Source organism: Vulpes vulpes, chromosome 13, assembly GCF_048418805.1.
Source record: "Vulpes vulpes isolate BD-2025 chromosome 13, VulVul3, whole genome shotgun sequence".
NCBI classification, from domain to species: Eukaryota; Metazoa; Chordata; class Mammalia; order Carnivora; family Canidae; genus Vulpes; species Vulpes vulpes.
This window is the reverse complement of record NC_132792.1, coordinates 93,516,278-93,942,177: the sequence shown is the minus strand read 5'-3', so window position 1 is coordinate 93,942,177 and position 425,900 is coordinate 93,516,278. Positions and strand designations below refer to the sequence as shown.

General features: G+C 38.0%; 3 protein-coding genes and 2 pseudogenes across 21 annotated transcripts; 2 read left to right on the top strand and 3 right to left on the bottom strand.

Moving 5' to 3' along the window:
* Nucleotides 1-23,839: 23,839 nt before the first annotated feature.
* SNRPD1 (small nuclear ribonucleoprotein D1 polypeptide) lies at nucleotides 23,840-37,643 on the bottom strand. The gene is made up of 4 exons (XM_026006538.2): nucleotides 37,463-37,643; nucleotides 28,464-28,540; nucleotides 26,332-26,523; nucleotides 23,840-24,021 (listed from the first exon to the last, which is right to left on the bottom strand). Exons 1-4 carry the CDS (start codon nucleotides 37,474-37,476, stop codon nucleotides 23,945-23,947), a joined length of 360 nt encoding a protein of 119 aa, XP_025862323.1. The 5' UTR covers nucleotides 37,477-37,643; the 3' UTR covers nucleotides 23,840-23,944.
* A 7,302-nt stretch (nucleotides 37,644-44,945) lies between these two features.
* On the top strand, nucleotides 44,946-110,746 carry ESCO1 (establishment of sister chromatid cohesion N-acetyltransferase 1). 13 transcript variants are annotated; one of them, XR_011996742.1, is made up of 14 exons: nucleotides 44,946-45,404; nucleotides 56,994-57,093; nucleotides 60,157-60,422; nucleotides 66,763-66,865; nucleotides 67,301-69,446; nucleotides 74,385-74,499; nucleotides 75,840-75,900; nucleotides 78,437-78,551; nucleotides 81,628-81,759; nucleotides 100,196-100,317; nucleotides 100,881-100,970; nucleotides 103,863-104,006; nucleotides 106,119-106,306; nucleotides 109,551-110,746. XR_011996742.1 is itself a non-coding variant. In XM_026006541.2 (13 exons), exons 5-13 carry the CDS (start codon nucleotides 67,893-67,895, stop codon nucleotides 109,696-109,698), a joined length of 2,547 nt encoding a protein of 848 aa, XP_025862326.1. In that variant the 5' UTR covers nucleotides 44,946-45,404; nucleotides 56,994-57,093; nucleotides 60,157-60,422; nucleotides 66,763-66,865; nucleotides 67,301-67,892; the 3' UTR covers nucleotides 109,699-110,746. The 13 variants fall into 13 exon arrangements, 8 of the variants coding, with proteins under 8 accessions (XP_025862326.1, XP_025862327.1, XP_025862330.1 ...); XR_003236195.2 differs by having other exon boundaries at nucleotides 100,196-100,257; nucleotides 109,551-109,664; XR_011996743.1 differs by having other exon boundaries at nucleotides 45,213-45,404; nucleotides 56,999-57,093.
* Nucleotides 110,747-113,949: 3,203 nt separating this feature from the next.
* Nucleotides 113,950-371,906, bottom strand: GREB1L (GREB1 like retinoic acid receptor coactivator). 7 transcript variants are annotated; one of them, XM_072735060.1, is made up of 35 exons: nucleotides 371,777-371,906; nucleotides 273,105-273,206; nucleotides 252,816-252,923; nucleotides 238,786-238,954; nucleotides 238,381-238,578; nucleotides 229,154-229,330; nucleotides 224,114-224,290; nucleotides 221,027-221,149; nucleotides 196,493-196,621; nucleotides 193,334-193,450; nucleotides 192,619-192,738; nucleotides 191,509-191,646; nucleotides 189,716-189,901; nucleotides 184,908-185,234; nucleotides 183,523-183,651; nucleotides 182,836-182,970; nucleotides 179,800-179,997; nucleotides 160,825-161,005; nucleotides 158,419-158,611; nucleotides 146,665-146,798; nucleotides 143,543-143,882; nucleotides 138,740-138,855; nucleotides 138,091-138,335; nucleotides 134,988-135,565; nucleotides 134,738-134,840; nucleotides 131,895-132,050; nucleotides 131,469-131,608; nucleotides 129,072-129,233; nucleotides 128,708-128,915; nucleotides 123,847-124,012; nucleotides 122,692-122,919; nucleotides 121,642-121,783; nucleotides 120,652-120,852; nucleotides 118,020-118,158; nucleotides 113,950-116,737 (listed from the first exon to the last, which is right to left on the bottom strand). In XM_072735060.1, the coding sequence occupies exons 4-35, from the start codon at nucleotides 238,940-238,942 to the stop codon at nucleotides 116,574-116,576; spliced, it is 5,907 nt and encodes a 1,968-aa protein (XP_072591161.1). In that variant the 5' UTR covers nucleotides 238,943-238,954; nucleotides 252,816-252,923; nucleotides 273,105-273,206; nucleotides 371,777-371,906; the 3' UTR covers nucleotides 113,950-116,573. The 7 variants fall into 7 exon arrangements, with proteins under 7 accessions (XP_072591161.1, XP_072591164.1, XP_072591163.1 ...); XM_072735063.1 differs by having other exon boundaries at nucleotides 128,708-128,912; XM_072735062.1 differs by having other exon boundaries at nucleotides 238,786-238,945.
* LOC112925686 (proline-rich protein 3-like) lies at nucleotides 266,348-267,092 on the top strand (annotated as a pseudogene).
* Nucleotides 371,907-423,342: 51,436 nt separating the features above from the next.
* On the bottom strand, nucleotides 423,343-424,113 carry LOC140595073 (large ribosomal subunit protein eL8 pseudogene; annotated as a pseudogene).
* Between the last annotated feature and the right edge of the window lie 1,787 nt (nucleotides 424,114-425,900).

Sequence of the window (425,900 nt, the reverse complement as noted above, 5' to 3'; positions counted from 1 at the left end):
GGTAGCTTCCATGTCATTCAACCTCTTTCCCCCTTATTTTTTTTCTTTTTACTATTTCCACCTGTTTATAAAATATGTACATTTTTGCCCAGTTATCACATTAAGAGAATCATGTACAAAACATATTAACACAAAATTGTTAACTAAAAGTGCCACTTTGTGAGAGTTCCTAATAATGTGCTTGTAAACTCCCTTATAACTGTGTCTAGAACGATAGCACCGATGATACCAGAGCTTTGTTTGTCTGTACAGCATATATTCTGATTCAAAAGTAATAATTACTTTCAGTCTGTATGGTTCATGTGGAGCTGATCCTGCCTTTCAGACTTACCTTCTAAATTGTAAACAAAAATTGTATCAAGAAAACTGTTTACTCATTGGTCAGGGCTACAGGGGGAGAGGTAGTGCTTCACGTCCCTCTACATACAAAAATTTATTCCAGCTAGGTTAAAGAGAGAAACATTTTTTAAATCCATAAAAGCACTAGATGAAAACATGGGAAATATTTTAGAGTGGGGAGGTGCATCTGAAGCAAAATATGAAAGTGAGAACTCGCATAGAAAGAAGTGACAAAGGAGAGCCTGGGTGGCTCAGTCAGGCTCTGCCTTCAGCTCAGGTCATGATCTCAGGGTCCTGGGACTGAGGTCCAAGTCAGGCTCTCCGCCTGGCAGGGAGTCTGCTTCTTCCTCTCCCTCTCCCTCTGTGGCCATGTTCTCTCTCTCAAATAAGTAAAATATTTTCAAAAGAGAAGTGACAGATATGATTATATAAAGATGAAAACTTCAGTTCTACAAAACCACTGTGAACAATATTAGAATAAAAATGACAGAGAAAAACATTTGCTATACTACAGTAGGTTAGTATCCCCAAAAGCCAAATAACTCTTAAAAATTGGTAATGAAACATCTGATAGAAGAATGGGCAGGGATATACAAAGTACACTCACAGAATAATAGCCAATAAATTTATAAAAAGGTGGACAATCTCACTAGTAGTTTAGGAAGTACAAAATTTAAAAACAAAGAGAATGGTGACCATGAGATTATAAGTTTAATAACATATAGGATTAATAATATATAGTGTTGGTGATGGTATGGGGAAACAGTTATTCAAATGGTAAGTTACGTAAATGAGCAAATTTTGGAATGAAAAAAAATTTATGGCATTAAAAGACAAGAATAAACATCTAGAAATCCCATTTTGAAGACTATCCTATAGAAAAACCAACAAGAGTGTGTAAAGACATAGGTTTGGGGACACCTGGGTGGCTCAACGGTTGAGCGTCTGCCTTCAGCTCAGGGCGTGATCCCAGGGTCCTGGGATCAATTCCCACATTGAGCTCCCTACAGGAGCCCGCTTCTCCCTCTGCCTTGTTTCTGCCTCTCTCTCTCTCTGTGTGTGTCTCTCATGAATAAATAGAAATCTTAAAAAAAAAGACGTAGGTTTGTTGCAGCCTAGACATTTAGGATAACAACTGGTTTAGTGGGAAATGAGTAAATTATGCCATTCACACTTATATAACCATTGAGAAGAATGAGATAACACTATGTACTTATTTTTAAAGACGTTTCTGATATATTATTTAATGAAAAACAATCTGTTGATTCATATGTATGATATGATCTCATAGTATAAAAAAATTGAATACAGCTATAGAGGCATGTGGTTGTGTAAGTTATAATGAGATGAGGATTTTCAAGTGTGATTGTTTTACATGAAGATAGACTATTCTCCCCAGCTGTGTCTCCAAACACTAGCAAGCTCTGAGAAAGAAGGGCTGTGTTTTAATCATTTCTATAATGCACAGATTTAGCATATTTCCTGAAACAAAGTAGGTCCTTAGTCAACATTAGTTGAGTGACAGCAGTATAAGCATGCAAATACTACCTTGTAGGCCGGCCAAAAAAAGTTTATGTATAAAAAAAAGTTTCTATATATGTAAACTTTTTCTAAGTCCTCATGTTTCGGTTGCTTATTGTCATCACCAAACTATTCACAATAGGAATACAAATGGATACTGGGGCTTTCCTTTTTTGCTTTTTGACAGAGTCATATATGTTTTTTATATATTAAATTCAGTAAACACGCATACACATTTTATGGAATAAGAGTTTCTCTTACTATGTGCAATATTCATAGCATAATACACTCATATTTTGTAGCCCATCATTCTTATCTGGTCTATTTTACTCTTTTAACTATCCTATTTTCCTTTTTCTTTCTTTTTAATTTTTTTTAAAGTAGGCTCCACACCCAACGTGGGGCTTGAACTCATAACCCTGAGATCAAGAGTCACATGCCCTATCAGTTGAGCCAGCCAAGCACCGCTCTCATTTTCGTTTTTAAAATGAAAGTATTGGGATCCCTGGGTGGCTCAGCGGTTTAGTGCCTGCCTTTGGCCCAGGGCGTGATCCTGGAGTCCCAGGATCGAGTCCCGCATTGGGCTCCCAGCATGGAGTCTGCTTCTCCCTGCCTGTGTCTCTGCCTCTCTCTCTCTCCCTCTATGTCTATCATGAATAAATAAAATCTTAAAAAAAATAAAATGAAAGTATTGGGGGTGCCTGGGTAGCTCAGTCAATTAAGCGTCTGGGGTCCTGGGATTGAGTCCCATGTCAGGCTCCCTGCTCAGTGGGGAAGTCTGCCTCTCCCTCCCCATCTGCTTCCCTCCGTGCTCATGCTCTCTGTCACTCACTTTCTCTCAAATAAATAAATAAAATTAATTTTAAAAAAATAAATAAAATGAAGATCTTGGGGTGCCTATGTGGCTCAGTTGGTTAAGCACCTGCCTTTGGCTCAGGTCATGATCCTGGAGTCTGGGATAGAACCCTGCATGAACCCTGCATAGCATCAGGCTCCCTGCTCAGCAGAGAGTCTGCTTATCCCCCTCCCTCTGCTCCTACCACCCCCTCATGCTCTTTCTCTCTCTCTCAAATAAAAACATTAAAATATAAAATAAAACAAAAATCTTATTCTTAAATCTGTGGTATGGGTGTATGGGGCTCACTGTATCATTCTCTCTGCTTTTGTGCATAAATTTTGTTATTACTTTTTTAAAATTACTATAGAAATGCACTTTTAAGACCCACTAATGGTTTGTAACCTACAGTTTGAAAGACTGGAATTCTGGAGGTTACTGAAAGTTGAAGAAGTCACTATTGTCTATGGCAGTTGTCACATTTAGTTTTAATAGCTTCTTATTGGCTCTCCCCCAGCAATCTATAAATACAGGGAAGACAGGAAACATACCTTCTTTGCTCTCTATTCTATCTCCTGGGGCCAGCATAGAGTCTGCCTCATACTAGGTTTATTACTAATTAATAATACCTAATACTTGAACCAGGCCCTGAGTCTGATGGAATAGATTTCAGATGCAGGGATCCCTGGGTGGCGCAGCGGTTTGGTGCCTGCCTTTGGCCCAGGGCGCGATCCTGGAGACCCGGGATCGAATCCCACGTCAGGCTCCACGTGCATGGAGCCTGCTTCTCCCTCTGCCTGTGTCTCTGCCTCTCTCTCTCTGTGTGTGACTATCATAAATAAAAAAATAAAAAAAAAAAAAAGATTTCAGATGCAAATCGAGAGTGGGGAGAGGAGAGATTTTTGCAACCACTCTCCACATCATAATATCTGTTAAAGCAGCCTGTTTCCCCTCTGACTTTACAGTCAAAATGGTAATTTGTAAAATTTCACAGCTACTCTGAACCTCACAAAGCCTTGGTCACAAGGTAAGCACTCAACTTTTTAGAACTTAATTTGGAATCAACGAGGACAATTTGCCAAGTCAGGTGATAAAGAATACTTAGGAAATATGCTATTTCAACTCCAGTTCTCACAAGACAATATTTTGGACCTAATGTTTTCTGAAAAGAAGCTAATACGTCAGTAGATACTGATATGTCTTCTCCTACAATACAAAATTGATACTAGCAATGATACTCCATGCAGTTAAGAATCATTGTATGTAGTTGATTTTATTGTTTTGTTTTAAATTTTTTCTCTAAACAGACTGGCATTTATATATTCAAGGGCTTTATGATGATAAAAATGATGTTTTCTGCTTTTATCATACGCATTTTATTTTTTATTTTTAAAGATTTTTTTATTTATTCATAGAGACACACAGAGAGAGAGAGAGAGAGGTAGAGACACAGGCAGAGGGAAAAGCAGGCTCCATGCAGGGAGCCCGACATGGGACTCGATGCCGGGTCTCCAGGATCACACCCCAGGCTGCAGGCGGCACTAAACCACTGCGCCACCGGGGCTGCCCTCATATGCATTTTAAAGCTATGAATTATTGAACTGTGATATACTGTACTAAGTAATACGGTAACAAAGAGATACGTTTTCTGTCTTTCAACTACCTAAATGTGGGAATTATTTTAAAAATGGTGAAAAGCAATAATTTGACCAGTATGCTCTAGGCTCATCTTGTATTTTCACTACTCTAGCCGTGGAATTAATAATTCACCAAGGAGTCCTGGTTCTTTTCTTTAAAGAATAGCATTTAAAAACTAAGACCTAGGGATCCCTGGGTGGCGCAGAGGTTTAGCGCCTGCCTTTGCCCCAGGGCGCGATCCTGGAGACCCGGGATCGAATCCCACGTCGGGCTCCCGGTGCATGGAGCCTGCTTCTCCCTCTGCCTGTGTCTCTGCCCCTCTCTCTCTCTCTCTCTCTCTCTCTCTCTCTCTCTCTCTCTGTGACTATCATAAATAAATTAATTAATTAAAAAAAAAAAAAACTAAGACCTAGATGCTAGATATGCTCTTTGCTACTAGGACACCACTTCTTGTAGCCTCTCTCAATGGAGTTAGGAAAAAATTAATATATAATGCAAATACATGTACATCTAAACGTATCTATCATCTTTAAATAAACAAGAGTCCATACTGATACCTCTGACTCCAGTTTAGCAACACAGAATTAATTCTAGCTTCCCCCTCTTTATCTATAACTCTTTTTTCCCAGTGAGATACATGTCTCTGATTATCTATAATATATTTATTTATTAATTTGTTGAACCATACAAATAGATTATAGTTTCAGAATTCCTATACTATAGCTCGTGACAAACCAATTTACTACGTAGAGTACATTTGTTCGTATAATGCTCTTTTTGTCTTTATAAAAAGGTGTTACAATATCCATTCAAAAGAGTTTTTCAGTTACTTAACTCCTTTCGGTGTGGTTATGTGACTCATTTGTAATACAGTTAAATTTATCATCATGTGCATTTCATCCTCCTCTCCACATCCTAGTAGATTTTTTTCTTTTTTTTCTTTTTCCTCGTAGATTTTTAAAAATTTATATGAAGTTTACCCTTTGCGGCAGTTTCATGAGTTTTAACAAATACATAGAGTGGTGGGTCCACCACCACAGTTCTATATGGGATCTTTCCATCACTCATCTAATTCTGCCTTGATAAATAGTTGTAGAAAATCATTCCTTTCTCCCCCACAAACTCTGATCTATTTTCCTCTCTCTAGTCTTGCCTTTTTCAGAGTGTTATATAAATGAGATTATGTATTGTGTAAACCTTTTGGGTCTAGCTGCTTTCTCCTAACAAAATGCATTTAACGGGATGCCTGGGTGGCTCAGCAGTTGAGCATCTGCCTTCAACTCAGGGATTTAATCCCCAGGTCCTGGGATCGAGTCCCACATTGGGCTTCCTGCAGGGAGCCTGCTTCTCCCTCTGCCTGTGCCTCTGCCTCTCTTTCTGTGTCTCTCATGAATAAATAAAATCTTTTTTAAAAAATGCATTTAAGACTCATCTATAGTTCTTAACTCAGGAATTCATTCCTTTTTATCTGACTAGTATTCCATCATAAAGATATACCACCCTTTGTTCATCCATTCATTAGTTGAAAGAGGGCAGCCTGGGTGGCTCAGCGGTTTAGTGCCGCCTTTGGCCCAGGGCATGATCCCTGAGTTCTGGGATCGAGTCCCACGTCAGGCTCCCTGCATGGAGACTGCTTCTCCCTCTGCCTGTGTCTCCCCCCCACCCCCCCCTCTGTGTGTGTGTGTGTGTGTGTGTCTCATGAATAAATAAATAAAATATTTAAAAAACAAAAACAAAACCCCCCACAACATTAGTTGAAAGACATCTGGGCTGTTTTCAAATCTTGGTTATGATGAATAAAGCTATAGTAATAGAGCTTATTTTTCTCTCTTCACAAACTTTCTGTACTTCACTATAGCTATCCCAGGGGTTTCCTGTCCCTTCCCTTTCTGAAATTCCCATTTCTCTAAAAGCTTCCAGGTTTACAATTTTTTTATTGATATATCCAGTCTCATACTATCCAAGAAGATACAGTTAGCAATAATTTAAACTTAACATACATTTATTGAGTTTCACGTATGTGCAGAATGTAGTATCAGGCTGTGATGGACACCGAGAACCATGATAATGGTGAAGTCAGACACATCTATACACATTAATTTGCAAATGGTGAAATCAAAGTAGGCTTTGTTTTACATTGTTGAAGATTTCTCTATGAGAGAGAAAGAGAACCTTGTGCATGGGGGAGGGGGGAGGGACAGAGAGCGAGGGAGAGAAGCAGAATCCCCACTGAGCATGGAGCCCCATGAGAGGCTGAACCCCATGACCTGAGATCATGACCTGAGCGGAAACCAAGAGTCCAACGCCAAACTGATTGAGCCACCCAGGCGCCCCTCAAGGTAGGTTTTGATAAATATTATAGCAGATGAACAAAGTGCTCCAGGGACATAAAAGAGAAAAAAATATTATGATGATGGGAACAAGGATTAAGAGGAGGAGCTTCACAGAGAAGATAATGAGACCTTAAAGGAAAGATAATATTTTCTGAGGGGTATAGACGGAAGCAAAGGGATTCCGGAAGGAATGTGTAAACTAAGTTACAGAAAAAGGGGAGAAAGCAAATTAAAGACAAATCCATTTAAATCATTTCCCTTCTATAAAAATTGTATTCTTCCAATTTACCTAAGTTAATTATTCATCAAACTTGAATTTTGCAGAGGTGATGTTCAATCTCAACTTCATGTCTCAATGACCTCTGGGTGACTTTGTTCAGCTTCCTTGGTACAAAGAAGGAGGGCAATGTAAATGAAATTCTAGTTCCTCAGAGTGACAGGGGAGGATACATACCATTGGAGAACCCTGAGCACAAAATTTAGTGAATCTCTCAGGAGGCAGAAATTCATTTGTTGTAGTTTCTCATTAGTTCCCCATTTGTCCTTCCTCTTACTCTACTACTAAAAATAAAATTAAGAAAAAATTAGCAACCTAAATTAAAAGGTGGATGTGGTTGATACCAGTCATAAAACATAACCAGGGCAGATTTTAGACAGCATTTGAAAATTAATATGTATCTTCTCTTACATCTAATTTCAAGCCATGTCAGCAGGAAGAAGACAAAACTAGTTGATGGGTATGAGTTAATATTATAGGTATGTTTAATGTACCCATAGTTCGCTTCTCCATTGCCTATCTGTAATCATGGTTTTCATCAACACTATTAACTAGAGAAAATCAATCACCAGAAAGTAAGGGCAGGACAAAATGGTTCCCTGATTTATGAATTAATGGATATGATTTTTAGGTTTATTACAAGTCATATCTTTTGCCCAAATTGAAGAGTATTTGGAACCCATGCATTTGCTTGAACCAAAGGGAAACTACTGAAGGAAAGGGAATTAGGTCTCGGCTGAAATGTTAGAATATTTTGCACTTACATGTTTTGAGCCACTTACAAGGCATCCAGCCAGTGGAGTTGGAAATCTTGGCTTTTAGAAAGGTCTCCATGTCCCCAAACCTTGAGCTGAAACCATTAGGAAGTTGATGCTAGATAATTTATCATTTCTATTCATATTTAGTTCTTTAGACTTTCTACTCCAATTCTTCTTTACTCTAATTAAGACATGCTCTTCTGGGACACGTGGGTGGCTCAGCGGTTGGGCTGCGCCTTTGGCCCAGGGCATGATCCTGGAATCCCAATCGAGTCCTACATCAGGCTCCCTTCATGGACCCTGCTTCTCCCTCTGCCTGTGTCTCTGCCTCTCTCTATGTCTATTAAAATATTAAAAAAAAAAAAAGACATGCTCATCTAAGAGAATCTGATGTAGACAAAAGCAGTGCCTACATCTTCTATACATCTCTAGTTGAAATATTTCCCCAGGCTTTCATCTTACCTGACTCTTTGGGAGTGAGACAGAGAGCAGCAGGAGGTGCCTCCATCCCAAAGTCCTCCAAAAAAGCTTCAGAGTAGCTGACCTGCAACCAACTCCAAGAGTAAAAAGTTAGATGTGGCACTGTTCAGAATCCAAAATTGCTCACTCAAAGGTGACAGCTGGTGGAACTACCATGTTCCTAACATTCTTCAGCCATGTTAGGAAAGCTGGCTATTTTGAAGAAACGTCATATGATTTCACAGTTCCTAAAACCTCTCCATCATGGCTAAATATACAGCAAAAGATCCATCAATTAATTACTGGAGTCAATCTATTAGAATAGCATATTATTTTTCTCCAAACAGTATGATAGTGTTAAAAAAAAATTCCTTATTTTGGAATGTGAAACCGGATGGAAGATCTGTCCCTTTAACTTAGGAGCTGTGAAACCTACAAAAAAGATATTGAGAGGAGATCCCTGGGTGGCGCAGCGGTTTGGCGCCTGCCTTTGGCCCAGGGCGCGATCCTGGAGACCCGGGATCGAATCCCACATCAGGCTCCTGGTGCATGGAGCCTGCTTCTCCCTCCGCCTGTGTCTCTGCCTCTCTCTCTCTCTGTGACTATCATAAATAAATAAAAAATTAAAAAAAAAAGATATTGAGAGATAAACCTCTCTGAAGTTTACTTTAGGCATCTAAAAATGGGCACAATATGCCATGCCACCACTGAGGATTGTTATGAGCATCAAATTATATCAAGTACATGAAATTGTTTATTAACTAGAAAAGTGCTATAAAATTTTTAAGATATTTTTAATTATTACTGTGATTGAAGTATTAATATTCCAAAAATTAATATTTATTATCCCCACTTTCTGGATGTCAATTTATAAAAAAGAAATTTATAATAACTTTTTTAAAAAAGATTTTATTTATTTATGACACACACACACGGACAGAGGCAGAGACACAGGCAGAGGGAGAAGCAGGCCCAACGCGGGACTCGATCTCCAGTCCCCAGGATCACGCCCTGGGCTGCAGGCGGCGCTAAACCCCAGCTGCCCAGAGCCAGTATTCCAATTCAGAGACTGCCTCTGGGACTTTTTAAAAAATCATGGTTACATTGCTTTAAGAAAGGACACCAGAGGGATCCCTGGGTGGCGCAGCGGTTTGGTGCCTGCCTTTTGCCCAGGGCACGATCCTGGAGACCCGGGATCGAATCCCACGTCGGGCTCCCGGTGCATAGAGCCTGCTTTGCCTCTCTCTCTTTCTCTCTCTGTGACTATCATAGATAAATAAAAATTAAAAAAAAAAAAAAAGAAAGAACACGAGAATGAAAATGAGTACCACTTATGAAATATTTTTAGCAAAAAATTAAACTTCACGTAGACCAATCCAACTGGATTGAAAACAGGAAACTGGGGACAAAGAAACTTGTTAAAAGACCACATGGGGGTGCAAACAGCAAAATGAAGTTAGGAGGCTCTTTCTTTCTTTCTTTCTTTCCTTCTTTCTTTCTTTCTTTCTTTCTTTCTTTCTTTCTTTCTTTTCTTTCTTCTTTCTTTTCCTTCTTTTAAGATTTTATTTATTTTTTTTGATAGAGAGATCAAGCACAAGCAGGAGAGCGGCAGGCAGAGGGAGAGGAAGAAGCAGGCTCCCCGCTGAGCAGGGAGCCCAATGTGGGGCTCCATCCCAGTAGACTTTATAAACTACAGAAAAAAAAATGAAGTAAGAAAATAATAACCAACTGCAAATATATCATTTATGAGGCAATTGGAGAAATTGAACACTGCTCGGATATTTGATAGTTTTTTTTTTAAATGAGAATGATACTGTGATTATATATTTTTAAAATAGCCCTTTTTGTTCAGAATACATATGGAAACATTTCTAGATCAAATACCTCAGATTTGCTCCAAAAAAATTCAGTGGGTAATGGTGGGGGTAAAGGTGGGGAGATGGTTGATACCACAGATGAAACAAATTTGTCCAGAAGTTGATAACTGTTGAAGGTGGGTAATAACTCTATGGGGGTTCAATGTACCATTCTATTTTGCTTATGTTTGAAAGGTAGAGCCATAATGAAAGTGGCACATAATTCCACTAGTGGGCACCTATTCTAGGGCAAATATAATTAATCATCATCTACCAAGCCATTTCAAAATCCTGTTGAGAACTGTCAGTGCAGTAATACACTAGAAACTATTGAGCAAGCGGGTATCAAGCACATCCCTTGTTTTTACAGGTGCTTCATTTCTTTTTTTTTTTTTTAAATACTTTATATTTATTTATTCATAGAGACACAGCTAGAGAGAGAGAGGCAGAGACACAGGCAGAAGGAGAAGCAGGCACCATGCAGGGAGCCCGACACAGGACTGATCACAGGTCCCCAGGATCACACCCTGGGCTGCAAGCAGCGCTAAACCGCTGCGCCTCCGGGGCCGCCCAGGTGCTTCACTTCTTAAAGCATAGGGGATGCATTGTCACAACCTGTTTATTCTGCTATAAGCTTGTGTGCTTTTTGACACATACGTGAAGGCTTGCCAAACTTGACTTAAAGCTTTCATAGTACGTAGAGTCACTGTTAATGTTTCATCTTGCCCTATCAAGGCAGTTGAACAAACAAAATGTGCAGGAATAGGGACACGTGGGTGGCTCAGTGGCTGAGTGTCTGCCTTTGACTCAGGTAGTGATCCCAGAGTCCCAGGATCAATTCCCCCATCACACTCATTGCAGGGAGCCTGCTTCTCCCTCTGCCTATGTCTCTGCCTCCCTGTGTGTCTCTCATGAGTAAATAAATAAAATCTTAAAAAAAAAAAAAAAAAGATGGGCAGGAATAATATTATAGCACAGAATTTAAGTGCTCTTTCTTAGAACCCATTAGGGTACCTGGCTGGCTTAGTCAGAATATGTGACTCTTGGAGCATATTCTGGGTGTCTCAGTCAGTTGAGCATCTTCATTCAGCTCATGTCATGATCCCTGGGTCCTGCATCAAGCCCCGCATTGTACTCCCTCCTCAGCGGGGAGCCTGCTTCTCACTCTCCCTCTATAGCTACCTCTTTTGTGCGTTCTCTCTCTTAAATAAATAAATAAATAAATAAATAAATAAATAAATAAATAAAATCCTTAAGAAAAAGAAGACCATGTGACTCTTTTTTAAAAATTTTTATTTATTTATTCATAGAGACACAGAGAGAGAGAGAGGCAGAGACACAGGCAGAGGGAGAAGCAGGCTCCATGCAGGGAGCCCCACATGGGACTTGATCCCGGGTCTCCAGGATCACAGCGTGGGCTGAAGGAGGTGCTAAACCACTGAGCTACCCAGCCAGCCCAGAACATGTGACTCTTGATCTCCGGGTTGTAAGTTTGCATCCCATGTTGGGTTATAGAGATTATAAAAATAAAATTAAAAATAAAATTTTAAATTTTAATTAAAAATAAAATCTTGGGACACCTGGGTGGCTCAGTGGTTGAGCATTTGCCTTTGGCTCAGGGTGTAATCCAAGGGTCCAGGGATCAGGTCCCATGTCTGGCTCCCTGTGAGGAGCCTGCTTCTTCCTCTGCCTATATCTCTGCCTCTCTCTCTCTCTGTCTCTTATGAATAAATAAATAAAATCTTAAAAAAATAAAATCCTAAGAAAAAGAAAAAAAAAACATAAAAAGAACCTGTTGGGCAGCCTGGGTGGCTCAGTGGTTTAGCGTCACCTTCAGCCCAGGGCGTGATCCTGGAGACCCGGAATTGAGTCCCATGTGGGGCTCCCTGCATCGAGCCTGCTTCTCCATCTGCCTGTGCCTCTGCCTCTCTCTCTCTATGTATCTCATGAATAAATAAATAAAATCTTTAAAAAAATAATAAAAATAAAAATAATAAAAAAGAACCTGTTGACATTTAGTAACAGAGAATAGAAAAACCAGCCTACTGGTTTATTGTAAAGAAATATTTTTTTCCTTGGGGCTCCTGGGTGGCTCAGGTAATTACACATCTGACTCTTGGTTTCAGCTCAGGTTGTGATCTCAGGGTCCTGAGGTTGAGACCTGCAATGGGCTCCTCACTCAGTGTGGAGTCTACTTGAGATTCTCTCTCCCTCTCCCTCTCCCTCTCCCTCTGCCTCTCCTGCTCATTCTCTCTCTCTCTCTCTCTAATAAATAAGTCTTTAAAAGAACAAAAAGGAGAGAACCTAGTCTGTATCATACTGATTGTTAAAGCAGTTCATGTCTACTTTTGTAAATGTTCCTTATGCACCTCTAAAGAATGTGTATTCATGGTTGGGTGCTGAATTCTCTATATATCTATTAGCTCAAGGGAGGCCCTCTCTAAGGAAATACATTTGAGCTGAGATCTGAATGTCAAGAAGGAGCCAACTCTTTGAACATTGGGGAAGAAAGGATTGCAGGCAGAGAGGACAGCAAGTGTGAAGGCCCTGATGTATCAACAAGCTTGGTTATGTCCCAGGAGCAGAAAGAGGGCATTATGAATGGAGTGTAGTGGGCTAAGATCCTGAGAGGAGGAAGTCAGAGGCCCATCAAGTAGGGCCTCAGAGGCCATGGTATGGATTTTTTATTTGACCTGATTTTTCTTTTTTTCTTTTTTCTTTTTTTAAGATTTATTTAATTGAGAGAGAGAGCACACATAGGGTTGGAGAGGGGAAGGGGCAGAGAGAGAGAGAGAGTCCCAAGCAGACTTCCTGCTGTACATGGAACCCAATGTGGAGCTTGATCTCATGACTCTGAGATCATGACCTGAGCTGAAACCAAGAGTCAGATGCTTAACAACTGAACCACCCAGGCACCCCATGGACTTTTGATTTTAATTAGCACAGTATATTCACTGACCACTTACCAGGTGCTTTGCTAAGCACTTTGTATAAGCTGGATGTCAAGTACAAATTGATCTCATTTTATACAATGGAGGAATCATTTTGATATTAAAAGTACTTTAATGATAAAAAAAAAAAAGAACAAAAAGGAATAGTCTTTTCTTGCACAACAAAAGTTCAGAGAAAGATGGTTGCTGACATTAGCTTAACACATCAAGAATGTCAGGGCCTAGGTTTCTTGGGCTTTTCCTCACCGATGAAAGATAGCTGCTACATTTCTAGTCCTTTCATCTGTAATTCAGGGAGGAAGGCCAGATAAAGATGGGCAGGTAAATAAAGCTTTTATTTATTTTTTTTTTAATTTTTTAAAATTTATTTATGATAGTCACACACACACAGAGAGAGAGAGAGAGAGAGGCAGAGACACAGGCAGAGGGAGAAGCAGGCTCCATGCACCGGGAGCCTGACGTGGGATTTGATCCTGGGTCTCCAGGATCGTGCCCTGGGCCAAAGGCAGGCGCCAAACCGCTGCGCCACCCAGGGATCCCTAAATAAAGCTTTTAATGCTAAACATATTTCTATTTTTTTTTAAGATTATTTATTCAGAGAGAGCGAGAGAGAGAGGCAGAGACACAGGCAGAGGGAGAAGCAGGCTCCATGCGGGAAGCCCGATGTGGGACTCGATCCAGATCTCCAGGATCACACCCCAGGCTGCAGGCGGCGCTAAACCGCTGCACCACCGGGGCTTGCCCTAAACATATTTCTTTTCTTTTCTTTTCTTTTAATTTATTTATTCAGAGAGAGAGAGAGAGAGAGACTGAGAGGCAGAGACACAGGCAGAGGGAGAAGCGGGCTCCATGCAGGGAGCCTGACGCGGGACTCGATCCTGGGTCTCCAGGATCAGACCCCGGGCTGCAGGCGGCGCTAAACCGCTGCGCCACAGGGGGTGCCCCCTAAACATATTTCTAACAAAATTGGGTTCTGTTGGTAAGAGCAAAGAATGGATATTGGGTAAGTGACTAGCAGTGTATGCTCTGGAACCGATTTAACCTCAGGTCTCCAAAGTTTTGTATTTTCCATGTTCTGGCTCATAGTTAACCTCAGTCCATCTTTAAATAAAGCAGGAACACATAGACAGATGTATATCACATTTTTGCATCAGGAATTTGTGATCAAATTTATTTATTAGGATCCTATCTATATAATTCGATGTTTTGGGGTCTCAAAGTGCCAATCAGCTACCTCTGGGTTTTGAATCAAATTGATTAAGACAAGTGGAGTTAGATTATCAGTTTTATCAGTGGTAAACTAGATCAAAGAACATAGTTTGGATTGGAAGATAAACTGGAATGCCTCTCTTCCTTCAATGCACACTTTAGGACAGGTTTATGCAAATAATTGAATGCACAGAACACATTTACCCAATTTGTGGATCTTACACAAAAAAGAAAGCCATACAATGTGGAGTACCTCACCTCTATGTCTGCCTTTCAGAAGATACCCCTGGAGAAGATGAGGATTCCTTGGAAAGTGAGGTACACAAAATGACCAAGTCTCTTTGACCCTCAGTATTTTATAGGCTCTATTCTATTTCATGGGCTTAGGTAGGAATGTGAAAAGAGAAAGACACGTTGCCCTGATATGAAAGATAATTCTTAGGTTAAAATTTCCATGGATGTTCCCTGAGGGTTGTCATTTTATGAGAATATTTAGTAAAGATTAGGGACCTATTATAAAAGTATGACTAGGAAACTCAAGCATATTATTTCTTACTAAAATATAATCCACAATAAATCCAAAATAAATAATGATCCAGAAAGACCTTGGCCTAAATAAACATGCTTCTCATTGAAATACAGTATGTTCTCAGCAGAATGTTTGCTTTTTCTAAGTTGGTTGCCAACAAAACATCTACACACACAGAGACTGTCAATGTTACACAAAAAAAGGGTAAATATACATAGAAGATACACTCTTGAAAGGGAAGATTGCAGTTTAGTGGGTGGGAGAAACTAGATCAGAGGTGAAGGTGACTAGTGGTAAGTAGATATGCAAGTGAGAGGAGTTGATCAAGACAGAAGATGTAAACAATTGGTCTCTTGGGTGGTTAATTTTATGCATCAATTTGACTGGATCACAGGATACCTAGATATTTGGTTGAGCATTATTTATGGGTGTGTCTATGAAGGTGTTTTGGGATGAGATTAGCAACTGGGGAGAGGGATTGCTCTGCCCAATTTGGGTGGACATCATCCAAGTCATTAAGGATCTGATTAGAAGGTGGAGGAAGGCTGTATTTGCTTTCTGATTGAGCTGGATATAGGTCTTCTATCCTCAGACTAGAACTTACACCATCACTCTCCCAGTTCTTAGGCTCACACCAGTGGTTCTCAGGTCTTTGGACTCAGAATATAATTACAACACCAGCTTTCTTAGGTATCCAGCTTGCAGGAGGCTGATCATAGGACTTACCAGGCTCCATAATTGTGTGAGCCGATTCATTATAATAAATTTTTGTATGTAAGCATCTCATTGGTTGTTTCTTTGGAGAAAGTTAATAAGGTTTCCCCTGAAAGCTTATTGGTTTCCTTTAATCTACAAGCACATTGAGATTCATATAAGCCCAAATCCCTCAGATGATGTACATTACTTCCAGCAAGAAGAAACAAAAACAAGCATCAAATACTTTAATTGGGCAGTTATGGGGAAATAATACAAATGCCAGACCCTGGCTCATATCTTAAAACCACAGAATAGAGCCCAGATTCAGATTATGCAGGGCTATATATCAGTCTGACAAGCAGATGTGGAAGTGACTCTTGTTTAATTGGAAACGCCTGTATCTTCACTGAAATTGTGAAATCTCCTCCCTGACTTAGGCTTTTGCTGGGGGTGGTGGTGGTGGGGGAGTTGCTGAATGACCATTAATTGCCTTCAGATCAAGACAAAAAACGGAAGCTCTAGGTTTGGAAATCCTTGTCAGTTGCCTTCCTTTGGTTATTTTGGCTTCCAGAATGAAAATTTTTCCTTGTTGTGGAGAGAAAGGCTGACTTTCTTCAGATGAATCAAAGTAACCTGAGAGGTCCCCCAGAGTGGAAGGCTCAGGGACAGCTCTCTCCCTCAACTGGCCAGCTCTGTCACTATGAAGACAGTTTAGAGTAAACAGCCAGTAGATAATTATTATGAGATTATGGGAGTGATTTGGAACAAGAGCTCATAAGCAGGCTTTGTTTCTGAAAGCGTATAGCTTGTTGAAATTCTATTTCAGTCATCAAGATATTTATTGGATGTCTTCTCATGTCCTCTCTCAGGGACAGGCCAACCTAGTGTGGTTGTTCCTCACCAGACTAGTCCTGGAGTAGATGTAGGTAAAAAGCTATTTGATGTTTAATTTTCCTGAGCCTCATTTTATGCAGGTGGAAATGCTGTCCTACAGTGATTTTAATGATTGTCATGTTTTAAAATGTAGCAGTGATCGGAGAGAAAAATTGCCATGCAAAGCCAATAGGTACAGTTTAGTATCTTTAATTTGGCACAATATGAATATCGTGCTTCCTATTGTTATGGCAACACAGAATAAAAGTATTAATATTTAAAATAATTAAAAGTATTATCCAAAGATAATAATTGTTGGTGATGCAGTGAAAATTGGAACCTTTATACATTTTATACATTGTTGATGGAAACATCAAATGTTACAGCCACTTTGAAAATAGTCTAGCAGTTTCTCAAAATCTTAAACATAGTCATCATATAATCCAGTAATTCCACTCTTAGGTGTGTACACAAGAAAGCTGCAAACATGTTCACAGAAACTTGTACATGAATATCCACAGTAGTTATTACTCATAACAGCCAAAAACAGATATAACCAAAATGTTTGTCAACTGACAAAGAAAATGTGACATATTTGTACCATGGGAAGTACTGGGGCAGGGAAAAAAATAAATGGAGTATTGACACATGCTACAACTTTGATTAACCTTGAAAATATAATGCTAAGTCAAAGAAGTCAGTCCCAAAGGACCACATATTGTTTCCATTTATAGAAAATGTCTAGGATAGGCAAATTTAGATCAACAAAAAGTAGATTGGTGGTTGTCAAGGGTAAGAGGCAAATAAGGGGAGATTGGAGGTTGATAGCTAAGGGGATGGATTTCTTTTGGGGGATAATGAAATGTGGGAATGGGTGCACAACCGTATAAATATACTAAAAGCCATTGAATTTGCATGCATTTAATTACATGTCACTAAAGCTGTTTATAATACCCAAATGTTAACAATTCAAGCATGTTCAAAGAATTAAAAATGAAATTTTAGAAAAAATAAGGTTTAAAATCTACAGGAAAAAATTATAATAAAATTACTCAGAATCAGTTATTCTGGTATATTTACTTGAACTACAAAATATTTTCCACCACTGACATAAATATAATTCTCTACACCAAGTCAGGTAATTTAGTTATCACTTGAAACAACTTATCCCCAGAAAGTACTATTTAAAAGGTCCACATTGTGTGGGTGTTTGTCATTCATCCACGGATCCCCAATGCCAATGCTCAGATGGCATCTCCCAATTCTTCAGGAATGTAACTCCTAACATTTAATAAAAAATAATCATATTCAAACACAACTTCCAAATACTGCAAAATTTTTGTCATCATTCTGTACTTCAAGAGACATGTCATATAGACCTTGGTACACTCTCAACTTAACTGAAGTGAAAGGGGTCGTTTCCCTGTTGCTAAAACCAGGCAGCCAGAGGTAGCAGAGTAGGAAAAGTTGGAAAGTAGAGCATTAAGAGGATGAGAGTATAGGTTGCCTCTGAACAAATGATTTTGAGGAAATTCTGTACAGGAATGAGGAAATGAGCGCTGGCCAGAAAGCTTACAAATTTAGACCTTTTCAACCACTTGAAGCAAAGTGTCTGCTTGTTTCCGTAATCCACCCCTTGACTCCCAGAACCTGCATTAATAGACCACACCAAACCTACCTCCAACTCTGCAGCTTCATTCTGCAGGACCACATAAGGAGCCAACTTGACCAATCCAGGTATAAACAATGAGCTGTTAATCTTCAAGCAAGAAAAGAGCTTTTCTTCTGGGGGAGGTAGGGAGATGGTTAGGCTGTGCAATACCAGTGTAAAAGAGCCGAATGTCAAAGTTTCAGAAATCTTGTGAGCTAGTTGACAGCACGTTAGTAGTTTGAAATTGCCATGGTAGAGGAATCAGCAAATGCTACAAATCATTTAACATTTACCAGCACACCATGGGCCCAGAGGTTTTGAGTCTCTGAAACTTTCCTAGGAAGCCTTAAGTTTTACTAACCGAATACTTAAGGAAAATATAACTCTTGTGCCTACACTCATCAATGTCATTTTCAGAGACAATGTAGCTGAAGTGATAGTACTTATGTTAATATTTTTTTCCTTTAGCCAATTTTTATTTTTTTTATTTTTTTAAAATTTTTATTTATTTATGATAGTCACACACACACAGAGAGAGAGAGAGAGGCAGAGACACAGGCAGAGGGAGAAGCAGGCTCCATGCACCGGGAGCCTGACGTGGGATTCGATCCCGGATCTCCAGGATCGCGCCCTGGGCCAAAGGCAGGCGCCAAACCGCTGCGCCACCCAGGGATCCCTCTTTAGCCAATTTTTAAAGTACAGCTTTGAAAATATTTCCTTTAAAAAATGCATAGAAATAGTAAGTTGAACCAGATGAAAGTGATGTTTTTATGTCAAGACAATTAAGTACCGAACTTTACAGAACTCCAGATCTATTCTTCAAGTAATTTACTTAACCATTCCTCTAATTAAGAATGTACAGGGTTTTCTTTCAATTAAGAAATGAACATTATAGGGATCCCTGGGTGGCTCAGCAGTTTAGCGCCGCCGCCTTCAGTCCATGATCCTGGAGACCCGGGAGTTGAGTCCCACATCGGGCTCCCTGCATGGGGCCTGCTTCTCCCTCTACCTGTCTCTGACTCTCTCTCTCTTTGTGTCTTATGAATAAATAAATAAAATCTTAAAAAAAAAAAAAAAGAAATTAACAGTATGAAAATATGACAAATATCTGTCAACTTTTTTTCCCTTGGGACTCTCAAATGGAATCCTGGACCTAAGGCAGAAAAAATTTTAAGGCTTTTGAAATAACTTCACAAAATAAAGTTTTCATTTTCCTTCCCATTAGCCTACTCTATAGTTTTCTACTTTCCTAGCAACGAGCACTATTACAAAATTACTTGATCAAAAATGAAATGTGGCTGAAAATTGCATGAGTATCAAGATAATTTCCTCTTATATATTACTATTTTACAATGTTTGGTATCTCATAAGGCTAAGTTCTCCCACTCTTTTCTTTTCTCTAGAAAAATGATGTATCTCCTATAGCCTCTTCATTCTTCAGAATGAACACTAGAATCAATATACTAGTCAAGAACAAAGGGTTCTTGGACAGACTTGAATCTAAATTCCAGCTGCTTAAAAACCATGCAACTTTAAAATTGTGCTTAAAAACTGTGGGACCTACCCATCTGAAAAGAGCAAACACCATCTGCTACACAGTTGCTCAGAGTGTTAAAAGAAGTTAACATGTAAAGGGCTTAGCATAGAACCTGGTAGATTAAGCACTCCAGTACTTGGCCACTAAAAAAATCCCTTTGTGAGTTACATTAGATTTATATAATAATCAGAAAAACCTAGCACAAAATTAGCATTAACATACTATCAACAGAGAAGTTATTTCAAAATTCACGGCGGGGAGGGCAGCCCCTGTGGCGCAGCAGTTTAGCGCCGCCTGCAGCCTGGGGTGTGATCCTGGAGACACAGGATTGAGTCCCACATCGGGCTCCCTGCATGGAGCCTGCTTCTCCTTCTGCCTGGGCCTCTGCCTCTCTGTCTCTCATGAATAAATAAATAGAATCTTAAAAACAAAAAAAAAACAAATTCGTTTAAAAAAATAGAAATAAGGGGATCCCTGGGTGGCTCAGCAGTTTAGCGCCTGCCTTTGGCCCAGGGTGCAATCGAGTCCCGGGATCGAGTCCCACGTCGGGCTCCCGGCATGGAGCCTGCTTCTCCCTCCCCTGTGTCTCTGCCTCTCTCTCTCTATCATTAATAAATAAATCTTAAAAAAAAATAAAAATAAAAATAAATAAAAATTCACTGGGGGGAAAATTAACCGGGGGTGGGTGGGTGAGGGAGTGGTGGAGGGGTGAGACACCTGGGTGGCTCATAAGTATCCAAATCTTGATTTTGGCTCGCATGGTGATCTTAAGGTGGTGGGATCCAAGCCCCCCATCAGACTCTCCACTGGGTGTGGAGCCTGCTTACGATTCTCTCTCCCTGTCCCTCCCCCTGCTTGCGCACATGTGTGCTCTTAAAAATTTTTTTAAAAATTTCAGCAAGATAAGGTCAACCTGGCTGGCTCAAGTCAGAAGCATGAGACTCTTGATCTCAGGGTTGAGTTTGAACCCTACATTGAGTGTAGAGATTACTTAAAAATAAAATCTTAAAAAAAATTCACCAGGATAATTGCATTAAACCTATAATTTTTTTTCCCCCCCACACTGGTTTTCCCACTCTGCTATATGGTACTTACCTTGGTTTTGAGACTCAGGAATTTTTTAAGCTAGAACTGATTTTACTACTGTTCTACAAGTGCTTAAAGAGGAAAAAGTTTTAGAAAACATGGAAAATAGGGACACCTAGGTGGCTCAGTGGTTGAGTGTCTGCCTTCAGCTCAGAGTGTGATCCCAGGGTCCTGGAATCGAGTCTGGCATCAGGCTCCCTACAGGGACCCTGCTGCTCCCTCTGCCTATGTCTCTGTCTCTCTGTGTCTCTCATGAGTAAGTAAAAAAATATTTAAAAAGAGAAACAAAAAACATGGAAAATCTTTAAGGAAAAAGTGGTTATAGTAACTCATAGGCTCTACTTCTTATAAATCACACTATAATTTCTATATAGTTCATCAAATCTAAAATATCAATTTTTAGATACATGTTATTCTATACAGTAACCAAGAAACTTGCTGATACCAAACCTAAATTTACACCACTCAAGAAGCATTTCTATTTCAGAAATATTAAAATGTATCTTAATCATACATAAAATACTGTTATAATCTTAACAAAATGTTAAATGTGGTCAATCCTCATTATTCATGGATTCTGTACTTGGGAAGTTACTTACTTGCTAAAATTTGTAACTCCAAAATTAATACTCATGGTATTTTCATAGTCCTGTATGAACATGCATAGAGCAGCAAAATATTGTCACCTGATATGCACACGTTCCAGGTGAGGTTGAATAAAGTGACACTCTGCCTTGTTTCAACTCTTACTGTAAACAAATGTTCTCTTCATGATCCACTTAGTACCACAAATTTTTTGTATTTTGCATTTAAAATGGCCTCTAAGGACACCTGGGTGGTTCAGCGGTTGGGCGCCTGCCTTCCACTCAGGTCATGATTCTGGGATCAAGTTCCACATCAGAAAAAAAAAAAAAAAAAAGTTCCACATCAGGCTCCCTGTAAGGAGCCTGCTTCTCCCTTTGCCTAGGTCTCTCTGCTTCTGTGTCTCTCATGAATAAATAATAAAATAGCCTCTAAATGTTGGCAAATTGAATTTAAATTTTAAAAAAAGTAAAAAAAAATATCTTAAAAATATAAATAAATAAATAAAATGGCCTCTAAGTGTAGTGTGGCCTTGTGTTCCTAAGCACAAGGCAGCTGTGATGTGAGGCACCTGGCTGGCTTGGCTGGTAAAACATGCAACTCTTTATCTCAGGGTTGTGAATTCAAGCCCCACATTGGGCATAGAGCTTACTGGGGTGGGTGCGGGTACGGAGGCTGTGATGTGCCTTTTGGAGGAATGTGTTAGAAGAGTTTTGCTCAATCATGAGTTATAGTGCTGTTGGTTGTGAATCCAATGTAAAAGAAAGTATATTAAATGTCTTTAAATATAAAAGAAGGTTATGTATTGATCCATTGATGAAAATGTGACCAAAGGCCTATAGAAACCTAGCCCTGTATTTTCCCTAAGAACAATGGTTCGGTAACTTTATACAACTACTAAAGAATTACTTTAATAAGAACCCACTGTACTTGACATCAATACTTTGCTGTTATTTTTATAGAATGAATCACTAATATTATATACTAATCTTATCCAAGATACATGAAATACACAAGTGAAACTTTAAACCTTTACTGAAAAACTTCAAAGAAATGGAACACTACCATATTCTTACACAGAATATAGTAAATATTGCAAAATTTCTTCCTTTTCAAAAGTATATCATATTGGGGCAGCCCGGGTGGCTCAGCGGTTTAGTGCCGCCTTCAGCCCGGGGTGTGATCCTGGAGACCTGGGACCAAGTCCCATGTCGGGCTCCCTGCATGGAGCCTGCTTCTCCCTCTCCCTGTGTCTCTGCCTCTCTCTCTCTGTGTCTCTCATAAATAAATAAAATTTTTTAAAAAAAGGTATACTATATTTGTGGATCCATGAGAATTTTCACATAAAATAATGAAGACCAATATTAGACATTCTTTTCTGTTGCTGTTTTCATTGAAATGTCTTTGGAAAATGTCTATCGATTTAAAATAGAGTTTCTTCATGTTAAGGTAGTATCTTTTGGTTTAGGTTTTCAGAAACAAATGCTGTATGTTATTAAGTATTATTCTGACACCTGTTAGAGCAGATCATGTGAATTTTGACTAATGCCTGTATTAATATATTTCAAAATACTAAGCCATCTTGCATAACCCAACATAATCATGGTAGATTAAAACCTTTCTAGATAATCTTTGCACAAAATTTCCTTCACATTTAAAAAACAAAAAGTCTATGTGCAGGATTAAATCTAAGTACAGATTTACTTCCCCCAATCCTCAGGTTTTCTCCTTAGCATATAAATAAATGGTATAAGCTCTGCAAGGAACTGCATATCCTGAGAGGTTATCTTTCCCTAAGCTTAAGCAATTCCAATAATTAACAAAAATCCTTACTAACAACTGGAAAAGAATCCAATTTTGCTGTCAAAGTAGGTCTTTTTCTTTTTGTTCTTAAAGGATTTCTTGTGAAAGTACTTGATAAAGGAACCACTGACAGGTATATTTCACATTATCAGGTTTTGACACTGCTCACAACTGATAATCTAATGAATGTTATCTGCAATTTCAATTCAAGAAAATAAAACTATATTGAGAACCTTAAAAAAAAAAAATTCCATCATAAATTAAAAAAAAAAAAAAAAAAAAAGGATCCCTGGGTGGCGCAGCAGTTCGGCGCGTGCCTTTGGCCCAGGGCACGATCCTGGAGACCCGGGATCGAATCCCACATCGGGCTCCCGGTGCATGGAGCCTGCTTCTCCCTCTGCCTGTGTCTCTGCCTCTCTCTCTCTCTCTGTGACTATCATAAAAAAAAAAAAAAAAACAAAAAACAAAAAACAAATTCCATTAACAAGGACAACAAAGTCTAAGACTCCTGAAGTGGAAGAGGACTATCACCTTTTACTAAATATGCAAGTCTCCATAAAGTAAAACTTAGGAAAAGGGAATCAATTTTACACCCCAATCCATGGGACATTAGTTTCTGAAATACCAAAAACAAAACAAAACAAAACAAAACAAAACCCTACTTATTTCACTCATGGGTAGGTTCCATAGAATGGAATCAAAGTAAAACAATAAAATGCATATTCAGTGCATGGGAAGTAAATAGGTATATATTCTACATACATACATAAAAAATTTTTAATTCAAAAATTAAAATCCTGGTCTAAGCATGGAATTATTCTGGGTTTGCCGTAGTAACACTTAACTCTTACTATGTAGTATCATGAATGCTTATGTACTACTAAAATTTGAGAGTCAACACACAACTCTGTCCTACAATTATGTTTATTAAAAACTGACATAAACAAACAAAACCTGTACAAAAAATATCCCCAATCATGTATCACTTTGAAATAGTAATCTTGAGAGCCATTATCGCCTAGGACCCCCTCTTCCTCTACCCCGACCGCGTCCTCTTCCTCTTCCCCGGCCTCGGCCTCTTCCTGCAACTAAGAAAAGAGAAAAAACAAGGTCAATTCTCTTCTACACTAATTGTTACCTGGGCCACCATAAACAGCATCTACAGGAAAGAAAACTTTAACCCAGCTTCTCTCAAATGTGACCTCAGTCATCCCTCCCAACACATTATCAAGCAGAACCAAAGACTGCTGTCTTACAAAGATATTTTTGCTCCATTTGATTTACTGAGAAATTCATCAAGTTTTAAATTATCTTTCTTTTTATGTCTCAAATTCAGCACAAAATAAAATCCAGATGATTTGAACCTTACACAATATGGAAGAGATATCATATCAATAGAACAGAACATGAACATCATGTGCTAGATTTTTTTGTTACTGAATAGTCCAAAAAAGTTAATTCAAAGCTAAGAAAGTTTAAAATACATTACATCCAACAATCTTATGACTCTTGAGACGCTTAAAGTTATTTGATCCAATCATAACCAAGTACTTTAAATCTTATAGCAACATCCCCTGTCAGCTGGTCTCCTAACTGTACTTGAGTATTACAGTGACAGAAAACTCATTTCTCAAATGAACTTACTTCAGTCTTTGGAGAGCTAGGAGTATTAAAAAAAAAAAAATCCTGACGTGAAGCTCAAGCCACTCACATTCTAAACTTCCACCCATTGTTGCCAACTAGCCATACAAAGAAACAAAGTCTAGGACTTCTGTTTAAACAAGGAAGCTTAACAGCATTGATCTCTAATTCCTTCTGAAATACTACTCATGACAGAAAAGGAGTAAAAATGGTAAATAATCCATAAAGAAAAAGAAAGAGGGACGCCTGGGTGGCTCAGCAGTTGAGTGTCTGCCTTTGGCTCGGGGCGTGGTCCCAGGGTCCCAGGATTGAGTCCCACATCGGGCTCCCTGCATGGAAGCCTGCTTCTCCCTCTGCCTATGTCTCTGCCTCTCTCTCTGTGTCTCTCATGAATTTTTTTTTAAGATTTTATTTATTTATTCATGAGAGACAGAAAGAGAGAGAGGGAGGGAGAGACTCCATTCCGGGACTCCACGATCACGGCCTGGGCCAGAGGCAGGCGCTAAACTGCTGAGCCACCCAGGGATCCCCTGTGTCTCTCATGAATTGAAAAAAAGAAAAAGAAAGAAAGAAAGAAAGAGGAGAGAGTGGTTGAAAAATTTCAACAAATTTTTAAGTCAGAAAGAAGACTAATAACTGTAAATGTTTAATAAAGGAAGAATAACTCTAAGAAGACTGAAGACCTTAGGAGCCAAGGGTGAGATGAGGCAGGAGGCTAAAAATGAACAAAATGGTTGACAATCATGTGGAGCAAAAGAATGGTCAGTCCTCTCTTCCCCACCTTGCAAAGCTATTAATTTCCCTGACAGGTAGGTAGGCAAGAAAAGGTAAACTAAACCTAAAAACACTTCAGTCTTCAGATTTGAAAATATTTGCAAAGCGGATAGCAGCAAGAGTCACAGAACTGAGGAGAATGAATTTAGCATTTTTCAGGCTATGGGTTGCAACCTAAATTTTTTTTTCTGAACATAGAAAACATATAGACATTTGCACGTATTAAGACTAATTCTTCCTGAGATTTTTGTTTTGGTTATATTCATGAATGGGCCATGATGCAAAGTATATTTCTTAGTGGAAAGAGGGCATAAAAGTCTCAAAATCAATGTATTAAGTGACTGTCTACAAAACACCCAGCCCTTTCTCCTGCTCTACTCCTATAATGCTGGCTGCTAGGCATTATCTCCTACAATAGATGAGCAGAATCTTTTTGTGGGAGGGGTGGGGAGTGCAAAGCTTCAGAAATGACTCTGGATCCTGAAATTTTGGGTCTCCTCAGTGAAGAGGCTAACTCACTTCTGAACCACCCTACAGTGAGACTCAAGCTTATGGGTCCAGCCTCCCCTCCCAGAACTTCTCTTCCTAGGATTCTATTATGTAAATAAATGGTCAAAGTACAAGATATTCAAGTCAAGCCTACAACATAAAGATCAAAGAGAGCAAATTTGGGAAAGAGAAAGATCAGTCAATCAAGAAACAAACTCTTAACTATGTAAGAGAACAAACTGATGGTTACTAGAAAGGAGGGGGATGGGGAGATGGGTGAAATAGGTGATGGGGGTTAAGGAGTACATTCGCCACATATCGAACTGTTGAATCACTATGTTGTACACCTGAAACTAATATAACATTGTATATTTACTAACTGAAATATAAAAACCTGAAAAATCCTGAGTATGTTTCTGCCTCTATCTGTGTGTCTCTCATGAATAAATAAATAAAATCTTTAAAAAATAATGTTTATAATCCTTCAAACTTACCAGCTTCCCTTTTCTTAGATTTCACCTTTGGTTCAACATCCACAAGTAGTGTATCCAGAGGTAAGCTGTCTGGTAGAATGAAATATCGAATGTTATTTCCTCGAATACTCAGTGTTTCCAGCTGTACTGGTTCTCTATTCTTCAAAGTCATTTTCACAGCTTTAAGATGTGTATTCATGCTGACATCTACACCTACAGGGGAAAAAAGAGAGAGCTTATTAGCATGATAAAGAAGGCAACCAGTAAATCTATCAAGCCACAGTAAATAACACAATACAAAAGAATACTGCCCATTCTGCTACACTCTAGGACACTGCCTATTCTGTAAGACTCTAGGACACAATTTAGTACAACTGGTTAATGGGTGAATAATGTCAATATAAACCAAAAATCCTTTCTTCAGAGATTATCTCTAGTACATTAATGTTTTGCATGATTAGGTATGCTTACAGATGTGAATGCAGCAAGCCACGGAGGAACCCTGAGTGATACCTGACTCATTCCCACTGTGCCCAGGTATTCTCATCTCCGGGTATTCTCACTATCTCCATAACTTCCTTATACCCCATGTCACCAAGCTGTAAGTCTTGTTTTATTTTTTATTTTTTAAGATTTATTTATTTATTCAGAGAGAGAGAGGCAGAGGAAGAAGCAGGCTCTATGCAGGAAGCCAGACATGGGACTCGATCCCAGGTCTCCAGGATCACACCCGGGGCTGCAGGCGGCGCTAAACCTCTGCGCCACCAGGGCTGCCCCTGTAAGTCTTGTTTTAAATAAAAGATCCTATATATATTGCAGTATTTTCCTTGTTACTAGGAATTTAACACGTCTTTTTAACTGCTTTTTGAAGGAATCTTACTGTTTTTAGTACTTTAATTCCTAAGTTGCACAAGTTTTGAATGCTCTGCCTCAAACTATTTTTCCCATTGCTTTTAGTGTGAAATTTTGTAAAAGAAAAGCACAATTTTCTAGAATGAATATTATGGCATTATCTTAGAAATACCCAATTATTGGAGCCTTTGCCAATATATCTGAACAAATGGGTAACAAAAGACCTAGTTTATTTCTATTCCTACAAAGTTAGACCAGAAAACATGAATTCTCTTAACTTTCCCAACATCCACTTCAAAATTTTTTTTTTTTAATTTTTTATTTATTTATGATAGTCACACAGAGAGAGAGAGAGAGAGGCAGAGACACAGGCGGAGGGAGAAGCAGGCTCCATGCACCGGGAGCCTGATGTGGGATTCGATCCCGGGTCTCCAGGATCGCGCCCTGGGCCAAAGGCAGGCGCCAAACCGCTGCGCCACCCAGGGATCCCCCAACATCCACTTCAAATAGCAATTATGGTCAGTGCCACAGGGTCACTAACCATGTTATTGAAACCTCATATTACTCTGATTTCCTTTAAAGCAATTGGTGTCACATACACAAATATACTCAAATACTATCAGTTTAACACTGTATTTCTATTGGTTTACTCAGATGCTGGATCTGCATGTTAAAAAATTATTTATAAACTTATAATATTTCAGAGACCAGGACCACATGTTGTGACAGCATTTTCATTCATTTGGCTCAGCAATTCTTTTGCAATTTTGCAGGGAACACTTACAACAAGTGAAGAATCTCAGTAGCCTTAAACTATACATACAATTCATTAAAGCAAAGAGTTAAACATGTAAGAAAAAAGACTGAAAGAAAATACTCTCAAATACTCCACCTCCCATATCCCATATATATTTTTACTCAAGGTAATCAAACATGATAATCCCATCCTCTATCTTCAAAGACTTTGCAACTTAACAGGGAACACAAGATTCTAAAAAAAAAGAAAAAAAGAAAGTAGACTTTGGAAGATGCAACATCTTCCAGAGGAAGAGGAACACACACAAGCAAAAGCACAAAAGGCCTGGGGGGAAAAAAAACCAACAACAGGAAAACAGAGGTCACATAAGATAACCTGAGGAATTCAGCTTGGTCTTAGCACAAGTGCTTAAGGTAAGGCTTAAGAAGGCAAAAAGAAAAAGATGTCTACTACAATAATGTTAAGTAATCAAAAAAGAATTCTGGCCTTAAAGGTGGAAGAGGTGGGGAAAAAGAAGTGTTATAAAGCTGTCTAATGTCCATACCTGTGATTGTTCCATGAACCTGTGTTCCATTCTTTAATTCAATGGTTACAGTTTCGTGACTCAATTTCATCAAAAATCTGTAAAAACAGTTAGAATATAATAAGTGTTCACCCTTAACATTTTACAGTCTTTTTTAAGTCAAAGGGTTAAATTTCTAGAATGTTCAAAATCTACTATCGATGGATCTGTATCTATTCCTATTACTAGGGATCCCTGGGTGGCGCAGCGGTTTGGCGCCTGCCTTTGGCCCAGGGCGCGATCCTGGAGACCCGGGATCAAATCCCACGTCAGGCTCCGGGTGAATGGAGCCTGCTTCTCCCTCTGCCTATGTCTCTGCCTCTCTCTCTCTCTCTATCATAAATAAATAAAAATTTTTTAAAAAATAAATATTCCTATTACTAATCCGCATAACAATTTCAGCCTTCCTTGAATTATATCCTCAGTATTTATGAAGGAGCATAATAACAGAAACTGCCAACTAGACATTCTGATTCTCTTAAACCATCATACAGCTTAACCTCCAATCTATGCATAACAGATCCTAAAGTCATTATAATCCACAAAATTGAAACCAAGAAATTATATGAAAGTGGTCAAAAGGTACAAACTTCCAGTTATGAGGTAAATTAGTATTAGGAATGTGACATACACCATGATGACTACAATTATTAACTCTATTGTACGGTACATCTGAAAGTTGCTGAGAGAGTAGATCCTAAAAGTTCTCATCACAGAAAAAAAAACCATTTTTTTCCTTTCTCTTTTTTTAGTGTCCATACTAGATGATGTATGTTAACTAAACTTACTGTGGTAATCATTTTACAATATACATAAGCCAAATCACTATGCTGTACACCTTAAACTTATATAGAGCTCTATGTCAATTCTCACTAAAGTGAAAAAAAAAAATTATTACTGGTCATAAAAAATTACACATTTCCTATATGTATACAAAGGAGAAGTCTCCCTTTCTAATTCCTCTTCATGAACATGGGGAGATTCTTCTAGACTGTTTTATATGCACTAATAAGCATATACATAAATGTTTTTATGCAAATTGGGACATAACTTAATTGACTTCTATACCCTGTAATTCTCATTCAGCAGCTTATATTAAAAACATTTTAAAATACTGTGTATTTTACTGTGGGTGGCTCAATTGGTTGGCTAAGTATCTGCCTTCGGCTCAGGTCATGATCCCAGAGTCCTGGGATTGAGCCCTGTGTGCTCAGTGGGGAGTCTGCTTCTCCCTCCTCCATTGCTTGTTCTTTCTTTGTCAAATAAATATTTAAAAAGAAAAAGAAATACATGTTTATCACGAATCCATTTATACAAATCCTTAGCAACACTAATTGCTACCAACATTTTTTGTCAATTCTATAGAGAAAAAAAAGAATTTGTTTTTCCCTTTCACTCGTAAGACTTAACACCTTTTCACAAACATGGGAAATTTGTATTTCTTTTCTGAACTACCTATTCACAATATTCACACATTTTCTTTTTCCTTTTTTTTCCCGCATTTTCAATTAGGTCAAAAAAAATTTTTTTTTCATTTTCTACCAGTTTGGCCATAGCCATTCAAATTTGTGGTTTTCATTTTTAGTGTTTTTTTTTTTTTTTTAAGATTTTATTTATTCATGAGAGACAGAGAGAGAGAGAGGCAGAGACATAGGCAGAGGGAGAAGCGGGACCAGAACCCCAGGATCAGGCCTGAGCCAAAGGTAGATGCTTAACCACTGAGCCACTCAGGTGTCCCTAGATTGTTAAATTTGTGAATACTTCTCCTGGATTAATCTGTTTAAGAAGAGGTTTCCCACTCCAAGACTGTAAATAGCCGCTTTCCTTCTAGTTACCTTTTTTTCAAGATTTTATTTATTTTGAGAGAGAGAATGTACATGTGCAGGGGATGGGGTAGAGGGAGAGGAAGAGAACCTCAAGCAGACTCTGCATTGTGTGTGGAGCCCAGCACAGGGCTTGATCCCACTACATCCCATACATGGGAACAAGAGATCACGGCTAGAGTGGAAACCAACAGTTAGATGCTTAGCTGACTAAGCCACCCAGGTGCCTCTCTTCTAGTTTTTCTGTTTAGAGTTTTAATCCACTTGGAATTCATCTCTTTTCTGTGCACCATGAGGTAGAACTCTGCCTTTATTTTTTCCAATTAGACAGCTAGTTGCCTCAATGTTTACTGAATAACCCATTCATACCCCACTTCACCTAGTCTTTGTTCTCCCATACCTATTATTATGAAATATTTCAGAAAAAGAAAAATGGAAATGTTTGCAAATTATTAAATGTTACCATTTATGTGGGAGTGTCCCCACACAACTTATACTTTCACTATATAATCTGTACTTATTCATTTTCTAATGAGGACACACTCCTACATAATCATAATAACACAATCACATCCAGGAAAATGAAGTAATCCTGCAATATGATACAACAATGTAGTTCATGGTTTCTAAATTATAATTCATAATAAATTAAAAATTTCTAATTTAGAGTACAAATTTCTACTTTATAATACATTGTATACCCTATTATAGCATCACACTGAATGGTACATGTAGAATCACCTATTTCACTACCCCATTAGACTACTGCTAAGGGTTAAGGATCAAGATCTTTATATCTTTTTTTCTTTTTAAGACTTTATTTATTTATTAGAGACACAGAGAGAGCGAGAGCGAGAGAGAGGCAGAAACACAGGCAGAGGGAGAAGCAGGCTCCACGCAGGGAGCCTGATGTGGGACTCGATCCCAGGTCTCCAGGGCCACATCCTAAGCTGAATGCAGGCACTAAATCGCTGAGCCACCAGGGCTGCCCAAGATCTTTATATCTAATCCTGGGTGGTCACAGGCACTGACAGCTGGCTGAAATGCTTCACTGATTAACAGTGAAGAAATCTTAAAATACCACTTTTTTAGTGGCACAGACAGTCATCAAAAAGAGGGGACACTTGGTTTGGGACTTATCAAGTCTCAGATTTTAAAAAGTTACTCTGCCCTGGGATGCCTGGGTATCTTAGTGGCTGAGTGTCTGCCAAAGATCAGGTCATGATCCTGTGGTCCTGGGATGGAGTCCCACATCAGGCTCCCCACAGGGAGTCTGCTTCTCCCTCTGCCTATGTCTCTGCCTCTCTGTGTGTCTCATGAATAAATAAATAGATCTTAAGAAAAAACGTTAACCTGTCCTTGTTTAAATATCCATGTATCAAATCCTTTTCATATTTGTTGTCAAGAAAATAGTCTCTCAATAAACTGTTAATGTGTTATTTCATTGGACAAGAATTCTTTAAGCTCTAAGTTTAATAATCACAAAGCTATATTAGCCTAGAAATTTCATCTAACAGTTTCTTTCCATTGTCAAGATTTGGTTTTTAAAAATTTTCTATTTTGGAGCACCTGCCTGACTCAATAGGTAGAGCATGCAATTCTTTATACCTAGGTCATGAGTTTGAGCCCCACATTGGGCATATAGTTTACTTAATTAAAAAAAATCTTTTAATTGTCCCCCTTAGTAATAAAGTTTAACTTTTCTTAAAGATTTATTCCAGAGGGGGGAAGAGAGGGAGAAAGGAGGGGAGGCAGGAAGGAGAGAGAGAGAAAGAGAACACGAGTGCACAAGAAAGTGTTCACAGGAGTGGGGAGGCAAAGGGAGACAAGTAGAAAGTAGACTTCCTGCAGAACGGGCAATCCCATGTGGGGCTGATCCCAGGACCCTGAGATCATGATCTGAGCCAAAATCCAGAGTTGGACGCTTAACTGACTGAGCACCCAGGCGCCCAATACTTAACTTTTATAGAAACTAAAATCATTTGTGGAAATAGGATTAAAGTAAAGATAAGACATTTTAGTAATCAATCTACCATATGAAAGTAAAAAGGAAAACTAAGGTAAGCAAAATGGTTTCTGAAGGAATTAAAATTCATCAAGTCCAAGGATGTTTCTTTGACAAATATTTATCATTATGTGGTAGTCCCTGTGCCTGACAATGAGGACCAAAAAGCAGTATGACTAGGGACGCCTGGGTGGCTCAGTGGTTGAGCCTCTGCCTTTGGCTCAGCTCAGGTTGTGATCCTGGGGTCCTGGGATTGAGTCCCACATCGGGCTCCCTGCATGGAGCCTGCTTCTCCCTCTGCCTGTGTCTCTCTGTGTGTCTCTCATGAATAAATAAATAAAATCTTAAAAAAAAAAAAAAAGCTACTAAAGGGTTTCTATCAATGAAGTGGAGTGCCAGGGTCATATTCACAGTGGAAGACAAATTAGGTGGCTAGAGCAGTACACAGGTTAAAGTTACAGTTATCAAGACATGGGAACAATAGATCAATGAAACAGAACAGAGTCCAGAAATGAATCCACATTTATGTAGTTAGTTTTCTACAATTTCTACAGTACCAAAGAGACTGTCAAAGCACTCCAATAGGCAAAAGAAAGCCTTTTCAACAAATGATGAAATCTATGGTAACAGGGGTTTATACTCCCTAAAAATATGGAAGAACTGGAAATCTATTTAGAAAAAAATGAACCTGGAAAAAAAAAAAAAGAACCTGGACCACTAATTCACAACACTTACCAAGCTTAATTCAAGAGAGATCACAGGCCTAAACATAAAAGTTAAAATCATAAAGCTTTATGAGGAAAACATAGGAGAATAACTTCATGGTTTGAGGGTAGATGAAAATTTGACAGTATACAGAATAATCATAAAAGGAAAAGCTGATAAATTAAAACTTCCTGAGAATAAGCTTCTGCTCACCAAAAGGCATTCTTAAGGAAATGAACAAAGAAGTCAAACTGGGAGAAATTATACCTGACAAAGGACTAGTATACAGAATATATAAAGAACTTCTACAACTCAATAATAAAACAACACAATCAAAACCAAACACTTCACAAAGATACACGAATGGCAATAAGAAGGTGAAAGTGTTCAACTTCATTAGTCATTGAAAAATGCAAATGAAAACCATAACAAAACACAACTACACCGAAAAGGCTAAAATTAAACTGATGACAAATAAATGCTGGTAAGGTGTGTTACAGTGGGAATTCTAATATACTGTTGTTGGGAGTGGAAGTGGTATACAACTATTTTGGAAAATGGTCTAGCTTTTTTTTTTTTTTTTTTAAGGGGTGAGGGACAGCAAGAGAGAGAATCTTAAGCAGGCTGAATGCCCAGGGTGAGCCCTGACTTGGGGCTTGATTTCACAACCCTGAGATCATGACCTGACCCAAAATCAAAGAGTTAACTAATTGAGGGCCACCTGGGTGGCTCAGCAGTTGAGCATCTGCCTTTGGCTCAGGTCAGGATCCCCGGGTCCCGGGATCCAGTCCCACATCAGGCTTCCCCACAGGGAGCCTGCTTTTCCCTCTGCCTAGGTCTCTGCCTCTCACTATGTGTCTCTTGTGAATAAATAAAATCTTCAAAAAAGAGTTAACTGATTGAGCCACCCAGGTGCCCCTGGCATTTTCTAATGAAACTAAATGTTTTATCTATCCATGCTATTATTTAGCAGTTCCACTCCTAAGTATATACCTCCCAAAATAAAAAAGGCTTGCACAAGAATATTCAAGGCAGGGTTTTTTGGAAAGATTTTATTTATTTATTTATGAGAGAGAGAGAGAGAGAGAGAGAGAGAGAGAGAGAGAGAGAGAGAGAGAGGCAGAGACACAGGGAGAAGAAGCAGGCTCCATGCAGGGAGCCCGATGTGGGAGATGTGGGACTCCATTCCGGGTCTCCAGGATCACGCCCTGAGTAGAAAGTGGTGCTAAACCGCTAAGCCACCCGGGGCTGCCCTAGAATAAATGGTTTTCTTTTTCTTTTTTAAAGATTTTATTTATTTATTTATGAGAGAGAAAGAGAGGAGAGAGAGGGAGAGAGAGAGAAGCAGGTTCCATGCAGGGAGCCTGACCTGGGACTCAATCCCCGGTCTCCAGGATTAGGCACTGGGCTGAAGGTGGCGCTAAACTGCTGCGCCACCAGGGCTGCCCATAAGGCAGTTTTAAAGAAAATGTGTAACTTTTAACTTTTTAAAGAGTTTATTTTTTTTAAAGAGTTTATTTTTAAGCAACCTCTACACTCAATGCAGTGCTCAAACTTACCTGCTCTACCTAATGAGCCAGCCAGGCTGCCCTGAAAATATGTAACTTTTAGGCATACAACACATTACTATTTGCTAATAAAATGAAACACATTACTGATACAAGCCACAATGTGGATGAATCTCAAAAATATGCTGCATAAAAGAAATTTTACACAAAAAAATGCATACTGCATGATTCTACATTATATGAAATTCTACTGCAAGCAAAACTAAACTACGATAGAAGAAATTGATTGCACTGGGGGTATGAGAACAGAGACTGACTGGGAAGGGCTTGAGGTTTTGGTAATGTTACATATTCCATATCTCAACAGGGGTTTGGGTTATACAAATGTGTAAATTTTTCAAAACTGGCAAATGTACATTGTATTTCATTGCATGAGATAGTCACCTCAAGAAGTAAAATTAAAAACCTTGGGTGGAAATAAAAGAAAGCTTAATGACTCAGTGGTGCCACTGGAATGAATGAGGTATCTTGGCAGAAGAGTTATCCCAGCTCAGAAATCAAACAGATTTGAATTCTTTCCGATGAATCCTTCACTTTGAATTCGTTCTTACTGAAACTTAAATATCCAGATAATATCCTTCATAGTACCCAAAAACATACCGTTTGCATAGTATCCTTCAGGATCCAAATCCACACTAACTGAATTCAAAAACCAAAGAAAACTGGATAATGTTGGGGATCCCTGGGTGGCTCCGCAGTTTAGTGCCTGCCTTCAGCCTGGGGCGTGATCCTGGAGAACAGGGATCGAGTCTGGCATCAGGCTCTCTGCATGGAGCCTGTTTCTCCATCTGCCTGTGTCTCTGCCTCTCTCTGTGTCTCTCAAGAATAAATAAAATCTTTTTTTTTTTTTAAAGAAATTTGGATAATGAGAGATACTTCTATGAAGTAGGTAAAAACTGTGAAAACCTGGCAATTTTATGAGATTATTAAGAAAGATGTCAAAGTAAACTCCCAGGTTTTTGGTTAGAGTGACAGTAAGGATGATAGTGCCATCAACCACTGTACAGAAATAAGTCAACCAAAAATGCAAAGCAGTTAGACAAATACTCATTTTCTTGGAACAAAACATATTCACCAGTAAGAAAAAATTTTATTTCTACAGTCTAAACAAAGAATAGGGTTCAGTACAGCCTTTAAAATTTTCAGGAAAATTGTGTCACAACATGCAGTATCTTTAAATGAGATAAACGGATTCCAAAGAGTGTGACACAAAACTGTAAGTAGATTCAAATAGGTAGGGATTGAGAAATTGTGAAAATATACTTTAAATTCTAGGGTGTTTTTCTCCAAAGTTACAGTTCGACTAAAAATTAACCTTAAATGACTTCCTTAAGAACTCCGAACACATACTGAGGGTTTTATACGTTATTTCAATCACACTAGAAATTGTCTATTTGTCTGTCTTCGCAAAATAGTTCAAAGAACACCTTAAAAAAACAAAATCCACTGCCTGTGCCTAGTGTAATAGGTGCCCAGTAATTGATTGATCGCAATAGACTAATCTTGATTCAGACAAAAAACTAGCTACATTTATAACTAATTTAATCAGAAATCTCCTCTATGTTCCAGGCTCCCCTGCCTCAAGAAAAAACACCAAAAGCTTATCTGCAGATAGTTTAGAATGAATTACTCAGATCATAAACCAATAGGCTCAACTAACCAATGAAGTTTAAACACAAGTAAGAGAATAGTGATCATCTGCTAATCAGCCACAAATACATAAAGTGACTCTGCCTGACGTTGGGAGATTCTTCCTGAATTAAAGTCCTATTTCGTTTTCTTTTTTTTTTTTTATTTTAAAGATTTTATTTATTTATTCATGAGAGACACAGGGAGAGAGAAAGGCATAGACACAGGCAGAGGGAGAAGCAGGCTCCATGCCGGGAGCCCGACGTGGGACTCGATCCCGGGTCTCCAGGATCACGCCCTGGGCCGAATGCGGCGCTAAACCGCTGAGCCACCCAGGGATCCCTAAAGTCCTATTTTGAAGGGAAATGGGAGTTGGGTAATCTTAACTGTAAGGAGAGAAGAAAAAAGAAAAGAGAAAAGAAAAGAAGAAAAGAAAAGAAAAGAAAAGAAAAGAAAAGAAAAGAAAAGAAAAGAAAACCCAAAAAACCCTAATTAAATCAGAAGTCCAATCCTGATCTAAAACATTTCGGAAATGGGTTTCATCATTTCCAGATGAACCCCTGCAGCTTCTAAGTACATTCTAAAAGCTGGTTAACGGGACGTCTGGGTGGCTCTGCGGGTGGGCACCTGCCTTTGGCTCAGGTCGTGATCCCGGGACCCAGGATCGAGTCCCATGTCGGGCTCCCTGCATGGAGCCTGCCTCTCCCTCTGCCTCTCTGTGTGTGTCTCTAATGAATAAATAAATAAATCTTTAAAAAAATAATAAATAAAAGCTCGTTAACTTAATGCAACGCGTACAATTTTTCTTAGGTCTCCCACGTTCTCCGGGAGCGTATGATTAGTCGTCTTTGCTGGTCCTGAGGGCTGAGACCGGCCAGAAAAATCATCTAGACTAGAGTACGAGTTCTAATGAAACGAACGTCTTCTACCAACCGCAAATAGAAGCCTCTAAGCCTGGCGCCGCCGCCTTGCAGGCCTCTAAGACGTTAGGGGGGAAGAAATGGCCAGGCCTTCACGTCCACTAGCCTGAAGACACGCGGGGGCCGCGCGCCGACGAGTCTGAAGCCCCGGCTGCAGCGCCCGCGGCGGCGCGGCCAAGCTGGGGCCGGAGCGGCGGGAGCGGCGGGCGCCCGAGGCCGTTAGCAGGCCGCGCGCGCACGCGGCTTTCGCGCCTCCCGCAAAGGGGCAGCGCGGCCTCCCGCTCGCCGCCCAAATCGTCACAGCCCCCACCCCGCCGGGCTACCCCCTCACCTCACGAGCTTCATCCTAGCGGCGCCGTCGCTCTTTCAGCCCGTTAATGTACAGAACCGGACTACCCAGGCCCGAAAAACTAGGAGTATGAATGGCCGGAAACGCCTACTCCTCGGGCTCGGACGTAAAGGGCGCGAGGAACGCTGAGAACGCGAGGCGGAAGCGCCGAGGCCCCCGGAGCCGCACTCCCTTCCGGCCGCGCCCAACCTCACGGCGGCCCCTGGCGGCTGGAGGTGTGCCTTGCGCCTGCTCCGGGAGGCGTTGAGAGCCGGTCCCGGAGGAAAATTCCAATAAGGGCGGGGATTTGAGGAGCTCAGATCCAATTAGTGGGCCGGGCCGCGGGCCGCGGGTTCAGAGTACTGTGTTAGGGAGCAGTAAATATACTCGCGAAGGAAATGTAGTTCTGACAAAACCCAAAAAAATTATGCAAATTCAGCTCCAACACCGGGAATGTACCTGAAGAAAATCACACAGTTTAGCTTATTATTTTTACTTTAAATTCTAGTCACAGGGGCACCTGGGTGGCTCAGTGGTTGAGTGTCGGCCTTTGGCTCAGGTCGTGATCCCAGGGTCCTGGGATTGAGTCTTGCATGAGGCTCCCCTGCAGGGAGCCTGCTTCTCCCTCTGCCTGTGTCCCTGCCTCTCTCTATGTATCTCTCATGAATAAATAAATAAAATCTTTTTTTTTTAAAGATTTTATTTATTTATGAAACACACACACACAGAGAGAGAGAGGCAGAGACACAGGCAGAGGGAGAAGCAGGCTCCATGCAGGGAGCCCGATGTGGGACTCGATCCCCGGATCTCCAGGATCACACCCTGGGCCCAAGGCAGGCGCTAAACCGCTGAGCTACCCAGGGATTCCCTAAATAAATAAAATCTTAAGAAAAAATTTGGTCACAAACCTCAGAATGGCACCTACATTGTTGAGAGCTCTTGTCTCTAATAAGCTCACAAACTATTTCATACCTTCTCTGTACTCTCCCTCTGAAACCTTTTAGTGTCTTCCTAAGATCACTCTATGCTAATATTTCCTCTTTTGAGAAGACCGAGAGCCATCCTTTTTTTTTTTTTTCACTTTTTTATTTATTTATGATAGTCACAGAGAGAGAGAGAGAGAGAGAGAGGCAGAGACACAGGCAGAGGGAGAAGCAGGCTCCATGCACCGGGAGCCTGACGTGGGATTCGATCCCGGGTCTCCAGGATCGCGCCCTGGGCCAAAGGCAGGCGCTAAACCACTGCGCCACCCAGGGATCCCCGGAAGCCCTCCTTTTAGAACTTTCTTCCAGTTAGAAGGGTAGATGTATCATTGCCCCTTTCCAAGGCAAGTTCCTCTTCATTGTAGTCTGGCTCCGATCTTTCATTTCTCTCAAGAATTTCACCCCTTCCGGGCAGCCCCGGTGGCGCAGCGGTTTAGCACCGCCTGCAGCCCAGGGCGTGATCCTGGAATCCCGGGATCGAGTCCCACGTCGGGCTCTCTGCATGGAGCGTGCTTGTGTCTTTGCCTCTCTCTCTCGCCCTCTGCATCTCTATGAATAAACAAATACATCTAAAAAAAAAAAAAAAAAAAGAATTTCACTCCTTCAGTTATCTCCTAACTTGGATCATTAATTTCTCCCTCTTCACAGGATTTTATAAAATAAGCATACAAATTCATCTTAAAAACAAAACAAAATTCTCCTCTGATGCAGCTGTAGCTACTGCTAGAGTTCTTTCACATAAAGACCTCTTGAGTGATTATTGCAGCAAGGTCCACAACAGCCAAACTATGGAAAGAACCCAGATGTCCATCCACAGATGAATGTGTATGTAAGGAAAAAGTGGTATGTATACATACAATGGAATACTACTCAGCCATATCAAAAAATGAAATCTTTTTTATTTTTTTGCAACAATGTGGATGGATGGAACTAGAGAGTATTATGCTAAGCAAAATTAGTCAGAGGACAATTATCTCACATGTGAAATTTAATAAACAAAACAGGATCATGGGGAAGAGAGGAAAAAATAAAACAAGATAAAAGCAGAGAGGGAGACAAACAATAAGAGATTCTTAATCATAGGAAACAAACAGGGTGGCTGGAGGGAAGAGAGTGGGCAATGGGGTGATGGATGTTAAGGAGGGCACCTGATGTAATGAGCACTAGGTGTTATATAAGACTGATGAATCATTGACCTCTACCTCTGAAACTAATAATACATTATATGTAAATTAAATTTAAATTAAAAAAATTTAAAAACTTCTTGAATGAATTGTCTGCACTTGTTTTATCACCTCTAATTCACTCTTCAAACTCCATTGAAATATCTTTTGTTTTTAATATTTAAATTCAATTTGCCAATATATGGTATAATACCCAGTGCTCATCTCATCAAGTGTCCTGAAATTGCTTTTCTAAAGGTCATCAAAAACTGCCAAGATAAACCTCTATTTTCATCTTCCTCAACATTTCAACAGCATTTAACACAAGCACTACCCTTTTGAAACACAAGACACTCCTGACTTTGATGCCAAGTTCACCGTTCTACTCCTATGCCAGTAGTTATATTTTCTAGGTCTCAGCTGCCTCATTCTCTATTGAGCCATTACATGCTGGAGTGCTTCAAGGTTTACCCTAGGTGTATTCTTCTAGTGGATACTTTCTTCTTTAGCCTAGGTGATTGCCTCTAAAAACACGGCTTTACTTTATATCTCCAGCCTGGACTTCATCCCTGATTATCAGAACTCTTGGATGTGTAAAGCAACGCTCATCAAACTTCAATGTGCATAGGACACACACCTGAGGAAACGTTAGGATAAAAATTCTGATTCAGTTGGTGTGGGGGCTGAAATTCTCTATTTCTAAAAATCTTTAGTGGATGAAGATGCCCCAAGTCTATGGACCATAATTTGAGTAGTAGGATTGTAATGTTCATTTGTGTGCTATCTTCTCAATATCTATCCATCTCCCTTTCCAACATTTCCTAATAATCTGATGATCCATGTCGTCCCGAGGAAGCTGACTCTATCCTTATGTTCACAGTCTGTTACTTGTCCACAGTGGGATTGGGATATAAACTGATCCAGTCATCCCTTTGCAGGGAATACTCTTTCCTTTAGAATGTGAATGGAGACATAGTAACCCCTGGTGTTTTATTGGGAACTTCCTTAGAACCAAGAGAAGAATCAGTCTTAGGAGAGAGTTAAAAAACAAACAAACAAACAAACAACCCATAATAATATTAATAAACCTGTGTATTAGAAACAATGCCTAAATATGCCTGTTTAAATTAAGATTAAAGGGGCACCTGAGTGGCTCAGTAGCCTAAGCATCCGACTGTCGATTTAGGCTCAGGTCATGATCTTAGGGTTGGGAGATGGAGTCCTGCATTTGGCTCTGTGCTGGTCATGGAGCCTGCTTAAGATACTCTCTCTCGGGCAGCCCAGGTGGCTCACCGGTTTAACACCACCTTCGGCCCATTGACTCCCATGTCCGGCTCCCTGCATGGAGCCTGCTTCTCCCTCTGCCTGTGTCTCTGCCTCTTCTTTGTGTGTGTCTCTCATCAATAAATAAGTAACATCTTAAAAACAAACAAACAAACAAATTCTCTCTCTCCCTCCTTTTTCCTTCCCCCACAGCATGTGCTCTTTTGTGTGCTCTCTCTCTGTCTCTAAAATTTGATTAAAATTAAGGCTGTGGGAGACGGGTAAAAAAACATTAATTAAAAATAAATAAAATGTACAACTCAGTTCCTCAGTTGCAATATTCACATTTAAAAAAAAATAACAATACTCACATTTCTAGTGCTCAAGAGCCCTCTGCAGCTATGGCTACCCTGTGGAACTGTGTAGATACAGAACATCTGCATCATCACAAAAAATTTTGATTAGATAGTGCTGCCTTGTTTATTACCATATTTGTTTCCTTCTTTGCATTTAATTGTAATTTACTTATTTATTAACCAATTTGAAAAATGTACTTCTGAACGCAGGGATTTATATCTGTTCTGTTAATTTCTACATTCTCAGCATCTAGAATAGTGAGTTGTATACAATGTGCCTTCAATAAATATTTGTGAAATAACTGATCATCTTCCCCATCAGAATGTATGCTACACGAGGAAGGAGACCCCGTGTGTATTGTTCACTATAGTATCCCTAGTACTAAGCTCAGGGTACTCCTCTCTGTTATCCTTAAGGCCTTTACTACTTTGGCTCTGCCAACTTTTTAATCCCTTTTCCCCTCAATAATATTGGAATAGTTGAGTTCCTACAACTGGTCAAGCTCACTCTCCTCTCTGGACTTTAGTAATTCAGTTCTTTAATCTGGCTAATACTCATTCCCTGTCAAGTATGTGGGGCCAGAATTATTACTTATGTGTGTCAATAGTTACTGTCCTAGAATATGGCAAATTGAAATGTCAGTATCAGTTGATCTATACCAAACTGCTATACCTTTTGTTTTTATTTTCTAGATTGAAGTGTCTTAGAATTTTAACTCTCTCATAGTAACTCTCTCAAACGTTTATTTCAAATGTTGAAATAAAGTCAACAAGAGTGGACTAACAAAAAAAGCCTTTATTTGCTGCTAGCAGAAGAATCAGTCTAAAAGTGAGAGTATTCTATTGTCTGAAAGTTAGAGGTTTTATAGATAATAAGCATTTAAGATTGGTCACAATAAAGAAAAGGAACAAGGAAATTAAAATGTGACGTGGGGCAATGCAACTGCTTCATGATTAGCTATTAGAAGTAGATATTCTCATAACAAGCAAAGGCAGAAAAGTACATTCTGCAGTTTGGAATTAGAAAGGAAAACAATTTGGGACGCCTAGGTGGCTCAGTGGTTGAGTGTCTGCCTTTAGCTCAGGGCCTAATCCCGGAGTGCCAGGATGGAGTCCTGTATTGGGCTTCCTGCATGGAGCCTGCTTCTCCCTCTGCCTGTGCCTCTGCCTCTCTCTCTCATAAATAAATAAATGAATCTTAAAAAAAAAAAAAATCTTAAAAAAATAAAGGAAAACAATTTAAACAAGTTTAAATTACATTCACAGCTTTGAATTTATCAAGAGAAGTTAGAAGTAAGGGCTTGTAGTTCTTGTAAGGATTGAGAAAAAGATCTTTACAATTTACAAAACCATAATGTTGAGCACCAAGTTGCATTACCTAGGCCAAAACCTGTGTTTTCAGCATGTGTACCTGGCAAAATGTGAACTACTGGAGTTTTCCCCCAGAACTTTCTCAGGAGCTCTCAGGAATGGAGGTCCTTCTTTTTACTGGGATCAGTTTGCTTTGAGCTTGTATAATCTTTGAAAGCTCAGTCAAGCAAGATAATTTATTCAGTTGATTATGATTTCTTTTAGTAGATAACCAAATCAAATGAACCAAATTCCCAAGTTCATAGACAGACTGCGCTAAATGAAAACTATAGATAGAAAACAAGACAAATTTTGTCAAAAATGACATTACAAGTGCCCCTGGGTGGCTCAGTCAGTTGGACGTCTGACTCTTGATTTTGGCTGAGGTCATGATCTCATGGGTCATGGGATCCAGCCCTGCAAGAGCCCACTTCTGTGCTCAGCAGGGAGTCTACTTTTCCCTTCCTCTCTCTTTGCCCTTCCTTTCTCTCTAAAATCAATCAATCAATCTTTCAAAAAAAATGACATTACAGAATAATGAAGATTTAATCAAACTACAAATTGAGGGATGCCTGGGTGGCTCAGTTGGTTCGTTAAGTTCCCGTCATTGTCTCCAGTCGTGATCTGGGGGTCCTGGGATCAAGCCCTGCATCAGGCTACCTGCTCAGTGGGGAGTCTGCTTCTCTTTCTGCCCTCCCACCCACTTGTGTGCTCTCAAGTAAAATTTTAAAACAACTACAAATTGAGACCTCTGACATTAATGAATCAGAATTGAGATATCTTTTATTTTTTATTTTTTTAACTGAGATACCTTTTAAAATGATAAATAATTCTCAAGAAAGTTTGTTTTTCCCATAAAAGCAAACTATTTTTTAGACATTTTTATTGAGATATAATGGACATAAAAAAACTGCATAACTTTAAGGTACACAATGAGTTGATTAGATATATTTATAGATCGCAATTATTACCATCTTAGCTGACACCTCTAGCATGTCAAATAATTATCATTTCCTTTTTGTGGTGAGAGCAATTAAGATCTAGTCTCTTAGCAATTTTGATACTTATAATGTGGTATTATAAAAGCAAAGTATTTTATACTTCCACAGCATGTGTAGAAGCTGACTATATTTGGTTTTAGAAAAGCAAATCTTGAATAAATTGCAGACATGAATTATATAAAAAAATATATAAATGACTTATATATCAAAAATTGGTACATATGTGTTTGCTTGACATGGCATTTATAAGGATTCCTATATTTCCGATTGTGACCAATTCAACAAGTAGAGTGGACTAGATTCCTCAGAAGCAGAGGCCTATTTTGTGGGAATGGAAACTTGTAAATATGGTCTGTGTGTGTGCACAGAATTTGAGTTACTAAAAATAAAGTGGTTTACCCACGAAAGGAAATCCCACCACTTGTCTGACAACCTAAAAGTGAAGACGAATCAAGGTGAGACAGTCGGGTACATAAACCACTTTAATCAGGTTGGCAGTCTACTCCTTAGTTGTTTCTCTCTCTCTTTAAAGATTTTATTGATTTATTCATGATAGTCACACACACACAGAGAGAGAGGGGCAGAGACACACAGGCAGAGAGAGAAGCAGGCTCCATGCACCGGGAGCCCGACGCGGGATTCGATCCCGGGTCTCCAGGATCGCACCCTGGGCCAAAGGCAGGCGCCAAACCGCGGCGCCACCCAGGGACCCATAGTTGTTTCTCCCTACCCTCATTAGAGTCATCTGGAATATGCCATTAAAGTGCATATTATCAGGAACAGGGGGTGGGGGTAGGGCCATAGACAGGTTTTTGCCAAGTAACACAGCGTATGGTGATGTGGGCAAATGGCCTCACCCATCAATACCTCTGGTTTTGGTTTCTAAAATACAGACTCCAGACGAAACGGTCAAGTCAAGCAGCTCAATAAAGTTTTGTGGGAGATGTGTTGTCAGAAAACCAGGCTTGACGTCAGGCTTGATAAGCTGAGAGCACCCTTCGGTTGTACTTAGCTTCTCAAAAGCAAGTCAGGAAGGGGGAGAGCCCGCGTATGATCATCTCTCTTCAAATTCTCAAAAGCACGAGTACCGGTTTTACCTAATCTCACAGCTCTGCAAATAAAAATGGCACAGTAAGCGTGTTCAAGAGTGTGGGAACCACGAATCCTAGTGACAGAAACCTGTGTTCTATCTTCAGAGGCTTCAAAGAAGCAAAGCTTTGTCTGAACACCCGCCATGACTAAGTCGCGTGGAACATCCTACAATTTCTCGACTCCCGCGCGCCCGCACACAAGGAGGAAAGTAGAGAGCAGGGCCCGCAACCCACACAGGGACCAGCGGCGACGCATTTCCAAGACCAACCACCAGGGCCGGGAGCGTGGGTGGCTTTACCAAGAGACGTCCGAGCAAGGGCCAGCGGCTGCCGCCGGGGGGCGCCGCCGCTCCCCTGCGAGGCTCCCACCCGCGGGGCGCGCACGCGAGGCCTCCCACTGCGCCTGCGCTGAGGGTGTACGCCGGCTTGCCTTTCCCCGACGCCCGGCAGTCCCCGCCTGGGTGAAAAACTGCGTGACACGCAGCGAGCGTGGCGGCCATCTTCCTCTTCTGGGCACGTCAGCTGAGCCTGTGACCGCTGAAGAGCGCTGCGCAAGCGCGACCAAGACGGCCACAGGTAACTCCCATCTGACGGGCGAGGCGTCGCCGTCGTCGCCGGAAGTTTGGCGTATTTGCACCGCGGGAGAGGCGGCGGTCGCGGCAGAAGCAGCTGTCTCCTGATACCCGGATGTGAGGCGATCGGCTGGCTCGCGTTGGACCCTCGGCCGGGGTGAGGAAGGTAAGGCTGTCCTCCCAACCGCCCCCCGCCCAGTGTCGCGCCGCCTGCGTCCTCACTCGGGAGCGCTGGATGACTCCCTCCCCCCCTTCCTGTCCCACCTCCTGTGTCGTTTTGCATCGTGCGCTTCTTCCGACTGCTCTGGTCCGGGCTCCTGGAGCCCCTGGGAGGGAGTGGGCGGCTCAAAGACCCTGTCGCTGGAGGTGGGCAGTCATCCTGGCGTCTCGGCTGCCGGTCGCCTCATCACCTGCCGCTGCTGGGTAGGTAGGCAGAGGTACTGAGGGGCCATGACGGAGGACCGCGGGTCAGGCCAGGGCTCCCAAGGCGGCCGACGGGGCATCCGGAACCCCGAGGTGAGGCGTGCAGCCATTGCAGCTGCTGGGGCGGTGTCGGCGCTGGCCGGCAGGTAGCCCCGGGCCTTGTCCCCGCCCTCGGCGGCGTTCCCTCCCCGCGCTTTCCGCGAGCCAGCCCCGCCAGCCGTCGCAGAGTTGCGGTCCCTGCGGCTTGCTCCTCCGCCTTCGCCGCCGGCCGCTGACCCGGCCTGAACCTTGAGGCCTCTGCAGTCTGCGGGGTGCTATGTGGGGCTCTTGGAGGGGAGCAGTGGCCCGGGTCCAAGGTCAACGAGTAATTCAGGTTGGACTTGAAGGTCGGGGCACAGGTAGGGCTGATCTGGAGTAGAAATGGGTGCATTGAAGGCCATAGTGAAGTTTATAGGGATAGATGCGGGCAGAAGGGATTGGGTCCTTTATTTTGGTCACTGTTCGTTCATAAGATTATTTACAAGGTGAGGGGGGGCGCTTTTTTTTTTTTTTTTTTAATTCAGGCGGAATGGGATAGCGAGTCCAGAAATTAGAGAAGTCTTCCCATCCCCCACCTCTCATCTCCCCATCCCCCCCACCTCTAAATTTGAGTTCCTGGAAACCCTGGCGCAGGTACTGTATTTTCCGGGGGCGGGCAGGGCGCAGAAGGAGTTAAATCGTTGTGCTTTGAGGAGTACTGTGAACCTTTTTAGGTAGTTGAAACGGGATTCTTTGAGCAGGAAGTAATTGCAGCACCCAGTATTTAACTAGTATTATCACATAATGTTTCAGTGAATAATGAACTTTCGCAAAAACCAATGAAAGAGGGCCACTTAGTGGAATGAATAGTAAGATGTGAGTGGGTTTTGCTTTTCCTCCTTTAATTTTAAAAAGCTAAGTAACACGGATTTCAGTTTAAAACCTAGTTGCAGTGAACTCTGGTACTTTCAGTCTCTCTTTTTGTTGGGTCCTTAGTTTCTGCTTTTCATAAGGCATCTACGACAATGGAACGATTTTTAATTTGAACAACTTAAAACTTCTCGTTATGGAATTAGATATGCGAGTAGGATGAAAAGTGCTTAAAAACCGCTTAATTTGGAAGCTGCAGATTCAGGCCTAGAGCATGTAAGGAAATCAGAAAACTTTCTCCTTTTTAGGCAGAATGCAGTATAGATTATATATATATATATAATTATATATATAATTTTGGTTAGATGTGTGACTTCGGAAGTACCCTTCTTAGAACAAAACTTGCCTTGGCTTATAAGCTTCTGTCCACCCTAATCATCCTGGCTTAGGAAGATTTGCTATCCTGTCTCATTGGTCCATATTACAATTCTGTAATGAACAATGATTTTTTTTAACATCAGACTCATTTATACAAAGTTTGTGCTACGCATTTAAATCAATAAATTATGCTTCCAAAAGGAAGGAAAAAAAGCCCTAATTAATAAATAACATTACCCCCCATTGCTGGATGCCTTTTATAGCTTGGTAATTTATTACAGCATGGGCTGATTGTATTTATTGTAATAATGATGGTAACTAGCAGTGCACGTTTGAAAATATTTTTTTTTAAGATTTTTAAAATTTATTTATTCATGAGAGACACAGAGAGAGGGGCTGAGACATAACGCAGAGGGAGAAGCAGGCTCCCTGCTCCATCCCTGGACCTGGGGATTAGGCCCTGAGCCACTCAGGCATCCTAATGATTTTTTTTTTAAGATTATTTATTTATTTATTCATGAGAGACAGAGAGAGAGAGAGAGGGAGAGAGAGAGAGAGAGAGAGAGGGACAGAGACACAGACAGAGGGAGAAGCAGACTCCACGCAGGGAGTCTGACATGGGACTCGATCCCAGGTCTTCAGGATCAGGCCCTGGACTGAAGGCAGCGCTAAGTCGCTGAGCCACCTGGGCTGCCCTTTGTTGTTGTTTTTAATAGTTAAAATATTTTTCCATGATTTTGGGGGGGCAGATTTAGGTTCCATGTAGAGTTCTTTGATTAACCTTTATTGAAGGTGATAAGAAGTTTTTTAAGATGGGAGTTTGAAATAAGCTCTAGTAAAATTGTTATTGTAGGTAATTCATTTAAGGACTGTGTTACCCTTCAGCAGCCCAAATTTTTCTGTGCATCTTTTTCTTGATGTAGTGAAAGTTCTTTGTCTCTATTTCTGTATAAGTTCTATGTTATAGCTGTATCATACTACTGTAGTACCTTTTGGCAGATGGATAATTCTGCTAGCTTGACCATCCTTTTTTTTTTGAGGGAGCTGTATGTTATGCTTAATTGCATTATGGTACATCTGGAGAAAGCAGTATTTATGTCTTCTGCTTTCTTCAGCTTACTTCAAAAACATTTATGGCTGCAAATGTGAGATTCGGAGAGAGGAAATAAAGTGGAGTATTAAATATTATTTTAAAGAAGTGGCTCTCAGACTTTTTGGCTTAGGATCTCTTTACACTCTTAAATTATCTAGGATTCCAAGTAGCTTTTGTTTATATGGCTTACGTCTATTGGTAATTCTTGCAATCTAAGTTATTTTAAATATTTAATTCATTTAACCACAGCTAATAACCTAATTACAGGTTAGTATAAATAACATTTTTTAATGAAAAACAATTATTTTCCAAAACAAAAATTTAGCGAAAGAATGGCAACTGTTTTACATTTCTGTAAAACAAAACGCAGAGGGACTGAGACATCTCTTTACCATTGGCCTAATGGAAAATGGCTAGATTTTTCTATCAATTTTTGCACTCAGTCTTATGTTATTCTGGTTGAAGTGTATGAAGAAAATTCAGCTTCACACCAAATATGTTGGGAAGAGTACATTAATTATTTTTTCAGATAATTGTGATATTTTTCTTTGATTCTACAACAAAACTCAACAAGTGGTAATTTCTTAAAGGTTAATTGCAACGTGGAATCTGAAATCAGCTCTATATACTTTTTATACAATGTTGTGTTTAAAAATCATTGGTCTGTTTTGCACTTTAATCTTTTACTCAGTGATTTTGTTTATTTTATTTTATTTTATTTTATTTTATTTTATTTATTTATTTATGATAGTCACAGAGAGAGAGAGAGAGAGAGAGAGAGAGGTAGAGACATAGGCAGGGGGAGAAGCAGGCTCCATGCACCAGGAGCCCGACGTGGGATTCGATCCCGGGTCTCCAGGATCGCGCCCTGGGCCAAAGGCAGGTGCCAAACCGCTGCGCCACCCAGGGATCCCCTACTCAGTGATTTTGATTTAATGTACCCCCTCAGAGGATCTCTGGAATCCCCATAGTCCCCATATCATGCCTTGAGAACTATTGCTTTAATGTAAATAATTCAGTAGTTTAGAGTGAATGTAGTTACTGAAGCTGAAAGGGGTAATGATAGTATAGAAGTGAAGTTGTCAAATAGTTAAGGGAAACCAGGGGTAACTAAGGTAAATATTTTCTTTTTTATGCTTTCTATAAGAAATACTATTGTATCCGTAATATTAATGTTTATAACTAATTTTTAGTGTATTTATTAACAAGTGCTTATGATGTGCCAGGAGCTCTTTTAAAGAGTTTATATTAGGGAATATTTCTTTTGTATCATCTTTGGTGATGGTTAAGAGAAAGGCAAATATAACTTAGCTTCTTTTCCTACAGATAGTACAGTCTTCCTGATGTATTATTTATAATGCAGATACAGTTCCATTTTATTTTATTTTGTTTTATGTTTAAGTAAGCTCTAGGTCCCAGCATGGGGCTTGAACTTACCACTTGGAGTTCAAGAGTGGCATGCTCTCCTGACTCTCCTAGCCAACCAGGTGCTATCTATCTATTCGTTAATTTTATTTTTTTACTTTTTAATCTTTTATTTATTTATTTTTAAAAATACTTTATTTATTTATTCATGAGAGACACAGAGAGAAGGCAGAGACATAGGCAGAGGGAGAAGCAGGCTCCTCACAGGGAGCCCAATGTGGGACTTGATTCCAGGACCCCAGGATCACGCCCTGAGCCAAAGGCAGACACTCATCTGAGCCACCGGTGTCCCCAATGTCTAACTTTAAAGATTTTATTTCTTTGAGAAAGAGAGAGAGTGCTGGCGGGGAGCAGAGGGAGAGGGCGGAAGCCGACTCCCTGCTGAGCAGGAAGCTCAATGCCTGCTCCACGAAGGGCTTGATCTCAGGACCCTGATATAGTGACCTGAGCTGAAGGCAGACACTTAAGGGATTGAGCCACCTAGGTACCCCTCCAGTCTCTCATTTCAATATTTTTATCACCCCAAGAAGTCCCACGCCTATACTAGTGTGTCGTTCATTTCCATTCCTTCCTAGCCCTTTACTACCAGCAAGCCATTTGTTTTTATAGATTTGTCTGTTCTGGACATTTCATATAAATTGAATCATATAACATGTGATCTGGACATTTTATGTAAATTTGATCATACAACATAATCTTTTGTGACTAGCTTCTTTTACTTAGCATAATGTTCTGTGTAGCTTGTATGAGTACTTCATTCCAGTTTTTGGCTAAATACAATCTGTTATATGTGTATACCACATTCTGTTTATTCGTTTATCAGTTGATGGACATTTAGATTGTGTCCACTTTTTGACTGTTACGAATAATGCTGCTTTGAACATTTGTGTACAAGTTATTTTGTAGATGTAATCAGATTCACTTTCAAGCTTTCCCAACATTTTACATAAACAATATTTATTTTTTATTTCACAGGTGATAAGTATGTTCATTTTTGATGTGAAAGATACAAACGTTACCTAAACCCTTAAGTAAAATGTGAAAGTATTCTTTGTGTACTCTTTCATCTCCATCTTTAACACTGTTAATGTTTTAATGTATATGCTTTCAGTGTGTTTTCTCTGTGTTAGCACAATTGTATATGACACATTCATTTATTTCTTTCTTGGAAAATTATATTTATGCAGTTTGTACTTTTTATTTCTAATTATTTTTTAAAAAAGATTTTATTTATTAGAGAGAGAGAGAGGGAGAGAGCATGATCAGGGTAGGGGAGAGGAGCAGAGGATGAGGGAGAAGCAGACTTCTTGCTAAGCGGGGAGTCCAACGAGAGGCTTGATTGATCCCAGGACCCTGAGATCATGACGTGAGCTGAAGGCAGACGCTTAACTGACTGAGTCACCTAGATGATCATAGATCTGTGTTGGCATTCTATTTTTCTTTTTTTGGGCATTTGGGCTGTTTTGGATATTTTTGTGATGTAAATGCTTCTGTTTCATCATTGTTGTCATTATATAAATTGTCCCCCCCCTTTTTTTTTTGGCTTTGTTTTCCTGATGTGGGTGGATGGTGGTATAATAAATTGTGGAGGATGAGCATAGTAGAATGACGGTTGAATTTAAGATACCTTTAAGAAATCAGGATGGAGATGTCTAGTAGGCTGTTGGGTATCCCGAGTAGCACTAGGGATGGAGATTTTCTTGGGGATCTGATTGTGTCTTAACAGTTTATAGGCAATAATTGGAGAAATTGATGTTTTTGGATAAATTATCTAGTGAGTGTCTTTTGTAATGAGAGGACAAAACCTTGGAATGCTAATTTATAAGAGTCTGGTAGAAGAAGAGAATTTTAAAAATTAAGGAAGTTGTCCATATCTATCTGGCTTTTGTTTTTGTAAGCTCTATGTCCAGCATAGGGCTTGAACTCACGACCCCTAGATCAAGAGTCGAACCCGAAATCAAGAGTTGGATGCTCTACTGACTGAGCCAGATGGGGCCCCCTTCTCCTTTTTTAAAGTAAACTCTAGGGATGCTTGGGTGGCTCAGAGGTTGAGCATCTGCCTTTGGCTCAGAGTGATCCCGCAGGGAGCCTGCTTCTCCCTCTGCCTCTGCCTCCGCCTCTCTGGGTCTCTCATGAATGAATAAATAAAAACTTTAAAAAAACAAACAAAAAAAACGGGGTACCTGGGTGGCTCAGGTGGTTAAGTGTCTGCCTTCAGATTAGCTCATGATCTCAGGGTCCTGGGAATCAAGCCCTATATCAGGCTTCTGGCTCAGCAGGGAGCCTGCTTCTCCCTCTCCCTCTGCCTGTCACTCCCCCTACTTATGCACTTTCATTTTCTGTCAGACAAATAAATAAAATCTTAAAAAAAAAAAAAAACTGTTGTAGAATCCAACTCAGTATACCTTTCAATCCCACCCTCAGTTCTAAAAATCAAATATTTTTCAGACAGTAACAAATGTCCCCTGAGAGGCAAAATCACCCTTGTTTGAGCATTTGGCTTACCTTCTTTTCAATTCCTCTAGCAGTAGTGTCTGTTAGGTAAGCAAAATGCTGGAGCTGCACAAGTCTCAGCAACCTTCTGTGTTCCTGCACTATATTCAAGTTTCTGTAAGGCTTAGTGTTTGGTGATTCCTGTTCTTTCTTTCCACAAACTTTGGCTCTATAAATGGAGTCTTTGCTTTCTTATTTCTCTGTGTATCCTGCCAATTCATTCACCCACTATTTAAGGTAATCCAAGTATTTCTCATGTTCTAAAACCTCCTAAAAACACTTAGAGATTAAAAAACATTTTAAGTAACAAAGTTTAAGCTAATTACTGCTAACCAAAAATGTAAAATGTCACAACTGAAGCAAAGATAGACCATTAATAGAGAATGCTACAGAAAATATACACAGTAACACAAGGTACTGCCCCTAACAAGTTTTTCCAAACATTCAAAGCCTTAATTTCTTTTATACAAATGGCTCCAAACTATGTAGGTAACATTCTCATCAGCTTATTTTAAGTGGCATATATGGTTGGGGATAAAAAAATTTTTTGTAAGAACAAAACTAAAAAAAGGACTATAAGCCCCAACCAATAATTTTAGCAACAGGATACCCACTATCATCAATATTTATCCTAAGAAGAGAAGCAGAAATACCACTGTAAAAATTATATTCAGAATCAATCAACTTGATAGAAAAAACAAACTGTAAAACTGCTGTAATTTTCTCAAATTGGTAATAGTGATTCAGTAAAATTCAGCATTACTTAAAACTCTAAAAAACCTAGATATGGGGGCCCGGGCTAGCTCAGTTGGTAGAGCATGTGACTCTTGATCTGAGGTCATAAGTTTGAGCTCCATGTTGGGATTAGTTTTTTTTTTTTTCTAAGAGTTTATTTTATTTATTTTTAAAAAGATTTTATTTATTTATTCATGAGAGACACAGAGAGGCAGAGACAGAGGCAGAAGGAGAAGCAGGCTTCATGCAGGGAGCCCAATATGGGACTTGACCCCAGGATCATGCCCTGAGCTGAAGGCAGACACTCAACTGCTGAGCCACCCAGGCACCCCAAGATTTTATTTATTAATTCATGAGAGACACACACAGAGAGGCAGAGACATAGGCAGAGGGAGAAGCAGGCTCCTCTCAGTGAGCCTAATGTAGGACTCGATCCCTGGACCCCAGGATCACAACCTGAGCAAAGGCAGACGCTCAACCGCTGGGCCACCCAGGTGTCCCGTTCTTGCCATTTTTATTCAGCATTGTACTGGAGGGTCTAGCCAGGGAAATTAAGCAAGAAAAAGATATATAGGCATCCAAATTGGGTGATGGGCATTCAGGAGGGCCTATGATGTGATGAGCAATGGGTGTAGAACACATCTGTAACTAATTGAATTTTTAAAAATCAAATAACAAATAAAAGTGATACAGAACTGTAAAAAAAATAAAGTAAAATAAGGGCATCCAGATTGGAAAGGAGAAATAAGGGTAGCCCCGGTGGCGCAGCGGTTTAGTGCTGCCTGCAGCCCGGGGTGTGATCCTGGAGACCCGGGATCGAGTCCCACGTCGGGCTTCCTGCATGGAGCCTGCTTCTCCCTCTGCCTGTGTCTCTGCCTCTCTCTCTCTCTGTGTGACCATCATAAATAAATAAAAATTAAAAAAAAAAAACAAAAGAATTGGAGAAAATATCTCTAAGCCATACACCTGCTCAGAGGGTAATATTTAGATAAAGAATTGTTAGAAACTCAATAATAAAAAGGAAAACAACCCAATTTTAAAAATGAGGAAAGGATTTGAATATATGTTTCTGCAGAGAAGAAATACAAATGGCCAATAAGCTCACAAAATGAAGCTAATTGGGGCATCTGGGTAGCTCAGTTGGTTAAATAAGCATCTGACTTCAGCTCAGGTCATGATCCTGGAGTCCTGGGATCAAGCCCCACATTGGGCTCCCTGTTTCTCATCTGTTCATGCTCTTTCTGCTCTTTCTCAAATAAATAAAACTGGAAAAAAAAAAGGTGCTCACTTAATTAGTCATTAGGATAATGCAAATCAAAAGTACAATGAGATAGCACTTTACACCCAAAAGGATGACTAAAGTTTAAAAAGAATAGTAAAAAAATGCTGACAAGGATGTAAAAAAATTGGAACCCTCATACATGGCTGGGGGAAATGTAAAATGATACTTCTGGTTTGGAAAAGTCTTTCTAAAATGGTAGAATTACCATATGGTCCAGCAGTCATACTTCTTGGTATATAGCCAAGAGACTGGAAACCTGTGTTTACACAAAAACTCATTAGGGTTGTTCATAGCATAATTTGTGACAGCCACAAAGTAGGAACAATCTGTCAAACATTCATGAACTGATGAATAGTTAAACAAAACATATTCATACAGTGGAATAGTATTCACCCATAAAAATAACAGGTCATTACCGATACATGCTATAATGTTATTTGAGCTCTGAAAACATGGTTAAGTGAAAGAAGCCAGTCACAAGAGGCCACATGTTGTATGATTCCACTTATATGCAACATCTGAAATAGTCAAATCCATAAAAGGTAGATTTGTAGTTACCAGGGCCTGAAGGGAGAGGGGAATGGGGAATGACTTTTAATGAGCATGTTTTTTGTTTTTTTTTTGGAGGATTTTTTTGAGGTCTTGAAAATGTTCTGGAATTAAATACTGGCAATTGTTATACAACTCGAATATACTATACTAAAATCCATGAAATTGTATATTATAAATGGTGAATTTTGTGGTAAGGAATTATATGTCAGTCATAAAGTATTTCTTTAAAATTTTTAAAAAATAATTTCAGAGTAGGGGAGGATCAGAAGGAGAAGGAGAGAGAATCTCAAGCAGATTTCTCTGCTGAGTGTGGAGCCCAACTCAGGGCTCAATCCCACAACCCTGAGATCGTGACCTGAGCTGAAATCAAGAGTTGGACACTCAATTTGACTGAGCCACCCAGGCTCCCCGGTCATAAAATGTTTTTTAAGGGATGTCTGGGTGGCTCAGTGGTTGAGCGTCTGCCTTCGGCTCAGGGCATGATCCTGGAGTCTTGGGATCGAGTCCTGCATCAGGCTCCCTGCATGGAGCCTGCTTCTCCCTCTGCCTATGTCTCTGCCTCTCTCTTTTTGTCTCTCTCATGAATAAATAAATAAATCCTTTTTAAAAAAGTTTTTTAAAAAATGACTTTAATGTTAAAATATATTGAGTGACGTACAATCCAAATAATTTTTTTCCCTTTCTATTTAAATTTTTTTTATAATCATGGTGCACCTGGGTAGCTCAGTTAAGCATCTACCTTTGACTCAGGTCGTGATCTCCAGGTCCTAGGATTGAGCCCCATGTTGACTCAGCAGGGAGTCAGCTTCTCTTTCTCCCTCTGCCACCCTGCTCCCTGCTTGTGCACTCTCTCTTAAGTAAACAAATACAATCTTAAGATGTAAAAAAAAAAAAAAATCAAAATATTTAAATGATTAAAATTTGAGTACATTTTATTATAAAGCACCATGGGAAATTGTATGTACTCAGTCTTGGGTACTTTCTAATGAGCCTTGTAAGATTTCTTTCTGTAGTAAAATATAAATGTTACCTTAGGTTTTCTGAAGTGGTTATTTAATGTAAAGCTTAATTATTGGTTTTTGACCCTGATATTTTCTTTAGGATTATATTAATAAGCTAGGTCTGGGGTGTAGGAAGGAGGAGTCTTATCAGTTTGCTAACGGGTGAGAGGGTGCATTTCAGTTCTTGATTGCAAGATTTTATTTAAGGGTTATGAAGAAAAGGGGGTTTATTAAGTTCTGTAATGCTAGGTTAGTGATAGTTCAGCATGAGGGGCAAACTTAAGTTGAAGTAGTTCTTAGCACACTTGAATAGGTGATTGATAATTACTGTAGAGTTGTGTATCAGTTTAACTCTCTTCTAAGGTAGGTCTCTGTTAAATCTATTATTAGAATATTTAGAAATTGTGAGGAACTGTTAAATCTATTATTAGAATATTTAGAAATTGTGAGGAATAGATATAAAAGAAGATATATAATCATTTAAAAATTATAGTTCTTAGTGGTAAAGTAATAAAAGATGAGAAATGAGGTTTTTTAAATTATATTTCTGGGGCTTAATGTTTGGTAAGTTTAGGGCTTCTCAGATAATTGTGATATACAGCAAGAGTACAGCTCTTGCTGTATAAGAAACTGCCCTAGAGGGCAGCCCCGGTGGTGCAGTGGTTTGGCGCCACCTGCAGCCTGGGGTGTGATCCTGGGGACCCGGGATCGAGTCCCACATCGGGCTCCCTGCATGGAGCCTTCTTCTCCCTCTGCCTGTGTCTCTGCCTCTTTCTCTCTGTGTCTATGAATAAATAAATAAAATCTTAAAAAAAAAAAAAGAAACTGCCCTAGAACTCAATAAATAGCAGTTATTTATTCTTGATCATGCATTTTCAGAGCAGCAGTGGGTTAGGTGACTTAGGTTAGGCTTGGCTGGGCAGCTCTGGGTGTGGGTAGGCTTTATTTCTCACTGTGGGTTGGGCTTGGCACCTCATTTGCGATTTGGCTCAGTTCTACTGTATGTCTTTATTTTGGGGTCTATGCTGAAGGGCTGCCTTCATCTACCTGAAATTCTTTTCATGATGAGGGCCGGGGTACAAGAGGGCAAGCCCGACTGCACAAAGACCTTTCAAACCTCTGTGTGCATCATTGCTGCTAATATACCATTGTTAGATAGGTAGGGTTATGGGGGCAGGGAGGTATACTCTGCCCACCATGAGGCCAAAGGAAGACCTGTGACCAAACTTAGCACCAGTTGGGAAGGAAAATAGACTCCTTCCATGGAGAGGAGGTTTGTAGGTGATGATTATATTTGAAGAAAATCTTAATTTATTATATGGTGTAAAAATGAAATATATGATGCTTTGTCATTCATTAGTTGTTTACTTAGTCTAGCTTAATCTTAAGTTCTAATATACGAGTTTGTAGACAATAGTACTTTTATATTTTCATGTGTTTTAATAGATTGTTTTACTTTAGTTAATAGGATTTTTTTTTTTTAAGATTAGTTCCCAAACACAGGAAGTTATTAGAAGCATCATTCATTGGAAACATCATCAGTCAACTTAAAGAAACAGTGATATGTGATTTCTGTCTTAGTAAGGTAAGTGGCTTATACTTTCATAATTTAGTGCCTTCTGAGATGAATTAGTCAGTGTGCCAAATATACTTTATATTTCCAGAGAAATATAACATGTTTTAATTTTTTAAGTTGGTTATATGTCTACATAATAAAACATTTGAGTGGATATATAGTGAAAAGTAAGCTTTTTCACTATCCTGACACTTGGTTTTGTAGTTCTCTTTCCAAGAAATCACCACTATGTCTTATGTATCTTTCCATACCTATTGTGTGTTTACACAATCATTTCCTTTCTCCCACTCTTTTTCTAAGAACTTGCTATTTTTACCCTGTTCTGCACCTTGCTTTTTTTTGGTTTAATAATGTTTCTTGGTTGCAGGTATAGAGCCGAATCAGTTACTTACAGCACTATTTTTTTTGACAGCTTTATTAAAGTATAATTTATGTACAGTGAGCTTCACTCTTTTAAACTGTACAATTTCAAAAAAATAAACTGTACAATTTCATGTATTTTGACAGATAAATGCACTCTTGAAACTGCCATTATAGTCAAAACACAGAACATTTCCATTGCTTCCAAAAATCTGTCTCTCTCTCCTCTTTTGACACTAGGGAATGACTCATCTGCTGTCTTACTGTAGTTTACAGTTGACCCTTGAACAATATGGGTTTGAATTGTATGGATCCACTTAGATGCAGATTTTTTTTCAATAAATGTCTTGAAAAATTTTTTTTTGAGATTTGTGGCAATTTGAAAAAAACTTGCAGATAAACCATGTAACTTAGAAATATTGAAAAATTAAAAAGTTAAGTGTTTCATGAATACATAAAATATATGTAGTTATCTCATAAAATATTCACAGATCTGTTAATAAATGTTAAGATTTATTAAAATGTATGCACACACAGACTGTAGGTTGCATCATTTACAGTCAAAAGAAATGTAAATATGCAGTATTAAATCATAACTGCTAAAATTAACTATAGTATGTACTCTTCTACTGTAATAATTTCATAGCCATCTCATGTTGCTGTTGTGGTGAGCTCAAGTGTTTGAGTCTGCTTAAAACCCTGTGATGCTAATCATTTCTGTGTGAGCAGTTTGTCTCTCCAGTAAATTGTATCACTGTAAAAAAGTGATCTCTGCAGTTTTTGCATATTTTTCATCGTGTTTAGTGCAATACTGTAAACCTTGAACAATACCATGGGATCCATATGAAGTGCCACTAGTGGTGCTGGAAGTGCTCCCAAGAAGCAGGGAAAAGTCATGACATTACAAGAAAATTTGAATTTCTTGATAAAGTACCATAGATTGTAGGCCTGCAGCTACAGTTGCCCTTCAGTTCAAGATAAATGAATCTAGTTTAAGGACCGTTGTAGGAAAAGAGAAGGAAATTCGTGAAGCTGTTGTTATAGTTATGCCTGAAGGCATCAAAACCTTGTACTTTTTGAAATACCTATTTATCTTGTATTGAAAATGCAGCTTTTATGTGAATGCAGGATTGCTGTAAGAAAGGCATACCTGTAGACTCATATGATTTGAGAAAAGATAAGGTCGTTATATGACAACTTAAAGCAAAAGGAAGGTGAAGGGTTCTAAAGCTGGAGAATTTAGTGCCAGCAAAGGATGGTTTGATAATTTTAGAAAGAGATTTGACTTTTAAAATGTCAGGAAAACAGAGGAAGCAGCTTCTGCTGACCAAGAGGCAGCAGATGAGTTTCCAGATGCCATTAAGGAAATCATTGAGGAGAAAGAATATTTGCCTGAACGGGTTTTTTAATATAGATCCAAGCCTCATTCTGGGGAAAAAAAAAAAGCCACAAAGGACATTTTAGTAAGGAAGAAAAATAAGCCTTGGGATTTAAGGCAGAGGGGGATAGGCTAATTCTACTGTTTTGTGCAAATGCAATTGGATTTATGATGAGGCCTGTCTTATGTATAAAGCTGCTAATCTCCAAATCTTGAAGGGAAAAGCAAAACACCAGCTGCCAGACATTTTTTTTAAACTAATCTCTTCGTCCAAGGTGAGGCTCGAACTCATGACTTGGAGATCAAGAGTCTCATGCTCTACTGACTGAGCCAGCTAGGGGCACCTCAGACTCTTAGTTGTACATCAAAAAGGCCTGGACAATGAGAAACCATTTTCGGGATTGATTCCATCAATACTTTGTCCCTTAAGTTAGGAAGTACCTTTCCAGTAAGGCACTGTCTTTTAAAGTTCTTTTGATCTTAGTCAATGTCCTTGGGCATCCAGAATCCAATAAGTTCAAACCAAAGGCATCAAAGTGGTCTACTTGCCCCCAAACACAACATCTCTAATTTAGCCTCTAGATTAGGAGGTCTTCAGGACTTTTAAGGCTTATCACACATGGTACTCTGTAGAAAGAATTTTCAGCATTATGGAAAAGAACCCTGATAGACCATCATGAAAGTCTAGAAGGATTGCATCATTGAAGATGGCATCATTGTTTATAGAATAAGCCGTGAAAATCAGGAACCCAAAACAGTAGATTCCTGCAGGAGAAAAATGTATCTAGAAGTTGTGTATGACTTCACAGAATTTACAACAGAGCCAATAAAGGAAATCATGAAGGAAATGGTAGATGTGGCAAAAAGGTGGGGGTGTGTGAAAATTTTTAAGATACAGATCTTGGAGAAATTCAAGAGCTAATAGATGCCACACAAAAGGAATTAACAGAAGATGCCTTAATGCGGGTAAGCACATCTGAACCAGTGCCAGATGATGAAGAAGAAGATGTGGATGAAGCAGTGCCAAGAAAACAGATTGACATTAGACAGTCTGGCAGAAGAATTCTAATTATTCAAGACTGCTTTTGACTTTTTATAGGACATGGACCCTTCTATGATATGGGGACTGAAGCTAAAGCAAATGGTAGAAGGATTGGTACTGTATAGAAACATTTTTAAAGAGATGAAAAAGCAAAACAGTCAGACATATTACAGTGTATTTCCATAAAGTTACACCAAGTTGGCTTGCCTCTTCTGCCTCCCTTTTCACCTTCACCTTTTCTGCTATCCCTGAGACACCAAGACCAACCCCTCCTCTTCCTCCTCCTCCTCAGCCTACTTATTGTGAAGAGTGAAAACAAGGATGAAGACATTTATGACGATCCACTTCCATTTAATGAATAGTAAATAATCATCATGCCATACAGTTAATAAATTTACCTGTTGTGTGTGTGTCTTCGTGTGAAAATCTTATAACTGTATGGCAAGAACTGTCTGAGACGTTTTTTGTCATCATCATCATTGCTTAAGTATTCATCGTGTAGAAAATCATGACAAGACTTATGTGGAAGTGGATAGCCTATCCTTACATAGGCATAAGGTGAGTGATATTTAATATAAAATTAATAATGTGTTTTCTTACTGTTTTGTAACTTTCAAAGAATTACTGTACAGTATGCTTCTGTCTCTTTGTAATTGGCGTATCTCTATATCTGCCTGTCATCACAGGTAAGTGGTTTTTAGAAAAAATGTGTTTCCAATATATTAATGAGTATGACTGTAATACTGTATGACATATAAGTTATATGATTTATTCATTAGTGTATTTGCTAGTCCAGCGTGAAGCAATTGATCAGTTATACTAGGCTACTATAAAGCAGTCATATTGCTGCTTCATTACAGTGTGTAAATTGTTATATCTGTAAGTAAACGTGAATTTTTTTTTTCACGATATCTTTTCACTTTTGATGTGTACTGTTAATAGGAGCATGTAACCTTTATAGTGTTTTATATTATTTAGGACAATATGGGTGTAGGTCCTGACAGATGATTAATTTTGTAAAAGGATGATGTAAATTTATGCTATCAACAAATACTGTACAGTACTATAAATTTATTTTCTTTTCCTTATGATTTTCTTAGCATTTTCTTTTCTCTAGCTTTATTTTAAAAATATAGTTTATAATGCATATACCACAAAATATGTATTAATTGACTGTTAATGTTATTGATACGGCTTCTGGTCAACAGTAGGCTAGGCTATGTTAGTAGTTTTGGGGAGAGTCAAAAGTTAAATGCAGATTCTTGACTGTGCTGGGGTTTGGCTCTCAACTCCTGCTTTGTTCAAGGGTCAACTATAGTTACTTTTTCCAGAATTGTAAGTGGAATCATACATTATGTACTCTTTTTGGCCAGCTTTTTTCACTCACCATAATGGTTGTGAGGTTCATCATATTGTTCCAGTAGTTCATTCCTTTCTGTTGCTGAGTACTTTTCTATTATACTATTGATATAACATATTTTGTTGCCCATTCACCTGACCTTTGTTTTTTTTTTTCAGATTTTGGTTATTGTGCATAGAAGTGCTTTGAAGATTTTTGTTTTAAAGATAATTATTTATTAGAGCAAGCATGTGCAAATGCATGAGAGAGTGGAGGTGAGGGGCAGAGGGAGAGGGAAGGGAAAGGGAAAGGGAGAGAATCTCAAGTAGACTCCTTGCTCAGCACAGAGCCTGATGTGGGGCTTGATCTCACAACCCTGAGATCATGACCTGAGATGAAATCAAGAGTCAGATGCTTAACATTACTGAGCCACCCAAACGCCTCTGCTTTGAAGATTTTTTATTTTTAGATTTTAAAAAATTTATTCATTTGAGAGAGAGCAAGCACAAGCAGGGGGAGAGGGAGAAGGAGAAGCCTACTCCCAGCTGAGCTAGGAGCCCAATGTAGGGCTCCATTCTAGGACCTGTAGATCATGATCTCAGTTGATGGCAGATGCTTAATCATTTGAGCCACCCGGGCACCCTTGCTTTGAAGATTTTTTTTTTTAAGATTTTATTTATTTATTTATAGATACAGTGAGAGAGAGGCAGAGACACAGACAGAGGGAGAAACAGGCTCCATGCAGGGAGCCCGATGTGGGACTTGATCCCGGGTCTCCAGGATCACACCCCCCAGGCTGCAGGCGGCGCCAAACCGCTGCGCCACCGGGGCTGCCCAAAGATTTTTTTTTTTTAAGATTTTATTCTTACTTATTCATGACAGACATACAGAGAGAGGCAGAGACACAGGTAGAGGAAGAAGTAGAGGAGAAGCAGGCTCCATTCAGGGAGCCTGATGTGGGACTCAATCCTGGGTCTCCAGGATCACACCCTGGGCTGAAGGCAGCGCCAAACCATTGGGCTACCGGGGCTGCCCACTTTGAAGATTTTTGAACATGGTTTTTACAGAGTCCTGCAGAATGAGTAGGATTTTTGCCTTTTTTTTTTTTTTTTTGAAGATTTTATTTATTTATTCATGAGAGACACAGAGAAGAGAGGCAGAGACACAGACAGAGGGGGACAAGCAGGTCCCATGCAGGGAGCCTGATGTGGGACTTGATCCCTGATCCCTGGGACTCTAGGACCACTCCCTGGGCCAAAGGCAGGCGCTAAACCGCCGAGCCACCCAGGGATCCCCAGGATTCTTGGTTAAAAAAATCTTTGCCTGCCTCAAAGATTTTTGCTTTTGCTTTCTTTTTGAGCTTTATAGTTTTATATTTATTTCTTTAGTCAATCTCAAGTTATTTTTGTGGGTTGTATGAGGTACGGGTTGATTGTTCTTTTTTTCTTTTCTTCTATTTAGATTTCTAGTAGGTCTAGCACCATTTTTTCAGACTTTTCCCCCTATGGATTGTGTTGGCGCTTCTGCTGAAAATTCATTTGATCATAAACGTATGGGTCTGGTTTTGGATTCTCTATTCCATTGATCTCTGCTTCCTTTATCAGTATTACATTATCTTGATTATTGTAGATTTGTAAGTCTTGAAGTTTCATAGTATTTCAAAAACATTTTTTTAAAGGCTTTGACTATAAGTTTTAAAATCAGGTTGTCAGTTTCTGTATAAAAAGACTGGAATTTTTTTTTTTTAAAGACTGGAAATTTTGCTGAGAATTGAGTTGATGTGATTATGTGGTATTCTATTGGTTATATATATAATTAGGTCAATTTTATAAGTAGCTTATACACCATGTTTGTTTGTTGGGGTATTCAGTCTGTTGATAAAGTGTTGCAGTTAATTTTATATTTGTCTTTGAGCACTTAATGCACTTGTGTCTGCAGGTGCATTTCTAAAGTCCTAGAAATGGAATGGTTTGAAAATTAGCATTTATAATTTTGATAGATATTGCCTAATTGTCCTGTATAGACATTGAATTATCTGCACTAATGTGAGAGTATTTGTCACAAACCTTTGCCAATACTGTGTTGTTAAACTTCCTGATCTTTGGCCAGTCTGATATGTGATAAATGTTTTTTTTGTTTTTTTTTTTTTTTAAAATGGTATTTTGTTTTAGTTCTAACTTCTATTATTCTGTTATTATCACACCAGCCATCTGTGGCTTTTTTCCATGAATATATCATGGCTATTTGAATATATCAAATAGCTTTTGCTATTTTTTGCCATTGTATTTCTCGTTTTGTTCCTTAAACCTGGCTTCTAAATTTTCTGACAAGGCTTGAAAGTCTTTCTCATTCTGAAAATAAATATTAAAATCCTCCCATATTTTAATCTATTTGCTATGTTTTAACTTTTGATTAATTTTTTAAAAATGTATTTATTCATGAGAGACAGAGAGAGAGAGAGAGAGAGAGAGAGAGAGAGAGAGGCAGAGACATAGGCAGAGGGAGAAGCAGGCTCCATGTAGGGAGCCCAACATGGGACTCAATCCTGGGTCCCCAGGATCAGGCCTTGGGCTGAAGGCGGCGCTAAATCGCTGAGCCACCGAGCCGCCCACTTTTAATTAATTTTTAATGATTAAATTTTTCCTGGACATAACCTCACTCTTTTTTTTTTTTTTTAAAGATTTTATTTATTTATTCATGATAGAGAGAGAGAGAGAGAGAGAGAGGCAGAGACACAGGCAGAGGGAGAAGCAGGCTCCATGCTGGGAGCCCGATGCGGGACTCGATCCCGGGACTTCAGGATCGTGCCCTGGGCCAAAGGCAGGCGCTAAACCACTGAGCCACCCAGGGATCCCCCTAACCTCACTCTTAAACTAAAATTACCCAGATGGTTATCTACTTATCCTGACATCAATTGTTGAATAATATTTTCTTCATTAATTTGAAAGTAATTAAGTTAATACCACCTTTTTATTTATTAGCTTCCCTTTTGCACTGGGCCTATTTTTGGAGTTTCTGTTCTCTTCTGTTACTTTATTGTCTGTTGATTTGTTGGAACTAAATTGTTAATTATTTTAACTAAGTGACACAAATCTACAGCCCATTACTTTTTAAGTTGATTTGTGTATGTGTTGTTGCTATAAACTGGTAAGTGATAACTTACTTGTATTATGTATTTCAGCTGATTGTTTATTTAAAGCTTTTGGTTTTGATTTTTAAATTTTTTATTTATACACCGTTATGAATTCACAGAGTAATAATTTTTGTGGATTTTTTTCCTAGCAAATAATAATTTACATGTATAATATGTATGTGGTCAAGATTTACCCCCCTCTGTAGAAGCTTGAGGATCATCATTTTGTCCTCATACACTTTTTAACAGCTTTTGAAAAACATCCATTGTACTAGGTGCTCTTGGCCCTTTCAGTCTGGAAGCTCATTTCTTTCAGTACTAGGAAAATTTCCTAAATCTTCATTTTCTTTTTTCATTTTTTTTTTCTCTTTTCTAAAACCCCAATTACTGGACTCTTGAATCACTAAGGATGGTCTTTTAATTATCTTCTTTTGTCTCCTACTTACCATCTCTGTCTTTTTTGTTTGACTTTGTAGGAGATCTTCATACTATCATCTTCTAATGCTTTTATTTTTTAAGGTTTATTTTATTTTATTTTTATAAGGAGAGGGAGAAGTGGACTCTCTGCTGAGCAGGGGTCCTGATGTGGCGATCAATCCCAGGACCCTGGGATCATGACCTGAGCCTAAGGCAGATGCTCAACTGACTGAGCCACCCAAGCGCCCCAGGATTTATTTATTTTAGAGAGAGAGAGAGAGAGCACTTGTGCTTGCTTGCGAGCCCTTGGGGTAGGAGGGGGAGGGGCAGAGGGATGAGTCCTAAGCAGAGTCTGTGAGTGGGAGCCTGGTGTGGGGCTTGGTTTCACAACCCTTAGATCATGACCTGAGCCAAAACCAAGAATTGGATGTTTTACTGACTGTGTCATCCAGGCACCCAGGCCTCTTCTAATGCTTTTATTGACTTTTTCATTTCTTTTATATTATTTTTAATTTGTATGTGTTCCTTTTTTACTGTGAATGTTCTTGTATATTTGTTTCATGAATAGATTAGCTTATTTTTAATTTTTGGTTTCATGTAGTTTCTGCCAAGCTATTGGTTTCCTTGTTTTTTTTTTTTTTTTTTTTTTCCAGATTTTCCTCATATATATCGTGATTCTTGTTTATTTGTTCAGAGTTACAAGTGAGACACTAAAAACTATTTGGAAGTTTTGTGTGTTTGGATGGTAGATGGGCTGGTGGTTTCTTGACTATACGGTGCGTGAGTGTGTGTGCACTAGCACAGGCACCCACAGGTGCATGCACACGCTTACTTACTATGGGGTCTATCAGTATGTTTTTAGATCTTTTACCTTTAGGCCTGTCAAATTCATTAAAAAACGCTCTTCTAGTTTCCTTCCAGGAAGATACAGGGTTGACTGCTTCCTCTAGAAGTTTCTTGAGTAGGCAAAGAGAACTTCAGATGGAGGGAGTGGATTTCAGCAATCAGTATGTGTATTCCTACTTATCCCCTCTTGTCAGCATGATACTGCTTCCCTTACCTGTCAGTCTTGAGCCCCTAGACTAAAGCACTTTTGTTATACTCTTTCCAGAGATTTATACTAGGGTCTTCGGGGTTGCAGGGGCAGTCTTCTGGGTGCTTGTAATTGGAATGGCAGTTTTGGAATCTTTCTGTTTTTTTTTTTTTTTTTTTTTTTAATTTTTATTTACTTATGATAGTCACAGAGAGAGAGAGAGAGAGGCAGAGACCTAGGCAGAGCGAGAAGCAGGCTCCATGCACCAGGAGCCCAATGTGGGATTCGATCCCGGGTCTCCAGGATCACGCCCTGGGCCAAAGACAGGCGCCAAACCGCTGCGCCACCCAGGGATCCCCTTTCTGTTTTTTTGAGTCCTGTTTTCATTCTCATGTCCTGTGGAGCCTAGAACTGGTAGTTCCTGAGTTTGGGGGATTTTATGGTTCTCCATTTCCAGCTTAGGATTCAAGCTTTCTTAAGTCTAGAGGTTACTATTTGTCCTTCTTTGTAGCTTCCATATTTTTTATTTTTACCATTTACTCTTTTTTTTAATCCTTCAGGTTTATGGTTTTATCTTGTTTTAATCTATTGCTTTTTTAAAGTAGGTTTTATGTGAGAGTAGAGTAAACGTGTGTGCTTAAATCTGCCCTTCAAACTGTGTATCAGTGTTTTCCTATGTACAAGTAGTTATGTGCACTTTTTTCCTCAAAATAGGATTTTACTTTACCAGTTTAACCATTATGTGTATGGATTATGAATTGTTATTTTGTATTTAAAAATTTTTTTCTATGACATGAAATGGATAGTTTACTTCAGGTTAGAAATACTAAAATTAAACGGTATGTATATAGTAAATCCTGAGGACTAAAGATGGGACAGCGTAAAATTGTGGAGTATTGTGTTTAATGAGTGGTGAATGAATCATTTGCATCTTTGTGCCTTTTAAACATTTTTAAAAACCTTTTTATTTTTTTAGGTGCTGTGTAATGTGTTAAGAGGATACTTTAAGGAATGATTTTGCCAAATTTTCATGAGTTATGGTGGCTGAAAGATCAATTCTGTCTTGTGGGAAAAGAATTGTAAGTAACATCAAGGAATAAACTGATTTTTGACTATTTTATGCTTTTTTTAAATTTAAAGATTTATTTATTTGAGAGAGAGAGACGGAAAAAACACAAATGGGGAGGAGAGGGAGAAGCAAGCTCCCTGCTTGGCAGGGAGCCCAACGTGGGGCTAGATCCCAGGAGGCTGGGATCATGGCCCAAGCTGAAGCTAGATGCTTAACTGACTGAGCCACCCAGGCACCCCTCAACTATTCTATGCTTATATAAAATAAGTTATTGATTGTTCATAAGGATGTAATTGGGATACTCTATTCTGTTCGCCTTAAATATACAGACTAAATAAAAAGGAGAGGTTGGATTTATATAAATAAGATTATTTTTATATAGTATTGCATTGCCGTATTTCTTGGATTGTACAAAATTTAATTTTATTTTTTTTTAATTTTTCAGAAATGGCAGCACAAAAGGAAATCTCTATTAATAGAGTATTTTATTAAACGAAAGAGGTTAGATAAGAACTTTAAACTAACAGTCTCAGCAAACAAGGAAAGAAACCTGTTAGCTGTAAGACATGTTTCAAATGAATCGAAGTCCAGTAACTGTAGACTTCAGAAGAAAAAAGTTTTCAAAATCTTTGTCAAAACAGGTCAGTGATAAATAACTCCTCCAGTAATAGGGCTAGGCCTGAAAACCATTATTAATTGAAAAATTAACAAAACAGATCGAACCTGAATTAAGTTTTTTTTTTTTCATAAAAAGCTTTAGAAATATCAAATTAGAATTAAATTTTCCTCAAATTTCTATTGCCTTGTCCAGAAGTAAAGCAAGTATCTTTCAGGCTTCATACCAGCTTTTCTCATGTCCTAGGGATGACCGAAACCTTACTTGAAGCAAACTAGTATTTTTGTTGAAAATGTACATCAGCCTCAAAGTTGATTTTTAAGACCTCCTCAATAATAATACTAGACATTCAGCATTCACACCTACCAGGACACGAAAATCCTCTCAAAAGCTACTCAGAAAAGGAGGACTTTACTCAGGAATGATGTCCATTCAGGAGAAATCAAAAGAAAATTCCTCCAATGTTATTAAAAAAAGTGAAGATAAGAATTTAGAGACACAAATTCAAGGTTCTCAATCAAATCTGGCAAAAAAATCAGGTCCAAAGGAAACTGTAAAATCACTGGTTAAATCTTCTAGTGAAAGTAAAATAAATCAGCCTGAATTAGGAACATGCATGAGTACAAGGTCAGCAAAAGCTGCATCCAGTGATAAAAAAGCTAGTAAATCCAGTAGTAAAAATATGGTGACTGTGAAGGGACATTCACAACAAGAATCTACAAAAAAAAAGAAGAAATTACCTCAGAAAAATTCAGTGCATGGAACTTCTAAATCAAATGAACAACTTAATCGGAGATCACAAAGACTACAACAGTTAACAGAAGTTTCAACAAGGTCTCTGCGTAATAGAGAAATTCAAGGTCAAGTTCAAGCAGTTAAACAGACTTTGCCACCAAGAAAAGAGCACTGTAACAATTCTCAAAATAAATCTAATAAAGTTAAAACAAGTCAAAAACATGTGAAAAGAAAAGTACCAGAAATAAAGTCTGATTCTAAAGAGGATGAACATCTAGTAACTAATGAAGTAATAAATTCCCCCAAGGGAAAAAAACGCAAAGTAGAGCATCAAACAGCTTATACTTGTAGTTCTCAGTGTATAAAAGGATCTGAAAAGTATCTTCAGAAGAATGTTAAGAAAGAGGAAACAAAATCTGTGCCTGTAACTTCTGAGATAAAAAGTTCAAAAATGATTACTTCAGCGGTCTCTAAAAAGAATGAGGTAAAGAAATCAGTTCATACGCAAGTAAATACTAGTGCAAAATCCCAAAAAAGTCCACAGCCATCAGTGCCTGAACAAAGTGTAGATAATGAGCTGGAGCAAGTGGGAAGGAACAAACGAGGTAGCATTCTTCAGCTTTGTGAAGAAATTGCTGGTGAGATTGAGTCAGATACTGTAGAGGTAAAAAAGGAATCTTCACAAATGGAAAGTGTAAAGGAAGAGAAGCCTACAGAAATAAAATTGGAAGAGACTGATAATGAAAGACAAATACTTCATCAGAAGGAAACAAATCAGGATGTTCATTGTAATCGTTTCTTCCCCAGTAGGAAAACAAAGCCTGTGAAATGTATACTAAATGGAATAAACAGCTCAACTAAAAAGAACTCCAACTGGACTAAAATTAAACTCTCAAAGTTTAACTCTGTGCAGCAAAATAAGTTGGACTCTCAAGTTTCCCCTAAATTGGGCTTAATACGAACCAGTTTTTCACTACCAGCCTTAGAAATGCATCATCCAGCCACTCAAAGTACATTTTTAGGAACAAAACCACATAATGATAAAAATATAGCTTGCCAGCAGGAAGAAATTAAAGAAATTAATTCTGAAGAAGTTAAAACTAATGATATTACAGTTGAAGTTAATAAAACCACAAAAAGGGCTCCTGAAAATTGCCATTTGGATAATCAGATAAAACCACCTCCTGACCCACCATTGGATAACCAGATGAAAGAGTCTTTTGAATCAACACCAGATAAGGTAATTTTTTTTCATTATGTGCAATAGAGGTACATGAATACTTTCTATTAAATAAATTTTTACAGCATATTTTAGCGTAAAAATCTAGTCATAAAAACAGTCATTTGTTAAGGTAGCCTATTCAATTGTTAGTGTTGTATTCAGTCTTGTAGTGAGTGATAGAACTTAGTGATTCCTTTAGATGTCTGGCATTTTATATAAATGCTTCTCATTTCTTATTTTTACCTTTTGTTTTTTTTTTAATGTGAACTGTAAACCTGTTGAATTCTAGCTTTTTTTTTTCTTTAAAAATTTTTTTTGAGTATAATTGACACACAGTGTTATATTAGTTTCTGGTGTACAGCATCTCTATATGTTATGCTTTGCTCACCACAAGTATAGCTATCACCTGTTACCATATAATGCTATTATAATACCATTGACTGTATTCCCTATGGTCTTCCTTTTATTCCCATGACTTCTTTTTTTTTTTTTTTTTTTAAAGATTTTATTTATTTATGAGAGACACACAGAGAGAGAGAAAGGTAGAGACATAGGCAGAGGGAGAAGCAGGCTCCACTCAGGGAGCCCAACGTGAGACTCGATCCCTGGACCCCAGGATCACACCCTGGGCCAAAGGGAGGCGCTAAAACCTCTGAACCACCCGGGCATCCCTCCCATGACTTATTCATTCCATGACTGGAAACCCTGTATCTCTCACTCCTTTCACTCCTTTTCACCCATTCATTTACCCCTAAACTTTTCTTTAACACACTGATTTGCTTTTTCTTTTAATTGTAACCATAGAAACTATGTTTCATAGTGACTAAAATAAAGATTAAAGTTGGGCCTTGGGATCCCTGGGTGGCGCAGCGGTTTGGCGCCTGCCTTTGGCCCAGGGTGCGATCCTGGAGACCCGGGATTGAATCCCACATCAGGCTCCCAGTGCATGGAGCCTGCTTCTCCCTCTGCCTGTGTCTCTGCCTCTCTCTCTCTCTGTGACTATCATAAATAAATAAAAATTAAAAAAAAATAAATAAAGTTGGGCCTTATTCTGACTAAATTGTTAAAATTAATTTCACCTTGGCACAAATCAACCCACTTTTTTCCACCTGATAAAATCTAAAAATTAAACATTTCTATTTAGCAGGAATGCTTAAACTTAACTTAAAACTTAAAAGTTTGACTTGTGTGACCATTTTGAATAGTTGGGTAAATAAAATGGCTGAAAGATATAAATAATTCAGTTTTAGTTTAAATAAGATTGTAGTGGCCAATAATTTTTAAAATGGGAAAGTAAACTGAAAAACAATATCTAAAAGTAAATGGAATCTAATAGCTAGAAGAAACTTTAGTGATTATATGAGGAAGTAGTTGGAAACTAAAAGCACCTGTGCCAATTCTTTTCAAGTTAAATCATAGGCAAAATTCCAGTATATAAACCCATAAGCAAAATTTTTTTTTTGCATGGAACATGAAGCTCTATAATACAGATTTGAAAGACTTCACTAATTTGTTTCAGTTGTTTAGTTTTGTAATGAGAAAACTGAGTGCAGTAGAGGAATGTGATGTAGGTCACATGTTTGGGAGCACAAATAGCATTGAATTTTCAAGTATTCTGATTCTCAGGTCAGCATTTTTTCTATAGTTACATACTTTGAACATGAGATCATTTGAGAAAAAAATCATTGTGAGGAGAGAAAAAAGTCAGGTCATCTTAAAGTTTTGGTAATTATTTAAAGTTCTCTTTAGAGATATTTTGTTCTAGGAGCAAATTTGAATGAGTGAGGAGTCTGGGCTTTATGCCAGAAGCCATGAAAATAGATCATTGTCTCTTCCAGTGGAGTACAAATCAAATTAAAGGGAACAGATACCATATGGTACTCTTAGATTTTATTTTCTGAACAAATGGAAATGAAAGCATCAATTAGAAGATAATTATTCAAATAGTGATAGTAATTAGAAGTAGTGAGTGGTAGTGTGAATAACAAGTGTTCCTTCCATCAGAGATGGAGTGGCTTTCTATTCAGGGTATGTTTTGTCAGCAGATTGATAGCTATACTCCAGGTGTTAGCTGCAGAGTTTATCTTGTACTCCTTGCTTCATAAATGCCTGTCAAAACTCAGTTTGTGAAATAAGTCATGGGGAAAAAAAGGCATAGCATAAGGAATATAGTTAGTGATATTGTAGTAGCATTGTTTGATTACAGATGGTAGCTATTCTTGTGAGCATAACATAATGTATAGGGAGATGTTGAATCACTATGTTGTACAGCTGAAATTAATGTAACATTGCTAAAATAAAAAATAAATAAAAAGAAACCTCAGTTTGTGGAGAATTATATTGAAGAATAAGAATTGTAACTCTGGACTACTCTACTAGAATAGAGATGCTTGCTTAATTAGATCACATTATTTCGACCTCTAATATTGCTTTTACTGGAATGTGCTTTGGATTTGTGTAGTCTCTCTCTCTTGAGGTATATTGTGAGAAACCATCCTATGAAACTTTTGCTAAAAATTTTATTTATGTTTGTAAATTCTTGAATATTTCAAACATTCAGAATACTACAGAAACTAACATTACACTGTGTCTACCACCCCAATTTGACAAAAACTAACATTTTATTGAATTCAGGTCTTTTGAAATAAGAAAAGTACGTTACAGGTAAAGGAGAAGGCTATGTCTCGTCTTTCTATTCACCTTTCTTCCCAGAGTTAAACATGTTTGTGAAGTTGGTGGGCATCTTTTCTTTATTTTTATGATCTCACTGTGTATGTGTATATATATCCACAAAGAATACTTAGCACTGTTTGTATTTTAAATTGTCTTATATGTATGTTTAATGTTATAATGTCTAAGTGTTTAAAAGTTAAATGCTAACATAGTTGGTGTATATGTGTGTGTGTATAGTTTTTTGCTACTTGGTTTTGTGCAGTCAACATTTGATAATAATGTGTGGGTATCTTAATAGCTCTACATGAGTATACCACAGTTTATGTTTTCCTCTTCTAAAGCCCTTTTAGGTTGATTCTATTCTTTTCACCAATACTTTTAATGTGATCACTTCCACGGAATGATCAGAGAATATGGTAACCATGCCAATTCAAGACACAGTTGTGCCTGCTGTGTCCAAGACATTGTTGCTAGGGCTACAGAAGAGGAAATGTTTCCTGTCTTTAAGGAATTGACATTGTAACAGTCACTTAAGAGATTTCTCTTCATGTTATAAGCACTAAGAATTGAGGTAGCTTAGTTCAATCATCATAATAGCTTTTGGCTAATGACATAATAGGCCTTTGGTGAACACAGCCTCTTTGTTAGAGGAGAGCTTCATAGAAATTGTCCCCACAGTCTGCACTGTAGTTTCTGTTATTACCTACATATTACAGGTGAAGAGATGGAGGCTTAGAAATTAAAGTAATTTATCTGAGTGACATATAAGTGGTAGAGCTAGGATTTAAACTGAGATTGGCTTCAGTGTTTTAACAGGGTTATACTTGGGGAGGAAGGAAAATATAAAAATAAACCTTACATCATGAAATCTTTTCCTATGGCTGCCTGTAATTTATTTTTTTATTTTTTTTATTTTTTTTTATTTTTTAAATTTATTTATGATAGTCACACAGAGAGAGAGAGAGGCAGAGACACAGGCAGACGGAAAAGCAGGCTCCATGCACCGGGAGCCCGATGTGGGATTCGATCCCGGGTCTCCAGGATCGCGTCCTGGGCCCAAGGCAGGCGCCAAACCACTGCGCCACCCAGGGATCCCCGGCTGCCTGTAATTTTTATGTCCGTTTCGGCAGTACAGAAAAATGATCATGGTTGATAAGGCTATAAGCATTTGGTAGGCTTCTTTAAATTATTTGAACTTCATGAATTTTAAAGCCTAATTATTTTATGATTTGTTTTTTTAGGTTGGAAACTTACTAAATTCTTCCCTATTTAATGGAGATTAGTTAGTAATTTGTCATGGTTCTTGTTTTTAATTATTCTGCTTTTTCAATGACAAAAATTGTTCACTTTTCCAAAAATACTCAAAAATAATGTTATGTGTTGTGTGTAATAATCACAATACAGATAGAGCCAACGTTGATAAGAGTTTGGAGTATTTTCTTTTGGTAGTTATTGAGTATCAGCTTTGACATTGTTTTGATTTAAATACAAAGATAAATATAATATGATCATTGCTCTTAAGAGTTACAGAAGATGAATAAAAAATAATTGATAATAGTGATAAGGACATGGAAGAGGTAGAGGTGAAATAGATGGAGAATTATTCACAAATTGGAAAAAAGGCATGGAGAAACTTGTAGAAGGCTTCGTGGAAGAGGTTAATATTTAAATAATGAGTTTAGTTGAAGCAGGGGAAAGGTTCTAGGTTGGCACTATCCAGTAGAAATGTAATATGAACTGCATATATTACTTAAGATTTTCTGGTAGCCAGCTTAAAAGAACACACTGGTAAAACTAATATATATTTTTAACTGTCATATAAAAATACTATCATTTCAGCATGTAATTAATTTTAAAAATTGACCTATTTTACTTTTTTTTGTAGTAAGTCTTAAAAATCTGGTGAATGATTGACAGTTACAAAATAATCTCAAATGAATCATATGACATTTTAAGTGCTCTATAGTCATATGAGGTTTGGCTGCTGTATTGGACAGTGCAGATTTACATAGATGAAACAGAAAAAGTGTAGAGCTAGGCAGATACAGAATATGTCTATGGGATTTACAAGATGGCATGAAGGGAAATAATGGGAACCAACGCTGAAGGAAGGTAGCTGTGGGGAAATCAAGAGACTTTTAAGGCATGAGTTTGAATTACTCCAACTATAAAGTATTATCTTAAATTTTCTTGGTATGCTTAAATTCACTGAAAGTGTGTTAGGATGAGTTTCAAAAGTTGATATGAAGGCAGATATCAACATTTTGAATTTTATATATTCAGGATTTCAGTCTTTGTTTGGAATCCAAGCTTGAAAACAGTCCAGTGGGAAATATCTCTACTGTTTCAGCTCTGCTCGGTCAAGCAAAAATTGATACAGGAGAGAATAAATTTCCAGGTAAAACTTTGAAAATATTATTTGGGTTTCTCAGTGTTAGAGATATTTTTGTCAGTATGATAGGAAACAATACTGACTGAAGAACTCTTGCATATGTTTTTCAAATGTTTTGATTATCACCATTCTTTTTTTATTTTTCCTTCCTTTACTATCATTATTTGTAGGATAGAATTACTTCTCTTTCTTGTTCAAATTACTTAAGTACAACAACAACAAAAATGGCCTGGATGACCAATAAGATTAGGTCCAAAATAAGACCAATAAGATTAGGTCCAAAGCACATTAGCCAAATGTCAACTAACTTTGGACAACTTTATCTTTTCCTTTAGAAAATCCATTGTTTCTTTTTAAAAATATTTATTCATGAGAGAAACAGAGAGAGAGGCAGACACACAGGAAGAGGGAGAAGCAGGTTCCCCTCAGGGAGTCCGATGTAGGACTCCATCCCTGGACCCCGGGATTATGACCTGAGCCCTAAGGCAGACGCTCAACTGCTGAGCCACCCAGGGGGTCCCTTTTTCTTTGTTTTGTTTCTTAAATTCCTACATATGAGTAAAGTCACACGGTAATATCTTTCTCTGGCTGACTTACTTCACTTATCATTACACCCTCTGGATCCATCCATGTTGCAACTGGCAAGATTTCATTCATTTTTATGGCTAAGTAATATTCCATTGTATGTATATGTCACACGTCTTTTTTATCCATTCATCTACCAGTGGACACTTGGATTGCTTCCATAATTTGACTATTTTAAATAATGCTGCAGTAAACTTTGGGGTACATATATCTTTTTGAATTACTGTTTTTATATTCTTTGGGTAAATACCCAGCAGTAGAATTGGTGGATCATACAGTAATTCTATTTTTAATTTTTTGAGGAACCTCCATACTATTTCCCATAGTAGCTGTACCAGTTTGCATTCCCACCAATACTGCAAGAGGGTTCCTTTTCCTCCACATCCTCACCAGCACTGTTTCTTGTGAGACTACAATTTTTTTTTAAATAAAGAAATGCTCCCATTTATTTCCAGTTAGGGATTGTATAATTATGTAGGGATTTACACAGTTTCCTTTACTGTTCAGAACTAATGATTGGTGAAACTAGAAGCAAACTTAGTCTACCATTGGGTCCCTTTGTGGCTTAGTAGAGCATTTTCTCCCACTTCTCTGAAGAGTAATTTCTAGAAAGGGGCTTTAGTTGTATCAAATAGTTTTTGTTAAAAATAAAACATGTAGAGCATTGTTCTCTCCTTTTTTTTTCTTGGTAATGATTTTTAACTATTAGAGATGGAGAAGTAGTACAAAGCTTAATGTGTAACTCATTTTCTTAATTACAGGTTCAGCTCCCAAACAGCATACTATACTCAGTAATCAAACATCTAAGACCAGTGATAACAGGTAAGACATTAATTTAATGCAAGAGTAAATATGAGAACTGTTAAAAGATCAACTGAGGCTTTTACAATTTTTATTTGAACAGAAATCAATTCAAATTGGATAGTATCCAGTTTCACAGATCAGGAGCTCCAAAGAACTATAACATGAAAGACTTTTTTTTTTAAAGATTTTATTTATTTATTCATCAGACACACGGAGAGAGAGGGGCAGAGACACAGGCAGAGGGAGAAGCAGGCTCCACACAGGGAGCCCGACGTGGGACTCGATCCCAGGAGTCCCAGATCACACCCTGGGCCAAAGGCAGGCCTTAAACTGCTGAGCCACCTAAGGATCCTTGTAACATTAAAGACTTTATTATAGGCAAAAAGGAATGGGAATGAGGAAGTTATAACTGGCAAAAAAGTGGGTTGATTATTGCAAAGTTACTTTCTTTTAGAAGAGATGGCAGAGGTCTTTTCAGTTAAATTACCTAACTCTCGTGCTAATTAGATGATTCCTGACTGACTGGTTTAAGGTTCCATTTCTGGAAGAACAATTTAAATAATAATAATAATAATAAATAATTAAATATTAATTAATTAATATTTAAGCCTCAGTTTGGTAATGTGGGGCTTAGCATAAACAACTCCATTTTGGACCTTTTGTCTTATTTTTAAGAGAACTTAAGGATTTTATACTTAAACCTTTCAAGTTTGGGGTATTTTTCCCTAAAAATAGTAATCCTCAGTTTTTCATGTAGAAAGAACATGATATTTACAAGTTCTGTTTTCATTTTACTTTTTTTTTTTTTTAAGATTTTATTTATTTATTCGTGAGAGACACAGAGAGAGAGAGGGAGAGACACAGGTAAAGGGAGAAACAGGCTCCATGCAGGAAGCCCGACGTGGGACTGGATTCCGGGTTCCCAGGATCACACCCTGGGCTAAAGGCAGCACCAAACCGCTGAGCCACCCGGGGCTGTCCAGCAGCTCATTTTAATTTTTTGTGCCTGTACCTGTGTTTTTTGGCTTTGGGTTTTTTTTGTTGTTGTTGTTGTTGTTTTGTTTTTTTGGTTAGTTTTGTTGCACTTATGTCACTATGGGCATCTTTTCTACCTTAACTATTTCATCTTTTAAATCTGTATTCAGTTTCATTTTATGAATAGTCCATTGTTTATTTTTTATTTTTATTTATTTTTTAAAGATCTTATTTATTCATGAGAGACACAGAAAGAGAGAGGCAGAGACATAGGCAGAGGGAGAAGCAGGCTCCGTGCAAGGAACCCAGTGAGGGACTTGATCCTGGATCCTGGGACCAGGCCCTGAGCCAAAGGCTCAACCACTTAGCCACCCAGGTGTCCCATCCATTGTTTAAGAGTTCTCCACTCTCTAGACATTTTGGTTGTTTCTAGTTAGTTTCTGTCCAAAAAAAAGTTCTATAATAAATATGTTATCTTTGTCTATTTGTATTTACTATATTTAGGATAAATTTATAGCTGTATGACTTAGCCTGCATTGCCGTACTTTCCTCCAATATGTGTCATTTTATATTTCCAGCAACAGTGGTTTGAGAATGCATCTTTCTGCAAACTCCTTGAAGTACTGGGTGTTATCAACATGTAAAAGTGTTTTATTTTTTTAAAGATTTTTAATTTATTTATTCAGAGAGAGAGAGAGGCAGAGACACAGGCAGAGGCAGAACCAGGCTCCATGCAGGGAGCCTGATGCGGGACTCGATCCCGGGTCTCCAGGATCACACCCTGGGCTGCAGGCAGCAGTAAACCGCTGTGCCACTGGTGCTGCCCTGTTTTAAGTGTTTCAAAAGCATTCCATTCTGTCTTTAATGTCAGAATAAAATTAAATTTGACTTATTTTGCTTTACAGATTACTGAAAACCCTATTTTTTTTTAAAGATTTTTATTTCTTCATGAGAGACACAGAGAGGCAGAGACATAAGCAGAGGGAGAAGCAGGCCCTGTGGGGAGCCTGATACTAGACTAGATCTCAGGTACCCAGGATCATGACTGGAGCTCAAAGCAGACGCTCAGCCACTAAGCCACCCAGGTGCCCCGCAAAAACAATATTTAGGACAAACTGTAGTGAGTCAGATGGCTAAAACTATCCAAAAAATTTAAAACTTACTCAAACTATAGTAGGTATAGCATTTTTTTAAAAGATTTATTTACTTATTTATGAGAGAGCGAGAGAGAGGGAGAGAGAGAGAGGCAGAGACACAGGAGGAGGGAGAAGCAGGCTTTGTGCCCGGAGCCTGACGTGGGACTCGATCCCTCCCGGGACTCCAGGATCGCGCCCTGGGCCAAAGGCAGGTGCTTAACTGCTGAGCCACCTAGGGATTCCCCCAATTTTTTGTTTATTTTGTTGAAAATAATTTTCTTAGGTTTTCTCCCTTTTGTTTTTAAAAGGTTATTTTTCCCCTCTTGGAGTTGAAATGTGTTAGTGTTGTATAGAAAAAGTTTTCTTTTTTTCCCCACTTTAGTACTTTGAAGTGGTACAGTTCTATGACAGTGCGGTGTTTTGTTTTGTTTCGCTTTTTTAAGGGAGACACCACCAAATCATTCGTGGCCTAAGTGTAATTCCCATTTGGAGATAACAATTCCAAAGGTTTTGAAACTAAAAGAAGCAGAGAAAGTTGATGAAAAACAGTTGATCATAGTAAGTATCCAACTTGACTTTTTTGGTGAAGGATTATTATAATCATCTTATTTATGCACATCGTTAAAAAACAAGTTCATCTTTTTTTTTTCAAAGAGCCTTTTTTTCACCATAAATCATTATGGAAATACTCCTATTATCATTACAAATAGCCCTCTGGCTCCTCAATAGGGAGTCTTTCCTGTCACAAATAAAAACTCAAATTTCCATACTTTTAGTTTTGTTTGTAACAGATGGGTACTTTATTTTACATAGGAAAATTTAATGTAATTCCAATCAGCATTATCAGTAGGAGTTTTCTGGAGTACATTACTCATTCTACCTTTAATATAGGGGAATAACTTTGTAAGAGTTGTCTGGAAATATTTGAGAAAAATTAATCAGGAAAAGTTTCAGCATATTTAATGTTTCTGGGGCTTTTTGTTTTGTTTTGTTTTTAAAAAGATTTTATTTACTTACTCATGAGAGACATAGAGGCAGGTTTCATGCAGGGAGCCCGATGCGGGACTTGATCCTGGGACTCCAGGATCATGTCCTGGGTGGAAGGCAGACACTCAACTGCTGAGCCACCCAAGCGTCTTGTGTTTCTGTTGTTAAATCAATATGAAAGTGAAGCAGAATTAGACTAGTAGAATCTAGAGCTGCACTGTCCAATATGGTAGTCACATGTGGCCATTTAGTATTTTAAATGACCTTGTCAGAACTGTGATACGCTATAAGTGTAAGTGTATTTACTACATGTAAGGACTAGCACAAAAAAGAGAATGTAAAGTATTTCACTAATAATTTTTTTTCTATTTAGTACATGTTGAAATGATAACATTTGGAATGTTTTGTTGAATAAAATATTAAAATTAATTTCATATGTTTGTGCTTTAACATGCTTTAACATGGCTACTAGAAAATTTAAAATTACATTTGGGGATCAAATTTCTATTCAGTTCTGGTGAAGAGTTGATGATAATGATCATAATAGCAGCTAATACTTTTTTAGTACATTGTTCTATGTACTTCACTCATATTAACTTAATTAAGCTTTAGTTTTTAAAGTATGAGGTAGGTACTATTATTATTTCCCATTTACCAGTTGGGAAACTGAGGAAGAGATGTTTATTCATTACCATGATTAGACTGCTTTTCATTATTCATAATAGCCAAAAGGTAAAAGCAACCAAAGTATCCATCAGGGGTGAATGAATAAACAAAATGTGATATATACATATGATGGAATATTATTCAGCCTTAAAAAAGAAGGTATTCTGATAGATGCCACAATATGGTTTAATCTTAAGGACATTCAGCTAAGTGGAATAAGTCAGTCACAGAAAGACAAATATTGCATGATTTCACTTCTATGAGGTGCCTAGAGTAGTCAAATTCAGAGAAAGAAAGTAGAATGGTGGTTTCTAGGAGCAGGAAAGTGGATTGGGAACCTATTGTTTAGTTTGTGGGTATAGAGTTTCAGTTTTTCAAATGAAAAGAATTTTGAAGAGTGGTGGCACAACAGTGTGAATATACTAAACACTGAGAACTGTACACTTAAAAATCGTTAAGATGGTAAATATTGTTATATATGTCATATCACAATTACAGAAAAAAATTTAACTGCCTGAAATAAAGTTCATGTAACAATTTGTTAATAGTTTGAATCATTTAGAATGAACTTCCTTAAGTTCTATATACAATCTTCTATTTACCATTTGATTTCTCTTTGCTACTTGATCCTGGTTCTGAGACACTAGAGATGCCATTGTCTTAGATTTTATTTTTAATTTTTTTTTGAGTAATTCAAATTGCACAGTTTCAGGGGCACCTGCATGGCCCTGTCAGTTAAGTGGCTGCTGTCAGCTCAGGTCATTATTTTGGGGTCCTGGGATTGAGCCCCACATCAGACTCCCTGTTTAGTGGGAGACTTTATCCATCCCTCTCTGCCCCTCCCCGCCACTTGTGCTTGTGTGTGCTCTCTCTCAAATAAATAAAAATCTCTTCAAATTGCACAGTTTTAGAGTAGAAAGAGTAAAGGGGATTATTCGTTTATTCTCTTTTTTTTTTTTTTAATTTTTATTTATTTATGATAGTCACAGAGAGAGAGAGAGGCAGAGACACAGGCAGAGGGAGAAGCAGGCTCTATGCACCAGGAGCCCGACGTGGGATTCGATCCTGAGTCTCCAGGATCGCGCCCTGGGCCAAAGGCAGGCGCCAAACCACTGCGCCACCCAGGGATCCCTATTCTCTTTTTAAAATTTATATTATTATTATTTTTTTTTAGAGAAAAAATGTACTACAGAAAGGGCAGAGGAAAAGGGAGGAAGGGAATCTTAGATAGGCTCCATACCCAGTAGGGAATCCAACATAGGGCTCTGTCTCACCCAGAAATCATAACCTGAGCTGAAATCAAGAGTCGGCTACTTAACCCACTGAGTTTATTATTCTTAAACATTGATCATATTGCTGAAAATTTCTTGTTGAATAAGGACAAGAATAGAAAATGTTTTGTAAACAGTTACTATTCTACATGGTACAAGTATGAATTACTGGAGAATAGATGATTGTACTTTGTATTTATTTAATATGAAGAGAATAGAAAATTATTATCTTTTCTTAGGAGTTTCTGGTGACATCAAAATATTCTTTTTGATATCTATAAAGTAGAGCAAAACCGCTGAAAAGAACATACTTTAAGACATTAAAAAAGAATGAGTCTGTGAAAAGCTGTTTCCTTTTAGCTTTAGCAGTTTATTGCAGATATAAAATGTATCTTCATTCTCATTTATAGAATATTTCCTGTTTGGAGCTTTAGGACTAAGATTGTAGTGTTAAAAGGTATTTCTTAGTTCTTTTCAATTATTAAATGCTGTGGAGTGAGTGATCAGATTACTAAAATGGAAATGGTTCTTAATAAAATTATACACAGATTACACCGATTAATATCTTTTTTTTGATCAACACTGAATATTATTTGTTATACATTAAACATTTCTCACTTTATGTTCCCATTTTAGCTTTAGAGGCTGATGTTCTGGAATTATTCCTTTGGGAGGGAAAAAAACACTTCTGTTTGTTTTTTTGTAAATAGGATGCAGGACAAAAAAGATTTGGAGCAGTTTCCTGTAATGTTTGTGGCATGCTTTACACAGCTTCAAATCCAGAAGATGAAACACAGCATCTGCTCTTCCACAACCAGTTTATAAGTGCTGTAAAATATGTGGTAAGTGGAATTCATGACTTCTAAAATGTAGTATCAGATAATTAGGTCAGGATCTTAAAGAAATGAATTGCCAAATTTAAATCATTGAAAAATTTTTGTTTTTAGGAAGTGATAATATATATGAAGCCCTTGTATGTATACTGGCTTATTTAAAAACAAAGCCAAACATAAAACCAGCTAACTTTACTCTGCCTGGTTTATGTTGTGGGATTTTTTAATTTAATTTATATATTTAAAGCATTTATTGTACTTCATCTCTTCTAACAAGTAATAGTATTCAACTTAGTATTTAAAATTTTTTCTTTAATAATTACTGTTGATAAGCCTATTTAATATTCATAATAGCTTAGCACAACTTTTTTTCTGAAAACTGGTAGTGATATATATTTTACCAAATTGGGAATTTTTCTTTACCTTCTCTTTGCTATCATGAGAGCTTTTCTTTATGAAATTAAAAAAGAAAAAAAAATAAATAAAAAAGAAAAATTCTTGAAGGTTAAGATCTCAGAATTTGCTGTATACTTAAAAAAAATCCCACAAAGTAAATATGTTTTGGTATATATTTTTTAATGTATGTGCATTTGAGCCATAATGGATATTATTTAATAGTTATTTCTAGAAATGGCAAAATTTTGAATAATTTTGAGCCATTTCAGATATCTTGTGAAAATAGTAATTTAATGTAATTGCTGTTTACCCATATCTGAAATGGAATCTACTTTTATTCTATACATGTTACCTTCAGTACTGTACACTCACATTAATAAGACCTCCAGGATATCTGAACTGAGATCACCAATTCATTTCATATAGGCTTTTACATAAGCAACAGATGTGGATTGTTCAAAGATCTTCATTGGCTTTGGTTAAATTTGTCTCCTTATCTGTGGTTGAAAGGTTCATATTCATTGTTTCATTTATCCAGTTATTTCTGCCCAAGATAGGTAGGGTTTTCTCTTTTTTGATTCTCTACTGTGGTGATCCTTTATACTCCTTATTTCATCTTCCTTTTCCACACACACTCCTCTCTGTCACTTAACTGAATGCAGTATAAGCTGTGTGGACATGAAATATCTATATCTAGATACTGATTTATTGTTTGAAATTTGTACTTTTCCAATTTCACTATATTAATTTCCTTAAAACTTGAAAAAAATAGTTCTATCAGATAGCTTAATTATAGAATACTTCTGGGGCAATAACATTTAATATACATAAGTCTAATAGATGTTTAAATAAGTTTTCAGTTTACATTACTTGATTCTTGTGATCACTTTTGTATTAGGTTTAAAGGCTTATTCTTTATCTTAAGGGAAAGTTTTAGTTTCTGAGAGTAACAGTAAAGAAATTAAAGAAATATGTACCCTGCTCTTACACAGTACCAAGGGAAGCTGGTTTATGGAATTAGACAGGAGTCATCACTTTCTAAACAAATCCTGACTCTTGCAAAGCTATAAAATAATGTAGGGAAGATTGGCTCCTGTACTGGCCCCACACTTTCCTATCCCCCCCCTCCACCTTGATGGGACAGAGCTATGGGTTATTTCATTATTTTTGAAATAAACTCAAGAGAAGGAATTGAGTTTAGCAGTTGGCCATCCTTTGCTAAGATCAAGATCAATATTCTTTTGCTGTTTTCAAATGTAGGTACATAATCTAAAGTTGATAAAAACATATGGATTATGTTAAAGATGTTGTGCTGTGATCACAGCTCTGGATTTGGGGTTGGGACGTTGAACATTAGGCACTTAGTGTGGTGCTTTGCATTATTGTGCATTTAATGAGCTGCTAGTATTGTGTTTATGCATTAAGTACTTTTTTTGTCTTTTTAAAAATAAAGATATAATTGAAGTTGAAGCACTCTTAAAGTGTTTGAGAAAGTCTCTAATTTTATTATTTTATTTTATTTTTAAAAAACATTTTATTTATTTATTCATGAGAGAGACAAAGAGAGGCAGAGACATAGGCAGAGGCAGGAGAAGCAGGCTCCATGCAAGGATCTCGATGTGGGACTCAATCCCGGGAATCTGGGATCACACCCTGAGCCAAAGGCAGATGCTCAACCGCTGAGCCACCCAAGCGTCCCGAAAATACCTAATTTTAAAATGTCAGTTTTATCTGTTTATGTTTCCTGGAGAGAAGCAAAAGGAGTCATTTGGTGTTCTGGCTTTAATTTTAAATGAATAATACTTGGGGACTGGCAATAAAGTTTTGTTCTACGTAAGACTATTTAAAAAGATAATAAACCCCAGTGAGTTTTACTTTTTAACTTTTAATCAAACATTTTTTTTTAAAGATTTTATTTGTTTATTCATGAGAGACACAAAACGAGAAAGAGGCAGAGACACAGGTAGAGGGAGAAGCAGGCTCCATGCAGGGAGCCTGATGCAGGATTCGATCCCGGGACCTCAGGATCACACCCTGGGCCAAAGGAGGTGCTAAACGCTGAGCCACCCAGGGATCTCCTTAATCAAACATTTTTAAGAAAATAAATAGCTTTTCCATGGGGTAAAAATTTTCCCTTAAACAAGGTCTAATAATCTGTGACAGTTAAAAAGGGCAAAAGACTAAAAGATTAAAATCGTATTTAAATTATTTAGTCATTGTAGAAATTAAAATGATGCCCACAGAGCTTGTTTTTTTGGTTGGCTAAAATACTTTCTTCCTTTTCTTAATCTCTTTGATTTAGGGCTAGGGGAAAGAGCGATGATGTTCTCTATTCCTTCATAGTACCCTTTTGCCTCATTGATGCCATTTGAGGAAATGCATTTTATTAATTTACTAGAAGCTATTTAGGAGGGACTTGTTAATTCCTCAGGAGGAGGCTAGTCTCTGGTTTAGACCCACAAACATTTCAGTTTCCTTTCATCAACTGTAGTCTTTGCTAAAGATGTGAAAAGAAAGAAAGAAAACTCCCCCAGAGCACTGAGCAATGTTGCCAAGCCTGGAGCCTTTCCAAAATTCATCTGTATTTTGAACTTCTAAATGTAGCCAAGGAATCATGTTTGGGTTCTTTGCAGAGAAATTTCTAACTTAATAGTTGTTTCCTTCCATCCTTCTTTATCTCCTTTGAATTAATTAACATCTGATTGAATGAATGCTCTGTGGAGGGCTCTATTCTCCGTATATGATATGCCCTTGCCTTAAAGGTTAGTACCAAGGCCTGAAAGAAATGAAAAGTTAACAATAAGAGATTTGTAAAAGCAGTAAGTCCATATTAGCTATTTAAATTTATTTATAAATTAGCTTTGTAGTTTATAAGTGATAATTACTTTGGTATTACAGTGATCAAAAAGGGTTTGTTTTCATGAGTGAGGAAGAGGAGGACTTGATTTTTTTTTTTTTTTTTTAATGGGCAGACACAGGAGGTCATCTATTACTGATAGCATTATAGCTAATGAGAAAGCTTAACATCTTTGTGGGAAATAATCAGTAAATTTTTCCCCCCCTTACTGAATCAGAGATTTTTATAGATGATAAGGCCAGAAAAATCCATCAAATTATGATTGTGATATTTTGATGCCATTTGGACTTTTTTCTTACTTTTCTTTTAGATGTTGAATTTTGAGCATTGTGAATGATATAGTTAATAACGTTTAATGTTAAAATAACATTTTGTGGAATGTAGAGAGAGAAATAATGTTTTAAAAATCTTTTAATTTATTTTTAAAAAATCTCATTTATTTTGGAGAGAGAGAGAGTGGGGAGAGGAGCAAAGGGAGAGGGGGAGGGACAAAAGGGAGCAAATCTTAGGCAGGCTCCATGCTGATCTTAGAGCTTGACGCAGGGCAAGGTTCTGTCTCATGACCCTGAGATCATGACCTGAGCCAAAACCAAGAGTCAGATGCTTAACTGACCGAGCCATCCAGGCACCCTGAGAAATAATATTTTAGTGACATAAAATAGGAGAGGAGTAGTACATGTATGTGGTATGTGTTGTGTTGGAGTACTGTGGCATTGGTCAAAAAGGGGAAATTAATGACAAGAAAAACTGAACAAATATTTGACAGATTCCTGATTGGCTATAGAGATACACTATTCAGTATAATATTAAACCATCAAAGTAAAAATGCTATTCCTCCTCATGGAGATGAATGTACAGCGTAAAGAATATAATCAATGATATTGTAATAGTGTATGGTGACCAGTGATAGCTCTACTTATCAGCTCTGCATAATTTGAGTTGTATAGACTTGTTGAATCACTGTGTTGTATACCTTAAAGTAGTGTAACCTTGTGTATCAAGTATACTTCAATAAAAAATAAGAGAAATAATGATATGTATTTAAAAAAAATGCTTTTCCTCAGTCACATTAGCCAGTGTTCATAGTCCCATTCACCTATTGTAGGAGGTTACCTTAGTAGCAGTAGTTATAGAATATTTGTATGTCAAAGAGAGTTCTATTAGTGCTGCTACAGAAAGCTGAGTCAGGGAAACAAACCATGATCCAGGACCTCTTAATTAATCTTTAATTACTTTTTATGTGAAATTTGACTACATGTTAATGTACTTATGCATACTTTTTCTTTATTCCTTTTGAAGGTGATTATGAAAAGGAAACTGCGTGTTAGAAGTAATAGAGAAAGAATAGAGATTTTTAAATCTTAGGAATGGGAAAGGAATCTGAAGTGAAGTAGAGTTGGCTCTTAGAACTGTACTCTGGAATCACTGGGGAGTAGGGAGCCAGGTGTATTTGTAGGAGGGAGTTAGAGCCAGGTCAGAGAATGGTCTGAGTTTCATTGAGTTATTCTGCTTTAAAGGTAAGGCTATCGCATCCTGTGTTGAAAGTTGAGAAATAGTCTTTAGAAACAGGTAGGAAATTGTTACATAAAAATTACAAAACATTTGATATTTCAAGTATTTATCTCTTTTCTGATCCCGTTTTTTAATTTTTCTACTTTTTTGTATCTTAAAGACTTAGAATATTACGATACATAAATATAGGATGGGAGCAACACTTCCATTCCTTAGTCAGAAATTAATTTTGCTTTGGGATAGAGGTCCATATGATGGAGGAAAAATGCCTTTACAGTGAATGCAACATGCATCAAATTTTTACTTTTTTTTTTATTAAAAAAAATTTTTTTTAAAGATTTTATTTATTTATTCATGAGAGACACAGAGAAAGAGAGAGGCAGAGACATAGGCCAAGGGAGAAGCAGGCTCCATGTGGGGAGCCTGAGGCGGAAATCGATCCGAGGACCCTGGGATCACAACCTGAGCCAAAGGCAGATACTCAACCACTGGGCCATCCATGGGTCCCAAATTTTTACATTTTTAAAAGTTAACAAACTCTGGGGGAAGGAGAACTTATAAAGTATCTAGTGACAAAAACTTCTTTAAATCTGTTTTTCCTCCACCTTTCCCAGTTCTGGAAAGGTTGCCACCATCTAACTCATTTCTTCCAACAGAAAATTTCAGAATAATCCTTTAGTTTTCTTTTTGCATTCCTTTTACTCAACCTGTTAGTAAATCTCACCTTCAAAATAGATTCCAAATACTCGTACTTCTATCACGTCTACTAGATGCTTCTACTCCATACCAGCTGTCATCATCTCTTGCCTCGTAATGGTTTCCTAACTGATCTCCTTCCTTTTTAAAAAATTCCCCAGTGAGGGGCACCTGGTGATCCGGGGGTCCTAGGATCGATCCTCATTGGGGTCTCTGCAGGGAGCCTGCTTCTCCCTCTGCTTATGTCTCTGCCTCTCTCTCTGTGTCTCTCATGAATAAATAAACAAAATCCTTAAAAAACCAGAAAATAAAATAAAATTCTCCAGTGAATTCTTACCACATATAGACTAAAATCCAGGGTACTTAGTGTGGCATCAAGGCCTCACATACTCCAGCTTCTCTAACTTATCTAACACTCTTCCCATACTTGCTATATTCCATTCATATATATCTTTCTTTTGTTCCTAAACCACTCCAACTACATTCCATTCTTAGTGTGTTTTTATTTACTTTTTGTTGCGCTGTTCTTCTCTCAGAGACATAGGCAGAGGGAGAAGCAGGCTCCCTGGGGAGAGCCTTATGCGGGACTTGATTCCAAGACCCTGGGATTATGTGCCACGAGCCAAAGGCAGATGCTCAGCCGCTGAGCCACCCAACGTCCCTACTGGCATTGTGTATGGAAGGATAGTAGAGACTGAAGTAGAACTTACCTTTCGTTTTCCCCAAGAGTGTAATCTTTCTGCTGCCAGGCACCTATATATTCTGTCAGGCAGCAGGGGCTATCTCTTAGATCTAATTAAGAATTGAGTTGGGGGACCTGGCTGGCTCAGGTGGTAGAGCATGTGACTCTCTCATTTTTTTTTAAATAAAATTTTTTAGAATATTAAAATTATTTATTTATTTATTCATGAGGGAAACAGAGAGAGAGAGAGAGAGAATGGCAGAGACACAGGCAGAGGGAGAAATTGACTCCATGCAGGGAGCCTGATGTGGGACTTGATCCAGAGACTCCAGGATCACCCTGGGCTGAAGGCAGGCACTAAACCCCTGAGCCACCCAGGGATCCTCTTTAAATTCTACTTCATACATGGGGCTTGGACTCACTACCCTCAGGCATGCTTTACCAGCCAGGCACCCCAAGCATGTGACTCTTGATCTCAAGGTTGTGAATTCAAAACCCACCTTGGGCCCGCGGGTGGGCCTGGCGGCTGGGGTTCCTCCTCCCGAGGGAGAGGCTCTGGTCTAATAAAAAAAAAAAACAAAACACCTTGGGCATAGAGCTTACTTTGGGGGGAAAAAAAAAAGTTGGGATGAAATTTTACTTTGTTTTCCCATCCATTTTGGTTTTCAGTGTTTTAAGATTGGGATCAAGTGCCTCTCTCCAGCAAAAATTAAGGATCTAAACTCTGTAGTACACAGATCATTATATTCCTTCCAGCTCAACTCAGCAAGTGTCCCATGTGAGAGAATTGGTAGAGAATTTTCTGTTTGAAACTCCTTCATATTTCAGACAGCCGTGCCAACTCACTTAGCCATTGAGATTTTGAATTTTCTCATCCCAGCGGGATATTGTTCTCCTTGTCCTCTGCCTCTGGGAGTCTTGCTTTCTTGCTCATGCTCCCAGACGTGGTCAGTGTTTTGGGATAAAAATGGCCACTGGTCTCTACTTACCTAGGAAGGGTTTGTTCATCCCTGGAAATCAATCCACAACTCTTCAGTGCTTTTAAAGAAGACATGGCTTTTAGTTTATTGGATTTACTTATTTATTTATTTTTTTGCTTAAATACAGATTTATTGCAAACCGACACTGGAGAGGGGACTTGGATATTTTCTTATTAAAACAGGAACAATGATATTTTGTGACCTCCTTTGCCTTAACTGGGAATATAACTCCCAAAGATGTGCATTTTGAGAACATTTTTATTTGAGTATAGGAGTGAGTGGACTTTGGGGCATGAGTTTTTAAAAATTATGACCAATATTGAGGAGGTCAGTTTATTTGTGCCTTAAGCCCCACATAATCTTGATAAGATTTATATCAAATAAAATATTTCTTATATACTAGAAAGTTATTATATGTTGAAAAGTACTAACTAGGTGAATCCTAAAAAAAGGCTATTTAGGATGCTATAGTATTTGAGAATGACAGGAGAGAAAAGAATCTCATAATTCCACTTGTTTGACTTTCTATTAGATCTGACCCAAGGGTATCTTATGAGAAATATTATTCCTACAGTAATAGATTTTGATGTAATTATAGTAGAAGTTCTTTTAACTAACAAAATTGGGAGAATTGGATCAGTTAATCAGAAAAGTGATTCACGTGGACCCTAGATATGCGAATACCCAGATAACGATGGCTTAAATCATAAGGCTATGTATTAAGTCTGGAGGTATGTAGTTTTAGGGTTGTTCCATCCAGCAGTTCAACCATGTCATCATGAGTGCTGTTTCTCATTCAGCGCTCTCCTCTCCCAAGGTACTGACTTTTTGGCTTCACAGCTGTGAAGGACCACTTTAGTGGTCCTTAATTAAAGTAGACTGCTGTAGTCCAGATATCTTGGTCAAATTTAAAGTAAGAATGTTAGTTGGGGTGGGTACTCTTTCAAATAGGGTCTTTCAAGTGGCTTTTTCCTTTTATCAGTGAAAGACATTTTTTCCGGAAGTTCTTACAAAGTTCCTTTTGTCTCATTCACCAGAACAACGGGGTCTGGTAACCACCCTTAGATGCAAGGGAGCTAGGAAAGCAAGAATCTGGCAAAAAAAAAAAGAACGAAGATAATGATGATTGGTTTATGCCAGTGGTTCTCAAGGTAGGGGAATTTGATGTTTGTTACATAATCTTCTATTAGGTAACATCTGGAAATATGTGGAGAATATTGTTGACATTTAGTGTGTAGGTGCTAACGGTGCCAAACTTTTGCAGTGCAGTTCCAAAGAAGATAGAACATCTAGCCTAAAATGTCAGAAATAGCCCTGTTGAGAAACAGACTAATCATAATTTATGCACAGATTGCCATACCAAACAAAACGGGCCAAAAAAAAAAATTGGAGAGAATGGCTATGGGATAGGCAAAGGACAATGTTTTCTGTATGGTCATTACATAGATTAAACATTTTACTAGAAATTGAAACATATAAATTTATATTAAATGTAATTGCTATGGGGAGACTCTTTCTTTGAGTATGGATCCCCTGATAAGCTTTGGGTTTTTCCTCATATAGATCATACTCCTAGGTATCCCTACAATATAGTTAAAAAAAAAAAAATAGAGCAAGAGCTTAGATATTGTAAAATAATCTGACAATCTGGATACAGAATCATTATTATTATATTTTTGATTTTTGAAAGACACTGCTTGTTTTGCTTTGTCCTAGAGTATTCTATATAACTTCATTAAAACAACTATCTTTCCACTATTTAGCTAATATTTGATTCCATTGTATAGTTAAAATAATAAACAAATTGGCATAAACAAATCTAGGAACAAACAAATGACACTTGGTAATCCTGTCTCACTCAGGTGTGGAATAACAAGGTAGTTCACTGATCTTGAGTCGGTTACTGTGTTCCAGGTATCCATTTCTGTTACACAATGAAAAGTGAGCATTGGATAATCCAGCAAGTTAATTAGGTGGACATCAATTAAGAAAGTTTCCTCCATATAGCAAAATACCTAATAGCACAAATTGAACTCTAGACTCTTCCTGAATGATAAATTGGGTTACTTTAATAAAGACCAAATTTCATCACTTCTCTTATAGGTTTTTGTTTTTCTTCATCAGAAACTAATTAACCTCAAAGTAGTTTTAAGACTAGTATTTTATCTATGAAAATGTGCTGTTCAGAACATATAAAGGACCTCTTATGAAAACCTATTTTTTAGGACTTAGTTTTCACCATTCCCTGAGAAAAATTTATTATTATTATTTAAAAATTTTTTTTGAATTTTAATTTATTTGAGAGAGAGAATGAGTGAGAAAACACCAGCAGGGAGAGGGAGAAGCAGACTCTGCTGAGGAGGGAGCTTAATGCAGGCCTAAATCCCAGGACCTTAGGAACACTGCCTTAGCCAAAGGCAGACACTTAACTGAGCAGCTAGGCACCCCAAGAAAAATTTATCATTAAAAAAATGCATACATGTCAGGATGTTTGAGAAATAACTTAAAAAATAGATGTTGCTCTCTATTTGGAGTTCCTTCCAAAATTATTTCTTAAAAGATTTATTTATTTTATAAATAAATATACACGTGTATGTCAGTGGTGGGGAGTGGCAGAGGGAAAGAATCTCAAGCAGACTCTCCACTGGGCATAGAGCCCACGACCCTGAGATCATGACCATAGCCCAAAACAAGAGTTAGGTGCTCAACTGTCTAAGCTAGCCAGGCGCCCCCAGAATAATTTTTAAAATGGCATTTCAGTATTGTCTAGTCTGAAATTATGAAAAGGCATTATTGAGTTTTTTTTTTAAAGATTTTATTTTTATTTATTCATGAGAATACACAGAGAGGAGGGAGAGAGAGAGAGAGGCGGAGAAGCAGGCTCCATGCAGGGAGCCCGACGTGGGACTCGATCCCTGGGTCTCCAGGATCACGTCCTGGGCTGAAGGCGGTGCTAAACCACTGAGCCACCCAGGCTGCCTGAGAATTTTTTAATTATATATTATCATTATATTATCCACAAGAAAGAACATTTAAATACTTTTGACTTTTTAAAAAACAAACAAACAAGCGCTTTTAAGGGCGTTTGTTCCTCAAACTTCTCTTGTGGAGAAAATTTTCTTTTCACATTCTTTTCCTTAAAAAGATTATAATTTAGGTAAATGAAAGGGTGGCCTTCAAATTTTTTATTCTTCAACTTCTCTTACTAAAAATTTATAAAAAGCAGTGTATGTACCTGGAGGTGAAAATTTCACCACTATTACAAGATAAAGAATGAAAAGTGAAAGCCTCCTTACCTCTTCTTTATTTCCAGTCCCATTCTCCAGTGATAATGCACTTTTGGCTGTTTGTTTTATAGCATGACTAAATAAATCAAGCTTTGTATGTATGGCTTATATTTATAAATATAATAAATGTATAAGTTATATGTGTATAAAATGTTTTCTAGTTTTTATTTTTATTTTATTACTTTTAAAGATTTTATTTATTTATTCATGAGAGACAGATGGAGAGAGAGAGGCAGAGACATAGAGGGAGAAGCAGGCTCCTCTCAGGGAGCCTGATGTGGAACTCGATCTCTGGACCCAAGGTCACGCCCTGAGCTGAAGGCAGATGCTCAACCACTGAGCCACCCAGGCATCCCTCTTTCAGTTTTTATTATATTTTATTTTTGTTTTTAGTTCTGTTGGCTGCCTTTAATTTTAATATTTATAAACATTTGACTCCTTGATGCTTACATTCATTATTCCCCTTTCAACCTTCCAGTTTCTCAGTTGTAGTTAATTATTGTAGGTATTCTTAAGTGTTAACTTACTTAATTCACTGTTAACCATTGAAGTAGTTTTCATTCCTCTTTTATGGATTGCAAAACTGAGGCACAAAGGGATTATGCTTTTGGTTTCATAAGTAGAGGCTTTAGTTCTTCAAGCTTGTACCATCCTTTCAAAAATAAATATTATATACTTGATTTACTGTGCTCTGAGCTTGGGATATAGTGTGCTCTGAGCTTTTGGTATGTCGAATGAAGTCTTGGTCCTTTTGGAACTTATGACCCATATAGTATTTCTCATTTTAAACCTTGACAGCTGGGATCCCTGGGTGGCGCAGTGGTTTGGCGCCTGCCTTTGGCCCAGGGCGCGATCCTGGAGACCCGGGATCGAATCCCATATCAGGCTCCCGGTGCATGGAGCCTGCTTCTCCCTCTGCCTGTGTCTCTGCCTCTCTCTCTCTCTCTGTGACTATCATAAAAAAAAAATAAATAAATAAACCTTGACAGCTTAGTCACCGTAAAACTCCAGGTCCCATTATTCCTAGATCAAAGAGAATTGGTCCTAGGATACAGGCTTTACCAAAACAAATAGTTTTACTGGAGGAATAGAAGGTTTTCAGGGGTTCTAGCTTTTATTCATTCATTTTAAATATTGCAGCAAACCAGAAAAATCTTGCTGTCGAAGTATACCTAAAAAATGAAAAGTCTGTAAAATGCCTTTAGTAGAATAGGGTCAGATTTTCCTGATGTAAAACTTACATTCCTACATAAGTTAGTTTACATTTAGGAGAACTAATAACAGTAACATTAACAAATGACATTAATTAAAGGCTTCCTGTCTACCAGGGGCTGATCCAACTTTTTACCTATATTAAACTCCTTATTTCTTTTAGTAAATAATGAGGTGTAGTTACAGTTAATTTATAAATGAGGAAATAAGCAGAAAGATATGTATTTTGCCTAAAGTCATGTAGGTACTATGTAATGGGATTGGCTCTAGAGTCCTTGAATAATAGACTATAGGTTTTTACTATTTTATTTGAATTTCAACAAAATATATTGTGTGTATAATTTAGCTTACATAAATAAATTGACCTGAATACTTTTTTTTTTTTTTTTTAAATTTTATTTTTTTATTTATGATAGGCACACAGTGAGAGAGAGAGAGCCAGAGACACAGGCAGAGGGAGAAGCAGGCTCCATGCACCGGGAGCCTGACGTGGGATTCGATCCCGGGTCTCCAGGATCGCGCCCTGGGCTAAAGGCAGGCGCCAAACCGCTGCGCCACCCAGGGATCCCCGACCTGAATACTTTTAAACTAAAGTCCTCTCAAATAATTTTTTGTGTTCTTTTGAATTTTTAACTATACAAAGGTTTTAAGTGACATTTGACACGTTTAACATGTTTATAATTGGAAATAGAAACTCACGACCTGTATTTTTTTTTTTTTTTTTTTTGCCATTGTACATCTGGTCTATACAGCTGCCAAATGCATCTTCATTAGGTTCAACTATAGTCACGGTTTTTCCTTTTTTTTTTTTTTTAAATATTTTATTTATTCATGAGAGACACACAGAGAGAGAGAAGGAGAGGCAGAGACACAGGCAGAGGGAGAAGCAGGCTCCATGCAGGGAGCCTGACATGGGACTTGATCCTAGGTCTCCAGGATCAGGCCCTGGGCTGAAGGCAGATCGCTGAGCCACCCGGGCTTCCCCCGAACCCCTTTTTTTTAAAAAAAAAGATTTAATTAATTTATTTATGAGAGAGGGAGAGAGAGAGAGAGAGAGAGAGAGAGGCAGAGACATAGGCAGAGGAAGAAGCAGGCTCCCTGCAGGGAGCCCAGTGTGGGATTTGATCCCGGGATTTCAGGATCACACCCTGAGCCGGAGGCAGACGCTTTAACCGCTGAGCCACCCAGGCATTTCTCATGATTTTTCCCTATCTAAAATCTTTATTTCTATTTCTCCCTGATTCTCCCAGGAATTCATGACCTCTCTACATTATTAGTTCTTGTTTGCCCTTGTAAATGTATTTCTCATAATTTCCTTATAAATTCTCTTCTTTCTAGCAAAATTGATATATGCATTATCTTGTGCATGGCTTATAATTTTCTGCCATTTTTAGTTTTGTACATTCTGTCACCAGGAATGCCTTCCCATTCTCATCTGTATTCTTCAAGAAAACACCATCTCTTCTGTGAAACATTTTTGGTTTCCTTTTTAGTCTCAATAAGAGTTTTTTCTCTGCTTAAAATCATTGTAATACTTCTTGAAATATTATTTTGCCTTCTCTTGGAGTTTCATGCTTCATTTTGATAACTGCTTTTTTGAGAATTAAATGCTTTAAATATGCACATTGGTTGTAAGAAACAGTGAATTCAGTATATAAAAAGTTGAGTTTGAATCAAGGAAAAGTTCCTTTCAGACATAGAGGTGCAAACATAATTGCACCTCCTTTTTTTGTTTTATTTTATCAGGATGAGTCTAATTTTTAAAAATTTTTTTTAAAAGACTTTATTTATTGATTGCCTCTCTCTGTCTCTCATGAATCAGAGACACAGGCAGAGGGAGAAGCAGGTTCCATGCAGGGAGCCCGATGTGGGACTTGATCCCAGGACCCTGGGATCATGGCCTGAGCCAAAGGCAGATGCTCAACCGCTGAGTCACCCAGGTGTCCCCATAATTGCACCTTCTATTACAGACATTTGTTTATTTTTTATTTCTTCAATTCGTTAAGATTCTTGCGGTCAGTATGGCATACTAGTGAGCCTCTTTTTTTTTTTTTTTTTTTTAAGATTTTTATGTATTCATGAGAGAGACAAAAAGAGAGGCAGAGACCGGCAGAGGGAGAAGCAGGCTCCTTTTGGGGAGCCCAATGCAGGATTTAATCCTAGGACCCCAGGATAACGTTCTGAGCTGAAGGCAGATGCTAAACCACTGAGCCACCCAGGTGTCCCTCTAGTGAGCCTCTTCCTAGTTATAGGACCATAACAAGTTATTCAACCTTGTTTACTTGTAAAAATGGAAAAAATAACACAAAACTCAGATAATTTTTTTCTAGGCTTGTTATTCAAACATTAACTACTTATTCCATTGTTTTTTTTTTTTTTAAAGATTTTTATTTATTTATTCATGAGAGAAACAGAGAGAGAGAGAGAGAGAGAGGCAGAGACACAGGCAGAGGGAGAAGCAGGCTCCATGCAGGGAGCCCAATGTGGGACATGATCCCGGGACTCCAGGATCACACCCTGTACCAAAGGTGGCGCTAAACCGCTGAGCCACCCGGGCACCCTCCAGAGTTTGAAATACCAAAGCTATTATTAAAATTATTATTAGATTTTAAAAATTACTATTAAAAAGATTGTTTTTCCCATCACGTAAGGTAGTGCAAAGGACAGATAGATAAGTAAACATATCTAAATCATATGGAAAATACTAGAGTAGTAATACATACAGGATACGGTCTGAATATAGAGCATTAGGATACCTAACAAAGATTGGAAAGGGAAGTTAACACTAGAATAGAGTCAGAAAGGACAAGTTAGGAGTCCTTTGTCCCCAGGAGAGTATAGAATAGAGACCTATTGGATCAGAGGAATAGTGTGTGTAAAAGTTGAGATATTTAAAGTATTTCATTATGACTTCTGACTGGGACATGTGTTAGGAAACCTTCAAGAGAGGAAGTTTGAAGACGTAGGTGAGGAACCAGATTGCAAATGACCTTGTGAAGGTATCACAGATGAAAATAACCTACAAGAAAATGCTGTTACCATTATGATAGTAATAAGAACTGTTATTTATTGGGTATATAGTATTGTATTAGGCTGTTAGGCACTGTTTATCATGTTTTCTCAACTTCTCAGTAAATTTATATTGTAGTTTTTACATCAATTTTTTTTTTTTTGTGAGGAAACCAGAGTTTAGAGAGGTAAAGTAACTGTTGCAAGGCAACACAGCTAGTAAGCAGAATCTGGATTTGAATCTGTTCTGTCTGATTTTTAAAGTCTTTATAACTTTGCTATGCTGCCTAAATTAGTGGTGTGCACACATGGTAGGTGGTCAGTACCTATTTCCTGAATTGACTGAATTTTTCCATCTAATTTCCATCTAATTATTTGACTTTTCATACTTTTAAAGTTCAGTGACAGTCACACTGAGTAGAAACACATCTTTATTAGCATTGCTGATAATATATGATAATTTTTACAAATAGTGTCCAAACATGCACTTGAAACCAGCTGCTGGGGATAGTTAAGTATATTAATAATTTTATAAACTATTAAAGTAGAATAAGTAGAAAATACAGATATGCTAAAAAGGAAAAAAACTATATCACTTAGATTTAAAAGATGAAAAGATTACTGTTTTTTACATAAAAGTTAAAGAATATAACCACATCTTAAAAAAATCATTTAATTCCTTAAAATCATATATTCCCTTAGGGTTCGAAGCTCTCCAAATATAATTCTCTATACTGTTTATTTGTTTGAATTAAGATCCATATATTGCATTCGTTGGAATATCCCTTAAGTCTCTCTTAATCTAAAGAGTCTCCCTCTATGTCTTTTTTTCTTGCAATATTGACAGCTTTTTTAAAAGCTTGTTGTTGATTTTATTTCTCAGGATGTTCCTTCATGAGTATTCTTATTCAGCCTTTTATGAAAGTGATTAGTATATGAACTTTAAAAATTGGAATATAATTTACATACAATTACATGTTTGGTCAGTGAATTTTGACAATTATATACATTAGTGTATTCACTACTTAATGTATTTTGTTTTCAGTTAATATTTTTTTTTAATGGAAAAAGAGGAGAAATCCTTTCCATTCTTTAGATTCTAAAGTTTAAAGTGAGTACAGTAGCAAGGAACAAAAAAATAATCATTCATTGCTATTAGGAATGTAAAACTTTCACAGCCAGATGGGTCATTTAAGAAAATTAGGGGTTTGGAAAAATACTACTCACTAGCAGAGGGATGTTAGAAGTAAAGGTGAGAAATGTAAATGAACTGCGTTGGAATTTATATCTTTACAGAAGGCTGTGGCTGTTTGATTATTCCTCTAAATCATATGTACCCTTCCCCCACCTCTGCCTAGGTTTCAAGCAGCTGACAAGCTCCTCTAAACTTTTTATTTTTATTTTTTTTAAAGATTTATTTATTTGTTTATTTGTTTATTTATTTATTTATGATAGACACAGAGAGAGAGAGAGAGAGAGAGAGAGGCAGAGACACAGGAGGAGGGAGAAGCAGGCTCCATGCCAGGAGCCTGACGTGGGACTCGATCCAGTACTCCAGGATCGCACCCTGGGCCAAAGGCAGGCGCTAAACCGCTGAGCCACCCAGGGATCCCCTCTAAACTTTTTAAAGTCAAGAGGATCATGTGATTATTAACTCCAAGAAAGAGATAACTGCAGTTGAGGCATATAAATGTCCTGAGTATGTTTTTTGACAGACATGAGCCAATGTGGGTTGTTTTTTTTTTTTTTAAAGATTTATTTATTTATTCAGAGAGAGCGGAGAGAGAGGCAGAGACAGGCAGAGGGAGAAGCAGGCTCCATGCAGGAAGCCCGATGTGGGACTCGATCCTGTGTCTCCAGTATCACACCCTGGGCTGCAGGCGGCGCTAAACCGCTGCGCCACCAGGGCTGCCCGAGCCAATGTGGTTTTTTGCATTTGTCCATGATGTTGTATTTAACTTTGGCGGCTTTATTAATTAACTTGTGTTTTCTTAGAGTAGTACACTGATCTTAGTTTGATATCATTAGGAAAGTAGAATGGAAATTACTGAGTGGCTACTCTGTGTGAGGAATTATCTTAAATATAATCTTAACAACTAAGTGTGGAGGTGATGGCAGCCATTTTTGTACATAGCCTACATCAGGAAACAGAGTTTGTGATTTGTGCGAGGTCATGCAGCTGGTAACTACCAAGAACAAGGCTTTACACCCTGAACTTTTACTCCAGAACTCTTAAGTAGTTTTCACTGAAATATGCTGTCTTCATGAAACTTAAAAAAATAGTAATCTACCCCTTACAAATTCTTGCTGCTTGTATGTACATGAAAAAAAAACTGAGTCACATTTAAAACATAAAATTATGTGAAATCCAATTGTGATGCAGTTTTTGGCAAGAATGTACAGGTGTCAAGTTGTTTGAGAAAGTTTAATACTAAAAAGTCAGTAAAACAAAATAATTTGTTCTAGGGCCTGTAGTGCAATATAATGACATTAGACCAGCATTTTTGTTTTTAAAGATAATAGGAAAATAACTTAATCAGATTTTCTTTATTTTTATTTATCTATTCATTTTAAAGATTTTTATCTATTTATTCATGAGAGGGACAGAGAGAGAGAGAGAGAGAGAGAGAGAGAGAGGCAGAGACACAGGCAGAGGGAGAAGCAGGCTCCATGCAGGGAGCCTGACATGGGACTTGATCTCGGGTCTCCAGGGTCATGCTCTGGGCTGATAGTGGCGCCAAACCACTGGGCCACCAGGGCTGCCCTCAGATTTTCTTTTTTTTCTTTCTTTCTTTCTTTTTTTTTTTTTTTTTTATGCCCTCAGATTTTCGTTAGATAATTCAGATCAGGAGCTATGACTTTCTTATAAGTGGGAGTTACTTAAATTTTGTAGCTCTTCATTGAATTTGTAGTTCAACTTTTAAAATGAAAAGTCTCCATTTTCATTTTATGGAAAATGGGTTTATTTTATTTTTAATTTTTTTAAAGAGTTTATTTATTTATTCGTGAGACACACACACAAAGAGGCAGGGACATAGGCAGAGGGAGAAGCAGGCTCCCTGCGGAGAACCTGATGCAGTACTTAATCCCAGAACCCTAGGATCACCACTTGAGCTAAAGGCAGATGCTGAACCACTGAGCCATCCAGGCATCAAAAATGGGTTTATTTTAAAAGTGTTTCCCAAGTTAATGTAGTAATATTAATTTGTTTTTAAAAGGTGATATCTTTTGTACGTTTTAAAAATTGTTTACCTAAATTCAGATTTAATTTCTAATTTGAAAAAAATGACTTCTGTGGCTGTTGTTTCTGCTCCTTCTTTTCAGATATTGAGAACTTTTAACCAATCATAATTATAATCACCCAAAGTTCACTTACCTTTGAGTGCTCTATTTTTAAAACACATTCTTATTTGAATACCCTAAGTTGTTTACTAAGCTTATACTGGACTCTTTGTCCCCAAGATCCTGCCCCTGCCCTCAAAAAATCATCTAAATTGTTATAAGAAAATCAGCCTGTTCTCTGACTTGTCATAATATTAAGAAAAAATGTAGTTACCTTTTTCTTGGTTTTATTGAGCTTTCATAGTACAAGATTTCAGAAGATCATGGTTTTCTCTAATAGAAATACATTGCTTCTTGAAAGGCTTTTTTTTTTTTTTTTAAATGTAAAATTGGTTGGGTAAGACAAATGAAACAACCAGTTAAGCTCATTCCTTCTGTACTTATTAACTTCAAAGCTCCTAGTTTTAACCTCTGGTTCAGTCCCATCTTACTAGATTTAAGTGGCTTTTGTTTTGTTTTTTTTTTCATGCAGGTTCTGCTCATTAATCACCACGAGTGTGGATCTGAAGAAGAGTTTATTACCTCTTTTTTTGAGTATGTTTAACTTCAGATACACACAACGTAGCTTCTCCTTCCCTATTAGATTCTTAGAAGGTAGTTATATTTTTATAGTCTCCTTCTTGTGACTTTGATAGTTGTGATCAATATGATCAATAAGAATTAAAAACTATTCCTTACGACATATTGGGCTACTGCATGCAAATCAGTTCATTTAAAACCTCCTGGAGGTCTTTGGCATGCCAGACATAAAACCATGAGTGTTTGTTTGTGGAGGTAACCATGTTCTAAAGAAATTTAAGAGTTAAATTCTTTTATCAAGAAGCTGAGAGAATTATCTTTTAGGCTCTGGGAATCACTGACTTTAAGGGGCTTGCTTTTGGTGTGTGATTTTCAAAATTAATTTAAAATGGGAAGTGATAAATTAATATTCTTGTGGTATTAGATTTCTGAATGATTATTTTAGAGAAATTAGCTTGCATTGTACCTACCGTATGCTTAACAAAATAGCTGAGTCATCATGTCTTGTTAGTTAAACATTAATGAGAATATTTTCTGTACTTGGAATCTTTTAGACACATTGATATATTTTTCTTCTTATATGTGAATCTTATCAATGAAATATGATAACAGAATTCATTCATATTTTTTATATCTAGGGTTGGAAAAAAGAAAGAATTCTGGCTGAATATCCTGATGGCAGGATAATAATGGTTCTTCCTGAAGACCCAAAGTATGCTCTGAAAAAGGTAAATGTCCAGTGCAGTTTCATTTAAAATGGGTAATGTAATTTTGTAGTCAATTTTAACAGAATAATGCATTACTGACATGGCACGTTTAAGCACCAGTTCTGAAAACAAGAAATAAGCATTTAAAGAACATGCTTAAAATTATGCTTAAACTTATGCATCTAAGATATGTGAAATAAATTTTTAGTGAATTGATTACTGTCCTATATTATCAGAAACTTGAGTGATGATATAAAAGGCTTCCTAGTTTATAATGCCACATTAGTGACTTAATCAAATTTCCAGGAGTGCTTGCCTGGCTCAGTTGAAAGAGTGTGTGACTCTTGATTGCAGGTTGTGAGATTGAGTCCCACGTGGGGTATAGAGATAACTAAAATAAATTAAAAACTTGGGGATGTCTGGGTGACTCAGTTGGTTAAACATCCGACTCTTGATTTTGGCTCAGGTCATGATCTCAAGGAATGAGATCATGCCCTGTGTTGAGCCCCACTTTGGGCTCCTTGCTCAGTGTGTAGTTGGCTTGGGATTCTCTTTCTCTCTCCTCCCTGTGCCCCTCTTACACTGGTGCTCTCCTCCTCTAAAATAAATAAATCTTTAAGATTAATCAGTTAAAACTTTGAAAAAAAAGTATTACTTTCATTAAAAAGGAATCAATTACAATTAAAGTTTGATAACCTAGAAAATTAAAATTAACAATTGTGAAGTTTCATTTCAAGAGAAAAATTTTAAATAAATCTTATAGCAAAAGAATATATAATAATAGGTCATCAGAGGTAACTTTGGTGATATAGTCTTGGTTTCGGCTCAGATTGTGAGATCAGCCCCATGTTGGGCTCTGCTCAGAGTCTGCATAAGACTCTCTCTCCCTCTGCCCTTTCCCCTGGTGCTCTGCTTTTCCTCTATCTCTCATAAATAAATCAGTCTTTAAAACAAAAAAAGTTATGAAGTTCTGAAATTAAACATGAGGTAATCATAAAATGTTAAGTGAAAAAAGATACATTCTGATTTATAATTATAAGGTAGGAAATTTAAAGAAGTCCTCTTATCTAGTGTGAGCCAGGTTTTATAAAAGTCCAACTTAGAGTTCCATACTTTGAAAGTTCAGAGAAATAAACCAAAAAGACAATGAAGTCTGGAATCATTGTATTATATTGAGTGTCTTAAAAGGCAGGAAACCATAGGATAAACTTATTTTGAAATGATTTAATATTAATTATATTTTCAAATAATCTACTCAAAGTGTTTTTTTCAACCTTCTTGTGCTTTTTCAGAAATATCTTATAAAGCGGTAGGTCCAGTTGTCTTTTGAGAAACTTATTTTCACTAAAATGTCCAAAATGTCTAGAAAACACAAGGAAAATGATTTATGTATTGTTCTTTTTTTTAGGTTAACAATTGGACCTCTTTAAATTTAGGAAAACTTCACTTGAAAGGGTGACCCTATTATTTGAAAATACGACTAACATTCTACTTTATCTTGTTTTTGAATTCACATACTCTGTATTATGTATGACTGGACAATTCCAGATAACCAAATAAGCCCCCCATACTACCACTCCCTAATAATATAGACAATAACATTTAGAATGACATGTAACTATGCCACCTGCCTTGTATTTGAAACGTTGATCCTTGTCACAGAAACAAATATTTGTTAATTAATATTGGATTACTGATTTAATAAATGAAAATTAAATTAAGTAATTTTTGAATTCCAACTATTACTATTGGAAATGAACAGTGGGAACTTTGCTATACCACCATATGTGGCATTCAGACTCTTCTTTACTAAGAATCTTCAGTAAATGCTAACTTTCTCATTTTAGTTTCTCAGGGCAAAATCTTAGTGTAGTACGTTACTAGTTAGGAATCCATAATAGTAGGTTAAAAATTGAAATGTAAGGAATTGTGAGTCATTTGCCTTTAGGAACTGAATCATGAGTTGTGTTATAAGATACGGTTCTAGGATTAGGAGGGCTTGAGTTTTCATCCCTGAGTAGGGGATGTATTACATGGTATTCTGCAGGTCAGAGGTATGAATGCTTATTAACCCTCCAAAGGGTTATTTTCATTTTAGTAACATAAATGAATGTTTGTTGGACTGAATCTTTGCATTTTATTTTTTAACTGGGGAAGGAACTAATGTTTGAGTACCTACAAAACATTTGACTTTGTGCCCCCAGAAGCTTGAGCTTACCATATTTGACCTTGACCACAGTTCTAGGAGGTAAACTAGAAGAAGCACAGTTTGATGCCATATTAGCATCATTCAAATCTCTGCTCCGTGGTTTTCTAGATGTCTAATATAATACCTAACATGGGAAAGTTACCTTTGAATTTTCTTTCTTGAATATGTAAAGTGAGGGGCCATAGACCCAAGAGATGTTGGATTTAAGTAAGATAATAAAGTTCTTTGATACTATCTTGCTAGTGGTTAATAAGGAATAAACATGTGTTTCTTTTCTTTTTTTTTTTTTTTTAACATGTGTTTCTTTCTTCTGTGTCCACTTGCATTTTACTGATGAGAGTACTAATTAAGACTTGGAAATAAAAATGACTTGCCTGGCTAAGATTCCAGTGAAGTTCTCTCTAATTCTCAAACCCATGATGCTTCTAATCCTTTAATGTTCTTATTGTTTATTGTAGGAGCTCTCACTGTTCTTGTTATGTAAACTGCTGGGCTTGGCATTACTGTCCAGTTCCTTTTCCATTTTGCACATTGTTCCACAGGCCTTGAAAAACAGTTATAGGTCAGAATAATCATTCCAAAGAACTTTTTAGGTGATATCCTGCTTGGAATAATATACTCAATTTACTGAACTGCAGTAGTAATATTTTAACATGTATACAGTGCTTTCGTTGTTACAAAAAATACTGTTCTTTATTTGGCAGGTTGACGAAATTAGAGAGATGGTTGATAATGATTTAGGTTTCCAACAAGCCCCACTAATGTGCTATTCCAGAACTAAAACACTTCTCTTTATTTCTAATGACAAAAAAGTAGTTGGCTGCTTAATTGCGGAACATATCCAATGGGTAAGTGACTTTTAAAGAGTGTTCATATGTACTTTGGTATCTAAAGAGTTTACTGTATAATCTTGAGTAACACAGTCCTGGTTAATTTTATGTAAAGGAAAGCGTTTTATGTAGGGAAGCATGTGAATGTTAGAATTGCCATGTGTAAATTTTTACTAAGCAGAATTGTATCTTGCATGGGAATTAGTTTCTCAAATCAGTATATAAAATAAAAATTCTGTAAATCAAAAGTACTGTTAAATTTTGTTTAGGAAGTTTCCATTTTGGATACTAATGTAAAGTTTGTTTCCATTCCTTCAGCACTGGAATAAAGCAAAGGTTGGCAAACTATTGCCTGAGAGCAAACTCCAACCTGTTTTCATAAATAAAATTTTATTGTAATACAGCAGTGCCCATTTGCTTACATATTGTCTATGACTGATGCACACCAGAAAGACTGAGTTGAGTAGTTGCAGCAGAAACCAAGTGGGCTGCAAAGCCTAAAATATTATCTGGTTCTTTATCAAAAGTTGCCCACCCCCCAGAATAGATCACCACTTCTTTGCTTGAGCTGTGAGAAGTTGACTTGTATTTAGGAGACAAATTGTACCAAAAAAAAAAAAAAAATCACAATAAGCGGGGTATATTCACATTGGGTAGGTTATGTAGTAACAGACCAACTTATGAGAACAGAGGATTCTGGACTCCCTAATCATGCTATTTGAGGCATACCTCATTTGAATTTTGTTTTTTCAGCTGAGTTCTTATTCATGAATTCAAAGCACATTGGATTTGACTTTTGTTCAGTTGGTATCTTTTTGTATATTAATAGTTGCCTGGAAACATGTTTTATCATAAAATTTTCTTATAAAATAAAGTAAAAACAGGGCTGTAGGAGTTAATTTCTATGTTAATTTTTAAAAACCCAGTGTTAAATTGTATAGCTTTTGCCATATTGAAATTAATTTTACATAGTGTATATTCCCTTGTGTTTTTTTTTTAATTTTTTTTAAAAATTTATTTATGATAGTCACACAGAGAGAGAGAGAGAGGCAGAGACATAGGCAGAGGGAGAAGCAGGCTCCATGCACCGGGAGCCTGATGTGGGATTCGATCCTGGGTCTCCAGGATCGCGCCCTGGGCCAAAAGCAGGCGCCAAACCGTTGCGCCACCCAGGGATCCCTCCCTTGTGTTTTTTAAACTTTCTATTCTACCAAGTTTTTTGTAATGTTCAGAAGATAGCTATGCAGTGTTTGTTAATTCTTCACTGTATTTTCTAAATGCTTTAAGATTTGTACCATATCCCATCATAAGGCTGGCCGTTGTTCAACTAGACTGGTAGAGGAGATACTGTGTTTTTTAAAGTACTTTAGTTTTTTTAAAGAGATGGGAGTGGGGGAAAGCTTTTTAAATTCTTGATTCTCCTGCCATCTCTAGTCCTACTTCCCGCACAGCTGTGAATCGTAGAACTATGGCAGCAATCACAGAAACAGTTGTTATGACCGCTGCTGAGTTGAGTTATGAACGCTGCTGCATTCTTGATGTGTACTTTTGCTGGTCCTTAGAATGTGGGAGGTAGAGGAAAAATAACCTTCAGTTGCCATTATGGGCCAGCCATGATGGGCAAGGTATTTTATATGTATTACCTTATTTAATTTTTCTACAGTTTTCTGAAACAGGTGGTAGATACCTCTAGTTTATAGATAAGGAACTCAAAGCTTAATTTGTTAACTGCTTTCCTGCTCACATAACTAGTAAATGAATCAAAACAGAATATAGATTCAGGGCAGCCCAGGTGGCTCAGCAGTTTAGCGCCGCCTTCAGCCCAGGGCCTGATCCTGGAGTCCTGGGATTGAGTCCCACATCGGGCTCCCTGCATGGGGCCTGCTTCTCCCTCTGCCTGTGTCTCTGCCTCTTTCTCTCTCTGTGTCTCTGGTGAATAAATAAAATCTTTAAAACAAAAAACAGAATGTAGATTCAGGTCTCCTTTCTGAAGACTGAAAGCATAAGTGGCCCTCATAGTTTCTGAAGCCAGACAAATGTAGCAACCAACTCACTAAGGTCAGTATTAGACAATTGCTAATTAATATTTTCACTTTAAATTAATTTTTCCCTCTAATCTTGATACCTTAGGGCTACAGAGTTATAGAAGAGAAACTTCCAGTTATCAGGTCGGAAGAAGAAAAAGTCAGATTTGAAAGGCAAAAAGCCTGGTGCTGCTCAACATTGCCAGAGCCTGCAATCTGTGGGATCAGTCGGATATGGGTATTCAGCATGATGCGTCGGAAGAAAATTGCTTCTCGCATGATTGAATGCCTAAGGTAACTTGAAAGTAATTCCTCAAGTTGTTTTCTCTAGTTTTAGATTTAAGCAGATTTTTAGTATAAAGATTGGCCTTTAATCTTAAATATATAACCTTTATCTTAATTTAAAATTTGCATAGGATTGTATTGTCAGTGTATTGGGTCTGTTTTTTTTAATGTGAAGTTAATCTGAAGGGTGAGAAAGCACTACTAGTTAAATACTATTAAAACATTTTTACTTACTTGTAACTATGCTATTAGGCCAAAATAACCCACTTATTTTGAACCGTTCAATAGTGGAGAATTTTAAAGATAACCAAATAAATATGAGAAGGTTTTTTGGAATTTAACCACTCAACCACTGAGCCACGCAGGTGCCCGCAGATGAGGTTTTTATGTCAGTCTCTTGTTTTTGTTTATTCTAGAATCCCTGTCTGCTACTATCTGTAGATCTTAGCTTTCAGAATAATCCGTCATTGTAAGTAAGATCCTAAGGCTCTAGGAATTTTAGAACATTAATGTGTTTCTGGTCTCTCCCTCTTTTGTGAGTAGTGATCCAGGAGGGCTTAGATCTACCTGCCCTTTTCATGACAAAAGGCAGATCTGTTTTAGCGCTTTCAAAACTAAACCTGGAAAATGCAGCTGTTTAAATAATAGTGCTAAATATGACAATATTGCTCCTCCTTAAAATCTTGTAAATTTAGGTCCTACAACAACTGTAAGATGGTTCTAGTTTATAAAAACATTAGACAGTATAGTCATTGTTTTTGTTTCATATGATAGAGATGTCCCCATAAGCTTCCTGTTAAAACTCTATATATAGAGTTTCTACTTTTTTCACTTATTGTTGTTCTATGTACCCAACTCACCTTGTTAAGATTACAGCGTGAAAATTCTAATAGTCTGTACTGGCTAAATTAAAAAATTATTTTTTAAAAAGCAGCTTTATTAAGAGATGTAATTATATAGCATAAAATTCATCTTTTTAAATTATACAGTTCATTGGGTTTTAGTATATTCAGAAAGCTGTGCAATCATCACCACTATCTAATTCCAGAACATTTCCATCATTGTGTCCCCAAAATCCATACCCATTAGCAGTCACTCCCCATTTCCCTCTCCCCTACCTTCTGGCAATCACTAATCTACTTTCTGTCTGAATGGATTTTCCTATGCTGAACATTTCATATAAATGGATTCCTATAATATATGATCTTTTGTAACTTGTTTCTTTTACTTAGCACACTTTCAGGGATCATCCATATTGTAGCATGTATTTGTATACTTCAGATAAAATCCGACCATGTGGTTGTACCACATTTCATTTATTCATTCATCAGTTGATGAACATTGGGTGGTGGGTTGGTTACACTTTTTGGCTATTATAAATAATCTGTAAACATTCATGTACAAATTTTTGTGTATTTTTATTTCTCTTGGTAAGTAGAGAAATATTTGCATGTTTTTATTTCTTTTGGTATATACTAGAAATAGAATTGTTGGGCATGTAGTAACTGTATGTTACTATGGTTATTTTGAGGAGCTGCCAAACTGCTTGTTAAAGCAGCTATACTATTTTACAATCCTACCAGCAATGTGTGAGAGTTCTAATTTCTCTACCAACACTTGTTATTGTCCATCTTCTTAATTTTAGCCATCTTAGTGAGTATGAAGTATTTCATTTTGGTTTTGATTTATCATTTCCTAATGGCTAATGATGTTCGGCATTTTTTCATGTGCTTATTGGCCATTTATAAATGTTCTTTAGAGAAATGCCTATTCAAATCCTGTGTCCATTGCTAAATTAGTTTATCTTTTTCTTACTGAATTGTAATAATTCTTTATATATTCTGGAGACAAGTTCCTTATCAAATATATGATCTACAGATATTTTCTACCTTTTCATAGCTGTCTTTTCATCTTCTTGGTGTCCTTTGAAGCAGAAAGGTCTTTGATTTTGAACTCCAAATTACATATCTAATTCTTTTGTCACTTGTGTTTTTGGTGTCCTATCTAAGAAGCCATTTCCTAATGTAAGTTTACAGAGATTTATACTTGTATTTTATTCCAGGAGTTCATAATTTTAATTCTTACATTTAGGTCTTTGATCTATTTTAAGTTAATTTTTGTGTATGATGGGAGATAAGGATTCCAACAACATTCTTTTTTTCATGTGGCTATCCAGTCGTCCCAGTGCCATTTATTAAAGAGACTGTTCTTTTCCAGTGAATGGTCTCAGCACCCATGTGAAAAATCTTTGATTGTGAGGGTTTATATCTGGACTCTTCAGTTCTGTTCCATCAGTCTGTTCTTATGCCATAGCACACTGTTTTCAGTTCTGTAGCTTTGTAGTATGTTGCAAAATAAGGAAGTGTGAGTTCTTCAGTTTTGTTCTTTTTCAAGATTCTTTTGACTGTTTAGTGACCCTTCCACTTTCATATGAGTTTTAGGACCAGATTGTTAATTTCTACAAAGCCAGCTTTAGATCTTCTGATTCATAAACTTGGGTTGTCTTTCTAAATTTATTTAAGTTTCCAGGTCTTGCACTTCTTTTGTTAAACTTAATCCTGAGTGTTATTCTTCTAATGTTATTGTAAATGGAATTGTTTTTAAATTTTGGAGTTAAGTTCAAGTATATAGAAATTCAGTTAATTTTTAAAATATTGCTCTTTTGTATCATGCAACCTTGCTGAACTCATTTTTAATTAGATCCAATAGTTTTGTTGTGCATTCCTCAGGATTTTTGTACATATAAGCTCTCAAAAAGGTCTCCAAAAAGAGGTAGTTTTACTTCTTTCTTCCCAGCCTACCTATTAATTTCTTTTCTTTGTCTAAGTGCCCTGGCTAGTGCCTGCAGTAAATACACTGTTGAATAGAAGAGGTACAAGCAGATAGCCTTACCTTGTTCCTGATCTTTGGGAAACAGTTTTCAGTCTTTCATAATTAAATTTGATATTCCCTGATGCTCTTTAGTAGGTTGAGGAAGTTCCTTCTTCTCAGAATTGTTGAGTATTTTTATCATGAAAAGATGTTGGGTAAATGTTTTTAAAACCATTGTTGTTTTCATAAAAAATTTTTTCCCTCTAATGATTAATAATCTCGATGAACAACTATTTTCAACAATTTTTAGAACATACAACATTACCTAAAAAGTCTTACTGGTCAAATTTTATTTGATGGGTTTTTTTTCAACTTTAATGATAAAAATATTAATTTTTTTTCTTTTTACCCTTCCACACCCCTCCTTTTTTTTTTTTAATAGGAGTAACTTTATATATGGCTCATATTTGAGTAAAGAAGAAATTGCTTTCTCAGATCCCACTCCTGATGGAAAACTATTTGCAACACAGTACTGTGGCACTGGTCAGTTTCTGGTATATAATTTTATTAATGGACAAAATAGCACCTAAAACAAATTCTTGCCGCAGTACTAGAAGACATCTACTGAAGAGAATGGATTGGTTGCTGACTTTAACCAGGAACTAGGGCCATTTTTATTACAATGAACTCAGGACTGGTAACAACCATAAGGTTGTTCCATTTTCATAAAATTGGAAACAATGCAGTAATAGCTTATTATTGTTTTGTTTTTTAAAGAAGATATTTTATTATCTTTTACAGAAATTTATGATTGATGTATTTTATCTATAGTTATTTAGACATGTTTACATGCAGCAGATAAATTGTTCATAGTGGACTGAAAACTAATGCAAGGACTATGGTCTCAGTGATAAGTATATTTTGAAGTTCTTAATATGGAAATATACCAGTGTAGCTTGGTGTACTGTATTTTTTTATATTGATCTGCTGATACCAGTTATAGTTTTAAAGATTGTATTTTTACAGAGCAGAAACCAATGTTTTTGAGTTCTTATTCAAGGGGGGTGCAATATTGCATGTTTAGGAATTCAAAATTAATTCTTAAAGGGCCTGAAATATGTTTTGAAGGAATCCGTGCAAAAAAGGAAAGTTCCAAATAAGCAGGAAGAATATGGAATATTGAGCTTTTTCTTCCATTTCCTTTTTTCCTGTTCTTGAGGCATGAAGAAATGGAAGGTGGTTAAAGAATTGAGGCTTTCCTTCTGGGAGAGCTATGAAGTGACTAGAATTAGAAAGTGCCCTCTAAAGTTTGTTATTATTTCATTCTGATTTTATTTCTTAAGATAAATGGCACCTGGGCACACTTAAGGCTATTAACAAATCCCAAAGAGGTTTATAAAACCTGTGGAATAGTTGTAAACTAACTATGGATGACTCGGTATCTGCTTTGTTATTCCTCAGAAATACTACACTGAGTATATGCCCGCATTACTGGACTTCATTTTGATACTTGTCTATCCTTCATAGTGCCCTCTACTTTTAAAGGGTTTATATGTTGAAAAACTGCTGTGGCCTTTTATGACCTGTATATAATGTAGAGTAAAATAAAATACTTGATAGCTTTTTCTAAGTGATAAATGTGATGATAGTGTGTTGTCGTTTGTGCTTTTTCAGGGAGTTAAATTTGATACCTTAAAATAGAATTAAAACACTGGCTTCTTACAAGTTTCACATTTGCCAAAGGATCAGTATGTCCATAACAACTCTGAACTTGGTCTTTAAAAGGCAAAATTCTAACAGAATTTTTCTGGTCTTTCAGACGAAGAACAAGCCATAGCCCAAGAATGAAGCACTACTATGGTTTAACATAGATTATTTTTATGAACTGAAATAATCTTAAAAACCAGCTAAATTTTAGGGCTTTAAATTAGTGGGCGTATATTTTATCCCCCTATAGGTGTATGCTTTTTAAACTCAAAGTGGTATAAAACTCTGTACTCTGTTTGTAGAGGTATAAATATTTCCGTCTTACTCATCATGATAGTCTGACTTTTGACACTCTCTTTCTCTTTGGACTTGAAACTATTCTAGTCATTCCTGATGTGGTCATTTGCCTAACAGAGTGTGTAACTTTTTAAAAAAGAGGATGAAATTTTCAGGTTTAGTATTGATGCTCTAATAATTTAATCTCATAATACAGATCCAATTTCAGTAGAAGCCATAGTATGCTTCTTTGGGGAGCCAAACTTGGTGGTTTTGGGGGTACCTGGGAATAGAGAATATACATTGATTGGTTGATTTAAATGTTACAGTTATAAGAAAATCATTATTTTCATGTTTATATTGAAGACCTAGCCCCTCAAATAACTTTGCAGTCTAGGCATTTCTCTAAGAATAGTATTAGTAACATCTAACTTTTGAGTGATTGCTATGTGTCAGACCTTCTGTATAGTGCTGCATTATTTTATTATGAGAACTCAAGTGAGGGATTTGGAGATTACTGTAGCGGTTTGTGTGAAAAATGTTGAAACACAGAACTGAAGCTGTGATTTGTTGATGAAGAGACAGATAAACTTGGAGAAGATACAATTGAAGAACTGTAAGAGTTGATAACTAACTGGAGAAGGATCATGGGTAATTTGGGTAACTGGATAGTGGATTGACTGAGAAGGGAACACTGGAGAATTATGTTGGGAGGATTGGACTAGAAAGGATGAGCTCAATTTTGGGAAAGATTTTGAGATGGTTGCAGAATCTCCAAGTGGAGATACTTGTTTGGTATATAATTCTATATATTGGTCTAGAGTTACAGAGAAGTTTGAACTAAGGAGATTTATTAACCTAGTTATCCAAAGGTTTAGAAAAGATGTCCTCACCCTGGCGTTTGTAAAATGAGATGGTAGGAGAGAGTTGTGAAGAAAACCATCACTTAAGAGTCTCGAAGAAGAGTATCTGGAAAGAGGTAAGAAGATCAGAAGAGAGTGGTAGAAACCAAGGAAGAGTTTTAAAAGCAAGAATGGTCAGCACTATCACATTATAATTGAAGACCAAAGAGTGGTCTTTACAGAGTGGTAGAGGGAGAATGGACACTGTCTACACTAATGGCCACAGTCAGACTTCAAAAGAAGTGATTCTGTAATTGTGATTTTATAAATATGCTTATGAATTTGTCAGCTGCCCTTAGTTATTTGGGGTGCCTGGGTGGCTCAGTGGGTTGAACATCTGACTTGATTTTGGCTCAGGTCATTGTCTCAGGATTGTGAGATTGGGCTCCGATTGGACTCCGCATTCTATGGGGAGTCTGCTTGAGATCCTCTGTTCCCTTCCCCCTTGCACTCATGTTTGCATGGGTGCATGCTCTCTCAAACATAGAGAAAGCTTTTAAAAAATGTCCAGTATATAGAACTTATAGGAACTACAAGTATAGGCAGGAACTACAAGGTTTTATAGGCTATGCCCTTTTCTACATGGATATGCAAATGGTTTTCTTATATATTGCAAGAATTCTTAAAAAAATCATTTTACCAGTGAGTGAAGCATGACTGTTGTTAAGGACAAGTACAATAGACATGCAGGGACATTTTAATTGTTCTTGCTTATGTTGCATGGCTGCCCAGCTGTAGTCCTGCCTAACCATATTTTACCAGGAGTTAAGATTGCTGAGTTGGTTTCTGGAGAGTGACTGCAGACATACATATGTTTTCTACCTCATTCTCATGGCTCTTGGTCCTTTTGGCACATAAAGGGAAGATACTGTCTCACAATAACCCCTCCTTCCACCACACCATTCTTGTAAAAATAAAATACACTGGACTACTTAACAGAACAAAGAAGTGGTCAGAAAACAACTTATTGTTGCCTTTTCTTAGAAGTTACTCTGTCGTCATAGTCACTGAAGTGTGGATGCTTAGCTCAGTACTTGATAGTGAAGAGCAGAAGTAATTTATTGTGTGAATGGCTTTAAACCTTGGCCACAGAGGCCCTTCCTGAAATCACCTTTTGTGATGGTTTCTTTCAGTGAAACCAGGCTGTTAGTGTTGGAGCAGCGTTCTCCTAGAGAAAGTTTATGGGTCAGTCTCCATGACTAAAGAGAGGCCTGAGGAATATTTGTGGCCTGGATGTTGTTTCAGCTTTAGGTGGTTGAATACAGAGGTAGAACAGTCAAGGTTTCACAGCTTTTGGTCTTTCCAGTGGAGTAGCTGCTTTGGAATATGTACTGGAACGTTGGCAGTTTCTGCTTGCTCCTGAAATCTGTCACCACACTTAACAAATGTTTATCGCCCTTCCTGAGGTAAAAGGCCAGTAGTCCTTGGCCTAGAAGAGTGTTTTCATGGTTCTTTATCCAGATCTACTAGGCTAGCACTCTAAACATAATAGAACTGAAAGGCATTTTTCTGGAATAACATATTCTTAAAAGTAGGTAGTTTGGAAATAAGATGGTGATGAACACCTTCTGTCAAACTGCACAGTTCTAGCAACCCAGAGTTCTGCTTCTGAGGACACTGAAATGAGTATAGTTGCCATCTATAAAAGGTTGGGGTTATACTAGGAGTATTTCTAATACCTCTAAAATCATTTTTAGATCTGTCATCCATAATTAATGTGGAATTCTGCAAATGGGCATGGGGTGTGGATACTTTATATGTGTGTATATCTTTGTAAAAGCTACCGATTTTCATTCAACAAATATTTATTTAACATTTTCTTTGTTACTCCAGAATTGTCAAATCTTAGGTTGGATGACTCAGTGATATGTGGACTTCCTGTCTTTTTTGGACATTGCCAGTAGTAGGGAGCTTATTCCGGTTTTGAACATACCAGAAAATTAATATAAAGGAAAATTTTTTAAGGGGGTGGGAGAGAATTTTAATACATTCACCAAATTAAATGAAAGGACAACATACTGTAGACACAACTTAAGACAATTTAGAATCATAAACAAAATGTGAGGTAGACCAACTAGTGAAATTCACCAAATTTTGGTTAAGAAAATTTTACAGTAATAAAGGAACACAGGTACCTCCTTTTCTAAAAATCACAAAAAGCAATTGCATAAATTACAGCCAAAATAATTGAATACAATAATTCTCATTCTAATTTTAGTTTACATTCAGTATTAACCTGTGTGAACTGTCCTACATGGCAAGGTTCAACAGGTCTATAGATCAATTATTATGCAGGCCTAGCAAACACATTCATACCACAATGTTCTACAGGATGGCAAGGCTTGAAGCTGAACACACCAAGGTATATATTAACAAATCATGGTGTCCTATGCTTGTGCAATTTTATCCTTAAAGGAGAAGGACCTAACATTCTCTAAAGAATTATACTGATAAGGTGATTTTAAAAGATCCAAACCTTAGTAGTACAGGCATTGAAAAGAATAGGCAGGTCAGTTTGAATTCTCCATCATTGGGATGATGGTCTTTTGGCTTTCTTCTGGCATTTCTCTTTCACAGGGTTAAATAGTATTTAAGAAATCACAGTTAATTGGATTTTTTTTTTTTAGAGTACAGCCCTAACATGGAGTACCTGCCTCTAAAGTTACTACTTTAAAAAACGCGCTTTAGACTTTGAAGCCATAAAGCCAGAAGAAACCCTGAGAGGCCATCTGCCCCCAAGTACAACTGTTTGGAATTATTTCAAGTATCTTATTTGCTCTATATAGTAAATATTATTGGAATATTGCACAAACAGTGGGTTTCTTGATATCTGCATTAGGCCCTTTCAACAAAACAGAAACAATTGAAATACATTCATATCTTAAATCAACCTGCTTCAAAACGTACCTCTTTACCAAAAATTCTGCTGTACTAAAATTAAGGAGTATTTTAAAGAATACATAAGGCAGATCCTCTTTGAAGGACAATTAAAAATGGGGTTTAAAGGAATTGTTCATTTCAAAATATATTTAAAGCATCATAAGTAGCTATATTAAAACCAAGAGATCTGCAGACCATTTTCAAATTAGTACATTCCATCTTTTCACTACTGTAAACTCCTTGTTATCACAAGCTAATAAAGCTGGTCAGTTAACATTTTTGTTCTAAGTAAATGCAGGCTTAGTCAGCCCCCTCTCAGTAGTTTCAGGCCAAAATAAGAGATTGATTCAAGTAAAAATAGCCATTTTAAGTGGTACGTATGGGCTAATGAGAAAAATGTGAAGAGATTGTTTAATGATGAGAACTGGAATAATAATTTAAGCAAACTTCCAATTGATTTAGTTTGTTCTAGAACATTTTCTAAAAGTCTGTTTTTGATTACAATATATAGTGAGAAATCTATAGAAACTTACACTGTTGATACTGAACAAACACCCCCTGCTGATTTTAGTGAGTCAGAGACTTTTAATGGAATCTTTCTTATTCCTCACAAAAGAATCACGGATAGGATTAAAACAGTTCTCTCCCTCTCTGGCTGTCTTTCCCATTTCAGCAATTTTTGTGGTGTTGTCTATGTAAAGGTAGCTAATACTAATTCAGTGTATCTTTTAAAGGAAGTTTTGCTTGAGGCCCTGAAAAGAATCAAACTAGTTCCACTACACACAGAACCATAGCCTGACATTTAGCTTTGCTGGTGCCAACTGCTTAATGCCAACCAAACAGGGTGGGTATTGGGATGACTGCTAAAAGCTTCTTAATTGGTCAATTACTGAATTAGGTTACCCTTGTACAAGATTAAACTGTTCCATGTTCTCATAGACAGAGTGTGCTTAGAGGCTGGAGACATTTTTAAAGAATGAAAAAAGCAAAGGAATTTCGGCAAGGAGAAACTGCATAAATGCATACAGTGCCTGCTCTGCATTTACTGATTTGTTTGTTCAGTTTAAATAGTAAACTTTTAACTCCTGTGGAAATTTTGCCAAAAGTTTCAATACATTTAAGATTACAAATCTTAAACTAACACTGCACAGAGAAAGACAAAGCTACTTTTTTTTAAATACAAATATCTTCTACATTCTATCATTTCAGACCCCTGAGTAATACTGTACCAAAGTACAGATCTGAAGAGAAACTGAGGGTTCAGGCCTCAAACGTTAATCTTCAATTAATTCCACACCAGCGGTGTGAGTCTCATGTAACACATTCAGGCTAGCTAATGCCAAGAGTCCGTTTTCCCCCTAACATAGTGTAGTAGAAAAAACAATGCAAACTCCATGTTCGTTCTCCAAAGTGTATCCTCCTCAGGCTCCTGTGGCAGACCATGTCTTAAGTAATTGCATAACTGCCTAGGGTGGAGTTAACCTGAATATAAGGTCCTGACAGTGGAACTAAAGGAGAGTGATACCCCGAAAGACCTGGGTCAGATTGGGGTTGGAGGGGGCGGATTTCTTTGGAGAACAAATATGTTGCACTTTGCTCCACAGTGATTGTACTTTAAAGGAAAAAAAAAAATCCCAAATAATTGTTTCTTCCCCACCCCACCTAGGCATCCCTTTGCTATTTTTGGTCTTTTCAAAAGCTCATACATGGCGGCCAGTAAGAAAGTAGAGGGGCTTGTCGTCGCTGCTGTTAGCAGTTTGAAACTCGTCCCGGAGGCGGAACTGCCACTCATCCTCTAGCTCTAAGCGGACAATTGTTTGGCGTAAGGAGCTTCTGTCTTGGCAGATGACACACAGGGTAGCACCTTCAGAAGAAAGGCAAAACTCAGGAACTGAAATTATAATAAAGAATCTACCATCTTTTTCTGATCATGTCCTTTAAGCTAACACATCTGAGAACCAACATAGAGGTAAAAGTAACCTATCACAATTATTCGTTATAATTTTATTATCTTGAGTAAGTAGTATTATAAATTCAAAAGTTTAAGAGAGTAAAGTGAAAAACCTCCCCTTCTCCTATGGTACCAATGTTCTGTGTTTCCAGTGAAGGGGTTCTGCACCTTAGCAACACTGGATAATTCTGTTCTGGGGGGCTGTTCTGTTCTTGTAAGATGGTTTAGCAGCATCCCTGGCTTCTCCTCACTATATGCCAGCAACACCCTCCAGTGTGGCAACCTAAAATGTCTCCTGCTACTGCCAGTGTCCCCTGGGAAGCACCCCCCCACACACACACACAACACACTGTTCCAGGTGGATTTTATGCACATATAAATACACAGTAGCATCTATTCTTAAATTCTACATATAAGAGAAATCCTATGGTATTTGTCTTTCTCTGACTTACTTTACTTAGGATTATATGCCCTCTAGGCCCATTCATGCTACTGCAGATGGCAAGATCTCTTTTTTTATGGCTGAGTTAGTCCATTGTATAATAGATACATCTTCCTTATGCATGTATGGAGGGACACTTCGGTTGCTATAGAAAATAATGCTGCATATATCTTTTTGAATTAATGTTGTTTTCTTTGGGTAAATCCCAGTACTAGAATTACTGGATCATATGATTAATCCTATCTTTAGTTTTTGAGGAAACTTTATACTGTTTTCCATAGCGGCCTGTCCATGATATTCTGAATCTTACTTTCTTCACTGGCCTCAGAGGTCATCTTGTCATGATTATCTGTGATGCTTAATTTGCAGTTTGTTCTTAGTGCATACCTGCTGAAGCGACTTTACCTTCTAGACCAGAATCACAATTCATTAACCTGTTTTTATTGAAATTAGGTTATTTGAGAAGAATTATTTCTCCTTACATTGCATCATTCCTTTCTTACATTAATAGTGGGAAGAACAAATTTAATGTGGTCACATTTCTGACTATTTATCTGCATTTTGTCTTGATAAAACAACAACTTGATTCTACCCCTGCCCCAATTAAGGAAATCCTGACCCTGGTTTAAAAGCAAGGTATTCAATTTACTGGCAGAAACCATTGTTAAAGTGCATTTTTTATATGTTTGACCTCCCTATTTTGTCTCAGGAAACAATGGCATTCACAAGCAAAAGACACTAAGTTTGATTTACCTTTTAGAAAATTAAATTTCTTCAGAAGATCAGCACCTACAAAAGAGTCACAGAGGTACAAGAGAAGTCCACTGAAAAACACCCCTTCACAGCTGACATTGCTGGAGTGGGGTCTGGAGCTGACGTAGCATATGGCCACCTGGAATTATCAAGCAGACATGTCAAAAAGCAAGCAAAACATCAGTACTTCAGCTGAGTGAGCCAGTACCTTCCTCTTTAGCTGTTTCTGGGTAAGGTAAAGGACATAAATTTTTTATTGAAACCTTAATAGGTTGGTTATTTAAACTCTGCACCTCTTAGTGTGCCAAATTTTAACCTACTTAAATCTTGTTTCTCTTAATAAAGGACAGTTAAGAGAGAATTAGTAGTAAGAAACAAAACAGGCCTCTCCACCTAAACATCTTTATAAAATGAAAAACTGCCTTCCACAACGGCAGACAAGATTAAATGTTTAGAATAAGATTTTTTAATTCTTATCAATAATCAGTTTTTCATTTAGATACACTTAAATTTTCAGACAAGCTTCAAGCAGTATATGATTTTAAGTAGGTAGAGCCTAATGCCAGGCTTGAACTCAGAACCTTGAGATCAAGACCTGAGCTGAGATCAAGAGTTGGACACCTAACTGACTGAGCCATCTGAGTGCCCCCAGCAGTGCATGATTATTATTTATTTTTAATTATTATTATTATTATTTTTGGGGGGTAATTATTATTTTTTAAAATATCTTATTTGCATACACATAAGAGAGTGTGAGCAGGGGGAGAGGGAGAAGCAGATTTCCTACTGAGCAGAGATCTTGACACAGGGCTTAATCCCAGAACCTTTAGATCGTGACTTGAGCCAAAGGAAGCTACTTAACCAATGGTGCCACCTAGGCACCCCAGTGCATGATTTTAAAATTATTTCTATATGGTTTGCATGTACAGAATATAACTTTACAGAAATCATAGGGAGAGAAGATAGTTGGGAGACCTTGAGAACAGTGAAATGGCTTAATGTGTGGACCTGGCCACTTGGGTCCAAATAACTGGTTCCTCTGCTTACTAGCTAGTGGATGACATTGAGCAGCTTCCTTCATTTTATCATATCTCCATTTCCCTGTCTGAAGAAATAACAGTAGTACCTGTTTCATAGGCCTATCTTGTGGATAAATACTGTAAACTGCTTAGTAGGTATTCAGTGAGTGTTAGTTAGCTGCTATTAGACAACACAGTCTTACTACTACTACTATTACTACCTCTATCTAGAGCTCTGGACCCTGAGGTAGAGGAGTTTGGAAGCCTGAGTTAGACACATACCTTACAGAGATACCATAAAAAGCACTATTATACTTGATGGTTTTTAAGGTTCCTTCTACCTCTAAAATTCTACATTTTATGGTCCAACCCACAGTGTAGATTACTGAAATTTCCTAAGAAGGAGAGTGTAAAGTGTTTATACTGTTTGAATTAAAAATCAGTTTTCAGGAGGTCCTAGGGTGACTCAGTAGGTTAATCAGTTAATCTCTGCTTTTAGCTCATGTCATGATCCTGGGTGCTATCGAGCCCTTCACTGGGCTCCTTGCTCAGTGGGGAGCCTGCTTCTCCCTCTGCCCTTCCCCGCCCCCACTCATGTTCTCGCTCACTTGCTCTGCTCTTTGTCAAATAAAGAAAAAAAATCTTAAAAAAAAAAGAAAAGAAAAAAATCAGTTGCCAGAATTGAATACTGTTGGATTTCAGTCTGCCGAGACTGTGTATGTCAAAACACAAGAAGGAAAAAAAGCCTAGGAGGAAAAAATTCTTTATAAAGAGGATATTATGCGTTAAGGAATAGAATGAAATATTTTAAAAACAATTCTAATAATTATAGGGGAAAGCTTAGTGCCAGAAGCCCTTAAAGTTCCAAAGGCCACCAGTATTCAGGAGCTTAAAGGTATAAGTAGCAATTAAAAACCAAAAAACACCTGAGCGACTCCTGGGTGGCTCAGCAGTTGAGTGTCTGCCTTTGGCTCAGGGCGTGATCCTGGGATTGAGTCCCACATTGGGCTTCCTGCATGGGGCCTACTTCTCCCTCTATGTCTCTGCTTTTCTCTCTGTGTGTCTCTTATGAATAAATAAATAAAATCTTAAAAAACAACTGATGGAGAATTTGAGACAGACAAGAGAAAGAATGAGAAATAGAAAACAATGGAAAAGAAATCCAGGAATGGGAAGTGGTGACGTGACAGCCATAAAGGTCTCCGGTGATCCCCTAAATTGTTCAAAAATCACTGAGCTCCTCTTTTGCCTAAAACAGTGGCTAGGACACTGTGTGCCTCAAGAACTGTGTCTTGTGAAGAAACATCACGTGACTATAATATGGCCTGATACATTTTGGGACAGCAAGCCACTACTACTGTCCAAGGTCATAGGAGGTAGGCTTCTAGGTGGAACTGAATTCTCAGCTAAGCTTTGTGTATTTATTGGCTAACTGGAGAGCTGAAGTAGGTGTGGGGAGGGACAGTTGCCATCACATCTTGTGTGAGCCTTTGCAGTATGTCACAGGCCCTTTTTCTTGTCTCCATTTAAGCTTTCAAATGGGAGCTAAAATGGGAAAGAAATGATTGGAAGTGGGTAAGAAAAAAGCCCAGTACTAGCCCTCTTCCCTTTACCTCTGGTCCAATGTTAAGGTAGCAGTCAATGGCCAACACAGGACTCTTGAAGTTATGGATGGCTTTGGGGAAGAGTTTGTAGGATGCGTGCTGAAGGAATTTCTCCAGGAGAAACTGTGCAGGGGCTGCCAGCAGTGTGTGTTCACTGTCGGGAGCACAGACATACTGAAGGGGCAAGATGGGTGCTAAACTCTCAGACACCTGAAATCAAAGCCGAGATTATCATGGGAATCATGTCTGTCACTGGGTGAAACGGGCAAGGAAGAACCTCACTGCATACTAACTGTTCCCAAATAATAGCAGCAGCACAGTGACAGGGGCAAGACTCAAATGTCAGTCTGTCATTTTTAGGTTCTCAAGTTTTTTACCTTAGGAATAGGTGGGGTCTAACCTAACACATGACAAGGGCAGGAGAAAATGAAATGTAGGCTTCTTTGAAAGTTACTGCATTTAGTGACATTGTGAGGACCGTCAGGAAACCTTTCACAGTGCTGCTGAATACAGACGGCTTACATCCCATCCCATCAGATCCAAAAAACAAAAGCAAAGAGAGGTTTCTTTTTTTTTTTTTTTTCAAAGAGAGGTTTCTAAGCTCCACTGGGAATTCACATGTTATAAATGATTAGATACCAGTAAATCTCTTAACAGGTATTGATTAGTATTACTTTCTTTAAAAAGAAAAAAAAAATCTAGCAAAGGACCAGACAAGCATCTTAATTTCTCATGTATTACAGGATGTGAAAATGTTAAGATATGATGGAATTGGTAAGCCTCTAAAGAAAGGTAGATCTGTTGACTTTTCAAATCTTAAGTTTTGCTCTGGATGAATCCTTAGGGGAATGAGACTGCAAACTTGGCATTAAGAACTGACTCCCTTGTGTTACTTCCCTTTCCAGTCAAGTGATAAGTGCTTAATGCCTAATAACAGATAACGGGTATTAGTAAGAAATTGTCTTCCTCTCAACAGTAGAATCAAGCTTGCAAACTTACCATGATCTTTGGTTTAATGATAAAGTCCCTTTGCCCTCCAACCTGAACATGTTTCTTCATGAGACTGAAGTTATTAAAGCGGCAGATGAGCAGCCCACTACTGTTTGTTCTCAGGTTAAAGTCAACATCTTCACAGAAATACCTAAATCATAATCACAAGGATAGGTCTCTGACTACCATACACACAACAGCTGTTAGGAGACAGACTCACATAGAATCAACCTTTCCTTCTCCCAGAGCTGGCCCTCTTAACACTGGCCTGTGAATCTCCTGAGTTGGGCATTACAGTCCTTAAAAGAAGGAGAAAGTGAGATGGCTTTGGCTGCAGATATTCCAAGGGGCCTTAGGTGTTCCTGAACTGAAACAGGACTGCATAGTCTATATACTTGTGGGACCGGAATGCAGAGGTGCTCCCAGTGTTAAAATCCTGGCTGCAAACAGGATGAAACATCTGCCAAATTTAAAAGACGTGAAATAGCTACAGGATATTCTGATGACTACAGGGTTAGGGGTTGACAATAAGACAGACTTTATGGTCCTGACATTAATTGCTTGGCCATCTCGGATTTTCTAGGATGGGGATTTTATTTATTCAGGAGGCAAGACCAGGGCTAGCCTGCTCATTCCTACCTGCTGGCTTCGCCCTAAAGGATCTAGATCTCTGGAATTTACTAACATTCAGGGAAAGGGGTTAACTTCTGAATTCTGAGGATGAAAGAGTTCACCTTCAGTGGCATATGGGTCCACATGCTGTTTGTGTCGACGTAATAGTTTTTGTCCGGGTTTTAGTTCTTGTTGAATGATGGGATAGCTAAAATATGTTTTCTAAGTATGTTGTGTTGTAATTTCTATTATTTTAAGGGTCTGGGTCCGTTTAAGGAATTATAAAGGGGGCACTTTGGGGCTTGTGATACCCACTCTCCCTCCTTTTCCATAAAAAAAGAGATCGTTTTTCAAAGACCAGAATCAGAGAATAGACACATTATAGGGGTTAGGGCAGAAGCAATCAGTAGATGGCAGGCTTACTTCCCTCCAGGAGGCCTGACTTACCTGTTAAAGTCATACTGCACATTCTGAGTCAGGTCTATGTTAAGGAGAATAAAGTCATGCACATGGCACCTAGAAAATGGGGCTTTTAGGCTCTGAGAAGTCAGCTTGCTGCTCCATTTCTGTATGCCCAGGATTGCATAGTGGATGATTTTTGGTGTTGCTTCAATATGCTGCAAGACACTCTTCAAGGACACATTCTTACTGGAAACTCCTGCTTCCATGGGCTGGCTATGAAATATCAAGTTAGTTTAAATAAGAGGTCAGTATTACTGAAGAGAGGGTCTTTTATGAAGGGCTAATGCTACTATACAGTTTCAGTATCTGTAAAGGACGGATTTAGCTGGTTTACTTTATATTAGCCTGGAATAGAAAATAATGTCAAGCCTAGTTTTCATGCTGCCTATCACTGCTACTTCAGCAAGCTGCCCTTCAGGATGCAGGAACTGCATCACCAGAGATGGGGCTTATCACATTCAGGCAGAGAAAGCCTGCCCATCTCAAAATGAATAACGAACAGGGCGTTCCCAAAGAGGGAGCCAGAGGTTGAAAACACATGGATATACCTCCCACTGTGGTGATTATGGCATAATAAAGGCCTATTTGAAAACATCACTGGCTTCATATCCACAAGTGGAAACAGACACAGTGCGTGAGCTGGAAGTGTGTCAGTAGGGGCGCTACTAGTATTTTGGGGCCATGTATTGCATAAGACTTCTCAGGTTTAGCATCCCCTGGTCCTCAGACCCTGTTCACTGCCCCAGAAAGGAGAACCACTGATGTTGGTCCAACCCTAATCTTAAAGGTGACAGAACTGAGGCAGAGATGAAATAAATTTCCCTTTTCATCCAGGTAGTTACAAAGCAGAGCTGGGGTAAAAAAGCAGGTCTGATTCAGAAGCCAGTGGACTTTCTAGTGCCTTACAACAGACTTTATAGCAAGCCTAAGCCACGATGCAGAAATAGTCCAGGAATTAATGGCACACTGAATATCTAAATTTTAAAAAAGGTGCTAGTGAAGGTAGTCTCCTGGATAATTGTTTTGCTCTGGAAAGTTATTCCTCTCTCATTTACTTCCATGCATAACTGTAGCCACGGAAAAGATCTCCCTTAGAGCATTGGTCATACTCCCCTAGAACTGGTTGGCAAGTCCCACTACCTGCTCTGATCTTGAACACTGTGAATGTTCCACAGAACACAGGAGTCGTCCATCACAACAATGAAAGGCCAGACACACTGGCGCTTAACTCCCAGTTCTTCCAGGCGGTTCCTCTCCAGTTCCAGATTGTGATAGGACAGCTCCTTAATGAGAAACCTGGCAGCACCTGGAAGGCAGCATAACCACAGCTGTACAGTCTTCACTCTGGCTTGACCCAAAGCCCCCAGACAGCTGCTCACATTCTTTACACAGGCATGCCTGTTCACATGACCATGCAGGGTGGGAGGGACAACCAGTTGTTCAGAGCAGTGTTTCTCAAACGAGTAAAAATGAGAACCACTGAAGCAGTCTGTTTAAAATGCTGATTCCTGGAACCCATGATGGGTCTGATGAAGGGCCACAAACCTGAGCAGTCTTTGATGATGCAGATGATTCATGAACTACACTTTGAGGGGTACTGAAAGAATCCAGTTTCTCTGATGGGACAAAGGATACCACATCAAGGAAACACTTATTACTGCTTAGTTCCTTTTGCAGTCATGATAAGACATGTTCTCAGTCTTCGAAGCAGCCACTTGCCTGTCCTGCTGTAGGAAGTAGCCAGGGTGGCAGTACGTGGGCGTGCTGCTTATACTAATGTACCCCCTGCTTTAAGATACTTTTAGGAGATTGACAGCAATGTCTTCTTTGAGGAAGATTCTGGAAACCGGCATCCTTTTCCTGGATGGCTTTTTTGCAACAGGCAGTATGGTATAGTAAAAGACCAGAGCCAAGCTGCCTACATTTAAATCCTGATTCTACCACTTTCTAGCTGTGTGACAATGAAAAAGTAAACTCCCCTATGCCTTGGCTTCTCCAGTTGTAAGAAGACATGATAATGTCCACTTCACAGGATTGTTGTGTGGTGCTCAGGACAGTGCCTAATATGTGGTAAGTACAAGGTTTTAGAGATTATTAAGATGATGATCATCAGATCCATTCATGTTGTTGCAAATGGCAAGATTTCATTCTTTTTATGACTGAACCATATTCTGTCGTGTGTGTGTGTGTGTGTGTGTGTGTGTGTGTATAATTTTCATCTATTGATGGACACTTAGCGTTATTTATAATAGTCAAATTATGGAAGTAGCCTAAGTCCAATAAGTCAGTCAGAGAAAGACAAACACCATACTTGTAGGTAGAATTTAAGAAACAAAATGAATGAATGAAGAAGAAAAAAAAGACAAACCAAAAAACAGACTTAACTAAAGAGAACAAACAGATGGTTACAGAGAAAGGGAGGTGGAGATTGGGTGAAATAGGTGAAGGGAATTAAGAATGCACTTATCTTGATGAGCACTGAGTAATATATGGAATTGTTGAATCACTATATTGTACACCTAAGATAAATATAATACCATATGTTAACTACACTAGAATCAGGATTTAAAAAAAAAAACAGATAATCGTTATCACAAACAAATTTTACAAGTGGGCCATCCAAAAATGAAACAAAATGTACGTAATGAAATGAAGAGGATAAAATTATTAAATCTATGGAGGAACCAGAAAAGCAGTTTGAGCAGATCAGGGGTACTATTAGGGATTTAGGGAAATCTACCTTCCAAGAGTATGTGTATAATACTTTGTATTCTCAAAATATGAGAGGCCTACAACTAACACCGTAATGGTAAAGACTGAAAGCTTTTCCTCTAAGCTAAGAACAAGACAAGGATGCCTACCATTACCATTTCTGTTTAACACAGTACTGGAAAACTTAGCCAGAGTGATTATGCAAGAAAAAGAAATAAGGCACTCAGGTTGGAAAGGAAGAAGTAAAATTATCTGTAGGCAGCATGTCTTTATATGTATGTAGAAAGCCATAAAGATCACACACAAACTGTTAGAAATAATAAAAGTGAATTTGCCAAAGTTGCATATACAAAACTAAAAAAAATCAGTTGTGTCTCTATACACTAACAATAATCTAAAAGGAAAAATTAAAACCATTCCATTTACAGTTGCATCAAAAAGAATAAAATGCTTAGGAATAAACGTTTAATCATATACATGAAAGACCTGTACGTGAAAAAGTACAAAACATTGCTGAAAGAAAATAAAGATGATACAAGTAAATGGAAAGACGTCCATATTCATAGATTGGAAGATGCAATATTGTTGAGATGTCAATATTACCCAAAGTAATCTGCAGATTTAATGCAGTCCCCAAGATCTTAATGATACGCATGTGTGCAGAAATTTTTTAAAAAATCCATCCTTAAATTCATATGGAATCTTAAGGGACCCTCAATAGCCAAAGCAACCTTGAAAAAGAACAAAGTTGGGAGGTCTCACAGCTGGCTGATTTCAAAACCTACCATAAAATGACAGTTATCAAAACTTATACAGTGGGATAAGAGTACAGAGCCCATCAGTATGCCCTTGTGGTTTTGGCCCAGCCCTAAGGGCCTGTATGGTCAAATGATTTTTGACAGTTTCTTCAACAGATGGTATTAGAAAACCTGGATATTCACATGCAAAAGAATGAGGCTGGATCTTTACCTTACACTACCTAAAACTAAAATGGATCAAAGATCTAAATGCAAGAGCTAAAACCATAAAACTTAGAAGAAAACAGACAAAAAACTTGCTGTTGTATGTAGCAAAGATGTGTTAGGACACCAAGAGCACAGCCAACAAGAAAAAAACTGGACTGCATCAAAATCTCAAATTTCTGAGCAAAGGATGAGAGAAAACATTTTCAAATCATTAGAAGTATAAGATCGAGAACATATAAAGAACTTCCATAAGTCAACAACAAAACTAAACAGGGAAAGGACTGAATAGACTGTCTAATGTAAATCTACAAATGGCCAAGAAGCATATGACAAAATGCTCAACATCACTAATCATTAGGGAAATGCAAATCACATCACAGGAAGATAGCATCTCCTGTGCATTAGGATGGCTACTATCAAAAAATAAGCAAACAAAAAATTTTCCCCAAACTCAAGACAAAAATCAGAAAATGTTTATTGCTAAGGATGTGAAAAAACATTTTGCGTTGTTGGTAGGAATGTAAAATGATACAGCCATTATGGAAAACAGTATGTCAGTTCCTCAAAAAAATAAAAACAGAATTACCAAATGATTCAGCAATTCCACTTCTGAGTATATACTCAAAAGAATTGAAATCTGGGTTCTTGAGGAGATACTTGCACATCTATGTTCATAGCAGCATTATTCACAAGTGTCCCATCAGTGGATGAATGGATAAAGAAAATGTGTAATATTACTCAGCCTTAAAATTAGGAAGGAAATTCTGACCATGCATGACGTAGATGAACCTTAAGAACATTTTGCTTAGTGAAATAAGCCAGGCACAAAAGGACAAATACTGTATGATCAAGCTCACACAAGGTACCTCAAGTAGTCAAATTCAGAAAGACAGAAAGAACGGTCTTTGCCAGCCAAAGGGGGATAGAAGGGGTTAATCTTCAATGATGTGGAGTTTCAGTTTTGCAAAATGAAGAGAGTTCTGGAGATTAGTTGCAAAACAATGTGAATATGTTGAATGCTACTGAACTGTACACTTAAAAATGGCTAAGATGGTAAATTTGATGTTCCGTTTTTTTACAAATAAATAATTTGCATGTATTTCATTTTCATATATGTTAGTTTCTCCTCAAATTATTACAAAATGACAAAACTGGCAGCAAATCTAGTCAGATCTGTGATGAGGAAATTCACCTCAGGATCGGTAAGGCACAGAAGGGGGTAATTTGAGGATCATTCACATGGAAAAATACTTGAGTTAGTTTGGGGATATGTGGTTTTGGAGAGGACAGAGAACCAGAAATATGTAAAAACTTTAATTCACTTGACATAAAGTGATAAACATGGAAAACTGTATTCAAAACCAGTTTTTGAATGAATTTTTATCCCTTATTAAGGCTAAAGTTTAAGGACATGAAAAGAAAGGGAAGGGAGAACAAGAAGAGAAGACACTTTAAACGGAAGGAAGGGAGAGAGATGGACAGATCAGCAGAGGGATAGACAGAGTAGGGGGTGGGGAGGAAAGGGGAGGCCCTGGAGAGGAGGAGTGTAGATTGAGAGAAACTACTTAGGTCTCATCTGCATTTGCTCTGGTTCTGGGCTGGATGTTCCTATTTCCCTCTAATGTGTCAATTAGCAGCTTTTATCTTCAGCGCTTCCGGGACTGCACGGGGTCAGACACCCACAGGAGCAGATGGGGAAGAGCCACCATGCATGCAGGAAGTGCCCAGACACACCTCTGAATCCAACTGGAGGTTCCCTGCCTCCCACAGCTCTGTCACGTGCTCAGATAACCATGTGCCCCTTTCCTGACTCAAGGGCCCATTGCTCTTAATCTCCATGGAGAAAGGCAGGAAAGACTTCTTCCAGGCGCTTTTAAGAAGACCGCCATAGGCCGTAATGATGCTTCCAATTTCTGGTTGTACAGAACCAACCCCCTTGGAACTTGACGTGTGCCTTTAAAATGATTAGCAGGGCCTTGGGCACACCTCCAGTTCCCTCCCGACCACAGTGAACCGCTGGCTCCCTTCCTCCTCACTGTTCCATTCCTGCTGTGGTGGGTGCAGCCCCGGAACACTGGGAGGAACCCGAAACCCTGCCCGGGCACTCTACACCAAGGACTTTTTCAGTCACTAGCCCTCAGAAGTTAGCAATTCTGAAAAACTGCAGATAAGGAAAAGGAAAACTCAAATTTAAAGAACCACCAAAAGTCCTTTGGTCAGGAGGACAAGACTTCAGAGGCAGGAGAACCTTTGACAGTTTCATGTCTGGGAAATGGAGTTCACTATCTCTCTCCACCCCTCCCTGCGTCCCAGGGGCCCCTTACCCACGCCTGCGTTATTGAACATGCCAGGAAGCACCAGCATGATGTGGTTGGGCCAGTACTTGCGGTACAGTGGCATCTCATATTCTTTGACCACCAGAAGATGCAGGTGGCTGATGCCCTCCATGGCGTGAAAAAGGTTTAGGAGTCCATGCTCATGGCGACCACTGGAAGGAGTGAAAATAGGGCTCTTGACTGCATTCAAATTCTGCTGAAAGGGAAAAAGAAAAGGAAAAAAAAAAAAAAAGAACCAGAGACCAAAACGGGAAATTAAAACCGTTAGATTTGAGAAGTTTAGAGAACCTGATCTAGTACCTTGGGCCCATCAGTCTGAAAGCAGCATTAGCACCCAGACACTGTCACCCACCTTGTCTGAAACCAGCGGCAGCCGCATGCTCTCCAGGTGTTTGCCCTGCTTGCTGAAGACAAAATGACTCTCTTTGGATTTGGGAATGATGAAATAGAGCTGCACCTCCTCTCCCAGCATAGAGGAAGAGAATGTGAATGCATGAAGGGTGGAGTCAGACATCTGTATTTGTAAAGAAGAAAGGAAGGAGATGTAAGCAAACTTCTAGACCACCTGTTAAGGTTGTTTTTGAGGTAGGCAAACTAACCTGAACATGCACATGCCACCAGACCAGGCTGTGCCTATAACGTCAAGAGTTGGAAAGGCAAACACTTCATCCTTTAGTAGCCACCACTGACCTGAGAGCCAAGCATCTTGCCCCTACATAGCCTCTCTGCGGGTAGAGAAGTTTCTGTTGCTTGGCACTGTCTTTGGGTTCCTCATGTTCTTAGAACTACTACTGCTCAATCTTACGCAGAGGTTGAATATCCCTATGAGATGTCCTGCTCTCTGAACATTTTCAAAGGTGCCCAGTTATAGGGGGGAAATTACTTCCATCTAAATGGATCAGGCTAAGTGAATATCATTTTTCTAAGTAAAATATTACGGCCAACATCGCTAAAATGCCTCTGTGGCCCCACCTTTCCTGGTTATAGTAGAAGCTGAAGAAGTTTGAACAGCCACTTAGCCTAGAACTTTTCCAGGAAAAGACCATTTAACTTATTGAAACCAAATACAAATCTAACTTATTTTTAAAACTGCCAGAAAGTTGGGGTACCTGGCTGGCTCAGTCAGTAGAGCATGACTTGATTTTTGGAGCCACGAGTTCAAGCCCCAAGTTGGGTGTAGAGCTTGAAAAAAAAAAAGTAAATTCTTTTTGCAATGAAGTTCACATGCTCGGGGTGCTGGGTGGCTCAGTTGGTTAAGTGTTTTGTTTGTTTCAGGTCATAATCTCAGAGTTGTGGGATGGAGCCCCATTAGGGCTCTGTGTTCAGCATGGAGCCTGCTTGGGATTCTGTGCCTTCCACTCCCTCTGCACCCCCCCCCCCCCCGAAAATAAGTACATCTTTAAAAAAATAATGGAGTTCACATGCTCTCTCAGTAACCCAGCTCAGTGAATAATTATATAAAAGTCTTTATGTGCTTTATAGTACAGATAGTATTTGGCTTTATTGAAAGGATAGCATCAATTTTCAGCAGCAGCTAGAATTCAGGTAGATTTCCCAATAGTTTTAACCTAAATATTACATTTCATAGGAAAATAGTATTGTTATTCTTCCCTTAAATTCTAGTTCATTCTGCTTGTGCACAAGTGTGAGATTACTTATATTACATTCTATGATTACAATCACAGAAACTATATAAACAGGATTTTTTATGTTTTCTAAAATCTTATGATTTATAGACCAGGAACTTGGTCTATAAATATATAGACCAATATATAATATCTTCTTATATTTTGTAAAGCATTGTGAGTGGATTATAAACTAGCCCACCCAAAATTTTCGGAACATCAAGAAAACAAATGGGACAAAGAAAAGTAACTTGTATTAGAAGAGCAGGATGACCAATCCAGTTTTTCAGTATATCCCTTCTAGCACCTTGTGGGACCTGGTCCTCCAGAGCAGAAAGCAAGTTTGGGGTTGGGGGAAGTCCAATCAGCATGTCCTACAGGAAGGAAGAGTTGTTCTAGTTGTTCAGAATCAAGTCATAAAAATCAAGAAGCTAACGTGGGAGACAGCTATATAGAACTTATCCCCCACGTAGGCTCTGGATTCCTGTCATCTGCTCCCTTCCTCACCTTTTGTGTTTACAGATGCTCTGGCCAGAAAGAAACCAAAGACTGGGGTATTGGCTCACCTTCTGTGTTCCTACCTCTCACATCTCTCTAAATTAAAGATCAATATTGACTCTTGACTCCTCTTTATGCCTATGGATCGAAACCACTCCGCACTGGAGTAAGAAGAGGACTCAGTCCTGGCAAATCAGCAGACCTGTTCACGGTTCAAAGGGCACACACCCTATGGATTTGTTAGACAAGGGGCACCATTTTTGTCAACAACACAAAGGCAGTGGTGGTGGTGGGGGGAGATCCTTTCACCAAATATACCATAATATCTAGTTTTTTTTCAGGATCACAATGGCTAACCTAAACATGACACATGTAACCATTTTGATGAAGTGACTTCAGAAACAAAAACTCAAGGTTCTTTCTCTTCCTTCTCCTCCCCCTGCCCACAATCCGAATAAGCTAAGAAGTCATTTTAATTAATTGCTTCACACATTTTGCTCACCAGTGACTGGCTCCGTCTCATAAATCAGGTCGCCTCTATCTAGGGCCTGAAATCGGAAGCCTAATTTTTCACATCTTACAAGAAAATCCACGTTAGGTAACAGGCAAGGACAAGGGGGCCACACCTGGGCAGCAGAGGTGAAGTCCATGTACTGGTGGCACTGCTCGCAGTGGTGGAAAGTGTTGTAGGCCGCATACTTGGTCAGCATCATGGACACGGTTCCTCGTTTCCTGGGCTCCTCGGCTTTGGAATCCTTTATTGCTTCTGCGTATAAAGGGGCAAAAAAAACCTTGCCATGTTATGCATGGAGCCCCTACTCCAGAAAGTCCCCGACTCCCCGAAAGGCTCTTCCATGGATTCTGTAAATTTATGCCCTGAAAGTCAGGTATGAAAAGTAACAGGTGATAAATACATGTGTGAGAAGAGAAAAGTAGAGAGGAGCATCCTTTAAACTCTCTCACCATGAAACTGCCCCACGCTTCCTGCCTCGATGTAGCTGCCCCTCGACCTCGACCTTCAGAGAGGCCCACCTCGCTCTGCTTGCACTGACCTTGTTTGACCCCTGCCAGCTTCTCTGTATACACCAGGCTCATCAAACTGTACTTGGGATCGTGTACACTGACGTCAAAGGGCATTTTACTGAAGCTCTCGATGTCCGGCCAGGGCTCCCCCTCTGACTGGCTGACTTCACTGCTTTCGCTGTGATCTGGGGCAAGAAGAAAGTGCGCAGAGCAGGTACACTGGCTGGCCTCCCAGCCTCCCTCCCAGGTGTCAGCGCGAGAGGTTTTATGAAACATGAATCCCAGATGGGTGGACAAAGGCATTTCTGAAAAATGATCTCCCATGTCCCAGGGCAGAGGGGCCCCCAGAATTATCCCTGCAGGCCCATGCTGGGAGGGATTCCCTGGCCCCAACGTTAACCTCTACACATCTGGTCGACACACCCCACCTCCCGACCTATGGGATCAACTAGTCTCCCAGCTGCCCAAATCACCTTAAAAGCTTATTTAGTTTTGGGTGACCTAAATTCTTAACAGTTTTAGCTGCAGGGTTTTACGATACTGACAGCCTAAGAGATTTTAGGGATGCATTGAGCAAGATTCCCAGTGTCTGCTGCATAAGAATCACCTAGGAGCTTGTAAAAAAAAAAAATCCCTGTGCTTAGGCCACCACCCCCACAATCTCCTTTAGTACCCAGACACCTATCATTTAAAGCTGCTTAAGTGGCTCCAATTTGCAGTAGCCCTAGGTCTGAATCCAGGCTGCCCCTCACTACTTCACACCTGCAGGCACTGCCATCAGCTTCCAGGGACCCTGGGTTATTGTAAGGATTCCGTTGAAAGTGCTTAGTGGCAGGCTCATGGTGGGTGTCCAATAGAGAATATTTATTGATATTGATAAAATTCATAAGATCCAAAAGCTTAAGACAACTTTCCAAGGGAGAAAAAGAAAAGCTTAAAAAAAAAAAAAAAAAGAAGCCTAAAGATTACAAGTACAGCTACTATAAAACTCTTTTTAAAAATATAAAAATCTGGGGCACCTGGGTGGCTCAGTGGTTGAGTTTTTGGCTCAGGTCATGATCCCAGGGTCCGGGGATCAAGTCTCACATCAGGCTCCCTGCGGGAAGCCTGCCTCTCCTTTGCCTATGGCTCTGCCTCCCTCTCTAGGTCTCTCATGAATAAAAAAAAAAAAAAATTAAAAAAAATACCCAAAGCTTGGGGCACCTGGGTGGCTCAGTGGTTGAGCATCTGCCTTCAGCTCAGGTCATGGTCCCAGGCTCCCTGCTCAATGAGGAGTTGTCTTCTCCGTCTGTCCCCCCAGCCCCTGCTGCTGGTGCTCACACTCTCTTAAATAAAATCTTTAAAAAATAAAACCCAAAGCTTATTCTAGTTTTTTTTTAAGATTTTATTTATTTATTCATAGACACAGAGAGGCAGAGACACAGGGAGAGGGGCTTCCATGCAGGGAGCCCGATGTGGGACTCGATCCCAGGTCTCCAGGATCACACCCCAGGCTGCACGCGGCGCCAAACCGCTGCGCCACCAGGGCTGCCCTAGTTTTTTTTTTTTTTTTTTTTTTAATACTGTCATGTCTCTCCAGAGCACCATCATGTTCATCTGCACTAAAACCAGGTAGAAGGAATAGAGCCAAAGTAATAGGACTTGTCACTACACAGGCCAGGTTTGCCTGTGACACGTTCTCACACAGCTCATCACACAGAGTAAAGCCCAAGAGCAGTGCAGCAGGATCTGAGGAGAAAATTAAAGGTGCCATTCTCTTGAGCCCAGGGGCTTTGCGGGAAGGTTGGTGAGGTGACAGGTCCCTCATCTCTAGTCTGTCCAGCTCTGCCTTTGCCCCAGCTCTTGGTCCCAGCCTCCTCCAGGCAGCCCTGAGTGTTTCAAGGCCAACTTAGAGCTCTGGGTCCCCTGTGTGGTGGGCCTGGGTGTCTGGTGCAGCTCAGGTTGGGGACACCAACAAGAAGAGGCAATGGGAAGATGGGATTGTGTGTGTGTGTGTGATCATGAATATGAGCTGGCAAGGAGTGGAAATGGGGCTGAAAGTGATAATAAAATGATTAAATATGGCTGATTTTGCCCAGTCTTGCTCTGAACCCAACTAGTCCCTTGGGCGTGTCCCAGAGTAGGTCCAACTCTTTAGGGCAAGCAAGTGGGAGGAGATCCGAGGGCCAGTCTGACAGAAGATGCCAAAGCCTTTCCGTTTTCCAGACTCCTCCTCTCTGAGCGGCTCGGAAGAGCTTCCACCCGATGACCTCTGCTGCCCGCACCCCGTCCCCTCCAGCTCCGGCCACTGCTCCAGGCCGGGAAGCCGCAGTTTGGAGGCCACGCTGCCCTTAGCTACAGAGCTGGTGCAGGCCGGGCCCTGCTCACTCTCTGGCTCTGCTGGACCTTCCCACAGGTGACGGCTGGGGGGAAGGGCTGGAAGGGGGATCCAGGGGGAGGAATGGGAGATGGTCCTCCTAAAAGCCAGCGCCCACAGGCCTGTCAAGCACAGGCTCCTGCGTCTTACTGCGGACGTGAAGGGGTTTGCTTGTGGCGCTAGGTTTCGGGTCCGCACAAGGTTCTGATTTCAGGATAGTGACCCACAGACCTAGGTCAGAGCCCGCGGTTAAAACAGAAGCTCCGTCTGGGAAACCGGCGAGCATCAAACACACCCGGGAGCCTCAGCAGAACGCCGCCCATCGCCCATCTAAGCAACCAGTGCCGCCACTAGGGCTTTGGAAGAGGGCACGGCGAGGGGAGGCCCACAGCCGCGGGAGACTAGTGGCCACAGTGACGCCCCTGGCCTCGGGGTAGCCCCGCACGCCCGGCCCCGCGGAAAGCCGGGCGGTGTCGGCGTCTCCCATCCCTGCCCGCGCCCGGGGTCAGGACTCACCCGTGTTGATCTCCCCCTCATCATACACATCCACCTCCAGGAGCCTGATGAGCATGCGGAAGAGGATCCTAAGGAACTGTAAATAGGAGCCGGTCTTTCCCACCTGTCGGAAGGATTTTTAATTGGGGGGGAGGGGAAGAGAGGGAGGGAGAAGAGAGACGAGGTTTCACACCTGGGCTCGGGGGTCTCTCTGCCCCGAGAGGCCCGGGGGAGGCGCTCGCGGCTCGGGGCCCGGGGGCGGCCGGCCTACCTGGGGGGGGCCGGTGAGCAGCAGCCGCCGGGGGTGGCAGGTGCGCGCGCCCGAGGCGGGGTCGGGCTGGTTGCTGAAGTCGGCGTGGTGCTGCCGGGCCGAGGTCCACTGGCGGTAGTAGAGGGACTGCTCCTCGCTGCTCATGTCCTTGTGCAGCAGCGGCCGCAGGGCGCTCACCCAGGCCACGTCGGCGTGCGGCAGCAGCGAGGAGGACGCGGGCGGCTTGCCTCCCCGCGGCGCGCCCAGCAGGCTGTAGGCCGCCTTGGACAAGATCACGACCGGGGGCAGGGCGGCATGCAGGCCCCGGCAGCCACGGGGCGCCTGTCCCGGCCACGGCAGCGCGCGGGCGCCCGGCGGCGGCGGCGGCGGCGGCGGCTTGGCGGTGGAGCTGCTGGCCAGCGGCGGGCCCAGGGAGTCGCACTCCTGCTTCAGCGTCTCCCCGGCGCCCGCTGTGCCCGCGCACACCCCTTCGTCCAGCCCCACGCTGTTGGCCGGGCTCTGGAAGCCGGGCGGCAGGGACAGCTTCTGGGACTTGTCGGCCGTGCTCGAGGAGCTCACCCCGTTCTCCATGATGGAGCCTGAAAGAGGCCGGGCACAGCCATCAGCGGGGCTGGGTGCCCCTTCCCGGGCTCCCTCGCCTGCTTCCCGTCGCCTTCCCTGGGCGCAGCGTGCTCAGGGCGGCCTCGCGTCCTTTCCTACATCCTACCCCAGCCTTCGTGCCTAGTAAGGTTATTAACCTCTCCTCGGCCCTCATTTGGATCTGCCTTCGGAGCTATTCCAGGACCCTGACCCACGCAGGCTCCACGTTCAAGTCCTGTTCCAGGACACCTGCCTCCTCCTGGGGCCCGAGAGTCTCACACTTCTGGGCGTGGAGAGGTTCCCCAGGCTGTAGCCACTGCCACGGGTGCCCAAACCAGAGTGGGGAACGTCACCATGGGAAAGAGGCTGTAAGGCATCATCTATGCTCAGTGAGGTCTTGCTTTGTCCAGAGATCCCTGTGCATTTGGCCAAATCTTTTCAAATAGGTTTTCCTCTCGGACAGGTCAGCCGCTCTTCGGTTCATGGACAAACTAAAAGCTCCTATGTTCAGGACTGAAGGCCACCTCTGGGCTCAGAATGATGCTCACTCCCAGGCATGTGGGTCAAATCCCAACCTCAGGAGTGCCCAGAGGAAGAGTCAGTAACTGCAGGTTGTTGCTACCAAGTTACTGCACTTGCTCATCTGACTTGTGCGCCCTTCCATCCTGTATGAGAGCCTGCCTTTCCCCTCACAGCCCTAACCTTTAGAGCCTGCATACTTTGGGCAGTGAGCTGCCCCAAGGACCCTCAGAGGCAGCCCAAGGCTGAGGGATGTGTGCTCGGTGGTGGGAGCACAGGCAGGTCAGGTTGTTCTAGGAGGGAGGGAAACTCTAAGCAGCAGAAGGCCAGCCGTTAACCTGTGTGCCAGTTAATCAGAGCAAAGCCCAGGCTCTGTGAGCCTTAGGGAGCAGCTCTGGAAGGGCAGGGAAAGGGAGGGGTTCTGATTAAAAAGCCCCAGGAAGGAGAGAAACACCCCCTTGCATCTCCCTCGCTGATAACAATATCCAGAAACTTCCAGATGAGATAGTTCCCCTTCCCTTCTGTTTCTCTTTACTGTCCCTTACGCCTCTTGCCTTTATTCTGAACTGGTCTCTGAGAAACAACTGGGGAGCCTGGAGTGATGGGGTGAAAGAAGGTAGAACACTTGACCCCTGGCCAGCAGCTAAGCACACCCAGTAGAACACTCCTCATGTTCTTCCAGGCTGAGGGTCCCCATCAAGATAGTCCCTATCATCCCCAGAGACGACAGCCTCTTTGATTCCCACAGCCATCCAACAGCAGCTGCCAGGGTGGACAGACACACTAGTGCTGCTTTTGACCTGAAATTGTATGTGTGTCTGCATGTTTGTATTATGAAGACAAGAGGGGAGCTGGCTCTACTGACTGAGCCAGCTAGGCACCCTAGGGTTTTTTTTTTTTTTTAAGATTTTATTTATTTATTTGACAGAGAGAAAGAGAGAGCATGAAGAGTACATAAGCAAAGGGAAGGGGCAGAGAAAGAGGGGGAAGCAGACTCCCTGCTGAGCAGGGAGCCCAACCACTTTGGACTCGGGGCTCCATCCTAGGACTCTGAGATGAAGGCAGATGCTCAACTGACTGGGCCACACAGGCACACCTGGAGGTTTTAAATTTTTTTAAAGATTTAATTTATTTATTCATGAGAAACACAGAGAGAGAGAGAGAGAGAGAGGCAGAGACACAGAGGAAGAAGCAGGCTCCATGCAGGGAGCCTGACACGGGACTCGATCCTGGGTCTCCAGGATCACGCCCTGGGCCGAAGGTGGTGCTAAACCCCTGGGCCACCTGGGCTACTCCTGGGGGTTTTAATTTTTAACCTCTTCTCTATCCTTTGTTACATTCTCCAAGTTTTCTATGTTCAATTTTATTACTTTCCTAATCAGAAAAGAAATGGAAACAGTGCTGCATTTGCTGTACTATAATCAGAAGGTAGTTCATGCCAGGCACTGCCAGAAGCCGTACAGCAACTCTCTAGGAGAGGGACTGGCGAGCTGCCTGGTGGGTCCGCACAGCCAGTGGCCCCAAGTAGCCTTCGGTCTACAACACTTGCCATTAACTGCTTATAAAAGTTGTTCACTTATTTATTCACTCAAACTAGTAAATACCATGCCAGGTGCTAAGCCAATGAGCACAAACTTACAGCTTTTGGATCTAGAAGCAAAAGAAGGCGTTTCTGTAAATATCAGATGTATTGTATCCATGGGCGATTAAGGGTGAAAAAGACTAAATGGTGCAGGCTGGAGGTGATAAAATGTGTTTATTAAACTTTGCTTATTACCAAGCTCTTCATGGAATTGTTTACCCAGAGAAGTATTTTGTGGCTGTTCAACAGCTATGTTTTCCAAGTATCTCTCCCGGGGAACTGAGGTCTGGGCAGGATCCCCAAGTCACCCAAAGTTCCTCTGACATCCTTGAGGCATGTGAGTGCGTGCCTTTGCCTGCCCCAGGCCTGCCCACATCCTCACTCCTGCCTCACATCCCTAGAGACAGAAAAGGAAGCACTGACCTGAGGTTCCAGTGACAGCGCTGCTGTTGCTCTGTGGCCTCTCCAAGTCGATCAGCAGCTCATCAGCATCGTTTTCACTGGTGGTAGCTCTCTCCTGCTCCTTCCCACTAAGGTCCAGGGCAACCGCGGGGCCCCGGATGACCTCTTTAGAGACATAGCAGCATGCTAGACCCACCTCCTGCTCCAAGGCTGTGCGAGTTAAATAGCTTGAGTCGATGAGCCGGAGGTCACAGTACTTCAAAGACCTACACAGAAGTAATGACATTCTAGGTGAGTACATGTGGCCTTGACTCAAACCTCAGCTTTGTCACTCCTTCACTGTTGTGACCTCGCACTGGCCACATCCTTTTCGACACATCATCAAAATAAAACAGCCCTGGTTTGGGGCAGGTGATTTCCTCTCTGCCTGTCTGGCGGCCCTGCTTTGATGCAGAAACACTTCTCACTCTGGCTACCTTCCGGTCCCCAATTGCTAGGCAGTCTCTGGAGAATCAAAAGAGAGAGTCAAGGAAAGGTATGTGTTTTTCATCTGTGAGGAAAGCGATTCTCTTCTTCTTGGTGACTGAAATGGTTAAGCGTCAGCCAAATTTTAGACATATCAGCTTATCTGGGCAACTAATGAAAAACGAGACTGATTATCACATCGTACCTGGGAAAGGTTTCTCCAAGAGGATCTTTGCCAGTTAATATCACAATACAAGGCAGACCTTCTAAATCCTGGTATGTCCGAGGGGTCCACTCTTCTGGTTCATTTCCTCTCCAGGTCTGTAGAAAGGGACCCATATGATAAAATTAAAACTCCTTATTTAAGTTTCTACCTCTGAAAAGGTTTCTAGGTCCAGATTTTATATGCATTTGTGCCTCCAAATGGCTTCCTGTGTGTGTGTATGTGTACATATACTAAATTGCTACTAAAAAGCATAACAAAGCACTCTAGAAGAATGTGGCCTTAAGTTTTATCTCAGTAGGATAAAACAGGAGATCTTGGTGTCTATCATGCAATAGGCACACACAGGCCAAAGAAGCATACAATGTGTACTAACTGGGTTACACTACCCAGTGTAACTCAAGGCTCTTTTTTTTTTTTTTTTTTTTTTTGACTCAAGGCTCTTAAACACACTTTCTTTTCTTCATGAAAATTCAAGACAGTTGCAGTTACGAATGACTAATAAAAGCATCTCAACAAAACTCTGAAAACAGACATTTTCTCCAAGAAAATAATGACATTAGCTACTCTTGGTGGTTGTTCCGCACCCCCCGCCCCCACGATTGACTTTCAAAATAAATGACAAGTAATAGTTGGCTTAAGGCTCTCAAAAGTCTCTCTCAAGAAGGTTAACACTATAACCAAATCTGGACCAATAAGCAAACAGACAAACCATGTCCCTTACTTAGAAGAGTAATGCAGTTAGCTTATGATTTCACAAATAACTCTTAAGCATCAACTTCTGACACAGAGGAACACATATATACCCGTGTGTGTATATTTTCAATAAATGGAACGCCAATCAATGAGAAGAAAAAAAAAATCCCACCAACTTGAAAGATATTCAAAAGTGAAAAGATCTTATAGATTTTTATATTTTAGAGCAGAAAGAAAATAGACTACCTCTTAAGTGGATAAAGTGGTTTCTACCACGTTTTATAAGGTGTCTAGCATATCTAACTGTGCTCATAACAGCTTTCTAGTAGGAGTTATTATAGGAAATGAACTGACATTTCTAATACTGCTTTAGGGAAAAAGAATAAGAGGTGTTAGGAAATGCATACACTTTATTTTAAAATAGGTACTTCTTTTGCTAAACACAAAATGGGATGAGAAAAAATTTAACAGGCAAGAAATGATGTAATAGGATTTGATTCATGATTTGTTGGTGTCTAGATAAAACAGGCTTTAGAAATAAATATACCCATAATTATTCGAATAAAATGTATGTAATTTTTAAAATAGAAAGTGCTCTAACCTTATTGCCCAGTCTTCTATCATATACTTGGAAACTGATGGTCAATAAATGGATCTACATAGCTGTTTACAGACTGGAGAGACTTTTCTTATCTTAGAAAATCAATCTATCCAGGTGCCTGGGTGGCTCAGTGGGTTAAACATCTGACTCCTGATTTCAGCTCAGGTCTTGATCTCAGGGTCATGAGTTCAAGCCCTGCATTGGGCTCCATGCTGGGTGTGAAGACTACTTTAAAATAATTAATCTATCAAAAATATTCTTTAACTTTTAGAACAAAGATACCTACAAAAATTCAGTTTTTCATACATTGTCATGTCAGAGTGAATAATAACACTTTGATTTAAAGTAGACAATTCTGGGAACAGGAATCATTTTATTACATAACCTTTGCATTGAACTTATGGTGTTCCTGAATGAATTTTATCTCCCAGAAGCCATCCATTGGTCATGGTTCACAAAAAGTGAGGTTGTTATAATGATGGGATAAGGGACACTATGTTTTACTCTACAAAAAGATTTATTTTCAAGAGATTCAAATAATCTTTTTTTTTTTTTTTTAAATTTTTTATTTATTTATGATAGTCACAGAGAGAGAAAGAGAGGGAGGCAGAGACATAGGCAGAGGGAGAAGCAGGCTCCATGCACCGGGAGCCTGATGTGGGATTCGATCCTGGGTCTCCAGGATCACGCCCTGGGCCAAAGGCAGGCGCCAAACCGCTGTGCCACCCAGGGATCCCGAGATTCAAATAATCTTAAGTCTTGCTTTTACTCTTGACCAATCAGAAGCCATACCACTATAACATGCTTTTCTGTTCCTCTGCTAGTTCTGATGAATGATGGCTGTAGTTCTTGGATGGACGGACCATACCCTCAGGATGATTTCACTCCAGAGCACTTGAAACAATACAAAAGACTGGGTGGGTGGGCACTCAGTTCAAGGACAATATGGGCTCAAGGCCAAGGAAATCTGATGAAAGCTTCCAGGCCTTCTGGAATAACTGATTTATTTAGATTTAAGCCTTGTATCCTTCTAGAATGCTTGTCATCACTTATAAGTTAATCACAATACATTGCAGGATAATTAGAGGGAAACACAAAAATAAGGCCATTCAATGGAAGACAAGGCAGAGGATGTTAGGCAAGACCACAGATAAAAGGCACACCCACTCACCCATGCCATCCTGACAATGGTAAGGGAAGTTAGTAACTTAGAGATAAACATGTGAAGGGACATCTGGGTGACTCAGTCAGTTACGCCTTTGACTCTTGATTTTGGCTCAGCTCATGATATTAGGGTTGTGGGATTAAGACCAGGGTTGAACTTGCTCAGTGGGGAGTCTGCTTGAGGATTCTTTCCCTCTCCTTCTGCCCCTCCCCTTGCTCGTGTTCTCTCTCTCTCTCTCTCTCTCTCTCTCTCTCTCTCTCTGTCTCTGTCTCTCTCCCTCCCTCCCTCAATCAAATAAATACAATTAAATAAATCAAATAAATAAATCTTTAAAAAAAAGAAGGAAGGAAATGTGTGAAGCAGAAACCACCTGGTAAGTGGCAGTGTTGCTTAGGATGTGAACATTTCAATGGGATTTCATATTTTTACTTCCACACAAAGAAAGAGTTTAAACAGAATGGATTGATATGATCCAGTGGTTTTAAGAATATGTAAATCTCTTTTGTGTGATTGGTGCTTGGCAGCTACTGATAGATTTTGAGATATGACCATTTTGAAAATTAGTTGGGCCTCCCTTCACATATGGCATGCTCTCAGAACAGTGCTCACAAAGCAACTGCTGTCTAAAGGCCCTGAAGGTAATTCTGATGTGCTAGCAGCCAGTTAGGACTCTTGATCTCAGGGTTGTGGGTTCAAGCCCCACACTGAGTATAGAGATTACTTAAGGAAATTTAAAAAAAAAAAAAAAGAAAAAGAAAAAAGAAGAACCTCAAGTCTTTATTATGGTTTTCAAAGTTTGGCCCAGAGGGGTGAATTAATTAGGACCTACAGATTTATACTGACTTAGTGATCGGCACTTCTGAAGACTCTGAACAAATCACCTCAACAATAGATGGCTACAATTGACCAGTGTCATGGAAACCCAGAGAAGATTCTGCAGCCTCATATCCTCTTCAACCATTTCCCTGAATATTATTTGTCTTTCCAGATTCTTCAATCATTAGTATCATTTAAATTGTCTCAAGGCATACATCTCAATGAATTATACTGTAAGAAGAGTTTTAGGACTCTGATTTGTTATTTATCCTAGAAATCTTGGCAGTTATTTGTGAACATTATATCTACATATGAAAAATAAATGTTTCAGCTTTCACTAAATACAGGGTTTCTTTTATTATTTATTTGTTCCAGTTGCTTATCAACTAATATAAGATATTTTGTTTGTGTTTTGGATTATTCAGTTTAGGTTAGATGATAGGGTTCCATAAAACAGGCTTATGTTTGCAAAATGCTTTATGAACACTGAATAATATCCTCAGATTAGGGCTCTTTGAGATCAGACAGTCCAACTCTCCTTTTGCAGATGGGAAACTGCAGCCCAGAGGAAATGTGAAAATTCTTTTCATAAAATTTGTGCCCAACTTGATTTTCCTTAATCCAATTTAGCTCAGTATTTAGTGTGCAAGGTAGAGATACCATGTCGGTCTAACTCACACATATAGTACTTAGCTTGGTGTCATAACCATATATATGCTCAGCTATTCTATTAAATGCTTCCTAATGGCCTGGACATGTTAGATTATAAAAGTTCCCAGAAAAACCTGACCAGAGTATAAAGTAGGGAGTTATATTAGTTGATTCAGGAACTCTGCCCACCAGGAGGGGTTTAGGAAAAGCAGTCCTGCTGGCCATGCGAGGGGAGTGGGCTGTGCTCATGCACTAATCTCTCTTCAGGAGGCTTGGAGGAGTCAGACCAGCAAGCCTCGGGCAGGGTGTCAGAGCAAGTTCAACGAAGCAACAAACTCTTGGAGAGTCCACATGCAAGAGGGTGGGGAATAGCTCTATATGATTCCTAAAGATAGAACAGGATACTTTACCTACCGACTCTAGACCTGAACTGACAGGCTAGGTAGACAGAAAAGAATTCATGAATTATTGTCACTTAAAGGCGAACCCACAGAGGTCTGAGAGAACAGCTTACCTTTTTTTCTGAGAAAACAGATGGGCATGAGCTAGAGGCATCTTGAACAAGGTCAATAAACATGGGGTCAAATTGGGTCATCTCGTTTTTGCACCTGCAGTTGGAGAGCATAGAAGACCAACTGCAGGCACACACTAACAAAGGACTTGACAGATCTTAATAAACTGGCTCCAGTTAGGGAAATTTCCATGTCCCTTGGTTTAGCCTTAACACTGTCATGAAGTTAAAATCAACACATGTGCAAAACTGTCTTAAACTCAGGCCTCTGGCCCACCTACTTGGGATTCCTAGAAAACAGAAACAAATGGTATTTCAAAGGAGACATGTCTGACCAATGCTGACCTTTAATCGAGCCACAAAGTGAGTTGCAACACTGAGTTCAGAGGCAGGGTTCCCAAGGATGATCTCAAAGCGATACTGTAGCCCCAGCTTGTCGCGCACTTCCTGCAAGCGCTCCTTGGCCAACATCGCCAACTGCACGGAGGGCACCCTGATAATGAGCATGTGTCCCCTCCCACTTCGGGTTTTTCCTGGGGAGCTGATGAGGTCATCCATAATGCTGAGTGTTTCAGGTGTGCTGTGGTCTCGGAGTGACGCCATAGTAGTGAGAGCCATCAGAGCTTCTGAGTACTGTTGGATGAGAAGGTAGCAGCGGACGACCATGCTGTGCAGCCTGGGGTACCTTCAACAGAACACAGGGAGCTAGCACTTGGGCAGTAGGACAGGTTGGGACAGCAAGATCTTTGTGGGAGGAACACAGACCAAGCATGGTAGGAATGGGTTACTGATCAGTGGTGGGCTTGAGCCCTCATGTGACCTTGGAGCCCATATCACTAGAAGGAAAAGCAGAGCTTTCAACTCCTGTGAGTCACAACCTGTTGGGATAGGCACAGTAAGTTGAGGTTTAGGGATGGTCTAGCGACCCTAGCTTCTCAGAGTATGGTCTATGGACCAGCAGCACTGTCCAGTAACAGTGCAACCTGGGAGCTAGTTAAGAGTACCAACTTTCCCCATCCCAGATATCTGAATCATAACTCACATCCTGACAAGATTCCCAGGTAATTTGTATGCACATTAAATTTTGAGAAGCACTGATCTAGTTGGGTTATTTGTTAACAGAGGCATAATGGATCATCCCTGGATCCTAACCTCTCATTGGTGGCACTGAGTTAGAATGGTGGCGTTGTCAGCTTATTTCTCTGATACTTTAGACTACAGTAAAGAAAATTGAGACATTAGTATCATGCTTGCAAAGTATGAGACGTAAAAAATAATTGTTATTACTAATAATTGCTAATTTGAGGGTAGCCCCACAGATAGCAGTAACTGTATCTTCCCATAAAATGTGCCTTGGTGCCTGAGAAAACTTGCAGCTGCCTGGAGAAATAGCACCCCCCAGTGGTGGAGCCTCCTATCATCCGAGCCCTGCTGAGTCAAGGGAGCCTGGCAAGTAGGGGTGTCCTTGCCTCATCCCAACACCCACTGGTACTCCACCCCCACACAGTCTGGACTGCCAAGGAAGAGGATCACTTTGTTCAAATTGGCACTTTTTACAGCTACGGAGCAGGCAGGAAATTTATTTATGAGTTCTCAGAAAGCCAGGCCTGCTGGCAAAGAGGACCCCTTTGTAGGCATGAAGAGGTGCTGGCAAAATGAGGATGAGCCTGTGAACTTTCTTTCTGGTTGCCAGCTGGTAGCACAAGCAAGCGCCTAGCAGCTGGGTAGGCCATAGGGTGGTTCGCCTTTGTTCCACATTCTATTTAAGGTAAAACAAGTGGTCTGCCAGCCTTGCACAGAAAAGCCCAGGGTCAAATACCAGTTAGGGTCATCAAATGAATAGCGTGGCTTTTGAAGTACTTTAAAGTTGGCAAGGACCGTGGATGCCCTGGTTTTGACCACTCCCCCTTCCACCAGAAGGAGAGTGAGTTAAGTGGCTGAGAGAAACCTGGCTACTTGCCCAAGATCATGCAACTGGTCAGGGACAGAGCTGGGTCTAGACTCATTCAGGTCTCTGATAACATCTTACACTGTAAGGATATAGTAGATTAGGGAAAAGTGAAGAAATCCTTCAGTTCACTCAATCCTGGACCAGTTCTTCAAATGCTCAATAAATCTTAGCTATTATTAGCTTGAGTGACTGAGTTGGAAGAAGTGAGCACATAAGATCCATGTTTAAAGCTTAATGTGTTTTGATGAGCCAGGTAGGAAAGCCAAAGTTAGTACACACGGTAACTTTGATCTATAGGCTTTTAGATCTCACATTCTGAAAGAAGTATGTACTTAGAAGTGAATCATCTTCACAATCTGTTATATTTGTACTGAACTGTAATTGTTGTTTTGTAAGTATTACTGAAGTTGTGAGAGAAGTTGACAGGATTGACTCTGAATGATGCTACTGGAAGGCAGGGTACTTTCCAAGTTGGTGGATACAGCAGGTGGGTGGGAAACACTTAAAAGGGAGATTCATAGGACGATTTTGAAAACATAAGATCATATGTACTGTGGAAGGATTAATGTCACAGTTAAGTCTCCTTAAATCCAACAGCTGCAAAAATATAAAATCCTACTCTCAGGCCACTCCTTTTGTTGGTGCCGCATAATAACTCACTTAGCAAAGGTATAGAACAGGTTGTTAAATAGGTGGCTTATGATCAATTGGAGCCAATTTGAAGAATAAGAGCTACTAAAAATTACAATGTGCCTCATCAAAGAGTCCATCTCCCCCCATCACTGGAAGTTCAGACAGAAAATTGCAATGGAGGGTGGGTGGGCGGGGTGGGGACCCTATCAAATTACGTAAATTCTAATGGCTCTGTGATGCATCAAGTCTATAATTCGAGATCAGAGAGAAAAAAATAGGAAACACTTTACTCTTCTGGAGTTTGACCAGGATTTGGGGAATAAAAATAAAGCAAAGGAGACAGGGAAGTTATGATCTCTCAAGGTCAAGGATTGGAGGAGGCGCTGAACTCACTTCAATGACCTATTTGCTCCTAATTTTCTCCAGTCTACACTCCAAATCTTTCATAGTAAAGTTCAGTTTTTACTTAGTCATCTAAGGGTACATGCCTGTGGTGGATAGTGGGGAAAAGAGAAAAATGAAGAAGTATAGGGTGTATGGTGGGGAGGCCACACCTCAGAGGAATGGTCTTTAACCAGCAAATCCCACTGTCTATCTAATCCCCTGGTGGTAGCAGTAAAGCATGCTTGGAGATGCTGCAGAGCATGGAAAGTGGTTCTAAGTCCCACTTTCGGTCGCTAGTTTCCTTTTTGAGTCTCAGATGATCATAGAAAACCTATATGAGTAAAAGGTCATCTAAGGAGAGGCTATTTTAATTCTGCCTGTGCATGTCATCTGCACTGCTGGAGCTCCACCAAACCCCCTGTGACAATGACACACGAGACTTTCGGCTATTTTAGACACACAAGTGCAGCTAAAGTGAAAGCTGAAGGTCCTTACTTACCTCTCCAAGAGTGTATTCACCATTTTTTCAAAAGTCTCATCACATCTCAGAAGTGGGCTTGTGATTCCCCACTGTAGAGACTTACTGTATTCGTTCAAGCCGAAGTACAGCTTCTCTTGGCAGCTCATGTCCTCCTGATTCAAAATAGAGCCAAACCCAATGAGGAGAGGATACAATGTATCTTGTTTTCTAGGGGTGGGAAGAAATCCCTGCAATACGTTATTTCCTGGAAGGTTAAAAAATTGTGAATAAACAAGTGGGACTATATCAAACTAAAAAGCTTCTGCATAGCAAAAGAAGCCTCAATAAAATGAAAAGACAACCTATAGTACAGGAGAAATATTTGCAAATCATATATCTGATAAGGGATTAGTATCCAAAATATATTTTTAAAAACTCACATAACCCAATAGCAAAAAACCCAAACAATCAAAAATGGGCAGAGAAACTGAATAGATGTTTTTCTAAAGAAGACATACAAATGAAAAGAAAACCAAAGCTGGGGGCATCACTATACCTAACTTCAAGCTGTATTACAAAGCTGTGATCATCAAGACAGTATGGTACTGGCATAAAACTAGGCACATAAAAAACAGATCAATGGAACAGAATAAAGAACCCAGAAATGGATCCTCAATTCTATGGTCAACTCATCTTTGACAAAGCAGGAAAAAATATTCAATGGAAAAAAAGACAGTCTCTTCAATAAATGGTGCTGGGAAAATTGGACGGCCACATGCAGAAGAATGAAACTGGACCATTTTCTTAAACCATACACAAAGATAAACTCAAAATGGTTGAAAGATCTAAATGTGAGATAAGAATCCATCAAAATCCTAGAGGAGAACACAGGCAACAACCTTTTTGAACTTGGCCACAGCAACTTCTTGCAAGACATCTCTAAAAGCAAGGGAACCAAAAGCAATAAAGAACTATAGGGACTTCATCAAGATAAAAAGCTTCTTCACAGCAAAGAAACAGTCAACAAAACTAAAAGACAACCTACAGAATGGGAGAAGATATTTGCAAATGACCTATCAGATAGAGGGCTAGTATCCAAGACCTATAAAGAACTTATCAAACTCAACACCCAAGAAACAAACAATCCAGTCAAGAAATGGGCAGAAGATATGAACAGACATTTCTCCAAAGAAGACCTACACATGGCCAACAAGCACATGAAAAAATGCTCCACATCACTTGCCATCAGGGAAATACAAATCAAAACCACAATGAGATACCACTTTACACCAGTGAGAATGGCTAAAATCAACAGGACAGGAAACAACAAATGTTGGCGAGGATGCGGGAGAAAGGGGAACCCTCCTGCACTGTTGGTGGGAATGCAGACTGCTACAGCCACTCTGGAAAATAGCGTGGAGGTTCCTGAAGAAGTTAAAAATGCAGCTACCCTACAACCCAGCAATTGCACTACTGGGTATTTACCCTAAAGACATTGATGTAGTGAAACGACAGGACACCTGCACCCCAATGTTCACAGCAGCAATGTTCACAATAGCTAAACTGTGGAAGGAGCCACGATGTCCTTTGACAGATGAATGGATAAAGAAGATGTGGTATATATACACAGTGGAATATTACTTAGCCATCAGAAAGGATGAATACCTACCATTTACACATCAGAACCGGAGGGTATTATGCTGAGTGATATAAGTCAATCAGAGAAAGACACTTATCATATGGTCTTATTCATTTGTGGAATATAAGAAATAGTGAAAGTGACCATAAGAGAAGGGAGGAAACTGAGTGGGGAAAAATCATGAGAGACTCCTAACTCTGGGAAACAAACAAAGGGTTGCAGAAGGGGAGGTAGGAGGGGGGATAGGGTAACTGGGTGACAGGCATTAAGGAGGGCATGTGATGAGATGAACACTGGGTGTTATACTATATGTTGGCAAACTGAATTTAAGTAAAAAAAATTTAAAAGACATAAAAATGAAAAAAAAGACATACAAATGGCCAACAGGTGCATAAACATGTATTCAACACTGCTAATCATGAAGGAAATGCAAATAAGAATGAGGATCTAAAGTATAAGATGGTGATTATCATAATGGGATATCACCTAAACACCTGTTAATTTTTTTAAGTAATATCTAGGCCCTACATGAGCTTGAACTCAAAACCCCAAGGTCAGGAGTCACATGCTCCACTGACTGAGGTAGCCTGGTGCCCCATCTCACACCTGTTAGAATGGCTGCTATCAAAAGGAAAATAGATGACAGATGTTGGCAAGGATGTGGAGAAAAGTGAACCCTCATACTTTGTTGGTGGGAGTGTAAACTGGTACAGCCAATTGTGGGAAACAATATGAAGGTCCCTCAAAAAAGTTAAAAATTAAAAATTGAGGGACGCCTGGGTGGCTCAGTGGTTAAGCATCTGCCTTTGGCTCAGGGCGTGATCCTGGAGTCCCGGGATCGAGTCCCACGTCGGGCTCCCTGCATGGAGCCTGCTTCTCCCTCTGCCTGTGTCTCTGCCTCTGTCTCGCTCTCTCTGAATAAATAAATAAATAAATCTTTAAAAAAAATAGAGCAAAAATAAATTAAGCAAACAAGCAAGCAAACTGGTAGTTGCCAGAGGAGAGGGGGATGGAAGGATGGGTGAATTAGATAGAAGGGATTAAGAGGTACAAATTTCCAGTTACAAAATAGATAAGTCCACAGAGATGAAAAGTACAGCATAGGGAATATACTCAATAATCTTGTAATAATGTTGCTTGATAACAGATGGTGACTACACTTATCATGGTGAACAGTGAGTAATGTATAGAATTGTTGAATCATTATGTTGTACACCTGAAACTAACATAACATTGTATGTTAATTATAGTTCAATTAAAAAATATGTAAAATAACTAGTTACTAAAATAAGTATATCACAATTTTATTTATCAATTATACCTCAATAAAGCTGAAAAATTGTGTTTCATTATATAACCTGATAAAAAACTTTCCTGACATCATCTAATGATGGTAATTCAAAAAAGCCTATTATTTTACAAAAAATATTTATTTAAAAATGGAATCTACTTTTTTTGCCTTCATAAACAGAATTCACTGTAATTAACCTCCTTCTTGATGACTCAGTCATCACTATGAAATGAATAACTATTTTGGTATATGACACAAAGATTCCCTCAGAGGATCCTGAGATATATGACAAGCTGTCCTTAAATGTAAATAGCCCCAGAATATTAAGCAAGCTTTTTGAGTTCATGCATTTGCATTTTTAAAAAGTTTTCGTTCCTTTTTTCTACATAAATTTTCCTCAGTCATTTCTCCTAGCTGTCATGTGTCCTATGTGTTTTAGTCTTACTTTTATTTGTTATTTATTATGTATTGACACTTTTCTTTAAACACCCTCCAACTCATTTCATAAAGGTAACATAGCAGCTAAAAGCATATGTTAAAAATAAATTAAGCAATCAGAGGAAGAAAAAGCAAGGGTAAGAGAAATAAGATTGGGCCAGGGATGAAGCTAGTGCTCTCAAAAATGCACACCAGAAGTTTTTGCACATTTTGTTAGAAGTGGGCTACAAATTTGTTTCTGAGCTTTCCAGTAACCCAGAAAAACAGATAAGCAATTTTCCATAAGACAGAAAATAAAGCACTATTTAATTGGCAGGTTTTTTTTTTTTTTTTTTTTTTGTGGCCTCCAAAACCAGTTATTCTTGCTTGTTGGAACGGGATCTAATAAGATTAGAGGACCAGAGTATGTCCTTGTAAACAATGGAGCCTCAGAGCATACATTGAGTTGCAACTATTTTGGAGGCTTGAAGTATTTTTATTTGTTTCCTCCCCCCCCTCTGGTTCTTGATTGAATTCTGGATATTGTGTCAAACAAGTCATTTCAGGATGAAAAAAATTATTCTGGATCCCTGGGTGGCTCAGCGGTTTAGCCCTTGCCTTCGGCCCAGGGCGTGATCTTGGAGTCCCGGGATCAAGTCCCACATGGGGCTCCCTGCATGGAGCCTGCTTCTCCCTCTGCCAGTGTCTCTGCCTCTCTCTCACACATCTCTGTGTTTCTCATGAATAAATAAAATCTTAAAAAAAAACAAACAAACGTGGAAGTCAAAACAAGGCCTATTACAGACTTCCTTTAAAAAAAAATATTCATCTGAGTTTCTCTCCTTATCTGGACTGCTGGCACAGAGTCAGTGGAAAAGCCTTCTCTTTTGTGTGTATGGTTTTCACTTTCCTTCTCATCCTTGGTCCTGCTTCTTTGGGAAAATATAAAATCCCACTCTAAGCCTGCTCTTTTTCCTGATGTAGCATCCTTGCTAGACAGGATGCATCCACTTGTCCTCATTTTAATTTCTCTTTCTTAGCAAAGTTATGGGATGGGTTATTAAACAGATGGCTTGCGATCAATTGGAGCCAGTATTTTTTTAGTTCAACTATAAAGATTTTATAGATTAAGAATTAGATATACTAAAAATAAGACTTAGACATGAATACTTTCCCCAATCTGTTAGGTTTGCATTAAACTGTAACTGTAGTTTCTAAGTATCATAAACCTTGTAATAGATGTCAATGGGACCATGTCTTATTTTTTTTCAAAGATTTCATTTATTTATTCATGAGAGGCACACAGAGAGAGGCAAAGACATAGGGAGAGGGAGAAACAGGCTCCCTGTGGGAAGCCTGATGTGGGACTTGCTCCCAGGACCGCCCACCCCCCCAAGCCAAAGGCAGACACTTAACCACTGAACCACTCAGGCGCCCTGGGACCATGCTTTCAAATGTGTTTTACAAAGCTCTGAATAATGTTACTCGAAAGAAACATGGTGTCCCCAAAATTACAGATCATAAGGAATCACTGTGTCTTTTGGAAACATGTCCCTTCTTCTACCAAAAAAAAAAAAAAAAGCCTCTCTCCTCTCAAATACTGCCCTCCCAGTGACCCTCACCCTGTAGCTCTTCCTGTTCCTCTCGCTGCTGTCCTTGCTTCTCCAGCCAAATGCTCTGCTCTACAGACACCGCTTCCTGGAAGGTCACCAAAGACTCCCGAGGCAAAATCCAGTGGCTTGTACTTATCAGTCCTCAGCAGTCCTTGGCCACTGCCCTCTTGGCAGTTAACTCTTCATTACCTTCCTCAACAATTTTCTCCATACCAGCTGCTTCTGTGATCATTTTTCTTGACAATATATTCCAAATCTACATCATAAAGCCCAGGCAGAAACTGCAAATTAGAATTTGCATCAGGCACTTGCCTCACCCTTAACTCATTCAAAATCCACCTCCTCTGCCCTCCACAGATCACTCTTCCACTTGAACTTTTATTCTAACTAAAGGCATCACTTCAAAGATATCTCAGACCTTTCCCTGTTCCCCAATAAAGAAATCCTAGAAAATTCACCATTTCTCCCATACTTTTTCTTGCTAGGGCTGCTATTTACGTATTTGTTAATTTGAATCTGAATTATCAGAAAAGCCAGATGACTGATCTCCCCATTTTTAATCACTTTGATTTAACTTCTATCATGAATGAATTGCTTCAAAAGGCAGCCTCTCAGTATCTCCTAAAACTCAACATATGTGTTCATTTCCATATATATATATACCTAACAAAAATATATTTCTGTGTCTACTAAAAGGCATGTGCTAGAATGTATATAGCAGCAGTACTGGAATAAATGAATGGCCCGGATAAGTGAATTGTGATGGTCAGCCAGTGTAATCTATATGTAGCAATATGAATGTCTTATGACTCATGCAAGATAGAGAAGAATCTCACAAACAATGCTGAGCAAAGGAAACTATATACAAAAGAGTGTATACTGTATTATTCCATTTATAACAAGTTCAAAACTGGGCAAACCAAATCTATGGTGTAAGAGGCCAGAAGAGTGTTACCCTTTGGTGGTGCCTGTTTTGCAGGGTAGTGGTAATGTTCTATTTCTTCATCTGGGTGCTGGCTCTACAGGTGCTTTCAGTTTGTGAAACTTTACATTGTTCTTATAAAAATAAATGAAATATGTATTTCTGATAATATAATTGACTCTTGAACCACACAGGTTTGAACTGTGTGGGTCCAGTTACCTATGATTTTTTTTCTACAAAAAGCTTTATTGTTTTCATTTTGTGCAGAGCTTGGGGGAGGGCTCCAGGCTGGTTAAAAAGCTGCTTAGTGGTTGCAGGGAGAGGCTGGATACCCAGAGGGACGCAGATGGGCCCCTCAAGGGCCACTGGGCTCCAGAGGCTCCTAGTTATCATGCTTGAAAGTGAGCCTTTGGAGCCCTTGGGGGCCAGCCAGCCTGCAGAAGTTAGTCAGGTAGTCATCCAACTTCTCAATGAGTTTTACCTCCTCATCTAGGAAGTGGTTCTCTAGGAAGTCATAGAGATGGGGGTTTGTGTGGGCAGAACCCAGAGCAGAGCAGACAGATCCAGAAGGCCCTGGTTCAGATTCTTCTCCAGGACTAGGCATCCAGAGTTTTGCCCCACTCATCTTGAAAGGGCTTCCATATGTCCTGAAGAGGGCATGGCTGCCATGCCGATTTTGTATCTTCAAAAGACACTAGGTCCTCCAGAGCCACATGGCTGAGGTTGGAACAGAAGCCCGGGGAGAGGTAGGCACTGGAGCCCTGAGGATGTATGTTGACCAGGCAGGTGAAGGCGGCCTCCACCTTGATGGAGTCATTCTGGTGAATCCAGGAGCTCATGGTTGATTGGCAATAAGGACCTAAGCTCAAAAACCAATGATGGCTAGTCCTAGAGCCAGAGGATGGCTAAGAAGATGGTTCTGAGCTTGCAACTCAAAAAGAGGTTGGAGGGTGGCAGGAGGCTGGAAGAAGGGGGCATCCCTGGGTCTGTTCCATCCAAACACTGTTGAAGCAAGAGACAGATCTGCAGGACCATCAGTTGCTCTGCCTATATGTGGATTTTTTACAGCACAGTACTGTAAATGTATTTCCTCTTCCTTATGAATTCCTTATCACTTTCTTTTCTCTAGCTTACTTTCCTGTAAGAATACAGTATATAATAATATACAAAATAGATCTTAATTGACTGTTTATGGTTTGGTAAGGCTTCCAGACAACAGCAGGCTATTAGTAGATAAGTTTTGGGGGAATCAAAGTTATATGTGAATTTTCAACGGTGCAGGGGTAGGTGCTTCTGACTTTTGTGTTGTTCAAGGCTCAACTGTATTTTTAATAGTACTATGCCCTTATGAAAGGGCATTGTTAATGCCTATGTAGTAAGTGTAAACTTTGCCAGCCTGCACTTCAAGTCTCCATGTGTATATTTCCAGGTTTCTTTTCATCCCCCTGTGTTCTCTGAAAAATCCCCATGTTTCCTTCTCTGTGGAGCTGCCCAAGCTGTCTGCTTCCAGGAGTGTCCACTGCCAGGCGTGCTCACAGTGCCCAGTCCTTCCTCTCTTGCAAGGCCCATCCACTGTACTCTCTACATGTCCCCTTTCCTAGTTCTCTCAAATGGGTGGGACTTCTCCCTCCTTTCAAACCTCAGAGTATTTTGGTTTTTAAAAACTGTCTTATTATACTGGTTTTTGTTTTTAAAAATAAAAATTGTATATATTCAAGGTGTACAACTTGATATTTTTTTTTGAAATTAAGATATAATTGACATGTAACATTGCATTCGTTTTCAGGTTTACAACATAATGATTCTATTTATGTATAGGCATACCTTGGAGATTTGAGGGTTTGGTTCCAGACCACCACAATAAAGCAGGTGGTCATTAAAATGAAGAACTGTTTGGTTTTCTAATACACACAAAAGTTATGTTTATACTATAGTCTATTAAGTGTGCAATAGCATTATATCTGAAAACCAATGTACATACATTAATTAAAAGATACTTTATTGCTTACAAATGCTAACCATCATCTGAACGTTCAGCAAATCATAATCTTTTTACTGATGGAGGGTCTTGTCCTGATGTTGGCTGCTGACTGATCGGGGTGGTGGTTGTTGAAGGCTGGGGATGGCTGCAGCAATTTCTTTAAATAAGACAACAATGAACTTTGCCACATCAAAGGAGTTTTCTTTTTATGAATGATTTTTCTGTGGCATGTGGTACTGTTTGATAGCATTTCACCACAGAACTTCTTTCAACATTGGAGTCAGTTCTCTCAAACCCTGCCACTGCTTTCCCAGCTAAGTCCTTTGTTGTCATTTCAATAATCTTCACAGCATCTTCACTGGGAGTAGATTCTATTTCAAGAAACCACTTTCTGTGTTCAGCCTTAAGAAGCAAATTCTTATCATTAAAGTCTTATGATCTTGTAACAATTTAGTCACATCCTCAGTCTCCACTCCTAATTCTAGTTCTCTTGCTATTTCTACCACATCTACAGGGACTTTCTCCACTGAACTTGAACTTCTCAAAGTCGTACATGATTTTGGAATCAACTTCTTCCAAACTCCTGTTAATATTGATATTTTGACCTTCTCCTAAAACCATGAATGTCTCAACGATCTAGAATGATAAATTTCCTTCCAGAAGGTTTTCAACTAACTTTGTCTAGATCCATCAGAGCAATCACTATCTATTACTGCTACTATAGCCTTATGAAATGTACTTTCTTGAATCATAGGTCTTGAAAATTGAAGTTACTCCTTGATCCATGGGCCACAGAATGGGTGTTGTATTAGCAGGCATGAAAACCACATTCATTTCATTGTACATCTCCATCAGAGCTCTTGGGTGATCAGGGGTGTTGTCAATGAACAGTAATATTTAGTTCACATTCTTTTTTTTTTTAAGGTTTTATTTATTTACTCATGAGAGACACAGAGAGTGAGGCAGAGACACAGGCAGAGGGAGAAGCAGGCTCCCCACCAAGAGTCTGATGTGGGACTTGATCCTAGGACCCCAGGATCATGACCCGAGCCAAAGGCAGATATTCAGCCACTGGGCCACCCAGGTGCCCCTTAGTTCACATTCTTACATGGATATGGAATTGTGCCACAATGCTAAATCTACTATTGTGTTTACAATAGAAACATCATGGATCAATGATCATAGATCATCATAATAAATATAATAATAATGAAAAAGTCAGAAATATTGTGAGAATTACCAAAATGTGACACAGAGACATGAAGTGAGCAAATGCTGTTGGAAAAATGGTGCCAACAGACTTCCTTGATGCAGGGTTGCTACAAATATTCAATTTGTAAAAAATGAAATATCTGCAAAGTGCAATAAAACAAAACATAATAAAGTGAGGTATGTCTGCATATATATTGCAAAATGATCACCACAGCACATATAATTTTTTTTCTGGTGATATGAACTTCTAAGATCTACTCTCTTAGCAACTTTCAAATATACCATACAATATTAACTACAGTCGCCATGCTGTACATTACATCCCCAGGACTTCTTACTTTAAAACTGGAAGTTTGTACCTTTTGACCCCATTTATGCATTTCACTCACCTCACTCCTGCCTCTGGTAATCACCAAATTGTTTTCTCTATGTATATCTTACTCTGTTTTGGATAATAGTCACTTTAATATGCACCTGCTTTCTCCTTTAAAGAGTCTCTCTGTGTGTTCTTGGATCTAATACAAGATCTAATACAAGCCTACAAATGCTCAGTATTTTTTAAACTGAATTACTCTGCTTTTCTCAATTTTTCCTTTTTGAGGACACTGGCCTCAGGATAACAAAAGGAGGCAATGGTTAGGAGCTTCTTCCCTAATGTGTAAGGGTGTTGTAAATTAGATTCAAAGTTTTTATCTTTTTTCTATGCTGATCTCAATTTCATAGTGATGATTTTTTAAAAAACTTTATTAGAATATAACTCCCTTCCCCTTAATTATTTTGATTAGATCTTGGACATCAAAATTTTAATTCATAAATACTTCACTAGATGCCTCTAAGATGAGAATCTTTTAAAAAATATAATCATAGTACCATTATTGTGCCTAAAAAGTAACCATAGTCATAGAAATGACTTTTTAAAAAATATTTTATTTATTTATTTATTTGTTTATTTATTTATTTATTTATTTTAGAGAGAGAGAAAGCAGATACAGGGGGATGGGCAGAGGGAGATGGGGAGAGAATCTCAATCAGATTCCATGCTGAGTGCATAGCCTGACATGGGGCTCCATCTCACCACCTCGAGATCATGACCTGAGCTGAAATCAAGAGTCAGACACTCAACGGACTGAGCCACCCAAGCACCCAGAAATGACTTCAAAGGAAAATTATTTTAAGCCTATTTCCCTATTATTTCATCTCAGAAGAAGGTAAAGGGCAGAAGTTATGAGTTCTTACTATCACTGGCGTGATCCTTTCCAGAAAAGACGACACCAACATGGTAAATTAGGATAGTTCTCTCCCCCGCCTCCCAACAATATATTGAAACTGAACATTTAATGGTAAAAGTTTTGGCTTAGAAAACAATCTTTCCTTTCATCAGTTCTGTTGATAATCCCATTCTATGTCAGGGCAACTACTTGGGTCACCTTCAGGTGCATGCTACACCCCTGCACTTTAGACCCTCAATCTCACCTGTAACTTGACATCCAACTGACAAAGATGCCATTGAGAAGATACTACAAAGTGAGAGCTCAAAGCAATCTCTATGTGATAGTAAACACATTGAGATAGTTGTCACAAGGGAGGCATGGTTGATGCCAACATGATTCAATGACCTGAGTTTACTTGACTGCAAAGAACAAACCAATACTCAAAAATAAGAGCTGCAAGTCAGGGAACAGTTACCTACTTCATAACAATGAAATACACTGGGTTGATAAATGAATAAATGTTATTTTTATGTAAGACATATCTGGCATCCTTTACTTAAACATGTTTATTTAAAAATATCATTATGTTCAATAATTTTAAACAAAGAATCCATTGCTTGATGACTAATCTTCATTGGTTTTTTTTATGAAACACTCATTTCTTTTCTTTTCTTTTTAAAAGATTTTATTTATTTACTTGAGAAAGAGAGAGAGAAAAAACATGAACAAGTGGAGGGGCAGAGGGAGAATCAGGCTGTCCACTGAGCAGGGAGCTGATCTCAGGATATTGGGATCATGACCTGAGATGAAGGTAGACGCCCAACCGACTGAGCCACCCAGGTGCCCTCTTTTCTTTGATAGTATCTTTATCACACACTGTATAGGTCATAGGAAATATTTTCTAGGTGTTAGGGGTTGGAGCCAAAAAAACCCATAATGTCCTGAATATGTACAACTTTGAGATGATTGTTCTCCACACATTAAGTACTATTAATGAGTAGTTTAAAATAACAGTATCATAATTCCCTATTTCAACCAGAAGACTGAGAACTGATTACAAGAAAAAATCTAGTTCCTGGGGGAACAGGAACATAATTTAGTCATAGATCAGCAAGACTGAAACATAACAGAAGAGCCATTCAAAAGGACAATAAAATTTCCACATCTCAGATTGAAATTAATCATTTAAAGTCATAAATATAATCCAGGTTATTGGTGGCCATATAAGATAATATCACATTTTTTGGGGGAAAATTATATGGGATAGATAATTTTGTATCTGCATGATAACCTAAAAAAGAACATAATCAGATTTATATAGGACACTACTCACTAGTTTTTAATCTTATAATAATTGTAATTATATAGAACTTTTAGGAGATAAAACTTTATGTTAGATTTTTGAACTCTTGTATTATTTTACAAAGCCATGACCATATTTTATTACAAGATTCTGCTCCCTGGAGAACTGAGAACATGAGTGTATCAGAGCAGAATAGAGACTCACCATGCTGTCTAGCTGTATCCAGTGAACCTCATTGCTGGAGCTGATTCGAGACTGTTGGGTCTGTAGCGTGTATGGGAAGGAGCTAACCTGGAGCACCAGCAGGTTGAAAGCTTCCAGGACTTCCCTGCAGTTAATGACTCTGTCAGCCAATCCATGACTGGGTTCACCATGTGACAAAGAACCGGAAATGACACTGTAGAAATATTGAAAGCCACATTAATACTTCCTAATTTAAGGGATTAGGTACAGAGACAGACTTCAAAATGGAGCTAATGCTTTCATTTTTATTTTTCTAGTTCTTTTTAATTGGAAACAGGATTAGAGGCAACCAATATTTAATTTGAAAGAGCAATAATTACACTCTTTCTTACCACTTTCAGACAGATCTCAAAGATATTTTTTTTCTTTTTCAGTCTGTGCCTGATATACCTCAAAGTGTAACTCAGTTCTATAGGCCAAGGATACCTAAATCTGTAGTTGAGATGGATCACTTTGGTCTGAAAGCTCATCTGAATGAGAGTTTCTCCATCAAAACCTGACACTTATAACTGTGCAACAATTGGTATCCCAGAGAGGCCCCCAAACTATAAGAGATCCCTCTGTATTAACACCAGTCTCCTTCCTCCCTTGAGTATGTTAGACTATGGGGAGGTTACAGAGGGTCCTCCAATCCCTCCTTCACTATGACCAAAATTTTTATTTCTGAATCATTTTCAGTTCTTTCAATTTAGATGTACCAGATTGCTATGCAGCCTCAAAACCACATCTTTTTTGTCAAAGAAATAATCTCAGTGCCCCGGGGAATTAAATATAGAATGATCCAATACACATCCTCAGAGCTATTACTCCAAACTTTCAAAGATGAGGTATATCAGGTCACTGAGCTATTTTTGCTCATAGAACACTAGGAGCAACTGAATAGCATCTGGGCAAAGTCTCTTCATGTATTTCTTTCTTTCTTTCTTTCTTTCTTTCTTTCTTTCTTTCTTTCTTTCTTTCTTCTTTTTCTTTCTTTCCTTCCTTTCTTCCTTCCTTCCTTCCTTCCTTCCTTCCTTCCTTCCTTCCTTCTTTCTTTCTTTCTTTTTCTTTTCTTCCTCCCTCCCTTCCTTCCTTCCTTCCTTCCTTCCTTCCTTCCTTCCTTCCCCCTCTTTCTTTCCTTTCTTCTAAATCTAACATGCTGTGCTAGATCTTATTTATACCTACATATGGCTTTAGAGTTCAGATTGTGGAGTGCCAAACACTTCTAGCTTCTGAATAAGCGCTTTTGCAATTCTGATATTTCTACAACAGGTGCCAAATCTTTCATATTCTTAAACTCAGTATGTCCTGAAGAAAGGAAACTATGAACTTGATGATGCCTGAACTTGCCTTTTTAACCCATAAGATCAAAGATACATCCTAAAAAAAAAAAAAAAAAAAAAAAAAAAAAGATACATCCTAACAGATAATTACTATAATTTGATCTGGGAGCAAAACTGGCTCCATCATGATACCATATTTACTATTCTTCTACAGTAAATTCACCTGAGAAATAGGTTATTCTCTTGTTTAAACTGGTAAATTGGGGAAGGTTTCACATTTGCTCTCAGGACTTTTTTTTAAATTTGTTTTTGAGTTTATTATTATTTTTTTTAGTAATCTCTATACCCAATATGGGGCTCAAACTCAAAAATCTCAAGATAAAGAGTCACTTCCTCCTCTGATTGACCCAGCCAGGCATCCTTGCTCTCAGATCTTGAAGTGGCATCTTTACTACTGTTAAAGGTATGTGGGTAGGAGAGAAACACAAAAGGAGCAATGCAGAAGAGGGAAGAAGAGAAGAGGAAGAAAAAGAACTGGGGAGAGGAAGGGTGGGCATAGGAAAGCACACGACCTTCCTTGGAGCTCATAAACCTCACCTTCCTGCTATGCCCATTCTCTGAGGCAGCTGAGTTCCACAATACCCTGAAGACAGCTTTTTTTTACAGAGGTTTTTTCCTTTCTTTTTAAAAAATATTTATTTATTTGAGAAAGAGAGAGAGAAAGAGAGAGAGCCCATGAGCTGGGGGAGGGGCAGAGGGAGGAGAGAGAGAAACTTAAGCAGGATCCCCACTGAGCAAGGAGCTCGAGGCAGGGCTTGGCCTCAGGACCCTCAAATCATGGCCCTGAGATCACGATCTGAGCCAGAACGTTGAGTTGGCCATTTAACTGACTGTGTCACCCAGGTGCCCTTTTAACAGGGATGTCTAAATTCACTTACAGTATAGTTAAAATGAAATCAGCACTAAATTGGTAGAGAAAGTTGAAAGCACAGGGAAAGTAGGAATAAATTACCAATAAGAATATGCCAAGTGTTTTCAGGAAATTATGATAAAACCATTGCTGTGCTAGAAGAAATACTGTATTTGCTCCCTCTGAAGCAATCACCTCGTTAGTTCCACATGGGAGTTGTCATGAACCAGTACAAACAGTGTGTACGGGTTCTGTTTTACCCTTCTCATAAAAACTTCAAACTTGGTTTGAATCTCATTGTCTAGACGAACAACATATTTCTCTGCTCTCTGATAAGCTGTCCCATTTTCCTCCAGACCCAAGTCTACAAGGACACCTGCCAAGAAGAAAAACACAATTTATCTTTTCACATACATGCATATAAATGAAATAAACAAGTTCAATGTTAACTGATATACTGAGAAGTAGCCACATGTATAGGTTTACAGAGCAGATATTTTTCCTTCTGCATATTCCCCACTACAATTTTGATGAGGAAATAGAAGATTTCTTATTCTTTAGAACTCTCCACACCACCTCCTACACCTCAACAAAGGGCAACAGGGAATGAACGATCTGATACATTAAGTAGAAGCAGTAGAATGTACGAGGCTTCTGTCTAATTAAATCCTATTTATATTGAAGTGCTGCTGCTGACATCTGCCATAGGCCACTCAGAGCTATAGCTCTCAAATTAATAAAGTCACACAAGTCTTCTTTACCCCAAATTTAGCAACGAAACATATGTAAGAAAAAGGAAAATACCATAAGATGTCCAAATATGTCATCACTAGACTATGAGCTTTTTTAGGTAATATTTTACTCATTTTATATAGTGACAGTTTTGCACAGTATCTAGAGTATGGGCCATCCTCAATTAATGCTGGATCATGTACCAAATTAATAAAATGAACCAAATTACCCAGTATTACTATATTGTTGAATTATCAGAAATGAAAACTTCAGTACTGTATCATTATCCCTATCTATAATATAACTACTTCCACATTCAAACATCTAAAAAGTTCAAGGCACATAAAGGTGTTGTTGGGATACTCAATTAAAACATCAAATCCTCCTTTCAAATGAAGAGACAAAATGATAGTTATGTGGGGTGAAGGATGTGTTAACTAACCTTATTGTGATAAACATTTCACAATATATACCAGTATCAAGTCATCAAGGTGTACATTGTACACCTTAAACTTACACAACATTGTATGGCAATTATATCCCAATAAAGATGGGGGAAAAATCCCAAACCAAGGGCAACCCCCTCCTCCAGACCCTTAGCCACGTGAGGGGAAGATTAACCCCCTGATATGAGAGTCTTGTGATTCAAGTCCACAGCTTTCCAAGAAGGAGAAGGAACCAGAAGGCTAATTTAGGGGTTAGATATGTCACAGGGACCTGAGGACCAGCCTGGGCTCCAAGGGGTAGAGGGTATCTATTTAGCATCCAATATTAGCCATACCCAACAGCCACAACCATGTGAAAAAAAATTAAAGTTAAAAAGAAGAAACAAGTTAAATTAAGAGACTTTTATAGAATTATGTTGACTTAGTTTTATTTATCTAGATTTTCTTTTCAGATAAAATCAGCTCAATTAACAACTACATGCAGTTAACATGTAAAAGCTCTAAATGTTATAAAATAGGAGAAATGTTTTACCATATGAAAAATTCATTATACCAGAAAAGGTAGACAGAAAAGCCATTTCACTTTTGAACATTTTTCATGAGAAGACTTTATCCAGACATTGTTTCTAGTTTCTACCCAAATGTAGCCAAATGTTACTGGGACTATATCTGAAAGCAATCAAACATTTAATGTGGCAGGTATTCTGATATTTTTGAAAGTGGATTGCTTATAAAATTCATTCAACATTCCATAGTGATTTACTGAGCATCCACTATGTATCAGGTACTATTATCAGGTATTGTGTTAGTCATGAATATATACAGGACAGCAGGACAAAGATCTTAACTCCATGGAGCTTATGATGGAGCAGATGGATGATTTTGACAAGTGTCATGACAGGAGACAAGTACGTGCTATGGGAGGAGGTGACAGAGGAGGTAAGTAGAGAAATAGAGAACCTACTTAATCTCTGGGGGCTTCTATTTCCTTATCTGTATAAGAGGGAGAGGACTGCCAGCTGGAAATCAGTCTATTTCCTAAGTTTATCCCTAGGAAGTAAGTAGTGGAAGTTAATGGTAACTTACTTTGAAAAGATCATAAATAATTCATAAAAAATAAAAATATTTCTTATGGATAATTTAGAGTTGACTACATCTTGAAACAAATGAATAAAGAAAGACCTTTACCAGGCAATTTCATACGTGTCCTAATGGAAAGACAAAGTTCCATGAATCTAAGAGGTTGTTCTCTTAGATATAACATATATATTGGTCTGTAACTATGCAGCCATCTGGCTCTACAGTGGTAAATTTGGGTGGGGAGCAGGCATATCATAGGTACTTGATTTTTTAATTTCTAACTGGGCAATTTTAGTAGGGAATCCTTACCTTTAAAGTTTGTTTTAGACTTGCTTTTATTTTTAAGTTTTGTTTCTTTCCTGGTTATGAAAGTGATAGATACTCATCTTGAAAAACTGGAAAGTATAGAGATATATTAAAAAGAAAAATTTATTCGTAATTAACTCAAAATAAGCTGCTGTGAACATTTCTGTGCATTCCTCCCTGTGTCTTTTCCTATGCATATTGTGCTACCTCTAGTATTTTGTGATTGTATATCCTGATATTTTTCACTTGTAACTGTAAAATAAGAAACAAAACTATCATTATTTACTAACAATATGTCTGTGTAGAAAACACAAGACACTCCACAGATAAATCAAATAAATTAATAAGAGTTTGGTTAAGTTGATAGAATCAATATCAGTTTATAAAAATTAACTGCATTTCTATACACTATCTGCAAACAGTTAAGTATATATTTTTTAAAAACACTTACAATAACATAAAGATATTAGGTATCTAGAAATAAGTCTTAGAAAAAGTGTATAAGAGCTCTTCAGAGAAAATGATGAAACTGTTAATGACATTAAAGAAGACCTAAACAGAACTATCTCATAAAATGTAGTTAAAAATAAATTCTCTTCAAGTTCATCTAGAGGTACAATGTAATTCCAACAAAAATTCTAACAGTTTCTTTTACCTTGAAAAATTGTTTCAAAAATGTATGTGGCAGAGCAAAGGACCGAGAATAGTGAAGACAGTCCTAAAGTAGAGGTGGGACAGATTTGCCTTCCCAGAGACTAAGACCTATTGACCTGTATTAATAAGACAAAGTGGTTTGGGCACAGGGCTAGACCTCAGAAAGAGACCTCCATACATATTTCCCAAATTGAGAGACTTTATACAAAACAACTGACTAGTATTTGCCAAAACTGTTAAGGTTATGCAAAACAATGAAATATTTTTTTTTAAATGTCACATTTGCAGAAGACTAAGAGGACACAAAAATTGCATGCAATGTGGGATCCTGGATTCAATCCTGAAACAGATAAATGACCTTAAGGGGAAACTGGTGAGGTCTTTAGTTAATAGTATTGTTCAGGATTGATTCTGTTTTGGTAATTGTACTATAGGTACATAAGTTGTCAACTCTAAATGAAGGTGGTGAAGGGTGTGTGTGAACTCTGCTGTTTTATAGCACATTTACTATAAGATAGTTCACATACAATTCACTCATTCATAATGTACATTTCAATAGTCTTTAGTATATTCACAGAGTTGTATAACAATCATTACAAATGATTTTAGAATATTTTCATGACTTCCAAATGAAAACTTGTATCCTTTAACCATCACCCCTCAATTTCCCCTTGGGTTCCCCAGCCCTGGGCAGTTATTAATCTATTTTCTCTATAGATTTGCTTATTCTAAATGTTTAATATAAATGGAATCATAACAATATATGATCTTGTGTGACTGGCTTCTTTCACTTGGAGTAATGTTTTCAAGTTTCATCAATGTGGCATGCATCATCAATACTTTATTTCTGCTTATTGCTTAATAATATTCCATTGTATGGATCACCACATTTTATATAGCCATTCACCATGGACATAATTAACATTTGAATTTTTTCTACTTTTTGGCTATTATGAGTAATACTGCTATAAACTTTTGTGTACGGGCTTATATGTGAACATACGTTTTTCACTTCTCTCTCATTTCATTTTTTAAAAATTTATGATAGTCACACAGAGAGAGAGAGAGAGAAAGAGAGGCAGAGACACAGGCAGAGGGAGAAGCAGGCTCCATGCCCGACGTGGGATTCGATCCCGGGTCTCCAGGATCGTGCCCTGGGCCAAAGGCAGGCGCCAAACCGCTGCGCCACCCAGGGATCCCTTCTGTCTCATTTCATATAGAGCAGTGGAATTGCTGTATTTCATGGTAGTTCTTTATTTAACCATTTGAGGAAATACTAGACTGTTTTATAAAGTGGCTATGCCATTTACATTCTCACCAGAAGTGTATGAGGTTCCAACTTCTCTACATATTAAACAACACTTGTTATTGTTTTTCTCTCTCATATCCATTCTAGTAAGTGTGAAGTAATAATTCATTGTGGTTTTGATTTTCATGTTTCTTTTGGTTAATAATGTTGAACACAGCAGCCCAGGTAGCTGGAGGGGAGCTGTTTCCTCCCACCTGCCACTGGCGCCCCCTATCTTCAAGTTGTGGAAAGGGCATGTGCTGCCCTTCACTTCTGCTCTGTGGATTCCTTGCAGGGCTCCCTGGGCAGAGCAATAAAGAGTTTGACTCCAAAAAAAAAAAAAAAAAAAAAGGGATCCCTGGGTGGTGCAGTGGTTTAGCGCCTGCCTTTGGCCCAGGGCGCGATCCTGGAGACCCAGGATCGAATCCCACGTCGGGCTCCCGGTGCATGGAGCCTGCTTCTCCCTCTGCCTATGTCTCTGCCTCTCTCTCTCTCTCTCTCTCTGTGACTATCATAAATAAATAAAAAATAAAAAAAAATAATGTTGAACACATTTTCATGTGCTCACTGGCCATCTGTATATTTCCTTTGGGTAAATGCCTCTTCAGATCCTTTACCCATATCCTAATTGGGCTATTTGTCTTTTTATTATTGAGTTGTAATAGGTCTTAAATGATGTAGATAGAAGTTCCTTCTCAGATATATGATTTGCAAGAATTTCTCCCATTCTCAAAGATATTTGCAAATGACCTATCTGATAAAGGGTTAGTAACCAAAATATATAAAGAACTTATCAAACTCAATGCTCTGAAAAATGAATAATCCAATTTAAAAATGGAAAGAAGACATGAACAGGTATTTCTCCAAAGAAGACATCCAGATGGCCAACAGAAAAGATGCTCATCGTCACTTATCAGAGAAATGCAAATAAAAACTACAATATCACTTCAGACCTGTCAGAATGGCTAAAATCAACAATACAAGACATAGTAGGCATTAGTGAAGCTGTGGAGAAAGGGGAACCCTCTTGCAATGTTGGAGAGAATGCAAACTGGAACAGTCACTGTAGAAAACAGTAGAAGGTTCCTCAAAAAGTTAAAAATTGAACTACCCTAAAATCCAGCAATTGCATCACTAGGGTTTTACCTAAAGAATACAAAGATACTAATTCAAAGGGATACATGCACCCCAATTATTTATAGCAGCATTATCTATAATAGCCAAATTATGGAAGCATCCCAGATGTCTACTGATGAATGGATAAAGATGTGGTATATATACAACATGGAATATTACCCAGCCACAAAAAAGAATGAAATCTTGCCATTTGCAACGACATGGAGGGACCTAGGGAGTATTATGCTGAGCAAAATAAGATGCAAAAAGACAAATACCATATGATTTCACTCATATGTGGAATTTAAGAAACAAAACAAATGAGCAAAGATTAAAAAGAGAGAGAGAGAGACAACCCAAAAAACAGATCCTTCACTATAAAATACAAACTGATTGCTACCAAAAGAGAAGTAGATGGGGAGATGGGTTAAATAGGTGATGGAGAGATTAAGGAATTCACTTGTGATGAGCACTGGGTGCTGTATAGAAATGTTGAATCACTATATTGTACACCTGAAACTAATATTACAATGTATGCTAACTAATTGGAATTTAAATACTTTAAAAAAATAAAAAAATAATGTTTCCTATTCTGTGAGTTCCCTTTCATTTCCTTTTTCTTTTTAAAAAGATTTATTCATGGGATCCCTGGGTGGCTCAGCGGTTTAGTGCCTGCCTTTGGTCCAGGGTGTGGTCCTGGAGTCCTGGGATCAGGTCCCACATTGGGCTCCCTGCATGGAGCCTGCTTCTCCCTCTGCCTGTGTCTCTGCCTCTCTCTCTCAGTCTGTGTCTCTCATGAATAACAAACAAAATATAAAAAAAAAGATTTATTCATGAGAGACAAAGAGAGAGAGAGACAGGCAGAGGCATAGACAGAGGGAGAAGCTGGCTCCATGCAAGGAGCCTGATGTGGGACTCGATCCCAGGACTCGATCCCGGGACTACAGGATCACACCCTGGGCCGAAGGCAGGCGCTAAACTGCTGAGCCACCCAGCGATCCCAACCCCTTTCATTTTCTTTTTTTTTTTTTTTTTTAATTTTTATTTATTTATGATAGTCACACACAGAGAGAGAGAGAGACAGAGACACAGGCAGAAGGAGAAGCAGGCTCCATGCACCGGGAGCCCGACGTGGGATTCCATCCCGGGTCTCCAGGATCGCGCCCTGGGCCAAAGGCAAGCGCCAAACCGCTGTGCCACCCAGGGATCCCCCCCTTTCATTTTCTTGATGGTGTCCTTTGATACACAACTGCTTTAAATTTTGATTGTGTCCAGTTTATTTTTTTATTTTTGTGCTTTTGGAATCATACCTAAGAAATCATTGCTTAATCCAGAGTCATGAAGATTTTTCACCTATGTTTTCTTCCATGAATTTTTAGTTTTAGTTCTTATGTTTAAGTCTTTAATTCATTTTGAGTCACTTTTTGTTTGTGTTGTGGGGGTCCAAATTTATTCTTTTGTATATGGATATCCAGTTGCCCCATATCATTTGTTGAAAAGATTCTCTGCCCATTGAATGGTCTTGTCACCCTGGTCAAAGTTCAGTTGGCTACCAATAGGGGGGTTTATTTCTGGACTCTCCCAATTCTATCCCATTGATTTATATGTCTATCCTTATGTCAGTATTGCAGGGTCTTGATTACTGCAGCTTTGTATTGTATGGATTTTATGGTCAGCTTGTTAATTTCTATAAAGAAGCCATCTGGACTTTTAATAGGGAATGCACTGAATCTGTAGCTCCATTTAAGAAATATTGCCACCTTAAAAGTGTTAATGCCTTCCAATTCATGAACATAGGATGTCTTTCCATTTATTTAGGTCTTCTTTAATTTCTTTCAACAATATTTTCTAAGTTTTATACTTATTTTGTCAAATATCTGCCAAAGAATTTCATTCTTTTTGATGCTATTATAAATTGTTTTCTTAATTTCATTTTTGTATTTTTGCACAGTTTTTGTGACTTTTCTGTAGATCTAAAATTATTTTGAAATAGAAAAATTTAAAAGAAGCAAGACCTTATCAAATATTTGCAACTGAAACACATACATTATTGGTGGGAGTGTAAATAGAATCACTTTGGAAAGAAAATTAGCATTATTTGGTAAAATTTAAAATGTACTTAACCTATGCCACAACAATTCTACTTTTAGAGAAATTCTTATTTGTGGACCAGCACTGTTTGAAAAAGTAAAAAAACTAGAAACAATCTAAATGTCTATCAGTAGTAAATTGATTTTTAAAAAAGATTTTATTTATTCATGAGAGACACACAGAGAGAAGCAGAGACATAGGCAGAGAGAGAAGCAGGCTCCTTGCAGGGAGCCTGATGTGGACTTGATCCCGGACCCTAGGGTCACGCCCTGAGCCAAAGGCAGATGCTCAACCGCTGAGCCACCCAGGCATCCCTAAATTGATTTTTTAAATGTGTGATATATTCATGTAATATAACGCTAAAAAGCAGTAAAATGAATTACAATTACATACAACAACAGAATCAATCTCAGGGATGTAATGCTGAGTGCAAAAAGTAAATTACAGACACATGTACAGATTCTATTTATAAAAAAGTCTAAAGGATGTGAAATTTAATATATTGTTTAGGAGTTATATTGTTTATATATTAATATAATTAATATAACATATACTAATGTATAATGTTTAGGAGTTAGCAAAACTATAAATAAAACAAGGGAATAATAAACAGAAAGTTCAGAGTAATTATTACCTTTGAAAAAAGAGAAACATTAACATCAGGGAGGGAAAGAAGAGTTTGATGTTCCTTATTTTAATGGGTACATAAATGTTCATTATATTGTGATTTATAATACCTTTTATAAATTTTATAAACTTTATTTATTCAACATTTAAAATTTCTTAAAAGGGAAGAATTTTAGAAACTATTTGAAAACATTAATAACTATACTAAATTCTATCTGATGGAAATATCATCAATGAAAAGCAACTATTTCCCCTCATTTTCTATTTTTAATATTATAGAAAAGTTGAAAGACCAGTGCAATACCCTTCAATTAGATTCACCAGTTGTTAATATTTTGCTGCATTTGCTTTTTCTCTTTACTTACTTTTTATTTACTTTTGATTTTTATTTACTTTTTATTATTATTTACTTTTTATTATTATTGTCGCTGTTATTGCTGAATAATTTGGTGGTAACATATAATATTTACCCCTAAATACTTCAATATGTATTTCATAAAAGCAAAAGCAGTTTCCTACATAATTTTATTATTTCCTAGGAATTAAACTAACACTGATATAATACTATCTAATACCTAGCCCATATTTGAGTTTCACTAATTGCCCCAGGGCTATACTTTTTTCTTTTCCTTTTAAGATCTAGGATCTAATCAAGAATTAAGCAATACACTTGGTTGCCACATTTCTTTATTCTTCATAATTAAAAGAGCCCCCTTACCTTTTTTTTCCTTATTGGTCTTTTCATGGATACTTATTATTATTTTTTTTAATTTAGAGGTGCCTGGGTGGCTCAGTCAGTTAAGCATCTGCCTTTGGCTCAGGTAGTGATCCTAGGATCAAGCACCACCACCACCTCCCTGCTCAGCTGGGAGTCTGTTTTTCCCTCTCCCTTTGCCCCTACCCCTGTTTGTGCTTACTCTCTGACTCTCTTACATAAATAAAATCTTTAAAAATAAAAAAAATTAAAGATTTTATTTATTTGAGAGAAAGACAGAGATAATGAGAGAGCATGAGCAGGGATGAGGAAGAGGGAGAAGCAGATCCCTCCTCCCCCAGCAGGAAGTCTGATGCAGGGCTTGATCCCAAGATCTTCATGACCTGAGCTGAAGGCAAATGCTTAACTGATTTAGCCATCCACGTGCCCCAGTTGATTTTTTTAAAAATGCAGGTTAATTGTTTTGTAGAATACCATATAATCTGAATTTGCCTGGGATTGGACTTGTGTCCTTGTGATTGGACTCAGATTAAACATTTTTGGCAATGACACCTCAGAGGTGACATTGTGTACTTCCCTTTGCTCATAATATCAATCTGACCTATAACTGGAGCAGGCAAAGTTTGATTACTTGGTTATGGTAGTGCCTACTGCCAAATCTCTCCATTGTAAAGATACATTTTTGTTTTTGTAATTTTTAATATGTGGGATGACATTTTGAGACTGTGGGAATATTTGTTCCCAAATGACATTTTATTGAATAATTTATTTATTTTTTTGAATAATTTATTTATTTATTTATTTTTTAATAAGATCTTTTTTTTAAATTTTTATTTATTTATGATAGTCACACAGAGAGAGAGAGGCAGAGACACAGGCAGAGGGAGAAGCAGGCTCCATGCAGGGAGCCTGACATGGGACTCGATCCGGGGTCTCCAGGATCAGGCCCTGGGCTGAAAGCGGCGCTAAACCACTGAGCCACCCAGGCTGCCCTACTTAATGATTTTACTGTTGATGATATTTGTCATAATCAGTAATTACATCAGTAATGCAAAATAGAGATTTTCTAGTTCTATATATTTTCCTACATTTATTAGCTGGTACTTTTTTGTAAAGAAGGGCTTGACCCCAACCCTGGACATCTCCTGCCCCTTTGATTTTTTTTTTTTTTATTATTATTACCTATGGACCCATGGATTAAAAAAATTCAATAGGTTACAATCCATTAACATTATTTCTTTTGATACTCAAAATTACCAAATTTGGCTAGTAAAAGGCCCTTGAAGCAGGTTGCTATGTCTTCTTGAAACGTTCCTATCAATCTTTGAGTACTTTCTCACTTTCTGATACAAGAAGATTCCAACTCAGAAGTTCCCACCTCAGAACTGAGATAGTAAAGAATAGTTTTTATAAGCCAAGATCTATCTAGAAGCTAAGCGTACATACTGATACTGAGATCACTATTTTTAAGACCATTCAGTGCATAGTAAGGAAACACTTTTAGTTCTTTTCAAATTATGAGTTCATACTTATATCCAATTTAAATCTAAAAGGAATATTACTTACTTTTCCCCATTCCATATTTGAGGCTCCCTTCTTTCATGTGAGAACCCTGGTGTTCAACAACATTAAAATATTTACTCATTTGCTCTACCCTGTGATATACACAAAATAGTTTTAAAATTATCAACACGACTCTCAACAATATTTGGATTAAAATTCAAAATTCACTTGCAATTTTTTTTTGCTCTTAGGATATATCACACAGAGAGTGTACAATAAGAAAATTGTGTTAAAAATACTTGAATTAATTCTTTTTGGTGTGTGGCTACAATATTAATTTGATATGCTATGCAGTTAGGTTCATTTATTTCTGTTTGCATTCAATATTAAGGTTTTCCCATTTTAATTTTTAAATTCATAATTCATTTATAAGGATTGAAAGTTAAAACTCTATAAAAGTTATACTCATCCATATCTATTCTACTTAATATAGATAAACATTTCATTAGCCTCTGGTTTAGGTTCATGTTTTGTTTTGTTTTTCAAAGACATGCACAGAGGTGTGGAATCTGAAAATGGTCAGAAGTGCTAGGAAAAGGCTTTTCGAGAAAGGTCACTTTCTGTCTTCTAGATAATTTCTTTATCACAGTTATATAAGATTAAATAAAAGTTTTTATTCTAATAAATCATGAACAACTGTGTCACATTTTTTCAACTCCACCATAAAATATGGACATCAGCAGGAGCCACCTGGGGCACTGGTGGTAGCCCTGAGAGATTCAGGGTCATGGCTGCTTAAATAACAGACATTATTCTTAACATGAATGAGAATTCAGAAGGCATCAGTAACTCTTCTTATTTTACAACATTTTGCAACTCGCTGAGTTCTAGAACAGAGCCAGTGGTGGTTGGGAATCACTGAGTTCCCTAAAAGCGATTAATTTGAAGTTGGGGGGGCACCACAAGCGGTGCCTCAGTTGCAAACATCTTCCATGTAAATAATCAAGATGAAACATCTCTGGAGAGGAGACTTCTTGGATGGTCAAGGACTTCAAGCAGCTTGATTGTCACCATTTGTCCCTTTTTCTCTTTACTGAAGATTACAGGAGCCAAATGTGTTTTAAGGAAAGCTTGAGCACTAACCTGTATTCCCCTCTATGGGATTAAAGAGAAACAACATCATGTCTTCTGAGGCTATTACTCTAAAACCTTTAAAGGGGAAGCAGCAATTTTTCTACCACCTGAGTGTCTTGAAGGAGAATAAAACCAAGGACTTACACACCAAATCCATAATATCTTCTGAGCACCAGTGTCAAAGGCCTTTCCACAAAGATGAAAAGTCTAAATGAGTGACCAGCACCCATTGCTGGAAGTAGATAATCAGCCTGAATATCACATCAAACTGGTAATGATCAGGGAAATCTAAAATGTCCAGGTATCATTAAAGATGACCCGGTACCCAAATCAATGCCTCACCACACTGCTTGTTTGTTTGGAGGGAACTGCATCTGCCTTGTACATTCTTATCCCTTGATGTTTTTCAACAAAGCATTTTATTTCTAAATTTTTTATTTTTTATTTTTATTTCTTGCTCTTCTCATCAAGAAGATATTCCAAAGAAAAATGCAACTACTCTTAGTTTTAGCTGTTCATCTTCTCTTTGGATGGAATTAATTTCTCCAAAGTTTTGGTATGCAAAAATAATTCTACTGTTTAAAAGAATGTGAAAAATCAAGAAAATATTAAATTATTAGAGCATCCTGAGTTTTTAAGTATTAAGATAACAATGGGCATTCCGTCACCCTGGCAATCTCTTTTCAGCAGATAAATAATCTTGAATTGGAATAGCTGATTAAAATCCCTGCTGATTGTTTTCAGTGCTCACTGCATTGGGTTCCTTTGTCTCTTGGTGGCCCGGCTGGCTCCCTTCTGTCCTCCTCCTGGAAAGAATTCTTTCCTCTGGGTTTGGTGCAAACTTGTTTGTGTGAGTCAATACTACTGTGCAGTTTGGCTGAAGGAAGAAAGCCAGCACTTGTCCTGCCCAAGAACAGCATTCTGAACATACAGATACAACCTCAGTGCCCTCTGTGCCTGACAGACACACTTAATAAACACATATTTAAGGCCTTTACTTTTAGCCTAAGCGGATTTCTGAAATATGGTTTTAATAACCAAATTGGTTTTTGCCAGAGGACTACTGAATATTGTTTCTACGGCTTCCTTTTAAAATGGTCTTTACCTTAAAATTCACTTCAACAAAATGTTACAAAAATTCAGTTCAATAAATATTTATTAAGTGTCCACTGTGCCATCCACAGAGATGTTCCCTGAATATTTTACTTTACTTGTGGAGAAAGAGCACAAATAAACACACAGCCACAAGACAGCAGTTGAGTGCCACAGCTGGAGCACCACAAGGTATACATGAGCATTGGGTGCATAAGCTGCAGAAGAAAAGTTGGGTAAGAATGTGTCTTGGAAGCCAAAGGAACTGAAGCATTTAAAGGAAGAAACAGAGGTCTCCTATGCTGTCAAGAGTTCAGATAAGGCCTGAAAAGGTATTGGTAATACTGCAGAGAGTCCTAAAAGGGTGGGGGGTGGGAAGTGGAGGCCAGTTTGTAGGGTGCTGAGGAGCGAGTGGGAGATGAGGAAACAGGGTAACAATAGACAACTCTCTCAGTAAATTTGGTAGTTAACCAGATGAGGGTGAGCTGAAGGGGTTAGGTAGGATTAACAGACACTGAGAGAGTGGAGGCAGGTTTAAATGGATGAAATGAGCCCCAGGAAAGAAAGAGGTTGAAGGTGGCAATAAGTGAAAAGATAGTTGATAGTGTGAGGTCCATGAGAATGAGAAGGGATGGCATCTAGAGAAAGGTGGGAGAGTCAGGTTTACCTGAGCTCTTTCACTGATCAGGAGGGAAGGGGAAAAGGTAGGTGTGTATGCAGTTAGGTTTCTAGATTTGGGAGCAGGAAGTTTTTATCTGAAGTTTTCTTCTTTTGAGGGTGGGCCAGGAGATAAGTACACGGCATGGTTATTTGCCTAGAGAGAAGGATGAAGACATAAATTTTGATGAACCAGAGTCTATAGTAGCCAGCCACTATGGAATGGGAGAGAAATCCAACTAGACAGCCAAAAAGAGTTTATGATGCTATCAGTTGGAAGTGTTGACTTTCTTTCTCCTATAGTGTCCAACATTGTGAATATGTAGGAAGAAAGCCTGTGGTCTGGCATTGGGGATACTGGAATGGATGATTGTGGGATCCAGCAGGGTCTGGAATATGACTAAGGAGCAGGCAATTGCAGAGGAGTATGGATGAGGAGTTGAAGTTACCAAGAAGCTAGGATATTGGATGGATAGGCAGTACCTCCAGATGATGGCAGGTTGGAAGGCTGAGGCTGGGAGCCAAATGCCAACAACCACAAACAAGGGTTGGGCACTGGGCAGCTAACTACATGGTTGGAAAATAATTTTAAGAATGGTCACTTTAAAAAAAAAAGGTAACTTTAGGTACTTGTCTTTGTGCAAATAAATCTCTAGTGTTTCCCCATTCCACCTCAGAATAGAGTAGCTTCCTCGTACTTTCTTCTCTGGGATCCTATTTCCTGCTGGCTGTCACTGCCCAATAGTTTTTTCTATTAAAATTTTAGGTGACTGACAAGGTAGCATGAGGTTGATGAGGCCAAGAAAATCTATTTTAGAAAGTTAAAATGCTTTCCACTATCTCTTCACTTCCCCTTCTAATCTCTTCCTTTTTTTAAGATTTATTTATTTATTCATGAGAGACACACACACACACACAGAGGCGGAGACATAGGCAGAGGGAGAAGCAGACTCCTCACACGGAGCCCGACATGGGACTGGATCCTGGTATAATGACCTGAGCCGAAGGCAGGTGCCCAACCGCTGAGCCACCTAGGGAATCCCTCTCTTTGACTTCCTTAAAACCTCTTTACCTCCGTATGGATAGAATAAGCTACCTACATATCAGTAGAAAAAATATTTATCTGTTTCTTATATAAGCAGGCATGTGTTAAGGTACCAAATTTGTGTCAGTTCAGCAGAATAAAAATTCCTGCTACCATTCACTGGGGACCCCCTCAAACACCATTTTAAAAGTAGGGAGGAAGAAAATATGGACAGTCACTAATACTTCCTATTGTCACCCCAACCACCTTGAACTGAAATTGGCTTGCATTTGATCACACTGATACCCTAGTGTTCTAATTTACAGAATGTGGGGTCTCCTTAGAATTAAAAGAATTATGCTACCACATCAAAGTTTTTAAAAATAACATTAAAACAGAAGTATTTCCTATAGTCTAAAAATTCCTTATGCTGATCAATGCTCCATTGATCATTCCAGCAGTTACAAATCCATTTTGGGCAAATTTGAAAATGTTTAATCCCTTTGGTTTCTTTTTCACCTTCCAATTTTTTCCATAATGTATTCTTTTCTTTTCTTCCTCTCTACCTCCCTTCCTTAATTAGAATGGGAGTTGAGGCATCACATGCTTTGCCTTAGAGCTGAGTCTGCACAATGTGATGGTTTCTATTTTCACCTTTTCTTTCAGTCACACAAGGGCTGCCAAGGATGTGGCCTTTCTGTATGCCCTTGCTGCTTCTCCCTGCCAGGTGCTTTTCCTGGCCAATTAGCTGCTGAAATGCTTCCTTTAAGGAAAGGCAAATAGAACCAGAAAGCAGAACACTTGGACACTGTTTTTCCTTCTGTCCACCCCTCCCCTTCCTCCTTCCAGCCCTTCATTTAAACATTAGTTGAGGGTCTACTTGTACTCAGCTGAAGAGAAGCACAAATGAGACATAAGGCATGCAGAAATGAAAAGCCAGTGCTTGACCCCAAGGCACTGCCCTCTATGACCTTAGGCAAATGAAGCTCTCCTATAGAGTCACATGGTGAAATAGAAGGAAACGGAATGAGATGATTTCTTGAGAACCTTTTCTCCTTTCATAGCTCTGATGTTGAGTGTGTTAGTGGATAATCTCCTGCTTGCTACTGTGCTATGGACAATTTCTCTTTACACCTTAAATGTGGTTGCTCTTCAACTATCAATTATTATGTGTTCCAAGAATATGAAGCAAATAAATTTGGGTGCCATTATGATATGGCATACTACATATACATTAAGAATGATGCTTATAGGGATCCCTGGGTGGCGCAGTGGTTTAGCGCCTGCCTTTGGCCCAGGGTGAAATCCTGGAGACCCGGGATTGGGTCCCACGTCGGGCTCCTGGGGCATGGAGCCTGCTTCTCCTTCTGCCTGTGTCTCTGCCTCTCTCTCTCTCTCTCTCTCTCTCTCTCTCTCTCTGTGACTATCATAAAAAAAAAGAATGATGCTTATAAAAACTTTTAATGATATAGAAAAAATGTACATACTGTAATGTCAGGTGAAAAAACAGACACAGGCAGAGAAGAAAGCCTGAAACTCTAGGTATTAAGTCATTTGTTAACATGCAGATTTACCATTTAGTTACCCTTGAATAGTGGGATTATACATGTTGAAATTTTCCTACTTTGGTTCTTCTATTTTTCAAAGTAAAGAATGCAACTACATTTTTTTAATAATAAAATGAACAAAGTTATTTTGTAACATGTAGAAGTGATTGCTTTTGCAGCATAAAATTCAGTATGTATGCCAAAACAAGATATGAATACTTTTTAAGATATGCTTTGCTTTGAATTTCCTAAATTTTTCCTTAACATTGATTTTTCTGGACCCTAAGGTTAGTAATTGGTCAAATTCTGGTACATTTCTGAGGACTTATAATCTTACAGTTCTCACGTTAGAAAAAAGAGCAATGAGAAGGAAAAAGGAAGGATGTATACAATTTCTTCATCTATCAAAAATGCAAGGTTTTATTTAGGGTCTTGCATTTGTTAAGAAAGGTGAAAGTATAGGTCACCAAGAGGTTATTTCAGGAAAAGGCTCTGAAGAAAGCACAACTGCTGACCATGGATGATTTCACCACTTGAAACAGGTGCTATGATGTGTCTGCTCAAGCATGATTTCAGATATCAGATCACAAACTCAGGAAGGCCACAGAGGCCAGTTGGTGGAAATAAAACACCTATAAAAGAAGGCACTCCCTCCATGGTAAGGAAGTAAAAAAATCCATTAAAAAAATCCATTAAAAAAATCTGGTGAGTGTTGGTACAATTACAGCTTATCCATTTCCCACAATGGAGGCAGAGAGAAATGCAGAAATGGCCAGTAGTGTAGAGAGCCTAGAACTCACTCTGGTGAATTGTACGAGAAAGTATCTGATCTTCTCTGGCTAATCATCTATCAGTCAATATTTGTAATAGGTCCTTTTGTAACTTGTCATTCAGAGTTTTAGGGGCTATAAAAAATACTGCACTGTTAACCAGGCACTTGGGCCTCCAGAAGGTATGAAAAGACTTTACATGTGTGCCAGTTACATATAAAGAAGGAAAAAAACTATTGTCTGTCAGCTCATTTGGCCCATGGAACAAATAATGGGAGATTTCTTATAGAGTATGCTACTCAAAGTCTGGCCCTCCCACCAACAGCATTGGCATCCCCTGGGAGGTTGTTAGAAATGAAGAGTCTGAAATAAGTCAGAGAGAGAAAGACAAATAACGTAAGATCTCACTTATATGTGTTACCTAAAAGAACAAAACAAACAACAACAACATAAAAGAAGCTCATAGATATAGAAAGGAGACTGATGGTTGCTGGATGGGGTAATGGGGAATGGGTAAAGGTGGTCAAAAGGTAAAACCTCTAGCTGTAAAATACATAAGTCCCAGGGATATAATGTAGAGCATGGTAGCTATAGTTAATAATAGTGTATTGCATATCTGAAAGTTGCTAAGAAAGTAAATCTTAGGAGTCCTCATCACAAGAAAAAAAAAAAGAAAAATGTTTGCAACTATGTAAGGTAACATGCTAACTAGACTTATTGTGGTGATCATTTCACAATATATACAATTATCAAATCATTATGTTATACCCCTGAAACTAATACAAAATTATGTGTCAATTATACCTCAATTAAAAAAAAAAATGAGCCCACGCAGGCCCGCTAAGAGGAATCTGCATTTTAACGAGATCCCCATGTGATCTATATTCGTACTAAAGTTTAAGAAGCACTGTATCATAGGTATGAAACATATAAACTACATTTTTTTTTTTACAAATAAACTACATTGTAAGCTCTCTTGAATTTTTCTTCTTACTTGTTTTCAAATATATTGAAAATACAAATTTTTACTGTGGCAAAAAGATTCATCCTCCAGCTAAAATCTCTGTGTGTGCATGAATGTTTCTTTCAGCTAAGGTACTCAGAAGCAACTCGATATTTGTAATTTCCTTTTCAAACCTAGCTTACAAAGGCAAGTATTTTCAGCTGTCCCAGTCTTCTGAATTATTTATTGCATCTTCTAATTCTAGGTAAATTTTATGTCTGAAAAGGATATTATTTACCACAGACTTCTAGAGTTTTTGCTCCCCACCCTTTTCCATTTTATGGAAAAAATATTTTTTCTTCCATACTCATTCTCTGAGAGTCATTAGGAGAAATTCTAACTTTGTATTTTTTTAAAAACTAGGCTCCATGCCTAGTGTGAAGCCCAGTGCAGGGTTTGAACTCACTTAACATTGAGATCAAGACCTGAGCTGAAATCAAAAGTTGGACATTCAACCAACTGAGCCACCCAGGTGTCCCTAACTGTATTTTTCATTTTTTAAAAAATTTTTAAAAAATTTTTATTTATTTATGATAGTCACAGAGAGAGAGAGAGAGAGAGAGAGAGAGAGAGAGAGAGGCAGAGACATAGGCAGAGGGAGAAGCAGGCTCCATGCACCGGGAGCCCGATGTGGGATTCGATCCTGGGTCTCCAGGATCGCTCCCTGGGCCAAAGGCAGGCGCCAAACCGCTGCGCCACCCAGGGATCCCCCCTCTTTTTTTTTAAGATTTTATTTATTCATGAGAGACACAGGAAGAGAGGAAGAGACACAGGCAGAAGGAGGAGAAGCAGGCTCCATTCAAGGAGCCTGATGTGGGACTCGATCCCAGGAATTCAGGTCACACCCTGAGCCAAAGGCAGATGCTCAACCACTGAGCCCCCTAGGAGTCTCCTAATTGTATTTTTCTAAGTAGGTGTTATCATTGTTCCTATGGGGAATGGTGATCTGGTTTCTATCTATCTAAATGTGCTGGTAGTGTGCTAAATATCTAAGAAGCCACCTATGAGAATGTGACCTATCTGACCATAGAAGGAGCTCAAGTGGCATAGCTCAAGTGGCATGTAGGGCTATCCCTGCCTTGAGAACATTTCTCCTCATAAAAGAATGACCAGCTTCTAGTCTACCAATTACATCACAGATTTAATAGTATCAGGCAAACATGTGCATCAATTTACCCTTGTCCTAGGAGGGAAAAGGGTCAGAGTCCTTTGAAGGAAAAGTTACAGATAAATTTGAAATAATGTTTAAAGTGGTCTTATGATTTTGTAATACTGTAAAAAAGGATGCAATCATCCTGTAAACATTTAGATTAAGCAAAAAGGTAAGAGACCGTAGGAATCTAAGGCTGGTCTCTGTAGGTTCTTCTTTGAAAGTTCAATCTCACCTGATTGTCGAATCCGTTGAAGAGTTTGCTGGACCAGAACCTCTGATCTTGGGACAATGATGATGAAGTCCACTTTGCTGAAGTGGCCGAGGTCCAGGCTCTGACTGCCGCTATCTGCTATAGCACACACCTGGGATAAGAGTTTTCTGGCAACCGTTAGCTGTGGTTGATAAATTTGGAAGGTTTCATTATCTAAATCTAAAATAAAAAAGTCATGAGAACAAGATTAATTCACTTCTGATGAATTACAGTTGATGGCCACTGTGTATTCATAAGGGGGACACACAACACACATACACAGTAATGCTCTATACCAAGTGTTCTATTTTCACTTTCTATTGAGTTTTAATAGGTTTCTTATTTTCTCTGAAAACTTGGTTGAAAGGATGTGTTCAAGAGTGGATGTGGTAATTTTACAAATGTATCCTTTTAAAATTGACTGATTGGCTCACAAATCATTACTCAATATCCCTCCCCGACCCAGAAATGTAGAGACAAACTACACTCTCACAGTGAGAGCTAGGACTCATCTCTGGACAGAGGAAGCAAGGATTTCCAGTTTTCTTTAGGAGTATCAGCACAGGTCAGGTGCCCAAGCCCAGATAGAGTTCAGGGAAAGAGGTGATGCGGTAACCATATTAATGTGGAGTTCCTTTGAACTTATCTGGACAGCGCCACAGTAAACATTTCCTCTTCAACAAGTCAGTTGCAACATGATTGGAATTCTTCTCCCCAGGAACTGTATAACACAGGTCACAGAGACACTACCTTCACCTTTTTTCCCACTCAACTTGCCAGTGCTTATGACCTGGCAGTTATAGGTGGTTGTGGCCAACTCAATGCTGACGCCTGTACTATCTGAAGAGACCTGACTCATGACATGGCCAGCTGGCTACTCAAGAGGTGATGTATTAGAAGAACATTGCCCAGACAGTCTAAGCATGCCAGTAGCTTTTTATGACAAGTTATAACGAAGCAATCAATCTCATACCTGTGGGCATGCAAACACACACACACGCACACACATACACATATACACACACTTAACAAGACAAGCGTAGATGAATACTTGAGCAGGTAACGTTTAAGATTTCTTTACAAAGCTGCTTTTTATCAGGAAAACATGCGAAAGTCTGGCTGGAACACACAAAGCCCCAATTAACCTGCACTAATTAATGTTTTCTGAAGCCAAATGCATGGGGCACTTGGGTGGCTCAGTCGGCTAAGTGTCTGCCTTCGGCTCAGGTCATGATCCCAGGGTTTTGGGATTGAGCCCCACCTCAGGCTCCCTGCTAGCAGGGATCCTGCTTCTCCCTCTCCCTTTTCCTCTGTCTGCTGCTCCTCCTGTTTGTGTGCACGCTCTTTCTATCTGTCAAATAAATAAATAAATAAATAAATAAATAAATAAATAAATAAAATCTTTAAAAAAATAAAATTGCAATGTGGCCAAGGTAAAGATGGTAGTCATAATACCCTAACCACATGGAAACTTGACAATGACTGGAGATTTAAAGGTGGCTAAGAGAACCCAGTAGAAAAGGCCAAAGCTGCAGCTTTTAATAGCAGAATGGTTTTTGGCCCACAAAAATTACCACTCAAAATAAATCTTTGGGTAGCTATTATTTCTTTCCTGTCATAGGTTGGATAGGTGGCGACTAACCTAGGTGATAACATAACTTTGTAGAATTTAACTTAGCAGATTTTAAAGTTTGAGGAAACCTAATAAATATCTTTAAGCAATGTTTCTTAAACAAGGAAGCAAGGATATGTAGAAGTCTGTAAGTACTCTGAGAATTTTTAAATTCTAACTTTGTTAATAATTCAAAAATAATATGAATACATTTTAGATCATCTGGATGATTGCTTTATCATCAAATAATGTGCAGCAGTAGAAACATTTTATTGTGGGGGTACCTGGGTGGCTCAGTCAGTTAAATGTCTGACTCTTTACCTCAGTTCAGGTCTTGATCTCAGGGTTATGAGTTCGAGCCCTGCAATGTGGTCCACACTGGGCATAGAGCCTACTTAAAAAAAAAATATTGCATGCATTTGAATTTGTTTTTGTGACTGAGCTGATGCCAAGCCATGCTGCTTTTATTGCTGAGGCAGTCCTAATATATAAATGACACATTCCTATCAAGTGAAGGCCAGAAGGCTGTCAGCAGCAACTTTATGGATCTGTCCTACCCTCTGTCCTATTCTTTTTTTGATCATCTCCTATGTTGTCCTTATCAACAGGGAATTGGGGAAGGAATCTGAACATAAAAGAACCCAATCTAATGGTGAAACTCCTAGCCCCTGTTCCCACTATCCCCCGCTTTGAAAAAAAAAAAAAGATTTATTTATTTATTTATTTATTTATTTATTTATTTATTTATTTATTTTAGAGAGAGTATGCAGGGGAGTGGAGAGGGGCAGAGGGAGAGGGAGAGAGAGAATCTCCAGCACACTCCCTGCTGAGCGTGAAGCCTGATGCAGGGTTGGATGACCAGAGCTGAAATCAGGGGTTGGATGCTTAACTGATGGAGCCACCCAGGTGCCCCTCCCACTATCCTTTTTTGCATCCTGGAAGCTTGTAGGGCAGATGATGTGTTGGTATTGCTGTGCTATTTGCCAGGGATGTTTTGCTATCCCTGAGATTATGTGTGTTTTATACATCAGAGAGTAAATGAAGGGGGTGGAGAGCCAGAAGCCTTGCACAGACTGCATTCTACATTCTTCCAAGCAGTTCTTTGTAGCCCTCAGAAAGCAACAATAGCTCTCTAGGCATAGCTGGTAGAGCCAGAATTTTTTTTGGGAAAAAAAGAGAGTCTGCTTATACTAAAGTCTTCAACTTTGATTTTAATTCTAGGAGACATCTACTAAGAACAAGATGTTTGATCCAGGCCCCATCAAGGGACATTTTTAATTTGAGCCATATTTATTATGTAGATAGTGAGGAAAAACCTGTCATAATCTGTGACTCTAAAACAAGACCTGAAAACCCTCAGAATGACTTAGCTTCTATTTCCTCCTTTTGGTCTGAGGTGACGTTACCCAGGTTTTGCGTGGGGATCATAGCGGCAGCCTCCTGAGCTGACACACACTCGTTAAGATCTCCATTGAAAGGGGTAACCACACTTTCTCCTCTTCTTTGTTGCATTTTGTCTAGCAGCTTGTCCAGATCATCGCCTATTACATAATAAAGAGGAGATAAGATTACAAGGAATGATAAATTTATATTAGTCTCATTGGACACTTAAGCTGGGTTTTCATCAAGATTTGTCAGTCAGTCAGCTTTTCCTGTCTGAGTTTACACTTGGCCATGTCTGTAGCAGTATCTCTATAGCCAGAGCTACCCTCATATGTACTGTGCTTACGACTTACATGCTTTTACATGGTGTATCCCTCTTGACCTCCACAATACTCAAAGCAGTTAGGATGGCATCATTCTATCTCCATTTGACATATTAGAAAACTGAGATCCAGGGAGGAAGAATCTCTCCCAAGGTTACACCACTAAGTAGTGGCTGAGCTGAGGCCCTCCATACCAGTGCCCATGTGCCTTCCTCTGGACCACCTGCTGTGTCAGTAACAAAATACTGAGGATAAACCATTCCAAATGAGGGAAGGTCAGCAGGCAAGTTTAACCTCCATGCTCATCTCCTCTACAGGCTAAAATTTAAATTCAGAAAATCACACAGTTAGGGACTGGCAGTGCTGCTGAATCCTACAACCACTTACCTAATGATGTGGTTTTGAAATGTGATGCCAGGAAACTGACCTTTCCTGTGATGAGCTCATAACTAATTTCTTTCAAAAACTCACTTGTGGTTAGCATGCTCTCTGCCAGAGCTCTGGACTGATGCTGACCTGCAGAAGAGAGGGAGGAAGTGATGCACCAGTGAACAAATGCTAACAGAAATATGATTTATAATAGCAAAAATTGGAAACAACTAAAACATGTAACTATAGGGATTTGGTTAAGGAAAGTATGGCACGTCAAAAGATGGACAATAATTCAGCATTTAAAATGGCAATTTTTTTTTTTAAATTTTTATTTATTTATGATAGTTGCATAGAGAGAGAGAGAGAGAGAGAGAGGCAGAGACACAGGCAGAGGGAGAAGCAGGCTCCATGCACCGGGAGCCTGACGTGGGATTCGATCCCGGGTCTCCAGGATCGCGCCCTGGGCCAAAGGCAGGCGCCAAACCACTGCGCCACCCAGGGATCCCTAAAATGGCAATTTTAAGAAGAAAATGTTTATAATAAAATGTTAGATGATCAAGGGGAAAAATGATATACCTTATGTTTGTAACTCTGAAAAATACTATACATGTGTTTAAAGACTCAGTAGGAATGTGAAAAACCTTTAAAAATTGTGTTTGCATGGTTATTATGAATACCTGTCTTAAAATATAAACTTATGGTGTTTAGTTGTTTTTACAAGTGAAAATTCAAAAAAATTAATGTATCATACTTTCTGATCAAGATTTATGTCATGGAGATATGGGCAGGCAGGTTTTGCCAAAGTGAGGGGGTTTGGCTTCTTTAGTAGAAACAGGTAAGAACCCTCTCTAGAGAGGAAAAAAGCAAATTTAGTCCAGATGGCTGGCTACTCATGATGGTGCCTGATAGAAAATCAGCGCCAGAAACAAAAACACATTTTGTAAGTTCCAACTTTCTAAACCTTTTCTTTAGAGTTAATGTTACAATTTGAAGTATCATCTTCAGTGAGGAGTTGGTGAATACATGTGCTAAGTTCCTGGCAAATTTGATTCACTGGCTTAGGCCACCTGTGGCAATGGCTTTATCACATGCTAGAGTGGTAACATTTCTAAAACCTTATAAGGACAGAAGTTACATGAGACAAGGGTATCTGTTTCTAGGACATGCTTTGAAATAATGCCTCCACAACCAGCTGACAGGGACACCAGCCAAACTAAGGGCTACAAAAATCTGATATGAGGAGAAAACAAATGTTAAAATAAGGAGGAAGAACTGGAGTTGGAGCAATTAACTAGAGATTAATTGATCATGGATGCTTGAAACACTCAATAAATATTTTTCAAATGGACAGATGATTGAAATGAATGGATAAAAAAAAACCAACCCCAAACATTACTCACCTAATACTACCACACAAAATTCGTTTCCTCTGATTTTTGATGCACATATCGCCACAACATAATCTGGTAGTCTCTGATAGTGTCTCATTTCACTGAGAGTCCTCAATGTCTCTGATATGCCCTCCGCCAAAGAGTTTTGGGTCACAATCACATGAACCAAGTCTTGAGATACGCTGGCGACCAGTCTAGCAAGCCAGGGGAGTTGTCCTGGCGACACAGGTGTACACTGAGCACCCATCTGTAGGGCTCGCTCTCTCAGAGTAAATTCCTGCATAGCTTTCAGCATGATTTGTTCAAATTCTTCCCTGAGAGGTATCTGATCAGGACCTAAATTGAAGAGAATTACAGTTAGAATTTTTAAAAATCACAGCTAGAAAAGAGAGAAACACACACATACACACACACACACACGTTAGTGTGTAGTCCTTCTAAGCCTACCATACTCCAACTGCAAAAGAGCTCTTTTCCTATTGTGGCTGCAGGAATGGAGGCCCTGCTAACCATTTTCCATTGTAAAGTTACCTTCTCTTTGCCTCAGTATTAAAAAAAATGCAGTCTTCTGTTCTCCTTTATGCTAATCTTGATATTTTTAAAAGAGGAGGTACTCAGCATCAGTATCAATTCCACTGTATATCTTAGGGGATGGTCCCTGAAGGTGGTATATTTGCTGAGCTATTAAACTTGTCATTACAGACATGATTAATGACTCATGAAGGAAGAAGCTAACCTACTGGCATATAACCAACTTTAGGTTTCACTCATTTCTTGTTTTATTTATAGCTACTTTGAAAAACATTTTAATGTATTGTCTCTGTACCTAATTTTAGGAATACTGTTCATAGGAAAATTAAGTTTAATTATTTTTCACTTCTAATTTATATTTAGACAGCATCACACTTTCCCTAATAGAGAATGTCACTGTTATCTAGCTATTCCTCAGCATTCTGGATTGTTAAGGATGGCATTTGGCCCTCTCTTCCAGCTGTGGATATGGCTAAATTTATGTGGGTGACCAACAGCCCCTGGAATTAGGGGGATTTTGTTTCTCTGATTCTCTTTATAAACTCAACCAGTCTTTAGGATAAAACAAGCAAGTCAATATTTGACATCCAAGGGACTCAAATGAACTCCTACATTTAGTTTAAATTGAAACCAGTGAGACTATGCTCACTCCTGCTCTTCAGTCATTTCTTTTGCTGTGCAGACCTGAGAATTGAAAGCTCAGGCTCTGGTAGACAGATAGAACCCCTCAGTGTCTGTGACCTGAGATCAAACACTAATTTCAGAACCCAGGGCTAAAATCCCCTTGGGGAAGAATACACGTGTAAAGGACTGGACTTCTATATGAGAAGGAGGCACCTTGAATGAGTCAGAGTCTTTCCTTCCTCAATAGGAATTTAAGCTGGCTTTCCAGAGCCCTGCTCATATTTTCTGGGAAAGCAAGAAAATGAAGTTTTAGTAATATTTTTAGGATATAGAAAAGTAAGTAAAATATTAAATATTTTTAAAATAATTTAAATTGGAGGAAATAAGTTTTTTCATGATTGGTTGGATGCTAAAGGGAGGGAGACTGAAATCCTCTTAGAGTTTTTTCTGCCGTCCATGGAAAAAGAGGGCAAGAACCCTGCAATGGTAACAACATTGTGTTAATACTTCTTATGTACCCCCCACCCCCCAATTGCCTGCTAGAGGAAGGTAGATGCCTTTTTATTACCTAGAAGCTGCCAAAGCTTCTGTCTTCATTTTGCTTTATAAAATTAGCATCATGGTCAGTGATCACTAGGTACATACTAGGTACATACTAGGTACATACTAGGAGCTCAAAGTGTATAGATTTATATTGACGTACAAATGCACAGTATAAATGAGTTGAAGGGAAAGTGGCTATTTAAAGCTTTCTTCCATCAGAATAAATGACAGCTCAAAAGCATGTGGCTCTGCTGCCATTCCCTACAGCCTCTCATAGACCCCCTGAAGGCTCAGAGGCCTGGTGAATAGGTGTGTCCATAAGGCTCACTCTAAACCATGACTGAGTAACATGTTCTATTAGGCAATATAATTAATTTCACATATAAAAGCATTCCCAGAAAATAAAATTATCAAACATATTCATAAGCATTCTCCATTGCCTTAAGACCCATTTTTTAAATAGAATTTTGACTGAATTACTGTTAGGAATTGAGAAATAGAGGAAAAAGTACCAAAGTTTAAATGAGGTAAGAGAGAAAAATGCCTTGCTTCCAATCACCTCCCGTCATCCTCAGCCTTTATGGTTAAATTGCAGGAGGTTTTTCTCTACTTCCCACAAGCTTGATAATAGTAAATTTTTTCCCCATCAACTGCTGGTCTCTAGTAACTCAGCTTAGCCTAGGCATCAGTTTTGATGGCTTTTCAGATAGAACCTTGTAATAAAGACAAGGTTCCAGACTCAGAGCCCTCCAATGATCAATGGATTTGCTAATTTCACTTTCTACATCAAAAGATTTCAGGCTGTGAAATAACAGATTGATTTTTTTGAAAGACTTTTTTTTTTTTGAAAGACTTTATTTATTTATACATGAGACACACATGGAGCGAGAGGCAGAGACACAGGCAGAAGGAGAAGCAGGCTCCATGCAGGGAGCCCAATGCGGTACTTGATCCCGGGACACCAGGATCACGTCCTGGGCCAAGAGCAGGCGCTAAACCACTGAACCACCCAGGCATCCAGAACAGACTGATTTTTTTTTTTTAATGACTATAGTGGAAAGACCTCTTCCTTCTGAAGAATCTTGTTTTTCTTTTTCCCTCTTATGTCCAGGCAACTAAGCCATCAAAGTATTAGATTTGTTCTTTTAAAAGTTTGGATTAAATATAAAAGTCTATCTATAAAGCAATAGCATATGTGAAAATGTTCTTGCTGCCCTCTTTAAAACATTTAAAGGTAAAATAAACAAACAAATGAATGAATAAACAAACAAAAATTCAAGGACTCCATAAGAAGGGAGTTGCTGAGAAGAGGTGTCCTAATGTACAAAATTTAGATAAAAAAAAAAAAAGTAGCCATTCATGTTGCACTTTGAGAGATATATTAATTGGTTGCCAGTAAAACTCTAGAAATAACTGATCTTAAAGGGCAGAGAAGAGAGGTCTAATTGGATGGAGATTTTTCTTTTTAAGGTAAGAGCTTTTAGTAATTTGAGGAGAGACATTTTGTTTTGATCATTTAGTTCATTTAATTAACTTGAACTTTGATACTTTATTTTATTTTTTAAAGATCCTATCTACTTATTCATGAGAGACACACATACAGAAAGAGAGAGAGGCAGAGACACAGGCAGAGGGAGAAGCAGGCTCCATGCAGGGGAGCATGGAGGGACGTGGGACCTGATCCCAAGTCCCCAGGATCAGGCCCTGGGCCAAAGGCGGCGCTAAACCACTGAGCCACCCGGGCTGCTTGGACTTTGATATTTTAAATTGATGTTAAAATTGAAAAAAAGTGCTGTACTGATTGGCTTGGTTTTCCAATAAATAGCATTACTCTATGTGGGCTTGTTTTACTAATTCTGGAGGCATCTGGAAGCCTTTTCGATCTTGGAACATAGTTGAAAGTCAGTGTATGTAGTAATGAAAATTATGACACCAAATGAGCTGCAGACACAGGTGGTTTTTATAATTTTATTACCCACTAATCAGCTGATTAGCAAGTCCTAGGTTTATCATCAAAGTGGCTCGTGAGATATCTAAAGCCTTGCAAGTTTCAAAAGCTCATGTCAAAGCAAGCCTTCAGACTCTTGGGGCACCAAGCCTTACAGCCACAGTTGCTAGCTGTTGCTCCAAAGACTAAATTTGGCCAGCTGAAACTTTTCTTTTTTTAACATTGTTTATCCCAGTATTTTTATTATTTAACACTTAAGAAATTTAATCTGTACTCTTGTGGATTATTTTAATGTTTGAAAATACTTATGTGTAATTTTACATCTTGAATATTTTCCAAAGTAAATGAGTGGCTTGCGGCCCTAGAGTGAATGTATAATTAGGCTGCATGTAAGATGACCTGCTGCAGTTTGCAAAATAAAGGACATTGCAATGTAAATGTTGCTGAGTCACCACAGTATTGTCAGGGCACCTGCATACACCCACTGTGGAGCTCAGGAGGGTATATCAAATAAAGGAAGTGAAGGGTTCATGACCTATGTATCCCCCTTACCCTACAGCCTAAAGAGCCTTTCAGGGAGGTCCACAGACACTGCCTCAATGAAGGAAAACATGATGGGACTACATCAAAGCGGTGTAGCTGGAGAAGAAAAAAATGGATGTAGAGACAGTGGATAAACAAGATAAAAAGGCTAAGTAGAAAACTGTAAATGTGTAAGGCAATGGCTTCATTTACATTCCAGATGACACCTGCACTTTCAGAAGGGAGGCTTGGCCAGACTCCCCAAGGGAGAAGGGTACCCTTGACACAGCCCTTTGAGGTTCTTCCTCTATGTACCACTCTGGAGACCTTAGGACCATCATGCGACTGGACACTAGGTGGCGCAATTTATCTCCTCTAGGACCCAAAGAAGCAAGATTCTAGAGAAGTTAGGAGAGAAATGGGGTGTGGGGGAAGGCAAGTGGGAGAAAGGACTAGAAAAGAAATGGGAGAAGAAAGAGAACAGTCATAGAGAGTGGGGTTGAAGGAAAAGAATGTTAGAAATGAAAAGGGTAAAGTAAGAGATGGACAAGTGGATGAACATGAGAAAGAGGGGAAAAGAAAGGAAAAAAGCATGTTGCAAAAAAGAATAAAAATTGTCACCACCAAATAATTATGGAAAATCGCTTACCTAGCCGTACAAGATACTGTATGGTCAGAAGAATCATGTTTTCCACGCTCAGGAGTTGGCTGCCAGTCAACCCTAAATGTTCCAAATCTTTGTTTTCCAACTGTGGAATCTTGTAGCAATTCACCAGCAGAGGACTCACAACAATGTCACCAACATTTCCATAGAAATAGGGTAAAGTGCCATAGCCTGCCCCAATAGAAGCAGGTCAATAAGTTCAACATTTCTTTTTAAGGTTCAACCAGGTACACTTGCCCAACTAGGATCAAAGATGCTTAACAAAAGTTTCCTGCCCTCTGAGATGGCTACCAAGCAAAATCACTCAAATATTCTAGGGAATTTCCTCAATGCTTCCAAATTCTACTCTTATATTAAATCAGATGAACAGGAAGCAAAAGACTCAGATGATATTATCTCTGTTTCCCACAGAAGGGACATGTTAATATCATATCTGCTACAGAGGATTGATGAGAATTTGCAAAACATCTCTGCATCCTTTTGTAAAACTGTAATGATAAAATATTTTCCAATAAAATTCTTGATCAAGTTTCTTTCCATATAAGAAGACACAAAACAAACTACAATAACATATTTCATTTCCTGAGGTTTTCTTAAACATTTTAAAAAGCTAATAAGCTCAAAGCAGAATCCTTCTAGTCCCAAGTACTTGCAGGTTCCTTTCTGCTATCTTAGTCATTTTTATATTCTCTTCTCAAATGTCAGTATATAGCCTCAAATTATCTTAGAAGTAGATAGGACAAAAATATGTTGAAAATATAACCTGTTTGGGTGGTATAGTGAAGAGGGCAGTCCCTCTGTAAGACTTTCCAAAAGGTCGCTATGTTCTACATATCTTTCCAAGGCTTAACTCCATTATGTACGCCACTCAAATGTTCAATAAGAACTTCCTTACCATATGGAATTTAAACAACTGGGATTCTTCTCCCAGTGCCTATAGGCCCAGGAGCAGTGGATAGGACAGCCTGATAAAGGACAGGGCTTGAAGCAAAACCATCCATGCCAGTAGGCTCAAGTCAACCAAAAAAAAAAAAAAATCAGATAACATCTCACATAGACATACCCAAATGATCCAGTGGGGTTTAAACACCCCATCTATTTAGTCCTAAAGGTAAAGCAGGTAGTCTCCTGAGCTAAGATAGTCCCCAAATGAGGTAATTCTTGATGTGAGTCTGAAAAGCACTAAGTTAGTCCTGGAATCTAAGGGCCTCTAAATTTCTACACCTCCACTTACAGACAGTTTGGAAGGACTCAGACTCTATAAAGATAAGTGATTCATAAACACTTCTCCATGATTCAGATATGCAACTCTGGGACCTCCTGGTTCTCCCAAGGGGGGTCTATTAGCTGGTTCAGCTTGTTTCTTTTCTCTGTGGTTTGGCTCCCTTTGACTGGAACATCCTTTTCCCCAACCTTGTCTACTTTCGCCAACCTTCCAGTTGGAACATCACCTCTGACAAGTCTTCTCAAACTCCCTCCAGGCAGAGTTAAGCTTTCTGTCCTTTGAGTTATTGTAATTCTTGGCTATAAACCTCTACTAGCCAAGTTTCACAATATTGTACTTATTTACATGATGGACTCCCCACTAAACAGTGCTCCCTGTGGGCAAAAGGACTTTCCCTTATTCCCAACTTCTAGTCACATGCTTAACAGCATGAGGGAGCTGACCATTAAAAGCTGAAAGAATCAATATATGGCTGAATGAATACATGCATGCATTGGTAAATACACAAACACTGAACTGGAGAAACAGGCAACTTGGAATTCCTTTCCCTTACCTATCAGAATTACTGGTCTAACTCCTGAGTTACTCAGCAGGTTTTCAGGAACAATTACAGTTTCCCCTGCAGGAATGGGTCGAGGTTGTAAAATTCCAGTTAGTGGAGTCTGTGGAACAGGGGCAGATAAAAGGGACTCTGGAAAAAAAGTTGTTTGACAAGAAGGATTAGACATGAAAGTGAAATGAAATACAACTGATATCAACATAGTCTTAAAACTTTTCATATAGTTTTAGAAGTCTAATGGTTCATTCATTGTTATGTAATTAAACTAATTCATGTTTATTATATAAAATTAGAAGTGAGAAAAACAAAGGGGAAAAAAAACCCCAATCATAATCACATCATCTGGAGATAACTACTGTTTAGCATTTTCCTAGTTTTTTCTTCTAGTTGTTTTTCTACATGCAATCTTTTGGATTCTGTTATTTAATTCCCTCCACCCCCACTGCAATTATCATGGTTTATTTGCTCATTAAAGAAAATTTGAAAAATATAGAAAAGAGTGAAGAATATATTCAACATTAATCAGTATAATCTAGAGCAAACAAAAATTTAAATTTTTAAAGAATCCCATTTATGCCTTAGAATTGGTATATTTACATTTGTCTGTGCTTAGTACAGCAAGGTAGACCAGTGTTTAAACATTTACCAGTAGGCCCCCAATGGCCATGGCTAGCTATTATAAAGGAGAATCAGTTAGTTTTTCAGGTTTCTAGTCACAGACAAAACCGTCCAGACCAGACAAAATAAAATTTTGTGTATGTCACAAAAGGAACCAGAGAACAGGAGAACATATCTAACACCACAAATAGCAAAGCAAGCCCATTTTTGCCCTATGATGGTGGGTTAGTAGCATTATGCATGGATACTGTAGACCAAAACAAAGCCAGATAGTAAATTAAGATCTGTTGTGATGGCGCAAGTACTTTTAGGGAAGGCAGATGTGATGGAGACAAAATATCAGCTACTATTAATTTCCTTACATAAGACTGGACACAATGATTGGTTAAGAAAATTTATCTTCAAAGGTTCAGGGAAAGAATAGGAGTAGAAGATATCTCTGCTAATTCAAAAAGACTTAAAACCCATCTTCTGTTGAAATCTTACCAGTTCTTGAAAGAGGGCGAACTGTAGGAACAGGTACAACTAAACCAGGTTGTGGGACAGGTGACCCAGGATACCATCCCCGGTGTCGTTTCTTTGGTGGCCCAGAAATGAACATGGTAGCTAAGGCAAAAAGAAAGATGAACCTTGTCCTTAGCAGTGGAAGAAAGAAGAGAATTCAAAGTAACAGAGTCTTTAATTTGATTATACTCAGAAAGTCTAAGCCACTCCTGTAGAGGTAAAGATAAAATTAGAAAAAGTCACTCTAACAATACCACCTAACATTTGTATGCTGTTTTACAATTTACAGTTTTAGTCAGATTATTTCATTCAATTCCATCAACAGCACTGGACATTGTAGGATAAGTATACTGTTATACCATTTTATAGATGGTGAAAGGAAGGCTCAGATTTGCCCAGGGTCATGTAACAGAGAAGAACCTTGATCTCTGTACTTTAGTCAGCAAAGCTCATGGTTTTTCAAGACATTTCCTTATTCATTTGTTTCAACATTATTTTCTAGGTAGGTTCATCCTTGTAAATCACCAAGATATTTAATCATCTTTGTTCACACCAATCATAAACCTTCAAAGCCTTCAATGAGAAGCTAAGGAAAAACTGGGAGTGTACTGTCAGATAATTTATCATTCCAGACTCCATAGTACTTCTTCCATAATTAAGGTGCATTATTTCAAAACTCTAAGATGGGTAATTGTACCTTGGTCTCCTGATGCATAGCTAGGTCTTGGTGACAAAGAGTAATTCCCTGGGCGGGCTGGAGTGGAGCTGGATGCACTGCTCTTCCCTCCATGGCTACTGTTTCCATTAGCAGCATCTGTAGCACACAAGAGGAATACTCAGAACAGAAACTGAGCAACACACTGTGTTCTGTGACACTGCAATGACACAATTAACCTCACACTCTAGGATTCAAAGACATCTCACTGATAAGACAGCTCACTTGTGTAAAACTGACTATAACCATCAGAGTTAGTAAATGTCACCTAAAAATAATTTTCTAGGATTCCAAGAGATCTTTTAGAATCATTTTCAGTGATGTCTTCAGAGATGGTGGGTGAAAGAAAGAGAAAACTTTTTTTTTTTAAACTTGGTATCTTGGAAATTTTCAAACTTACAAAAGTAGAGATAATAGTATAATAAAGTACATACCTACCACCCAGAGTCAACACTTATCAACACATGGCCAATCTTGCTTTAGATAAATATAGATTAAGATACTCCTCTCTTCCCCCTCACCCAACATACCCACATACCTGCTCTAGATTATTTTGAAGCAAACTTATTTATATTGTTTAATCCATAAATATTTCTGTATGAGTTTCTATAAAAGAAAAGAACTCCTAAAAACATAACTGTAATATCATTATATTTAAAATCAACAATGATTAATAATTTATTAATGCCAAAATATCCCATTAGAGTTCAAATTTACCCTAGTTATCTCAGAAGTGTTTTTTTTTTTACAGTGGACTTCCTCAAATTGGGGTTCCAAAAGAATCTACACATTGAATTTAGTTTTTATATCCCTTAAACCCCCTTTTAAAAAACTTAATTTATTAATATAATAATATTCACATTTTGCACTATATAATAGTGTTCACATTTCATGGACTGTCTCACAAATTTTAAAAATAATTTGTTTGAATCAGGATAAGGTCATACACTGCAGATAGATTTAGGATGATGTCATTTTTGCTGAGCAAGTTTTCCAGACTCTGTATAGTGTCAGTTGCATCCCTTTCCCCACCCCCCCCAAGAGCCTCCCTTAATCTATAGGGTTCCCCTTCTTTTTTTTTTCCAATTAATTTGCTGAAAATCTGGCAGAATTTTACATTGTCTGAATTTTGCTAATTGGCTATCCATGGTGTCACTTCACATCCCCTCTATTTCCTATATATTAATTGTTAGATATAGAGGCTTGTTTATTTATTTTTATTTTATTTTTTTATAATAAAATTATTTTTTATTGGTGTTCAATTTACCAACATACAGTAGAGGCTTGTTTAGATTTACGTTTTAGTTTTTGGGCAAGAGCATCTCATAAATATTGCCATATTCTTCCGTCAGCAGGCACATGATAACTAGCTTTCTTTCTTCTTAACATTTTAACATTGATCAGTGGGTTCAAGAGTTGTTAACCTAAGTCTCAAATTATAAAACTGTCCATCAGCCCTTCGTCTGGTGGTTTTAGCAACCATGCTGGTTACTGCCAGGATCTATAATTTTATTAACTTCGTTAATACCGTAAAACCTTGGGTTCAGTTTGTTCAAGTCTATAATCTAACCAGAAGGAAGATCCTGCAAAAACTGTTGGAACAGTGCAGCCCCGGGGGCTTGGTGGTTTAGCGCCACCTTCAGTCTGGGGCGTGATCCTGGATCAAGTCCCACATCCGGCTCCCTGCATGGAGCTTGCTTCTCCTTCTGCTTGTGTCTCTGCCTCTCTCTGTGTGTGTTTCTCGTGAATAAATAAATAAAATCTTTAAAAAAACTGTTGGAACAGAATAAGAATAAAGGTGGTCAGGATAAATTATGATACCTAACTGTCATTAAATTTCCAAGAATGATAGGCTCTTTCTTCTCATTCTTCTTCTACCTCTCTGACCACTTCTTTTCCTTAAACTCTGGAATTTCCTAAAATGTTATCCTTAGTTAACAGCTTGCCCTACCCTACCTTTCTCTTTAGCAGATCCTATTTACCCTTGTGATTTTAATCTCATGTACAATAAATTAGATGACTGTTGAGCAGCTCCACTTGGACATTTCATGAGTATCTCAAAGTCAACATGTCCACAGTTGATCTCACAATCTCTTCCTGAAGAAACTGCTCCTTATGTATTTCCTGTCTTAAATAATTGTGTCACCATTAGCAGACAGATGGGTACACACTAAGACCCCTTTTTCTGCTTCATGCTTACGTTAATCAGCCAAATTCTTCTGATTTTACTTCCTGAGTAGTTCTCCAATCTGTTTTCTCCTCTCCAACTCAGGTCAAGGGCCTCATCATTTCTCACCTAGACTATTGAAATGACTTCCAACTAATTTTCTACCTTCTTTTTTTCTTTTCTGCTCAAGTTCAAAAGTGTTCTAGCTCAAGTTCAAATCAGATCATGTTACTCCTTTGTTCTGTAAGTTATAGTATAAAATTATGCTTCTTACCTGGCCTCCTGTGACCTTTCCCTTGCCCACTACTTACTCCCCTCCTGCCACTCCCTGAGTTTTACATTTTATGGTTCTAACAAGTCCAAACCACTGGAAGTTCCTGCACATGTCATACTGCTTCTTTCCTTTCCTTTCCCTTCAAGCTTTGATCCTGGCTTTCCCCTGAATTTGAAATATCTTACCCCACTCCTCCACGCAGCGAGTATCTCCTCATAGTTTAAAACCAGGCTCCTCCAATAACTCATTCTTCATTATTCTCTAAAATGCTGTGCTAAAAACTCTCTCCCTCCTTTGTGCTCCCCCAACGAATTGTTGTATTTACTGCAGTGTACTGAAAATATTTTCCTATAGGTCTATCTCCTCTGCTAGGTTATAAGTACATTATAAGTCAAGGATTGAGCTTTATTTGTATTTGTATCCTCTGTTCCTCAAAATAGCAGGTGCCCAATAAATCAATAAATGTTTGCTGAACAGAACCAACCTCTGTCTCCCCATGTGCCAGATATCATTCCTTGACTCTTCTGGCTAGAGCATAAGGAATACAAAACTTTGTATAATAATAATAATACAATATTATAGACTGTCTTCAACTGATGGGAAAGAGCTGTTTTCTTCTACCCAATTGGTAACATGATTTCACACAAATTTTTTATAAACTATGTATTTACCAAAGAAATATAAGTGAGGAAAACATCACCTGCAGCAAAAGTCTTCCCTACAACCTGCAAAGATAAAGCCAGTGGTTTCACAACATTCTTATTCCGGGTCAGGTCCTGAGCTCCACTTAAATTGATTGCAGAATTAGCTGAACTGAGAATCGGTGAATCTGGAAAATGAAAGAGGTTGTTCAAATTAGAAACTATTTTATATGCAGGAAGGAAGTTAATTCAATAAGAATGAAGTGAGAGAAAGCAGATTGTAAAATTTCAGTTTTATTCTTGACCTATTTTAAGAAAGTCAGTTTCTCTGTATTCAGGTTTTACTTTCTTTTTATCTATTCAGCAAAAAATCACTAGAAGTTCCTATGTACTGGGTACTAGTCTAAGCACTTTAATATATCAATTCATTAATGCCTATAAAAACTGAATGGGGTAGGTAGTACTACCTTAAGAAGTAGTAGTCATTTAACTTGATCAAAGTCATATGATGTGGGATCAAGGATATTACTATATGCCATATTAACACTATCTCCACAGCTCCCCTTAAAGCTGTATTTTAATGAAATATATTTATCTCCTTTCAGATGATGTTGTCACTTAAAAGGTGCCCTGCAAACTAAGTCATTGCAATGTAGGAGAAAGCACTTTCCTCTGAGGGAAAGTTTGCTTTAAGTTTTGGAATTAACTCAAATTAATTTACCTATGTAAACCAGGCATATCCAAAAGAAGGTTCCTATTTGGATTCAGAAAATAATTCAGCTCAGAAAAACTACATGCCATTTCAGACAGGCTATGGGGAACATTAACACAAAAGCCAAATGGATTATTCCAAAATGACTATAAATGAGTATAAACTCCCAATCCTTGACTCTACTCTGCCAGAATGGCTTAATCAATTAATACCAGCAAGTGTTGAAAGGGATCATTAAAACTTTCTGAGAGTTTGAAAAGAAAAAATGCTCTAAAGAGTAGGATATTGATGGTACTACATTAGGAATTATCCAAAAAATAAGTATTCAGGGGCGCCTGGGTGGCTCTGTCAGTTAAGCATATGCCTTCTGCTCAGGTCATGATCCCAGGGTCCTGGGATCGAACCCTGTGTCCAGGCTCCCTGGTCAGTGAGGGGCATGCTTCTCCCTCTCTCTCTGCTCCACCACCCCTCTACTCATGTTCTCTCTCTCATCCTCTCTTTCTCTCAAGTAAGTAAATAAAACCTTTAAAAAATAAGTATATAAACCACAGTGTGATTCCTGATATGTCTAATCAGTCTTCATAAGAAGTCAAAAAATTGAAATGGTCTTCTACTGGCTCAGAAGAGCTAATGTGCCTCTTTGAGGGCGGGACTTACCACCAGGGAGTGATTTTAAGGTCTATAGGAAGAATAGAGGTCAGCAAGTGCACATTCAACATTACAATGTTGCAGGGAACTGAAGACTGTTTTTCATGTCTTAATAGAGAATCTTATAGGGTAGAAATCCCAGATGAGTTTGCTGTGCTATTATATAGGTTGGTCGTTATGTTTCAGGCCACAATCATATTGCTTGGAACAAGACTAGTAACTTACTACAGTAGTTTATAATTTTAGCATATTTCTAATAATCCAGGTAAACATAAGTAAAATGTAGTTAATAAATTATGAAGGATAGCAATTCATCTTATTTTTTCAAATCACTGAATTCAAATTAGCAGAGATCAGTATTTATTAAATAATGAAAAAGAACAAAGCTAATGTACAGAAATTAATCTTCATAATAATGAACATTAATCAATAGATAAAATGCCTAGGAGTAAGCTTAATAAGAAATATACACAATTAGATGCAGAAAACTTTACAATACTTCTTAATATGATGTCTTGGATTTTTTTTAGCATATTCAGGGAAAAAAGGAGAGATAAAGTAAGATTAAATAATATTGGCCATATGCTCATAAATTTGAAGCTGGGTGATAGGTCCTGGTATTGGTTCATTATATTAGTCTTTTTAAAAAAGTTTTATTTAAATTCCAGTTAGTTAACATACAGTGTAGTATTAGTTTCAGATGTACAATATAGTGATTCAACAAATCCATGCATCATCCAGTGCAAATCACAACATGTGCACTCATTAATCCTTATCACCTATTTAACCCATCCCCCCATCCACCTCCCTTCTGGTAACCATCAGTTTGTCTTCATAGTTAAGAGTCTGTTTCTTGATTAGCCTCTTTCTTTTTTTCCCTTGCTTGTTTTGTTTCTTAAATTCCACATATGGATAAAATCATATGGTATTTGTCTTTCTCTGACTTTTTTCGCTTGGCATCATAACTCTAGCTCCTTTCATTTTGTTGCAAATAGCAAGATTTCATTCTTTTTATGGCTGAGTAATATTCCATTGTGTGTGTGTGTATGTATGTATATTGTGTATATATACATTTGTATATATATGCCACATCTTCTTTATCCATTCATCACTTGATGGACATTTGGGCTGTTTCCATAATTTAGCTATTGCAAATAATGCTGCAATAAACATCAAGGTACAAGTGTCCCTTTTTATTAGTATTTTTGTATTCTTTGAGTAAATACCTGGTGGTGCAATTGCTAGATCATAGGGTAATTCAACTTTTAACGTTTTGAGGAATCTCCATATTGTTTTCTACAATGGCTACCCCCGTTTGGATTCCCATCAACAGTGAATGAAGGTTCCCCTTCCTTCACATCCTTGCCAGTATCTGTGGTTTCTTGTGTTGTTGATTTTAGCCATTCTGATAGGTGGGAAGTGATATATCTCATTGTAGTTTTGCTTTGCATTTCCCTGATGATCAGTGCTGTTGAACATCTTTTCATGTGTCTGTTGGTCATCTGTATGTCTTCTTTGGAAAGATGTCTATTTATGTCTTCTGTCCATTTTTTAAATGGATTATTCATTTTTTGGATATTGAGTTTTATAAATTCTTTATATTTTGGATACTAACCCTTTATAAGATATGTCATTTGACAATATCTTCTCCCATTCCATAGTTGCCTTTCAGTTTTATTGACTGCTAGCCTATTTTCATATGTATTTTAACCTTTAATATTAAAGATTTCTAAAAATTAAAAAATATTTCTAAAGATCATGAAAACAGATCTGAACAAATATCAAGACATACCTTGTTTCTGAGTCGGAACATTCAACGTTAAAAAGATAAAATCAATCTAAGTTAATTAATGAACTTAATATGATCCTAAGAAAATACCAGTAAGTTTAGATATTATTAGAATTACTATTAAAACTATTAGAATGTTTAAAGTTGGCAAATTTATGTGATGTTGATATAAAAAATAAACATGCAAGGATAGCTGGAAACATTCTGAAAAATAAGAGAAATGAGGGGAGACTAGTATGATGATATAATAAGACTTACTATAAAACCTCAGTTTGAAGTAAATACTGTGGTTTTGGTGCATTAGTAAACAAAAGAATAGAATAAAAAAGTCAGTAAGAAATAGATGCAAATACATAAGAGAATTTTGTATAAAATAAAGGTAGTACCTCAAAGCAGCAATGAAGATGAGCCATTCAATAAATTGTATTGAGGCAATTTGATATATAAGAAAAAAATTAAGATGGACCTACATCTTACACTAAACACCAAAATGGACTGAAGATATACACTTAAAAAATGGAAGATACAGAAATAATAGGAAACAACACAGAAGTTACTTATCATCTTCAAAAGGAAAAGGTCAAACTATTGTTAAAAACACAGAAGCCATTAGAAAAGTTTAGATATTCAGCTCCACAAAAATATAAGAAATCTGTATGACAAAACACACTATAACCGTGCAAACAATAGCTAGAAGAGAATTGGAGTGGCCATATCAGAAAACATAGACTTTAAGACAAAAATTATTGGGATGCCTGGGTCGCTCCGCAGTTGAGTTTGCCTTCAGCTCAGGGCATGATTCCTGAGTCCTGGGATCGAGTTTCATATCAGGCCCCCGCCAGGGAGCTTGCTTCTCCCTCTGCCTATGTGTCTGCCTCTCTCTCTCTGTATGTCTCTCATGAATAAATTAATAGAATCTTTTTTTAAAAAAAGACAAAAATTATTATTAGAGGCAAAGTGAATTTAAATTTTAAAAATTAAATAAAAATTATTATTAGAGAAAAAGAAGGATATTTTATATTGATAAAAGGGTCAACCCACCAGGAAGACACAACAATTAAAAACATATATGCACCTACAATAGAGCCCCAGATTCACGATGTAAAGGTTGGCAGAACTGAAGGGAGAAATAGGCAATTCAAAAGTAATAGGTGGGGAACCCTGGGTGGCGCAGTGGTTTGGTGCCTGCCTTTGGCTCAGGGCGTGATCCTGGAGACCCGGGATCGAATCCCATGGCGGGCTCCCGGTGCATGGAGCCTGCTTCTCCCTCTGCCTATGTCTCTGCCTCTCTCTTTCTCTCTCTGTGACTATCATAAATAAAATAAAATAAAAAAATTAAAAAAAGTAATAGGTGAAGACTATAATATTCCACTTTCAATAATAAATAAACTAGGGAGATGATCAACAAGGAAACAGAAGACTCTTTTATAAATCAACTAGACTTAACTGACATCAATAAAACATTCTCCCAACAAAAGCAGAATACACATTCTTCTCAAGCGCCCAAGGAACATTCTCTAGGATAGATAATTTGAGAGATGATAAAACAAGCCTCAGTAAACTCAAAAGAAATGAAGTCTTACATATTACTTTCTCTGAACTCAATGGCCTCAAGTGAGCTATCAATAACAGAAGGAAATTTGAAAAATTCACAAACTGTGGAAATCAAACAACATACTCCTAAATAACCAATAGGTCAAAGAAGAAATCACAAGGGAAATTAGATATCACTTTAAGATCAATGAAAATGAAAACACAATGTATGGAAATTTATGAGATCCTGTTAAGTGCTCAGAAGGAAATTTATGGCTATAAGTGCCTATATTAAAACAGAAAAAAAATCAAATAAATAATCACCTTAAAAACTAGAAAAAGAAGAGCAAATTAAACCCAAAGTAAGCAGAAGAAAAATAAAGACTACAGCCAAAATGAATGAATAGGGAATAGAGAAACAATAGCAAAAATCAACAACACCAAGTTTGTTCTTTGAGTAGATAATGAAATTTACAAACTTTTTGCTAAACTGCCCAAGAACAAAAAAGAGAAAAGACGCAAATTACTAAAATGAAAAATGAACAAGAGGGAATTATGGCAACATTACTTCATTTTTTTTTAAAGATTTTATTTATTTATTCATGAGAGACACAGAGAGAGAGAGGCAGAGACACAGGCCGAGGGAGAAGCAGGCTCCATTCACAGAGCCCCACGTACTCGATCCCGGGATTCCAGGACCACGGCCCGGCCTGAAGGCGGCGCTAAACTGCTGAGCCACCTGGGGATCCCTGGCAACAGTACTTCTAAAAAAAAAGTTATGAAGGAATACTGTGAACAACTGTATGTCATTATTAGGACTGAATTATGTCTGCCCCCATCCCGCCAAACTCATATTTTGAAGTCCTAATGCTTAGTACTTTAGAAAGTGACAGTATTTGGAGACAGGGCTTTTAAAGAGGTATTTAAGGTTAAATTAAGTCATAAGGGTGAGGTGTTAATCTGACTGGTATTCTTATATAGCACCGAGTCCAGAAATAAACTGTTGCATTTTATGGGCAATTAAATTTTGACAAGAGTGCCAAGAAAATTCAATGGGTAAAAAAGCAGTCTTTTCAACAAATGATTATGGGACAACTGGATATCCACATTCAAAAAAATAAACTTGGATTCCTTCCTCACACCATATACAAAAATTAAGCAATGACGGATTATAGATCTTAATGTAAAAGCTAAAACTATACCACTCTTAGAAGAAAACACAGAGTAAATATTCATAGCCTTTCATTAGGCAGTGGTTTCCAAAAGCACAAGCAACAAAAGAAAAAATAAATGAACTTCATGAAAAAAAATGTGCTTCAAAGGACACCATCAACAGAGTAAAAAGGCGACCTATAGAGTGGGAAAAATATTTGCAACTCCTATGTTTGATAAAGGAATTGTATCCAATATAAGAAACTTTACAACTCAAGATAGGTAAATAACCCAACTGACAAATGGGCAAATGATTTGTACTGACATTTCTTCAAAGAAAATGTACAAATGACCAATAAGCACATGAAAAAATGCTCATCATTAGCCATTGGAGAAATACAAATTAAAACCACAGTAAGATAGTACTTTATGCCATTAGAATGTCTAAGATAAAAAACAGACAATGAAGAGTGCTGGTGAGGATATGAAACTGAACCCTCACACATTGCTGGTAGGAATGTAAAATGGTACAGACTCTTTGGAAAAAAGTTCCTCAAATGAGTATATACAGTTATTGTATGACCCAGGAATTCCACTCATAGGTATGAAATGAGGAACAAGTGAAAACATATTTCCACACAAAAATCTATATACACACATGTTCATAGCAGCATTATTCCTAATAGCTTCAAAGTGGAAACAATCCAAATGTCTATAAACTAATAATAAGTGGATAAATAAAATGTGGCATATCCATAAAATGGTATTTTGTTCAGCAGTAAAAAGGAATGAAGCAAGTACTGCTACATACTACAATATGGATGAAACTTGAAAACAATAAGCCAAATAAAAGAACCCAGTCACAAAAGGCCATATGTTGTATGATTCCATTTATATGAAATGCCCAGAATGGACAAGTTCATAGAAATAGAAAGTAGATTGTAGTTCCCAGGGACTGGAAGTGGAGGGTTGAAATAGAGAGTGACCAATAATGGATAGATGGTTTCTCTTGGATGGAGTAATGAAAATGTTCTGAAGTTTATGTGGTGATGGTTGCACAACTCTGTGAATATACTAAAAAATATTAATTGTACATTTAAAGAAAGATTTTATTTATTTATTTGACAGAGAGAGAGAGAGCGCAACACAAGCAGGGGAACAGTAGAGGGAGAGGGAGAAGCAAACTCCTCACTGAGCAGGGAGCCCAATATGAGGCTCTATCCCTATTGGGATCATGATCTGAGACAAAGGCAAACGCTTAACTGACTGACCCACCTATATGCCCATAATTGTACATTTTTAATGGGTAAATTGTAAGACATATGAATTATACCTCAATAAAGCTATTATTTTAAAAACACTATAAGCAAAATTATACACCAAGGATAATATTTATAAATCACTATTACACTATATTCCTGTCAACATAAGTCAATAAGAAAAAGGCTTACTATTGGAGATCCTATGTTGCCTCATACCAGATCCCTTTGGCCCATCTTTGATTTCAGCAGGAGCTATGGTGGACAGTTCTGTGTGAATTCAGATTCTTGGGGGCAGCATCTTACCTAAGCTCATATCTAGCTTCCTTGAGCTTTTTATCTCAGGGCCTTCTTCATGAAAGGCCATCAAGCTCTTAGCCTTGTGTGTGGTCTAGAAATGTGAGGAAGTTTAACAATTCTGGGCAGCCCTGAACTAATGGAGAACTAAGAATAAATGTCCTAGCTTTCCATTCTTTGGAAGGATAGTTCTGGGAGGCATTCTGCATGCTTCTTACAGAATCTAGTAGATTCAAGCCTTCTTGGCTTACAGCAACTACACAGAAAACACACTTTTTTTTGGCTTCCTCCTGCTTGCAGGGATCACTATGCAAATAAACTACTCACACTCACATCTGTTCTTTGGGCTCTGATTTCAGCAGAACCCACACTATGATAAACAAGTCAAGGTAAAGGAACTTAAAGTTCATAGAAAGAAGATGCAAATAGTCTTTAAACAAATGCAAAGACCACTGAATGTCAACAATAAGGAAAATGCAAATTAAAACCACATATACTATTTTTCACCATCAGATTGACAAAATCCAAAAGTTCAAAAATAAACTTTGTTAGTGAGCTTCTGTGGGAATACAAACTGACACACATGTACTAGTAGAATCTCTATGGAGAGTAATTTACAGCATTTATAGGAATTACAGATGCGTACATGTTTGACCTAGGGTCATTGCATTGTTTGAAAACAACATAAATGCCCATCATTAGTGGATAGGGTAAATAAATTATGGCACATCCACATAGTATAACAGTACACAACAGTAAAAAATAATGAGGAAACTATTGATTTGGAAAGATTTCTAAGAGATAGCTATATGAAAAAGTGAAGTGCAGAACAGTTTTACAAAATACTGTCTTTGGAGTAAAAAAATGTTTAAAAATAAGAATCTATGCTTGTACTTGCTTGAATAGATATAAAAAAATCTAGAAAGATACATGAGAAACTAGTGACAGGGATTACCTGTTTGGTGGGGACATGTAGAAATGAGGGGGCATGGACGAGAAATTTCACTGTGTATGTGTGAATACAGCATTCTATCTATCTATACATGTATATTTCTTAAATGTAAATGTTTCAAAAACAATGTAATAAGTAAATCTTTAAAATAAAGATAGAAAATAGTTATATGTGGACCAACAACTGGCATCAGAACTACTTTACTGTACAAGGTGAGCATTTACTTCACTATTAGATTACATGATGTTAAAGGGTAATTCCATTTCAAGAAACTGTTTTTGCCAAGTTATCAATGATCTAATCCCCAAATCCAGGAGACACTTTTCAGTACCCATCATAGTGAATCCTCTTGCTGCATTTATTTATTTATTCAACAATTATTTACTGAGCACTTACCATGTGTCAATTTGCTAGGATCTATGGGTTAAGTGGTCAACAAGGTAAGCACTGTCCTTGTACAGGTTTTCCTCTGTCTACTAAAGCATTGGTGCTCTGCACCCGTTTATGTACCTCAAAAGAATCTGATAAGATTCCACAGTTCCATTTTGCATTTTTGAAAATTTATTTCACATATGTTATCACATATCATTGACAGATTTTGGAACATACCAATTATAGAATAATCAAAAAGCATAGATGAGCATTTGATAAGGTCAGAGTGAGCTTTCTAAAATGTAAATCCTATTATGTTATTCCCTAATATTTACCATTTTGCACATGCTTCTATTCTTGAATTTATTATGGATGGTGGACACTGGCATATTTAGCATTTAACACTAGCGGTTTTGATCATTTGGAAGTAGTCCCAAATGTCCAAAAATGTCACAGCCTGTCATCCTGCTTATACTCAGACATGGATTCCAACCCTGGGCTGTTGGGTAGTACCTGGTGTTTAGATAACCAGTAAGCAGCTGATTGCCTGATTCTCTCTACTAGTGATTTCACATCCATTTAAAGGAGGAACTTGTAAACACTGGAGGTATCACAGACTTGGGAAGTTCCTTGAGCGAGTCACAGCTCTGCTCTCTATGTTGTGGTTTGTAACTTCTTGTTTCTCCACTAGGTCATGAACTCCTTGAGGGCATTCCCAGCTCCTGGCACAATGTCTGTCATATCAGGGCTAAAGAAATAAAATGGGGAAAAAAAGCCAAAACAATCTCCTTATCCTCTTTGTGCAATAGTTCAATAACTCTTTGTTAGCCCAAAATCCCTGGGGGAAATTTTTTTCTAAAAAAAAAAAAGGGAAGTCATTTAGGTAGTAAGGATAAAGAGTTCAAATTCTGATTTTGCCATTTACTAGCTCTTTTCATCAAGTACTATTCCTTTCTAATATTCTGTTTCATGATCTGAAAAATGGTACTTATCTCACCATAACAGTTAACATGTTTAGCGCAGTGCCTAGAACACAGTAGATAATCAGTAAATATTCGTTTTGCTAATAAAAACCTTTTTTAAGTAGATGCCACACACTCAATAGGGGGCTTGAACTCATGACTCTGAAATCAAGAGCCACATGTTCTACCATTGAGCTAGCCAGGTGCCCCTACTTGGCTAAGTCTTGTTAAGGGTTATCCCCTTAACAAGATTGAGAACTTAAATCTTAACCATCACTCTTTCTGCCCTTGACACCTGTATAAAATGTGGACCACATAATTTGCTTCTTTCCCAAATAAAGTACACTGGACCTGTTTTCACATTCAGATTGCAACTAGAGTAATGTTTTTCCAGTAAGACACCATATGCTTATTAATGCTCTATGAGGCTGCAATAGTTATTTAGGTCAGCTGTGTTTTACTTTGGACTCAACTGAAACAAAATTCCCCCTAAAATTAATATTAAACAAGATACTTCCTAATCTGTTCTTACGCTGTTGATTTTTTAAACAGCTTTAAGTATAATTAACAATAAGTGCACATGCTTTAAGTAAACAATTTGATAAGTTTTTACATATATATGCCTGTGAAACTATCACCATGGTCAAATAATGAACATATTTATCATCCCTAAATCTTCTACCTCCTTGTACTTCCTCCTTCCTGTGTCTCCCTTGCTCCCCCATTCCCAATCACTGACCTGTTGTCACTATAGTTTGCACTTGCTAGAGTTACATATAAACAGACTAACACGATATTACTTTTTCTTTTGTTTGGCTTCTTTCACTCACCATAATTATTTTGAGATTCATTGCTGTTATGAGTATCAGTAGCTCATTACTGTTTATGGAGTTGTATTACATTGTATGGACATATAACAACGGATAAATATTCACCTAAAGGACATTTGGGTTGTTTCCAGTTTTTGTAATTACAAATAAAGCTGCTATGAACATTTTTTAAAAAGATTTTATTTATTCATTAGAGACACAGAGAGAGAGAGAGGCAGAGACACAGGCAGGCCAAGGGAGAAGCAGGCTCCATGCAGGGAGCCCCATGTGGGACTTGACCCCAATAATCCAGGACTATTCCCAGAGCCGAAGGCAGATGTACTTAACCACTGAGCCACCCAGGCATCCCATGTGCACAAGTTTTTATATGGTCATATATTTCCTTTCTCTTGGGCAAATATCTAGAAAACGGAATGGCTAGACTATATGATAGATATATGTTTAAGTTTCCAAGGAACTACCAAACTGTTTCCCAAAGTGGTTTTAACTGTTTTATCTTCTCAGCAGTGTATTAGAATTCCAATTCCTCCACATCAATGCTTGGTAAAGTCAGTCCTTTAATTTTAGTTATTCTAATAAATGTGTAGTGATATCTCATTGTTCTATTTGCATTTTGCTAATGCTAATGGTGTTAAGTATCTTTTCATGTGTTTAGTTGCCATCTATGTATCTTTTGCCCATTTTAAAAACTGGTTTGAGTTTTTTAAAAATCTTTCTTCTAAATACAATTCTTATATATGTTTTGCAAGGATTTCTACCCAGGCTGTGGCTTGTCTTTTCATTCTCTTACTAGTGTCTTCTAATAAGAATCTCTTAATTTTAATGGAGTCCCAATTTATCAATCTGTTCTTTTATGGATTGTTTTTGGTGCTGTATCTAAGAAATCTTTGCCTAACCCAGGACACAGATCCTTTTCCTGTTTTCTTATAGAAGTTACATATTTTGTAGTTTTACAGTTAAGTCTATGATCCACTTAAAATAGTTTTGTATGTGGTGTGAGATACGGATTGAAGTTCATGATTATGTATATGGATACCCAATTGTTCCAGCACTACTTGTTGAGGTTATCCTTTCTTTACTGCATTGATTGCCTTTGCGCCTTTGTTAAATGTACATATATGTGTGTGAGTTTATTTCTAAACTTTCTATTCTATTCCACTGATCTAACTGTATGTCTTTACACCAGTACCATGTTGTTTTAATTACTTCAGCTTTATAATTCTCAAAGTCAAGAAGTGTTAGCTTTCCAATTTTGTTCTTTTTCAGAGTTGTTTTGGCTATTTTTTTAAAATTTTTATTTATTTATGATAGTCACAGAGAGAGAGAGAGAGGCAGAGACATAGGCAGAGGGAGAAGCAGGCTCCATGCACCTGCCTGATGGCAGAGGGAGAAGCAGGCTCCATGCACCAGGAGCCTGATGTGGGATTCGATCCTGGGTCTCCAGGATCGTGCCCTGGGCCAAAGGCAGGCGCCAAACCACTGCGCCACCCAGGGATCCCTGTTTTGGCTATTTTAAGTCATTTGCATTTCCATATGAATTTTAGAATTAGCTTGTCAACTTCTACCAAAAAACCTCTGGAATTTGATTTGGATTATGTTGAATCCTCTCCAAATTGAACTACCATTTTTTTTTTTTAAGAACAAGATAGATTTATTTGCTTCTAATGTGCTAAGTTTTCAACATAAAACACTGAGGATTGAAAAAAATAATACTCTTAAGTGATATTTGCTTGATTATGAGATTAAAATGAAACAGACAAAACTTCACTGTTTCTCTTCCAAATTGCTGATGGTAAAAACACCACAGCACAGAGGTGACACTCTGGAGTCACATTGTCAGGATTTAAATTGTGGCTGTGCCACTTATGAGCTGTGTGGTCCTGGGCAACTTTCTTTTTTTTAAAATTTTATTTAAATTTAATTAATCAGCATATAATGTATTATTATTTTCAGAGGAAGAGGTTAATGATTCGCCAAATAATACCCAGTGCTCATTACATCAGGTGCCCTCCTTAACGTCTATCACCCAGTTTCCCCATCCCCCACTCTCTCCCCTCCAGCAACCCTGTTTGTTTCCTATGATTAAGAGTCTCTTATAGTTTGTCTCCCTCTCTGATTTTTGTATTGTTTTATTTTTTCCTCTCTTCTCCTATGATCCTCTGTTTTGTTTCTTAAATTCCAAATACGAGTGAGACCATATGATAATTGTCTTTCCCTGATTGACTTATTTCCCTTAGCACAATATCCTCTAGTGCTATCCATGTCATTGCAAATGGCAAGAATTTTTTTGATGGCTGAGTAGTAGTCCATTACATATATATATCTTCTTTATCCACTTATCTATTGATGGACATCTGGGTTCTTTCCATAGTTTGGCTATTGTGTGCATTGCTGCTATAAACATTAGAGTGATGTTGCCCCTTCGGATCACTACATTTGTATCTTCGGGGTAAATGCCCAGTAGTGCAACAGCTGGGTCATAGGGTACCTCTATTTTCAACTTTTTGAGGGACCTCCATACCGTTTTCCAGAGTGGCTGCATCAGCTTGCATTTCCACCAACAGTGTAAGAGGGTTCCCCTTTTTCTGCATCCTTGCCAACATTTGTCATTTCCTGACTTGTTAACTTTCACCATTCTGACTAGTGTGAGGTGGTATCTTGTTGTGGTTTTGATTTGTATTTCCCTGATGCTGAGTGATGTGGAGCATTTTTTCATGTGTCTGTTGGCCCTTTGTATGTCTTCTTTGGAGAAATGTCTGTTCATGTCTTCTGCCCATTTCTTGATTGGATTATTTGTTCTTTGGGTGTTGAGTTTGATGAGTTCTTTATAGATTTTGGATACTACCGCTTTATTTGATATGTCATTTGCAAATATCTTCTCTCATTCTATATTGATCATCTTTTGGTTTTGTAGACTGTTTCCTTTGCTGTGCAAAAGTTTTTTATCTTGATGAAGTCCCAATAGTTCATTTTTGCCTTTGTTTCCCTTGCTTTTGGAGACACATCTAGTAAGAAGATGCTGTGGCTGAGGTCAGAGAGGTTGCTGTTTGTGATCTCCTCTAGGATTTTGATGAATTCCTGTCTCATATTAGGTCTTTCATCCATTTTGAGTCTATTTTTGTGTTTGGTGTGAGGAAATGGCCCAGTTTCATTTTTCTGATAGTTTGTTGGTGGCATACAGAATATAATTGATATTTGTATCAATTGATATTTGTATCCTGAAATGTTGCTAAGCTCACTTATTAGTTCTAATAGCTTTTTTTGTTTATTTCACTAAAATTTCTACATAGATCACCTGTGGTCTATAAATAAAGACAGTTTTATGACTTCCTTTCTAATCTGGAAGCCTTTTCTTTCTTTTTCTTGCCTGACTGCACTGCTAGAATCTGCAGCTCAGCTGGATACAAGTAGTAAGAGCAGACATACCTGTCTTGTTATGATCTTGAGAAGAAAGCATTTAGGTATGTTAGCTGTGGATTTTTTATGGATGTTTATTATCAGGCTGAGGAAATTCCCTTTTTTCTAGTTTGTTAAGAGGTTTTATCAGGAATAATTATTGGATTTTGTCAATGTTTTTTTCCTGCATCTATTGAGATAATTATATGACTTTATTTTTTAGTTTGTTAACATGGTAAACATTAATTGATACTCAAATGTTAAACCAACCAAGCATTCCTGGGATAAATCCACTTGGTCATGATATATTACCCTCTTAACATATTGTTTGATTCAATATGCTAAAATTTTATTTAGAAATTTTTTGTTTATGAAAAAAAAGAAATTTTCTGTTTATGGAGTGAGTGCCTGCATAGCTCAATTGGGTAAGCATCAGACTCTTGGTTCCAGCAGGTTGTACTCTCAGGGTCGTAAGATCAAGCCCCATGTTAAGCTCTGTGCTGGGCTTGGAGCATACTTAAGATTCTCTCTCTCATTCTTCCTCTGCCCCTCCCACACTCACTCTGTCTCTCAAAAAATTTTTTTTGTATTTATTCATGAAAGACATTGGTTTGAACTTTTCTTAGAATGTCTTTGATTTTGTTATCAAAGTAATGCTGGCTAGAACGAGTTTGGAAAGTAGTCCAGTCTCTTCTATTATTTGGATGAGTTTATGTAGAACTGGTGTTATTTCATGTTTAAATATTTGTGGAATCTACCACAGAAGCCATTTGGGCCCGGAGGGTTTTTTTAAGGAAAGATATTAACCACATTTTAGTGTATTTAAAAGATATAGGGCTATTCAGGTTATCTATTTCTCTTTTTTTAAAGATGTATTTCTTTGAGAAACAGAGAGAGTGAGCACAAATGGGGAGTGGGGCAGAGGGAGAGAATCTCAAGCAGACTTCCCACTCAGCATGGAGCCCGGGGCAGAGCTTCATCCTACAACACAAGAGATCATGACTTGAGCAAAACCAAGAGTTGGACATTTAACTAACTGAGCCACCCAGATGCCCCAGTTATCTATCTATTTCTTATGTAAATTTTTGTAATTTGTCTTCCAAGGAATTTATTTCTCAACTTTTTTGTTATGAAATGTTCCTAACATTCGCTTATTATCCTTTTGATATCATTCAAATGGATAATGTCACCTCTCTCAGTCCCAATATTAATAATTTGGACTTGTTTTTTCCTAATAGTGTGGCTAGAGGTTTATTGACTTTTTCAAAGAACTGGTTTGGTTCTATTTTTTATTTTTCTATTGTTCTTCTGTTTTTTTCTATTTTTTTTTCTATTGTTCTTCTGTTTTTTATTTCACTGATTGCCACTTTGGTCTTTATTATTTCCCTTTTTCTGATTACTTTGGAGTTAATTTTCTTTTTCCTAGTTTCTTAAGATGGAAACTGAGTTCGATTCCAGATCTTCTTTCCTCTAAGATTTTTATTTACTCATTTGAGAGAGACAGAGACAGTGAGCAAGAGCATGAGCAGTGGAGAGGTTCAGAGGGAGAGGAAGAAGCAGACTCCCCAATGAACAGAGTGCCTAATGTGAGGCTAGATCCCAAGACCCCAGGATCCTAACCTAAGCCAAAGGCAGGTGCTTAACTGACTGAGCCACCTCGGGGGCCCCAACATCTTTTTTGTTTTCTAATATAGGTTTAATGCTATAAATTTCCCTCAAAATATTGCTTTAGTGGCATCCCAAAAATTTTGTTATGTTGCTTTTTCATTTCCATTCAATTCAAAATATTGTTAATTTCCTTTCAGGTTTCTCTTTTGATCCATGGATTGTTTAGAAATATGTGATTTAGTTTCCAAATATTTGGAGATTTTCCAGAGATCTTTCAGTTATCAATTTATAATATAATTAAATTTTAGGTAAAGAACATACTTTGTATTATTTGAATTCTCTCAAATATATTAAGATTTGTTTAATGAGCTTTGGTACAGCGAAGGAAACCATCAACAAAACCAAAAGAAAACCTATTAAATATGAGAAGATATTTGCAAATAATATGTCCAATAAGGTGTTGATATCCAAAATATATAAAGAACTTATACAACTCAACACCAAAAAAACAACAGAGGAAATTGGCAGAGGGCCCAAACAGACATTTTTCCAGAGAAAACACATAGATGGCTAGCAGACACATGAGAAGATGCTCAGCATCACTAATTACCAAAGAAATGCAAAATCAACACCACAACTAGACCTGTCCGTGTGGCTAAAATAAATTAGGCATGAAATATCAAGTGTTGATGAGGACGCACTAAAAAAGGAGTCCTCATTCACTGTTGGTAGGAATGTAAACTGGTGCAACCACTGTGGAAAACAGTATGAAGGCGCCTCAAAAAATTAAAATTAGAAATACCATACAAACCAGTAATTCCACTACTGGGTACTTTCCCAAAGAAAATGAAAACACTAATTTTAAAAGATGTATGTACCTCTATGTTTATTGCAGCATTATTTACAATAGCCAAGATATGCAAGCAACCTAAGTGTCCATCAACAGATGAATGGATAAGAAAGATGTGGTGTGCGTGCGTATGAATACACAATGGAATATGATGCAGCTTTAAAAACCAATGATATCATGCCATTTGGGACAACAAGGATGGACAAAGAGGGTTTTATAGTAAGTGAAATAAGTCTGACTGATAAAGACAAATATCATACAGTTTTGCTCATAAGTGAAATCTAAAAAACAACAACAAATTAAATGAATAAACAATGCAGAATCAGACCTATAAATACAGAAAACAAACTGATGGTTGCCAGAGGTAGTGGTAGAGGGCTGGGCGAACTGGGTGAAGGGGAGGCTGCAGATTTGCCTACTTCCAATCAGACATTGAGAATGTAGGCTCTTTCTTGGGCAGGGGTTGTAGTATTGCCTTCATCTCCTAATTTTATCCCCAGAATCTAGCATAGTACCTGACCTGCTGAAAAGTCTCAATAAACATTTGATGAATGAATGCAGGGGAATGAGGGGAAAGAAAATCAATACCAAAGCATTCCCAGCATATTTGGAAAAAGTAGACTGTGTTTTGGGGTTTTGTTTTCTTGGTATTTTTAGGAGGTCTGAAACAGTGCTCAGTCTAGAACAAAGTATTTTCCCTTACTGAGATAAGACCTTCCTAAGTATTCTATCCAATGTCTGATGAACCACGAAGTTTTCCTCTAGTTGATATGAACAGTTCCTGTTTCCTGGTCCTTTTTATTGGTTTTGGCCAGAAGCAAAGGTTGAGTTGGTCTGCTATTGATTTTTAGACTTTGGTTCTCCTCCTCTTCTTTTCCTGTACCTCCTGTCCCTTACTCTTAAAATCTGAGAAACATGAATATCTTACAGAATTTTATGTAGAGACCAGTATCATCTTTATATTCCTGTTCCTAGTACTCAGTTATTGACCAATAAAATTGTCAGTAGTGAGCAAAGAATGTTCAAATTCGGTTCTGCTGCCTTCTAGCTGTATCTTGGACTTGTCTATGCTAACCAAGTACTGGCCTTTTTTCCTACACATGCATAGAAAGCTAAAGAAAGATCAGAAAAGGCAGATATTTTCTACTGAGCTATATACATTTGGCTGAATCCTGAGAATTTTTAACTATGAAAAATATAAAAAATAGAAACAAACATGCTAAAAAATCTCACTTCTCTTACAATTGTTTTTTTCTGTCAGTATATACCCTTCTATGTTTTATCTGCATTATATTTTGCACATGACATAACAAAAATACACTTAATATTACTTCTTTTACTTAATATAATTACATTCTATGTGGCTGCATAGTGCCATAAATATCTTTTTTTAAAACATCTTTGTCATGTAAGCATGCTATTATTTGTTCAGTTGTTTCTATACTAAGGTAACTTCTCCTTTTTAGTTAATATAAAGAAGAACTTTAGTGACTATCTTGACTTTCCTTTTAGGTTATTTTCTTGGCTAATCCCCTAAACTGAGATTACTAGAGTAAAAGATATAAATATTTTTAATAAAGATTTTATTTTATTTATTTATTCATGAGAGGCAGAGACACAGGCAGAGGGAGAAGCAGGCTCCATGTAGGGAGCCCAATGTGGAACCCGATCCCAGGACTGGGATCACATCCTCAGCTAAACGCAGACATTCAACCACTGAGCCACCCAGGCGTCCTAAGATATAATTTTCAATGTTCTTGTTACATATTGCCAAATAGCTTTCTTTTTTAAAATTTTTTAATTTTTATTTATTTATTTTTTAACCAAATAGCTTTCTTAAAAGATTATACCACTGTTCATCTCTACCAGCCTGGCTGTGAGTGTTAGTCTTAATATTTCCTTGTTAGCAGTGTATATTATCACTTAAAATGAAATCTTGTAGCTAACATAATTAGTGAAAATTACTTTTCATTGTAATTACTTAGTTTCTTCATTTCTATGAAGTGGGCCATATTCCTTATACTTGCTAAATAGTGGATTTTTTTCTTTTGTAGGGGAGGAAGAGAGGTCTCACCAACACATTCATGGCCCCATGTTGGAGGGATATGATCATTGATTTTCTTTCTCCTCAATCCCCTGCATTAAATATTTATTGAGACTTTTCTCAATTTATTGAGACTTTTCAGCAGGCCAGGTACTATGCTAGGCTTTGGGGATAGAATTAGGAGAGGAAGGCAACACTACAACCCCTGTCCAAGAAAGAGCCTACATTCTTTTTTTTTTTTTTTTTTTTTTTTTTTTTTTATGATAGTCACAGAGAGAGAGAGAGAGAGAGAGAGAGAGAGAGAGAGAGAGGCAGAGACACAGGCAGAGGGAGAAGCAGGCTCCATGCACCGGGAGCCCGATGTGGGATTCGATCCTGGGTCTCCAGGATCGTGCCCTGGGCCAAAGGCAGGCGCCAAACCGCTGCGCCACCCAGGGATCCCAAGAGCCTACATTCTTAATGTCTGATTGGGAGCAGGCAAATCTGCCAGCAAAGCATTCCCACCACATTTGGAAAAAGTAGACTGTGTTTTGGTAAAGCATTAACTCGAATATTCACAAAGAACTGAGTTTAGAAAAACCTGCCAGAGGAACTTTTGATTATACTGACCTCAAGGAAGTTTAGCAGCTAAAGAAAGACAAATCTAAAGAGGAAAGGGACAAACATGGCTATATTTTAGGGACGGTTAAATGATACATTCTAATAGAAACTGCTTTCTAAATGGCTGTCACCAGGGACAAAGAAGTTTCACTGGGAGAAGAAGAAGGGGAATGGAGACAAAATAAGAAAACTATGTGAGCAAGGCAAGCATCATGAAGTATTCTGATGGCAGCATGAGATTTTTATTAGGATTGGTTCTGTCTCCTCCCTTCCTGGAGACCAAAGTCAGCTGTGAGGCTCCACATTGCAACTCTCTCACTATAGCAACCACCCCATAGTAGAGTCACCACAGTGGGAAATACAAAAACTCAAAAGAACCAAGATATTATTATTACAGCATAGCATCCCTGGCCTGTACCACTTACTCTCAAAGTAGTAAGCACTGAATCCCAGTACATGTGTATACTCTGAGTCTTTTTTCCCTATTAAAACCAAAAATACAAAAGGAATATGTGAAATATTTATGTATTGTTTAAATAATAATTACAAGGCAAATACCTATGCAACGAACCACCATCCAAGTCAAGGGAAAAAAACAAAATGAAGTACTCCCGGCAGCCAGTACCCTCTTCTGTGTTGTCCCACTCCTTTACTCTCCTTTCCCTCCCAAAGTAACCACTGGGCTGTGTATGTATTCCTAAAATAATTTAATTTTCCTGGTTTTGAACATAATAAACATGAAATAATAATGGGTGTGGGTGAATTCTTTTGTAAATGGCTTTTTTGCTCAATGTGACGTTTGTAAGATTCCTCTATTGTGCTGCATATAGGTATAGTTTGCTTGTTCTCATTGCCGAAAATTTCATTATATAAATGTATCACTATCCATTCTGTTATTGATGAACATGGAGTTGTGTCTATTTTGGGCCAATTTTTAAGAACACTGCTATGAATAGTTTTATATATATCTCTTGGTGCATGTGTTGAGTTTCTTTATGGAGTAGAATAGCTGAAACATAGGATATGCATATTTTCTACTTGGCTACGTGTTGCAAATTACTTGCAAGATGGTGGCATCAATGAAGATTCCTACTATCAACAGTATTCTTGTTGGTTGAAATCTTTGCCAACATTTACTACCGTCATACTTCAACTTATTGCCAATTTGGTGTGTGTATAACAATATCACATTGTATTTTTAAAGTAATCTCTCTAATTACCAAAGCGGTTAATTATCCTTTCATGTAATTTTTGGCTCCTTGTATTTTGTGTTTTATGAAGTCTTTGCTAATTTTTTTCTGTTAATATGACTTTTTCTTATTGATTCATAGGCATTCTTAATATATTCTTCATACTCATCCTTTGTCACTTTTACGTGTTACACAAATTCTACAGTTTATGGCTTGATTTTTCACTCTTTTCATGGTGCTTTTAATAATCAGAAGGTGTAATTTTAGTACTGTGAAATAGTCTTTTCCGTTACGTGCAGCACTTTTTTGTCTCTACTTTTAAGATATCTAAGATATTCTACAATATCTTCTAAAAGTTTGATAGTTTTGCCTTTACATTTAGATCCTCCAACTACCTGGAATTGATTTTGTGTAGTGTTAAATAGGGGTCCCATTTTATTTTTTCCACATAGGATATCCAATTTCTCAGCACCATTTGTTGAAAGAAAAGGTCCCACTTATCTGCAAGTCACCTCTGTAAGTACAAAATACCTAGAAGTTGGGCAGCCTGGGTGGCTCAGTGGTTTAGCGCCACCTTCAGCCCAGGGCCTGATCCTGGAGACGAAGGATCGAGTCCCAAATCAGGCTCCCTGTGGTGGAGCCTGCTTCTCCCTTTACCTGTGTCTCTGCTTCTCTCTGTGTCTCTCATGAATAAATAAATAAAATCTTTTAAAAAATACCTATAAGTCATGTGAATCTGCTTTTTGGACTCCCTACTCTGTTCTGCAGCTCTGTGTCTACTCCTGTGTCAGTTTCACTCTGTCTTTAATTAGTAAAGGCTCATGAGCTTGATACATTATAGGCAAGTCCTTTCATTTGATTTTAGTTAATCCATGATTTAGCATGTGTCAGTAGTTTGTTCTTTATTATTGCTGAATGGTATTCCATTACATGGATACACCATATTTTTGCCTAACTACTCATGAGTTGATAGGCATTTGGTTGTTTCCAAATTTCAACTATGACTAATAATGCTGCTATGAACATTTGCATGTAATTTTTTGTGAAGACGTGTCTTCACCTTTCTTAGGTACATGCTCAGGTGGAATTGCTGGGCTATGTAGTAGTTTATATTTAACTTTTGAGAATCTGCCAAATTGTATTCTAAAGTAGCTGCCACATTTTATATTAAATATGTGTTTCACATAAATTTTCCACCATCCACAGACTCTTATTGTCATCTGTCTTTTTGAGTATAGTCTTTCTAGTGGGTGTGAAGTGCTATCTCATTGTGGTTTTGATTTGCATCTTCCTATTGACTAACGATGTTGAATGTCTGTTCATGTGCTTGTTAGTTATTTGTATGTGTCTTTGAAGAAGCGTGTATTCCAAATCCTTTGACCATGTTTTGATTGTATCGTCATCTTATTACTGGGCTGTAAGAATTCTTTGTAAATTCTGGATACCAACTCTTTATTAAATATGTGTTTCACATATTTCCCCTGATTCTGTTACTTGTCTTTTCATTTTCTTAATGTTGCCTTTTTAACTGTAAAAATACTGAATAAGGTCCTCCTATTCATTTTTCCAGAAATGAATCCTTATATTTAGAGTTAATTGATTTTTGACAAATGCAAGTCACTGACAAAAAGACAGTCAGTTCAAAGATGGTGCAGGAACAATTGGATATCCACATGTGAAAAAGATCACCTCACGCCATATACAGAAATTAACTCAAAATGGCTCACAGGTTTTAATGTAAGAGATAAAACAATAAAACTTTCAGAAGAAAACAGGAAAGAGAAACTCAAGATCTTTGGTTGGGCAAAGATTTTTTTCGATTCTTGAATTCTTGTCCTGATTAAACACAATACATGTATGTCCATGTGTATTTGTATGTGGTATATGTGCATGGTGTAGGTAGGGAACTATGTAGCTACCTTTAGTCAAAATGATAACCTATTCTACTGGGATTGCTGACTAAAATTTGAATTATCAATAACATAAGAATGTTGAAAACAACATGCAAAGAAAAAGTGGCGATCCAGCCAGAACAGAAAATTCAGAGCTTGGCAGGTAGAAATCAAGACAAAGCTCTGTGTAAATAGTAAATGAATCCCTTTTTCAAATACTATGCAATGCTTACTTACATTTCAGGCTAAAAAATGTTGATTACCAGTGAGTCACTGACTACAGATTAAGAAGACAGTCTCCTACAGAAGGATGAATCTCTATCACCTAGGGAGATGCTGCATGCTTTAATGTTTGCAATGATTTTGTAATACTAAGATGAAATTCTTAAAGCCTATTATTTTCAACATGTGTAGGAAGAAACTGTTGAAGACTCACAATTCATCAAGAGGAACATTTCAGATACAAAGCCTCACTTTAAAAGTATTTTCTTCTATTAAATTCTATGGATTGCACCTAAAATTGTTAATAGCTAATTTTATAGACAAATGGCCACTTTCACCTCTACAAGAACACACAAGAATATGGGCATAAATCTTGGCCACCTGTGTTCACTGTGATTCAGTCAGTGCTTTGTGTCTCTTCATGAGTTGATGGAATCTTTGCTAAAGCCTCAATCTTGTTTCAGGGCAATATTTGTTTTCAAAATATATTTTCCAATATAATTAAAACTGCATTATTGCTTATTAACATTTTAATATATTTTCAGGTACAGCTGGTTATTTATATATCTACCTATCCCTTTTAGGAAAAGTAACATTTTAAAAAAGATTTTATTTATTTACTTGACAGAGAGCACAAGCAGGGGCTGCTGCAGAGGGAGAGGGAGAAAAGTCTCCCCACTGAGCAGGGAACCCAATGTGGGGCTCAATCCCAGGACTCTAGAAACATGACCTGAGCTGAAGGCAGATGCTCAATTGACTGAGCCACTAGGAACCCAGGAAAAGTAACATATTTTATTGTGCTTTTGCTCCTTTACGAGTCGTTTTTGAATCACTGGAGCCATTGGTCAAGTATTGGAATTCTGCCTTCCAGCGTCTGACAAGGGTTTTAGAACAGTAAATGCTTCATACACTTTTATTGTAATAAAGTAAACATTCATTTTTAATACCGTAGTTGTAAAATCGCATTTCCCTAGCCCCAAGGTCTAATAGAAGAAAATATACAACAAAATCAGCCAAAATACTAAAATAATATTTTAGGAGAGACATATAGTTTTATCATTATTGTAATGAAGGCTAATTAATGTTTCAGTGCCAAGAGCCAAGTGCCAACTTTTTCTTTCTTGAATACCTAGTAACACAATGTTCTCTCATTTATTCTAAAGAGATATGCTCTCTCTTCTTAGATCTGAGCCTCTATCTAAATCTCTCGGACAATTAAAAAATCAGACTTTTTAAATCCTGGGTGAAGTGGACTTAGCTGAGTACAGACACATAACAAGAAGAGGCCCAGAAAAAGTTAGCCTTTTAATCATAGCTATTGTTCTAAGACTTATTGCTAATAACTACTCATTTCTTGGAAGTAGAAACAGTGTACTAGCTCATCAGAATTTCACATAAATCTGAAAGAGGAATGCTAAATAGTGAAATAAATGAAGACAGCCTTGTTTTCAACTTGTGGTTAAGGGGACACTGGCAAAGCACATATACTGTGAAGTCTGCATATCAGATGAGCAAAATGGGTACTTTACCAAAAAATGAATTGAAAAAATTCACAAATTCTTTTAAAATTCTTTCCTTCTTGCCTTAGATATAACCTAGACTGGTTCTAAATAATTTTCTTAAATACTATCTGCAGTGATCTTTTCAGTTACAACCCTCTAGTCCTTCAGCCACCTGGAAACACCAAGTCCCACCTGGAGCCTTATCCTGTCCTCAGGGCCTGGGCCAGTGCAGTCCTCTATACTGGAGGAATTTTTAGAAGTCTTAGAGTAGCAGCTTATCTGCTCAGTATCAGAGGGGCCATTCTGCTGATCCTGCTCTGATACTGTAGCCTAGTTTCAGGCACTAAAATTTTATCTGGTTATTGGTAACCAAATCTCTATCTTGAACCACTAGAAACTTGAGCCTGTATTCTTCCGTCATGATCCTCAGTCCTATCTTGGGATCTTGCTTAGTATCTAGCTGGTGTAATACTCTCTGTAATGTTCTGTGGACTTCATATAGAGCCTTACCCTAGAACTCCAGCCTTCACGAGTTATGTCTCCAATATACACCACCTGATAGCCGTGACACAGACTTTGCTCATGTCTGGATTTCTACCATTGCCCATTGTCAGAGTCTTCTAGAGACAGGTCCTATGCTTGGGCTAATTTCTTACTCTAATAGTAATTCTGGTAATACCTCTATTTTAAAAGATTTCTATTCAAACCAGTCAATAGTAAGTTTTAGATGTATCACTACATATACATCTGCTGCTTGAAATTCTGAAAGAAATTATTCCATACCTGTCTGAATGAATCCTGATTTATATCCATTAGTTGTGCCATTTTCTGGTGTCACAGTGGATGATCCTGAAGAGTTTGGTTTCATAGAGTGGCAAGTAGCAGAGGATTGTCGGCTTCTACATTCTAGGAAGGAGTAAGAATCATATTTTGGGAGGGGCCCAATATTCTGTTAAAACAGGTGATGGGAACACAGTTCATAAAATCTGTAAAATAAACTGCTGTTCCGTAAGTGGTAACCACATTCCTTCTCAGAGGTTCCCCCTCCTGGAATTCTGAGTCCAACAGAATGTTCAAGATGATGAATTCACTTCATCTTCCTAAGGCCAGATGTCACATTTAGAAGAAAAAAAAGATCAGACTTTTGTTCTTCACAGATTAGTTACCAGGGGAAAATTGCTCATAACCAATATAACCATGGTAGTTTTATGGAGAAGATTGAGGCTAAAATACCTGTAATTTATAAAAAACCAATAAGCTTTCAGGACACCTGGGTGGCTCAGCGGTTGAACATCTGCTTTCGGCTCAGGGCCTGATCCCAGGGTCCAGGACTGAGTCCCGCATTGGGCTCCCTGCGAGGAGCCTGCTTCTCCCTCTGCCTATGTCTCTGCCTCTCTCTCTCTCTGCATCTCTCATGAATAAATAAATAAAATCTTAAAAAACAAACAAACAAAATAAACCAAAAAACATCAATAAGCTTTCAAATGCTAGTTAACCTCCTATCAGAATCGAGGTAAGCTGTCTTTAACACTCTCACCTCAACTTTATGTCCAAAAACTGAAGCAAAGGAAAATATATAGGTAGAAGAGAAATTTTTAAAATGCTCAAATTCTCGGGATCCCTGGGTGGCGCAGCGGTTTGGCGCCTGCCTTTGGCCCAGGACGCGATCCTGGAGAACCGGGATCGAATCCCACATCAGGCTTCCGGTGCATGGAGCCTTCTTCTCCCTCCGCCTGTGTCTCTGCCTCTCTCTCTCTCTCTGTGACTATCATAAATAAATAAAAATTTAAAAATTTTTAAAAAATGCTCAAATTCTTAGTTTTTATTAAAGGAAATACACACACACATATATTATATATATATATATATATATATATATATATATATATATATATATTCAAGGTGATTTCTGATCATGCAACACAAAGCTTCATTTTAGGTAAGCCAATAATAATGGAGCTTTACTGTAATACTTTAATAATATTTTGAATTGAGTCAGGTAGAGAGCAATTACTATGACACCCTGTGGGGTTGTACCTTCCAAATGAATTACATGTTATACTATATTAGTCTTTAAAGGCAGCAGGTGAAAAAGAAATATAAATGGTTGCAAATGACCAGGTTAATTATAGAGGATTCTTTAGAGAGTTTCCAAGTTTATCAAATATATGCAAGGGCTGGAAGCAGTTTTCTATAACCTTCATTGCTAGAACCTTCCTTGAAGAGATACTGTACTTTAGCCTAAAGGATATCTCTACATTTATGTGTATTACATGCATGATATTGCATATTGATTATATGCAATTGATATTATATGTCTACCTATCTATATATAGATAGATAATATACACATACCCATTTCTAATTCTAGAATAGCAACTGCTATAAATGTGAGGCTTCAGATGCCTGACTGGCTCAAATGGTAGAGCATGTAACTCTTTTTTTTTTTTTAAGATTATTTATTTATTTGACAGAGAGATCGAGCCAGCGAACACAAGCAGGGTGGGCAAGATGGCAGAGGGAGAGGGAGTAGACTCCCTGCTGAGTAGGGAGTTGGACACGGGGCTCTATGCCAGGACTCTAGGATCATGACTTGAGCCGAAAGTAGAAGCTTAACTGACTGAGCCACCCAGGTACCCCTAGCATGTAACTCTTATTCTCAGCATTGTGTGTTCAAGTCCAACATTGAGTGTAGAGATTACTTAAAAATAATACCTTTTAGGGGCACCAGGGTGGCTCAGCTGGTTAAGCATTCAACTCTTGATTTCAGCTCATGTTTTGATCTCAGGGTTGAGGGACTGAGCCCCAAGTTGGTTCTGTACTCAGTGGGAAGTCTGTTTCTCTCCCTCTGCCTTTCCCTCTGCTCCTCTCACTGCTTGCACACACACACTCTCTCTCAAATAACTAAATCTTTAAAAAAAATCTTTGTAAAAAAATAAATAAAATCTTAAAAAATTTTTTTTTAAAATGTAAGGCTTCAAAAGCCACTCAGGATTATTGTACCTGGCTTGGAACATGCAGAATTTCCTAAAGAATTATATATCATTTAAAATGCAACCAAGAATAATTACAGTGGAAGAATTAAAGGAAAATCTATACTTATAATTTGGATTTATTATACTATTTCTTACAGTCAGGCCAAAATCTTGCATAGATAACAAATGGAAGCATTTAAGACAATTATATTGTCTTAAAAATTAAGGAAAGTCTCAGAATCTAAGTAACTGCTCAAAAAAATAAGGATTAGATTATTCCATTGGATTAGAACAATGAATAAAACTTGTGGCAAGTCCTATTGACCACACGAAGAGGTCGATGAGGTTTCAATTGGATTCAGCTCTATAAATAAGTTAGTTAAGTTCTTCGTAACTTAAAAAAACCAAAACTCCACCAACTTAAGAGTGCACTTCCCCAGGTATGGTGAAGAAAGCATTATTTGTTCTACAGTGTGTATAGTTCTAATGAAAACAGAAAATTATATATGTTTGGGAATTACCAAAGAACCTAAATAAAGTTGAAAAAGGATGTAACCAGGAAAATGACACTTTGAGGTCCTCTCTAAGTGACAGAAGTGGTGGAAAGAGTCTGTCTGCACCTTACCCTCCCAAGAGACAAATACAAAGAGACATGTACTTTTCCTAAACCCGACAGTCTCTATTGAAAATAGAAAGAAATAAAAAAAAGAAAAATAAAGAAAGAAGCTAGTCAAATAACCTGTCAGAGAGTTTTACATCTTTGGATAGTCTTCTGAACTTGGGATATTTATCTATATCATATCTGAATTGTGAACTCTGTATAGGTCATTTATTACTACTGTAACATTCTCATTCCCTTCCTTCCTTTTCCTTTCTCTCCAGAAGTTGACGCTACCTTTCCAGCAGATAAGAGGTCCTTTTGACAATACACCCTGGGAGCTTCTGACTAGGTAGTACTTTAAGTGCTTCTGCTTCTTTGGCTGGGTGGTGAGTTTCAAGTTAATATGGTTGGAAAATTCTGTGAAATATCGAAATCCTCTTTCTCCACAGCCAATACAGTTTCCAGAAAACCCTAAAAGAAGGAAAAACAAAGTTACTAGTGGACTAGTAAATTGATAAAATACTTTCACATACAAAAGGTATAGAAATATTCTGACTTTTTGACCCAATAACTTCCTAATTTCAAGGAAAAAATAATTTTAAAAAGCAAAGTTATTTATGAAGACTGATGGTAATTTAAATCCTGCTGTAAGAGGATAATGGTTAAGGAAACAGAGTGGATGTGGAAAGTGTCATGTGATAGAATTCATATAGTTGACATGAAAATATGTAAAAGTTTGGTCCTAGACATATCCATTTTTCCTTTCTCCCACACTCCCTTCTTAGAGAATCTGTTGATCCTCATTCTCTGCCCTACCCATCACATGGACTTGCCATCATGGCCACAGCTGATTAGACTGTGCTATTATCTGATCCAGTGTGGGACAGTCAGTCTCCTAGAATTTTAAAATAAATACAAAAATAACCAGTCAGATGGCACTGGACCCTGGATTTGTAAGATCTTATAAAACTGGAAGCCAAGCTGCCTGTCAGCTAAGATGTGGGAGAGAATAAATTGAGAACCATGAAGAGGAAGCTGAAGCTCGTCTGCAGATAGGAAAGGGTATACAGTGATAGGCAAACCCAAGGCACTGCCAACTTTCCAGTTTCTATGACATCTAGCTGTACTTTCTCACATGAGTTTTCTGAGAGTCCCATTTCCTCTTTATTCACCTCCCTGTACTCAAACTAGCATATTATTCCTTTAGATCTAACATCTAAACAATTCTCACTCAGATCAATCAAACAAAATAAAACTTTCAGTGACCTACTTATAGTAGGGGACACAGAAAGAAGAAATGGAGAAGGTGAAGAGGATGAGAGGCCATCCTTTGCTAAATTGGAAATGAGCCCCCTAATACACAGAGGAAAGTTGCACAGAAAGAGTATGAATTCCTCTGTTTGTGACTGCTGAGGACACAACATATATACTGCTATGTAGTGAATGAGGACAAAAAAAAGCTGTAAATGAGAAAGGGCATTCCCAACTCATACATACAATATCTCTCTATATACGTAACTAACTTAAAATAAATCTACTGATGAAGTGATACATTCTCTTTAAACTCCAAAACAATCTGTTACATAATTAACAAAGATAGAAAAGGAGAAAAGAGAAAGGCCACCAGGATTAAAGACAGAATATTTCACAATGTACCAATCTCAGAATGCTGACAATCAAGTCCGAGCATTTAGAAATGGCAGTCCAATTTATTATTATTTACTCAGCAATTATTTATTGAGCATCTACCTATATACCAGGCATTGTGTGAAACTGGAAAAATAGAGACAGTGGTAATTTCTGATCAGTTACATAATACTAGTAAGTCCATGTAATTAATCTATTACTGTTATTTTATAGAATTATAAACATTAATATAATTTGATAAATTATTTAAAATATGTTCAGAGATGGTTTGCATTTGAGAGCATTTGGCTTTCTGTCCAATACCTTAGAGCTACAGGCCAAAAAAAATTATCAATGTCGACTGCGTAGTTCACCAAGTTCCCAAGCCATTTAACCATCCATCTCTCCATGCGTTCGTGGATCTATCCAACAAATCCATCCATCCATCCAACAAATACTTGTACTCTACCATGCACTAGGCAGTGTTTCAAGTACTAGGTTTTCAGCATGACAAAAGCAGACAAAACCACTGCTTCCATGTAACTTACATTGTGGTGTGATCATCATGCCTTGGTAGAAAAATGGCTAGTTTGTGAGGCAGATGTAGTACCCAAACACAGTAAAATGATAAAAGAACACTTTAGCAAAAATAATTAAAGACATTGTCTTTAATTACTAATCCATAAAAGATTAGTGTGAGAATTAGAATTAACTAATTACTGAGGTGAGGTTTTATCTTTTTTCTTTTGCCTATTCTCTGAGGTGAAAAGGAAGAGAGGGTAAGGAGGAAGCAACACAACAGAACTGGATAATCTTCAAAGAACAGAAATGGTACACTGATGATAAGCATTAATAATATTAAAGAGATAGAATTCTACAGCTCCTTTTTCAAACTCTGTATGGTTTCAGTAATAACCTTTGTTCAAGGGAGATTTTTTGTCTGCTCAAAGTTCTTGTTGTCATCATCACAAAAAATAATTCTTCGTACAACTAAACTAGCTTTCTAGCTTTTCTGTCAATCAATTATTCCAATTGTATGGTAGATTTGGGACACATGAATGCACTGCCAACTGGATCAATATATTTTTTAATCAATCCCCCCACAGGGCGGTATGCAGATTGAATCTGCATAATTTACATAAAAGGTTAGGCAAATTGATATTGGAGTCCACCAGGATTCTAGTATATTTGAAGCTTACATTTTTTCCCCACTATATCTTAATGAATACTAAAATAATCTATCATCAGTAAGAATGTTGGATGGATGTTAACTATTAAACAACAGAGTATTGAACATATAGAATCTCAACAACATACTTATCCAAGAGAAAACTTCAACCATTTTGTTGTACTATGCTTTCAATTTAGAAAGTGGTTAGTAGGGGATCCCTGGGTGGCTCAGTGGTTTAGTGGGGGCGTGATCCTGGAGACCCAGGATCAAGTCCCACATCGGGATCCCTGCATGGAGCCTGCTTCTCCCTCCACCTGTGTCTCTGCCTCTCTCTCTGCGTCTCTCATGAATAAATAAATACAATCTTTAAAAAAAAGAGAAAGTGGTTAGTAAAAAATTATGCCCAGTCACAAGGCTAGAGAAAGTAAGCAAAATTCCATTTCTGTAATGAAATGGAATTTTGTCATATTTATTAACACGACAGAGTGGTAGAATAACTACCATGTAAAGAACAAGTATTCTGTTCCAGGCACTATGCTGGATGGGTGTCTTATAAACATCATTTGATCTTTAAAACCTTGCAAGGTAGGCATCACTGGCCTCTTTATACAGATGAGGAATCTGAGACCTCAAGAGGATATGTAGCTTGCCATATTATGAAAGTACTAAGTGCTAAATCTGGCATTTTAATCCCCAATTCCAACTCCCAATGCCCATGGTCTTTGATCTCCTATTCCTGGTAACATATAATTATGAAATCTATTATTCTGATAATGTTTGTTGTGTCCTTTCTGTGATATGTTCTAGGAGGATTCCTCTAGTCATGAAGAATCATTGAAAAAGAAGACATCATGAGAGATTTTTCTGTTTGTGATCAGAGCCACATGTCAACTATTCCATTTGATGACACTATAATGCTTTAATTTTTTTTATGTTTGTGTTTTGTTTGTTTTTAGTAATCTCTACACCCAACATGGGGCTCAAACACATGATCCTGAGGTCAAGAGTCACATGCTTTTCCAAATGAGCCAGCAAAGTGCCCTGATGCTATAATGCTTTTAAAATGTTAAAAAGAAGTTTCCCAAAATTGTTATATCACAAGACGACTAGGTTACTAGCTTTGTGTCTTATCATTTTTGTGTCCCTACATCACAGCCTAGCATGGTTTTTGGCACATACTACATTTTGAACAAATAGTGTTGAATGACTGAGTGGACAAATGAGGATTTGGAAACTTCTTTGATAATGTAGTCCAATGTATAAACATTACCATTAAGCTTCTGTGTTAAACCATCTGCTCAAAATCACTAAAAGTAAAGAAAATTAACATCTTTTTTATGAAACCCTAATGGAAATTATCACTTCTTTTCCTATGAACGAAGAGAAGACTTTGGATTGTAACTTAAGGAACCTTTATAAAGCATGGGCAGGGGTACTTTCTGACCCTAAATACTGATATATGTATTTCTAAACTTTCTGATAATACTGTATGTATAACTAGGAAAAATGCATCAAACTAAATAAGCACAGCTCACAACCAAAACAATTCTTGAATTCTTTGCCTTCTTTTCTCTTTTTCATTTTTGTTATTTATTTGCACCAAAAACATCTATTTGATTGCACCTACAGAAAGAGAAATTCTGAGAAACAAAAACTCCAGAGAAACACAGAAACAAAGAAAGCAACAAACCTTATGTGACATCTTATCTTCTTTTTTTTTTTAAAAGATTTTATTTATTTATTCATGACAGAGAGAGAGAGAGAGAGAGAGAGAGAGAGAGGCAGAGACACAGGCAGAGGGAGAAGCAGGCTCCATGCAGGGAGCTCCACATGGGACTCGATCCCGGGTCTCCAGGATCACACCCCAAGCCGAAGGTGGCAATAAACCGCTGAGCCACCGGGGCTGCCCCATCTTATCTTCTTAATTATCTTCTCAATTATTAAAACTAATTTAAAAATAAATCTTATTTTTATTTCCCATGATGTAAGGAAGCTAGGTTATAAATAAGGACAAACTCAAAGTAATACAGAAAGTAAAACAATTCTGAGATACAGTTAAACATTTTACATCATATGTATATTCCTAGTTATTTTGTTTGAACTCACGCTAAATATAAAATAAGAATCATATCAATCAAGTGTAGTTAGGAATAATGGGTGATATGGAGAAACTACCAACAACTTACAAAGTAATATAGTTGAATAATTGAGAGTTGACTTGACATCAGGTCCAAATCAATGACTCTATAAGAAGTGAATCCTGCTTTGCTTTACAAAGTATTAATATTTGATAAATCTCATGCCATCCTTTAAGCCTGGTTTTAAAAAGTGTCTTTGAGGTGGGTGTTTTGAGAATGAATAGAAAATAAAAGATAATTTTAAAGAAGTTACTAAAAGAAAAAAATGTTTCACACTTGAGTTAAACTACAGAATTCTCAAATAATTCTATTTTAAAGAAAATTCTATGGTAATTTAAAATAAACTTATAGCTTAACTCCTTCATCTTAGAGGGAGTTTTATAGATGTAGAATACTCACCTAAAAGTGCATTTTTCCCATGATCATCTGGTAGAAATCGCTTGTCTACAGCACACACTAGAATGTGTTCAGGAAGATTGGGAGACTTGGCCCCCACCAGGAGGAATCCTGCTGGGATGTCAATTTGTTCCATACACAGAGATACCAAACGCAAATCCTTTCCCGCTTGACAAAAACCTAAAAACCAGTAAAAAAAGAACACAGTGAAATGTTTAGAAAAGTTCTCTTTTATCATGCATTTGGAGGGTGGATTCACCTGTCGGAATCAGCATTAAGGACTAAATTTAAAGTCCATACATTTTAATCAGACACAAAATAAGGTATTTTGAAAAGATACAAAAAGGAGGTATTTCTGACAGATTCAGCCAACACTGATGACTTCATATTTTCTGATCCACAGGTATGCTAATGATAAAATATACACAGCAAACTTTGGAAACTGTACATGATTTTTATTGCATATAATACAATATTTTTATATTTTCAGTGCAAGTTCACTTCTATAAATGGTGACTGTCATAGAAGAGGGAGGCTTTCCATTTTACGTAGGGAGAGACTGAACCTCAGAATTTGGTGGCTCATAAATGAATGGCTAGAACTAGAACTCAGAACTGTGAAGTCATCTTCATGAGCTACCACTGAAAAATATACCTTTCTCTAAGAGCTCACATTATAGTTTATTGAAAGAATGTATAAGGAGCCAATAATCACAAAACAATATTACAGAGCTATATTCTGCTGCAAAGCACCTATTTCACATCTTCTGGGAGATAATCAGACCTCCCCGAAACCTAATCACATGATTCTCCCTGGAAAACTGTGATATTCTAGACTGACTGGAGTTGGCACCTGATCCAAGCTGGCCACTGTAACAGCCCTCCTTTCTGGCTATAGTTGATCAGTCAGGGGCACCTGACATTAACTAGGCCAATCAGAGCTTTTTCTCTAGGAATTCTGAACATGGAGCCAGGAATTGGCTTAGTTTGGTCTGTGGCAGCTTGGTTCCTTGCCTTGTGAGAGAAATCTGTCAGCACTGTCAGCAGACAGGAGGTTCAGGGGGAATGTTCTAGCAGTATGTGGGCCCCTGAAACTCAGTGTATGTGTCTTTCCCATGGTTTGATCATGAAACACTTTGCTTAGGAATTCTTCAAATAATGTCTTCATTCTACCTAAAGCTAATCTCAGTTGGGTTGGGTTGGGTTTCACTTGCAGCTAAAAGAGGGTGAATAAAAGTATGATAAATACTATTTCAGAGAGTTGTGGAAGATAAAGGATGGACATCTAACTCTCCGCACACAAACCTGAGAGGACCATCATCATCACCCAATACAAAGTAGAGAATAACTATGCTAAATCTTCACGTATCAGTTCATAGTAGGATGTTAACCAAATTGCCAACAAACAAATTGGATGTGATCAGCTAGTATATGAGAAATAATAAGAAAACAATATCCAAACATTGTGTGAAACTGTAGTGCAAATAAATCTACTATATGGTTTGGCTCATCAAACCTCAAAAGTAGACATAATGGTACTAGAAGAAGTCAACAGAAGAAAGACTAAAATAATAAAACATTGTGGTTCAATCACTTCAAGCCCACAGGTCCCCTTTTAATATGAAAAACTTTCAAGTTTAACTTTTAGTTTTGTGAATTGAGAAAAACAATAGCAGGATGTTACTGTGATTTTTTAAAACAATTTTGAATGAATCTATATTTATTATTTACAATATAATCTATAGGTATTTGAAAAACAGTCATTTGTACATGTGAGTCATATTATTTACTTAGTTTACAAACATTTTTTGAAAACTATGGATACATAAAACCCCTAAAAAATTCTGCTGTCCTCACCCAATTTAAGGGACAGGACTCACAGACTTGAAAGTGGGGAAATGATGATGATGATGACGACATTGGTGGCAGAAAAATATATGGAGCACTTAACATATGCCAGGTACAGTGCTAACCACTGTATAGATTTATCTTATTTAGTCCTCTCAACAACTACCAATTTCTTTCCAAAGATGGAGAAATTGAGGCTCAGAAAGGCTAGGGAACTTGTCTAAGGTTATGTAATGAGTTCAGTAATGTTCAGGGATATAAGACATGGGAAATTTACTATATAAAAATAGACCAAAAGGTATACTACTCAATTTGGCAAAAGAAAAGCTAAAAACAATCATAATCCAGATCTAAAACCATGAGAGGTGAACAAAGACATTTAACCAAATTCGAAAATACTAAATCTTAAGAGGCATTCTTTTTATTTTATTTTTCAAAGATTTTATTTATTTATTTGAGAGAGATTGCACACAAGCAGGTGGAATAGCAGGCAGAGGGAGAAGAGAGGGAGAGGGAGAGGGAGAGGGAGAGGGAGAAGCAGGCTCCCCTCTGAGCGGGGAGCTCAACGTGGGGCTCAATCGCAGGATCCTGGGATTGTGACACGAACCAAAGGCAGATGCTCAACCAACTGAACCACCTGGTGCCCCCCCTCTAGGAGGCATTTGAAAGTCCTGAAAGAAGCACTAATTTTTTTAATCAAAGGAATTATTAATTTGTGTAGACACTACACCTAGAAACACATTTCCCATAAGAAATGGTACCTTCATCATCACTTGCTTCAAAAGTCATAATTAAACTCAGTGATGAGAGGTTCATGATTACCTATTAGTGGAAAACAGGATGCTAGGGGAACTGTCTTTGGCACTTAGAAGTAGTAATACAACCTTCCTACAACTTTGACTCACACCGCATTAGCAAGAATAGACTAGATGAAACAATGAGTCTGTACTGATTTATAGAATTTGCAAATTATTATGAGCTTTTTAGAACATCAGAGCTATATAGAACCTCAAGATCATCTGATACAGCATCTCCGAACAGGTAGTTATCAAACTCCTAGGGATTTATAAAGGTATTCTGTGATACTTGGAATTACAAGTCAAACTAAGATAGATACCATTACCAATTTCTGAAAACTAATAAATAATGATTCTAATACCCTACTTTTAAAACAGAATGTTCTGAGGGCCTTCCCTGGTATGTGTGTAGGGATAGTGAAAACCAGCTGAATGAACTCCAGGACTCACTTGTTTGAATCCCATATCAGTGTGTGGTTTTGATTTCACACCATTGTTTTTATTATCAGGCTTAATTTATACTTGTAATACACTCTTGGTTAATGATGGGAAGCTCAGAGGGGGCACTGATTGTGTTAATGAGCATGGTCATTTTACAAATGTGTCTAAAGATGCTCTTGTTAGGTATGAAAGTTAGATTCGATCCCAACCTCACTCATTAAATTATCAAATTATATAAAATGCACCAATATGTTTCTAGGACACCAAAAAAATGTCAAGGTAAAATTTAGTGATTCTAATCCAATTTGGCTTTCCACGTTAAGAGGGAAAAGCCTACCTCATTCTGCAGCATGTTCAGTAGCAGAAAATCTGCAAGCAGCAGCCTGAAACCTTTCCATCATATAGAGCAAAAATACAAAAATTACAAAAATAAGCTAGTATACCCTTTTAATCTTAAATTATAAAAATTCCAAAATGTGGGTATTAAAATTAGATTTTAAAAAAATAAAATAAAATTAGATTTTGAGTTTCTTCTTCTTTTTTAAAAAAAGGTTTTTAAATTTATTTCAGAGAGAGAGCGAGAGAGAGCGCAAACATCAGTTGGGGAAGGGGCAGAGGGAGAAGCAGACTGCCTGCCGAGCAGAGAGGGACCTGGAGCTCCAACCCAGGACCCTTGATCATGACCTGAGCTGAAGGCAGATGTTTAACTGACTGAGCCACTCAGGTGCCCCTTGACTTCCTATTTTGATGCCGGAAAGCATTTAAATACACTTAACCCCCTAAAGAGCTATAATATTTCATTTTTGAATTTATCAATAAAATCATGCTTTTTCTTACACAACTAATTTTAAATAAGTAGCAATTACTTAATAAAACGTAGACAATTTTTCTCATATGCATGAATAAGATCAAAAACTATATTAACATACTGGTTTAAAATAAATACTTTCTACTTAAAATCAATTCTTTATCACATGTCATGTAGTGACAGAATTTGGTTTTAAACCCCTGAGGATGGGGATCCCTGGTGGCTCAGAGGTTTAGTGCCTGCCTTCGGCCCAGGGTGTGATCCTGGAGTCCAGGGATCAAGTCCCACATCGGGCTCCCTACATGGAGCCTGCTTCTCCCTCTGCCTGTGTCTCTGCCTCTCTCTGTGTCTCTCTCATGAATACATAAATAAAATCTTTAAAAAAAAAAACCCTAAGGAGTTCAAGAGAATATATATTACTGTAAGTTCAAATCCTCAGTAACCGGAAGACGTGGAACTAAAACCCAAGTCTCTTGACTCCAAAATGACATTCCTTTACACTCATTAACATCCCTCTGAATCACATAATACTTCACCTTCTCTGGTCTGATGTAGAACACTCTTCTATTGTTTCTTCCTTGCCTTTTTTTTATCCCCTTGAGTTCCACTTTCTAACTTTTCAGGGTGAATCCTAGGGAAGCACTTTCCACACCAGTCCCTGCCTCATAGCCATGGTCTATCGGCACCACCTACCTCATACTTGCTGATGAATCCTTAAAATTCATGGTTTTTTTTTTTTTTTTTTTTTTTTTTTGGATAAGATTTCTAAAAGCAATACATTGCAGCAAAGGGAGACCACGGGGGAAGCAGAATTTTGGTTCTGGGCTTAACAGAGATAGAGTCAAGAAGACATAGTGTAGGGAACACCTGAAGAAAGTAGGATTTTCTACAGAAAAAAAAAAAAGGTGATTTCAGGTGATTTCTGTGGAAAAAGAGAACTACACAGTCTGCTCAAATTAAGAAGTACAAATAGTTTTCAGTACTACAGCCTTTCAGGGTTTTCCCACTTAAGATATGAGGACATCTAGAGGTCGAAAGTAATAATTATTAAACAATGACTGGATTCTAGGAGAAGCTTGTTTTCTACTCTCCTTCTCCTAAAAAAATGTTTAAGGGGTACTTATGACAATGAAAAGAGAAAATGTCCTATTTTATGCTTTAAAAAAAGCCACAATGATGAGAATATGTAAAAGGGGGACAAGAACCAACTGACGGTGCTTCCAATATCCAAAACTGGAACAATCTGAGGAACAAAATAGGATTGGATTAGAACTCAATATAAAATAAATATCTAATAAATAAATAGATATCCATGAGTGCATAATGATATAAATGACTGAATAAATTAATAAATGGGGTGGGGGAAAGAGACTAATTTCCATGCAGAATTTCAAATAATTTATGTAGATACTCTCCCCTCAAGAAGGTGGAGCATAATTCCCCATTCCTTAAGTATAAGCTGAGCTTAGTGACTTTCTTCCACAGAATGGAAAGTGGGGGAAAGAATGGAGATAACACTACCTCAGCCAGGTGATCTAGGTCAACAACAGTCATAAATCATGTTGATAGCATGTACCCTTAACACAATATGATGAAAATGACACATTGTGATCTCCCTTTCTCAAATCCATAACCCAAGTTTAACCAGGAGAAAAACATCAGACAAATTTCAGTAGAGGGTCACCTACAATATACCTTACCAATAATTCCTAAAACTGTCAGGGTCACCAGAAAAAAGGAAAATCTGAGAAACTGTCACAGCCCAGAGGAGCCTAAGAAGATATGATGACTAATTTAGTATCCTGGTAGGATTCTGGAACAGAAAAAGGATATTAGGGAAAAATTAAGAACCCAAATAAACTATGAACTTTAATTATTATTAAAAATTAATAATGGGGCGTCTGGGTGACTCAGTCTGTTAGGTGCCTGCTTTTGACTCAGGTCATGATCCCAGGGTCTTGGGATTGGCCCCTTGTCAGGCTCCCTGCAGAGTAGGGAATCTGCTTCTCTCTCATCCTCCTCTCCTCCCCACCGCCAAGTAAATAAATAAATAAAATCTTTAGAAAATTAGTAATAATGTAAGATGTCAACCATAGGAGGAACTGCAGGGATATACAGATACTCTATAGTATTTTCTCAACTTTTCTTTAAATCTAAAATTGTTTCTAAAAATTAAAGTCTATTTTTACAATGTCCTATTTTATCTTCTTTTCCTCATGTTCCTCGCCAACACAAGCCACTCAGCCAATTCAATTTAAGAGGAAAGAAAATAAAAGTGAAAGAGAAGGCAAGGCTAAGTCCAGCAACAGGGTCAGGAAGAAATGGCCAGAAATGGTTGCAAAAAAAAAAAAAAAAAATGGTTGCAAAATCAAGAAAAAGTTCCTGTTTAGTTTGTAATTATTCTGAGAATACAGTCACCTGGCAAGGGTCTGACCTTTTACTGTGATATCTTTTCATTGTTTCCTCTAAACCCTCGTTCTTGGGATTCAGATCAGCTAATAATTTACAAAATACATTATCAGGGATTCCCAATTAAGAAAAAACATTGTGTAAAGAGCAATATTTAGTTTTTTTTTTTTTTTTTTTTTAAGATTGAAAATAAGCTGTGTGTCTGTAAAGAAGAGCGGGTAGCTAAAGAATCTATGAAATGTGATTATATTTGAAGGTCTGTAGGATCCAAGTATCTGGTATAGTAGGTAGTTCTAGTCTCTAGAAATATGTCAGATTATTAATATAATAAAGAGCAATTATTCAATCTCAATTAAAACAGCAAACAAGGGGATCCCTGGGTGGAGCAGCGGTTTGGCGCCTGCCTTTGGCCCAGGGCGCGATCCTGGAGACCCGGGATTGAATCCCACATCAGGCTCCCGGTGCATGGAGCCTGCTTCTCCCTCCGCCTGTGTCTCTGCCTCTCTCTCTCTCTCTCTGTGACTATCATAAATAAATAAAAATTAAAAAAATTATTATAAAAAAATAAAAATAAAAAAAATAAAACAGCAAACAAAATGAAAAGAAACCTTATTACTCCCCTGTAGGGTAATTTTGAATCACATCTGAACTAATCCTGAAAGAAAGGCAGAATGTTTCTTGTAGAGGCTCCTGGAAGACCTGGGGAAGAGCGCCCTAAGGATCTAAGCCTATTTACGCAAAGGAAGAAAGATAAGTTATCGATGTGGGCACACAAATAACAATTTATTTGACAAACTTGCCCCTAAGTAGCTTTGTTTTCTGAAAGCAATACTGAAATGCTGCCTTCACCCCAAGACCTTTGGAGCAAATTATTTTAATTAAGAAGAGGAATAATGGTAGAGGGCCCTTCTTTGTAAACTTCATCTGCATTTCCTTAAGAAAATAGCCAACGTTTTCACTTCACAGAACCAGATTTGCATTCTCCAATTATCCCCCACTTGAAGGCTGCAGAGTAATCTAAGCGGGGGGAGGGGAAAGTTTACTGAAACAGCTGTAAACACAAACTAAAGTCATCAAAGCTGTATTTGGAGGCCTCCGATTTGGTTGCCCTTCACCTCTTTAGACAATCAACTGCCTCCCAGCAGGGTGGGAACCTACACTATTCCAATAATTTACATAAGAAATTAGCAACCAAAATTTACATCTGAATGGTAACCCCCAGAAGCCCATCAGGTATTAAGTATCTGCTTATCTAAATTGCCTCTAAAAATAGCTTTACCTTTCTTTAAGTCTTAGGTAAATAGAGGATTTCCCATGAAAGGAAGGTAGTATGCTAAAACAAGTCAGGCATTATATTGCCCTAATTCACAGTCATTTCTATAAAAAAAAATTTCAGAGTGTTCTGTCTTGGAATGAGAGGGCTCTTAGAACCATCCTAGAAAGAGCCAAATTAAAACAGCTGTGGACAAACTTTAAACTATCAAACTATAAAGTATGCTTTTTGTTTTTAATGGCCACCTACAAGCAAATTAAAAGGAGAAAAATATGGACACGTAATTAATTCTAAGAAACCAAAGTAGCTGATGTAGGAATCTACATGTAGGACTAGTGTTTTTGGGTTGTCTTGGAATGTGAATTTATGCCTGGGTGGGATTGAGTTACCCCCACCCCCCAAGGAAAATTGCACCTCCAAGTCTTATCCTTCATCCCTTACACTTTACATAATCCCTACAAGGTACAAGTAATGTTCTCATGTTTTATTTTTTTTTATTTATTTTTTATTTATGATAGTCACACACAGAGAGAGAGAGAGGCAGAGACACAGGCAGAGGGAGAAGCAGGCTCCATGCACCGGGAGCCCGATGTGGGATTTGATTCCGGGTCTCCAGGATTGCGCCCTGGGTCAAAGGCAGGCGCCAAACCGCTGAGCCACCCAGGGATCCCTGTTCTCATGTTTTAAATGTCAAGAAGTAGTTGCTATCTGTTAGATTGCTGGGTTTGCATCTTGGTGTGCACTAAACAGCTTTCCATACCTGATTGTTAGTAATACCACTGTTAGCACCTGAAAAGGGAAACTAAAAAACATATTTAGAGCACAGGGAAAACAAGGGGGCCCCTCCCCCATTTTTAGTGTAAAATTTGATATTTCAAAACTATCCCCTAAAGCTTTTACTCTGATTCTGTTTAATTCTTACATACAACAGGATTCTCAATGACAACCCAACAACATTTCAAGCACAATTTCAATGTCTAGTTATTAACTATTAAGTATAGCTTGACTGAGCAATTAAATAAAAGGTACAGGGCAGCCCAAGTGGTTCAGTGGTTTAGCGCCGCCTTCAGCCCAGGGTGTGATCCTGGAGACCCCAGATCCCATCTCACGTCAGGCTCCCTACATGGAGCCTGCTTTCCCCCCTGCCTGTATCTCTGCGCCTCTCTCTCATTAATAAATAAATAAAATCTTTTAAAAATGCACAATTTTAACTTCTACAAATAAACTATACTGCATGATTGTTCAAAATAAATGGAAAGGGTAAATATAAAACATCTGATTATCCATTATTGTTTTTGAGGATAGAACAGAAAGAAGTAGGAAGACAGGACACTTAGAAAGTTCCTAAAATAGTAGCGTTCTTGAAGGAAATGCCCTGATCTGAGTCTAGGCTTGCTTTTGCTACATATCATCTCAGAGAAGTCATTCAATTACTGTGAATCTCCCTTTCTTCATCTAGAAGATAGAATGATAATACCTTTCTTATAGACACCTGCTGTGAAGTCACAGGAGATAATGTCAGTGAGAGCATAATCATTCCTCATTCCTTTCTGTAATTACTGGTTTCCAGCCTTGAGCACCACATGCTATTTTGGAAACTAGCCAAATAAAGAGGGATTGGGAAAAAAAAAAAAAAGAGAGAGAAAGAAACCCACCATCTGTAGTGCAAGACCCTTCTGGGGCAGGTTTTTGTGAATAGGGAATTGGTGGGCTATTTGAATCAGACATTTCTTCATCATCTTCATCATCTTCCATTTCATTAACTGTTAGATTGTTAGAAAAATCCAGGCTTCCATTTTGAGTATAGCGGTGTACCAAATCCTTATCCAGATCCTCCACTTTGGGTTTTACATCTGGGTGAGCAAATAAATCACAGCTAATTTAATAAAAAGATGCATAGAAAAATAACCAAAAGAAAAATTCATAGTTCTGAAAGATATCAGAGGACAGGGAGACTAGCAACGTCTAACATTCAATCAATTTACTTCAGAGGTTCCCAGACTTGGAATTTCCATTTCTTTTAAAAGGAGTCTAGAAATGTATGGGATTGGAAAACTTACCTGCAGATGAGAAAGGATGCTGGTCAGGGTCCAAGTACAGCTGGGAAAAAATTGGCCGTGGTACCACACTACTACATCTGAGAGAGGCTTCTATGGAGTTGTGGAGAGCTTCCTCAAATTGAGCAGATTTCAGTTGCCCAGCATATGAATTCCCCATGGTCTACACCACCTCCCCAAAGAAAGAAGAAGAAAGGGAAAAAATTGATACAATTAGAGGACTCTATGTCTGCAAAGTGAGCCCATATATCATTAAGATTCATACATGAACTTTACCTATATTTCTTAAGACAATTTGTGTTGGTTATCTGTTACATCACTTTTGCTTCTTGTCTTTATAATCCAAACCCATTTCAAAAAGACCCTGTAGAGGATCTTATATCTTAGAATCAAACAGTAGTAAATGCCTTACGGTTCTCCAACCAGTAAATCAAGATTGGCCTGTCAATTGTGAAGCTGAATATGGAGACGATGGGGCCACACCTCCTCCTTAAAACTAGTGGGCTACCAAACCCTATACCAAATCTATCAGTGCTTTTAGAGTAAATATCTAGTTACTTCTCTTTCCAGTAAGATCTTCTTACCCTGGCACAGTGAGGGGAGATGCTTCTCTGGGGAAAAAAAAATCTCAAAGTGTGGTCTGAGGTCACCAAGGCCTGTTCTGGGATCCATGAGATCAAAACTCCTTTCAAACTTACTACTAGTATAGTATTTGTCGTTTTGACTCTCAATCTCTCATATGTGTTCAGAATTTTCTAGAGGTTGTATGATGTATGAAACTGCAACAGGTTGAATGTGGAAACAGATAGATTATGCTTCTCACTAACTTTTTTTGGAAAATACAGTTCTTTTTCACAAGATATGTTATTCATGCTGATATATAATGGGCTTATTATTTTAAAATTTGAAGTTAATATATATTTTAAAAATGTCTTAGTCTTAATTTCTAATAGATATAATCCACATAAGCAAAACTCAATAATTTTTAAGAGTATAAAGGGATTCTGGGATGAAAAGTTTGAGATATTGAGCTAAACAGTACACTAAACACTTTGTAAAAATTATTTTATTTAATCTTTAGTATTCTTATGTAGGTAGGACCTCTTTTCATTTTCTTTTTTTCTTTTTTTAAAAGATTTTATTATTTACTCATGAGAGAGAGAGAGAGAGAGAGAAGCAGGCTCCATGCAGGAAGCCCAACGTGGGACTCGACCCCAGGTTCCTAGGACCATGTCCTGGGCCAAAGGCAGGCACTAAACTACTGAGCCATTCCAGGAATCCCCCTCTTCTCATTTCCTAGATGAAAAACTATTGCTTAGAGAAGCCAAGTGACTTGCCCACTATCATCCAGCTGGTAAAGTTCAGAACCAGAATTCTAGCTGTATGATGATAAATCCTGCACTCCTAGAGCACAAGCTCAACTTGGATAAATCTTATTTCAAGAAAGGCAATTTGACAGGCACCTGGCTGGCTCAGTCAAAAGAGAGCGTGACTCTTGATCTCAGGGTTGTGAGTTTAAGCCCCCTGTTGGGTGTAGAGATTACTTAAATAAATAAAACTTTAAAAAAATTAAAACAAGAAAAGAAAGGCAATTGGAGTATATCTTAGTCCCACTTACCCTAACAAGAAGAGGGACAGATTTAAATTTCATCTGGAACCCTAACTTTGACTCTCTGGAGGAAGTCCCTAGAGGACTGATTGAGAAGGACCCTGAGCATGCATCTGGGCTCAGCAGGTAAAGGAAGCCAAGGTCTAATGGTGATGACTCAGCAGAGTATAGGTGATGCCTACTACAAAGTTACTGTCATGTTTCTCAGACATATGCATGAGCTCCAAAGGAGCTTTTGGTGGTGCTCTCAGCTGACTCTGTATAGCTAAGAAGGCTGTTTACATGATTCCTGGTAGCAGTGAGTAGTATTCCGAGATTTCCATCAGAGGACCTGAGTTTATCAAAGCTTTGTTAGAGATTCTTATGATTTGGAGGAAAAGGTGGAATTATATTTTGGCAAACCTTTCTCAAAATAGTTAATATGAAACTAAACACAATGGATTTAAATTAGTAGGTTCCTCTTTAAAAGGAAAAGAAATTTTGTAACTATATGAGGTGATGGCTATTAATTGAAATTACAGTAGTAAGCATTTTGCAGCATATTCCTATATAAAATCATCATATTGTATACCTAAAACTTATACAGTACATCAATTTTATCTCAATAAAACTAGAAGAAATAAATCACTAGGTTTATTTATTTATTTAATTTTTAAAAAATGTAGATTGTTACTGAAAGTGCGTCAGATAGGAAATGTTATTCTTTTATGAATTTTTTTAATTTTTATTTTTTTTATTTATGATAGTCACACACACACACACACACAGAGAGGCAGAGACACAGGCAGAGGGAGAAGCAGGCTCCATGCAACAGGAGCCCGACGTGGGATTCGATCCCGGGTCTTCAGGATCGCACCCTGGGCCAAAGGCAGGCGCCAAACCGCTGCGCCACCCAGGGATCCCAATCACTAGGTTTATTTCAATTTCTAGGTTTCTTTCTTATAAAAAATACATAGCCAGAAGTATATGCACAGTACTCAAAATTTTAAGTGCAAGAAAAATCAACAGGTCTGTCAAATAAAGTTTTCCTGCAATACCAAGCTTCTAAGACTCCTCATTAGTACAACTATAAACAATTTAAATTTCCTAAAGCTCAAAAGCAATTTATTTTTCAACAGACCCACATGTGATCAAACAGGGTGCGGTTGCAGGAGAAATATGCTTTATCACCAGTTTATGCATCTAAGTCAAAATTCAATAGTCATTTCACCTTTCTTCTTTGCAGAAGGGAAAAAACTACCAGTGCAGTCAAACATGGGATTTCTTAACCGTGGAAAACAATGGAATAATGTCAAAGGTGGAACTTTAGCCTTTCTCCAGAGCACCAAATGCCTGGAAATCTTGCCTCTTCTTAACTATCACCTCCTCAACAAGTTATCTTCCTTTTATCATTGAAAATCATATTCTCTAAGAGATCTTTTTAGTTTAATAAAGTTTAATAAAGAACTGTCCAGTTGTACATAGAGGACTACATAATCTCAATCTGATTTATAGCTTAAGGAGCAATATAATAAATATGTATATGTAAATATGTATAGGGCAAATAAATATTGTGATGAATAAAAATATTACATCAACATAAAACGGAGTGATCAAATTTCACCATCATAGAATATAATGATCATGTGAAGAATTATAAAACTGATCTCAGACTTCTTTAGTGCTGAGTATGGAGTTCTTCCCTTTATTAGTCAAGTTCAATGCTACCTAATTTCCAGTTCAATGCTACCAAAAAGAAAGGTAGAGTTCAAGGAAGAAGCCTTTTTAGTGCAATGTATTCTTAATATCGTATGCTATAATATTTAGCGTCACTGAAACTGTTGGCATTATCCACCTAGACTACCAGCCTTCCTTTCCTCTGAATCTGAAAGACCCCCAGAGCCTGAGATGGCGTAACATCCCACTGAAAGTCAGTTAAATCTAACTTTAGGTCAGAAAACAGAGAACTACTTTTCAGAATTTTCAGAATCAGTTGTTGAATCAAATACAACAAGAAAGCAAACTTGCAATTTCTACATATACATGCATACTTTATGTATCTGGCTTACATTAAGGACTACAGACCTCTGAGATACTAACAGACATTCTTGTGACATTAAAGCAAACTCTAAGAAAGAGATGGTTCACAATATGGGCTCCTTCTGCACCACTAATTCTTTGAGAGAGAGAGAGAGAGAGAGAGAGGTGGGGAGGGGTAATAGGAGAGAACCTTAAGCAGGCTCTACATTCAGCAGTGTGGAGCCTGACATGGGGCTCCATCTCACTACCCTGAGTTCATGATCTGAGCCAAAATCAAGAGTCGGATGCTTAAACTCCCCCATGCATTGCTAATTAACCGCCCAAAATGCAAATGGGATCAAGTACAAACCACCACACAGTTGTGGTTTAGGGCCTTTCTGCTCTAGCCTATTCTCATTTCTACAGAAAGATAAAAAGGCTGGAGTAGAACAGGCAACTTCCATCACTGGTGGCTTTAGGAATAGGGACTGGAGAAGTAAGAAAAAGAGTAGCCTGGGAAATAGGTACCTGCTAATGGTTCCATGGCTTCTCCCCAATTCTCCTTTTTTGTTATTGTGGAAAAAGGAAAAAAAGGAGCAACACAATTTGAGGGAGACTACTTCTTGATCCTGTAATGTTTTAATTTCCCTTTTGTCAAATGTTTCATGGTTAGTAGTTACTAATGTATTACTAATACAGTAATCACTCTTATAGTAGTTACAAAGTACACAGGACAGAGGAAGAAAGTTTTCCTGAAGTTATTCCCCAAAGACTTTTTACGATAAAGCATTACATATGATTTCAGAATATTCTTATTTTTCAAATGTTAACTTTAATAAGTTATATATGAAGCACATATCATAATGGTAGGCATCTAACAGGTAGGTGATATGACACCAGTTGCTGCTATCATTATTACTTTTACTGGTGGTGGTGGTGGTGGTCCTTGTCATTGTCAAGAAACGTGAAAGGAAATGTTCTTCTTTGGACAATTACAATACTAGTAACATGGAGAGCTTGCTAACTGCCAGGTAAGTACTCTATTGCCTCCATTTGTAAGAGAACTGAGGTCTAGAGAAGTTAAGGAACTTAACTTCTGTGAAACAAGGTGAAACAAAAAGGAGATGGCAAAGACAGGAGTAGGATCTAACCAGTTTAGCTACAGCAACAGCTCTCTTAGGCTATCTTTGTCACCGAGACCACTTATCTGTTTAAACACCTACAATAATAACCGAATCAGATAAATGGATACTTTATAAAATATTACTAAATTGCTAAGCCAAACAAAACAAAACAAAAGGAAATGAAACCAAAACAATCCAAGGAAGATTTTTGTTTGTTTGCTGATTTGTCCTTGTCTGTATATGTCATGGTTGCAAGACAAAGCTGAAAGAAGGGTTAAGATACGGGGTTAATAGGCACAAAGCAAAGCAACAGTTTTAAAAAGTTGAAACAAGGGATGCCTGGGCAGCTCAGCAGTTGAACATCTGCCTGCTTAGGCTCAGGGTGTAATCCCAGGGTCTGGGATCAAGTCCCACATTGGGCTTTCCACAGGGAGCCTGCTTCTCCCTTTGCCTATGTCTGTGTCTCTCATGAACAAATAAATAAAATCTTAAAAAAAAAAGTCAAAACAAAATGAAACCACCCCTCCTCTCAATAAAAAGACCCCAAACCTCACTATATTAGATGAAAGGGAAATATAAAAAAAGGGTAAATTATTTAACAAAGAATAACTAAATATACACATCTAGGGGAGAAAGCATGGGCCCACCCTTAGATTACAAAGCACCTGACGGATGGGCAACATGTCCCCTGATTTTGATAATTCTCTAGTCCACACCTTTTTTCTCCCCATTGCTTCCAACTTTGGAAGACTTGGTCATGTTTCTTTATTATGTGGCAAATCTAGAAATCAAAAACATTCTTATCAATTCCCTAAAATTTTAGGAATATTTATATAACTTAGTTTCCTTCAATATTTCCTCCTGTCTGAAAAAGTTATTATTTCCATTTAGGGACAAGAGAAAGTTTCCTAAAACTCAAATGATAAAAAGAAAGTATGAACTTGAGAGTGTATATTCCTTGATTTTCTTCTTATATGAGTTTAAAAAGAAGTACTAGATTTGGCATATGGCCCAATCTATTACTTTAAAAAGTAACACAATTTAATTTCTATTTCCCTCTTCTATCTGTAGCAGGCCACTTAATCTAAATAGATAGAAGTAGATAGTGGCACCTGGGTGGCTCAGTGGTTGATTGTCTGCCTTTGGCTCAGGTCGTGATCCCGGGGTCCTGGGATCAAGTGCTGCATCAGGTTCCCTGCAGGGAGCCTGCTTCTCCCTCTGCCTATGTCTCTGTCTTTCTCTCTGTGTCTCTCATGAATAAATTAAGTCTTTAAAAATAAATAAATATGTAGAAGTAAAAGAATTCTAACAATATGATACGAATTTACTGGAAATTTTATAAACACAATTTTTCTTGTAAAGATAACATTGTTACAAGCAGAAAAAAAGCTGTGAAGTACATACGATGTGTTAATAATGTTTATCTATTGTTTTTAAATTATCTTTTGTGTTGTGTTGTTTTTAAACTATCTTTTTTTGGGGGGGCATCTGGCTGGCTCAGTTGGTAAAGCATGTTACTCTTGATCTTGGGGTCTTGAGTTTGAGCCCCTCATTAGGCATACAGCCTTCCTAAAAAATAAACTATCTCTTTTTTCCTATTTTCCAATTTTTTTAAAGTAATAAATGGTATTATAGCATAATATAATAAAGGAAAGGAAAATATCATATAGCAAGCAAACTAATCCCAACTCTATGACTATCCTTGAACAAGTAGTTTATTTTTTTATTTTATTTTTTTAGTAGTTTATTTTTTAAAATTAAAAAAATTTTTTGAATAAGTAGTTTACAACAGAGGCATATTACTTAACAACTGGTTTTCCAAAGTGAACACCCCTCCGCCCTTTCCTGGTGCTTCAAGATTCCAGGGAGAATATAATTCATTCCAGTGCTTAGACTGAGAACCTCTCATAAAGATTTGGAGTTTCCACTACTACCGTCTACCATAATTACTCTAAGCTATTCCCCCCCAGTTAGGATATACTTGCATTGGCCCAACTATCTCACTCAACAAGTTCCTTTTTTTTTTTTTAAAGATTTTATTTATTTATTCATGAGAGACACAGAGCGAGAGGCAGAGACATAGGCAGAGGGAGAAGCAGGCTCTCTGTGGGGAGCCCAATAAGGGACTCGATCCCAGGACCTCAGAATCATGACCTGGGCCAAAGGCAGACACTCAACCACTGAGCCACCCAGGCGCCCCAAGTTCCTCTTTTGACCAAGGATAAATATTTTCAAGGTACTGAACTTGGGCTATTTATAAAAGTTGACTTTTATTTATGTATTTATTTAGAGAGGGAGTGGGGAAAGGGGGCAGAAGGAGGAGAAAGAGAATCCCAAGCAGGCTCTATGCCCAGTACGGAGCCTGACATGGGGCTTGATCTCACAACCCTGAGATCATGACCTGAGCCAAAATCAAGAATCAGACACCCAACCTATTGAGTCACCCAGGCATCACTAAAAGTTGACTTTTAATACCAACCATCTGGAGAGGATAAACATTAATGTTAAAATATATAGGGAAAAGAAAGATAACTACAGTTCATGACAAGAAAGAGTGAGAATAATACTGATTTAAAAAATATTGTGTACATGCTAAGAGAAAATATAAGATACTACCTCAGGGTTAGTCTAGTTTTAACAGCAAGATTGGCTATGGAGAAGATAAACGGGGATATACATTTTTAAAGTATAAAAAATATTTCAGATTTTGTATTTCCAAGCATTGTCTACTGAAAAGTCTGAGAGGTAATGACAATTCAATAACAATAAGCAGTTCCTAGTACCCTGATAGTGATTTTTACTACCATTCTCCACTGAAAAGAATCAAAGCTCCTTGAAATTATGGCCAATTCCAGGTCTGGGGCAGGAAATACATGAGAGTAGTCTTGAGCAGAGAGCAAAGAAGCTATCAAGGGGTAATGGATCAGGTCAAAAGACATGACTCAATATGAAGTATTCCCACAGGCCAAAGAATAGAGAAATTGAACATAAAAGAGAAAAAATGCAATGCAGTGAAGCATATTTAAAATATAAAAAATCACAAATTAATTTTGCTACTGAAGGAGAAAAAGCTCCTCTTGGAAAAAAAAACAAACAAAAAACAAAAGACAAAGCATCCTCCTGAATGCTGCTAAAAGGAAAAGGAAAGAGGAAATCTTTATTTTGCTTTTCCAGCACTTCCAGTAACCAAATAGTCCTGGTTATTCAGAGTTTTAATATTTTTAATGAAGAATATCAGCTAAGAAATGTGAAAAGAATGACAGAATAATAAAATGACCACTTTGCAACCCTTAATGCAAAATTCATTTAGGCAATGATAATAAATGGGAGAACTTTATAACAGAGGGATTAAGCTGACACCTCCTGAACCCACTGCTCAAGCTTAACTTCACTGATAGTGAAGCAAAGAGACACCAGGAGCCTCCCCACATGAGAAAGTAAGAAGCACACACACTACACCAGAAGCACACAGACTATAGAGGAAGTATTTCAATGGGCATATTAAATATAGTCAAATCCTTAGAGCTACCTTCCATTTATAGGATGGAGGAACAAGTAAAGGAATAAGCAAACTCAAAATAGACAGGTAGACAGAGTAACTGATTTAGTTTCTGCAACAAGCCAGGATTATCTGGTTTACGAATTTGAAACTAGGATTCAAGTTCAGATGAAAAAGTCCATGTCTGTTTCCCCATTATGACATGTTATTTGACGTTGAAATGTCAGGAAGCGACGTTGAGCATGGAGATGATATATTTTGTTTGTGGTATGTGTGTATAGTTGGCTTTGGTTTGAGGTTTCTGTTTTTAAGGCTGTGTGCCAGACATAGTACTTTTTAAAAAAAGGACAACTTTGTGTAACTTGTCTGTTTTCTGTTACCTTTTACTCTGTATATGTTGTCTTACTCTCCAAACTTTAATAGTCATCTACCCAGCCAGGCAGCATTTATTGAAATCCTAAAATCGAAGTGGGTAAACACCTAGGCTGTAGAGTCAGATGACTTTAATTCAAATCCTACAACCACTACCCGTATGATATTGGGCAAGTCACTAAGTCTCTCAACTGTAAAATGAGGTAATACAACCAATATCATAGATTTTTGTGAGAATACGTAAGATTTAATGCATATATAACATTTTTAGAAAAGTATCTGGAAGAGAATAAATGTGAAAAAGAGTAGTAATAGGGGTGACAGGGTGCCTCAGTTGGTTAAGTGTTCGACTCTTGATTTCGGCTCAGGTCATGATTTCATGGTTCTGGGATCGAGCTCCATTTTGGGCTCCACACTTAGGGTGGAGTCTGCTTGAGATTCTCTTTCTCCCTTTCTCTCTGCCCCTCCCTCTACTCATGTGTGTGTGCACATGCACACTTTCTCTCTCTCAAAGCAAATAAAATCTTTTTTTTAAAAAAAAAGCAGTAATAGGTTTTTTTAATTGTTGTTGTTTGTTTTTGTTTTTTAGCATTGTGCTACATTGAAGATACAGAGAAAAGTAAGATGTACTTCTTCCGTTGCATGTGTTAGGCATTACAATGGATTCTGGGGCATTTTTCTAGGAACAAATGGCCATCAACGTAAAAATTCCAAAAACTGCTATTTGGTACTATATATGATTTATTTATTAAGAGATTTTACAGTCACAGGTACAAATCATTATTGTCCCTCACAGTTATCAGAGTCTTTGTATAAGAAAATTACTTGTAGTGATGAATCACTAAATTCTACTCCTGAAACCAATATTACATTATATGTTAACTAACTAGAATTTAAATAAAAACTTGAAACATGAAAAAAAAAAAAAAGAAAATTACTTGTTATATAGCATTACCACTCACATATCTTTTCTCTATTAAAAATATTCATTGGAGTGCCTGGTGACTCAGTCAGTTAGGCATCTGCCTTCTGCTCAGGTCAAGATCCCAGAGTCCTGGGATCCAGCCCCACGTTGGGCTCCCTGCTCAGTGGGGAGCCTGTTTCTCTCTCTTTGCCCCTCCCCCTCTCCCTGCTCATGCTCACGCTCTATTAGATAAATAAAAATCTTTAAAACAAAATTCACTGATGAGCGTGATAATGGAAATCAAACATGGTTCTTGCAAGTTCAGTCTATAACCCAAAGTAAAAGCAAGCTTAAAAAGCAAGCATATATATATATAAAAAGCAAGCATATATTCACATTTCTCTCTCTTTTGTGCATTTTTCATTTTTTACATTTCACTTATTCTTTGAAATTGACATTTATTGCTCTTGATTATAATCAGTTGAGTCTAGTGATTGACTCCCTCATTATATTGTGAGTTCTTAGATGAAATATTTTGTTTAAAACTAGAATGGGTAAGAAAAATAACAATGAATACATTGAGCTTTTGTGTGTGTGTCTTATCTAATTATACATTAAATTAATTTGAAGAGATATTAACTCCAAAAATGCACAAAACTAATCATGCATTCAAAACAAAAGTGTGATATTTCATTTTTACTCATCCTCTTTGCTGAAAAGAAATAGAAAATGTAAATAGATTAAAAGACAAACTTTCCAACCACTTTTAATAGTTCTGTACATTTAAATCTGGATGAATCTCTCTTGACAGTTTCTGAAGCCACAAAGTATTTTAGGTACTGAAATAAAAACCCAGCCCTAGCAACTTTATTTTAAAATTTACCATTTTTACCAATATACTTACAGATATATAATATGTCTTAAATTGTTATGGAAATAATTACTGTAATATGCCAAATAATTTCATAATAATTATTAAAAAGTGTCATAATTAAAAGATAAAGTACAATGGTATTTTTTCTTTGTAATGAAAAGTTACATGTTACTACTGGAAATCTCTACTTTCTTCCTTGAAATACCAGAAATTCTTCTGTAAAATAAACACATCTCATCAAGACTCTCTGGAACTAGTATAATTACCAGAGGCAATCCCTGTGTAAGATCAAAGAAGCAAAACAATAATAGGCAATGTGTGACCTCTACCATGTCACCAGAGACCAATTTTTCAACAGGGAGAAGAGTCAATAATCCAGAACAGAAAACATTAAATAACCAGAAATGCTTCCAAAGTGTGGTTTACCGCATCCATCAAGCCTGCCACACTCAGAGTTCAGAGTCTCTACGGTTTCAGAGAACAAACTTGTGGGAATTTATCACAGCAGTTACTCAAATCTGCATAAAACACCAGAAGCAAAAAACCAATTTGCCAAATGCAGAATAGAATTTCAAAAGATACCACAATAATTTTCCAAATTTCATTGGATACTTTAGAAAGTATAATAGGAAGGGCACAGATGACTAAAGCTTTTGCATAGAACATTCACCTAATTTCTCTTATTTCCAATCCCCACTTAGTTTCTCCAAGAAGCTGTTTGAAAAGTGGGCTAGAAACATTAACCAAAAAAAAAAAAAAAAAAAAAAAAGAAACATTAACCAGATAAAATAACTAGTTGTAATACATTGAAAACTTCTGCAGGTTTTTGTTTTGATTTGATTTGGTAATACTGGTCCCTGAATCCAGAAACAGGATTTGCTTTGGTCTCTTTTGTAATGTATTTAGATGACTAATAAGAATTATAAGGGTGCAAAGTGGGGTAAAGAAATTCCCACTCACAATAATTACAGTAAAATAGAAGTACATGTAAAATTGACTTTTAGAAAGCACCACAGATAAAATCGGGCCTTAGAAGCAGCAAAATCTGATTGTTTTCCTTAGCTATGAACACCAAACAGCTATGTTCTTTCAAAATTAGATGTGACTTAGGGACTGAGCAAATTTATCTGAATTTTTTTACTTGCAAAACACCCATTTTGCTGGTAATTCAGAGAGTAGTAAAAAGACTTAGCATAGAGGAACAAGTGCTGGAAATTCAAAGCAACTGTGAACATTGTGTTCTTTTTTTTTTTTTGGACATTGTGTTCTTATATGTATTGGTTACTCCTGCTACCTTCATCTTTCCACTCTGTCATCTGCCCCTGTCTTTCCATCTTTTTATCGTATTAACATTGCTAATTGTATTTGTCAGTTTTGCCACAATTTCAATGCTACTTAAACAGCTGTGGGTTTTCTCTAGGCAATTATCAGTCACTACACTTAGGTTTCTAAATTAGTTGTTGAAAGGCACTTTAACCTTGAGAAAATAGACATTAAACACACTGCATGCATGCTGAGCCTTACATTTATGTCTATTTTGCTTTAAAATGAATCTTATGTAAAAAGATTTTAAAAATCACATACAAGTGTAATTCACAAACATTGTAACTTTATGAATTAGTAAGAAAATGCTTAACAAAGCCTATTATATACTATTCAGCACTTCATCTTCTTTCCCCTTACTGTATATATAGAAATATATGTCTATGTTCTCTATGTATTTGTACATAGATAGAATAAATTAGAACATCAAAATATTGCCAAATTCCTCTAACAGTTCCTTTTACTACTTATGTGCCAAGTGGTCAACACCTTTCAAAGGTATCCATAATCATGGAAGTGGTACCTTGAGGTCATGGGCTCTGGTAAAGAGAGCTCTCTCAACATGCAGATCCCATCCCCCCACCCCCACCCTTTTCCATTTCCCTGCAAAGAGAAAAATTCTTTATTATATAATCTTGCTTTTCTTATTCTCTATTCTTGACTCTGACATTTTCTTCTTCCTACTATAAAATATACAAGAAACACACTAAGCACACAGGCTTATGGCTATTCATCAACTGATACTTCTATGAAATACAACTACATTTTTAAAAGCACTTCTATAATCTAGAAACATTGTAGTTTGTATTTCATGTGCCATTTATTCCCTTTATACATTAAAATAAATTCTAAGGTAACTTTTCAGAGTTAATAATCTTTGGTGTTTTTAAAGGTTTATAATATCCTGTTTGTGGGTCAAAAGCTCGTTAGAATAATCTTTAAATTAATGGAGGCTCACTCCTTACCAGTCTCTCCCCCACCCCCCACTTTTGGCTCTGAGGAAAGAAAAGAGTGGTAATTCAATAACGCAAAATTCTTCACTGCGAGACAAACATTAAAATGATAAACATTTTGGAAAGCAAAGTACACTTCAAACTCTCACTATTCTTTCAGACCTATATTGACTCTTATAGTAGTTGCCAACATTTGGTAAGGATTATCCTTCCATTAGACAAAAGCAAGCATTCCTTAGATAAATCAGGAGTTTTTGCCATGAGACTCATAAAACCTTTTCACAACACAGATTTTCAAGAGAATCCTTTAAGGTTTTAGGAGGCTGCTCCTTTTACTAAGTAACAAAATACACCCCATGGTGTCTCACTGACCCCACTCAGCTGTCCTTTGACCTCTTCAATTGTTGGAGCCTAACTCCAGGGCCACAGAATTTGCCTCCCATATCAAACAGGAGATGTTGCTAACTCCTAGCACCTGGTGTAACAAAACGCAACGGTTCTACGCTCTTCTGTCTCCTCCACTCCCTCTCTGATCATTTTCCAGATGTTCCAGGCCCAAATGTTAAGCCAATACTAGGTGCCAGGGTCTGCATGGTCACGAAGGCACAAACAAGGACTTTGCTGAAGTGGCAATGACCCTCTTGTTCTTTTTGGCCTTAAAAGAATTCAGCAGGAAGAAAAAGATCTCTGCCTCTCTTGGAAATGCCAGGCTACTCAAACATGTTGTAACATCGGAAAGGAGAGATACAGTCTTGGGCTATGCCCTGACAAACGAGAGTTCCTTAAAACAGCATCCCCACATCCTTCATTCTAAGCAAGTTTTTAATTTTCTTTGACATAGGGAGAAAAAAAGGCAGTATTTTCTTAACTAAAAGCCTCCTAAAAATAGAAAAAAAAAACTTTAATAAAACTTTTAAAACATACATCTCAGTGTTATATGATAAAACATTTTTATACAGTCAATAAATATGGTTTGGGTTTTTCTGCAGAGGTCAATAATCTAGATCTCCCTTATTAGACAACTTGAAAGATAAAAACCACAGTCAACAAAGGGGAATTAAAAATTGGATTCTTATTATCTTTATTTAGTTATACAGGAAATATCACATGAAGGCTGTTGACAGGAGAAAAAAATATTCAGCAATACTAAATATGCAAAAACTTATTGCTGAATAAGGTTTTTTTCCCCCCTTTTGGTGGAGAGGTGGGGGAGGGGAGAGGAAAACAGAGAGGAGGAAATGGAGGAGGAGTTCATGGAAATATCTGCTTAATCAGTTTAAGAACCAAGTATAGTAGCTTTATTTAAATTCTAAATATAAGTTCCCAAAACAAAACTCATCTTGAAAAATTGGGGGGGATATTATAATTGTACGATACCTTGGTTTATTTATTAACATTTTTGAATCACGTTCATGATTAAGTTGGGCTGTCAACACTTCAGGGAGCCTGCCGTCTAGATTTTACTTGTTTAAAGCTTTTTTGGACCTGCAAAAACATAAAAAGATAAAAGATTTTACTTGTTTAAAGCTTTTTTGGACCTGCAAAAACATAAAACATAAAAGATAAAAAGATATACATATATAGGCGTGAATTAGTTTCCAAATGCATTATATTCCAGAAGAAAATGATTTAAATAGTTACAATTCTACAAGAGTTACAATTAGAAATGAATTACAAAGTCTTACATAACTCCATAAACATCATAACTGGCAAATACAGATATTCCCAAAATAATCACTCCTAATTATATGTACTCAAAAATAATTTATTGTTCTTAAGATACCCCTCTACTTACACCCTATTAAATGTAAGTTGAATAAATCTGTTAAGTCTGTAGTTTTGACAAGTGTTACCATATGCTGACAGCTCCACAGACCATTATTATTTTTAGGAATGAAAATAATGAAAAACAATTTTCTTATTCTAAGGAATTTGAATTTTATAATCTCTGATGCTTAGCCAAAATTTACTTCTCCAAGAACTGTCAAAAATTTAAGATATAGCTAATAATGCTTAAAAGTATTTTGCTACTTTTTGAAACTAATGCTTTAATAATCTCCAAGAAAGAGAGACTGTACAAAGAAAAATAGTTATATTTTTACCCTTTTGAGTAGTTTCTTTCTAGGAGTAATTAAACTAAATAATTATAATTACATAGAACTGGTTGAAAATTACAGTGTATGTATTATTCTCTCCTTTAAGTAGATTATGGTCAATATAAACTATTGGGTGGAAAAATAGGAAATATAGTCATAAAACATCAAATGAAATAAAAATTTGTCACTGATTTTTATATGTAACTTAGAAGTGTTTTTATTCCTTTGTTATTGTGTCTAAAAGGAAAACAAAAGGGGATTTTCCTAAGAATATATTAATTTCAATATGCATATTTATAGCACTAAATATATTTAAAGGGATATTAACTTATGCTATCAAAATAAATAGTTTTCATTTTATTGTCCTTTTTTGCCAACTCGAGAGGAAAGAGAGAAAAAGAACCAGTTTAGATTTTGAAATAAAAATCTTTATCTTACCTGTCAGAAGAATGTCTTCAGGCAAAAGAACAATTTAAAAAGCAAGACCCAGATTTTCAAACTCATGTATTTCCCACCCACCTACACACAAATAGACATCTTTTTGTAAGTCAGGAGTCTTGCTACCTACATCCAAACCCAAGATTACCCCATATGGTCAACAAGGTCAAACCACATTACTGCCAATGAAACTATATGACTCCACGAGGACCTTAATGATTTTTAAAAAAGGTCAGTAATCCAATTCCAATAGCTTCATAGTCTAAAATTGCTAATTTTTGGCCACGTGCTGCACACTTCACCTGCTAGTAATGACATTTTTGTATTTTCTTCTAATTACACTCAAAGCTAAGACCTTTGGCCCTGGGCCACAGACCCCTATTCAGGCTGCACACATTCTCTTAAACGACCTGATCCTTTGTTGTCACTCTTACTCTTTCATCTATTATTTACACCCATAGAGAAGGAAGAGACTCTACCATTTGTATGGCTTAAAGCTTCTAATCATCTTAATTTCTTTGCCTTTCAACCTATGGTCTTTTTCATAGACGAATGCCAGAAACTTTGACAAAATCATTTTTTTCAACCACATCCTCCCACCTCTCTTTCTCCTTTCCTACTCCCTGGCCAAGCTCCTTCCTGTTCCTTCTCTTACAGAGGCACGATTCTGCATCAATCCAAATTTACAAATTTTGACTTTGGCAACAAAATGAATTTCTAAATATAATACAAAACTTCCACCTTGTTCTGACAAATCAATAACAAATATATCTCTTTCTTTCACCGAAAAGCCCATTAAATTTACTGGAAGTTTACTTCAAATAACTTAAAGTCCACCTCCAGTCTCCCTATGGCCTGATCATAGATTTTTCAGAATGCTCCTGCAAAAATGTCAAAAAAATCTTAAGTAAACAGTAAGGATGTTGGTTATGTGGTTAATACTTTTCTAACATTTTAATATCTACAGTTGCTCAAATACAAGAAAAAATGGAGGAAGGAAAGAAAAATGAAAATATAAAGAAAAAATTTAAAGACTAGAAAATTTTTAAATCATTACATTTTAAAAGATGACATTCTCAAACAGCAAAATTCTCACATAAAACAATGTATATCATTGCAATTTCCCAACACTTTACCCAGACGTTTTTTTAATGTCCAAATACATTTTGCAAATCCAAAGCACAGAATCATTTACCATGATGCAGATGTGCCCCTCAGATCACAGTAGCCAACAAAAGACTCTGATTTCCAAGATGTTTAAAAAATGACATATGATCCATCTTTGCTCTCTCTTTCTCTATTGCTCAGCTTACTCTTGATTTCTAACAGTATTTCCTTGTTGTCTGTCCTCTCTCTCTGCAGACCCTGAAACCCCTTGTCTTTTCTTATTTTCACCATTTGCTTCAACCAGCAGTTCACTGGAGACCCATCCATCTTGTAATGCCTAAAGTGACAGATGCTCTCAGGAACCACCACACTGCTGAGTGAACAAAAGATAACATCACCTCTAGGAACTCCAGAGAGAAATACAACTGCAACCTTAAGACAGGGGCTGACTTGACAGACATTGGACCATAAACCTCTTCTAAGTGAAAAAGAAAACAATTGCCACACACACAAAAAAATCTGACACAATCAAAGGCAGAAAAGAGTGATTATTTGTGGATTGCCTTTTCACTCTGCAGCTCACTTTTCCCTCCCAATGCTTTTATATTGGGGCAATTCACTTGCCAAGGGGCAAGAGAAGTTCTTGGGAAAAAAGCCTTTCTCAAGTATCTTCTTTTATTCAACAATATTCAAAGTGAAATTTGTTCACGTGCTTGTTTCAGTAAAGCTAAGGCTTATGATAGAGCATTCATGAGCCTGACCTGTCCTGTTTGCATAAAGCAGTATCTGGACTCAAGAAATGCTGACTCAGTTCTACTGCTGTGAGAGGCATAGGCATGTTTTGCAAATTAAAAACACATTAGAAATTAAAAAGCAACGTGTGACACAATGTCAACAATATGTGTAGCTCATAAAAAAACAGCTCACCATTCATTCATCAGACAACTTCCAACTTGGGTTAAAAAAAGACAGTTAACAAGAGGATTCTGGGAAGGACTACAGATCTCTTTTCTAACAAAGGAAGGGTCATATTAACATCTCCCAACAACAAACTAATGACAGGGACGCCGGTAAGATACAGGGGGACTCTCCTGATGCCCTCTAGGGTTTTGTTTTTCGTTTTTAAAAGCATCTTATTTAAAATCTTCATGCAGCAATAGGTAAATGTAAATTCTGACATTTAAGTTTAATTTAATTCTGGATTTAGATAAATACAGTGAAGGGAAATTTTTGAAGAATAGAAAAACAAAAACTGACTTGAAGGTCACTTAAGAACATTGTGTGATCAATGTCAATTACAGAGATTAACAACTGTTTTTTATAATAGGTATCAAGCTACACAGAGGGCAATCTCTGCTGCAGCTAAATACATTATCATTTTGAAACAGGGTAAATGATATAAATATCTATGTTAAATCTAAAATAAAGAGCAAAATGCTCAAGAAAAGTTCTGTCAACCATTATTTCTAAAAAGAATCATAAGCACATACCATAGCATCTCCTTAATACAAATATTTTACTTTTCCTTTGTAATTTGCACAAAAAGCCCTTAGTTACAATTATTTTTCTTTGAAGTCATTAATGATTCTCCTCTCATTCCCATTTTACCAAAAATATATAAAATTTAAAAGATAGCTTATTTCATTCCCTGTGTTTGAATTATTTGTGGGGTAAAAAAAAATACATGTATCTGTTTTTTAAACATTTTTAATGTATCCTTTATTTCCCTAAATGCTTCTATGTATCTGTACAAATAAAGTAGTACAAATATTTCAGAATCTCAGAATTTTGTTTTTTATTTTAATGCTGGCAAAACAGAAAGCATACAAAATACTCAAATAAATATATACAATTTTATGTAACTAATGGAAAAAAAGATTAATTATAGACTGCTCCTCAATATAAAAAGGACTTCTTCTAATATGGACTTGACTTCTAACCAAATAATTTTGTTTTTGGTTAACACAACCTTACCCTAAGTAATCCCCGCCAAACACTGATCCAAAAGTACATCATTCAACACTCTCAAACTTTGGCATGAATACCAAAAAGAGAGACATGACCTTGAAATGACAGTTCCATTGCAGAAGGCTCCCCCCCCAAAAAAAAGCCCAATTAAATGACCTACTTTTAAACACAATAGGATCGATATGCATGCAGGAAAAATACACCCCTGTGGAAAGTTCTTATTGCCTGATTGATCAAAAACAAAACAAAACTTTTCTTTTTTAAGGGCCCCTTCCAGATCACAGTCAGTGCCAGAAATCCACACAGGAAAAAAATCCATCAAAATGAAGCCCTAAAAGGGTTTACCCTTCACCATCCTATTTGCACTTCAAAACCCTGTAAGTCCTTCAGTTAAACCCCAGGGCTGAACCATTTCAATAATAAGAGAGGTGGCCAGCGGTGATTTATCTCCCATTTGGCCTCTGGACAGAGCTGTAACGTCTACGAAGCTTCCCTTCCCTGAGTCAAACCCTCCCCCAAGTCTCAACCTTCACTTGTGCAGTTTGGGATCTGCAACCTTATAAACAACTCCTATGCCGCTTCCAATCAGATGCAAGAGTAGTCTGTAATTCAAGATTTGGATACATTTTCTTGGCAATGCTTTCACAAAATGGAATGCTGCTGAGTAATCAGAGCTTTGAAAATACCAGGTTAAAATTCAGGTTCTCTTTTTATAAATTGGGAAAGAAAACAAACTTGCTAATTTTACCTTCTCTCTTCTTACATATGTTAATTGTTATCAGAATTTGTTAAACTTTTTCCAATTTATACCTTGATACTCTTAATGTCTTGGGCCACATCAGCCAACTTCCCACAGGGATGTTCATCTAGATTTAAATCCTTGCATTGTAAAATATCTTAACAAAATCCAAAAAAGTAGAGATTTCACAGGTCACACACTCCTCGGTCAAGAAGACCTTAAAAACAGATATCAGACCACTATGACTTAACTGATTTATTCTACGCTTGTTATCAAATATGTACTATAACTGTCATCATGCAATTCTCCTCTAGTAAAATAAACACCAAACATTATTTAAGTTGAAATATTGGTTTCAGAAATTATCAAATACGAAACACAATGAAGTTATTCCTTAAAAATGAAGGATAATTTGTCACTAGGCATGAATTCTCTATTTCAAAATTACATTCACATATTTCCTAGCATAGAAAGAGGATGAAATATATATGCACCTTTTCCTGCCATTTAAACGAGAAGTTTTTCTAATTGATTCTGATAAATTCCATCTGAATGCCACATTAACAACTTGCACTAAATGATTCCACTAGAGTCATTCTAGTTTTACAAGTTGAAAACTTTGAAGCTATGTCACTATCTTCATATATTTAGAGATGCACAGGCAAATATAAATATATTTTCTTTAAACCTAAAATCAGTTAAGAAAAATAAAAAAATTAAATATATACTGATAGTTAAAAACACAAGAAAAACACATTTTTGTTAATTAAAAATTATTTATGGTTTTAGAGATATTTAGCAAAAAAAAATATATTTCTGCTGTTAAAAAATGCACCATCAACATCCTTATACCTTATTAGCAAATAGTTTTCATTTTTGGAGCGCCAAGTACCACAAATACAAGAAAAAACAACTCTCACAGCAAAAGACTTCATTGCATGATCCCAGGTCAATGAATCTCAGATTTGTATTTAAGATAACATAATAATTCAAATTGCATGTATAAACTAGGAAAAACAGATGACTGAAAAAAACTAAGAGACATGCATTTTTAAATCACTGAAAACAAACTAATAACAATATCCAGGAAAACAAATTTCTTAACCTACTACATGACATTTAAAAAAAAAGCTTTCCTCAGATAATCAACAAGAGTAAATTGATCCACCACAGAGGAAATATTCAATCTTCATTAAATATTTACTCACTGCAATAGGTTGTTAGGTCTATTTAGACCTCAAAGAAAAAATAGTTCCTGTCTGGTAGGAATCAGGTCTTCAGGGAGAATTGAATGGAGATGAGAGGCAGTTCTTTAAGTCATGACACTATTTCAAACTGACAATTCTAAAAAGTAGAGATATGCTATAAAATGTATAGTACTACTTTGAAACCTGATACAAAGAAAGTGATACTTATTATAATGAGCAGAGTAATGTGTAGAATTGTTGAATCACTATTTTCTACACCTCAAACTAATATAACACTGTATATTAACCATAGGGGAATTAAAAAAAACTTAATAAAACTATAGGAAAAAAGAAAGACAAAGAAAATGATACTTAAGGGACTCTTAATTTTAATAAGGTTTGACTGAGTAAGCAACTTCATTTCCTATTAATGTAGCACAATAAAATTTGGATGTCCAACATCTGCCGTCCCCAACTCTACCAGTCTGTAACTGTAGCCCAGTCACCTATCTTCTCTGGGCCTTTTTCCTTATCCATAAGATGAGGAATAAAGTAAATACATTTCTAGATTGAAAACACTGTGGTGGTAAATGGAGGCAGAGAAGAGATCCTATTCACTGCAGCAACAACAAAAATAATACTCAGGACTCAACTTAATGAAGATATGTGATAACATTTTTTAAATTGCCAAACTTTATGTAGGTGATTTCTTTATTTATCTTTATTTATTTTTTTAAAGAATTTATTTATTCATGAGAGACAGAGAGAGAGAGGCAGAGACATAGGCAGAGGGAGAAGCAGGTTCCTCACAGGGGGCCCAATATGACACTCAATCCTGGGACTCCAGGACCATGCCCTGGGCTGAAGGCAGGCGCTAAACCATTGAACTACCCAGGGATCCCCAATATGTAGGTGATTTATTTATTTAAAGATTTTATTTATTTATTCATTAGAGACACAGAGAGAGATTGAGAGAGAGAGAGAGGCAGAGACACAGGCAGAGGGAGAAGCAGGCTCCATGCAGGGAGCCCCACGTGGGACATGATCCTGGGTCTCCAGGATCACACCCTGGGCTGAAGGCAGCGCTAAACCGCTGAGCCACCCGGCTGCCCTATGTAGGTGATTTAAATGAATATTTACACACAGAGAGAAATGTGCCAGGTGTTTTAAAGAGCAGTCTAATCATTGTAAAAACATGTTTCTCAAACAAAATAACAAACTTGACACAACTCCACTCAAAGTATCAGTAGAATTTTGTGGGGAACATCATGAAAACATCCATAAGGGGTGTTAAAGGAAGATTATCAAAGAAAAGATGGGAGGAGAAAAGTCTCTTTAATAAAGGTTATAAGAGGAAGTGAGTCAAAATAAATGTTAAACTATATTATGAGGAATGAGTTTTTGGGCATTAAATCTATGTCACTAAATCCAGTGAACTTTTTTTGGTTCTCTTCTAACATGTCCTCTTGGTAGATTTCTTGAAATTTCCTTTTCCTTGGTTGGATTTCATCTTACAACCTTTCCGGTATTCCTCCTTCCCTGTGCTGCTTCTCATTTTCCTTTGTACTCCCACAATACACCACCCAGAAATAAAATGTTGGAGTTCTACAGAGTTGGGTCTGTGGTAGCTATCTTCCAAGATGGCTTCAATGAATCTTACCTCCTGGGTAATCCTTTCCCTCACAATGAATCAACACTGACTTGTGTGATTACTAAATACACAAACAAATGACAATATGTAATTTCCAAGGTTATAAAAGATACTGTAGTTTCTGCCTTGACCTCTTGGATCATTTGCTCTAAGAGAAGGCAGTCACCATTCTGTAAGGATACACAAACAACTCTGTGGGTGGGACCTGAGGTTTCCTGCGAAGAGCCAGCACCAACTTACCTAATTGTTCTCCTTGCCTTCTCTTTGGCACCCTACAATCATTTCTCTGCATTACAGAGCAAATATAATCTGTCAATCCTTCACTAGAGCCCTTCATGGTTTTTTATTACTCTGATAATAAAAATCAATATTGTAAATATCTCTGCCCATCTCTCTAGCCTTATCTGACACTGTTCTCTTCCAAAATGCTGTGCTCTAGCGACAGTGACCAACAATGACCAACATGTTTCTTCTGCCTGTAATTCCACCTACCTTATGTTTTACTTTTGCCAATTTAAATCCCCTCATCCCTTTAGACTTCAGGCGTTGCTTCTCGGATCCCCTTAGTCTTGCTAAAAGTTCCCATTCATATCCTTCCTAACATTTAACCCATGGATGAGCTATATGTAATTTGTGTGATTAATGTTGGTCTTCCCTATTAAATTCTAAACTACATGAAGGTAGGGACTTTGTTTTTGTTTTTGCCTATTATTAATATTATAGCACTTTTGTGGTACCCTCCTACATAGCAGGTACTCATAAATACTGTTTGAGTAACTTAATAATTTAAAATGTAGGGCTAGCACAAGAATGAGAAGCTCACTGGAGACAGTCCAAGTCAACTTTATTATCTATAAAAATTATTATATAACACCCACAGCTAACATCATACACAACGGGGAAAACCAGAGCTTTTCTCCTAAGGTCAGGAACAAGACAAGGATGCCCACTCTCACCATTTTTATTCAATATAGTGCTGGAAGTCCTAGCCACAGCAATCAAACAACAAAAAGAAACAAGAGGTATCCACACTGGTAAGGAAGAAGTAAAACTTTCACTATTTGCAGATGATATGATACTATATATAGAAAACTCCAAAGACTCCACAAAAAAACTACTAGAACTGATAAATAAATTCAGTAAGGTCATAGGATACAAAATCAATGTACAGAAATCTGTTCTATACACTCATAATGAATCTGCAGAAAGAGAAATTAACAACCCCATTTACAACTGCACTAAAAATAATAAAATATTAAGACTAAATTTAACCAAAGAAGTGAAAGATCTATACTTATAAGACACTGATGAAAGAAACTGAAGATGATACAGACAAATATGCTCATGGGTTAGAAGAACAAATATTGTTAAAATGTCCATACTACTCAATGTAATCTACAGATTTAATGCAATCCCTATCAAACTACCAACAGGCACACCCCGGGATGCTCAGCGGTTAAGTGTCGCCTTCAGCCCAGGGTGTGATCCTGGAGACCCGGGATCGAGTCCCATGTTGGGCTCCTTGCATAGAGCCTGCTTCTGCCTGTGTCTGTGCTTGTCTCTCTCTCTCATCAATAAATAAATAAAATCTAAAAACAAAACAAAACAAAACACAAAAAACAAAAAACTACCAAGAGTGTTTTTCATAGAACTAGAACAAACAATCCTAAAATTTGTATGGAACCACAAAAGACCCCAAATTGCAAAAGTAACCTACAAAAAGAGGAACAAAACTGAATTTCAGATTTCAAGTTACATTACAAAGTGACAGTATTTAAAACACTATGGTATGGTATGTTACTGGCATAAAAATAGACACACAGATCAACAGAATAGAACAGAAATTCCAGAAATAAACACATATTATATGGCCAATTAATCTTCGATACAGGAAGAATGAATATACAATGGGAAAAAGACAGTCTTTTCAACAAATTCTATTGGGATAACTGGACAGCTATGTGTAAAAGAATGGAACAGGACTACTTTCTTTCATCATACATAAAAATAAACTCAAAATGCACTAAGGACCTAAATGTGAGACCTGAAACCATAAAAATCTTTGAAGAGAGCCTAGGTGGTAACTTCTCTGATATCAGCTGTAACAACATAAAAATGGATTAGCAATCAACAAAATTAAAAGGCAACTATGGAATGGGAGAAGATACTGGCAAATGATATATCTGATAAAGGTTAGTATCCAAAATATATAAATAAAGTATACAACTCAACACCCAAAAAACAAATAATCAAAAAACGGGCAGAAGACATGAACAGACATTTCTCCAAAGGAGACCTATAGATGGCCAACCAACACATGAAAAGATGGTCAACATCACTTATTATCAGGAAAATGCAAATCAAATGAGATATCACCTCATACCTGGCAGAATGGCTAAAATAAAAAACTCAAGTAATAAGTGTTAATGAGGATTTGAAGAAAAAGGAACACTTGCATACTGTTAATGGAAATGCAAACTGGGTGTAGCCCCATGGAAGACAGTTCGGAGGTTCCTCAAAAAATTAAAAATAGAACTGTTCCATGACCCAGGAATCACACTACTGGGTACTCACTCCCCCCCAAATGCAAAGACATTTATTCAAAGGGATATATGAACCCTTATGTTTACTGCAGAATTACTTACAACAACCAATCTAAGGAAGCAGCCCAAGGGTCCAATGATAGATGAATAAATAAAAATACACACACACACACACACAATGGAATATTATTCAGCCATAAAAATAATGAAATCTTAACATTTACAATGACATAGATGGATTTACAGAGTTATGCTAAGCAAAATAAGTCAGTCAGAAAAAGACAAATACCATATGATCTCACTCATATGTGGAGTTTAAAAAACAAATGAGCAAAGATTAGGGGGAAAAAAAAGAGAGAGAGAGACAAACCAAGAAATAGACTCTTAACTATAGAGAACAAATTGATGGTTACCAGAAGGGAGGTGGATGGAAGAATGGGGGAAATAAGTGAGGGATATTAAAAAGTATGCTTAAGATGAAAAATAAAAATAAGATAATAAAAATATTTTGGAGCTCTTTTTACATAAAAGATCTTCCTCATTATTTTTTATGACCTTGGAAAATTCCCTGGATATATATACCATAATTATTATTATTTTTAAAAGATTTATATTTATTTGAGAGAGAGTGTGTGTGCAGAGGGGAGAGGGGCAGAGAGGGAGACATAGAGAGAGAGAATCTCAAGCAGACTCCCTGCTGAGCTCAGAGCCTGATCTCACAACTCTGAGATCATGACCTGAGCCAAAATAGTCTGTACACTTAACCGACTGAATGACCCAGGTGCCTCTATATCATGATTATTGTAAACTAATTCTTTAATGATGGATACTTATTTTGCAGTCCTTGTTATTACTAAAGATATTATAATAATCAACCCTGCACTAATTAATACACACTAATTTAGTACTTGGATAAATTCCTAGATGTAAAATTGCTGAGTCAAAGGATATATGCAGTTTTAATTTTGTTAAATATTGCCAAAATGCTCTCGTTTGGTTTTGTTTTAACATACACAGGCAGTCTTCATTTCTTCCATACATCAGAAACATTTTCTTTTAAGATTTTATTTATTTATTCATGAGAGAGAGAGAGAGAGAGAGAGAGAGAGGCAGAGACACAGGCAGAGACACAGGCAGAGACACAGGCAGAGGGAGAAACAGGCTCCATGAAGGGAGCCCGACATGGGACTTGATCCTGGGTCTCCAGGATCACACCCTGGGCTGAAGGCGGCGCTAAACCACTGAACCACCCGGGCTGCCCGTGAAACATTTTCAATTACAGCTCAGTTTCTCTAAGGTCCATATCAAGTAGGAAACTGCCAAAAGCAGAGAAAAGGTGGATTGGAAAGACTCCCTGATACTTAGTATTAAATGAGGGTTGAACTAATGGTTGAACCAATTTATACTCCCATTAGCAATTTATGGATCCCCAGTCCTTCAACAATGTAGAGTATTATCTACTTTTGGATCTTTGTTAATTTGACAGATGAAAAATGATATCTCAATGTAGTTTTAGTCTGTATTTCTCTTATGGATGAAATTGAATAGTTTTTCAAATGAATTTAAAAGCCCTTGAATCTTTTTCTCTGAAATTTCCAGTCTTAATCAGTTTTCATATTTAGTTGTTATTTTTATTCTTGATTTGTAGGAGCTCTTTATATATTAAAGAATTTTGTCCTTTGTGTATAATATGGGGCACATTTCCCCCCAGTAGCCTTTTGCCTTGGCTTTTGGTATTTGCCATTTTTCCATGCAGACAGTTTTAATTTTTGTACAATTAAATCTATCAATTTTTAAAATGTTAAGGAGTTGCACGGAAACACAGAACTTTCTTTATCTGTTTAAAAATAATCTATATAAGCCAGTATTTATTTTCTACAAACACTAACAAAGCAAAGGAGAATAAACTAAAGAAAAGAATCTAAATAAATAGAACTCCATATGTGTTATTTTTCTATTTAAAAAGGGATTTTTCAGTTTTTTAGGGGAAAAACATATTTCCACCTAACCCACTCTTGCTTTTGCAAAAGGTGCAGAATTCTACACACACACACACCACAAAAACTGGAGAGGTGGAGACGAAGAATATACAAGGTTTGAAGTAGCCCACAGGAGTCTGGGATGAAAATTTTGAATTGGTAGCTTCTAATCCTAGAAGAAATAGAATGAACATCTGTATTTCTTGATTCTGGACTTTAAATTAGTGGAAGGACTGTATACATCTGGCAGAGGGGAGAGGACCCCAGGCAAAAGTGTCAACTATGCTTTTTCCCCCCCCAACAAAGATGTCTATGGATTTTCTCCTTCATATCCCAAATTCCAACCCCCTTTCTCTATTTCCTATAAATGTCCTATCTTTCTGTAGTCCATAGTTGAAAAACAGGGGACCCAATCAGTGTTTATTACTGTCTTTTTTTGGCAACTCCTGTATCTACATCATTGGCCATAAAATCTTTTCTGACTTGGAGTACCCTGGTGCCACAGATGGTTGATCAACTGCCTTTGGCTCAAGTCATGATCTCTGGGTCCTATGATCAAACCCCATATCAGGCTCCTTGGCTGAGTGGGGAGTCGGCTTCTTCCTCTGCCTCTCTCTCCTGCTTGCTCTTTCCCTCTCTCTCTCAAATGAATAAATTTAAAAATTAAAAAAAAAAATTCTGATTTGCAGTTCTCCACCCAACCTCAATGTCAACTCAATATGTGCAAAGTTAGTATATTCAAAACAAAACTCATAATTATCACAGTAAAAGGTATTCCTATTTCCTGATTTCATTATTTTAATTTATTCACCTAGGACATACTATGAACTGTGCTAGGAAGGATAATAAAGGCAGTCTCCCAATCTCAAAGAAACTTCAATCTAGAGGTGAAGACAGATATGTAAATGTGTAAGCGTTCACTAGAAGTAGGAGCAAAGTGCCATAAAAGTACAGAGATTGTAGCAATTCTGTGCAGAGAAATGAAGAAAATATAAAAAAAAAAGAGATGACATTTGCATGGCTTGAAAAGATTTATCAAACAGAACTGGCAGGACCTCACAGGCCAGTAGAACAGAATGTCAAAGGCAGAGTGCATTTTCTAAATACTGAAGGTTTATTGTTGGGGAAGAGGGGTTAAAGTGGCAAGTAATTGAGAATTCTGCCCTCCACACACCCTGCTGCAACCATTGCCACAACCGTGATGCCAAAATGAAAGAAGCAAAATCAGAAGTAGTAGCCACTACGGCAGCAGCCACAACTGCCAGAGCAGGAAGAGACTGGAGATGAGGAAAATGGGATCTCATCAGACTACGCAGCCCTCTGGGCCTTCCTCCCATGGCCCATGGGAAGCCTGGTGACCCCAAGTCAGCCCCAAACTGGAATTCACCTGCATGTCCACCATTGGGTGAATGGATAAATAAGTTGTTGTGTGTGCATGCAATGGATACTATGCTGCAAGGAACAAACTCCTACTACAGGCAACCTAGATGAATCTCATAAACATGATGTTGAACAAAAGGAGCCAGACAAAAAAGAATGGATACTCTCTTTACAGAGGTCCTCCAGTATCAAGGGGGCCAATGATTCTACCACAACTGAGTCTCCTATCTCTTTCCTAGGGCAGAGGCTTACTCTGGGGAGGCCGAAGCAACACGTATGGCCCACTGATCATGGTGGATGGGGGCCAATGCTGAATCTCCTTTTCCTGGATCAGGACAAAAAGGTCCTTCTAGAGGAGGCTTTCCCAAAGAGCAAAGAAAATCCTTGAAATGTCAAAAGTTGGTTTTTTATCAAGAATATCTGCCCAACCAGAGAATAGATCCCAGGTTATGGAAGATAGATCTGACCACCCTCTCTGCTGACACTTTGCCAGAAAGGGCCACTGTCAATAGGAGGACCTCTGTGCCTTCTACCATCCAGGCTGGAAGGAGCCCTCTGTGACCTAATGGCTATATATTTCCCTGCGGCCCTGTGATAGCTATTCCACTCACCACTCTTATCAATGATACCCACCCCCATGAGTCACCCCCCGCATTTGGGGCCCAGAGTTGTGTTTCATCACTGGTCTGTAGTGTGCACTCCTTTTTTGATCCAGCTTTCAGTGACTTGCCTACAGGACCCAAACATTTTTCCTGTCACCTGCCTCCTGGATCTTATTTCCCCTCACCAACTGACTACTAAACAGAAAACTTATTCCATGCTCTTTCTTGTGCATGTGTCCACTTAGCCCCCAGCACTGCCCTTGATTCCTGAACGCCATGGAGCAATTTTCTACCATTTTTTTCTTCTAGCTGCTCATTTTAAGTCCTTTTTATGTGACATGTGCCCCCTCTCCACTCCCATGTTGCCGGCTACTCTGTGAAACTCACCAGATTATCTGACCTGGGGTAAGTGTGGATGACTGATACAGAGCTACTCCCTGAAAGGCCACTCTTCCTGCTTTTGGATTTTGTAGTTTCTGTGTCAGTAGCATGATCCCCTCTGCTCTGGTCTGTGATCACTGTGTTTTGTGAAACTGTGCGTTCCCTTGTGGCTTTTCGCAGCATCTGTAGCACTTTTGTGATTTCCCAACAGTAAAGTTTTTCTGCCAAAAATGGTGCCCTCTAGATTTTCTGCAACTCCCAATATGGAAGAATTGTGAAACTTTCCATAAGACTGCTTCCTTGGTCCTCCCCATTCTTCTCCTGGTGTTGGTTTTTCTGGATTTGAAAGAGCCCAGGAGATGCCCTTTAAAGCCTCACAGGCTTATGCCATGTCCTCTCCAGCCTACTTTAGTTACACTACATTATTGTGAGGCTACCAGTCCTTTTGTCTGAATCCTGTGCATCTCCACCCAGTCCACTTCTGGGTGGAACCTGGACAGTACTGTCACCTTATTCTCACCTTCTTCCCCCACATCCCTGGCACTGGCTCTCTTTCATGAAAACGGCAGTGAACAGGTTCAGTTTTGAACTGGCCCTAAGGAAACGAGTCAGGAGTTGTGTGGGCAAGAGGGAGGGATGAAAGCCATTGGAGAACTGAGAATAATTAAAAAAAATTTTTTTAAGTAGGCTCCACACCCAACATGGAACCCAACAAGGGGCTTGAATGCACAATCCTGAGATTAAGACCTGAGCTGAGATCAAGACCTGAGCTGAGATCAAGACCTGAGCTGAGATAAAAAGTTGCATGCTTAACTGACTGAGCTACCCAAGGTGCTGAGAATAAATTTGTTTCTTTTTAACATTTTTTTGTATAAGTAGTAAATAACAAACAAATAAAAAGTAGGTTGAGGGGACATGTGGATGGCTCAGTGGTTAAGCTCTACTTTTGGGTCAGGGAGTGATCCTTAAGTTCAGGGATTGAGCCCCACATTGGGCTCCCTGAGGGGAGCCTGCTTCTCCTTTTGCCTATGTCTCTTGCCTTTCTCTCTCTCTCTCTCTCTCTCTTTCTCTCTCTCTCTCTCATGAATAAATAAATAAAATCTTTAAAAAAAGACAAAAACTTAAAAAAAAAAAGTTGGTTGGGGACGGTCTGTAAAGGACCTTATATGCCAAATCAGGAATTTGAATTTTATCCCAGAAGCAGGGCAAAGCCAATGGAAGCTTTCAAAATATTACCATAATTTGATTCTTTAAAAATAGAAGATAATTCTGACAATAATGTGAAAGTTGGATTAGAGACCAGATAAAAGGTTTCTGAAGTCTAGGAGGAGTTGATTAAAACTGTACACAATCAGGGATGGAAGGAACATAGAAGAGGAGCCCTTTAGGTAGGCAGTTAGAAATTCAGGACTCAAGGTCCAGAGTGGGAACTCAACAAACAAACCCTAGAAACAGACAGCTGTCACACAGATAACTGGTATTGGTACTGGTGAGATTACCTAGGGACTGCCATCACAGAGAAGGTATATAGAGTAAGAGTCAAGGGGGGACGTCTGAGAAACACTCTCATCTGAGAGTCAAGCAAAGGAAGAGGAAAACCTCTTTGCAGATGAAGAAGCAGTAGGAGAATTAGGAAGGAAACCAGGAAACTATAAGGTTGTGAAGGCCAAGGGACAAGAGATTTTGGAGAAATGGGAGGTAGTCAACAGTTTCAACAGGTAGGGGACGTCAAATAGGACCAAGAATGAAAATGTGCCATGTAGCAATTAGTCCTTCAAGAAGAGTGGTGAACTAGGACAGAAATCAAGAAGTAGCTGTTGGAAAGGTAGAATGGCAGGAAAGAGACAATAGAACAAGGGACGCTTACAGGATGAGTTTCTTCCTTCCAAAGAAAGTGAGAGGTAGAGATACTGAAGAAAGGAGATGATTAATGGAATAAGGCCCTAGAAAGGTAGAAAAAGAAAGGAACAGATGGAAGACACACATCAATGGCAGAACTACAGGGCAGGAGCCTGGGTCCCTGATGACAGCAGAAATGCCTTACCAGCTGCAGACAATTACTCCCAAACTTTCTGTGGCAAAGAAATAAACTTCTGACTTGGTGTTTAGTGTTTCTTGTCATTTGCAGACAAATGTAATCCTGATACTGGAGAGAAGAGTGTTGAAAGAATAAGCAAGTCCCTCTCAAAAGCATTAAGACATGAAATAGCACAGTATGTTCTGAAGACAAGATCAGTCTGCAATTGCTAGACTATCAAAAGTGAGAGAGTGGTAGGAAAGGAAGATGAAAATGTAGACCCAGGTGTGAGGAGTTGAGACTGGATCCTATGGATAAAAAGTATGAAAGGATGTTAAAGAAATTACATGTTCCCATTTCAGCTTCAAATAGATTATTCTGTGGTAATCTGGAAGGGGCTCATGAGGCAGAACAGGATGTAGGGAGCGTGCTTAGAAACGTCTACTATAGTCCTGGTGAGAGATCATGATGCCTGTGTGGGTTCAGTTATAGTAGGATCACAGAGGATGGAAAGAACTGAGAAATACTTAGGAATTAAATCAGTAGGAATTAGTGACCAGTAGCATGGGCAAATGATTTAGGGTGAAGCTTCGGTCTCTATCTTGCATTGCTTTTCTCCATCCCCACTGTTAGTACCTCAAATCAGGCATGCACTACCTTACATACTCATTCAGTAAATATTTATTGAGTGCCTTCTTTGTGCTGGGTCCTGCAGATACAGTGGTGAACAAGACAGAAATGGTCTTCGTTCTCCTAGATCTTAGGAATCTCATTGCTGAAAGTTTCATTTGTGATATCTCATTTAACCCTCCAAATATCATTTGATGTAAGTATTACTATGTCTCCATCTTACAGATGAGGTCACCCAGTCTAAGAAAGTTTAATAATTTGCTTAAGATCACATGGCCAGCTAATAAGGTGGTGCCAGGAATCATACACAGATCCACCTTACTTTAAAGCCATGGTTTGGTTTGGTTTGGCTTTGCTCTACACCAAATGTGGACTCGAACTCATGACCCCAAGATCAAGAGTTGCATGCTTTATGAACTGAGCCGGACAGGTGTCCCTAAAGCCATATTTTTAATTACTTGACTATGTTCTCTCTCGTGCAATTACAGACCATGTAATACTATAACAAGGAATTCAGTGGTTTGGATGATTGCAGCCTCCTAGCTGGACATGCTTTCTGCACCTTCATGCTTCTAAAGTGCAAATTGGGGAGAATGGTGTTACCTCATCTAATTGAGGGTACTTGGAGGAAGATGAAGTTTTGTTTTTTGTTTTTGTTTGTTTGTTTTGGGAAGATGAGGTTTTGAATGGGAGGTGATACACTCAGGTCTTAGATATATTGATTTTGAGATGGCTATGAAATATCCAAGTGGAGATGTCTAGCAGCAATGTGATAGACAAATTTGAAGGTTAGGGGGAAGCAGGGCTGGAGATAAAGCACTTGGCATCACTAGTACTTAGAAGTCAGTCAAATTAAGGCAATTACTGGGACTCTTCAGGAGCTCCTAGAAATAAGAGGAGCAACCTGTTAAGAAAAGGGCAGTTGGGTAAATGCTTAAAGAGAGTGAAATAGAACAATTGATAGAGGAAAAAAAGAGAGGAACTCACCAAGGGCACTCAACTCAAAGATATAATTAAGTTGTATTTAGGGTTAGAGAGAATGAATTTATAGTTGAAATCGATCTGTGTGGTTGAGGGGTTTTCTCTAGCAGCAATAACCAACTCAAGAATAGGAAAACTTGCAAAAAATTTTATCATTTTACAAGTTCCTTTCTTTTCTCCCACTCAGATTTAAGACCTTGCCTGTGAGTTCCCAGAGCGCCCTGATTTTACCTTTGATCTGCTAATGAGCACTTGACCTATCAGGTTCTATTTAAGTTCACCTCCCCTTTGGACTTTGAAATCCTCAAAGTTCTTTGAGACTTTGAAAATTCCAAAGTTCTTTGTCTTTTGAAAACCTGTGTGGTGGTTTTTTTTTTTTTTTAATATATATAATCATTTTTATTTTCTATTATGTACTTATTTTTATCTCCAGGTTAGACTGCAGAGTGTCTGAGGGCAGCGATTGTGATTTTGCACAGTTTTGTAGGAACATCACTGCAGTTCACAATGCCTTATACACAGTATTTCATTAAACATTTGTGGGATCAGATTGACTTCAATCTGAAAGCTGCTGCAATGTGTAAACTAACCAACTATGTAATTCCATCAAGCAGTGATTTTTAAGTTTTCCAGACTTGGAATGAACAATCCTCTACTCTCAACCTTTCATTCTCTGTTTTTCATTAAGAGGTAGTTAGGACACCTCCACCAGGTATTTTAACATTTTGACTTTGGAGTTTGGACCTTACCAATAGCTCTCTAGACTTTTTGACCATAGATGATCTACTAAGTATTTCTGGGTCTGCTGAATCTGTGTTGGTAAAACTAAAAAAATTGGACCTGATGATTGAAGATGTCCCTTCTTGTTGTAAAATCCAAAGATTCAAAGAAAAAAAAAGTGACCAGCAGCAAAAAAACCAAATAAAAATAAAATAATATCCAAAAATTCCATGACCCCTGGAAAACCTTTAAACCATACTTGAGAACACCGCCTTATAAAGCACAATTAAAACATGGATGCCAAGTGAAATAAATCAGAGACACAAATACCATATGACTTAAATTATTTATGGAATATAAAGAACAAAACAAATGAACAAACAAACAGAAACCAGAAACAGACTCATAGAACAAACTAGTGGTTGCCAGAATGGAGGGGGTTGAGGGGATGGGCAAAATAGGTCAAGGGGATTAAGTGGTACAAACTTCCAGTTATAAAATAAATCAAAAGGTGCCTGGGTGGCTCAGTTAGTTAAATGTCCAATTCTTGATTTTGGCTCAGGTCAGGATCTCAGGGTTGTGAGATTGAGCCCTGCACTAGGTGTAGATTCTGCTTAAGATTCTCCCTCTCCTACTTCCTCAGTGCTCCTTCTCCCCCGCCCCCCAAATGCCATGTGCTCTCTCTCTCTCTCTCTCTAAAAAAATTAAAATAAAAATAAATAAGTCAAGGGGATGGAAAGTACAGATAGGGAATATAGTCAATAACATTGTAAGAATTTTGTATGATGACACATGGTAACTACACTTATGGTGAACATTTCATAATGTATACAACTGTTGAATCACTATGTTGTATACCTATAATATTATATGTCAGCTATACTTAAATTAAAAAAAAAAAACAAAAAACCATTGGTGCCATGTTTCCTGACTGGAAAATGGCAAATAAATTCCTATCTCTATAAAGTTAGGCTACAATCTACAGAGCATATTACCTCTAAAATGAAGACACTGACATTTTACATTTAATATTGCTTTAACTGCTGATTCAAACATTTAATAGATGCAAGATGTTTTTCAACAGGCTTATCCAAAAATCAAATGAAAGGGCACCATCGTTCACTTTGGTAGTAAAAAGAGAAGAAAGCTAGAATATGAAACACCATCTGAAATCTTATGTGTACCTTGGTAACACTTTCCTTTTTTTTTTTTTTTTTTTTCAGATGAGAAACCGAAGAGTGACTTACTCAAGGTTACAGAAGTACTAAATGGCAAGGCCGGTAGTAGAATCCAAGGCTTCCAGTCATATGCCTTTTTTTTTTTAAACAACCAAATTGGTCAAAAATCTCCTGAAAGACAAAAACAGATGAAGGTGAAATGCCAGTTGGTTGAGTTTAAACAGAGACTCCACTTTGTTCTTTCCAGGTTCAATAATAAACAATTCTAGTGATTAGCATGAAGGGCTGGCAGATGAAACATTTGACTCCTAAACAAAAATATTTGTATTTTTGCACCACAGTTTGTAAATCAATTGTAAAAATTAAAGGAAACAGAAAACAGAGAATTAGCAAACCCAGAACTCAATTTTCCTTCACTCTTTTGGAAGACAGAAAAAACAAAACAAAATCCCCGTGGTTCCCTTCATTAGCAGCCAGGGTGGTGAGTCCCATTGTAAATCCCACATATAAAGGCTCATGGCTACCTGCAGAGCCTAGGAGTACCAATCACATTAGTGAAGACACCAGATGACCAAAGGAAGCAGTGAGGGTCTGGGAAAGCTAGTAAACAAAAGGCAGCATTCCAAATGAATGCCATTGCTAGAGTCTGCATTGTAAAATGCCTGGATTTGAGAACCCTAAAGCAGATTAGCTTAAGGCAACAAAAGATTCAAACAAGATACAAAGAGCTCATTTTGACACATTAAGAAATTGTCTTCATTAGATCATCAGGTGCTTAAGTGTAATTATTAAAAAAAAAAATCCACCTAAGTTGTGTTTGAAGAAGCTGTCCTAGAAGATACCTATACATAGTTCTTGAATATAACATGTTCGTGACCAAAATTCCTAAACCAGATATGCTGGCCTTTTTCCTTTTAATTTTCCTGACTTTTTGAAGCCTGCAATGACTCTTAAAATTTGTTATACACACCATTTCAATATACCACTCTGCTCACGGACACTAGTACTTTAAACACCAACTAGGAAAACTTGAATCTCTCCAACTGTAAGTGATTTTTCTTCCATGTTGCTGCCTCACAAAGAAAATAAGTAAAACTTTTAAGTATGAATTGCCAAAATGAAAAGCAGCAAAACATCAGACCATGGTATAATTTCCTGGACATTTTCCATCACTTGTCATGCTAGTTTGGCTCTTGTTGCAAAGTTTAAACTCAAATACACATTAAATGCTTAAATTTGAAAATGTGGAAGGAAAGTCTTATTTATTTTCACGTGGAGGACCCTGATATTTGCTGCTGTTTGTTTTGTTTTGAGGGGAGAGTTAGAGAATTATGTTCAATAAATTTAATAACTATCAATATTGTTTGCCAGTTTTATTTACTAGATATCCATAGTGCTAAGCTTAATAATGCTGATGTAAAGTAAAAATAATTACTTATTGAAAGTCCTGTAAGAAGACATGGTCTCTGGCAATATGTGTAGTACTGGATCGAATGGCCTTCCAGTCAACATTGTCAGGTGAGCAGACCATCAATCAGTCTGAAATTTTACAAATGTATTTAAAGATCTCCTATCAATAGCAGATAAGCAGACAGGCAAGAACAGTTCTGATAAAGCCTATAAGTCAAATTTGAAGTATAATAATGAGAAGCTTTCCCTGTAATTTCTATTTGAAAATTAATATCTCATCATATCTCTTCAGTTTGATAAATAATCACCCCTCACCAAGAACACAAGTAGTTCAGGTCCCACTTTCTCTTGGAGAGATACTCCCTTTGTTTTGTCAATCCCTAACAGGGTCATAAGCAAGGCTTCACTGACACAGAAGGAAACAGTTCACACCTAATGAGCTGATGTCACCTGCAGCTTTTAAACCAGGTGAAAACTTTGACTTCATTTATATTCAAGTGAAAAAACACTGGAAGAGTTCAGTGAGTCTAAACTCCTAACAGCTTTCTGACTTCACCTCTCCACTAGGTTTAAAAGTTATATAATCACAATAACATTATAATTAAACTTAAAATTTCTATAAAATTTACTTTAAAAATATAATCAGTCACCCTTGTTTGACAGAAGCAAAAAGAAGTAGAAGAATAAAGAGACTGGTGGCTGAGCCACATTTCAAGTTTACTGCAGGCAAGGGGCACAACCTTCACCCCCAACCCCTTCAAACCCTCACTAGTGCTGTGGCTTCTCTAACCTTTTCAGTTTGGTCACATAGACAATGGCAGAAATATGTACTATCAAGTCAGTAACAGAGTATTTTTTCAGCTCCTTATTTGCTGACTGCATTCATGAAGTGTCTCCTTTCATTGTCTCATCTGTCCGTTCCCTGTCTCCTTGGTAGTTAAGCGACAGAACCAAGAATGGCCTAACCTATGCTGCTCCTAAAGCAGTGAAGACAAGTAGTGTGGGGAGTGAGAAATCTGATTCAAATCATGCTCTACTACTTTACAATCACATGGCTTGGGCTAGTTATCTGTAAAATGAGAATAATGTCTCCTACCTCATAGAGTTATAGTAGATACGGTATGGAAAGCACCTGGCATACATTAGGCATACAATCAGTTAATATTCTTCTTTATTACAAAAATATTAAGGGATCCCTGGGTGGCACAGCGGTTTAACGCCTGCCTTTGGCCCAGGCACGATCCTGGAGACCCAGGATCGAATCTCACGTCGGGCTCCCAGTGCATGGAGCCTGCTTCTCCCTCTGCCTATGTCTCTGCCTCTCTCTCTCTGTGTGACTATCATAAATAAAAATGAAAAAAAAAAATTCTTCCTTATAGAAATCCCTAACTATAGGAAAAACTGCTTTTATAGAATTCTTTCATGTATATTATCTCAGTTAATCCTTATAAGACTACCACACTCAAAAGTAGCAAGGTACTCAAATGCATATTTTCCGCCACCAGAACCAACTTTTTTTCTATTGGGCTACTATGTGAGGCACTCTAGCGATGGAGACCACAACATATCTCTATATCATCAGCTCCTGTGGGTAAAGATGCAGAGCATGGGTTGAAATGGGAGGGATCTTAGAAGCAAGCATATGAAGCAGAAACTAGATATACAATCAAACAAACCCATACTACTTAGTAGGGTAACTACCAAAGAGAAAATGCCCTTAAGGTTCATCAATAAGTATCCTTTATGATAAAAAAAGGCAATAAGAATAAAAGTGAAACATAATTATAACATCCAAGGTGCTACAATTTTACAAGAATGTGATTATTTTACATTGGTCACACACACAAAAAGTCCTTATGAAAATAACAGACCTACAAAACACTATCTTAGCCTAAGGTTGAGAAAGGTTTCCTTTTGTCATTACATGCAACCAATATCTACATTAACCAAGATTTCCTAAAAACACTTCAGAATTATGAGAGCTTTCATACACTTTACTTCCTTTAATCCTCACAATAACAACCTGAGATACATATTGTATTTGTTATGAGAATACAGACTTCAAAAGACTGAGTGACTTATTTGAGAAAGTGCTGATACCCAAACCTACATTCTTTAAGCCCTATATGTGCATTCTTTAAGCTAAGCCACACTATGTTCTCTGTAGTAATAGAAAAGAACATGTGAAATGGTCCAAATTGTAATCAAGACTGTCAATTAATACTCAGGAGAGAACTAACAAATGTTACATTGGTTAAACATGAGTTTGCTTATACAGATTGTAAATATCCTAATTAGAGACTTCTGAGATCAGAATGATATTCATTGTTTAGGATTGAAAATAATTTTTTAAGTTATTCCTGGTCTACTACCGAAGTCAAACTAAAAGAAAATGTGATTCCTAACTCACTCCATTCTGATTATATACAATTAAGTTCTGAATTTACTATTTGCATTTTATAAACTTCAAGTTTTCTAATAAGATAAATTTAAAGCTTGGGGTACAAGGGTGGCTCAGTCCGTTAAGCGTCCGACTCTTGATTTTGGCTCAGGTCCTGATCTCATAGGTTGTGAGATGGTGCCCCACATAGGGCTCTGCACTCATTGGGGAGTGTTCTTGAAGATTCTCTCCCTGTGCCCCTCCCCCCATGCACTCATGTGCATGCTCTCTCTTGCTCTCTCTCTCTCTCAAATAAATCCCTTCTAAAAAAGATAAATTTAAAGCTTAATTCAGAAAGACAAATTTTTATCCAGGAATATGATCTTCCCTCTTCCTTATTACTTTTCTTTCTATTACCTGCCCTGGTAAAATCTTTGTTGAGAAGCAAAATATAAGGAATTTTCTAATTAATGGAGTTGAGGTATGTGGACCAATGGTATATAAGTTGAAAGACAAAGTGCTTTTTATTTTGGGATAAAAAGTAAAAAACTACTTTCTCTAAGGAGAACCCAAAGAAGAATAACAGACAGAAACATGTGATCCCAGCTATGGATGGGGAAAATCAACAGTTAGGTGAGGTGGAGCAGTTTGTTCTGCCAACTTGGGTGCCCAGAGAGGCTCTTAAAGTCACTTTGCTAGCTGGATAGTATCGGTGGTGATGGTAGAAAGTGCTGAATGACAAAACAGGAGTCATAGTGAGGAAAAATAGAATGGGTCTTCTCATTTATTTCAGCAACTGTCACAGCATGGGCTATATTTGACCTGAATGTAACTAAATAGAAAATCTGGCTGGAACTACTATCTAATTTTTCTTGATGAAACCAATGTGCCCATGGAGACACCATTAAAGCTCAGCATCATTTAGATCAGTGATTCTCATGAAGTCTAGTTCAAGGACTGCATCAGAATCACCTAATGAACATATTCATCATGTAGATTCCCTATCCTCTCTCTCAGAGATTTATGACTCACCAGTTATAGATAAGGACTCTGGAACTTGCATTTTGAAAACCCTGGAAAGTGTTGCTAGATTTAGCAAATAGGCAACCCTAACTCCAGATGATTCTATGACATTAGAGTTTGAAAAATCACTTACTTGGAAAAAGTGGGGGGGACCAAAATTGTGTATGATTGTTATATGGGATGCTTATTTATAACAATTAGCCAGACACATTAAAAAGAAAGGAAAAAACTCATTGTCTGTTTTTAGGACTGGCTACTTGACTGCTTTGTGCTTCAAGCTCTCCCTCTGGAAGATGGAAACAAACCAATGATGGTGCCTACTAGGCCCCCACCACTCTGGTTATGCTCAAAGAATGTACCCAAGAACACAAGAGAGTTAGAAAAGCCATTTTGTCATGACAACAGCCAATTGCTCCTGGGATAAGCATCACGTACACCCCCACCACTTTTTGGATGCCTGTGGCATTTGACCTTTACTTCTTCCTCTCAGACTGGCCCTAGCAGGGAACCAAAGCATCCAAAAAAAAGAAAAAAAGAAAAAAAGAAAAAAAAGAAAAGAAACATTATCAACTAGTTTTTTCACTGTAAAACCTAAAAAAAAAAAAAATCAATTGGCACACTAAAAACAATCCCAACAATTTCCTGGGGAAATAACTGTTCTCATAAAATCTTATAGAAATCATTTGGATGAAATATTATACTTAGCACCCTCTCCCCCACAAAAAACCCCAACTCTTCTAGGTTTTATATTCCACCCTCCACCCACCTCAGTAGCTTCTAACCAAGCTTTAAGTAATAGTAATTTGATTCCGTGTTACATGAAGGAAGTGTATCTAAAGGACATTGTGGAATGTTCAACTCTATAATAAGAGGCATCAAGCCTGTGGAATTCTGGTAAAGAAGACTGCAAATGACATTCCCATTTCATGGAAAAGTTAAACAGAAAAACTGCAGTATTATTAAATACCAATTATTAAAATAGTTCACTAGGGAAGGGATGCCAGAAGGGAGAGGAGTTCTGAGTAAGTGGTTTAGGAGCATAGAAGGGTGGAGGTGAGGATAGAAAGACATATGGGGAGTTTGCAAAGGTAAATTTTGATGATTAGCGGTATCTTGGTGGTTAGTAAATGCCAGTGTGTTTTAGAATCACGGTACTGCTGCCTGTGACAGCCTGTTCTGAGTTGTCAAAGTCAAGGTATGCCATAAAGGTAAATTGAAAAAATTAATCACATTAAGAGCTCACACATGGGGACGCCTGGGTGGTTCAGCAGTTGAGTGGCTGCCTTTCACTCAGGGCATGATCCTATAGTCCTGGGATCAAGTCCTGCATCAGGCTTCCTGCAAGGAACCTGCTTCTCCCTCTGCCTGTGTCTCTGCCTCTCTCTGTGTCTCTCATGAATAAATAAATAAAATCTTAAAAAAAAGAACACACACAAATAAAAATAATCTGACTTGACATAAAGGAGACCCAGAAAAATTTGTTTGCCTCTTCTAGTTTTCTAGTTGTATCACTGGCATAAAGTCCTGTTGTCACTTTACTACTAACATATATGTGGAAAGGTAGGTCAAACATCATCTGATGTCATTTTCAGTACGAGAGCTTTGTTTCTATATAATGATATACTTGAGACTATTAAAATAGTCAGAGTCTTTCCTTATTATAATTACACAAGTCACTTCACAGAAGGAAGGAAGACACCTGATTCACACGACCAGGCATAGCCAAAGGAGCATGTGAACTTTCAACAGAAGAGGAAGCTTTGTACCAGATGTGAAAAAGTAAAGTTTATTTTTCCATTTAGCTTGTTTATTTAGGTAAGAAGGAAGGAGACAGTGGCTGCTTCCCATTCCAAACTGCTCAGGGAATGACTTTTCTTTCTTCTTTATAAATGAACAAAGTTGGCTTACTGCAGTTTCCAGAGGGATCTGGAAAGGAACCAAGTCACTAATGATTATATTTCATCTGTAGCTAGTTTAACCTTTGAAACCTGCCAATCAACAGACATGACCAAGAGGCAAGGTCAATGCAGCCTTGCCCATCTAGCATTCTCTTATTGTTTAGATGGAAAACAATTTGTTAAAGATATTATTTTAAGAAATACAAAGCACATTGTAGAGAAGATAACCCAGGTCTTTATAAGATTCATTTAACAGCTGAGAAACCCCGAGGCTTAGGTTAGTTTATTTTCCCCTTTAATTATTGTGATTAAGCAGCACAGTGATAAAGCTTTTACATTTAAAACAAAATAACCAAAGGAAAACATCTTTTGTCCTTGATTCATCTATCTTTTTATGTTATTTTGGTCTGACACACCATTTGTTTCTAGACTAAAGATCTTCTTGGTATATATTCAAAGACAAATGCTATCATTTTCACAAATTATCAAAACATTCTTCTTAATCTTAAGGATATTACGTGCTATTAATAAATATAAAATATACTACAAAATAATCATTGATATTTTGATTATATATTCATTAGCAAAAAAAACAGGCTACAAAATATTAAATGGCTTTTCCCTCTTCATTTACACATCCATCTAAAAAAATACTTCCTCTTCTTCCCCCATAATATCCCCTCATCCTGCTTCTTGCAGGAAAAAAGAGAACACTATCACTAAGATTAATGGAGCATCGGTAAAGTATTTTAGGTACAAATGAGCCACTTTTATGTACTGCCAGAACAATTCAACAAGGGTTTAGAAGGAGAAAACCTGAAGTTCCTTTCCATTGAATTCATGCAGCTGGTGATAAATTGATTGTTCTCCTTTAACAACAGGGTCAGAAAGACAAAGAAATATTTTCTATAACTGGCTATATTTTTAAATTAATTAGTAAACTTTTTTTTCTTTAAATGCCCTATGTCAAGATGAATTACCTCCAGTTTTAATTAAAGCCCTGTCAAAGGTAAACTCATATTGCTAGAATGCATGAGTGGCATAACGAGATGATTTCTCTTTAAGTTAGACAACATGCGAAATGGTCACTCTTTCTAAAGGAAGAAGAAAAGGGATCGCTGAACTACTTCTGAACTTCCATTTCCTGGGATTGTTTCTTAAACTTTGTGTGTTTCATGAAAATCATCACTTTGGTTTATCATCTTTAAAAATAACCAAAAATAAAAAAAAACAAAAATAGAATTGGTAATATATAAAATTTTAGATCCTGTGTGAAACTCAAGAATCCTAAATTTTGAACTTAAATCTGTTCCTCCAAGTGTTACTATCAAGTGTGAATTAAAGTAAGACTTACTTGGTCTTTGCTATGAATTCTCACAAAGATCTCAATCTGGCCCTACAATTGCTATAGCTACTGCAAAAATTACAATTGCTAGCATCAGCTAATATTTAATGCTAAATTTAAAGATTTTTTCATGCAATCGAATAGTTTATTTTTATTTAAAACCAAGTTGTAGCTACCATTTCATAGCAGTCCTGTTGGGGTCCCAAGAGAGGTAGGGAAGAAGTCTCTATAGAGTGGAGTAGTCACTGCAGATCTATTCTCAAGGCTCAGATGTAAAAGTCCGCCACTGGTGATACCATATCACAAAGTCACCAAAATAATACATCAGAGTGTTAATATTTAATATAATTAGTAAATGAACACATATATATGTGTGTTAATATTTAATATAATTAGTAAATGAACACATATATATATGTGTGGGCTTGTGTGCAGCACATATATGTACATGTATACATAGTAATGCCCCCTTCTAATAAACATCGGATTTCTGGGAAACCTCAACTACCTATTGTTGAACCAGTCAAGCACCTGGAAATAAGAGAAAAACAAGTTTCCACAATGAAATAAAGAGAGAAATGTAACTATTTGTATTGTAAGTGCAGGCTCACCCTCAGTTATAAAACAAAATAGTGGTTTACCAGAAACATGACACACTGGTTCCAGGGAGAAGTGATAACTCACCTAAAGAGAAGAAATTCCACATCTACAAAAAGTAGACAGTAATAAATAGAGAGAGTGTGTGAGAGTGAGAGAGTGTGCTACTCAGGCTATTTAGAATAGAAGCAAATAACCCTACACTAAATACTTCAATAGTCACTGAAGACATCATGGTAATTCACTGAACCAGAATAGCAGATCATTATAATGAAGGCCCTGAGTCAGTTAATGTGCATTATTTAAAAGGCAGAGTACTCAGTAATGTATTTTAGGTAGACCTTTCAATAGAATTTTTTTTTTTTTTTAAGTTTTGAGGCTCGGTTACCTGGAAAATAAAGTTATAGGAAACAACTTTATTATTGTTATGCTTTATGCGATGTATTTTGTCTCTAACTTTCAAAGGTTTTTCTGAATATTCATTTGTTATGCTCAGAGAAGTTTCAAGGAATGTAAATATCCTGCATATTATCGCTATTCACAACTGGATTAAGTTAGACAATAGTTGAAGTTTTTATTTTATTTTAATTTTTTAAAAAGATTTTATTTATTTATTCATGAGAGACACACAGAGAGGCAGAGAAACAGGCAGAGGGAGAAGCAGGCTTCCCGCGGGGAGCCCAATGCAGGATTCAATCTCAGAACCCTGGGATCACAACTTGAGCCATGGGCATATGCTTAACCATGGAGCCACCCAGGTGCCAGAGTTGAAATTTTTAAAGGATACCTTTTCCGATTATATTTGCCTTGTTAAAAATTGTGTTTACCAATTCATTGTAAAGCTGTTGATGGTACTGCAGTGTCTCTTCTTCCATGTTACTATAACAAGCTTCCATTCCCAGGTGGCAATAAGTTATCACCTATCCTATCATCATGTGATTTTTAAAATCTAATGTACAAACTCAGGTAGGTATTAAGGTCTCTGAAGAGATTTGCATGAGGAGAAGGGGTTGCTGGAAACAAAAATTCTTGATCCATTAGTTATTTGTCAAACATCACAATGTCACGGATGTAATCCAACAGTCCTGGAGGATGCTTAGAAAACAACAGAAGAAGATTTCAGATCCTCTGAAATCTTTAACTCTCTTTCTTTGAAAAAAAATCTTCTGTCACAAGTCAGAAGGATAATGTCTCTTTTCACCCAATGAGAAAGCTGTTCTCACACGAGCATAATTAATCTTCTGACACCATGACAAAGAAATTCCTTAAAAGGATTTCTCCGATTTCCTCTCAAGACAGAAGACTGTCTTTATCCATCATCTGTCCTTCCTGATCCCTTCTTTTTGAATATCCACATCAGCAGAATTGTCCATCAGAAGAGACAGCAGGAGGGAAATCTCTGCATGATTGATAGGGCCCCAGTGCTCTGCAGGCTATTTAAGTGCAAGCATCTATTGTTGCAAACTTACTTTACAGCAGTTAAACAAATATAATAGTCGTCAATTCAACCATTGTGCAGCTTAGACTTGACAAAAACTAGTAAGTGAGGTTTGTTAATGACAAGGCACCAATTTAAACTTTGCAGATAAGTTGGCCTAGTGTCTATTTAGAAAAAGGAATATTCTCAGTCATGAAACAGTATAGGTATATTAGAAAGCATTATATACTATACTGTATGTAGACGGACATTCCCATTAAAAAACAAGAAAAGTCTGAAACATTTTTATCCTAACAGTTACTCGGTACTTCTTACCTACATCATGGTGATTTAGGAAAACAAAAAATAAAAAACAAAATATTACACTATGTTACCATCCAAAAGAATGAGGTATGTCAAAGAAGAAAGTGGTACCAACATTCTCTTAAAGTTTTTTTTCAGACTCATTGTAGTGAAGTTTTTTCAAAGAGAGATTTGAGGTATATTCAGGTACCCCCATCTATGAAGAAATGGAAGGCCATTTGAGATTTCTCCTGAGGATCTGCTACTCCCTTGGGCAGAACTAATGAACAAGAGCACTATAGGTTGGTTTCAAACAGAGGAGCAAAGCACACTGGGCAAAGGCCCAGTCCACAGAAAATGCAAGCCTGGCTCCACTTTCAAAGCCATCTACACGAAATGGAAACAGATCTAGAAATCTCACTAAGCTGTGGTAAAAGCACACCCAGTATCAACAGTAGAGGTTACAGCATGCTCTGTGTTCTTTATAGATGCTGCCAAGAAAGGCCACTTGGGCCCAGACACTAGGACACACTGACACCATGTGTTCTGTTTGCACCACAATGACCTTGACTACTCAGTTCTGGACGCACCCTGTGAAAATATTTGTTTATCCTTCCAATCCCCAAACAGTGAGGCCAGCCCTCACAGTCCAGGGCCCCAACTCATTGGTGCTTCCCTTGGTATGAGTAGGACAGATTGTCACTGCCCGACCTACCATGGGGCTTCTTCACCACTGACCTGCCTTCTCCAGCCAAGGAGAACAACTGATGGCTGACCCACATGTTCTGTCTGCGATGAGCAACGTGGTTTTGGTTTTCCTTAAATTACAGAGTTAAATTCAAGATTGATTTTTATCCCTTTGAAGATTTAGGGGAAAGGAAATATATCCAGGACAAAGACCTAGGAAAATCTGTGGTAATGAGGGACGCTAAACAGTTTAAAAGTAGAATATATCACAGAGTTTGAATGTAGAGAAGCTGGCAATCAATTGGGAATGAGCTGGTAGTAAAAGTAACACAGAAGAGAGAGCCAGATGGGGAATTCAGACATACAGCTCAGAGGGGTCTCTGATGTGTTTCCTCAACAGTCGAGGACCCAGAAATCTCCCCAGGGCTTACATCACCAACAGTTCCACATTGTCGGTTAACAGTTCTTTTGTGAATGGCTTCTCTTCCCAACAGGATTGTGTGTGTGCTGGGGCAGAGGAGGGTGGGTGGAAAGAACCAATCCTCATTGTTTTTGTTTGTCTATTATACATCCTATAGCACCTTGTTAAGATCAATAAACACTTTAGCTAGTTAGAATGGAAACTGAGTAACAGGCTATTAGTTCTGCCCAAGGCCAGGTGTGTAATATCTGGGAAGGGAACCTTGAGATTAAGTACAAGTTCAAGAGGAACACAGTCTTGCCTATAATGATCCTTGGAATTTCAAACTCTTGATAAGAAACACTCACCAGTGTATATGGGAAATCTCTGTACCTTCCTTTTAATTTTGCTATGAACTTAAAATTGCTCTAAAAAAATTCTTTAAAAAAAAGCCAAAACAAAACAAAGCCTAATGGTGCTCATAAAAACTCAGGGAAAAACAAACATTTCATTCTTTTGCCCTTCAGAGATGTCTTTATAAGACAAGGATCAGTTGTAATGTGGTCCATTACAAATATTTAACACTAATTGTGTTCATAGAACTGACTTTGGATTAAGAGATACATTCACCAGATTCCAGCTCCCCTGTTTCAGTTTCTCTTTGCTTCAGTTACTTCATCTGTAGACTAGTTATAATAATGGTGCCTATACATTACAGGGCATTGTAAGGATTAAATGTAAATCCTGGCATTTGGCAAGCACTCAGGATGTAATAACAGATGATTATTCATTCGTTGTTGCTCTTTTCCCCCCTCATTCACACAACTCTCTGAGTACTTCCAGCTATATTTCTGGGAGTTTATCTTGATATACACACAGACACACAGGCACACGTACACACACACACACACACACACACACACACACACGATATAGCAGCCTTTGGTGCTAAAAAAGGAGTAGCCCAATAAATTGAGCTAAATGGATACTTCTGAATGAGAGAAAAGAATGAGGAAATTAAGCAGAACAAGCAAAGAACAGGGCAAGCCAGGGTGACATGGGGGCTGGAAACAGACAATTTCTCAGAACACTATTTGAAGTATTGCAGGCTTGTATGTGCCACACTCTGCCTCATCCAGCTCAGCCTCACCATCTGGTATCCTGGTTACCTCCACACTGTCTTCAGATTGGGGTCTTATTGGGATACACAAAGCACAGTTTGTACTTGTTTTCATTTCCACCGAATTCAATGAATTCTTATTTTGTTCCTATAGTTGCCAAGCATTGCTACAGACACTGAGGATACATTTGTGAATAAGACTACCATCTAGGGACACCTGAGTGGCTCAGTCCGTTAAGCGTCTGCCTTCAGCTCACATCATGATCCGAGAGTCTTGGGATCAAGCCCCACATCAGGCTCCCTGCTCAGTGGAGAGCCTGCTTCTCCCTCTCCCTCTGCCACTCCTCGTGCTTGTGCTCTCTTGCTCTCTCTCTGTCCAATAAATAAATGAAACCTTAAAAAAAAAAGACTACCATCTAGAAGTTGACAGCTCAGAAGGCCTTCCATGACAGTGAGAGCACACATGGTGCAATAGAGAGCATATGGTATAATAAAGAACATACGTGGTGTAATAGAGAATATACATAGTGTAACAGAGACCATACATGATGCAATAGCATACAGTGCAACAGAGAACATACATGGTGAAATAGAGAACATACATAGCATAATAGAGAATGTATATGACATAATAGAGAGCATACATGGTGCAACAGAGAACGTACATAGTACAATAGAGAGCATACATAGTGCAACAGAGAACACACATGGTGTAACACAGAATACACATGGGGGTAATAGAGAACATACAAGAAGCCTGGATGGTAGTGGTGCTTGGGACTTCAAAGACGAGCAAGAGTTTGCATGTCTGAGTCCTAGAATGCATGAAGACAGAATGGCAGGAAGTTACATTAGAGAGTGAAGTGACATTAGAAAAGCAATCAGGCTTTAAAAAAAATGTTTTTTAACCGATAAAAGTGAGTCATTAAAGATTGCAGGTAAAAGAGTAACATGATAGAATTTTTTTTCAAGAAGATAATTCATGGGGCCAAATGGAAGACACTGGAATCAGAATAGGAAAAGTAGTCAAACCCCAGAGAGCTTGGAAGGGGATGATTAAAGTGGTCTGGCAAGAGACAAGGAGGAATTAACAAGGACAGTGGAGATGAGATATCATTTATTTGACTTATGCAGGTTCCCAAATTGGGAGGGTTTAGTGACCCACTGGACACGGGATATGAAAAGGGGAGGAAAAGCCTTCAATAAAGGGGATGTTTCTAGTTGGAGCACTTGAGTACATGTCATGCCATTAATTTGGATGGGGGTAGTAAAGGAAGTGCTGCCCTGTTACTATGTGTTTGAATTTGTAGAATCACATGCCTGAAGGCCTTTTGTTTACCCTATGTCACTTAACACCTAGAGCCTCCAGGAGAGAATTTAAGAATAGATTGAAATCTTAGAAAAAATAATATTTTCAATTTGTTTTTAATAAGGTATTCTTTTATTTCTACTTCCATACCAAATGAATCCTATGGTGCCCACTATAAATTCTAATTGTTAACACCCGTCCCAGAAATGCAAAGTTTCATGATTTACTCCATAGCTGAATGGCTCAATGGGTTTTGTGGCTAGACCAGTCTTTAAGTATGAGACAGTGAGGTGAAAAAAGAAAAAAAGAAGAGCAGACATCTGCCAAAAGGCTGCATGTGCCAAATGGGAAGTGAGAGCACATTTAGAGAGAGAAAAAAAAAAAAAAAAAAAACAACAGCTGGTTAATTCTTCTATTTTACTACTAGCAAAGTTTCTAAATGGGAAGAACTTGTTTAATGATCAGTTTCATATATTTGAAGTCCAGGTCAAAGAGAACACAAATCCTTTTTAGAAGGTAGTAGCCATCTTATCCTCCTATTACTGTTTTTTTAACATCTATTATATCAGATGAAAAGATGATTTGTATTAACGATTAACTACAGCTTACAAATGTAAGTGAAATTAATATAACATTTTAATGAAAAGTTATTTGGTTTATTCACTAAACTATATGATTACCCAGCAATTCACCTTCTTAAAAAAATTCTATTAAGTTTTTAATTTTTTTAAGTTTTTAATTTTAACTCCAGTATAGTTAACATTAGCTAACTATCCAGTATAATATTAGTTTCAGGTGTTCAAGATAGTGATTCAACAAATCTATCCATCACTCAGTACTCATCAGGCTAAGAATACTCTTTAGTTCCCATCCCCTATTCCTCCCACCCCATATCCAAAACCCATTCCCTCCCCCACCTCCCATCTGGTAGCCATCAGTTTGTTCTCTATAGTTAAGAGTCTGTTTCACTTTTATAAAAAGAATATAAAATTACTACTGAAAGTGAAGAAGGATTGTGGACAAGGTAGTTAGAGCTCAAGCAGTCAGCTTTCTTTTTTAAAAATTTTATTTATTTAAGTAATCTCCACACTCAATGCGGGGCTCAAACTCACCACCCAAGACCAACAGTCACATGCTCTTCCCACTGAGCCAGCCAGGTGCCCTAAGCAGTCAGCTTTCTTGGACCATGAAGCATCTTTAGGAAAGAAAGCTATACACAGAGTAGCAAAGACAGAAAGGGTCCAGGTCCCTCACATCACATGTCACCATCTCAGCCCTAGATTAGCATATGCCAGAAATAGTTTCCTAGAGCAGAAAAGTGATGTAATTCCCCCTAGACACATTTTTGATTATAAGGGTTAAAACAAAAATCTATTTTCTGGTTGATTTTTAGACAAAATTTGCCAGTTATATGAAATTTCCAGTTACCTGTTATTTTATCATATGAATAATGCCTTTCATATTTAATCAAGATATAACTTTCTGGGGCACCTGGGTGGCTCAGTGATTGAACATCTGCCTTTGGCTCAGGTTGTGATTCTGGGGTTCCGGGATCAAGTCCCACATCAGGCTCTCCGTGGGGAGCCTGCTTCTCCCTCTGCTTATGTCTCTGCTTCTTTCTCTGTGTCTCTCATGAATAAATAAATAAAATCTAAAAAAAAAGATATAACTTTCCTCTAGGAGCCACATGGTACTGAAGAAAAAGATATATCTGCATTCAACCTCCCACAAACCAAACTCTTATGCAGCTTTTACTATAATTCAAAATGATAGAATAATACAGTACTTCTTCAGTGGGGTCCAATAAACATGAACTAAACATTTATGTGCTAGCATTCAGTCATTTCATTAAAAACTACTAGTAAGGGGTACATGGGTGGCTCAGTCAGTTAAGTGTCTGCTTTCTTCTCAGGTCATGATCTCAGGGTCCTGGGATTGAGCCCCACATTGGGCTCCCTGGTCAGCAGGGAGTCTGCTTCTTTTTCTCCCTCTGCCCCTCTCCATCCCCTGCTCATGCTCTCTCCCTAATAAATACAATTTTAAAAGAAAAGTATTGGTAGGAAGCCTAAGTATGTATATGCCCAAATTTTCCAATAATTCAAGTACAGTAACAACTGCTCACTCTAGGGGCCATTGACCCAGAATTCTCTACTACTGTAAACACAGTCCACTGTCTAAAAGTAAGGAGATAAGTATACAAACAACACAACAGACTGCACAAAGTTCACATTCTAAATGTATTTGCATTTCACTCAAGGGGAGCTATCAGGCACTCACCCAAACTTGTTTACTTTCATTCTGACACAGTTTGAAGGAATGTGGATATATGATTCCCAGCTTTGACAGATTAAAAGGAGTGAGATGCCAGGGGAAAGGACAATGACATTATAAAACAAAGTAAAAATTTAAATTGACACTGACAGTGAAAACAGAAAAATAACTTCAAAAAGGAGACAAGAGAACTTAAAATATTCAACAATCTGGAGCCATTTAGTTCTAGTCTACAGCTTGACCCAAAACTAAAACACTGAAAATAACTGAAATAATCAGGATAAAATTATACTTAATAAACTATAAGTATTAAGTTATTATAGTTAGGGATCCCTGGGTGGCGCAGCGGTTTGGCGCCTGCCTTTGGCCCAGGGCGCGATCCCGGAGACCGGGGATCGAATCCCACGTCGGGCTCCCGGTGCATGGAGCCTGCTTCTCCCTCTGCCTGTGTCTCTGCCTCTCTCTCTCTCTCTCTCTCTCTGTGTGACTATCATAAATAAATAAAAATTTAAAAAAGTTATTATAGTTATTCTGTAAGTTATTATAGTTATTCTGTAAGTTATTATAGTTACGCTTAATAAACTATAATAACCTTTTGAAAAACTTCTATAAAATTGTTCATTTTTAAAATCTAAGCATTTCAAGGGTGCCTGGGTGGCTCAGTTGTTAAGTGTCTGCCTTCGGCTTGGGTCATGATCCCAAGATCTGGGAATCAAACCCCAAGTCAGGCTCCCTGCTCAATGAGGAATTTGCTTCTCCCTCTGCCTCTGCCTCTCCCTCTGGCTCATGCTCTCTCCCTCTCTCTCTCTCTGTCAAATAAATAAATAAAATCTTTTTTTAATTAAAAAAATCTAAACATTTCAGAGAATAAATTCTAGAGGTCCCTTACAACTAAAAAATTCTATACACTAAATATCTGGAAAATTCAGGAGCTATTTCTTCCCCAATAATATATGAAATCATATATATTTCTCTTACAATTACAATCTCCACAGCATCTTCACCAGGAGTAGATTCCTTCTCAAGAAACCACTTTCTATGCTCATCCATGAGATGCAACTCCTCATCCATTAAAGTTTTGTCATGAGATTGCATCAATTCAGTTACATCTTCAGGGTCCTCTCCTAATTCCAGTTCTCTTGCTGTTTCCACCATATCTGCAGTGACTGCCTCCATTGAAGTCTTGAATCCCTCCATGTTATCCCTGAGGGTTGGAATCAACTTCTTTCAGACTCCTGTAATGTTGATATTTTGACTTATTCCCATGAATCATGAATATTCTTAATGGTATCTTGAATGGTGAATCCTTTCCAGAAGGTTTTTCACTGACTTTGCCCAGGTTCATCAGAGGAATCATTGTCTACCGCAGCTATAGACAAAATAGATTTCTTAAATCATAAGACTTGAAAGTTGAAGTTACTCTTTAATCCACAGGCTACAACATGGATGTTGAGTTAGCAGGCATGAAAACCACATTCAGGGGTGCCTGGGTGGCTCAGTGGTTGAGCATCTGCCTTTGGCTCAGTGCATGATCCCAGGGTCCTAGGATCGAGTCCTGCATCAGGCTCCTTGCAGGGAGCCTGCTTCTACTCCCTCTGCCCATGTCTCTGCCTCTTTCTCTCTGTGTGTATCTCTCATGAATAAATACAATTTATATATATAAAAAAAGAAAACCACATTCATCTCATCATACATCGCCATCAGAGCTCTTGGGTGACCAGGTATATCATCAATGAGCAGTGTGTTTTGAAAGGAATTTTTTCTTCTTAGCAGTAGGTCTCAACGGTGGCCTTAAAATAGCCAGTAAACCATGTTATAAAGGGATGTGCTATCATCTAGGCTCTGTTGTTCCATTTATAGAGCATAGGCAGAGTAGATTGAGCATAATTCTTAGGGGCTGTAGAATTTTCAGATGGCAAAAGGAGCAGTGGTTTCAACTTAAAGTCACCAGCTGCATTAGCTCCTAACAAGAGAGACAGCCTGCCCTTCAAAGTTTTGAAGCCAGGCATTGACTTCTCCTCTCTAGCTGTGAAAGGCCAAGATTGCATCTTCTTCCAACAGAAGGCTGTTCCACCTATATTGAAAATCTGCTCTTCAGTTAGCCACCTTCATTCATTATTCTACTTAGATCTTTTGGATCACTTGCTGCAGCTTCTCCATCAGCACTTGCTGCTTCACCTTGCACTTTGATGTTATAGAGATGGCTTCTTTCCTTAAATTTCATGACTCAAGCTCTGTTAGCTTCAGACTATTGCAGCTTCCACCTCTCTCAGCCTTCACAGAATTAAAGAGAGTTAGGGCCTTGCTCTGGATTAGGGTTTGGCTTAAGGGAATGTTGTGGCTCGTTTGATCTTCTATCCAGACCACTCAAACTTTCTCCATCTCAGCAAAAAGGCTGTTTCACTTTCTTATCACTGTGCATTCACTGGAGTAACACATAATTTCTTTCAAGAACTTTTCCTTCACAGAGTGCCTGGGTGGTACAGTGAGATAAGTGTCTGATTCTTGGGACGCCTGGGTGGCTCTGCAGTTGAGCGTCTGCTTTTGGCCCAAGGCGTGATCCTGACGTTCCGGGATTGAGTCCCACATCAGGCTCCCTGTGAGGAGCTTATGTCTCTGCCTTCTCTGTGTCTCTCATGAATAAATAAATAAAATCTTAAACAAAAAAGTGTCTGACCCTTGATTTTGGTGCAAGTCATGATCTCAGGGTCTTAAGATCAAGCCCCATGTCCGGCTCTGCGCTGGATATGGAGCCTGTGTAAGATCCTCTCTCCTTCTCCCTCTGCCCCTCCTTTCTCCCCATCTTGCTCGCACTCTAAGGAAAAAAAAAGAACTTCTTCACATTCATGACTTGGCTGTTTGGCACAAGAGGCCTAGCTTTTAGTCTATCTTGGCTTTCAACATGCCTTCCTCACTATTCATTTCCACCTTTTGATTTAAAATGAGAGACATGTGGCTCTTCCTTTCACTTGAACACTTAGAGACTACTGTAGAGTAATTATTAATTGGCCTAAGTTCAATATTGTTGTGTCTCAGGGGATAGTGAGGCCCAAGGAGAGGGAGAGAGATGGGGAAACAGCACATCAGTGGAGCAGTCAGATCACACACATTGATCAGTTAAGTTCATTGTTTTATATAGGCATAGTTCATCATGCCTCAAAATAACTGCAAGAGTGACATCAAAGATCACTAATTACACTAGTCACACAACAAATATAATAATAATGAAAAAATTTAAAATATTCAAGGCAGTATTTGTGGAGAGCAATAGAGTGAAGCACAATGAAACAAGATATGCCTGTATATGTATTGAAAAGTAACTTTTTTCATATAATAGTTCTTCTTAGGGACAACCACTGTTACCAGTTTCTTGTTTATTCTTTTGAAGGAAGATGGAATAGAATTGTAATATAAATATACACATACATATATAAATGTATGTACTGACACAAAAGGTAGCCTACCACAAACTCCGTATCTCACATTTCTCATTTCACAATAAATCTTGGAGATCTTTACATATCAGAATACAGAAAGCTTCCATATTCTTTCTTTTATGGCTATATAGTATCCCCTGGTTGATTTAATATTCAGTTCAGTAGTAAAATATTCAATCTTTGGCTATTACCAAGAATGTCTACCATGATTAATTGTACATATATCCATCTCAAACTTGCACCTCAGGAAGATAAATTCCTATCAATGAGTTGCTGTGTATGTGGATTTAAAATTTCAATAAACATTGTCAAATTGCGCTTCATAGAATTTAATTCCTACCAACAATGTATAAGCCTGTTTCACCATATGTTTGCCCACAGAATCATAATTTTTATATTGATTATTTAACTGAAAATTGAATTGCAGGGGCACCTGGGTGGCTCAGTTGGATGAGCATCTGCCTTTGGCTTGGGTCATGATCCCAGGGTTCTGGGATGGAGCCCCATGTCAGGCTCCTCGCTCAGCCGGGAGCCTGCTGCTCCCTCTCCTTCTGCACCTCCTCTGCTCATGTTCTCCCTTGCTCTCTCTCAAATAAATAAATAAAATATTTTTTTTAAAAAGAAAATTAAGGGGCACCTGGATGGCTCAATGGTTGAACATCTATCTGCCTTTGGCTCAGGTCATGGTCCCAGGGTCTTGGGACTGAGTCCTGTGTCAGGATACCTACAGGAAGCCTGCTTCTCCCTCTGTCTATGTCTTTGCCTCTCTGTGTATCTCATGAATAAATAAATAAAATCTTAAAAAAATTTTTTTAATTGAATTGCAAGAACAGCATTCTTTCATTGGAAACAGAAATGAAAAAACAAATTGGAAGAACAGCAGCTCGTGGAGTTTTAATTTCATTATTTTTCTTTGTATGGATGAGGTTAGGGATCCTCTCAAGTTTAAGATCCATTTAACCTCCTTTCTATGAAATATCTGTTTGTATTATTCTTTAACCATTTTTTGTTGGTTGATGTAGAAACACCCTTCACAAAGTAAGGGAACCAGCCATTTTATCCATGATAGGAGTTACAAATATTTCCAGTTTATCATTTGTCTTCAACTTTCAGCTATACTGTTAAAGCACTTTTTATTTCTATGTAGTTGAATTTATCAATCTTTTATTTCCAAATGAAAAAAGTCATTCCTAACTTAGATTAAGAAAAAAATCCCACAGAAAAAAGAAAAAAAAATCTCACATTTACTACTATATTTTTATACTTTAATGTATAGTTCATTTGTAATTTATTTTGTTATAAGAAATGAAACATGGACAATTTTGTTTTTCAATTGCATCTGATTAACTTAAGCCCATTTTCTGAATAATACATCTTTCTCTAATTTGAAAGGTCTCCTTTATTATACCCTAAATTTCAAAAGGTATTGGGGCTGTTATAATGACTTCAATGTTACATTTGTTAATATCTGAGAGACTGTTCTCTATACCACTGCTGTTCTTATTTAGAAACTTTTTGAATTTCTTATTTAATTTTTTTTTAATTTTTATTTATTTATGATAGTCACACAGAGAGAGGGAGACAGAGAGAGGCAGAGACACAGGCAGAGGGAGAAGCAGGCTCCATGCACTGGGAGCCCGACGTGGGATTCGATCCCGGGTCTCCAGGATTGCGCCCTGGGCCAAAGGCAGGCGCTAAACCGCTGCGCCACCCAGGGATCCCCTTATTTAATTTTATATATGAACTTTAGAATCAGCTATTCTGGTTAAAAAAATTTTTGTTATTTCTATTGATCTCATTAAATTTGTATATTAATTTAGGAAAAATTTATATATATTACCATTTTGGAGCTTCTTATCCAGGAAGGACTAGTCTTCCTCTGTGGTCCTAAGTAGCATTTTAAAGTTTTCTTCACCTACATCAGGCCTTCTCAACCTCAGCAATAATGACACTGGATGATCAAAAATGTCTCTAGATTTTCCAGATGTCCCCCGGTAGACAAAATCAGCCTCAGGTGGGAACCACTGATCTAGATCATACTTTTCTCCAAATTTAATACCAAGGTTTGTTGTTTCTTTTCCCCCCTTTCTGCTAATCTAAATGGTATCTTTTCTTTTAGTATATCACCTAGTTAATTGTTTGTATGTGCAAATACTACTTATATTTACATATAATCACATATCCAGCCACTTTCTGAATTCTTTCACTGTTTAAAATAGCTTTTCAGTTTATTCTCATAAACTTATGAGGTAGATAATCACATTATCTGCAAAATGACAAGGTCACCCTCTCTTTTTAAATTAAAAAAATGTTAATCCCTTTCTCTTTTCTAACTGCATTTTCTAGCAGCCCACAATGGTGATAAATCAAGTTAGTAATAGTGAGCATCCTTATTTTGAGTGCTTCTAATATTTCCCCATTTCTCATGATGCTGGTTTGGGGTTGGACATATGCAATACCACACAAAAAGGAATAGTGTATTATGCAAAGGAACTATCTACCTCTTGTTATTTTTTTTTACAGAGTTTTAAATCAAGGGCAGATATTGAACTTATAAAGTACCTTTTTTGACATCTATAAAGATAATCATATGCTTTTTCATTAGTGCAAAAAATTATTTGAGCAATTCTAGAATTCTAAGAATAAACTTTACTTGGTAATAGTATATCATTATTTTAGCATGCTTCTGAATTATTTGTATTTGTCTATTTTGTGCTTTTTTTTGCTGGAGTTTGATACCACTGTCATGATAGCATCATAAAAGATTTTTAAAGCATTCCTAATTTCAAATAGTTTAAATAGAGCTGAAACTTTTATTTCTTAAAGATCAGTAGAATTGCCCCATGAAAACATCTGGGATTGGTGCTCTTTTGGAAAGTAACTCTCCAACAATTTTCTCTTTTTATTGTGATTGGAGAGTTTAGATTCTTTTGGTTTCTGAGGTCAGTTTTGATAATTATACTTGCCTATAGAGTTAACTATTCCATTCTCGTCTAAAACTTGCTTGTTTATCAATAGCATCTCTTAGGATTCTTTTAACCTGTTCTTTTTTATGTATGTTTCTTCATTAGCATTTATTTTGTGATTTATGCTTTCTTCCTCTTTTTTGTACTCTATTATCCGAAGTTTTATCATTTCTTCCCCGCCAGAAAATCACGTTTCTGCATTGCTTTATTAGTATTGCCATTTTTACGTGTTTTTTTTCATTTTTACGTGTTTTATTAATTTATTTCTGTTTCTACTTTTATTATACTTTGTTATGTTTTCCTTTGATTTATTTTGTTGCTCTTTTAACTTTGGCTGACTGCTCAATTCACTTATTTTTATTCTGTTTTGTTTAGTAATATAAAAATTTTAGACAATAAATGTTTCTCTGAATGCTGCCTTAACTGTATCCAGGGCCTCCAATGTTACAGTGGTTAAAAATCCAGGTTCTTAACTATGTGGATGTTGATCCTATTTACTTCACTTACAAGTTGTGAGATAGGAAGCAGTCACTCTTCCTTGCCATGGCTCTATTATCTCATCTATAAAATGTGGATAACAACAGTTCCTTGAATGAATAGTTATCGTGAGGATTAAATGGATCAATACTTAGACCAATGCCTGACATACAGTATGAGTTTAAGTGGTTCCTAAATGAATGAATTACATGATAGATATGTTTAATCTCAAGTTATATTTTATATTATGCTTTTATCGCTTCTTTCTTTTAAAAATAATCTTTTAGGAACACGTGGGTGGCTCAGCGGTTGAGCATCTGCCTTCGGCTCAGGGCGTGATCCCAGAGTACCGGGATCAAGTCCCACATCGGGCTCCCTGCATGGAACCTGCTTCTCCCTCTGCCTGTGTCTCTGCCTCTCTCTCTGTGTTTCTCATGAGTAAACAAATAAAATCCTTTAAAAAAATAATAATCTTTTATGATGTGAGCAATATTTGCTTTCTGTGCAGGAGTACATTTCTTTTGGTAATTTTAAAGTGCTTTTTTGTGTATGGTAACTTATAAGTTTACAGATTACATTTAATCTTCTATTTTATTTATATGTTATCTACTGACTCCAAACTAAGTAACGATAAGTTTAGTAAATGTCTGCATTTTTCTTCCCACCATTTACTCTTCCCCTTGATTTTATTTTAATATTTTTCAGAGTTTTTAGTTTAAGGTTTTTTTTTTTTTTTTAATTTACAATAGTCACACACACAGAGAGAGAGAGAGAGGCAGAAAAATAGGCAGAGGGAGAAGCAGGCTCCATGCACCGGGAGCCTGATGTGGGATTCGATCCCGGGTCTCCAGGATCGTGCCCTGAGCCAAAGGCAGGCGCTAAACCGCTGCGCCACCCAGAGATCCCCCGAGTTTTTAGTTTTAAATATACTTACCTATTCTTGATTTATCAGCTTTAAATTATGTCTTTTAAAAAAGATTTTATTTATTTATTTGGGAGATAGAGTGGGGGTAGGGAAGGACAAAGGGAAAAGGAGAAGGACACTCCCTGCTTGAGCCCGACATGGACCTCAATCCCAGAAGCCTGGGATCATGACCTGAGCCAAAGGCAGACACTTAACTGACTGAGCGACCCAGGCACCCCTAAATTATATCTTTTGACCACTGGCTATAAAAGATGAGGATGTCAATGTTCAATCATATACAGCATTCTTTCCCATTTCCTCTGAGTTTTTTAAGTATCATTATTAGTTTTTAAGATTTCTTTTCCCAAATAATTTAAAGTCTTATTTCCAAATTTAATGGATGCAATGTGCTCCTCCAGCTGATCCTGTTACAGTTTGTTTAATATTCACAAAAGATTCTTAGGAGCTATATTCTTGTGTTCGTACATGTTTAAAAATATGTCTATAACAACTCAGAAAGTAACAGATGTTGGTGAGGATGTGGAGAAAGGGGAACCCTCTTACACTGTTGGTGGGAAGGCAAACTGGTGCAGCCACTCTGGAAAACAGTATGGAGGTTTCTCAAAAAGTTAAAAATGGAGCTCTCCTATGACCCAGCAATTGCACTATTATCCTTAAGTCCCATGAAATAAACTCAATAAAATAAATAAATAAAATGATACTTATTTTACTATTACAAAATTATATAAAGAGTTTGTGATTATTTTTTACATGTTATATAACTTGAGATAGGAGAATTTAAAAAATGTATTAGGAAAGAAGGTATCTACTTCAGCAAACTTACATCTAGGTGCTAAGAAACAGTAATATGATCAATTTTTAAAAAGTTATGATTTTTTAAAGTAATAAGTGATGGTAACAATAATGGCAGTATAACTGTATTTCTTTTTTTTAAAAAAAAGATTTTATTTATTTATTCATGAGAGACACAGAAAGAGAGAGGCAGAGACATAGGCAGAGGGAGAAGCAGGCTCCATGCAGGGAGCCCAGCCCGATGAGGGACTTGATCCCGGAACCCTGGATCACATTCTGAGTTGAAGGCAGATGCTCAACTGTTGAGCCACCCAGGCATCCCAGTATAACTGTATTTCTATAGATACCCCCTTTTCAACAACTTAAAACAACTTCTGGAAACATTACTTACTATCTTGCACAAGAGCCCAGTAGTAAGAGGTGGTTGTTAGTGCCAGTAAACATGGGAGAAAACAAGCTCAGGAAGTCCCAAGAGCACAAAAGCCTGTGGATAAAGCAGGAAAAGTAATCTCTGTGCTTGGTGTTCTACCCATTAATACTGGCTTCATCTCTTCGGCCACCATCAAAATGAGTCACTGCTATTTGGCAGAGACGAAAAGATTTGGGAGACAAATTTCAGCTATAATCTTGAGCGTTCTAGACATAATATTGCACTTTTTCTGATTTTCTATAATTTGAGCCAGATCTCTCTTCCATCACTTAGACAAAGACTGGAACAAAAGGAAATTGTTCACGCCCTAGTTTTGCTGATGCCTTCAATAAAACGTGCTAAAAGAGGTAGGTTTTTTGCTTGTCACAAATACATGTTTCCCTGGTTTATTGCAATAAGCAAAGTATAGATAGGAACTCACTCTATAGGGAATTCTGGGTTAAATCTGGTTTAAGTTACCTTAACACAGACATATAAATATAATTTTTTTTGGTGAAATTCTCACCAGACCCCCCCCAAAAAATGAATTGCCGATGGTCCCCACCATCACCAATCACAACCACTTTTATTTCACTCTTTGTGCTTATTAGATTTTGTTTGAATTTGTTCTGTAGCTGATCATTACAAGCTTTATGTGTTATCTTTCCTGTTATTTTGCAAATGTCCTGAAAGAGCACTTTTATTTCTGCTCTATCCCTAGCTCACATGTCATAGAATGGGGGATGGGAGGGATAGCAAAGCAGTACTGCTGTCTTCCTGCATCCCAAGCCCTCCTAATATGCTATTACCATGACTCCCCACATCTTATGATATAGCTATTATTATCTCCATTTTCCAAAAAAGGAAGTTGAGTTTTAGAGAAGGCAAAAGATTTCCCTAATTTTACACAGCTAGTAATAAGTCAGGAGGAGATCCAAGCCAAAGAAAGGCAATAAGTGCTATTTTAAAGGTCAAAAAGAGAGGGGAAAATAGGCTTTTCCAGCCTCCTCAGAACTATGATAAAGAAAGCCAATTACTGCAGTACTCTATTGTGTTTATTAAGACTCGAGGTAGGTAAAAATTTTGGGAAGTGTTTTATCAGTCATTTTCTCTTGATTATCAATGCAACATATACTCTTTATAGGAAATATGGTGAGTAGAGAAAAAGTTCGAATACTTAAAAAAAAAAAATCACCCTACTCTCAGCACTGAGACAATTACATTGAACATTTCAGCATGTTTCTTTCTATTCTAATGCTTTTCTCTTCTAGTTCTTTTTGTATACATTTTCTCCACATAATTGAGATCAGTCTAAATATTCACTATTTAGACTTATTTTAAAAAATTATAGTGAAAACATTTTTCATGTTATTAAAATCTTTTGTTAAATATTATAATGGGCAGATCTACCCTTATACCAGGTTGCATGGGACCCAGTGTTTTCCAGCAGCCCTGCTTAGGCCCTCCTCTCGCTATACCCCTTGACATGAGAATGGGGTTCCATGGAGAGGAGAATGTATCCACACAAAGTCTGTGTCATCCTTCCAGAACATTCTCGAGATACTCAGAATCCTGGAATTCCATGACCAAAAGGGCCTGTTGAGATCTCTTCTCCAGTCTTATCCCTTGAGGGCCAAGGGCATAGGCACTGTGCACTCCAGGCCCAGGAGTAGCCAAGTGATCCAAGGGTATTGTCGGACTTTGGATGAGGGAATTGAGTGTCCTCACAAGCATGTGTAAGGTTCTTCTTGATGGAATAGAAACAAAGTTAGAAGAAGTAGGGGGCTGGCTCTCCCCATGCCATCATATTCCAGCATGGATTTCCAAAGAATCTGAGAGTTCTAAATTTAAATCTGGCCTTCTAGGCCATTTAGAAGGTATATTTGTCAAAGTAGGAGGATGAAACATACTCTATGAGTCTGTTAGCTTGATTTAAAACTTTCAAATATTTAAATATGTTATAGAAGCCTCCATTTGACCTCTTGCCCTGGGCCCCCAAAATGTGGCAAGAAGCTGGTAGTGTATATATTTTTGCATGTGAATGTATCATAACATACCTAACCATTCTTCTAATACTGTACATTTAAATGGGTCCTATAAATTTTTAAGTGATATATGTCAAACATCTGTATATAAATATTTACCTTAATAGCTGATTACTTCTTATGGTATACTCTGAGAAGAAAAATTAGTGAGTCAAAGAGTATAGACTCTTAACAACCAACATCTTAAATTAATTGTTAGATTAATGGGGAATCTCACTGAATGTAACCTGTATCTTTCTACCCTTTATCTACACGCCAAATCCAATGACCTATATTAATGACTGCAGAGGCCATGTCTCCCCCCTTTTTTTTTTAGATTTCTTTTTAATTTGACACACACACAGAGAGACAGAGAGAGCACAAGTAGGCAGAGAGGCAGGCAGAAAGAGGAAGAAGCAGGGAACTTGACACGCAGGGCTCGATCCCAGGACCTTGGGATCATGACCTGAGTTGAAGGTAGATACTCAACCAACTGAGCCACCCAGGTGCCCCAGGCCATGTCTCCTTTTAATGACTTTTATATAAGGTCATTTTGTTTCAAGATAGAAAGCTGACCCACAAAGTGTCTCTTTTTTTAAATTGAGGTATAAATGACATATAACATTATATTAGTTTTAGGTGTACAATATAATGATTCAATATTTCTATATATTGCAAAATGATTACCACATTAGGTCTAGTTAAAATCCTCCAAGTATTTTTTTATATGCTTTAAAAAATACATTAACTTTTAATCCCCTAAGATCAGGAATAGGAAAACCATGGCCCTTGGGCCAATTCTAGGCTACTACATATTTTTGTAAATAAAGTTTTACTGGAACATAGCCATGTTCATTCATTTCCATATTGTGTACATCTGCTTTCAGACTACAATGGGAGTACTGAGTAATTTCAGCAGAGACCAACATATGGTTGACCCACAACTCCTGAAATATTTACTATCTGGCCTTTTATTTATTTATTTTTTAAACATTTTTAAAAAAATCTTTATTTATTTATGATAGTCACAGAGAGAGAGAGAGAGGCAGAGACACAGGCAGAGGGAGAAGCAGGCTCCATGCACCGGGAGCCTGATGTGGGATTCGATCCCGGGTCTCCAGGATCGCGCCCTGGGCCAAAGGCAGGCGCCAAACCGCTGTGCCACCCAGGGATCCCACTATCTGGCCTTTTAGAGCAAAAGTTTGCCAATTTTGATCTAAAATTATCACAGGATACAAACCATAAAATAGGAAGTTAGATACTGAGTAGTCATAAATTTACAAAATATTCCCCTCCATTTCACAAATCAGATGCCCTGGCCTCACCAGGTTTGCTGTGGTATTCCTGTGGACATGTGATGAAGAAGCTCACATTTCCTCTGCTTATCAGGTGCCTACTATGTGTCAAGTAGACCTTGTACCAGATGCTGAGAGCTCACAGAAGAAAAATTAATCATTTTTGTCCTCAAGGGATTGATAAATGTGCCTACTATATGTCAAGGAGTTCTTTTGCCAGGTTTATAGAAGAGTTATTCATTGTTTTGGGCCTCAAAGAGCTTACTGGTTTTCTGAATGTGTATCCAAGTTTTCACAAAGTGAATAGGATCATTCCAATCTTCCTATACCATCTCCTGTCACGTCTGAAATTCTAAAAATGGATTGTGTAAAAAGCAAGTATTATAAAGAGACTGTGGCAGAGAGTAGAAGCACCTTTACTAAAGCAGCTTGGAGACTGAACCACAATAATTAGGCTGTCTTGGTGAAAAAAATCACTGATGGCAGATGTAGAAAGAGCAGGCAAAACAAATAATTCCTACATATCAAGTAATCCCTTCTGCAGAAATTTACTTGATGTTTCTGCTTTAGCCAGTCAGTCAGGGAAAAGATTCGCCCACTTTTTGACACCAGGAATATAGCAAGAGATTGGTAAATGGGTCTTTGTTTACTTAAAAATTAAAATTCCTATTTATGAGAAAAAGCCCACATGTGTGTAGTGAGGAAAGTAAGAAGTCATTACTATTGTTTTACTCTCCATAAAGATGGGACAATAACAGAGTAATTGGCTTTGGGAGAGGACATAAACCTGAGCCAACTATTTCAGAGGATTCTATGAAATGAGGTTTGAATCCAAGTTTGAGAGTTGGTTTTTTTTTTTTTTTTTGAGTTTTAGTGGGAAGATAAAGAGAGAAAAATATTTACAACTTAGATACTTTCTCACTTACTCTTGGCACAATTAATCTGTTACAAAATTACATTAGAAAACTACAAACCAAAAGCAAATGTCTTGATTGCTCTGTTGTCCTGGATCATCACTGGTATGGCTATCCTATATCACTGGGGTGAAAGAGAAGATTCTTTGTGGATTTGTGCTCCTCCTCTGCCTCTTATGAGCTGAGCAACCTTGTGTAAATTTATCCATTTCTCAGAGCCGCAACTTCTGCAAAATGTTGATAATACAACATATTTTGCTGGGTTCTTTCATGGACTAAAGGAGGTAACATAAGAACATAAGTCAGATCATAATACAGTTATGGGCATTTAGTTAGTGCTAAATAAAATATATTTTTGTAGTTGTCTATATAATTTACAATTTATGTTAAAGCCCCCAAAACAGTTTCTCAGAGCTGATGGGCTAGATACTTGTTTCAGGGACTCGGCTTGGCAGTAATCTGCCTGGCTCCTACTTTTCTTTCAGTCACTAAAATTCTACTAATAGAGATGTCTTCTTTTGGCTATTTAAATCTTCTCTCCCACTGAGTTGCCAGCAAAAATGGATATGCCTCCACATGCTTGCCATCTTAACATGTTATTAGCTGAGCCCTTTCCTAGGATTAGTAGTATCTAGCTGAGCATAATGCCTTTAGAATAAAGTTCCCATGTTGAGTAGCATATATGCCTGGAGAAGGGAAAGAAATATTTAGCAGGCAGATGGGTGGGTACCACTTTGGGCATAATTTATCATTTTGCTGAGGATTATCTTCAATGGCTCACTTGCAGAAATATGCTCATGTGCAAAGGAGAGTAACTATCTGCAGAAGGAGAGACTAGTCCTGCCTGTTCATGCCAATTCAAAACTATTAGAATGACTTGTTCTGACCTACTTAAAATAAACAAAGTCTATGCAACTATTAACTATTTGTATTGCCCATTTCTATTATAAAAACAGTTCTCAGAATATCTCTGAGTATCTGCCAAGGACTTTGTTTTGCTTATTTTTGCTCTTGTGAGAGAAGTCAGAGATAACTAATGTTTGTATTGCTGGTTGGCTTTTCTAAAGGGTCTTGATTATTCCATTCTTTTCAAGGGCTTCAAATTTCCCTTCTGTCTTGTCCTTGCCTGACCAAGGAAATCAATTATAGTGCTTCGGTCCCTCACCAAACATCAGAGCAGTTTGTCTCCACTTCTTCACCCTTCATTCCTTGTAAACATTACTTATATATTCAACAATTTATGGAATTGTTTTTACAGAGTTGACGATACAGGCCCACCCTCTACTTACCAAACCCTTATTTTCATCTTTATCCTCTACAACAATCGGTCTCTAACAAGATATATTCTATGCAAGACAATACTTGGGGTACTTGTATTAATGTTTTAATCATAATCTTAAAATTTGTATTATGTGTACTTTTAACAATGTGTATAACATATCAAAAGAGTGGATAATAATTACTCAAGCTCTTATTAATATTATTTTTAATCAATAAAATTTGGGGGCTCACTCTTGTAGGGTAGTAGTGTTCAAAGAATGATATAAGCACTTCTGGGGTATCTATGATCCTTTCTGGGTATCTGCAAGGTCAAAACTGTTTTATAATAATACTAAGATGGAATTTATCTTTTTTACTCATTCTCTCCTGTATACAGTAGAGATTTCCAGAGGCAACCTGAAATGTGATATTGCAACAGATTGATGCAGGAGCAGATATGAGAACCAAGTTGTTCTCTATTTGTAAAAAATGTAAAACGATATTCCTGTCATTAAATTTGTTTTGAAAGAGTTGTTTTTCATAAAATTATATTATTTATATATTTTCAATATTTTTTAAAATTTATTTATTCATAGACACACATACACACAGAGGCAGAGGGAGAAACAGGCTCCATGCAGGGAGCCTGATGTGGAACTCGATCCCAGATCTCCAGGATCACACCCTGGACTGAAGGCAGCGCTAAACTGCTGAGCCACCAGAGCTGCCCTATATTATTTATATTAACATGTAATAAATGATTACTGTCATTTTCAAGTGAAATAAGTAGTTTTTATTTTTTTAAAGATTTTATTTATTCACTTGAAGCAGAGAGATACCATGAGAGAGAACATGAGGAGGAGGGGCAGGGGGAGAGGGAAAAGTAGGCTCCCTGCTGAGCAGGGAGCCTGACATCAGTCTTGATCCCAGGACCCCAGGAACATGACCCAAGCCGAAGGCAGACGCTCAACCATCTGAGCCACCCACGTGCCCCTGAAATAAGTAGTTTTAAATCTTAGTTTTTGAGGGTTGATAGAAGGAAGTGGGTGAAGGATGGGCTAAATGGGTGATGGATATTAAGGAGGACACTTCTCCTCCTGAAACCAATATTGCACTGTATGTTAGCTAACTAGAATTTAAATAAAAATTAAAAATAATTCTAGTTTTAGATATCATTACAGTAAATATCAATAGATATACAGTGGTGTGTTAGAGCTGGCTCCTGCTTGTTTTCAGAGAGCTGTCCATAGCCTGAAATAGTCCATGCTGGTAGTTTATACCACAGAAATTGGCAAACCCACAAATTAGGGCTTTTGTTTTGGAGAACTGCTTCACCAGCACACCACCGAATATAACTCACTTAAAAGTTCTTTGGGGGGAATCCCTGGATGGCTCAGCCGTTAAGCATCTGCCTTCAGCCCAGGGCATGGTCCTGGAGTCCTGGGATTAAGTCTCACATCAGGCTCCCTGCATGGAGCCTGCTTCTCTCTCTGCCTAGGTCTCTGCCTCTCTCTGTGTGTCCCTCATGAATAAATAAATAAAATCTTTAAAAAAAAATTCTTTGGGATCTTCAGTAATGTTTAGAGTTCCTAAGACCAGAAAAATTGGGAACCTCTGCTCTACAGCATTTAACACTGTTAACTGCTACATTCTTGATACTCCTTCCACACTTCCACCTCTCTCTTCATACCCTAACTCTGCCTACCTTTGGCTTAGCTAACACAGCACAGCACAGAACTTCTTTCTACTTACCTAATTCTTATTCTTTACTCCTCCCATCTTCCCTGTAGCCTGATAGAACTAGTGATTCTCATAATTTGATCTATGAAAGTTCTGTCTGCCAAAATAGAGTGCTTCTCAAAGTGCATCTGAGTTACTTGGGTGCTTTTCAAAAACTGTCCTGGGACAATTGTACCATCCCAAATTTACCCAAATTACTTGTAATTTGGTACTCTCTCCTCTGGAGGGGGTAGAGCTTTTTAATATCCAGGGGTGATTCCCATGATGATCCTAAGTTTGAGAATTCTCTAATCCACTGTTAGGGGATCTCATCTATTTCCACATCTTTAAACACCTCTTCTTTGTTTTTCTATTCTCAGTTGCTCTCTTTTGCTTCAGACATACAGTTTTAAATGCTCCGATGACATCTCCCTAGACTGTCTTGTCACCACTTCAAGTTCAACTTGCCCTGGACAACTTCCCAAGGTAATCTGTTACTCATTCTCTTCTCCTTAGCTGATGACACAAGAGTTATCTCAGTTACTCAGAGTTGGGCTACTGAAATGATCTCTACTTTTCACATCTTCTCCATTGCTCCCATGTGTAACTAGGTGCCCAGAACCTATACCTTCCAACTCTGAAACATCACTTAGATGTTTATCTCTCCTGTCCATTTCCCACCTAGTTTTGGCCTTCCTACTTCTGCCCTAGATAATTATATCGCCTTTCTCTTTTGTTAAGAACTTCAAGGTCTTAGTGATTTGAAAACTAATACCATATAGTGCCCTTATGACTTTGAATGTCACCTGCTGGTAGGTAAGTATTCTATAACACTTCTGGAAAGTTCTTTTGGAGACTGATGTGTGGTCATTCATCATTCATTCCATCATTGGGTACAGATGGAGGGCTGTTTCCAGCACAGAAATTAGATGAAGAAGCAAGGCTTTGGTATGTGAGAGAGCCTGAGTCTCTGCTGCTAGGCAGGCAGAGCAGAGATACTGAGAAATCATCCCAAAGATATGATACCAATGCTACATGCTTCTTGCTAGAGTTAAAATAGTTTTAGCTATAAAGGACAGATTGATAACAGAAACTGTTATCAGTTTCTCCCACTGATAACAATGGCAGAAAAAAGTTACCTGTAGGGCCAGTGAAAAGGGAAGAGGTTTGAAAGAAAAAGGAATAGGCAAAGTGTGCTGTATATCTCCTTTCTGTTCCTTTCATCCCATCTATACACATCTCTGCCCTGCTCTATGCTGGGGGGCTGACCTGTATGTACCACATCCACCGAGGTTATCTGTGCTCTGATTTCTGGTAGGATTGACTTAAGGGATCCCCGAAGGGAGGGAGATTATAAAGAAGGGAAAGAGTGAAGTCAGAGTATTTTCCTACCAGCGAATCTCCTACCACTGCCTGAAACCTCCATTGAAGGTTGCAGCTCCTGCCAGGCAGTCCTATCCTCAGTCCTCCATGGTGCTGGGTTCTAGGAGTGGCCCCATCCCTTAGCATCTTGGGTCTAGAAGCAGTAGGAACACACCTTTGTGACCAGCCTGGAGGTCCTGTATTACCCATGCGCTGCTCTACATCTTGTCTATATCTTCACAACTAGTCACTTTATGAACTCAAATCATTCTAATTTGATCATGGCATGTGTTTCTCGCTGGGACTCTGAATAATACACCTGGCTACAAAGAAGAAGGAGAAGGAGAAGGAGAAGGAGAAGGAGAAGGAGAAGAAGAAGAATTATTATTATTGTTTCGTGGAACCTAAATGGAGGAAAGGAAGAGGGAGAGGAGAATTAATAACTGATTTTCCTCCACAAAGCTGCCCTTTGCCTACCTGGGCCACATATTTCCTCCAGGTCCACTCCCAGCATGGGTTACCTTTTCTCCTTCCACATCTCTTTATCCTCTTTCCTCGTTACTTTACCTACCATCTTCTCTCCCCTCTATATCATCCCTTTTAATGCACTAACTTAAGCAACTTCTTCCTCCTGGATAGTTTATCCAACTCTGTCCATTCTGAAATAAATATGGGGCTTAATCTTTCAACACAAGCACCACATGGCTTTCTGGGCTCTACCTCAAACAAACTTCCTTTTTTATTTATTTATTTTTTTAATTTTTTTTTTTATTTATTTATGATAGTCACAGAGAGAGAGAGAGAGAGAGGCAGAGACATAGGCAGAGGGAGAAGCAGGCTCTATGCACCAAGAGCCTGACGTGGGATTCGATCCCGGGTCTCCAGGATCGTGCCCTGGGCCAAAGGCAGGCGCTAAACCGCTGCGCCACCCAGGGATCCCCAAACTTCCTTTTTTAAAAAAAGATTTTATTTATTCATTTTGGAGAGAGAGCAAGAGAGAGAGAGGGAGGAGCAGACTCCCCCCCTAAACAGGGAGGCTGAATCGGGGCTCAATCCCAGTACCCTGGGATTATGATCTGAGCTGAAGGCAGACGCTTAACCAACTGAGCCACCCAGATGACCTTCAAATAAACTTCCTGATGATGGGGCCCTCCACAACTTCTGTCTTGTCCACAGGAGACCAATACTGCCTTCAGACTCAGGGCTTCTTGGAAGATACTCCTCTTTGCAGCTTCCCCTACGTTCTCTCACCCACCCTCCTGCTCCCAGGTATCACCCTTTTCTGCCCATCATTTGTAAGCCAACATATTCGGACAGGGGACCCTCCTGGTCTAGATTTGCTCTGTCTATGGTGACCTCTAGGTATTGTGTCACTGTTTAAATCAAAATTAAATTGGAAATTCAGTGCCTCAGTTGCATGAGTCACATATTTAGTAGCTACAAAAAGTAATGAGTACTGTGTAGAGCATTTCCATCATCACAGAAAGTTCTATTGAACAGATTGGGGCCTATATTTGCATTTCTCAACCTTTGAACTATGAATATTTTGGGCCAGATAAGTCTTCATTGTGGGGGCTGTCCTGTACATTGTAGGCTGTTTAGCAGCATCCCTGGTCTCTACCCACTGATGCCAGTAGCACTCTCCCAGTTGTGACAACCAAAAATGTCTCTGGGGCTCCTGGGTGGCTCAGTCAATTAAGTGTCTGCATTTGGCTCAGGTCACGATCCTGGGGTCCTGGGATGAGCCCCACATGCATTGCATAGGACTCTGCTCAGCGGGGAGCCCGTTTCTCCCTCCCACCTCTGCCTGCTTGTGCGCACTCTCTTTCTCTATCAAAAAATAAATAAATAAAATCTTTTAAAAACAAACGTCTCCAGACATTCCTAGACTCTGGTTTATATGAAACCATTCAATTATTGATTGTGTTTTGCTCACCCACAGAGAAGGAGCAAGAGAAGTCAAGGAAAAAAAAAAAAAAGAGATGAGACACACTTGGAACAGGAGATAAAGAAAGGAGGCCAGAAAGTAAAAGGTTTCCACAAAACCCTTGCACAGTGGATCACAACTTTTTCCTAACAAGTCCTAGTTCTTTAGTAAGGTGCAGTGAGTTTCCTTCGTGGCCCCTATGGCACTTGGAGCACTCAAACTAGGTCACCATAATGTACAAAGCCCCTGCCCCATTCCTGGAAATATCAAGGAGAATAGTAGCTGTCATGTAATTGCTGACATCTCCTGTTAGGAGCATGAAGCACAGGGCTGCCAGAACATCATCACATGATGATGTTAAGATGACCATGAGGCCTTACTAACTGGACAGGGTCACTCACACACATTCCTCCCCCGGCACAGGATAGGAGTGCCACATCCTTCTTGACCTGCCAAATTCTGTGTCTTCTGACCCTCACTGCTCTTCTGGGTTATCAGGCATTGAGAGTCATGGAAGGAAAAGTTACTATAGCCTGAGGTCCTAGTGGAGACAACTCAACTACACAAAGCAAGTTTTCCCAAAATATAGTCACCCATCTTAAGAGATATCCTACAGTCAGAAACTTTTTAAACTTTAAAACTTTTTTTTTAAAGACAATTGTCCAAATCTATTTAACCATATGCCCCTTGGTCTGAAATACTCCCAACTGAGTATGTTTTACCCAGTGCTAACATAAAGAAAAGACTTGTACTCAACTGAAATATTCTGTCTGTCCAGAAGCATTTCCTTGACACTCGACAAGATTCTATTCAGAGAGATGAAGGCACAAAAGAAGTCCTGTTATGGGCTCAGGAAATAGCCATGCTTGAAAATCACAGAGGTCACTGTACAGAACGAAGAGTTGGGAAGTAAGAACAGAACAGGTCAGGACCTGGCATCAGGCACAACCAGACAGGCTGGTGATTTCCTACTTTCTTATCAAGCTCTCAAAAATTTAACTATAAATACACAGTTAAAACAGAGATATATAATGGCAAGGACCAAACAATGCTTTATATTTGCCTCAGATTCATATACCATGTCTGGTTTACAGCAGCTCTTTGATAAATGTTGATTGAATATTATATAAAGGAAAGGAGAAGCTTGTCTACCTCATATGATAGGTCCCTAAAAGGCATGACCTTTTCTTTTATTTTGCATCTGTTCCACTGACTACTCAGGCGATCTCTGTATAGTATGTACTTTGTCAAAAACAGTTGATAGTATCCAAAATCTAAGAAATGATAACATTTGCATCAGACAGGGTCCCAACAGGAAACCAATGGCACATTTAAATCAGGAGAATTACAGGACGGCTGAGTGGCTCAGCGGTTGAGCAGCTGACTTTGGCTCAGGTAGTAATCCTGGGATCTGGGATTGAGTCCCACATTGGGCTCCTGCAAATAGCCTGCTTCTCCCTCTGCCTATGTCTCTGCCTCTCTCTCAATTTGTGTCTCTCATGAACAAATAAATCTTAAAAAAAAAATTAGGAGACTTTCCAGAGACTTATTTGAAAGGGACAATTTGCAAAGCTATGGATGCATGTAGGGGAACTACAAGGGTTACTGCTGTAGCAGCAGAACTATTACCACTCCTCGGGGAAAAGAGACGAGAAGATGGATCGATTACAGGAACCCAAAAGGAGAAAACTCTTATAGTGAAGAACCATGACCTTAGGTCGAGGGGCACAGGCAGCCCAAGGCAACCCCACAAGGAGGGAGAAGGGAGAATAATTAGCCTAACCTCACTCAGCCTCCCTCCCTTGAGTCTCCTGCTGGGACCCTGCCATTGGCGGAAGTCAGAGGGCACAGGAACCCTTGTGTAGCTCTCACAGGGAGCCTCCTGGGTAGAAAGAGGGAGGACGGTGAGTAGATCAGAAAGGGAAAAAGGAAGATATCCTAAACAATAGGTGATTGCTATCCATGTACTGGCAGTGTTTGGAAATCTTTAAGATGCTAATTCATGATCAATTTATAATCCAACAAGACGGAATCACTTTTAAACTCTAATTCTTTATTGATGCTTTAAAAATTTGAATGTTAGGATTACCAAACTAATTTAAAAATAAGATTTCATCCAGTTCAAAATCAAATCTCATTTAAAAGGAAATTTAACCTAAAATTACAGAGATCTTAACCTTAATTCTGCTGGACGTGAAGTTCAGCCACAAATACACCAACTCTGGATTCCTGGCTAGAGGGGAAGATGGTGGTTCTTCCCACCAGGGGAACTGATCAAAGGATTACTGTACTGCTGCACAGAGCTAAAGATCTCTTGTTAGAGAATACAGCAGAACTCAGTATTTGGGGATTTGTCACTGTCACTGGGATAGAGGGAAGGAAAGTTATATGAAACTCCTAAAGGAAAAAATTACTTCATGCAGAACACAGACAACTGAGAACTAGGAAATTTATGAAGAAAGGCAATGAGAAAAGCTCTTAACTTTGAGGCTGCTACTTTCTCTAAGAAGATGAAAGGGAAAACATTATCTATTAAAGGACAGAAAATAATATAGCGGAATACTGGAAATAAGAGGCTAAGAAGAACTCTGATGGGGCTTCAGAAATAAAAGAAACAAAACCAAAACATCTTTACCATGTTTTAATTTCAATGAGTCTGTGGCCTATGGCCTATTTACATTTATTATCAAATTACAGCAAAACAAAGAAAAAGATCTCTTAGTTTTCTCCTCTCTGTCTTAATCACAGGAATATGTCCAACTTAGTATACTTGATTTGCAGAGATTTACATTCACAAAATAAACATGTAAGTATTTGTTATCTACATATTCATCAATTCCTGGAAAATCAATATATATTCAGAACATGTACAATTAAATTAACTGTTTACCATACTCGATCTAGAATTTGATGTTTTCTTCTTAAGAGAGACATATGCAGGGCTACTGCTTGTTCAGTGCAAGCTGTTCTCATCATAATGAGTACTTACCACAATTTCCAACTCTTATCTACAAGGAGTACACTTCGTACTGTTGTTCAAGCATATAACACTCATACCAAGTTGCAAATAAATAATAGGCAGAACTGATAAATGATGTTCAGTTTATATGCATAGATACTGTAAAAGAAAAAGCCAACTGTGATTGCCAATTTCTTCTGCTTTATCCCAGATTAATAGAACAACTGAAAGAGAAAGCCATTCCCTTGCCTTTGGGCCACTTAATTACCATGAATATTTGACAGGAACATTCTCACTAAAATACAATCTATAATGATTTAGTAGCTTATATTCTTTATGGGCTTAAATATTCTTATTCACTAATTCAACCATAAATATTTATTGAGCACTACTGCACATATCAGACAATGTTACAAGCACTGGGGATACAACAACAAACAAGATAGACAAGGTTCCTGCCTTCATGGAGCTTACATTCTAGGAAGACAGTGAACTACAATAAATAGGTAAATAAATAAGAACTATAAATAGTAATTTTTGCTAGGGATGTAATGGGATGAAGAATAACAGGGGAAAGAGGCACATAATTTAGATGAGATGTTCAGGAAGGCCTCTCTGAGAAGTTGACATTTTAGGTAAAGCTTGAACAGTAGCAAGAAGTCAGTCACGTGAAGATCTGGGGAAAGAGCATTCCAGGACAGGGAAGAACTGAGGTAAAAGCCCTGAGGTGAGAATAAACTGGGGATGCTTAAGGAATAGTAAGAAGGTCAGTAAGTGAGAGGAAAATGATAGGAGATAAGACAGCAGAGGGTGGCCAGATGCCAAACTATGCTGGGCCTTGCAAGGCAAGGAATTTGGACTTTTTTTTCCTAGAGTGGTGATAAGCTGCCATGGGGTTCTGAGATGGAGAGGATTTGATCTCTGCTTTAAAAGGATCACTCTGGGGATGCCTGGGTAGCTGGTTGGGCGACCAAATCTTGATTTCAGCTCAAGTCAGCTGGTTGGGCAACCAAATCTTGATTTCAGCTCAAGTCATGATCTCAAGGTCCTAAGACAGAGCCCAAGTCAGGTTGTGTGGTCTCTCCTCCTTTTTCCCTCGCCCAGCTCACACACTTTCTCTTTCTCTCAAATAAGTAAATAAATCTTAAAAAAAAAATCACTCTGTCTCTGAAAAGAGAAGAGACTGTAGAAGGGATAAGGCCATTGCAGTCATTCAAGTAAGAGAAAAAGGAGGCTGGAACTATGGTGGGGGAAATGCATGTGAAAAGAAGTGTACAAACTGGGGACCTATTCTGGAGACATGCCCACCAGCAGATTGAAAGGGTCAGATATAGTCAAGGAGAGAAAAAAAATAACTCCTAGGTTTTTGACTTGAGCAACGAGGCATTATTAATTGAAGGGGGAAGAAATGGAAGAAAGCAGGTATAAGGCAGGTGGAGTAGTAATGTAAAAAAGTCAAGAGTTGCATTTTGTATATATAATATTTGAGATGTCTATTAGATATCCAAATGGAAATATAAGGTAGACAGTCATGTATCTATGTGGAGTTCTAGGGAAATGTCAGACATACTTTTTAAAAAATCTAAATGAAAAATGTATTAGAAACATACACTCAAGAGAGGTGGGGACTGTGTGTTCACATTTATTCTATAGGCTCTTGTGCCTTAAATACTGAAGTACTGAAAAAACACAAGGGGATGTAAAGTAGTAATCATGAAACCAAAAACCGAAGATCATCTTTGATTTGTTTGCTTGATGCTCCTACCAACTTAGCTCAAGTATTCCTCCACCAAAAACAATATGCCTCATAATTACTTGTTGCAGAGAATTACTACAGTGAGGAAAACAATACATTTTAGCTAAGGAAGATTTGAAATACTTGACTGATTCAGAACCAGATGCACTGGTTTGCTAGCTCAAGCCTGAACACAATAGTCACTCACAGATGATATCTGTGAAGTGGCATGACAATTGCAGGAAAGGTCTATCAGTACTGCTACATCAAAAGAAGACCAAATCCATGGAGGCAACTGACTTAAAGGTGTTAATAATATCCCCTACCCCATTTATTTTGGGGGGGGCATTGTTGTAGGTCAACAGAATTTCATAGAAATGTAAACATCTTCTGATTGTCTTCCCACAATTTCCTATTGATTGGCTCTTACTTTGCTTCATAATTCATCTATCCATCACGAAAAGAAAGAGAGGCAAAAGGAATTTCAGCTTTCATAAGAGGAACTCTGAAGTCCCAGTAAGTATTACCTTATAAATTGTACAAACAGGTTCAAATGAAAAGCAAAGATCTTGAATTTAATAGACATGCAAATATCAAGAATTTTACTTGGGTTAGTTTCTTTACAGTAAGGTCTAAACCCACTAAACTCCTTTGTAAGGACAATAGGGCAGGAAGTGGCAAAGTCATAATCAGTGACCTTAGATCTTTTTGAAGTGCAAAGCAGCAAAGTAACAGCCTACAGGATAAAACTAACATCACACTTTCAAGTCAGTAAGCGAAGAGAGAAAATCATTAACAGCTAACCTATTCTTTAGTGAGAATTTCAAAACCAATTAGAAAGCCCCTGAAAAATATCATATTTAGGCTTAATAGTTTAGTCCTTTTAGTTCCAATAAATTTCAGAATTAAAAAACTCCCACAGAACCGTAATTTTCCACTGGAAACCTTTCTTCTGCTTATAATTGTGAGGAATTATTTAGTAGTTTCTATGCAAGTGTAATACATGACAATACCTGCACTGGAGGTGAAAACACAATGTTTTGTTTTACCTTCAAGGTGTCCACCTGAGGACCTGGACTTCAAGAACACATTGCATTCAAGCCTTGGCAATACACATGGAAAGTGATCATTAAAACCCTGTGAATACAGAATTCCCATCTCTGTAAAAAACAAAAAAAGGGGTCTAACACCCCAATTCATTCCTAAGACATTCTTTGGGTGGTAAGGTATGTGTCTCCCATCTACTACCCTCTTCTCCCAGAAACATTTGTGCTTCTTATATCTTAGTCTGTTTTTCCTTAGTTTCAACAGATTTATACCCACAGATGGAGGAGAGAAGGTTAAAAGAAGAAAAAGAAAAGAGAAGGAAGAAAGTAAAAGGCCATCAACTGCTCACTTTAATATGCCAGAGTTACAAAATGGTTAATGTTATCAGAAGTGTCTGGTCTACCAGGGCATCTGTTGTCTCGGCCTAACTTCTTCCAACTTCTTTTTGCTATCTTTCCCTCTGTTCTCCTCCTTATAGTGACTATCTCCCAGCTCCAGCCACTGTGCCACAAAGGCCAAACCAAGCAAAAGCAGGCCAAAAATTAAATTATGGATATGTTTCAACGGTCTTAATAGATTAGTGTAGCATATTAGAAATGTCTATTTTAAAGACTTGGTAGGAGGCATGTGGGTGGCTCAGCCTTTGGCTCAGGTCATGATCTCAGGGTCCCGGGATTGAGCCCTGGATCAGGCTCCCCACTCAGGGTGTCTGCTTCTCCCTCTACCCCTCCCCCTGCTCATTCTCACTCTATTTCTCTCTCTAAAAAAAAAAAATCTTTTAAAAAAAATGGTAGATGGTTTGAGCCAAGCTGAGTAAGTATTCAAAATTAGTGACTGCTCATTCAACAAATTTGAAAAGAAGATGTGTTGTTTTTTTCTAACCAGATATCACAACCAGCTATAAAAGACTAATAAGATTTAACTTAGACCATATAGTTAAACTATGCCCCATGAGCTATTCCATAAGAGACCTAACTAATATATTAGTTCTACCATTTTTAGGCTCTCCTAAAATTTTACTAGTATCTGGGGTTATAGAACAAGAAAAGAGTTCAGACACCTCCAACACTTTCAATTTATTAGCTTAAAGTTCTTTATGAACAATGTATACACAAATGCTGTTTGCTGTAAGAGGAGTCTGCTAGGAACTAAAATATCTGTGTCAAAAGACAGCCTCTTGGAGGGAGTTTGGAGGCATCCCTTCCAGGATATCAGCACCTCAAGTAAAGCCACCAAGGATGTGCTTCCTCCTCCTGTTAAGTTCTACAAAGCAAACAAAATAACCTGTTGTCACTCTCACTCCAACAATGCACATAGATAAGGGAGGTCAAAATTCCTTTAAGAATGAATGAAATAAATGGCAAATTATCTCAATTATACTAAGTGATTCTTAGACAATCTGTAAGAACATTTACATTTTCCTTTCCAAGTAACAGTCTGCCAGATATCACTCTCCAAATGCCAGCAACATGGAGAGCATCTTAATTTAATTCATGGAGAGTACTGAATTAAAAAAAGGCTCTCCTTTCCAAACACGGAGACAACCCAGGAAATACTTAAACATCCTTAAGCATACATTTAACCTGACTAGATATTGTAACCCTTGCAGTGCCAGCAGGGTGTCCCTAAAATAAGCTGGAGAATAATTTTCTAAGAGCAAGAACCTAATTGAAAATAGCAAGGAGTATAAGAAATTTTCCATACCAGTTGTGTATGATGCCTGGCATATAGGTAAACATACCAGTTGAAAATATGTTCCATTCTTTCAGCTTATTTTGAACTGATTTTATAGGACAAAACAACATAATTACATCATCAAAGCATCTGCAAAGATAAAATCTAGGGAGCTTTCAAAACCGGAGAATGTTTGGAGAGGGGGAAGGGAAAGGGAAGAGGCAACAGAAGTTAGAACTGGATAAAACAGATTTACAAATCTGGCTCTTGAACAAAAGAAAATAGGAGCATAAAACATTTATGAGCATCTTCATCCATAATATTTCTTCCTAAATGAATTAAAGCATTGGCTTATGATGGATTTATACCATAGTGAAACTCTTAACAACTTCAAAATCAACTTCATGTTTGGGTTCCATTCTTTCAGGTGATGAATAGTGGGAAATCAGTGAAGGAATGTCACTTGAAGTCAGTCATTTATCATGAACCAAAATGGCTAAGTGCCCCATAAACTGCAATGATCCATTTCCTATTAGCATCACACAACAGAAGGCAGCCTCATCTGCATTAACAAGTTTTATGACCTCCGTAGGCAGAGAGGCTAATGTTAGGAAATGGGTTATTTTTGTTCTGTTTTAAATGTTCATTATTATACCATAAAAAATTCTTTAAGGATATAAACTACTGATTGATTCATTAAGGAATTATTTAAAAAGGTTTTCCTCATCTTGGCCTTTTTTCAAAAAAATTTAATATTGGTATAGTAGTTTCACTTTTTTTGGTCAAGCCTTAGCTGGTTTTTATATGTAATACACACTTCTTTTCCTGTATTGTCAAATATCGTGACTGACTAGAATTAAAATAAGTTCCCCCATCCCCCAAAATTTAGGTGACCAAAATTTTTCAGTGTTGCAAGTTTCAAAACATAAATATGCCTTTTGAATTTGGGCAGAAAAGGCATGAAAATGGCATTTCATGATTTGAAGCTAAATAAAATTGTTAAAGCACTTCAGTTCAAAATATTTCCTATAAGATACATGTTAGTAGATCACATCCAGATGACTACTGACACTTTTGGCTACAAACATGACCAGGAGGTTAGTTCCTACAACAAATGGTATCACTGCCAAACAGAAAAAAATGAAAAGGAAACCCAAATGGCAAGATGAGAAAAGCAACTAAGGAAAAATGGGCACAATATAAAAGGATTATGAAAATGGTGATATTTAGGAGGATACTATACTTCTCTAATTTTTTTTAAAACTTCCTCTTTTGAAATGAATCACTGAAAGTACAAAACAATTCCAACATTTATCTGATAGTACTATTTTAGCTTACTTTTAAACTACAGAATATAGTTTAAAAAGCATACTGTATTATTGAGGACTCTTCAGCCTTCCCCCCCCCCCCCCCGAGGAAACATCAATAAATTTGGAAAACAAAGAAGTATATGGCAAATTATTTTTAATTGTTTATATTCAATTGTGAGCACCCTTGAAAAAAGGTGTTCATAAAGTCACAAATTCCCAGAAAAGAAAAAGTAGAATTAGACATGGTCCATGTCCTCAAGGAGCTTATATTCTGTTTAGAGGGAGAGGATACATTCATAAACGAGAAAAATAAAATCAACCATGAGTTACTAGAAAATAAGTACATATCACAGTACTTTTCAAGTATCAGGACTAAAAAGTGTCCTTGTTACCTCATTAAAGAGAATTTTAGAAAACGAGAGAGAGAACAAACCATGAACTGGGGTGACAAGGGAAGAATTCATGGAAGGGAACAGCATAAGCTTGGCCTTGAAGAATAAGCAATTTAGCATACCGATAATTTCAACATTTTTTTCCAAACAAACAATCTCCTAGAATATCCAGTCCTAACTCATATGTATGGTTCTGAGTTCCCCAACAACAGCAAGCCTTTCATACTTGGACTTTTAACCTCTCCATTTCCTGACATTCTCCCTCACTGTCTATTCACCAAATGATGACCATCATTGTTTTCCTTTCTCCTTTGAAATCACTGATAACCCTCAAGTCAGATGATCCCACCCACCAAGAACTGGGGGAGCCTGCAGAGTGAGGGCTGAATGTTTATGACCTTATTTATGCCAAGTAGATTTTAATCATCAGAAACTTTCCTGAAGCTTTGAGAGAATGCAGTGCAAAGATAAACTGAAACAAAACGAAGTTACAAGGGGTCTCCAAAAAGGTATAAAAGGAGCTTTTGTAGTTCCTTCCAAGCTTCACCCTGAAGATTTGGGTATGGGTACTTAAGTGTTGTTCAAGTTCTTAAGCATAACCATGCTTTTTACTCTTGTCCTCTGTCACCTTGCATGTAAATTACTACAGTTGTCCTCTGTCCTCTTACCCTAGAGCACCGCCTCCCAGTCCATTCTATATGCCTCTGTTGGGGAAAATCTTCCTAAAACATAATGAGGTACACAAAACCACCTTTGAACAAAAATCTTCAGGGGATCTCCTACCACTGACAGTGCAGTCCAGCAGTAACTGGTGATTCCCTGCCTTTTTCCCTCAGGCACCCAGAGAAAATTCAAGAATATTTGTGGAACACATTACGGATCATCAGAGGAGACTTCCTGCCAACAAGTAGTATAAGCATCCCTAATGGCTTGAGGGGAAAGCAATACTACCACCCACCTGTAATTCATTCCTAGCCCAGCACAGAGGGGCTGGGGAAAGCTGGTTAAGTAATCTGTCCTCTTCAAACATATTTCTCATATTTTCTCTCTCTTCATAGCAGTGCTTCTCAAACTTTACTGTGCATACAGGCCACCTGGGCTCTTGTAAAATTGTGAATTCTGACTCCCTGAGATTCATTCAGCATTTCTAACTAGCTTCCAGGTGGGGCTGGCTCTGCTGGTTCACAATCACACTGTGAGTAAAGGAGACGATTGCAATGGTCTTCAACCACAGCTGTGATTGTACATGAACATCACCTGTGAAACTTAAAAAAATCTGGATGCCTAGGCTACCCCTCAGCCAATCAGAATATTTAAGGGAGGTTTTAGAGCTCTCCACGTGATTTTCTTTTTCAAGTTTTTTGTTTTAAATAATCGCACAACCCCAAGATCAAAGGCTGCATGCTCTTCCAACTGAACTGGCCAGGCACCCCTTCTCCGTGTGATTTTAATGTGCAACCAAGGTTGCATTTTCTACTTCAGTCAAACCATTCTATCGTAATTCCCTCTCCTCTTTACCTTTGCCCAGGCAGTATTCCACACACAGACTGCCCCTTCTCTGCTCAGATAAGCCCTGCCCTTCTTGTAAAAACTGATGCCAGTCCTTCCTCTGTGAAGATATCTCCAACCCTGGATACTGGCTACACCCTCGCAGATCCTCTGGTACTGCGTGTTCTATTCCTTATACTCTGTCCTGCATTAGCAGTGGAGTGTGTATGCCCCTTGAAGCAGGTGCTGTTTATTACACTTCTTCTTATGCCCCAGGCCTGGCAAGTACAAATGTTAGATGTACCTTGCTATAACTTTGAGATGGACTTTTAATGAAATTCAGCAAATAACAAGTGAGTTCTTTCAAGTCTAAAGGCAAGAACAAAACAAAACTGTCCTCATAAAGCATAAGTACTTTCTCAGCCAGGAAGGGATATTTTCAGGACTTGACCATGCCTGCCAAACAGGTGCAGAGATCTAGTTCCTCTTGGTTAAGAAAAGCAAAGCATCTACCCCGTCACTAAGACTTGTAAGAGATTTATAAGAAAGAAATCAGAGCCCAGGGTCATGACCTTTAGGGTAAGATGTGTAAAGGCTCAAATAACAAGCCATTCCCCACCATGCGGAAGTAAGAATTCTCTGACCACGATGGTCATAGGAACCCATTCAAATTTGGGAATGAATGGCTGGGTCTTCCAATTTAACTAATTCCCCAACCACCCCATTTTAGGATATAAAAGGCTCCTAGTGCCATAAATATACAGAAAAAGAAGGGAAATTGTCACTATAGTTATTTCCAAAACCTGAGTTCATGAAATGCTTAGTTAACAGAATGGATATTATAACATCAGTCTCTTGGACAGAAAATATTTTAAATATTAAAAAGAAATTTGTAGAAGATTTATAGGTCTGAATGAATCACCCAAGAGAATCCATCAGAATTTCTTTATTACTATTATTATTTTTTAAGATCTTATTTATTTATTTACTCATGAGAGACAGAGAGAGGCAGAGGCATAGGCAGAGGGAGAAGCAGACTCCTTGCGGGGAGCCCAATGTGGGACTTGATCCCAGGACCTCAGGATCATGACCTGAGCCAAAGGCAGATGCTCAACCAGAGCCACCCAGGTGCCGCTCCATCACAACTTTGAACTGAGAAAAATTTAAAGTGGGAGATGTAGAGTCATTGATAAGAGATTGATCTCTGAAATCAAACAAACCTGGATTCAAATCCTAGCTATCTCCACTCACTCTGTCTTCAGGCAAATTCCTTTACTTTCTAGGGCTCAGTTTTCTGTTTGTGAAATGGGGATCATATTGACAATTTATATATCTATTTTAAGTGATTAAATGTGGTAGCTTCTCAAACAATGTATGCAGCACAATAAATGCCAGAAATAGAAATTTGTTTTTAGTCTGTTCAATTACAGTTTCCCATAAGAGTCATGTCATATAATGGTAATATTATAGTAATCTACACTTATACCCTACCAAGCCACACACCTTTTCTTGAACTTGTATACATTTTTTTAATGCTTCAATGTTTCTGCAGACTATACTTTTTGCCTAGAATGAACCCTCTCAACTTCCTCCCCTCTTCCTCTGACAAAATAAGAACAATAATTATTACTATTATTATTATTTTGCTGTTAAGTCTCATTTTCATGGTACCTCCCCTCCTTGGAGTGTTTCCTCTGGCATTTCTACCACCAGAGGCCATCTTTTGAACTTCTAGACCACTTTATAGGGACCTGTATTGGAGTACACTTCACACCATGAAATGTGAGCACTTGTGTTTCCTTCTGTCATTTGTAAATTCTAGAGTAGTGCTGTCCAGTGTGATAGCTGTTAGTCTCATGCACCACTATCAATGTTTAAATTAATCAAAAATAAATAAAAATAAAAATTTAGTTCCTCAGTCTCATGAGCCACATGTCAAGTGTTTAAGAGGCTCATGTGGCTACAACTATTGTATTGGACCACACAAAATATTGCCATCATCACAGAATATTTTATTAATCAGCACTGTTCAATCTCTTGGGTAGGGATCATGTCTTATTCATTCCTAGAGTCTACCTTTCACTTAAGTGTTTATAAATGAATGACGATATTGACAAATTCAGGCATGTTTATGCCCTTTTGACTAAATGACAAAGGATGAATTATTTATTAGTGTTTAAACCTATAAGAGAAAATACATACAAAATATCTAGCATGAAGGTCATCACAAGGCAGACAATGAATAAGAGGTGCTTTCTCATATGGTTGAGAAATCCTAATCCCTGCCTTCTGATAATTCAGTTATTCTGACAGAAGACCATTGAAGAGGTTTTAGTCTAAGGAATATTACTACAATGGGCAAATGGACAGTCCTATTTGGTAGTTTAGCTGCATCTTACTTGGCTGGTCTTGTCAAGCCTATTTTTTCCATAATCTCAGAACCAGGGCATATCTTTCCCATATGAGAATATGAAAATCTGCTCTACATTATCTCCAATAGACTCAGTCAAGGCAAGAGATATGGCTAACAAAAAACAGTATATCTCCCAAGGCTAAACCAGAGCAGCAAAACCACTCCTGTGCATCCTGTCTTCTTCCCAGTGCCTTCCCTATCCCCTCTTTGTTCCTCCTCCATCCTGAGCAAAGATTTCTGAGATACCCAATTACTAAACTGCCCCTGCTACCTGATGCTGCCCAATCCAGTGTTGTTCACCTTTTCCCCAGTCCCTTCTAGAGTAATTCAGCACAAGTCCAAACCCTATAAAAAGATCTTTATCTTCCTGGATGCCCATAGTCCTGTTGCTGTGCTCTCTCCTTCATTGCATCAAGTTACCAAATCTATGAGTACAGTAGCATTCCTATGGTCTTCCCATGTGATCAAACTTTAAGACCAAATGAAAAATTCCACAGCAGAAAGTAACAGAACATCTTTGGCTCATCTTATTTTTGATCAAGAATCATGTTTCTCAACCCAGCCATAAAAAAGGAATGAAGTACTGATACTGCTGGATGAACTTTGAAAACTTTATTCTTAGTGAAAGAAGCCAGATACAAAAGATATAGAGACCATATAATTCCATTTATATAAAATAAAATTGGCAAATCCATAGAGATAGAAGATTTCTGGAGAGAGGCTGGTAGGCAGCAGGAATGAAGAGTGACTGCTAGTGGGTATGGGGTTTCCTTTAAGGGTGATGAAAATGTTCTGGAATTACACAGTGGTAATGGTTACACAATTTTGTGAATATATGGAAGACCACTGAACTACGCACTTTTAAAGGGTAAATTTTATGGCATGTAAATGTTATCTCAATTTTTAAAAGAACTAAGTTTTTGCTTTGACTGGGAGTTTTCTCCCAGTTTTCTGTACAAGTTTCAGAGCTACCAAGGGAAAGCTTCTTGAAGTTCTTTAAACTATTTTGGAGAGAGTTACTATAATTGACTCCAGTGTCACCTAACAAGGTTTCCCAAGTACATCATTCTACTTTGTCTTTATTCATATTCATCCTTAGAGTTTGTTTCCTTCTCATTCTGTTGCTTCCACCTTTTTTTTTTTTCTAAAACCTATCAGTTCTGTTATTTTGAAATTTTGCCATAAAACTGCCCTGGCAGAAATGCAAATCAAAACTCTAATGAGATATTAGTTCATACCTGTCAGAATAGCTAAAGTCACAAACACAAGAAATAACAAGTGTTAGTAAGGATGTAGAGAGAAAGGAACCCTTGTGCATTGTTGGTGGGAGTGCAAACTGGTACAGCCACTGTGAAAAATAGTATGGAGGTTCCTCAGAAAGTTGAAAATAGAACTACCGTATGATGCAGTAATTGCACTACTGGGTATTTACCCAAAAAATACAAAAACACTAATTCAAAGGGATATATGCACCCCTGTGTTTATAGCAGCATTATTTATAGTCAAATTATGGAAGCCAAGTGTCCACTGATAGATAAATTTATAAAGAAGACATAGTATATTTATATAACAGAATATTATTCAATCATAAAAAGAATGAAATCCTGCCATTTGCAATGACATGGATGGAGCTAGAGAGTATAATGCTAAGTGAATAAGTCAGAGAAAGACACATGCCATATGATTTCACTCATATTTAGAATTTAAGAAATAAAACAAATGAGCAAAGGGGAAAAAAAGGAGAGAAAGAGTGGCAAACCAAGATACAGACTCTTAACTATAGAGAACAAACTGAAAGTTAGCAGAAGGGAAGTGGGTGGGGGGCTGAGTGAAATGGATAATGGGTATTAAAGAGTACACTTATCACAATGAGCACTGAGTGATGTATGGAATTGTTGAATTGCTATATTGCACATCTGAAAATAACATAACACTATATGTTAATTATGCTGGAATTAAAATTTTTAAAACTTTAGAATACTTTTAAAAACTGCCCTAGCAGATAATTTAACTCTTCAAATGTTGCTTTATAGGTAAAACCAATGTATAAAGATAGCTTCTCTAGTCAACTTGTCTCCACCATACCAAAAGACACATAACACAAATGGTGTTAGGCATAGAAAAGTTAAATAGGGATGCCCAGAAGACACTGGTATTAGAGCAGAGCTAATGGTGTCAAACAGGACATATTATGATTCTATGTAGTGGGGAAATCACTTTCAACTGGAATTACAAATAAGAAATGGCACTTCTCTCAAAAACTGGCTTAAAACACCCCTCCTATTGCCATAGGACACAAAGAATATTCATCTCATGGAGAGAAAAAGTGATGAGACCATGAGACTACTAGAAAGAAAAAGGCATAGAATGGCAGCATCATTAACTGATAATGTGGACAGCCAACAGTAGGCAAAGCATTTTTATGAGGAGAGCCTTCTACAGAAATCTGATGTGAGGAAATGGTTTTTGAGACTGCTCTGAGCAAGGGAACCAGTAAAGAACAAGGACTTTTCTACTTTTCTATAATTTGCAGTTAAGGCTCTCAAGCAGCAGATATCCCCACACAGAAGGCTTGAGAATCAGTGATGCAGAATGTAAAGAGGATCAATCCAGATCATGACAGAGAATGTTCCCTGGCTACCTAGCAAGGTTCTCACCAGCTTCAGAAAAAAGAAACTGAAAACATCAAAATCTATCCTATGTACTTTATGGTTCATATTACAGAAATATTTAGAATAAACTATGCAGACCAGTGATTCTCATTTCACAGAATGGGTTCTGTTTTTTTTTTTAAGATTTTAAGTAATCTCTACACCCAGTGTGGGTTGGGTTTGAACTCACAATCCCAAAATCATGAGTCGCATGCTCTACTGACTAAGCCAGCCACGTGCCCCAAGGGTTTTGTTATTCTTAACAAATCTTTTAGACTTTTGGCATCATTACATAGAAATATCTGCTCATGTGGGGCGTGGTTGTTGCTTCAAGGTCCCCCAAAATTCCATAATCTAGGCCTCAACCTCAAAACTAGTCTATACTTAATTTGTTCTCTTTCTTTAAAGTTTTAGTCCTGAACAAAAAGCATGAATTCAGTTTTTACAAGGGATGCCTAGGGTCCCAGCTATTTCTCCTGCTTCATAGTTTTGTCCAAGGTTCACTGATTCGTGATTTCAGCATGTTGTTTAATACAAAGCCATCATAGTCACAGTATCTTCAAATAACATTGGTTCTCCTTCTTCCCTTCTCTAGCAATATAAAGGAGTAAACAATAAACACGTTAGGAGCGTTCCCCTATATTCACTGACCCAGTATACACAGAGTATCTGGTACTGCACCAGGTGCTGGGAACACAAAAGAGAAAAGCACTTACTGTGTAATGGTGAAACAGACATGTGCTCGACAGGGAAATGCCTCAGATGTCCCTACCATGGGTGTGACAGTGAGTCAGAGAAGGCTTCACCACAGAGGTAACATGGGAGCTGAACTGAGTCAGCCTTTCCTCAGACAAACAGTTCTGTGAGACTAGGGGCAGAGAGCATTCCAGGCCAGCGGAGGGGACAGTGTGTGCCAAGTCACTGAGATGTGAGAATGCTTGGGTTTCAGGAACAATGGGAGCAAGTCCTCAGTGTAGCCAGGACACAGCCTTCCGGGTGGTGAGAGAAGAGATGAAATAGGGCCAGATTATGGAATGTGATCACCTGGCTGAAGAATAGGATAGAATATTAGACTAAAAATCATTTTTAGTTAATGACAATGGAATGATAAAGAGAACGTGTGTAAAGAATAAATTGTTTGGTCAGAAGAGAATCCTACAGCAGGACAACTGTTGTTTATTATAAAGCAATTTCAAAAGGACAAATCTCTTTATATGAATGGCAGCTTATAATGTTGGGTTGTACAGATTGGTTAAGCATTTTATGCCTTGACCCTAACGTAAAGCTTGCCATAAACTTGAGATGTTCTTTTTTAAATTATTTTTTTGACAAAAAAAAATTCAAATGGCAATTTAGAAAGAAATAGAGCCATCTGCCCAATAGTTAAGGATTAGATAAGCATTTATATATTTCTTTTAAGTAACAACATTTACAAGGATAAAGTGCTGTGATACCAGAGTAAAACAAACTGAATAGCTTAAATATCAAAAGGCAATTTTAACATTTCATACAAAATGCAAGCAACTTAACTGAAAAATGAAAGCTAAAAAATCTTACTTTATCCTTGAAAGGAGTATGGTATTACCATTAACATTCATGGAAGCTGCCTTACTTCTCTTTGGCTATATCTGGAAGGTAATTAAAACAATCCATTTGGTAACTGAATGAAGTAGGACAGGAAACCAGGTGTTCATGCTACTATATTTTCCACAGATATACCCCAAGGCCAAAGCCCATTTTACCTTTTGCATTTCTCAGGAACCAGGTAGGGGCGCAGCATTTGTCAGCAATCACAGACAGGGCAGTAAGTCACTAGTGAACTCTTACAAATTATTTGTTTCAGTCACTGTAGCCAGTGAACTATTGGTTCTGTACAAAGTAGCTCTGATAGAGCTCTTTTTGTATTTTCTACAAACCTTATGCACTCTCAACAGGAAAACTTCTGTACCCACATAATTCTGGAGGCAACTGGTAGCAACCAAGAACCTAGCCTGTTGTTATGGCACACCACCACAAACTATCATCTGTGGACAAATATATACAATTTTGATTTAATTGCTAAGGTAAAGCAGAAAATAATCCAGGTTATCACAGTGACTATACTTTCATTATCCAGATAAACATGGACTGTTTCCCTCCCTATGCTAAACCAAGGACAAGACTGAATGCAAGGTAAACTAGAATTAACCTGCACAAAATAATTATCTAAACTAGTATCAGCAAAATGGTAATTTACATTGTATTCAAATTTTTAAAATGGTTACGTGAATTAAGGCCATGACTAAAAAGTAACAGTAAAAAGTATATTTTGTTGAGGCTCCCTCTGGTGAATCTTTACCATTATAGTTCAGGGTAAGTGAAGGTAAAAGAAATGGCACTTTCATTTCAGTTCATCAGAGTCTCCTCAACATACAGATGGGTAGCTCAACCTCTAATCTAAAGGTGTGATGCCCCATCTTCATCATCTTCTCCTCAGACCTGAGAGAGTGAACAAGAAAGGAGAAAAGTATGGCAGCCTTACAAAATTCTACGCCACTTGTTTCAATTCCTCAGTCAAGAAGTTACCATAAACTAAATCTATACAGATCAATTACAGTGAGTTACTTAGTGATCACATGAGTAATTTCTAAAGCCACAGCAAGCCTCTTAATAAGGGAGTCCTCAAACTCCCTGCCAGGAATAGACTTGGAAATGGGAAGTCTGAGAAGAAAGGGACCCACACCCGTTGCCCCCTGAAGGAGGAAGAATGACAAGGTGGGAGTGAGTGCCTTCTATTTGAGAAGCGAGTCCCTTTTCTGTTGTATCTCTGGCCTGGTGTTCTCATGCTACTGCATGGCCCTCACCATTCTCATTACAGCAGTTCCGGGACACACATGATCCATGCATGTGTGTTTTCATGGAAACATACCATGGGTATGTGTGTTTTCATCAAAGGCCAGGTTGCCATAATGATCATGGCTCTGTTACAGGTAAGCAGAGGTTGGCTCTCAATGTCCTCATTTGAAAGTGGGATAGTACTATCTACCTCACATAGGTTGCTGTGAGGAATAACCCAGAGAAATTGCTTTATATAAAGCACTGCCTCAAGTGCTATAATAATTCACTGGCCAAAAAGCTGGATCTTAAGTACTACAGAATAAAGTTCTGTTTTATAATGTGATTCTCTTTGCTAATATCAAGATAGGTAAAAAGTCACCCAGAGTATGCCAGGAAGTACAGGAAAGCTGCTTTTCTTAAATATAACTTCCAGCTGCTTTTCTTAAATATAACTTCCCACAGTCCTCAGAGTTTATCTAAAAAATGAACCTATACTAAAGTTCTTAGTCTTATATAAAAGGGATATTTTTAGCTCAGTTCTCAAAAATCTCCTAATGTATGCTAAGGGACAAACTATGAAAACAACAATTATTCCAACTAATATGAAATGTAGCTTTTTCATTTTTTTTAAGATTTTATTTTATTAATTTGAGAGAGAGAGAGAGCAAGCAGAGGGAGGGGCAGAGGGAGAGAGAATCCAAGCAGACTCCATACTCAGCATGGAGCCTGACTCAGGGCTCCATCTCTCAAGCCTCAGATCATGACCTGAGCTGAAACCAAGAGTTTGACACTCAACCAACTGAGCAAGGCACCCCCAGTCTTTTCGTTTTTATTTGCTGTTACAAAGGAAGAAATAATCCCACTGGCATTCTCCAAAACTGAATTTACCATCACTCATTAATATGCAGCGGTGACTGGTTAGCTCAGAGGAGTGGTACTTGGTGCAAAAGCAGCAGTCTGGCCACAACCTCACAGCAGCAGAAATATGTTCACTGAAGAAATGAATAACTTCTAGAACTTTCCTCCACAGACAGACATACACCCATTTCCCCCAAATGGAAGAAAGACCATAACCTTTTTTTTTTTCTTAATAGTCTTCTTGCTCACCTGGGAGAAAAAAATTCTTTTGGGCTATTTTCAACTAACACAATCTAAAATGTCTATGAAAAAAAGTAACAATATGAAACTGACTTTCAATAAGTTGAAATAGCTAATTTATTTCATACAAATAGACTTAAATTGATTTTAATATTCTTTTTTTCTTATCATAAGGCTGCCAAAGCCTATTATGGACTCTTCTTCCATTTCCCTAGACTAACAATTGTACCCAAATGAAAAGACAGTAACTTAAATCTCATGCTTGGTATAGAAATATATTCAAGGGCTGGACATTTCTTGTTAAAAGTGAGAATGAATCAAAATACACTTGGATGCTACAGAGAACAAAAAAATTCTGGGTTTACAATTTAAATTAAAGTTCATTTTTAATAACATGTAGGATGGATGATTTAAGTGAAGAATAGATGATAGGGTTGAATATGAATGCATAATAACAGACAACTGCAAATATTTGGCTCATTTATTAGGGCATGTGTGTTTCAACTGGCAATGAACATTATACTCTGTTTCAATGAAAGACTTCTCCTCTTCCCCAAAAAGTTACTATTTAACATTGATAAAGTTCCAATAGTGCGTGGAGTACGCAGTTCTTTAGAACAATGCGTACAAGTTCTTGTTCTACATTCTGCTGTGGGAAAAATACTATGTATGACTAATTACCATTCTATTTCTCAAACATAAAACTCACAACAAAAACATTTCATATAATTGATCTTAGAGGACCACCTTATTTTATTTTATTTTATTTTTAAGATTTTTTTATTTTTAAATAATCTCTACACCTAACATAGGGCTCAAATTTACAACTCTGAGATCAAGAAACACATGCTCCTCCAACTAAACCAGCCAGGTGCCCCTAGATTTTATTTTTAAGTAATCTCTACACTTAACATGGGTCTCAAACTCACAACTCTGGAAGCGAGAGTTACATATTCCACTGACCTAGCCAGCCAGGCTCATTTTGGTCAAACAGACCTCCAAATCAACTCCATGGACAGGCAATTCAAACCCCTGTGCAGGCATATCAGGACAGTCCATCCTCCACACCAGTGCTATTCAAAGTGTGTACTGATCACAATTAACATAGTAATTTTATGTCTTTTGAATCCAATATTTAAAAATTGGGGGTTGTGTTTTGCATATCTTTTAAATTTCATTTTCTAGTTATTTATGCTTATTGTATTTTATAAAATTATTAATCTACCCAACTTGAAAACAAAATAAACTAGTGCTTGACCACAGATAGTTTCAGAAGCACTGCTCTATTAAACTCCGTCTTTCTAGGCTTTTAGGGTAAGTTGGTCTCCCCTACCCAATATGATGAATTTTAAATAATCTGAACACTGAAGGCAACACTCAGCCATATACAACCTATTTTATCTCAGGACAAACATAGTGATCTACTGGGCACGTGGGTGGCTCAACTGGTTAAGCATCTGCCTTAGGCTTGGGTCATGATCCTGGAGTCCTGTGATGGTGCCCTAAGTCGGACTTCCTCCTCAGCAGGAGAGTCTGCTTCTCCTTTTTTCTCTGCCCCTCCCCTGTGCATGTGCATGCACACGCACTGTCTCTCTCTCTCTTTCTCAGATAAATAAATAAAATCTTTTTAAAAAAAACCACAGTGATCTTTACATACATGTATTAGCTGTAATTTTGCCCACTAGAATTATGCTAGATGATAACTTTACTATAGCATGGATTTTTTTAATAAATTAATTTTTTATTGGTGTTCAATTTGCCAACATACAGAATAACACCCAGTGCTCATCCTGTCAAGTGCCCACCTCAGTGCCCGCCACCCAGTCACCCCCACCCCCTGCCCTCCTCCCCTTCCACCACCCCTAGTTCGCTTCCCAGAGTTAGGAGTCTTCCATGTCTGTCTCCCTTTCTGACACTTCTCACTTATTTTTTCTCCTTTCCCCTTTGTTCCCTTTCACTATTTTTTATATTTCCCAAATGAATGAGACCATATAATGTTTGTCTTTCTCCAATTAACTTATTTCACTCAGCATAATACCCTCCAGTTCCATCCACGCCAAAGCAAATGGTGGGTATTTGTTGTTTCTAATGGCTGAGTAATTTAATATAGGTTCCAACAATTCTCTAAGTTTACACTTGCTCTTTTAATGAGATGCTGTAGCTAGAAATTAACTTCAGGCAAATGGGCTAAAAGTATCAAAAGAAAAATATTTAAATAAGTGCTCCTACTGCATGAACTCTAAGAACAACATTTTGAGAAATTCTAGTTGGTTTGTTCTTTTATCAATAGTGTAGATTTATCAACATTACCTCCTTATTTGTAAAAGGACTGTTACCAGTGTGTTTTACATGAATTATAAACCCAAGTGCTCAGGTACAGAGGTAGTGTCCAGGTTAGGTATCCAGGTACCGTAAGCTTCTGTTGGAGATTCTTGATGAGCTACCTCAGTCAAGAACACAAAATGGCTGCCTGTTTAAATTGGTGGCCGGCCAAGGTCTTTCCATCTTGATCCAGAAATGTACTTTAACAAACATATTTAAGCAACCACTATATCCAAAGAATTGTATTAGGAGGTGAAGTTATACCAAGATTAATAACACACACTTAAGCCTGGGCTCTGGGGGAATACAACCTAGCAGGGCAATAATGTAAGTAAACAAATAACTATTACACAAAGTGACATCTAGTAGATGCTGTGACATGTTTATAAACCTCTATTTATACAGAAATTTAAAGGAGATAATCTCATATCTAGTTGGAAGGATCTAGATAGGTTTTATGGAATAGAATGCATTGAGAGATGCTTAAGAAGATGGATAAGACAACAACTAGTAAGATTAAGTAGAGAATGAAAAAATGAGCATGAGCTTAGTTAAACATACACACACATACAACTCATTAGTTTCTTGCCTACAAATATCCTTGTCAAAGTTTGAGGCAATAGTACTAAAAACTATTACATCATTCATAAAAGTTGTAAACTGCTAAGGAAATCCATTCATTCAGCACTGGATTATGTGGTATTTTGTGGTTGTTAACTCAATAAGTGAATGTAAGGAATCAGATTCCAATGTTAGGAAAAGGACAGTCCACTCAAAGAAATTTTCAATTTATATCTATAATATTAACAAGATCCTTTAATTATAAAATATTAACATCAACTTCTTTAGGTTGATCAGAGGTACAGAAGCCTAGAACTATATATTATATAGAATATACAGAGCGAGAGGTGACAAGCCAGAAGAGAATATGTCAGTACATAAGTATTACCTACGATTATCAGATTCTTGGACTGGACCAAAGTATCAAAGGGAGGGAACTCTTCTGCAAGCTGAAGGACATGTGGACATACAGGTTACAACAAAATAAACTTACACCACATAATCTCCTCTACCCGACACTTCATCTCAGCAGATTTCCCAGGGTCTCCTGCACAGTTAGCTGCTAATAGGTTCCAAGTTATGGGCATCCTGGTCTACCAAGAATGAATATCTACTGAATTTCTTAAGAATTGTTTTGAGATTTGACTTATTTATTCATGAGAGACACAGAGAAAGAGATAGAGACATAGGCAGAGGAAGAAGCAGGCTCCCAGTGGGGAACCTGATGCAGGACTCCATCCCTGGACCCTGGGATCATGCCCTGGGCCAAAGGCAGATGCTCAACCACTGAGCCACCCAGGCGTCCCTCTCAAGAATTAAAAAAAATCAGCTGTTTCTTCATCTTTGTGCCTAGAAATTATTTTACCATTTAAGCTTTTTTAATATAAAATGTCCTTTTTCCTATATATTGCAAATATTCCTCTTATTTTTCTGTTTTAATCTATCAAATATCTGTCAATGTAATTGGAAGAACACTGGCTTTTTGAGAATCAGAAGGATGTGGATTTTCCTGAGTGTAACTCATACCTGAGAGAGTAGTGGGAGATGAGATCAATGAAGGATGTCAAGAATCAATCTTGATGCAAAGATACCTAGGAGTATAATTGTTATTATTGTGGGTAACATTTATTGAGTGCTTGCTGGGTGCTTCAGATGGATTCTCCCTTTTAATGTTCACAACATTCTTATAAGTACACTTATTAACCTCATTCCACATAAGAATAAGCTGAGGCAGAAAAAAACACATTTAATCACTAATATTTATATGAATAGATTCTTCTTTTTCTTTAGGACTAAGGGCAATAATAACACTGTCTTCTGGGAGAAAAACAAGAAAGGCAGAATCATAAGGTACCATTTGGATGCTCAAAGTAATCACACAAATTGAGATCTCCAAACTCAATGCAATCCCTATGAAAACTCCAGCTGGCTTTTTAACAGAAAGTGACACACTGATCCTAAAATTAATACAGACATTCAAGGGACCAAAAATAGCCAAAACAATCTTTAAAAAGAACAAAATTGGAAGACTTGTACTTCCAATTTCAAAACATAATCCAAAGCTATAGTAATCATGACTATGTTCTAGTGGCATAAATGCAGATATATAGATCAATCAGTTAATACAATTGAAGGTTCAGAAAAAGAAACTTTCCTTTATGGTTAATTGATTTTTGGTAATGGTATCTAGGTAATTCAATTGAAAAAGAAGAATCTTTTCAACACATGGTGCCAACACAACCACATATCCACATACAAAGAATGAAGTCGAACCTCTACATTATATTATACATAAAAATTAATGCAAAATGAATCATATACCTAAATGTAAAAGCTTAAACTATAAAACTCTTAAAAGCAAACATAGTGCAATCTCAGTGACTTGGATTGGACAATGCTTTCTAAGTCATGAAACCAAAAACACAAGTAATACAATCATGAACAGATAAACCTGAAACCATCAAAATAAAAAACCTTTATGCTTCAAAGGACACCATCAAGAAAATGAAAAGATAGCCCACAGAATGGGAGAACACTTTTGTAAATCACGTATGTGTTAAAGGCCTTGTATTCAGAATATGTAAAGATTCTTACAATTCAACAATAAAAAGACAAATAAATAGCCCAATCAAAAAATGGGCAAAGATTTCAACAGATATTTCTCCAAGAGAGACATACAAGATGCTCAACATCATTAGCCATTAGGGTAATGAAAATCAAAACCACAACGAGATACTTCATATCCTTTTGTATAGCTGAAATTGAAAAGACAGATAATAACAAATGTTGGAAAATTGCAACCCTCATATATTGTTGATGGAAACATAAAATGATATAGCTACTTTGGAAAATAGTTTAGCAGTTCCTTAAAATATTAAACATAGAGTTACTATATGACCCAGCAAATACAGTCCTAGGTATACACCAAGAAAAATGAAAACATATATTCACACAAAATTTGTACACAAATGTTTATAGGAGCATTAAGCATTACTTATAATAGCTAAAAGAGGAAACAATTCAAAAATTCCCATTTACTGATGAATGGATAAAGAAACTATGGTATATCCATACAAAATAGGGGTGGTGGAAGGGGAGGAGGGTTGGAGGTGGGGGTGAATGGGTGACGGGCACTGAGGGGGACACTTGATGGGATGAGCACTGGGTGTTATTCTGTATGTTGGTAAATTGAACACCAATAAAAAATTAATTTATTAAAAAAAACAAAAACAAAAAAACCAAAATAATAGTATTTAGCAATAAAAAAATGAAGTACCAATGTGTGCTACAACACAGATGAACCTTGAAAACACTATGTTCAGGGGAAAGAGCCAGTCACCAAAGGTCACATATGATTCCATTTACCTAAAATGTCTAGACTAGGCAAATCTATAGTGATAAAAAATAGATTAGTGATTACCTAGGGGCTAGGAGATTTGGGGGGTAGAATGCAGCTGATAATGAATATGGGTTTCTTTTCTGGGGTGATGAAAATGTTCTAAAATTGACCGTGGTAATAATTGTACAACTCTGCAGAAATACTAAAAACCACGGGATTGTACATTTTAAATAAGTGAATTTCATGGTATGTAAATTATACCTCAATAAAGCTGTTTTTTAAAAACAAACAAACAAACAAACAGGGCCTTGAATCAATTAGGGTATAAAATGGAGTAGGGGGGTGAGGGGCTGATAGGCACCACACACACAAAGGGATAGGAAATGGAATACCCCTGCCCCTGATGTTGAGTTTTGCTGGCCACCCAGGGACTGAAGAAGGGAGAGAAAGGGGAGTATTTGCCAAGGAGAAGGCTAGCTTTAATATTTGGATAATCTTTTAAGATTATCTTTGAAAGTGTTGGTGACAAGTTCTTAGCTGTCATGCCCCAGTTATAGCAGAAGGAAGTGCAGGGAAGGTTATAAAAAGCATGCATTGTTCCTTAGGAACTAACTTGACCTTGGGCTTCTTGAAATCCTACCATCTAACTCATCCATTGAGCACAGTGTCCTAAAGCCAGTTAATTCAGTCTGTGGGTGGCGGGTTATTTCAGAAGAACAAAAATCCCTAGAGTGCCTGTCCCCTGTGACCTGAATATGGGTATCTGTAGATTCTGAGAATTCTTGGAGCCTTCTCCAAAATACCTAGTCATTTTCCTACTTGGCCATGTGATAAATCCATTAACATTACTTTAAATTTTTCAAACTAACATTTTAATTTAAAAGAAGGCTTCTTAGCATGTACCCAGTAAAGCACAGCTGCAAATCAGTGATAGGCAATTATTTAAGATGAATAGGCATTAGAAATCTGAGGTTACCCAACTCAAGGTAGGTTCTGTCAAGTTTGTACTGTAAAGTCCTCCATTTGTAAAGTTTAAATAGGATGAAAACACTGTGAGGCTGCTGCTGCCTTTCCAAAAGAGAAAACAATATTGTTGTGTGGTTTTTTTTTTTTCACAAAATTCCTGCCTGTATTCACTTCAATTAAGCATACTTGATTTAAAAAAAAAAAAAAAGTATGTTCAGCAAAATATCAGAGGCTAGAATATAGAACAACTTAAAAGGTAACAGTAACAAATGATAGGTTCTCCATATAATAAATCTTCTGAAATACATATAAAAGGAATTATATAGAAGCCAACTTTTTATTTGATTCTGAAGTTATTTGTGTTTTAGTTCAAGAGTAGTAAAGATTTCCTAGGACTTTATCCTAAGTAAAGAATAAAAGAAAGAAAAGAAAAGAAAAGAAAAGAAAAGAAAAGAAAAGAAAAGAAAAGAAAAGAAACGAAAAGAAAGAAAAGAAAAGAAAAGAAAAGAAAAGAAAAGAAAAAAAGAAAGAAAGAAGGAAAGAAAGAAAGAAAGAAAGAAAGAAAGAAAGAAAGAAAGAAAAAGGGGAAAAGAATATGCATTAAGTTATCATTATTACATCATCATTTTTAACAACAGAAATCCGGAAACAACCTAAGTGCTTGAACATGAGGATATGGTAATTAGTGCATGACACATGTACCCTATGAAATATTATGTAACTGTCAACAATAATGGAAAAATGGTTAGAATACTGTTTTATAATTACAGTGCTAAACTGTATGTAATAATTACAACTGTACATCAATATATAAACATATGAACAAGAATGTAAAAAAGCACACATAAAATGCATTATGAAAGTGAGAACTTCTATGATATTTTGCAAGGGAAAGGAGCTGGGAGAAATATGTTTTGCTAATTATACACTTACGATTTTACTTGATAGGTATAAATTTGTTAACATGAAAGGTGTCCATAATAAATTTTTAAGTCAACAAAGATGGTATGATAAAATTATGTTTTTGTTTTTACTAGTCAGTGTGGAATTTTTAAAGCAAATTTATTGTTATAATTTATATACCAAAAAATATACCCATCAATAGTTTTCAGTAAATTTGCAGAGCTAAAGCGCTCATCATCAAAATCCAGATTTGGGACATCTCCATTACCCCCAAAAGTTCCCTCATATTTGCTTGCAGCCAGTCTCCACTTCCATCTCCCCCTCCCTTCCCTACTGATCTGCTAGCTCTATAAACACAATTTGACACAAATGAAAAAATAATAAAAATAAATCAGATGTCTATATATTCACACAGAAAAGTCAGAATGGACATGCACCAAAACTTTATGCAATGGTCCATTTACAGATAATATTAATTAAATTTTTAAAAAGTGTTTTTCCTGAAAATTTTAACCACTTAGCATCTACTGCCTACAGAGAAGGGTTTTGGTTTTGATTTCTGTTTTAAACAGGATATATAAGAATTTCACATAACTATGGCAGATTGTGCAGATGTATTACTTTCACTTTCTACCAAAACACAACTAAAAATGTAGTACAGGGTTTTTTAAAGGCATAAATTTGTAAGGACAAGAGAGAACAGAAGCCAGGGATCAGCAACAAAATTTTTAAGCAGATGGATAAGCAGATGACCTCACAGCATTAGAAAGTTGAATCTCAAGTTAAGCTTAGAAACAACCAGTTTACACAGTAAACCACATATCTCTCCCAAAGGCACTGCCACGTTAGGTTTCAGGTATGAGGATAAAGGTGAGGTTAGAAACAGGAGGATTAACTGGAATTCTCTTTTAAGAAACAGATAAATCCCCAGATCCTTTCCCCAAGTCCAAGTAGGCAACTATATCTTCCTGATTCTGCAGAAAGCTAGGCAAGCACAGTTGAAAGTGGGTAGGTACCATTCTGTAAACAGAGAGATTAGGTGAACATTTTATATAATGAAAACAGACTCCATTCACTTCTAAACTTCTCTAACTCAGCTTCCAGAAAGAAGGCAGGAGGTCAGAAGATTTCACTCTGGAGAATCTAACCAGTCTAAGAGGAAAGACTTAACATATAACAGTGATCTTTTCTTAGTGAAATGGCCCATAGGTAGCAAGACTCACCATGGGATCACAGCTTCTTATCAGCTTTAGGGGGTATTGTTCTTAAATAAGAGCAGATAGCCAGGAACACCAAACAACTGCAGAACACCTCAAACACAGAATACAGGGATCAAAATAAGCAAACAAAAAGCAACCTGGGGAAACAGAGATTCTGCAGGGAATAAAAAATGATTAAACACTTATTTTATAAATATATTCAGAGATATAAGAGGATACATGCATAAAATAACAAGTAGATATAAAAACATACAATTTACCCAAGTGAGTTGAGAATTTATATCTACACAAAAAACCTGCACACAAATGTTTATAGAAGTTTTATTCATAATTGCCAAAACTAGCCAAGTTGTTCTCCAAAAGCTGAATGTGTAAGCTGTACAGTACATCCATACAGTGGACTGTATTATTCAAGCTATCAAGGCATGGAGGAAGCATAAATGCATATTGCTAAATGAAAAAAGTCAGTTTGAAAACATATGATTCTAACTATCTAACATTTGAGAAAAGGCAAAACTACAGAAAGTAAAAAGATCAGTGGTTGCCAGTGGCTTGTGGGAAGGAAGGATGATAACTGGAGATTTTTAGGGCAGTCAAACATTTTGTACAATATGGTAATGATAGATACATGACATTATACATTTGTTAAAATCCATAGAACTGTAAGACACAGTGAATCATAACATAAACTGTGAACTTTAGTTAATAATAAAATATCAATATTTATTCAATTGTAACAAATGTACTACACTAATACAAGAGGCTAATAATAGGGGAAGCTATGGGGAAGAGTACAGAGGAGTATCTGTGAACCTTTGGTACTTCCTGCTCCATTTTACTGTAAACCTGAAACTGCTCTAAAAAATCATCTATTACCTAAAACAAAACAAAACAAAATAACCAATAAAGATTCTCTTAAAAATACTGCTACATTAGCAATGAAATTGGTATTCTTAGATTACAGGGGTTGCTATAAATTGAAAGAATCTTTTGGGAAATCTTATGCTGCTATGTCTCTAAAACTATAACTTTTAACTGAGCAATTTTACTTTTAGAAATCTACCATAAGAAAAAATGCAAAGTATGGTAGGGAACGTCTGTAAGCACCAAGCAAAAAAATTGTATCTCATCTAAATTATCCTGTGGGTAAGTGGTTAAATAAGTTACAGTATAGCATTAGATGATAGGCTGCTTTAAAAATTATGATCATAATTTTAGTAATATCACAGAAGAATATTTAGAGAAATACTAATTTTAAAAGAATACAAAATTACATATATAATTACAATTACAAAAAATATTTCTGTAAAAATCTGTGTGAACTCATTGGAATTATAGCCTTCCTTTTTCTCTACTACTCAAATTCTCTAAAATATTATATTTTATTTAAACAAGGAAAGCATTTAAAGTGATGAGGAAACTATGTTCTATTACTTTAATTAAACATTGGATTTGGTAATATCTTTTTTTTTTAATTTTTTATTATTTATTTATGAGAGTCATACAGAGAGAGAGAGAGAGAGAGGCAGAGACATAGGCAGAGGGAGATGCAGGCTCCATGCACCGGGAGCCTGACGTGGGATTCGATCCCGGGTCTCCAGGATCGCGCCCTGGGCCAAAGGCAGGTGCCAAAGCGCTGCGTCACCCAGGGATCCCGGATTTGGTAATATCTTAATGATACTTTTTCACCAAAGGAGGATTTAAATCTTGAATGATTTTTATAATAAAATATTTGTCAGAAGATAATTTCTTTAAGATTTTATGTATTTATTTATTCATGAGAGACACACAGAGAGAGGCAGAGACACAGGCAGAGGGAGAAGCAGGCTCCCTGCAGGGAGCCCGATGTGGGACTCCATCCCTGGACCCTGGGATCATGACCTGAGCCTAAGGCAGACATTCAATCACTGAGCCACCCAGGTGCCCAGAAGATAATTTCTGACAAATATTTAGATACATAAAATTACTTTTTAGGACATGTGTTCAGTTGTGTGGAAAGGAGTACTATTCTAATGTGACTAAAATTCATGTTTATTAATTTAAAATTTCTTAAAGTCTTGACTTTTTAAAAAATAAAACATTATTAGCGTTAAGATAATCTGAGTTTTAAACTATATAATTGATCAGTTTCTGGTCTAAGTGTGGCATTCCTTTCCTTATGACATCTGATTGCCACTTTATTAATTCAAATCTGGACTCTGAGGATGATAATTTCTCTATAATATAATGTGACTAAATGTGGTGTTCTCTCTCTTGTATATTTTTGAAGTTGGTGTAATGAATTGCTTGAAGATTACTATTCTGACTTAAATACTCTAAGAACTCTTGATATCAGAACACTCTACACCTAGAACATTTTATACTAAGTGTTCTCAGTGCCACCAAGTACCAAGAATTCAGGTACTAGGTGAAACTGCTCAATGCTAAGTGTAAAATTTCTAGTGTTTATACTAAACTTCATATTTTGAGGAGAATGCTGTTGTAGCCTTAGTATCCTACAATCTACAAGCCTAAATGGCTTAAATACTAAATAAAAAGTCACCTATCATACCTACTTTGTCAGTTTCAACAAGTCTCATGAGTTTTTGTTGTATTTTATTGACAGGCTCTAGAGTAAGGAGAATGTTTTTGATACTTCATAATCCAGCCAATTTCCCAGACTCGTTTCATTTCAGAAAACCATCTACTGATTATTTTTTATTTCTGCTGGGAACACTTGAATCCAAAATAAGTTCCATCCTTTCTTGTTTTCACTTATCTTCATTACTTCCATGGTCTCACACATTTATTCAACAACTTCAACGTGCTGAACATTGAAGATTCAGAGATGAAACACGTGGTCCCTGCTCTTAAGAAGCTTCAAATGGAATTGAGCAGACAGACAAGTCACAGTGTATTATGGTGCAGTGGTTTACGCAGTTATGACAGGTACAGCATGGTACAGTATAGCATGGCATGACAGGGGGTCATGGGAGCTGAATTTTGCTATGTTCAGTTTGAGGTGACATTAGGACATCTAAGCAAGTGGGTACCCTAGTAGGCACTTGACAGAGAGCTCTACAAAAAGGTCTAGGCTGGGGATAGATATTGGGAGTCATTAGTATAGGGATAATGAGATTGCCTAGGAAGAATATGTAATGGAAGACTAAGGATGGAATTCTATTTAAGAGGTGGGAAAATGAGTAGCAGCATGCAGAGTACTTGAGGAAAAAGAAAGAGAAAAGCCAAAAGAAAGTAAAGTAGGTTTTAAGAATGAATTAAGGGGTGCTTACGTGGCTCAGTCAGTTAAGCAACCAACTCTTGATTTCAGCTCAGGTCATGTTCTCAGGGCCGTGAGACTAAGCCCCCCATGGGTCTCCACACCCAGTGGAGAGTCTGCTTGAGATCTCTCACTCCCTCTGCCCCTCCACTCTCCCCTTTATCTCACTTTCGGAAGAAGAAGAATTAAAAGAAGAAGGAGGAAGAGGAGGAGGAAATCAGTCAACTGTATCATAAGTTCAAATGAGTCCAACAGGACAGGAATGGAAGGGGAAAACTTGGAGGGGGCACTTTCATGAGCCTCACAGGGAACTAAATCATATGATGCTGTGTGGGGAAACAGTAACAAGTAGAGAATGTGTGTTCAAAAGCTGGGCTGTGAAGGGAAAGAGAGATATCCAAGGACAACTGATGAGGAGCATGAGACCCCCAAAAAATATCAAAAAGCTTTCTTTCTGACTTTTCTTTCCTTCCTTCCTTCCTTTTTTTTTTTTTAAGATTTTATCTATTTATTCATGAGAGACGCAGAGAGAGGCAGAGACATAGGCAGAGTGAGAAGCAGGCCCAATGCGGGATTCAATCCCAGAACCCCAGGATCACCACCTGAGCCAAAGGCAGATGCTCAACCACTGAGCCACCCAGGCATCCCTCCTTCCTTCTTTCTCCCTCTTTCCAACTCTCCTCTCTGTCTTTATTTTGTCTTTCTCTTTCTTAATCTCTTCATTTTCTCTTCCTTCTTGCCTCTTTCCCTTCCTTCCTTCTTTCACTCTTTTGTAGAAGAAACAGAGATTAATTTATAAACTATAGGAAAGAAAAGAGTTTAGAAGCAAAATGTTGAAGATAACACAGGAAGAAGGTATCACAGATGTCCTCCCTCCTCACTCTGAGGAATCAGAAGAGTCAGGACCCAGTATTTGCTGCAGGAAGACCTCATTTTCATCTGTGAAGTAGAAGGCAAGTTCATTTTAGGAAAGCTGAAAAGGGAATAGAAAAGTAAGAGAATTAACTTTAAGCAGGCCAGCTGTTCAATGTAATTGGGGAGGAGCTGATTTGGGATCATGTAGGATTTCAGGTCAGATTTCCTAGCAGAGATGAGAACCATAAATGTAGTTGTTATCAATTGCCCTTGTTGTGTGTTTCTCTAGCAAAGGTCAACAACCTAGATGTAAGAGCAGAGAAAAGTGGATGGTTGGACAGTCAAGTATTGATAAAAGCCAGAGAACATGTCTTGAAAACACTGAGAACTCTAGACTCTAGGGTTTGTTTACCATAGAAGAAGTAGTACTGTAGAAAGAGTAGAAAGGTAGGAGCAGAGATCCAATAGGAATAAATATATAAGAAAGAAGAAATGTCCACAGGCATTCACATGTAATAATTAAACCCAAGATGAGTTCATGATGAAATTGGATGGAGGTGAGGGAGGGACCTTAAGAGACCAACTACTTCATTCTTTGGCCGCCAAGCAGGACCATCCAAAGACTTCCAAAGGAAAAAGACTCTATACTATTTTCAAAACACCAAAAGTAGATATTTCTCCACATCAGAGGTCAAGGAAACTTTTCTGCAAAGGATCAGATAGTAAACACTGCAAGCTTTGATGTCACAATTATTCAATTCTGAGTTGTAGCTCAAAAGCAGTTACAGACAATATGGAAACTCCAATAAGACTTTATTTTCAATACACATGGTGGATTGGCTTTATTTAGTCCAGGACCAGTTTGTTGATTTCTGTACCATTTTCTTTTGGTGGATTTGTTCTTTTTCATTGATTATAGGAATGCTTTATATACAAAGAATAGTAACACTCTATTACATACACTGCCAATATTCTTTCTTCTTGTTTATATTTTTTGTTTTGGCTATTTAAAAAATGTAGAAGTTTAAATAAATATATTCATGTGGTCAAATCTATCAATTTTTTGTTTTTGCCTTTATAATGATGTTTAGAATGATCTTCCCTATATTCATATCATTAAATATCTCCCTTTGTTTTTTCCTAGAACTTTTAGAGAGAATATGTGTGTGATAGATAAGAACACAAACTCTAGGAGTGCCTGGGTGGTTCAGTGGGTTAAGTGTCTGCCTTCAGCTCAGGTCATGATCCCAGGGTCCTAGGTTCTAGCCTCAGGTTGGGCTCCCTGCTCAGTGGAGCATCTGCTTCTCCCTCTTCTGCCCCACCCCTCACTCGTGCTCTTGCTCTTTCTTTCAAATAAATAAAATCTTTAAAAAGAAGAGAAAAGAGTAATAAGAACAACAATACAAACTCTGGAGTCAGAATGCTGAGGTATATACTGCCTGTAGCAAAGTGTCCACTGCCTTAAAATTGGATGTGTGTTAGGCGGTGGGGTGGGAATAACTCCTATTTATAGGGCTGCTTCAAGGATGGAATGAGTAAAATATGTAAACATGATAAATCAGGGCTTGACACATAATACAAGCTAAATAAATGTTAGCTATTATTATTTTGATATCTTTAAGTCATCTGGAAATTATTCCGATTTAAAAAGTGAGATCGAGGGGCACATGGGTAGCTCAGTGGGTTAAGCATCTGACTCTTGATTTCGGCTCAGGTAATAATCTTAGGGTCATGGGATGGAGCCCTGCCACAGGCTCTGAGCTCATTGTGGAGTCTGCTTGTCCCTCCCCCTTCTCATGCTGTTTCTCTCTCTTTCTCACCTGTGCGGGGACACACACACACACACACACACACACACACACAAATAAATAAAATCTTTTTTTTAAAGTGAGACTGAGATAGAACTCCATTCCCCGCCCCCTCATTTAAATCCATCTCCCGTCACCTTTTTGTCAATCTTAGTTTCTGTCCTTCCTTCATGAGGCATAATCAACAGTTTAAAACTTTTTTTCACCATTGTTCCAAGTGTGGTATTTAAAAAAAAAAAAATTATTGATTTATTTGGGGGTGGAGGCAAGGGGAAAGGAAAAGAGACATCCAAGCAAACTCCTTGCTGAGTGGGGAGCCCTAGGCAGGGTTCAATCTCACAACCCTGAGATCACAATCTGCGGGGAAACCAAAAGTCCAAACTTAACCAACTACACCACCCAGGCACTCCATAAGTGTGATATTTTCTTAATTTAAAACTAAGGGCAGCTCCAGTGGCCCAGCGGTTTAGCACCGCCTTCAGCCCAGGGTGTGATCCTGGAGACCGGGATTGAGTCTCACGTCGGGCGTCGGGCTCCCTGCATGGAGCCTGCTTCTCCCTCTGCCTGTGTCTCTGCCTCTCTCTCTGTCTGTCATGAATAAATAAATAAAATCTTTAAAAAATAAATAAATAAAAAATAAAACTAAAAATTGTACTTCTTGTATTCATATATTTTATTCCAAAATGCTTTCTGGCTGAAAGGTTTACTATATGATGCCATCTTAAACAACACTTTCTCTTTTCCTTTTTTAAATCACATGAGCTGATGAACTAAAGCAAGGTCCAGAGCCTTAATGCAGCCTGTGAGGTCCAGAGGCCTGACCCTTTCCTACCTCTGTGCCTCTCCTCAGTCCAGACAGCCCTGGCTCCCTTTCTCAGCTCTTCCCCCATGTCAAGCGCTCTTCCTCAACCCCTTCATACACTGTGAAGTGCTCTTACTGCAACTCTTCTCTACCTTTATCTCACTCTTCCTTTTCATCTCAACACAGACAGTACATCCTCAAAAACTTCCTCACATCTCCAGTATAAATTATGCACTCTTGTAACTCTTTGCCTTTCTAGCCCTCATCCCAGTTGTATGTATAAAATCATACAATTATATAATTATAGACTCATATGTGTCTAACTGCCTTCTCTTGGAATAGGAACTCAATATCGGTTGAATTAATGAATAAAAAATTAAAATAGTAAATATATAAAAATTTTTAAAGATTTTATTTCTTCATGTGAGAGAGAGAGAGAGAGAGAGAGAGGCAGAGACACAGGCAGAGGGAGAAGCAGGCTCCATGCAAGGAGCCCAATGCGGGACTCGATTCTGGGGTCCCCAGGATCAGGTCCTGGGCTGAAGGCAGGCGCTAAACCGCTGAGCCACCCGGGCTGCCCAGTAAATATAAAAATATTATCAGTAAAATAAAAATCTCATTAACCCATTCTCCATATATGTGAAATTTAAGGCCACTCAGATTTAACTGTATGCTTAATCTATTTATGAAAAAAATTGTTTTTATTTTAATTCATTAGTTAATATAGTGTTATATTTTAAAAATTTTTAAGACTTTTGCATCATAATCATTTGTATACAACTAGATGCTATTACTACATATGTTAATTATTTGTAAGCAGCTAGTAAAATGATCATTTATGCTGAGATAAAAACATCTTTATGAAAATTCTATAATCAAAAATTTTATGAATTCAAAATTAGCCTTTTCTCCTTTTAGTCTGAATTGAAGTTTTACTATTGTCAGTACATTCATTCCTGCATTTATCCATTTAATCCATCACTTAAACCCACAAGTTTATTGGTTATCTCGTAGGCATTAAGCCCTGGTGATTGAAAGATGCATTGTACATGGTCTGTGCCCTCTAAGAGTTTACAGCCAAGTTAAATACATGCCTACCAGGTATTACAGCCAAGGAGCAGTACACACAGAGGGCTGCTTGTCATCTGGAGAGGTCAGGGAAGACTTTTTGGAAATATAGTTGAGACTTTACTATCCATGTTTTAACTGTCTATAAAGAGAAATATTAAGTGAAATATCTTTAAGAAATAACAAGAGATAAAAAAAAAAGAAATAACAAGAGATAGTAAGTCTCATTTATTTATAACTTCTTGTGAAATTCACTTTTCACATTTGCAAAGAATCCCTTTATCCATTTAACTGTCTTCAAGACAACTAAATTTCACTCAACCAAAAAAAAATTTTCACTCAACCATAGTGTGGCAGAAGCTGACAAGAAGCTCACCAAATCCACTTCCTCTCCCCAGAGACACAGCCAAACAGCATTTCCTAGTTCTCACAATAGAATGTGTCCACCGTGATGGCCAGACAGCTAAATGTTGTGTGCCTTCCCTATACTCTCCTCCTTCCAGGGGAGTCCTGGAGGCTGGAATTCTAAGAGGGCAACAAAAGATGAAAGGATCCTAGATCCCTGAGCAACTTCAAGGAGAAACAACTCACCATGTTGGATTGCAATGTGAACAAGTAAGTAATTAAACTATTGAAATTCCAGCAGTTAGCTTACCCTAATGAATCATTCCACTGTGAGGGCAGGGTAGGGTAAGGGTAGTATGTAGCCATCAGAATTTTAAAGAATATGAGGATGACAAATACTCTTAGCCCCTTTTCAAATACTCATCTCGCCTTCTTCTTTGCTAATAGGACCCAAGTTTTGTTTGGGGTTCCAATGCATGCAGCTCCAGAAAGAGGATTTTGATTGATCTAATAAGCTCACCATGAAATTCATGTTCCTTATCTTTCTAGATTTTCTGCAGTAAAGGATGGCCAAACACCCAGTTCTAGCTCAGGAAACCAGACCTAAGGGGAGTTTCCTACAGGGATTTCTAGGAAAGGTTTTCCTTTTCTAATAAAAAGTGACCTGCATGGCTGGCATCATCCCTCTCCCCCACCCTTGACTCAACTGGGGAACTGCACAACTGGGGTTGTATTCTGAGCTAATTCAGTCAATGCCTGAACTAATGTAACATATTTGTCAAGCCGATGAATTTCTGAGCTGATAATGGGATATGCATAAAAAGAAGGGTGCATGCCTCATCTAAAGGCATTCAGAGATAATTTTTAATTTAAATATTGAAATGACAGAGGCCTCAAAGGGTCCATGGCCACACAGCCCATGAAATCTTAAATATAAAAGCCTATTAACACTACCCTTTAATTTTTTGTCATCATCTGTCAAACATAGAACAACAGTTTTATCTCTCATGCTTTCTTAATGTGCTTCTTTTTTTTAAGATTTTATTTACTTATTCATGAGAGACAAAGAGAGAGAAGCAGAGACATAGGCAGAGGCAGAGAAGCAGGCTCCCTGTGGGGAGCCCGATGTGGGACTCCATCCCAGGACCCAGGGATCATGACCTAAACCAAAGGCAGATGCTCAACCACTGAGCCACCCAGGTACCCCTTAATGTGCTTCTTTATCTTTCTAAAGATTTATTTGAGAAAGAGAGAGCGAGGGGTGGGGGCAGAGACAGAGAGAGAAAGAGGCTGAAGCAGACCCCATGCTGAGCACAGAGCCTGATGTGGGGCTCAATCTCATAACCCTGAGATCAGGATCTGAACTGAAACCAAGAATCAGATGCTTAACCTTCTGTGCCATCCAGGTACTTCTAATGTGCTTCTTTAAATCAGTACAAAGTGTTGGCTGAGAGCTCAGGCTTTGGAGTCCAACTTCCTAGATTCAGATCCCAGCTCTGGCACCTATTGTATGAACTTAAATGATACTAAACTTCTATCCATTCTTTCTCATTTCTGAAATGAAGATTATAGCATATGCTAAGAATGGCAATAAGGACTAGATGATATAATCAGTATAAGTTCTTAGTAGATTGCTTGGCTCATAATGCTTAATAAATATAAACTTTTGTTTTAACTACATCTAAATTTCACCCATACAGCCTCAAGTAATGAAATAATCCATTATCTGTGAGAGGATGTCTGCTATCTATGGATGTAAATGTGCTTTATGTTCAGGGCCTCCTGGTGAGTAAACTAAAGAATAATTAAGGTTGCATGACAGCCTTTGGACTGCTTGGGTTTTAAGCAGGGTTAAAATAACATCACGGCTAAGTTGTTTTAAGTAAAGGATTAGAGTAAATGACTAAGAGTCAAGGGCGGGATATGAGAGGACACTAGAGGGGTATGGGCTGTGTGCCCTTTCCTGCCCTGGGAACTCTTGGGCTTGTGGACTCTGGAGCCTCACTCCAGACAAGATGATAAAGAGACAAGAGGTAGCAATAGCCAAGATGGCCATTCCAGCAGCAGTAGCGGGCCAGACTCCCTCTCAACACTCCACTTACCTTCCCTGTGCTTCTCCAAAATGGAACATTCACCATTACAAGGACGTGGACCGTGTTTTTTGTTTCCACATCTCTGCTCATGCAATTTCCTTCCCTAAAAAATTCACCACCCCATCTCTGCCTGTCAAAAATCTATTCACTCCTCAGTCTAACATAAATGTCTCCTCTTTCAAGATAACTCTCTAGTTTCCCCCCCTTTAAAAAAAAAAGATTTTACTTATTTATTCATGAGACAGACAGAGACATAGGCAGAGGGAGAAGCAGGCTCCTCACAGGGAGCCCAAAGTGGGACTTGATCCCAGGACCCTGGGATTCATGCCCTGAGCCAAATGCAGATGCTCAACCACAGAGCTACCCAGGCGTCCCTCTAGTTTTCCCTCTCAAATAGTCTCCCTGACATTTTTAAATCCTTGTTGAGCTTTATTCATTCAAGAAACATTTTTAGGTATGTACTATAACGGAACTATCTCATTGTGCTAAGGGGCATGGTCTTCATCCTTCAGGAATAGTTTATAATGGTTATAACAAATTGAATTTATTTGTACCCCCTCTCTCCCCCAACTGGATATGTACTGGCTACAAGAAGAGATATATGTATGTGTAACAGAATAGTAAAGGAAAGTTTAGGTCCAAGAGAGAGAAGGAATAAAACATGCTCAGCATCAAATGTAGCACCTAGGAAACCAGGCTAAATAAAAAGGGAAACACAATTATCTTTTATCACAACATTCTGTTATCAACAGAGAAGAGGATGCATACCAGTTCCTCAAAGCAAATAAAACGTATCCCTTACTCTAAAGGATCATATACTTCCTCCCTTGGATTGTTACAGAGGTTTCAAATAGTTACATTTCAATGTCAAAACTGCTAAAACAGAGGCATGTATAACAGGATGCGAAGTAGTTCACTAGATTTCAAATTCCTTAAATGTAAATAATATATTTTATTCATAGCAACAGGGACAATAATGCTATCTTAAAGGGCAACTCACCAGAATACCATCCTAGATTGCATTTTCAGAATTAAGTAAGCTGAAATAGGATGCAAGGATTTAAATGAGTGTTAGTCACTGTGCACATCCCATAGAGATGAATGTAATATTTGAGGCATATGATAAAAATATACTCATTTTACATCTGCCTGTAGGAGACATTACTTAGGTAATCAGATATTATAGCACACATACTTGGGATTTCCAACTACTCACCCAATGAAAGCATCCCTCTCCCTCAGGGTATAATAAGACTTCCTTAATGCTGGAATCATTACCAGCTCCAGGCATTCCCCTTGTCATTTATCAACAACGAACTACTTGGGCAGAGAGCTTTCATAAGCCTGTTTGCTTTCAGATGTGACCAATTTCCCCATTCAAACTGTAAGATGCTGACATCCTAAAATTTGTCCCTAAACTCAGGTCCTGAGTTTGGAGAGGTATGGTGGAGACTTCAAGCAATGATGAATACTACCACCAACAATGGAACTAGTAATTGGCTCTGAAAGTTCCATTAATAAAATTCTGCTCAATTAAATAAGCACCTAAGTACTCTCTAGGCACAAGGCAATGCACCCAGAGCTGAGAGAAACACTTTGCCCTTTTACACCCAATACAAAGAGAAGAAATAGAAAAGGTCTCCTATAAGTGAAAGGGGTGTTTCAGATTACACTGTGCTCATCAGGCACCTGTCTCCCCCTATCAATTCTATCACAATTGCTAGATTCTGATCTTACATCTGGAAAGTTCCTGTAATTCATACCCTTTAATTCTAGTTTTCAACAACATCAGAACTACATGAAACATAAAGCAAAAAAACCCTGAAGCCCAGGCTAATGATGTGATTCTCTTATAATGCATTTCCCTATCTGCACTTGGGATACCTGGAAATCTCACTTTGCCCTTCTATTGTGTCTCAGTTTCTCAATTTGCAGAGTTATGATTTCCACATTCAAGGTTTCACCTATTAGGCCTCAGGGCATTGGGGGAGGAATAGGGAGAGGTCATGTTCACTTTTTTAGACACAGTAGTATTCTGGCCTCCTGGTCACCACCAAAAAAAAAAAAAAAAAGAAGAAGAAAGAAAGAAAGAAAGAAAAGAAAAAAAAAAAGCTTATCTTAAATCTCCTCTGTCATTTCTACTATTCCTGGAGGGCAGAAAGCAATAGTGGAAAAAAAGTTCCTGCAAATACCTTCCCTTATCACACTTTATGATTGGAAGAGGTCATAAGGCAATCAAGCATGTGCTTCTTGTAGTTATTTCTTGTATCAACAGGTATTTACTGAGCCCCTACATCTATGCTGGGATCTGAAGAATCCAAAAGCAGTGAAAACACTGTTCCTACTCTGGAGATTTATAGTTTAATAGAGAGGTAGGGTTTACCCAAAAGCCCAATTGAGACCAGCTAAGTTGCAAATCCTCTGATACTAACAATAAAAGAAGAAATCAACCACACAATCTTAGAACTGAAGGAAATCTAGGGAAGAGGGAACCCAACCCAACCTCTCTCCATAGGCAAAAATCTTCCAAAATCCTTGGCCAGGGTCTTTAAGCTTCTGATTAATATAGAACTCACATTTCACATAATACTCCATTTAATTTTTTGAAGCCTCTCATAGCTAAAACATTTTATCCTATTTTGAACAAAAATTCTCCCCTACTTATTATTCTACACAGCAATGATTTAAAAACCTCAAAGTAGCGCAATATATCTTTAAAAGAAATATCAACCACAAGTCAACTATATAAAGCAGTTAAAAGTAGAACTCTTCTGTTGGGAGCTGCAAAGGGCCCTCAGCATGTCCCCCAGAGCCCCCTGCTCTACCCCTCTGCAGCCCAAGGCACCTCAAGATGTCTGCAACTCTGCAGAGCAAAATTTAAAAACCATTGCTTTAAAGGTAATGAGAAGCAAATCTAATTCCTGCTGCACATATCAGCCCTGGAAGACAGCTATCTTGTCTCTCTCTATATCTTCTTGGATTAAACTTGTCCCTTTCAAATATCTACTCCCTTTATGTAATTTTCTTCCATATCTCCTCCATCCTGGTCACTCTTCCTCTGAAAATGTAGAAACCATACCTAAACATAATTCTTTAGATACTGTGATCAGCCAAGGATACTGCTCTTGGTGCAGCAATAGAAGTTAAGGAGGGCTTAGTGAATGAAGAAGGACCTGAGCTAGACCTTGAGAAATGTAGGATTTAGGTAGAGAGGAGAGAAGATAAAATTCCAAGCTGGGAAGACAGCATGAACAAAATACAGAAATTAAAATGAGGGCCTCCTGGCCCACTTTGAATACTTCTCCAGGCTCTTAACTGGTTCTTTCCATTCAGCCAGCTGCCCACTCTCTTATATTTCTTGGAAGAAAATTAAGCCAGATTTTATCTCCATGAATGTAGGCTTCTGTGTGCTGAAACCAAACAAGGAACATGATCTGGGCAGTACTAAAACTAGATCATTTCAATATTGTAGTTATTGCCACAGAAGAAAGTACCCGACAAAGATGTTTAAGTCTAAAAAAAGTGTGTCACCTTTCAATGAGTCAACATCTTGATAAGAAGATTCATAAAGGTTTATAGCACTATTGAGGAGGATCCTTGGGAATTCTCAAATCTAAAGTCAACCCAAAGAACATCTTGCCTCTAAAAAATTATCTTTTGCTTTGTCACTCGCCAAATCATTGGTAATATGTGCCACAAATGGTCTCCTGGTTGTAAAAACAGCATTTTCATATTTCATATATATATATATGAGTGCTAACCCACCAAGGCAAAATATCTTGTGAAAACAAATATTAAAAGACTGACTTTTTGGTAAATGTAATCTTCAAAATGCATCCTCTCATGTTACTTAATTTTCCCACTTACAGATAAGAACTGAAGCACATCAATGGTTCATATAATTTGGTTTGTTATTCAAGAATGAAGGTCTTAAAAATGGGATATTTCACTATATACTCCTTCCTATAAAATGTGTTCATTATTGATTAAATGAATATTTACTATTTCATATTATAGGAATGTGATTTTTATAAAGCAGTCCTCACAAACCTGGAGAAATTGAGATCTTGTCCTAAATTTTAATATGTGTTATGAATCTAAAAATTTTAAAGGTGTCCAAAAAAACTGATCTTACTAGCATTCAGGGTAATTGATTCAGACATTTTATTTCCATTATTTTCTCTTTTCCTTCATCTCAAAAGGGGATAATCTGAATTGCTCTAATCTGAAAAACAACAATAAGTGTAGCAAATACTTGACAATGAAGATGGAAAGCCTCTAAAAATCTGTTACCTTAGTAACGGCAAGAATGTGGAAGAATAAGAATACACTGTCAGGACATCATTTCAGATTCCACAGATTTGAGGCCTAAATACAGTCAGCTTTCATTAGCTTTTTGTTTTTCCCAGCAGGTCCTTGGACTTTGAAACAAAACCTGAATGACAGCTATGAGCAATTCCAGCCTGGCTCCTGATTAGCTATGCCAAACAAAACAACTCTCTGCAGTGTAAACTTTCCAGGCATCTGCAACCAAGCCTCTGTAGAGACTATAATTCCTCAGTGAGATTTGAAGGAGAGTCAGAGGTTGGGGGGTAAAGGGTGACCAGGAGGGGGAAGGGGGGAGGGGAGAAAAGGATAAGACCTTCCCCTCTACCTCGACCTAGTTCCCTGAACTAGTCTGATTAAAGCAGGGGAATAAATAAAGTAGAACTTGTCTTGGTGTTGTTGTCATTGTCACTTTTTAATTCTGCTTATTCTAGATTTAACCAATTCTCTAAATCTGAATGTGCTATTCCAATTAACATCCATAACATCGTATTCCAAACCACCCATGCATTTAAACCAAACAAGCTATTCTGAGGCCCTATTAGTATCAAATAGAGCAAGGAGTGGATTAAAAACATCTAAAAGAGAAAGGAAACAACATCTATGAATAGGCAGTGCCCCATATGAATGCAAACTAACATTTTGTGCCATTTGCTGTCATTCACCTTTGGTGCATGCAGACCTAAAATTAATTGCATCAAATGACAGTGCACTATGTTGTGTGGTCCCATCTGCTACATAATTAGATCCTGGTAGAACTATTAAGAAGCTTTTTTCTTATGATCACTCCCCTTAATTTTACCTAACGAACATTCCTTTATCTACACAAAAGAATTACAGATTAGATTTCAAAGCAGTCCATTTTGATCAGATGCTTAATTTTAAAGTTATAAGTGGTTTCAGAAAAAGTTGTCTGAAGAAAATTCTATATTGGAGTGCTAGCTGATAGTTCAGTTGTAACGAGATGAGTTGAATTAAAAGATTGACTTAAACTTTGCCAATAACCCTTTTAAAATTTCAGAGGTAAAAACTATTATTTTTATACTTCTTGGTGACACAGCAACATGGTAGCATTGAAATGTTCTCTTGTCTTCTGGAAAAATGACACTTAACCACACTGATCTCTATTGCTTCTGAGATAACCTACAGACACTGGTAGTTGGGTTACTTAGAACGCTGGGCAACAAAGGTCCCTGCTCCTAGTCAGTACCCATTTTTTTTAACAATCTCCTGATGATTATGTGGTGTTTAAAGTAAGGAAAATAGCTCTAACACCCTAAGACGTAATTTGCAGATATATGTCAACAGATGTCACAGAAAACTTAACATTTGCATAACCACATAAAAGCCTAGCCCAGATTAGGACAACATTAAATTTAAATCATCAAAGATTCAAGTGGAAAATTAAAGTTCAGACATAAAGAAGCACCTTTATAAAGATTTATCAAAAATCACAATCAGGGAGATATTAATTTTGGAAATCACAGACAAGGAAAACTTCAATGTTTGAGAAAGGCAATATCAAACCAGAAAGCTACTGCAATCCCACCATTCTATTAAACTATATAAAAGAACCTTAAGTATATTTTTATAATATGCGAAGACAAGAACAGTGATGTCAGAACAACAGAAAACCCCTCAATATGAGTCTGTGCTTGAAATCCCAAACCAAACCTGCTGATTCAGCACAAAGTCATCAACAGAGTTCTTATCTGTAAAAGGAACAATCCATTGTCTGGCTGAAACAAAGGGCAGTGCACAGGAAATCAGTCAAATCTGGGCCAGATGGTCACTGATTCAAGTTTCATTCCCCCCCTCCCCCCGCTCCCCGGCACTACAAAAATAGATTCAGACAGCATTTTTGGTTATCAGGTAATAACCCTTCGTGTAAGGTATAAACATTTCATGATTACCTATACGACCTCCCACCTCAACACCATCTGATTTACTAAAACAGAATGTCCTTATAAAAAGTTAAATGAGAAAATTGCTATGAAGCAGTTATTGAAGGGAAAATACCTCTGAAACCCATTATTTGCTTCTTAGACATGGCATGGAGTTTTATCAAGTGGAATGGTTAAAAATATGCACACCAATTTATTCTCATCTATTGTTTTTTCTCAAATCATAAGATCGAATAAAAATGAACCTAGAGAAAACTAGCTTATCACATGCATTTCCTACCAACTGACCACTGATAATCATGAAAAAGAGTTTTGTGGTTTGTAACCCAGAAACGCTTTTTACCAATGACAAACCACCAACAAAAATAACTACTGATTTTGATTATAAACTAATGTGCCGGACTTCATATCACAGAATCTATAAATTATGATACTGCTATAAATACACATTTCACACACCTACTATAAAATTTAATTTTAAATTCTCAACAGCAACTATTAATTAAAGCCAAATATGCAGAATTGTGTCTTAAAATCTGCAAGCACTCTAGGGAAAGATAGATATTAAAGAATGGCATTAAATAAAAAGTCAAGATCTCGCAATAAAAGTATTCAGAAAACACTCCTTTACTTTTCCTAACTATAAAAGATATTTCAGTTATAAGCAAAGGTCTAGTCTTTTCTTTGAAGAGAACCGTTGATTTTATAACAGTTGCTCAGAGAAATATTTAGATTTTTGTGACCTAAGTAAATTTTATCAACCAACAAATAGCAATTCCTTTAGTAAACTTTATAATCTTTTTTATAATTACTTTGGAAATGTCAACGCAGGAGTACATTTTATGGGCATGCTATGGAGCCACTTTTCCAAAATTTACATATAGAAAGGTTAGGGTAGATCAAAGACTTTTTTGTCTGTTTTTTTTTACACAAGATAATCACAGGCTGGTAATGCAGCAGCTAAAGACAAAAATGACCTCAAAATATGCAATCAACAGCAACTCACACAAATGGTCTGTTTTATTGCAGGGAAGTAGAGAAAGCTGCTAAACTCAATACAAGGTAACCTCCCTGAAGAGAACAGTCTAGCTTACACAACTGTCAACAAGTGAGTATAAAATGAAGCCAAGTTACAGCTTTGAATCTTGACCTTCTGTCTTAAAGGGAATAGTGAAAAGTGGAAATATTTTCATAAAATTTGTCCTCAGAAATTGCTCCTGAAAGTCGATTTATAATTATGGTATCAGACTAAATTTTAAGCAGTGGTTACAAATACAATCTAAATATAAACATAGTATATAGATACGTGCATGTGTGATACTCATAAGTGTGCTTCAGCTTTTTTTTAACATCTCAGATTGATTTATTTAAAATATATTTCAAAAAATATATATCAAAAACCTGATTTCTTTTTAAAAACACTACTATTTTTCTTTACACAGTACTACAAAATAATATTCAGGATCATACTGTAAATTATGGAACTGTTGTCACATGTGCTTTTCCAGCATATAAATTAATTTTCTTCTAATATAATTTTATAATCTCGAAAAAACTAATTTGAAAAAATTAATCTATTAAGAACCCTTAAAATAAGGTAGTTGAGTTTGGCTATTTAACAGGTTTTTTTTTTTTCTTTAGTGTAAAATAAGGATTTATTTCAGTATTTGTGAAAAAAGAAGAAAATGACTATTCAAATTAAAATTCTTTACTTTCTGAGCTCATCTTTAGAGTCTCTACGATAAATTTACATTTAAATGAAACACACACAAAGGCAGCTGGACTATCATAACCATCCCACACACATTAGTGTTTTCAGAGATTTAAATCTCTAACTCTTAGGAAAGAGAAAATTGTGACTTCACTATTTTTTGTCATTGCAATGGGATTTATATGTTAATGCTTTAACTTAATTTAAGAGTTAAGGGAAAAGTATCTCTAAACAGATCAAAATAGAATTCTACTAACAAAAGTCAACTCAGAACAGAGTTCTCATGCATTTAAGTTTCTGGAAAACCAGCTATTAAATAAGGTAAAAACAAACACTATAATGACTAAATAAATGTAATGAATTAGAATTTAGCAGACTAAATTATGATCTTGTTCTTTAATAAGCCCTAATATAAAAGAATAACAGAGTTGAAAGCCAAAATATTATTGTACATACCACTGAGTTCTAGTTAAGTTCGTTCTTTCTCTTTCTTTCTTTCTTTTCTTTCTTTCTTTCTCTCTTTCTTTCTTTCTTTCGTTTGTTCTTTCTTTCGTTCTTTCTCTTAAAGATTTTATTTATTTATTTATGAGAGACACAGAGAGAGAGGCAGAGACACAGGCAGATGGAGTAGCAGGCTCCTCACAGGGAGCCCGATGCTGGACTCATCCAAGAATGCCAGGATCATGCCCTGAGCCAAAGACAAGACACTCAACTGCTGAGCCACCCAGGTGTCCCTATTTTTCTTTCCTTAACAGGTTGGGTGGTCCACAATCCAGGTAGAAAATTTAATTCCACTCAAGTCAAAGAAAATTTGTAAAGAGGCAACATATTTATGGTAAATATGGTGTTGATTTAGTCTTATTACTTTTTTATTACTGTACATAATGAGAAACATATATCAAGGGCCAAATTAGAGTGTGCATACCTTTCACTGATGAAAAAATGATAAGACTCCAATTTTCTAAAGAGTGAATTGGCATTTATAAGAAAATATGTACACTTATAAGAAATTTTGTGATCTGTGCTCTGAAAGTTTAGTATTTCTCAATATAATCCATATGCATTAGTAAAATAGTAATGTATCAATTAAGTAAGTAATCTCATGTAACTGTAAATGTGCTTTAAACATAGACTGAGGTCAAAATAAACTTTTACTCATTGTCTCTCTAAATGATAATTTCTTTTTTTTTTTTATGATAATTTCTTATACCTTAAATTTACCACATCTCAAAATGAGCTTATTTACCAAAAGTAGTTTCTGCTCTATAAGACAACAAAAAAGATGTGAGTTGAATACTGACCAAATTCATATATGCAAAATATATACATCACAGTTTGGGTTTTATTTATAGATACATTAATATCCATGAAGTGCCACTAACAAACTTAAGAGTCATACCATGATTTCCTTAACATCACCAGCATTGTTTCAAATTTTTTTTTTCATTGTTTCAAATTTTACATAGAATGCTTCATGAACAAAGTTAACAATATCTTCTAGTTTTAAAAAAATGAATGGACATCAAATTTCCATCAGATATCAGTGCATTTGAATTCTTTTATAATTTTGGTAACAGAACAAATAGCACACCCTTACATATTATGTTATATAAATCTACTACATTAGTAATGATTTCAAGAATATGGTTAAAACAAAACTAGATCTGAATCTACGAAACCAAAAGTCACAGAAATGCATTTGAACTACAGTGTAGGCTTCCCTAAGGTCAGAGATAGTTCTTTATTCTCCTTTCTCTTTCTCCACAGCACAACTCCAATTATAGGTACCTGATAAAGACTTATTAAGTTAACTTTCATTGTTAATTTCCTGCCCAAAGGAGAATTCTATTATCTCCACTGGATATAAATATCTTGCTCAGTAAGAAAACCATGATGAAAAAAATTATTTTTAAGGAAATGACAAATGTATTTGATGCTGTAATTACTTTTTCTCAAATGAACTGAGAGGAAGTTTGATATTGTAATTGCTGTAATTGCTGTTGCCAATTATTACTTCAAAGTCTTAAAAAAATCAGTACAGGTTATACACAAACCTTAAGATAGAATTATGGTGCCTGTTTGCAATTGGTAAACTTTTAGCTCCCCATACAGATGTCTGGTAATCTCCCATGTAACAGTATCTAAAGTAAGCCCAAACTGTTTGATTTTGGAAGTCTTACCAATTTGAAATTTAATGAGCAAAACGAATTGTAACATATATACAGTACGAGAGATTTTTCATATTTTTCGTTTTTTTAAAGATTTTATTTATTCATGAGAGACAGAGAGACAGAGAGAGAGAGAGAGAGAGAGAGAGGCAGAGACACAGGCAGGGGGAAAAGCAGGCTCCATGCAGGGAACCTGACGTGGGACTCGATCCTGGATCTCCAGGATCACACCCTGGGTCAAAGGCGGCGCTAAACCTCTGAGCCACCAGGGCTGCCCTGTCATCTTTTTCAAAACGTTTTTTCCAGAATTCCAATTCCATGGTTCTATTTCATCATGCATTATTATCATGAAAATAAATGACTTTTGATTTTTTTAAAGATTTATTTATTGGGGTGCCTGGGTGGCTCAGTTGGTTAAGCATCTGCCTTCGAATCAGGCCATGATCTCAGAGTCCTGGGATCAAGCCCCACATCAGGTTCCCTGCTCAGCAGGGAATATGGTTGTCTCTCTCCCTCTGTCCTCCCCACTAATTTAGTTATTTATTTGAGAGAGAGAGTTGGGGGGCGGCAGGGGACACAGAGGAAGAGGGAGAGAGTTTCAAGCAGACTACACTGAGCCCCACACAAGACTCCATCTCACAACCTGAGCTGAAACCAAGAGTCTGACGCTCAACAGACTGTACCATCCAAGGCCACCCTGACTTCCAATTATTTTTTATTAATTAGGATAGTTATTGACAAAGTTAAAGCCTATAGTACCTAAAATATGTATGTATCTTGTAAATAAGTAAATTTGATGATAAACTGATCATGTATGGAGGATTACAAAGACATCATCATTTTGCAAAACTCAAAAAGAGAAAATGAAATGCATCTCCATTCATTTCTGCCACAGAATTGTTTGGGGTTTATTTTTCCTTGTTAGCATCCTTTACTCAAAAGATAATGCTATTGACCTAGCTTCCACAGGACTTGGGCCTCATTTCAGCATTTCCCATAGAGGTAATAAGCTTATGTTGTTCCATCTACCACCCCACCGCCCTTTTCCCAGCTCCCTTTGGCTCAGTGGCTTAAGCCTGAAAGAAGTTTGGCCAAGGTTAAGGATGGATTTCACAGCCATGGAAAAAAAGGAACATGTCTACAGAAGTCATTCATTCATTCATTCATTCATTCATTACCAAATATTCTCTAAGGAACAATTATATGCTTATTTTAGGTATGGAGACAGAGTAGTGAGCAAAAGAGACAAAGTACTTGCACTCATGGAATGTTCATTCACATTTGGTGAGTATGTCCAAGATTTGACCTCCACTACATTCCTTACTAACCAAGCTACTGCCTTGGTACAGTCTGGTTCTCCAAAATAAGGTGCTAGCTGGTCCCCTGGTGGTCTGAGTTAATATGCCTATTAGCACCCATCTATACCATCTTCAGCAAAAGCAGGAACATTTGCAAAAGCTACCTTTCTGGATAATATAAAACACGAGATACAATTCCTGACATCCAGATCTTACAATCTAGTTGAGTAATAAGACATGTACCCAAGAGTATGACTTTAGAGGGAAGAACAAAGGCTATAGAATCAGCCAGCCCTAGGTTTGAATTCTGACTTTTTCACCTACTATCTAGGGGCTCTTGTGAAATTTACTTAAGCCTTTCTGAGCCTCGTTTTCTTAGCTGTAAAAACAAGAATCACGATGCCTACTTTACAAGGCTGTTGTGAGGATTAGAAATGATATGTGCACAAAGCCTGAAGTAGTGTACCCTAATTTTTATTAAACACTCGGATTAAATTCTTCACTCCTGCTATAAATTAAATGATTAAATAGTATGCAAGGATGAAGTAGAGAAGCATATACGGGTCTTAAAGACCTTTATGGCTGTTTTTTTTTTTTTATTAAAGGCTATGTTTTGTGCATGCACACATCTTCTGACATATATATACACTCTCCAAAATTCCAGATAGGCAACCACACTATGTATTATACTATTCAGCCACGGTGCCTGCTCTGGAAGGAGAGGTTAGATAAGGCATACCACTGACTCATGAGTCTTGATGATGGCAAAAAAAAAAATCCTCAAACATTTAGAATATCTGAAATACCATAACCCAGACACTATACTTCCAGACTCCAACATAGTTTCAGTAAGATTGTGCAGATGGTCCATTTAATACCTGTCCATATATCAAACAACTTCTCACACCTTTTGACCAAGAAAACTATGAAAATATCATACCTAGTATTAGATCATTCCATTCATATGAGCATGGGGGAGAAAAGTTGGTTTTTACATGGTCCAACTTTTCTAGAAAATGAAGAACTTGGTAATATTAGTTAGAGGCAAAACAGATAATACAAATTGGTACTCTCTGATGAAGTCAGAGGCCTGCAATTCAGCAAGTCAGATAAGGAAAAACCCCCAATACTTCCTGAGGGTCTATTTTGTACCAGGCAAACACGCTTAGTGAGTTGATCCATTATCTTGGAAATGTGACTATTTTGCAGTCAAATTGTGAATCAACGGTCTTTGAGTAAAAAATATATCAAAAGTTTCAGAGAAAAATTGTTATTTGTTCAGCAGAGGTTTTTTTTCAGGTTTTTTATTCATTTGAGAAGAGACAGAGAGTGCGTGTACACACACACACACACACACACACACACACGTGAGGGGGAGGAGCAGAGGGAAAGGGACAAGCAGACTCCCTGCTGAGCAGGGAGCCCCATGGCGGCCTCTATCCCTGGACCCTCGGATCATGACCAGAGTCAAGGGCAGACACTTAACTCACTGAGCCACCCAGGTACCCTAGATTTTCTCTTCCCTTTTTTTTTTTTTTAAGATTTTATTTATTTGTTCATGAGAGACACAGAGAGGCAGAAACATATAGGAAGAAGCAGGCGCCCCATAAGGAGCCCAATGTGGGATTTGATCCCGGACCCCAGGATCACGCCCTGAGCCCAAAGGCAAAGGTCAACCGTTGAGCCATCCAGGTGGTCTCTAGATTTTATTTCTTATTTAAAAAATTAGATTGATTTTATATTACTAGATGATGAGGCTATCAGAAAATGCAGTTCTTTGTTTTCACATCAACCCATGATAATACAACCTGTCAAATTATGCACATGAGAATGTAAAAGAAACATTCCTTATATTAGTCCTAAGTGAAATGTTGCTGCTCTATTACTATTAGTAATATTACTAGTCTACCTTGATCCTTCACTATACCCCAAATTGTGAAGATATAGGTCTAGTCATTCTCTAATGTCAAGACCTTAACCTCCTACTCCAACAATTTTCAAGGGATTACTAAATCATCAGAGTAGAACAGCTACCTGAGATTCTATAGCTGATTAGGAAATGAACCCTTATTCATTGGAGGGAAGGGGTTCAATTGCAAAGTAAGTTTCTTTATCAGCTCAAGAGGTTTGATTAGTTTATTTAGAGAATGAAGGGATCAGAGCACATTCTAAAACAATCATTGAAAAAAATGCTGCAAATTTAAACCATATAGGGAATATCTTCATATAATATGTGTCACAAACCTATGCAGAATTTTCAAGTATATTCCCAACAAGTGAAATTAAGGAAGAATATTTCAGAAATATTCTTACCATCATTTATCTTCCATCTCCAATATTACAGACATTGTTATGATTTTTCAAAGAATTATCAATTATAAATAGAATGTAGATTGTCAATTCTGTAAAGTGTAATTAATCAGTAAGTATTTTGTATTTACCATGTATCCAATACCATATTAGATATTTTGGAAAATATAGATTATAGAACGCCACAGTACCTTCTCTAAAGGGACCTACTCTCTAATCATGAGGAAAAAATGCTTTCTGAAATAATTAGGGAATATAAATATCTACAATAAAATTCTAAAACTGTGGCATATACATTATGAATGTTATTGAAGCTTAGAGTTGGAGAAACTTAATGAAAACTTCCATATTTAGTATATTTCTATAAAAGAAATAAACTAGATCTCAAGGCAGTGGTTCTTCAGCATTACGGAGCATGAAAATGGCCTGGGGCCTAACCCTAAGGCTTAGACTTCGCATTTAAACAGCATTTCTGGTTGATCCCCATATAGGTGGCCATAGTTTAGCCAACACTATGTTGAATAATAGGTATGATTTACAGGAATCTCTAAAGCAGCGTTGTCCAACATTTTGCAATGGTAGAAATCTTCTATATCTGTGCTGTTCAATATATTAGCTACTATCCATATGTGGCCATTAAGCTCTTAAAATGTGATAAGTGGGGGCAGCCCGGGTGGCTCAGCGGTTTAGCGCCACCTTCAGCCCAGGGCCTGATCCTGGAGACCCGGGATCGAGTCCCACGTTGGGCTCCCTACATGGAGCCTGCTTCTCCTTCTGCCTGTGTCTCTGCCTCTCTCTCTGTCTCTCTCATGAATAAATAAATAAAGTCTTTTTTAAAAATGTGATAAGTGTACCTGAGAAACTAAACTTTTTATTTCATTTAAATTTTATTAATTCTAGTTTAAATAGCCACAGGCATCTCTGGAGGAGAAGAGACTTCGAAGAGAAACATGAGCCAAGCCATAGACAGGAAAGCACATAAGCAGGATATATAGGTAGGAGAGACAACTGATAGGCTTGTCCAAAACAGAGGTTTTATATTAGATTATCATGAGGTCAGATTATGAAGAACCTTGGAGGAAACTGAATTTCATGGTACCTATTCCTAGTTGCCTAATTGAGTCATTCCTAATCTTTAATATGAACAACCCCAGAGGTTTTACATGCTTACCTAAGGAGTGGATCTTTTTCCCTAGGCTCTGGGGTGAATCTTAATTATTCTCTAACAGTCATGGTTATTTCCATTTTCCTTATCAGAGACTGGTTGACACATGAGTATATGGTAAATTCTGGCCAATGAGATTTGGAATATCTATGTATGTTGGCAAACTCTTACAAAAATACAGCCTGGGGCAGCCCAGGTGGCTCAGCGGTTTAGTGCCACCTTCAGTCCAGGGCCTGATCCTGGAGACCTGGGATCGAGTCCCACGTCAGGCTCCCTGCATGGAGCCTGCTTCTCCCTCTGCCTGTGTCTCTGCCTCTCTCTCTCTCTCTCTCTGTTTCTCTCATGAATAAATAAAATATTTTTAAAAATACAGCCTGAAGTAGAAGAACCTTTTTCTGACTCTAGTCTAAACTGTATGAGGTTTGAGTGTGCTGCTGACACCTTGGGATAATGAAGAGACAAGAAGGAAGACAAGTGCCATCAAGCTGAGCATGTCACAGAATGAACTAAAGAAGCTGGGTCTTCTCTTCAGTTAAAATAAGTGTCCTTCAATAAAGTAATGAGTGTTTAACTGTAGAATGTGTAACTACAGAATATCACATAGTCATGAAAAAGAATAACAGATAGGCCAGTTGACTTAGAAGTATATCCCTTGTGTTTTATTAAGAAGCAAGTGAAAAAAAGAAACATGATTTTTAATATGTCTTAATGATAGATTACATATATAAAGTATGATAGTATATAATATGCTCAAAACATACAATATAGGATTACATGATTACAGAAAAAGTTATAACAAAATAAACATATTGGCTACACTGTTGAGATAAATCCTGAAGTGAAAGGTTCACCCACCCTCTAAGATAAGAATGGCAGTAACGATCTCCTAGTTCCCTGAATATTCCAACAGAAACACAGACATAAACTTACTATAAGTAGTACTCGCTTAATTGGTTTAAAATGCAAGAAATAAATGAGACATTATACCAATTACATCTTCTCGTCATATCGTCACATCGTGACCTCTACAGACAGTCGTGACAATTTAGACATTCCTGCTCTAACACTAAACGTATGGAATGACAAATGTGAGGAATGGTTCTAAGATTTTTATGTTCATAAAATCACCTGGGAAGATTGTTAAAATGCACATTCCAGGGTCCCACCCCAGAAACTTATTCAATAGGTTAAGAGACCAATAATCCTCATTTAACAAGCACCCCGGGGCGGGTAAGACAGGTGTTGACAGATCACACTGAAAAACAGTGAACTGAAGGATGTCTGATTGCTTTACAAACTGAATAACCAAAGAATTGAGAAGTGTGGTACACTAGAGAGAACAAAGAATTTTGAAGTCAAAAGATCTAGGTTACCTCTCAACCTAATCCCCCACTTACTCCCTCTCTTGCTCTCCCCTTCAGTAGCATTGGCATCCTTGCTACTCCTCTCAAAATAGATGAGAATGCTCTTCCTCTCAACTTCCCAATGATTCACACAGACTTCAGGTCTTCACTCAAGTGTCACATCCCCGTGACACCTTGTAGAGAATCACAGTTCCTATCTCATCTTCTCATTCCCTTTGCTGCTTCATCTTCCTCTCTAGCATTTCTTGCAATCTAAAATACAATGGTTCACTCATTTTCTCTTGCTATTGTTTGAGCCCCATAAGAGCAGGAATATTTGTTCATTTTCTTCATTACAGTATCCTCAGCACCTAGAACGGCACCTGGATAGAGTTCAAAGAGATTTCACTTGGCCAAGACAAAACAAATGAAGCATGAAACATTCCATGATAGGAGGCGAATACATCCAGAAGGTGGACAGCTTGTTAATATAAATTCCTGGGCCCTGCCAGAGATTCTGATGATTCCAGGGGCTTGGAGTGGGGCCTGAGATTCTGAATTTCTTTTTTTTTTTTTTTTTAAGATTTTACCTATTTATCCATGAGAGACACAGAGAGAGGCAGACACATAGGCAGAGGGAGAAGCAGGCTCCCTGAGGGGAGCCCAATGTGGGGCTCAATCCCAGGACCCCAGGATCATGACCTGAGCTGAAGGCAGACTCTTAACCACTAAGCTACCCAGAAGCCACGAGATTCCGAATTTCTAACAGAAACTCACGTGATACTGATACAGCCTGGAGAGTTATCACGGGCCTCTGTCCATTTTTTTTAGTGAAATCCAACCTATTCTACTGTTTGAAAACAGCTGCAGGCAAAAGAGGGAAAGCTTTGTTCTACTCACGTGCACATCAGAAGAGAAAAACTATTCCTCTAATCTCTGTGTACTTCAGTTATCTACCCAAATAAATAAAACAATTCTACAATAAAAATATTTTTCACTTATCTATATGTCATGGATACTTACTGCAACTTAATTTTTAATAAAAATATGATGTTTAGTTTATTTCTAATTTTTTACTCTATAAATAATGATCTGGGTGATATTTCTGTCATATTCTTTTGTATATTTGTCTAATTATGTCTTTCTAACAAATTCCTAGGAGGGAAACTTAAGTCAGAGTTTGAACCAAACCTGTCCAACAGAACTTTCTCCAATGATGGAAATCTTCTATATATTCACAGTCCACTATGATAGCCACTAGCCACATGCCACTATTAAGTGCTTGAAATATGATTAGCACAACTGAGAAACCGAATCTTTAGTTTCATATAATGTTAATTAATTTAAACTTAAGTAGCTGCATGTGGCAAAGAAATACCATATTGGACAGGGTAAGAATAGACATTTAGGTCTTGATCCATGATGCCAAATTGCTCTCCAGAAAAGCTGTAAGCATTTGCCTTCACTCTTAGTGTACAGCAATCATACCTATCCCACTTCCAACACTAGATGTTATCAATCTATTGAATCTTTATAATCTGAAAGTTTAAAAATTGTGTTTTTATATGTATTTCATTTATTAATAATGTTGAACAGGGCTGTTTCTTCCATCATCACATTCATTCAAATGCAAATATTTTCACCCGTTAATTAACTGAAGGGTTAGAAATTATCTGGCTTTACAAATTTGTTTTGTTGTGTCCACATGTTTTCTTACAATTTCTTGACAACATATAAACTCATATAAAAATATGAATTTTGGGAGGTGCCTGGGTGGCTCAGTTGGTCAAGCACCTGCCTTCGGCTCAGGTCATGATCCCAGGGTCCTGGGATCGAGCCCCATGCCCAGATCCCTGTTCAGTGAGCCTGCTTCTCCCTCTTCCTCACCCTCTGCCGCTGCTCATATGCTCTCTCACTCACTCACACTCTCAAATAAATAAATAAAATCTTAAAAAAATATATATGAATTTTCAACTCCACTTAAAAAATGAAATGATCTGGCAACAGTGACACACACTCCCATAGGCACAAATCAGTGAAGCCTTAGAAATTCCCCACTGCCTTTAGGCTTCCTTGCCTACCAGAACCCATTAGCCCATATTATTTTATAGGTGTTCACTTCACTCACTCAGATTACCTACTTGACCCCTACAGGCACCTGAGTTTACAATTCCTCTGAGTTAAATTTTGAGGAATTAAAAGGCAAACAGCAGCTAATAATAATAGCTAAATTTCATTTCATACTTGCCATGCAAAAGTGATGTTATGATATTTCTGGGTTATTTTATAACTAATATTTAACTAACAGAAGAATACTTTCCTAGTGGTTCCCTAAAACAGTGGTTCGGCACCAGAAGGGTTCTTAAAATGCAGATAAGTGGGCCCTGCCCTGAGTTTCTGATAGAATAGTTTGGGTTGGGCCTCAAGAATTTTCATCTAAATACAAGCTCCAAGTACAGTTCTACTCTGAGGTGAGGTTTTTTCAAAGGTATGGATACCCTGGAAGTGTAGTAATAATGTGTAATTTTTTAATAACCTTTTTATTTATTTATTTATTTATTTTTTAATTTTTAGTTATTTATGATAGTCACACAGAGAGAGAGAGGCAGAGACACAGGCAGAGGGAGAAGCAGGCTCCATGCACCGGGAGCCCGACGTGGGATCCGATCCTGGGTCTCCAGGATCGCGCCCTGGGCCAAAGGCAGGCGCCAAACTGCTGCGCCACCCAGGGATCCCTTTAATAACCTTTTTAAAAATGAATTTATACATCCTTTCTTCTCAAAACGTCCACATTTATTATTTCATTTTATCTTTACAACAATCCTGTGCAGAAAGTTGATAAGTAGAGCAGTAATTGTTCGTTCCATTTTATATAAGAAAAGTAAGGCACAAGAATTAAGAATTCACCCAAACACATAAGAAATTAAAAGAGCTAGAACAAGCAAGTTTCCTAACTCCTAACCTGGGTAATTTAGGCAAACATAGCAATCCAGGACACAACTGGAACTTGCTTCTCCAGACTGGTATCATAAAAATAGAACCAAGCCCAAGAAGAGAAAAGACCATATAAAATTCGGTTCACAGCAACAAACATTTATCAAGTGCTGATTATGTGTTAATTATGTTAATCATGCCTATAGTCTCTACTGTAAGGACTGTTGAAGATATTCATAAAGCACAGAAAATTTTTAAAATAAAATCTGAAACCACAACCTTGAAAAGATACTGAATCTCCATATCATAGGATAAAAGCAAACATGCTGAAGGGGTAGGTAGTAGGGGTAAATACAGAGTTAGGTAGAAGAGAAGAGTCACTGTGGGAGCTTCACATCTGGAGTTGGAGGAGTTGCTATCACCAGTCAGTCAAGAATGGGAGGGAAGAAGAGTACACAATAGGGAGCCCTCCTGGAGCTTAGCAGCACAAAGAGCTGCTGTTATCCACACTGGGTGTGTGTTTGCCAGAAATATCAGGACTGCTGGAACTCCAGAACTTACAAGGGCATGCTTTTGTGTCGTCTAAATTACCTTGACTATATAAGAACTCAAGTCAGAAGGAATAACTTCATTATCCATTTGCAGGCAAAAGATATCATGTTAGGGCTCATGAAACTTTCTCTCTGATTTTTCCCCCAAGTTTGGAGAAGCATTCCTAGTAAAAATCCACCAAATTGTGATCACAATAATGCTAATTATAAATCAGCCCCTTGAGGGGAAAAAAAGAGAGGATTGCATTTTCACTTAAGTAGAACTGATTTATTATTAACTTTAGCAATTACTTTCCTAAGATTTAAAATAATAACTAATCGCAGTTACCACAGACTGAAAATACAAAAAAAAAAAAACCCAAAACAACTATAATTAATTTGAAAGATCTATCAGAACATTTGATTCAGTCTTTATTATCAATGTAACTGACCTGTCCTATATAGTTTTATAGTCTAGTTCAAAATGATTGAGGCAGTAAAATGTCTACTACCTCATTTAGAAAACTATAGCAAATACTGCAAGGGAGCGGGCAGCGGGGGGATACCTCTCTCTTTGCACAAGACCAAAGAAATACAAATCAAAACAAAGGGATACAATTTTACATTGATCAAACTAGTCACAATAACATAAATGTTTTAAAACAACATAACCACACACATAGATTGCCAAAGACAGTATAAATTTATATAACCCTTTTGGAAAGTAATTTGGAAATTACCAGCAATCTGGAAATGTCCTATTAAAAATAAGAGTTAACATTTACTTGTGTTTTCATCATGCTATTGCTTTTTATCTTAACTTTGTAGAGACTATTACTATACCTATTTTATAAGTTAGGAAGCTAAAGTTCTAAGAAAAAAATTTAAAAGTAAATTTTTCCAGTAAGTGATGTAGCTAAGTTTTGAACCCGAAACTTTAATTTTAGAGTCTACCCATTCACAACTACATTATTACCTCTCTAAAGAAATAATAGGAAGGAAGGAAGGAAGGAAGGAAGGAAGGAAGGAAGGAAGGAAGGAAAGAAAGAAAAGAAGGAGGAGGAGGAGAAGAAGAGGGAGAAGAAAGTTACATTCATGAGGACAGTGATCAAATTATTTTTAAATACTAGAAAATTCCCAAGTTGAGGAAGGGCTAAGTAAATTATGGTACATTAATTGAATAGACTATTATAAAATTACTACAAATAATAGGAAGTAAATCATAAAAAATAATGAAAAAATCAGGGTAGAAATGCATCTGTAATATAAGACATCTGTAAAAAAATATATGCATATGGCAAGACTCAGAAGAGATCTGGAAGAAACAAGAACTATTACATTTTTAGAAGAACTTCCTACTAGTACTTAATTTTCTTTTGTTATTGTCAGTCTTGTCAATCAAGATTACTCTAAGTACCCTTATAAATCCATTCTTTTAGTTTGTATTCTCATCATCCCAATCAAACATTCCTAAAACTTCACTAATAATGTATTCATATTACAGACTTATTCAAAATAATTACATAATATTCTTTATTGGTGATTCTGAAGCTCTAAAGAATGAGACTTCCTTAACATCAATGATTTTTGCAATCACTATTCACAGTGTACTTTTTTTTCTCTTCTCAAATTATTATTTAGACCCTAGTTAGTTAACATACAGTGCAATATTGGCTTCAGGGATAGAATTCAGGGAATCATCACCTACATACAACACCCAATGCTCATCATCACAAGTGTCCTCCTTAATGCCCTCACTCATCTAGCCCATCCCCCACCTGCCTCCCTCCAGCAATCCTCAGTTCATTCTCTATCTCTTATAGTTTGTTTCCCTCTCTCTTTTTTCTTTTTTTTTCCACCTCCTATATGTTTTCTTTTATTCTACCTCCTATATGTTTCTTAAATTCCACATATGAGTGAAATCATGGTATTTGTCTTTCTCCTATTACTGTGTACTTTTGAAATACCTTAATGAGCCCATACAGAGTGACTAAAGTAAACTAATTCTTTTTACTTTCATAAACTTGCAATCACTCCTCAGCTCCCTGTACTCATCCAAGGATCATTTGTCCAGAGTTTGCAGGTGTTTTAGAGATTAGAAAGATTTACTACTAAAAACATGATCTCTAAGTGAAATAAAACAGCTGTAGGGATATTCACATTCTAAATACTTGTGAAAATTACTAATCAAATTATGTCAACTTCTTTTGAAGTTGGTAAGTGAACTTTATTTCCACTTACCAAAAAGAAAAGTAAGTTTGGTAAGAGTAATTTCCCTAAAAATGACACCATGAGCTGTGAAGAAAATTCACTCCTTTGCCATACAAGGTGATACACAGACACCCATTCAGCTTAGGATTTGGCCTCTATCACTAACATAAACAGACATTTTGTGGGAAAGTGAAGTAGCTGTTCTTCAATGATATCAATCTCATAAGAACAGGAATGTAGTTTAAACACCTCTCACTTCCTTTTTATGAGTCTACAAATCAGGAATTTTTTTTTTTTTTGGTCACTCTACTATCTAGTACACACAGGTCCAACCGGGTTATCCTTAGCCAGTCTTAGGACACCTACAGAGCTGCGATTTTAATCATAAAAGTTTATATTTAAAAGGACCTTTAGAAACCAAGTAGTTCAATCCATTTATTTAACTGAGGGGGAAGCAAAAGCATTTCTAAGAAAGTTCCTTCATTTAGCTTGTTGAGGGTAAATGCAAGCTTGGAACTAAACACATCCAAATACCTTAAACTTGGCCTTCATATTTCTCCCTCACCATTAAGTTTTCGTATTGTGTTATGTCAACAGGAGTGTATACATATGTCTTTTCAATGTCTTCCGATAATATACTTCACCAGACAGAGTAAGCTATAGTGCTCATGCTTTATTTCATAAAGAGTTCCAAGTGGAGGATCACATTTTTAAAGGTTATTAAAAACAGTGCAGAGAAACTAGTGATGGTGGGGGGGGAGGAGCAGGGATAATAGTTTTTAATAGTCCTGCTTTCCACAGTATACTTGTTTCAAGATTTTTAGCACTCTGATCTTCCACTGTAATATGTGCCTTAAGGGCAAAAAAAAAAAAAAAAGGTTCTAAAGTCATCACCAGTGGATATCGCATAGTCATCATCACCATTGATACGTAGTTCAGTCTTCACTTATACTCCATTCTTTTTTGTCCTTTATTTCCATAATCTAATTCTACTTTAATAGAAGTTGTGTAGAAGAATATATAAGAAACTGACACAGTGGGAAGGAGGACATTGGGAGTATGGAGATTGAGAAAGAAGACTTCCTTTATGCTGTTCGAAATCCTTACCCTACGCATATTACTTTTCAATATTAATTAAAAATTTCCCTTTAGACACATGCCCATAGTCACATAATTCTACTACTAAACATTTTCAATGCAACAATTCTTGTAATTTTTTTTTCCCCTCTTTTAAGTAACTCTTCAGTATCGCAACTCGTGGAATCACAATAGAAATTTTCCGAAAGAAAAAGAACAACGCGGTCACAAAACTCAAAGCAGAATCCCAGGATCTAAAAGTACAAGAAAATGTATGGTGGGATGAGAGGCTTTTAAGGGGGCATCTGATTCAAGAAGTGTTTGCAGAAAAGCTCTTCCCCATATTCAAATGGCTAGGTCTCAAAACGGGATTTAGGTGGGATTTGGGAGGGAGGGCTCTTTATAAAGGTGTGAAAAATAGAAATTAAAGTTTGGTGTCTGTCTTGTGCACAGGAGACAGAGGGCTGGGGTCGAGCGGATGAGGACCTTGTGACAGTCACGTTCATGCAGGAGAGGAGCAAGGTTGAAGGAGTTTCTCCAGGATCCGTCCACCTCAGTTGGAGGCAGCAGCTGTTCCCGTGCAGATGAATTGTTCCGGCCCTCACTTGGGCTCGACTGAACTGAGAAGCCCCACGAACTGAATCTATACAGATCTTTTTTTTTTTTTTTGATGGAGCTCGGAAGAGGGACCAAGGGAATTGGTTTACTTTAACCAAGCGCCTCCTCATCACCCTGGCGGGCCAGAGCACACAGCTCACCTCGCTGTCCACTTGTGTCAGGGTCAGCTGTCAACACAGCCCTTTGTGCCTCGTTCCGATCCGGAGTGGTCCTGCACCACCCGCAGAGGACACGGAAACGCTGGCGGCAGACGCGCGCGCTCGTGACGAAGTGACATCGGATGTGCGGGGAAGAAGCCCCGGGACGCGGGGCAGCCGCCCCGCCGCCGCCGGACGCTCTCAACTTTGCCAGGCGGGGCCCTCCCCATCCCGCCCCGCGTCACCCCCGCGCCCCCCGCCTGCGGTCCGCTCCGGGCGGCCCCCTCGCAGCCCCCGCGGCGCCCCCCCCCCCCCGCCTCTGCGCCCCCCGCCGCGCCGCAGCCTCTCCCGCCGCTCGCTCGGGCTCCCGGGCTCCCGGGCTCCCGGGCTCCCGCCACAAAGGCAGCGAGCGGAGCCCGCGGTGACAGGCCTCCCGCCTCCCGCCTCCCGGCGCGGACCGCACGGGCTGGGTCCCCTCCGGGCGCCGACGCGAGGGGTCCGGACCCGAGGCCGCCGGCGGCGCCTGTCCTCGCCGCGCACACGCGCGCACACGCCCCGCGCCGCCCCGCAGAGGTGAGCCGCGGCGCTTCCCGGCGCGCAGGGTGCCCGCAGCCCGCCAAGGGGCAGCTCCCGGCCGGCTCGCGCCCCCGGCCCCCGGCCCCGCGCCCCCGGCCCCGGCCCCGGCCCCCGCGCCCCGGGGTCCCCGCAGCCGCTCACCTGGCCCTGGCGGGGCGCTCGCGCAGAGGACCAGGGGGTGGCCTCGCCTCGGCCGGGCTCGCCTCCCCACCCCCAGTCCGGGTCCCGGCGCTGCGCCGCGCTCGCTCCGGCCGCCCTCCGCGAGGTGCTAGCGCCGCCGGTGGCTGGCGTCTCTCTGGCAGGCGAGCTCGCCGCGCGCTCAGTTTCCCGGGGCGGAGCGAGGCGGCGGCCGCCGCGGCCGGAGGCGGATTCCTCAGGTGCTGCCCCTCCCGCTTCCCCAGAACCTCCGCGCCGGGGACCCCGCGCCCCCTCCCCCCTCCCCCCGCCCCGCCCCCGGCCTCCCGGCCTCCCGGCCTCCCGCGGCCCTCGCGCCCGCGAGTGGCCTTGGGGGCCCCGCCCCGCCGGAGAGCGCCGGGCGCACGCCCCCCCGCCCCCTGCCAGGCCGCCCCCTGCCAGGCCGCCCCCAGCCCGCCGTGCTCGCGCCTCCAGTTCCAGACTCCGCGGCACGACCGATGTGCGTGGCCACGGTGGGGTGTGCAGGGCGGGGGTGCGCAGGGGGTCTTCTGGGAAGGAGGACCCCCCCCCCCAGGGCGGCTGGCGCGCTCAGCCAGGAAGAAACATTTCTCGCGGCTCCCGCGTTCGTTCAAGTGCCCTCGCTCCCCTGCGCGGTTGCTTTCTGTGTGCGCAGGACCGCGGCTGCAGGGCCCTGAGTGTGAACCCGGCCTGCGCGACGGTGGGTCAAAAACCCTTGGCCTTTGCTCGAAGGGGGTAGGGCGGGGGCCGGGCGCGGACAAAACCAAACAAGCCCGGGAGCGCCGGGCCACAGCCGACTTTTGCACCTCCGGGCTGAGCGCGCTCCCGCCGGCGGACCCCGGCCGGGCGCGGGGGGAGGCTGCCCGCCGGCCTGGGCTTGGGCTGAGCCTCGCGGACCCGGAGCCGTGGCCCGCCGCCCCGGCAGCCGCGTGCAGCAGGCCCTGGACCGCGACCGGTGCTGCGGGGCCAGAGTTCTCAAGAGATGCTCAGCCGCCAGTGACAGATCTAGCTCCGCTTCTCACAGCGGCTGGTTTCTGTTGCTAGAGGTGTGGCTCCATTTTAAAGACTGTCATTGTTGCCAGAGATAGGCTACTGGACTCCTTTCCTGGATTGCCCACCCTCTGGAAGAAACAGCTCCACACAGTCTTGGTAAAGAAAAGCTGATCCGTTTTCACCGTCTTGGGGACAAATGTAGCCCCGGGTAGCTCAGCATGTTGGGGGAAGTAGGGCAGGAGAGCGGCACCCAGTCTCCGACCAGGGTTGCTTATCAGTCTATTGTTATGATATCGTTATCAATTATAGTTTAAAAACAACTTCGATTAAAGTAGATCTCAGGGGATCCCTGGGTGGCTCAGCGGTTTAGCGCCTGCCTTTGGCCCGGGGCGCAATCCTGGAGTCGTGGGATCGAGTCCCACGTCGGGCTCCCTGCATGGAGCCTGCTTCTCCCTCCTCCTGTGTCTCTGTCTCTCTCTCTCTATATATATATATATAAATATTTTTTAAAACGTAGATCTCATATGATCTCTAATTACATTTTGTTTGCTTGTCTTCCTTTTTTTTTTTTTTTTTTAAAGAACATAAATGCAATTTCCCACCTCCTTTCTTTTTTGGTCGATCCAGAGGGAATTGACCAGAAGACACCAGAAAATAACTTAAGGCACAGTTCAGTTATGACTAGCAAAAGCAAGGGATTTATTTGTGGTTTCATTGGTCTTCTCTCCCTCCTCCACTGGAAAGACACACTCAACTGCCATTTTCTTTAAAATCATTTTGTGGTGTTAAGAAGCAGAAATGGTTTGGTTTACAATTTGGTTTGTTTTTGGGGATCCCTGTGTGGCGCAGCGGTTTAGCGCCTGCCTTTGGCCCAGGGCGCGATCCTGGAGACCCGGGATCGAATCCCACGTCGGGCTCCTGGTGCATGGAGCCTGCTTCTACCTCTGCCTATGTCTGTGCCTCTCTCTCTGTGTGTGACTATCATAAAAAAAAAAAAAAAAACACAATTGGTTTGTTTTACAATTGAATTCCTGTTGTCCAGTCCTTAAAATCACATAGAAACACTTTCAAGTGCCACGAGGGCAGGAAACAGGGCTTTCAATCACTGCTGAATTCCCACGTCCTGGATCTTGCTCACAATACAGGCTTAGCAAATGAAATCAATATGGTTTTTAAACAACCACAACATAGAAAGATGCAGATGATTAACAGTATAGCTCAACACATCAAAAAGGAATCTAAACTCACCATGAGAACTAGACATACATGAAATGACAGTAGAAACCTGAGATTTCGGTTGACCTTGTCAATACAAACTAAGCTCACAAGAGGTTAAAGCAGGTGAGAGACTCTTTTGAAAAACTCAATCCCTCACAAGGTCTGTAGAGTTGGGGAGAGGGACACCATTCACTTTAAAGATAAGGAAACTGGGAACAATGAGCAGCCTTAAAGTAAAACCACAGTGCAATTTTCCTTCAGTTTAGTTTAAGGACCATTGTTGAGTGCCAAGCATGCTAGGCTCTGGAGATGTAAAGGCAAATTTGGCAACAGTTACTCAAGGACCTTAGATTAATATTATAAAACTCTGGTATTCATTCTTCATTCATTCAACGAGCATTTATTGAGCACATACTGTGAGCCAAATGTTATAGTGAGAACTGGCGATTCATCAATAAACAAAACAAGTCTCTAACGAGGTTAAAAGTTAGTGATGCTAATCTATCTCTGGTAGATTGAAAACCTTTTAATATCTCCTTTACTAGATAATACATTCCCTTGCCCTAAATTCCTTCCTGGGTTTATATATCCCTCATCATGCCCAATAGACTTCTGTGATTATAAAATGTGATAGGGTTGAGTAAGCACCCTTGCTCCAAGACTTATCTATATTATGTAACCTTGACCAAGTTACTTGACTCCAGCTTAGTGTCCCCTTCTGTAGAATACCTTATAATAGTACATACCTCAGAGAGTAGCTATGTGGATTGAGACAACGCAAGTTCCTGGCAAACTATAAAATGTTAACTGATGCAAATCCCTCCAGTCTTCCCCATAACAATGATTCCCAAATGCTTCTCCATAGATATTCTGCGTCAGAATTCAAATTCAGTGAAAAATATGAGGTTCACAGCAGTTAGGGTCCTTATAAATAATAGAATCCTTCCAAGTGGTTATTGTGAAGATCTGCCTCAGCAATGAGTTAAATTCTATGATTACATCCTGGTTCTGCTCTCAAGGATGAATATCCTTTTGCATTAATTTCTGTTACCCTTGTTCCACACTCTTAAAGACTCTTTCTTGTTCAATATCCTTTATGACCACATCTTAAGTGGGCATTGGGAAGTATTCCTTCCTTGGAGACTTCAGAATTTTTATAGCTCATCTCCTGGTGGCACAAGTTTGGGGTCCTGAGGGTTCTTTTACAATTAAAAGTTTGTAAGGTGAGGCTTGTGGCTTATCTGACAATATAGTTCCCTTGAACACATAGTGGACTTCATATTTATTTCCTTCCATCGAGTTCCATGTGCCAAAGTCACACCCAAAGTTCTTTCCTGGGCATAGTTTCAAATACCTTTATTCCTTGCTTCCTTACCCTATACATTTTCACCTTAACTTAATATTTGAAACTTGAATCATGTGTACCATCAACCATTAACTCCTAGGAGGAAAAAGGGCACTACTTTCCCACTCAGGACCAATTCACTGAGGGGAAACCAAGTTCCAACCTAGCACTGCCATCCTAAGAGGATAAGACTCACTGTGGGGATTTGAACAGTGTTCTTTCTAATTTCAGAGGAATGCCTGTTACCAATGCCAAATGATCTAGATCTCCACATAGAAGTATGAGCAGATAAAATATATCACTAATCAGAAGCAGAAAATCTACCATTTGAAAGAAGAGATATCACTCATTAAAATGAAGTTAATGCTGGAAATAGGGGAAAACATTTTTAAAGAATCTTGTTCATGGTCTTAGTCAAATTTAAAGAGTGATAGTGGCCAGTTGTCATGAAAATAGAACAATCTAAGAACCAGAATATCCTCAGAAATTAAAAAGTGAATGAATATTTTAAGTTGAAAAAGACTATAGAAGCAGTTAATAGAAGAAAAGATACTGCTAAAAACCAAATTAGTGAATAATAAGACCATCTCAAAGAGTCCTTCAGAATGTAGAACAAATAAAAAAAGATAGAAATTATGGGAGAAAAGATAAAAAATAGTTTAAAGTAGATCCAGGAAATCCAATATTTTTATGTTGGAAGTATTAGAAGCAAGATGGAATAGATGTTATGGGGCAACTGTGTGGCTGAGTTGGTTAAGCATCTGACTCTTGATTTCAGGCCAGGTCATGATCCTGGGGTCCTGAGATCCATCCCTGCCTTGAGCTCCACACTCAGTGGGGTGTCTGCTTGAAGATTCTCTCCCTCCCTCTCCTTCTTCCCTCCCCCTTCTCTCTCTTTCAAATAAACATCTTTAAAAAAAAAAAAGATGGAATAGACATTATATATTAATATAATTGTAATATACAGTGTCTATTTTGTAGTATACTACAAAATATCCTTAAAAGAAATTAAAGAAGACCTAAATAAACAGAAACATATCATGCCTTGTTGGAATTGAAGACTTCATATTCTTAAGGCGGCAATACACTCCAAACTAATCTACAGATTCAACACAACCCTTATCAAAATTCCAGCTGGTTTTGTTTTGTCTGTTTTGCTTTTGCAGAAATTGACAGACTGACCCTAAAATTTGTATTGAAATGCAAGGGACTCAGAATAGTCAAAACAATTTTTTTTTTTTAATTAAGAAGGTCAGGGGTGCCTGGATGGCTCAGCCAATTAAGGGTCTGCCTTCGGCTCAGGTCATGATTCCAGGGTCTTGGGATCAGGCCCCACGTCCCTGCTCAGCAGGGAGTCTGTTTCTCCCTCTGCCCCTCCCCCTTGCTCATGCACTCTTTCTCTCTTTCTCAAATAAATAAATAAAATATTTTTAAAAATAAGATGAAAAATAAAAATTCAGGTCAGAAGACTGAACTTCCCAATTTCAAACCTCATCACAAAGCTACAGTAATCAAGACAGAGTGTAGACATATAGATCAATGGAATAGAATTAAGAGCCCAGAAAAAAACCCATGAATCTATGGTTTATTGGTTTTCAACAAGGGTGTCAAAATAATCTGCCTTCCAACAGACAAAAATTTACTCACAATAGAATTTAGATATAATGTAAAACTCTGTTTTATAGCTAAAACTGTAAAACTGTTAATAAAGTTCTTTGACATTGGTTAGGCAATGGTTTCTTAACATGACACCAAAAGCACAAACAACAAGGAACAACTAGATAAACTGATTCATGAAATCAAAAGCTTTTTGTGCATCAAGGGCACCTGGGTGGCCCAGTTGATTGAGGGTCTGAATTTGGCTCAGGTCATGATCACAGGGTCCTGGGATAGAGCCCCAAGTTGGGCTCTGCACTCAGCAGGGAGTCTTCTTCTCCCTCTCTCTCTCTCTGTGCCCCACACCCCCCACTTATGTTCGTGCGCTCTTGCTCTCTCTCTCTCTCTCTCTCTCTCTCTCGATTAAATAAATAAATAAATAAATAAATAAAATCTTTTAAAATAGCTTTTGTATGCCAAAGGCCAGTGTCAAGAAAGTGAAAAGACAACCCAACAGCGTGGAAGTAAATATTTGTAAATCATAGACCAGATAAAAATCTATTACTCAGAATATATAAAGAAATCTTAAATAAAAAGACAACTAATCCAAATGAAAAATGGGCAAAGGATTTGAATAGACATTTCTTCAGAGAAGAGTGTCAAATGGCTAATAAGCACACAAAAAGGTGCTCAACATAATTAGCCACTAGGAAAACGTAAATTAAAACCACAATGAGGGGGATCCCTGGGTGGCGCAGCGGTTTAGCGCCTGCCTTTGGCCCAGGGCGCGATCCTAGAGACACGGGATCGAATCCCACGTCGGGCTCCCGGTGCATGGAGCCTGCTTCTGCCTCTGCCTGTGTCTCTGCCTCTCTCTCTCTATGTCTATCATAAACAAATAAATAAATCTTAAAAAATAAAATAAAACCACAATGAGATACCACTTCATACCCATTAGAATGGCCATTAGCAAAACAGAACAAAACATAAAAATGCAATCCTATTATCTTTAAGAAGGAAGGAAATTCTGACATATACAACAGCATGGATGAATTTTTTTTTTTTTTTTTTTTTTTTACTTTTTAAAAAAAGATTTCATTTATTTATGTCAGCCCACACAAGTGGTAGGGGAGGGAGTGGGACAAGCTGACTCCATGCTAAGCATAAAACCTGATGTGGGGCTTGATCTCATGACTCTGAGATCATGACCTGAGCCAAAATCAAGAGTTGGACACTCAATGGACTGAGCCACCCAGGTGTCCCTTTAATTTTATCACGGATGAATCTTGAAGAGATCATGCTAAGTGAAATAAACCAGTCACAAAGGACAAAAGAGTATGATTTACCTTTATGGTAAATTTGGTACCTAGAGTAGCCAAATTCATAGAGACAGAAAGTAGGATGGTGGTTGGTCTAGGGCCAAGGTGGGGGAGGTGATGAGGAGTAATTGTGTAATGGGTACAGTTAGGAATAAGGTTAGAGTAAGACATGAAGAAAAGTTTTAGAGATGGATAGATGCACAAAAATGTGAATGTACTTAATGCCACAAAACTATACCCTAAAAGTGGTTAAAATTGTAAATTTTATGTTATAAACAGCAGTAAACTTTATGTTACATATAGTTGACCATTATAGAAAAGCTCTAATTTTTTAAAAAATATAATAACAACTGTGGACAAAGACATGGAGAAATTGGAACCCTTATACATTGCTGGTAGGAATGTAAAATGGCGGAGCCCCTGTGGAAAATAGTTCAGCAGTTCCTCAAAAACAGAATTATAATATGACCCAACAACCCCACTCATAGATATATACCCAAGGGAATATAAAATATTCACACAAAACCCTGTACACAAATGTTTATAACAGCATTATCCATAGTAGCCAAAAAGTAGATACAACCCAAATGTGCCCCTCCAATGAATGGATAAATAAATGGTATATCTATACAATGGAATATTATTCAGTTATTTTTTTTAAAAAGGAAGTACTGATACATGCTTCAAAACGGATGAATCTTGAGAAGAGTATGCTAAGTGAAAAAAGTAAGACATAAAAGGCCACATATTCTATGCTTCCAGTTATATGAAATGTCTAGAGCAGGAAAAACCACAGAGATAGAAAGGAAATTAGTGGCTACCTGAGGTTAGGAGGTTTGGGGAGAAATGGAGAATAAGTGCTCTTGGGTATGGATTTTTTTGTGGGGATGATGAAAATGTTTTAAAATTGATTATGGTAATGGTTACACAACTCTGAATAAAAACCACTGGATTGTACATTTTAAAAGGATACATATTATTGTATGTGAATTATGCCTCAATTTTTTTTATACCTCAATTTAAAAATGGATAAGCAGTGGGATCCCTGGGTGGCGCAGCGGTTTGGCGCCTGCCTTCGGCCCAGGGCGTGATCCTGGAGACCCGGGATCGAGTTCCACGTCGGGTTCCCGGTGCATGGAGCCTGCTTCTCCCTCTGACTGTGTCTCTGCCTCTCTCTCTCTCTCTCTCTCTCTCTCTCTCTCTCTCTCTCTCTGTGACTATCATAAATAAATAAAAATTAAAAAAATAAAAATGGATAGGCAGTATTTAAACAAATAATAGAAGAAATTTTTTCTGGAGATAAATATAAATTTGTGTATTCAGCTTGAAAGGGCAAGATTATTTGATATACATATCCTTGTGAAATTTCTGCTTTAGGGTTAAAAACTAAAACTATGTGATATTTTAGACCTCCCATTAAAAATAGATCATCATCTCATGATGAGATCAACATCTCATCTGTACATGAAGGAATATTTACAGGACTATAAAGGAAAGACTATGAAGGAAAACGATATAAGTTTGAATTCCAAACAAAGCTGTAATACAGTTGCCTCCCAAGCAACACTTCTCCCATTTGGGTAACTATTTGAACACTATAATTTCCTTCTCCTTGCTTTTGTGATTAGATCAGGGATGGACAATAATATAGGCCTAATCAATGAGTACACATGGCATTTTCTTTGTTTTAGATTACTCCAATTAAAGTGAAGGGCAATACTTTATTTAATGATTCAGAAAAAAAACAATTCTCCCCTTCTCATTGTGTGATGTGCTTTTGTGAAGCCTAAATTGCTACAACCATCTTGATACCACGAAGGAGGCTAATGCAAGGAGGAAGTAGATATGAGAAAATCAAAACTAGAGTAAAAGCCTTCATCAAGGGCAGCCCTGGGTGGCTCAGCGCCTTCGGCCTAGGCTGTAACCCTGTATCCAGTCCCACATCGGGCTCCCTGCATGGAGCCTGCTTCTCCCTCTGCCTGTGTCTCTGCCTCTCTCTCTCTGTCTCTCTCTGTGTGTCTCTCATGAATGAATAAATAAAATCTTTAAAAAAAAAAAAAAAGCCTTCATCAAGCTGTATTTATTTTATTTTTTTTAAGCTTTTATTTGTTCATGAGAGACACAGAGAGAGAGAGGCAGAGACACAGGTAGAGGGAGAAGCAGGCTCCACGCAGGGAGCCCAATGCGGGACTTGATCCCAGGACTCGGGACCAGACCTGAGCCAAAGGCAGATGCTTAACCACTGAGCCACCCAGGTATCCCTTAAGCTGTGTTTTAATTTGCCTCACAGCTCCGTTAAATGAGCAAAAATTCTACTTATTATTGAGTTTCTTTGTGATGCATTTGATGTTGTTTACAATTAAAGATCCAATAAAGGGATCCCTGGGTGGCGCAGTGGTTTGGCGCTTGCCTTTGGCCCAGGGCGCGATCCTGGAGACCCGGGATCGAATCCCACATCAGGCTCCCGGTGCATGGAGCCTGCTTCTCCCTCTGCCTATGTCTCTGCCTCTCTCTCTCTCTCTGTGACTATCATAAATAAATAAAAATAAAAATAAAAAAAAATAAAGATCCAATAAAAAGGAAATTAGAATATGCAAACAACGCAAAAGTAAAATCCCCATAATATATAAATAATTATTGATAATATTTTCATAAATCTTGTGTACATATTAACAGAGGGTTCATAGCATAGGAAAGCAAAAACTTAAATATTAAAAATAGTCTACAATTAAAATTCCAGTTTATTTTAACAAATATGGAAGGTATGGATCCCTAGAAGGAGAATTATAACTGTTTAAAGTCTCAATGTGTTTGGGGAAGAAAATAAGGCATGAAGAATAGACATCATTTCCTCTTGATATTTATAAGTATATATTGGTTCAATTTTTAAAAATTTAATGATAATGACCACAACTGGTTGTAAAACTTTGAAATAATTTGGAAAAAAAAAGAAAATCAAAATCACGAAAGTCAGGAAAAGAGGAAAAAATGATAAAACATAATAAAGATAAAATAAGGTGTATGAATACATTCTTAGCATTAATAACAATAAATTGAGCAAGCTAAATTTTCTTATAGAAAGACAAAAATCTCTCAGTAAAAAAAACAAGAGATAATTTATTTATTTTAAATTTTTAAAAAAGATTTTATTTATTTGAGAGAGAGAGATTGTGCACACATGAGCAGGGGGAGCAGCAGAGGGAGCGGGAGAAGTAGACTCCCTGCTGAGCGGGAGCCTGATGCGGAGCTCGATCCCAGGACCCCAAGATCATGACCTGAACCACGTAGGCACCCCAAAACAAGAGAAAATTTAATTCTATTCTCTTATAAATAATACCTGCAATAATACAACACAGAAAGACTGAAAATAAATGGGTGTCAAATAAAATGCAAGAAAATGCAGACAAAAAGAAGCAAAAGTAGCAAAATAAAATGAAAGTGAAATTCATGATTAAAAAGTAGGCACCAGGGTAGCCCAGGTGGCTCAGCAGTTTAGAGCTGCCTTCGGCCCAGGGTGTGATCCTGGAGACCCGGGATCAAGTCCCACATCGGGCTCCCTGCTTGGAGCCTGCTTGTCTCTGCCTGTGTCTCTGCTCTCTCTCTGTCTCTGTGTCACTTATGAATAAATAAATAAAATCTTAAAAAAAAGGAGGGGGGGGAAGCACCACGTAGGACAATAAGACTAATTTACCTTAATAAAAGTTACAATAAGAAGAATAGTGAATATTTATTGAACACTCACTACATGCCAGGCACTTAACTGAGGATTTTCTCAAGTAATTTTTACAAGTTATTGAGTGATTATAATTAACACATTTTTGCAGATGCTGAAAAAGGCTTTAGAGAAATTAGGTGTCTTCAATGTCATGCAGTGTAGATGAGTAAGGAACTCAAACACTAATCTGCTAATTTCAAAGTACAAATATGTAATATCAATATTTATAAATAAAAAACTAATGGGAATAAAAGAATTTGTTTTAAAATTTAAATCCCTTTCTCTAAAATTTTGACAGATCTCATAGATCAAAAATAAATAGAAAGGAGAGGATTCAGTAACTCAATGAAACACATATGTGATATATACAGATAACTTTGAACTCTAAACCATAGCATATACATTTTTTTCTAAAGTCCAAAAATACCGACAATACTAAAATGTTCTGTCACAAAGAAAATCTTATCAAATTCTGAAGAATGGAAGTCTTAGTCTTGAGCCATAATTTTTGACCCTAACATAGAAAAGCTATAAATTAATTATAAAAAGATAACTAAATAAATCTACTTGGTCTAAATAAAGATAAATTTAATTTGCAATTATAGATTAGATACAAATTATGAACAATGAGAATACACTGATTAAAAATCTAGAGCTTCACGTATTTGATTTGGCAATGATTTGGGTATGACTAAAGCACAGGCAACAAAAGTAAAAATAGATAAAATGAACTACAGCAAAATTTAAAACTTCTGTGCATCAAAAGACATGATCAGCAAAGTGAAAAGGCAACCTTTGGGATGAGAGAAAATATTTGCTAATCATGTAACTGATAAGGAGTTAGTAAACAGGATGTATAAAGAACTCCTACAACTCAAAAACAACAAAACTCTAAATCCAATTTTTAAAATAGGCAAAGGCTTTTTTCGCAGCGGGTTTGCTGCCAGAACACAGGTGTCGTGAAAACCACCGCTAAACCTAAACCAAATGGGAAAGGAAAAGAATCACATCAACATCGTCATCATTGGACACGTAGATTCAGGCAATCTTCTACTACTACTGGCTATCTGATCTACAAATGTGGTGAGATTGACAAAAGAAATAATGAAAAACTTGAGATGGAGGCTGCTGAGATGGGAAAAGGCTCCTTCAAGTATGCCTGGGTCTTGGATAAACTGAAAGCTGAACGTGAACGTGGTGTCACCATTGATATCTCCCTGTGGAAATTCGAGACCAGCAAGTATTATGTGACCATCATTGGTGCCCCAGGACACAGAGACTTTATCAAAAACATGATTACAGGCACATCTCAGGCTGACTGTGCTGTCCTGATGGCTGCTGCTGGTGTTGGTGAATTTGAAGCCGGTATCTCCAAAAACAGGAGACCCGTGAGCATGCCCTTCTGGCTTACACACTGGGTGTAAAACAACTAATTGTTGGTGTTAACAAAATGGATTCCACTGAACCACCCTACAGCCAGAAGAGATATGAGGAAATTGTTAAGGAAGTCAGCACCTACATTAAGAAAATTGACTACAACCTCAACACAGTAGCATGTGTGCCAATTTCTAGTTGGAATGGGGACAACATGCTGGAGCCAAGTGCTAATGTGCCTTGGTTCAAGGGATGGAAAGTCACCTGTAAAGATGGGAATGCCAATGGAACACACTGCTTGAAGCTCTGGATTTCATTCTGCCACCAGCTCGTCCAACTGATAAGCCCTTGCATCTGTCTCTCCAGGGTGTCTACAAAATTGGTGGTATTGGTACTGCCCCAGTGGGTCGAGTGGAGACTGGTGTGTTCTTAAGCCTGGCATGGTGGTCACCTTTGCTCCAGTCAATGTTATAACTGAAGTAAAGTCTGTTGAAGTGCACCATGAAGCTTTGAGTGAGGCTCTTCCTGGGGACAATGTGGGCTTCAATGTCAAGAACGTATCTGTCAAAGGCGTTCATCGTGGCAACGTGGCTGGTGACAGCAAAAATGACCCACCAATGGAAGCAGCTGGCTTCATGGCTCAGGTGAGTATCTTGAACCATCCAGGCCAAATCAGTGCTGGATATGCACCTGTGCTGGATTGTCACACAGCTCACGTTGCTCGCAAGTGTGCTGAGCTGAAGGAGAAGATAGATTGTTGTTCTGGAAAGAAGCTGGAAGATGGTCCCAAGTTCTTGAAATCTGGGGATGCTGCCATTGTTGATATGGTTCCTGGCAAATCTATGTGTGTTGAGAGCTTCTCTGACTATCCTCCTCTGGGCCGTTTTGCTGTTCGTGACATGAGACAGATGGTTGCTGTGGGTGTCATCAATGCAGTGGACAAGAAGGCAGCTGGAGCTGGCAAAGTCACCAAGTCTGCCCAGGAAGCTCAGAAGGCTAAATGATTATTATCTCCAATACCTGCCACCCCAGTTTTTTTTTTTTTTTTAGATTTTATTTATTTATTCATGAGAGACACAGAGAGAGAGAAAGGCAGGGACATAGGCAGAGGGAGAAGCAGGCTCCATGCAGGGAGCCCGATGTGGGACTCGATCCCGGGACTCCAGGATCACACCCTGGGCGGAAGGCAGGCCCTAAACCGCTGAGCCACCGGGATCCCCCCGTCCCAGTCTTAATCAGTGGTGGAAGAACGGTCTCAGAACTGTTTGTGTCAACTGGCCATTTAAGTTTAATAGTAAAAGACTGGTTAATGATAACAATGCATCGTAAAACCTTTAGAAGGAAAGGAGAATGTTTTGTGGACCATTTTTTTGTGTGTGCGTGTGGCAGTTTTAAGTTATTAGTTTGTAAAATCAGTACTTTTTAATGGAAACAACTTGACCAAAAATCTGTCACAGAATTTTGAGACCCATTAAAACAAATATTTAATGAGAAAAATAAAACAAAATAAATTAAAAATAGGCAAAGAACTTGAATAGACATTTCTCAAAGTAAATATACAAATGGGCAACAAGCACACTCAACATCACTAATAATCAGAAGAATGCAAATCAGTACCTCAATGAGAAATTACCTCACGTTCATTTAGGATGGCTACTGTAAAAAACACAGAAAAAAAAAAAAAACAAGTATTGGCAAGGATGTGGAAATTGGAATCCTAATATTCTATCCTGATAGGATTTTTAAAACTCTTTTCTGTTTTACTATGAGATAACTTTTGAATCAATCTATTTTCATCCTCAGGTACCCATTTCGGTCTAGGAGTCAGCAGTATCCTTCTCCTGGACCATTCTATAAGTTGCTTGGCTGGCTTTGCATATACAAGGCCTGCTTGTAATCCAGTCTTCCCCACACTTATCAGAATGGTCTTTAAAAATAGAACTCTGGGGCACCTGGGTGGCTCAGTGGTTGAGTGTCTACCTTTGGTTCATGTCGTGATCCCAGGGTCCTGGGATCCAGTGCCACATCCGGCTCTGCGTGGGGAGCCTGCTTCTCCCTCTGCCTATGTCTCTGCCTCTCTCTGTGTCTCTCATGAATAAATAAATAAAATCTTTTAAAAAAATAAAAAGAGAACTCTGATCACATTCCTCCCTTGTTTAAAATATGTGTATGGCAATTTTATACAGTGCTCATGATATGCCAGGCAGTCTTAAGCTCTTTACATGTTTTAACTAATTTCATTCTTATAAAATTATGTGATAAGCACTATTATTATCCTCATTTTACCTAAAGGGAAATTAAGATACAAGTTAAATGATTTTTTTTCCCTGGTGCTACTATTAATATGTAGCCAAGATGTGTGAAGCCAGGCAGTCTGTCTCCAGAGTCTACTTTCCCTCTAAGAACATTTCAGTGGCTTCTCTTTGTCCTTAAGAAAGCGTGCAAACCTAGCCAGGTAGGATCTTAAGGCTTATATGTTAAAGGAGAGGTGTTTTGGTTATCTATCTTTAGGGATAAAAAATTGCAGAGGAAAGTTGTTATGGGTTCAATTATGTCCTCCCAAAATTCATATGTTGAAGTCCTAACCCCCAATACCTCAGAATGTGACCTTATTTTAAAATAGGATCATTGCATATGCAATTAGTTAAGTTAGGATGAGCTCAGACAGGAGTAGAGTAGGCTTCTAATTCAATATGACTGAAGCCCTTATACAAAAGACAAATTTGGACACACACATGCATACAGGGAGAACACCTTTATGAAGGTGTTCATATGAATACCTTCATGGGTTTATGGGTTTATGAATACCTTTATGAAGATAAAGGTAGAGATTGGGTAATACATCTACAAACCAAAAAACATCAAAAGTTGCCAGCAAACCACCAGAAGCTAGGAGAGAGTCCTAGAATAGATTTTTCCTAACAGCTTTTGGAAGGAACCAACCTTCCTAACACTTTGATCTTGGATTTCTGGTAGAACTGTTAAGACAATAAATTTCTGTTCTTTATGCTTCCTAATTTGTAGTTCTTTGTTGTGGCAGCCTGAGCAAGCTAATACAGAGATTTCCCCAGATGTTTCACGTCTATGACCATCTCAGGTGTGGTTATAACTAAGATTGTTACAGACTTTCTTTTGCCAGTACAACCTTTTATTTTTTTTTAAAGATTTCATTTATTTATTCATGAGAGACACAGAGAGAGAGAGGCAGAGATACAGGCAGAGGGAGAAGCAGGCTCCAAGCAGGGAGCCCGATGTGGGACTTGATCCCGGGACTCCAGGATCACGCCCTGAGCTGAAGGCAGATGCTCAATCACTGAACCACCCAGAAGTCCCTCCAGTACAACTTTTTAAATTGAAGTATAATTGATAGACCTAATACTTGTTTCAAATGTACAACATAATGATTCGATATTTGTATATATTGCAAAATGATCACCACAGTAAGTCTGGTTAATATCTGTCACTACATATCATTATAGACTTTTTTATGATGAAAACTTTTAAATCTAGTCTCAGCAAATTTCAACTATGGAATACATTATCATTAACTATAGTTGTCATGCTATACATTATATTCTCGTGTCTTATTTAATTTTAGATTTGATTCCCTTCATCTATTTTGCCCTTGCCCTCACCTCACCTCTGGCAAACACCAATTTGTTCTCTGTCTCTAGAGCTTGTTTTGAGGGGAAGTGGAGGGATCAGATTCCACATATAAGTGAGACCATACAGTATTTGTCTTTCTATGTCTGCCTTTTTCACTTAGCATGATGCCCTCAAGATCCATTCCTATTGTCACAAATGGCAAGATTTCATTCTTTTTATGGCTGAATAATATTCAATGGTTTATATATATCACATCTTCTTTATCCATTCATCTTTTGATGGACCATGATTTCTTTCCATACCTTGGCTATTGAAAAATAATCCCACAAAGAACATGGAAGTGCATATATCTCTTTGAGGTAGTGTTCTCATTTTTTTTAAAAAGACAAATACCCAAAAGTGGAATCAGTAGATAATATGGTAGTTCTATTTTTAGTTGTTGAGGGAATCTCCATACTGTTCTCCATGGTGGCTGCACCAACTTACATTCCCACCAATAGTGTAGGAGAGCTCCCTTTTCTCTACACCCATGCCTGCATTTGTTATCTCTTGTCTTTTTGATAACAGCCATTCTGACAGGTGTGAAGTGATATCTCATTGTGGTTTTGATTTGCACTTCCCTGATGATTAGAGATGTTGACTATTTTTTCATGTACCTGTTTGCTGGCCATCTGTATGTCTTCTTTGGAAAAATGTCCATTCAGATCCTCTGCCCCTTTTCAAATTAGATTGTTTGGGGTTTTGGTTTTTTTTTTTTATATATATATTAAATTGTAAGAGCACTTTATATATTTTGGACTTTAATAACTTCTTAACTTTGTAGCATCTCTATGTTTATTAAGATTCTTTAGTGATTAATGATAAATTCCAAAAAAGAAACATACAGACCAGATTGCTTGCCTCTGGATATCTGAGGAAGAAGGAATTTATGGAAAGTGTACTTATCTCTACAGCCAGTCTTGTGAAAGAAAATAACAAAAGGATGCAGAGGCAATAGCAACATAAAAAAGGAAAGACAAGAAGGCTGCCCTTGGGGCCTGCCAAAAAGAGAGAGAGGATAGGGAGATGCTTGGGCCTAAGAGCCTAGAAGCTTCTCTGGAATTCCAACACTTTTAACTTCTCTTGTCCAGAGAATTGCAGCAATCTTTTCACGGGCCTCTTCTATCTCCTGTCTTTGCCCCTGCCATTTCTCCAGCCTCAGTGTTCACTAACCTCTTCTTTGAGTACCAGAACTGAGACTAGGGTGAGGCAAACAAGGCCCCGAGGGTGCAAAAGATAAGGAAAACATTCACTCAGGTGCCAGCCCTGTGTTTTCACTGCCCTGAGAATGAAGGCTTTTCTAAATTCTGCACCTGCGGTGCCTGTTGAATTCAAAGCTTGTCACTCTTCAGTGCTCATCTACTCTCCCTGATAATCCCAGTCAAAAGTAATTGCTTGTCCTATGTGTTGCTGTAACACTTTGCTTATTTTTCTATGAACTTAAAGTACTCCTATCACTCCATGATAAATCTGGAGTCATCCTTGATCCTTGTATTCATGCAAACCCCACATTCAATCTGTCAAGACATCTTTTTGACTCTGCCTTTTTTTTAAAAGACTATATTTATTTATTTGACAGAGAGAAAGAGAAAGAGAACACAAGCAGGGAGAGCAGCAGAGAGCAAGGAAGAAGCAGGCTCCCCAGTGAGCAGGGAGCCTGACTGGGGCTTGATCCCAGGACTCTGGGATCATAACCCGAGCCAAAGGCAAACACTTGACCGACTGAGCCACCCAGGTGCCCCTTGACTCTGCCTTAATAATATCCCCAATATGACCACCTCTCACTCTCTGCCTTCTTACCACCTTCTTCTGAAACTGCTGGACAATTGCAATGGCCTTCTAGTTTCCACTCACTTGCTCTGCCCAAGGCCCCTGCCTACATTTGTACTGGCATACCTTGGAGATATTGCAGGTTCAGTTCCAGACCACAGCAATAAAGAAAATATTGCAATAAAACCAGTCAAATATTTTTTTTTGTTTCCCAGTATATATGAAAGTTACATTTACACTATATTGTAATTTATTAAGTGTGCAACAGCATTATGTCTAAAAAATGTAAATATCTTAATTTTAAAATGTTTTATTGCTAAAAATGCCAACCATCATTATGCTGAGTGAAGTAAGTCAATCGGAGAAGGACAAACATTATATGGTTTCACTCATGTGAGGAATATAAATAATAGTGAAAGGGAATAGAAGGGAAGGGAGAAGAAATGTGTGGGGAAATATCAGAAAGGGAGACAGAACATAAAGACTTCTAACTCTGGGAAATGAACTAGGGGTGGTGGAAGGGGAGGAGGGCAGGGGGTGGGGGTGAATGGGTGACGGGCACTGAGGGGGCACTTGACAGGATGAGCACTGGGTGTTATTCTGTATGTTGGTAAATTGAACACCAATAAAAAAAATAAATTTATTTTAAAAAAAGAACTTTCAGCCAGTCAATATTTTTGCTGATAGAGAGTTTTGCCTCCATGTTGATGGTTGCTGAATAACAAGAGTGGTGGTTGCTGAAGGTTGGGGTGGTTGTGGCAATTTCTTAAAATAAGACAATAGTGAAGTTTGCTGGATTGAGTGACTCTTCCTTTCATGACCAATGTCTCTGTAGCATGTGATACTGTTTGGTAGCACTTTGCCCACAGTAGAACTTCTTTCAAAATTGGAGTCAGTCTTTTCAAACCCTGTTATTGCTTTATCAACTAACTTTCTGGAATATTCTAAATTCTTTGTTGTCATTTCAATAATCTTCACAGCATCTTAACCAAGAGTAGTTTCGATCTCAAGAAATTCTTTACTCATCCACTAGAAGCAACTCATCTGTGAAAGTTTTATCATGAGATTATACCAATTCAGTCATATCTTCAGGCTCTACTTCTAATTCTAGTTCTCTCGCTAATTCCATTACATTTTGCAGGGACTTCCTCCATTGAAGTCTTGCACACACGTAAGTTATCTATGAGGGTTGGAATCAACTTCTTCCAAGCTCCTGGTAATGTTGATATTTTGACCTCTTCCCATGAGTTATGAATGTTCTTAATGGCATCTAGGATGGTGAATCCTTTCCAGAAGATTTCCATGGACTTTGCCCAGATCCATCAGAGGAACCACTCTCTAAGGCAGCTATAGCCTTATGAGGTGTATTTCTTCAATAATAAGGTTGAAAGTCAAAATTACCCCTTGATCCATGAGCTGCAGAATGGATGTTATGTTAGCAGGCATTAAAACCACATTCACCTCATTGTACATCGCCATCAGAGCTCTTGGGTGATCAGGTGCATTGTCAATGTGCAGTAATACTTAGAAAGGAATCTTTTCTTCTCAGCAGTAGGTCTCAACAGCAGCCTTAAAATGGCCACTAAACCATTTTATAAGCAGATGTGCTGCCATCTAGGCTTTGTTGTTCCATTTATAGAGCACAGAGTAGATTGAGCATAATTCTTAAGGGCCCTAGGATTTTCAGATGGCAAAGGAGCAGTGGCTTCAACTTAAAGTCACCAGCTGCATTAGCCCCTAACAAGAGGGCCAGCCTATCCTCTGGAGCTTTGAAGCCAGGCATTGACTTCTCCTCTCTAGCTGTGAAAGGCCAAGATGGCATTTTCTTCCAACAGAAGGCTGTTTCGTCTACTTTAAAAATCCATTGTTCACTGTAGGCACCTTTGTTAATGACCTTAGCTAGAGTTTCTGGATCACTTGCTGCAGCTTCTCCATCAGCACTTGCTGCTCCACTTTGTACTTTGATATCATGGCGATGGCTTCTTTCCTCAAACCTCATGACCCACCCTCTGCCAGCTTCAGACTTTTCTCCTGCAGCATCCTCACCTCTCTCAGCCTTCATAGAATCGAAGAGGCTTGCTCTGGATCAGGCTTTGGCTTAAGGGAATGTTGTGGCTCATTTGATCTTCTATCCAGACCACTCAAACTTTCTCCATCTCAGCCGTAAGGCTGTTTTGCTTTCTTATCACTGGTGTGTTCACTGGGTTACTGCTTTTAATTCCTTCAAGAACTTTTCCTTTGCATTCACAACATGGCTTGCTATTTGGCACAAGAGGCCTAGCTTTCAGCCTATCATGGCTTTTGACATGCCTTCCTCACTAAGCTTAATCATTTCTAACTCTTCGTTTCACATGAGAGACATGCGGCTCTTCATTTCACTTGAACACTTAGATGCCATCTTAAGGTAATTATTAATTAGTCTAATTTCTTTTTTAAAAATGTTTATTTACTCATTTTAGAGAGAAAGCAAGGAAGCAGAGGGAAGAGCATACATAAGGAGAGGAACAAGCAGACCACACCGCCCTGAACACAGAGCCCAATGTGGGACTGAATCCCACAACCGAGATCATGACTTGAGCTGAAACCATGAGTTGGGCACCCAACCGACTGAGCCACCTAGGAGCCTCTTAGTTGGTCTAATTTCAATGTTGTTGTGTCTCAGGAATAGGGAAGACAAGGAGAGGGAGAGAGATGGGGGAATGGCCAGTGGGTGGAGGAGTCAGAGCACAAATATTTACCAATTAAATTCTCTGTCTTTTATGGGTACAGTTTGTGACATTCCAAAACAATTACAATAGTAATATCAAAGATCACAGATCCATAACAAGTACAATAATGAGACGGTTTGAAATATTATGAGAATTACCAAAATGTGACACAGAAGCATGAAGTAAACAAATGTTGGAAAAATTATGCTGATAGATTTGCTTGATGCAAAGTTGTCACAAACCTTCAATCTGTTAAGAATGCAGTATCTGCAAAGCTCAATAAAGTGAAGCTCAATAAAATAAGGTATACCTGTCCTCTGAAAAGCATTCAAAGGGATCACCTTTTAAAATTTGAGACAGAGAGGCATCTGAGTGGCTCAATTGGTTGAGCAGCTGACTCTTGATTTTGACTCAGGACATGATTTCAGGGTCATGAAATTAGGCCCCACATTGGGCTCTGTGTTCAGCAGGGAGTCTGCTTGAGATTCTCTTTCTCTTGTTCTCTCTCTGTCTGTGCCTCCACCGCTGCCTCTCAAATAAATAAAATCTTCAAAAAACACTCTTTCTTTAAAAATTTAAATAAAAATAAAAATCAGTAAAATCTATAAAAAGAGACTGCCCCCCAACAAAAAAAGCTAAGAGAAATTTACTAAATTATTATTATTATTATTATTATTATTATTATTTTATTTGAGAGAGAGAGCATATGTGTACACAAGTGAGCAGGGGAAGAGGTAGAAGGAGAGATAGAGAGAATATCAAGCAGATCCCTGCTGAGCTAGGAGCCTAACTCAGTGCTTGATCTCACAACCCCAAGACCAGGACCTGAGCTGAAACCAAGAGTAGGATGCCTAAACAACCGAGCCACCCAACCTCCTCAATTTATTAAATTATTAATAGGAGCAATGTTTGAATAGCATCATCCAGATAATTTTTAGCTTTCTTTTTTATACTTTTTGTAAGTATAAATGTTTAATGAGCATGTTATCCAAATGAAGAAAGGTAACTTTTATTTTAAGTAAAAAAAAAAAAAAATGCATAGTAAGTTGCACTTGATAATCCTATAGTAAAATTAGCAGGATTTGCAGGAGAAAATGTGAATTGACAGAGGAAGGCAAATCAAATAGAGAATTGGCCTTGAAACTGCCTCCGTGTTTTGGTAAATATTACTTAAATTACTTATGAGACTACTCCTTTTATTAAAAAGTCTCTGCTATTATAATATGCCTATTTTCACTTTTCCTTGATGATCAAAAAGGCCATTTCTAGTGGAGCTCTTTCACACCCTTCTAGAGCTTACTTCTTAAAGCTGATCCACATCCATGGAGCCCATCATAACAACTATTCACTATACTCACTTTGTGTGTTAGTGGAGACCTCTCAGTCATGTGGAGTTGAAGATTTGGTAAATGCATCTTGGAGCTTTTTGTAAGAATATTTCTGGAATTCTGGCTCCCTACTGTTAAAATAAATAAATTCTCTACACCAGCATGTCAGAAGGGAGCTGGGCTTTGGAGCTAAGGTCAAGGGTAGGGTCAATCAGCAGGAGTCTTACAAAATCTCAGAGGGTATGACATCTCAATGCAGGGTAAGTTTTTTCTAATGTAAAAGTGAGTGTTTGCAGATTCTTGGAAAAAAAAAAAAAAACAGGTAACTTGGCAACTTTTTTCTTCCAATCTCTAAAAAAAAATCTCTCCAGCAGTTATCAGATTGAAAGTCATAAATAAAGCTCCATGTCTTACATAATAAAAAAAAGTAGCTTTTCTTAGATTTAACTATTGTTTTAATCAGGTAATTTTCTACCATATATCAAACAGAGCCCATTTAATGGAAAAACTTAAGAACAAAACTAGTCTATAAGTCTCTATCCTTAGAGAAAACACTAGAGAATCAAGAAACTATAAAATTAATACCAAAAACAATTCTTGAGCTTCAATTATGTATCTGGCACCATTTCCATGTTCTAGTATAATACAGATTTACCCATAACTGCAATTTGGTTTGGGTTACCTGAGGGAAAAAATTGAACATGTTTTTTAAGTTTGCAATGCTTAAAAATCATATAGGTCTTATCAATTCAAAGTGAAATTAGGACTAGCAAAATAATTAGGTTTTATATAGATCTAAATATACATTTGATGTACAAATGTGGGATTATATGGCACTTTTAAGTCCTAAAAGGCATTCTTATTTCCTGAATTTAGTTCTCAGAACACAATCTTATATGATGTTTCATGAAGAAGTTATTCAATAGTCAAATAAGTTGGGGAAATGGCATATGCTCTAACTTCATCCTGAAAACTCAAATTCAAAGAATCATGTTAAAGTCTGTAGGAAATTCTATAAGAACCCAATATAACTTTGTTTAACCTAATGTTTTTGTAATTTACATTATCATGGAGCCTCTTTTTTGTTTGTTTGTTCTATAATATTTATTAACATTTTCTAGAATCTCTTTGAAACACTGCTCCAGGCCAATGTCCTCATTTTTATAGAAGGTAAGAGCCCAGAAATAAAGTGATTTGCTTACAGAAACAGTTCTTTATTTACTTAGAGAGACTTGTAGGTAGGTAAGCTACATGGTATTTCTTTTTTTTTTTTTAATTTTTATTTATTTATGATAGTCACAGAGAGAGAGAGAGAAAGGCAGAGACACAGGCAGAGGGAGAAGCAGGCTCCATGCACCGGGAGCCTGATGTGGGATTCGATCCCGGGTCTCCAGGATCGCGCCCTGGGCCAAAGGCAGGTGCCAAACCACTGCACCACCCAGGGATCCCAATGGTATTTCTTTTTAAATCAACTTCAATTATTTCTTCCTATTGAAACTTTGCTTTGAACTATTAGTGATCATAGGCAAAAACAATCTAACTTTCTGCAGCTAGACTCTTAGTGAAAAATACTACACACTTCAGTATTCCCTGACTTAAATTAGTTTATATAAATCAAGTAATAGGCATCTGATGGAAATTAAATTATTTGGGAGGGTAAGTTATCTGTTAATCACCTAGCTATGAAAAGGTCACTATATCATCATGTAGTGGTTAGCACTCTAGACTCTGAAAATGTTACTCTAAATAACTCTTTCAAGGTTCAGCAGGGTCTCCATTACCTAACAAAGTCTTCCTTGACAACCCCCATTCACAGTGATTTTGCCCTTCTCCAATCAATATGTAATCAAATTCTGTCTTCTATTGTTACTTACATGCCCCATGTGTATATCTTATCTCCCTAAACATATTGCAGGCTCCTAGACTGCTAAAACTAATTCTTACTTTTCTTACCAGTCACGTTTGACACATCATAGATTCTCAAGAAATACTTTTGGATGCCTCACAAATGACCAGTTGGATGGAACAGGGGAAATAAGAAAGGAGCCCCACCTTCGATCTTCTACCTTCAATGCAGAATTCCTCTCTCAGCTTGTATGGCTAGCAATACCTTCTTAGCAGTCTTATCTAGGGGTCCACAGTAAGCTGGGCTGCCCTTGCTCAAGGGACACTGCTTGACCCTGTCAACATTCCAGTGGATCAGTGAGAAACTCGTCAAATCAGCAGGACAAGTACGAGTCATGCTCCAAATCTGTTGGGAGATCAGATAGGCTTACTCAATAATAAAATGGAAGCCTGATTTTATTCTACTGTTTGGCCTCAGATTGATTAGGCACATGCTCCTAAAATACAAAACAGCTGCTTTTTAACACTCAAGTTAAATTGTCTTCCTCAAAGAAAAGCTGATCCCAGAGTACAGATAGTTCTAATTATGTTTTACCCTGTTTTATGGCAAGATCTGAGAGATGCTGAAAAGGAAGAAAGGAAACTTTTCTCCCTCCCTATCACTGATGACCCAGGCTGACTTTGGTTAAGAAGTAAGCCCTGTTCTAAAAAGGTTTAAACAAACCCAGTACCCATAAAGTGGGATCTCTTACTGTTCCTAGGAATTCCAATTTGTGTTATATATACATCTTTGGTTGATATGGACCAATATTGTCAGATTAACTCATGGTTTTGGCCTACAAACAAATCAATGCATGTTGATTGTGCAGGTGCCATGTTTTCAGCACTGCTGTAGGCACTGTGAGGTTTGTAGAAGATGTGCAAAGATATGGTTCTTCCCCTTGAGGGATTTACAATCTAATAAGGTAAGATAAGGCTAACATTGAAAACAACTGTGAACAATACTAGGCGATATATATGATCCAGTGCTGACCTGAAGGCCTTGGACTTTAACTGTAGTAGAAATTCGGTGAAAGGGTAAGAGTCACTGGGAATTTCAGACATAAAAGAAGACTTCATGAAGAAAATGGGACAGAGGTGAACCCTACAGGAGGGACAGGACTGGAGGCAAAGAAGTTAGGCTGTCCAGTCTAGTTTCAGGCAGTATCATTTTGTTAATTCTTTGAGATACCCCAATTCTTGATTATTATAAGACAGAATATTAATAAACAAACACACTTTCAATCACTGAATTATTACTTTTTCTAAAAACTACCTTTTTTTAAAAATTAATATTTAATAATATACTATTATTTTAGTGGTCAATTTTCCATTTCCCAGTTAGCAAAGTAAGGCCAATAATTTGGTTTATTAGTCCTAAAGTTATTAGTTATATGATATAGTTTATTAAAAAGTAAAACAGGGACACCTGGGTGGCTCAGCAGTTGAGTGCCTGCCTTCAGCTCAGGGTCAGCTTAGGGCGTGACCCCGGGGTCCCGATATCAAGTCCCACATCGAGTTCCCCATGGGGAGCCTGCTTCTCCCTCTGCCTGTGTCTCTGCCTCTCTCTGTGTCTCTCATGAATAAATAAATAAAATCTTAAAAAAACGTAAAATAAAGTGGTCACTATGTGCTAGGATCTTTGTTGGGTGCTGAGGATAAAGTGGTGCATAAGTAATCAAAATGCCTGTCAAGTTTCAATGTGTTGGTGGAGACAGACATATAAAGAACAACATGATTACAACTATAGTATGTGTCATCAAAGAAAAAATAGAGAGAGCTATGAAAGCACATATCAGGGAAGTCTAATTAATTTTGGAGAAACAGTGACAAATTTCTTGAAAATTTGGTAATTTAAGCCAAGATCTAAAGTACTTAAGAGTTAGAAGTAAAGACGATAGGAACAGAATATTCTAGGAATAGAGAAGGCAATTAATGTGGTTAGAGGGTAGAGAGAGATAAGCCTAGACAAATAAGTCAAGCTGGGTCATGTTTATCTATCTATATTACAAACAATTTATAAATTATAGCAAGTTGAAATATTCAGCACTGATGGCATTTTATTTTACTCTTATCACAAACTATGATGAGAATTAAGTTGCTCTTTGGTAGAAACAATATGAAGAGATAAACATAAAGCAAGAATGCCTTGTTATTTCATACATGTTGCCTTCTGTTCAGTATGTATCTACAAGATACAAATGGAACTTTAAAATTCTAGTTAAAGTGATTACCTCTAAAATTACAAAATAGATTAAGAAAAATCAGACCCCTAGGAGGCAACATAATGAAGCAGTTAAGTGCATGGAATTTGAAATTAACCTTTCTGAGTTTGAATTCCAGCTCTTCTACTTACTCATTCTATGACATTAGGCAAATTGAACTCAATTTTCCTGTCTTTTAAATGGGGGTGGATTACACTAAAACATAAGTAACCAAAAAACAAAAACAAAAACAAACAAACAAAAAAACACAAGTAAATAAATTGGAATTCATCAAAATTAAAAATTTCCATGTTTCCAGCAGCCCTGGTGGCTTAGCGGTTTAGCGTTGCCTTTGGCCCAGGGTGTGATCCTGAAGACCGGGGATCAAGTCCCATGTCAGGCTCCCAGCATGGAGCCTGCTTCTCTCTCTCTCTCTCCCCTCCTCTTTCTGTGTCTCTAATAAATACAAAATCAAGTAAGTGGAAAGACAACCCACATAATGGGGAAGATTATGTATAAATTATATATCTGATAAGGTACTTTATCTAGAATATACAAATTCTTAAAACTCAGTAATAAAAAGATAAATAACCGATTGAAAAGTGGGCTGGGGGTGCCTGGGTGGCACAGTCAATTAAAGCATCCAATTCTTGGCTTTGGCTCAGATCATGATTTTGGGGTTGAGACAGGCCTGCATTGCGCTTTGGACTTAGTGTGGAGTCTGCTTGGGACTTTCTCTCCTTTCCCAACCATGTGCACTCTCTGTCTGTCTGTCTCTCTCTTTCTCTCTCTAAAGTGACTAGCTAGATCTTTAAAAGGGGGGGAGGGGCTAGTGATCTGAACAAGAATTTCTCCAAAGAAGATTTACAAATAGCCAATAAGCACATGAAAAGATGTTTGACATCATTAACCATCAGAAAACTGCAAATCAAATAAGATACTACTTCATATCCATTAACACGGCTATAATTAAAAGATAAATAATAACAAATGTTGGTGAGAATGTGAAGAAATTAAAACTTTCATACACTACTGATGGGAATATAAAATGGTATAGCCACTTTGAAAAAACAAGCTGGTAATTCTTCAGAAAATTAAACATAGAGTAATAGAGATTTTTGTCTCTTTTGTTCCCAAGTTCCTGGCATACAGTTGGCTCTGAAAGATATTTATGAATGAATAAATGATCTGGAGGAAGTATAATAAATAAATTTTATATATGCAGTATATATTCATAACCACCACCCTTCCAAAAAAGCATATAAGGATGGGAAATGCCAAGCAAATGCTTTCTCATTCCCTCTTTCCACTCTACAGCTATAACCACTGATCCATGAGATTTTAACTAAAACAATGAAGTCCAGACAACTAGCTTCTTATTTGCAACAGTTAGAGCCATTACCTGAATAGATCACCTTTTTCTCAGAAACATCCTAGAGTTTAGAGGTTAAGGAAGTCTAGAAAGATATCTTTAGGGCCAGGGCCAGATATGTGTTCCCCCTCTATATTGCAGTTTGCTCCACAAATACCTGACTAAACCCAAACTAAAAGGCAGTTAGATAAGGAGTTTATACTATAATATAAACTTAAGAATGGTCACTGCTGGCAAACAATCCCAAATTCAACATTTAGTTGTGTACAAAAACAAAACAAAAATAATATAGTTTTAGACAAAATAGAACATTTCAAGTAAAGTCAATTTATGGACAAAAATGACAAATTCAACTCATTTATTTACTTTTGCATCCTATTAAAACTCTGCTAAGAAAACAATAAAGGGGAGCCCCTGAATGGTGCAGCTCATTAAGAGTCTGACTCTTGGTTTTGGCTCAGGTCATGATCTTGGGGTCCTGAGACTGGGCCCTGTGTTGAGCCTGGCACCAGGCTCTGAGCTCAGGGAGGAGTCTGCTAAAGTTTCTCTCTGCCCCTCCCTGTGCTTCCTCTCTCTCATAAATAAATAAATAAATAAATAAATAAATAAATAAATAAATAAATCTGTCTTTTTAAAAAACAATAAAAAGATTTCTTTTTAAATATCAGAAATCCATAGGTACAGAAAGGAGCCAGAACTGAGACAACAGAAACAAAGCTAGAAAGAGATAGCTGTATGGCAATTTTTCTAGAAGATCTAAGAAAATTAGTTTTTAAGCTGGCAGTGGGGAAGGCCTAGAAGCAACTCAAAAGACTTGGGGATTGGTGGCATCAAGTATTGCTGGAAGTTGCAGCTACAAATAGGAGGCTAAGTTGAAAATCTGTAAAGTAGTTAAATTCCTAAATCCATTCCTCAATTCCACATAGCTAGGTGACTGTTTTCCTTCACCAGGCAAAATAAAGGAAATATATTCTTTGAAGAGGGTAAATAGAGCGTTCCAGGCCTTGGACACACAAGGCACAACTATAGGTGGGGGTATTATTTTGAAGATAGAGATAGTAAATGAACTCATAAATTTTATGCTAAATCCTATTAACCCTCTTTTCCTGTTGAGCTCACAGAATACTAGCATCCAGAAATTACCCTTTAGTGAGGTGACTGGAAGAGCTTCTCTAAGGGAAATTAACCTTTTCAAGACGAATGACCTAAAGTATTGATGGAGATGTTCCTCAAATAATTGACCTAGCCAGATCAGCCTATATTTAAGTCTAACCTGTGTACTCAAAGACTCCTATCGACCTCTTAGTGCTCTTCTCTTAAATATGAACTCATAATTAAGGACTAGCAGATGTTGGAGAAAAGTCACTAACATGAAATATAAAGACCAAAACAAATAAACTAAAAAAGTAACTTGGAGAAAACAAAGCTATGCATGGAGATGAACACAAGAAAAAATTAATACCTCTAAAGAAATTAGAGAAGATATTGAATATACAAAAGAAGGAGATGATGTAAAGAGAGCTTTTGGAAACTGAAAATGTAATTGTATAAATAAAATCTAAATAGAAAAACTGGAAAATAAAATTTTAGAAACTCTTCCAGAGTGTAGAGCAAAAAAACAGAAATGAAAAATTCAATTCTGTTAGGAAAATTAGAGGCCTGGTCTTAGAGATCCAACAAACATTTGAGTTCCAGAAAGAGAACAGAGAAAATGGAAGGAAGGAAATCATCAAAGAAATAATTCAAGAAAATTTTCTAAAAATGAAAGATACACATTTTTAATTGAAAAGGCCCAATACTATGAATAAGAATTCTCTCACCCCAAAGCATATCATTGAAAATTAGTCATAAAGAGAGGATTCTACAAGCTATTGGAGAGAAAAAAAACAGGTTTATGCAAAGATCAAGAATCAGAAGAGATTTAAACTTCTCAACAGGAATGCTGAAATCTGAAGACAATGAAGAAATGCCTTCAAATTTTTAAAGGAAAATTGTCTCCATGTGATAATTCTAGACCCAGCTAAAGTATCAATCCAAACAATCTTCCAAATGGGAAGATCAAATAAAGACATTGTCACTCAAGCAAAGTCTCAAAGATTTACCTTCCATACATTCTTTATCAGGAAACAGAAAATATACTTCATTAAAATAAAAAGATAAATCACGAACAAGCAAGATATGGAATACAAGAAACAAAGGACCTAACACAATCAAGAGGCAGGCCAACAGAATCCTGACAATGATGATGAAGAAATATCCCAAGATAATGCCTACCTGCCAAGCATGGATAGCAATTAGTCCAGTTTGGAACAAGCCAGAAAGCTCAGGAATAGCTTCTTAAGAAGTGAAAGCTGATGGAATTTTTGGTACATGTGAATGTGTTTGAAAGATTTAGATAATTAGGAAGACTTTGGCATTGAAAATATATAAAAAACAAAACAAAAGAAATTATGCAATGATTAATCCTAAAGAAACCAAAGAGTCATACAGAAAAGAAAAAGTAATCAGTTTCCTACACAGCTTGACTGTGAATATTTGCATAATATATCATATATTATATATGTATGCATGTATAATATGATCTAACAAAAATTACAATATCACTATACTAGGAGGGGGGAGATTTAGGTGAAGATGATGTGAGAAAATGGAGGACTGTGTGAAAGAGAGCTACATCTTTGTCTTTCACAATGGAGTTCCATTCATAATGTCTAAAACTGAAAAATCATAAAATAGTAGTATAACTGTATTATTTAGATAAATAAAGGTAAGTAGCAAAATTAATGGATAAGAGAAGAAGTAATGGTAGATAACTATTTTTCCTAATAAGCTTTATGAAACTATTGACTCCTTCAACTATACGCATATATGATATTGACAAAAGTAAAAGTAAACTTTATCCCGGTGCTACAAAGGGTAAAAAATGAATAAGATTTGGTCCTTCAAATTGCTTATTGTCAAGTTGGGGGAAGAAAGATACTCAGCTATAATGTATGAGATGGTGTGAAGTGTGCCCTGAGAGGTTAAAACAGAAAACTAGGGAACCCTGAGGAGGGCAAACGTAGGCCTTAGGGATAAATAGTTTTTCATAAAGGTTTCATGTTAGGTCTGAAAGGAAATGCAGAGATTTTAGCAGGTAGAGATGAGCGTGGCAAGTATCCCGGGTAAAGGGATTCTGTGAGTAAAAGTAGACAAGCAGAAAAGCTGTGCTGTTGTCCAGGAAGGAAGACACAGTCTGAGTTGATGGAGTATGCTGTCTAAGCAGGATGTGCTGAGAAATTAAGCTGGGGAGGGAAATTGAGGACAGACCTTTGGATTACCTTGAATATCCCATTAAAACTTTTGGAAAGCAATGGGAAATTGCAAAGTTTTTGGAGCAGGGAATTGATATGATCTAAGCTGCAATTTAGGAAGATTATCTGGCAGCGGTACATGAGTTAGATTGAAAAGAGAAAAAAAGAAGACAAGGAAATAAGAAGGAACCCAATTCAACAACCCAGGGCAGTGGTTTAAGGATCTGAACTTCAACAGGTTGGTGAAAATGGAAAGGCAAGGATGAATAGGAGATATTTCAGAGACAGCAATCAAACCTGCTCTTAAAAATTTACTAATTTGCTTTTGCTTTTCTTCTGTTGGAAATTCTTCACAAGCACTATGGTTTTAACTGGCTGATATAGGGAGACTGGAAGCCAAGTAAATCATTTTGATTTGTACCTTATATATTTTTAAAAAGCCAACTAGTTAATAAGCCTTAGAACATTCTGATCTTGGTACAAATGCCTGATGTGCTCATGTTTTCTAACATTATATTTCATTTCCATTGGTTTTTTTAAATGTGTAGCTGCTATATATCATTGACTACAGACTTTAAAAAGAATTTAATTACGCTTTACTGTTCATCATTTTATCATCCTTGTGAACCAAAGTTATTTTTTAATATAAATAAGAGACAAGCTCATAGCTAACATCATAGTCAGTAGTGAAAAGCTAAAAGCTCTTCTTCTAAATCAGGAATAAGACAAAGATGCCCACTCTTGTCACTTTTTTTCAATGTAGTATTGGAAGTCCTAGCTAGAGCAATTAGGCAAAAAAAAGAAAAGAAAAGAAAAGAAAAATAAAAGGCATTCAAATTGGAAGAAAAGAAGTAAAACCATTACTATTTACAGATGACATGGTACTATACAGAGAAAACCCTGAAGACCCCATCAAAAAAAGTGTTACAACTAAAAAATAAATTCAATAAAGTTTCAGGACACAAACTCAATGCACAAAGGTCTATCGCATTTTTATATATCAATAATGAACTACCAGAAAAAGAAATTAAGAAAATAGTCCCATTTACAAAATAATAAAATACCTAGGAATAAATTTAATCAAGGAGGTGAAATATATCCTTATAAAATAAGTGCGCAAATCTATTGTTTAACCACAATAGTGGCTACATCACTAGTAACACTGACCTCAATCTCTCCCATACTCCCAATCTACCCATCATTCACAACACTGTCTGATAAATATTTCTCCTTAATATTCAATCACTGCTTCAAATTTATGCAGTCGTTCTTTATTTAAAAAAAAAAAAACTTTATTCATTTATAGAGATGCAGAGAGAGAGGGGCAGAAACACAGGCAGAGGGAGAAGCAGGCACCATACAGACAGCCTGACGTGGGACTCGATCCAGGGTCTCCAGGATCACACCCTTGGCTGCAGGCGGTGCTAAACCGCTGCACCACCAGGGCTGCCCTGCAGTTGTTCTTTAATGCCCGCCCTAAAAAAACTAGAAATTGTCTGCTTGACATTCAAGGCCTCCAAGACCTGGTCCCATTCACTTCTGCAGTTTTACTTTCAATGACCTCTAACACTACACCTCCACTCCAACGTAGCTGATCTCTTCATTATACCCTACTCTCAACATGCATATTTGCATTTCAGTGTTTTGCTTTCAGGCTTTTCCTAGCTGGGATTCCTTCCCTGGACATTTTCCTTTATTTAAATTCCTACCTGCCGGGGAATCCCTGGGTGGCTCAGCGGTTCGGCCCCTGCCTTTGACCCAGGGCGTGATCCTGGAGACCCGGGATCGGGTCCTGCGGCAGGCTCCCTGCGTGGAGCCTGCTTCTCCCTCTGCCTGTCTCTATCATGAATAAATAAATAAATCTTTAAAAAATAAATAAATAAATTCCTACCTGCCCTCTAAGATTAAGATTCCACTTTCTCCAGTCTCTTCTCTCCCAGCCAGATACATCAGAGAAAGTTGGATCTTTGCATTTGCTAAAGTTTTGGAGTTTGCGTCATATAACTTGGCATTTAATAATCTTCATTTTTGTGACTCCTTTCCAAGCAGTCTACCATTTTCTGGAGAACAGGTTAATTCTATCATGTACTTCTGATCCCCTCTACCTTTATTCTCTGCATTAGTTATAATTATTTTGGCTGCAAAAGACAGAACCCCAATTGAAATTAGCTAACAAAAAAAAAGATTATTTTGCCTAATGTAAATAAAGAATCTATGGATAGAGTAGGATTTAAAAGCACATTTGAACCTGGGTGTTTGAATAACATCAGGAATAGGTCTCTCACCATCTCTTGATCCTGCTTTCCTCTGAGAGAATGAGTCCAGGCAGATTCTTCACGTGTATTAACACACATGGCCAGTAAAAACTTGGAGCTTACATCTGAACAGCTTGGTAAACTCAGCAGAAAGAATGCATATTATTCTCCATCGTTCTAGAAAAAAACCCAAGGTTGACTCTCATTGGAGAGAGTCACATATTCACCACTGAATCAGTCACAGCACCTCTTATTAATTAAGTCTGGGTCACATGATCAAGCCTTGACCTGGGGAGATGGTCTCCCATGGATGAAGACTACACCCACTGAGAATGGCACTGGGATGCTTTTCCAATAGGAAAATCCAGACATTGTTACCTGAAGAAGGGGAAAGGATTCAGAGCAGGCAAAAAAATAGCCTCTGTCTGCCATACCCGTCCATCTCCCAGGTCACTTATATCATTATAAAAATCTCTTTCAAATACTCAAATAAGATCAACTTTCTTGAGCTGCCAAATTGTATTTTATTTTTGAAGCACTGTGGCAAAGATGCAGATGGGCAAAATGTGGCATCCAGAAGGGTGGAAAGTCGGCTCTTTGTAAACATTGGAAGTCAAGGCAGCCTAATGTGGTAAAGTAGTATCACCAAATGAATCCTCTTCCGTCTTTGATTATGGTGGATTTGAAAGGGGCTGTTAATGCACTATAAAGCATCTTAATTAGGGATGCCTGGGTGGCTCAGCGGTTGAACATCTGCCTACAGCTCAGAGCATGATCCTGGAGTCCTGGGATCAAGTCCCACATCGGGGTCCCTGATGGAGCCTGCTTCTCCTTCTGCCTATGTTAGTCTCTCTCTTTCTCTGTGTCTCTCATGAATAAATAAAATCTTTTTTTTTAAAGCATCTTAATTAAATCGAACATCTTGTTTTCTATGCTCTGTTAGACTCTGATCAGCTTCAATAATACAGCCATTCATATGGCAGAGAATTCCAAATAGAAAACAAATTTAGTGATAAGTCACAATGACTTAGTTATAAAAACTGACAATAATTTAGATTTAATGTTTAACAGAAGCAAACACTATTTTATTTCTGTTCTCCTCAGATGTTACCAGAACCCCTGTCCCCACTATCTCCTCAGGAAATTAGCAGAAATAAGATATGGTTTTAAAAGAGTATATAAACAAATAGTAATGAAATGTTTTTGCAGAACCTGAGTTTGGGAAGGGGAACAGTGAAATAAAGGTTTTGGGAAGGGGAGGAGGATTCTTGAGCCATCCATATCAAAGAGAAACCAATACTTTAAGCCCAGAGCCTGGAATTCTCTTGGGACTCTATACAGACCAGCATCTGCCACCGTAATTACAAAAGGTGTCATCTGACCGAACTCAAGCTATAATGTTAGACTAGTGGTGTGAAACAAAACAAAATTTTACTTTCTTAACATCCTTTAAATAGGTGTTACTTCCCTTAATAGCACTGCTGTGTTTGGTGGGAGGAAGAAGGGAAACCTAAATCCTCATTCAATAGCTTTAATAATGTTCCAACTATTATTTTTAAGCCGGTATGTTTTTTCCTCTAATGTCCTCTAACTTCTTCAAGGCTTATCATTTTGCAAGGATTTTTTTTCCCTTCTTACTTAGATGGAGTATTTTTTATTTCACTGTTATTAGAAACACCAAATAGTTATTAGAAGTTCTTTAGATCTTGCCTATAGAATGAGTGATTTAAAATTCTAAATTTAAAAAAAATAAAAAATAAAAAATAAAATTCTAAATTTAAGTTGTCTTACAATCAGGACAAAATTAATTTCCCTTTAATTTGTGTGGCGCTTAATTTCCAAATGTTTCGTTTTAGTTGAGACTGAATATTACAGCTAATATAATGGGGAAGAAAAGATAAATTTGGTGATCAATCCTAAGTTTAATCTAGACATTTTCCCTGGGGATAAAATAAGGGATAAAAAACTAAGTTAAACATTTCCGTAATTCTGGCCACAATTTAAATGGACAATATTTCAGTCTCCAGTGAAACTTTAATCTAATAACCAATATTTCTTAAATAAATAAATCAAGCCTCCTGAAAAATAACAGAATTTAATAGGAAAGCCCTTCAAATAAAATAATGAATTAACTATTGCTAATCACATATCTGTATGGTAATAGCTGCAGTTGTAAACTGACGTGGTCATCCATTGGTACAGCACGTTATGGGCCTAAAACATGGTCCCCTTATCTCATATGCACTCATCTGTCCTTTGGCATTTAGTCATGTTGTGGTCGTGAGGTGCTACTTGTAGCCTTAACTTCGTAGTTTTCCCTGAGAGTTTGAGTAGAGGACTAATGGCACTTGAGGCTTGTCCAGCTCTTAGAGATCTAGACTCTTCTATTTCACACTATAAAAATAAAACTTTTACCAGATTGCAGCTCTTATATCAATTATCACTACCAGAAGTGGTACTTAATTTCTCAGAGTAATTTTGAGAAATGCTTTGTATGTTTTGTTTGTGTATTTTATTTGTGTATTTTTTTAAATTTTTATTTATTTATGATAGTCACAGAGAGAGAGAGAGAGAGGGGCAGAGACACAGGCAGAGGGAGAAGGCAGGCTCCATGCACCGGGAGCCTGATGTGGGATTCGATCCGGGGTCTCCAGGATCACACCCTGGGCCAAAGGCCGGCGCCAAACCGCTGTGCCACCCAGGGATCCCTGTTTGTGTATTTTAAAAGGCAATCTAGTGAGTATTTTCTGAACTTGTCCACATACGTCCTCCATGTTTCTTTGCATGTTTCTTCTTAAACTAGCAGCTTATTGAAATGGACAGAAAATGCCAAAAATTCAAAATCTCTCAAACACTTGAGGCTTGTAAGATTTCTTTTTTTTGCTTGTAAGATTTTTATGAGATTATCTACTTGAAAATATTTTGGGGAAAAGGCATAAAAAATAGGTTAAAAACAAACAAACAAACAGGGGCACCTGGGTGGCTCTGTGGTTGAACGTCTGCCTTCAGCTCAGGTCATGATCCCAGAGTCCAGGATCCAGTCCCACATCCAGCTCCCCACGGGGAGCCTGCTTCTCCCTCTGCCTGTGTCTCTGTCTCTCTCTCTCTCTGTGTCTCTCATGAATAAATAAATAAAATCTTTTTAAAAACATACATACATACATACATACTTTGAGCCTGGAAAAAACTGGGTTAGTACCTCTACTATAACATCCTAGCTCTGTGAATTTAGATAGGTACTTAACATTACTGACTTCAGTTCTCTCAACTGTAAAACAGGATCATAATACCTTCCTTACAGAGTTGATATAAAGACTAAATAAATTAAATGAGAAACCACAGAAAGTGCCCAATTTAGCAACTGACATAGAGGGTATGTTCAAAAAATGATAAACAATATAATGAAAAACATACTAAGATAGGGAGGAAGTATCTAAGGCGGGACTCCTATTTATAATGTAGGCTACCATACTTTGGACAGTTGTTCTCTATACCCTCAATCCAATGTTGGGGGAAGAATTTTGGAATAAGAATAAAAGGTTTTTTTTTTCTTTTTAGTTTTACACAAATATTGGAAAACAAATTAATTTAAATTTGGAAACAAAATCCTCTATGCATTAATCATGATGCTTAAATATTCTTTTCAGATAGTTATATATGCATTTAATGTTCCTTCTTTGTGCTAAACAGAGAATGAAGGAGGATATTGAATGAAAGAACATGGTGAAAAATAACTAGAAACAGAAGACCCTGAGAGACAAAAGAAAATTGAAGATGATAGAGACGCTTCATTCCAATCCTTTCAAATATGATTCTCAGTCTCTCTGTTAGATCAGGCAATGAAATAACAAATGTTATTTATTTCCAAGCTGAAGGTTGACCTGCTAAATAAGGCTAAAAAAAATTTCCAGGAAAATTTAATAGATTGGCCTGTCCTATAATGTACTTGGTAAATTTTATGGGAGAAATTACCCCTCTTTAAGGAAAGGAATAAAATGTTGCTGTTTCTATCTCAATCACTGTAATGCAGAGGGTTGTTAGATGTTCTCCAACAAAATAAATTGCGAAGAGGCTAAACTGATTAAAATAAAATGAAATTTTCAATTATTTGCAGAAGCTGCATTCACAGTATAACAAAAAGTATTATTGCCATAAGAGAAATACTTTCAAGGCCCAGTGTTCTTTCAGTAGTACAAATAACCCCATTTTGGCAGTTCTGATCATTTAGAATCCAACAAAGAGAAGAACATTGTCAGTAACATCTGCTGTAATAGAAAGACAGCAACATCAAATTCATTTTCCTTGAAACACTGATTTGGATGGCTATGTGATTTTCCTAGGATCACAGTGTGTCATGGTTCTTTTCGGCGTGTGAACTTTTTAAGATTTGCTCAAATTTGTACAAAGTTTTTACCTGAGGTAAAAGAGCCCTTCTTAAGGGCTCTAGGTAGAATATATTTAAAATGGAGTCGGTCTTTCAGCCCTCACAGAATTTAGGGCTCGTAGTGGCTTAACAGCTTGGGCAAAGAAAGCAGAAAGGAAGCTGCCTATTGGTGACAGCCAGTGGCTTGAACCACAGTGGTGGCAGAGGAGATGGAGATACATTTTGGTGGCAGAACCAATAGACTTTGTTAATGATTTGCATATAGAAGAGGGGAGAAAAGGAAAAATCAAGAATGACCACCAAATTTTAGGTTGGAATAATTAGATGGAACTGGAGCCATTTACAAAGCTGATAAACTGGGAGATTGGTTTGAGAAGAAAATAAAAGTTAATATAGGGGTACCTGAGTGGCTCAGTTGTTTCAGTGTCTGCCTTCAGCTCAGGTCATGATCTCAGGATCTTGGGATCAAGACCCATATCTGGCTTCCTGCTCAGTGGAGAGTCTGCTTCTCTCCCTCCCTCTGCTATTCCCCCTGCTTGTGCTCTCTCCCTCTCTCTCTCTCTCTCTCTCTCAAAATAAGTAAATAAAGAAAATATTAAAATAAAGTTCATATAATGTGAGTGTTCCTCTGAATAAGATATATTTTTAAAATAATTTTTAAAAAACCACTATCAACACTTTGCTTTTTAAAGCATGTTCTAAGGGGGCACTGGTTGGCTCTGTGGTTGAGTGTCCACCTTTGGCTGGGGTCATGATCCCAGGGCCTGGGATTGAGTTCAGGTTCCCCACAGGGAGCCTGCTTCTCCCTCTATGTCTCTGCCTCTCTCTGTGTGTCTCTCATGAATAGATAAATTAAAAAAAATTTTTTAAGTAAAGCATGTTCTAAATGTTTTCTTTGAAATGGTATTGTTTTGGTCTATTTCAAACCTCTTTTAAATTATTGAATATTTTGAAGTTTCTGCAGATAATCATAATAAATCAAAATATTTACTACTCTTGTTGTAAAAGGTATGAGTTTATCTTTTGTGAAAGTTAGAAAAAAATGTTAAAATAATTTTTAATCCTTTTCCTAAGTTCCATGTTTTCAAAGATAAAATTAATTACATGCTTTTCAAAATTAATAAATTTCTTTTGATAGTCAGCAAATACTAGCTGGGCAGGCCACACTAAGCTAACTCATAAGAAATTTCTCAGCAGATTTTTAAAAATAAATTAGAATACTTTTTTTTGACATTTAACCATTGTTGAATTTGCAAAAGCCTAAAAAGTTGTTTTAAAAGAAAACTCCAGGGATGCCTGAATGGCTCAGTTGGTTAAGTGTTCACCTTTGGCTCAGATTATGATCCTGAATCAAGTCCCATGTCAGGCTCCCTGCTCAGCAGAGAGCCTGCTTCTCCCTCTCCCTCTCCTGCTCCATCCTGCTCTCAAATAAATAAATGAAATCTTTTAGAAAAGAAAAAAAAAAACATCAGGCTGACAGCATGTTTTTTAAATCCTAAGATTTAACCAGACAAAAGATAATTTTTTAAAAACTGAGTTGAGAGAAAGAAACAGGTGTTCATTTTCTCAAACAAAAGATCAGAGTGACATCTAGTGTTCAATAGGAGAATCTGCAACTGACTGCTATGGGCACATCTTATCAAATCTATCAGCGCCATTTTTCCAACAGTATTTGCTCACTTTCTACCTATGTGTCACAGTTTAACAATTCTAAGAATACTTAAAACCTTTTAATTATTATTATATTTGTTATTATGATCTGTGATCAGTGATCTTTGATGTGACCATGGTAATTGTTTAAGGGCATCACGAACTGCCTCTATAGACGTAGAACCTTAACTGGCAAACGTTGTGTGTGCTCTGACTGCTTAACCTACCTGTTATTTCCTGTCTCTCACCCTCCCCTCAGGCTCTTCTATTCCCTGAGACACAACAATAATGAAATTAAGCCAATTAATAATCTACAATGGTCTCTAAGTGTTCAAGTGAAATGAAGAGCCGCATGTCTCTCATGTGAAACAAGAGTTAGAAATGATTAAGCTTAGTGAGGAAGGCATGTCAAAAGCCATGATAGGCTGAAAGCTAGGCCTCTTGTGCCAAATAGCAAGCCATGTTGTGAATGCAAAGGAAAAGTTCTTGAAGGAATTAAAAGCAGTAACCCAGTGAACACACCGGTGATAAGAAAGCAAAACAGCCTTATGGCTGAGATGGAGAAAGTTTGAGTGGTCTGGATAGAAGATCAAATGAGCCACAACATTCACTTAAGCCAAGCCTGATCCAGAGCAAGCCTCTTCGATTCTATGAAGGCTGAGAGAGGTGAGGATGCTGCAGAAGAAAAGTCTGAAGCTGGCAGAGGGTGGGTCATGAGGTTTGAGGAAAGAAGCCATCGCCATGATATCAAAGTACAAAGTGGAGCAGCAAGTGCTGATGGAGAAGCTGCAGCAAGTGATCCAGAAACTCTAGCTAAGGTCATTAACAAAGGTGCCTACAGTGAACAATGGATTTTTAAAGTAGACGAAACAGCCTTCTGTTGGAAGAAAATGCCATCTTGGCCTTTCACAGCTAGAGAGGAGAAGTCAATGCCTGGCTTCAAAGCTCCAGAGGATAGGCTGGCCCTCTTGTTAGGGGCTAATGCAGCTGGTGACTTTAAGTTGAAGCCATTGCTCCTTTGCCATCTGAAAATCCTAGGGCCCTTAAGAATTATGCTCAATCTACTCTGTCTGTGCTCTATAAATGGAACAACAAAGCCTAGATGGCAGCACATCTGCTTATAAAATGGTTTAGTGGCCATTTTAAGGCTGCTGTTGAGACCTACTGCTGAGAAGAAAAGATTCCTTTCTAAGTATTACTGCTCATTGACAATGCACCTGATCACCCAAGAGCTCTGATGGCGATGTACAATGAGGTGAATGTGGTTTTAATGCCTGCTAACATAACATCCATTCTGCAGCTCATGGATCTAGGGGTAATTTTGACTTTCAACCTTATTTTTTTAAAGATTTCATTTATTTATGTATGAGAGACACACAGAGAGAGAGGCAGAGACATAGGCAGAGGGAGAAGTGGGCTCCCTGCAGGGACCCCAATGTGGGACTCGATCCTGGGACTCTGAGATTACACCCTGAGCCAAAGGCAGACGCTCAACCACTGAGCCACCCAGGAATCCCAAATTTCAGTCTTAATGAAGAAATACATCTCATAAGGCTATAGCTGCCTTAGAGTGATTCCTCTGATGGATCTGGGCAAAGTCCATGGAAACCTTCTGGAAAGGATTCACCATCCTAGATGCCATTAAGAACATTCATGACTCATGAGAAGAAGTCAAAATATCAACATTACCAGGAGTTTGGAAGGAGTCAATTCCGACCCTCATAGATGACTTATACAAGACTTCCATGGAGGAAGTCCCTGCAGATGTGGTGGAAATAGCAAGAGAACTAGAATTAGGAGTGGAGACTGAAGATGTAACTGAATTGCCGCAAGCTCATGATAGAGTTTTCACAGACGAGGAGTTGCTTCTTGTGGATGAGCATAGAGAGTGGTTTCTTAAGATGGAATCTACTCCTGGTGAACATGCCAAGGATTTAGACTATTACATAACTTGAGTTGATAAAGCAGCAGCAGGATTTGAAAAAGATTGACTCCAATTTTGAAAGAAGTTCTACTGTGGGCAAAATACTATCAAACAGCATCACATATTACAGAGAAATCACTCATGAAGGGATTCACTCAACGTGGCAAACTTCATGATTCTATTAAGATTTTGCCACAGCCACCCCAGCCTTCAACCACCACCACCCTGCTTAGTCAGTAGCCATCACCTCCACAGGAGGAAGAGTATGACTCCCTGAAAGCTCAGATGATGGTTAGCACTTTTTAGCAACAAAGTATTATTTAATTAAGCTAAGTACATTTTTTTATACATAATGCTATTACACACTTAATAGACTGCACTTTAATGTAAACATAACTTCCGCATGTGCTGGGAAACCAAACAATTCATTTGACACACTTTATTGTGATTTTTTTTCCTTTATTATGCTAGTTTGGGACCAAACTGACAATATCTCCAAGGTATGCCTATATTTTCATCATTTTATCCTGCATACAAGATATTGAATGCAGCATAAACACAAATGGAAGGGAGACAAATAAAAAAGGTTGCTGTGGTAATAATAATAATAATAATAATAATAATAATAATAATAAGTAATTTCTGAGAGTCTAGAGTCTCTAGTCTCTAATGTGGTTTCAGAGATTCAGGAGTGGCATCCTGAAGTAGCGCCTGCCTGGACTGATATGTAAAGAAAAGGGAATGTCATAGGTGACAAGAACATGGGAAGAGCTCAAAAGACAGCAGCATGGGTTGAGGTAGAAAATCAAACTACAGAATAATATTGTGGGGCAAGTTCAATGGCTCCAGCGTAAAGCAGGGGACACAGAGCATCTGGAAGGGAAGCAGAAAAGAGAGGCAAAATTACAAGAAGTGCTTGTAATTTCTAATAATGGGAAGCTGCCTTAGAGACAGCCTTTTGGTTTGGATAGAGCCATGGCATAAATGGGGGATGCGTAGGGAGGAAGGGCTGAGACTCAAATTGGCGATTACTATAGTAGATGATGGTAGTAGTAAAGAGAAGATAGATTTAATAAATAATTGGGAGACAAAAATCAATAATTGGACTTGATAAAAGATGAAGGGCAGGGTCAAGGATATCACCTTCTTTCAGAGGTCACATAGATTCTATGTTCATTAATTAATACTTTTAAATTATTTTAAAAAGCATGATTAGTGAGAAAGATGATTGATTTCATTTTGATAAGTTAACTTTGAGGTGCATGGGAAATAATGATGCATTCATGACAAAAACCAATTGAGTATCTGGGTCTTAACACTTTAAGGAGAGGACTAAATGAGGTATGTGAAATTAGGATTATCAACACAGAGGTGGTTGCTGAAACAATGGTAGTGAATATGAGTACCTAGGAAGCGTACCCAGTATAAACCAGGAGCATAGATGGAAAAGACATCATTAATGCTTAGTGAAAAAAAATTTATAGTTGTATTTGTCTAAAATATATTAGAAAGAAAAGATAAAATCTCTTTAAAGTCAAAATGCAATTCATGGAAAGGATCAGTATTTCAGAGATTCCCTTTTACAGTCTAGCCATACAAATACTATTGTAGTACCAAATGAATACATGTTATATTTATTAACTATATTAACCAGAGCTCCTTCAGCAAGAAATAGGAACTTACCTAAACTAGTATGAGTAATAGGCTTCATTACCATGTGACCTGATGTCTCTGGGGACAGGCTGTCTCCAAGGACAACTGGATCCAAATGCCATGTCTTCAATGGACTCTCTTCACGTCTAGAAGGTAGTTTATTCCGTATTGACTTCATTTTTATGCAGAGGCAAAAAAAATGATTGTAGTATTAATATGAATATAAAACTTCATGACAACTGAGAAAAGAACAAAACCCTCCTTCCTTCCACTGTCTCATATTGACCTTCCCCAAAGAGTTCTAATTGGCTTTACTTTAATCATGTACCTATCACTTGAGCCAATCATTGTGTCCAGAGGGAGGATATATCCCAATATGTTCTGGATTATGTCACGTCCCAATAGTAGTAAAGTTATAAAAACAGTTCAGAGTGTTTCCTTATATCCTTCATCCAGCTTCTCCTAATGTTAATTAACATCTTACATAACCTCAGTATAATCACTTGACAATTTTTATTCCAAGAAAGGTGGAATCCTTTCTAAAGCATTGTGACATGAATTCCTAGTCAATCAAGATAAGTTGTGACTATCATACCTAATATTGCTTTAGAGTTTTATTTTATTTTATTTTTTTAAGTGGAAGTGACTTTTTTAAAGATTTTGTTTATTTATTCATGAGACCCACACAGAGAGAAAGAAAGAGACACAGGCAGAGGGAGGAAAAGCAGGGTCCATGCAAGGAGCCCAAAGCAGGACTTGATCCCAGGAATCCAGGATCACACTGTGAGCCAAATGCAGATGCTCAACTGCTGAGCCACCACTGAGCCACGCAGGCATCTGCTTTAGAGTTTTAAAAACAGTTTAATTTTTTTCCTTTAGGAACATGTTTATTTTTTTCTGGTTCACATTTCTTTTTTATAGCTTTTGAGATATAATTTATATATAACATAAGTTTAAGGTGTACAACATAATTTTATATATACACATATAGCAAAATTATTACCACAATAAGTTTAGTTGACATCTATCACCTTACATAGTTACAATGTTTTTCTTATGATGGGAACTTTTAAGATCTACTCTTAACAACTTTCAAATACACAATACAGTATTGTTAACTATAGCCACCATGCTATACATTTACAACTTCAGAATTTATTTATCTTATAACTGGAAGTTTGTACCTTCTGACTACCTCCACATATTTGTTTCCACCCCAATCCCTACCTCTGGCAACCACTAATAGGTTCTCTGTTTTCATAACTCTGGGGTTTTTTTTAGATTCCACGTATAAGTGAGATTATACAACATTTATCTTTCTGGGACTTAGTTCACTTAGCATAATGCCCTCAAGCTCCATCTATGTTGTTGCAAATGGCAGGATTTCCTTTTCTTATTTTAATGTCTGAATAATAGTCTATATAATTTATATTATGTGGGCATTAAATATAGTATATATACAATATATATATACATATATATATGGTGTCTGTGTATTTATATATATATATATATACTACTTTTCTTTATCCATTTGTCCACTGATGGGCACTTAGGTGGTTCCTAAGTCTTGGCTATTGTAAGTAATGTTGCAATGAACATAGGGATGCAGATATCTCATCAAGATAGTGATTTTATTTCCTTCAGCTATATATTTGGAAGTAGAATTGCTGGATTAAAATCTTGATGTTCAAAATCAAGCACATGTGACAGATTTGTCCCTTGTATTTTAGACCAAAATTTTGTTTGTCTAGATAACAAATTGGGTTTTTTTTTCCTCTGTTAGGAAATTGATGAAAAGTACTGGAACAATGACTGACTAATAGATGAGGAATGTCATCAGAGAAATGGAAACTATGAAAAAAAGCCAAACATATATTCAATAACTGGAAAGTACAATTTCTTTTCCTTTTTATGTTTTTATTTATTTATTTATTTAAGTAATCTCTCTATCCAGCGTGGTGTTCAAATTCATGACCGCAAGATCAAGGGTAGCTTGCTCTTCTGACTGAGCCAGCCAGGGGCCTCATGGAAAGTGTAATTTCTAAGATAAAAACACCCACTGGTTGGGCTTAACAGTGACTGGAGATAGCAGAAGAAAGGGACAGTGTGTTAACCTGAGAAGTGGCCCCCAAGAAGAGATTAAACATATAAGGCTTGTGTTATAGGAAACACTTGGGAGAGAAAATGCAGAGGCCCCTGGAGAAGGCCAGAGAGCCATCATATTGGATGCAAGTCTGATTCCAAGTGAAGGAGAGACCAAAGGAAGATTTTCTGGATGGACTGTCTGTACAGCCTAAGGGAGGTTTGGAAAGGACAGTGGAGAATCCTTGAGCCAAAGTCGGCCATCAGAGGAGTCCTGTATTTCCTAGAAGTGGGTTTCTCTTGGTTCCTTCCACACATTCATGGCAAGTATACCCTGATGCAAATACAGCAATAGGTTCCAGAACACAGTCTGTATGCATGTCTGTATTATCTTACCTTTCATAACGTTGCTCTCCATTGCTATATTTTCCCAGTTCACCACCAGAAAAACATTCAGTAGTTGAGTTGCTGCCTTCTGTGAGAGAATCTCCTTGTTCCATCTGCCAAGAGTAGCATCCTATTTGCCTGCCAGGTGGTAGGCAACCAGTCTCAAATTCTCATCTTACCTCCTGCTTTCTCAGGCCACTCCTGATTCTACCTGTGTTATTCCAGGTGCCCCCTCAAAGCAGACATTAAGGATGGGTTTGGGGAAATGCTTCTTATAGAAAATGGAAAGGGGACTGAGGAGGCTGTGATAACTATCATAACACACTACAAGTCTGACGTGGAGTGAAGGAGAGAAGGAAGGAATATTAGGTGTCATGTAGTCTAAGGAAAGTTCAGGAAGGCCAATAGGGAGTCCTCAAGCCAACACGAGCCATCAGAGGACTCCTTAGTGTTTGTACAGCAACAACCCATGAGAAGTATGGCCTAAGCACAGACAGTGATGCGTTTTACAATATTTCACGATATAATAGCTCAGACCCTCACTCAATTATGTTCCTGGTAGCTGGTGGCCTGGGAGGCAATTCTCATGACCACTACAATCTGGAAACTTGAAGAAAGATAATTGGAAATTATATATACATTCTGGAAAAAGGAAGGAAATAAGACTACAAATAATGAACATTACAAATAATAAACAAATAATGGGACATTTTAAGTGATCTGATGCAAGTGCAGATTGAGTCTCAGAGTGAGAAGAGAAGGAGAATTGGACCAAAAAAAGAGCTAAAGAAAAAATAGTTGAGATTTCCACAAATTTGTGGAAAAAACTTACTTACCTACCCAAGAAGCTCAACACATTCTAGGCAAGATAAATACAAGAAAAGCACAACTAAGTACATCACAGTCCAACTACCAAAAACAAAAATAAAAATAAAGAGATAGTGAAAGAAAAACATTTCATATAGAGGAGCAATGATACATGATGGCATTCCATCAAGGAAATATTTCACAGGAAACAATAGAGGCCATAAGACAATAGAAATGCATGTTTAAAGATTTATTTACTTGAGAGAGAGAGAGAGAGAGCGCACATGGCAGGGAGAAGCAGAGGGAGAGGGAAAGGGAAATTTAAGTAGACTCCACACTGAACGTGGGAGCCTGATGTGGGAGCCCAATCTGGGGCTTTTCCCATTACCCTGAGATCATGACCTGAGCCTAAACCAAGAGTTGGAGGCCTAACTGACTACACCACCCAGGTACCCCAATGAAAAAACATTTTAAAAGTAATTCTGAAAAGTTCTTGAACACATGCTAAACCATGATACAAATCTTATGAAATTTCAAAAATATTGAAACTTTACAGAGTTTGTTTCCTGGCCACAATGGAATTAAACAGTAGAAAGCAAGAAGTAAAACTGTGTTTATTGGGCAGCCCAGGTGGCTCAATGGTTTAGTGCCACCTTGAGCCCAGGACGTGATCCTGGAGACCTGGAATTGAGTCCCGCGTCGGGCTCCCTGGAGCCTGCTTCTCCCTCTGCCTGTGTCTCTGCCTCTCTCTCTCTCTCTCTGTGCCTCTCATGAATAAATAAAAATAAAATCTTAAAAAAAAACTGTATTTACAAATGATATGATGGTTTTTACAGAAATATCAAAACAAATGTACAAAAAACTAGAAGGTTTAAAATGTGAATTTAACAAGGTGATAGAATATAAGTTTAACATACAAAAATCAATTATATTTTTATTTACTAACAAATGATTAGAAAATGAAATTTTAAAATACCATTTACAATAGCATGGAAAATAAACTACCTAAGATTAAATTTACAAAAATTGTGTAAGACTTCTACAGTGATAAACACAAAACACTGATAAGAGATATTAAAGAAAATCTAAATTAAGTGGTTTATATCATGACCATGGATTAGAAAATATAATTAGATTCATAGTGTTCCAAAAGTGATCTTTAAACTCAACACAATTCCAGTAAAAATCCTAACAGACATTTTTTTTCTAGAAATTGACAAGTTGATTCTAAAATTTTTTCTGGAAATATAAAAGACCTATATCTTAAAAAAGAACAAAGCTAGATGCCATGCACTATGTCATTACAGGATTGATTACCACTGTAGTGTTTAAGATGCTGTGGTAATGATGAATAGATACAGAGAACCAAAACTGAAAGAAACAGACCTGTACTGACATAGTCAGTTGGTATGTGACATAATAGCCAAGGTAATTTGAAATGGAAAGTAAAGACTTTTTTAAAAAATGGTGCTGCACAAATTCACTGTCATCCCTGCCTGCTCAATTCAGTAAGATTTCTGGAATCTGTCTGGATTCCTGCTGCCTGCACAAAGTCTGGAAACTACATCAGGTAACCTGGGACGCAATCTCAGGGTTCACCTGATGCATACACTAGTATGGGCTGCCAGTTGACTAATGCCTGAAAGTAGGTATTAAATATGTTGTGTCCAGTTTTCTGGTTATGGGAGAAGGTAAATCCAGACCCTGTTACTCCCCTGTGGTCGAAACAGAAGTTGATGTGCACTTTTAAAAGGCCTCTGTCTGCTGTGTGAAGAATAGATTGTCATCGAGCAAAAACGGAAGAAAGGAAAGCCAAGTCCATTTGGGAATGATCTGTAGCAGTCCAAGGGTGAAACAAAAGTGCTTAAATCAGTGTGACAGGGGCATCTGGCTGGCTTGGTTGGTTATCGGACTGGTGATTTCAGCTCAGGTCATGATCTCAGGGTTCATGAGGAGTCCCACATCAGGCTCCCTACTTAGCAGAGAGTCAGCCTTGGATCCTCTCTCTCTCTCCCTCTGCCCCTCCCCCCTCTAAAATAAATAAATAAAATCTTTAAGAGTAAAATAAATCAGTGTAGCAGCCATCAGAAAGGGGACCAGTCAGCTGCTCAGTGCATTTCAGAGTTAAAACTGGCAGTACCTAGTGATAGATTGCATTTGGGGCAGCGAGAAGCGAATGGACATAGACATTAAGAATAATAGAACAGGGGGGGAGGGGAAGGAAAAAAAAAAAAAAAGAATAATAGAACAGAAGCAAAAACAAAAACAGAAGAGTAATAGAAGTTTTTGCCCTGCAGAACTGCCTGAATGACATTTACTAAGAGGAGATGATGGGGTACGAGAAGATTCAGGGTTTTTGTTTTTTGTTTTGTTTTGGTTTTGGTGGTGTTGGGAAGTGGGTGGTAAGGAAGCAAAGAGTCCAAAACTTCCATTCTTGGTCTGAAAGTACAAAAAAGAAAATTCAGGTATGAATTCTTAAAATATTTTTTTCTGAGGGAACCTGGCTGGCTCAGTCAGTGGAGCATGTGACTCTTGATCTCAGGGTTGTGAATTCAAGCCCCACATTTAAGTAGGTAGAGTCTACTTTTTAAAAACTTAAAATTTTATTCCTACATCTTTATTGCAAATTATGTATCTCTCTTCTCTAGATCATGAGCTTTTTGAAGAGGGAGTCATTGTCTTATTATTCTGATGTCACATGCAGTGCACACCATAATCCTTTAATGTTTGTATTTGTTTGTTAAACTGGGGGATCTGATCAACTTGGTGTCAGAAGTGGAGAGCTGATCATTCTGGGTTACAGGAGAGGATAATACTGAGTCCCTGGAGAAGATCTAGAATGCTCTGCTATTCATTCCTGGAAACCAGCGTAGCCCAGTAAGGATAAAAAATGTGTATGAAATCATAAATACTGTGTGTTTATATAACCTTAGATGGAAATAATCAGAGAAGATGCTTTGTGATTTTGGTATCATTTGTTTCCATGAAGAATAAAAATTCTTCTTTGAATTGAAAACACAGAGGTGAAGTGGAGAATGGGCTCAAGTATGTGTCTAATAACATGCCAACATATCTAAATACACTGCTTAAAAGCTAGTCTTTCTCGGCTGAGTGCTATAGTTTATAACGTAGCTCCCACAGAGCTTTTCATGGTCATAGATGGCTTTATTTTTATAATCTTTAGCTGCAGCGTTAAAAATGCCAAATTGACGCTGCATTCTGTGGGGGTGGATGGGAAGAGAAAGGTAACCCTAAATGGCCATAAAAAGCCCCACTGCCTAAAACTTTTGCTGTATTTCTAATTTTCACTATTAGATTCACTTTTTAGGTTAAAATATGGACCTAAAAATAGCCATTTAAAATGTGTTAAATGTCTTATTGTGTGAGGTATCACAAAATAGGGAGAATGTATGCAGTGGTTAAAAGCTGCTGTACTGTAGACCTTCCTTGCTTACCAGCCTAGCGATCCTGGATAAGAGAGGCTTAACCTCTCTAAGCCTCACTGTATTAATCTATGAAATGGGACTAATAATGTCCATCACACTGTGTTGTCATAAGGATGAAATTAATAATGAATATAAAGTTCCTCTGGAACAGTTCTTGGTACCTTTAGTTAGCTAAGAAAGAGCAGAGAATAATGAAATAAGACCCTGGACAGGTACATGTCGATGTGATGGAAGGACTGGCAAAGCCTGAAGCATAGGGAGCCACCATAGAAAGAAGGAAAGGGTCTTGGCTGAGAATGTTAGTGAACAGAGGGCATCACAGGGATTCTCAAAGGCACTGGAGACACTCCAAAGGAGGGATAGGACATCATCACCAATGGAAAATTGGAAGCTTGTGCCAAAAAAACCCCATGGCTACTTGACAGTTTTACTTAAGACGGATCCAAGTAAATATTTACCTAATCTTAACATAGGACAAAGAGTTCTTAAGTTTGGAAACAAGGGAAGAAATCATTTACACAAAGTTAATCGTGTTTGACTACAAAAAAAATCTTAACTTTCCTACATCAAAAACATTTCAAGAATTTTCAAATGAATAGAAGTTTCATAAACAGAAATTATTTTTAAAGATACCACTGAAGGCCTTCCAGGTAAGACAGTAATTACAGGCAGGCATCTCCTGTACTTTTTACTCCTTCTCACAACCCTACTAAAACAACAGTGAAGGGATTGTCGTCAAGGTATAAATCCACCAGGTTGGAGAGAAGAGAAAGGAGGTGATAGAAACAAGATTTCGAAACTACAAAACAGATGGAGTGAGAAATGTTTTATCAAACCCCCAAAATAGAATCATAAGTCAGCAGCCCAGAAAGCTAATTTACTGCAGGATCTCAGATGGGTTCAGATAGTGGCAGCCCCTGGCACCTGTGGAGGTAGGGAAGCGGAGTGAGAAGAGCTGGAAATAGGACAGCTGGTTGAGTCTGTTAAGTAATTGGACCCCAGGTCTCCTCCCTACTCCGTAACTGGGCCATCAAGGAGACCTCAGAGACCCTGGGGGTTTACTCTAGGGAGAGATTAGCATAGATGACACCAGGTATAATTGTAAGTGGGGCATAAAGTACTGAAAACAGATCCTGAGACACCTTGGTCTCTTCTCCCAATCAGCAACTGGCAGCTGTGTTGTTATGAAAGGAGATCAGCAAAGTTTTTTTTTTTTAAAGGAATTTGACCAGCTCAAAAAACCAGAACTAAATAGACTGACAATAAAAGTCCCCAACTACCTCATTGTGAAGTGTTCCCTTTCTCCCCCCTGTTCGGAGTCTGCAATCAGCTTTTTAGTTCCTTACTCTTGAGGAAATGAAAACAACCTGACATCCAAGGGAAGTCTCCAAAACGAAAGATAGAAACCAAAGAAATACACAGGGGGGAAAAAGCAACTTGGAGGAAACAAACCATGAGAGAGAAAAGAACACTGTTTTAAAGAAATGCTGTCATTAATATTCTGAGAAAAGATATTGCCCATGAAACAAAAATTGGATACTATTAGAAAGGTGCAGAGGTCCCTCAAAGGAAGAAGAAAATCCCTTAAAACTAAAAACTTGATAGCAAAAATAAAAACTCAATAAAAGAGTTGAGAGAAAAAATTAAGGAAAATTTTCAGCAAACAAGGTAAAAGACAGGCAGATGAAAAATGGTAAAAGTAGACAGAAACATTGGCAGTCCAGCAGAAGTTCTAAAATCCAAATAATAGGAATCCAGAAAAAGAGAACAAAGAAAATGTATAAGACAGTGTTCAAAACAAAAAAATCAATAAAATTTCTCAGAACTGAAGCACATGAGCCTACAGATTAAAAGAGTCCATTGAGAGCATAGTACAATGGATAAAAATAGGCCCACACCAAGACACATGTGATGGTTGATTTTATGTCAACTTGGCTAGGCTGCAGGCTGCCCAAGTGTGGAGTCCCTATTTTATACTCCCGGTTTTCTAAATTTTGCAACTATTTTATTTTATTTTTATATAATTATATTCTGGGATAAATATGGGGTTTGTTCCAATTAAGTTGTTAGTGCTTATATGGGGGAAAAAAGTATGTTTTTTTAAAGAGAGTCATCAATTGAAACTGAAGTATGGAAGCAATAAAATGATTATCATACTTCCTCTTAAAAACAGTTGGTTATCACATCTTTAAAAACTATGAGCCCACTGACTGTCAAAATACATAGGGACCTTTGGCATTTGTTGTACTGAGGAGCTATGCTACCATATGGTGCCTGAGCTGGTGACATAGATTTATATAATCCCGACATCGTTCTTTGTACATGTGTTAAGTATCAAGGTGAAGTGCTATTACTATCAAAGGTAGCCAAGTGAGGAGCGATAAGCAGCTGGAACCAGAGAGAAAGCTGTGATACTTCCATTTTGCATACAAGCTTGTTTTTCTGCGAGTGCCTCTCTTACACGTAGCTACCGCTAGATGGCAGCACAGTGGTGTTCTGGTGGTCTTCAAACTACGCGTCAAATCAGAACCAGGAAACTGGCTTGAGGGGACCCCCTAAGCCTGCAGAAACTTAGAACTGAGACTCGCTGCCATTTCCTTTATCCATCCATCCAGTCATTTGTTCAACAAATACTCATTACCTTTAAGAAAGAACTCTTAATAATGATACAGTTGAAAAAAAAATTTTTTCAGTTGAAAAATTTTTGAAGATTCTATTCATTTGAGACAGTGAGCACAAGGAGGGGGAGGGGCACAGTGAGAGGGAGAAGCAAGCTCCCGGATGAGCAGGGAGCCCAACACAGAGCTCCATCCCAGGACCATGAGATCATGACCTGAACAAAAGGCAGATGCTTAACCGACTGAGCCACCCAGGGACCCCAATACACCTGAATTTGAAACAATATTCCTAAGACCAGTTTTAAATAACTGAAGGGGACAAGAGATAAAAGAAACAGGTTGAAGTACATTGCTCCTGCATGATTGGTGTAGATGGCGAAGTGCAAAAGTAGGCACCATGTGTTTTTTATTTTTTGTGAAAGAGAACTTTTTAAATCATTTTTACATACAGAAAATTCAACAGTGTACGCTTAGAGTAGATAGAGAAGTCCATCTGCATGTTTTTATTTTTTTATTTTTTATTTTGTGAAAGAGAACTTTTTAAAATCACTTTTATATACAGAAAATTCAATAGCGTACCATTAGCCCAGCTTGGTGGCCAGTTCTTTAGCCTTTGCCTTTTCTAGCTTAGTAATGCAAGCCACCAGTTTAGGCCCTCCTCAGATCTCATCATATCTGCCTTTGTAATTGGTTCTGATAGCTCCTACCAGTTTAGCTAGAGCTCCTTTGTCTTCCAAGTTAACCTGTGTGAAGGCCCTAGCGATGCAGGTCTTCCTGTGGACCAGACGCCCCAGCCTGGCCTTCCCTTGATAATGCAGTAGGGAACGCCCATCTTACAATACAGGGCAGGCAGGAGGACAACGACCTCAATGGGCTGCACATCATGTGCAATCACTCCAGCTGAGCCTTATTTTTTACCAAGGTGGTGACATAGTAACCCCAGCTCGAAGGGCAGGCGGCCTTTTAGTGAGGATATCCGGTTTGCAGTTTTCTTCTCAGCCCAGGCCAACAATCTCTGCTTCCTCACTTACTTTGTCTCTGGTCTATGTCTGTGGGTGAGCTTAAGCAGCTGAGTAGCTATTTGGCAGTCCGAGGCCTGGGTGAACTGGTTAATCACAAGAGGCCCTTTTAGATATCTATAGAGAATAGCCCTTTGCTGCCGCAGCCGGATGTAGCAAGACCATTCGACAAAGCAGGTGAGGTTCCTTTGGGGCTGGATATCCTGTCTGATGCCTTGACAAATTCTTGAGCCTTTTCTCCAACAGGGGATTGACCACCTTGTTGGCCTGCTTCTTTATGACAGCAGGAGCCAGGGCTGCCTTCTTCCCTTTCGCCTTCTTTCCTTTTGGCATCTTGGATGGCTGAAGGGGAGGGCAGTGCTACATGGTTTTAAACACAAAGAGTCAAGCATTAGGCTTGACTTAATGAGGGAGCCTTGGGAGCTCTTTCTTGAGATCAGAAATCCCAAATAATTCAAGGTCAAAGCTTTAGAACGGGAAGAAGTGAATAGTCATCAGAGTCAAGAATAAAGTGGTGTTGATTAATTATGGCTGCTATTCCTTGTGGATCTGGGCAGTTTTATAGAGCCGTCTCACAAATACCTGCTGACAGAGACAATTTGATATCATATCGATATTTAACTGCTATAATTTTCCTTCTGCACTATTAAAGAAAAGCAATTTGTTTCTTTGCTCACACATTTGTTCCCTGTGTACTTCCTCCCTGCTCTGTTTTTCTGAACCTAAATTTCATCTACATCTTCCAGGAGTTTTACCTTTACTACTAAGAGATCTTGATATGACTACTCCAACACTAAGGAGAGAAGTGGATTAGGCTCCCAAACCAACTTCTTTAGTTCAAATTGCCTTTTCAATACATAAAGGGCATACAAAATATAATACAAAAAGGCAGGGATCCCTGGGTGGCGCAGTGGTTTGGTGCCTGCCTTTGGCCCAGGGTGCGATCCTGGAGACCCGGGATTGAATCCCACGTCGGGCTCCCGGTGCATGGAGCCCACTTCTCCCTCTGCCTATGTCTCTGCCTCTCTCTCTCTCTCTCTCTCTCTCTGTGACTATCATGAATAAAAAAAAAAAAAGGCAAAATGTGGCATCCTGTAATGGTCAAAAGTGTGATTTTATCGTTCCTGTATATAGAGAGAACACCACAGAGAATAGCTTTGTCCTCTAAAGCAACGACTTTTAAATCTTTTGGAATCTGATCTTCAACCAGAAATATGTTATACTTTATAGCTGGCCCAGCCCTGGGACTGTCTTTTCTCAAATCCATTCCTTCCTTTTTCTCTGGCATGTTTCAAGGATGCTGATCCCAAGAGGCTGTATTTCCAGGCCTCCCAGGTTATGTTAAGTGACTTCTTGCTGAGTGCTACTCATGTGCAGCCCTGCTCTGACACTGGAGGATGAGAACAATGGAAAAGTGGGGATGATTCCCTTCTTTCTCTTCTGGAGGGCATCTTTGACAGTGGCTGGGTCTTCCCTTTAGCTCCAGCTCCAGGCAAAAAGCCCTCCCTGCGATATCAGCTTCTGCTGGATGACCCCAGCTCTGGGACCCAGCAACAGTGCCACCCCTCTTTGTCCCTCCAATCAAAAGGGGTTAGTGGTTTCTGCCATTGCTGATTCCTGGTTGTCTCATCTTTCCCTATTTGGCTTCCCAGCTTTTTTATTATTTATGTAACCAGTTTCCTGTATTAAATTTCCTCCATTAAAAAACACACTGACCATGCTTTCCATTTTCCTGATATTGAATTATAGCACATACATATGCATGAAACAGAAACAAATGCTTCATTAACAATACTCCTTTTACTGTGTGCAAGGACTCTGATATTTCCTATTCTATTCTATTTCACCTTTTTTTTTTTTTTTAATAGGCTCCTTGCTCAATGTGGAGCCCAACATAGGGCTTGAACTCATGTCCCTGAGATCAAAACCTGAGGACCTAGGTCTCCTATTCTGTTTCACTTATTAAAATACTAATCACAAGGCAGCCCCGGTGGCGCGGCAGTTTAGCACTGCCTGCAGCCCAGGACGTGATCCTGGAGACCCTGGATCGAGTCCCACGTCGGGCTCCCTGCATGGAGCCTGCTTCTCCCTCTGCCTGTGTCTCTGCCTCTCTGTTTCTG

Excerpts from the sequence above, each read along its gene's own strand:
- SNRPD1 (XM_026006538.2), bottom strand. Across the intron at positions 26,524-28,463 it reads GGTTCATGGAACAATCACAG|GTGTAGATGTCAGCATGAAT; the intron begins GTATGGACATTA and ends TTTCCCCTGTAG. Across the intron at positions 24,022-26,331 it reads ATCTAAGAAAAGGGAAGCTG|TTGCAGGAAGAGGCCGAGGC; the intron begins GTAAGTTTGAAG and ends CTCTTTTCTTAG.
- ESCO1 (XM_026006541.2), top strand. The coding sequence starts at position 67,893 with ATGATGTCCATTCAGGAGAAATCAAAAGAAAATTCCTCCAATGTTATT. Across the intron at positions 75,901-78,436 it reads TCTAAGACCAGTGATAACAG|GGAGACACCACCAAATCATT; the intron begins GTAAGACATTAA and ends CGCTTTTTTAAG. Across the intron at positions 100,971-103,862 it reads CAAAGTATGCTCTGAAAAAG|GTTGACGAAATTAGAGAGAT; the intron begins GTAAATGTCCAG and ends TTTATTTGGCAG.
- GREB1L (XM_072735060.1), bottom strand. The coding sequence starts at position 238,942 with ATGGGGAATTCATATGCTGGGCAACTGAAATCTGCTCAATTTGAGGAA. Across the intron at positions 132,051-134,737 it reads TGAGGGGGAGATCAACACGG|ATCACAGCGAAAGCAGTGAA; the intron begins GTGAGTCCTGAC and ends TTCTTGCCCCAG. Across the intron at positions 128,916-129,071 it reads TGCCGCTGGTTTCAGACAAG|CAGAATTTGAATGCAGTCAA; the intron begins GTGGGTGACAGT and ends TTTCCCTTTCAG.